General features: G+C 39.8%; 6 protein-coding genes and 1 long non-coding RNA gene across 11 annotated transcripts; 3 read left to right on the plus strand and 4 right to left on the minus strand.

Moving 5' to 3' along the window:
• Positions 1-57,018: 57,018 nt before the first annotated feature.
• Positions 57,019-433,182, plus strand: kif11 (kinesin family member 11). Of its 4 annotated transcripts, none has more exons than XM_077239262.1 (23): positions 57,019-57,024; positions 425,347-425,424; positions 425,951-426,083; positions 426,183-426,280; positions 426,484-426,562; positions 426,950-427,135; positions 427,228-427,352; positions 427,451-427,541; positions 427,635-427,877; positions 427,969-428,064; positions 428,162-428,250; positions 428,784-428,871; positions 428,977-429,165; positions 429,257-429,464; positions 429,594-429,766; positions 430,445-430,570; positions 430,664-430,822; positions 431,058-431,197; positions 431,270-431,549; positions 431,669-431,891; positions 432,011-432,177; positions 432,294-432,404; positions 432,783-433,182. In XM_077239262.1, the coding sequence occupies exons 2-23, from the start codon at positions 425,351-425,353 to the stop codon at positions 432,891-432,893; spliced, it is 3,189 nt and encodes a 1,062-aa protein (XP_077095377.1). In that variant the 5' UTR covers positions 57,019-57,024; positions 425,347-425,350; the 3' UTR covers positions 432,894-433,182. The 4 variants fall into 4 exon arrangements, with proteins under 4 accessions (XP_077095377.1, XP_077095375.1, XP_077095378.1 ...); XM_077239260.1 differs by lacking the exon at positions 57,019-57,024 and adding an exon at positions 424,926-425,076 and having other exon boundaries at positions 425,293-425,424; XM_077239263.1 differs by lacking the exon at positions 57,019-57,024 and adding an exon at positions 424,955-425,076 and having other exon boundaries at positions 425,293-425,424; positions 432,786-433,031.
• LOC143746946 (leucine-rich repeat transmembrane protein FLRT2) lies at positions 65,609-74,512 on the minus strand. Its single transcript, XM_077239256.1, has 2 exons — positions 74,212-74,512; positions 65,609-71,727 (listed from the first exon to the last, which is right to left on the minus strand). The coding sequence occupies exon 2, from the start codon at positions 71,304-71,306 to the stop codon at positions 69,318-69,320; it is 1,989 nt and encodes a 662-aa protein (XP_077095371.1). The 5' UTR covers positions 71,307-71,727; positions 74,212-74,512; the 3' UTR covers positions 65,609-69,317.
• On the minus strand, positions 331,323-335,705 carry gsc (goosecoid). Its single transcript, XM_077238204.1, has 3 exons — positions 335,223-335,705; positions 334,466-334,725; positions 331,323-333,434 (listed from the first exon to the last, which is right to left on the minus strand). Exons 1-3 carry the CDS (start codon positions 335,536-335,538, stop codon positions 333,285-333,287), a joined length of 726 nt encoding a protein of 241 aa, XP_077094319.1. The 5' UTR covers positions 335,539-335,705; the 3' UTR covers positions 331,323-333,284.
• On the minus strand, positions 381,858-423,573 carry dicer1 (dicer 1, ribonuclease type III). Of its 2 annotated transcripts, XM_077239258.1 has the most exons (29): positions 423,438-423,573; positions 419,965-420,013; positions 418,628-418,731; positions 418,276-418,456; positions 417,679-417,832; positions 417,431-417,558; positions 415,541-415,675; positions 414,141-414,301; positions 413,208-413,376; positions 412,556-413,028; positions 408,678-408,810; positions 408,341-408,583; positions 408,102-408,256; positions 407,885-408,017; positions 403,065-403,140; positions 402,843-402,982; positions 401,987-402,166; positions 401,607-401,820; positions 400,298-400,451; positions 399,988-400,170; positions 399,789-399,894; positions 399,438-399,613; positions 397,813-398,632; positions 394,198-394,350; positions 391,498-392,269; positions 389,357-389,625; positions 388,534-388,696; positions 388,279-388,354; positions 381,858-385,999 (listed from the first exon to the last, which is right to left on the minus strand). In XM_077239258.1, exons 4-29 carry the CDS (start codon positions 418,387-418,389, stop codon positions 385,834-385,836), a joined length of 5,646 nt encoding a protein of 1,881 aa, XP_077095373.1. In that variant the 5' UTR covers positions 418,390-418,456; positions 418,628-418,731; positions 419,965-420,013; positions 423,438-423,573; the 3' UTR covers positions 381,858-385,833. The 2 variants fall into 2 exon arrangements, with proteins under 2 accessions (XP_077095373.1, XP_077095374.1); XM_077239259.1 differs by lacking the exon at positions 419,965-420,013 and having other exon boundaries at positions 423,438-423,544.
• A 1,634-nt stretch (positions 433,183-434,816) lies between the features above and the next one.
• slc22a15 (solute carrier family 22 member 15) lies at positions 434,817-447,109 on the plus strand. The gene is made up of 12 exons (XM_077239265.1): positions 434,817-435,040; positions 436,619-436,765; positions 436,958-437,090; positions 441,013-441,177; positions 441,263-441,392; positions 443,297-443,518; positions 443,602-443,742; positions 443,831-443,913; positions 444,359-444,467; positions 445,520-445,592; positions 445,782-445,940; positions 446,207-447,109. The coding sequence occupies exons 1-12, from the start codon at positions 434,957-434,959 to the stop codon at positions 446,261-446,263; spliced, it is 1,503 nt and encodes a 500-aa protein (XP_077095380.1). The 5' UTR covers positions 434,817-434,956; the 3' UTR covers positions 446,264-447,109.
• Positions 447,110-453,945: 6,836 nt separating this feature from the next.
• On the minus strand, positions 453,946-463,590 carry cyp26c1 (cytochrome P450, family 26, subfamily C, polypeptide 1). The gene is made up of 7 exons (XM_077239264.1): positions 463,214-463,590; positions 462,181-462,530; positions 459,699-459,923; positions 458,093-458,368; positions 457,831-457,986; positions 456,303-456,728; positions 453,946-455,238 (listed from the first exon to the last, which is right to left on the minus strand). Exons 2-7 carry the CDS (start codon positions 462,382-462,384, stop codon positions 454,861-454,863), a joined length of 1,665 nt encoding a protein of 554 aa, XP_077095379.1. The 5' UTR covers positions 462,385-462,530; positions 463,214-463,590; the 3' UTR covers positions 453,946-454,860.
• Positions 456,298-457,066, plus strand: LOC143746955 (uncharacterized). The gene is made up of 2 exons (XR_013206640.1): positions 456,298-456,389; positions 456,530-457,066. It is a non-coding gene; the product is annotated as an uncharacterized LOC143746955 (long non-coding RNA).
• Positions 463,591-500,741: the final 37,151 nt, after the last annotated feature.

Here is a 500,741-nt window from a genome sequence, read left to right on the forward strand (position 1 = left end):
ATGAAAAGATTAGTTTTTGACAACAGTAGTGCAACTTTTAGTGCAACTTAATGTGGGTTAATCTTAAATCGATTAAAAAAAAATAAAAATTTAGTTTGAATAAATGTTTTTGATATTATGTCTGCCATGTTTCCTGGTTCTCTGCACATTTCTAAGATGACAAACTGCCTTTTATTAAGATATATTCCAGGTTTCTTCATTTTTTCCGTTTTAAATAAATCACGCTTTACCACCTTTTATCCGAGTAGTCTCGTTTGCAATATCCCTTTAATTATTAAAAGACCGTCTTCCAGGAAGTGACATCATTTTGGTGGGAAAACAACAATCAACAATTTCAGCGTCTGTAAGTATTAGCGATGGATGGATTGGATTCCTGTGATGTTTTGTGGTATTAGTTGTTCTGTCACTGTAAAGCAGTCCTATTTGAAAATAAATACAGACATTGTTATGCTAATTGTTATCAAAATGTCCTCTTTTTGTGGGTTTGTTGCTTTGTGGTTACATAGACATGTGGATGACAGTAAAGTCATGCTGTTTCATGGTGAATGCTTCCTCTGGGTTCACACTTTTTTCATCAAAGTCGATCAGCATATGAACAGAAAATGTAGCCTATACAATAATGATTGATGTCAGATGACTTAACTGAATTGGAATTCTGTACAACTGTGGTCGATTTTGATGAAAAATATATGTACAAGCAGGTTGAAGATTCACCTGTGGACTTCCTTCTTGTGACATGGTGTCTGAAGTAATATGTTTTTTCTGTATCATTGTAAGCCATTGGTAAAGGCATCATTATCTCTGGCATTGTGATGGAGCCATAGCTTGTGATGTGGTCATACCTCAATTTTTTGGAAACAATTTCAGGAGAGAAATGCATGGTTTAAATTTAATATTCAGTTTCTTTCTTTCATAGTATCCAAACAGGACATGTCATCTTTCATAAACCATTTCATTTTTCATCCTACATTTTCATTGCGAGTGAGATGCGAAAGGGTTTCTCATAGATGGTATGAATTTTCTCAGATTTGTGGAGCTGCCAAGTCAGCTTTACAGACTACTTTATTTACAGCATTCTCTTGTGGAGGCTTATAATACAATTGGAAGCATACATTGATTACTTATATTTGATTTTTAAACTCCTACAATCTGTACCTCATTTATCAGTCTCCTCTGGGGGGAAGGAATAGCAAGGTCATCAGAGATAGGATTTTGGTTTATTGATTGATGGTTTGATATCTTAGAAATATGAGCTTCTATCTGATAACAATGTAGGGAGGAAAAAATAGCAGCACAGAGTTTTATTTCTAGAGATTAACCAAATTATCTTTTTTAGGTAGCAAAATGACAATAGCAATTGCATTTTGTTGTCTTAAAGCATGTAGTTGATTATATATATTTATACAGTTCAATATTGAAATACTGTATGTGCTGCCTTCAGTTGTGTGGAAATGCCTTTTTTTTCTTTTAGATGTCTAACTATAGACTATATATGAGGGTATATTTATTTTTAGATGCATAATTTTGACCTTTTTAAATGAAAACAAATCATATATCAAGTTAATAAATCAAATGCAAGGTCTAACCACAAGGGGGCAGAAGTGACTCACAATTGATTTTTTTTTCTTTCTTTTTTTCTTTTTTAGTAGGCCATTTACAATTACAAGCAATGCAACTGAGATTACACAGACAGTGCCATGGGCTTCCTCCAACCTGCGTCTTCATTTTTATGATCAAGGATTGGCGTCAAGCTCCCTAATTACATCAGTGGTTCCTTTAATTGCTCAGACAATGTTATCCTGCTGGGAAAATATCCGAAAGTAAAGGACAAAAACTTTTGTTGCATAAGCAAAGGGGAAGCTTAATTATACAGTGATGAGTTGGGAAGTACTTACAATGACTTTCCTCAACAGTTAGAGAACTGGTGCTATTAATTGTATGACGCAAGGCCAAATTAATACACTAGATCAGAAATGATTGCAATGGAGTTTTTTCAAAGACATTTTAGGTTCTAAATGGCATTTTTTAATGTGACCCCCAAAATATCTGTACACCCAAAAGTGTAAATGCCATTACATTAGATTAAATCATAATTGATATATTCACATCAGCACAGATTCCGAGCAAAATGAATAAATACCAACAGAACAAAAATAAATTGAATTGGGAAATAAAAGCATCACATGTATGCACTTGGCTTATCTAATACAGTGAAATGGATACAATTTTGTTGTTTATTGACTTGCGGTAATTTCCCAGGACAACACTGAACCTCATATTTGTTGGGTGTAGATGACTGTTTCTTCAGTATGTTGCCTTGGTGAGGAGGTTGTAGGGGGCGTCTGTTTATGTCTCATCTATTTGACATCATGGTGCAAAAATAAAAAGCCTCTGCCGTGTAATTTTAGCAGCATGAAGGTGTACATGGCTCTTAAATCACCGCCGTGACCTCGCTTACATCCGTTCTTCACCTCTTTTTTTTAGTGTTTTATTCTTTCTCCGTGCCCTTTTCAAATGTTAATGGCAACAGGGTTGCAGAAGAAAGAAGGTTATTCTTTATTCCAGAGAGAGTCGACTTGATCTCTTTGAGCATTTCAAGTCAGACATTGATGCATTATACAGTTGGTCAACAATGTATTACCTGACCCTGTATGCAAGTAATGTGGGTTGCGAGAGAGAGAAGCAGTTTCCACTTGAAATATGAATAAATGTTTTAATGTCAGCCTGACATCTTTTCTGTGCTCACACTGGCACTTAGGCCTATTTGTCTTTTTTTATTTTTTTATTCTCTGCTTATGTGGTTATGTATTCTTGGCACATTTTCCCCTTCGGGTCAACACCTTTCTGTGCTTCTACATGAATACAGCTTTTAAAGACCGACCCTTATCTCCTTTTAGACTGTGTGGAGCTCAGTTGAATGTGGACAATAGCAAAATGACTTTGTATAGAGATGTTATAGAAATAGCTTCCCATATTTTTATCATATGCACATGGGTAATCTATCTGACATGGTGTGAAATTACACTATATTGAGCATTGAGAGACAATAGGAAGTGCATAGGTGTCCACATAAGAGCCTATGACTTGGTTCAGATATCTGGTCATGTCCCTCTTGTTTTCCCTAAGGCATAGGATGTGAATGGAATATCATAGGATGTGAATGGAGATTGTAAGATGTATGCTATTTGCTACCTGGATAGTTTAAGCACTGGAAAGCTTGATTTTGATTGGTCAGTGGTATTCAGAGGTCAGATATTTCCTATATTTACTGTCTCCCATGACAACGCTGTGTCCACCTTATTTTTAATGCAAGTGTGAATGACAGTAAAGTAATGCAAGTGTGAATGTGGCCGTTTGTAAATCGAATGTGTCTGGCTTCCGTTGTCATCCACCTCCCAAATTAATTGTAGCTGTATACAACTTGTAATGCTGCTTGATATTGCAAACTGGTATTTCTTCTTTTAATGCTTGGTTGTAATTAGAAACCCACTGGTTTGCAGTGCAAATAGTTTTACTGTTTACTGCACTTTGTTATTCTAGTGAGTTATTTATCAATAATGAATTGGAAGTCTCGAACTTGTACAAAAAATAGATTACTTTCGTATTGCAAAATAAGGTGGATGAATCGTGGTGCGTTCAATTCCTAATGGAAAGTTGATATTTATGAGTTGGGAAGTCGTAATTACGATGTCAGGTGTGTTTAAGTCACTTTAAATGGAGCAAGATGGCAATGTACCTTCAGCAAAAAAAAATTTAATCTACTTCTACAGAATGATGAATTGGCATAAAGATTGCGCATTAGGTGTGTTTTAGCATTTTTATGTTTTTGTTCAATTTATGCAGGTTATACTGTATATTCTATTGTAATTGTACAGTGCTGTTGTATTTTGCAATTTAGCTAGTTTCACTGTGAAAGAAAAGAAAAAAAGACCGCCAAAACAAAACGCTGCATATGCCCATAACTCGGAAAATCAGGGCTTAAAGAAAGTTCATTATTTCGACTTTGTGGTGGAGTTCGTGCTTTCAACTCGTAAATCAATCTTTCCGGTATGGCTTAAACCCACCATTATTCTGTTCAATCAGGTAACTCAAACGGGCACTACTTTCATGGCTCTGCATTATAATCAGTGCAGGTAAGACTACAAAATATATTCAACTCAAACCAATATTTCATGTCCATGCATTTATTTATTTGTTGAGAAGAAGCCATGTAATAACCTAGCAGTCATTTTCATTAAATAAACCCTGACAGGGTAGAGGAATATGCTACATTTATCCAAACATGTAATAGCATGCATAAACACCCAGCTATATTCGGATGTTTCTTCTGTTTCATGTTTAATGCCTTAAAGCTTATAAGCAGAATGGGGAAATAGCAGATATGAGATTCCTCAGACATATGCTAACCTTCTTTACATTATTGGTTCAAATGGTTACTGCGATAATCTTCTTACCACAACAGTGGATCCATGTTTGCGAAAACATTTCAATGTCCTGAAATGAATGAATCCGCTCCTTCGCCTTCCAGAAGCAATCACTTAAAGCGAAGGCCATGTATTTCATTGGTCGGGCTGCAGAAAACACAAAGACTGCAAAAAAGGTCATTCATCTTGATTAAATATACATTGGCAGCAGGTCAGGGCTGCAGAAGGGATTCAGATTTAAACTGCACTGCTCCAGAAATTAATTTGATAGCTTCTGGTGTTTATGTGAGTTTTTGTGTTTGGGTGTGTACATGTGTGCAGCTGTTGTGTGTGTGTGTGTTTATATATTTCATTCAAGAATAGTCATGATTTCTTTCATTAGTGAAGTGGACCTGAGTGCATTCATCTCTGTGTAAGGCCGACAACCTTGAGTGTTTATGTGTTTATGGAGCTGTCAAGCCACAAACCCCTTTTCCTCTTTTCACTCATTGCCTCTCAGAATTGTCCCTGCGTGGTTTAGTTAGTTAATTATAGAAGACATTTTGTTTGTTGTTTTGAAAACTAACTTTTATACAAGTCATTAGTTAGTGCAAAGATTTAGTTATACCACCGAGCTTGAAGGTGATTTATTTATTTACTTAGGCTACGTTCTTGAAGCAAGTACTGTACATTTCTGTATAGATTTTTGCAGCAACAACAACAACAAAAAAAGCTATATAGCATTTCAACAGTTATGGCCCAGTACACAAGATAACAGTGGGGCCTGTTGTCAAAGTATCTAGGCTATGTTGTAAGTTAATTCTCACAATGGAAACCACCATTAAACAGACAATTATTGGATATTTAGCAAAGTTGAATCATTTTACATTTAAACAATTAAACCCAAAGTAATTCACAGAAAATCAGAAGTTGGAGAAAGTATTAAATTCATTGTTTTGGAATTGTATGAAATAAAATTGTAAAAGATTGCAAAATATGAAATGCATGTGACAACTTCTCCCAGTAAAAATTTAACAAATATCCCTGACATTTATGACAGATACTCCCCTATTCTTTTAACACTACCATTCAACATTTGTGGTCGGTAAGATTTTATAAATGCTTTTGAAAGAAGTCACTTATGCTCACTAAGGCTGCAACTATTTCATCAAAAAACAGTAATTATTGTGAATTATAAATATTAACATTTAAAACCGTTTTTTTTTTTAAATACACTTTTAAAAATGTTCTTTATTTATTTAATTAAAAAGCTGAATTTTCAGCAGTTTACTCCATTGTCCAATGTCACGTGATCCCTTTTTTTAGGATGAATATTTGTTTCTTTGATGAATATAAAAAGTTTAAAAGAACAGCATTTATTTGAAATATAAATATTTTGTAGCATTACCACTTTTGAACAACAGTGAATATCTTTTTCTAATGGTGTTTAAATTAATTTTTAAAAGTGTGTAACAAGTGCTCTTGATCTTGATGAGCCAAATACCATCTTGACAGATATTTGGCATATAATTGATTCCCAGGCTGTTTGGATAGCATTGCACAATTTTGCTTCTCCAAAGACATAAGCTGTGATGGATAGTTTTCCTCTGAAAACTGCTTAAACTTATTCCACCTTCATCCTTTTCCAAGAGGAATGTTCTATCAGAATATCCCTCATTGATCATGATTACGTAAATCATTTTACTACCCAGTGCTATTATATAAACGTGCCATGAATAAATATTGAAGAATCTGAATTAATGTAATCACTCTGGCTTCAGAGGAAAGTATGAGATTATGTACTTTACAACACTTTTGGCTTTAAGCAGGTACCAGACTTTACCTGCTCTTAAACTTTTATAGTTTGTATGGGTTTTGTTGATATTATGGTATAAAGACTAATCATTAGTACATCAGTATTTCAGAATAAGTTTAGGGAGTAAAACTCCCTTATGTTACGCTTGAATGTGCACCACAGAATGCAATAGATACTTGTATCAACAGATCGTTTTATGAGAGGCAGACTTCCAATTTACAGATGGCTTATGGAGAACGGATGCAAGTTGTTCTATCAATAAATTATGAAACCTGGATAAAGAGAGATGAGTGTAGGACCTGCTAAGCCGGAGTGTTTACTATAGACAGGATTAACCATCCATCACCAGTCATTTATCGGCCCTTTAGAATCTTTGAGAGGATCATTAAAAGAAAACAGCCATGGCTTGGCATGGCTTGTATTGACATTTCCTATTTAACAATAATCTATATGCTTATCTGTGCTCCCTCATGACCTTAACATGTTGTGAATCCAAAATAGGGGTATTGACCTGTGCTGAAAGGGGAATACAAGCTCTCTTTCTCTTTCTCTTTCTCTTTCTCTTTCTCTTTCTCTCTCTCTCTCTCTCTCTCTCTCTCTCTCTCTCTCTCTCTCTCTCTCTCTCTCTCTCTCTCTCTCTCTCTTAGTTTGAGTTTTAGCTAAAATACTACTCTGTAAAAAAACAATTGTAATTTTAATGGTAAAAGACTGGGAAAATGCTACTGTGAACGTTGGTTTACAGTAAGTTCCCTTATATCACTGTTAAAAAAAAACTCAACTCATTATATTTTGTTTCTTTTTTTTTTTTGCATGGGCTTTTTTGAGTTTTACTTGTACTTTCAAAAGTTAAGAATTTTGTCAATTCAAATACATTAGACAAATCAATTGGATAAACGTTGTACATTAAGTTTAGCAAAAAAAAAAAAAGTTTTTACAGTGAAAGTTACAAGTGAAGGCCAAGTATGGTAACCCATACTTGGAATTTGACCTCTGCGTTTAACCCATCCAAGTAAGTGCACACACATTAGGAGCAGGGTAGTGAGTAGTGAACACACACACACTGCAAACGAGGATACACACACCCGGAGCAGTGGGCAGCCTTGAGTGGCGCCCGGGGAGCGATTGGGGGTTAGGTGCCTTGCTCAAGGACACCTCAGTCATATTCCTGCCGGTACTGGAATCGAACCAGCAACCTTTGGGTCACCAGTCCAACTCTGTTACCATTAGGCCATGACTGCCCCCTGCGCAGTGCATATGTGGTGAAAAAACATCAATCTAATGGACATTTTTATGTAGTTTTACAGAAAAATACAGTTTTAATAAAGTCATTTGATGTTTTTCCATTGAAATAACTTTCTTTTTTCTTTGTTTTATTTCACATCTTATGCTTTTAAATGAATGTTTGCTGCATTATTTTAAAGTTGTGTGTTAACATGATGGTGTTTTGTATTTGTGCATATGACGTTGTGCAAGTTTCTACATGCTACTAGTGCGAATCAACCAGGCACTTTTTTATTTTGTTTATGCCTTGGGCGGGAATATTTAAACTACGGATATTGTGACCTGTACATTCCTGGAAGAAAACTTCAATCAAGACATTTCAGGGAGCTCAGAATGAGTCCTTTTTTGTGTTTTGCAACTTTGCAGGCCTTTTGCATGATCAAACATCAACATTACACACTAAAGAATTTTTAAAATGTAAAAAAGCATAATAGGTCCACTTTAAATCTGTAAAAACGTTGTCGCTACCATATTTTTTATGGTAAATTTCTGGAAACCACAGCTGCCAGTTTTTAAATGTAAATTTCACAATGTTTTTTTTTTTTAATCTTTGATAAGTTAAGCATAAAAAAAATATCAGCGCAATGCAAAGACAAGCTCGCTGGGCATTTCTTAACCTTTATATCATAGGATTGTTATGATTGCTGAGTGATGAGGGTGTTTTGTCGGCTATGTTGATTTATAACTAGTGGCACAGCACCACAGGAGGCAGCCAAAAACACCAAACTGGCATTCGATTTCCTCTTATTTTTGTTGTAAAGTGCTTCAGGATACAAGGCAGATGATGCCTCAGGGGCACCACTGTCTAAAAGTGTACATATGGCCAGTGGCAGAGCAGTGCAGACACCATTCAACCTCAACCCAGGGGTGTAAACACACAATATGCCCCTGGACATAGAGTCTCGCCACTCTCCGTATCTAGGAAAATGATGAAATATTATCTGTCAGGTGTTGAAGGGGACAGAAGCGTGTCTATGTGGATATCAGGTTAGAAGTGGTTTCTTCATTGTACCGCTGGAGTCTGCTGAGGATCAGACCTCTCAGTCATACACACAATTTGTCACCGTTACACCAGGAAATGTGAATTTGATTGACATTGCTGAACCACGCTTATGACAAGGACGATTACAACTGACATGTGATTGGCAGTTTACACGATGTATGATTCATCCGCAATAATAGAAAATAACAAAAAACAATGCGACAGCACATGCTGTGTAGAAAGAATAAGATTTGCGAGTAGATGTTTGTGTATGCAAATACGCCTGAAAAATACACACAATGGTGACATGAGTCATGAATCATCTATGAACATGTTCATAATTATGATGTAAAATTATATGCAAAATATTTAATCAATCATTTCGATCATTGATTTAAAGTCAAAATTGCCATTGTGGTGTAAACGTCCAGAGATGAAAAGAAAAATATAAAAATTTATAAACTAAACTAAATGTTATTTACTGTGTTTATACAAATTAATTATTCAATGTGTTTGAACTAACAAAATAAAATAAGTTATCTCAACTTTTGTGAAGTAAAAATCCCATGCAAAAAATAAAAACAAAATGTAAGGAGTAGAGTTTTTACAGTGTAGTCTTATTTTTTTTAATCATGATCAAGATTGTGATCAAGAATATTATAAAGATTTTTTTTAACGTTTTAAATTATGTATATCTGTTATGTTCTTTTTTATGTATTATCCTATTATAAAAGTATTTTTAGTTTTGTTACTTGCACTGAAGTCTATTCAAGTTGTATATCACTTGACATTTTTAGAATCATTAAAACATTTTTGTAACTTTTTTTTGACATTTCTAAACTTTGTGTTTTGTAACTTTGCAGACCTTTTTCAAGCATAAACTGCAACATTACACACTAAAGAAGGTTGAAAAAGTACAAAAGCATGATAGGTCCTCTTTAAATCCGTAAAACCTTTGTTGCTACCATATTATAATTTGCCACCTCAAATGAGCAGAGCTGTTGATGAGGTCAAATCATCAGAGCCGCTTTCTATAAATTCCATTATGGATCAATGTGAGTCGCAGGCTGATGAATCAATGCCGGCACCAAAACAATATAATCATGTTGGCTTGTTGGGGATTTTAAAGCTACTGGCATTTATCTTGCTGAAAGTATTGGCTGTTGCATGGGCTTTTCTCATCTGCATGCAATCAGAAAAAAACTAAATGAACAAACATGCAAACAAACTGACATACAGTGTTGTTAAATGACAATAATTGAGGATGAAGGAATACAGTTGAGAGAGCATGAAATTACTTTGCAAGCCATTTCATTTTAATAGTAACATCAGACACAAAACGCAATTTGCTACTTGCAAATCTCTATCTCATCTCTGTTCTCATTCTAGAGAGCTTTTGATGGACAACAATGCAGGAAGTGTCTTCAATATTTAGTCTTTTTCTGGAAGAGAATGACTAAATTATATATATATATATATATATATTCTCTATTCTCTAAATTTTTAAGAGTACACTAAGCATGTAGATAACAGTATATATGTACAGATGTACAGTATATATTCCTATTCCTGTTTCAGTATAAGAATCAACCTCACATGACTTACAATATTTTAAAGAATGAACTCTGGGAATTTTGGAGCATTTTTGTATTGAATAAACATTAGCAGTCCTCATGCACTACAAATGACTTGAGAAAAAATGACAAAGTACAGCAGCCTTTTTAGCATCTTTAGCTCATTTGCATGCAGCAGTTGTTCATTTTAGTCCTGTACCTCATTCTAACTTCATAGTCCCAAAAAAATTGTATAAGACTACATAAGAGCTAGCAAGTGCAAAGTAAATGTTTTTTTTCTTCCTTTTGAAATTCAGCACAAACCAAAATGGCAGATTTAGTTTTACCCAGGCTCACTTAACTTTAATAAAAAATAAATTAAAAAAAGAATCTGCAGAAAAAAAGAACTGATGACTGTTTTTTTATTGCCAATACCACAATCAAACCATTCAGAAGGAATATAGCCATCAGAGCACCGTACACATAAACATTTAACGTCTATAGATCACATTAGCCTGCTTTATTGGCATCATCACCTGTTTACAAATGAAACAATCTAGCTTTTATGTGTTAAAATGGTTTCCCTTTCTTGACATGACCCGTTTTATTTGAAGTCCCGAGAGCCGATGTTCTGATACACATATATGAGCAATCTCCATTGCCCTCTGCTGCTCTTTCTGTCTGCAAGGCTGTTTTTTGCTGATAGAGAAACACTCTTGTGGAAAATTGGAATGCTGCATATTTGTGAGGGCGATATCTGTTACTAATTAAAACTGAACATTTTGACTGCCAGAAGAGACATCTAAGTATGACTGGTTGCACTTGAGAGGAGTTATGTAAGGGCAAATGTGAGACTGTCAGCATTTAGTATCGAAGGTCATTTGAGTGATTAAAACAGTGCTTTACTCATGGGACAGTATTCTTTGACTGTACACTGAATGCTCTGACTTGTTCAACTCACCTCAACCTCATGGTTTACAGAATAACAGTTTTTATGCTTCATGTTGCATTTAAATGCATGTTGATTACCGTGACATATTCAATAACTGGCTATTCATTATATTCAGACTAAGTCCATGTTTTTTGGCTTTAGATACATGCATGACTGGACTTTAAAATGGAACGATGCATTTTTAAGCTACTTGTCCAAATCATAGTATTGTGCTTTATTTTATTTGGATTTCTTTATTATTATCTGGATCTCGAATAAATCTTTAAGGTAATCAAGTCTTTAATAGAACTGGTCTGAGCAGATCTGGCATTATGCAGGCCAGCTCTCGTTGGTTGAACTGGATAACCACACTGATCGCATTCAGAAAGCAACAGTCGGTGTTTTCAGGTCCATGGATGTTGTGCAAAGCTGTAGGCCGTGTGCATTTAGCAGTGGATGTTTTAATGAAAGATGAGTATCTGTTTTTCCCCAGGCAGTCTCTGTGGTAATAAGCATTTTCGCTTAAAATAAAGTGGGGTATTAATCTTCACCGCATCCTCTCTGTTATGTGTGCAAATTACTTGTCTGCCATAAACATATTACAGTAATTTGTATTGAAAAATACAATATGCTGAGGATGAAAAGCCATTTCTTACATGCAAAACCTTAGATTATGCAGTGCAAAGGATTTTATTAAATAATACACATATATACTCTGTGCTTCTCGACTTATCAAAGCTGTTTAGTGTACAAAAGTAAACAAAATGATGGAAATGTTGAATTTATTAAAACTATGATGAATAAACACTGTACCAAATATTATATTATGCAGCTAAATATGCGAAAATGCAATACCAGAATACCAGATGTTGGCATCTTTCTAATTTGGCTAGCTTTTGTCAAGTGATAGATGACTATATTATTATTATTATTACATATTTTACAGGTAAATGAAGGGATCAGGGATAAACCTTACATGCTAATTAACATGGATGATGCAAGACCACATGACATAAATTGGATCATAAATTTTTCTGGTCCGCACTCTGTTTTGTAAATGTGCGCATTTTATTACCATTATAAAGCAGTCATGGTTCACGACTGATTGTTAATGTGTTGCATAGCTGTAGACACTTAACGTTCTGACTTCTTTGAGTAATGAGGCTAGATTTTACGAGAGAGAATAGAGATGTTCGACATGGTGAACAATTTAAGATCTTAGTAAGGATGAGAGGATCAGTGTTTTAATTGTGTGTAAAGAATGAATTTTGACAAGGGTACGTATCATTAAGAAAGAGAACTAGCTCTCTCACTTCTGATATCAAAGATAGAAATACTGGGGAATTGCTCAATGGCTGTTGACTGATTTATATGTGAAGGACTGGGGTCGTTTTTTTGCCAGGAAAATCAAAAGGATGCAACGTTTACATGCACTCCTGAAAGCCTCTCTGTTCTGTGACACATGAAATCAATGAAACTATGTTCAGGATAATGCCGAGCTGTTCTTTACTATAATGTCAGTGTGTAGCTTTCTCGTGTCCAGTGTAGGCCACTTCTAGACGGTCGCATCCGGTGGCATATACGGTAAAGCATAATTTCAGTATGTGCAAATTCAGGCTGGTACTCTTCTAGGAGAAACTTGGATAAACTAGTTTTTTTTTTCACCTGAGCTATTTATTTGCTTGCTTTAAATTCTCTAACGGCGCCCCAGGGCATCTTGGACAATCAATATGTGAACAACAACACCACAGCTTTGTGAATACTTAAAAAAAAAATCCTTAAATAAATTCTAGGATGTAAGAAAGCATAAATCAAAATAGGAGCGTCAGAAGTGTGATCGAGTGAGGCAGAATGAAACTCTTATCGCTGACTAGCGTCCTGCACCCAGCTTCACTTCAAAAGTAACAGATATAGACGAGGTCAACATACTGGAGGATTGCCCGAGGGTTTAAAAAGCACAATATTCCATCGAGACATAAAGAATGGCAAAAAGAATAGGCTTCTACTGTTCAACATTGTCAGCTCTATCTGTAGATAAATAAAATACTTTTTGTATTTTTCCTCCTACTGTTTGTAGGCAAGAAATTGTCAGCACAAGTCAGAATAAAAAAAAATCTTTATTTATTTATTTACAGAATGTCAGTCTAATTTCAGATTCAAAAAACAACTCTAACCTTTTTTTTTATGTACAGCGTATCTCACAAGAGCTGTGGTGACAAAGGTGCCTGCCACATTAACCTTAGAAGTGTAGGCGACTTGGCTAGATGTGGGGACTACGTTACAGAACGAAAGTGGGAAGGCGACATCTTGACTCATTTCCACACCTGCTCGATATGTTCTCTTTGATTCGATAATCAGAACATGTATAATACTGGCACAATTTTCCATTTTAAAGTACAGACAGAACTCCGGTCTCAGTAAGGAGCAGGAATGCTCACACATCAGTTTGTATGCTTTGCATGCAATTATGCCCATAACAGACGGTAAAAGGTCATTATGAAAATAAAAAGAGATTTGATATCCAAAATGGGTGTCGAGAATCTCTCAACGATGTTTTTAATAAGCTATTTCGGTACTTAGTGGGCTTTCTGTGAATAATAGAACAAAAAAGCCGTTCAATCTTTTAAACCATAGACTCAGCAGACAAGAAAATGGCTTGTGATTTAAAATTAAAATAGCCTGTCATTTTTTTTTTCTTTAACCTGTTTTCATTTTTCAAAACACATAATTTTCATCTCTTTCCACTCATGTCATTTTGACTGGTAAAATCTTTATTTTTATTTATTTTTAGTCATTTTGCATGAAATTCAGTTTGTGTTTAGTGCGTTCCTGTTTGTTAGGGCCATATTTACTAAAATTCTACAATATACATAATTAATAATTATTTTGCACCTAAACATAGTGAACTTGTTTAGAGACATACTGTTGCAAGTCATTTTCAGTTGAATATTGAATTCATGATTTTATTGGTTTATTTTATTGTATTTAATCAGTATCATGAATAAAATATCATCACACACATTTAATAACACATTTACCTAATTTGATATTAATAGTATTTTGCAACAAATATAGCCATTGTACATTTATCTACCTATTAATATTTTTCTTTATTTTATAGGACCTCAAATGTATCTAATAGAAAAACTCTGCACATAGTTATAATATAAATGATTCATAAGTATTGTCATGCTTCTAAAATGGTGCAATATACATTATACAGTGCAGTATGTGTAAATACTTTTACACTTTCAATAACTTTTTAATGCTGTCAATACACATGTAGAAACATGTACACTGTAAAATAAAAAGTTGCTGCCTTAAATTTATAAGTACCAACAACTTTGATTTTTAAGTCATTGTAATTTAAAAGACATTAAACTGACTTAAAAATAGTTGAATCTTGTATAACTAAAAGTTGAAATTGCTTGCTTATTTTGATGAGATAAAGCAACGTAAAAACACGTTGTCATAACTTAATGATCATAATGTTTTAAAGTGATACAGGATGTGTAAATGTTATAAATACTTAGAAGTAATAAGATGAAGGCTGTAATGTGACTGAGTGATTTTGCTATTCTATGATTCGTCTCTGCCAACATTCAGGGGTTTAATTAAAAAAAGCATCCACTGAACCATGTCTGAAATTGTAGACATTCTAAGCAAATTTGACTCATGCATTAATAATAATTAATCCTATTCATGATATGATGCATTATGCACTGCCCGAAATATACAAACACTTTCCCCTTCACAATGTACATTTTTAGAGGTTTTGTCGTCAAAATCTGATATCTTATTTGTACCGGCAATGCATCCAATGTGAAGCCCACTATTAAAGGGATAGTTCACACAAAAAGGATAATTCTGTCAGTATTTACTCACCCTCATGTTGTTCCAACCCTGTAAGACCTTCGTTCATCTTCAGAACACGAATTAAGATATTTTTGATGAAATCTGAGAGCAGGATCATTCCTCCATAGGCTTCTTCAGGGATTGAAATTGCCGGCCTCAAAAAGTTATTAAAGACATCGTTAAAATATTGCAAGTGACTACAGTGGCTCAATCTTAAGTTTATCAAACGACGAGAATACTTTTTGTGTGCAAAAAACAAACAAAAATAACGACTTTATTTCTGCTATTCATTTCCTTCTCTGTGGGCCTCGAGTCAGTTCACTAGTATAATAGAGTAAGCTTCTGTTGTTGTACGTCACACGCATCACACACATGAGCAGCGTCGGCCAATAGTGAGCCTACGTGTGACGTACAGTAGCTCTACGCAATCACACTAATGGCTCGTTTCCACTGAGCGGTACGGTACGGTACAGTTCGGTACGGTACGCAATTATTTGCGTTTCCACTGTCAAAAGTTGTGAATGGTACCAAAAAGCCGAACCGTACCGTACCACTTTTTGGGTACCCTTCCGTTGGGGTACCTAGCACAGTGGAACGGTACTAAAGGGTGGAGCTAGACTCACTGCAGAACGCTGATTGGTTGACAGAGTATCGTCACTTGCGCGAGCTACAAGGGGAATGACAACAAAAGCAGCGCCATTTTTTTAATATACAGTTGGAATATAATAGTATGGTTATTCTTTCACGAAATGTAGTTTTAAGAGTTTTTCAGACGAGAATGTAGTTGTTTAAAGCTCAAATCTGTGGTTTATTTATAATGATTTATGATAATTTGATCCATTCCAGGCGATCACCGGGCGCTCGGCGCTCATGTTCCCCGCCTGGAACAGCCTTTCCTCGGCTAGTCGTTCTGACGTTTGCCGCTGACTCTGTAGTGGTAATTCGTCTTGTGTAAATTTAACGGGTGATCTTTGGTCTCGTGAATCGATAATTCGTTCCCTGGCCAATCGTTTTGGCTGAGGGTTAAGTGAAGTTTCATATATTTAGGCTATTTAACTTTTCCGTTGTAACGTTAATGTTAGACCAGCGCTGAATTTGTATATTTGACTGAATTTTTTGCTTTATCTCTTATTGTATAGCTTCTTGTATGTTACCTTTTACTTATACTTTTATAATGGCTATTATTGCTAAAACTGAAATTTAACTGGGTTGAGTTTTGTCATTTTTTATTTTATTACAAGATTATCACTGTAATGTTGTTTATTGCAACATTTGTACAAATGCAAATATTGCCAGGAATATGTTTAATATTTTTAAAATTTAAACGAAAAGATGCAGGGTTGTGTTTTATATTTCGTTTTGTTATAAATAGGCTAACGTTAAACATGCAGTAAATAATATAATCAGGTCTATACATTGCCTGAACCACATTTGTGTGCCTATAATGTTTAAAATGTATTTAAATGAAAACGAAAAGGGACAGAGTGGTGTTTTATAATATATTTCGTTTTATTGTTGCCTAAAATGTACATGCAGAGCGAGCTGAGTGACGCTTTCAAGAACGCGCTGTTCCATTTGGAGAATTACCGCACTCGCGTCCTCGGGAGTCCCTCTGCTGAGAACTTTGCGTACTTGGTATTGAGAAATGCCTAATGTCGGCGCTTGTCTTCTTGTGACAAACATGCCGAGAAGCAAGGACAAGATCTGCTGTATGCCATCCATTAGTGTTTACTTTGTCGCTTTCTTCTTCGCGCGAAAATGACGTTGATCGCTTCTTTCCTGCAAACACCACGCCTATCAAGTAGGGTACTGTTGGCGGTGGAAACGCTAGCCGGATCATGGTTTACTGACCCGACCCGACCCGAACCGTACTGTACCGTACCGTTCTGCTCAGTGGAAACGAGCCATAAGTTAACTGACTAGAGGCCCACAGAGAAGGAAATGAATAGTTGAAATAAAGTTGTTATTTTTGTTTGTTTTTGCGCACAAAAAGTATTCTCGTCGTTTGATAAACTTAAGATTGAGCCACTGTAGTCACTTGCAATATTTTAACGATGTCTTTAATAACTTTTCGGGGCTGGCAAGTTTCAATCCTTGAAGAAGCCTATGGACTAGTATGGAGGAGTGATCCAGCTCTCAGATTTCATCAAAAATATCCTAATTCGTGTTCCTAAAATTAACAAAGGTCTTACGGGGTTGGAACAACATAAGGGTGAGTAAATACTGACAGAATTTTCATTTTCGGGTAAACTATCCCTTAAATATCAGATCATCCACGCCTACGCCCACATGATAAATAAACATACATGAAATCCCTGTATAAACAGAGCATCAGACAATCAAAAGGTCTTGTGCAATTGACCATAGGTCATAAGGTCAAATCTTATGTGTTATATGCTTAATAGCATTTCCTTACATATTCTTTGACGGGAACTAAAGCCCTGATTCAGAATCATCCAATGCAATGCAGACATACTCCACAGTCCCCTGTGTTTCTTTATGCAGCTATATGAGTTCTTAAGTGAATGATTGGAGGATTATTTTGGGAGAAAATGAGTTATGTTAAATTTTTTGCTTGGGTGCGATGGTTGCATAAAAAACCAATGATATTTGGGACGCTGTTGTCTTAGTAAGCGATCTTAAACCAACCTCCTGGGCAAAACTATGGCTTCAAAGGCTCCACTATATTACAAACTTACTTGATGCTTTCTCAGCAGACTGGAGAATAATTCAAGTAAAGTGAGGAGTCAAAAGTGCAACATATTTTTTTTAATGGGGATAGAATGGTACAAAAAATCCCGTTCAGAGTCTACCTTGAGGTCTTGACATGAAGGGGAGGGAAAAGGGGACACTTTGGAATGAGGTGGCAAAATTGGGGGAAAAAACAAAAGCTGTATGTCAACAGTATACAACTCAGAGCTTAATTGCTGAGCAATGGCACATTTCTGTGGCTCTCTGGAGACCAGGGCTTGCGTTATTAGATGGTAATGTGTGGTGATTGAGAGCTCCAACAAGCATAATTCTGCCTTGGGGCATCTTCCTTCTCCTGTTTAATTCCCTAGACAAACCTCAGCGGGGTAATTTGGAGGAGCCCAATAGATGGCTCAGCTCATTACAGTGGCTTTTGCTGGGCGAATGCTATGCTGAAAACTCGATGGCCGGTGTCTACCAGGCAGGGACGTATTGATCCGCTGCCAAGATGCGTAATATCACCTCCTTTGGGCAGATTTCGCAGTCACCAGCTCTTCATCTTGCAGAAGTTCCTCAGAGTCTTCTCCTGTTTTATAACAACCTGACAACAGAGGCACATGCTTTAACTTCTGTAATTAATCTGTTAATGAGAAATTTTGCCACACATGTGCGTGTGTGTGCTTGCATCTTTCTTGTTTTTTTTTGTTTTTGTTTTTTTGAGCTTCCAGTCTTGAGATGTCTTTGAGCATCTGCATCATGACTGCTAATAACTGAAACTGGGCATGACCCCGTTTATGGCCCTAGGGTGGAATGAATTATCATGGCAGATTTTGCATGCCAGAAAAATTTCATCAAGAGGCACTCTCAATGTTTTGTCGTCCTGGTTTCTGACTCCGGGACGTGTTCGACTAATTAAGCGAAAATTACAGTGAGGCTGTTACTCAAAGGTCCTTTTCTTGCCAGAGCATTTCACGCCTTGCATTTTAATTGTAATGTATTATCCATTGACTTACCTCTGTTTGAAGACCATGTTTAATTAACTACAGTATATTACAGATGAGGTCACAGACCAATAGCATTCATCCTGTCCTTTTTATTAATATTATTTTTAATATTATTATAGAAGTGGGGTTAGTTTTTTATTTGTTTGTTTGTTTGTTTAGAGTGCACTGATTCTCATTTGTCTGACTGAATAGTAAATTGGCCACATATAGGATGTGAAGGACAAAGGGGTTAACATGTGCTCTCAAGTTAGAAGCAACTATTCAGTAAGTATAAGTGGTTTTTGTCAGTCTCTCCTGGGAAGATCAGTATCTAGAGTTCTGGCCTTGTTTGGCAGAATGGCTGGATGCACTATAAGTTGACCTTGGTCTGTACACTGAAACAATGTCCCCAATTACTGTGTTGGCCCTTCACGCCACAAACCAAACTAGTTTAGGAGCTTTTGGGCCTTTCTTTGATGAATATCTTGAGGGCTGTAGCTGAAAAGGTTGGCTGTATTAATGAAAATTCCATATGTTTTGCATGATTTGGCATATGGCCCCATTTTTAAGATGGCAGAAAAAGGGCACCTCTTTTTTCCATGATGAATCATCAATGAAGAGCCCCTCCCCACACCGATGAAGGGTTATTTTTACATAAGAATGATGTGTGTGCATTTGCATTGAAACTCTAATGTGCAACCCTGCAATTCAGAGATACTGTTTCAAACAACAGCGCAATTCTTACTGAGGATAAATTTGTGAATAATTTGTATTGTTTTGGTAATGACAACAGTATCCATTTACAGCAGACAAAGCGATATAAATATAAAATACTTTCACAGGTCATCACAAATTTCCCACAGACAGGCATCTTTTAGGGACAGAAAGCAGAAAATCCTAGACAAAAGGCTGTTCACTCTTAATGTGTGTGTGTGTTTTTTTTTTTTGCACGCTACGAGGCCTATCTCACTACTGCACACCAAGATTTAACTTTCTTTTTTTTTTTTTTACTATCGGTTGTGTTGATGCTCCGTAATCAAATACAATTAGACATGCTGTTCAAATCTGCTTTAGACTTCTCGGTAGTTTTTGGTTACTGCCCCTTTTTGCAAAGCAAGCAGAAACATCCTGAAATGATTTTATGTCATTAGTTTCACCCAGGAGTTACTGCTAAGTCACAGCTAAGAACTTTTAGAGAAGGTATACAAAGGTAAAATTGGTATATTATAACAACACAGATTATTGTTGTTCTACCATCACACCTTATTTGATTTTGACAAACTGTGTACCTTTAGGAAGATTGAATACTCCAGCTCCGATATTTGACCACTTTTTATAAAATCACTCACTGCTCTTGCCTGAATAACTTGTGTATCTTTAATAATAACAATTTTATATTTAATGAAATGTATATTTAGTGAAGACTCTACAATTTCAATTTACATTTGATTATTTAGTTTCTCTTTTATTTCTTACTACATGTTAACTCATTCCTACTGTACCTGAAAAAAAGTTTATTTAATTTGTGTCCTTTTTTTCTATTGTATTTGTCCTATTGTTTGTAATTTGTGTCTTTGATCTTGCTTTTAATAACAAAAAAAAAACTATATTGCAATCTATATTGTAATAAAATTATTCACATCATGAAATAATAGTTTGGTCATTATTATTATTATTATTATTATTATTATTATTATTATCATCATCATTATTATTATTATTATTATTACCCTGGTAGCTGGGTTATGTTTCAGGCAGTGCTTAAATGAGTCGGTGCCCCACATTGGCTATCCTAATTGAAAAGGTCTACGCATGCCACTGCAATAAGTGCCTTGCCATATACTTTAACAGCTGTTTATCGTATCAGCACATTTTATCAGAAGTTTTAACTATCATGTTTGAAAGCTGAGTTTTGCAACGAAGGCCAGCAGAACAGGCTATGGTTGCACCTACACACCTCCAGCTCTCTCTCTCTCTCTCTCTCTCTCTCTCCTGATATCTAATCTCTCTCAAACACATGTCTAAAAAATGTTCCCTCTGAGCCTTAACATAGACCATGTGAAATTCGGTGGGGAAAAAGTGTTATAATACACCAACAGGAAGGCAGCATTCGAAAGGTAAAGTTGAGTTGCTCTGTCTCCGCAGTACAGTCAAGCCCTAAAGTGCTTGGACGACTGTGTCAGAACTCTCGCAGGATTTAAATGTGAAATGCATAAGAAGCTAAGGAAAAATAATGTCGTCGTGGCTCTGCAGATTGAAACTCTGTCCTGAGAAAAAGTTGGCGGTTCAGGTCAGAAATTACCGTCTGAGTGCATTTCCATCAGGCAGGCTCATTGAGTCGTGTTTCCTCAGTCATGGCTCATTTTCTATCATTTGTTAGTCATCTGCTAGGTTTTACATGCAATTTGAGCAAAGTTGAGCTAACTTCTACAAGTCTTTGATCGCTTTTATTATGACTTGTGTTTCACAGAACTCGTAATCAAGCCCTCTGTATCGCAATGCTGTACCAGGTGAGCAACCGTGCAAGTTAACTACATCAGCAAAGCCATGGAGCTGGTTATGTGATTCAAACATCAAAATGTATTCTTTACAAATAATACACTATGGTAAAAGTGTTTTGAAGTCAAAATATAGTATTGTAAAAGAACTACTTGAAAAAAAGTGTTTGTTATTCAATAATTTGCCTAGTATAGTGAAATATACTGTATAAGTAAGTTTTTTGTAGTTTTGCAGAAATGTATGCAGAGGTGCATGTTGTGTTATATAGTTCTGAGTAAGTCCAGATGATTGTTGGCTAGATGATGCAAGTGTTTCAGCACTCCCTCCTAATAATCTATGAATATAGCTGGCTTTGACAAGGCCTGCCTTGTTGTTCAGAAGAACTGAGGTTGCTCCAATGGCTGGGAGCTGCCAACGGGAGCTAAACGCAATTGCCTTCCTCCAGCCCTTCTGTCGGTGCCTGAAAGCTTCATGTCAGTCAAGCTTTTGTTGTTTTATTATGTGGAAGAATAAACCCTAGAGTATATCTCGCTGCACACCGGGTGATTCCAAACCACACTTCCTGGAGTCTCATGAATGATCTCCTACAGCTAAACAAACTTGCACTATCAAGAAGTATATCTGCTCTGCAATATGCACCATTAGTAACCATTATGTAGCCCCGTTGCACTGCAGTCTTTGCGGATTTAGTATTTACTGTTTCGCCTAAAGTTTAAGTGCAGGGCGGTTTATATGCTGTTGGGTTCCCTGGCCGTGGAATTCTTCAAGATAAAATACTACGAATTTGGGTTAGCTTTAACCTGTTTATTTATTTCCACCTGGAACTTTAATTAAAAGATATAATCTCTTCCCTAAGCCCTTTTAAAAATTACAGGCCTGTGTCTATCTTCTGTGTTCGCCTCTGGTAGGCCACGCCGAAGAGCGTAACTGGACAGGTGGGGACTTTTGCATGACTGTTACAAGTTAAGAGCCATGACTTACATCAGTTTCCCCCTGCTGTTTTTATCACCTTTGACATTTCTTGTTAAAACCCCGAGTGGTGTCGTTTCTTCATGGTGTGTTATTGTGAGGTTTTTTTTCTGCAGTGTTTAGGGATATTGTGCCAATTCTTTTTCCAAGAAATGAGAATAGTAACATGTTACCTATTCAATTTAATAGAAATGCTTTGTCACGTTATGCCTTTACTTTCTTTTTTGATCAATTAAATGTATCCTTGCGGAATAAAAACTATTTATTTCTATCAAAAAGGCCTTAAATCTGAAATATCGTTTTGTTAAATTATATTAACATTTTGTAGGTCTCAAGAAACATTGTTGGTTTGCTATGATTTCTGTCTGTTTTTCTCATTTGCCATTTTAAGCCATCTGAATGCACATATTACCTTTTAAATCAATTTTAACTAAATTGCCTCAATAGACGAACACAATATGCCACGGTCACTGACTCTAAAGAGTCTAATTTCCACAAAGTCATAATGGTGTTTGAGAGAGGAAGAACAAACAAGAGTATCATCATCATTGCCATTTGCATGAGATCCAGTTCAATAACTGGCCAAGTGCCACAGTCCATCAAACAAGACAAGGTTATGGTAAGGACTTATGTTAAGAAACCTTGTAATTACCTTTGCAAACAATGAATTGTGATCAAGTTAAATGGTATTGAACTGTTGTTGATTTATAGCTTTCTTAAAATTCACTGCTTTTGATGTGTATCAATCACTGTGGTCCACTACTTGCTCTTGCATGTTTTTGAGTATTTCAAAGTTTCTGTAGAAAGCAACAGTTGGTTTCTGGAATGTAATACAGATTCATTATTTCACAATAATATGGTCTTATGCCCTTTTACAAAGTCTTGGTTTTATTTTTGGGTGTATAGAATATGCTTTCATGCTTGATTGAAAACACATAATTTTTCACATATTTTACATTATTACATCACCTCTCTCCCATATATGGCTCGAACGCATCATTAGTTCCTTTTCAGAATAAGCCCCTCTGTCCGAAATATGAAAAGTGCTGTGATTGGTTAGCTGGCCCAGTGTGTTGTGATTGGCACCTCAGTTCAGTAAATGTCACGTATAAATATTAAGGATGCCGTCAATTCAAACCAATTCAAGCCTGATTCAGAATTAAGAATGTTAACAAAGAGGATCGTCCAGTACATCTAAAATGTATAAGAAAATAACAGCAAAAAAAAACATATATGTTTACACCATGTAGGCTACACCATTTAATAATGATATTTGTCAGAAAACTATGGTAATACAAACAGTAAACGACCACAAAACCAAGGGTAATAATTTTCCTAAGGGGCGATGAACAGTCTTGCAAAAGCGAAAGCTTCAAAAGCTACAGTAAACACTAAATCAATAATGTAATGTTAGTTAGCAAGTGAGCGAAGGCAAAGCTTTGCCCTTTGTTTACATCATAGCAACTACCAGTGTTGGGCACAGTGTTGGTAGTGTCTAGTGACACTACTAGTTTTCAGTAGCGAAGCTAGTAGCGTCCGGACAAGCTACATTTACCCAAGCATTTCTAAAGCTCACACCCTGTTCTAACTACACGCGACGCCGCAACACACGATAAAAGGGATCTTTTCCATGTTAATCAGAGTTTTTGCCCTTACCAGCCACGACGGTGACACGTGACAATTCTATTTTAAAAACTGTTTCTATTTTTCTGCGATGTCACGCTGGAACAACAAACACAAAGTGTGGCAATGATAATCTCAGGTACTGCTTATGTGCTTTATTTAAAGTCCCTGTAAAGTCAAAATTAAATATGTGTTCTGAGTTTGTCATATCACAGAAAAATGTGTTATTAGCCACCCAGCCAAATTTGAATGATAAAGAAAGCCGGCAAGTACATAAAATAAGCTATCAAAATCTTGAAAAAATGAGCAGTAGTCTCTGCTCTCAAACGCTGGGGGCGTGTCCACTGGCTGCGCTGAAACCACGCCCACTCGTGGTAAAGCTGCCGTTGCCACACTCAACTGTCACCTGCTACAGCCGGAATGGATGCTCCTAGCAGCTTATTAGGTTAATTAACGTTATAACATAAGCACACAAACTTACACTCATTGGTGGGCACGCACTGCCAATGATGGCACCAGTTGTCGGCGCGACGGGAGGATGAAGGCCGAGGCGGGAGATAGTCGGTTCGGCCCCATTCACTAGTAGCAGCGGATTATCAGTGAATCCCAGTTGTCTCCGACGAAAGTTTATAAAACTATCCCGTGTAAAATAATCACTACAGAGGCGGGTTTTGGTGGTGATCCTTAGCTCTCCATCAAGGTGGCTCTTCACAAAATTAATCCACCTCTTCTTGATGTGATCGTTTTTAGGAAATTTAAATAAGGACACCGATCTGTTTTGTACATGATCGCATCCAGGTAGTACCCATTTTCGTGACGAAGACATAACTAGCAAACTGTACGCTGTAGTAACTATTAATAGTAGGCTACTGACAGTAACTCGCGATTGAGCGGCAAACTGATGCGAATGTGCTCTATTTATATTGTTAGTGGAGCGGCCAGCCTCAGTGGCTCTAGTGCGTCATCAAGTAGGGGCGTGTCCAGGAGCTCAGGGGCTCCAGTGCGTCATCGAGCCCTGTTTTAGACCCGCCCAAAAAATCCGGAAAATAGCAATGGTGAAAAACTGTTTAACGGTCTAACTCCACAATTCAGTACTTCACAGTTCACAGTCTTTGTAATATGTTTTAGCAATACATTTCTAACATTTATAATGTGTTTAGAATTTTTTTTTTTTTATTGCCTTTACAGGGACTTTAATGTTAAAAGCGTGTAATGTGACTTTGAATATCATTTAGTGCTCCCAGCTTTGTAGCTGTAAAAGCAACAGCGGATAATTCAACTCAGATCTTGAAATTAAACAAATGGAAACAATAACCTTCAAACTGTGAACAAACAAGTGTATTATTTGACAAAGATTGTTTTAGTAACTCAGAAGCCTATGTATTTGAATAATGTTAAAATGGTGTAATATTTGTGAATTTGATTATGTAGCTTACTTATCCATTTTCTTGCGACTGCCGTCAAGATTACTCTCTGGTGCTGTGCACTTGCCGCAAGAGCCCGCCCACACACTGTTCTGATTGGCTGTGGGTTTTGATTGATTTTTACATCTCGCAGTCGCATCGGTTCTAGTGTGAGCAGACACATGATTTGTCACTGCCTGGTAGCTTATCGCATTGCATCTGGTTAGGACACGGTGTCAAGCTCAGATCGGAAATACAACTGCTAAGTATCACTGATGATGGATCAGTAAGTGACGGTGACTACTTCTTCTTCGTGTTTTACGGTGGTTGGCAACCATAGGGGCATAATTCCCACGATGCGGAAAACACGGACAGAATCGCAGAATCCAGGCATAAAAACGGAATTTACTGTATAACGTGGAATTTCAAGGAATTTGTCAGATCTTGGATGAAAAGTAGATCAGTAAACTTAAATAAAATCACGATAGTGTCTGTGAATATTAAACCACATAAAGACTATTTAAAAAGGAAGCATGTTCTGTGTCAGCCTGGCAAGCCAGACCCACATCAAGATGTTAGGTCTGGAAACTCCCCATTGGCATGCCTCAATCCGAGGGGCAGGATAGACGGTTGTCTTTCAAATTCCCTCTGCACGCAATAGGATAGCCCTACAATTAACCAGAGCAACGAACGGTTGTGGCTGAGTGAGTCCCATGCGTTTTCCCACCAGCGGAGCTAGTTGATATATTAAACTTTTGCCGTTTCCGGTCGGCAAAACTTCGAACACATCTTCCTTTTTTAAGAATGACTTAAGTGGTGTTCTTTGTTCTTTTCTCAAAGAAAATCTTAACTCCAAGTCCTCCAGAGGCACGGCCAAAGCCGATTCGAAAGACCGCTGTTTGCCTGCAGCTGAAGCTGGGAATTCATGCGGAACCGTCACAACTCTGTCGTCATTATGTTAAGCCCGCCCACCAACTCTATACACAATGTAATTGGCCTGACTAGAGTTTGGTTTTTCCAGCGAAAGCCTACGGAGAGTTGCTAGACTACACTGGCTGCAAAATAAATATATTTACACAGGTTTTCAACCCTATTTGAATATAAAACCCAGTTGAATATAAAAAAGTGCAGTTCAAATGTTACTCCTGCTCGTCAACGGTAGCTGTCACAGTTGCTAGGCGACAAGAACAATCGTCCATATTTTTTTTTATAAAAATGCTGTCGTCACCTGCGCGACATTATGTCATTGCCAAGTCATTGCGACTTATGGGGTAGGATAGGCCACTAAGGATCCATTTATGTATCCTTCCCTCACAGTGAAACGAAGGGTGCATTTGGCGTCGCTTTTGAATCAGGGTAGCCTTCGTCGCGCCGCGATGACGCAACAGGCCTTCAAATACGGCTTTCGAAGGGTGGAGAATTGAATTGGGACAGCCTTCATCGCGCTGCGGTGACACAATTGTCCTTCAAATGTGACCTTCGAAGGGTGGTGCTTTTGAATTGGTACATCCTTCGTCGCGCCGCTGTGATGCTTCGTCGCAGCGCTTTGATGCAATCGGCCTTCAAATTCTGTCAATCGGCCTTCAAATACGGCCTTCGGAGGATGCAGCCTTCACAGTGGGACACAGCTAAAGAGACTCAAAGGTCTACAACCCGTCAAAATAAAAGGTTGGTTTAACCTTTGAAGAAAGTTTTGCTTGAATCATTAGGCCTAATTTTAAATAATTGGTTATTACAATTTAAACCATTACAATGGAATCCACACAAAAAACAAAAAAAAATTTGGTAAAAAAAAGAGAAGACATTTCATAGTGCCCTAAAAATGTAATTTATTTTTTTTAAAATTAATAAATTATTGTTAAATTGTATATGTTTCATGATTTCAATTAATTACACATGCTTTTTCATTACTAAAATTTAAACTTAACCATTAAAATGGGAGTCCAGAAAAATGAAAACAGATTAATAATAAAATAATAAACGGATTTCATAGGGCCCTACAACCAGCTTTTTGGTGCATCACCACCACCTTCTGCTCTGGACGGTGACATCACGTACCAATCTCAATCATTGGACTGACACAGGAGAAATTTACTTAATGGAAAAAGATGCACACACTCTCGACACCTGGTTTTGTTATAGTTTTATATAGTTATGTTTTGTTTTGTTTTTTTGCCAAATTGGTTTGGAACTGTTGTTGAATAAACAAATGAACTGACAAATTATGCCTGCCTATCTGTTTGACTGACTGCATCACTGAGATAGCATTGACCTGGAATGAAGTTGGTTCAATATAAAAATTCAATTGGAAAAAATAGCTTAGATGTAGTAAACTACTTTTGCCATATTTCATATTTCTTTGCTGTAGCTTAGATAAATTGAATGTAGTCACTGCTAGCTTAGCTCTCTGAATTTCCTTGTAGCTTGTCCAACACTGGCAACTACATAAAACTTGTAAGTATTATTATTATTTAATATAATTATTATAATAATAAGTACTATTATTATAATAGTACTTCTTATTTCTAGTTGTGTTTACTATTAACAGTCCCAATTAAAGGTGTGATCCACAAACAACAGATTGTCCCGACAAAGAACTGCTCCATTTTAGGAGAAGCTTTTGTGCGTAGCATGCATTGTACTCTCTTCATTTCTAGAAGCTGTCCTCCGTTAAATATGCAGCACACAGATAAACAGTGGGGTTATAATGTTCAGCAACAGTGGATTTCTCAATTTTAACTCAATTTTAATCACTCTCGTCAGCCTTAGGAAGGTCAAACAAATTAATTTTGGAAATGGTGTGGACAAAACAGAATCCCTTTAAGGCTAATTCACACTGTACTGACAAACGCCGACAAACGCAACCTTCACCAGATAATGCCAGTATGTCACAGCTCAGACATTCCACGACCTGACAAGCGGCGATTGAGAATGTTCAATCAGCAAAAACAAGCTCCGACGGACACCGACAGGGGGAACACACTGGTCCGAAAAAAACCCTCAAAGTGCCTGTTGCCACCTGTCGGTGTCTGTTGATGCAGTGTGAATAGGCTTTTATGTTCTTCTGGAAAGGTCAGTGTTATTTCAATTACATTTTAACAGATTATGTTTAATAGATGAATTTCCTTCAAAGAATTGCCCATGATTCTCAAAGGAGATACACCAATCAGAGAAGTTAGAGTTCCCATTGAAATGAAAACAAATGTTTTGCAATAATAAATGTAATATAATATATTTTTTGTATAGTCAATTACTGTAAGTCAATAGTTTTATATTGTGCTATTGTTTGTTTTTGTCATTTTTAAAGTTTTAAATGGGTAGAAATTTAAATTTTGCAATTGTAAAATGTTATGGGGTTACATATTTTATTATTTTACCATTTTTAAATACATTTGATCAGAAAATATGTAATAGTGTGATTAATATCAGAGTTGATTGATTCGATTCATGCTTAGAACTCTTTATTGAATTTTTATTTTAATCCCTCTTGAGGTTGCTGAAAAAGTGGGTGGTCATTTGTGTGATCAATATTTTTTTTTAAATCCTTGTTTCATGTTGGCCTTGAGGGACAACGTATGACGAAGCATTTTGGCTGAATCGCCATTGTCAATAATATAATCAATAGCCAATTGTAGCATTATGATCTATATTTCTCATGAAGATTGTGTTCTGGTTGAGCTTGTAAAGTATTACATTCAATCTGCAAAATTGCTAGCAATATTATTGCTATAGCTGACCACAAACAGAGCCTCTAGGATACATAACAAGATGTTGTGGGAAATATGATTTGACTAACTTCAGTCCGAATAAGAAAGCTTGCAGATGCTTTGATAACTCTTATTGAGCTATGTTTGGTGTTTTTAAATGAATAGTCGATTTTATGAATGTTTGGATGCACTATTGTGCCGGTAGGATCTCATATTGCCTCATATGCACATTAATTATTTATTCTTTTTCTGACATTTCAGCTGCCCTTTACTGAGCCACTGTTTTGCCAGCCCCAGTGTATCTCCCTCAGTGTACATCAAATAAATGTATGTTGCATCATGATTAAGTTTGCAATAAGCAAACTTATTTATAGATATTAATTTTAATATCATGTTTGGGATTGTGGGAGTTTTAAATTTTGATGCTCGGGGCTTCAGGCGAATCCCTGGTTGAAAGTTTAATGTGATGCAGTGCAAAGCATTGGAATCAGATATAATCAACAGAAATACAAACATTTCCTCATATATATATATACCCATGGTTTGATATTTTGGATCTTCGCAATGTGCAATCCACATGAATAAGTGAATTAGTGTGTTATTTACAAGCTGAAAACATAATGCACCAGAGGCTTTGCAAAGATGATTAACTTAAGATGTTGCTGTAAAAAACTGGCACTCTCTAGAGAGGTTTAGCACTGCTGCTATGCATGGGTTGATGCTCAAATACCGAACTGCACTTGTTCTATTCACTGGCTATTTTCCATTCACTCAATGTGAATGTTGAGTTAATGTCCCATTTGCTGACTGAGTTTATATCATCAGATGTATTAGAATCACAACAAGCAGAACGGATCTGATACAACTTGGAGTACATGTGCAAGATGGTAATAAGTAATAATGCAAGAAACACCTCAGCCGGTTAGCAAAGTCGAATTTGAAATGAGGAAGTCAAATGTCTGTAGGTTACTGCTCGTAGCTTTTGCTGTACGTTGTTGTTTTTCCAGCAAGATAGCTGAATTTAGAGAAGGAACGTCTACCTTTCCATTCTATCCATCAGTTACCACACAATTGGTTAATTAAAACTGGCAGCACAGATAATTGATATTTTGCTTCCTGTTGTCACCCTCCTTTTTGAGCAGAGATCTGAACTTAACTCATGAATGCTTTAGAATACAGACCAAAATTTGGTCTCATTTTATAGAAGACACTCAGCAGATTATTACTGAAGTGCACTTCAAAAAACGGTATAGAAGTTTACATTTACTATAAAACAAACGTACTGAACGGAATTTTTTTTTTTTTTGTATTTTATACAAAATATATATGTTACAGAACCATTTTGAAAAAGCCGTATGTCTAAAGTGGGGAATACACTGGCTTGGGTAAACAATGAAATGAAGTGTTATTGTGTGATTTTGATTTAAAGGGAAAGCGTTTTTGAGTTTCATCATGTTCCAGATTTTGTGGTACATCAATTAAACTACTGAGTCAGTAACATGCTGCAATACATTTATTCAGCAAAATCTTAAGCACAAAAATATAGCACAAATATTTTTTACAAAAACATTAAGCAGCATGACTGTTTTCAACATTAGTAATAATTCTTGTGCTTCAAATCATCATATTATAATGTTTTTTAAACAATCAAATAAGTGTACTAATATTTCACAATTTTACTGTATTTTTGATCAAATAAATGCAGCATTCTTTAACAAAAATCTGAATGTTTTGAATGTTAGTGTTAATATAATCAGCATGATTTGATCTCATTGAACGAAGATTTGCCTAACTTTTCTCATCTGGACTTCTCAGTAGGAGTAGCTTGGCAATTTTGAATCATATTGCTTTTCAGCTACATTATTGATTTAAGTAATCAAGTTGTCTGTTGTATATCTTCTGTCAGCTGTTTAGAATCAGAGCCCACAATGCCTGATTCATGAGTGAATTGCCCTTATTGAGTCCATTCTTTTTAAATGAATCAGTCAAATAAGTTAGCAAGCTAACTTTATTCATTAAAGTTACTTTATTTGATTTGACTCATTAATTGCTAGTGCCAACAAGTCAACAACAATATTAGCAATTATGTCCTTCTAAATGAGGTTTCCTATCTGAAATATAAGCATGCAGGTTGCTCTGATGATTTATTTTCTGTTCAAAGTAAGATGCTCCAATATTGTAGCATCACAACTGGTGTTTTTAGGCTCTACAGGAAATGCCAGCAGATTCTCCAGGGCGATGGGATGTTTTCAGATCTGAAGCAATTATTCATTTTGGGCATTGCTTTAAGCTGACAGCGAGCCAGTGTAATGACCCAAACCACGGGATATTGATATTGAGAAAGTATTTGCACAATAAAGATGAACCAAAGTACTGCTAGGTCAAGAAATCATTTCAAGACACTTAAAGGTGCAATGTTTAATATTTCTGAGGATTTATTGACAGAAATGCATATAAGATCCATAACTATGTGTTCAGTGGTGTATAAAGACCTTACACAATGAACCGTTATGTTTTTATTACCTTAGAATGAGACATTTATATCTAGATAACCGCGGGCACCCCCTTCTATGAAGGACGACATATTGTGACGTCATGTTTCTACCGTAGCCGACAGCGAACAAACAGTGCTACAGAGCGCGTTGCGTCACTACCTTGAAAGAGAAGCCGCATAAAGCTAGAAGCTAGCCATAGACACCGTGAGTAGTGACTTTTTCCTTGTCAGTGGTGTAAAATATGTAGTTGGATTGTTCATGTAACTTAGTTCTCCTCCCTCGCTGTGTTATGGCTTTGACAATCAGCTGATTAGTACTATTGACCGTAAAACAGTAACGTTATAGGAGTCACCAACCCGTCGATTGTGGTCGACAAGTCGATCTTGGAAGCATTTTAAGTCAATCGTGAAGAGTTTTCAAAACTAGAGAAAAAAAACAATATTTTTATTTATTATTATTTATTAATTTGTGTGTAGTAAATGGTGTCTAGGGGATGCGCAGGCGCGCACGCTGTTACAATCACATAATTTTTGCAGACGCGTCGAGTATAAACAATGCTTTACACTTTAGCCACAGCCCTGCATAACAGCTTATATTAGCCAGCTAAACTTTTACTACCCTGTTAAAAAAAATATGTAGTTGGATAGTTTCATGTGGTTCTTCTCCCTCGCTGTATTATGGGTTTGCTATGTGGGGAGAAATGTGCTGGTTACGTTCGTGAGACAATCAGCTGATTACTATTATTATATTATATATTAAGATCCTTGATTCTCACCTGACTATGGCTTTGTAAACTTTATCCTTCTAGTTTATAATGGACTGTGGTACAGAAACTGGCTTACTCTGGCTATTCTCTGCTGTCTCAGACAACGATATGTTTGTCCTGTTCTAGCCACCGTAGCTTCTTCGAAAGGGAGGGGTGAGCAGTGGGCTGAGCCATTAGTGCAACTCGCAACCGAACCGCTAGATGCCGCTAAAATCTACACACTGCACCTTTAACCCTAAACCTTCTTTGTAAAAACTTTTGCAATTAATATGTGTAATTAAGTCCCAAGTGAAACTTGTCTAAAACTTCAACTGAAATTGAAGCTGGAAATAATTGCATCTCGACAGGAAAAAAAAATGGTTTGCTGAATTTACTAACAAAGCTTTGCTATAACAGCTTAGTCTTCAAAGCCAACGGCTCACTTCTCTTCAGAAAACCAAATAGACAATTAATTCAACATTTTTAATCAAGTGGCTTTTTAAGTTAACTGATATCTTTGACTTTTAAAATACAAAAATCTGTATTTTTGTCATGTCATATTGATCAACTTTAGTCACTGACTACAATGGCGTCAAATTATATGGACCTGGCCAATATAACATTTTATTTGACAAGAAATAATCTAATTTCAGAATATTTAAATATTTTACATATTACTGTTTTTATATTTATAATGTGAAAACCTTCTAAAAATACATCTGAAAAAAAATCTTCTAAAAACATTAGATTAAATGTACCATTCTCATGAAATATTCTGAATTCTTTATAAGTCTTAATATTTATTCACTGTCTGGTTTAGTGCTTTGTGAGTGTGTGATTGTTCTGATTAGCACACAAATTGAGATCACTTTTGCATGCATTTTTTGCAGATGTGAGTTGTAATATTACATTTACTTTGTGTGTATGAGATTAACCTCATATAGTTTGTGTTTGAGGGAGAACGGTCTATAATAAACTGACTCCGCAGAGCTGGTGCCTACAGGAAGTTCTGTTTGGCTTGGCGATATGACAGAGGTTAAGATGTGGAATTTGCAGCAGATATAAGCAGAACCTTGCTGCAATAAAATAGCTCTGATGTGCCTGCTCAGGCAGAGTCATGTCTCACCTTCCCAAACCATAAAACACTTCTCTCAATGTGGAAAGCAGAGGGAGTGCAGGCCACAAGAATGATGCCAGGGGAAAGACGACACTGGAGCCCGTCATAGATGAGTCACTTATGAAGAGAGCGAGATAGATAAAAATAGTTAGCAGCAAACCCTTGTGGAAGAGAGATGCCAGTTACTGTTGTTCACAAATCACCTTGAGAAATGAGAGGTTGGAAATTGCTTTTCAGATATTTGACGAACTGTGAAGGAAACTTTGTGGGTGAATGTTTGGGCTGTAATGATTATATAATTCTGCAAAATGGCAGCAACCTTTTTCCTGACTTTACCCAATTAAATGTCTTATTAGCCATTCTTGTCCATTACCTTGACCACTCACTCATTGTTCATCATTAATTGCATTTGTGGAGTGTTTATGTTCACTCATTAGCAAAATATTTTAGTTTTTTTAGCTAAGTGGATTTTGAAAGCAACTTCCTCCCCAGAAAAGGAGCTTTCGTAAGTAGGCGCAGGTAAAAAGTTCTCCCCCTCTCTCCCTCTCTCTCCCCCCCCCCCCCCCCCCCCCCCTCTCTCTCTCTCTCTCTCTCTCTCTCTCTCTCTATCTCTCTCTCTCTCTCTCTCTCTCTCTCTACATATATATATATATATATATATACACGTGTGTGTGTGTGTGTGTGTGTATGTGTGTGTAAAAGTCTTAGGTGTGTGTGTGTGTGTGTGTGTGTGTGTGTGTGTGTGTGTGTGTGTGTGTGTATGTGTGTGTGTGTGTGTGTGTGTGTGTGTGTGGGTGTGCGTGTGCGTGTGCGGGTGCGTGTGCGTGTGTGTGTGTGTGTGTGTGTGTGTAAAAGTTTTAGGCATGTTAATATTTTCACCAAAACAAAAATATTTTAGAGGGGTCCTATAATGCCCTTTACACAAGATGTAAAATAACTCTCTAATGTCCCCAGAGTGTGTATGTGAAGATTTAGCTCAAAATACACCACAGATATGTTTTTTATAGCATGATAAAATTATCACCTTTTAAAGGGTGAGCAAAAACGCACAGTTTTTGTGTGTGTGTCCCTTTAAATGCAAATAATATGCTGCTGCTCCTGACACAGAGGGCGGAGCTTCAAAAGATCATGAGTTAGCATCTTCAATTACCTCACACAGACAAGCACTGAACATTTAAATATAAAGAAAATATATATAACAATATATATTATATATATATATATTTTGCATTATTGCAGAGACATGTGGCACTGAATCATACCAGGCTTAACATGCAGCCATCTTTTCATTCAGATTTATTATTCCTAAAAAAGTGAGACCTGAGGCATGGGCACTGGATATAATCTGCCTAATCCTCCCACTCAGCTTCCCTTCTGCAGTGTGTTTGTCTGTGCATACAAACGAGTGTGCAGGCAAGGTGAAAGAGTAGTTTCTTCTTGCTTTGTGTAAGGAAGCCGCCTCATGAGACCTCATGAAATATGAAAAAACATTAAGAGGGTTCAAAATTATTTCATGGAGCATGCCTTGAATTGAGCTCTTGTATATGTCATCAGATGTACTGCTTTGTAGCGTATTTTATAGACACTGCTCATGGTTTTCAATCTTTTTGGCAATTACAAGAGCAAATCACATTTTTAATAGAGCATGGGCATATAATTGAACTTGCATGCTTGAATAGGCATAGAAGTCATTTGTTCCTTAAAAAAAACAAAAAACGAAAACAACTTGAATGTATGTCAGAGCTCATTTCATTAGGGTGGAAGGGAGAGATGAGGAGTCGAGATTTCTTATTGCTTCTTGAAGGATGTCCGCGTCTCTTGGGTTTCTCCAGAGCTTGAACTCATTCAGTTATTGATCATCTTATATTCGTCGCCATAGTTTTGGTTATCTCAAGTAAAACCAGAGCGTATATTTAACTTTTAGACATTACTGAAAAATATCTTAAGACCCTTTCATACCAAACACATCAATTTGGCACCGATTTTGATGATAATATAATTAAATGTAATATAATCAATAATTTGAAATGCAAACTTAGAGCTATTTAAACCATAGATTTTTTTAGTGTATTTGTTAGATTTTTTTTCTTTTTATTTTGGGGTGTGTCAGATTTTTTAAATCTTTTATGCTTTTGTATGCTCTTTTTAATTTTCCGGCAATCCATGATTTCACTGTTATACGGTATATGGGCGCTATTACACTACTTCTGAATGACTACAGAATCTCCAGAGTAAAACACAGGCAACGAAGAAGCAAAAACAAGCAATAGAAGCATAATGCTAAAGCACATAATTAGCCTCATAGCATAAGTCATATTTCAATGTTTTTATGCTAGGCGATTATGCTATGAGGCTAATGACATGTAAAATTAAGCGATCATTAAACACTGAAAAGCATATAAAACAAAACTTCCTAATTACCAAATGGAATGTCGAACCAATTAAGAGTTATAGGACTGTGAATGCTTTAGGGGTGTTGATGGACTCTATTTACTGTTTTGATCATCGTTCTGAATCCGTTTCGGACGTAGTCTTTGACTAAAAACGTGATTTTTCTCAGCTTTTTGTTCAAAATGTTGACTTTTTTTCTTAAAGCAGAGGCTTTGTTCTATATATTGTATGATGAGACATTCATACATCAACCTGTTCACCTTGTTAAAGGGATAGTTCACCCAAAAATTAAAATTCTGTCAGTAATTACTCACCCTCATGCTCTACCAACCCCATAAGACCTTCGTTCATCTTCGGAACACGAATTAAGATATTTTTGATTAAATCTGAGAGCTGGATCAATCCTCCATACTAGTCCATAGGCTTCTAAGGGATTGAAACTTGCCAGCCCTGAAAAGTCATTAAAGACATCGTTAAAATAGTCGAAGTGACTACAGTGGCTCTATATTAAGTTTATCAAGCGACAAGAATATTTTTTCAAAAACAAACAAAAATAACGACTTTATTTCAACTATTCATTTTCTTCTCTGTGGGCCTCTAGTCAGTTAACTTAGTGTGATTGCGTAGAGCTACTGTACGTCACACGTAGGCTCACTATTGGCCGACGCTGGTCATGTGGGTGATGCGTGTGACGTACAACAACAGAAGCGTACGGTGTTACACCAGTGAACTGACCCAAGGCCCACAGAGAAGAAAATAAATAGTTGAAATAAAGTCGTTATTTTTGTTTTTTTTGCGCACAAAAAGTATTCTCGTCGCTTGATAAACTTAATATAGAGCCACTGTAGTCACTTGGACTATTTCAACGATGTCTTTAATAACTTTTCGGGGAACAAGTGTCAATCCCTTAAGAAGCCTATGGACTTGTATGGAGGAATGATCCAGCTCTCAGATTTAATCAAAATATCTTAATTTGTGTTCCAAAGATGATCGGAGGTCTTACGGGGTTGGAACAACATGATAGAATTTTCATTTTTGGGTGAACTATCCCTTTAATATGTAACATTTTACAAGTACAATTATTTTGTACATTTGGATAAATGCTGAAACGTACAATGAACGTATTGACAACATTTAAATGTAAACATTATTATGTATTTACAGCAAAATAAATCAAAAATATTTACAAATATTTTATATCATAAAATTTATTTGTAATTACCCTTTTACCATTTTACATATTAGAACCTGTACCCCCAAACATAACCATATTATAGAGAATATAACAAGAATATACAAAACGTAATGGACAGAAATGTGTATGTAGCACTTGTCTGGATTATTAGCAATAATTTAGTAGATTTTCTTTTATTTTTTCATACTGATAAGATTTGAATTCCGTCAGAAGAATTAGGGATCGTCAAGGAGACAGCGGGTTATCATGAGAAGTAACAGACAGACACAAGATCAAATTAGGAATAGAAATATAATTTGTTGCATTTGGAAAGAAAACAAATAGAAAGTTGATAAGATAAAAGAAAGTAAACTACAAGATCACATTAAAAATAGACAGTAAAACTGATTATGAAAATTTCCACCAGGAGTGCACTCTTGTCTGTTTTCACATAGTCAGTTCAACACTCAGAAAATAAAATAAACAAATAGGACATAACAAAAGAGAGTATAATCTCTCTCTCTCTCTAAAGAACTTTGAGTATCTCTCATAAAAGTTTCAATGTCTCTCAAATTTGGGTTGTGGTTGACCATACACCCTCAAAAAGAAAAAGAAAAAAGAAAAAGTTCTTTAGATCAAATTTGTCGTGCTTCAATGAGTAACACTGGAAACTCAAGGAAACGATATCGGCCTCCTCTCCACGATGTGATGTCTTCTCTCTTTCTACAAACTTGGTTGGCTTGCCATCAAACACGGAGTCTACAGGATGTCACAGAAAGTCGTGCAGTCATCATGTCTCCACAAAATCAAGGAGAAAGAAAAGAAAACAAAAAAAAACAAGGGAGAGAAAAAAAAACCTGGCCTCTAAATCAATAGCTTTCTTTCTTAAACAGACACGTGGCCAACAATGGCGACGATGAACTCTTTGTTTTTCTTTTGCTCTCACACAGGTGCACCTCAACTACAGGCGTGTGTGATCAAAAATGGCGTCAGTGAACAAGTGGAATGTATTCCTCTATTCAGTCGGCTTCTTATTCAGAATGCATCAAATGAATTAAATCTCATACTTTTCAAAGATTTTCAACCTAAGATTTATAAAATGGATCACGACGTTGATCAGATTTCGTCTGCTCCTCTCAATCAAGTTCGTCTCTTCTGTCATCGCGCATGCTCGTCGACACTCATGGCACGAATGACAAAGAGCTCTCATTGGTTGATCACTGAGCTTTTATCTAGAATGAATTTGCATATTTATTCATTTTTTTTTATATTCTAAATTTTATCATCTCTTGTCGACTTTTATTAAGGACACATGAATATCACTAAATTGTGTATAAATTAAATAATTACCTTTATTTAACCTGTTACCTGTTGCAAAATTTAACTTTTACCATAACCATTTCTTAAAAAATATGTACAGTTATAAAGAAAATTAACATAGATTCATAAGTGTAATCACATTTATTTATTGCAAGAAATGTCAAAAGCGATACCATATGTAGTCCAAATGACGATGTATTGCAGTCATTAGTGATGGAACGGTCGATCCTGGGGCTCCGACGATCTGGCGCAGTTTTGCCGACTTAGGATTGGGCGATATGGCAAAAATATAACATCACTATTTTTTTCTGGTAAATCACGAATCAAGATCCTTTTTCATGTTGGTTTTACAAGTAACTGAGCATTACAGCCAAACTAATGTCCCCTTTTTTAAAACAAGCCTTACAAGGTAACAAAATAAAAAAGAATGGCAGACATTTAGGCCAAAGTGGCGAAGATAAAAATCTTTGTCATTATTTTTTTATTAAAAGATAAGAACAAAGATAGGCACATTACATATACACAACATATACTATACAAATTAAATAAATAAATAAAATATAAAAATAATACACTACATAGACTTATGTATAAATGATACATTGATACTTATTAAAGCTACTATTAAAGAGTTATTTTCTCTCTAAAAATAAAAGGACGGTCAAGACAGTGAACCAATAAGAATATGACACATACAACTAGGGAAGCACAAGACATAATCACATGAGGGCAAGGAAAACACAAACAGGAAACATGACTATGAAAATTTTAAAATCATAGATATGAAACATGCTAAATGTGACAATATTATTATTAGTTATTTTAACATTATGTAATCCCTCTAAATGAGTTTGTGGCAGAAGTCACAAAAAATTAAATGTTATCATTTAATTTCATCAAATGTTATCATTTAATTTATAGATTGTAGATAATTTAATTGATATGACAACTGAATACAACAAAATCAAAATATCAATGCCACAATTTTAATATTCATAAATAAGGATTCGTACATATTTGTATGTCTGTAAAATTGTTTATATGTAAATCCTTTAAGTTTTAGTGCTGTTAATAAGTCATTATTGTTAGATATTTGGGGGGCCATGAAGGTTTTGTTAAAAATAAAAAAAACTCAAAAATCCTGCACACATATTATGTTATGTTATGCTATGTTATTATATTATTTTTTGATGACATACATTTTTATACATTAATATACATTAATCAGTTCGGGTTGAGTTACAGATATTGCAGAAATTGCAAAGGGTAGATGGAACCCCTTACCAGAAAGTTTGAGGAATACATTAAAAGCACTAAAAAAAAAAAAAAAGAAATGAAAGAAAGAAAGAAAAAAGCGAAACCAGATATTTTTCGGTCGCATGCTGCTTTCAAAATGTAATTAAGTCCTGTGGTCGTCAACATCGAGATTAGACTCAGACAAGAGCGACACCTGCACCGTTAGCAGAATGCTTATGAACACAGCACTGTCAGCATCTTATAAAAGCAAGAAACAATAAAACAAACACAGCGCAGATGCCTCTGATGGGGAGATGGGCCGCACGGTATAAAACGTCTCCCCAAGGACAAAGTTTGTCAGTAACATCTCCAGGAAAGATGATTGATGATAGTGTATAATTCCACACTTTGACTCTCACCTCAGAAGCAGACTTTTCCTTCAACTTACATAAAGTTGGCCCCATTCATTTTAAGCTGTTTAATTACTTCTGTTTGGCAAGGGGTTATCTTGAAGGATGAGTGTGAAAGACATTTCAAGGGCACAATAATGCTGTAACTAAGAGGCGGGGATTCAGTATTTGATGTTAAAACAGTGTGGGATTGTGTCTCACCATGTAATGAATGAGAAATTGCGGTGAATCTGGTTAACACACTGTGAAAATGTGTATGAATAATGTTTTGTTGTTGTTGTTTTTACATGAAAAGACTGCAGAGTATGCTCCATCCATCCATCCATCCATCCATCCGCTCGCTCGCTCTGGAAGCCTTAAATTTTTTCTCTTTTTCTAGTTGGCTTCTTTTTTTTAATGAGCAAATTAGACATGGGCAATTGTTACAGTACATAATGCACATTTAGTGTGTGATAAAAATGCTGGTTGCACTGAAATGGAGCTGTCAGGAGAACACATGTATTGATTGTTCTGTTATGTAGGGTGTTTCCTTTCAGTCTGCTTGGACAGGTATTGCTGTAGGTGACACACACACGTTTCCCTTTACTTAACTTGTTCAGTCTGACTGCATGAACAATTGATATTAAAAGGCAAAGATCAAGGCCTTCACATCCTAACATATTATTAATTGAGATGTGGATTATTTTAAATATAGGCTATTTATTTCCAGAAATATATAGTGCATAGGAAAAAAAGAAAGGATTGGCTTTTGTGTAAAAGAATTTCAGATGTTTGGATTCAGCATAATAGCACATTATTTCTAAATGCATGAAATATATGACTCAAATCTAAGTCCACTCAATATTAGGACACAACCTAATGAGGCAAATCATGTAGTGTAATTACCCAGATCACTCAGAACGGTTTGCCTCGTCAAATATAATTTGCTATTAGAAAAAAGAAATCAAATGGCATAATAAGTTAAATAAATCATTCATAGTTGGTCAGGATTTTTTTCTCTCTCTTTGCACTTGCTTCACGCTTTAGAATGACAAACAAAACATTATTAAAATGGATGATGGTAACCGGTACAAATTTCCGGATGCATATACAATTTGCAGCTATATTTTATTTAGTATTATAGTTATTTCTGTTGAAGTTTTAAATGTTGTTACAAACTTGCGTTAAGTTGGTAAGCTTATTATCTCCATGAATTCCCTATAGAAATAAAGGATTATTAAAATTACTCGGGACATTTTCTTTGATTGAGCTTAACAAAGTTGAATAGTGACATTTATCAAGTTTAATGGTGGTTACATGTGTAAATCAAGAATATTGGCTGATCTAATCAGATTTTACAGCTAAAAAATAGTTTATGTATTGTGGGTCCTGAAAGTCTGAGATCACATTGAAAAACACATAAATGGCTTTCAAATGTTTAGGGTCTTTATAAGATTTTTAGGGGCCAAGAACTGAAGGTGCGTAGGAACCGCTTAGAACCGCTTGCCGGAAAGTTGTGAAATCTGCCACACAGATCGAGAACAGTCTGAACTGTCAACATAGCAAATTTGGAGTCTCTAACTCAAAACCCTTCTAGCACCACCAACTGTCATTTATTTGAAAAAAATCTTTAGTAAAGGTATAAATGACTTGACAATTGATCAATTTAATGCCTCCTTGTGGAATAAAATGTATATATTTTTTTATATTACTGAACTTTTAGTGACATAAAATGAATAATATCATTCTGGCCACTGATAAATAGTCATATTTGTCAATGATCATGCGACTCCTTTGCATGGAAATTCATTTAAACTTTCAATTCAAATAGTAATGGTTTTGTAAAACATTTCATCACAATTTGTAACAAAAAAATTCATTAAAGTAGGGGGGAAAAAAGAGAAAAAAAAGTATTTTACACTTTGGTCTCAGATTTTTTGCTCCCCAAAGATGGATCTCAAAAGCTCCTCTCCTCTGCCCTCTCTCCTTCTCTGACGTACCCAATAGTTTTTCTTAATTGTGCGGAAATGGTACGGCCCCTCTGGCCTAAATAATGATTTTGAGAGCGGGACAGAATGCTGACTGGGGCTTTCAGCAGACACTGTAACCTCAGCTGGTGTTGAAAGAGGGACTGTCAGGGACAAGCAGCGGCAGACGGCCTGTCTGGAGCCTTTGGCAATTGCCCTCATTGATTGAGACAGATGCAAGGGTGTGCTGAGGGACGTTTTACAAATTGAAGCTGATACTCGGCTCATAGAAGCACAGAGAGTGTGCCAGATTCACACCACTGATATCAGCTGGGGGTGCGCGGATGCTACGGATGGACTGAGCTGCGTTGCTTCTGACAGATTGTCTTTTTACAGAGTTTGTTTGGATGGATGGCTAGTTTGCTGCTTAGGAAATTGGACTTTCTGGCTTACGTGTTTCTGTGTAAAAAAGCATAAAAAACAAATGAAGCATTTCTGTTGAGATGCATTTTATAGTGCACAGATAGAGCCACTGAAGAGAGGCATTCTGGGAAAGGTCCTTGTGCAAGTGACTTACTCTTCTCCGCTCTGCATCAGCGCTGAGCAATTACATCTATATAAATATGATGCGACCTTGCACAGTCGTCCGTATCTCCGTATTACTGTAACTGAGCGGTCGGCCACAGCCTGGCAAACCGGCTGCAAACTCCATCAGGAATTCGGTTGTCCCGCTTCAGTAGCTGCACTCGATCCCCAGGAGTGACCCTGGCATCACCCTCCATTTTTCACCCCCACTCAGCCATATACAGAGATATAAAAGCACTGACAGGCTCTGAAAGCAGAAGCCGTCACCCACAAAGGGCCAGTAGGCTATATATCTTTTATGGGTCCCGGGCCTTAATAGAGACGTTTGTCTTTTGTGCGCAGTCTTTTTCTTTGGTGTTCGTACTGTATGTTAAAATGTGTCAGAGGATCAAACTTTCACCTTACAAATGGCAAATCAATCATTTGTAGAGTCTTGGCTTTGAAACGTTAGCAGCTTTCAGTGCCCACGCAGCTGTCAAATTATTGACAGTACTTTTGTTGCCAGATGGTTCCATTACTGGAGAAAATAATTAGACACTGTATTGGGAATTTTAACAAAAGAGGTTTAAAAAATACAATTGAATTTGTACACTATGTATGCTGACAGTTCCAAAAAAATCTCTTGTTCCCTACTCCCTATTTGTTTTTTTAATAAAAATAATATTCTGATTTTGCTGCTCAGTAATTATTTCTCTGTTGAAAAAGTTTTTGTTGCTTAAAATTTTTGTAGTGACCATGATTGATTTTTTTTTCACAATTCTGTGATAAATGTAAAGTTCAAAAGAACAGCATTTATTTTAAATCTATTTTTAGCCTTTACTGTAACTTTTGATCAATTTAAAGCATCCTTGCTGAATAAAATTGTTTGATACAATTATTTTTTATTTATTATATGTACGCAAAAAAATAACAGATGATGCATTTTGTTAACCAAAGAACATTCTCAAATCTTTGGGATTTGACAATGTTTAAACATTGTGGTATTTTAAATGGCTCATACACAAACTGTTTGCTGTCAAAGTGTTTGTGAAAAGGTAAACATCTGAGAAATTCATCATCTGTTTCCCAGTAACAGTTCTACTGCAGTGATATCTGGACATAATCAGTCTTTTTGTGCTGCATATGGAAATTGAAGTCGTGGTTTATTTGAGCAACAGTAAAAATTCCTTGTTGGAAGATTTGCCGTTTGTGTCCCAAGCACACCACCCCTATTTTGATGACAAATATATGATATAACAACAGCACTCTGCAGATTGTAAATCATATAGCTGCTCTATTTTACATAAGATTAGCTGCAGAAACTCTACCTCGCTCTTAGAAGAAAATGTTATAGAACCTTAAAGGGTACTGTCAGGCACTTCAGTCCAATATGGACTAACCCAAACGTTGGGTTAAAATGTAATTTTAAAATGTAACCCAACAGCTGGGTTTGTCCATATTTGACCCAAATATGGGTTGTGACAACCCAGCATTTTTTTTTTAGAGTTTATGAACTCTTAAAAAAAGGGAGTTTTTGCAGCGATGCCATAGCAGAACCATTTTTGGTTCCCCAACCTTTTGAGTGAAAATTTCTTAAACCATTTTTCTTAGTTTGAATAGCATTTTAAAAATCTAAAGAACTTTTTTTCTTCATTTATGTCAAAGGTTCTTTATGGAACCACTGATACCAATGAAGAACCTTTATTTTTAAGTGTGAACCTTTTAGGAGTTCCGATCATTGGACTGTAGATAAACGTAGTTTATCACTGGAAAAAAAAAGAAAAAGAAAAAAACCATGTTAAACCTGACAAATTTTGTCAAGACTCGTATTCTATTTAGAACCCTAATTCACCTTTTTTTTCTAAGAGTTCTTGGCTTTTATATGGATTCAGACTAGTTTCCAGGATTATTGAACAGTACTCTATCTTTTCTTGAAAGATTTCTTGTGGTCTTAAGTCAATACTTTTAATTAAGTTTTAAAACGTCACAGCATGATCTATTCTCATAATGGTATTATATTATTTTGTGTATCCTTCTTTAATATGTTTGTGTCTGCACCGATGTATAGAGGTTTCCCTTTGCCTTTTCAAAAGTGAGTCTAAAGTTTGTTTTTAGCTGCATGCCCTTTCCGTCTCTCGGCAGTAAAGGGCATCGTGCTTCAGAGAGCAGAATTGGGCCATGCCATAACATTGCTTTAATTTACAAGATTTGTGTACTTGCCATGCCTAGAGAGACAAGCTATGAATCTTCACCTCACCGTTTAGTATAGACGGCTGGTGGCAGAAGGTTTGCATTCTCATTCAGCTCAAAAGTGAGCGAAGATCCCTCTAGCGCTAATCGATGCGGTACAGGAATCTGATAAACACGCTGAAAACCCCTGGTCTGGCAAGTTACATTAAATAATGAGAGGACTCATTATTTCCAGAGGGAAATTAGAGGGCTCTTTGATGGATGGCATATTTCAATATCTGAGTGAATTATTGTGCAGCTGGATCATAAAGCAGTCATTTGACTCCATAGAGTGGTTGGAGGCACAGAATCAATCACCTGTTCCTTCACACAAAATTAAGAACCTCAGGTGCTTTCACATTCTTTTAGAGGTGTCAGAGCAAATCAGAGCCGTAATGGCATGTACCTGGCTGGAATTTGCTATTGATAACAGACTAAATTAGGTATTTGTCTGGTGAAATGTTTTTGTCATGATTGCAGAGAAAAGATGTGACGTGTGAATTCAATGTCATTGGAATGGCCTTTGCAAATGTTGAAAGGTTTAAATGCAGAACTGACTGTTTTACATCTCCCGTTATATAAGACGGCTCTATCAAAAATGTATGAATAATATATTACAACATATGGGTTCTCCGTGTCAGTCTAATTACGTAGGATTTAATATAGATTCACTCCATGAAGTAAGAATAGCCCTTTCATTTGATCCCATTGATGAACTGACAATATGGAGAAAAAATGCAGAGGACATACCGGTTTGAAATATGATTGGAATCACTTTGATAAAATACAGTTAAAGGGTTAGTTCACCCAAAAATGAAAATTAAGTCATTAATTACTCACCCCCATGCTGTACCAACCCCGTAAGACCTTCGTTCATCTTCGAAACACAAATGAAGATATTTTTGATTAAATCTGAGAGGTGGATCACTGCTACATAGGCTGCCAGAGGGAATGAAACTTGACGGCCCAGAAAGTCATTAAAGAACATGTTTAAATATTCCATGTGCCTACAGTGGCTCAACTATAAGTTTATCAAGCGACGAGAATACTTTTTTTCCGAAAAAAAAAAACATAAATAACGACTTTATTCGACTACTCCTTTTCTTCCTTGTGGGCCTGAGACGAGACTTCAAGAGATTTCCACGACGCATGCGCGAGAACTGAACAAGAAGTATTAGAAGAAGAACGTCCTCTTCTCAGTTCTCGCGCATGCGTCGTGGAAATCTCTTGAACTCTCGTCTCAGGCCCACAAGGAAGAAAAGGAATAGTCGAATAAAGTCGTTATTTATGGGGTTTTTTTCGGGAAAAAAGTAGTCTCGTCGCTTGATAAACTTATAGTTGAGCCACTGTAGGCACATGGAATATTTAAACATGTTCTTTAATGACTTTCTGGGCCGTCAAGTTTCATTCCATCTGGCAGCCTATGTAGCAGTGATCCTCCTCTCAGATTTAATCAAAAATATCTTCATTTGTGTTCCGAAGATGAACGAAGGTCTTACGGGGTTGGTACAGCATGGGGGTGAGTAATTAATGACTTAATTTTCATTTTTGGGTGAACTAACCCTTTAAGTGCAACTTGTGCAGCGTACTGTAAGTCTGTCATATAGGCTACATAAAATTATAATGAGAACATTATAATTGTGTGCTAGGGACATGGCTTTTAATGGTGAGACTCTCAAAAATTATTTACAAATTTGGAAGGTTATAGCCTTTCAAATATAAAGTTATCGGTATTGGCCAAAATGTTCAAATTGGTGCAACCCTATTTTTAATGTAACAATTTAAATGTCTTTACTGTCACTTGATCTATTTAATACAATTCTTGCTGATTAAAAGTATTTTTTTATTTTTTATTGAGGGAGCATGTTTTTTTTTTTTTTTTTTTTTTTCATGTTCCTGGACTTTTTGGTTTATTCTTTTAATTTTGCATCCCCATGGAAGGCACCTTTGACACTTGGTCTGTGTTTTATGTTCTTATGGTATCAATCCACCATGACAAATAAAGTCCACTTTTTTTCACACCAAACCTGTTTTTTTTTTTTTGGCTGTTTTTTTGTCTTCACTGCTTCTACACTTAGTATAGTTTCAGTACAGTAGAAATTCAGTCTTGATGGTTATTAATTATATGCGGCCCTCTCCACATTTGCTGCAGGGTAATGAAAAAGAAATAGCACTTTTGCTTTTGCCTTTGCCTTTGAGCCCTCCAAAAGAACAAGACTATGTAGCCATTGTTCGATCGCCTGTTGAAGGTACCTCTAAGCATCATTACATTTCAATTCTGCAAAGAGTGACATACAATTTGTAAGGGGGAGACTCCAGGGAAATTAACTCACAGATGACAGTTCACAAGACCAAGAGTTCTGAAAGCAAAAGTCAATTTTGCAGCCTGCTAGTATAATTATATGCCACCATCTTTGGTGGAGGAAGATATTTGCACTTCATTTCCTGAGAACAAATGTCCAGGGTAGAATATTCATGTTTTAATATCTGATTTAAAAAAATTAATAATAAAATACTAATAACACCAAATAAGAAGGTAAGCAAAAATAGTTTCCAATCATCTGCCCATAATTACAAAGGTGTTTCTTGTGAAAGACCATGTTTTGCATTTTAAGGGTCTGAATACATTTCATTTGGCTTTTGTGCAATTATGATAGGCCTATGCTTGAGGCTGGGATTCACCATGCAATTTAAATATGTTGTACTTGTCGGATAGCTAAATGTTGGTTGTAAGCATTCAGATAAATATAGCCTTAACTTAAGGGAGGGAGGCCATTTTTTAAAAGAAACCGTGTCCCTCAAGTGTTTGCAGTGAATAGGCGTTAATCTCTCATGGCCGAGTGCTCGAGCATGTGGTGTAATTCAAATGCTGCTGGCACGCATTCGATTCTGTGAATCATTTCTCGGTGCAATCGCGTTAGAACTACAAATACATTCACTGTATGAAATCAAACAGTCAGAGCTACACAAATGTGGGTATTTGTATTGTGAGATGCAAAGAAATTCGGTTGAAGAAAAGGTGTGACCTAATGTATCACTACATACTTTGACTTTTATTGCCATCATAGATTTAGCCCATCGTGTTTCATCTCCTGTGCGATCTCTAGAGCACGTCTCTCATTCTTTCCTTTTATCGGTTATCCTCCCCGCCTTATTCACGCGGGGAACGTTGCTCTAGTTTTACCCGCAGATCTCTCCTGATCCTGTTGCTTAATATTTTCCCACGGATAGGGTGGAGAACTATGGTAAATGTTTGGATTTGATCACAATTAGCTTTGATGGAAAATTTTGTTTTATTCAGACCTCTGGAAACAAACACAACCACTGAGAAAACTGATTCTGTGCTTTCATATTGAGGACATACCTGCAATTTTTTTTAAATTATTATTCTCTTGGTTGAAACAGGCTCATCACTGTCACCCATAGATGACTCATCCTATCTGTTCTGTTCAGACTCTTGCCTGTTCTATACAGGGTAATCATTTCTCGCAAAAGCAAACACAGCTGCACAAAGCCCAGATAACACGAGTGGCCAAAAAGTGTCACACAGGCAAATGTTTCACATGAAACAAAGCCTTAACTGCCCTTTATCCTCTGCTGATGTGCTAGCCAAAGATTATTCTGAATGGTGTCTGGCAACAGTTTACTTGGATTAGAAATTATGATTTTTGAGCAATATTTTATCCGTTTGTAATGGAACTTGTTTCAAGGGATAGTTTAGCAAAAACAATATTTTTTGAAATTCTGTCATCATTTACTCAACCTCATGTCGTTCCAAACCTGTGGAACTTATTACCTGTGGAAGGTATTTTAAAAAACATATTTTTGCCCATTCAATGTAAGTCATTGGGGTCCAGTGCTGTTGTTTTAGATGCCATTGACTTCCATTGAATGGTCAAAAACACGTTATTCTAAATATCTTCTTTTTGTGTTCCACCGAAAAAAGCCATAAAGCCATATATATATATATATATATATATATATATATATATATATATATATATTTTACGTGTGTGTGTGTGTGTGTGTGTGTAATATATATATATATATATATATATATATATATAGCATGACGTTTAACATCTACTCTCGTGTAATGGAAATCATTATATATATATATATATATATATATATATATATATATATAGCGTTCAAGAGTTTGTTTAGTACGATTTTTCAGTAAATTAATACTTTTATTTAGAAAGGATGCAGTAAATTGTTCAAAAGTGACAGTATTTATCATTACAAAAGGTATTTGTTTATTCATTGTTGAATCCTGAAAAAAATGTATCACAGTTTTCACAAAATTAAGCAGCGCAACTGTTTTCAACACTAATAATAATAAGAAATGTTTCTTGAGAGCCAAATCAGCAAATTAGAATGATTTCTGAAGGATCATGTGACACTGAAGACTGGAGTGATGATGCTGAAAATTCAGCTTTGCCATTACAGGAATAAGTTACATTTAAAATATAAATTTAGAATCACAATACTCCTGAAAAACCGTACTGAGCGCAAACTTTTTAGCAATAGTGTACTTTTTGTTCTTTAGACTGTGCAGCCGTAATTAAATGACAGTTAAGTGGATGTTGATCGTAGTGCATTAGTTTGTCTCCTTGTTCCCCAAAACCTTTGTGAGAGACAACAACAAACCTAACCTCCCACCCAAACAAACCTCAGAGGGCCGGTCGGGTACAACACACAACACCGCCAATTTACTGCTTAACGTCTCCTGACACAGGCTAGGAGTTACTGTGAAAAGCAAACTGCATTACCTAAACGAGGTGTTTTGGAGTAATCCACCGCAAATGTATTTGCAGACTAACCACAGTGGAATTTGTAATGGCACAACTGTCGCCGTCGAGCCCAAGATACATGATAAACAAACAACTAGCCAGCAAACATTGACTATAATGTTAGATGTGCACACACAAAATCAAAATCATGTATTTTTTTTAAAATATATCATTTTAGGGCTCGTATAAGCAATTGCCTACCTAACATCTATTTTTCATCCTGAATGAAAGCTACAATCTGAAATGGAAAGTGTAAAATCTGTCCAACCCATCATCTGATTAGTCCCAACGGGAGCTCAAAATGAACAAAAAAGAAGGGAAAAAACCCTTAGGATTTATAGGCTACAAGAAAATATAATTTATTTTGTTAAATGAATCCATCTGAAATTATCTGTGAAACTGCACTCTGAGTTTGCCGAGATGAGAAACTACGACACTACTGTAAAACACAACATTTTTTTTTAGCAATGTGACAGGCTGCATATGCATTTTAAAATCATACAGCTGAGCTCAGATGTAGCTGCTATTCTGTTCCTGTTGGCCCTGTAAACGGTAATCCGATTGGAAAGATTACACAAACACATTTCTCAACCTTTCATTTAAAGCAAAAGAACACACAGCGGAGCACTGCATCCTCGTCTAGAAAATAATGTGAGATTTATTTCGCCTCTAACATCTAAAAAATTCATGGAAGGTCAGCTTGGTATTACACCTGTTGTTTTTGAAGTTAGCACATGCGGCCCTAAGAAGTATTCAGACACTTTTGGATGGGTAATCCCCTGATTAAATAGGTTTAGTTACTAAGCCTGTGTCACGGTCACCAGCTAGTCACCACCTCCTCACTACATTTCCCATCATCCTCCCTGCATGCACTTCCCAATCACAGAGATCGCTGGCACCTGTCACCAATCTTCACTGATCATCATCCAGCACTATATAACTCTTCCCACTGCAGTTCACCATGGTCTGATCGTTCCCTCAAAGAACACATACCTGACTCCTTACCTGCACGATACGTTCCAGAACGATTTGTCTTCAGTCATGTGCTTCCTTCATCTGTCTTCAGTCATCTGCCTCGATCTCGATCTCCATTTCAGAACCTGCAACAGAAGACCATTACTCTTCTAGATATCCATCCTGAACACTATATGCATCAGTTACTCACCTGCTTCCAATGTTGCGATCACATACTTCTGCAAATAAACCTGTTGATTACGTTACCTGTGTGAATCCTTCTGTTTCATGACAGGAGACCAGACCCTAAACTTAAAGTCTGGACGTTTCCCGCATTCATCAAAACCCAAACGATCATCTGATACACTGTTTCCAGGATGGCTGCCCAATCGAAGTATATGTGAAAGAGTTCCTAGAAATTTCACACCAGGTCAACTGGACAGATGACGTCCTAAAGAAAGTGTTCGGGCTTGGACTGTATGATCCTCTGCACCAGCCAGCTTCAGACACAAAACCATGTTTATTCGCAAAATACCTGAATCATGTGCTGTTGTTGAGTGGTTCAGCCTTCACCGTGGGTGAGGCTGATGATTACATGACCACTCAACCACCACCAGCCAACTTCCTCGCCACACCGCCTGAATGTCTTCACGTCATACCTGCCGAGCTAGAGACTGTTCATGCCATGCCAGCCCTGCCTGAGGATTTGCCGCCGGTTCCTGAGCCCGCTTCAGCCCACAAGCTAGCTCCAGAATCTCGTCCCGTAAAGACTGCCCTTCCAGAGTCCCGTCGAGACCGGTCTTCCATAGTTTCTTCACGCCACGCCTGAGCCCTCATCTCCGGCCAAGATGGTCTCCGCCACGTCAGAGCCTATTCCTGTCCCAGGACCTGAGCCTGAGCGTAAGCCCATAACTCCACCCAAGAAAATTGAGGGGGGTCTATAGGTCCCCGGCCATAGGGGCCAAGCCGGACTCTCACAGAAAGGCCCACAAAGGCCGATCCGCCCCGGTCTCCCATACTGCAAGCGCTGCCCTGGCCTCCCAAACGGTAATCTCTGCCCTGGCCGCCCGAACCGCAGTCTTCGCCCTGTCTGCTTGCACAGCCTGGTGTACTGTCATGGTCACAGCTAGTTACCACCTCACTACATTTCTCATCATCCTCCTTGGCCCTCACCTGCATACACTTCCTAATCACAGAGAACGCTGTCATCTGTCACCAATCTTCACTGATCATCATCCAGCACTATATAACTCTTCCCACTGCAGTTCACCATGGTCTGGTCTTGTCGTTCCCTCAAAGAACACTTACCTGACTCCTTACCTGCATGGTACCTTCCAGAACGACTTGTCTTAAGTCATCTACTTCCTTCATCCGTCTTTAGTCATCTGCCTCGATCTTCATTACAGAACCTGCAACAGAAGACCATTACTCTTCCAGATATCCGTCCTGAACACTATATGCATCAGTTAATCACCTGCTTCCATCATTTTGATCACATACTTCTGCAAATAAACCTGTTGATTATTTTATCTGTGTGAATCCTTCTTTTTCAGGGAAAGACCATTTATTTTATTACTAAATCTATGAACAATTATGCATATCGGTCTGTGTGACGGTCCGTCCATCCACCTTTAAAATGCCACTTGGTCTGATATTTTATTTAATGAAGATAAATTCATACATTAAGAATTTAACGGGCCACTGTATGTTCTAAGCATTACATTTTTTTATTAATTTGACTAACTATTGTAGGTCTATTTTTGCAGATTCTGCACTACAGACACCACTGATTACACACTGATTGTTACTATGAGACTGGCCACAGTGCAACAGATGTTGACTTGGTCAACTGATGTGATCAACTTATCATGAGATTTGATTGCAGATCAGAAACTATTATTAGCAAGCTAGCTTTCTCACCATATCAAGTTCTGTTTTTCCTCTAACCTTCCTTTCTCCCTCACTTTACCTTTTTAGTCACACTTCCTCCAAGTTTAATTATTCTCAAGTAGTTTGGTTGGCTGAGTTTCAATCAATTCCCATTATCTAGATTAATCCCGAGCGTTTTTAATTCAATATTGTGGCACAACTATTGGCACCCCTAGAATTTTTTACTAGTAAAATATCTCTGAAGTATATTCCCAATATTTACCTTTTTTTTAGCACACCAGCGTGACTAGTAACATGAAATTGTCTAGCTATGACTTCATGTTTCCTCATATTTAAACTCCTGTGAAACAATAAGTCAAACTCACAGAACTCAAACTCACTCTTAACACCTTCAAAACAAAAATCATGTGGTTTCAATGTAAGGGTACTATGCCTCCTCCAGCCCTTAAAATCACCACTCGCAAGGGGGCTATTCTAGAACTAGATTCTAGAAGTCACTGCATATAAATACTTGGGCAACTGGTTGGAAACTTCACTTTCTTTTTCCATCCACATATCAAAGCTGCAATCTAAGGTCACGGCCAAGCTTGGTTTCCTTTATAGAAACCGCTCTTCCTTCACCACTTTTGCCAAACTTACTCTTATTCAAATGACCATTCTAGCCATGTTAGACTATGGAGACACTATCTACAGGTTGCTTGCAAGTCCACTCTATCAAATCTTGACAATCTTTACCATTCCACTATCAGGTTTGCCACCAATGCTCCTTTCAATACACACCACTGTGCTCTATATTCATCTGTCAACTGGTCCTCCCTTCAGACTCGCCGCAAAATTTACTGGTTCACTTTAATTTATAAGACCCTCCTCGACCGCTCAATTCCTTACTTAGGTCATCTGTTGCAGCTAAAGCCTGTCACATACAACACCCGGTCCTCACTTCATCTTCAATTAATATTCCCAAAACCAACTCTGCCTTTGGTCTTACTTCTCTTCAATCTGCTTCCGCTCGCGACTGGAACGCTTTGCAAAATGTTCTTAAACTGGATACACTAACTTAAATTTCATCTTTTAAAACTATTATATCATCCTTGTTCACGGACACATGCAGTTGCTTCTCTACATAATCATTTTTGTGTTGTTTACTGTGTTGTGTTTTTAATTGTATTTTATGTAATTGCTAACCTGTAAGTATTTTTTTAATGTACTGTATTTTTTTAAGCTCTATTTATTTCCTTTTCCCTCATTGGTTATTCCACTGGTCAGGCCGTCATTGTAAATAAGAACTTGTTCTTAATGACTTGCCTTTAAAAAAAGAAAGAAAAAAAAAGAAAAAGTCATAGCTAGACAATTTCAAACCAGGAATATTGTTCTGATACTCAGCAAAAGATTGTTGAGCATCACAAAATAGAAAGTGGCTGTAAGAAAATAGCTAAAGAATTGAAAATCGTCTCGGGTTATGACTATAACCCTTGTTCCCTGAGAAGGGAACGAGACACTGCGTCGAGAACTCGACACTTTGGGGACTGTCCCTTAGCGTGCGCCTCTGAAGTAAGAATGAAAATATTCCAATCCTGATTGGTGTTGCGTCCTGACGTAACATGTGACGGCATAACCGGAAGTATAAAGGTGACGCTGAAACACACACACACCAGCCTCGCGATGAAGCAAGATGCTCTAAGGCCTCGAGGGGCATGGCAGAGCGACGCAGTGTCTCGTTCTCTTCTCAGGGAACAAGGGTTATAGTCATAACCTGAGACGTTCCCTTTCGAGGGAACTCAACACTGCGTCGAGAACTCGACACTTTGGGGAACGAATGCCCACTAGGCCACGCACCGAAAAAAGGCCTGTCCCGGAGTGAAACTGATTCAGGCACTCAACTAGGACGAGAGCACGTGTGCGCCAGGTGTACTAGGGAGGTGTAAACTGTAAAACCTAATAAAAGTGTGCGGGGTAGCCCAGCCGGCTGCCTCACAGATCTCCTGGAGGGGCACTCCCGAAAGGAGGGCCCTAGAGGAGGCCATGCCTCTAGTCGAATGACCCCTAACAGCTAAAGGTGAAGGCAAGTCGCGCACATTGTAAGCCGAGGTAATAGCCTGAAAAAATCCAATCACTAATGGTTTGCTTGGATGCCGGGAGCCCCTTCTTAGGTGACCCAAAACACACCAATAATTGGTCCGACCTCCTCCAAGAAGAGGACCTCTCGAGGTACACGCTCAAAGCTCTGACGGGGCAGAGCAAATGAAGCTTCTCTTCTTCTGCCGACACATGAGGTGGAGGATGGAAAGCCTGAAGGACCGTGGACCGAGCCGTACTCGTAGAAACCTTAGGCACGTAGCCCGGACTCGGGTGCAGAAAGGCCTTAACTCTGCCAGGGGCAAACTCCAAGCAAGCTGGAACCACTGCCAGGGCTTGGAGATCTCCCACCCTCTTAAGAGAGGTAATAGCTAAGAGAAATGCCAATTTCAGCGTAAGATCCCTAGGCGAAGCCGACTGAAGGGGTTCGAAGGGGGCCAGGGATAACCCTTCGAGAACCACCGCCAGGTCCCAGGCGGGAACCCTGGACCTGGTCGTCGGTCTCATCCTCCAAGCACCACGGAGAAAACGTATGACCAACTGGTGCCTCCCCAGAGGCCCATCACTTAATGGTGCGTGGAAAGCCGCAATAGCAGCCACGTACACTTTAAGCGTGGAAGGGGAGAGACCCGCAGAGAAATGATCTTGCAAAAACTCCAGAACTGAAGCCAACGGGTAGTTTACTGGATCTAACTCCTGTTCTCTACACCAAGTGACGAACACATTCCACTTGAGGCCATATAATCTCCTAGTAGACGGAGCCTTAGAGCTAAGTATGGTTTCAACCACCCCAGCTGATAGACCAGCATTTAGGTACTGAGCCCCCTCAGAGGCCAGACCCACAGTTTCCAAAGCTCCGGGTGAGGGTGGAAGACTGCGCCCTCCGCCTGAGACAACAGATCCCTCCTCAGAGGAATCTGCCATGGCGGAGCTATCAGGAGTGATATCATGTCTGAAAACCACACTCGGGTCGGCCACATTGGGGCAACCAGAAGTAGACTGATGCCCTCTTGACGGACCCTCTCCAGGACTTCCGGAAGCAGAGCGATTGGGGGAAAAGCGTACAGGCGAAGCCTCGGCCAGGCCTGTACCATGGCATCCAACCCCAGCGGGGCTGGATGTGAGAGGGAGAACCAAAGTGGGCAGTGGGACGTCTCTCGAGACGCAAAAAGATCCACTTCCATTGGTCCAAACCTCTCCCAAATCAACTTCACCACATCTGGAGGAAGTCTCCATTCCCCGGGCCTCAGCCCCTGCCTCGACTGGATGTCTGCTCCCTGATTCTGAACCCCCGGAATATACATTGCTCTGATAGACAGTATTTTTCCCTGGGACCAAAGGATAATCTGATGCGCCAGTCTGCACAGAGGGCGCGATCTGAGTCCCCCTTGTCGGTTCAGATAAGCCACCACTGATGTATTGTCTGATCGTACTAAGACGTGGTAACCTCTGATGTCTGAAAGGAAGCTCCTCAAAGCCCTGAACACAGCCTTCATCTCTAGACAGTTTATGTGCCAAGAATGATGATGGTCCTGCCACAGACCCCTGGCAAAGCGGCCGTCCATGACCGCGCCCCAGCCAGTGAGGGAGGCGTCTGTCGAAACGGATTTCCGGCGACATGACGCTCCCAACACTGGCCCTTGGGACAGGAACCAAGGTTTCTGCCATATTTGTAGAGAACGAAGGCATCTGCGCGTTACTCTGATCATACGAAACGGATTCCCCTTGGGAGACAACCCCTTGGTTTTTAGCCACCACTGAAGGGGCCTCATATATAGAAGGCCCAAAGGTAAAATGTTGGATGCCGCTGCCATGAGGCCCAGCAATCTTTGAAATTGCTTCACAGTGATGGCCCGACCTAGCTTTACTCCTGAAACCATATTTAGGATGGACTGGACACGTGCGTGAGACATGTGTGCCCGCATCGTAATCGAATTCCATACCACACCCAGAAACGTTGTTTCCTGGGCTGGTTCCAACACGCTCTTTTTCGTGTTGAGTCTCAACCCCAAATTCTGAATGTGGCCAAGGACGACATCTCGATGCCGAACCGCCATTTCCCGAGACTGAGCCAATATAAACCAGTCGTCGATATAATTTAGTATACGAATGCCCTGGAGTCTGAGAGGAGCCAGAGCTGCATTCATACACTTCGTGAACGTGTGGGGAGAGAGTGCTAGGCCGAACGGAAGAACCCGATGTTGATATGCTTCGCCCCCGAAAGCAAACCTTAGGTACCTCCTGTGACATGGAAGGATGGAGACATGAAAATAGGCGTCTTTTAGGTCTATTGTGACAAACCAGTCCTCCGACCTGATTTGGTTCACAATGATGGGTATAGTTAGCATCTTGAACCTGAACCTCCTCAGAGACTGATTCAAGTACCTCAAGTCCAAAATCGGGCTGAGCCCGCCATCCTTCTTTGGAACTATAAAGTATCGTCTGTAAAACCCTTACTCTCTGTCTGGTAGGGGAACACATTCTATGGCCCCTTTGACCAGCAGAGCCTGTACTTCTTGTTCCATAGCCCAAGCCTGTTCTGGGACCACTGTAGTTGGTAACACCCCTGTAAACCTGGGAGGTTGGTGACCGAACTGCAGTCTGTACCCTTTTTCTATTATATTCAGGACCCATATAGAAATATTTGGAAGAAGGCGCCACCGCTCCACAAAATTTACTAAGGGAACCAGCCTCTCGAGGCTGGCCTCGGGTGTTTCTCGAGCACTGTTCTCGACCTTCTGAAGCAGCGAACTGGCAGGAAGCGGACGAGAATGATTTTTTGACCATAGGTGGTGCTCTTTTGCAAGCTTTTAGGGCGAGCGCCACGGTGTGCGTTCGCTGGAATTTGAGCTCTTTCCTGAAGCTCTCTTAGCCTGAATGACGGCCCTCAAGTCACCCTTCTGGCCAGCAGATTTAGAATGAGAGCGTTTCCTCTGTTGCCAAGCTCCCATAGGAGGGGCTCGAGAGGAAACGCTCTCCTTTTGCTCCAGGCGATGGGAGGAAATGGCTGACGGCTGAGACTGGCCACTTGGACCAGCCTTCCCAGATCTAGAACGGCGGGGGAGGTACTGCTGAAAAGCTGCCGACTGTTTTTTCGCCTCCTGAAACCTGTCGACAACAGTGGAAACTTCGTCGCCGAACAGGCCAGAAGGCGATATCGGAGCATCCAATAAAAAGGAACGATCCTTATCCTTCATGCCCGACAGATTTAACCACAAATGCCTCTCCGTGGCCACCAAAGCTGACATGGAGCGGCCAATGGCACGGGCCGTCTCCTTAGTGGCACGGAGAGACAAATCTGCAGCTCTTCTTAGCTCTGCAATATCAGCAGGTGTTGGTCCCTCCCCCTCATCTAAATCTTTGAGAATGTCGGCTTGGTACGCCTGCAAAATAGCCATCGAGAGCAGGGACGCACCAGCTCGACCAGCCGCCATATATGCCCTGCTCACCAATGCAGAGGTGTCCCTACATGGTTTGCTGGGCAGCGCCGGGGCTTTAAGCGAGGATGCCGCTTCGGGAGAAAAATAGCTCGCCAAGGCTTCCTCCACACGCGGCATCCTGCCATACACCGCCTCTCTCGCACCCACAACGTTAGAATAATCACAGGATGTGCTGTGTGAGATGCGAGATGAGTGGGGCTTTTCCCAGGATCTAACTATCTCTTTATGGAGATCTGGGAAAAAAGGCAAGCCCCGGCGCTGAGGTTGTAAACGGTGCTGCAGGAATCTCTCGTCTAATTTACTGTGACGAGATTCTTCTTGCTCATTTTGTGGCCAGCTTATGTTGAGTCTGGCCACAGCACGCGTTACAACCTCGACCAGTTCCTCATAAGCGGGAACATGAGCCGGCGAGTGTGACTCATGTTCCGCGCTCCCGATGCTGAGCACATCCACTTCCTCGGAAGCAGATAGCTCAAGCACCGGGCACTCGTCACGGGCAGAAGAAGCCCCAGCACGGCTTCTGCACCATGAACGAGCGTTATAGAATCCGCAGATGACGAACGAGAAAGTGCCTCAGCAGTCTCGTTCTTATCTGCTAGATCCTTCTGCGATCCCCACGATCTAAGCCTCCGCGCCGCCTCAACAGACGCGGGACCTGAACCGCAAAGATCGCGAGCCTGGCCATCTTGGGCAAAAATAGCCAAGCGCGAGCGCAGCACTCTTAATGGGAGTGCTTCACAGTGTTCACAGGGCTCACAAGCAGCTCCCTCGAGAGCTGCCTGTGCGTGCTGCACTCCCAAACAATTTACACATAACTGATCCGTGTCCCTGCCCGTAATAAATCTAGGACAGGGGTGCACACATCTAGTAAATCGTTCACTCGCCATATCAAGGACAGACAACAATAAATAGGACAGACAGTTTCAACATAGAGCGCTTGCTGAAGAGCGATAGCTGGTGTGTGTGTGTTTCAGCGTCACCTTTATACTTCCGGTTATGCCGTCAAATGTTACGTCAGGACGCAACACCAATCAGGATTGGAATAGTTTCATTCTTACTTCAGAGGCACACGCTAAGGGAGCGTCCCCAAAGTGTCGAGTTCTCGACGCAGTGTTGAGTTCCCTCGAAAGGGAACCCCATTTTGTCCAACCAGGCAGTAATTAAGAAGTTCCAAACAACTAAAGATGTTATGAATCTGCCAGGAAGAGGACGTGTGTCTATATCGTCCTAATGCACAGTGATGATGAAGGTTTGAGTGGCCGAAAACTCTGCAAGGACCACAGATGGAGAATTGCAGAGATTATTTGAGTATTGAGGGTCAGAAAGACTAAAAAAAAAATAATATCAAACAGCCCCTACATTACCACATGTTGTTTGGGAGGGTTTCAAGAAAAATTGCCCTCGCTCCTCCGAAAATAAACTACAGCATATTAATTTGTCAGACACGACTGGAACTTCAAATGGGACTGGATTCTATGGTCAGCTGAAACAAAAAAGGGCTTTTTGGCAGCAAATCCACCAAATGTGTTTGTGTGTGAACAGGGATTAAATGTGCCCCATGCCTATGGTTAAATATACTGCTATGTTGTGGGCCTATTTTTTTGCTGGAGGTCCTGGACATCTTGTTCAGATACAAGGTATTATGAATTCTAGCAAATACCAAAAGATAAAAAAATCAAAGTGTGTAATTTCCTCATCTTCAAATGGTACAAAAAAACAAACATCTTCAGCTTAACATCATAGCATTGGCTCAATCAATTGGAAACTTGTTTGAAAGTAATCATTATTTTTGCAGTTCTGTTTGGTCCCCCACTAGTGTCACATAAATTACCTACTGCACCAATTAAGTCATGGAATTGATTCAAGGGTTTTGACTGGTTTGTGTCATCCAGTTAGCCCCCCTTGATACTGTATATGCCAGAACTACATTTATGTGCAAAAAGCCTCCTTCTCTTTTGATGGCAATTTAAAAGTATCGGAGTGTTCTGACAAAATAAATATATTGTACACAAAATTAATATATTACAGTTTATAGTATTTGCTATATTAGTATAACATTATATTTGACCAGTGTCCAATTATCTGGAGGAACTGAGTGCTGATGAACAAAGATGGCATTCTTCTCGAGTCCTGTATGCTTCCGAGCAGCTGACATCGGGATGAATGTAAAAGCTGGCAGATGGATTTCTTCATATTTTACAGATATCCTTGGAAAGTAACTTTGTCTGGTTCAAATCCGCTGTCTCAATTCGAAGGCTGCGAACTCTTGAGGTCTCATTAGTCTGCACCATATATCATTTCAGGACAGAAACTATTATAAGATTTTTATTCCTCTTGAAGCAGAAATTATTGTAATTTCTTGTAATTATTGTAACTTTGGTTTCTTTTCTAAAATGAGGCAGACTCAGTGACGAGTGCAGCCGACATATTAAATATGTTAAAGTCAGCACGAAACGGAAGTTGCGATAGTCTTTTTTTCCCCTATTGTGACGTATATCCAAGTTAAACGCTTATTGAACAAGAACAAATTAATGGCGGGACTCGATTTAGTCCATCAGGAATTGATTGGATCATTGGATGACTGTGGTTTGCAATTGCTGTGATCTCATGTGAGTGACAGGCTATCCCGTTGCAAGAGGGAGAGGGAAGTCATTTTTTTAAAGATTATGAGGGCACATGAATAATAAAAAAAATAACTATGAATGCATGATATAAATACTGCAATATTCCATAAAAATAAGAATTTTCCATTTTGATGTCATGGTGACAAAGTGTCTAACAGTTTTTTTTAGTGTCTCACAGTTCTAGCGATTTTATATTGACTAAAAAAAATTGATATAATAGACACCTTGATACTCGATATGTATATGTAATCAAAGTAAAGCTTTTATCTTGCACAAGAGAATGTTGTTCATAAAATTCTAAGGTGAATTCTCAAAACATGAAAATGTACCAAGCATTCTCTTTAGTGTGAAAATGTAGTTCCTTGTACTTGAGTTCTCATAAATAGAGTGTCTGCCCTCCACGGAGTAACTGTAATAACATGGATAGGGGCCAGTGGACTGGGGAAGAGGTTTTGGGGTCATGTGTGCGTTGGTTTGTGGCAATTTGTTGGCTTGGAGCTTCTTAGCATCTTCAGCATTTTCTGATTTGATTTAAATTATTTTTTAAATGTTGCCTTGTGGGTTTCTCATTAACCATTAGCAGTGACAGAACTTGGTGTGGGTCGTCATTACAGATCAGTAGAGTCAGGAAGGCCAAGTAATAAAAAATTAATCAGCCATACAGTACTGGGCAAAAGTCTTAGGCACGTTAGTATTTTCACCAAAAACAAAAATGTTTTTAATGCAGTTATTTATATCTTTTGGTATAGTGTGTCAGTAGGAAATATCAGTTTACATTACCAAACATTCCTTTTGGCATTAATTGTAATAATCCAGTGAGATTTTTGAATGCACAATGAGTCTGACAACAGCCGGTATGATCTGATCTCGCCATCATCGACTCTGTTTGGGATTGTATGAAGAAACAAAAAAACTGCAACAGACTAAATCCAGAAGAACTGCGGGAACGTCTCCAAGACGCTTGAAGAAACCAACCTGCAAAGCTACAGTACTGTGAAAGGTTTTAGACACTTGTGTAAAAATTTTGTAAAGTGAGGATGCTTTCAAAAATAATTTCATAAATAGATTTTTATTTATCAATTAACTTCTATTAACTAAATTAAATAAATATTTGGTGTGACCACCCTTTGTGTTTAAAACAGCTTTTGTCCAGGTACACTTGCACATAGTTTTTCATGTAGCTTTGCCGGTCAGTTCCTTCAAGCTTGTCTTAGAGACGTTGCCCTAGTTCTTCTGGATTTAGTCTGTTGCAGTTTTTTTGTTTATTCATGTAATCACACACAGACTCAATGATGGTGAGATCAGATCATACCGGCTGTTATCAGACTCATTGTGCATACAAACATTACAATTAATGGCAAATGGAATGTTTGAATGTAAACTGATATTTCCTACCAACATACTACAACAAAAGATATGAATAACTGCCTTAAAACTATTAGTTTTTTGTGAAAATACTAATGCGCCTAAGACTTTTGCACAGCACTATATATATATATGTATATATATATATATGTATATATATATATGTATATATATATATATATATATATATATATATATATATATATATATATATATATATATATATATACACCAGATTGTATTTCTTAACTGTATCCTGAACTAAAACTAAAGGCAGAAGCTTATGCAATGATAATACACCATAGACACATTTTTCTACTATAGGGAACATAATCGAACGTCTTTCAATAGATTTCTTGCTACTGCCCTAGATAAGATGAATAAGATAATTATATGTGAGCTCTGGGCAAATGGATGAACACATCCTACTGCTGCTAGACTGCCTGCAGCTCCATTGTAGACACAATAAACTACGTCAGCTTCCATTGCTTGATTATTGTGTTCAGGCAAGAATTTGTAATATAAATTGTTGGAAAGATTTTTGTGTCTAATATTTGCCTCGCAAGGCGGTAAGAGGAAAATGTAATTATTGATAATTGCACAAGGACATAGTGTCTTTTTTTTTTCATTGCAGCCCATATAAAGTGAAATACGGGTGCACACGGGTTCAAACATGAGCCATAGTCATGCATGTTTGAGTTCTGGTCATACAGGCAAAAGAGAGCAAAATGTTAAGAGGCCATCATTAACATCCCCAGTAATAACATTGCAGATAAGTATCATAATAATTCAGAAATATGTAATTTTCTTGCAGATCTATCAAACAGGGCTGTCTAATGAAGAGAGCAAGTGCTTTGCGTGGCACATTAAGAGGAGATCAGTCCAGCTATTCATCCAGGTGATGCTCTGCCTGGAGGCAAGTACGCACCCCTTTTGAATAATTTAGTTGGCACACTTAGACATCATTATTTGTAACTCTCTGATGCTGAAAAATCAAGAGCGTGCAGCAAATTTTCCTTTGATTTGATCACAAGTCTCAAGTTTCATGCCATTTCGATAGCAAACTTAAACGTTGTAAAGCAGCAGTTGTTTTTCAGATTTTATGATGCATTGACATTGTAATTAGTTGCCACATTTCAAATGACACCATGAGTTTGACTTGATATTAGTTGGGATTACGCCGCAAATATCAGTTTATTCCATTTATATGGGCTCTTAAACAAAAGCTTAATCCTTTGAATAATTGGAAATGCAATTTTATAAAACCAAATTATGGTGCTCTTTAAACACCCACATTGCTAAACAATAAACATTTTATTTAGGCTCAAGAAGACTATTTAGACTGGCTCACTGTTACTATAATTTGTATTTTTGTTAGTGCTGAAAGCTCTAGAAGACTCTTAAAATTCCTGTGGGGTTTTGATGCCTTGATTTTTAAGTTTTCACTTTCCCCAATATTTACCAAATGCATCATAATCGGCTCCTGTTCAGGACAACCATCTGGAAAAATCTCCCCTCAGTTTTGTTTTTCAGCCTTGTGTTTTTGGGAATATTTTACAATAAGGTTCAATCCTTTTATCCAAAGCAATTTCACTTATTCACATTCACTCGTAATACATTAATGTTATACAACTTGAAGTGTTACAAATTTGTAGCCTATATCTTAGTATTTGTGGAAATGAACATTATTCTAATACATATAATAATCATGCTTAATTTAAGAAGTTTAACAAATACTTATAAATGCTTATTCATCATTATTATTTAATAAATTCTTGCTCATGATACCTAATGCAGCAATTGACGGTAACTATTTGAACCAACTTTTTACTTTATTTATTTATTTGGAGAATCCACTTCCTATTTTAGTGATTTGAGGGACTGTTCTGTGTGGAGTTTATGCTTGAATATGGAATCCTCCATTATTAGAGGCAACCATGGATCTTGACCCCCTGTGAAACAGAGGTAATGATCTGAGGTCTAACTCAGGAATCTAGCAATCATGACAATAAGCATGAAGCCTATCGATATTAACACATCCTGCTGTTGTAGACTGGCCCGTGTTATCATTTATTTCCAGCTTTTTATTTGGAGTCTGTATACTGCAAACACAATCCCTTACTGCAAAAGTATGACTCCGGTTAAATTCCTGACTTGTGAAGCGGAATCATTTATGGACTTCATTTTTTTCCTCAAGCACTTTTGATGCGGCAGAGCTTTGCACAATAGGGTAGGTGGGTAATTTGTTCAGCTGACTTGGTTTCCACTATCGGCTAGCGTTACGCTGTGTTTATTCAATTCATTCCTACACATCCAACTGTTTTTTTTTCACCTTAGGGTGTAGCTTAGGCCCATTGTGACAGATCAGGTCTGCTAGAACCTTCCGGCATGCTGAAATGAATATCCCAGCCAGCCACACACGTCCCTCTGCCATCACAGCGTCTCTCAAAGCATTTCCATGCCCATTTTACATTGGTAAATTACCTCTGATTACAACAGACTTCATGACAAACTTTGAAAGGAATATAACGAGTTCAATGCAAGTTAAGCTTAAAGAGGTCATTGGATGCCCATTTTCCACAAGTTGGTATGATTCTTTAGGGTCTTCATGTAAAGTTTGTAACATACTTTGGTTAAAATTCCTCAATGGTTGTGTAAAACAACACCCTTTTTACCTCAAAAACAGCTCTGTTTACAGCGACCTGTTTCGGTGCATGTCTCTTTAAATGATAATGAGCAACCGCTCACCCCATCCCTCTCTTCCATGGGGGGTGTCGACACAAGTCACATAAAGTGCTGCATTAGGCTTGTTCGACTTGAACCGGCGCTGCACAGACCGATCGGTTGATGACATCAAAGTACCGCGAGAGCTATTAGAGAGCAGACGGCTCCTTATGCTTTTGAATCGCTCTCGCGGTACTTTGATGTCATCAACCGATCGGTCTGCGCAGCGCCGGTTCAAGTCGAACAAGCCTATTTGCAACCTGCCTTGGTGGACACTATACAAATGGCTGAGGGCGGAAATATGCTAATACGGGACAGTCCGTCAGTGGTCGTGGGTGGAACATGAGCAATATGACATCATATTGCTCAGAAAATCCTGTGTTTACACTTTTTTAGGATTAAAAAAAATGAGTGAATGGATTTTTTTCATTGTATGGTGGTTGTGTCCACACCCTACAAAGACACATTTATATGCAAATACCATATATTATATCATAATATCATAATATATATAATTTATCATAATATGGACTATATTATATATTATTTTATATTAACTTGCATACTATTTAAGTTGGCATCTGGTTGCTATAAATTGGAAAGTTTTTAACATTTATGCTTTTTTTAAAGAAACAACACAATATTTTTTTCATTAGTGCACATTAGCCACACGTGCTGTCAATTCATCCTTTAACTATACGTACAATTGTATTAGTTCTAGAAGAAAAAAAAAAGCCTGTGGTGAAGAGAATAGCCTTCAGAGATGGGCATGTGGACACTACAGCAATAATAATGGAATTGCCATTTGAATTGATTGTAATGAAGCGTGCAGTCAGATGGTTCTCTCCAATGTTTGTTTATGATTACAAATGGGTGCTGCTCTGAACCCAGTGACTGAACTCATAAAGCAGTTCGGCACTCCTGGCCTTTCCCTGGGTCTCTGCGGTGGGACAGCAAGAGGTAAAGAATGATAGTTTATTCTCTAGCTCATTTAGAGCTGACCACACAGCTGGAGGGCCCAGATGTACTGATTTAATGGCTAATTACTGTCTCGCACACACACTGCCTGATGAGAGTGAAAGGTCATGCTGTGGAGCTCCGGGTGTGAGTTTATTGTGTTATTTATGCATGTAAATTATTAGCCACAAAATTGCACTACTCAGATACTGTGAAGCCAAACTAATGATGCAATCCATCAAAAAAAATAACCTAGTTCTATCCATATGATGCAATTGTATAGGTCCTTTTAGAAAGAAAGAAAGAAAATTATTATATGTATTATATATTTGATTAACCATGATTGTCCAAGAATAGTTTCTTTCTTAATTTCATTGAATATTTTTACTAATACTTCAAGTGCTTGCTATAATTATTATTATTTACAATTTTTGGTGAAACTTTAAAATAAAAATAAAATATTTATTGTTTATAGAGTAATGCAGGAATGACGTATTTTTGTAGGCCAAACCCGGAATAGAGTTAGCATTTTGGCTCTTCTGGTTTAATTATCCTGAAGTCAATGGGGGGTTTTTTTATAGGTTTTTGGTTAATACTTGAAATAAGGTCTGTGGAACACAAGCTCAAGATAGTTTCACATTTTATTCTACTTTATTACATGGCTCTTTGGAATACTTGATTCTGATTGGTCAATCGTGCCATGCACAGGCTCATCAGGGTCACTGTCACTGAAGTCGGCACTGTGCATTTGATAGGAACAGATTTTCCCAAGTGGAAGTTTGGCATTTGGTGAGCTAATAAAATATAAAAACTCAAATCTATATTTTGTATACAGTTATTTAATTATGTCATCCGGTATCATGGAGCTGCCATTTTGAGATGATTGTTTTGTACACTGTAATGGATTATAACAAAACAGGTGTGATTTTAAAACAGTTTAATCTCAAATCAATAACTCTTATCCCCATAATCACACCGAACAGGTTAACTCATCTACGCACTAGTCTGCTTTCACAGCCTCATTGTGTTTATAATCGCGCTCTAACTCACACTCCCAGGGAATTTATTTTTAAACAAAGACTGAAAGAGTTGTCGGAAGCTCAGTGATGGTGACGTTGAAGTCGAGCGACTGTGGTGTAGTTTGTTTATAGCCTTCGTTTAGCTTTATTTCTGCCGAATGTATTTAGGCTTCAGAATTCATAAAAGTCGTGTTTATTTGTGAAAATTATCACAATGAATGAAACGTGTAAGAATCATAAGATGCAAAAATCCTATTGGGTTTTTTTGCAAGGAGGTCCATCAGCCAGAAACTGAAACCTCCCTGGGGGCCGCCATTGTAGCAGACCATCACCTGCAGTTAGCATTCCATTGACTCCCATACATTTTGGCGTCACTTTGGCGAATGACTTTACATTTGAGGTGTCCAAAAACTTAATTTGTCCATTATATATTTCTAAAGAAACACAACAATGTATAAAAGAATCCATTACTTTGTATCTTACGTTACGGCCTCGTAGAAGCAGTTTTTGTAAAAATAGGCTAATGATTGCATCGGGGGGACATGGAGGCATAAAGTCAAGGGAGAAGCCCATGGATAGAGAGTCCATAAAAGCAACGGGACAAAATATTTCAACGTTTTTGAGGAATTAGGTGATTTGATTTGGCACAGCTACTAGAAGATTTAAAACTGTCAGACAGGTTGCTCACGTCACATCTACGTCGTCATGCTCAGTTTGAGCCTGCGCAGTGCGCTCAGCCATCAGCAAGTGCTTCTAATGGGCTTCACTTTTCTCCGTTGAAATCAAGTGGGTCGCTGTGTCCATTTCTTTTACTGTCCATTCTATGTTTTTTTGTTGTTGAGGGAACCAAGGTGATGCTAACATCCAGGTTGGCCTACAAAAAAACGTCATCTATAAGTTGCACCCACTCTATAGACCTTATGTAGCCCCGCCCCTTTCAGCGCTGTGCTTATTGTCTTCTGTATTTTGGCTTGTATTTCCACACAATGACTGTAAGATCTTACGGATTTATGAATCGTTTTAAAATCATCACGATCTATTGACATTTGTTATGACATCCGCTTCAGACATTACAGTCCTCGGGATAACTTTTGTTAACTCTACAATAAGTAAATACACTTCACCAGCTAAATACTCTATTCGACAGCAATGCTATAGAAATATACATAGCAAAAACTGAAGTTCAAAGACAAAATTCTAAAGATGGCAGCGCGCTTGTTTGTCTGACACATAAGGACTATTACTCGGGTTTCTGGAATATGTGAACTTGATTGTTCACTTGCACCATTCAAAACTCTGATTTTTACTCATAATTACTGTCATCTATGGCAACGCTGTATAAGAGTAGGTTCATCCACGTAACTGAAACTGCCGCTTTCATGTCTGTTGTATCACACCACGGATTCGCTCTCGCTTGCTTTGGACAAAAAACCCCCTGCAACTGCAGTCATGTTTCACTTATCGATTGTTAAGGCAATATGAATTAATAAATAATTTCAACTCTAGGTACAATGCACAAACAGTGCATACTAATTTTACAAAATGTATTAATCCAGGTTAATAATAATAATTTCTACATTCAATGTATTTAATACAATACATTTTTGACATTTCAAGTTATAGCCTATTAATTAACATTTAACCTTTGTTTTATAAATGCTATAAAACACATTTTTGTTTGTTAGGTTTGTGATATCAAATGCATTAACCAATGTTAACAAATGGAACCTTATTGTAAAATGTTGCCTATTTTTTTTAAACAGAGGAAAACATGTTTGAGAAGATTACTGATCAATCACACGCATGACACACTGACCAATGAGCCAATCATTATGTGAGTTATAGGTGCTTGTAAATTGCTTCATGCATACATACCATGAATGTTATAAGCACTTTAGCCATAAAGAGACAGAACTGCATGTATAGCATCATATGTTCATGCGGAGAATGGCCAGACCAGGCGAAGAGTTGTCGTAAAACTGGTTAGTGGTAGTATTAGCTCTAGAGTCTTGTTTATTGCTGTGCTATGGCTCATTGACACCTGCTCAGAGCTCTGAGAAGATCTCATTTCAAAGCCATTATAATGCTGCAGTCTTCACTTGCTGCTGGAGAGTGGGGGTGCGAAAGCTGGGAAACAATAACAAAGTAACATGCCTAAATGCATAATTCGAGCAAACTTAAAAATTGTTGTGGGGCATGAGGTTTTTAAAGGACATATTGGAAAGGGTTTTAGTTCCGATAAATACTTCCAGACTTTAATTTTGTTCAATCATCTTCTGTTTTTTTAAGCATGTATGCAGTATACTTTTTAGAGAGATTGATTAGTACAGTAATCTAATTACACTGTTGAAGATGTAATTAATTACTTTTTAGATTAACTTGCCCAACACTGCCTGTAACATGTTGACTTGACTTTGTATTTGTAAAGACCTTTCTAACCAAAATGTATGCCATACACAAATGCCTTAAAATTATGCTATTCTTATGCAAACATAGAATTACAGCACTAAATACTAAATATTCTAATGTTCAGATATTTTGCTCCTTGAAGCAGATCTGCTGCAGTATGAGGCATCTGTTAGGATGTTTTATATCTCTGCACAGGAAGACTGCTGAGGAAATCAATCCTGATGCTGAATTTCCTAATATCATTCTAGTCCTGTATCAACCAAGGTTTGTTTGTGAACTGAGCTGTTACGTAAATATGTGAGATGCTGGATCAAAGAGTATAGCTTGAAATCTCAAACTAATAGTGGTGATGAAAACAGATGCCACCATGTGGTGATAGTGAGAACTGCCTTCTCATCCTCACTCCTTTAAACCTTTAAACAAACACACTGTCCTTCCATTCGTTCATTTCCTACTAATAACTTATAAGTAAATTATAAAGAAAATGGGCACTTGACATTCATTTGTGCTTAAAGATTGCAGGTTGCTAAGATCCACTTACTATTATTTTTATGAGCTTGGATTGTAGAAACAGAACATAGAAAGTAAATATTCATAAATCATTTTAGTTTTACTAAGCGATAAAAAAAGAAGGCGAAATTGTTCAGAATATAAATTACATATTTTACAACCTGTCTTTTGAATTACAGTGCGTTAAAGAGTCAGATCTAAATACAAAGGACGTTATCTGTTTAAAATCCTCATTTATGGCATGTATCAGATTCTGGAACACTGTTTTTGCAGTACGCTGTGCTATTGTTTCTCCTTTGAGAGTCTGTGTATCCAACACCCCCATTAGGGGTGTAAATCGGTTGAATGTGAAAGTCCCCTTTGAGCAGCTGTTCATTATTCAAAGAAACTATCTGAAAGCTAGTCTCAGTCATTTCCAGAATAGAGTTATCCTTTTTAGTCCCTGCTTCGCAGTAGTCGTCTTTTCTTCTGCCCCGACTGTATTTCCATTTTGACGAATCTGACCTTTCCTTCTTGTGCATATGCCAGCAGAATATGCTCAACAGGACCACCAGAACCACAAGCACCGCCCCGCCAATCAGGCCAGCCAGGAGGAAAGGCGAGCTGGGGTCCTGCTGGGTCGCCTGCTCGGGGCCAGTGGTGTTATCACCGGAGTCAAAGGAAGTGGACTTCGTCATCACCTCTGAGCAAATTGTATCGTCTCCTGGGTGGTAACTGTTGAACGCGTCCAGCGGATCTACGCAAATACGATATGTGGACCTGGGCTCCAGGTTTGCCAGTGCGATTCCCTCACGTTCGCCCTCCACAAGTGACTCCTGCATGGGGCCTGTTATCAAACTGTGACTCAGCTTGACCCAGGTCACCTTATAGGCTGTGACGGCGAATGTCGATACCCAGCTTACCTGAATGCATGAACGGTTTAGCACTGCAAAGGAAACGCGCAGTGACTCCTGCCTCGGGCCAACTGGGTGGTTCGTCCTCTGTTCCCTGTCTTCGCCTGCATTCGGAGGGAGAAGTGTGAGAGGCGAAGGGGTGGGTGTAGGCCGGGAGCGTGCGGGTGTGAAGGCCGTTTGAGTGGCTGACTCAGCGGTGGAGGCGGGGAGCAGTGTGGGCTGTGGGACTGTGGCGGTGCTGTTAGGACACTGGATGAGCTCCAGGGTTAACTCTCTGATTACCATGCCACGTACCCTCTCTGGTTTCTGGCACATGAAGCCACGGACATTGAGGGTAGCTGGCAGGGACTTTAACCACAGTATGACCCATTTAATGTTGCAGTCACAGAGCCAAAGGTTGTTTCGAACAGTGAGCTGTCTCAGGCTGCGGAGGCCGTCAAAGACCCCCTGTGTGAGAGACTGCAGCTGGTTGTTTGAAATATCCAGTCTCTCCAAGCGATGAAGGCCATGAAAGGCTGTCAAAGGAATCTCATTCATCTGATTATCCTGCAAGTTGAGCTTGACTAGAAACTCGGCAGGCAGATAAGGAGGAGGAACCGTGAGGGAGTTACGCGCCATCGACAGCGTTTTGAGATTTACGAGGGTCTGGAGAGCCTCGGGGGCGATGCCCTCGTCCGTGAGCAAGTTCCCATCCAGGAGGAGGCGTTCGAGGCCCGTCACATTCTCAAACGCATCCTCGGCTATAATTGCAATGCGGTTCTCGTCCAACCGCAGCTCTCTCAGCTCCTCGGGGAGCCCGATGGGGACGCTGCTCAGGTGGTTCTTGGTGAGGAAAAGAGTCTTGAGACTGATGGCCTCCCTGAAGGCCCCCTCCTCCACACCCACGGTGGAGATGGAGTTGTCATCCAGATAGAGCTCCTCCAGGCGTAGCAGCTGTGCGAGGGCAGCCCGGGACACAGTCTGAATGTTATTCTCCTGCAGGTGGAGCACCCGCACATTTTTGGGAAGATTGACAGGGAATTCGTCAAGCTGGTTGCCATAGAGATACACCGTCTCCACAGAGGCAACGTTGTGCATTTCCAGGGGAAATCCAGCATTGTTGATTTGATTGTTGTGGAGGTAGAGGGTCTTATAACCCTCTCCTAGCCCCAGAGGCACTGACATTAGACTCCTCTCGTTGCAGTAAACAAAGGTCCTGTCACACCGGCACTCCTCTGGACAGGTTGTGGCCCAAGAGAAATGCATGTGAAGACCCAGAAGTATCGGTATCCACGGGCTGATCAAAGTTGGCAGGTCTTTATTCCACATTCGGATCTGTACCTCCATTTTGTAAGACCTTGCAAACTTTTTGACAACAACAGTGCACGTAATTAAAAAGGGTGAAAAATAATAAAAAATAAAATCCACCACACTTGAGTTCTTAGAAGCTTGCTTTGGTAGCGAGTATGCGATGTTGTAGTCGCTGGGTAATCCTCCTGTAATTGCCTGTCCTAAGCTCCCCAACACAAGAGCAATAGTCTCATTAACTCGTGCAACTCCCTCTCATCCCTCCGTCCATGCTCGAGCTGGAAATGATAGCAGAGCTCATCACATTGTCACTCTGAGTTTAGGGAGGGACGATTTCAAAGTGTGTGGCCCAGAGCAGCGAGTATGGAGGGCTCATCGGAGATGACCTCCTCTCTCGTCGCAGCTGGACGATTCCCGTAAGGCACGACCTTCCTCACAGGGAGCATTTTGAGCCGCTTACCTATTTTAACAGAAAATAAAAATAAATGAGATGTTATTTCAATGTCAAAACTCTGCCAAAAGCGCATTGTTATGACAATGTCAAAACCGTCTAACAAATGTAAATGCCTCTTAGTATCTGCATATGTTTTACTTTTGAAAGGAAAATGTGTGTCACAAAAATTAGGTTTTAATAGCAGTCAAGTGAAGTAACACATTATTTCAGTTACTCTTTTGCATTAAGAGCAATAATCCACTTAGATTTGTGGGTTACAGTGACTTCTTTTTTTTTTACCATACCCAATCTCCTTATTTGTGGCAAAATCATTGTTACACACAGATTCAAGAGGGATTATTGCAACATTACTATGATTAAATACACTGTTTAAATCTTTTTAGTTCAATAAAGAGTTAAATGTATTATTATAATAATTCTCAGAGTAAACTATTTTTCCTCTAAGTACCTAATATAATTCAGTACCTTGACTGCAGAATGTTTACGTTTGCCAAGCAACATGGCAACTTGCTCCGTTAATAATAAATATTGAATGTGTAAATGTGGCTCATCCGATAGATTTTGGCTCATCCGATTTAGAGTTTGAAATGTTTACATAGTAAATATTAAGAAAAAGAGATATAAATAACAGCTAACATTAAAGCAGGACACTGCTCCACACTTGGTCTTCACGAGGAGAGAGTATTGTGACTGGCGACATCAGCATCTCGGCGCTCTCAGACTTGTAAAGGGCACTGAGGTGTTTAATCTGTCAAATGCCTCGATGATGGACAGGTCTGTTCTCCAATGCTCTGGCACAGAGCTCTCCTCTCAGTAATAATAATTCTGAACCTGGGGACAGTGAGAACTGCTCTATTAAATCGATGTGGAGTGCATGAGCTTGAACAGGAAAGAAAAACAGCCTTGCTCATTATACTGAATTTCAGAAATAAGTTTTGTCGTAGCCATGTTGAATATTATCTTTGCATTTTTACCTGTCAGTCTTCATTGAGGGCTCACATGTCCTCATCTACCCATCTTATTATCTGTCTGCAGTTTGTCTACTGTATTGTGTAGTCTATATCGCTCTGTAATTCTTTTGCAATATATTGTATATATTATTATATTATTATAATAAGAGATTATTAGATTATTATATATATATATATATTATATTTCTTACACATGTTTTGCACATGCAGTTTCACACACACACACACACACACACACACACACACACACACACACACACACACACACACACACACACACACACACAGTAAAAACTGTATATTTTATACCCTAACCCTAGACCTACCCATCACAGAAAAAAAATCTACATTTTTAGATGTTCAAAAAACATCACTTAGTATGATTTATAAGTTTTTTTCCTCATGGGTACCAAAAAATGTCCCAACAAAGACAAGGATTTAAGATATTGCCATCTTTGTGTGGACATTTTGTCGTATAGGGTTTGCCAAGACCACAGGAGTCTCTTGTACACTACAATTTCAACTGGCCTTGTTGTATGTACAACTTCTATTCTATTCTATTATTTTCTAAAATGTTGTACCTTCCTTTGTGAGGAAATAGTGTATTATATCCTAGTCTTGTAAAATCTTTGCAGAGAAAAATTAACTTGCAGGCTTTTTTCATTCATTATTATACAGAGTATTTGGATTTAATCAACCAAGGTCTAATTTTATAGTGAACGCCATTTGTTCACTCCACCCATTACTTACTAGTTGGCTATATTGATCGAGGAGATAAACTATCATTATACCATGGTGCTCAGGTTTTGTTCATTATATTACTCTAAGAAAAAAAGTCTGGAAAAATCACACATGGAAGTCCTTTACATCTCACTGTTATAAACACATTTCTGAAATGTTCTGATTTACCCCTTTCTCTTCCTATTTGTGGGAGAATTTGTGTTTGACAGAACATTTGCCACTCAATAAAATGTACTATATAATTATTAGTATAATTTACTATATTAATAACCTCCAAACTTGTTAAATTTAAGCTATCCAATGGAAGTATATCAGATTGATGAGACAGTACACATATTCATGAATATGTGTACTGTTTATGCATATTTAATTAGTTATGAGGCCATTTGTTTAACTTTAATTCATCGTGGCTTTACTGCTCAACCTTTATAATTATAGTGATCAGTATATTTTAAGGCACATTGCAGATTTTAGATGTCAATATAGGCTAATATATTAGCAGTAAAAAGTAAATGGCATAGGCTATACAGTCGTGATCGTATAAAGGCACCGAATGCCATTCCGTAATGCCTAAAACATTCAGTAGCCTAGATTTTTAGCAACCACACTTTCCATTTTTTTGTAGCCTATCATTATTTTTTAACCAACTTTTAAGAGTATTTTTACAGTGAATAAGGAATGGTAGATATAACAGCTGTTATAGCCTACAAGAAGTTTCACGCAAGTGTATGGAAACACAAACGTGTCTTTAATATCTAAACGTGTTTTTAGTCCTTACCTTTTCTGAAGAGGCTTCGACCCATCCGGACAGCATTTTAAAGCCTTAGTCTCTTCTCCAGTATGAGTTCTCAGAATAAACATCTCCCAGTTAGACTAAAAAATAATTCCAGACACCAAAAAGAGTCAGCCCGACGATCCTTTAGTCCGAGTGGTCTAATAAGATACATTTTGTCGAGCGGCTGATCCTAGGGAGGATTTGAAGTGCCTGCGCAACATGATGCGTCCAAAAGCCGCTGCTTCAATCCCGAGGATGCGCTCCCGAGTGCCGCGCTTCCCTTACCAAATGCCCTGGGCGCGCTGGAGTCCTATCCCCCCGCTCCCCCCCCTTCTCTCTCTCTCTCTCTCTCTCTCTCTCTCTCTCTCTCCCCCTCTCCCACCCCCCCCCCCCCCCTCTCTCTCACTCTCTCTCTCACTCTCTTTTCTGGCTTTCTGTTGTGCTTCCAATTCATTTATGGTTTGCTCTGCATTGCAATTATGAATTTATTTCGTTTTGTATTGAATTTGCCATAGGCTATTCAATGTTTTTTTTGTTGTTGTAGAATTTCCTAATAGATATGCACAATTAATCGACAAATAAGCAATATCATGGTTGATATTACAACTACAGAATTCAGTTTAAATCTACTCTCAGTTTGTCATAGTTTTCTGTTTACAATGTGTTTTTGCAGCGTTGAGCATTGCAACCAATCACAGACCTGTTCATAAAGCAATGCAAATTCAACAGCCAATCCGAGGCGTTTAAATTAGTCTACAAGGCTAATTATTAGTTACATTATCAATAACGTCCACTGTTAAGATTTTATCATTCATTTATGGTTTGTAATGAAATTATTATTATTTTGTAATAATCATGCAGCCCTATTTTCTGTTTCTTATAGCCTATTGCATGTTGAATTGGATCTATGATAGGTGAATGAAAGTGCATCAGTGTGATTTTTGCCAATTTTGGCAAACATGAGTGAGTTTTTGAAAGGCAGGGTATTGTTGGTTCAGGGTATCGTTTTCTATCTCTCCTTGCTTGTTAATGTTAGCCTATTATACAAGCCCTGGATTATTTGGAGCTGGGTATGTCCAACAGAATCTTACAGATTTGTAAAAAAAAAAAAAAAAAAAAATTGGCAAATTGGTTGCTAATTTCGTATGAAAAAATATGATTCCATTCGTTCGTTTTTGTCAAGTGATGCCCACTGCAGAGCCATCCAGCTCTCCCTCTCTGGGCGCCATGAGTGGAGCTTGATCCAGTCTAACTCCATCTCTGTGGACCTAATGGGTGGAGCTTAAGTTAATTAGGTTTAGGGATAGCTAAAGGTTAGAATTAGGGTGTGCTGGACCTTCAAGCTCCACCCATTACATCTGGCGATGGGAAGCTGGACATCAAGCTCCACCCATTTGCTCTGCAGTGAGCAGCCTCTCCTTTTTGTTCAATCCTCTTACACCTCACGATTAGTTTTAGGGAGCTTCATGCTTACTTTTTTTTCTAAAAATCTTTCATATCTGTACAAATCAGATAGTAGGAATTTATATGAAAATACTTAAAGGTATAGCGGAGGATTTTCTTTTTCCGGGTGGGTAGCCTATACTATTGGTCCACCTAAGTGTCAATCATTCTGGTGATATGTTTACGTAAGGCCGTCGTACGTGCTCGTCCCTTCTGCGCATGCACACTTTCAGGTGTATTATGTGTGATGAGTTACGGTTTCAGCCATTCCTTTGAAAATGGCTGAGGGTCGAAAGAGAAAAAATGTATACGAAGTGTATGATAAGAAGAGAAAGGCCTCAGAATATAGAAACAAGACCAGAGTGATTTTGGGTGAATATTTCACACGCTGGCGTGCGCTAAAAGCACAGGTTGTGCTTCCCACTGATGCCGCAGTCGCAAAGATTCTACTAGACAGGTAAAGTTTGTCATACTATTTGGAGAAATTCATTTAAAATCACTGCTAGTAAAAGTTAATGTAAGCTATGATTAGCGATGCTAGCCCTGGCACAAGTCATGCACCGTGTAGACACGGTAAACATCTCAATTTCTCTAAAGTAGCCTTATGACCAAATGGTAAATGGTATCACGCTGAAATATTCTAAAACCTTGTGTGTTCATTTTCGATAATTACAATGTGTTCACCATAGTATTTATTACACAAATGCAACAAGCTACTTCTCCATTGCATATCATGTCTTGAGTCCTCGGTCACTCAACACATTTAATAGGCGCGTGTGCATTTTTAAAAAAAATTGGAGAGGGCGGGTCTTCTCTAAAACTCGGAAAGATCCTCCGCTATACCTTTAAGTTTTTTCAGGAGATCAGGTTGGTTTCACTCACCATTGAGTAGGGAGTGGAAAGTGATCAACCAGGAGAGGTCCTGGAGCTGAGTGAACACAGAACACATTGAGCTGGAAGTGGAAGGGTGCTTCTCAATCGGAAGGCTGTGAATCGGAAGTGTTATCAAATGGTCTTCAAGTGCATAAGAGTTGGAGAAAGCAAATGCCACATGCTAAGATGAAACACTCACATAATAAGGGTTCAGCTTCATCAGCTATCATGATTTATTCAAATGGTGCCATAAGATGAAAAAAAAAATCAAAATCAAAAGATATTTTACCCGAAAGTTGTTGTTTTTTCCTGACTGCAATCCTTTTGCAAAGAAAAGTTTTCTGCTTACGGGTCATGAGAGGCGAGAGTGATCTCGATCTAGTGAGCGATGAAAGATCATAACACGTTTCCTTCTGTGGCTCAAAAAAGGAACCGCCTCTTCCCTCAGAGCAAAGGCGAAGGATACGCACGCCCCTTTAATGAACCATCAAACCAATACCGATTTGTTCTTCCTGACATAAAGCACACGGACATGAATCTGCTCTCTTGAATTTTAAGATCAGCCCTTTAATCTTTTTATGCTTTTTGCCTCACAATATACATCAGACAAATTCTGTACTATTATTGGCTTTCTGCTATTTAGTTACAGTTATGTTTACCCAATCAGTGGCAGAGGATATAAGGGAAACCTGTAGATGATGAGAGGATAGCATAATTGATAGTTTATGGATAAGAATCACAACAGCCTGGTTAAGGCAAGCCTGATCAATTTCTTATCAATTTAAATGTATTAGTCACAAATGACAGCAGAGACTTTGGGACTTCCAACCAATCATGACAATCATAGACAGCAGCCTTTTGAACACAAATTGGATATCAAAGAATGCACACAACCCCACAACCACACCGCATTATTTATATTATGTTTCTTATTGCACATTATTTGTATCTGCCGTCTTTCTTTTTCTATTTGAAGTCGTGTTCGGTTTCTTAGTCCTGATCATGCATTCTCAACAACTGTTGATTTTTCTGACACGAACTCTGTCTACAAAATGCTAAATTTCAATTCATAATATTCATTGGACATTAATTAAATTATTTCACGATATGCATCCACAAATTAATGCATTATGAATTAGCTTTTGGCTTGGTGTGGGTAGTGCTTATAACAGACAAGATTATGCTGATGAAAGCTTGAAACAGATGCGTGCCCTACTGGAGAGAGGAAAACAAACAAAAAAATAAATTTAAAAATAACATGTTCACTATATTTTGCAGAGTTCTGGCAATGGTGTCTCATTATTTTGTGCTTATACCAAGAAATCCTCCTACAGACAGGTAACATTGCCTATAAGCTGCAGGTTAGTACTTATATAGGGAAGAATATGCTAACTTTATTTGACCTAACTTTTTTTTAGAACACAAAAGACACTATAATTGGATCGTAAGTTAGCCATGAATAGTTTTTGAGAGTGAATGCTATAAAATGTGTTTTTTAATAAGAGAATATTTGAAACTATAAAGTTTACTCTTTGAGGTAGCTGCAAGTTAGCCAAGGGAGGTCAATGACAGACTCGTAGTCAAATACAAAGCCTCTTTTTGTGTGTGTCTCTCTGTTAAGAAACAAAAAGAACACTGAGAACACATTAAGTTACTCGAGTTAGGGAGAAAAACAAACATGTTTGTCGGAGCCATGGAGCTGAGAAGCGGTGTGGCCAAACGCACGTTCAATCACCAGCCGAGTTATTTAATCAGCACTTCTCCCAGCTTGAAGCAAATTAGCAGGACAACAGAAAAAGCCAACTCTGCAGTGTGTTGTAGCAGATAGCTGCCCTTCTTCATGCATCTCCGGCTGCAGGAGCTCTGAATGGCAAACAGATAGTCATAGGAAGACTTGTCATAGGCAGCAGTGGGAGGTCAGGGGCCACACTGATTTTAGCTTGTTTCCCCAGTTTAGCCTCAGTAACCTCTTTGCTCACTTTTAAAATAAATGGATTTCTGTGGGTCCAAAATCTAAGAGCACTTATGAAGTTGTATATAGCTTTTTTATGTTTTGATATAGAAAAATGACTTGAATACATTGTGTAAATGTTTTTGATTATAGGTGTGCTCAATTATACAAAATATCATTTTTATATTGTGCTGCAACCCATTATAAGGCTGAAACAGAAAGTAATTCAGCTGTCATGTGACAAGTAAACCACTCATTTAGACCCCTGTGCTCTGGGGCTGCGTAGCCACTGACCAATCAGAGTGCCTATGATGGCCCCTGTCTACCACCAAATGCGCCTACAATGGGCACGTGATCGTCGAAACTAGACCTTAGAGCAGTGGAAGAAGGTTGCCTTTCAAATTCCCTAGATCTCAATCCAATTTAGTATCTGTGGGATGTTCTGGAGCAACAAGCTATCAATCTATCAATCTATCAATCTATCTATCTATCTATCTATCTATCTATCTATCTATCTATCTATCTATCTATCTATCTATCTATCTATCTATCTATCTATCTATCTGTCTATATCCATCTATCTATGTATCTATCTACATTTATTTGTATAGCGCTATATTTGTATACATATTTTATTCGTATAATACATATCGTTTCAAAGCAGTCTTACAGAAACATTAACTAAAATACAATATATATAATATTATATTATATCAGTAATGAACTGTGCTTGAACCTTGGCCCTCTCACCCCCTCCCCTCGTCAGGAAAAAAGTCAGTCTAAAATCAGCCTATAACTTACTAATACTGCATTTACCTTTGACAAGAAATGCCACACTAAATATCAGAGTGAGCGTGAGAGTTATCACCAAAATTAAACTAAATGCAATAAAATGCAAATCTTCATTACAAAGAATTGCATCATCATCACACAATAAGTGGATTAGGATATGGTGACAACTGGCCACAAAACCAACAAAATTTAATGTAAGCAGACACATCATGACAACGCTCAGACCAAAGCACATTATAGCGACAGACACTTCCGTATATTGATAGTAAATCATATCATTAGACTGGCATGTATGTAACAGATCGTATTGTTATTTTTTTGGATGTTTTTTTTTTTTTTTTACTGTTCTGCAGAATTATTCTCTTTTAATAATCTGGAGAAGATTGTTCATGTCTGTGTGTCTTCTCGTTTGGATTATTGTAACACGTTATACCTGTGTGAGTCAGGCCTCCCTCTCTCGCCTGCAGCTGGATCAGAACTCAGCTGCTTTTAACCTGGCACCAAAAAAAGAGACCATATTACTCTTGTACTGATTTCATTACGGTTACCAATTCGATACAGAATCCAGTATAAAGTGTTATTATATGTTTTTAAATATCTCAATGGCTTAGCACCAGAGTATATATCTGATTTAATTAGTTAACCTGTGAGATCTCTTCGCTCCAATGATCAACTGTGTCTGACGCTCACTCGATTGAGCTTGAAATTCTGTGGCAGCTCCTAGACTCTGGAATGAGCTCCCATTGCCCTCAAAAAGATATCCTACTCAAGGGTCATTTCAGAGGGTGTTAAAAACATATTTATTTTCCTTAGCTTTTAATAATGTGTTGTAAATTGTATGTATGTTTGGTTGCATGCATTTGTTTATTTTTGTTATTCTCATATACAGCACTTTGGTACCCTACTCTAGCGAGACGCGGGAATTCATTCGACGTGCGACTCTCTCGGTGCATCATGGGTATTCTCTAGCCAAAGCTGGACCACCAATCACAGAGCTGAAAGCATCATAATATGGAAAAAAATCCAATATGGAGAAAATGGAAGTCTACACAGAAATCCCAATATAGGACCCCACTGTACATCTCAGAGTTCGAACTTGTAATACTGAATGTAAGAACATTTTAAGAAGAATATTTGTACTGGCCTAACATTTATTTTTCATGTGTATGTGTAAATGTATGCATGTATGTTTGTATGTATGACTGAATATAATAGTTAAATATAATAAAGCTTTTATTTTCTTTGAATAAGCATATCAGAGAACAAGTAGCTTATTGCAGGCGCAAGGACAGTCACCAGGCTCACTGACGCCTAGCTCGAGAAAGTGAGAGCTGAGATGTGCGACTCACAGTCTGAGTCGACCATTTGTCATGCTGATGATTGGCATTATCATTGAGTTCATTCTGGAGGGCTGACCCAGATGGCCAGTGCCAGTACTTGCTACACTCCAGTGAATCTGAGACAGCCCTGGTTGAGAAGGGGACTCGGGCTGGTGATGGAAGGGGGGGTGCTCGCTCTCCATCTCATCAGAGTCATGCCTTGGAGCCTGGCTGTTCTTCCAACATTACCACTCAGACAGGAAGAGACTGTTAATGACTACATATGCCATTGTGAAACAAAGAGCACCTTGCAAATATTTTAATACACCCTACGCTCACTCTCTCCCCTAATGGGGATACAACCGAACAAGACCTAATGAGTGTCCTTGAGGTGTTTAATTATTTTTAAAGGGACTGTACGAAGAGACTTTTTTTTGGTCCAGTCTTGAAGTAACCTAATATTTACCACCCCCATAATTGGGATCATCTGTCATCATTATCCATACTTAACTCTGATGAGTCAATGTGCAATGAGAGGGGTAGTTTCGCTTAATCATCAGTGTCAAAGATCCACAGAAACCTGTTACGTTTTGTGTAACTTTCATTATTCCTTATGGCATCAATGAGGCAGAAAAGACCTCTCATTCTGCTGGTCCATTTGCCGATTTCAGTCCGGCATACTTCTTTGTTCCCCTTCCATGCTGCCACAGCCATTGAGCAAGAGGAAATCAGTTCTGCCTCTGTCAGACATCCACTCTGCCAAATGTAGCTTAGCCTCAAAATCGACAGCAGCAGTGGTAGAAAGTAAAAACTCTCTTTTCTTTGCCAGATGTGAATCTTTTCACTTGGCCCATCGCACTTCTTCGCACACCTCTGGCTGCCAGAGTAACTAGGCCAATGAATGATGCTAATGTAAGCTATATTAATGAGGGGGATCGGTTTCTGCTCTAATTATTTACCATTGGGTCAGGCTAGAGGAGATAATTCTTCCTCAGGTGGCACGAGGCCGAATGTTGGCGTCTGCCACCCCGGCTATGATTAATTGAAACATACCCGTGCAAATGAATCACATATGGTCAATATCTTCACACACAAGTTCAACATTAGACAGAGAACTTATACTTGGATGCTTGTTATTAGCATCTCAATTTATGGCCTTTTGCAGTTTTCCTCAAGGTTTGGAGTCGTTAAAGTGAGATTTAATGTGTTGTATTATTCATGTCTTTTGGGTCGGAGTCTCGTCCGAGTTCATCAAATGACACGTTAGATTAATTGCTGAGATCCAAGGAACCAAAAGCTGCAGCACCTGTCCTGTTGCAGAGATATATCAACATTAAGGAACAGAGAGCGGTAACCATTATTTATCCTGGCTGTTAAACACTATAAACTCCCATAGCCATGGCGAGGAATTGGAGGAGGGCTGGTGTTCTCATAAATGTGTGAAGCATTAGCTTTGGGCCTTGAGCCATCACGGGCGCTCAGGTTGATTGGAGATTTCGACCCCTTTGGATTGTCTAAACGCTGATGTGATTTGTCTCCTTCGTTACGTTTACTGTATTCTAATGTTGCCTCATTTATAGTAACCACTACCTGCTTTGCCATCATTTGGGAGCCTGTAACAAGGAACTGAATCTTTACACATGAACTAAAAGTCTTGAAGTATAGGACTCCTATTTTTTTTTTAATATAGGCATAATTGCCTTTTGGTGAAGTACTATAATTGACTCAATGAAATCACTCAGTGTCTGTTTGCTAAATGCAAGAGAATCAAATTACTATTATGTAACTAATTTGTCACCTCAGTGGACAGAAAATAAGAAAACCAGTTAAAGAGAATATTAAATCATCTTAATTGGGTTTAGAAATGTTCAAAAAAAGAATTAAAAGACAAAACTTGGACACTGTAGTTTCAAGAGACATTCACCCAAGAATGATAATTCTGTCATTATTTACTTACCCTCGTGTTGTTCCAAACCTTTATGATTTAATTTCTTCTGCAGAACACAAAAAGTACATATTTTGAATAATGTTTCAGCTATTTTTGTGCAAAATAGATGTCAACATTGTCCAGAACTTTCAACCCCCCAAAAAGACATAAAGGTATCTTGAAATGAATCTGAATGACTCAAATGGTATAGACTAAGTATTCTGAATTGATGCAATTGCAATTGTATGAACATCAGATCGAAATGTAAGTCTTAATTCACTCAAATCAAGCGGTTGATTAATGCACATATATGCACACTACAGATGAGACAAATTTCAAGCATGATTCATGGATGCATAACATACGAGAACAAATGAAGGTAGTTGCCGTTTGAGGTTCATGCTTAAGTACGCTTGGTGATCAATGTTTTGATGTGATTTGAGAGAGAAATGTCTATCTTTTCAAAGTGATTGTGTTGCGTCAGAAGACTTTAAATATACCTGTTGAGTCATGGATTAATTTTACGCTACCTTATGTCCTTTTTGGATCTTAAAAGTTCTGTTCACCACTGACTTTAATGGACAAAAACGGCAGAAACATTTTTAAAAATAGAGGAATCTGGCCAAAGTGGAAACAACCATAGCAAAACAATGCAGATATTTCATTTCAAGCAGGACAACATGGGTACAGCCATAAACTCTACTGATAACATTTTATATTTTTATTGTATATTTTGAATGTACTTCTTTTTTATGAATACTTTTCTTTTATATTGTTGTATTTCTCTTTTATTTTTTTCCTATTTTTGTGAAGTACTTCAAGATTTAACTTTTAAAGGCGCTTTAACTTTTAAATAAACAAAATAAAGTTTATCATTGTTATTATTATTGTTATATTATATATATCAGCCACCGATTTATTATATTATATCTGGTGATATAAATGACCATAGATAAGTTAATGAACAGTATTACTTTTCAGTCATTGAATTTGTGTGCTCCTCATGCTTGTTAAATTCTACACCGATTGAGTTGAAATGTCTCAAGGCCAGTGTATACGTTCTTGTGACTGCCGAATACACCGGTGCAGCATTTGGCTTGCATCCAGTCAAACTGATACTTTCATAACAACCTCTTGTTTTAATGAATGCGCTCTTTCTTGTATACATGCAGAGCAAGAGCTCACAGCTTGTGTTCCCTGACGGCTGGCCTCAAAAGTCTTCCGTGACCTGGAGCAACCGGCTCCAATGTCCTAATCACAAGACTGTATGTGTTGTTATTATTCCAGGCAATGGAATCTAAATGCGTCAGACAAGTGTAGGTATTGTGCTTTGTATGGGAAGGAAATGAGAGAAGTTGACCATGCCGGCCATGGAGGACTTTTAAGACAGGATGTAAAAATATACAAATTTTCATTCTCTTTCATCGGTTCATCGTTGCTAATGAACTCTGCTTTTAAAAAAGCATTTAGAAACAGGACTTTGTAATGAAACCACCCATTATATGTGTACCTTTCGTTTCCTTGCTAAAACATTCTAACAACACCCCGTAATGTGCTGCATTTATTTCCCGTAGCCTTAATTCCCGCAGATGTCATGGTTTGGCTTAAGCTAATGGCTATTTACCTTTCTGGTGCTGAATAACCCTCTTAGCAAAATGCTAAAGAGGATGCATCCTGGCAAACCTTTTCAGGATTCTTTCCATGTTTAACTGTATTTGAGAGCTAGTTTAGTTTAACCTTAAAATACTTCCCATTTATTAATGTTATGTTCTAAAACTCCATAGTCTTGACAGTGGCCTGGTAATCACCGTGTTGGCAGAATCTAGTTAATTTTTGAATGCCTCTACGCTAGAGGAGATTTCAGAGTAGATCAAGGCCTGCCAGCGGACATGATCTGTACGCAATGGCATCAGGACGCACTGACCAAACTGACTCTTCAATCAGTGATTGTTGTTTAGAACAGTCGGAAATCTTTCATCTTTTACTGCCAGAATTATTCAAGTGCCATAAAAATTTCTTTAAAAAACAAACAAACATGAATGATATTATACTTATACTGTCTAATTGGCTCATTATTGCATTTTTCGATAAAACCTTTTACTGTTTTGTTTGTTTAAATGTTGTAAAAGCATGTGGGCGTCAATGGCATTCACAAGTTCCCACAAATCAATTGTATAAAGATTCACATTTTCCAGGAGGAAATAAGACTTATTATCTTCCTTAAAATGCAAATCTCTATAGAAGCTATTGATTCGTTGAACATACTTATTTTTATTTTTTTCTGTGTATTTTGTCTTATTCCAGAGAACCATATAGCTTTGTCATCACAGGACTAAATTACATTTTAACATGTTTTAAAACAGAAAACAGTTATTTTAAATTATAATACTTTTTTACACTGTTGCTGTTTTGCTGTATTTTTGATCCAATAAATGCAGTCTTGGTGAGCATAAGATACCCCAAAGTTTTGAACAATGGTGTATATAATATTATTTTCAGAATTTTTCAGAATACAGAAATTTGCACTTTCGTGGTTTATACACACACACACACACACACACACACACACACACACACACACACACACACACACACACACACACACACACACACACACACACACACACACACACACACACAGACACACAGACACACACACACACACACACACACAAACACATATATTTATATATATATATATATATATATATATATATATATATATATATGAAAACCTCCGATGCAAAAGACTAAACGCAACCTATGTCAAAAATTAGATAACAATATTGAGTGAAGGCTTAGTACTAAAGTAGAAACTATACACCGGAGACTGATAAAAATGTTAATATTAAAGAAAAATTTCGGACTTAGAGGCTTTTGCATCTGAAGTTTTCATGTATGTATATATATATAGTATATATATAGTACATATATATATATATATATATATATATATATATAATTAATTTAAATATAGAAGCTTTGCCTCGTTGTACATGATCTGCACACTCCACCTATGTTGTCCTATTTTACCAGACAGCTCAGAGTGACGGCAAGGAGTTTGACTTTGTTCACCCAAGGCTGTTGATGTTCCCGGATTTGCGGATCATTTTTATTTCCTTCAGTGTGCAGATGCAAGAGAACCAGACTCACAGGCTCATTTGTGTGAGTGTACATTACCTGTTTATAAATTAAGAGTGCCTAACCCTTGTGTCATAATTTATGATAGCGTCTGTAAAGTCTGGCTAATGGGCTTTCTCCCTGAAAAGTGCAGGACTTAAAGGTTCGATAGTATATCATGTCAAAGGGACTCTGACATGTCCACTTATTCCATCAAGTCAAAAGACACTGCCAAAAATCCCCCCAAATGTCATTAGCAAGATTACTTTCCTTTTGTTACATAAAACGGTTCCTTTTCTCCAGGCCTTAGCTCATCTGTGTATCTAATGACTTAACATCCAACAAGGGAAACTTTTGACAAATGTTGCAAGCGCACTTTTCAACACATGAAGCTCAGTCTAGATTATTTTCTGGCCATGTCTCTCAACATGGTTGGCAATGACATGGGTATTAAAATCCTGATGGAGAATAATATATATATATATATATATTTTTTTTTATGATGCACAGCATGAGTGAAAACAACGAATAAAAATAAACCCAGCGTCAGGCATTGGTCTTCAGCCTAAAGGCGGTGGCAAGCATTTGGCAATGAAACCTTAACATGCGCCAGCCTCGACTCTGATTTATCGCCAGTCTCCTCCAGCACAGAGAGTTCTGCCCAGATAATAATCACTACTGTGCTCAGATATGCCGACGGTACAAACTCAGCTGTGACTCTAGCCGTTTCAAAATACATGGTGAATTTAAGCAACAGCAAGGCTTTTCAGTGGAAGTGAATGGGGACGATTTTTTTTAGGTTTTAAAAGAAGAAATGTGAAGCATAGACTATATAAAGCACTTACATTCATTCTTCTTTTAAAACCTGCATTATTTTTGTAACTTTTTACAGTCTATTTGGGTTTTAGTCATGCTGTCATTGTAATAATGTTCTAACTTTGGATATAACTCTACACATAAATAGTTAAGTGATTTTTAAACGCATATATTCAGGGTTTGAAGTGAATGTTTTCACTCACCAGCCAATTTGGCTACTAGATTAAGGTACCAGCCATTTAGAACTTCTACTAGCCAAAACACAAATATCAGAAACAAACCAGATAATCAAAGCCACAGCTCATAGATTTAAATATTATATGTATTATTAAATCTAAATTCTGAATCATTGTATTGCTTTCAGCATTACGACAGTCATTCACTGTTAATTGAACAAAGTGGCGACAATGAGTTTGAATTAAGGTATTTGAAAAAACAGTGCCAACTGAAATAGAAAGTGTGATCTATAGGCTATTATTTCTCTTTAAGAAACATATTTGCTCAAGCCACAAAAACAAACCGTTTTTTTGAAAAATGCAAAATACACAATCTCCAATAGTAAAGACAGTATGTATATTTGTCCTAAATCATATTTTAATGGAAAATACTGATTTTGAACATCTGGAGCCATAGTTGGGCGCCGATGGTGTATGTCCGGTCATAGAAAATGTGTTCTAATTTTTAAGACGTGGCACTGCGTGGCATTTATGAATCATAACCCGCCAAATTGGCTAGTGTGCTGATAATGCGTTATCCGCCATAGTGAATTTTCACCCGCATGTGGCCAATAATGCATACATCCTATGGCTATACTACACTGAAATAAAATATTTACTATTGGCATACGTTTTACAAGAACATCTTATGTCAGTCTTTCTACTTCGAAATTTCACATTGAATTTACGGTTACATCCCTTTTCTTTTATGAATTGGCCCCATTCACTTCCATTGTAAATGTATCAGTGTAATCCATTTTAGCTTGTTGTAAAGAAAAAGGAGGGAGAAGTTGAAATTTATTTTATGGTATTTCACATTTATGGTAATCATGGAAATTTATGGTAATCACATACTGAACTCGGAAAATTCCTTTGAAGGTATTGTTACCTATTAATTAATATTGTTTTAGGAGATGAACATAGTATGAATATAATGAAAGAAAGAAGAATTTGGGCTGCGCAGGCCGTGGCCAACCAATAGTCTTGCTCTGCCAACATAAACGGACTCCCTCCTTGAAATCTTTCAATTTGCTATATAAATCAAGACATGGAGTAGCGTCTGGCTGATCTGCCACTGGCCTGAAACCGGAGCCGTCCTGGCAGCAAAGGCAGGGCCAGAGGACACACACAGAGGAGCGCTGGGTTCTCAAAGCGAGGCGGTTCTCTGGAATATTTCCCTTCCATTTAATCATGCCTCCCTCCAGCTGTAAAAATTGAGAAAAATGTCGTCCCCCACTTTGCTCTTATCTGGGAGCGAGTGGATAAAAGACGGAGATGACAAATTCCAACATGTGTATGGCAGAAGATATACGAGGTGACGGAAGTATTTGAATGCTGGAATGAGCTTAACATCTCCGTCTGCATGGCTCAGCAAGGCTCGTAGAGGTAGAGAGCTTAAACCCGCTCTTGGAAGACAGAGTGAAGACTTCATAAAAGGGCCAAGGCTTTTTCTTTGCACTTTTCCATTTTGAATTTAATGTATTTTCTTAGTGCTGAATGTCATGCTGTATGAGACTGAATATTCACAGTATAATATTCACCATATAATGGTTTGTTAAGAAGCACTTGGCTGAGCGACACTGGCAAACCACATGCCTCTGAAATTATCCAGCTATATAACAACTGAATTGGGAGCCATTACTCAAACTTCTATTGACTGCAAGCATTGATGAAGGACAACGTCTTTGCTGGTTAAACAATAAATTCTTGAGTTGTTTAGATTGATTGGCCTTGTTTTTGCTGCGAGGGAAATATTCTGTCTGAGCAATCAAAGTTGTAGTCACAAGTTGATAAATCTTAATTAAGCCTCTTTGTTTGCTGTTGTAAAAGCAGACAAAGGACAGTCTGAGATAATTACATTTGGACCAAAGCATCAAGACGTTTTATTTGTGCATGATGTGTGGGTGGGATTTTGCCTTTATTGTGGAAAATAGATGAATAAATAAATGACTATAGAAAATCTTTTTTTTAATGAAGTGGTATGCATAAAATAACACCTACTCCCTGAAGGTTATCACTTACAAAACTGTCCTGAGATATCACACAGGTCTCTGTGACAGCACTATAGTCTCTGTAAACAATCAAATAAAAAGGTGCTGCATGCCGCCATCAGATTCTTTTTAGCCAATCTACTTTTCAGTCTCTTTCTGACTGTCAATCATTTTTGCGCATTTTCCCAGTGGGCGGTCCATATGTGGGGAAGCCAGAAGCTGCAAGCTTAAGGAAACAAAAGCCATAAAAAGAATACCAAAAAAAGAGGCATTTGTAAAGATTTTCATCACTGGAGGGAGTTGCGAGCTTCAAAACTGGTTTTGGACTTGCTTTGCTTTGCTTCTTGTCAGGCAAAAATACCATGGCTACACCAAAATGGCAGAATTGTAAAAAGCAGGACGTGTATAAATCAGATTGAATTTGGCAAAAGTTCTAGAACAGTTATCTCTTACGACACATTGATGTTAGCTTAAAGTCGCAATGAAACAGAAGCAGCAACAGATCTTTTCTTCCATTTGTGCCAAAACGAAAGTGAAAGATCAGAAAAGAAAACAATTAAGGGCGAGGACTAGGTTGCATGCATCAGTCCTTGATTAGAATTTGAGATATGGGTGTTTTACTCAAAAGTGGATGCAAATGCACACAATTTTGCAGAGGAAGAGTTTAAAAGCAGAGAGAAGGTCCAATTTTGACATTTTGTATAAACATTACAAGTTGAAAAAAGAAAAGGAAACCTGCACGGATTGATTGCTCACAATAAAATATATAACATCCATTTATTAAACCAGTAGGGTGAATTTCCATTTCATGCAAATTTTAAACCAAAGAAAAAATTAAGATGCTTTGTATATTAATAGTTGTTACTCTGTAAAAAAATAAAAATAATAATCCACATACTGTAGGCTTTATGCTGAATGTCACATGAACAAACAGGTTGCATTGCATCCACTTGTCGCATAAAGTGTTAACAGCCATATGAACTAACAGTGATAAGGCAATCAGCAAACCTAGGTAGTTATTTTTATGGTTGGTGTTTTATTTGATTTAAATATAGAAATGTTAGTGAGAAGAAGAAGAAAAAAAAAACTTTTAGAATCTGTATCAACCTGCATTTGTGGATGCTATCGGTTATGCTCATCTTTGGTAGGTATTTTAAAGGTATCTTGTGTAAAAGAGTTCTATATTTAAAGCAGAACTAAGTAACTTTTTTACCTTAACCGAACAGCTTTGGAGTCATTGTAATGTTTATGTTACTGATTTTGTGTTTAACTGTGGTCGTCTCGCACCCCACTGGTGCCTGTGAGCCGCAAAACCACCCTTGCAACTTTGGGCCGGCGGGCCGCCGGCCTCAGTGTTAGGAAGTATCGTGTGATATCAGGTCTCGCGAGGTAACGAATTGCTTTACGGCACTGCACGCATACACGCCCCCATCCATGATACGGCTAGCTATAAGAACAACTATCGTCCCATGGCAAAGCTGGCATATAAGAAGCAGAAAGCTAGAAAAGCATTAAGCATTTAAAGCATAAATTCACTTTATTGGTGTCATATGGCATTTAGGCCCAGGTAAGCCTAACACGGTAGGCTACTTTATTATTATGAAGTGCAGAAGCCGTGAGTGCAGATACGCTCTGCGTGAGTGGTGTTTACGACAGTTACGTTAAATACAAGTACTCTACAGCGACTCTAGGGATCGCTGTTTGACAAAAACAGAAATCCTGCTTAGTGCCGCTTTAACAAAGCACAAAATACATTAACTGTAAACGATGCAACCTGTTTTACAGAATACAGAAATTTGTTTTGTTTTGCATAACGCCCATTTCAATTTAAAAACTTAAGTTCAGTTGCTGCTTTACTGATTAGACAGCATTATTATTGCACAGGTGTGCCTTAGCCTGTCCATAATAAAAGGCCACTCTAAAATGTGTTTAGAGTGGCCTTTTATTGCGGCCAGCCTAAGGCACACCTGTGCAGTAATCATGCTGTCTAATCTGCATCTTGATATGCCACACCTGTGAGGTGGATGGATTATCTCGGCAAAGGAAAAGTGCTCAATAACACAGATTTAGGCAGATTTGTGAACAATATTTGAGAAAAATAGGCCTTTTGTGTACATGAAAAAGTCTTAGATCTTTGAGTTCAGCTCATGAAAAATGGGGGCAAAAACAAAAGTGTTGCGTTTATAATTTTGTTCAGTGTATATAAAAAGTTTAAATTATTTAAATTATGATGATGAGTTTAAGTTATGTAAAAACATAGATATTCCCAGTTTCACAGACAAGGCTTAAGCCTAGTCGCAGACTAAAATGCATGTTTGAATATAATAAAAAATACATCTTAAAATATGTCACTGCTATTGTTTTGTCTCAGTATGCATACCAGAAATGTTTGGGGTTTTTTTCTCTCCCAGAGGCACCTTTATAAAGGCTACTTAAATGTCCTATTTTTAATAAGGACTTCTCCTGGCTTAATCTAAGCCCTGTCTGTGAAACCAGGCCATGTTGTCATTATATTGATATTATAATATTTTTTTACAACGATTCGTATGTTGCAAAACCGATTAAAATACTAAGTAACATAGAGGTATATAAGTAACATAAGTATGTAAGGAACATAGAGTAATTATGGTATTATATTTGTACTATCATAAGCCAGGCTTAAAGTGAAATAGCATTTCCCATGTAGCTAGTGGTCCTTGTCCCTTCAAGGGGTCATTGACCTGAGAAAGGTTTAGGGGATAGAAAATATCATTAGCTCAGTACAAAATCAATACAAGACAGTGGAAAGTCCCCATCATGATATAAAAACAAATGTATGTGTACTGTAAGTATGTTAAATGAAATAAGTCATGGGTTTAATGGAAAACCTTAATCTGTTTAAATCATGGATACAGGCCATTACAAACACATCCACAACAGACACATTAAGAAAATAATTAATGAGCACAATATTAACAGAACAAATACACAGTCAGTCAATGTGTTTCACAGGTGCTGTGGATTTACTGTTCCTTGTTTTAATTCACTGAGTTTTCTTTTCAGTGGCTGTTAGTGTGGGAATTCTGGCTCTTACAAGGGTTTATGTCATTGTAGCAATGTTCAGGGAAGAAGGAGGCGGGAACCGGCGAACAATCGAAATAAACTTTATTTAAAATAAAACAAACAAACTAAAATACCGCCAGCAGCCCCTCGCGGACGACTGCTGGCTTACCCAAAATAAAACATAACGGCCAGCAGCCCCTCGCGGACGACTGCTGGCTAAAATAAAACACAAATACAAAAACCAGAACAACTAAAATCAGGCCTGTTCCTCTCTCGATCATCAACGTCGTCGCTCCTCCTTTATGCTTCCGCTCCTCCGTGAGAGATGCGAGACCGGTGTGCTCACAGGTGTTGCTCATTATCAATCGCACCACCGGCCTCGCGCCGTTCTCTCACGTCCCTCGGCCGTCCTGTTCGTCACATACCCCCATCGCCCCTCACAGGCCGGGGGGTACCCACGAGCCTGTGCCTACTCCCCCCCGGCGGCGGCGATCCCTGGGGGGTATGGACCGACAAGCCGAGGGAAATGGAGACGGAAGCATGAGGAGCGACAGATCGAGAGAGGGGAGAGAGGAAAAAAAAAAAAAAAAATGGTCCGGTTCCCACAACGCGCTGCCATCTGGTCCCCCACCAGCTGGGCGATCTCCTCCGCGGTGCCTGGCGGTGACGCTGGATGGCCCTCGGTGGACGGCTCGACGCCCCTCCGCCGCCCGGTGGACGGCGACGGCTCCTCGGGTGCCTTGGGCAGACGGTAGGAGTCCCCCGCTCCCTGCACCTCACCTTCTCTGGTGGACGGCAGCAGGCTCCGGCCCACGGCGAGCGGCGGCGACTCCTCCTCTCCCTCCCGGATGGCAGCCGCCCCTCCAATACACAGGCGGCCGGCAGCGAGCTCGACCGTCCAACCGGCAACTCTCTCCAGCGCACCGCCTCGAGCGTCCATGGCCGCGAGTCCCCCGCTCCCTGCTCCTCCCCTTCTGGCGGATGGCAGCAGGCTCCGGCCCACGGCGAGCGGCGGCGACTCGCGCACCATGCTCGATGACACCGCGGATTCCCCACAGCGGCGAGGACTCTCTGACAGCGCGTTCCTCCCTCTTCCCGGGTTTCGGCACCAGTGTAGCAATGTTCAGGGAAGAAGGAGGCGGGAACCGGCGAACAATCGAAATAAACTTTATTTAAAATAAAACAAACAAACTAAAATACCGCCAGCAGCCCCTCGCGGACGACTGCTGGCTTACCCAAAATAAAACATAACGGCCAGCAGCCCCTCGCGGACGACTGCTGGCTAAAATAAAACACAAATACAAAAACCAGAACAACTAAAATCAGGCCTGTTCCTCTCTCGATCATCAACGTCGTCGCTCCTCCTTTATGCTTCCGCTCCTCCGTGAGAGATGCGAGACCGGTGTGCTCACAGGTGTTGCTCATTATCAATCGCACCACCGGCCTCGCGCCGTTCTCTCACGTCCCTCGGCCGTCCTGTTCGTCACAGTCATCTAACTAATGTAATGTCCAGCGATTTTCTGTCTGAAAACTAGGCCAGTCAGATGGTTGTTGTGTCATTTCAGTTTTTTTCATTCTACAAAGACATTTGTATAGGCAGTATACGTGGCCAGTACTTTACATGTTAAGTGTTACTTACCATGTGGCTGTGTCTGATTGTTGTGACCACCATATTGGATGTTCATTGTCACATTTCCGACAGAACACTTTCCAGTTGTCAAGTCAAGTAAGGCAGAGCGAAGTTAAGAACAATCACACAGCAGGTATTTTTTTTTATTTTATTTTTTTATAAAAGATCAGTGTGTGACTGTGTGTGTGTGTGTGCCCCGGAACCTGGAGTGTGAATTTACAAATTTAGATTATCTAATTCTCATCTCTCATTATGCCCATCAGTGCTGGGCTTGCTCATGAGTTTTCCATCAACTTTGCCAAGACGAATTAGGTAGAAATATTCCATGATGACTTCAAGAGACTTCATGCGTGTGTGTTTGCGTGTGAGGGAGAGCAAGACAGTTGGCAGGGGGGCTTTTTATCTCCAGTGAAGCTTGCAGGTAACCGAGTTTCTGCTCAGGTTCATTGAGGGCCTGTCTGCTGGTGACCACAAAGCACAAAGCCTCTTAATATGACAGACAGGAGGTTAGTGGATTTAGTCTTCGCACAGCAGCGTTTTCGGACAGGTAATTAACGAAACTTGGCAAAGCAATTTGACCCGGGCTGTCTTCCTTCTAAAACAGGATGCATGACTACTTACACTTTCATCAGAAGTTCATCTTCCTCCCTCTTGGTCTTTCTCATCTTCCTCTTGTCTTCACAACTGGTTTCAACTCTGGAAATTGGATTACTTTTGCAGAATTTAGTTTCACCTGAAATCAATGCTCTTGAAGAAAATGGTTCAGAAGAGTTAAAAAAGTAAAAATTCTGACATTATTCACTTTTATTTATTTAATTATTTAAATATTATGTTTTCATTAAGGCAAGACACTACAGGCAAAAACATTTTTAATGCACCGGCCAGTTTTGAGATTTTAGTCTAGTTGACCATTTTAGAATGTTTGGTTTCAGACTATTGTAAGAAAAACATCCACTTCTAAGTGTTTATTTATTTGCAGAGGGGTTTGTTTATTTCCCTGATTTTATACAACCTTTGTCAAATATGTTAACAAAATGAAACAAGAATACTGAACTTGACTTTTTCCAATATTCAGATTTATGTTCTAGGGATTTATGCAAATTTAGTGCATAAACCTATTACCCTTCTGTGTATTTGTCTTAAGGGGTACCTATTATGCCTTTTTTATAAGATGTAATATAAGTCTCAGGTGTCCCCAGAATGTGTCTGTGACGTTTCAGCTCAAAATACCCCACATATCATTTATGATCCCATGTTGTAAATGCCCATTTTTGAGTAAAGCAAAAACACGTGGTTTGCGTTCTTGTATCTTTAAATGCATCCCAGAATAGCGATGTGCCTTTACAGCTCTTGCATGGGATACTCTGCCAAAAGCTAACAAAAAATCTGTTTAGTTTTGACTATCATCTCTATCGCAGTCATGGTCATTTGACATAGCAGTTCTTCGTCATCATGAAAGTTTAATAGCTGCATGCGTTTTAAAGCCATATCAATCTTAACTTGTGATATATAGATTTCTGAATGCACACATCCGAAGCACGCACGCACACACACACACACACACACACACACACACACACACACACACACACACACACACACACACACACACACACACACACACACACACACACACACACACACACACACACACACACACACACACACACACACACACACACACACACACACACAACACACACAGAAAGGCAGTAAACTAATTTCTATTTCACGTCTTATTGCGCTTAAACTGTCAAGTACAAGGTTATGTCAAAAACACATACGTTCACATAAACACAGTCAGTTATGCATGTAAACGTTAACAGCAGGTAAATAAATTGCATACTGGATATGTTTATCAAAGTGAAAGCAGCATAATATACAGTACCTACTGCTGTATGCTGTTAATATAAATCAAACAACTAAAGAAAAACAGAATCTAACTCACTGCTCTTGAATGAATAACTTTAGTAGCTTTAGAAGGCTTCTTCCTTCTCCATAGGCTTCTAATAAGAATACATTTCTTACTTGAGTGCTGTTGTTAACTGCTCTGGTGAGGAAATAAACATGACATGCACAGCTCACTCAGGGGAGGAGCTAAGCTAATAGGGCAGATTCTGTCGCCAGTCGTTGGAGGGGCCTGTTCCAATGGGACGTACATCTAGATTTTTGATTTTGATTCTGTAATGCATTTATAAGAATAGTAATTACTTGTGTTCGACAATAGTACAATGTTGCCTGAGAGGCTGAGAGCAACAGATGGATATCAAATGTTACTTTTTATTAAATATGAAATGTGTAATACATTAAAAACTAGATAAATCTTTGTTCAAGTGTTTGGCGAAAGAAATTGATGTTTTCAATAAATATATAGCCTATATTTTTTTTTTCTGCATGAAAATGTCAAATGTTTCAATTAGTCTGTTGTGGTACAATGTTGCCTTGAGGCAACAAACTTTTAACAAAGAAATACATTTTGAAAATGTATTGATATTGTTATAGTGTCCAATTTTAAGTAGGAAAAACATCACAATTATTTTCTTTTTCTTTGTTGATATCAGAGGGTGCACGGACGCTCTGTGGCTTAGTTACGTGCATCCTGTCATCGTTTAAACTGCCCTGTCAATCATCTTGTCACAGTTAAAATCCTCCACATTCAATTTTATTAAATTTGCTACCGTTACGGAGAGAAATGTAGTGGCACGTAGAACTGCCAGTCATGGGTCTTTCATGCGGAGAATTCTCCTCATGTTTGTTTGCATATGATGCATTTAAAAGTTTGTGACCGAACGCATCTTTATAAAAGTTCACAATGCTGTTGCAGGTGAAATATAATGTGGATAACATAAAAATAATCTTTTTGTGAGGTTAGATATTATTAATCAGTCAAATCCCTTTATCTAAACCGCTCTGCTTAACCGTCGGTCTCGCACATTCGCCATGTTTGAAGTTTTTAAAGATTTGTTTATACGTATGTGTAGTTCTAATCGAATCCTCATCCAGCGCGCAATAGCTTGTGGGCAATATTAGCCTATCAAGTCGTGACAGACAATCAGGCCCTCCTCAAAATCGAGTCTCTGTTAGGACCCCGAGTGATCCCATTGGCTCAAATTACGTTTAATAGGTACACTCTTTAGCGCCTAATTACAATTCCTACAAAATCCTGTTATAAATGGTGTTTGAACTATATTATAATGACCATTAATGTCTGTATTAGTTTGATTATGTATTAGAAAAGTATACAGATGCCCGATTAGCCTGATCTTATACACACATTTGCACATCTTATGTAAATGCATAAGATAATACACGCATACATCTACATGTATTCACTATCATTTTAATGTATTTACATGTTAAATGTCCAAATATTTCAGTTATAAAAAATAATGTAATGATGTTCATTTATTCACTTAATTATTACTTAATTAATTAACAGTTTATTTAAGGGGGAAAAAATTATACACTAGGCTAGTAACCTATACATATTTAAAATTAATATAATTCGTACTTAGTATAATCATTAACTGATAGTTGATAGAGACTTGATTTCAAAGCGAGGACCCGATTGGTCATGACACCTGAAAAAGTAGACCGGGTATGTTTGGAATACTTATACTAATTTTAATTTCGAGTACTATTTAGGACAGATAATATACGAATTGAGATTCAGTAACTGTTTCAGACTTATGGGAAAATAACAAATGGAGTGGATTGATTTTAAACTACGGACACATAAATAGGTTCAAAAACAATATAAAAGTGAATTTTGCATATTAAGTCCTCTTTAATGCAATTATTATTCATCATTCAATGTAATTCCAAACTTCTAGCATCAACAAGACATCCTTATGACACCTCTGAAGCCATAGAATAGCTTTGTGTGAGAAACATCCACCCTAGATGTTTTATGTTCATGAGAGACAATGTCAGATTGTGTCCTCATAACCGATCTGCATGAATCGTTCACAAACTATTCAGCTCAGTGATTCAGTGCAGTCACATAATGACAGACTTGTCTCTCTTTTCTTTTTTTCTTTTTTTTTGGTGAACCTGTCCTTTAAAAAATACTTTGTGATCCTTACAAGTTTAATTGGGACATAATAGGGTTTCATTCCAGCCTTTTGTTTTGGCAGTTCTGGGCTTTTGTGCTGCTTTGTTTCTTAGCTTCTAGGTTGAAAACAGCTTGCGTTTACAGCTTGCAAATGTTTCCCTGACTTTTTGCAAGCTCATTAAGTAGAAAATGATTCTGGTTATGTAGCGGAGAGCCTCTTTGACTCTAAAATAATTTGAATATGTTTTTATTGCCAAGTGTTTGGAGGGCGCAACATTCTTTAAGAGCAGCAAATGTTTACCATATTAAACAGCTTTCTGCATGTGTGCACATGGAAAATATGGCACGCATAAACGCTCATTAATGCCGCAGAATCATGGGGCCAAATTTATGTTCTACCTTACCACTATTATGCCGCCGTCTTCCATTTTTTTCTCTCCATAAGTTTATGCACATGGTTACTGTGATGCAGAAATTGTGTCCCGGTGGGGGGCCACAGATAAATGAGCAGTTGTTTCAGCAATAATTTGCCCTTTTGAGTGAGTGAATACATTCACTATTACCTCCCACTGAGAAGCACTTAATCTTGTCTACCATCACCATGTTTGCATTTAAGCAGCTCTTTATTCATTTTTAATAGCTAAAAATATTTTGCCTCACTAAACAAATATATAGTGCATTATTAGAGCAAAATGATTTGGACATCTCAGAATGCGGTTGTGAATAACTAGCTCCTAGTTATCACTCCAAAGGCGTCAGATACTGTGAGTGTTTATAGCACTAGTAATGTAGCCAACTCCAATGCTTTTGATGTTGAATCTTGCTGATGAGCGGATCAACATTTTTGCACTATGAGATGAATTTCTGACAACATTGTGATAATTTTATTTTGTTAAATGTGTCTATGCTTATAATTCCCATCTTAGATTTCCAAAGTAAGCTGAATTATAAAGGTTAAAAAAATGTCTATGCATTTAATAAGCCACTCTTGAATCTGAAAAAGAGATTGTGTTTAGAAAATGTGTTTTAGACAAAACTTCCAAATTACAAGCATGACGTCAGGGTACGTGCAATGTTTTGCCACTGTGCCACCTAGTGGTCAGGAGATATGAAAAATTTATATTTTTTCATATATATATAGACCAAAAATCACAAAACTGGTCTTTAGATTCGAGTCGAACGATCTCAAATATTTCCAAGTTGCCCATTTTGGGCGTCCGCCATTTTGAATTTTGTGATAAAATGCTTTATTTTACGAGCATTTGGGGGCAGCGCCTCCTTGTGGTCAATAATGATAATGACACTTTAAAAAATGCTCGAACTCTCGTTAAATTCATTCACACGTTATTCGAGAACAGTTTTATGAATCAACTTGAATAGATTTTTTGTGGGCATGGTCTGAAGTTGATCTTATAAAATTTTAGGTGGTTTAGGAGGAGTTTGAAAAAGTAGATTTTTAAAGAAAAAACTACAGGACAGGCGGACAGGAAGCTCAGCCGACTATGGTAAAATTGGTATCTATGTTCTCGGTATGAATCAGAGAATCTATCAAGACCAGTTTCAACAAAATAGGCAAAACTAATCAAAAGCTATTAGCATTTTTTTAAAAGTCATTATAATTATTGACCACAAGGTGGTCCGATAAAGGAAACCGAACTTCCTGTCCGCCATTCTTTAAAAACCTACTTTTTCGAACTCCTCTGCCATTTTCACGAAATTCAAGTCAGGTCATCTTCGGCCCGTGTCGGAAAATAATAGATTAAGTGTCGAGTGACAAAACCTTTTTCGTATACCATCAAGGAATTTAATGGCATAGTGCCAAACTGCATCTGAGGCTGTATCACTGGAACAATTTCAATTCAATTCAATTCAATTCAATTCAAATGTATTTGTATAGCGCTTTTCACAATACACATTGTCTCAAAGCAGCTTTACAGAAAGTGCATTTCGGAAATGTACATAGAAAAATACAGTCAGTTAATCATGTATTAATTTATGGCATAACATATCGCCGGCTTTGAGTCGTCTCTTCACAGGCGTCGAGTCGTCTCTTCACAGGCGTTGGGGCATCTGAAGTCTCCGTGAGAGGCTGGATACAAACTGGAGCTGACGAACGCTATTTACCTCGGGACTAGCGTCCCGAGATAACAGCAGAAAGGCAGATGGGAAATAAATTTGACACCAAACTTTGTGTGTTATATTCACTCAACACTCACCACACCATATCAATATGGTGTCAGTGCCATGTATTGGTTTAAAGTAATAAGCAATTATGTCACATTACAAGTGATTGTATTTTTGGGCTTTCAACTATTTGGCTTAAAATCGTCTCCAAATGTACTCATTGTTGCAGTACTCCCTGCCTTGAGCATAAGATCAAGCTTTTTGCTCCTCATTATGCCTCTGTGGTGCTTAACCCCTATATATATTTGTATTATTATTATTTATGTTGTTATAAATATAAGTGTCTTTGTTCAGAAATAAACATGTAAAATTTAATCTTGGGCACATTTTCTCCAAGAAAATTATTGATTAGTTTTTTTTATTGTTGTATTAGTTGTTTAAAAAAAAAAATTTGACACAAAAAGAAATTCTTGCCAGGGTTACAGGTCATCCACTATAAGAACTGTAACAGAAACTTTTAGTGTCTACATGTGCAGGGCTCTTGCACAAGTGACACTATTTGAAGCCTTGAGAGTGAGAACAGGCTAGAAGAACTGGTTGGAATCTGACCACAAACAAGTAACAAAAATAAGGTCAGCTGCTTTTTTAAAAAAAAAATATGAAACGCATTTTCTCTACGTTTAGCACTCAGAACAGCAAGTCCAAATACTGCAAGCTAGCATGCTCCACAACTGTTCAGTGATGATGACAGGGTTCTTTTTTCCCCGTGATATATGCACAAGCACAGTGGCGAGAGCCACCTGTCATGTGTTGCCGGCACTGGGATTGTTATGTCAGCAGTCTCACGCCGGCCCACATCTCACCCTGCAGCACAACCAAATCTGACATGCTGCCTGTGACACAAGTAAAGTCAAAGCAGCAAGTTTTCCATGCCTGCAGGCTTATAATATCGAGCTTTACATTAAAATCTCTGAGCCACAGCATGAGTGTCACTTATGACCCTCAGTGCAGTAAACAAATTAATCACACTGACTGACATGCATGTATACGCATTGTGGAGCATGTTGTGAAATGCTGTCAAAAAAGTTCAGCTGTGAAGTCACATTGTGGTGCATGAGTTTATTTCTTATTGATTCGGCATTTGTGTGTTTTTACCATTATACCGACAACGTCCGCTTAAGGCTGTGTAGATTGGAGTTGTGATATTTTAATTCATTGGTCGATACATGTTAATGGAGCATCATGGTAGCAGTCTAACTCAAGCCGAGTGTGGAGGAGGGCTGTACTTGCTGGAGTCGTTCGGGTTTTCACAGTAAATCAATACTCTAAAAACTGCTTGGGCTTTTAGAATTGCACTCATAGTAGGTAAATAGAGAAGATAATGTCATGGAAATGTAAACAGGAGAGCAAGACGTTAACTTTACTATTTAGATAGTCTTTATCTTTATTTAAGACTCTGTTGATAAAAAAATCAACAAACAATATGGTGATTACTGTATGATCATTTAGGAGTTAGTTTCACAAAATGCCTTAATGCCTTCACATATCTTTAAGGGCACAACAACTTGGCACAGAACAGCACCCTCAAATACGCACCTTATGGGGTAGATAAGGTACAAAGGTGTTCAACCAGCAAATTTACTCAGTTATTTAGATGAACATATATTACAATGTTTACAAAAAAAGGTTGTATTTTCAAGACCGTTTGAGAGAAGTTGACACTGATATTTGAATCTGAAGCAGAAATCCATGTTTTCAGCATATATTATACACACATACTATAAAATGTGAAGCATTCTATTAATCCAAATAACAAACCATGCTAGACAGAGAATATTCCCCTTAGAATGTTGTCTGGGAACTAGTCCCATTGTTTGCAAGTTCCCAGTATGCATTGTGCAGTATGCGTCACTGCTCCATATCCACACTTTAATGATCCAGTGTACAAATCAGCTACAATGTGGTTGTTAATGAGAAGCCTCAATCACAATGCATCATGCTTTATTTATTATTTGAAATAACCTTTCTCAGCAATTTCTTTAAAACGGTTTGAAACATTATAGTAGTGTTATGCACTGTGGTCGAAACAGTCTTGCATCATGGTAAACCTTTCCTTTTTTTGCAGTTTAACAGTTTTACACTGTTAACCTGCAGGAGGACGGTGGCATCCTGAAGCGATAGTTGATTAAAGGGGTTAGTTCACCAAAAAATGAAATTTGTGTCATTATTTACTCACCCCCATGTTGTTCCAAACCTGTATGACTTCTTCTGTGTGGTTTTCAGAGGTTTTTTCCCCAACCATGTTTGGACCCATCTGACTGAAAAATATCTTCATTTGTGTTCAACAGAAGAAAGTCATACAGGTTTGGAATAACATGAGGTTAAGTAAATTGACACAATTTTAATTTTTAGGTGAAATATCCCTTTAAAATGCTATGGAATATGAGAAGACTGGTAATATTAATATAAGAAATGCTATAATAACCACATTCTAACAGGCAAAATTTTGCAGAAAGGGCACAAACATTTACAAACCCTTTGTGAATGAGAGAGCTAATAGCTTCGTTTATGCACTGAGACATCCAAATCCCTTTGCAGGAGCTGAGAGACTCTCTCAATAAACTTTGGTTCTCTGCTCTCTCTCTCTCTCTCTCTCTCTCTCTCTCTCTCTCTCTCTCTCTCTCTCTCTCTCTCTCTCTCTCTCTCTCTCTCTCTCTCTCTCTCTCTCTCTCTCTCTCTCTCTCTCACGAAATAACCCTTGCCCTGCTTGTTCGGTTGTTCAGACCGACACTCTCCTTTCTCAATCAACTCTTTTCAAACTCCTCCTGGGAGACTGACCCTCAGGTTAGCATCACATTTCAGCCTCTGGGGGCACCTATAGAACAAAGAGATGACCTGCTGGCCAGACACAGTTCCACAAGCCTGCACTTATTCAAATACAATATTGTGCAGGATTTATTATGTGCATGATCGACAGTCTCCGTTTTCATGGTGAAAGGTGAGGACTGATTTGCTCGTTATGTTGAGAATTAAGTTCTTTGTCTGTGTTGGAGAAATGCTTTTTGCAGAACCATGCTTCTATGATCATATCAAAATGAGGTCTTTAGAAGAAGGGGATTAATACTATTTATCTATCCGCATGCCATTATGCAGTACTAATAAAATTAGACAAAGCCCTTCTCAAAAATGTGAATGTGGTATTAGGTGTGAGTGCTCATAAAATGAGGAATAGTATTTGTCATTCAGTTTTATCCCAGCCTTGCAGGTGGGTATTTCTCTCAGACAGTGTTTGTACTTATGAATAATGGATCTTTGAGAGGTGACAGATTAAGTATCAGCATGTATTCATTATTTAACAGGCACATGAAAGGACTTTGATAACCTCCACACAGGCAGCCATTTCTTCTCTCTTTTTGAAATGTCTGTGGCTGTGAATCAGCGATATACAAACCTGTGTGTCCCTACGGACTGCTTTGGGCTGCAGTGTTGTATATTTTCCCTGCTCTTTTATTCCCCAAATTTTATATAATACACCCCCACTGCAGGTTATGATTTAGGATTGATTGGTGTCCATAAAAGTTAAGTTAATTTAGAGGAGGGAGAACTTTGTTGATTGATATATGTTGAGTATTTTTACTCAAGGAAAACCTTGCGTTTGTTCTTCTGTTGTGGTTAGAAAATCTGAAAACGTTCCAGCGCGGTTGGGATTTCAGACAGGAGGTAAACTGAAGATGTAACATTCTCCGCGATGATTTCCTCTTGGGATTCAAGACCACGAAACCAAACATTACAAAGACCCCCTCATTGCCAAATATGATATTTGATCACAGGTTACACACAGACAGAAATATGATGTTTGTTCAGAGGATTATGGGAAATGAGCCCCTTTACGGTTTTACTGGCTCAGAAATAAAACGTTGCTTGCGTTGAGAAGTCATATTGTTGACTCTGCTCTCAAATGTTAACATTGGCTCCCTAAACATGATGGTGCTGATAATGATAACAGTAATGATCATTAATCCTGCTTATGATTAAGTAGATTTGGATGGTGCAAAGGTGATTCTGTCACGCTGATTAATATCTTGGGGAGTTTATTCGAAACTGTTCCAGAATCACCACGCTTTCCTCTGGAAATTCCTCTTTTGTTTCAGGCTAAAACGTGTCTTATTCAAATGACGAAGCAGCTGTCTGAGCTCTGTTAAGACAGCTTTATTCATAAGCACGAGCCATAATAGACCCCCTAAATTCTGTCTGTTTTGTCACAGATCATTTGTCATTAAATGAGTGGGCGAGGATTAGAAATATCCTTGTGCACATTCCGTGACATTAGCCAAATGGATAATGAACGATTAAATTTTCATTATCCCACAACACTAAATAATTTTTGCCCTGTTTGAGGTCAATGAGGTTCCTTGCAGCAAACAAGGACACTACGTCTGATTTATGACGTCTGATTGGATGGAAGCTCAAATGTAAGGTTGCATATCCCTCCCTCCATTTAGAACTTAACACCAAAGTTATGCGAGTTGAATGTTAACTAACTGTCCCTATTTCCCATCTTATCTGTTTATCATGATGTACAGAATGTCACATGCTAACACCTATACATTAATCTTAATGTTCTGTTTGGGGTCCCTCAGTCCACTACTTTCCCTAATCTTAAGAGAACTGATACTACTGTACATTTGTCATTATTAAAATATAGTCTCCATAAAAATTGTATATACTTAAGTATGTTTGGTGTTTCAAAGATCCCAGGATATAAAACATTGAATCCTATATGCAATGTATTTCGTCTGGCAATCAGGTATACACTTCTGTTGTCTATTTTGATTTTAAATGTGTCAGTGTGGAAAAATACAATAAGATAAAGTTATTTCTGAAGGATAGTACTGTATATACGTACCTATTTTGTGGTAAAACAGTGGGATTTAGCTATATCCAGTAATACAGTTTCCTGGGTTTTGTCTAGGTCAGAGGAACTTATTATATATCTGCAGGGAGAATAAGAGTTTAATTTTGATATTACTTTTATTATGTTTCCACATACATCATTGAGACCTCTGGGACCTAAACATAAATATAATTACAACAGAACATGAAGGTGTGTGTGTGTGTGTGTGCGTGCGTGTGTGTGTGTGTGTCTTTCAAACGTTAAACTACTTTATACTATCCCTAACTTAGTATGCTTAAAATAGTAATATATTATATTAAAATACTAATAAATAATACATTGTATGTAGATAACTGCTGGGGCATTAAAGAAACCATGTTTTGGGGCGGGGCTATCTGTGTGCCTGACCAATGATAGTTGGGGGTGGTGTTCATTAATTTTGCAATTCCATTTAGTGAGGTTAGAAATGACACATAAGTTTGAGAATAGCAGAAATAAATGATGCAATTTTTTTTTAACTTGCTTATCTCATAGCTTATAAAATATATTGATTTTATGCAGCTTTTTGATAAAGTGGTTCGTTTATGAGATTTTGCTGCATGCTCCTGGCTTTCTTGTTTACTGTTTTCAAATGAAGGTATTTATATACTTGGAGTGTGTTGGTAATTAGATCATTTGGTTCTGATAAAAACAAACTTTACAAGCACAAGACGATCATTTATTATACAAAGGTTGTGCAATGAAACACAGCACCTGGGGAACAGAAGGCTGTAAAACAGGCTGTGCTCTTTTGCTAGATTGGTGCAGTGCGGGCTATAAGAAAAAGCGTGCAACACATTATTATTACATGTGCTTTGCATATATTATACAGTTTTACAAATATAGCTGCTAAAAAACATGCATTACCCCATCTGATGTAATTGAATACATTGTTGCATGTTATTGCTATGGTCTGTGAGTGAACGCTCAATAAATTATATGATTTATTTGTTAAATGGTTTCACTTGTCATTCCAAAGTAACTCTATCTCAGATGTCTGATCCCTTCTGTCTGGTGTTAAAAAGACTTGAATGTTTGGCTGTTAAAGTTTCATGGGCTTTGGTCTGACTCATTCATTGAAAAATATCAGACTTCCTTTTCAAAGTGATCAGATAAGGATCTTTCGAGTTCACTTATTTTGTTCCGGGGGTTTTAATTTTGATGTGTGTCATAATGCACGGAACTTCCAATTAATAGTATTCTAAAACCTGTCGTGCTGGCTTCTAGTTAAAGGAATAACTGAGATTATCCAGCAATTCATCTACAATTAATACATAGCCTAGATGTTTGTAGAAGTGCCTGAGCCAGGGCTCTGTGAAGAACAGATCTTGATGAGATATGTGATATGAGAGGCCATTAGATTTACTAAAATATTAATGAATGGAACATGACCCTAGTTATTATCTAGCGCCTATTAAACAGGTCATTGGGTGATGCCCTTTCACTTCACTGACTGAAATTTCAATGTATTCTTGGTAATGGTAAGAAAAAACATTCACAGTTGATCATTTATAGCCTCGGGAGTCTGCAAAACATAACTGTCTCATATGGACTTTTGTCCAAACTATAGTGTGCGTTTCTTTGAAAATATTGTCATGCTGTCCTCGGTTTCTCATCATTAAGATTCAAAGCCCTTGAAAGTAGACATTGTATGCTCTTAAAATAATACTATTTCTTCAGTGGTTCTTTGTAACCTTTTAGTAGCCTATTCTTATAAAAATGAGTTTTCATGGTGCTGCAACAGCTTGAGGCTGTACAGCGTCAAAGCTCCATAGTGTCAGCATGTTCACCATAACTATTTATTTATTGTATAAATTGTATAATAATTATTTTAATTGTTAACATTGCAACAACAGCATATAAATATTGGTAAAAAATCCATAGCAATTAATTGATGCATGTTATTTGTCTATTTTTTCCCTGGAGCAGGGAAAATAAAGTGACTGTGCACTAGAGAAAGAAATGGGTGCGTCCAGTGTCGACAGCTTCATTGAATATAATTGGAGCAGTTTTGTTTTGACATGTCACGCTGCGCTGCACCGCTTGCATCCGGTGCAGAGAGAGTGAAAGCTGTGGCTGAATGCCTTCCTATCTTTTTATCGTGTGAAAAGGATACCAGCAGCTCATCAATAATATTTCTGCCTATACTTCACCTTGCAAGTGACAGAGAGGCCAAGCCTATGCAGTATGTTTATCTGTGACCTATTAGTGCAGAGAGCTGTGAATGGAAAGAAACATCTCACATTTTGATTTCCACATCATTAATAAAAGCAATTTACCATGTTGATATCTTGTCTCAACTGCAATTAACTCTGAATTATCAATGACCTTGACCGTGCGACCTCACAAGCTCATGAAATTCAATGTAAAACCGTTGCTTCTTGCCTGCTGGCAATGGTAACGCTAAAGCCTTTTTTTATCTCCATCTATATGCCGACACAACTGTCCTATTTTACTTCATCAGTATACTGGAGCAATTATTCTGAATACGAAAAGCAGAAACATTTCCTGTCAAGTGTTTTGTGAATGTGAAAAAAAGAAATGTGTTCCATCATAATTAGCGCATTGGGAAATTTGGGGAAACATATAAAAAGTATACGGCACAAAATGTTCTAGTTTTGGGGAAGTTTGAATAGATGGAGATGTCTGAGCGTCTGCTGAGAACATTTTCTGGGGGTGTTTGAAAGCCATCAATCTGTTGTTTAGCAAAGGTAGTATTTCTTCTTGGACTGAGGCCTATGTGAGTACTGTAGTTTAGCGACACATTATTTAAAGGGTTAGTTGCCCCAAAAATTACGGTTCTGTTATTAATTACGGTCATGTCGTTCCAAACCCATAAGAACTTCGTTCGTCTTCGGAATACAAATAAAGATATTTTTCATGAAATCTGAGAGCTTTCTGAATCCTCAAAATTGGCTTGCTCCAAGTGATGACACATATTCATTTGTGTTCTTCATTCATTTGTGATGAACGAAGGTCTTACGGGTTTGGAACTAAACCTTTAAGCAAAAGGTCTCCCCTGTTTCACTGCATCCCTGTCTATTATATGTCTCCCATCTGAGGGCATCTCCTTAGCCTTGATGGTAAAAAGCTGGCTACTATAATTACCCAGTGCTTTCACACATCCCAACCCATGACCTGCAGTACACAAAACTACCCACTTAGACTAAGAGGAAGGCATTAGAATGAATCTTTTAAGAATTGGTTCATGCCCCAAAATAAAAATGTTCATGGTTTACTCAGCCTCATGTCTGACATATGACTTTCTTTCTTTTGCAGTACACAAAAGGAGACCATTGCAAGACAATTGTCAATGTTTATACAGTGAATGGGGCTTTTGAGTTCTAAAAGGATGCTAAAGCTACATGTAACTATTCTTTAAATTGGTTCATATGATTTGCATATATTATTTACAAAAATCTTGAAATCTAGATCTACTTTGTGAGAGTTCATGAGAGAAGTAGCAATTTGTAAACAAATCTTTATTTTGAATCAGATCTTTTCAATGAATCAGCTAATCCTGTTCACAAAAACAGTCTGAATGATTCGTTTACGAATCAAACTGATCTGGTTGTCGGGTTCAACTCACTGACTCAATGATCCAATTGCAACAGTTCGTGGAAAGGGATATTAACAGTGAATAACTAAACTTCAATACAACAAAAATTTGGTTATTTTTTGTCACACAAAGCTATATTTTCAGAAGACTTTGAACATAGCACACAAGTATTTGGGCTACTTTTATGATCATATTATGATACTTTTATGGTGCTTTTGCCTTTTTTGAAGCTTGAAAGCTTCAATTACTATTCACTGTAATTGCATTGAAAAACACGGCCATTATATTATTCTGAACCTTTTCTTTTGTGTACCCTGAAAGCAAGTAACAAGTGTTTGGAACAACATGAGGGTGTGTAAATGATGACAAAATTTTCATTTTGGGGTGAACAATCCCTTTAAGATTTTTTCAGATGTACTTGAGCATGGTTCATGCTCTTGTAAGATGCTCTCCACAGGATTTCCCACAGATGTTTGCTTTCAAGTTATTGAATCGATGTGAACAATATCTTGACTTTGCACCTATGACACAGAGGAGTCATCAGAGGAGAGATGACAACAATGATATATTGATGCATGTTCCTTTTTTGTTGGTGTACAGGGTGATATGAGCTCTGAGAGTGGCCAAGTTGGAAGAAAATTGATAAGTTGAGTCACATTTCTTAGGAATTATAGGAACTGGAGCCACAGTCTTTTTTAGAGGTTTTGTTCTATCACAGCAGATGAATTACAAAGGCCTGTAACTGCATTTTAGTTGCCACTGAGCTACATACCTTGAACTTGACATGGTGTCTTAAAAGCAACAAAGGCAGACCTAATTGTGTAAGACACACAAAAAAGTAAAAATAATATGATTGCCATTGACTATAGGCCAGTCATAGGCTTAGGTTCATAAATATAAATCAATCAAACAATACATTCACTTGGAAAGCCACTTTTTGTAATCTCTATGGTTTATACATCTGCCACAATGATTTTAATTTTTTTTTGTGTGCGTGATTTTCTTTTATTAGTTTGATTATTTAGCATAATTCATTTGATCATATTTAATCAATTTGACAGCCCTAGATTACAAAAAAAAATACTTTTATAGTTTCAAGTAGTTTAAATAAATATCAAATCAGAACAAAATAACAACAAAAATCTCAATTGTTTATCCCTTTGAGCCCGTGAGCCTTTGTAGGCCCTTTCACACTAAGGACAGTAACAATAAAGAAAAATGAATAGTTTTAAAACCCATTCTAAATGTAAAAGAATAGAGTCCACACCACAACTATAACGATATTTGCACAGAGAAAAAATATTGTTGGAATAACTTTCACAATGATTTTTTTATCCATCTGATGAATAAAAAACAAAATGAAAAAACTTTGACAGCTAATCAGAAACCATCCTGCTTTAAAGAGCTTGTGCATTTAAAGTGGCAAAAAACAAAACTGCAGCCTACGATTATAATAAACAGAACGATAACACTTTAGTTTAGGGTCCAATTCGCAATATTAACTAGTTGCTTATTAGCATGCATATTACTAGGATATTGACTGTTTATTAGTACTTATAAAGCACATATTGATGCCTTATTCTGCATGACCATATTCAACATCCCTTAATCCTACCCAGACATAACCACCTTACTTACTATTAATAAGTAGTAATTAGGAGTTTATTGAGGCAATAGTCATAATTTGAGAATTGGACCCTAATCTAAAGTGTGACCAACAGATCAATATTGTGGTTGGTGGTAATCATTATAGTAATCGTCCTTGGTCTAAACAGTCCTTAAAATTCCACAATTTTGGGATGTTGTCACATTCCTGTAGAAGGATTTGATGAAGTTGCTGTCCATCAGCTGGCAAAAGGTCACTTCTCTGGTGTAGTCTAATGTGTTGGTCACATTCTCATGAGATCACGAAAGGTCGAAGCATTCGACACACAGTAGAAGTTCATCTAATTCTGTGGTATCTGGCTACACATAATGAGCCTAAGGCATGCTGGTAGCTTTTTCCCTCGCTTCAGGTAACATTTAAGACATAATGGAAGGGATTGTGGAAAACTGAGGTCATTTTCTCATTGTGACTTAGGCTTTGAATTTATGTATGTGCCATTAGCATCATTCATATGTGTTGCATATTTGTAATTGCAAATTTTCAGTTCAATTTAACACTCTTAATAATGTCAGACTATGAATTATGAGAAACTTCATGAATCACCACTTAGAGGAAATGTATTGTCTGCGGTACATTATGAAGCAAACCATTAGACAGCTACATAAAAGAATTAAGTTAACAAACGCAGGAAATATTACTGTCGGGTTAATGATCTGTTTGCGAAGCAGGAATCGGAAAGTTGCTAATGTGGTTTGTTTTATAAAAGTGCCATGGAAATGAAATATGCATTCATTATCAAATACTTTAAGCTGTTTCACTAAAATAGTTCACTCCAAATGTTCACCAGAAATTGGAAGTATGCGCAAAACAAAAACCCACAATTGCTGTTCAATCTGAATGTCAAAAAATGAGGTAAATTGTCTCTGCCCACAGGTTTTATTGTTTAAGCTAATTCATTATTGTACCTCAGTACAATATTCCCTTGTTTATTCCCTGCATTTGTATGTCCTATTTTTGCTATTTGTTTAAGATTTGTGGTATTTAATCTCAGCTAATTGATAAGAAAAATTTATTCATACATGTGTAAATTGCTATCCTCCCTAGGAGAAATTCACACAGTTGTTATAGTAGTTGTTTTTAATAATTTAGTAGCAACAAGCATCTAGAGTGGTGCTTTTACTGCAGATGCTGTCAAATAATTAACTATTTTTCACTGCTGAGCATGTAAACAGCGACCTAAAAGTACACGGTTTTGTAGGGTCTCATACTAACATTTAAATAAATTCAGTAGGGAGAAGAAATGAGGCAGAATTGGTCAACATCAATCTGTGATCTGTATTTAAGGGACGACTATGAAACAACAGCAACATTAATCAAGCCGCCCATCCAGATGTTCTCAAGGTCAGACTGTTGAACACAAAAGGCTACACACTGGCACCGCGCTAGGGGAAGTGCTGCATAATATTACAGTTTTAGTAAAGAGCTCATCTGCTGAAGAGGATCAGTAGCTGAGGTTGATGTACAATATGTGAGACAAAATCTCTTTCTTGTAAGAGATGAGTTATAAAAAAACCGAGTAGAGACATAATTGTCATTAAAATGTATTATAACCTTATTATAAACACTTACTGTATGTGTGATTTATATGTAAGTAGCCTACAATTACAACTGTGGTTCCCTGTATAGTTTACAGCATTAGTTAAGAGATGTTTTTTTCTTTTAGGAAATGTCTTATGTACTCTGATAGGCTCCAAATTAAGCAATATTGAATCATTAATCGAATCGAAATCGAATCACAAGCTTATGAATCGAAATCAAATCACAAACTTGTGAATTGAAATCAAATCGCAAGCTTTTGAATAGAAACCTAATCCAATTGTGAAATCTGTGTAAATGCCCAGCCTTAGTGTCAATAAATGCATTTTTGTTTATTTATGTTTTTGTTTTTACTTGAAGAAAATGTTGGCTTTTCCCTTAATTTTCTTGTCAGAATGCACCAGAATCTAATTTACATGTTAAAATAACACAAATTTGTCCTGTGGTAGGCTAATTTTCCAAAGGGGTGGTGAACAGTCATTCAACGAAAGCTTACAAAAGCTACAGTAAACACTACATCAACATGTTGGCTGGCAGGTGAGTGGAGGCAAAGCTTTGCCCTTTGTTTACATTGTAGCAACAACATAAAACGTATTATTGCAACTGTTAATATAAAACACAACTACAAAAAAGACATACTTAAAAGTTGTGAACCACAAACAACAGATTGTCCTGACAAAGTAAGAACTGCTTAATTTCAGGAGAAGCTTCTGTGCGTAGCCTGCATTGTGGTTCTGGAAACTGTTCTCTGTAAAATGTGCAGGACACAGAGTGGAAAAAAACAGTGTCTCATTAACATAATGACAACACGGTCTTCTCTAACACAGCTCAACCAGGCCTCGTCCCCTTTTTTAGCATATTCAGTGGGCGGAGATTATTTAAATGAGTAACATTATGACTTCACAAAGCCCGGAAAAAAAACAGTTGTTGTCCAAACTAGTCGTTTGTTGTAAATTTCTTGGAAAGTGGATTCTGTTAAATAAAATATCTCCCTTTGGAGTGGACTTTGAGCTTTGTAACATAGCAGAGCTTTTTTTATGCTCAAATAGCAACATTACACACTAACTAAAATTGGAAAAGTATAAAAATCATAATAGGACCCCGTCAAAATAGCCTAGAATTTTTTTTGAATTTCATTCTAATTCTGCTTAATTAAATTCAAATTACAATTCTGCATCCTGTGTGCTTCTTCCCTGAAGTGGCAAACAGGATGTTCAATATTAAGTGTTGTATTCATCAACCTCTGATAAAAAAAACACCTTGATATTGTACTAGTAATCTCAAAGGACAAAGGTTATTACATATAAGCTGCATGTACAAGCACATATCTAACTAAGAAATCAATCATGAATTAGGGTGGCATACTCTTATAACCAGACATGACTTGAGGGGACACACAGTTGCTAAGTGTTTACAACGTGCTGGAGACATTTCTCATGTTGTTTATTCCTACACCGTTCTTCTCAGGAGATTGAAATTGTATCTGTACGGGCATTGAAAAACAGGATGGGATCTCTTCATAGGATTATACAACCTTATCTCCCTAATCAGCTGAAAAGAGTTGAAAATGGTTTGATCTATGATAGAATAATCTGGGCAAGCAGCATGTTTTCAAGTATTCGTGATCACCTTATAATCCTTTTATATGAATTTAGAACAGCTTGGCGGATTTAACGACTGCATTCTTTGCCGCTGGCTGTCAATACTTCATGTGAGATGCACGGTGGAGTGGCAAATCCATGCAAATCAGAGTGATTGTTCAAAAATGATCCAAGAAAATAAAACATTTGTAAACATTTTGTTTCAAAGAAAGTGTGAAATACACATGAGTCCTCTGTCTCATGGTAGAATAAGCAGTCCTCAGTTTGATATGTGACCTGTCATATTAGCTCAGGGAGCCAAGTATGGACACATTAATCAGGTCAAAAGCTCCTACTAAATCACTTTCAACCCAAGGCTCTGGTTACTTCTAAAATAGCATGATTCATCAGAAAGCTGTATGATTGTTTTCCCCCTACATATTAAAAGTACAATATGCAAGATTTTTGTAATACAATATTCAAAACCACTTGCATGGTGTGATATATTTCATGCAGTGCTGTACTTACATTATCCCAAAATTTTGTAAATCTAAAGAAATTTCAGTTTTAAATAATGGCTCCTCCCTTTTCACTGTCGCCTATCAATGACGTAATATCCGCTATATCCTGCATTTCCGCTTGTAGAAACCATAGACATATATATACATTGATTTATCATTTCAACATGTTTCGTGATTTCCATACATCTGTGCATGGTGAAAACCACTCTCCTTAATAGCGTCATCAATCTTCGCCTTTGTTATTGTCTCAAAAATACGCAACCTCTGGCTGCGAAAACTGTTATCTTTACTTTAATTTTTTTAAATATGTATAATCACTGGTTGCATCTTGCTAGTGTAGCATTGTGTTTGTAATTTAATTTGATGTTTATATGCACCATAATATAGACATAATCTGATGCCTTTTGTAACTTTCTGAATGTGCCACATGATTAAAATTGCTACATTTGAGGAGTTGATTTTTAAAGCATATTAGTCTTCATTCCCAATTGAATTTTCTAACTTGAATGATTGAATTAAAGCAGAACTAAGTAACTTTTTTACCTTAACCAAACAGCTTTGAAATCATTGTAATGTTTATATTACTGATTTCGTGTTGAATGGTGGTCGTCTCGCACCCCCCTGGTGCCTGTGAGCCGCAAAACCACCCTTGCAACTTTGGGTCGGCGGGCCGCCGGCCTCAGTGTTAGGAAGTATCGTGTGATATCAGGTCTCGCGAGGTAATGAATTGCTTTACGGCACTGCACGCGTACACGCCCCCATCCAGGATACGGCTAGCTATAAGAACAACTATCGTCCCATGGCAAAGCTGGCATATAAGAAGCAGAAAGCTAGAAAAGCATTGTCGGAGGAACAGAGAAAGAGGAAATGGCAGACTGACTGAGCGAGGAGTCAGACACGAGTAAACATCGGACCTGCGTTTTCAGAATGGTGAAAAAAAACAAAGCGCTGTCGGAAAAGTCTAGAAAAAGGTAACGAGAATCTGACAGCACGAGGAACCGGACAAGAGTCCCACTCGCTCAGTCTTTCACTGTTAAAGTTGATTCCTGCGATTATCATGAGAACAGTTGTCAATATCTCACATAATTATCAGGACATAAATAAGCCTACATGTTGTAAATAGTGTAAATGAGCGCAATTTGCAAACTATTATGATAAATTGCAATAATCATGTCTAACAACATCATAACGGACATTGTTACGAAATCAGGGCTCTCAAGTGTCACGCATTGAGTGTGACAGTCACTCATTTCGGTATTTTGTCACGCTCTCCCGCCACACATTGTATTTCTCAAGCTGAAAAACTATTTGTAATATATTTAATATGTCAAAATTCTGGCCGCGCCGCTCTCACTGTGGAACCGGCAGGAGTCAAGCGCGTCTCCTCTGGTGTTGTTCGTCGAGCTACACAATAGCCAATCAGAAAATAGCACTATTGTATCTGGTTAAGATTTAACGCAACAACCAATGACAAAAATGTATCTGTCGGCTGGATGTCACTCTTGCCTGTCTTCAAAACTTGAGAGCCCTGTGAAATAATGTGACGTACATGATACACTTTATTGGTGTCATCTGGCATTTAGGCTCAGGTAAGCCTAACGCGGTAGGCTACTTTATTATTATGAAGTGCAGAGGCTGTGAGTGTAGATACGCTCTGCGTGAGTGGTGTTTACGACAGTAACGTTACATACAAGTACTCTACAGCGACTCTAGGGATCGCTGTTTGACAAAAACAGAAATCCTGCACAGTGCTGCTTTAAATAATAAATTGAATGAACCTAACAACCAAAACAGCAAAAGCCAGTATATTAATCAATATAGCAATTAGCTTTTATAAGTGGAGCAGAATAGCTTAGCCATATGAATGTAATTAGAGAGCATTGCATGATTTCCCTTCATGTAGTGTGATTTCTATTCAATTAGCCTATTTACTCGTCTGACGCAATAATGTCTTCGAATTATCTTGGGGGCTTTTTGTTGCAAATATTGATATGCGATTAACAGTGATTAATTTGATGTGATTGATAGCCTAATATTTGTAGAACGTTCTGTGTTTACATAAACATTTGGCTGATTTGATTTAAAAGCAGAATGTATTATACAGAAATGTATATGCCATGCAGGCAGCGGGGAGTAGATTGAAAGTTGGCCATTGTGCTTTTCACCTGGCAAGTGAGTGAGTGCATATGACCAAAATAATCAAACAAGACAATACCGGGTTCAATCTGGATGCACTCGCCCCACATGACAATACTCAATTTGTTTGGTGTCCACATGCAGGTACGTTGATTTGACGCAGAGTTGAAAGCTCAGGAGTCAAGAGAACCTCCTTGTTTGTTTTGATGTAGTGCGTAAAGTGAAGTCATCCATCACCCCCTCTGACAGAGGACGAAATGGGGTCCATGTCACCAAAATCCCCTGGAGTCTCTCTGCTGTCCCTTTGGGCCAAGGCAACAGGTACAGGAATAAGAAGAAGAAGAAGAAGAAGTTTTATTTATATAGCGCCTTTCCAAAGCTCAAGGTCGCTTTACATGGTACCTTTATAATACATTTAACACTGACGCACAACTTTACAATCACAAAGGGCACATATAATCACATTTAGGCGAAGTACATGTTAAACAGATATGTTTTTAACTGTGTCTTGAAAGCAGTCACTGATGAGATATTTCGAAGTGAAAGGGGCAGTGAATTCCATAATGTTGGCGCATTAACACTGAATGACCTTCCACCTACTGTAGATAATCGAAAACGAGGGATGGACAGTAAAGCAAGTTCAGTTGATCTGAGAGAGCGTGCAGGACGGTAGGTGAAAAGTAGATCAGACAAATATGGGGGTGCAAGACCGTTAAAAGCAATACCTTAAAGTGGATACGTGATGAAACAGGAATGATAAAGGCCATCTCATTGTCCGCCAGTTCCAATGAAAAGATCTTGATCATGATTTTAGAGTTTTTATAGTGAAAAAAATGAAGACAACCTTGTGCCATTTATTAGTCATGCATTCCTCGGCAGCTCTCCAGATGAATGTTATAATTGGCAGTTGAACTGTAACGCGCTTCATTATTCATATTGTGCCGTCGGTATCCGTAGAAGGCTGTTTGAAGGGGAAACTGATTCCCTCAGGACTTCCCATGAACTGGGTGTGACGCTACAGGAGCAACTTGAAAATTCAATTTTTTGTTGACCGTCTACCATAGGACAGACATCAAATGTGCGATAATGAAACCCCTAGAAAGGGAAAAGCTGTTCTCCGTTTAATAGGCCCATCCATCGGACTGCTCTTCTTTTTTTTTTTTGTTCTCGAGTGTGCCCATTAGAGGTGATGAACAGAGCAGAAAACACAAGAGCTGGTAAAAACAACACTAGTCTTTTAGTAGAGCCTCTAGATTTGCTCATATAGTCACTCTTAATGTTTTAAAATCGATGCTGTTTCTGTCTGAATTTGGTGCCTATACTGTATCAAACCTTTTGGTGCACGTAATAGAGTACATACCTTTTTTTCTTCTATACCCTTAGATGGTTGGCTTAAGATGAGTTACATATTTTCCCGCTGTTCAGATATTCATAGAGAAGCTCCTCTCTACACAAGGTCATCATTTCAGCACTCATTACCTGTCGTTTTTCTTGTGCACACTCTGTGTCTAACAGGTTTCACTGGCATTTGTTATAGCCATCACATATGTTCTTTAAATTAGTTCCCCTTCTTGACTTACTCATGTAAGGTATACTGACTTTATGCCACTTTTACTTATTTATTTTTCCAGGAAGGTTGTATGAGTGCGGCCATTATCCATAAAACTTGAGTGTATCAGGGTAAATTCCCCAGGACAGCTGTGGATGATGCTCAACTACGAGTCGGAGCCGTCATTATAAATAATCTCAAAATTGCCCCGCACCTGTCACAGCTCACTGAATGCAAAACTTCCTAGAGGGATAATGATACCTTTGGAAACAGATAAATGTGTCATGCGTAATCACAGGCTCACAAGCGCTGTGAGGCTCACAAGTTTATTCTTGGAGGCAAAAAATGTGTGTGTGTGTGTGTGTGTGTGTGTGTGTGTGTGTGTGTGTGTGTGTGTGTGTGTGTGTGTGTGTGTGTGTGTGTGTGTGTGAGAGAGAGAGAGAGAGAGAGAGAGAGAGAGAGAGAGAGAGAGAGAGAGAGAGAGAGAGAGAGAGAGAGAGAGAGAGAGAGAGAGAGAGAGGGAGGGAGGGAGGGAGGGAGGCCGTGACAGAAGGCAGGTATGAAAGATTCTTTCTTAGCCAGCACTGCCGAAGGCTGGAGTCTGAAGTCAGCGGTCAGACGGATGTGTGCCGTGCATTTAGAGTGCTAAAGATGCTGTAAAATGCATGAGAAGGGTAAAACACGGAGACTGAGTTTCTCCATTTGCACAACATCACAGCTCAGTAACACCTCAGCTCTGTGGGCAAAGGTTGAACGGTTCGGGTACTTAACCCTTTCATCATCTCAATGAATGTGAGGTTAAAAGATCCCCGGGCTGTTTTAACAGATTTATTCCTGGACCTGGCCTGGACGAGCATGAGGCAGTTGGCCGGCTTGATTCACATTAATATTTAATTCCTCACTTTTATCTCACTCCCACAATGTGAGAGGTACAGTACTGTAGGGCTTTGGATCCGGACTTGAGAGAGAAGCTAGTGCACCTTGCTAAGCCTTGAGCGGAGAGCAGAGTTGAAAGACTGGTGTGAAAATGGAGGAAGCAATCAATAATATCCTCAGTTAGTCGGTGACCCCGCTGAGGATTTTCCATACCCGTTTCATCTGCAGGTTATGCCTGTGAAATTCAGTTCAGATCAGGACCTGGTTCAGTAAATTCTGCAAAATAATATTGTTGTTTTTCTGTATTACCTTCAGTTATTATCTGACTTTGCATTATTGGACACATGACACCGAAACTTATTCAAAAGCAAACAAACATTGAATTGTATTAGTAATAAAATATACAATATTTTGATTTAATGTGACATGATGTGTTCAGATCCCCAATAGGCTTGTTTTTATAGTTTGAGAGGTTGGTTGTCTAAATATCTCTTTAATTTCAATGGTTTTGAGCTCAGCAGACAATAATCCATCACAAAAACCACACGGCATAAACCATGTATAACCTCGTTGCAAGTGAACCTGATTTTAATATATTCTGGGTCACATTTTGTTATAGTATTTGAGGATGAGGGCATGTCATGCAACCGGTTGACATCTACCTAATTTGGCTCAATTCTTTCACGAGACAGATGGATTTGCTGCCAACAACAAAAGTGTTTGGTCTTGCATTTTATTGTTGATAAGCACATTTATTCTCTATCACAACTCTGCATGATTAGATGGTTGGTTAGTTTTGTTCCATTATGTGCAATACCTGTCTGGGTGAGAACCAGAAATGTAATGATTTTTGGCATCACCTAACCAGGCAATAAGTTACAGTTATACAACAAGAAAAATCTCTTGATTATGTTGTCATTGGTGAAATAACAATGAGACGGTTGTTATATAGGAAAAACATTAGCCTGATTTCAAAATTCAGTTTTAAACACATCATGACAAACTGTTAATAACTGTTAATAATCTTTTTTCTTTTTCTTTTTTCTTTTTATGAATTGGTCTGAATCCTACTTTTCTGACGTTTTCATTCTCCAAGGACAGCAGCTATCAAAAGAGTAAGATTGCAAGAGCTGATTTTATCTGTGGGTTGTTTGTCTTTCACATGGAAAGATTGTTTTGTCTGGGAAATCATTTGAGCCTTTCAACCTTGTGACCTACCAAGATCACCTTGAATTATTAATTTGCTCTTTTTAAATGTCTGAGTGCTGAGACATCTTTTGAATGCCACTCTTAGAGTTTGGACTGCCCCGTGTTCTGAGCCAACAGTCACATCTTGATTTATGCCACTACATAAACACAACTCGGACTTGGAATGTGAACACAATTGATATTATTTTTTCTTTAGAAGTGCTAAATTGACAGCTATAAAATTGACTATGCCTTTGTCACTATTCATTCAATTTATCCTTTGCTTATGATGATCATATTGTTTGCATAATTCTGGGAAAGGATGTCAATTGGTCAGATAGCTTCTTTGTCTCAGTCATTGTGGTTACAGTCTAAAATGAGTGCTGTTATATCACTTATATGGTCACACTATTTTTGGTCATTGGCCTTTTTTCAAACTTGTATTTAGTTATACAACTAAATAACTTTAATTCAGTTGATAAGATGCTTTTCCAACTGTCATTGAGTTTCTATTAGCATTTTATTTGAAATTGGTATTTTCAGTTGAGTTTGTTAGTTATCGTTGCGTAATTATCATTGTCAGTTTAGTATTCCAGAGTTTTATAGTTTGAGTTTTTATTATGGTATTTTAGTGCTGACAACAGCATCAAATGTCTTGCCACTGTCTAGTGTTGTTGCTATTTGGTGGCATGTTTAGTGGCATGTTTAATGGAGTTGGATTGTAAAAGTTTCAAGTTTTAAGAATATATTATGTATTAAAAAAACTCAAACTGAAATTAATTTGTGGCATTTTGTTGTATTTTAGTTCGTTTTAGAGTCATAAAATATATTTTAGTTGTATTTTTGTGTAACAAAAAAAAAACTAAAATAAAAATTGCATTAGCCAAGGAAGCAGCACAAATCTATTTTTGAGTGTTGTGAAACTGTTTATTTACCTGTTTGAGATTCAGACACTTGAATCTTTGAAAAACCCACGACGCATCTTGAGAGAGGAGATTTAACATTGTGACCTAGATATTTTACGAAATCATCCAATTTTCAAGTCAGGTCACAGACGAGACAGGAAAGTCCATCATGAGGGATTACGCTGCATAATATATTCACAGATTACTATTCTGTCTCAAATGCTGAAGCAAGGCAGTGCATGGAAATTCTCCAAATGTTATGCCAGTAATGACTAGACATTTTTTGTCAGGTCATAACTTAACAGATTCAGCTCAGAGAGATAAATGGAAATATTACGGATTAAAAGTAAAATCACACTCGGGGTTGATTAGGGAACAAAATTACTGCATATTTTAATGGAACATTTTATCATTTGACATATAAAATGTGTTCAATTGTACTAATTCTGACAGAGACTGCTGGTTAATAGAACAGTTCCCTGACATTTATTTTCAGAATTGTTTAAATGGACTCTTTTGAATTAGAGTTAAATCCAAGAGACAAGTGCATTCAAGTTTTCTGTCTATTAAATGCATGCACACCTAGTACAGAACTATACACACAGAACACAATACAGAGTGGACAGCAAAGCCATCTGAGAAAGCCTGTACAGTCCGACTGTAGGGAAGGCCAATGCATCAAAATGGAAAACCTGACAATGGGGTTGTTTCCCAGCAGCAAGGTTCAATCTCCACCTTTCTTTCAGCGATCAAAATAAAGCCCTTGAGCTGCTGTTCTTTACTTTTGAGTTTTCTTTCTGTGCAAACACACAGTGTGGAAAAACAGTAGAAGACTGAGAGCACAATAAAACACATAAAGTTTCACAGCTTCAAGAATTTCATTTCCATATCTCATCTGTTTTGACTAGTAATTCTCCGTCTTTGCCAGAGATTTATAGTATAGAAGTATAAATAAAGACATATTGATTTGTTTTCTCAACTGTGGGCACTTGGATATTTCAGAGTTGTTTTGTCAGTTTTATTATTATTAACTTTTTCTTTTTTTTTATGAATGTCGATTGTGTTTGAAACTTGTTTACCATGCCATGAGCATTATTTCATGTATTTATTAGCCTTGTCTCAGACCTTCAATGTTAAAATCTGAAAATCTATTTTATAAAAATATGAATTATTAAAGTCTATGATAATCTAAAAATGTGAAATCATAAACTTTCTAGTTTGATTTATATAAATTCATACACAAATTACGACATTGTTCTTGTGTCATTGCACCATGATCAACAGTTTTGCTACTGATAAAGTTTTTGTTTAAATAAAAAGCTTATGTACTTGTGTACTTGCTCAAGAAGAAATATGAGGCATGGTGTGTGAAAAAAATAAAACAAAGAAAACTCAAGGTAATTAAGACTTGTGAAAAGAGTATCAGTGTCATTTCCAGGTCATTTTGTGAGGGACACGTAAAATGTCATACATTATATTAGGAGTCTGTGATTTTATTACAGAAAAGTTAAATATATGTCATGTCCATCACAAATTTCAGACAATACATCATTTGAGATGTGATGGAAATGACACTGTCATTATTTCAGAAAGATGACAGAGTTAACAGCAAAATGTGAAAGTGTGTTTTTATAGAGTTTGCTTTCTAAAAGTGCCATAGTTGCAGAAACACCCTTTTGGGTTTGCATCTTTGCCTAGTCTCTCAAAACACAAGTGAGAATCGCATTAAATTCGTTGTGCTATTACAGTTATTAAGTTCAGTCTTGGCTAAATGCTTCATTTCACGCTGGGGATTTTCTGAGCTTGCCTCAATTATGTTGTACATATATTAAGACGCTTAATATATGTGCCACAATTAAAGAGTTTTCATTAGATCAGACTGAATGATAATGGAAGTGCTAATGCGGTGACATGAAGGTTCTTACGATGCAAAGGTTAGGTCAGGGACAACTTCTTAATCATCTCCAAATGTCAAGAGGCAAAGCCTGGGTGCAAATGTAGATCCTAACATTAGCATGTAGCTCTTCAAAACACCATTACAGGGAGTGCAGTCAAGTCAAGCCATTTAAGGAATCAAACTTTCTTTGAAAACAATAAGCCCATGGCAAGAGCCAAAATGACAACAAATAATGAATTATTCAAAATGAAATTTGTTGTGGCACTAAATAAAGCACAACAAAGTCAGACAAACACACATGACAAAGGATGAAAGGATTTTGGCAGTCAATAAACAGGACAGTCTCATGAAGGAAACGTCACTGTGGACTTTTATCCTGCACCACCAAAATGTCATTCTTGTGACACTCACCTCAATTTGAAGAATTGTTTTCAACCATAATGTGTTGTATTATTTGCATGATTAAGGTTTTTAAAAGAAGTCTCTCACCAAGACCGCGTTTGATTAAAAAAAGCAGTAATATTGTGAACTATTACAATTTAAAATAGCTGTTTTCTATTTTAATATATTTCAAAATGTTATTTATTCTTGTGATGGCAATGCTGAACGTTTATCATCATTACTCCAGTCTTCAGTTCCACAAAATCTTTCAGAAATGTTTCTTATGCTGATTTGGTGCTCAAGAAACATTTGAAACCATGATGCATTTTGTTTTCAGGATTCTTTGATGAATAGAAAGTTCAAAAGAACAGCATGTATTTGAAATAGAAATATTTTGTCTCATTATAAATGCATTTACTGTCAATTTTGATCAATTTAATGCATCCTTGCTGAATTCTAATGGAATCCTCCAACACGCCACCAGAATGTGGTTCAAGAATGACGTTTTAGCGGTGCAGTATTTCTCTGTTGAGAGTGTGTTGGATAAATTTAGAAGTTTGGTTTTTAGTTGGTTGATGACAACAGGCAAACCAAAAAAAGTCACAACTATTTCTCTTAGAATTTGCAAATAAAACATTGTTTATATGCTTGTGCCCGCATCACTCTGTGGGATAAAGACCATATGGATTATTGTTCATTGCTGAAACTGCCAGGCACATTTTTCATGTGACTGTGATTAAGAATTCCAAGCATGTTACATAATCCATCGGCCCAGAGGTGAGGTGAGAAATAAATCAGTGCCTCCAAGATTGTTTCCATTAACAATTAATTAACCATAAATCTGTGATCTTGTGTCCTCTTGTTGACGTTATGAAAGATTCTCATTACTGTACCCTCATTCTTGTTTTGTTCCCACTATGCGGATGACGTGATCAACAACTTTAACAGGTTCCAAAAGTCTCAGACCGCATATACCTGTGCTGTAGGTCACTAATCAAATGAGCACATGTGTGAGCACATGAGCTGAAGATGTTCTTTGGATCATCTAAAATCATGCTGACATACATGATCAAATTGTTGCTAACTACAGCAGGGTCCCAATGACTGTCACACAAGTTTGAAGGAAGAACAATAAGTTGATGATCAAGTTTCAAAAGTCTTTAATAATATTCATGATCAGTTTCATCTCCTCAGCATCCCCTTAGATAGAAGATAGGTAGCTTAGAAGAACTCGATATTACAACAGAAACTTTTGTTGTTCCTGTGGGCTTAAAGAAGATCAAAGAAAATAGTCCAACGCCATGGTACAACGAGCACACTCAGGTCCTTAAGAGAGCAGCCAGAAAAAAGGTGGCACAACTGGAAGAATACAAAACTAGAGGTATTTCACATTTCATGGAAAGAGAGCACTACTGCGTACAGAGAGGCCTTAAAAAATTACAGTACACTTCCATTCAAAAGTGTCTTATAGTCACCAAGGCTGCATTTATTTAATAAAAAATACAGTAAAAACAGTAATACTGGGAAATTTTATTACACTTTACTGTTTCTTTTTTCTATTTTAATATATTTTAAAAAGTAATTTATTCCTATGATAACAAATCATTTTCTTAAGAATCTTCAGTGTCACATGATCCTTCCTAAATCATTATAATATGATGATGTTCTTCTCAATAAACATTTTTTATTATTATTAATGTTGTGCTGCTTAACATTTTTGTATAAATTGTGATAATCTAGGATTAATGTATGAATAGAATGTTTAAAAATAACAGCATTTATTTGAAATACAAATCTTTTTACACCTTTTATAATACATTATTAAAATGTATTTACTATAAAATTTTTATCAATTTAATACATCCCTGCTGAATTAAATTATTTATTTATTAATAAATGACCCAAAACTTTTCAACAGTAGTGTAATTTGTAATGATAAAAAATGAAAATAAAAATAGGTCACATTTTAAGGTGGTCTCAGACATTTGGACTTTTTGGCTCTATGTTTATATGTGCGATTGCATCTGTTTAGAAACACACTTTTGAAGCAGAACCTTATCGGCATACTCTGCCAGCAATTGTAATCGATTAACATCAACCACTAACCTCGTGAGTGGCCACTTCCCCAGCAACAATTTTAATGGGATGCTTATTTATTATGTCTCTCGTTTGCAGTTTCACCGAAATGCTGGGAAATTTTTAAGCACTTGTCTTATCTCGGTTTCTAGCCCTTGAGCTTGACTATGCAAGATATGTGAGCTCTTTCCAAATGCAAACCTTGATACGTCGTAATCAAGCCCCAGGAGCAGAAAGAGACTGCACAAGATCCCTGATCCACACTTCTCGATAGTACAATTATTAGACATTAACCTTTCAGACCCTCACAAGCTCAACATCTCTCTGCCTCTTAATATGACATCAGCTGACAATCTGAAGTGGTTTATAAAATAAACTCATCTTTTTGTGGCAGGGATTAAAACTGTAGTTGTTTATAGTCATGAGCAGCTTGTTGCTAACTGTCATGAGTATATAAAGAGAGTTGGAGATCAGCTGTGAATTGAATTGTTATTTGAGGTCCACTTTGCTTTGACACAGTTTCATTAGATCTATAACAACAATGTATCAATATACTCACACATATGTTAGTAGACAAATGGGATGTGGAATAACTCCAAACAGGGTGTCAGTCAACCGAAGTTGCAATTGCATTATAGTGAATTCTTCCATTCCTCCAGATTACAAACCTACCTCTCAACAGGGACAAAATATGAATATATGAAAATTGAAATATCTTATTTTAAGAATGTCATTAGCCAATAAGTTTATAGAAAACACAATTACCGTGCTTTTCAAAGAGCATGATTTGAACTTACTTTAAGAGCCTTGTAGTAGAAGTATCTCTATAAAGCTTAAAGAGTAAGTTGAGACCTCTTTGAGTGGAAAAAAGAATACACAGGGAAATGCCAATGATACATGTAAGCCAAGACAAGCAAGGCTCAGCAGGCCCGCCATAATAACCCACCTTTGACCGAGAGAAGGAACACGGCTTAACTAAACAGCCTTTTATCCATTCTTCTCCTTTAATTCCATTTCCTCTGTGCCCTGATAACCTGACAAGTTGTGTAAATCAAAAGTCAAAAGTTCAAATGCTATGTCATAAATTTCCTGACTGAAGAAACTGTATACATCCATAAATTATGGCTTGAACTCTCTCATTCTCTCTCAGCATGATGCTCATCCTTAAATATTTTTGCTGGGTTCATTGCATTTGAACAGGTGGTTCCAGGGCTACATATATTTACACGGTAAAAGTATACCTATTATTCAGATCTCTTATTATTATTATTATATATTATAATGTACTGTACTAATTATATAAAATATAAATTAATATTCCATTTCTGTCATGACATCTCTTTGGGTGTTTGACATGGTAATGACAATCAGTGTGTTTACATGCACCCTCATAATACGATTATAATAGGTCTTTGGCAATAATGCGGTTAAGCTCATAATCGTAGTAACCATATTCACATTAAACTATACGCCGATTTTAATCGCAATAACACCATAATCACATTATTACCTCTCTGACCAAAGTGCACATGTGCTCGATTCTACCCGGATGCAGTGTTGTTTACACAACTTCATGAATGAACTCTGTGAAATTATTCTGAAGTTTTCTCTAGTTCTCCACATCGCTGAACTCTGTCAACACTACACGCTGCACAGTCTCTGCTCCATATCTTCATCCCAACGGCACAAAGAATGCAATGGCAGTGAAGGCAAACCCTTCATTGTGATGTTCATCAGGGTGCCGAATAATGTATTTTGAATTTGATTTGAGTCTATTAGCATACAAACTGTATGTCCATCTGAGTGTGGTATAACCGTCCTTATTATCGAATAATCAGAATAATGACTGTACAATGGCAAACATTACCTATAGCAGATCTATAAAGGTGGAGCTGGGACATGTGGAGGGTTTCTGAAAGTGCACTCCAAACTGCTAAAAAAAAGGCTGATCAAGTATTTGAAATAGGCGCAGCAAGATCCTTGGCTACTGATACATCTGGAAGCAATCAGATGTACCCTATAGAGAACAATGTGATTGCAAGCAGATTGAGTAAGGACTTTTGGGCCTGCACCATCTATTTCATGACAGAACTTAACTAGTTAGATTAGTAAATAATTCAAAGTCGTTTTTCAGATAGATAGATAGATAGATAGATAGATAGATAGATAGATGATAGATAGATAGATAGATAGATAGATAGATAGATAGATAGATAGATAGATAGATAGATAGATAGATAAAAAATTAAAATATTTCTTTTTTATTCCATTTATGAATATCTTGGGAAAATGTTTTTATATAATCCCATTGTACCTCTATTTGAAAGCATCAGTTCATTCCTAACTCAAGTTGACATGTGAATTCTGTTGTATGTAGTGTACGGTAAAAGTGGATGAAGTGCACTTACCGATAACTCAGTCATGTTATGAGATTGAAAATGGCTTTAGTGTTTCTCCACTCACTGGCTCTAGGTTTCTCAACAGTCCTTGTGTAGGTTTAAAAGCACTTCTGAGCAAATAGATTGTAATGTTTTTTCATTTTCAAATGCTCTGATTGGTGGACGGTATTGTTGACCCTAATGGTTTCTTATTAGATCATAACACTACAGCGTTATTACAATGTTTAACTGCACCACAACCAGAAGAGGATGTTCATAATATTTCTACACTCTAAATTTCTACAGATTTCAGTCAACATCAGTCGCGGTTTGCCGGCCGTGACTTTTTTTTTTTTCTTTGAATTTTTTTTCACCCTTCAGTTGGTTTTGCTTTCCTGCTCAATAAATTCTGTGACCTCTTAAAATGAAATCACACATCGAGGCTAGTTTAAAAAATGCTGTGAACATAATTGTGGAACCTCTGATAATTATGTTGACACAGCATTTTCTGTAAAGTTACAGCGAATCCAGTAGCCACAGGAATCTGCGTTTTCTTTTCCCTATAAGATACAGATCTGACCCACATGGCGCCCTTTGTACCGCCCAAGGGGGCTATCATAGTACTTACTCTAGTTTCTTGGCTTTTTAAGACTTCCTCTGAAGTCCATTCATACTGCAGTGAAGGTGTTTTCCTTTTAATATTCCCTCTATGCAACTATGGGACCTTACTGCACACAGTCCTATTTGTTCTGACAAGGGCAACATATTCACATGCATGTTTGAACTAATGACTTGCACTTAATTATTGTAGATGGTGAAAGAGATTATTAATTTTTCTTCTTAGGCAAGCTTTTTAATTAAAGGAATAAACAAAAAGAAAATCTAACTTTTATTTGAGAAATAGAAAAGCTTCCTATTAAAATACTAGCATTCGCAATAATCATTAATAAAACAACCTTTTCTAATGCATATGCAGATTTACCACATATTAATGATTAGAAATTTTAACAGAACATACTTTTTTTATCAATGGTGTTGTCAATGCAACTTATTATTCAACAGAAAAGAAAGCTGCCTAAAGTGTAATAAAAGTAAATAAATGGGTTTTCCACCAGTTCCCAAGCAAAAATAAAGAGCAGGGTTGTAATTAAAGTGGCAATCAGAAACATATTGATATCTTTACAGCTTCTCTTAATTTGTAAAACTGGGAAGGGAATAATATGCATATTTTAGCATATTTTGCTAAATAATCAGGTAATGTGTAATTTTTTTAAATTTAGTTCTCCTTTTTTATATTAATATCACATAGACCAGCTATTCTCAACCAGGGGGCCTTGGCCAACTTGGGTCCTCAGAAAACTTGTGAAGATGACTTACAATTATTTAAAATAAGCAGGTGTGGAAAGAGTACTAACAAATTGTACTAAAGTAAAAGTATTGCTACTTAAGTAATAATTTACTTGAGTACGAGTAGAAGTACTGAAAAATAATATGACTCAAGTAAGAGTAAATAAGTATTTGCTTTAAAACTACTTAAGTACTACAAAGTACAAAGTACTTTAGTATTATTTTCCAATTTTACTCAAAATGGGGAGATGATAGCGATATTGAGCGCTAAACACACACGTCATCGGTTTCTTTCATACTGGAAGCCCAGTACTAATTCATCCCTCACGCAGAAAGTCCACAAGTGAGATTCAAAGAAGTATTAAACTATATAAAGGAAATGCCTTTTATAATAATATGCAAATAGGGACGTTTTGACTGAAACATAAAGACAAACACATGATAGCGATAATATATCTGTGTTCATCTATCTCAGGTATTTTCATAAGGATTACGTATGTATTTAAAGGGTTAGTTCACCCAAAAAGGAAAATTAGCCCATGATTTACTAACCCTCAAGCCATCCTAAGTGTATATGACATTCTTCTTTCAGAAGAATGCAATCCATAGTTATATTAAAAAATGTCCTGACTTTTCCAAGCTTTACAATGGCAGTGAATGGCTGGAGAACATTTGAAGCCCAAAAAAGTGCATCCATCCGTGATAAAAGCGCTCCACTTTTACTCCTGTGGCGCAAGTCGAATTGCGTAGTATGCATACGGTCGTCTGGCGGAAGCAAGTTATTTTAGATTATAAAGTAATAAATATGTGTATGTTTCTACAAAAACCCAGGGCTTCGCTTCCGAAGGCCTTTAGTAACTCACTGGAGCCTTGCAATTTGTAATTAGTAATTAGTTTTTTTCCAAAATTTTTCCAGCCATTTACTCCCATTATAAAGCTTGGAAGAGCCAGGACATTTTTAAATATAACTGTGATTGTATTCGTCTGAAATAAGAATGTCATGTACACCTAGAAAGACTTGAGGCGAGTAAATCATGGGCTAAATTAAATTTTTGGGTGAACTAACCCTTTATAGCAATGTTAGTCAACATAGCTTGTATCATAGAATGTAATAAAATAATACGTACTCTGTGTTAAGAAGCAACATGAAACAAATTTCATTGTATTTCATGTATTGTGATTTTGAAAAGTAAGTCCAGGTAAGATCATTTGAATGTTTAAGTTAAATTTCTTAATTGAAAGCAAAGAAGAATAAGTGAGAGGTCCCATAAAAAAGAGAGATTTACAACAGTATGAATAAAAAAGTGCCAGTAAAAAAAAAATTAAGTGGGGCACGGGTTAACATGTTAAATTAAATTCTCCTTTTTTTTTCGTTCTACAGAAAATGTGCTGGGAGCCCACTGTTGCTATAGTAACGAACTACACTTTTACGTTCATCTGATTGACAGATAAATATTGTGATCTTATTTCACTGTTGCTGAGTTTGCTTCGTACATTTCGTTTAACTATTGTTAAAGATGGCGAGATTTACCATTTAATTGAACTGTGTGTGGATGTATTTTAGACACTTACATTGTTCTTGCTCCGTCAGTGCAATAACTGCGTCCATGTTATGAGCCGAGTTTTTCATTTACTGCTCAGTGCTGTGGTATTATCAATGGGATGACCCATTTCAGGAGTTGCCATAAAAAAAATTTAAAATCAGAATATGAGCATATTCACTGAATTGAAACGTAAGCGATACTGATTCAAAACACGAGTGCCCCGCCCCCCAGCCGAACATTTGATTGGTTTTGCACCTGAGTCAGACCTGTCTGTTATTGGCCGAAGCGCTCCAGATCTGTCTGTTATTGGCTGAAGCGCAGGGCTCCATCGCAGTAGTTTGAAAAGTGTCTGTCAAATGTCAGCTTGCCCTGTTGCTCCGTCGGCACCTTTGTCAAAGTACTTTGTACTTTTGGTGAAAAATAAATGTAGCGAAGTTGAATACTTTCTTTTTATTCTACTCAAGTAAGAGTAAAACTACCACAATTTAATTATACTCAAGAAAGTAAAAAAAAAAACGAAAAATCTACTCAAGTACTGTAACGAAACTATTTGTAATTAGTTACTTTCCACCACTGAAAATAAGACAAAAACTAAAAATTAAAACAACTAAAAATAAGTATATTTACAATTTTTATTCACTGCCTCAACACTGTTGTTTTTTTTTTTCTTTGAATAACCAGGGTTCCCACAGTCTTGGGGGAAAAAAAACATCTGGATATACAAGGAAGCCTAATTTTGTGACTTTAATAACATCTCAGAATTAATTTTGATAATGAACATACATACACCAATAAGCCAGAACATTATGAAAACCTTCCTAATATGCAGTTTGTCCTGCTGAAGCATAGACTCTACAAGAGCCCTGAAGGTGTCCTGTGGTATCAGGGACCAAGACATAAGGAACAGATCCTTCAAGATCTGTAGTTTGCGATGTGGATCAACCTGGTACAGCACATCCCACAGATGCTCAGTTAGATTGAGATCTGGGGAATTTGAAGGACAGGGCAACTCCTTGAACTCTTCATCATGTTCCTCAAACCATTCCTGAACAATGTGTGCACATATTAATTAATAAATAATCTATAGTGTTCGCTGGATGAACTGATTAATTTATTGTAATATTAAGTTAATAATTCACGGCCGTTCACATGATGTGAAAGAAAACAGGACTCATTGGACTAGGCGACCTTCTTCCCCTGCTCCTAGGTCCAGTTCAGGACATCTCTGGCTTAACCTGGTTGATATGCGCGAGGCTGAGCGAACCTGCTTCCTCAACTCCCCATCATTCCAAGCTGGCCTCTTCAGCGGCGCGGTCGAGGGCTCTGTCCAAAAGTTCTCGGCCGCCAAGAAGCAGACTGAGGCTATAAAACATATTCTGCCCCGACGGCCTGCTGCTGCCTCTACAGCCGTCCGCTCAGAATCCTCAGCCTGCTCGCCGCCGTGCAATGCTGGTCCTTCCCTGGCCTACTCTGTCAGGATGCGGCTATGACCGTGCCCCCACACCGGGCTGCTATGCCACCCACGTCCGGGCCGGTAATCCCGCTTCGCTGCACCACCGAGGGGATGTCTGTGGTTCGCTTGACCCCTCTGGCACAGTTCTTGGGAGCCTGGCTAGAGCTGTCCTGTCCTGCTGGACCGCCCAAACTATCAGGCTTGGCTATGCGATTCAGTTGGCATGGTCTCCTCCCGCTTCAGGGGAGTCCGCTCCACTATGGTCAGTGGCAATGCCCCTATCATGTGAGCGAAAGTTGCCCCCCTACTGGTGAAGGGTGCGATCGAGCCTGTCCCTCCAGCCTAAATGAGGTCCGGGTTTCTCAGCCCCCACTTCATTGTCCCGGAGAAATCCGGTGGGTTACGGCCAATCCTGGACCTGCGCATCTTGAACTGCCCCCTTAACAGGCTGCCGTTCAAGATGCTCTTGGCCAAATGCATTTTTGAATGTGTGCGGCCACAGGATTGGTTTGCAGCGATCAACCTGAAGGACGCCTACTTTTATGTCTCCATTCTCCTTCGACTCAGACTGTTCCTGCGGTTTGCTATCAAGGGGCAGGCATATCAGTATGCCGTTCTCCCATTCGGCCTAGCCCTGTCTCCTCGCACCTTCACGAAGGTTGTCGAGGCAGCCCTTGTTCCTCCACGGGAACACGGGGTTCGCATCCTGAACTATCTCGACGACTGGCTAATCCTAGCTCACTCTTGAGACCAGGTTTATGAACACAGGGACCTAGTGCTCCGGCACCCAGCTCATCTGGGCCTTCGGGTCAACTGGGAAAAGAGCAAACTTTGCCCTGTGCAGAGGATCTCTTTTCTCGGTATCGACTCAGTCGCCATCTCCGTGCAGCATACTAGCGAGCACGCGCTGGCGTGCAGTAACTGCTGATCTGCCTGAGACAAATCGAGGGCAAGATTGCGGTCCCACTGAAGTTATTTCAGAGGCTCCTGGGGCATATGGTATCCGTAGCCGCAGCATCGCTGCTCGGATTGCTCATATGAGACCGCTTCAGCTCTGGCTTCGCGACCGAGTCCCGAGGTGGGCATGGCAATACGGCACGCTCCAAGTACCTACTCCGACCTGCCGTCAGACCTGGACCCCGTGGTCAAACCTCAGTTTTCTACGGGCTTGAATGCCCCTGGAACGAGTTTCCAGGCATGTTGTTGTCTGAACACATGTCTTCACCACGGGCTGGGGCGCCATGCGCAATGGACATGCTGCCGCGGACTCCTGGACAGGACCCCAGCGCCCTTAGCATGTCAATTGCCTCGAGTTGCTGTTAGTAGGCCTTGCTCTACACCGCTCTCTTGCATTGCTCAAGGGTCTACACATTCTAGTCCGCTCAGACTCTACCGCGACGTAGCATACATCTACCGACAAGGTGGTCTACGCTCCCACCGTATGCCGCAACTTGCCCGCCACCTCCTCTTGTTGGGGGGCGCCTTCGCAAGTATGCGTTTCCCCTAGAAAGCCGTCTTGCACAGACTCTGTGCAAGATAAGGGAGGACGAGGAGCATATTGGCTGTGCCTCATTGGCCCACCCGGACCTGGTTCTCCGAACTTACTCCTCGCGACAGCACCTCCCAGGCCAATTCCTATGAGGAAGGACCTCCTTTCTCAGGGACGGCGCACCCTATGGCACCCTCGTCCAGATCTTTGGAACTTCCATGTGTGGCTCCTGGATGGGACGAGGCAGGTTTGAGTACCGTACCACCAGCAGTGGTGGCTACCATCACTTCCGCTAGTGCATCGTCCACGTGACATGCCTATGCGTTGAAGTAGAACCTCTTTGTCAACTGGTGCTCTTCTCACCGAGAAGACCCCAGGAAATGCCCGATCAGTGTCATGCTTTCCTTCCTGCAAGACGAGTTGTAGCGAAGGCTGTCTCCCTCCACCTTGAAAGTACATGTTGCTGCTATCGCCGCACATCACGATGCAGTCGAAGGTAAGTCCGTGGGAAAGCACGGCCTGATCGTCAGGTTCCTGAGATGAGCGAGGAGACTCCTCCTCGCCTCCTCTCGTTCCCTCTTGGGACCTCTCAGTGGTTCTAGCTGCGCTGCAGAGTGCCCCCTTGAGCCTCTGCAATCAGTGGAGTGATTTTTATGTCAATGCGAAAAAAGGGGGAGTGACACTTAAAGCGTTAAGTTCCTGTCAATTAAGACAGTGCTCCCGGTTGCATTGGCCTCCTTCAAGAGGGTAGGGGACCTGCGCGCATTTCCGTTGACGAAGTGTGCCTGGATTTCGTGCCGGCCAACTCTCACGTGATCCAGAGACCCCAGCCTGGATATGTGCCCAAGGTTCCCACCCAGGTGGTGAACCTGCAAGCGCTGCCTTTGGAGGAGGCAGACCCAGCCTTGGCAATGCTCTGTTCAGTACGCGCTCTCCGTGCCTACACAGACAGAACGTAGTGTTTCAGGACCTCAGACCAGCTCTTTGTCTGTCATAGTGGGAAGCTGAAGGTAAGCATAGGAAGCATAATCTCCAAGCATAGATTGTCTCACGGGATAGTGGACGCCATTCCTTTGGCATACCAGCAGCAAGGTCGACCGTGCCCCCTTGGTGTAAAAGCCCACTCCACATGGAGTGTGGCTTCCTCTTGGGCTCTAGCGCATGGTGCCTCGCTAACAGACATCTGCAGAGCTGCAGGCTGGGCGACACCCAAGTCATTCGCCAGATTCTACAATCTGCGAGTGGAGCCTGTGTCCTCTTATGTACTGGCTTCATCCAGCCGGTACTAGGACCTGCTCAGGTGTCTTCGCTTGTTCGCCATTCCACTCCACGGACTGGATATGTGCAATATTTTCGTCAGGTAAGCTTCCTGAAAGCCCTGAGTTCCTCCAGCACTGCTGACGTCGACACCAGTGTCTAGAGCTGTGCGTTGGCTATGGACCTCAGACTTACGCAGGGCACTGGAAGACAGCCAGAAGGTGGCGTGATTAGACTAGAACCCCATTCGACCCCATTCGTCTTCCTGCCACTTCCGCTGTACCGTGGGGATCTCCTGAGTTCAGTCTTGGCTCCTCAGTGAAGAAACAAATCTGCATATTGCCTGCATCCTCCTTTTATACCCACGAGGTGGGATGGAGATACGCTATGCAAATTCCGCAGACCCATGGCATTTCTTTGTCGTTGGCTCATTTTGTAATACTTGAAGTCGATAGGCTTTCTAAGCGAAACTCCATTTGTCGTCACAACGGAACGTCTCTGTTCCCTACTCAGGCAACGAGGGTTACATACGTAACCAGGACGTTACACTACCTGGACGGGACGGGGCAGATAAAGGCAGCTACCAACGGCTGCAACCAGATTTCTGAGAAGGCAGGTTCAGATAAATCCTAGAGTGACTGCCAAAGACCCGCAGCAACACTTGGTGGCAATAGGCACTGAGGTTTCAGATTGCACAGTAAGGTGCATACTAAACGCATGCCAGAACTCCAAGAGGTACCCCACTACTGACCCAGAAGCACAAGAAAAGTCGGCTCCAATTTGTTTAAAAACATATAAAAAAGCCACAGAAGTTTTGGGATTCTGTTCTGTGGAGCGATGGAACAAAACTGGAACTTTTCAGACCTATGGATCAGTTGAATATCTGGAGGAAGAAGAATGAAGTACAGTATATGCTGAAAAGAACACGCTGCCTACAGTTAAGCATGGCGGTGGCTCGTGATGCTCTGCGGCTGCTTTGCATCCTCTAGCACTGGAAACCTGCAGTGTGTGGAAGGCAACATGGATTCTTTGAAGTATCAGTAAATCCTAGGAGGAAAAGGCATGCCGTCAGTGAGGAAGCTGAATCTTGGGTGTAATTGGACCCTCCAACAGGACAAGCATTCCTAAAATTCCAAGAATTCCTAAAATTCCAATAAGGCTTGGTTGCAAGTCCTGGAATATTATTCAGTGCCCTGTGGTAGATTTTTCCCTAAACTTAACTGACTTGGTCTCGTCTACAATCGACGTCCCCGAACATCTACAGTCGACATTAGTTTACTATAATATTTATTCTCTAGCGAGTCTACAGTCGACTTCAGCTGAGTCCCCTAACTATACTAAGCGAGTCTACAGTCGACTACAGCTACGTCCCCTAACTATACTCCAGCGAGTCTACACATCGACTACAGCTGAGTTCCCTAACTATAACTTGCTGCGCAGCAATAATAACTGACAGATTTCAGACAATGCCTTTGATTATGCATTAATCAAGGCCGGAGGATCTCAAGCATTTCTCAGAGAATCCCCCCCAAGAAGAGCATGGCCGCATGACAAATTCCATTGAGAATCCCACCAGTAAGCACGAATACAACAGTTTTTATAGACTAGGAGCATGGCAAAAATGACATGAAACATTACATAATTTCCCCACAACTTGATTGGTTCTTCATAGACAAGCCCTCTTGTTACTAGGTAACCACAAGGTTTCAAGTTTAGACCTCTGTCTAGTTTAATTTCCCATATTTGTTATTTTTACACTCACACAACCAAAGTCATGAGTTTTCACTAATTTCGAACAGTACATTTTGATCAAAAAAGAGATTGTTAGGATGTCTAAAAGGGAAGTAAGGTTTATTTAGTCATAATATTAGACCCAAAGGGGAAGTCAGGTAAAATTTTATCATAAGGTAAGATAATCTAAAGGTCAGAATTTTAGAGTCAGAAATATGATTAGTTATTAAAAAAAACAGATTACTTATCTATTAAAAATCCATCACAGGCCATTACAGTCACCTGACTTGAACTCCATGGAAAATATCTGGTGGAATTTGAAGAAGGCGGTTGCAGCACAGAAACCAATGAATTGAAACGATTGAAACTGTATATAGCCAAGTTAAAAAAATAATTTATATGGTAGAAATATTTAGAAAAAAGATTTTGTTCAAAATCCTTAACCTTAATCCTTGCCTTACCTTGTTTGTAAATCACAAACAACTGGCTTCAGAATATTGTTGTGGAGCCAAAAATGTTAAGAACTATTAACATAGGCTACATCATGTGGGCTATTCTGTGAGAACCAGGGTTCATCTATATGTTCCATGTGGTACCTTTAGAGGATGAGCTAATTAGTTAAACATTAGCACTCACTCGCCAAAAACATGCTCTTTAAAGTTCTGAGTCAGCAGGTGCGTCTACCTAATAAATAATTAATCGCTTATGCATGGAAATATGGTATTTTTTTAATTACAAAACACTCTCCTTTACCTCATCAGTCTATCATCAATTATCAGAGAGCACAAAGGCCATTGATATTATATATTGATTGTAAATGATATGCAAATACCCACAAATAGAAATCCATCAGTTTCGGGGGGGTTTTTTATGTATGCAAACACACACGCACACAAGCTTAAATAAACATCATAAACCCCTTCAAGGGCATTTGCCTTCACTAATCCATCTGATATAACAGATGCTTCAAAACTAGAGGGGAATCTACCAATTCAATACTTTACAATGTCTGATCAGCCTCTAGGCTCAAATGATCACAGATGGGCCATTCTACCAACCTAGATTGCTCTTCACCGGTTTGTATAATATCCATTGCAATATAGACCTCCAAGATCCAGGTCGTTGATTATAATTCTGCTCTCATGAGGACCAAAAAGGCATTGAGTTAATGCAGGACTGACTCTGAAAACATTTGTTTTGATTACTCTCTAGAGTTCTGTACAGATGCCAAAGCAAGATCTGTAACAAATTTGTCTCCCCTCAGCAGGGTCCAATGAGAGGCAAGTCATGACCTCCGTCTCATCTCAGTAACTAATGCATGCAAAGAAGCTTTTTGTTAGTGTTTGTCTTGATGCGCTGTAAATGCATTATTCACCCCATCTCAGGTGTAATTGATTGAACTGATTTTAATGTTACCAAGGTTACATGACCCATTAGAAATTCATGCTGCGCCTCTGCAGGATTCAAACTGTTAAATTGATTTTCCACTATATGATTAGGAACATTGATTAAAAAAAACCTGCTTTAATAATTTATCGTAATGCATTAGGGTAATATCATAGGCAGAAATTGTGATGAAGGTGTACCTGTGAGCAAATAATAATAAAAAAAGATGTTCAGATACAGTATTTGGATACTTACATAGATAGTGCAATAATGCTCATGTCGTTCTAAACATGTATGACTTTCTCTTTTCCTAAGGAACACAAATTCTGAAAAATGTCAAATTTATTTGTATCTTTTTTATGTATTTTGTATTATATCAGAATCAGAATGAATGAATCAGAATCAGAATGGGGGGTTTTAATCGCCTTGAATATTTACAGACAAGGAATTTACTTTGGCAGGAGGTGCATACATATATCACACAACATATAAGGTACATGCTATAATTACACCACAAATGTGCCCACATGGGGTATCCAATAAAGCAATGGTGCAAATATGCCAAAGTGCAACAATACCATAGTATTATAGTATTATAGTATACAGTATTATAGTATAATAATATAGTATATAGTATATAGTATATATATAATATAGTATTATAGTATACTATAATATAGTATTATAGTATTATAGTATTATAGTATACCAAGTATTATACCATACAATAAAAGTCAATGTGGTCCAGTGTTGTTTTGGAACCCGCTGACTTTAAATATATGAACAAAAACAGTTCAAAATATAGCCGCAAGCAGCCATTACCGGGGCCAAGCGCAAGAAGCGGCAACAGATGACATCATGGGTGGGAGTGGCAGACCAACTGCAGCAAGGAGCAATTAAAGACATTTTAAGAGAATTTTGGCAAAATGGCTGAAAAATCATATATACAGTAACTTTTACGATGATTTAATGGTTTACCACTTTCGCCAAATAGGTGGCGCAGTTATGAAATCGATTTGAAGTGGTCAGAGTGGGAGGTTCAATTCGCTTTGGAGTTATAGACATTTATATGAAAAAACACGTAAAAAATGACTGACACGTTACTTTGATTGAATTTTGCTGCCCCTTACTATCAATATTTTGGCATTTGGGCATCGGTGTTTAGCCAGCGACCTATGTTTCCAAACTTCTGACGGTGGTTTCGTCTCGATCGGACTAACGGTTTCGAAGATATTGGCAAATGTTTTTTAAGCGCTAAATCGCAACGCTACACAAACCGTAAGACAAAACCTAGCATGTTTCGTATCTGTGGACTCGGCAAGGATTCAGGAACCTAACGAGATGATTCCCGTGAAAATAAGTCAACCACACCCAGAGTTATAAGCATTTGAAAAATAAATTTGACCACTAGGTGGCGCTGTTTCAAAACTTCTCAGGCTCCTTCAGGGCATCGTACTGATTACCCACATCGAGTTTCGTAACAATTTGTGTGTGCAGTTCAGAAAATAAAGCATTTTAGCACATAATTCAAAATGTCCGACAGAAAATATGGCCGATCTGGGAAAATTGGATATCAGTCGACTCGACATGACGGCCTGAATCTAACGAGACAACTTTTCTGATTTTTGGACAAACCGTTCAGAAGTTATAAGCAAAAATATCCATTTTCTGTATCTCCAGACCAGTAGGTGGCGGTGCGCCTAAACGCAGCATATAGCCTCAGGTCATGCTTGTGATGACATGTACCAAGTTTGGTCTTAATACGATAAAGTGTTGCGGAGAAACAGCCTTACGTCTGATTACGCAAGCGCTACGTAAAATTTGTTCATGCGTTTATCGAAAACGGTTTGACGAATCAACTTGAATTCCATAACTTTTTGTCCCCACTGCCTGAAGATGATCTGGTGCAATTTTTGTCTAGGACGAGTTAGAAAAAGTTTTTTTTTTTTAACAATTCAAAATTACGGCCATATTTTTATGACAAAAAAATGACGTCACAGGGTGCATTCGAATTGTCATGAGCTAGAGAATCAGAGGAAAAATTAATTTTGTTTATAGGCCTTTTGGTTCAAAAGTTATTAGCATAATAAAAGTGACATTTTGGAGAGGTGGTGGCGCTAGAGGCAATGAGTTAGAGACACCAAAATTGGTGTATTTAATGTTGGGACTGTCCTCTATCAGAATGTCAAACCAAAACAACGTTCCCGCAAACGGTTCTATGGGCTGCCATAGACGCCCAGTCGGAAGAAGAAGGAAACGGAAGAATAATAAGAACCGGAACATATACAATAGGTGCCTCCGCACCTTCGGTGCTTGGCCCCTAAATATTCAAAATATCTTCATTTGGCTTCCACAGAAGAAAGTAAGTTTGGGTTCGGAACGACATGAGGGTGAGTAAATTATAACAAAATGTTCTCTTTTTGACTATCAATGAACTATCTATTAAATTGAACTATACATTTAAGCCACACTTTATTGCATTGAAAATTGTATGATGTCATATTTTAGGTTTTTAGAAGGTTACTATGCACCCTTCATGAGGCATTTCACAAACCAACAGTCTGTAACATTACGTCACCAAAGTGTGGACCAAAAGAACTCACTTTTGGGACAGGATCAAACTTGCATGTTCATGCACAACCCTAGTGATGTGATGAAAGACTCCATGCGCCACTATCAAATAGCTGCTAACGTGAATAATTCTTTCAGAAAGTGGTCGTCTTTGGTAATCATCTGAACACAATGTTACTTTTAGAGTATGTGTTGCTGCACTAGTGAACTAGATTGGATGTGATAGACTCACCTCTCTTTGATCCTTATCTTCAATGCACAGGATCCTCGGGGTGTTTAAAGATGAACAGATTTGCAATAAAATATATCTTGCTCCTAGCAGGGGTAAAATGTGAGTACATGTTAACGGGGTAAACAAGCCAGCAGAGGAGGAAAACATTACAAGCATTGAGTGAGTTTTTGCTGTGGATGTCCAAACAGTTTGACAAATCCTTCTACTATTGGAGTACAATCACACAGTTATGCTTTCTGGATAGTGCAAGAGGGAGCTGAAAGCATTATTTTGTTATTTATCATTGTAATGTTAGAGCTTTTAAAGGAATCGTTCAATCAAAAATGAAAATTATCATTATTTACTTACACTCGTGTTGTTCCAAACCTGTATGTTTTAAGCGGAACACAAAATAAATCATTTTTAAATAATTATTGCACAGCTCTTGCTGTAAAACAAAAGTTAATGTCAAGCTCCAAAACAGGCAAGATTGTAAGTGAATCATTTCTGGAATTTCAGTCTGTTCTTTATACAAAACTTTTGTTTATCATTTGAACTACTCTTTTGACAGCCCCTGGTAACTATGAACAGTTGTTTAATGGCAACAGCATAACTATTTTTTTTTAAAAACAACAACAACAAATTATTCCTTAAAATGCTGTAAAATTAGTGATAAAGGACTAAATAATTTAATGATTTCAGCTTCCTTCGACTTACACCCTTACTACCAAACAAATAATTAGACATGCGGTCAATACTACTTAGTAGTTTTCTGTCATAGCTTTGATTCGTTTTAATTAAAGTATTTCCTCCTTGTGATTATTAGCATATTTTGTGCCTTTTTATAACAAAATAGGAATAGTCATTTGCATTGGTTTTAACACTGTGTTGATTAGTGTGCATTAAAGTGGTGAATCCACAGCGTATCCAGACACTAGGTTAAGTGATCAGAAAATTGTAGGCTGTCATACAAGTTTTGACATTTTAACAGGTGAGAGGTGCTTTTATATACTTGTTTAATTTTTCAGAATAAACAGCTATTTTTGTAATGGCCATGTTAGTAGGGAGGTTAAGCCCAAAAAATAGGCCTTTGACTTCAAGTCATGATGCAAAGGTCTCCTTTGGTATGGATGTACCTTAGGGTCATACAAATCAATTTATCCTAAGACACAAGTGAGATCACACTTTGTATCAGAAAAAAACATGTTTTTTCAAAAATGGCCGCAAATGCGCCGAATATACTCTAGAGCCCATATCTTTGCTTCTGTTATCGCTATAATGACAAATTTGGTGTCAAAGTGTACATTTTTGGGTTCAAGGAATCTAATAAAATTGGTTTCAAGTTTAAAAAAATAATAATTTTCCCCATACCATGACAATTGGGGGTAAATATGCACATTTCACATAAAAATTGACATCAGAGTGACTTTACTTATCTTTTCGTTCAAAAACTTTAATTTTGTATATAAGCTATGCAGCTACTTCTGTACATTACATCCTAAGAAGCATTAGATTTCGACCAGTCAGGAGTAGCCTATTGCATATCAGTTCCTGCAACACATCCCATCTGCACCAGGAGCTGTGACAGCTGTTGAAGGTCAGAGGTGACAGGTTAAGACTTTGAGTTTCGTATGACTTTCTCATTAAATAGAAAAATGTTTTTAATGTTAGATAACTAATAAATAGCTAGCTAGTTGACTATGGAAAAAAACCTTAGAGGGAAAACCTCTTTTCTTGAGAATACTGAAGCCAAAAATTATCCTTATAATTTGTATTAATTTAAAATACACTTGCTGCAGCTAGCAGACCTAGGCGAGGCAGCTTGCGTGCCTATTGGATGCTATGCGGCAACTGCTGCAACCTATCGAGGCACTGCACGTGACGTAAGCACCAATGAGTGGGCGAGTGGGCGAATGTGCGTGGCTTATGCCTATATAAGCCAGAGCTCGATAAGATGCTCCTTGGTTTTCATCGACTGAAGCGAAACCAGATGGTAGCACAAGCACGGCAGGGTTACGCAACACTCATTCCCTCTTCTAGAGAGAACCGAGGTTACGTTAGTAACCGTGACGTTCTCTTACGAGAGTACTCTCATGTTGCGTAAGCTAGCTTACGCTATGGGAATCCAATTTAAAACGCTGTGCGTGCTAAATCTACCACAACACTGACCCAAGGGGGAGCGCCCTGAGTTCATATGATGTGGGGATATAAAAATGGGCAGCTAGACCTTTAGATCGGCCACCAAACGAAAAAAAATAGCTGTCCTGACCGTCTGAAAGCAGCCGAACGTTCCACGTAAATTCTAAGAGCCCTAACCAGGCAAAGGAGATTCACGTCAGACTCGCTGTCAGATCCGAAGAGAGAATGTCAGATTGAAGAGGCGGTGGTACCAGTACCAGTCGGTCGCCTTCCAAGGTTTCAGAGCTGCGACGCATTTCTGATTGACCCTGAGGCGAAACAGATCGGAGGCCCAAACTCGAGACGGCACTCGTGCTTTCAGCCACCACTGCAGTGGGCGAATGCGAGGCAGACCCAGCTGGAGTACTGATGATGATGAGGCCATGAGACCCAGCATTTTCTGAAATCTCTTGAGCGGGACTATAGTGCCGCAATGTTCAGTATGCGCTCTGGCGATAGTCACGCTGTCATTGACAGCGAGTTCGGCTCTGTGCCCAGAAAGGATATTTCCTGGCTGGGGGACAGCGAGCTCTTCGCCCAATTGACTGTGAGACCAAGGTTCTCGAGGTGTTCGAGTAATATGGTCCTGTGTTCTATGAGCTCTGAATGAGATCGAGCTAGAATCAGCCAATCGTCCAAATAGTTCAAAGCTTGTATGCCCTGAAGTTTCAGGGGTGCGAGAGCAGCGTCCATGCACATCATAATATACAGGATGCCAGGGACAGGCCGAACGGTAGGACTGTGTATTGATATGCCTGGCCCTCGAGGGCAAATCTCAAAAATCGCCTGTGACGAGAGAATGTCAGACTCGCTGTCAGATCCACAGAGACTTGTTGTCACATGCCTGTCCTGTCTTGTGTTGCACATGGGTGTTTTGTTATTTTGGGCCATGTGCTCTGGTCGTTGTCTGATCCCTCTTCCTCGTTACCTGATTATTGTTTGAGTTCTTCCACCTGTCCCCTCTTGATTTGTTTCCTTCTTAAGTCTCCTCTTGTTTGCAGTCTTTGTCGGATCGTTGTCTAATGTCTCCTGTTCCCCGTGATTCCCCGTTCCCCGTTCCCCACTTCATGATAAGGTTCAGTTGTTTAATTCTTATTTATCTTATCTTATTCTTATCTTATTTTGTTTTGTGTTTGTTTATTTTTGTAATAAATTACCATTCTCTGCGTTTGAGTCCTCACACCTTTTTTATCTTGCACGTTCCGTGACATAACGATCCGACCAAATGAGGACTCAGCGGAGAAGAGGGGCCATGCCAGAGACTGTTTACGTTCTGTCTACCCAGCGAGAGACTGTCCACGTCCCGTCTGCCCAGCGAGAGACTGTTCACGTCACGTCTGCCCAGCGAGAGACTGTTCACGTCACGTCTGCCCAGCGAGAGACTGTTCACGTCACGTCTGCCCAGAGAGAGACTGTTCACGTCACGTCTGCCCAGCGAGAGACTGTTCACGTCACGTCTGCCCAGCGAGAGACTGTTCACGTCACGTCTGCCCAGCGAGAGACTGTTCACGTCACGTCTGCCCAGCGAGAGACTGTTCACGTCACGTCTGCCCAGCGAGAGACTGTTCACGTCACGTCTGCCCAGCGAGAGACTGTTCACGTCCCGTCTGCCCAGCGAGAGACTGTTCACGTCCCGTCTGCCCAGCGAGAGACTGTTCACGTCCCGTCTGCCCAGCGAGAGACTGTTCACGTCCCGTCTGCCCAGCGAGAGACTGTTCACGTCCCGTCTGCCCAGCGAGAGACTGTTCACGTCCCGTCTGCCCAGCGAGAGACTGTTCACGTCCCGTCTGCCCAGTCTGAGACAGATCCGGAAATGCCCATTTGTGTGGCCGCCAAGGCACTCACGGACTATCTGGAGCGTCTGGCTCGGATCCTGGACATGCCCGTGTCTGCTGTTCCAGAGCCGGAGCCAGTGTCTCCTGTTTCAGAGCCGGAGCCAGTGTCTGCAGTTCCAGAGCCGGAGGCAGAGCCAGTGCCCGTTCCAGAGCCAGTGCCCGTTCCAGAGCCAGTGCCCGTTCCAGAGCCAGTGCCCGTTCCAGAGCCAGTGCCCGTTCCAGAGCCAGTGCCCGTTCCAGAGCCGGAGGCAGAGCCAGTGCCCGTTCCAGAGCCGGAGGCAGAGCCAGTGCCCGTTCCAGAGCCGGAGGCAGAGCCAGTGCCCTCTCCAGAGCTGGAGCCAATGTCTGTTCCAGAGCCAGCGACTGTTCCAGCGCCAGAGCCAGTGTTCGTTTCTGTCTTTGTGTTTGTTCTTGTGACTGTTACAGTTCTTGTGTCTGTCCCTGAGCCGGTGTCTGCTGTTCCTGAGCCGGTGTCTGCTGTTCCTGAGCCGGTGTCTGCTGATCCTGAGCCGGTGTCTGCTGTTCCTGAGCCGGTGTCTGCTGTTCCTGAGCCGGTGTCTGCTGATCCTGAGCCGGTGTCTGCTGTTCCTGAGCCGGTGTCTGCTGTACCTGAGCCGGTGTCTGCTGTACCTGAGCCGGTGTCTGCTGTACCTGAGCCGGTGTCTTCTGTACCTGAGCCGGTGTCTGCTGTTCCTGAGCCGGTGTCTGCTGTTCCTGAGCCGGTGTCTGCTGTTCCTGAGCCGGTGTCTGCTGTTCCTGAGCCGGTGTCTGCTGTTCCTGAGCCGGTGTCTGCTGTTCCTGAGCCACCGTCGTGGCCACCCGAGGGGTCTTCACCGCCCTGGCCGCATGAGGGGTCTTCACCGCCCTGGCCGCCCGAGGGGTCTTCTGCTTCGCCCTGGCCGCCCGAGGGGTCGTCTGCTTCGCCCTGGCCGCCCGAGGGGTCGTCTGCTTCGCCCTGGCTGCCCGAGGGGTCGTCTGCTTCGCCCTGGCCGCCCGAGGGGTCGTCTGCTGTTCCTGAGCCACCGTCGTGGCCACCCGAGGGGTCTTCACCGCCCTGGCCGCCCGAGGGGTCTTCACCGCCCTGGCCGCCCGAGGGGTCGTCTGCTTCGCCCTGGCCGCCCGAGGGGTCGTCTGCTTCGCCCTGGCCGCCCGAGGGGTCGTCTGCTTCGCCCTGGCCGCCCGAGGGGTCGTCTGCTTCGCCCTGGCCGCCCGAGGGGTCGTCTGCTTCGCCCTGGCCGCCCGATGGACTGTCTGCTTCGCCCTGGCCGCCCGATGGACTGTCTGCTTCGCCCTGGCCGCCCGATGGACTGTCTGCTTCGCCCTGGCCGCCCGATGGACTGTCTGCTTCGCCCTGGCCGCCCGATGGACTGTCTGCTTCGCCCTGGCCGCCCGAGGGGTCGTCTGCTTCGCCCTGGCCGCCCGATGGACTGTCTGCTTCGCCCTGGCCGCCCGATGGACTGTCTGCTTCGCCCTGGCCGCCCGATGGACTGTCTGCTTCGCCCTGGCCGCCCGATGGACTGTCTGCTTCGCCCTGGCCTCCCAGGAGTAAGCATTCTGTCCCTCCCGTCCCGCCCTGGTCGCCCGATGGACTGTCTGCTTCGCCCTGGCCGCCCGATGGACTGTCTGCTTCGCCCTGGCCGCCCGAGGGGTCGTCTGCTTCGCCCTGGCCGCCCGAGGGGTCGTCTGCTTCGCCCTGGCCGCCCGATGGACTGTCTGCTTCGCCCTGGCCGCCCGATGGACTGTCTGCTTCGCCCTGGCCGCCCGATGGACTGTCTGCTTCGCCCTGGCCGCCCGATGGACTGTCTGCTTCGCCCTGGCCGCCCGATGGACTGTCTGCTTCGCCCTGGCCGCCCGAGGGGTCGTCTGCTTCGCCCTGGCCGCCCGATGGACTGTCTGCTTCGCCCTGGCCGCCCGATGGACTGTCTGCTTCTCCCTGGCCGCCCGATGGACTGTCTGCTTCGCCCTGGCCGCCCGATGGACTGTCTGCTTCGCCCTGCCCTCCCAGGAGTAAGCGTTCTGTCCCTCCCGTCCCGCCCTGGTCTGTCCCTCCCGTCCCGCCCTGGTCTGTCCCTCCCGTCCCGCCCTGGTCTGTCCCTCCCGTCCCGCCCTGGTCTGTCCCTCCCGTTCCGCCCCGGTATGTCCCTCATGTCCCGCCCTGGTCTGTCCCTCCCGTCCCGCCCTGGTCTGTCCCTCCCGTCCCGCCCTGGTCTGTCCCTCCCGTCCCGCCCTGGTCTGTCCCTCCCGTCCCGCCCTGGTCTGTCCCTCCCGTCTCGCCCTGGTCTGTCCCTCCCGTCTCGCCCTGGTCTGTCCCTCCCGTCTCGCCCTGGTCTGTCCCTCCCGTCTCGCCCTGGTCTGTCCCTCCCGTCCCGCCCTGGTCTGTCCCTCCCGTCCCGCCCTGGTCTGTCCCTCCCGTCCCGCCCTGGTCTGTCCCTCCCGTCCCGCCCTGGTCTGTCCCTCCCGTCCCGCCCTGGTCTGTCCCTCCCGTCCCGCCCTGGTCTGTCCCTCCCGTCCCGCCCTGGTCTGTCCCTCCCGTCCCGCCCTGGTCTGTCCCTCCCGTCCCGCCCTGGTCTGTCCCTCCCGTCCCGCCCTGGTCTGTCCCTCCCGTCCCGCCCTGGTCTGTCCCTCCCGTCCCGCCCTGGTCTGTCTCTCCCGTCCCGCCCTGGTCTGTCCCTCCCGTCTCGCCCTGGTCTGTCCCTCCCGTCTCGCCCTGGTCTGTCCCTCCCGTCTCGCCCTGGTCTGTCCCTCCCGCCCCGCCCTGGTCTGTCCCTCCCGTCCCGCCCTGGTCTGTCCCTCCCGTCCCGCCCTGGTCTGTCCCTCCCGTCCCGCCCTGGTGTGTCCCTCCCGTTCCGCCCTGGTGTTTCCTTCCTGTCCGACCCTGGTCTTATGGAGCGTCTGGTAGCCGCTCCGTAGGGAGGGGGTAGTGTCACATGCCTGTCCTGTCTTGTGTTGCACATGGGTGTTTTGTTATTTTGGGCCATGTGCTCTGGTCGTTGTCTGATCCCTCTTCCTCGTTACCTGATTATTGTTTGAGTTCTTCCACCTGTCCCCTCTTGATTTGTTCCCTTCTTAAGTCTCCTCTTGTTTGCAGTCATTGTCGGATCGTTGTCTAATGTCTCCTGTTCCCCGTGATTCCCCGTTCCCCACTTCATGTTAAGGTTCAGTTGTTTAATTCTTATTTATTGTGTTTTTCCCCCTCGTGGGTTTTTGTTTTGTGTTTGTTTATTTTTGTAATAAATTACCATTCTCTGCGTTTGAGTCCTCACACCTTTTTTATCTTGCACGTTCCGTGACACTTGTGCTCTGAAAGGAGTGGCAAGTACTTTAGGGACATAATCATGTCTTGGTTTGAGGATGACCTTGGAGTCATTAGGCCCAAACTCAAGGCACGACACGCTAACAGAAAGTGCGTGTAAGTCACCCACCAGCTTGACTGAGGCGATAGCCACCAGAAAGGCTGTTTTCAATGAGAGATACTTAAGGTCCACAGACTGTAGAGGTTCGAAAGGGGCACCCTTCATGGCCTCCAGGACCAAGGAAAGGTCCGAGGGGGGGTGAGGAGGGTTCATCCTTCTAGCTCCCCTGAGGAAGCGGACTACAAGGTCGTTCCTACCCAGTTACTGGCCATGCGAATGTTTGACAAACGCAGCAATAGCCGCCACATATACCTTGAGCATGGATGGGGATCTACCCTAATCCAAGAGCTCCTGTAGGAAGGAGAGAACCTCCGACACCCCACAATCTTGTGGATCCAGGTTGAGAGCTGAGCACCAATCTGAGAACACTGACCACTTGGAAGCACAAAGCCGTTTAGTGGAGGGCGCTCTAGCTTGCGTAATCGTGTTTAAAACTCCGTCGGGGAGACTGAAGGGTACCCGTTGATGGCCCACACATGCAGAGCCCAAAGCTCGGGTCGTGGGTGCCAAATCGTACCCCCGGCCTATGAGAGGAGATCTCTCCTCAACCGGACAGGCCACGGAGGCAAGCTCTGAAGCTGCATCAGCTCTGGAAACCAAACTTGGTTCGGCCAGAACGGAGCTACTAGAAGTACACAGGAACCGTTCTCCCTTATACGCTTGATTACCTGTGGTAACAGCATGCTCGGAGGGAAAGCATAGAGAGGGCGGCTGGGCCAGTGATGGGCCAGCGCGTCCTTGTTCTTTGTGAAGCATATTGGACACTGAGTGTTGTCTTGAGATGCAAAGAGGTCGACTTCTGCTGTGCCAAAGGTGTCCCACAACAGCTGAACTGTCTGAGGGTGGAGGGACCATTCCCCTGGGGGAACGTTGTCCCTGGACAGCCTGTCTGGACGCACATTAAGATGGCGTGGCACATGCGCCGCTCTCAGTGAGAGTAGGTTGCACTGAACCCATACAAGGATGCGTTCTGCCAGTGCATGAAGATTCCGTGATCTCAGACTGCCCTGGCGATTTATGTAGGAAACCACCGACAAGTTATCCGTGCAGACAAGAACATGGTGGCCCTTTAGAAGGGGAAGGAAGAACCGCAAGGCGTTCTCGACCGCCTTCATCTCTAGACAGTTTATTTGCAAGCTCTTTTCTTGGCTTGACCACAGGCCAAAAGTCAGTCTGCCCTCATAGAGGGCGCCCCAGCCCGAATTGGAGGCGTCTGTCAAAACCACTATCAGTTTAGAGATTACTCCCAGGTTTACACCTGTCTGATACCAGTCGACCACCTTCCAGGGCTCCAGAGCTGTGACACAGTTCTGAGTTACCTTGAGACATAAACGACCGGATGCCCATGCTCGACGCAGGACCCGCGTCTTCAGCCAGTGCTGTAAAGGCCGCATGCGAAGCAGACCTAAGCGAAGAAATTATTAAGTTGTGAATGGACTGTGTGTTTGGCATGCGTTTTTTTAATAAAAAATTGCATACTTCACCTCCAATTGTCATGTTAAGGACAACATTATTGTTTTTTAGTCTTGGAACCTATTTTATTGGACTCCTTGACCACAAAAATGTACCCCTTGATACCAAATTTGTCATTATAGCTATAACAGAAGCAAAGATATGGGCCTCTCAAGTATGGTCGGTGGCCATGTTTAAAAAATGTGCGTATATAAGATACAAAATGTGATCTCACTTGTGTCTTAGGATAAATTTATTTCTATGGCCCTAAGGTACTTCCATACCAAAGGGGACCTTTGCATCATGACTTGAAGTCAAAAGTCACTTAACCTCCCTACTATGTGGCAAGCAGTGGCGCGGGTGCAAATGAGTATCACATGCGCGCCACACCAGTCTCGAGTCCTACGGAGGTCTCCGGAAGGATAAAAGCAAGAGTTAAAAATGTGCATGACGAGAGAGGACCAGGCCTGGACTTTGTTGTTTTATAATGGTTATAATGTGGCAGTCGTCCGTGATGAGCTGCTGCTTTACTTTCATGTTGTAGTTTGATTATGTTGTGATTAAAGTTACGTTTAATGTTTGCTGGTTCCCGCCTCCTTCTTCCCTGAACACAAACCTTGTTACATTGGTGACGAAACCCGGGAGGAAGAAGGGAGCGGTGGCTGCTCGAGGCAGTGGTGCTGGAGCGACTTAAAGGGATAGTTCACCCAAAAATGAAAATTCTGTCAGTATTTACTCACCCTCATGTTGTTCCAACCCCGTAAGACCTTTGTTCATCTTCGGGAACACGAATTAAGATATTTTTGATGAAATCTGAGAGCTGGATCACTCCTCCATACTAGTCCATAGGCTTCTTGAGGGATTGAAACTTGCCGGCCTCGAAAAGTTATGAAAGACATCGTTAAAATAGTCCAAGTGACTACAGTGGCTCAATATTAAGTTTATCAAGCGACGAGAATACTTTTTGTGCACAAAAACAAACATAAATAACGTCTTTATTTCAACTATTCATTTCCTTCTCTTTGGGCCTCTAGTCAGTTAAACTAGTGTAATTGCATAGAGCTACATCATACGTAGGCTCACTATTGGCCGACGCTGGTCATGTGGGTGATGCGTGTGACGTACAACAACAGATCATGCGCTGTTAAACTAGTAACCTGACTCGAGGCCCAGAGAGAAGGAAATTAATAGTTGAAATAAAGTCGTTATTTTTGTTTTTTTTGCGTACAAAAAGTGTTCTCATCCTTTGATAAACTTAAGATTGAGCCACTGTAGTCACTTGAACTATTTTAACGATGTCTTTAATAACTTTTAGAGGCCGGCAAGTTCAATCCCTCAAGAAGCCTATGGACTAGTATGGAGGAATGATCCAGCTCTCAGATTTCATCAAAAAATTCTTAATTTGTGTTCGGAAGATGAACGAAGGTCTTACGGGGTTGGAACAACATGAGGGTGAGTAAATACTGACAGAATTTTCATTTTTGGGTGAGCTAACCCTTTAAGTTCGCTGCCGTGGTCCTGGGTCAAGGAGGTGTGGCTGCTGACCGTGAGGGGGCAAAGGAGTTAAATTTACATTTACATTTATGCATTTGGCAGACGCTTTTATCCAAAGCGACTTACATTGCATTTCAAGGTACACATTTACATTCCTATCAGTTCTTACTTTCCCTGGGAATTAAACCCATGACCTTGGCATTGCAAGCACCAACGCTCTACTGTTTGAGCTACAGGAAAGAGTTTCCGCCATTCGCCGGAGGCCAGGCCTGCTGCCGTCTGCCATGATTGGGAGGAGCAGGCAGAGCGAGGGAACGTGGAGCTCACTCCCAGGTGTCCGAAGTCAGAGGAGACATCGCTATCTGCCAGGAGTTGGAGGAGTATGGAGCCGTTCACCGAGGAGTGTCCAGTACCATCACATAGCACTGCGCATGAGGGCCTCTCGGCTGGTTGAGGACCGAGCAGCAGTGTGTCCAGGAACCGGACCAAGACTTTTTTTCTTCTCTCTCTGTCTCTCCTCATCCTTCCGTCTCCTTTTCTCTCGCTTCATCTGTCCATACCCCCAGGTGCTGCACCTTTGAGTCTTATCGTTGACAGTTTCATATTCTTCTTGAAGTAAGCTGTTGACTGGCAGGGCATATGTGTTGATGGTCTTGAAATTGTTCTTTGCTTTTAACTAGTTCTTCCAGACCTGTCTTAGTTGTCTCAGATAAATTAGTTTGGATCCAGCAGGTCAATAGAAACAATAAACCTCAAATATTTCTTCAGTCATATTTCAGTTTAATAAACCGATTTATATATATATATATATATATTTTTTTTTTCTTTCTTGGCAAATTATTGATTATATTCAGTTTAGCCTCCCATTTCAAAACATTACACTACAGTCAGACTTTAAATCCCAGTTCTTCCTTATTCTTTGTAAATTCTTTGTTTTATTTATTTAATTTATTCATATCTATCTATCTATCTATCTATCTATCTATCTATCTATCTATCTATCTATCTATCTATCTATCATCTATGTATCTATCTATCTATCTATCTATCTATCTATCTATCTGTGGTGCAGTATGATACAACAGTATAACTTTAAAGAATTATTAATCATTCCTTATTGCTTAAATTAATTTGATTTATTCATTTACCAATTCAGAGAGTTATAGATATGTAAATATGCAGTACAATAGTTATTTTAAAGAAGCATTCCCAAACAAATTGCTTATGTGAAAATCTCAACCTTCTTTTTAAATGCATGGTCCGTTACTTGCTCAGGAGTATTCAAGTAGAATATAAATAAATATTCCGGAAAGCTCTGCTTGCCAACACTTGGATCTTTCAATATAATGTGTTTATTTGTTTTAAGTCTTGAGGTTATTGCTCTAACTCTTCATCCTGATGCTATTAAGGATCGTCTGTGAAGCCCAGCACAACTGATGAAAGGCTCCTCCCTCAGATGTTAATAACATCTTAGGATGTGTGTCTCACTGACTGGCTGAACAACAGTGGGTTTCACCATATGCCTACACATGTGAATGTGAAGCTGGCTGAGATGTCTTCACCTTGGGCCCAAGAGCCTCAGTTAATTGCATGAGGAGGACAGAGAGATCAATGGTTGCATCTCCTGCGTCCTAAGAGATAGCATTGGCTTGCTAATATTCTTGACCAGGAGTAGGATTAGAGAATTTGATGCAAGCGCTGTCTAAACGCTATGCTGATCTTTTTATGATGTATTTGGGCATATGCCAAAACATCTGCCTTGCAGCTGGTAAGAAAAGCTGGCAGCACCCTCACAAGTTTCCCTGCAAAAAAAAAGCTCTCTTATCTACATCCACAGTGAGGAATGCTAAAAATTTTAAGAAGTGATATCGGCTACCAGTGTTGCACATGTATATGCCAGAACCACCATCTGGGATGTCTGCAAGGTCATTTTTAGTATGCCTTTATTCTAAATATGGGTTATAAGGATGGAGGAAATGGTATTTTCCTATCTGTTTAAAATATCAGTGTCATCCTTTTGCAATATTGCAGATAGTCGTTATCAGAAGTGCCAGACTCACATATGGTTTTGTAATTTTAATAGATTTACTTCAGCTACCAAAGGCCACGAGTAAAGGTTTCTAAAATGAAATGTGTGCATAATCAAACACAATTTTGTCTTTAAGAGATTTGTTTTATTATGCAACAATCAGTTAGATAAGCATGAAACACTTCCTTTTTTTTACTTCTTAGTTACTTGAATCTGACATAGACTTTTTTGGTAACATTTTACAATAATTTAGTTAACATTAGTTCCCCTTCAGGGACTACCGCTGCGTGTAATCGCAGTGGGAACGCCTCCAGCGTAGTGCGTCTGAAGCATGAATGAAATCAGTCAATGGAGAGAATGAGCGTCAGAGCGAGTGACGTAATCGACCAGGAAACTATAAAGCACCCCAGAATCACAAGCACGCCAGCTTCTGTTACTTCAGCAGCGCTCTGTGTGTGTTTGAACTGTCTATATATTTCTATATATTTCGAGTATGAGCCAAAAGCAAATGACGAGCGAGCCTCATTTTAGGAGATGCGTTCCCCCCTGTACTAGATACGTTACAGGCGGGGATTCGCATCATCTATGTGTGGTTTGTTTGGGAGTGCAGCATGCCCAGTCAGCTCTCGAGGGGGCTGGCTGTGAGCATTGTGAGCGTCTTCCTATGAGGACCTCGCGCTCTCGCCTATCGTTCTTCGAGGAGGGCGGTTCGGTGCGCGTTCCCCGCGGCTCGGGTCCCGCTTCTGTTGAGGCAGAGCGGAGGCGCATGTCGTGGGGATCGCAGATGGATCTCACCGAGGGGTTTGAGACGGGCCCCGCCCTATCTCAGCCTTCACCGGAGTGATCCAGTGCCTCTATCCTGGCTGTGAAAGCGCGGTCCCCCGCTACTTCTCCCTGGGTTGAGGCACACATTGTTCCGGAGCTTCAGCTATCCAGTTCTGAGGAGCTGGATGTTGAAAGTTTCGGATCAGAGGAGGCTGGGGCTTCGTCATTCCAGTCTCCGCCCGATGATGAGCTCGTTAATGTGCTTTCCCGTGCTGTTGAAAAGCTCAGCATTGAGTGGCCATCTGATAGGCAAGAGTCTCATATTAAAAGCAAACTTGACGATAGATTTCTGCCCACGAGCACTCAGCCCTCTCGCCGGTGTTTGCCTTTTTTCCCTGATCTTCACACTGAGGTGACGAAGACCTGGGTTAAACCACTGTCAGCAAGAATTCACACACACACTTCCAATGTTTATTCTAATATTATGGGAGCTAAATCTAGTGGGTATGTGACGATGCAGAGGGGCAGAGGAGACACTCGCGAGCTATCTCTCTCCCAAATCAGCATCATCGCTGAAAGCACCGGCTCTCCCCACCAGACCTTTAAAAAATACATCAGCGCTGGTGGGGAAGGCTTATTCGGCGGCGGGGCAGGCAGCTGCGTGCTTGCATACGATGGCTATTATGCAAGCTTATCAGGCTGATCTGCTTAAGGAAGCTAGCGAGCAGGGAGAAATTTCTGTTGAGACGATCAATGAGCTCAGACAGACAGCTGATTTCGCTCTTCGAACCACCAGGCAGACGGCCAGATCAATCGGTCGCTCTATGGCAGCCCTGGTGGCCACAGAAAGGCATTTATGGTTAAATCAAAGTAAAATGCTAGAAAGAGAGAAATCTGTTCTGTTAGACGCCCCTGTATCCCCTGTGGGTTTATTTGGTGATGCTTTGCATTCTGTTACTGAGAGGTTTCAGGAAGAAAAAAGGCAGTCAGCAGCGTTTCAGAAATGTATTCCCCTTAAAGTGAAAATTCCTGGGGCTGCTGGGCGAGGGCAGCCTCAGCTGCCGAGTAGTTCCTTTAAAAGAGTATAACAAAAACAGAGTGTTGCATCTCGTGCCCCCCCCACAAAATTGGAGGGACGAGGCGGGGCGCTCTCAGACACGGTCTTCGCGGGGCAGGGCTGATCTGAGGAAAGTCATTGTCGCCAAGAAGGCCGAGGCGAAAAAAACCTGACACGTTCAACGCCAGGACTCTGGGGCTGGTCCCCATCGTGAAAGACCTGAGTACAGCTCACAAAACCATGGTGCCCTGTCTTTCCCGGTGCCCTCAGGGGTCTGTTCTACTAACCCTGCCCATCCAGGGCGTAGAGAGACTCGGCGAGCGATTTCCCGAGGGACGTTCGCCCCCTCCGAGGAGGGCTGCGGAGTGCCCAGACCAGCTGTTCCCTGCCGGTGTGCCACTACAGGGCGCTGGGTCTGTCACTCGGGATGTTCAACCAGAGGCCAGCCTCGCGAGGCTGGTTCCCTTAGTAGAGTTTCTGGCGGAATGGAAAATTCTTACCAATGTATCTCAGTGGGTCCTGAATACTATAAAAAACGGGTACGCTATTCAGTTCAGAACGCGTCCACCTCGGTTCAGAGGGGTTCTGCCCACAGTAGTGGGCCCCGAGCAGGCTCTGGTATTAGAACAGGAAGTAAAAACTCTGCTGCTAAAAGGAGCTATAGAACGGGTTCCTCCCCTCAGCAGGGAGTTAGGATATTACAGCCGGTACTTCATCGTTCCAAAGAAAGATGTGGGGTTGCGTCCCATTTTAGATCTGCGTCTTTTAAATCGCACTGTAGGGAAGCTCAAGTTCAAGATGCTTACTCTCAAACAGATCGTGTCACAAATCAGATCTGAGGACTGGTTTGTCACGATAGATCTAGAAGATGCTTACTTCCATGTATCTATCCTCCCTCAACACAGGAAGTTCCTGAGGTTCGCTTTCGGCGGCGAAGCGTACCAATATCGGGTTCTTCCGTTCAGCCTAGCATTGTCACCCCGAACATTCACAAAGTGTATGGATGCGGCTATAGCCCCACTAAGGCTACAGGGTATCCGCATTCTGAATTATATCGACGATTGGTTAATTCTGGCCCAATCGGAACAACCGGCGGTTCAGCATCGAGATGTCGTTCTTGCTCACATCAAGAGATTGGGGTTGAGGCTCAACGCCAAGAAGAGTGTGCTTTCTCCATTACAGAGAACCACTTTTCTCGGTGTAGTGTGGGACACCACGTCGATGCAGACACATTTGTCACCTGCTCGTATTGCTTCGATTCTCGCTGCTGTAGATCAGGTCAAGCTAGGCCAGTCATCCACTGTAAAACAGTTCTAGAGACTGTTAGGTCTCATGGCAGCTGCGTCCAACGTTATACCTTTTGGCCTCTTGCACATGAGACCGTTACAGTGGTGGCTCAGAACCAGGGAATTCTCCCCGAGGTGAAATCCGCTCCGCATGATCATGAGTTCGCAACGGTGTCATCGCGCCCTGATCATGTGGAAAGACCCTCAGTTTCTGTCCCAAGGTCCTGTGTTGGGAGCTCCGTGTCGTCGTGTAATGCTAACGACGGATGCCTCTCTCACGGGTTGGGGGGCAATCATGAGTGGTCGCCCAGCTCAGGGTCTGTGGGAGGACCATCATCGTCTATGGCACATAAACTGTCTCGAGATGTTGGCACTGTTTCTGGCTCCGAAACACTTCCTCCCAGACCTAAGGGGCCACCATGTTCTTGTCCGAACAGAAAACACATCGGCGGTCTCTTATATCAACCATCAGGGGGGTTTGCGTTCTCGTCCGCTTTACAAACTGGCACGTCAGATCCTTCTATGGTCCCAGGGGAAAATTATTTCTCTGAGACCTATTTATCTCCCGGGGTATTTAAATCAGGGGTCAGACATCCTGTCGAGTCAGGGGCCGAGGCCCGGGGAATGGAGTCTTCACCCCGAGGTGGTGGAGCTATGGGAACATTCCGGTCGTGCCGAGGTAGACCTATTCGCTTCCCGGGAGACATCACACTGTCCACTGTGGTTCTTTCTCAGCCATCCAGCCCCACTGGGGTTGGACGCGATGGTACATCCATGGCCGAGGTCACGTCTGTACGCATTTCCTCCCGCTCTGCTCCCAGGAGATCTGGAGAGGGCTCGCCGGGACGGGTCTTCTACTAATAGCCCCGTTCTGGCCGGCCCGAGTGTGGTTTGCGGCCCTAGTGTCTCTCCTCGACGGCTCTCCCCTGGAGATACCGATCAGGAGAGACCTACTCTCTCAGGCGAGTGGGTCGATCCTTCACCCCCGCCCAGAACTATGGAGGCTGTGGGCTTGGCCTCTGAGGGGGCCCAGCTCATAGGTTCTGGTCTCTCGACTGAGGTCGTTGAGACCATCCTCCAATCAAGAGCTCCCGCCACGAGGAAGTTATATGCCGCGTGGAATTCCTGCAGGACCGTCTCTCCACGGGGTTATCCCACTCCACACTGAAGGTGTATGTGGCGGCCTTAGCTGCTTACCACGCCCCTTCGAGTGGAGGTTCCCTTGGGAGACACCCACTTATATCTCGCTTCCTTTGTGGCACCTTGAGGCTGAGGCTAGCAGGTTGCACGAGGGTACCATCCTGGGATCTGGCCATTGTCTTAGAAAGTCTCTCCCTAGCTCCTTTCGAGCCCATCGAGGAAGTTTCGGAAAAGTTTCTTATTCTTAAGACTATTCTTCTTCTCGCTGTCTCATCTCTAAAAAGAATAGGAGACATTCAAGCACTTTCGGTGTCTCCCTCGTGCCTGGAATTTGCTCCTGGTATGGTTAAGGCCTTTCTCTGTCCGAGACCAGGTTATGTTCCTAAGGTACCAACTACTTCTGTTAGACCTATAGTACTGCAGGCTTTCTGTCCTCCGCCTTTTTTGACGTCAGACCAGGAGAAACTTAATTTGCTGTGCCCAGTTAGGGCTTTAGATGCGTATGTCCACAGAGCTGCCCTGTGGAGGAAATCGGAACAATTGTTTGTCTGTTTCGGGTCACCTAACAAGGGGCGTCCTGCATCTAAGCAAAGGATGAGCAAGTGGGTGGTCGAGGCCATCTCACTTGCTTACGTTTCGGCCGGTCAGCCTTCACCGTTGGCTGTACGGGCCCATTCTACTAGGAGCATGGCTGCCTCCAGAGCTCTTCTTTCAAGGGCTTCTCTTCCAGATGTTTGTGATGCGGCGGGCTGGTCCTCACCGCACACTTTCGTCAGATTTTATCTCTTGATTTTAGCTCCACTCCTGGGGCTCAGGTTCTCTTATCGGCTTGTGTCTCCTAATCACACACGACGGGGACTTGTTTGTATGGGGACGTGGGTATTGCGTTCCCACTTTGATTACACGCAGAGGTAGTCCCTGAAGGGGAACGTCCCGGGTTACGTATGTAACCCTAGTTCCCCGAGGGGACGGACGCTGCGTGTCCTGCCATTCTCCGGCATCCCCTTGGATCACTTGCTTCAGTAACATCAGAAGCTGGCGGGCTTGTGATTCTGGGGTGCTTTATAGTTTCCTTGTCGATGACGTCACTCGCACTGATGCTCATTCTCTCCATTGACTGATTTCATTCATGCTTCAGACGCACTACGCTGGAGGCGTTCCCACTGCGATTACACGCAGCGTCCGTCCCCTCAGGGAACTAGGGTTACATACGTAACCCAGGACGTTAATGTATTAACCAACAATAAGCAATACATTTGTTACAATATCTTTAAATATTTGTTAATGTTAGTTAATAACAATACAGCTGTTCATTGTCTTTTCATGTTAGTTCACAGTGCATTAACTAATGTTATTAAATACAACCTTTGATTTTAATAATGCATTAGTAAATGTTGAAATTAATGTTAACTAAATGCTGAAGAAGTATTCATTCTTAGTTCCTGTCAACTAAGGTTGTTAACTAATGTTAACTAATGAACCTTATTGTAAAGTGTTACCACTTTTTTATTTAAATATGTTTTGTTCAGAGACAAATTTACTGGCCTTAAAACTTAGTTAAAATCCTGAATCCATCAATTTCCTGAAATACAAACGTTTAATGTTATATCCTGCACTACTTCATTTCCAGTTCTGAAGACCTTCCAGATCTTACTTTGAAAACTTTGTGGTTAAACTTTTTAAACTCATGAAACTATGTAACCGTGACCTAGATACATTTTGTGATCTATCTTGTATAATCTTCCTCGTTTTAACATTTCCTGAATGACAGAGAGGAGATGACATTTTTGAGACAGAGCATTAATGTCAGAGTAAGATCAAGATTGGGAAGGCAGTGCTGACTTCAAGGAAGCAGGAATTGCTGTCTTCTGCTTGTGCAGTTCTCTGAACCAATGAGCAATGCAAATCAAAACTCATATTGAGTCATTTAAATCAAAAGGTATCCTTTGCCAGTGGTTCTCAACTGATTTAATGTAGGGACACAAATTCAACTGCATAGGCCATGTGCAAAAAAAAGAATAATGTTTAAGTGGTGTTCATGGTTTTCGAGGACAACTGCATGTCATGCAACATGTCCATTGCGGACATGTTAACGCTGCCTAACTTGGCTTGTACAGATTAATTTACAAATGTAATTTAACTAAAAGAAATGAACCAACACCTATTGTTTAGACACAAATTTCAAAGTACCAAATTTAGTTTCTTTTCTTTCTTTCTTTCTTTCTTTCTTTCTTTCTTTCTTTCTTTCTTTCTTTCTTTCTTTCTTTCTTTCTTTCTTTCTTTCTTTCCTCCTTACTTCTAACCATCCATTCATCGGAATGTATTTGTTATGTTCTAAGAAGTAATTCAGGGGACCTGTTAACAAGTTAAAAGTTAAAAATTCAAATTTATTGATTTAATTAATGTTAACGGTTTTGTGGTTACCATTGCACTGGAGAGTACAGAGCCCCTTATTTTCGTACACATTCTTTTTTAGAGTGTTTGGCTGATCCCCACCACCTTTTTAGGCACAACCCTGAAACTAAAATGCTTGAACTTCATAAACACTTATTCATCTTAAAGTTGTGATTTATTTTGCATTTTATACTATAAAATGTTTCATACACGTATTTTGTTCATTCATTACAAATATTTATTTTCAGTCAAATATATGAAACTGTCCAAAAACACAATAACTAAGCCACAAGTCGAATCATGATCTACAGTATTTCAAATCTGAGGATGACTCTGTGTTAATGGGACATTCTCTAAGATTGTGTCACTTTTGAAGATTGGGCCAAGGGTTGGAATCAAGTGCCAACTGGTTGTCTTTTTCTTGGACTTCTTGGATATTTCTAGGATCTTGGCTTGATGATGTAAACATTGCAAATTGCATTAAACATATACCTTTGAGAAAACATGTCTATAATTAAAAGCATTAGATCCTGAATATAGTCTTAATACGATTTGTAATGTGAACCTCTTAAATTTAATTCCTTGAAGACAATACTGAAGCATTTCTTTTGACAGCTCACTTTGAGATCTCTGCTGCCAATCAGATAAAGCCAATACACACAGGGAAATGTGCCAATTTCCTTAAAGCCAACATAACATACATGCCCTCATACTTGCACATTGAATACACATGTATCCCACCGTGAGAGGGCAAGAGATGGCAGACCGTGGCCAGAGCGAGCACATGACAAATATTTTCTCAGTCTCATGCTGTTCTCTGAACTACACTGTAGATCAGGTCTTGCTTGTTTGTGTAAATGTTAATTTTTGCTTTCTTTACAGATGTAGCCTTCCTCTAATTTCCCTTCCCATGGCACATGGCTTTGCTCACAGTGTTGACTTTGCAGAGAGAACAGCCGTCTTTGAGCCATAATACCACGTCTGTCAAACTGATGAACATACCGAGCTGCTTAAAGTCCGGCATAACAAGGAAATGAGACCCTCAGCAAGTCTCTGATCTATATTTTCCTTTAGGGTCCTCTAATGCCCTCAAAGCTCTTTTATCACTCTGTAAGGTTGACCAACTACAAATGACCGCCATTGATTAGTCCCTGATTCACACTGGAAATTGTTAGACTGATGCTTTTAAGCTTGTAAGAATGGAACTCGTGAAGTGTGTGGTCAATAGAATGGACTTAGAATTCTAATGATGCACATTTCCTATGGTTAAAGTCAAGCCTTTTGGATGGTGAGTGATCATTAATGATAATGAAATTCGGTTTAGAGCTCTCGTTTTCAAGATGATTAAATTAAGATACTTTTTAGCATCTAAAATGTGTCTGTTGAATAATCTTTATCATAATAATGTACAAATGGTGGAATTAATGTTATTTAAACTCCTGAACCCTCTGATTTAGCCTGTGACTGACTGTGTTCTGCAGTAATTAATGCTGGTTGGCAATCCCTGAGTCAACTGGGCTAGTGCCCATTTTCTGTCAATTGCTGCTACTGTACGCCTGCTATGTGGCTCCAGAGAAGTAACATCTACAGCTGGACAGATACAGCATTGTAATTTCATCATTTATTCAATAAACTGTCATTTTGACATTGATATGCCTCAATCGGAACACCATGAGTGAACTGCAGCACTTACTGGTACAGTTACAAAACACTCCAAATATGTTTTAGGACTTTCCCCCAATAGTTCAGTCCATTTACCTTAAAAGTTTACCTTTTACTCTGATGCATTTCATATTGTTCCTCTTTATGTAGAACTGAAGAAATAGCCTGATCACACACTCTGAGATGACATGTCCGATTAGTAAACGTATGATTCTTTAGAACCAATTATTTTCGCTGAACCAGTGGAATAGGTTTGAATGAATTGTTTAGTGTGATGGAACCATTTCAACTGGTTCTCTGAATCAGCTCAAAATAATCTTAGCTTTAGAATTTAAAGGATTTTAAGTATTGTAAATTAAAATCATATAGGTTATAAGTTTGTAAACTAATTCTGCTGTAAAATATCGAGCTGTTCATTTCATTTTATGAAATGCTTGAAGGGGAAATAGGTCGTAATGCCGGGTAAATGTAAATAACATTAAAATGACGATTCATCTTCCACACTGCTGTACCAGTTTAGCACTGCAAATACAAAAGTAGTGTGTTTCATAGTTTAGTTTTAATGTTATCGCATTTGGTCAGTTTTTTAAATGTTGTTTGCATGGTGAAGAGAGAAGAGAAAGAAGCTTTGTGATGCATCAAGGTTTTTCTCTCAAATCTAGTGGTTCATTACTCGAAACCTGTCAACTCGGTGTAGCCTACCTTGTGGTCATCTCAAAAGGATTAATATAATATAATATAATATAAGGTAATGTAATCATGTAATATAAAAAACATAACTTTTTTAATACAGTATATTTTTGTTTGATTTCACTTGGTAGCAGACACTTGAATTATTAGTAATTTCAATTGATATCTAAAGTTTAATCTCTTGCTTGTGAATGTGAAAATGCTAATTTGCAGTTCCCTTTCGAGGGAACTCGCGATGCGTCGATGACGCTTTGGGGAACGCCTTTGCGTGACTGAGTCTGAAGCACTACTGTCAACAAGTCCAATGGAATGAATGAAGCGTCACGGGCGGGTGACGTCATGACCAGGAAGATATAAAAGCACATCCAGTGCAATGCTCGTGTTAGCTTTTGTGCCTCAGCAAAGCGCTCTGTGTCAAAACTGTCTGTTATATTTATAGTTGTCTGTCTCTCATTATATTGTATTATGGCGAAACAACTATTCAAAGCCTGTGCTTCTCCTTGCCCTCGTTATATCACGGGTGGAGATACACATGAGCTTTGTGTAGTTTGTTTGGGAGTGGAGCATGGCTATGTCAGCCTTCGAGGGGGCTGACTGTCAGCATTGTGAGTGTCTCCCGCTCCGCATGCTCCGCTCCCGTCTGTCCACATTTGAGGATGATGGACAGGCTCGCGAACCTTGGGGTTCTGGACCATTCTTTCCTGATCTACATAGTGAGCTATGTAGATCATGGAATAAACCATATTCGTCACGTCTTTTTAGTCCCCATGTTCAAACATATTCAAATATAAAGGGGCTGAAAGATTTTGGTTATGGGTCGATGCCCCCAGCGGAACAGACGCTCGCGAGCTATCTGTCTCCTGGGTCAGCATCGTCCCTGAAGGATCCCATGTTGCCGAATAAACCACTAATGACCACATCTAATTTAGTGGGTAAGGCTTATATAGCAGCAGGTCAAGCTGGAGCCTGTCTGCACACGATGGCAGTGCTCCAAGCCTAACAGGCAGATCTGCTGGGGGATATAGATAGGAGTGAGGGAGTTAGTCCCGACAAAATTCGAGAACTTCGTCGGGCTACAGATCTTTCTCTCAGAGCTACGAAGGAGACCGCCCGTGCTATTGGGCGGTCTATGGCAGCCCTCGTAGCTACTGAGAGACATCTTTGGTTAAATCTGACAGATATGAAAGATAAAGATCGGGCTTTTCATTTAGATGCCCCTATTTCCCCCTCTGGTCTTTTTGGTGACTCGGTGAATTCGGTTGTTGAAAGATTTCAAGAAAATAAAATCTGTACACCTCAGTACAGGTGTGTGTACACCTCAGAATACGGTGCCCGCTCCACTTCGGGGTCCTCATGGGACCGGTCTGCCAACCCCGCCACCCTTGGTGCTTCGGGGCGCAGTGGTATCCAGCGAAAGTTCGGCGCAGTGTCGACTCGACATTGCGTCGGACGTGAGTCCTCTGAGGGGGGTTCAAAAACAGTCAGTTCGGTTGTTTCCTGCCAATATGCTTCAGGTCGCCGAAGTGGCTGTTCCTTTAACACCAGAGGCCAGTCTCGAGAGACTGGTACCCTTAGTAGATTTTCTAACAGAGTGGAAGAATCTGTCGAATATATCTCCTTGGGTCCTGCAGATAATAGAGAAAGGTTACAGAATCCTATTCGGTTCTCCTCCGCCTCGTTACAACGGGGTGTTACTCACGGTAGTACATCCCGAGCAGGCTCTGGTAATGGAGCAAGAAGTTCATTCTCTCTTAGCAAAGGGAGCTATAGAACAGGTGTACTCCCTCGACAGAGAATCGGGGTTTTACAGCCGATACTTCATTGTTCCAAACAAGAATGGGGGGTTGCGTCCAATTTTAGATCTTCGTTTGCTGAATCGTGCGGTCATGAAATTGAAATTCAAGATGCTCACACTCAAACAGATAGTGACTCAAATCAGATCCGAGGACTGGTTTGTCACGATAGATCTTAAGGACGCTTACTTCCATATCTCCATCCTCCCTCAACACAGGAAGTTCCTGAGGTTTTCTTTCAGGGGCAAAGAATACCAATATCGGGTGCTTCCATTTGGTCTAGCTCTGTCACCCCGCACGTTCACGAAGTGCGTAGATGCAGCTCTGGCCCCGCTCCGGCTGCAGGGCATACGCATTCTGAACTACATCGACGACTGGCTGATTCTGGCGGAATCAGAACAGTCAGCGGTTCGGCTTCGAGATGTCATTCTCGCCCATATGAAGAAATTGGGGTTGAGACTCAATGCCAAGAAGAGTGTGCTTTCTCCACTGCAGAGAACCACTTTCCTTGGTGTGGTATGGGATTCAGCCACGATAAGCGCCACACTATCGCCCGTTCGTGTAGCTGCTATCATCACAGCCACAAAAGAGTTGAAGCTAGGCCAGTCACGCACTGCAAAACAGTTTGAGAGACTGTTAGGCCTCATGGCAGCGGCGTCCAATGTGATCCCCTTTGGCCTGCTGTACATGAGACCTTTGCAGTGGTGACTCAGGACCAGAGGGTTCTCCCCGAGGGGAAACCCACTTCGTATGATCAAGATCACGCGCCTGCCATACTTCCTGCATCCCTGCGATCGACTTTGCTTCGGCTCTATAAGCTAACGCGAGCATTGCACCGGATGTGCTTTTATATCTTCCTCGTCATGACGTCACCCGCCCATGACGCTTCATTCATTCCATTGGACTAGTTGACAGTAGTGCTTCAGACTCAGTCACGCAAAGGCGTTCCCCAAAGCGTCATCGACGCATCGTCTCGTTCCCTTCTCAGGGAACTAGGGTTACAGTCGTAACCTGAGACGTTTTTTTTCTGTTTACATCCAATAATCTTCATTATTGACTAGTGTTGGGAAGGTCAATAAAATGCACTGTATAACGCAAAGTATGAAACAGTGTTTTGGGTGATTGTTTCTCAGATTTATTCAGAGTAACAGTGGCTGATTGCATAGCCTATGAATGTGAGGGCCTTCGTTCCCAACTCTTAACCCTTATTTCTCTCCTGAAGATGTAATGTTTTTGAATCCAATACACAGCTACACTTTATTTTAAATGCTTGTAACTTAACTCTGCAGGGAGGTGAGCTAGAGATACAGCCGACCCAGAATCCATTTATATTTAAGATATGCTAAGATGGTATCGGAATATTCACTGCAGAGAGGAGTATCTTGAGGTGAAGATAAGCGTGGCATTTGTTTGGTCAATATTGTAAAGGAAAGCAACAAAATAGATAGCATAATAGGCTATAGTAGAGTTGCCAGTCACAGTGACCATTTTTTAGCTAATCTCTGAAGTCTCTACCCAAGTTTAACTTTTTAAAAGAAAATTCAACTATTTTTTTTTCCTTATTAAGTTTTATCTTCACCACAGCTTTACATATTCCTTGTATGTGTAGGGTGCAATTCAATCTGTTGCTTTTCTAGACTGGGTGTGGGTGCAAAATGTCTGAAACAGTTCACAGCAGATCATAGTTTATCATGTTTCGCCCGCCTCTGTTCTGTGGCAATGACGGGGCAAGGGTGTGGGCTGTGGCTGCTCTGATGGATGGATCTATCTCTGTCGTGTCTCTGGCGGAAATGTCCACCCAACCGCATGACGCTAGAACAAGTGTGATCAGCAAGACGTGTCTGCAGGGCGTAGTCTCCTTGGCCTGCAGGCTGGGTGGTTTTTGCTCAGCTGCAGTGCTCAGATTTGCTCTCAGTCTTGAGGAGGTCAAATAATTGGTCTGAAGGAACACTGCTATTGGAAGTAGGAGGCAGAGCTATTTGTGCCGATAAGACAGCAACCAGGTTTTAAAGTTATTTGACGCACAGGGCGACTGATGTGAACAGTGCTGGCTCTGTGGTAGGGGAGAGTGCATGGGGTGAGATGTGCCTTTTTTATGTTGGGGTTTTAAAGTTGTCCTCTAGTCAAAAAAGGGAGATAACAGTAAAAGTAATACACATGTATGCAATCTATGGAAATTAAAAGAAAGCTAGACGAAAGATAGAGTCATAAAAATGTTACTTAAATATAAATAATATATAACAAAAACTGGGGAATATGAGTAAAATTTAGATTCTGTACACATATCTTACATTTCTATTTCACACACACACACACACACACACACACACACACACACACACACACACACACACACACACACACAGTACCATCAATTGTCTTGAAACATTACTATTTTTAAGGTTTTTGAAAGAAGTATCTTATGCTCATCAAGCCGTCGAAAAAAGACAAAAAAAAACTGTAATATTGTTTAATATTATTACAATTTAAAATAATGGTTTTCTATTTCTGTGATGCAAAGCTGAATTTTCAGCATCATTACGACAGTTTTCAGTGTCTTTTTTCAGGATTCATTGTCGATAATTAAAAAGTTAATAAGAACAGCATTTATTCAAAATAGAAATCTTTTTGAACAATATAAATATTATTAATCATAATCAATTATTACTATAGCTTTTTATCAATTTAACTCATCCTTGCTGAATAAAAGTATTCATTTATTTTAAAAAAAGAAAGATTACTGATCCCAAACTTGTGAACGGTAGTATTGTTACAAAATATTTCTAATTTAAATAAATGATGTTCTTTTAAACTTTTTAAAGCTCGTACTTTACCCTATATCGATGATCATTTGAACATCATGAGGACGTTGTGATTTATGTGTGCATCTAGTATTATTTATTGGAGATTTAAAGGGGTCATGAACTGATCATTTAAAATGTCCTTGATCTTTTGACAGTTAAGACCTCGTTATAGGCTACTATAAAAAATATCCTGTAAGTTTCAAAACTTTCCTGTTATTTCAAAAACAGCTTTTATTAAAAGCAAGGCTAAACGACTGGATCTGAAAAAAATCAGTGAAAGACCGGCTTTGCAGAAGAACATCAACGCCTGCGTGGCTGCGTCTATCACCACGTCTTTGGCGCCGCCCACTGGCGCCGCGTTAAGTGAATATTACACGAGAACGAGAAAATATAGACACAGGATCAATACCATTACCTTCCAAAGGATCCTCCTAATGCTAGGAGTTTTAAAAAATTATCGACAATGTGAATGTCTCACCAGTCCATTATTTGTTTGTATTCGGTACATTTCTCTGTGGATTATTTAGTAAATCAGTCGCAATTTTGACGTAGGCATTGCAAACATACTTTTACGATAAGGATCTGCCAGCAACGCCACAAACATGTAAGTAACCATGTTTCTGTCAGGACCACTGTCGTCAAATACGAATGACAATTAGCATATATTTAGGATTGGCGGTATATGGTTCTGTTCTGGGCAATAACTCATTCAAATAAGACATAATTCGAGAATATATTCTGATTCAAGGGGAATACATACTGTTGGTCTGGGAACGTCCCCGGGAACGCCCCGTCACGTGATGTGAATTTAGCCTTGCTGGTAAACATTGCCTTGGCACGGGACACAGAGCCGGCGCCAGCCGAGCACTGATGAGGGGGCGTCTGAAATACCGAGAGGGGGCGTTCACATTAACGCACGTCACCACTTTTTGCCAGGGTCGATCTTCTCCCCACCACTTTTTAAAACATCTTCGCGGCACGGATGTACCAATACAAATTAATAAACATCTCCAGTTAACTAGCAGAGGATTAATTTTGTCCATTTGTCAAATTAGAGTTGTTCTAGCGCTGAAATGTGTTGCTTTTTAAATCAAGTGATCAAAGTGCTCGTTGCCGCTGCGATCAGTGAAGCGGATACAGTGTTGTCTTGTGGCTCGCGCAGTTTTCACACTTACGCGCGTTTCAATCTATCGCTGTTGCGGGAGACTCTATTCGTTACAATGAAATCACAAAATAAAATGCACACAAACGTGTCCCTGCTTGATATAGACTGTTATAGACGATTGATAAGACGTTTTGATGAGAGAGAGAAAAAAAAACTTTTTGCTAAAAAGGCTTAGCCTTCCCCTGGCCACGGACTTGAGACTAGCAATATACAATTAGAGTGAAATTTTCTCCCTCAAAAGCAGCCTGACTGCTTCTACTAGTTGCTTTTATAAAGAAATGCTCAGGGCCGGCGCCACGTTGCTGGTCTAGGATCAGTTTCCTCCACTCCATAACCAAATGATAAGCGCGACTGGGCTGGCTCAGCTGTGGTCCGTGGAAAACGACGTAAACTGCATGCGTGCGCACGCGCAGAGATAATTCATGCGCGTGATAATTCATTTTATGTAGGATTTATGCATTTTTTTCGATAAACAATTTTTAAATAAATGAAAGCAATATAATTTATAAATTGCAATGTTTTTATTAAATTGTTATCACTTTAAATACTCATTCATTTGCACGTTGTGTCCGAGCCCGGCCCGGCCCGACAAATTAACTGTAATTATGAGCCCGAGCCTGTTTAGGGATAAAAATTGCTAGCTATGAAATTAGCCTTGGCAAGACAAAGACGTCAGCTATTTTGTTTAAAAAATCAGCAACATTTCCTCTAAATTTACTGACGTTCTCAACTACTTTCTAAGTTACTTCCCCGCCCGCAACATTAATGTTTTATCCCGCTCCTGCCCACAAATAGACTTTTTTTCTGTACCTCCAAAATACAAATACTACTTGTCGCCATCATACACATCAGACATCAGCATAAATGCTCCTGATAAATTTGTTACTAAAGCATTAACTTTAAAGCTTGTTAAAGCACACATATAGTTGTTCTTGTTGCTTTTCTGCAACAGAAGAATAAAAATGTATTACTTTTTATATGTTTTATTCATAAATATTTCTAGTTTGAGGGAGTCCCGTGATTCGCGAATCGTTTCATTCTCCCGCAACCCGCACACACAGAGTGATGTGCATTACCGCCCGCGCCCGCGCTCGGCCATCAAATCTAGTCCCGCGCCGCACTCTGTTGCGTTGGGAGTGCACGTCTCTAGATCAAGACGGGCTCGGGCAGAGAATCTAGCAGCTAAGCTCTAATTGTAGAGTGACATAACCACAAAACTAAACAACGAGGGCATCATCAACGCATGATGCCATGTCTAAACGCAGGATTTTGCTGCATTAGGTAAGGCCATGTTTATTTATATTGGCTGCCAGGCATACAATGCTTGTTTTTTGTGCTCAAATTAACAGTTTGGAAACGTATAGTTGCGCTAATAACAAGTGAGTTAACGGGAGCGTTTATACTGGGACGCTTATGTTGTTGCTAGGCGACGTTGGTTAAAACTACATGGTTAGGAAATCTATTTAAATGCAGGGGAAGCGCACATCTTAGCCTTACCCTGGAGTTGGTTCACCCTCCGCCTATGCCGACTCTCCCGATTGCCCCCGATATGCATTATTCAACCTTGAAATTATGGAATATCCGTTCTACAGTCCGTAGCCGTCGTGTGATCTTTCCCGTATGAGAAATTTAACGTTTATGCTAGGGTGAGCGAGCACGCAAAATCAAACGACCAATCAAAATTCGACTTTGTCTAACAGACTGTCCTTAATTAAAATATTATTAATTCAGCTTAATATTCACAAAAACAAGAAAATGTGAAAATGTAATTGGCAAATGTGATTTTTAAATAGCATATTTTATCAATACAATCCCGTTTACATGGTGATCTGAGGGGGCGGGAGAGTCCCGTTGAGGGGGCGTCGCCCCCTCACGCCCCCCCGTGGCGCCGGCCCTGACGGGACAATCATGCCGAAGAGTTGCTGTGTCATTTTCTGTACCGCCAATAAACCAACAAATTATTAATTGAATTTCACACAGAACCGGAAAGGAGGACAAAACGTCTACAAGCAATAAGGCGTGAGGATGATCAAGGGCAGAGCCGGATTATCCATAAGGGCAGGGCCGGGATAATTTCCTAAGGGAGGGAGGGAGGGAGGGGGGACGGGGGGGGGGGGGGTTACGTTACGTTAGGCAACTACTCAGCTGCTGGCGCGTTGATCGAAACCCTCTGATGCACAGGGACGAAAACGGAGAAAGCAACAAGATAAAAAGAAAGCCCAGTATAGTAAGTCTTCTCATCTCAGCCATTTAGGTGTCAAACGAAAAAAATGTACTTAGTATAGAGATCGCTAGGACATGTGACCAACTGGGCGGCAACGTAATCAGAACGCAAAGAATTATGGGTATATTTGGCCCGTTTACATAGGCTGGCATAGTAGGCTAGTGTTCTGGCATGAAAAAAAAAATAGCGTGATGAGATGTTACTATCCTTTGTGCAAGCACTTCCAAGAGTTCATGAACAGTGAGCCTGATGAAATTTGGGGTGCGCATCGTGAAATTTGGGGAGCGCATCGTCAGTGTACCTGTGATTTCTAGGGTGTTTCGGTCTTTCACACTATACACCCCCCCCCACAGGCGGCCAGCGACAGGGTGATCAATCCTACGCTTGCGTCCCATTCCCAATTAGTCAGAGAGTTGCCTTGTATGCTAATGTTTTAAGCACCACACTCCTCGCTCTCTCTCATCAATCTGCATGCAATCAGAATTCATGTCAAGATTGCAATGCTGGAGTGTGTGTGTGTGTCTGTGTGCCCTCGAGAGAGAGAGGCGCGGGCGCGATCTAACTGTGTGTGTGTGTGTGTGTGTGTGTGTGTGAGTGAGAGAGAGAGAGAGAGAGAGACGCGATCGAACTGTGTGTGTGTGTGTGAGAGAGAGAGAGAGAGAGAGAGAGAGAGAGAGAGGCGCGGGCGCAATGAACAGTGGAAACATAAAAACATACTCCGTCATTTTGTTCAAAGAGATTATCATTCAAACTGCAAAGTGTTTACTTATATTTGTGTAACTTACACTCGCAATAAAGCACAACACAACATTGTGCTTTTGTCACACTCTAAACTCTTGTCAAGCTGTAACCTACAACTGACCCAACCAAACACACAACATCCAACCCCATTTCAAAACAGTCTGTTGTTTGCATCTTTTGGACATTAATCATATGGCATTGGTTTTCATTTCTTGTCTTAAGAGCAGTTACATAATCTACATTGATTAAAAAAGAAAACCAAATGTGTTTTTAATGGTAGTATTATTTTATACGAAAAATCAATTATTTACCATTCAGATGAGAATAAAGTTAGTGTTAATTAAAATTAAGGAAAACAAATATATTGATCCGTTCTTAAAGGATAATTCAGGTATTTAGCACTTTGAGTCTATTTTCTAGTTTGTTTTGGATTAACTAAGTTAGAGTGGTGGGTAGAATTTTGACGATAGGTCCTGTCTCGACTTTTTGAATCTTTTAGAATCGCCTCTGACCGCTTCAGAGTGGCTGTCTACGAGCATACACAAACATGTCCTTAACGTTCGTTTTCAAAACTGTGCAAGAAGGACTATTGCCGTTTATAACACAGCAGGTAGACGGCATCTTGAACACTACGTTCTTTCCTCCATGCAATCAAGTCTGCCGCCTTCTGTTTGTGCCGCGGATTCCCAAAATGCTTTGCGTTCACCACTGGAAATACGTCACGATGACGTCACATTAGCAATCTCTATAGGCAAAGAGTATATAAGTTCTTCTATACTCTTTGCTATAGGGCATTTCAGAATGTTTGTAAACAATAGGCACCAAGATACTTCCGGGTGGCAGAACACGAGCGGCTTCTACTGACCAACTGAAGAGATCCAGCTGGCTACTGTAAACAGTTACATAGTTAAAATCATTGTTGTTGATCAAAGTTGAAACAATGGCAAAAACATGTTGTTTGGGGTTGCGCCGCCAGATATACAGCAAAAGGTGTAGGGTTTTATTGATTTCCTTCAGAAAAAAGTAAATCTATCCAACGGAACCTGTGGGTGAGGAGGTTAAAGCGAGTGGACGTCGTCAAAAGTAGTGCATGTTGTCTTCTTTGCGCTTCCCGGCCCAACACATTAACTGTAATTATGAGCCCGAGCCCGATTTAAACCCAACCATTTTTAATACAGTGGGTCGTTATAACTGACGTTCTCAACTACTTTCTCCCGCCTGCAACATTTATGTTTTGTCCCGCTCCCGGCCGCAAATAGACTTTTTTTCTGTACCTCCATATACTTTCAAGTTAGCCTACGTGTCGCCAGCATACACATCAGCATAAATGCTCCTGATAAATTACGTGTTATTAAAGCATTAACACACAAGCCACTGTTATAACATAAAGCAAGCAGATACTGCGTGCATGGTTTCGCCTGACTGAATGCGCGCAAAGTGCGCTCCCTTAATAATTCCTAAAAAGCTGACATCAGTTCATCGCGATCTCACACATCTCTGTTATTATCAATGAAGCTGACTGCACAATGAATCTTTCATAATATATACACTTTGTTTTGTTATAATTAGAGGATTTGCCAGCAGCTCTGAACAAAAAGTCTGTTTTGAGCGGTGAGCGGAGACTATCTTAAATACTTCTGATTGGCCATTGCGTTCAAGAAATCAACACATGTCTGTGATTCGCTACATCGCTCAACGCAGCAAACATGTTATAAAAAGAAACTCTGGCCTGTAAATCATTTCTATTTTGTTTTAATTGTTCTTGTTGCTTTTCTGCAACAGATGAATAAAAATGTGTTAGTTTTTATATGTTTTATTCATAAATATTTCTAGTTTGCGGGAGTCCCGCGAATCGTTTTATTCTCCCGCAATACGCACACAGAGAGTGAGTGCATTACCGCCCGCGCTCGCACTCGGCCATTAAATCTAGTCCCGCGCCGCACTCTATTGCATTGGGAGTGCACGTTTCTAGATCATAGAATCTAAGCTCTGATGATCATGTCAACTATGTCTGAATTTTCACCACGTCTGTTTTTGGTTTTTGAATCAACTGTTAAAATGTAGATCCCTTCCAAGCAATTTACTAGTGTTGCCATAGGAACGCTTCGGCTTTTGCCACCCGGAAGAACGTCTTTTGATTGTTGTGACGTCATGGTGAATTGTCGTATAGAGAGCCTAAGTCCCTCCCCTCTATTTCAGAAAAAAAATTGTATGGTAGTCAATGGCGAGAGACAACTTATCTTTTTATTCCTTCTGAACTGTGCCCTGAATTACACATAAGATGTTTGTCAATTTTAAAGATAATTATGAAAGTCAAGAAAGTCACAGTTTGTCGTGAAAATCACTCAATGAACTACATCTCTCGTCTCGCACTATGTACGTCACCAAGCTCGTGTGTGTGCAGTCTTGTACAAAACACACAGGCATGACGGCGTAACGTTACGATTATAATGTTAGACTATAGAAAAAATGACAGACGTTAGCTTCAGTAAAGTTAGCTTCATTTATTGAGAGAAAAGGTAAGACGTAACTTGCGTGCCTTTTGGGTTTGTAGTCTTTGTAATTTACGTATTTTCACAGTCTTATACCTCAACAGTTTTACTTCAAACTGCGACTTTCTTGACTTTAAAATGTATCTTTTAAATTGACAAACATCATAATTCAGGGCACAATTCAAACGGGATCCAAATATTTGTTGTCTCTCGCCATTGACTACCATACAATATATTTCAGAAATAAGGTCCCATGGTGGTCCACCGGAAGGGGTAATTATCTGGTTTTGTACCAGACTTTTATTATTTATTTATTTTGTCTTAGTGGCCTATAAAACTAGTACATCGGCCCATTCGTTTTGTTTTGTTTAATTGGCGGCGCTGGGTTACTTCCAAGTTACAAAATGAATTATGAAAATTTCCTTTATTTTTCAGTGCATTTGTTTTACAATAGCTTATGGCTATTACTGTCATGGAATTAATATTATAACTATTGTAACTATGTAACTAAAAGAGGTTTGAATTTTTCTTTGTTCAATTTGCACACTGAATATGGGTTGGAGCTTTTAATTTTGAACTCTCAAAGTGCACCAGATTGATGAATTTACCATTAAAATGCACAAAATTTTCTTACGGGGGGCATACCCCCGAAACCCCCTTAGTCTTGTAGCAGCCTAATTTATTAGTAATAATAGTAGTGGTGGTAGTAATTGTAATATACTACAAGTTACATGGTCAGACAAAATGTATTTGTACAATGCAACTACGTAGTATGATAGAAATATCATTGAACGTTCTTTGTAGCATTTGTATGAACAATTTATTATTCAGTTGAAGTCATAATTAGCTTGTTGATGTTTTGGAGAGACTATAAGATAATTTTTGTTTAGTTTAATAAATGCTCATCATTTGTAAGTATTTTTACTAATGGGGGGTAGGTCTGGGGGCGTAAAACTCAATCTCGCCTAGGGCAACCAAAGGGCTAGAGCCGGCCCTGCATAAGGGCACTTGGGCCAGTGCCCAGGGGCACCAACCATTCACAACCACTAGGGGGCACCACATGACAAAAGCTTTAAAAATATTTTTCGTAAATTGTTGTATTATTAACTTGAAATTCTTGAAAGACCATACATAGCTTGTGTATGAACACTAATTTAACAATAATAATAATAATAAATTATAAATAAATAAAGATTACATGACCACTATCACTCCCCCCTCCCCAATCTGTCAGAGTTGAGTTGGTCCACAACAAGTACGCGCAAATGTGTCATTTTTTTAACGGCTACAGAAAATGATTCTAAATCCAAAATGGACAGACGTCAATTAAGTGGCTTTGCAAAAAGAAAGTTAAAGAAAGACAAGGACGCTAGACGTTTAGCTACAATTCAAAATGTTCCAGGGATCGAACGTTTTTTTGTGAGAACATTACTAGTTTTTTTTGTGAGAACATCACTAGTTTTTTGTGAGAACATCACGGGAATTGCGATCACTAGCGGCGCTGAGTCTGACGAAACCGGAGCTAACTGTGGAGACGGTAACAAAGAAATGGACTTTGGGGATGTAGTTGACACCTTTGCTTGCGCAAAATCAAGGAAGAAGCAGTTCTGCTAAACTTCATACATGAAAACGTTTTAAAACGTTGCAAGCTCGTTTTTAATTCTCTCAAAGGCAATTGGCTACCCTAGCGTGATCCCGATTCGTCAGGGAACTCCCCCGACGACACGTCTCAGTTCCCTGTACTCAGGGAACGAGGGTTACATACGTAACCGAGACGTTTTGCCTAAGGTAGAATGATAAGGGTAATTATATATGCATCCCACTTTCTGAAACAACCTTACACAGTTTTGATAACGTTAATAATGAACACAATGTTAACATAGCCTACCTGTGATGAATTGCCGACTGCACACATACACATGCTTAGTCTTGGGATTCCACAACTTCCCTTGACAGGGCCGTAAGACAGTGTGGTATATACTATACCTCAAAATATAAAATATTAAAACATTTAAAGAAGGTTAGGGGCTGTAAAACCCGGACCTCATCTCGGCAGGAGGGACTGGCTCGATTGCGTCCTTCGCCAGCAGGACATCGATCTCTTTCCGCAAGACAGGGGCGTCCACTGACCGCACACGGGTAAAGTGGACGCCCCTGAACTTGTGAGGCCGGCGTGCAAACTGAATTGCATAGCCGAACCGAATGGTGTGGATGAGCCGTCGGGACGGGACTAGTCAGGCTTCCAGGTACCGTCCCAACGAACCCACCCGGACCACCAGCGTACCCGCGGAGGGGCAGCGAGGTGGAAGACAGGGACCCGGCTCTGGTGGCGTTGTAGCGACCGAGAGCGGGGTCTGGGTGTGCTTGACCGCAACCTGCTTCCACCGAGGGGCAGACGGCAGAGAAGGCTCGTGGGCATTCTGCTGCGAACTGCCCGGTGGCGAGGGGAGGGGGAGAGACGAGGAACGAGGCCCTGCCTCCTCTTGTGCTGGTCTCTGTGCCTCCGGGCCCAGCCGCAGACCGGAGTGACGCTGGGGCTGCGCCACTGCTATCCGCAAACTGGGAAGAGGGGAACGGGGAGGTAACCGCTCGGGGGCGGCACACGCTGCCGTCCTGGCCCTCTTGGATGGGGGAGACTGTGTGCCCACCAGTCTCGGCCGTGGATGACCTGGAGGAGGAAGAGAAAACTGCTCTTTTTTTGAAAATGTGGGTACCAGAAACAGTAAAAGAAACAAAATTCAACATAGGATTTTCCACCCGGCCCTCCCCCGGGGGAAGGAGGTGAGCAGAGGCACCCTCCCTGGGAGCAGCATCCAAGTACCTCTCCAGGTCGCCCGTCTCAGGAATGCTTTCCGCTCTTCTTCTTCCGGGAAGGGGCCGGAGGCATCTTAGCGGGCTTGGCCGCCCTCTTACGACCAGACCTCCGTCCCCCAGGGGTAGACTGCTGCCCTCGAGGAGGAGCAGGAGACTGGAGACCAGCAGCAGTCCGCCTCCTGTGCAGGACGTGCCGTATCGCCTCCGACTGCTTTTGGGCGGTGGAGAACTCTTGGGCAAAGCTCTCCACCGCGTCGCCGAAGAGGCCCCCTTGGGATATGGGGAAGTTGAGAAGTTTGTTCTTCTCCGCTTCCCGCATATCCGCAAGGGTGAGCCACAGGTGGCGCTCCTGGACCACCAAAGTGGACATCGCTCGACCCAGGTTACGTGCGGTGACTTTCGTCGCCCGGAGGGCGAGGTCCGTCGCCGCACGCATCTCCTGCAGCAATCCTGGGTCGAGACCACCCTCCTGCATGTCATGGAGTGCCTTGGCCTGGTGGACCTGCAGCAGCGCCATGGCATGCAGGGCGGAAGCAGCATCTCCACACGCCATGTAGACATCCCTGGTCAGACCAGAGGAAAATCTACAGGCGCGGGAGGGGAGTGAAGGGGCACCCCGCCAGGAGGAAGCGGTCTTAGGACACCATTGCATCGCAAACGACCGCTCCACTGGGGGGATTCCCTCGTACCTGGGCGCCGCTCCGCCGTCAAGAATGGTGAGGAAGGAGGAGCGAGGTTGCCTACGTCTGGTCGCGAGGGGGGCCAGCCAAGACTTCCTCAGCTCCTCATGCACTTTAGGGAAGAATGGTACTGGAGCAGGCCGCGGGGCAACAGCACGGCCCGCTCCGAGACACCAATCATCCAGCCGCGAAGGTTCGGGACCCGGTGGAGGGTTCCAGACGAGCCCGACATTCACGGCTGCCCTTTCGAGCATAGCGGCCATTTCCGGATCCGGCTCAGCCGCAGCCACCACACCCGAAGGGTGTAGACCCGCTGAGTCATCACCAGAAGATGACCGCTCTTCCTCCGATGCCGTGATCGACATCTGATCTTCAGGCGGTGCCCCAAAGGAGACAAATGGAACCGCACAAGGCGGTCCCGGAAGCCCCTCCAGGACAACCGATGGCAACGAGCTACTAGAGGCGTGAGAAGCCTGTGAGGATCTTTCACCAAACAGGACGTTCTGCACGGTAACCCTCATCCGCTCACCAACAGGAATCACCAAAGTAGCCGTCTGCCGAACTGAACCGGCAGACGAACTAGATCGGGGATTCCCTGAAGGGACTCCCCCATATTTCAGGGTTCGCAGTCTCGAACGCAGCATTGCCAGAGTCATGTTCCGGCAATGAGTACATGACTCATTCACAAACGCTGCCTCAGCGTGCTTTAAGCCCAAACACGAGAGGCAGTGTTTATGACCATCTTCCTGAGGGAGAAGTCGACCGCATCCAGAAACTGCAAGCCCGTGTGCTGCACTCACCCACTACCAGCCGTGAAAACAGTACTTCTGCCTTTTATACCCGCGCTGGTAGGCGGGTCGCGGAATGCAAATCTTGCATGCCAATGACCATCGGCTCGTTTTTAATTCTCTCGAAGGCAATTGGCTCCCTAGCGTGATCCCGATTCGTCAGGGAACTCACCCGACGACACGTCGGAATTCCCAGGAGGAAAGGGAACTATAGCCTAGTGTCGAACCTAAACTAGTCGCATGAAAACGCGTCTGCTAAGAAACACTTGGCACCGAGTAGGCCTAACTCTTTCCCTTTCAACAAAGTCATATTGATAACTGCTGTCAGATATAATTTAGACATAACCTCCCATATTCATTTGTTTCTTTCAGAAAGTGGCATGCATATATAATTAGCCTTTTCATTCTACCTTAAGTTTGAGGTCTACACTCAATACAAACTGCAGTCTGTGAGTTAGGGATAACTGTCAGCACAGTCCCTCGGCAACTTCGTACTACTGATCACCGTTTTACAAAAGGAATAATAGTTTGAAGCATACGTACAATTGGTAAGTGACAAGGTTTTATGGAGTTATAGTATGCAACACATACAAAAGTTGATTGAGTTATAGGCTAATGTTACCGCTACAGCTACCGCAATGTCTTACCTGGAGATTCAACCAGATAACAAAATATGTCTGGAAACGACACCTCCGGCCATTTGGTTGGGTCATTGACCCAGTTTTTAATTAAATAAGGACAATATTGCAGTTAATTTTGCAATGTACCGTTGCCGGTCGGCAGGCATCAATGAGTCGCAATATGACATTTTTTGTCATTCAAATACACACGATGTTTGCGGTGTTCCCCCCCCTTCCACCCTACCCCACCACCCCCTTCGAGCTGAGAGTCAGCTGATGCCAGCTTGACTAACATGATCTGCCAGAACGGACGCTACGCTTAATTTATTCTAATGCCTGATCTGTGATCAGTCATTTCTGATGTGTAATTATTCAAGTTCAGAAAGATTATCTTTCTCTTAAATCGTTCAATACTGTTTATGCATCAGTACAAGCCATTGACTAAACGATCAACTATACATCGTTTCTCTTATTAGGATGAAAATAAACTTATTTAAAATGTTATTACATTATATACAGAAACTGACCAAAGAAAACTCCCTTTCCAATCGCCCAAGCTGTCAATCACACAACACCAGTTTATCTGGACACTTGCCAAAACTCGTTATGAAATCAATGACGCTCTTACAATGCACAACGAAGCTCTTAATGTATTTACATCGTGTTTGCATTTTTATTTGGTGAAAGCATTCGTAAGAGTGCAGAAATTGTGTTTCAATGATGAAATCACTTCATTCACGCAATCAACAGTTCCCTTTCGTTGTCACTCCGAGTTACGTCGGATGACGACGAATGGGGTTTCGCTTAGAACACCTATCGACTTCGAGTATTACAAAACGAGCCAATGGCAAGGAAATGCCATGGGTCTGCGGAATTTGCATGACGTAACTCCGCCCCACCTCGTGGGTATAAAAGGAGGACGCCAGCAACAGGCAGATATGTTTTCGCTTCGGAGCCAAGAGCATTTCTTCACTCCACAGTCATCTCTGACTTCGCTCTACGAGACGAGCTTCTCTCTCCGGTGTTGGTGTGACGGCGATCTGCAGCGAGCTCACAGTGCCTGCTGATCTGTGCAGTAATCTGCCAGTGTGTGTGTGTCTCCCTGTGCGCTTCAACATCGCAGAGTTTTTTCTCTCCTCTCATAAAAGAGCTCGCACGCGGCACGTCTTTTTAAAGACGGCTTGCCCGTGCATTTCTGGTTGCGGCGGACTGGTATCGGACTCTGATGGGCACGAGCGCTGTCTAGTGTGTTTGATCATGCTTGAACAGCGCTCGTGGGTGACTCATGTTCTCGCAAGGGAACGTGATCATCGCGTCATAAATAGGTCGAGACTCGGTGAACTCGCAAGAGTGAGAGTCCCCTCATCCACCCCCCGATCTTCGGCGGGTGGCCAGGGTGACCTGAGGGTTACGGTCTGGAACAAGGCGCCGACTATGTGTCCGTGACCCCAGCCCCCCTCTTCAATGACGGTGCCCGCTAGTGAACTGCTGATTCCCGCGAGTCTACCCTCTGGTGGCCCGCGTGTTTCAGTTGAAGCTACAGAGGAAGATGCCATGTCTGTTGCAGCATCACTAGGTGGGCTTGAGTCTTCTGGAAGTGAGGGCTCGTCACAGCTGCCACCTTCCGGTGTGCATACGGCTGTGCCTGAGTCTGATCCGGAGATGACGGCCATGCTTTCCTGGGACGATTGGTTTTGGGTAAGGCCGCCGACCCTCGTCCGTGGCAAACCCCAATACCTCTCTTCCCGGACGTGCATGATGAGATCTCGAAGTCCTAGAAGACCCCCTTGTCTTCTCAGGACCGCTCGCTGATCTCATCCGCCTTTCCTCCCCTCGATGGGGCCGCTGCCCTTGGGTACACTGGGGTTCCCCCGGCTGAACGCTCTGTTGCGATGCTATGTGTCCTCAGAGTGCTTCTTCTCGGCGCAATCCTAAGCACCCGCCCGTGGCCTGTAGTTTTTCGTCTACGCTTGTGGCGAGATCCTATAGCGCCACGGGACTGGCAGCCGCCTCACTGCATGCCATGGTCATTCTGCTGGTCCACCTGACCCAGATGCTCATGGACCTGCACGAGGGCGGGACTGACCCAGGGCTCTTCACTGAGCTGCGCGCCGCCACTGACCTTGCTCTCTGAGCGATGAAAGTGGCCGTACGCTCCCTGGGTCAGGTGATGCTCACCAGTCTGTGGCTGAACCTGTCTGATGTGCTGGATGTCGTGCGGACCCGTCTGTCCGACATTCCCATATCCCAGGTCGGCCTCTTCGGCGGTGCGGTTGAGGGCTTGCCCAACAGCTCTCAGCCGCCCATGAGCAGAGTGAGGTTGATTCTGTCCCGACGGCCCCGCCGTCCGCTCAGATCCCTCGTCTGCCCACCGCCGAAGGCGCCCTCCCGCGGCTCCCACCCCGCCCGTTCACGGGCCGGCTCTGGGGGCCGCGGGCGGACGCCACAGCCCTCTCCAGCCCCGCCCCCCGCTACACGCCGGGTTAAGCGGCGCTCGTGAGACGGGCACCTCGGCTATGGAGCAGACTGAGGTTGTTTCTGTCCCGACGGCCCCGCCGTCCGCTCAGATCCCTCGGTCTGCCCACTGCCGAGGGCGCCCCCCCACGCCGGGTTAAGCGGCGCTCTTGAGTTGGGCTCCTCAGAGATGGGACTCAGTTCTTTCCAGGAGTTGGTAGCAGGACCACTCCTTTCCCCGGGGAGGGCCGGGGAAGAATCCTTATTCTCCAAAGAGCTGATTCTCCCGTCTCTGAGCACAGAGTTCTCGGACGTCACAGAGCGCCGCCCACAAGCCGTGCTCTCCTCGTCCCCCTCTGTCCCAGAGATGGTTGACATGGCGTGCCGTCCACGGACCGCTTCGCCCCTGTCCCCATCTGTCGCCAGACCCCTGGCAGAGCAGGCCCCCGCGGGACGACCAGCCTGGTCCTCCCCTGGCCCCTCTGCCAGGGCGTGGTTGCTAACTGTGCCCCCACATCGGGCCGCTATGCCGTCCACGTCTGGGCCAGTTACTCCGCTTCGCTGCCCCTCCGGGGGGACGCCTGTGGTCGCATTATCCCGCTGGTTCAGTTCCTGGGAGCCTGGTTAGAGCTTCCCCGTCTGTCCCGCTGGGTCGCGCGGACCATCAGGCTCGGCTATGCGATTCAGTTCGCACGGTCTCCTCCCCACTTGGGGAGTCCGCTCCACTTTTGTCGGTGGCTATGCCCCCATCAGGAGAGCAGAGATTGCCACCCTGCTGGCGAAGGGCGCAATCGAGACTGTCCCTCCAGCCGAGATGAGGTCCAGCCGGCTTCTCAGCCCCTACTTCATTGTCCCCAATAAAACCGGTGGGTTACGGCCAATCCTGGACTTGCGCGTGCTGAACCGCTCCCTTCACAGGATGCCGTTCAAGATGCTCAAACGCGTTTTCGAATGCATACGGCCCAGGATTGGTTTGTAGCGATCGACCTGAAGGACGCCTACTTCATGTCTCTATTCTCCTTGACACGGACCGTTCCTTCGGTTTTCTTTCAGGGGCAGGCATCCAGTACGCGGTTTTCCCTTTCGGGCTAGCCCTGTCTCCTCGCATCTTCACGAAGGTCATCGAGGCTGCCCTTGTTCCCCTTCGGGAACACGGGGTTCGCATCCTGAGTTATATCGACGACTGGCTGATCATAGCTCACTCTCGAGTTCAGGTTGCGAACACAGGGACCTAGTGCTTCGGCACCTAGCTCGTCTGGGCCTTCGGGTCAACTGGGAGAAGAGCAAACTTTGCCCCGTGCAGAGGATCTCTTTTCTCGGTATGGATATCGACTCGGTCGCCATGTCCGCGCAGCTTACGAGCTAGCGCGCGCGCAGTCACTGCTGACTTGCCTGAGACAGTTCGAGGGCAAGAGTGCGGTTCCACTGAAACTTTTTCAGGGGCTCCTGGGCATATGGCTTCTGCAGCCGCGGCAACGCCGCTCGGATTGCTTCATATGAGACCGCTTCAGCTTTGGCTTCGCGACCGAGTCCCGAGGTGGGCATGGCAACACGGCACCCTCCGAGTAACAGTTACTCCGACCTGCCGTCAGACCTTCACCCCGTGCTCGAACCTCAGTTTTCTACGGGCCGGAGTGCCCCTGGAACGAGCTTCGCGGCATGTTGTTGTAACGACAGATGCCTCCTCCACGGGCTGGGCTGCCATGTGCAATGGACGTGCTGCCGCGGGCTCCTGGACAGGACCCCGTCGCCTCTGGCATGTCAATTGCCTCGAGTTGCTGGCCGTACGTCTTGCTTTGCGCCGCTTCCGGGCCGTGCTCAAGAACCAACACGTACTAGTCCGCTCAGACAATACCGCCCTGTAGCGTACATCAACCATCAAGGTGTTCTACGCTCCCGCCGTTTGTCGCAACTCGCTGGCCACCTCCCCATATGGAGTCAGAAGCATCTGAGGTCGCTTCATGCCATTTATTTCCACCGGAGCCCTGGACTGTGCAGCCTACGAGCTCTCACGGCTTCAGCCACTCCCTGGAGAATGGCGACTCCATCCCCAGTCGGTCCAGCTGATTTGGGACCAGTTCGGGGACGCACAGATAGATCTGTTTGCCTCCCACGACTCGACCCATTGCGCCCAGTCTTATTCCCTGACCGAGGGCACGCTCGGCACGGATGCTCTGGCGCACAGCTGGCCGCAGGGCCGCAAGTATGCGTTTCCCCCCAGTGAGCCTTCTTTCGCAGACCTTGCGCTAGGTCAGGGAGGACGAGGAGCAGGTCATTCTGGTCGCGCCGTACTGGCCCGCCCGGACCTGGTTCTCCAAACTAGTACTCCTCGCGACAGTACCTCCTTGGCCGATTCCCCTGACGAAGGACCTCCTTTCTCAGGGAGGGGCACCCTATGGCACCCTCCTCCCGATCTTTGGAACCTCCACGTGTGGCTCCTGGACGGGACGAAGCAGGTTTGAGTACCCTTCCACCTACGGTGGCGGCTACCATCACTTCCGCTAGAGCGTCGTCCACGAGACACGTCTACGCGTTGAAGTGGAACCTCTTCGTCAACTGGTGCTCTTCTCACCGAGAAGACCCCCGGAGATGTTCGATTAGTGTCGTGCTTTCCTTCCTTCAAGATAGACTGGAGCGAAGGCTGTCTCCCTCCACCCTGAAAGTCTATGTTGCCGCTATTGCCGCACACCATGACCCAGTCGAAGGTAAGTCTGTTGGAAGGTACGACCTGATCATCAGGTTCCTGAGAGGAGCGAGGAGACTGATCCTCCTCGCCCTCCTCTCGTTCCCTCTTGGGACCTCTCAGTGGTTCTAACTGCCCTGCGGAGTGCTCCCTTTGAGCATTTGCAATCAGTGGAGCTTAAGTTCCTGTCTATGAAGACAGCGCTCCTGGTTGCATTGGCCTTCATCAAGAGGGTGGGGGACTTGCATGCATTCTCCGTTGACGAAGCGTGCCTGGAATTTGGGCCGGCTTACTCTCACGTGATCCTGAGACCCCGGCCTGGATATGTGCCCAAGGTTCCTACCACTCCCTTCCGGGACCAGGTGGTGAACCTGCAAGCGCTGCCCCCGGAGGAGGCAGACCCAGCCTTGGCACTGCTCTGTCCAGTACGCGCCCTCCGCGCCTATGTAGACAGGACGCAGTGTTTCAGGACCTCAGACCACCTCTTTGTCTGGTATGGTGGGAAGCTGAAGGGAAAGGCTCTCTCCAAGCAAAGGTTGTCTCACTGGATAGTGGACGCCATTGCCTTGGCATACCAGCAGCAAGGTCGACCGTGCCCCCTTGGTGTGACCGCCCACTCCACCCGGAGTGTGGCATCCTCTTGGGCTCTAGCGCATGGCGCCTCGCTAACAGACATCTGCAGAGCTGCAGGCTGGGCGACACCTAACACATTCGCCAGATTCTACAATCTCCGAGTGGAGCCAGTGTCCTCTCATGTACTCGCTTCAACCAGCTAGTACTGGACCCGCTCAGGTGTCTTCGCTTGCTCGCCATTCCACTCCACGGACTGGATACGTGCGATATTCTCCTCAGGTGAGCTTCCCCGAAAAGCCCTGAGTTCCTCCAGCACTCCTGACGTTGGCGCCAGTGTCTATTGCCTGTGCGTCGGCTAGGTGCCTCCCGTGTGCATGGTCCCTCCCCTGAGCGACCCCCACATGTGTATTTCCACTGTAAGCCTCCCGAGCATGTGTCTTTCCCTTGGCAAGCCACCTTGCCTCCCCTGGGGTTGAAATATTCCACCTGCGGCTGGACACCCCAGTGTTCTCCATATGTCTCCTTCGGGTCATATGTGTATTCTCTAAGTCCCCCCCCCCCCTCTGGGTTGGCAGTAATTGCATATTTCCCCTAAACTTTGGGATATGCTCCCCAGTGTACCTTGGTATTCCTGTGCTAAATAGGAGTCCTTCATCCGTGCCAGTCTCACGACAGGGATCTCAGATTTACGCAGGGCACGGGAAGACAGCTGAGAGGGTGGCGTGATTAGACTGGTAACCCCATTCGTCGTCATCCGACGTAACTCGGAGTGACAACGAAAGGGAACGTCTCGGTTACGTATGTAACCCTCGTTCCCTGAGTAGGGAACGGAGACGTTACGTCTGCCTGCCACTTTCCGCTGTACCGCGGGGATCGCCTGAGCTCAGTCTTGGCTCCTCAGCGAAGAAACATATCTGCCTGTTGCTGGCGTCCTCCTTTTATACCCACGAGGTGGGGCGGAGTTACGTCATGCAAATTCCGCAGACCCATGGCATTTCCTTGCCATTGGCTCGTTTTGTAATACTCGAAGTCGATAGGTGTTCTAAGCGAAACCCCATTCGTCGTCATCCGACGTAACGTCTCCGTTCCCTACTCAGGGAACGAGGGTTACATACGTAACCGAGACGATTGTCAACTGTCTATTATCTGCTCAATGCTCATCATTGCAACCTTTCATGTGATGTGAACAGATCTAAATATAATGCTATAATCAACACTTCACGATTTGTTAATCTTGATAGCTGTAATAGTAAAAACATAGTACGAGTTTTGAGAAAGTTCCACCTGTAGTAATACTAGCTATTTCATATGCAAACATATCAGCCAATCACAGCAGTGGGTGTTTACACAGAAGTCTCACAAGAGACACGCCATTTCAAACAGAGCGTTCAAATAAGAGGGCTAAAATCAAGGTAGGAAAAATGCCTTTTATTTCTAAATTATGACAGTTTTTGATGTAAAAATCATACTAACATTATAAGGGTACCCCATGCAACATCATAAAATAATAAAATAATCCAGTTCATGACCCCTTTAAAATGATGCATGTCTTTACTATTTGCATGGTCTAAAAGCATGTCGGCATCTATTTGGCATTGCTGAAGTGCAGCAATGAGTTCTGCTTTGCCTCAAGTTCTCACACACAAGCTGGAAAACAGCAGGATCCATCCGTAATGGAACTCTGACATGAAATTAACTGAAAATAATGTGCATGACATTTTTGCACAGCTGGAGGATTTGAATAATTGAGGCGGTAATAAGACTCCATCAGAGGGCAGGCAGGTGAGGTTCACTTTTTAAGCACTGACACGGCCTTCAGCAGATGGAGGTTTATTCACTTGAGACGAGTTGGTCCTTTTCAAGAGCAACAGAAAAGCATCATGGGAAAAACTTCAAGGCACATGCACTCAGAGCCCATAAACTCAATCTGAGAGGTCACTTTATTTGCCTGAGACCTGCTGGTAGCTAGGTATGACTTGCTATTACCTGAATGGATTCATGGATAGCTTGGTTTCTCAAAGTGCAAGGTCATATGGTTCTATACAGGTCGTTATCATTTATGGCACATGAACTGGACATAAAACAATCTGTATATAAATTTGCAATGTTATTCAGTCTGGTAACAAAAGAAATGCAGAGGGGTCCAATTTTGCACTTTACCGCTCAAAAAGTCGTAACAATTTAATTTTCTTTCTTTTATGCTCACCAAGGCTGCATGCATTTGATCGAAAATACAATCAAACACAATTTAAAATAACTCTTTTCTATTTTGATACAGTTTAACATGTAATTTATTCCAATGGGCGCAATGCTGAATTTTCACTAGTCATTGCACCATTGTATGTATCTTCAGTGTCACATGATCCTTCAGAAATCAATACAATAAGCTAATTTGATGCTCAAGAAACATTTATTATTATTATTATTATTAATGTATAAAACAGTTGTTGTGCTTAATATTTCTGTGGAAACTGTTATATATTTTTATTTTCAGAGTTATCTGATGAATAGAAGATTCAAAAGAACAGTATTTATTTAAAATAGAAAACTTTTACTGTCAGTTTTGATTCATTTAATGCAACATTGCTGAATTTCTTTCAAATTTTCTTTTACATTTTTGAACTGTATCGTATATAAATGTAATTAATTTGACATTTTCTTTCTTTCTTTCTTTCTTTCTTTCTTTCTTTCTTTCTTTCTTTCTTTCTTTCTTTCTTTCTTTCTTTAATCCTAAAACTTTCCATTTATTTCCAGGTTAAAATAGTCTTTGATTTCCTAAATTTACACACACACACAAACAAACTCACACACACACACACACACACACACACACACACACACACACACACACACACACACACACACACACACACACACACACACACACACACACACACACACACACACACACACACACACACACACTCACACACACACACACACACACACACACACACACACACACACACACAAACAATAAATGCATATTTCCTGGAAATGTGCCAGTTATATACAGTCTGTTGTTCCAGGTTTCATGTGGAAACAATCTATTAACGAACATTGTAACATCTTGTCTCTATGGGGGCAGACAATGGCAGACACACGTTCAGACGGGTGATATTTTGCACCAGCAGATGGTTGATGGTGTTTGCTGTGTTTGCTTTCTGTGCACCAAACAGCAGGTCACATCTGGCTTAGGCTGTATTCCCAAACTCCAGCAGATGCACATTCACATATACCTGTCAATCACAACAAGGCTGAACAAGATAAAACCAGCATTTAGCCACATGGTGGTTTAAAAGCACCTCTGGGCAAAAGAAGGACATCGCAAAGTGATATAAAACATATTGCGGTTGATAAAAAATTACTACAGCTAAGAGTTACACTCAGTAACTTGCAATGAAAACAAACTGTGGCAAAATGGAAGCTGTATGACTACTTCTGGTGTCATGGCAAAAGTTTTGAGAAATAGTGGGATTTTGGGACCATGCATCAACGCAATGGTTAGAATTTTCCTATGAGTGAAAAATATGAGTTTATGTTGCCAGATCAGAAGAAATGGACATATAGCATATACTGTAGAGAATAAATCAATTATAAAACAGTGAAAATTAACTTGCTATTAATATGCTGTTGTTGCAATGTGATTAATCATCTTTTTTCTATGTTTTTGGTTGTGGCCAGTAATCTGGCTTGTGTGTTAAATGCTAAGGTACACTGCATGCACATCTGGATGGAACAAGTTGTGATACGCTCACTTTACCCTGAAAGTGAGCAGCGTTGAAGTGGACCCATATTAAATAAAATGGGACTGATCTATTTTAATCACATTTCGCCACCTGCTTCCAATATAATTTGACTGAGAAATGTCTGAAGTTTTGAGCTGCTTACATATTATAGACCATCTCATGAGGCCTCCGGGCATGTCAGGACCACCTATATTTCATATACATTAGTATAAACTTCACAGCCGATTCTGCTAAGGTTTTTAGGTACAATCCATCACTATGTTTATATGGACACCTTTTGGTTCAATCGGAATTAAATCAATTCGTTTGATGAATCTGAACACGGTGTTTACATGAATGATAAATAAAGTAATCAGGTTGATGTGCGCGTTTATACGTCACAAGCTTCGAATCGGAATTGATTTTTTGACATGGGCACACTGCATGAATATACTAGGTACTGCCGCTGTTCGCGCATAACTATTCTCCTCTATTGATTCTTTATTTGTTTTAAACAGTAGACTTAATATTTATCCCTCTCTGGTCATGATTTGAAGACAATGAGCATATGAACCGTTTTGCTGTGCTGCTTACATTTATCACGCAGTAAAACTTTTAGAATAATGGGACAGTCATTTAGATTACACTTTATAAAACAGGAAGAACAGCTCGTTCGTGCATCATATGTCATTACGCTATTTCAACGTCATTACACATGCACCAGCCTTTCAGTGTTTGCATGTTCTCTCGATCGGATTACAAAAGGAATAAACCGCTATCAAATAACCTTTTACCTTTCTGAAGAGTATATCACAGCTTAGAGATGTAAAAATGTATCCAGGTCATTTTTATTTTTAAACTGTCACTGAGTTGAGTATAGATGCTAAGGGGCTAATTCTGAAGTTGAAAAATTCCCTCACTTGTGTCATCCATGGTATTACAGCTGCTGTTAATCCTACTGAGAGGCGATATAGAGTATGCTGTCTAGCATCTTGTCAGAATGAGAAGTGAGCCACCAGGAGCATTACAGCGGTGTGTGTGTGTGTGTGTGTGTGTGTGTGTGTGTGCCTCTCTCTGTCATGCAAGTGATGAAGTGTGGAACTCGCAGTCGCGCACACTGTAGTCACACTGAAGTATGTTGTTCAGTGGCTGTCATTGAGGTAAAGGGGCCTGGACAATATTCATGTTTGGACTTTGTAACCAAAAAGCATTTTACTTGAGGCAAAACTGCATTGACAAATTACAGTTTGGATAACCATTTGCTCCAAGTCAAATCTCATTCCTCTTGTAATTAACTCATGGCAAACTTTTTGGCTATTAGCTCTAGACTTATTGAGTGTGACATTCTGCTATATCTGTTAAAAAGACAAAGATTATTCTTGATTATTCTTTCATGACTGACAATGAACTCAGCTCAAGTTCAGTCTTGTCAGATGAGCGATGTTTCAAATAACTTATTGAGCATGTCAGAGCCAAGATGAATGTATGTTTTTAAATACATAAAACATGCATGTGTGTTGTTTTCAGAAAAAGTTAAGTTTTTCTAAATTCGACGTGATTACAACATAATTTTATTTATTTCGAATTTGCAGTCAAGTCATGCATTCGTCTTGGTTATATCTACATATTGTTGGATGAATAGCTTTCCCTTGCCTAAAGCCTTGTTTGTTGTGTTCATTTGTAATTATGCTCCAACTGTGAGGTAAAATTAATTAATTGACATATTGGAGCGTCTAATTCTCTGATTTAGGAAAACACAATACAATCTTGCATGTTTCTATTCAAAGACTAAACATAGTAAAGTATGCGTTTATATTTATTAGCCCTTACTGTGAAGTTGTGTATTATGCCTCAGTTTTTTATTTTTTTATTTTTTTATTCACACTACTGTTCAAAAGGTTGGGGTAAGACTTTGATAGTTTGAAAGAACGTTTACAAGGGCACCTTTTATTGTACCCATTTGAATTAAAATGTATGATTTGTGACACCATCGTGGACTACACTTTATCATAGGAAGTGTGTGAACCATATCCTGTCATTTACTCTCAGGTGTGAGTAGGTATGGATTACTGTTGCTAGCAGTAACCACATGAATGAAAATGACAAGGCAAAATGTGTACACTTAGGTAATTCTATACAAATCTACTGAATGTATCTCTTATTCTGTTTGTCGATACAGAGATGTTCAAGGCCATATATTATTGAAATGGGGATGAAGTTGAATGAAAAATAAGTCTCTTACTTCACTTAATAAATAGACTATTCTTCAAGCATCCCTCCTCCACTACAGTTCTCCATCTTTAATCACTCATTTGTAGTGATTAATCAACTTTACAAATACACACATGGGATTCATCTCAGGTTTAAGGCCCTTAATTGTGGACATCTGTCAACTTGTAATGATAGAATAGATTTTTGTGTGCCACAACACAAATGTAAGGCACATAGTGATACCAAAATATATTACTACATTGCTGGAACACAAATGAATATGTGTAACACTTGGCATTCTTAAGAATTCAGTGATTGGTTTTCAGTTGAGTGAAGTGAGACCGTTATGGTGTAAATCCAGCGCCCAGGGCTAATTGTGGTGGCAGAAGTTGAACTGGGACGAAGGGGTTTGCTTATGTTTCCAGGCCTTCCATAATGGCCAATCTTCTCCACGAACAAGTCGTGTTCTTTTTAATGACTTCCAAGTTTTCCTGGTGATTGTGGGTTTTGTTTACACCTCATTTTGTTTAGCCGTCAAATCTCTAAATTCCACCTTGTTTGGAGGAGTGACGGAGGACAGAGAGATTATGGCGGAGGGTTTTTGTAGGTTGGGCCGCAGCGTTCTGGCGTAGAGTAGGTGCAGAGCTGCTTGTGCCACTCCAATCATACAGAAGCACCTGGTGGTTATTTGGCTGGAACTCTTTGTCTGTCTGCCCCTTCTTTGTTGGCATTTGTGTGACAAGAATGTAAAAACTAACAAAGTTGTCAAGGCGTGCGACAAAGTGATATTGAGGGCTGACGTTCACAGAAACTTGGAAAGTGAATAATGGCAAGGGCATACATAACTAATACTCGGTGATTTGATAGATCACAGCAATAAAAATGATGTTCAGTTTTAACTTTTACACCCTCTTTGTTAATGATAATAATTAGATGTGACTATTTCGGAGTCTGAGTTTGGAAAGCACCTTAAATACTAACACAAATCACAGCTGACAGTCAGAATGTTTCCAGCCAAACAGAGCGTGATGATCATAGATCTACATCAAGAGCAGGCTTTTGTATTCTCATGAATATCCGTTTTTATGTCTGAATGATTCAGCAAGTCCCGTTAAGTGAAAACTATCAGATTTGAATAATGTCATTTTGATAACATGGCAATGCATTTCTGAGAAGGGTGTCTTCCATGTTTAATAGCTTATATGGGGTCGGTGGGCATTCATTGACAGTTTTTTAAATATCTGCTATCTTTCGAGTCAAGTCTCCATTTATATAGCGCTTTTAACAATATGGACTGTAACAAAGCAGCTTTACAGTGATAATAGGAAATTAAAGTAACAGAGATTGTTGTGGTTTTACAGCAGCTCTAGAAAAAAAGTTATGGTCCAGCTAAAGTTAGTTTTGTTCGATTGACTTCCGTTGCAAAGATCATTAGTTAATAACTTCGGGGCTGCTAACACGACACAGTTCTAACAGAAAACCCTTAACGCACTCCGGTCCGCTCATATATATATATATATATATATATAATTTTTTTTAGTATTTTTTTTTTAATCAATTTATGGGAGGAGAGTATTTAAATGAATCACGCAACGCAATTTACTAATGTTTGCGATAGTCAATTTACTGGTATTTGCACCATTATTTAACGCCCAAAAAAGCATATCTTAACCTATTTTGCTACATGGCTGCAATTGTTGCTGCTAGGAGGAGACACTGTAGAACAGAGACCACATGGTAGAAGGGAGAAAATATTTTCCACTCGTATTAATTTCTTTGGAATGCCAGATGAAGACGTTATCCAAACATATTGTTTCCCAAGCCATGTTATTTTTAATTTGCTGCAGGAAGTAAAAGACGACTATGATCCCTCAACTACAAGGAGTCACGCAATACCTGGTGAATCAAAAGTTCTTGCAACTCTTAATTTTTTGTCCTCTGGCTCTTTTCAAAGTAATGTAGCTTCTTTAGATGAGATTTCACAGTCCACATTTTCACCTGTGTTATCCGTGGTCCCAACACTAATTTGCGCTGCTCTTGGTAGATTGCATTGGTTATGTAAATTAATTGACTGCGTCTGTGTTCTTTAATTTGCACGTCAGCAGATCACGCGCAAAACTTGCCAGGATATACAATGCACCTTCCAACATGTTTTCTGCAGCAGTGCTTCAAATACCCCTGTAGTCAATAATTGTATCCCTTAAAACAAACCAAAATTAAATATTAAAACATTTAGTTTTTTTTTATTAATGCCTTAAAAAAGCTTGAATGTTAGGCTACTCTACACCCTTGCTTCAGTTAGTATATGCAAATACCTGAATATGCAAATTATCCCGTCTCCACTCAATCACACCAGCTCATAAATCCAATCGGTCAACTTTACTGTAGTAAACGCTGCACAATGGTAAGTATAAATCCTAGTTTAATTCAGCCATATATGTTTGACACAAGCCATGTTCCCGTTCACCATCTCAGTCTGCCTTCTAAAAATCTGTATTCTTAGAAATACTTTAAACTCAGATCTTCAGTGGAGAAAGCAGTTCATAATAACATAATAATATACATAATTCACCCACTATATTGCTAAATGTACCCGTTTTTTTAAACAAAGAGATAAACCTGGATAACCTGACTTCTCTTGAAGTAGTCTTCTTCTCTCCCCTGCTTCGCAGCATAGTTAATAATATGCTAAAGCCCAGGGTTATGTGATTGGTTACAATGAGACTTTTTTTATTCACTGCAGTTTTAAGGAGAAAATACTCAGCAATGGTTTTGACATATGAATTTGCACATGTTTTGTCTTAAAGCATATTAAAAATACCACATAGACATATAAACAACATTACAAATTTTGATTTTCACCACAGGGGTCTTTAACAGACAACCCAAGGTGGATGCTAGGGTTTTGTCCTAAAATTCCCATGCAGAACATTTCTATAAAGTTACAGCACTAAGTGTTTTGCTGAGGGGTTTCTTGGGCATTCTGGGTGATTCTAGGGTAGCTACATACTAGGGTGTTGTGGGGAAGTTACCAGGTTGTTGCTATGCATTTGCTAAACTGCTCCTATTTATTTATTTTTTTCATTGCTTAGTGTTTACAGACTCTATTGGGTATTGCACGGAAACTTTCACATTGGTCATGAAGTTACCGTCCACTTTTACACAATGATAAAATGAATGAATTATAAATGTATGAACAAATATAGATACTAAAGTAGCGATACAAAACAAATGATAAATGTTTAAAAGAAAATCATAGTAGGGCTAATGAATGTAAATAATTATGTAATACTTTGGACATAATTATTCACAACCATACATTTTACAGACAAAGTGTTTAAAGATTAACTTTTTAGTGCAAAAATATAGTAGAATATAATAATATGTAATACATCACATCTGTCACGTACATGCTTGGACACAATGACCAGAACTGAGGTAAAACTCAAACAGGTATGTTTACTAACATATACCTATGGCAGGAACCCATTTCATAAACAGGATAAGTGATATTGGAGATTATTAGCAGTTGAGATAGACAGGTATTGCTAACTTTTAGTCTTTTGTCTTACAGAATCAATGGAACACACACACACAAGGGAACAACAATGACATGAGGGATGACTGAACTACAGCTTGGATGACATGATGACTGGAAGATAGCTTGGATGATTGGAGATCAACTTGGATAAGGTAACAGCAGTAATCAGGAACATAAAGCAGGTAAGTTCCCTTGGAAGGGAACTCAACAGTACGTCAACGACGCTATGGGGAACGCCTCAGGCGTGACAGGTGTCTGAAATCACTATCAAATCACGTCAATCATATTGACCGGCGACAGCCCGTGAATCATTAGCGTGAATGATTAACGTGCGACCTGGAAGTATAAAGGGGCGCCTTGCAAACATGACAAATCATCTCATCGTCTTCAGGGACTGTCTGTTTGAAAACGCTACTCAATGAAACGGTAAGAAAATGAAATGTACAGCACACGAGTGTGTTTTTTTCCTGCCTGGGAGAAGAGCGCGCACGAGAGGTTCTCGAGGGAATCCTCTGTGTGAACTGTGAGCGTTTTTCTCTTAAAACGCTCCGCTCTCGTCTGGCCCTCTTCTCGAGTGAAGGGGGTTCAACGTCTGGTCCGCGTGGTCCCGCTCGTGCCGAGGCAGAGCGGCGACTTGCATCATGGGCTTCCAGATAGAGCTCATCGATCATCTTGAGAGTCCTGTAAACCTCTCAAATGATTCGACGGCTGACGAGGGCGAACTGCAGGCACCAATGGTTTCCTGCAGTTGCTGCTCTTCAGGACGAGCAGGAGATGGCTGAGGAGGTTTATAATCAGGTAGATCCTGAACCCTCTCAGCCACCCTGCCCCGTGTATGCAGACCTGGTGGATGTTGTGGAGCGCGCCGCCAACAGGCTGTAGCTGCCATGGCGACGCGCTAGAGGAGAGACCGCTCGCGGTAGGCTTGGCGATCGGTTTCTCCCCTGCCATACACACCAGCTCAGGTGAGCCTTCCATTCCTTCCTGATCTTCACACGGAGATCGAGAGGGCATGGAAGAGCCCATACTCTGCCCGTATTCACCGACATCAGCGGGTTAATTTCGCTGATGTTGAGGGGATCGCAGAGCATGGGTATGTGTCGATGCCGCCCATTTGACGAGTCGTTTGCGAACTATCTCGTGTCTGGGCAGGCGTCGACACTGAGAGCTCCAACCCTGCCATCCAAACCGCTAAAGTCAACAGCACGTTTGAATGGCAGAGCATACACGACAGCGGTTCAGGCTGGTGCTTCCCTGCACACTATGGCGGTGCTGCAGGCATATCAGGCCGACCTGCTGCAGGATCCTGCATACCGCTGAGATCCGGTTCCACACCCAGGCAGGCGGGAGGGCCTGGCCCTTCACGGTCCGAGGACCGTAGACAGGGCCAGAGAGCCAGTGTCGCCTCTCGTGCGCCCCCTCCGTGGAGGAACAGGGCGCAGAAGAGGCGTGACTCCCGCAAGAAGAGGGATCTGAGGGAGGTTATCCAGCACAAGCGCACAGTGTCGCTGATGGATAATCTCCCCGGAGGGCTTCATTAAAAAGAAATCCAGCCCTCTCCTCTCTTCTGACTCCCCAGACGTTCATTACATCAGGCCTGGGGCTGGGCCTATGGTAAGAACGATGTTCCAATGGCCCGCCTAGGCTTGGCTAGTAGAAACGCCTCTTTCAGGCATGTAAAGTGGTGGACCCCAGGGTCATAAAGAACTATCTGGCGAGTCTTCACTCCGCACGCCGCAGGTGAGCTGACTGGTCTTTTAAGAGTAATTTTTTGTGAATTAAAATTCCGAGATGTATCTCTCTACAGACCTCGTTCCCTGTATAGAGCTATGGGGTCATGTCAAGGTAATAAGGTAAGAGAAGTTTCCTGGATCATTAGGGCCCTGAAGTTCCCCGTTAGGTGGCCAGAACGATAACTATGTTAGCCTTCGGGCTGTTAGCCACCTCAGGGTAGAGTAGTTGGTCTCTCTCTCAGAATTTTTTACTTAGAGTGTTGACTGACGCTAGAGCTTCAGATAGATCTTATGTCCGGCCCACGGGTCCGTTGACTTCTTCCTGAGTATTTCGCCCCTTGAGCTCTGTTTGGGTTTCATTAGGCTGAGCGATTCTGCAGCCCTTTGTATGGAATAATACAGACTATATTCTTTAGTAAGGCTGTGGCTCCTCCGAGCCCTCAGATTGATCTATGCTTGCAGGCTGGCCCTCACCAGGGCCGCCTCTGTAGCTGGCCTAGGCTGTGCCAGGGATAATAGAGGCGCTCTGCTAAAAATTTTAGCATTTCTTCCTCTGACCCTTCACTGTGTGAATGTTGGTTTCTAGCATCCCTGTATAAACAGCCTCCTCCCGTGGGAGTCGTTAGGCCAAGGCCCGCCCCCTTCTCTGCATTCTGGGGTGCCTAGAGTAATGCAGCGTGGTGCTGAGGATGGTTTGTAAGGACATGGTAGGCCTCAAACAGGCCTCCGTGGTATATATGTCTTTATTGAGCAGGGTTAGGCCGTCTTTCGCTTCACGAAGAAGACTGGGTTTCCTGCCCGACTCTGCCATGCAGAACTGGCCTACGGATTTAGGCCGCCAGTTTAGGCTTCACTCACCTCGCTGAGCTACTGCTCGAGCGCTAGGTTGTAGGTGGTTGGCTTTCATTCAAGCCCCACTCCCCTAGGTTGGGCACAGATACATTTCTGTCACCCCTAGAGCCGCTGGCAGGCCCGCACCCTGGTAACCTCAGGGTGAGATGTGAGTATTCCCCTGTGATACAGGGTAGGTCTGAGCACTTCACTCCCAGTTCTGTTTTATCCCACCTCGCACCACTATGGCTCGGGTCGAGTATGAAGTAAGCTTCACTTCTTCTTTGGTCGAAGTACGCTCCCCTGAAGCCAGAGCATTGCCCTGAGCTGACGCCCATGCATAGATGGTAGGCCCCTGACTAACTGGGGCCTCCGTTGAGGCAGAGTGGCGTATGTTGTACTCCCCTTGTTTTAAGGGTGCTAGCTTTCTTGCGGAGTACACTGCCATGGGCAATGTGATTAGGCACCAGGATGCTGTAGGCGCTGTGTAAACAGTTTTTCTGCCAACGAAGGCTGCGCCATTAGGTAGTAGGCCTCAGCAGGCCTCCTTGATTGGACAGCCCCCCAGAGGGCACTGTAGGCCAGCTCACTTTACGTGGTTGGCCTTGGTGGTTCGGGCAGTTGACTCACTGATGGGTAGTAGGCCTTAAACAGGCCTCCTCGGAGGTGAGTCCCAACATTGTGGGACATACCTTATAGCGCTACTGGAAGCCCATTAGTGAATTATGCTGTGTAGTATGGTTTCCAACAGTGTACTTTATGGCAGAATATGACTTGCTATTAGCTAGTAGGCCCGACCAGGCCTCCCTGATAGGCGAGGCCCCAGCTGGCTGGCCTTAGCAGGCCACCTTATACTTTCACCCGGACTCAGGGCTCAAAGCTACCAGTGGTTATCAGGTAGTAGGCCACTCAGGCCTCCCTGAAGGTGAATTCCCACTTAAGATGGTTATCAGGTAGTAGGCCTCACCCGGCCGCCCTGAAGGCGAATTCCCACTTACGTTGGCTATCAGGTAGTAGGCCTCTCTGGGCCTCCCTGAATGTGAGCTCCCAAATATTGTGGCTGTCAGGTAGTAGGCCGCTCTGGGCCTCCCTGGATGTGGGCTCCCAAATATTTTGGCTGTCAGGTAGTAGGCCTCACCAGGCCTCCCTGAAGGTGAGTTCCCACATGCTGTGATTATCAGGTAGTAGGCTCCTCCAGGCCTCCTTGAATGAGAACGGTCAGGTAGTAGGCCTCACCAGGCCTCCCTGAAGGTGAGTTCCCACAGATAGTGGTGACCAGGTAGTAGGCCTCACCAGGCCTCCCTGAAGGTGAGCTCCCCACATACTGTGGGTGAGCTCCCCACATACTGTGGTTGTAAGGTAGCAGGCCTCACCGGGCCTCCCTGAAGGAGGAGTTCCCACGTACTGTGGTTATCAGGTAGTAGGCCTCTCTTGGCCTCCCTAAAGGATCAGGTAGTAGGCCTCTCCGGGCCTCCCTGTAACGCTCCCTAGTGGTGCTGGGTTTATGAAGCTAGTGGTCTCTTGCTATCAGTTTCAGCTAGCCTTAATAGGCAGCTGCTGAAGGCGAGCTTGCGCCCTGGCTCGCTAAAGTGTTCATTCTCTGCTAAAGGTTCCCTCCCGGAACCTTTTCTGCCTACAGCCTGGTTTGCCTACCAGGCAGACCTTGTGCTCCCCTCACGAGGGTCTCTTTGAGCATGCGGCTTCCTGAGTCTGGTCAGACGGTCGTAGGCCTCTTGTGAGGCCTCCCAGTTAGATCAGCCCTTAGGCCTTCACAGGCCTCCTCAGTGTTTTGAAACACAGACACTGGGTTGATCCGTGGATCGAGTAGAGAAACTCCCCTCGCTAGCAAGGGTCGGAAAGCACTATGCTGAGTCATACTCTCCGGGATATCCCGTCTCTGAGATCCGGGCCGAGTGGTTCACTGCCAGCTTCGCAGTCCCTCGGGTTGGATGCCTTACTTAAGGCATTTGTCCAGAGGCTCTGTCTTCAGACAGACAGGATTTGGCCAGACTAAGTGTCTATGTACTGGCGCCAGGTCAGGCCGTCCTGGTGGCATTTCGGGGTGAGTACGTTCCCCTGAATAGTGACTGGCTGGGGTTCCCTTGGGTTCCCTAGCCACATTCCCTAGAAGGGACCCCTTCTAATTGGAAGCTGAGGTTCCAGGCCCGGAGCCGGCCCAGGTAGACCTTTCATTTAACCATGTTTATGAAGGTTTTTCTGTGAGGCTGTAGCTTGGGCTATGACCGTAGGGAATGCTGTCACTGACAGCCCAGTGTGACCTGAGGGTGAGTGGTTCTAGCGTTTCATTTGAAGTTGCTGGTTCTGACAGTTGTCACTGCCACTTGGCATGCACTCCCCTTAGCATGGCGGCGTTGGTATATCGTTCCCCATAGCGTCGTTGACGTATTGTTGAGTTCCCTTCGAAAGGGAACGTCTCAGGTTACGACTGTAACCTATGTTCCCTGAGAACAGGGAACGAGACAATACGTCTCCCTGCCATGCCGCGGGGCTTGCCTACCGTACAGTCCCTTCAGACGATAAGGTGATTTGTCATGTTTGCAAGGCGCCCCTTTATACTTCCAGGTCGCACGTTAATCATTCACGCTAATGATTCACGGGCTGTCGCCGGTCAATATGATTGACGTGATTTGATAGTGATTTCAGACACCTGTCACGCCTGAGGCGTTCCCCATAGCGTCGTTGACGTATTGTCTCATTCCCTGTTCTCAGGGAACATAGGTTACAGTCGTAACCTGAGACGTTTCAGGGTCTGTAGCATCAGATGAGGCCAGACAATGACGGAGGGAGTGTGTCCAGCCAATATAGTTCTAGTGTTGAGGGCTAGATGAGTTCCAGGTGTGCGTGGTTAAGTGGCAGGGAGGATGATGGGAAATATAGTCCGTCATCAGTACTCTGGTGAGTTTGACAATTGGATGAGGGCGAGCCTAGTGTGACTATGACAACATCAAGTCTGATGGTCGTATACGGTCTAGCTAAAGAGGTTTTTCAGCATATCCAAAGTTAAATTTGGATCTGAAAATTTTGCATGTGAAGGGAAATCAATGACTTCCAGTCTGTCTTTTGTCGAAGAAAGTGAAAAAGCAGCTTTAGCGTTGAAGTCACCCCTAATTATAGATTATTGTTTTTATCAGTAGGCTTGAGGAACTTTGTTTCAAAAATCAATTTTGCTTTGTATTTATTTGAATATCAGTCATAAACTTGAACTGAATTGTGTGAATTCTGACTGAATTATGACATGATGTAAAGGCCAAATATTGTAACCCATATGCGGAATTTGTCCTCTGCATTTAACCCATCCTAATTAGTGCACACACATTAGGAGCAGTGAGTAGTGCACACACACACACACACTGCAAAACGTGGACACACACTCCGGGAGCAGTGGGCAGCTATTTGCTGCAGCGCCCGGGATGCGATTGGGGGTTAGGTGCCTTGCTCAAGGGCACCTCAGTCATTTCCTGCTGGTATTGAGAATTGAACCTGCAACCGTTGTGTTACCAGTCTGACTCTCTAACCATTAGGCAAATATATATATATATAGATAGGACATAGAGATAGATACTATGTTGTGTGCATTGTAATGTAAACACACAAAAGTCCTGCTTGCTGAAGGGGGAAACTGGTTTGTTAATAACCCATTTTATAGAACTGTCCAAACAAACTGGCAAGTTCTCCCATTCACCTTTTGTTCTCTTTTCACCCAGTGAATTTATGGACACTGGCCTGTTTTTGGTAAATGACCCGATGTCATGGAGTAATTTTACTCAGCCCTGAGTGCAGTAGTTTGGACTTTAATTTATCTGAGCAGGCTACACTGAGAGCAACTCATTGCAGTTCCAGTGGTTGATCATGCAACCAACAGCAAAAAGCCATGACCATTTGTCTTCCCCCAGCGTGTAGGAGTGAAGACCAGAGCAGGTGCTCGCTGCCTTTTCCGGCTGTTGCAGGCCTGAGTGCAAGTCGACGGGAGGGAAAACATGATTACTCAAATAAAGATCCGCTGATAGGGTGGAAAACAAGTCTACTCAAACATCTGCAGCCGGTGCTTTAACCCACAGATTGTCTCAGTACAAATAAGAAAAACCCTCTTTCTGGCCTGTTATGATGAAGATTTCATTACAAGGTTTCCAGATCAGTGCTGTGGTCAATTTTACTAGATGAGAAGAAAAACTGATATCAGCAGATGGATTCTGCTCATTAATGGGAAAGAATTAATCAATATGCATGCTGACTTTTACATTAAGAATTTAATTTAAGTTATATTTGTGTAATTGAGGAATTGCTGTAAAATTTGCATTAAATGTGTGCTAGTTATTGAATATTAGCTGCCAACATTATTGCAGTTAGGCTGAAAGAAATACAACACTAAAGAATCGCACAACAACAGTGCCATTAAAGGGATCATTCCAAAAAAAAAAAATCAATATTACATCATGACATCATCATCTACTCACCTTCATGTAATTTTAAACCTGTATGACTGAATCTCATTGTATTTTAACAGAAAAATATACAGGTTTGGAACTTGGCCAATCTATGCCTTAGATATAAAGCTTTGGGCAATAAACTGCATGAGAGTTTCTCTTACACCTGCATTGCATCCAAAAGCATAAAAGCAACTAAACTTGTGATTTAGAGACACCTATGTACCAAACCTGACTTGAGTTATCAGTTCTTGCTGTATGTGATCTGTACTGATGTGACATTCTCCTGCAATCATTAAATCTGGTTGATAGTCTCTCTTTTCCATTTATTTGATCTTATAGAGATGTGACTCAGATGTCTGACACACAGAGTCGAGATTGCATTTCCTTGCAACACTTAATGCTACTACAAATGAAACCCATTTTACAATGCATTCTAAAAGAATTGCTGTTACTGTATATAATGTAAATTCATAAACACATTTCTGAAGATTTTTACAGATAAGTGTTTATCTGTGACTGGTCATCTCTTTTAATTTTTCTAAATTTTAAACACACGATGATTAGTTCATTTTAAACAGTTGGTTTTTTTATTTTTATTTATTTATGTATTTATTAAGTACAAATATGCTATGGTGTCTCTCTAATTAATTAAGCTCATAAAAGCTGCATGCATAATTTTTATAAAAGAATAAGCAAAACGCTGTTTAAAATATCTTAAGTGTATAACACGTCACATAGCAGGGCATATCAACTTCATTTCATATCAACTACCCATATTTAACATTAATACCTAGTTTGTATGAATAGTCTATGAATAGACAAATTCATATTTGTTTTTATCATATTTTGTTTTTATATTTTTTAAATAAAGTAAAAACGTTATTGCCCTCATACAGTATTAATTCTCATGTAGCTTCCACGTGTAATATGTAAATATTGAATCTAAGTCTGTATATATTGTTTTTGCTTTTTATTTTAACCTATTTACAATACTATATTGAGTGTACATTGCTGTTGTAACTAAATCATGTTCACTTTTGTTTGGCTGCCTTCAAAGATGTGCTGTTTACTGCAGCCTGTTACTCCATCTGCGGTCTATAGAAGTATGAATAGACATCCAGAGGTGAGGACAGAGATGGACATTGGTTAGGCTCATTCGGACATGAAATGTCTGCATTTGTTTCCTAATGTAAGAGCGAGAAAAGAACTTGAGCCCTTTGTATTTCCTTGTATCACAGCTCTTTTTCTTTCTCCCCGCTGGAAGAATGTTCATCTTATTTTCTCAACTTTGCAAGTCACAAGGTCCCCCTCCCTTCATCAGCCTCAGATGTGTGAAAGCTTTTCTCCATTCTGAGCTCAAATGGGCACAATTAGCTTCTCTTGAAGGTTGTGTGATGAGAGTCCAGGAAAATGCCATCGTCTAATAAGTAGAAGATGCAATAAGCAACTTGCTGGTGGATCATATTCCCAAATTACACAGTTTTTGCTGGTGTTATGTCTATTATCAGCTTGAAATTTGAATGTGGAAACTCAAGAGTGTATACTGTAATATTTAGGCTGTTTCTGAGCTCATTGCCAATCGTTTTAGTAAAAGAAAAGAAAAAACTTTAGGTTGATGAGACTTGTTAGCCACTACTGGTATCTGCTGTACTGTTCTGTGATAATAGGATTTTTTTTTTTTCATTTACATCCATTCAAAAGTTGGCAAAAATAAACATTTTTGAAAGCAAAAACTCAACAGTTAGGACTGCCAGATGACCCTGGGTCAGCGTGAAAGACGTACGTCCTGATTTTGCAGAGTTAGATGCGTTCCTGTCTGAAAATGTTCCATTTACATTTATGGCAGACGCTTTTATCCAAAGCAACTTACATTGCATTCAAGGTACACATTTTACATTTTGTCAGTTCTAGCTTTCCCTGGGAATCGAACCCATGACCTTGGCATTGCTAGCGCCAACTGTTTGAGCTACAGGAAAGCCCTGTTGTCCTAACCCTACCTATAAGTTATCTCTAAAATCAGAGGGTAATGATAGGTGAATAAAACTGATTTTAAGCCTAAACTTGACAGAAACTGTAAACTTGTCCCTCAATCTGATTGGTTGGTTGCAATGTTGTTCCAGGATCAACAATGATGTTGATCCAGTAACTTGGTGAAATCAGGTTGTAACGCAGTTCGTTGTTATGGGAAGAAGGAGGCAGGAACCGGCGAACATTTAAAGACTTTTCCGCTTGAACGGACCAATGCACAAAACCATTATGACAAAATGTCCATGTTTGTCTATCCTAATATAGTCGGAAGCCGGTAATGTCTTATTGTATGTGGACGTACAAAAGACAAACAGAAAATCACTCACTGCTATTAACTGAATAACTTTTGTAACAGACTATGCAGTGTTATTTTAGATTTAATTTTAGATTTTAGATTTTTTCAATTTCGTACCTACACCTTAAAACCTTAAGACTTAAAAACAACTATTTGAATTTAATTATTTATTACTTTTGTGGTGGGGCCGGTAGAAAACCAATCCTTAACATTGAGCCCTGCATTTGAATCTTAAGTCATAATAATTTATGTTTTAGTAATTTTTTCAAAATAATTTATGTTTTTAGAAATTCCTAAAAATAACGAAATTGACTTTTTCCACCATCTTCTGCTTTTCACATCACAGCAAACTCATTTGATGCCAACTGCTATTGAGATGAATGGGAATACTCACTGATAGCTTTCTTTAGGTTTTATAGACCTCCTTGGTCATGATGTTCAAAACAGAGCGGTGTTTTGATAGTGTCATCGCATTTACACTTTTCAAGGGAATAATGGCTTACTAAGTTGTCTCTGCATATTAAACCTTGGGTACACATATCACTTTTAAGGTAAACTGACAGTTTAGCTACTCCGTGCTGAAAACTCCCAAAATCACAAAGGATTCTTTTTCCTACTTTTCTTTTTTTTGAAGCTGTGGATGGAGGTAATTAGCAATGGCCAAGCTGCTGCGAGAGGTGCAGAGCCCCATTACATTAATTTTTCAGAGTGTCAGAAAGGATGCATATGAAAGAGAGCCATCTGGTGGGGGCCAAAGATGGAGGGTGATTTAAGGCATCACATCTACTCGTCATTAAACACCCTCACGGCAAATGTCAGGGGGCATAAGTGTGGGAGCTGGTCATAGTGTAGTAATGATGGGGCCTTTGTGAAATGTATGGCAAGCAGGCTCCGACAGTACAGTGTGGGTTACCTTAATTTACTCTAGGAAGGGGATGGAAAGGTAGGTGGAGAGATAGTCGTTGTGTAATCATGACTCCTCATCCATCTTCAGGCAGATCTGAAAATGAGATCATTCTCACTCTAAGTGGGAGTCTATCGCCGCTGCTCTGTTAGCGCGTGGGGCGGAGATCATGGGGATAATCGTTGTTTTAGGGCGTTCTGAAGAGAACGAGGGGCTTCTGATGTATTGATATCGCTCCATCACAACAAAGTGGGAAGTGCTTATCGCCCTGTGTTTGAGGACCTTGGATGCTTTGACTGCATCCAGATCAGTGATGCTATAAATTGCATTCTTATCTCTGATCTGTGTGGCTTGGGCATTGGTTTATTTTTATTCCCCTGAATGAACGGTTGAGTGCTACTTTGAGTCATAATATAAATGTTATTGTATAAATCTGCGTGCATTGGGATAATTGGGAAAAGTTGATTAATTATTTTGACATTGACGAGCCAGACTTTTTTGAAATGCTGGTGAGCTCAGTTGCTAATATATGGGTCCACTGAGCCACAAAATAGGAGACAAATGAATGATAATTATCTTCTAAAGCTTTGAAAACAATAAATCCCACAATCCTTTGTTTTTCTATTTGGGCATTGCATAGTGGCTTTGTTTCCTCTCTTTTTTTTTTTGTCATTAGAGTAGCAGTAGAGAAGCTATATTCAGTAGAGAAATAAGAAGCCAAGTTTTTATTTCATTTTAAATGATATCATTTGTTAATTGAGTGTAAAGTAAAGTGAAGGGACACATTAATTTTCATTAAAATTATAAATATTTTTTTCTAAGGAAATTATATGAAACTATAAAATTATATAAAAGTTTGGGGTCAGAAGGATTTTGGTTTTTGACTTGCTTTATCCACTTTTATTCTCAAGGATTGATTCAATTGATCAAAAGTAACAAAGAAATTTACAGTATAATGTTTCAAATAAATGCTTTTCCATTCATCAAAGAATACTGAAAACATTGAAAAGAAGAAGTGTTTCTTGAGCACCAAATCTGCATTTTAGAATGATTTCTTAAGGATCATGTGATACAGAAGACTGGAGTAATGATGCTGAAAATTCAGCTTTGTCATCATAGGAACAAACTGCATTTTAAAATATATCAATATCAAAAACTGATTTTGTTGTTGTTTTAATAATATTTCACAATATTACAGTTATTTTTGAGTATTATTATCTAATAGTCTTGGTGGGCATAAAAGACTTCTTTCAAAGACATTAAAAATTCTTACCGACCCCAAACTTTTGCATGGTAGTATGTATAGGCTATAGGTTGTAATATATATATATATATATATAAAGTCCTGATTTTGTTTATTTATTTTTGCATATTATTTCATACATCTAGTTTCAAACATTTTTGCATTTGTGAATATTAATGGTATTCATCTCTATTCCTCTATTTACATCCAGCAGAGGCTATAGTGACATGATGCGTGATGACAGTGCTGCTGACCTTTCGGACGGGGAGCAGATGCTTCCTCACTTTTGTGAAAAAGGTCACAAACACTTTGATGTGAATGGTGATTAAAAATGAAATAGGATCTGAAGTCTGCTTCACACATACTTGTATAAAACAGCAGTATCTATCTATCTATCTTGAAAACAGCCTTATTTTTTTTCAATTCACCGAAATGACGCATACTTTAAGAATTTCTTTCTATATTTCTTTCTCTTATACAAAAAGGTCTGATGTGATATAGCAATTTCCCAAGATAAAAGCACAGAGCTGATAAAGACACTCATCAGTAGAGCATGAGTTTTGTTTTTGTCATGTGCCACCATGAGTTATCTTCCAAAAACCTTACAGAGTCTTGTTTAAGAATCTGCATCAGCCTCAAACACAAAAGATTACAGCTGCATTAATGCTTCTTTAAGCTCCAGGCCAGAATTGATTTATGTAGGACGCCGTCGCCGTGTGCCGTCAATTGATTAACAGATCTCCGTGACAGCATTGGCTCATCAGAAAATTTCACAGACTGGCTGTGCACAGACGTGAAGGGAGAGATTGAGTGCTCTGTTGATCAGGGATTGGCCTTATTTCACACACTTCCTGTTTTATTGATTACAATGATTTGTGTGGCTCAAACAGGACATTGAAATCCTTCATTGTGTCTTTATTCAGTCAATGAATTGTTACACTGTACCAGTTTCACAGTATCCAGTGTGTATTTATTTCTGGGTCCATATTAACGTTACAGTTTTCGCAGTTCCCACATAAGCTGCGTCTGTAACAAAAGCACAGCAGAGGCTCAGCTGCAACTTTGGCACTGAGCTTTTTTTTTTCACATAGTATGCTGATATATGTTGACAATCACTATAAAACCTACAATCGTTTGCAATATGGGCTGTTATCAAGCAACATAAAATAATAGAGCAAAATACTTGCCTGTTTATAGTTTGCACAAGTCACAGTTACAATATGTTGCTGCTTGACTTATGTGCTGCTTGTGTGCGCGGTGTGAAACAGACCTTAGAATTTGAAGTGAATGTATTGGTTATAGCCTGAAAAATACGATTTTAATATCTTCCTGTTTTTTTGGTGATCAGCATACAGATTGCCAGGCACAAATGTTATAGCAAGGAATTGTTTATGGTAAGTGTAGAATTCTAAGGAATATACCATGTTTAAACTCAAGTGAAACAATTTGTGGCGTAGTATAGACAACTACAGAAAGTCATTTGACTTTTAAGAAATCGCCAGATATGTTTGTGATTGCACACTGATCAACGCTGTGAAACATGTTGTAAATAGAAACCTTTGATGCTCTTTAGAGCACAAACACAGATATGCACTGGATCGTTTGCCAAATCTGTTTAGCCAATATGCTGTTATTACAGAGAACACTGATCCTAGATCAGCAGTTACGCTAGTTTCAAGTCGCCTAATGACGAGTCCACAACAACTAAAAACAATAAAAACCATTTAACTAATTCTGTTTGATTTTATATGGAACTGAACCCAGAATATTCTCTCTAAAATTTCAACAAAAACCCAGCATGAATAAAGTAACGCTAGTGTCTTCACTGCAATACCAAGAGCCCTTACCACTTTGATTCTGTCTAAATGAGACAAGATGTCCTTTCATGTTGGGAGTACATCAGCTCTGGTGGTCAAAACAACCCAATTAAGCCTTTGATTAAAACTAGCATGGGCACTAAAGAGAAATTGTTTTTATGAAAGAAAAACCTTCAGCGAATCTCTGCATTTTTCTCTCATGGAAACTCTAATGAGCAGAGCCTGCCTTGCATACCCATGAGCACTAATTGGCTGAAGAACTGAAAGAAACACCTGTTGGTCACGGGAGGTCACGGCCATCAGAGGCCAAACTCTCTCCACACTCACTCAAACAGACACAAACTCCACAGGAGGTCTCGAACTTCTGCACTTTTGCCCTTTTCAGGGTGGGTTCTGAAATCACAAAATAAAGGTGCTACCTGACTTCATGACATTTTATATAGCATTGTTGTCAGAAGCCATCCTAAGCTTTGATCTAACCTGAATCTACTTTATAATTCCCTCTTTCTTAAGAACTTGACAAACAATGCGCGAGTGTGCTGGCAAATCAATTTAACTTTCAAGCGCAAGAAATGTATTCAGATTCTATCTCAGGCGTCTCTGAGATCACGTTTCAGAGAACTTTAAAGTCTTGCCAAAGAAGCATCCTTATTGGATGTTTTTACAGAGGAGCCAGCACTACTGCGGTCTGTGTTATGCTTTGATTTCTTTCTTGCCGCATGGGGTATGTAGAACAGGGTGGAAATGAAAGCCCTGTGCATCGCTGAATTCACCCCTCAGTCTTTGGTTTTAATCCCAATTGCTTCCAAACAATATAGTGTATGTATATATATAAATATATATATAGTATTTTCCTCACCCCAAACTAATATATTTGTATTAATTATATGTCAGATTAGTATATGTTTTTAGTGTGTCTGCATTTAATATTTTAATTAATTTATTGTGCTTTTTTTCTATCATGTAGTCTATCCCATGTCTTTGAATCTGGGGATATTCTTAGCTTTAAATATATGCAATTAATTGTGATTTAATATTATAGTTTTTGTATCCATTAAAATCTTTAATTGTCTGATAATCATTCTTGTTTTTTGTTTTGTTTTAATTGGCAGAGGAACTTTGTTTAGATGGTTAATTTCAGATACGGTTAGATTGTGTGGGTCACTTTCTGAAGATGTTATGTGGTTATCTGCCAGGTGTTTGCAGTGCCTGCACACTTTTAATTGGGTATCTGAGGGCATTGTTTCTCGTTGTGTTGCAGTTTTGACGTTATCGGACTGACATGTTTCCATGGTCTGGTCAAGATCCAACAGATTTCTGCAAGAAAAACAGAAAAACAGGCTCTCCTAATTTCCCCCTGCTAATGTCTAATTCAGGAAAGAAGAATTTGCATATTTCTGCTTTGTGTTTCCCTTAGCTGAGAGTGAGTGGGGTGTGTTGGCGAAGAACAGACGGATCCGACTCTAGAGAACCTTTACTGCTGTGGTGAGTTTAGAGCGCTTGGAATTATAGGGTGTAATAAAAAAATATGGCAAATCCCTTATTACTTCTAGGACCCAATCAGACAGAACGCGTTTTTCAGGCTTGAGAATGTAAGGTGAACCACACTGCCTTTTTTTGGTTGACTTTTAAAAATTTGATTACATCCCTTTAAACAGTCATGTGTTTTGTGACATTAGATTTACATCTCATCTAACTTTGTAAACTTAAAAATGGGGAGAAAATCCAACAGCATACTTTTTTTCTATTACTCCCAAAAACTGTTTTCCTTATCAGATGCATACTAAAATCTTTCATGCACTGAGACCATCATTAAATCAGCGTTTGAACAGCTTTTGAATCACACCGTGTCAGTTTGTTGGCAAGAGGAGAACTGGCCCCCAACTGAGCCTGCATGTTTTTTTTTCCAAGTTTTTTTCTCTATTCTGTCTCCTGATGGAGTTTGGGTTCCTTGTCTGTTGGCTCTGGGTTGCTTAGTTGGGGATACTTAATTTTCAACAATATCACTGATCTGATTGTACTGACGCTGTTGAATGAAAAATGAACTGAGCTGGACGATGACACCATCTTTTGCAGAACTGCTTTATAGATTAAATGAACTCATTTAATAATTGATGATCTTTACAACGGAACTGAATAAACATTTTACTGACTTAAGCTGTTATCACTGTAGAGCTGCTTTGAAACAATCTGTACTGTAAAAAACACTTTATAAATAAAGGTGACGACTTTTTAACTTCTAAGCTTTAAATTTGCTTTCAGAATTCAGATAAGACTATTTGAATATCAGTTGTTGTTTTTCATTTAATGCATCCTGCCTATCTCTACTTTTCCCAGAATGCCCTGTTATTCCCAAAAGGCCTGAATATGGAAACTTGTGATTTGTTTCTGGTATGTTTGTCCACTGTGTGCAAACAAAGGATATCTGAATGAACAACAATGCAAGGCTTTCCCCAACCAACCAGTTTAATTGGAACTAAGCTACCAAAGCTACCTTTGCCGAAGGTGAATGCTGAATCTTAATTAAATCTCCTGGCTGCAGCTGGGCTTTAATTTATCATAATATAAGGAGATCACATCCACTGGACAAGGCCATTGCCTATGAAATCATATTGTAAAGCTTAACAGAGGGGGAATTTTACATATGAAATGATTTATATATTTATTTTCTTCACTGAATGTAATAGGATTTAATATAGCAGGTTTATTGTTAGCACAGAGTGTGGAGGGAAGAGAAAGGTTAGAAGTTTGCTCCATAGAGGTCAAAACCAAATAGGTTTTTTCAAGCTCTAATTTGAATTTGGTCGACTGCATATATAAAAATCATTACACAGCCCTCTTGAATACCCGATTCTGATTGGTCAATTGTGGCATTGAACAGGCAAATAATTTTGTTTCAAAATAGGTTTCAGATGTTTTGGGGTGGAGGGGTGGGCATGAGCATGCTGTGCAGGCGGCCAGGGCAGAGCAGGCTGTGCAGGCGGCCAGGGCAGAGCAGGCTGTGCAGGCGGCCAGGGCGGAGCTGGCAGTTCAGGGGACCAGGACGGAGCAGGTTGTGCAGGTGCCCATGACGGAGACGCCCCTTCAGGTGACCATGGCGGAGAGGACCCTTCGGGCGGCCGTGGTGGAGACGACCCCTCGGGCGGCCATGGCGGAGAGGACCCTTTCAGGTGGACAAGGCTGAGAGGATTTTTTAGGTGGCCGTGGGCCTTTGGGCGGCCACGGCGAGGATGAATAGCCCCCCCAAAAAAATTATTGGGGGGAATGACAGAGTCAGGAATAGGCTCTAGGACGGGGATAGGCTTGGGAACCATCACGTTAACCGTCTCTGGCTCGGCATGCCTGACGTGAACAGTCTCTGGCTCGGCGTGCATGACATGGAGCGCAGGCTCGGCTCGGCTGGGCTGACGTGGAGCACAGGCTCAGCAGGGCTGACGTGGAGCGCAGGGTCGCCAGGGCTGACGTGGAGCGCAGCCTCGGTGGGAAGATACTCAGGCAGGATGGCGGGACGAGACTTAGGCAGGACGGTCTCGGCGGGACGAGACTCAGGACCGGCAGACATGTCCTCATTGCCCCCCGATTCCACGGGAGCTCCCTCAATGGGACTAATTACACTTTACTATCAAATCCTTGTTTAATAATGGCCAAATGACATTTGATTCAAATGTTTAATTAATCTTTAATATTTGGCCACTTCTTCACGATATAAATATGTGGACATCAAAACATACAAATTCAGCGGTTTACACTTTTATTTTGAAATCGCGATGAACAACAGTTTGCATATTTATAAACATGTATTATCCTGTGTTGGCGTAAGTTTATAAATTATTTACCTTACAAATCTGATTAAATGGCGCACATTGCATTCCCAAATGAACATTATAAGCAACACAAACTCACAGCATTTGCAGAGATGGAGTTTGAAACGCCCCACGTATGTGAATGACAACGGTTCATGTGGAGCAGCATTTTAATGGAATCGCTCTGAGATGCACACATACACACATGTAAATAATTAAAGCGCTTACTTTTAATACATCGTTCCGATTAAGCGTTTCATCGATTTGTGGAATGAGCCACATCCATTTTTTTTTTTTTTTTTGCCATCTCACTCATGGGTAAAATGCAATTGAGCAGACTTTGAAAAATAAGAGCCAGTATACACTGTAATCTTGCTGATCTCATATTGTTTCTTTAGGGACAGATAAAATAACTATTTGGGCCATTAATTATCTATTGTTTAGTAATTTGAATCATTTCATTAGTCTTAACAACACACTCAAGACAGCACAAGATACCTCTCAACCCTGTTCCAAAGGCGCCATGGTTTTGTAGCTAAATCATTAGGGCCCTCACTACACATCTGTATTCTGTCTGCCGCACTGCCCTTGTGATTGTATTTCACTTGCTGCAGGTAGAACTGCATCTCCAAGTCCCTTGACAAGAGCACAGACAAGCATCAATAATTCGTACTGAGCCCCCATGGAATACAAGGAGACTATTCTCTAAATCTCTTTCTGGTTCATATGGAGAGTTTGCTGCACTTGTCTGTAGAGGTCTTCATGCAACTCTGTAGTGTGATGATCCCCATTAAGAGAAACAGCCCAGGAGTCACTCAAGGATAAGAGGGTGCTTCAGAATGTGATGCCACTTCTCTTAGGTAAGTGACCACACTGTTGAGACTCAGCATTTAAATGAGACTGAAGTCTTGATAACACAGCTCAATTTTTCCCCAACCAGACACAACATATCCAAATATAGACTGTTAAGTTGCTTGTTTGATAAGGTTTGCTTTGTGTTGAGTGCAAATGTATTGTCAAGGAACTATGGACAAAAATTATCAGGACACCTCCTTCTAATTATGTTCGGGTTTGGTTATTTTGGCTACACACATCCTTGGGATGAATTTGAGCTCATAGAGTGATGGTCTAAAAGCAAATCTCCACACATCGAGTGGAAAACCAAGGAAGAATGGAAACTGTTTTAGCAGCAAAGGGAGGACAAGATACTGTTCATAACCTTGATTTTTAAATTGAGTGTCCATAATTTTGGTCATTTGATGTGATGTATCTCAATACAAATTACAGTGTAAATACAACTTTTTAGTTTCACAAGGTGTTTACTGCTGATTTTAAAAACTGCTACTTAATGTTAAAAAACAGTAACTTAATGCTTAATGGTGCTTAATTATAATGTAATGTACATGAAGCCATGTGCTTTTAACTAATGTTTTAGTCACAAATTGTAACAGTGTCATTCACTTCACAACATCTCTTATTAATAATAAGTTAGGCCTATGTTTCACAAAGTATTTATTTAATAATTCACGCATTTATTTAATTTAAATATACAGTAAATATACAGTACATGTTTCACTCAGCTTTTTACTAGGTCCAAAAGTGCAATCATGCTTCAAACCAACTTCTGGTTTCTCAGGCACTGGGACATTATGTATAAAATGCTCTGAGTGTAAGGCCCATATAATGTCTATATTCTCTATAGACATGACGAACCTATGGAGCTGCTGACTTTAATGGACTGTGAATACGAGGACAGTGTCACAATGGAAGAGAGATATGGGTTAATCTAAGCTCTGAGCTGGCAGTCACCTGCCATTTACTCTGGCTAGACACTTCCATCCATTTCTTGCCATTTGCAACAAATCAATTTCAGTCCTCGGAGCAGAACCTTCTCCAGCAGTGGTCTGTACTCCATTACTTCATTGTGCTTAGGCAATGGAAAGACATAGTACAATCCTCTATTTGAAATAGCGCTATTGTTCAGATGGAATATGGGCTATGAGATGTCCTAAACCATGACAGATGTGTTCAGCCTTTTAGCAAAGAGCTGCATAATGTACATAGCAGTATTTTCATTGATGATGTGGTTTAAACTAATATCATGCCGGCCGGGTTAGTATTTATTGTGGATGTTTTTTGTTTGTTTTTTTGCAAATCATCCACAGGACCTGTAGGCTATCTCCTACTCCTACTGACCATCTGAATAGGTTTTGAGAAACATCGCTATTCCAGTATCAAGGCTACGTGTCTAAAAATGAATGAGAAACTCACTCTGCCTCCACAAGGTGTTATGATATATAAGCGTTTCGGAGTTATCAACTTAGGGCTGGCCCCTACGTCTTGTTTATTGATTCTACGGCTGCTGAATTAAGTGCCCCATAAATCTAAGGGCATCTCTCCTGCAGATTCATCTGAGAGGGATCTAGAGAAAAAGCCAGGGTATGTGCTGTCATAACTCACCTTAAAGATTCTTCTTTGTGGTTATATAATATATATTTATTTTCTAATTATAACAGTAGAATTCCCAGGAAACAAAGAAGGAAATGTACTTTTAATGATAGGTAATGGCCAATAGCATTAACTCTTTCCCGACCTTTGAAAGGATTTTCCATAATTTATTACACAACACTCTTTTTTGTGAATGTGATCATGATGGCACTGGCTGGCAACTTTTTTAGTAAAAACTGGCAGGAAAAGAGTTTTAAAAAAACTGTTTTTTCTCCTTTCCCATGGAAGTTTTTTCAGCTTTTGAATTACACATGGCTTGTTTCAATTAGCTTTTGGCCGACGCTATTTTAAAGTTAGAACTTGAACAGTTTGGGCCTGGATTGGTTTTAAATTAGTAATCTGATGCCAAATTGTATAATTATTGATAATTAAATAATTTATATTATTTTTTATATTTATAAAATGATTGATTTTGTAATTGCAATTTTATAATTATATAAATTATAATTTATATTTATAGCCTACACACACGTATACATATTTTGAGTCCCTCTGTAGTCAATAATTGTATCCATTAAAACTCATATTTGATCACCAAAATGATATATTGAAGCGTTTTTTCCTTGAAATGGAAAATGCCTTAAACTAGCTTAAATGTACACCCTTGCCTCATTTAGTATACGCGGTTCTATGAATTTGCAAATTAGCCCCGCCTCCACTCACTCACACCAGCTCAGGCCCCGTCCACACTACTGCGTTTTCGTTTAAAAACGGAGAATTAAAACGAAAACGATCTCCGTCCACACCGGCGTTTTAGCTGCGTATTAGAATTGATCTCCGTCCACATTAAAACGACTGAAAACTCGGATCACGTGACCATTCTCCAACACTGTGCATGCGCGTGCCGGTGTAAACAGGAAACGGATGGACTATTCCTCAGATTTGATGAGGAAGCAAGTAACGTTAGCTACCTCTGCAAAGATTAGAAAATGTCGAAGACCAGAGATTTCTTTTCATGGACCGCCGCTGCACACGGGAATTGTCATAGATCGCTCGAATAATAGTTTGCCTCCGGCGCATGTAGGCAGTTATAGCATTGTAAAATGCAGAATTTGCTTGCACAACAGCTGCTAACAAAGACATCAAAGTCAGTAACGCTTGTAATTCGTTATCCATGTTGCACTCACTAACATCAGCTACGTAGTCCAGGATGTTTTTGTTTGTTTTCTTCCGGTGACGGGACATGTGATGGGTGGCTGACGAATCAGGGAAGGATACGTCATGGGTGATGACACCCAATCATAGAGCCGAGCGTGACCTTCTACGTCATCGTCTCTAAACTCCTCCGTTTTGTCCCGTCTACACTAAAACGCCCTCCGGAGATTCAAAACGAAAAACGGAGCTGCAGCGTTTCTAAACTTCTCCGTTTTGGGTCTTCGTTTTTCCCGTTTTAGTGTGGACGGGAGGTGCAAACGTAGCAAAAGGTCTCCGTTTTTAAACGAAAACGCAGTAGTGTGGACGGGGCCTCAGAGACGTTGACTTGATTGGTTGCAAGGTAGTTTGTAACGTCAGAAACACCAGCGATTTCCCACCGCGTTTTTGAGGCTGTCTTTGGTTCACTGCAGTTTTAAGGAGAAAATACTCCGCAATGGTGTTGGAGTATGAATTTGTACATGGTTTGTCTTAAAGCATATTAAAAACACCACATAGACATATAAACAACATTAAAAGCTTGATTTTAACCACAGGTGGACTTTAAATAAATAATCTGATGTCATGTTTGATTATTTATACAATGTGACATGATTGTCTGTCCAGCCCTTTATTATGGGGGTCACTTCAGAATCTCCAGCAGCTATTAAAAAATTGTGAACATAAGTCAAACGAAAGTCACTGCAATATTTGGCTATTGACTTTGAGACGATCAGTGTCTCGCTCAAAGGCTTGACAGTGTTGACCCTGCGGGGATCTGATCAGACAATGCCCTACCGGGTTGCTAGCCTAGGGCGTTCCATTTATTTAGCAATGTGACACTTCTCACTGTTTAAAATTTTATGCGTGATTATGAGCTATAATATGTAATTTTATTCCATGGTTAGATGTGATTTCTCGCAAAGTCCTTGCTCTGCCAGCTGCCATATTAAAAGAGTGAGTAAATTGCCAAGTAACACATTTGAAATGTGAATTGTATGGAAACCCACATCAATACACCAGTAGCCTATATGATTGTGCGCTCAGTGTGAATGAGGCACTGTAAACAGCAAACTTAACCAAATGAAGGCTGCATGCAAAGATAACAGTGGACAGCAGATCTGTTTATTTTCAGCAGTTCAGTCAGGATGAGGGCAGTTAATCTGTTCCGCCAAAAATCAATAAAACCCAGAGTTCAGCTCAAATGAGCCTTCCCCCGAATGAAAATGCATCTCTATAGCATGCATTGTGTTTATCGTACAATTTATATACGAAAATTTGTTTTTACGTGCATATGATACGCAGTTTTCGCGTGCATTTGATACGCACTTTATTGCGTGTAATACACACACACCCCACACCACTATTACTAACTAAACGCATTACACACGCACCCCACACCACTACTAAACCATACCCTAAACCTACCGATGCGTATCCTATGCACATAAAAACTCATTTTCGCGCATAAATTGCATGATAAACACATGTGCTATAGAGACGCATTTAGTGTGACCGGGTTGTTCGCTATGATGCCAGATACAGCAATTCTAAGCTGGGTTACTGTACATTATGTAAGTATTTTTAGTGAGACTGAGACAAGCAGACTTTTTTTTTCTTAAGTGTTATTTTGTCTATTTTTCTGCCTATGAGATCGGTTTGCCTATACCTATAGTGTGATTATTAGTAGCTAGCCTATTATTATTATTATTCAAAAATATCCATTATTCAAAAATATATGATTAAATGTGTCCCTTAATTTTTTTTTTAAAACCATTTCTGAGATTCTTGATGTTTGCTCTGGATTAAGTGAATGGTACTGAGGACTATCTTAGTGGAAAATGTAAGTTTAATTATCTTGTGGAGCTTAAATTCTTAATAACTGTTGATTTTCTTTTTCTACATGTAACTGTTTAGTTCTTTCATGTGATGACAAAAAAAAATGCTAATTTAAAGTGTTTTTCCAATTAATATAATTTTAAATTTAAGCATTGAACTCACAGGACAACTGCAAACTAAGTCAAACATTTTGTCGTCATTAAAGCGCCTCTGTTATGCTTTTTTCAGATATTGCCTTTCATGTAGTGTGTAATATAGCTGTTTGTGAATGTGAAAAGTCTGTGAAAAGTTTCAAAGATCAAAATGGCTGATAAAAGTCAGAAAATTGTCGCCCAAATGAAAGAATTGATTCTGAACTGCCTAAAAAGAGTCGTTAGTAATTCCAGCCTTACTTCCTTCAAAAATGTAGGTTTAAATTTGCATAATGCCAGCCTTTGGTCTTCATTGGCTGCACCTGTATTGGCTGCAATGTATATTATGAGAAATTTAAAGTGTTTTTTTTTCACTTTGTATGTATTTAAACCTAGGTAACTTTCAAAACAAAATTAGGAACCTTTAAATAAGCATAATATGGGCATATCAAATGGAGAGAGTGGAGTAATGCACCTCCACAAGCAGAGCTGGATACATTTAACGCTCTAGCATATCCAGCACTTTTATTTCAATTTCAGAGCAGTTATAGATTGTTAAAAATTTGGATTTGTTGGGTATGTGTATTCAGCAAATATTCAGTAGGTGGGATCCTTCTGTTCTGACTCCCCTACTCACTGGAGTGTAACATTATGTTCCATAAATTATTGCTCTTCAGGGCTTTGAATGTTCTGCAATGTTCTTTTTCTCATTTTCTGCAGTTTAATTGATCTTCTCACAAAGACATATTTGAAGTTGAGCCTGTTCCATCCTTGGTTCTTTATATCGTTAAATTCATAGTATCTGTTCATGCAAAGATTATCCAAATTCGGAAATTGTCAGACATTCACTCTGTATTGTATATTACAAGCCAAGGAACATACAGGGTGTTTGCAGCAGTCTGGCAGAAAGCAAAAGAAGAGCTTTCAGAAATTGTCTCCTTTACAAATTAAATTATGCAAATAAATGGGCTTTTCGTGTTCAATTTAGTAATGTAATATAAAACTTCAAAGTATCTGATTACACTTTTCACAGCAAAACACCTGTGACTGCTGCTAATTTCAAAATAGATGTTCATTCACATCAAAGGAAACTCATTATCCATGCAAATCAATGCTTTCAATAGCTTAAATTAGTGTTATACCTAGTCAATTAAATTGAGTTGTGCATTCATGGATTTGTCAAAAAGAAAACGTATCAACTATGATAAAATTCTCAGAGGAGGTTTTCGATTCAAAAAGGTCTTTAAACTGTTTGTCTAGGGATGACTGAGTCCTTTAAATTGATGAGCAAATTTATGATGTGATCACATGCATGTAATGCTTTTTAGTGGTTAACAAATGCTGATTGTCACATGTTCTTCCATCCTGTTTGATTCACAGCCCTTGCGTACTGTTATTTACTTTGGTCTATTGTGTATACTATATACAGTATATTCCTGCATATAGAAAATAATCTTGTATAATCATAGCTGTGACCTCCAATATTTCAGATTCATTTAAATTCGTCACGTCATCTGAATGCAGGATCTTTGTTGTGGCATTTTAATAAAAGACATGCTTGTACAGCATGACATTAAAACCGCACTGACATTTTGGATATTAATGCTGTGTATGCTGTTTTGCATCAAAACATACAACTCAAATGTTTCACTTTGATTCCTTAACAAAATTTCACAGCTGTTACACAGGGAGTCACAATATTTGCAAAACAGAGGTTTGGACTCAGTCATCATTGTACAAGATCATTGAACGCTGTTTTTGTACCTAACATATCTGATTAATCAACCTCATTTGTTCCTCAATTTATTCATCAATGATCAAATGTGCAAAAATTGCACAAATAAAAAAAAAATATATATATATATATATATATATATATATATATATATATATATATATATATATATATATATATATCACCTATTATATTGAGTTTGGCCTATATTGTTCATATTTGTGCATTTGTTGGCCTCTGGGGTGAGAATTTATTTTCACCATATTGCAACAATCAGGCTTTTCTGATCTAAAAATGAGTCAATCTAATGGTGAAACTTGTCAAGTTCCGTTATGATCCATGCAAACCAGTGAACCTTCATAACTGAAATTGAGCAAACCCATTCTGAGGCCTAGATGCCAAATGCATTAGTTGCCAGGAGGCTGAACATGAGCAGACCAGAACCTTGTGGGACTATTAGACCATGGATTGGAATGATCAGTATGTGATGAGCAATTGGAAGGGGGTTAGGATTGGGCTGCTGGGAGCCACTGGGTTCATTACACCAGTTCATCTTCTTTTGTGTGCTCACGTCAGCTCTTCCCCCAGAAGTCCACTCTGCTGTCCGCCCCGTCCCAGCTCCAGCCTCTCTAATCATTTTACGGGCCTGAACGGGCCTTTCCACTACCATCAGGCACCGTGTCTGACAGCTCTGAATATGTGCGGTTCAGGCCAAACACTCACAGAGTAGCTGACCATCCCAGCCTATATCAATTTGAATCATTGGTAAAATGGCCTAGTAACTGGTTAGGGGATGAGCTGTCCTTTATTTCCTTTTGGAGATAAATTGGTTCTCAGATGTGATATTGTGAATGATTTTCACCTTTGATCTGTTGGCCTTTGTGGATTGGGTTCAACTCAGGGCAGCAGGTAATCAATCACCTGTGAATCTGTACCCTTTGAGAAGAAGCAATGATTGCTCAAGTCTGTTATCAGGGATTGCAACTCAATTAACACAAAAAGTTACAATCTAGTCCTGTTTCTCTGCGTGTCAGTGTCAGTTTTCTGTGCCCAACTGAAGAAACTGGCTATTCTTAAAGCTGAAGGGTGTCATTTCTGTGAATTGAAAAAAAATACTGTTTACTGTTTGGATGGATGGATGGATGGGTGTATGGATAGTGTAGATGGATAGTGTAGATGGATGGATGGTTGGAAGGATGGATAGTGTAGATGGATGGATGGATACTGTAAGTTGATGGATGAATGAATACTGTAAGTAGATAGATAGATAGATAGATAGATAGATAGATAGATAGATAGATAGATAGATAGATAGATAGATAGATAGATAGATAGATACCCTTGCTCAGATGGTCATTGAATGAAATATGAAAACAACTCTGTACATTACACTTGAAAACCATGTGTAGATTTTTTCACTCTTCATTTATTCTTTGTATTTCAACACTTCAGATGCATTGTTTGGGAGTAAATAACTAAAAGTAGGGTGCTTCTAACTTTTCTTTTCTTTTTTTTGGTGGTTGTTTTTTTTTTTTTTTTTTTTTTGCAGTGTGACAGTAGCTCAGCTGTTTACAAACTAGTGAAGCTTTTCTGGCGTGTTGTGGTTGTTGCATGATGAAATGCTACCTTTTTTATTTAATGCCATATTGCTCAGAATAACTGAGGCAATTATCTAACTCACTCTCCAAAAAAGGCTTCTCTTCCTTTTATGTGTCACGTCTGGAAGTGTGATTAATTTTAGTGCACTGGTACGTTATAAATGAACCGTGTATAAATGAAAAAAAAATACTTTTTAACACTATAAAATGAGGCTCAATTTTGCTTGGAAAAAATTGCTAATTTTATAAAACTGTTGCTAATCAATTCTTGATACCTATTATTGATACCTATATCTGTTTTTGAAGCAAATTTAGTATTATTAATCGTAATTGTCTTGATTCAGTTGCTTTTTGCATTTTTAAAGGACTTTTTAGTTATATATTCAAAAATAGATTGCTTGCTAAAATAGCTTTAGTGTAGTTTAGCTATGTTAGTAGTCTCTTCATTTCTTTCTTTAATTTTTCTCAACTCTTTCTCTCTTTGTCTCTCTTCATGGCTACAGTGGGTGAATTGAAATATTTTTTCAGGTGGGGTTGTAAACTCCAAAGCACTTGTTCTGGTTTGCAACCGTGATGTGAAAAATGTTCCTTGGCTTGGCTTCTCCATGTTGAAGGCCACAGGTAATTGAAAGAATAATTTATTAATATATTTTGATACAAATCAAAACTAACGACCTACCCTCTCAGGAAATTACAGCAGTGGGATGTGGGTGTACATTAAAGGTCTGGGGCGCACTGCTGAGTGGCATTACTCAAATAGCAGCAGGTCTGGTGCAGGCTAGCAAGGGCTGTTAATAAAGGCTTGCTGACATGCTTTCCATCATTCCTAATAGAGATATTGTCATAGGCAGCCATTTCCCAGCCCAGCAGCCCCCTGAGTGAATGGATGAGGCCTGGCCAATGCCACTATCTATCCTCATCCTGGGTCATGACGTGAACACTGCGCTGAATATCCACTACAATGCTTCAGCTCCAGACCCTCGTCTATGACAGCACAGATCAGAGAAACCGTACTAAGATGATCTGATGCACTATTGCACTTTCATATGAAGATAGCCAAGGCCATTCCATTATACAAGAAAGGAAATAGATATGATCCTGGAAATTACCGCCCGGTCTCCATTCTTAATGTGGCTTCAAAGATTGTGTACAAACAGATCTATCAGTATGTGTGCAAGAAGGGTTTAATTTATGGTTTTAAAGATCTTATTCGACTGATTCTTTACTATATTTAACAGATTTTATAAGAAAGCAGATTGATGGAGGTAAAATATGTGGAATGGTACCCTTGGATCTCCAAAAAGCTTTTGACACTGTGAATCATTCAATACTGTTAGACAAATTAAGTATCATGGGTTTTTCAAATGGTGAGAATTCAAAGGGTAGAAATTGATCCAATTCTCTCTGAGGAAACAATTATTAATATATGGAGTTCCCTTTCAGTCGATAACGTCGGACGTAGTCGACGCGACTGAAATGGGATCACGCTAGGGAGCCTATCATCTTCGAGTACTATTGAACGAGCCAATGTAATTGGCGTGCGTGATTCGCATCACACACTCCGCCCCCGCGGCGCGGGTATAAATACGGAAGTGGATGCACGCACTAGTTGCCTTTCGCTTCGGAGCCGATCGTTTGATGTCTCTGAGAGTGCTGTTGTCTACAACGAGCGAGTGTGTCGGTGTTCTTCAGGAAGACTCTCCCAGTGCTGGTGTTCTACAGCGCGAGTGCAGCGGTGATCGCGAGCTTTGAGCTCTCAACTGCTGTTTTAACAGCAACAAATTTCTAAATGTTTGTGTGTGTTGATGGCTGGTTAGAGGGCGGAAAAGTGAGTGCTTCACTGTTTCAGTTCTCTGTTCAGTGTTGCCGCGGTCATTCCCCTGTGTGCTCCGGCACTGGTGACGGTCCTATTTTCTGAAAGAGCAACACGGGTGCGTTTGCGTCTTTTTCAAGATGTCATTCCGCCCGTGCGTTTCTGGGTGCGGTCGTTCCCTGTCTCTCTCTGATGGTCACAACTGTTGTGTCACGTGTTTGGCTTACAGCACGCTGAGACAGCTTTTGTGGACAGCTCATGTTTTCACTGTGGGAACATGACTGTCGCAGTGTTGAGGGCGAGACTCGCCTTCGTTCGCGAAGAGCGAGTCCCCATTACCATGCCCCACCCTCGGGTGCTGTGTGGGATGGGTGACCGGAGGATAGTGTTGGATGTCCCGCCCGGTAACCATTCCCTGTGGGCTCCTCACTCCTCCCTTCCACTGCAACCACTGGAGCCTCCTGTGTTGTCTGCTGGTCCATCTGTAATGGGTGGGCCAGCGGTTTCACTCGGGGCTCCCCTGGAGGACAGGACGCCGATTGCAGCATCAGAGGGTGAGCTGACTTCTGGAGATGATGACTCGGCTGCATTGTCTCCCTCTGGGAGTTCAATGTTGCCCGAGCCGGATCCAGAATTATCAGCTATGCTGAAACGGGCCGCCGAGGCTGCCGGGCTCGAGTGGAACCTCCACCGTGTCCCGTTCAGTCTCGGTTGGAATCTGGAGTTTGGTATCTTGGGGCGGGCCGCGCTGGTTCTCAGCTCGCCGCCCCAGTGCCTTTCTTTCCCGAAATGCATGGAGAGCTTATCAGGTGGTGAACAGCATCTTTCTCTGCCAGAAACTGCCTGAATAGCTTTTCCCCCTCATTACCCTTGATGGAGGAACGGTGAAGGGTTGCGAGGTGTCCCTCCATTGGAGCGGTCTGTCGACACAGGTGCACCTGTGTCCGGCGGCCGCTGCCTTTTGGGGGGATCCTCGTCTCCTCCCTAAGGCCTGTGAGTTTCGTCCGTTCCGACGGGCAGAGCTTACAAAGCCTGTGGGCAAGCCCCTTCCTCTTGCGTGCCATGGCGTTGCTGCAGGCTAGGGCACCCATGGCATGCACGAGGGTAATCCAGACCGTGCGCTCATAGGTGAGCACCGCACTGCATCCGACCTCACCCTCCGGGGTACGGGTGTCGTAGCGTGCGTGATCGGTCTGGCGATGTCCACCTTGGTGGTCCAGTAGCGCCTTCGTTGGCTCAGCCTGGTTGGTATGGCGGATGCGGACAAGGTTCGGTTCCTGGTCTCCCCAATTTCCCAGGTTGGGCTGGTCGGCGACGCGGTGGAGAACTGCATCAAACAGTTCTCTGCCGCTCAAGCGCAGACGGAGGTCATCCGGCACATCCTGCCCCGGTGGCCAGCTGCTGTCTCCACCCGCCGCCGGTGGCAGCTCCTCCGCCTGCTCGTCGCCGTGGGCGTTCTCCGGCCGCCGCTCCTGCTGGCCCTCCGCAGCAGCCTCCACCCAGGCCTCAGCAGGGAGCCGGCCGCAGTAGAGACGCCCAGCCCGCTCCAGGCGCTGCCAAGCCAGGTGGCAAGCGACAGCGAAAGCATTCCGGAGCGGGCCGCCCAGGAATGGATGAGATGCTCTTGGAGTGGCACGATCACTCCCTCCCCCCGGGTGAGGGCCGGGTGGAGCCTTTGTTTGTGTGTGTGTCTGTTCCGCCGCTGGCTCCCTAAAAAAAAAAAAAAAAAAAAAAAAGCGGAGCAAGCGGTACCCACACTTCAAAGAGAGAGCAATTTCATCTGTTCCTGGGTCCCAAGAGGGCCAGTCTGGCGGGTGTGACCCTGTATAGCCTTACACCCCTCAGCTCCCCCTTGGTCGCCAGCAGGCAGCTTGGTGCGTTCGAGGACCCGGTCATCCGCCTTCTCACGCGCCCCCTGCCGCTTGTGGAGACAGGTAAGTGTTGCACAGCACACTAACACCACTCTCTCTACTTTGCTGCCCCACCTCAGGCTCGGCTACCCCGCTCAAGTCAGTGATAGTCATCACATTAGGTGTTGAGCAGACGTGCTCCTGAAAATTCAGTGATATTCATCACACCGAGTGTTAAGCAGTGCTCCTGACTTGTGCGTGCTTATCTTATCCTGCTGGCGAAGGATTTGATATAGCCGCTCCTCCAGCCGGTACGAAGGCCAGTTGTAAACTCGTTCTTCGTGCTACTAGGTGGTGGGTCGTGACCATCTTGGCCCAAGATTGGTCTGCAGCTTTGACCTGAAAGACATGTGCTTCAGATCTCTACCTTCCGCACCGCAGGCCATCCTGTGTGTTGCGTCTAAGGGTGGAGTATCAGTACAGTGTCCTTCCCCTCGAGTGCTCCAGAGCCCGTTGGGTCTTCAGGTCAACTGGAAGAGAGTAATCTCGCCCACGGGCTGAGTATCTCTTTTCTAGTTTTGGAGAGGTACTCGGTCCAACATGTCTCTCCAATGAGAATGTGTTCAGCTGGTGTTGAAGTGAGAAAGGGTCCCACTGAAAGAACTTTCAGAGGCTCCTGGGGTATATGGTAGTCGCAGCCTTTGGCTCCCTCCATATGTGACCGCTTCAGCGCTAGCTTCACGATCGAGTCCCGAGGTGACCGTGGCAGAGCAGCTCACCCTGTGTGACATTAGTTCATCCCGGTCTGCTGCCAAACCCTCTTCAACAGAGCGGCCATGTACAAAGGGCGTGTTTTAACGGGGGCCTGGGCGACCCCCGACTACACGGGCATTCGTGCCTCGAGTTGTTAGACATTGCGACCGTTGCGCAAGCTTCCCCTGCATGTCACAAACTCACCCGTCACCTCCTCCTTGGAGTCAGACGCTTCTGAGGGCGCCTTATTCCACTCCTCCCGCTTACTCAATCGTGCCGCCATCGAGCCTCACGACAGTTATAGCCAGGGCAAGTGGAGACTCCATCCCCTGGGTCCGGCTGGGTCATGACCATTCCGGGGCCGCTCAGTTGCCCCCCCGGTTTTATTTTTCCGCCAGTGTTTGGGTAAACCGAGCGGACTACCCTTGGACAAACACTGGGACTCAGCGGCCCCAGGGGCCCGCAGAAATGCGTTTAACCCCAGTGAGCCTTCTAAAAGTGACTGCGACTCATGGTCGCCTTGCGCCTGCAAGTCAGTGAAATCATCACTCTTCATGTTGAGCAGATTTGCTCCTGAAACTCAGTGAAGTTCGTCGCACTCTGGTGTTGAGCAGCAATGCTCCTGTAGCTCAGTGAGTCCATCACAGGTAGCTCAGTGAATTCATCACACGCAGTGCTGAGCAGAAATGCTCCTGGTGCTCAGTGAAGTTCCTCGCACTCAAGTGTTGAGCAGAAATGCTCCTGAAGCTCAGTGAGTTTATCACACTCAGGTGTTGAGCAGTAATGCTCCTGAAGCTCAGTGAACTTGTCACACTCAAGTGCTGAGCAGAAATGCTCCTGTCGCTCAGTGAGGTTCTTCCTACTCAAGTGTTGAGCAGAAATGCTCCTGAAGCTCGGTGAGCTTATCACACTCAGGTGTTGAGCAGGAATGCTCCTGAAGCTCAGTGAACTTGTCACACCCAAGTGCTGAGCAGAAAATGCTCCTGAAGCCCAGTGATCTTCACATGTTGTGTTGAGCAATGCTCCTGTCTTTTGCGCCCGTCACTTGCACCTACGTGCCATGTCAGGAGAGGAACAGGTCTTCATAGTTGCCCCTCATTGGCCCAACTAGACCTGGTTCCCTTCAACAGCCTTCCTGACTTCCCCTGGAAACTCTTTCGGGGACGGGGCACGGTGGCACACGCGTTCTTCCCCCGGAGATTCCGGGCGGTCTTACATCTGAACGCGGAGGTTCAGGTGGCTATCACAAGAACATGTGTTAGTTACCATCACTTCTGCGAGCACCCCCTAGAATTGGGTAGCGTGCTTACGCCTTTAGAAGTGGAACCTAGTCGTTGAGTGCGTCTTCTCCCCTGAGGAGATCCTGAAAGCTTTCGATCACTTCAGTGCTCTCTTTCCTGCAAAATGGGTTGCAGTAGGCTGTTTTCCTAAATCACCCTCAAAATGATGTTGCCTCGGTGTTTAAACGACGCTCATCGTGTTGCAGAAGTATGCAGAAGCACGTTCTGATCGTCAGGTTCCTGAGGAGCAAGGTCTTGTAAATCCTTGTGTCCCTCTTTATCCTCTTGGGCCTTGTCCCTGGTGCGACTGCACTGCAGAGACCGCCCCTGAGCCACTGCAGGTAGTGAGTTAAAAATTCTGTTATATCAGTTCTCCTACTCGCGTGGTCTCTACTAGAGGGTAGGGACTTGCTCGCTTTCGGTCAACGTATTGTGCCTGGAGTCTTGGCCGGCTAACTCTCACAAGCTGAGACCCCGGCTCGGATTGTGCCCAAGGTTCCTACCTCTCCCGTAATAGGAGCAGGTGGTGAGCCTGCAAGCGCTGCCCTGGAGGAGGCAGATCCAGCCCTGGCTTCTCTGTCCGATTCGCTTGGACGTGTACAGAATGCAAGTCATAGACCTCAGACCAGCTCTTCAAATATCTGTTGGAATTCAGCAGAGAGGGAAGGCTGTTTCCATGCAAAGTTGCACTTAGTGCTTGCCTTCATTTCGGCAAAGATCCGAGATGCAACATGTCCACTTAGGTGTTGAGCTCCTCTATGATGAGTGTAAAGTGCTCCGCCTGGGCGTTGACGATATACTTTGCTAAACAGATTCTAGAGTTGGGGGCTGGACGACACCTAGTTGAACCGCTGCTTCCCGTGGGCTCCCTTCTCATGAAGCCAGTTTCACCGTGAGCCCGGTTCAAGTGTCGGCTTGCGGCGCCATTCCCCTCCTATGGACTGGATACGTGCGCCTTTCTACTCCAGTTGAGTTCCCTTAAAATTGAACCCCGTTGAGTTCCTCCACACCCCTCCGACGTCGGACGTGCGGAACGTCTGGTGTTAGGCCTACCACTCGTAAGCAGTGTGGAACCTGTGTTAGGCTGGGTCCATATGTTGCGGTCCCTTCGGTGACCCCATATGTGTATTCTTCCACGATACGGCTCCCTGCGGTGAGCCCGTGTCTTCCCTCGGCAGAGTCTCTCTGCCGTCACTGTCCGGTGTGTCTCCCCCCGTCTTAGGCTGGAGCCACCCCAGTGACATTCCATATGTTAGACTGCCCGGTTTCCGCCCAGTTCATATGTGTATTCTCCACATTTCCTCCCTCGGGTTGGATGTGGCTTCCGCAGCGCCCCAACGTACGGGGAACGCTTTCCCAGTGGTCCTGTAGGAACAGCAGTGACTTCCCTGGCCTAAGCCCTGTCCTTCCCCGCCTTAAGTTTGCGGGGGCATCAGGAGGCTTTGGTTTAGGCACTGGAAGGTGGCAGCGTTAGTGGCGTGTTCAATGGTTGATCCCATTTCAGTCGCGTCGACTACGTCCGACGTTATCGACTGAAAGGGAACGTCCTGGTTGCGTATGCAACCCACCGTTCCCTGAAGGAGGGAACGGAGGACGTAGTCCCCTTGCCACTACCGCTGGACCACCGCTGACCCCGGGTTACTCTCGGCTCCTCAGCGAAAAGCAACTAGTGCGTGCATCCACTTCCGTATTTATACCCGCGCCGCGGGGGCGGAGTGTGTGATGCGAATCACGCACGCCAATTACATTGGCTCGTTCAATAGTACTCGAAGATGATAGGCTCCCTAGCGTGATCCCATTTCAGTCGCGTCGACTACGTCCTCCGTTCCCTCCTTCAGGGAACGGTGGGTTGCATACGCAACCAGGACGTTCCACAGGGAAGTGCTTTATTCATCCTAAACATAAATGATATGCACGCAGTGTGTGACTGTAATTTTTTTTTATATGGCGATGACTGATTTACTGGTTTCAGACAAGGATGTCAGCAAAATACAAGTGATATTAGGTGAGCAGCTATGTAAGGTAAGAGACTGGGTCTCTGAAAATAAACTCTTATTGCATTTAGGTAAGACAGACTCCCTGTTATTTGGGTCTAAATGTAAACTGAACAAGGTTGCTAACATGTCTATCAAGGTAGGGGATTGTGTAATATCAAACAGAACTACTGTTAATTATCTCGGATGGGTCCTTGACAATGATTTAAGTGGTGCACGTATGGCTATGAAAACTTTAGGTAAGGTTAATGCTAGAACAACATTTCTTGCTAGATATGTTAGTTTTATGTAAGTAACTTAAATCACTTGCATCATGTTTAGTGCAATGTCATTTTGAGTACGCATGTATTTCTTGGATGTCTGATCTGTCTCATGTATGGTTGGACAAGTTCCTGAAATCTCAAAATAAATTGATAATGTTAGTTTTAGGTTTTAGTAGCTGTACACATGTTGTTGTATACAGTTTGTATCTTGATTGGTTATCTAAAAAAAGAGTATCACATTTTAAACTAAAATTGGTAAACAAGATAATCAATAAAAGAGCTCCTTCATATTTTAACACATAGGTGAGAGACATTTTTATAATACTAGGCAAAGCCTCATTACAAAACGTTGTATGGTTGTAGGTCTTCCGAATACTCAGGGGCTCAAATGTGGAATAAGTTGCCTCTGGATATTAAAAGTATGGTAACACTTTACAATAACAGGGCATGAATAATCATGTACCAATACCTGAATTAATAGTTACTTCATCATGAACCAATGAAGATCAATCCTTAACTACAACAGGAGTCATAATGATTCATGCATGAATAACAGCAGCCTTAAACTTTTCATGTTTGATAGTTAATGCATTAATTAGCGTTTAGGGGTAAACTAAATCAATGAGGCTTTGTAAGAATAAATATGAAATATTTTGACTTTGAAACACATTCAGCTAAACAATTTATTAGTCATGCTGATTGACACCAGCAGCTTCATCATAAACATTACCGAAAGGCACAGGATTAGTTTGTCATAATTTTACTGATCCTCCTTATCAAACATAGAAAATACTAAATACACTAATAATTTATCTTAAAAGGTCCTAATCTATTTTGTGATATTCTCTTTCCCATCCTGAGGAATCGGTTACCAAAAAAAATAAATAATAAAATAGCCTAACAGGAAACTTGAGCTAAGGTCAGGGGAAAGTTTGCTGGGATCAGTAGTTCACTCTCCATCCAGGCAGCAGGCAGTGATGATGATACTGTACCTCTGTTCTCTGACCACACAACATCACTTAACTGGGCTGCACACTAGTTGTAGTACATGTGTATTTGATTGTAAGTTTATGATAAATCATGAGCTGAAACTGGTAAGTAGTTAACAGTGAATTAATAATGATGTGCCCCCTCAAGTAAAGTCATGACACAGTCCTGCATTCCAACCCCTTACTTATGTTAGTTAATCATGAGTTAGTAATGTGCCCCCTCAAGTAAAGTCATGACATACTGATGCATTCGCAAGCCATTAGTTGATGTTAGTGTATGGTTAGTTAATAATGAATTAACTATGATGTGCCTCCTCAAGTTAATTCATGACACAATGATGCACTTACAAATCATTTATACCCATGGAACAAAAAACCAAAGATAAAAATGATGTGAAGTTGTTCTATTTTAATTTTTACAATTAAACATATGTGACCCGTCACAGAAACCAGGGACACAAGTCGGCAGCACAACTTTCGAGCAAAATGAGAAAGAAGAGTTTTTTTTCAAAATTGGTGATTTTCAATTTTTTGGAGAATCTGTTAATTGAAATCACGAAGAAGCCTCTCCATGTTTGAGATAGCAGTATTGGTATATTTAAAAGCTTACATTTTGAGGTTGAAATCGGCTTGTTTTCGGAGATTCTAGCATGCAGTAGGGGCGTGGCGTGTCATTGTCTGTGTGTATTTCCATACTGAATAACCCGGCGCTTTTGCCCCCGCCCTCCAAGTCAACCACATGGCTACTTATTATGCTGTGCTCTGGCCAGCTCTCTCTGATATCAAAATTCAATGAAGATGGATGCCGCAAAGATTGTCGCAGACAAGATGAACCGTCTGGCAGTTACACCGAAAATGTTTTCGCCGCACTTCGTGGGCTCGGGAAACTGAACCGGAGGTATGGGCGCAGCGCGCGAGCCCTCAGTGCTTCAATACGGCGGCTCGGCTCGCTGACAGCGGTGGCTGGCTGTTTCATATGTGACGGAGAATCGAAATAGAGGATGCAGTTAAGACCTTTGCTGCTGCGATGAAGGCCTGCCGTGCGTGTTTCTGAAATGTAAGTTAAGCTTCATTTGCTCTTTAGTCGTTATTTAAGATGCTGAACCTGCTGATGATATAATGTGCTTGCGGACATTTCATTTGTGTGTGTATACGCACATAAGAAAGTGGTGTAAAGAGATTTGCAACAGTAATTTGAGGAGGTGAAATGTGATTATTTGGAAAATTGCAGAAATGACTGCTTAAAGAAAAATGCCAGCAGGCATTTGCCTCCTACATAAACTTTAATATTGTTGACATTTTGGGCACACGAGCGTTGCGTACTATTTGAGCTATATGTAGGCCTATGGCTTATTGGTCTTTGTTTGTTGTTGTTGGTTTTGCGTTATATGTATATGGCATATTGGTCTTTGTGTGTTGTTGCTGGTTTTGCGTTATACTGTATGTATATGGCATATTGGCCTTTGTGTGTTGTTGCTGGTTTTGCGTTATATGCAGGCTATATGGCATATTGGTCTTTGTGTGTTGTTGCTGGTTTTGCGTTATATGTATATGGCATATTGGTCTTTATGTGTTGTTGCTGGTTTCGCGTTATATGCAGGCTATATGGCATTATTGGTCTTTGTGTGTTGTTGCTGGTACGTTGCAAATAGAGGGGCAGCACAATTGTTTTTCGCCTAGTGCGGCAGAAGTGCACTCATTCGAAGTGTAAAAAAAGCTGTAAAGCACATGGAGGAGCTTTACAGGGGGTATGGCTTATCTAAATGAGATGTAAATGAGCCCTATTGTCACCCCCAGCAGCAGAGACAGGTGAGAACTGCACAATCTTTAGCTCGTTTTCTCCTCTTTGAGCTTTTTTAAGTGCCTACTTTAAAATGGCCACAACTTCTCCAAATATTATCAGATTTCCACATGTTACACATCGTTGGAAAGCTTGGATATTACACTCTCAGAATCTATGAATAACTCAAAATGCCCCAGAACCGACTTGTGTCCCTAGTTTCCGTGACTGGTCACATATATGGATTTAAAAGAAAGTCCAAACATACCTGTAAAGACACACATATGGCACGTTGCCATATGAAGCATATACATAAAAAACAGTTAATTACTATACATAACCTCCTGAAAAGTCCCGAATACAACATACATGCAACCAGGTCTTTAATTATTAATTCTGTTTACAGAAGCAGTCAACATGTATGAGATTAAAATGCCAGCATTACCATAGGAACACAACTACAGAGTGTGCCACTAATGAGTGTCCCACCAGAAACAAACCCTACATACTGTAGTTCCGGGAAGAAAATGAGCTATTGCTATACCTTTATTTAGGTGGATCTATGTAATTAATGGCTAAATAATCATGTGCCATTCCAATTATTTGTCACAAAGCTGCGGGTGGCATATTACAGTTTAAATTATGGTAGTATTAAATCATATGTTTAATTCAAATTTAGATTACTTCTAATTTATTCTTTATGTTTTTATGTGTTTATGACGAAGCTTCTGATGTCAGTAGTTTAAATTATGACGAATACATTGTTTAGCTAAATGTGTTTCAAAGTCAAAATATTTTATATTTATTCTTACAGAGCCTGATTGATTTAGTTTACCCCTAAACGTTAATTAATGCATTAACTATCAAACATGTACTAACATGTTTAAGGCTGCTTAAATCATTGAATCAATCATGAATCATTATGACTCCTGTCGTTAAGGATCGATCTTCATTGGTTCATGATTAGTTCATATGTTCACTAATCATGAGTTCATGTAGAAGTAACTATTAATTCAGCTATTGGTACATGATTATTCATTATTAATTATTATTAATGATTAATCATTATTAAGTGTTACCTAAAGTATTTCAAATATGGTTGGTTTTAGTTTGAAAGTCATAAGTTGGTTGTTAGATAAGTTGTTTTATTGATAAATTTGTATTGGTGTATTGTATGTTTAATTGTGATTCTTGATTCTTGATTCTTGATTCTTCTTGATTCTTCTTGATTCTTGATTCTTGATTCTTCTTCTTGTATTGTATTTTTTTTTTCAGTATGCAATGCCAAAGTAACCTGTCACTAGGAGTGAAGTTTGTGCTTTACATCAAGGACCACAATGTAAAAAAGTTGTGTTATCCTTGAAAAATTAGTGCATTTCACTACTTTTTTGTCTAATAATATCAAATCAAGGGAGCAGCTCCAACAGATATGAAGCGGATAGTTCTATTCAGATTTCTGGTCATTAATGGTTTCATTTTCTACTTTCTACCACAGAAATCCATCCAAATATGACTGCACAGCGAGACCTTGGTGCCATGTCCTGTGAATCCTGCCTGGAATTGCTGTTTTATTGAGGCAATATTCTCTCTAAATAATAATCAGACTTTTATTGCGTCGTTCATGCTCGGAGCTGGGGGAGTTTCTTGCTCCATTGCTTTATTGTGCCCCAGTTGCTCTTTTCAACTCTGTTCTCTAGTCTGAAGAAAATATGAAAGAAAAAAAAGCATTTATTTGAGCCTGTATTTATCTTTACTAACCATTTGATCAGCTGAAGCAACATGACACTGTCCCCGCACTTCCCTCCTTTGTGTTTCAACAGCCTAGCAGTAAAATCACTAATAATGAGGTGCACACTAAAAAGTTACGACGTGCTGAACACACTAACCGAACACTGTTGTGAAAGTCCGCACTTTGAAATATGGCTTCTATTCTGGGATCCCGCTAAACAATGAGAAAACTCCATCTCCGTTTGGAAGCAGTTTACTGACAATCTTGCATGGCTCGATGTGACATCTGACAGAATAATGAGTTGCCGTGTTTCTTGGGAGGTCCAGCTGGGTTCAAGGGCACATGCAATGGTCAGCCACGACTGGGACCGCGTCTCTGGCAGAGCCTGTTCCATCTCATTATCTGAAATGACAAAAACCAGCTGTAAGAAATGCGAGTAGATGACTAGCGATTAATGGTGATCTTTCTCTTCATTTTGTGGACTTGTGGAAAGGTCAAGGTTACTCTTTTCTATCCTTTGCTTATGAAGTCGTGGGCCATGAATACAGAGTGACAAAATATCCTCATGGAAGAGGACAGGGAAATTTTCGTGCCTTGCTTGAACACATACACATACTTAGAGCAGCTAGAAGACAACTTTTGTGACAAGTTCCACAATTGATTTATACGTCTTCATTTTGCCAAGCTCCCATTTTAGGTTATCTAGGAAGCAGTCCCATTTATATTCACTTTCGCTGTCACAAAGTGCTTTGTTACCATTCTTATTTGCATAAATTTATATAATTTTTACTCAAACATTTACAATATGGCTAACAAATAGTGGCTGGCTTGCAAGGTTGTTGTTCTGCTGATTCATGCCCTCTATAGCCATTTAACAATTCCCCCTCTGTTTGCTGAACTGTCACGGTAAACTTTCTACTGTCCCCTGCTTTATTGTCTTTCTCTCAGATGTCCTCTATGCTCAGGATGTGCATATTCAAATAAAACCAAGACTGATTTGTTAATTAAGATTCAGTCAGAATGAATTTGTGCTGCTGGGACAAGAGAGACGACCATGCTTACCAATTGTCTAACGAGAATTTAGAGCTCCATTTTCATCAAATTTTAAAAAATTCACTATCAGAAGCTGTTGTTTCCTGAACACATGATGCCAAAAGGGCCTATAGGGTGAAATTGGCCACTTCAAAATGTGACCATGCAAAACAATTAGCATTTTTCTAGCAAATGCTAGCAATTAGCAGTTGCATAAATTACTTGCTTACATTTTAATATTTTAAAGTATATTCTTATATTCTGTAAAGTATATTAAAGTATATTCAAATAGAAAACCATTAATTTTAATTGTAATAATATTTCACAATATTACTGTTATTTCTGTATTTTTTATAAAATAAAATAAATGCAGGCTTGATGAGCATAAGAGACTTCTTTCAAAAACATTAAAAACAGTAATGTTTCCAAACTTTTGACCAGTACTGTATTTATGTATTCATAAATTTAGTACAGTAAAGTATATACTATTTATATATTACATTATTTGTTTGTTTGTTTGTTTGTTGTTTATTTATTTTAGAAACAGGCTACCATATAATTTCTTTTGTTTGACTTAATTTGATTTAAGAGTTGATTTAGAGTTTAGGACCCACGGACCAGATGTTTGAAAGAAGATCCGGAGTCAGAATTATAATAAATTGAAGAAAAGTTTTACTGAAGATAGTTTGCAGTTTCATCAGCAGAAGTCAGCTTCAAGACTCACACAGGAGTTTGTAGACCGCCCCGCTTACAGTTACAAAGATCACAGCAATTATACCCTTCACCAAGGTCTAAGCTACGTCCTTACTTCAGTTTGCAGTTTCTGATTGGCTAAGAGATAGATAAACATAGTAATTTTCCACACATATACAGATAGACAGAAGCATATCTCCATCGATTAGGCAGCTGACACTCGGACCCTGAGGTTAGGCACGTCATGACCTTCCAGGTCTCAGATATGGGTTGCTGGGCGCCAGCGCCAGAACAACAAGTCAGTCAATCTCCAATAATGCCAGTGGTTCCTTAACTTGTAACCAAGAAGACTAACACACACCCCGACACACAGCTTTTCCAAGGTTGAATTTGGCCAGGCTCTAAATATAAACAGGAGAGTCCTCTCAAAACATCAAGATAACACATTCTTTCTCTTAAGGATAGCTACACTTTAGTCTAACTGGAAAGTAAGGCTTTAACAAAGAAATGGTCCCTTAAACTATTTGCTTCAATGACCCCTATATACTTTAACACGTTGAAGACCTTTCTCAAACACAAAACAAGTCCATATTTCATTTCTAGAAACTGGGCTAAATAAGCAAGCACTGTTACTGCATTCAAATATCAAATACAGACATTAAAGAATACATGAAAAGAACATTTCAGTAATCACACTGGTAACTTCTATAACAAAGTAAAATCTCCAGAGAAGTCATTCAACTCATTTGATATTTAGAGGGAAAAATATTGATTAATACCTTGATTATAATCACTCATTACATATACATTGAAGCAACAGTGGATTCCAATCCACCCCCTTCAGGTGGTTAAGTAAAGTTTTGGCAGATACTTACAATTTTTTCACACTCTGAATTGCTTATTATTTTATTTGCTGACACGTCTTTATATGGCTAAATAGTGAGCGTCATTACATAGCACATGAACACAATTCACTTTATTTTAGAAAGCAAAAAACAATGAATCAACAGAGTGAGCTCATTATTTGAGAAAGGCAGGTCTGCCATTGTATCAGACACACCCCTGGTGTCTTACTAATTTCACTGTTGACTGATTTGGCTAACCAGATTTTCCGTTTTTTTCTCACTGCGAAACTCAACCGTTAGAAATATCACAAACAATTGAACGATCAGATCACATTCTCGACCTTAAATTAATCCACAGTGATTTCACAGACGGAGCACATATATCTACACAAATACCTACACATCATTGGCCAAACATCTTCTCTGAGCTTTGTGAATGTCTCTGTCTTCTGCACCTGTCTTCTCATCCTTAAGCATGCCTCTTGCTTTTTGGTTGCCAAACAGAGTTGGGCTTGCTGTGGCTGACTAAATTATCTCAGTGGGTGCGGGTAGGCCGGACATGTAGGCAGCGAGGGCAAGGTACAGCACTTTGCCAGGCGGATGATAAGGGTGGTTGAAGCAACTGGCACAGTGAGGAATCATCAGCTGCCAAAGCTGGAGTTTTCAGGCAGTGCGTCCTGACAGGATTCCACAGAGCAGAGCTGAAGCTATCTATTTATATTCAAGCAAGCGAAATGTCAAGGAAATGTACTCCCCCTCCTTACAAGCAAACACACATGCACCACATTTAGGGGTGAAACTGAATCCACAAATCACCCGCAATTCCGTTTACCCAGGCAATAAATGCGCTGGTATTGCTCTGTGCTGTAAATTTTTTATATTAAGTTGTGCATTGCACTGGCATTGTTTTTTGCTTAAAAGAGACATTTTCTAGTGATCGTGGTAGTTTATCAAGTAATGGAGAACAGCCATTTATATTGTGTTATTTTTTGCACGTCCGCAAATTACTCACCCTCATGTTGTTCCAAACCTGTATGTCTTGTTTTTTTCCGTGTTTAAGTGCTATAATCTGGTGCATCTACCAACCCAGAAAACGTGAAAAGTGACAACCCAGTAACTTTGTTTTGGTAAGCCTTTCTCTCCAAGCATGTCAATAATAGGCCGGTCAAATTTCGCTCCGCTTCTGACGTAGGAAGGGGATCTTATTATAATTACGGCCACTTAATCTGCACGTTTCCACCATTTGGTTTTCGCAAGTGACAACAGTGTAACCAGTTCTAACACAATGGCAAAATTTCGAGCAAAGTATGCAAACTGTTCTGTCGTTGGCTGCAAAGATGAGCACAGCACAATATTAGTCCAAAAATGTCACTGTCTTATAAAGACCTCAGGAAACTGTCAACTTGTGTAAAAGTTAAACATGACGGTACATGCAAGTCGATGAGATGTTACTCCACAACAACTGCATAAATGTATCCACTAACCAACGTGTCCAGGTGCGTCTAAAAGTTGCAAGCTCTTCCTGAGTCTCTCCGTACTGGTTATTTCTGAGATTTTGGATGATTGAGATTTTGCCAAAGTATCCGAAGCTCGTATAAAGTGTCGTCCGTCTTCTGAATGGGGGTGGGGAGCTGTAGCTCATTTGCATTTTAAGGGACATTTCAAAAAAACGGCGCGTTTTTGCTCACACCCAAAAAGGGACAAGACCGTATAACTGCAGACCGTAGATCTCCAAAATTGGGCGGGGTTTTCACGAGCAGAGACTTTCACCATTGGCTCTGGTTTCAGCAAATTGTCACAGAGCTCATAGAATTTATTAATTCAATTCGTTTTAACTAATTCGTTCATTCTTTTTTCTATTATTTACAGTAGACTAGCCTAATAAATGAAACACAAAGCCCTTTTAACAAATAGGCCTATCAATAATTATGTATTTGTTATATTAACTGCAATTACAAAAACCCGTGCAGCAGGACTATACATTTTTTTATATATTCAGTTTAATTTTCTGTTGATTATAGATAGGACTATATACTTTATTTATTAAAATTAAACTGCATGTTTCCATTGATTGTGAAGTTAGACATTGAAAATTGCAGATCAAGTTCATGGGGCTGCATGTTTTACTTGTTATGAATTGTTTCCTATTTTCCGTTATTACAGTCAACTACGCGAAGTGATATGGAACTGTTATGCAGTCAAGACCTGCCTGGAACTACTTTAGCCGTGTGTTTCCCTGAAAATAATTGCACACCTTAGAACGTTCGTCAACCAATCAGATTCAAGGATTCAACGGCCCTGTATTGTGTGTGTGTGTGTGTGTGTGTGTGTGTGTGTGTGTGTGTGTGTGTGTGTGTGTGTGTGTGTGTGTGTGTGTGTGTGTGTGTGTGTGTGTGTGTGTGTGTGTGTGTGTGTGTGTGTGTGTGTGTGTGTGTGTGTGTACACATACTTCACCTGAATATTTTTGCTGACCTCGAGTCATGGACTAAATCTCCTTAGGAATACAATCACGTTTGCTTCTTTGCACTGCCTGATCACTCCATGTATACAAAAAAGAAGACAAAAGCACTGCAATAAATTACACAGTGACAAGGAATCAGCAAATAAATCACCTTGGGGTGGCCTGTGCACAGAGAGTGTGATTCATTTTAGTCTCTAGAGGAGAGAACACTTAAGCAGGAACCTTCAGCACTAGAGGATGAATTGTGTCTGTTAAAATTTTGTTTGCTGGATTAAAATGTAATGTCTGCATTATAAATAAAGCACTATCTTTTTTGTTACATGGAGTAGAGTTTGCATTGTTACTGATGGTTTATCGGTCTCAAGGCCTGAGCATGACAACATTTATAAACTAGAAATGCTCATAAGCTTTTAAAAAAAAGTAATGCTGATATGTGAACTTCCTTTTGCATGATTATGCAGAGGGTGTTTCAAACATGAGCCAAAATATTGTTGTTGTTGTTGTTTTGGGTTTTTTGCACTTATTTGGAATGTGACAGCGATAAACAATATGTTCTTCTACATTCAGAATAGAATTCTAGTACTTCCTACTGTATTTACACAGCATGTAATCTATACTGCCTACTGTTTATTAAAAATAACACTACTGTATTTAGAATGCAGCAATAAACATTTAAAACTTTAGTATGTTTTTTGTTGTTGTTGTTGTTGTTGTTTAGAGGGTGTGCATTATATATATATATATATATATATATATATATATATATATATATATATATATATATAAAACATAAACAATCTGTTTGACTACATTGCAATATTAACAGAAGCAGTATTTCGATATATATATATATATATATACATATATATATATATATATATATATATATATATATATATATATATATATATATATATATTCAGTATCCCTTGCAGACACCATGGTTATACTGCACATTTTGGCAAATATAATAGGTCATCTGTTTATTCAATGCATACAGATCCTTTTTTATTTTTTATAGTAGTTTGTATGTCATTCTGAACAGCCATGTTTCACAGTTGCACATTTGTTACACCAGTATTTTGAATGAAGCTGCACACGTACAGTATGTTCTCGTTTGCAGTCTAAAATTCATGCCTCTGTTTTACATTACTCTTTCATATCTGGACATTTCCTCGCTGTCAGACCGTCAGGAAGTGCATTAGATACTCTTTTCCAGCCTAGTCTCTTTGTGATGTGCGGCGAACTAATAGCACCTGAATGCAGTTTCGCTGTGTTCACTTGACTAAGGAAGAAGCCTTTGGACATCTCCAATCCACGACTGAGAGCTCCATGGGTGAGAGAGGTGGATGGGCCTGGAAACATGGCAGCCTGTGATCTTTCAGATGTCTCAAACACTTCAAAATTGCTTTGCCCACTTCAGATGGCCCCAGCTTTCAAATATTCCCCCTAGAGTGCAGCGAGCCACAGATGCTTCAAACTGATATGTTGCTGATTGGTTTATTTCACTCCCAGAGACCATGTTCGGATAAATATATCTGATTTGGTGAAAGAAAAAAAAAGCATTGACTGACGTCTTTCCAGTAGTTTGGTTATATAGCGATGATTTTGTTGTTTATGGTCTAGCTGGATTTAATCAGGCTTAATTAATTGGCTTGCCTTGAATAAAGAGGAATGATTATGAGCTGCATGGCAAAGAGCAATGAGACCAGACACAAAACAAATTGCTCTGTTATTAACTTTACACTTATGCGTTTGTTATGCTCCACGTCCACTTGTGTATTCGAAGGTGTTCTTGCAACTCTCTTTTAATTTTAAGTGAAGCACTTGATAACTCTATATGACTTTGTAATAGACTATTGTTTATAATGTTTCCAAGGCACTGATTGGGTTACTCTAATTCCTAAACACTCCTCTGTGTCAGTGTTTTAGTAATAATGCAACATGGCTTCATGAATATTAATGCATATTATTTTTTGTAAAGCTGTAAGACACAAATACATGTACAATTTTCTATGGAATATGGTGTCATTCAGGCTATATATATGTATATATATACACACACACACGCATACATGCAACTAAATATCTTATTTTGTGTTTTACTGTGTAAAGAAAATAATATGGGGTTAGAAGGATTATGAATTAGTTATAATTTTTAACAGCACATGAATTCAGCTTAGCTTGGTAACCTTCCCCAGCCTTACATGCCAATGCCAACAACAACAACCCTAATACATAGACACTCTCACAAAGGCAGAGAGAACACTGAATAAATAACTATGAAAAATAAACTGCCTATCTCTCCTGGCTGAGCTGTGTGCTGCCTGGGGGCAGATGATAAATGGTAGCACAAGGCTAAAGCATCATTTGGAACCAGAAGTATCAGTGATAAACCAGTCGGGCTGGACCCCCAACAAGATACCTGGAACACCTACCTTGCATGGCATCAGTACAACATCTAGGAAGCAGGTCGCTGCTGTGTGCGGTTGTGTGTATGACAGAGGGCGATAGAGAAGGAGAATGTTTTTGAAACTGATCTATGCAGAAACATAAAATGTACTTTGAAAGATGAAGATTTAGGGCCCTATCGTACACTTTTTTTTTCTAGTTTCAGCCCGATGTAGTTGTCTCTTTCACGTCTTGTACCACGTTGTTTAAATAGCAAATGCATTTGCGCCTATTTGTGCGCCCATGGGCATGCTGTTCTGAAAACGAGGTGTGTTCAGGCGCATTATTGGCACGTTGCTATTTTGAGGCAACTGAAATAGATTGTGCCATTGGCCACAGTATTTTTTTTTTTATTTAAAGGGCCCATTAGTAATATGCGCCAAAGGCGGATCCCCAACTCACGTACACTCTGCTTATTACACACACAGGGACACGCAGCAGCACACAAACTAGTCAAATATTAAAAATAAAAGGATTACAATTTAAAAGATTAGTATTGCATTTAGTAGAAGCATTTAGCATTAGGCATTCCGCCATGTAGGCAACATAGCAACCCACCATGGTGCGAGCTCAACTGGCTTTTAAAGGGAATGGGAGATGAGACTCTGATTGGTTTATTGAACGTTATGCATAAAACACACCCATTACTGATTAAGAGAATAGGCACAAAACTTTTAGACCATGTGCTAGGCGCGCCAACCATTTTTCCCGTCATTAAACTAGCAAAGGTGTATTCGGACACGCCCTAAGTGCACTTGTGCCGTGAGCTTAAGTCCATGTGCTTATCGTTAAAATAGGGGCCACAGAGATCATTTTCATTTAGCCATTCTGTTTTTGTTTTTTCATTTGGAATTTGAAAAACATGAGCGAAATGCTATGATTTTATCACGTTTTATGTTTCCTATTCTCAAATCTGAATATTTAAAGGGTGCATTATTATATGAATAATGCATGCATTATTTACTGAACTAAGAACAGTTATCTGCTGCAAGGAGAATGAGCTTGCCAACTCTTGAGCTTAGATGTCATGAATCTCAGCAGCCTATCTGGCAAGACAAAAAATAAATAAATAACCTAGACAATCTTTTCCTGGACAATCATAAATATACCCACTCTGTGCATTTGCATACTCCCACCCTTTCAGGGTTTTTTTTTTTTTAGTGCGAGTGAATTGTTTTTTTTATTGATTTATTTTTTTTTGTTTTTTATTGATTTATTTGTTCATCAAACCTTGGTGCTATAAATAAGCAACAGTGACCACACAATATGGTATAATTAATTAAAAATCTGAGTCTGGTTTACAGTAAAGAAAGTATAATTTATTTTGGTGGCCAGTTCTGTCTGACCAGCTGAAAAGTGCCCAAAACCCCTTTAAAACCAGCCCACAGACGAGCCATGACAAGGCTGGACAACGATTAAACCAGCTTAGGCTAGTTTAAGGTGGTTATTCAGGGAATGATAATATGCATTTCCAGAAGTAAATTATTAAGGCAATTTCACAATAAACACCAAAAACTCACCAAATTCCAATGTTTTGGGGGTTTGGGGGTTAAATCAGTTTGAAAATGGCATTTATGTTTCCCAAATTTTCCCTAGTCACACCCTGAAGTAGGATGGCTTACGTTTGCATAAAATTTTACATGTAACCATTTTTTACATGAGCCACAAGACACAGCTTTTGCATATCCTCAAAAAGAAATAAAAAAAAAAACAGGTGGACACTGATGTATCTAATTAGAAAAATGGGTTGCATAAAGTCGATTCCCAAACTCTCTTTTCCCCAAATCTCCAAGATTGCCATTTGGATACACTTCCATTTTTCAGCTTGTCAGCCACATATTCCATCCCGTTACAGAAGAACGTTCCAAATGTTGATCTAGTATCTCTGTAGAAATATGCATGTGTGCCCAATGGATATACAATTAGTGTCAAGCAGTTTGATTTATTCTGTTTATCTAGGTCAAGAAGTTATTCTGAGTGTCTGTTGTTGTTTATCACTCTTGTTTCTGTGCACATCATATCAAATTGTGCCCTTTAAAGGATTCATGCGTCACATGCCCTGTCAATAGTCTTACAGAAATGCTTGCAATCCATCACCAAAAGAGGTTAAATAATGCACATTTGAATGAGATTAGGTAAGGAGGACATTCAACGTCGTGCATGTGCACGGACATTTTCATTTGACAGTCTCGCTTACAAAAAGTAAACATGTAAAGTTTTCTGGGAAGTTAAGCGTACATTAGATGCCAAATGTTATGAAATTAGTTTAACCCTCGTGTTCTGTTTGGGGTCTGAGATACATGACTTTGCCTAATCTTATGAGAAACGATTTTAAAGTAAATTTAATACCACGCTTCAACCGTCAAAACATTTCGGAGAAGCGCTGAAGACTTACTTTGTGATAAAACAGGGTTAAAGCATCAATAATGTCTGTCTGCTGGGTTTTGATTAGGTCAGAGGAACTTATTTAAAAAAATGAGAAGGGAAAATATAAACTTAAATTTAAATTGACTATTGTTATTTTACCAAATTAAACAGCATTAGGGTTTCTAGGAAAATTGTCAAGCTAAGGAGAACATGAGGGTTATTTATTTTTTATTTTTTATAAATTATTCTTTTGAGGGCATCCATTAATCCTGCTTTTCAGATAATACATTTTCTGATGTACAGTAAAAAATATTTATATCCAGACATGAAACGATGATTATATATGGTTGAAAACCTCAGCGATGGATTAGATCAGGAAAATGAAGTCACTGTAATGACTTTACTCAGAGTGATGGATGTTGTACCCTTCGATAAGTGACCTTTTCAGAAGAGAATTAGGTTAGTCCTCTGCAGTAATGGGAAAAAAAGGAAATGTGACTTTGCCAAAAGATGGACTGACACTATCAAAAAAGGCCTGAAAAGCTGTGTCTATCTCTCGTTTCTCTTTTGTCAGATCCCCAGTGTGAGGGATCGTGGGGGAAGAGAGGGAACCAAAGAGAATGAAAATGTGTGATTCTTGGCGCTGTCAGTCTTGCGAGATTATCAGGTCTGCGGTTGAGGTCTGCGTTTGCTCGCTGTGGAGTACTTTGTCATGGATTTTCTGTCTTTATCTAAGGGGTGACTGATAAACTGAGTCCTTTTCTCACACCCCATGATGCATTGCCTCATCACCAATCAGAGCTCTCAGAGAGTACTGAAAATACTGACAGATAAAGTCACAATGAAAGACGATAGTGCTCAACCTGACATGCTACGTTATTGCCGTTACACTGGATAATGGTGCATGAATAAGTGCAACGAGTGCATTGAATGTGATCCTAAATCAAAGGTAAGAGTGAGTGAGTGAGCAAGAGAGAGAACGTCTCTGTTACGTATGTAACCTTCGTTCCCTTAGTAGGGAACGGATACGTTATGTCGTGATAACGAATAGGGTTTTGCTTAGAAAGCCTATCCACTTTGAGAATATAAAACGAGCCAATGGCAAGAAAATGCCATGGGTCTACGGAATTTGCATAGCATATCTCAGTGGAAATATGCAACACAATGCCTACCCGAAGGGAGGATTTAGGATTACACATATGGCCTGAGAGGGGTTGACATATGGAGAAACACTGGAGTATCGAGCCCGTAGGGTGGAATCTTTCAACTTGCCAAGGGAAAGACACATGCTCAGAGAGGCTTACAGTGGAAATACACACGTGTGGGTCGCCCGGGGGGAGGGGACCATGCACATGGAGGCACCTGGCCAACACGAAAGCTGCCGCACCTTTCGCCAGTAAGGTAGAGACTTCCGCACACATGACAGGGGCATTGCCACCGACCATAGTGTAACGGACTCCGCGGAAGCGGGGAGGAGATTGTGCGAACTGAATCGCATAGCCTAGTCTGATGGCTCTCGCGACTCAGCGGCACAGGTTGGGAAGCTCTAACCAGGCACCTAAAAACTGTACCAGCAGGGTCGTGTGAACCACAGACGTACCCCTAATGGTGCAGCGAGGCGGAATGACCGGCCTGGACATCGGAGGCGTAGCGTCCTGGTGTGGGGGCACGGTCATTTGCTGCGTCCTGACAGAGGAGGCCAGTGAAGGACCAGTTTCCCACGGGGGCCTGCTCTGCCAGTGGTCTGGCGACAGAGGGGGACGAGAGTGGCGAGGCTTGTGAGAGGCACACACTGTCAGCCGGGACCTCTTATGGCTCACAGATGGGTGTCAGTTCTTTCTTTAACCACATTAGGTTGGAGAGCAAAATATTCTCCCCCGGCCCTCCACCGGGGAAAGGAGTGGTCCTGCTATCATCTCCTGGGAAGAACTGAGCAGCCCGTCTCAGGGGCGCTGCTTAGCCTGGTGTTTAGCGGGGTGCATGGCCGGAGCGGGCTGGGACGCCTTCCTGCAACCACCTCCACGGGCGGTCAGGTTAAAGGCTGCTGCTGGGGCCGAGCAGGAGGGGCGGGAGCCGCAGGAGGGTGTCCTTGGCGGCGAGCAGGCTGAGGATTCTGTGCCGACGGCTGGGTGGAGGCAGCAGGCCGTCGGGGCAGAAAATGTTTTATAGCCTCAGTCTGCTACTGGGCGGTCGAGAACTGTTGGGCAAAGTCTTCGAGGCCAGCCTGGGATATGGGAGTGTCGAGGAAACGGGATCGCTCTGCATCTCTCAAATTGGCCAGGTTGAGCCACACATTTCTCTCCTGGACCACGATAGTGGACATCACCTGACCCAGGGAGCGTGCGGCCACCTTCGTCGCCCGGAGAACACGGTCGGAGACATCTTTAAAAAGGCATGCCACGCGCAAGCTCTTTTGTGAGAGGGAAAACTCTGCAGATACTGAAGTGACCAGGGAGAAACACACCACTGGCAAATCACTGCACAGGTCAGCAGGCAATGTGAATCTCGCTGGGAATCGCTGTCACACCAACACTTGGAGAGAAGCTCGTCTCGAAGAGTGAAGAGAGATGATCTCAGAATGGCTTGTGAAGAATGCTCTTGGCTCCGAAGTGAAAACATAACTGCATGTTGCCGGAATCCTTCCTTATATTACCCACGAGGTGGGGCGGAGTTACGCTATGCAAATTCCGCAGACCCATGGCATTTTCTTGCCATTGGCTCGTTTTATATTCTCGAAGTGGATAAGCTTTCTAAGCGAAACTCCATTCGTCGTCACGGCGTAACTCGTAGTGACTACGAAAAGGGAACAGATATTGTTATTTTGCATGCAACAGCAGTTCATGATGATATTTATTATCAAAATACATTGTCTGTATTATGTAAGAGGAATTAATATTATGTATGTACACAGTAAATAACTATACTGTGAAGGTGTTCCACTAACCTGCACTTTATTAGCTGAGGGCATGCTTTCTTTAATGCATGAATACAGATGTTAGTGATTGTTTATACTGTCCAGCTTATACTTATACTTGTTTATACTGCTACTGTTTTGAAATATCAATGATTTAATAAATGTTGTAAAAGTAGTTGTAAATGTTGTCTTAATTTTACTGAGTTAGATCCAAGTAACAGTTTTAACAGTGCATATGAACAGAGTTGGGAAAAGACCTGCATGAGTGTGAGAAAATGTACATTTTTATAGTTACTAATCTATTAAATAGGGGTAAATCATTTAGTTTTTTGGTAGCTATTCTCCAGATGAATATTTCATGGTGATTACCTGCCTTCAAATGTTAAAGTAAATATTTGAATTTAATTGCACTCATATGTGCTAATTGCTGTTCAAGGCACAGTTAATAAAGAGCTTAATGTTCCTTCGATATGCTAATTATAGCACTCATGTATCAAATGACAGTCAGGCTTACAAGTGACCTTCATTCATGCAGATCAAGAGATTAGACCTTTCCAAGAGAAAAGCACAGCTTTGTATTGTGAGCAAACAAAAAGAATACCTCCAAAACCGCTGGCTGGAAAATGTAATATAAGGCTTGTTATTTTAGGTGTGTGCAGTGACTTGTATTGTTAATGTATAATGTTCAAGTCTTGATATAGCACACTTTGCCTCATGGGTTCCTGGCTTTCCAGAGTTCACGGTGGTAAACAAGACTGGAATATTGCTTCAATAAAATTCGGGCTATCTTTATTTTTGACAGTAGGCTATTTAAACTTGCCGGAACTATTGGGCTCTCTTTCCTCGTGCACTCTTTTTGAACATGAACCTAACTGCTGTACACAATACTTTATTAAATCCTGAGTCTTTACAGTAAAACATTTTAGGTTCAGCTCTGTTAAACTTGAACCCCAGCCAGTATTGTGGAGGTATAAATGACCTGCATGATTCGATATCAAACAACAGCCCAGTCAGAAGCAATAAGAGCTGCTATGTGAATGTTAGTAATTCAGAAGACCCCCACAGTGAAGCGATGGCAGGTTGACCAAGCATGGGAGTCAGGATCCTAGCCAAAAACACTAATTGTTACGCTCTCCTGGCTTTGTGGGCTATTGTTGTTGATGTACTAAAAATGTATTGACCCCCTTGACTGTGGATTTTACTCTGAGAAAGGAAGGCCACGTAATGTATATAGAGAAATAAACCAGTAAAAGATGGGATCAAATGGAAAAATACGCTGTTCTTTCAGGTTGTTCTTCTTTTACTTTTTTCTGTCTCAGCATAAATATTCAGTAATTGCGCGATTACTTCCTTGGCATTTTAAATATGCTTAATTGTTCCCTTAGTCGTACATGTGCTGTGTCATTATCATTTGCAGTCTGTGCCCTTCAGCATTCAATCTCACATTACCTTGTAGAGATTTACTTGCTCCTTTTCTCTGTTTAACTGAAAAACATGACTTTTTATTTAAAAGAAGTAGCTAAGTAATCAAAAGCCAAGGTAGGTTTAAAGGTTTTTAACCTTCCCATTGTCACAAGATACTGCACACTTGTGATCGCCTGTGATCCTTCAAATTTGACCTTGAAAATCATTAAAAATATATATTTCAAATAAATGTTCTTTTGAACTTTGTATTAATTAAATATTCCTAAAAAAAGATGTATCACAGTTTCACAAAAAAAAACAGACACAAAAAAGTAGTTCTCTGACGAGAGGTTCTCTCGTTTTGCGTAAGTATAGCTTACGCTACGGGAAAGATTCATCTTTTCGAGAAATTGAAGCCAAAAAATGATCCTTAATTTTTGTATCCATTGTCAAACACAGTGCCGCAGCTAGCAGACCTTGAGCAGGCTGTCTAGCGTGCTCATAGGCTGCCCTGCGGGAACTGCTGCAGCCTACCACTGAGCCCGACGTGACGTCACGTCCAATGAAGGGCGCTCGCGCCTTCACAGCGTCGAAGCCCGCCAGAATGGGCGTGGCTTAGCGTATATAAGCAGGCTCGGAGGCTGAATTCTCTGATTTTCATCTCTTCAGCGAGCTCTACGCATCGCTGGATCTAGAGAAGCCGCCGCCGCCGTCGAAACAGCGACAAGCCAGCTAAGGACAGTGCCTGAGGAAGCTGGCTATCTTCGCCACCTTCAGCCTTCCGTGCCAGCTACGCTATCCGGCGCTGATCCTTTCTATTCTTTTCTATCTAAAAGAGCGCGAGACGTCTTTTTCAAGATGCCTCGCTCCACTTGTGGCTCGTGCAGAGCCCCACTCAGCGTCGGGGACCGCCACGTTATCTGCGCTCTCTGCCAAGGGACCACGCTGCTCTTGCCCTCTCTATCGGAGGATGTGAGCACTGTAAAGAGCTTCCGTTGTCGAACCTGCGGGCTCGACTCGAAGCTTGCAAAACTGAAGCTGTCACTCCGCCCTTTGAAGAAGCGCCGTTCCCAAAGACCTCCGGAGCCTGCGGCCACTGCGACACGCTCGCCGGAGTCCCTCCCTCGAGCCTCGCCTTCTCCGCCGCCGAGAAGGGATACAGCACTCCATGGCTGTCCTACAGATCCTACAAGCCGATCTCCTCCATGAATGGGATGAGAAAGCCCCGGATCCAGCTGCCGTAACGGACCTGAGAAGCGCGACGGATCTTTCCCTTCGTGCTACCAAGGCTGCAGCTCAAGCCCTAGGACGATGCATGGCCTCGCTGACTGTCACAGAAAGACACTTATGGTTAACGCCGACATGAGAGAGTCTGAGCGGGCTGCCTTCCTCGACGCTCCTCTCTCCCACTCTGGTCTCTTTGGCCCTGCAGTGAACGGAGTCGTCGACCGTTTTTCTGAAGTTCTGAAAACCTCTCAGGCTATGAATCTGTTCCTGCCCCGTCGCGCTAACTCTGCTGCAGGTCGCCCACGTGACCGACCGCCTGCACGAGCCACTACACAACGCCCAGTTCAGCCGAGACAGTCCAGCCAATCTTCGCAGCGACAGGGTGGCTGCCCCAGATCGCGCTCAAGTAACCGCAGCAGACCGCACCCCCCACATGGGCCACGGCCAAAGATCACGCTGAAACCTGAGCAAGCGAAGTCCTCCTAGCAACAGTGAGAGAGAAAAGACGATTGGGTCTCGCCGCGGCCTTACCACCATCAAAGCTTTTCGCCCTGTCAGTCCCCTTAACACAGGCTACTGCAGTGAGTTATTTAGCAGCCAACGAGTCGGTAACACAACCCGCTCACCTGCAGAATATGAACGTAAGTCTCGTGCCCGCTTACAAGCGCTAAGTCTCGTGATTGTAAAGCGCTCCCCTTTCACAGCTATCGGGACGCTATACATGAATCAGCCTGCTATCGCTGTCAGTGAGCCGCTCCATTCAAGCACAGAGAGCGAGTGCCGTGCTCATTCCTCCGGTCCAGTTTCTCGAGCCTGCACAGCGCGGCGATCAGAACCCGGAGGTCATTCTGCCCCTAGCTGCACATATAAAAGCATGGGAAGCGATTCCAGGGGTATCAGAATGGGTGCTAAGCACAATAAAGCAGGGCTATGCGTTACAGTTCGCTCGCCGTCCCCCACGATTTCGAGCACGAACCACAACGACAGTGAATGCGGAAGTAGCACATCTACTTCGCTCAGAAATAGCAAAACTGCTGTGCAAAAGGGCCATAGAACCGGTGCCGCCTTCTCTGAGCAAGTCAGGCTTTTACAGCCGTTATTTTCTCGTGCCCAAGAAGGACGGGGGTCTCAGACCCATACTAGATCTGAGACATTTGAACAAAGCTCTTATGATAAGACCGTTCAAAATGATTACAACCAGACAACTCCTCGCGCACGGTCGCCCGAGAGACTGGTTTATATCTCTTGATCTGAAAGATGCCTATTTTCAGATTCACAGGCCATTCTTGAGATTCGCCTTCGACGGTCAGTTTTATCAGTACACCGTCCTGCCATTCGGTCTGTCACCATTCACGAAGTGCATGGACGCGGCACTCGCCCCCTTGAGAAAAAAGGGCATGCGAATTCTGAACTATCTGGACGATTGGCTGGTTCTAGCACAATCAGAGTCAGAAATACTGTCTCACAGAGCTGTGCTCCTCAGTCACCTGGAAAGCCTGGATCTCACGGTCAACTGGACCAAGAGCTCATTAATGCCCAGTCAGTTCAATTTTCTTTTTAGGAATAGAACTGGACTCCATGGCTATGACGGCCCGCTTGTAAACTCAGCGCACGCGCTGTGTTCAGCAACTGGCCGCATCTTTCCAGAAGGACAGCACCTCCCCTCTGAAAACGTTCCAGAAGATGCTGGGTTACATGGCTTCAGCCGCTGCGGTACTTCAGCTGGGTTTTCTACGTATGCGCCCGCTACAACGCTGGCTGTCCGCTCGTGTGCCTCACTGAGCTTGGAAGTCAGGCTGTGCCCGGATCAGAGTGACTCAGAGCTGTGTCACAGCCGACTGGTACCAGCGGGGAGTGGTTATTCGACGGTCTCATACCGGAAGGTCACCTCGACAGACGCGTCCAACAAGGGTTGGGGCGCGCTCTTCGAGGGCAGACCAGTCTTTGGCCTGTGGTCAGACCTGGAAAAACTCCTTCATATAAACTGTCTGGAAATGATAGCGGTCGAGAATGTGCTGAAGCGTTTCCTCCCGTTTATACAGGACCACCAAGTTCTAGTCCGCTCGGACAACATGTCTGTGGTGTCCTACGTGAACCGCCAGGGGGGTGTCAGATCCAGAAATCTCTGCAATCTGGCAGAACGCCTCCTCGTTTGGTCTCAGCACCACCTGCGCTCGCTGAGAGCGGCGCATGTGCCAGGCCATCTGAACGACGGCCCAGACAGACTGTCCAGGAACAATGTTCCCCCGGGGGAATGGTCCCTGCACCCTCAAACAGTCCAGTTGCTATGGCGCCTTTTTGGCAAAGCGGAAGTCGACCTATTTACGTCACAGGACAACGCTCACTGCCCAAAGTTCTTTTCAAAGAACGAGGACGTGCTGGCCCAGACCTGGCCCAGCCGCCCACTATATGCTTTCCCCCCAGTATCTCTGTTACCACAGGTGATCAAGAGAATCAGGGAAACGCGCCAATCAGTGCTCCTCATAGCCCCGCTCTGGGAGAACCAGACTTGGTTCACAGACAGCCCCGTGGCCAATTCCGGTGAGAGCAGATCTCCTCTCTTAAGCTCGCGGCTCGATCTGGCATCCCCATCCAGAGCGCTGGTCTCTGCACGTATGGTTGACCAACTGTTACCCGTTGCCCTGCCAGACGCAGTAATGAACACTATCACGCAGTCTAGAGCTCCTTCTACCAGAAGGCTCTACGCGTCTAAATGGTCTGTGTTCTCTAAATGGTGCGCTGACAGAAATCTGGACCCACTGGAATGTGGGGTTCCACGGTTGCTCAGTTTCCTTCAAGAGCTATTGGAAAAGGGAAGGTCCCCCTCCACGCTCAAAGTCTATGTGGCAGCCATCGCAGCGTTCTCAGAATCGACGCGCGGCCAGTCGATAGGCAGGAACAGGCTCATCATCCGCTTCCTCAGAGGAGCCAGGAGGATGAATCCCCCGCGCTCCCCTTCAGTTCCTATGTGGGATCTTTCTTTGGTCCTCGAGGCCCTGAAAGCCTGAAAGCCCATAGCCCTTTGAACCTTTAGACTCTGCGGATCTAAAATACTTATCACTTAAAACCGTTTTTCTGATTGCTCTGTCGTCAGTCAAACGTGTGGGGGACTTACACGCGCTGTCTGTTAGCGCCGTGTGTCTCGAGTTTGGCCCGAATGACTCAAAAGTCATCCTCAAACCTAGACATGGCTATGTTCCTAAAGTGATTGGCACACCGTTCAGAGCACAGGTCATTTCGATATCGGCTCTGCCAGCATCCGATGGCGAGAGTGATGTTAATCTCCTCTGCCCAGTCAGGGTGCTGAGAGTTTACATTACGCGCTCCGCCCCTTTCAGGCGCGCCAAACAGCTTTTCGTTTCATTTGGTGGGCGCACCAAAATATCTGCCTCGGAACACAGTCTATCCAGATGGATAATAGATGCGATTGCAGCTGCTTATACAGCAAAAGGTCTGCAATGCCCCTTGGGCGTCAGGGCTCATTCCACCAGAGGCGTAGCCTCTTCGTGGGCATGGTCCAGTGGAATTTCTGTCCATGACATATGTGTGGCGGCGGTCTGAGCCTCCCCGTCCACCTTTGTCAGATTCTACAATCTGGAAGTTCCCGCCCTGCAGGCGAAACTACTATCGGTCTAAGTGAGAGGTCAGTTCTGCCCAGGTACTATCGTGCGCAAACTACTCTCATGTGACTAGCTCTTCTGGTTGAGCTGCACTGTATCAGGTTATGTGCTATATGCTTATACATTGACCGGCATCGCCGCTCTGTATTCCCTGTGAGTGTTTTTACTGCGCTTATATTACATGCGCTTATTCCCGCTGATCTGGGATCCCCGTATCTTTCTGGGACTCATAAGTGGATGCTGGCGCGCACGCCGTTGACAAGGGGTTCCCGTAGGGTAAGCTATACTTACACAATACGAGAGAACCTCTAGTAAGAGAACGTACTCGGTTACCTAGAGTAACCTCGGTTCTCTCTAGAAGAGGGAATGAGTATTGCGTAACCTGCCGTGCTTGCGCCACGAGCGTTTTTCGCTTCAGTCGATGAAAACCAGAGAATTCAGCCTCCGAGCCTACTTATATACGCTAAGCCACACCCATTCTGGCGGGCTTCGACGCTGTGGAGGCGCGAGCGGGCTTCATTGGACGTTACGTCACGTCGGGCTCAGTGGTAGGCTGCAGCAGTTCCTGCTCAAGGTCTGCTAGCTGCGGCACTGCGTTGACAATGGATACAAAAATTAAGGATAATGTTTTGGCTTCAATATCTCGAAAAGATTAATCTTTCCCGTAGCGTAAGCTATACTTATGCAATACTCGTTCCCTCTTCTAGAGAGAACCGAGGTTACGTTAGGTAACCGAGTACGTTTTCACCTAATAATAACAATAAATGTTTCTTGAGCAGCAAATCTTTATATTAATGATTTCTGAAGGGTCATGTGACACTGAAGACTAGAGTAATGATGCTGAAAACAGGAATAAAAAAACGGAGCAATTCCAATAGGGTCTTCACACCTTCGGTGCTCGGGACCTAATTACATTTTAAAATATATTCAAATAAAACAAAAATGTCATTTGATATTGAAATAATATTACTAATAACATAATTATAATATTTATAATAATATTATCACAAAATTACTGTTTTTACTGTATTTTGATCAAATAAATGCTGCCTTTAAAGCATATCAAACTTTTGAACGGTCATGTATGCATGTGTGTGTGTGTGTGTGTGTGTGTGTGTGTGTGTGTGTGTGTGTGTGTGTGTGTGTGTGTGTGTGTGTGTGTGTGTGTGTGTGTGTGTGTGTGTGTGTGTGTGTGTGTGTGTGTACGTGTACCAAAGGCAGGTCACAATCATACTACAGAAAGTCTTAAGAAAATATCGGGCCAAATTTACTAACAGTTTGCGCAAACCGAAAAGTATTTAAATTAATCATGCAATTGATTTACTAAGGTTTACTCGTCATTTTACTTGGCTTTTGCGCCATTATGTACTGCCCAAAAAAGCATGTCTTTAACCAACACTATCTCACGACCAATTCGTACGAATTTGTACGAGTGATTAAAAGGTGGCTAATTCGTACAAATTCGTACGACCTCACTCGTACGAATTTCTACGATTTGTCTAAACCCACGTGATGGGTAGGTTTAGGGACGTGGTCACGGGTAGGTAATTCGTACGAATTCATACGAATTGGGCAAATCGTAAAATATGTACGATTTAGCTAAAATTGTACTAATTGGTACGAGTGAGGTCGAATGAATTCGTACGAATTAGCCACGTCGTAAAATTCGTACGAATTGCCGTGAGATCAGGTTGCTTTAACCAGACCGTAATTTGCCCTGCTCTTGAAGATTGCGTTGATCATTATGGAAATGATCTGATGGCGTCTGCATTCTTTAATTTGCTCGTCGTCAGTAGATCACGCTCAAAACTTTCCACTCACAATGACAATTTTATTGGATTGCGCTCTAAAGCTAATTTGCCGTTAAATAAATCTGGCCCTTAAATTCCAAACCACATACTACAAGTACGTCTACGTTTCGGAGGTCTTCCGAACATCCATTCACAAGCCGTTCTCAGTGGGAGCCGAGCTACGTCTATCATCTCTTCTGCCGTACACTTTCAGTCCGTCAGCACTAGCTGGCCAGTACAATTGGCCTGATTGACACACACTGCATGTAGTTTTAATCTTGAAGGCAGACAGGGTCAGGGCCAGTGGTGTCTCTGTCTCTCTGATCCGGTCCACTCAAATGCTTTAACCTGCCTGATGGACAGCAAGGGGGCAAAGAGAAAATGCTCACTCTGTCTTCAGCTCTGGGTTTACCTGGGGTTTATTAGTCTGTGTCTGCAGGATGTTATGAGATTGCTTTGTGCAATGCAGTAGGCTATTTTATGGATAAAAAAAATACATTAAAATGTCTAAAAAATACATTAAATTAAAATACAATGAAATAGTAATATTATGAAATTTATAATTTATTCCTGTGATGCAAAGCTGATTTTTCAGCATCATTACTCCAGACTTCAGTGTCACATGATCCTTCAGAAATCATTCTAATATGCTGATTTGGTGCTCAAGAAACATGTATTATTATTACCAATGTTGAAAACAGTTGCTGCTTAATATTTTTGTGGAAACTATGAAACTTTTTTGGAAAAATAAGTTAAAAATAAGTTCAATAGAACAGAAATTATTTGACATCCAAATCTTTTGTAATATTATAAATGCCTGTACTGTTTTTGGTTCACTTTTTATAAATTGAATGCATCCTTGCTGAATAAAAGTATTGTCTTTCCATTTTTTTAACAATATTGTATAACAATGAAGGTGAGATTATACTTATTTTGTTACTGTTAGAAAACTTAAATAAATATATACATAGCTTTGCATATTTTATTTTAGAGTAGGCCTATATCAAATATTTTATATAAAGAATATAAAATATTCATAATTAATCATATTAATAATTTTTCTATGAATCACTATATGGATTATTTTTACCAGTCTTTCAAATGGAGATTGTACAGTAAAACTGTAAAAAAAAACTTGTCAAATTTTCATATTGTTGAATTATTTAAATCATTTCATAAGTTAACACATTAATTCAAAATTAGCCCTCAAAATGCACAGCCTTAGGGCCCCCTTGCTATGGCATTATCAAATTGAGGACTAATTGACCCTTCTCAAAGACCTGCTCCCCTTAGTTACTTTTGTTTTACGTCTGTCAAGCCATGGCGCTCTCAAGCCACACATCATGATTTCACGCAGTGAAAAATACATTTCGGAGCAAAGAGGACACTGAAAACTCGCTGACAGACAAGACAGAGCAGGTTATTATTGTTATGAAACAGCCTCAGCTTTAAAATTTTTAATTTTAAAACAAGTTTTGAGACTCTTTAATATGTCAAGACAGATCTCTGTAGCACCTCAGTTTAAGCGGCATGTAAACCAATCATCTCTTCCTCTTATAGCCTTATAGCACAAAATAAACATGGAGGATTTTCAAGTTCTAGTCCACTGACGTTAACTCTCCTGTTTGGTGTGTTTGTTGGACAAAAAGGAGGATTCAGCGTTATTATTGGTCAGTTCACCTGTCAATCAAACTCTGGCGAAGGGTGATTTGTTGCATAGCAACACACATGGCAACCACTCACTAGACCTATTGTGTTAGCAAGCTGTGCATGCAAAAACAACACTCACATCTTCAGAAAATGTAAAAAATTAGGTTGTTATGGCTTGTCGAATTTGTCTTGTGTGGGTGGGCCGAACTTGAGTTGTTCAAATCTTTCATGTTGCCTTTACCAGTTTATTCCATAGTGTCAGAACAATATTGGGAGATTTCATTATGCTCCGTGGGATGAAATGTAGGTTCTCTCCAGGGTTTTAACCTTGCAATTCTCTTGTTCTCCAACACCCCACACTTCCTAAAATTAGACAGATCATTAAGAGCCATATGCACATATGGACAAAATCCACACTGTTTGCTTCATATTTCAATAGCACTTCCACTCAAATCCAACACACCCTATCTCAAATGAACATGAACTAAGTGAAATTATGAACATCTTCTCACAGACCCAAGGACCACAGGCATTTTACATTTCACAAGGAAAAGGGGGTTATCACATTCAAACCAGCACTGAGACACCTTCATTGATTCCTGTTTAAACACCTCTCTAAAGAATCATTACAATTCAGCCCAACTGATCTTTTTCAGAGAACTCAATCCAAAGTGAATTATGCAGCGTCGCAAGTACCTGAACTGCATTCAAATCAACTGATATTATGTGAATGTTCATGGAAACCCAAGAAGCCTCCGTCAAATCCGTCCCCCAGATATAAAATTAGTACCAGAGGCCTACGGTTTGTGATTGATCGCTCTTATCTACAGTGTTAAAGTGAGTATAAATTGATCTTGTCATTTTGTGGTAAATATCACAAAGAAGTTAAGGCTGTGTACGGTCATCGATCTGACCCTTCAAATCAGTTCATCTATCTCATGTTTAAATTAAGCCACAACCGAGAGGAAATGGACAATCTTTGCTGAGTAGACCTCTGTCTGATTTTCTCAATCTAATCATGCACCTGAAAAAAAAAAAAATCCTGCCACATCAGATTTTAATAACCAAGAGCTGCACAGGCATTGAACTGCTTTGATTAAAATCTCTCAGTTTTAAGAATTGTTGAGAGTTAAAATCAGCCTGTCAAGATTTATAATGAGTTTACCCTCTCGCTTTTCTTTCTATCGACTTATTTACTGACTTTGAGAAAAGGAAAGTATGTGACAAAAGTTAGTAATTCAGTTGCATATGCTTCTAGGCTGGTATATAGACTTGTCAGGGCAGCTGTAGATCAAACTGAAGTAAGTTATGGTTTGATGCTTTTAGGAATTAAAAGTACACTTTTGGCACTTTGCACATGGTGTGGTTTGAATGTGTATATGTGTCTAGTGACTATTGGCACACTTTTCAACTTTTCAGGTTGAAATAAATTGAAGCTGTGAAATGAGTCTCACTTTTGTAAAGGTGACATGAACGTCTCATAAAGTGTCAATCCTGAGGGCATTGCTCGGCCCTTGGGCTCCGACTCAAATCTCTGTACCCCCAGCCAATTCATCAGCTCTTCTTTTCCCTTCCACTCTATGATGTCAGGAAGATTTCAGGCCAATACGGACGATGAATATAGACCCCCAGATTCATTTACAAAGATCTGCTCTCCAGAAATAACACACATCTCATAGGGCTCTATTATTTCAATGAGAAGACAAGATAGCTTCCAAAGGGAGGAACTCGGAGCTGGATGTGTCCGTTCCATGGGGGTTTGCTGGGACAATCTGGGTGAATCATTTCATTTAGAGATGTTGAGGCCATGTCCCAAATGATTCCCTATTACAAAGATCCTCAGTCCTTTGTGCATCATGGGGGACTTTATATATTTTTGCTGATAGATAGATAGATAGATAGATAGATAGATAGATAGATAGATAGATAGATAGATAGATAGATAGATAGATAGATAGATAGATAGATAGATAGATTGATTGATTGATTGATTGATTGATTGATTGATTGATTGATTGATTGATTGATTGATTGATTGATTGATTGATAGATAGATAATGTAAATTATGGATGGACGGATTTTTACACTATACTATGTACATTTTGTTCCAAACAGGAATATGTCCAGCGTTCGAGTTGTTTAAAAAAATTGACTTTTAGTCTATGTAATTTTAATTTTCATTCTGATTCTGATTCAGACATCCTGTCCTTTGACATTATAATATGCTTTAACTCTGCAGTACTAATTATAAAAAATAATTACAAGACAATCACCCCATTTAATCACACTGGACAATTTTAATTTGTTATGCTGCCGACTGACAGTATGAAGTGAATAATTTAATTAACTCATTGTTTTGCTCAAGATGGAACATGCAAATTCTTTTATTTGCTACACAGCATCAGGCTTTGCATGCCTCTTAAAGTACTGATTGACAAATCTTAGCTTCGCACTATAAATATTCACCTGAATTACTATTATTAAAAGTGTTTAAAATCATCCTCTCTCTAGAGAGCTTAACATGATGACCAGATCAGCCCTGCATGTATGTACTTGTCTCTAGGTGTGAGAGTAATTTCAGAAGTGCTAAATACAGCTGAATGCATTAGGGAAACTATTGGTGGCTTTTGTTTAACTGCTTAAGATCTCTGATGAGAGAGATATTTGTGAAATACCTGTGGGTCTGGGGTGTTATTCTAATAATAGCACAAACTCGGTTATGTGTTCCCTCGATAAAGTCTGACTAGTATCCAGATCAACCTGGGCCTAGACAGCAGAGGAATCTAATTGTCTCAAATAACAGTAAATCCTCTAAGTGGCATATGGTTAACTCCTACCAAATGATTAATGGCACTGTGAATGGTTCTTTCCTCAAATGTGCATGTTTGTGAGAATATCTTTGAAGAAAAATGTTTTTTTTTTAAAGGATACAAGTAAATATGACATTAAAATGCAGTACTGACCCAAATACCAAAAAATATGTGAAAATATTTGGATAAATCTGAATAACAGTCTTGCATTGAGTTGGTAAAACGTCTACGGTTACGTATGTAACCCTCGTTCCCTGAGTAGGGAACGGAGACGTTACGTCGGATGACGACGAATGGGGTTTCGCTTAGAAAGCCTATCAACTTCGAGTATTACAAAACGAGCCAATGGCAAGGAAATGCCATGGGTCTGCGGAATTTGCATGGCGTAACTCCGCCCCACCTCGTGGGTATAAAAGGAGGAAGCCGGCAGCAAGCAGATATGTTTCTTCGCTGAGGAGCCAAGACTGAGCTCAGGCGATCCCCGCGGTACAGCGGAAAGTGGCAGGCAGACGTAACGTCTCCGTTCCCTACTCAGGGAACGAGGGTTACATACGTAACCGTAGATGTTCCCTTTCGTTGTCACTCCGAGTTACGTCGGATGACGACGAATGGGGTTACCAGTCTAATCACGCCACCTTCTCAGCTGTCTTCCAGTGCCCTGCGTAAATCGAGATCCCTGTCAGCCTGGACAAAGGACTCCATATAACACAGGAATACCAAGGTACACTGGGAAGCATATCCCAAAGTTTAGGGGAAGTATGCAATTAATGCCAGCCCGGAGGGGGGGGGACTTAGAGAATACACATATGACCCGAAGGAAGCATATGGAAAACACTGGGGTGTCCAGCCGCAGGTGGAAAATTTCAACCCCAGGGGTGGCAAGGTGGCTTGCCAAGGGAAAGACACACGCTCAGAGAGGCTTACAGTGGAATACACATGCGGGGGTCGCTCAGAGGAGGGACCATGCACACGGGAGGCACCTAGCCGACGCACAGGCAATAGACACTGGCGCCGACGTCAGGAGTGCTGGAGGAGCTCAGGGCTTTCGGAGAAGCTCACCTGAGGAAAATATCGCACGTATCCAGTCCGTGGAGTGGAATGGCGAGCAAGCGAAGACACCTGAGCGGGTCCGGTACTAGCTGGTTGAAGCGAGTACACGAGAGGACACAGGCTCCACTCGGAGATTATAGAATCTGGCGAATGTGTTAGGTGTCGCCCAGCCTGCAGCTCTGCAGATGTCTGTTAGCGAGGCGCCATGCGCTAGATTCCAAGAGGACGCCACACTCCGGGTGGAGTGGGCAGTCACACCAAGGGGGCACGGTCGACCTTGCTGCTGGTAAGCCAAAGCAATGGTGTCCACTATCCAGTGAGACAACCTTTGCTTGGAGAGAGCCTTTCCCTTCAGATTCCCACCATAACAGACAAAGAGCTGGTCTGAGGTCCTGAAACACTGCGTTCTGTCTACATAGGCGCGGAGAGCGCGTACTGGACAGAGCAGTGCCAAGGCTGGGTCTGCCTCCTCCGAGGGCAGCGCTTGCAGGTTCACCACCTGGTCCCGAAGGGGAGTGGTAGGAACCTTGGGCACATATCCAGGCCGGGGTCTCAGGATCACGTGAGAGGAAGCCGGCCCAAATTCCAGGCACGCTTCGTCAACGGAGAATGCGTGCAGGTCCCCAACCCTCTTGATGGAGGCCAGTGCAACCAGGAGCGCTGTCTTCATAGACAGGAACTTAAGCTCGACTGATTGCAGGGGCTCAAAGGGAGCACTCTTCAGGGCAGTTAGAACCACTGAGAGGTCCCAAGAGGGAACGAGAGGAGGACGAGGAGGATTTAGTCTCCTTGCTCCTCTCAGGAACCTGATGACCAGGTCGTGCTTCCCCACCGACTTACCTTCGATGAGGTCATGATGTGCGGCAATGGCGGCAACATAGACCTTCAGGGTGGAGGGAGACAGCCTTCGCTCCAGCCCCTGTTGAAGGAAGGAAAGCAAAACACTGATCGAGCATCTCCGGGGGTCTTCTCGGTGAGAAGAGCACCAGTTGACGAAGAGGTTCCACTTCAACGCATAGACGTGTCTCGTGGACGACGCTCTAGCGGAAGTGATGGTAGCCACCACCGCAGGTCAACCCATCCAGGAGCCACACGTGGAGGTTCCAAAGATCGGGACGAGGGTGCCATAGGGTGCCCCGTCCCTGAGAAAGAAGGTTCTTCCTCAGAGGGATCGGCCAGGGAGGTGCTGTCGCGAGGAGTACTAGTTCGGGGAACCAGGTCCGGTTGGGCCAGTAAGGGGCAACCAGAATGACCTGCTCCTCGTCCTCCCTGACCTTGCGCAAAGTGTGCGCAAGAAGGCTCACTGGGGGAAACGCATACTTGCGGCCCTGCGGCCAGCTGTGCGCCAGAGCATCCGTGCCGAGCGTGCCCTCGGTCAGGGAATAGAACTGGGCGCAATGCGCGTCCCCGAACTGGTCCCAAATCAGCTGAACCGACTGGGGATGGAGTCGCCTTTCTCCAGGGAGGGGCTGAAGCCGTGAGAGCTCGTCGGCTGCACAGTTCAGCGCTCCGGGAATGAAGATGGCTCGAAGCGACCTCAGATGCTTCTGACTCCATAGGAGGAGGTGGCGAGCGAGTTGTGACATACGGCGGGAGCGTAGACCACCTTGATGGTTGATGTACGCTACAGTGGCGGTATTGTCTGAACGGACTAGTACGTGTTGACCCCAGAGCAACGCCCGGAAGCGGTGCAGGGCAAGGCGTACTGCCAACAACTCGAGGCAATTGACATGCCACAGCCGCTGGGGTCCTGTCCAGGAGCCCGCAGCAGCATGTCCATTGCACATGGCGCCCCAGCCCGTAGTGGAGGCATCTGTTGAGACAACAACATGCCGGGAAGCTTGTGCCAGGGGGACACCGGCCCTGAGAAAACCGAGGTTCGCCCACGGGGTGAAGAACTGACGGCAGGTCGGAGTAACTGGTACTCGGAACGTGCCGTGTTGCCATGCCCACCTCGGGACTCGGTCGCGAAGCCAAAGCTGAAGCGGTCTCATATGAAGCAATCCGAGCGGCGTGACCGTGGCTGCAGATGCCATATGCCCCAGGAGCCTCTGAAAAAGTTTCAGTGGAACCGCACTCTTGCCCTCGAATTGTCTTAGGCAAGTCAGCAGTGACTGCGCGCGCTCGCTCGTAAGCTGCGCGGACATGGCGACCGAGTCGATGTCCATACCGAGAAAAGAGATCCTCTGCACGGGGCAAAGTTTGCTCTTCTCCCAGTTGACCTGAAGGCCCAGACGGGCTAGGTGCCGAAGCACTAGGTCCCTGTGTTCGCAAACCTGATCTCGAGAGTGAGCTAGGATCAGCCAGTCGTCGATATAACTCAGGATGCGAACCCCTTGTTCTCGAAGGGGAACAAGGGCCGCCTCGACGACCTTCGTGAAGATGCGAGGAGACAGGGCTAACCCGAAAGGGAGAACCGCGTACTGGTATGCCTGCCCCTCGAAAGCAAACCGGAGGAACGGTCTGTGTTGAGGAAGAATGGAGACATGAAAGTAGGCGTCCTTCAGGTCGATCGCTGCAAACCAATCCTGGGGCCGTATGCATTCGAAAACGCGTTTGGCGGTGAGCATCTTGAACGGCATCCGGTGAAGGGAGCGGTTCAGCACGCGCAAGTCCAGGATTGGCCGTAACCCACCGGTTTTCTTGGGGACAATGAAGTAGGGACTGTAGAAGCCGGACCTCATCTCGGCTGGAGGGACAGTCTCGATTGCACCCTTCGCCAGCAGGGTGGCAATCTCTGCTCTCATGATAGGGGCATTGCCACCGACCAAAGTGGAGCGGACTCCCCTGAAGCGGGGAGGAGACCGTGCGAACTGAATCGCATAGCCGAGCCTGACGGTACGCGCGATCCAGTGGGACAGACGGGGAAGCTCTAGCCAGGCTCCCAGGAACTGAACCAACGGGATCATGCGAGCCACAGGCGTCCCCCCGGAGGGGCAGCGAAGCGGAGTAACTGGCCCAGATGTGGACGGCATAGCGGCCCGGAGAGGGGGCACAGTTAGCAACCGCACCCTGGCAGAGGGGGCCAGGGGAGGACCAGGCTGGTCGTCCCGCGGGGGCCTGCTCTGCCAGGGGTCTGGCGACAGAGGGGGACAGGGGCGAAGCGGTCCGTGGACGGCACGCCGTGTCAACCGCCTCTGGGACAGAGGGGGGCGAGGAGAGCACTGCTTGTGGGCGGCGCTCTGTGTCGCCCGAGAACTCTGTGAGCTCAGGGAAGAGGGGATTGTTTCTGACTTTAACCACATTAGGGTGCTGCCCACCCGTGGGTGAGCAGCGGGGAGTGGAGAACAAAAGATTCTCCCCCGGCCCTCCACCGGGGGAAGGAGTGGTCCTGCTACCACCTCCTGCGAAACAACCATCATCCCTGAGCAGCCCGTCTCAGGAGCGCCGCTTGGCCCGGCGTTTAGCGGGGGGCGGGGCAGGAGAGGGCTGTGGCGCCTTCTTACGGCTTCCTCCGCGACCGGCCCTGGGTGGAGGCTGCTGCGTGGTCCGGGCGGGAGGGGCGGGAACCGCAGGAGGGCGCCCTCGGCGGGAAACAGGTCGAGGCGTCTGCCCGGCCGGCAAGGTGGAGGCAGCAGCGGGCCGGCGGGGCAGAATGTGTCTGATGGCCTCGGTCTGTTTCTGGGCAGTTGAAAACTGTTGGGCAAAGTCTTCAACTGCACCGCTGAAGAGGCCGGCCTGGGACAAGGGGGCGTTAAGCAGACGGGTCCGCTCAGCGTCCCGCATGTCAGCCAGGTTCAGCCACAGATGTCGCTCCTGGACCACAGCTGTGGACATCACCAAACCCAGGGAGCGCGCGGTAACCTTCGTCGCCCGGAGAGCAAGGTCGGTCGCGGCGCGCAGCTCATCAAAGAGCCCTGGGTTTGTCCTACCCTCGTGCATGTCTCTGAGCATCTGGGCCTGGTAGACCTGCAGAGTGGCCATAGCATGCAGTGAAGCAGCCGCCTGTCCCGCCGCTCTGTAAGACTTCGCCACCAGGGTCGACGAAAATCTACAGGCTTTGGATGGGTGCTTAGGCTCGCCCCGAGAAGAAGCACTCTGAGGACATAGTTGCATGGCAACAGAGCGTTCAACCGGGGGAAGCCCAGTGTACCCACGGGCAGCTGCCTCATCGAGGGGAGGAAAGGCGGATGAGACCAGCGAGCGGTCCCGAGAAGACAGGGGGGTCTTCCAGGACTTCGAGATCTCATCATGCACATCCGGGAAGAAAGGTATTGGGGTTTGCCGAGGACGAGGGTCGGCGGCCTTACCCAAAAACCAATCGTCCAGCCGCGAGCGCTCAGGACAGGGTGGAGGCCTCCACTCAAGTCCGATGCTCGCGGCTGCCCGGGAAAGCATGGCCGTCATCTCCGGATCAGACTCGAGCACAGCCGTATGCACACCGGAAGGTGGCAGCTGTGACAAGCCCTCACTTCCAGAAGAGTCAAACCCGCAACAGCAACAGACATGGCATCTTCCTCTGTAGCTTCAACTGAAGCACGCGGGCCACCAGAGGGTAGACCCGCGGGAATCAGCAGTTCACTAGCGGGCACCGTCATTGAAGAGGGGGGCTGGGGTCGCGGACACATAGTCGGCGCCTTGTTCCAGACCGTAACCCTCAGGTCACCCTGGCCACCAGCCGCAGGACAGGGGGTGGATGAGGGGACTCTCACTCTTGCGAGTTCACGGAGTCTCGACCGTAATGACGCGATGGTCATGTTCCCACAGAGAGAACATGAGTCATCCACGAGCGCTGCTCTACAATGATCAATGCCCAAACATACTATGCAACGCTCGTGCCCATCAGAGTCCGATACCAATCTGCCGCAACCAGAAGTACACGGGCGAGACATCTTTAAAAAGACGTGCCACGTGTAAGCTCTTTTAGTGAGAGAAAACTCAAGTGTTGAAGCACCCGGGGAGAAACGCACCGACTGGCAGACCACTGCAACAGATCAGCAGGAAGCACGCTCTCGCCGTAGATCGCCGTCACACCAACACTCGAGGTACTCGTTTGTAAAGCTGACAATTCAGAGATGGCTTGTGGAGAGAAGAATACACTTGGCTCCGAAGCGAAAACATATCTGCTTGCTGCCGGCTTCCTCCTTTTATACCCACGAGGTGGGGCGGAGTTACGCCATGCAAATTCCGCAGACCCATGGCATTTCCTTGCCATTGGCTCGTTTTGTAATACTCGAAGTTGATAGGCTTTCTAAGCGAAACCCCATTCGTCGTCATCCGACGTAACTCGGAGTGACAACGAAAGGGAACTAAATTTAGATAACATCCCATAATCTGGCATGTACTGTTCTTGGACAAAATGTTTTTATTTTCTTTTTCTTAAAGTTTTAGGTTACCCATATGCTAAAATTTCTGTCTAATTCTCAATCAAATCTACTGTATGAATCAGAATACTTTTGTCGGCCACTGGTCATTGTAATAGTATGAAAAAGGTTATCAAATTCAAATCAAATCTTTTTGTATGTTGAAGAAACCAAAATATGGTTTGGAATGACATGATGATGAATGCATGACAAAGATTTCCTTTAAAAAAAATTTGAGCAGAATTCTGAATTTTTAACACGTATTGCCAGTTAGCATTAGGTATTTTTAATATTCGATTATGTGTGCACCCCACAAGCCTATGCAATATGGCATGAACACAGTAACATTACATAAGACTATTAAACATTCACTTTAGGTGTTCTATTTTTCCTCCACATTTCTTCCAAAGAGAGCAAATTGAGGCTTGAGGCAATTCTGGAGGCAAATGAAAAATGAAAAGGTAATTAAGTCCATGATGGAAGTAGCAAGACTGTCACAAGAAAGAAATTGAGGAAGTGAAGGAATCGGGTTTCCAAGCTTTTTAAACGAATTCTCCGACTTGCACACAAGAGCTTTCTGGGCACAGGGAGCCATTGTCTGGCCCATGACAGGTCTCAATAAAGCCCCTCTAATTTATTTCAAGAGGGCCATTATTCCCCTGCCCTCGCAGGTGTTGCTCTATTAAAATGTAACGCATTGCTCCGTGTAGGAAATTTCCAGTGTTTCTCATGGTCTGGCTAAATTGAAGACACCGGTTTGAATGACACCGCTGTGAGAAATTGCACTTTAAAAAAAAAAAAAGAGAGAGAGAGAGAGAGAGAGAGAGAGAAAGAATACACAGCTGGTGTCTCAACTAAATGATAACGCATGAGCCCCTTTATTTACTTTTTGTATATATTTGCAGAAGTGTTCTCTCTCAGGATATAAATTTTCACCAAACGTAGATTGGTAATGCATTCAAACATCTTCCCTTTTGTTCTGGAGGACCATTTTTTAATCCACTCTTGCTCAGACACTTACATTTCCTATTCTGGCCCTTTTGTGAACCCACTCAAGCAAGGCGGGAACTGTGGAACAACATGTCCCATTGGAATAGTGGTTAACAGAACAGTTAAATCGGCCTGCTTTTATTCTCCTGTATAACTCACGCCATAGTCTCCAAATAACCTTGCCACTATCCAAGTGTTTTTTATTATTCATAGAGTTTGTGTTCAGTACACCACAGAAAGACATAAAGGTCAAAAAAAGGTTTCATTTTGGATGGAAAGAAAGATATAGACACCACGTCAGCTCTCATGGTCATGGTGAAGGTGCAATTTTTTGTTCATTTGAAGTTTTATACCTAAAGAAATGAATACTTCTTTTGACAAATCCATTTGAAATGATGTAAACTCGCACACATTGAAGACTCCAGTGGCCTAGAAAAGACTATTTTGTTCAACAGAAGACAGGCTGCCTGCACGGTGGCCGCTTTGTTGAAATCATATGTCCTGCTGTGTCAACTAACTCAACGGAGTTAATAAAAGCAACCTTCAGACAAACTTAACTTAAGCTCTGACAATTCAACCTGTTTTTTTTTTTGTAGACTGGTCAAGCTAAAAAAAAAACTAAAAAAAAAATAATGCTGTAAAGGAACACTTTAGTTCAGGGTCTCTATCGAATGCAAGAAATACTCAATTTTATATAAATCCATTTGCTTAAAGGTACACTGTGTAACTTTTTTTGTTCAAAATTTACATCATCAATGCTTCTTCCAAAACTTGTTTTTGTCTTACCCTGATTTACTCTGGAAAGGCTATTATAAACGTTTATATTTTAGACCAGACGGAATGGTTTGTGCGGGAAATTGTGTTTCTCGCCCATGGGTGTCTCGTCATATCCATAGATAGAGAAAAGTTGCTCCGTCTACCGGATGGTTTTTTTGGTGAAATTGCGTATACATTTCTCACCCGTGCTTGTCTTGTCATATAATGCAAGATAATCTCTCTCTTTTTTTAGTTATGAGAAAGTGTAGCACCTGTGTCAAATAATATTATTGGACTCTTTGCTAATAAAACCATAGGCCAGTAGGTTTGGCTATAGAGGCGTAAAAACAAACACACTAATAATTTATTTAGTTAATATTATCTTCTAACATTTAAAATTGGAAATACATTTTAACAATCATCAACAATTTCAATTGTGACTTATAAAACCAGTTGACTGAATGTAATTGAAAATATGAATTAATTCAAATAAATTTACATTCTTTATTGTCACTACATATACACAAGTATCAAAGTGAAAGTCTTGGATGCAATAATTTTGTGACAGGAAAGACCAGAATCCACAAAACATTACCTGCATACAATACATGTAATGCAAAGTTCCCTTTCGTAGTCACTCCGAGTTACGTCGGATGACGACGAATGGGGGTTTCGCCTAGAAAGCCAATCATCTTCGTGTATTATAAAACGAGCCAATGGCGATGAAATGCCATGGGTCTGCGGAATTTGCATAGCGTAACTCCGCCCCACCTCGTGGGTATAAAAGGAGGACGCTCGGCAACATGCAGATATGTTTTCGCTTCGGAGCCAAGAGCTTCTCTTCACTCCACAAGCCAATCCTGACTTCATCTTCTGTGACGAGCGAACTCTCCGGTGTTGGTGTGACGGCGGTACCCAGCGAGTTCACATTGCCTGCGATCTGAGCAGTGATCTGCCAGTCTGTGTGTTTCTCCCTGGTCGCCTCAGCATCGCTGAGTTTTTTCTCTAAAAGAGCTGCACGTGGCACGTCTTTTTAAAGATGTCTCGCCCGTGTTCTTCTGGGTGCGGTCGTTTCCTGTCTTCCTTTGATGGGCACAATCGCTGCTTTGCGTGTTTGGGCTTAGAGCACGCTAAAGCAGCGCTTGTGGATGACTCATGTTCCTTCTGTGGGAACATGGCCATCGCAACACTGAGGTCTAGACTCAATGATCTCATTCGGGAGAGAGTCCCCTCATCCACACCCCGATCTACATCCTCCACGAGAGGCTGTACTTCGGCTGGTGGACAGGGTGATCTGAGGGTTACGGTGTGGGACAATCCGACGATGCGTCCTCGGACCACGCCCCCCTCTACAGTGTTGCAACCCGCGAGTGCCGCGGTGATTCTACCGGGTTCATCCTTCGATGCCCCGCGTGTTTCATTCGGCGCTCCAGAGGAAGACTCGATGTCGATCGCGGCATCACAAGGCGGGCAAGAGTCATCGGGAAGTGACGATGCGGCTGCGTTGCCTCCTTCTGGAGCTCCAGCGTTGCCCGTATCAGATCCCGAGATGACGGCCATGCTCTCCCGGGCCGCCGCGAGCATCGGGCTTGAGTGGAACCCTCCACCCTGCCCTGAGCGCTCGCGGTTGGATGATTGGTTTTTGGGTGCGGCTGCCGCCTCACGGCCACAGCCAACCCCAATGCCATTCTTCCCGGAGGTGCATGAGGAGTTGACGAAATCATGGAAGGCTCCCTTGACCTCCCGTGTACGTTCGTCAGCTTTCTCCGCTTTTCCTCCCCTCGATGGGGCAGCCGCCCATGGGTACACTGGGATTCCCCCGGTTGAACGCTCTGTTGCCATGCAACTATGTCCTCAGAGTGCTTCATCTCGTGGTAATCCTAAGCACCCGTCCAAGGCCTGTAGATTCTCGTCCACCTTAGTGGCGAGGTCTCACAGAGCTGCAGGACAGGCGGCTGCCGCTCTGCATGCGATGAGCACCTTGCAGGTCTACCAGGCCCAGCTGCTCAGAGATATGCACGAGGCGGGGACTGACCCAGGGCTCTTCAATGAGCTGCGTGCCGCCACTGACCTCGCTCTCCGAGCGACGAAAGTGGCCTCACGCTCCCTGGGTCAGGTGATGGCCACCTCTGTGGTCCAGGAGCGTCACCTATGGCTGAACCTGGCTGATATGCGGGACGCCGAGCGTACCCGTCTGCTCGACGCCCCCATATCCCAGGCCGGCCTCTTCGGCGGAGCGGTTGAGGACTTTGCCCAGCAGTTCTCAACCGCACAGAAGCAGTCTGAGGCGATTAAACATATTCTGCCCCGACGGCCTGCTGCTGCCTCCACCCAGCCGTCGGTACAGACACCTCAGACTGCTCGCCGCCGAGGGCGCCCTCCTGTGGCTCCCTCCCCTCCCGCACGGCCCCAGCAGCAGCCTTCACCCGGCCCCCTCTGCCCCGGAGGTTGCGGGCGACAGTGTGTGCCGTCTCCGGACCTCACCACTCTCGTCCCCCTCTATCGCCAGACCCCTGGCAGAGCAGACCCCCGTGGAACGCTGGTCCTTCCCTGGTCTCCTTTGTCAGGACGCGGAGCATGACCGCGCCCCCGCTCCGGGCCGCTTTGCCACCCTCGCCTGGGCTGGTCACTCCGCTTCGCTGCCCCTCCGGGGGGACGCCTGTGGTTCGTATGACCCCGCTGGTTCAGTATCTGACAGCTTGGTTGGAGCTTCCCAGCCTTTCTCGCTGGGTCGCCCGAACTATCAGGCTCGGCTATGCGATTCAGTTCGCACGGTCTCCTCCCCGCTTCAGGGGAGTTCGCTTCACTATGGTCGGTGGCAATGCCCCTATCATGAGAGCGGAGGTTGCTACCCTGCTGGCGAAGGGTGCAATCGAGACTGTCCCTCCAGCCGAGATGAAGTCAGGGTTTTACAGCCCGTACTTCATTGTCCCCAAGAAATCCGGTGGGTTACGGCCGATCCTGGATCTGCGCGTCTTGAACCGCTCCCTTCACAGGCTGCCGTTCAAGATGCTCACGACCAAACGCATTTTCGAATGTGTGCGGCCACGGGATTGGTTTGCAGCCATAGACCTGAAGGACGCCTACTTTCATGTCTCCATCTTACCTCGACACAGACCGTTCCTACGGTTTGCTTTCGAGGGGCAGGCATACCAGTACGCGGTTCTCCCCTTCGGGCTAGCCCTGTCTCCTCGCGTCTTCACGAAGATCGTCGAGGCTGCCCTTGTTCCCCTTCGGGAACACGGGGTTCGCATCCTGAACTATCTCGACGACTGGCTGATCCTAGCTCACTCTCGAGACCAGGTTTGCGAACACAGGGATCTTGTGCTTCGGCACCTAGCCCGTCTGGGCCTTCGGGTCAACTGGGAGAAGAGCAAACTCTGCCCCGTGCAGAGGATCTCTTTTCTCGGTATGGAGATCGACTCGGTCGCCATGTCCGCGCAGCTTACGAGCGAGCGCGCACACTCGCTGCTGACTTGCCTTCGACAGTTCGATGGCAAGAGTGCGGTCCCACTGAAATTGTTTCAGAGGCTCCTGGGGCATATGGCATCCGCAGCCGCAGCAACGCCGCTCGGATTGCTTCATATGAGACCGCTTCAGCTGTGGCTTCGCGATCGAGTCCCGAGGTGGGCATGGCATCACGGCACGTTCCGAGTCCCAGTGACTCCGACCTGCCGTCAGTCCTTCACTCCTTGGAGGAACCTCAGCTTTCTACGGGCCGAAGTTCCCCTAGAATGAGTTTCCAGGCATGTTGTTGTCTCCACAGATGCCTCTTCCACGGGTTGGGGCGCCATGTGCAACGGACATGCTGCCGCGGGCTCCTGGACAGGACCCCAGCGCCTTTTGCACGTCAATTGCCTCGAGTTGCTGGCAGTACGCCTTGCCCTGCACCGTTTCCTCACGTTGCTCAGGGGTCAACACGTACTAGTCCGTTCAGACAATACCGCGACTGTAGCGTACATCAACCGTCAGGGTGGTCTACGCTCCCGCCGTATGTCGCAACTCGCACGCCACCTCCTCTTATGGAGTCAGAAGCACCTGAGGTCCCTTCGTGCTATCTACATTCCGGGAGATCGGAACTTTGCAGCCGACGAGCTGTCACGGTTTCGGCCCATCTCCGGCGAATGGAGACTCCATCCCCAGTCGGTTCAGCTGATTTGGGACCAGTTCGGGGACGCACAGATAGATCTGTTTGCCTCTCACGGCTCGACCCATTGCGCCCTGTTCTATTCCCTGACCGAGGGCTCTCTCGGCACGGATGCACTGGCGCACAGCTGGCCGCGGGGCCTACGCAAGTATGCGTTTCCCCCAGTGAGCCTTCTCGCACAGACCTTGTGCAAGATCAAGGAGGACGAGGAGCAGCTCATTCTGGTTGCGCCGAATTGGCCCACCCGGACCTGGTTCTCCGAACTGGTGCTCCTCGCGACAGCACCTCCTTGGCCAATTCCTCTGAGGAAGGATCTCCTTTCTCAGAGACGGGGCACCCTTTGGCACCCTCGACCCGATCTCTGGAGGCTCCACGTGTGGCTCCTGGATGGGACGAGGCAGGTTTGAGTACCCTGCCACCAGCGGTGGCGGCTACCATCACTTCCGCTAGAGCATCGTCCACGAGACATGTCTATGCGTTGAAGTGGAACCTCTTCGTGCAATCAGTGGAGCTTAAGTTCCTGTCTATGAAGACAGCGCTCCTGGTTGCATTGGCCTCCATCAAGAGGGTAGGGGACCTGCACGCATTCTCCGTTGACGAAGCGTGCCTGGAATTCGGGCCCGGTCACTCTCACGTGATCCTGAGACCCCGGCCTGGATATGTGCCCAAGGTTACCACCACTCCCTTCCGGGACCAGGTGGTGAACCTGCAAGCGCTGCCCCGGGAGGAGGCAGACCCAGCCTTGGCACTGCTCTGTCCAGTACGCGCTCTCCGCGCTTACGTAGACAGAACGCAGTGTTTCAGGACCTCAGACCAGCTCTTTGTCTGTTATGGTGGGAGACTGAAGGGAAAGGCTCTCTCAAAGCAGAGGTTGTCTCACTGGATAGTGGACGCCATTGCTTTGGCTTACCAACAGCAAGGCCGACCGTGCCCCCTTGGTGTGACAGCCCACTCCACCCGGAGTGTGGCTTCCTCTTGGGCTCTAGCGCATGGCGCCTCGCTGGCAGACATTTGTAGAGCTGCAGGCTGAGCGACACCCAACACATTCGCCAGATTCTATAATCTCCGAGTGGAGCCTGTGTCCTCTCGTGTACTCGCTTCAGTCAGCTAGTACTGGACCCGCTCAGGTGTCTTCGCTTGCTCGCCTTTCCACTCCACGGACTGGATACGTGCGATTATTCCTCAGGTGAGCCTTCCTCTCTGAAGCCCTGAGTTCCTCCAGCACTGTTGATGCTGGCGCCAGTGTCTATTGCCTGGGCGTCGGCTAGGTGCCTCCGTGTGCATGGTTCCTCCCTGAGTAACCCCCACATGTGTATTTCCACTGTAAGCCTCCTTGAGCATGTGTCTTTCCCTTGGCAAGCCATCTTGCCCTCCTGGAGTTGAAAGTTGCCACCCCTCGGGCTGGTCACTCCAGTGTTCCTCCATATGTAGCCCTCCGGCCATATGTGTATCTTAAGTCCTCCCTACGGGTAGGCATGCTGCGGCATATCTCCTCTGAGATATGCTTCCCAGTGTACCTTGGTATTCCTGTGTTAAGTAGGACTCCTTCGTCTGTGCCAGTATCACGACAGGGGGATCAGACTTTCGCAGGGCACTGGAAGACAGCTGTGAAGGTGGCGTGATTTCACGGGGACCCCCATTCGTCGTCATCCGACGTAACTCGGAGTGACTACGAAAGGGAACGTCTCGGTTACATATGTAACCCTTGTTCCCTGAGTAGGGAACGGAGACGTTACGTCTCCCTGCCACTTCCGCTGTACCGCTGGGTAGACGCCTGAGTTCAGTCTCGGCTCCTCAGTGAAGACATATCTGGATGTTGCCGAGCGTCCTCCTTTTATACCCACGAGGTGGGGCGGAGTTACGCTATGCAAATTCCGCAGACCCATGGCATTTCATCGCCATTGGCTCGTTTTATAATACACGAAGATGATTGGCTTTCTAGGCGAAACCCCCATTCGTCGTCATCCGACGTAACGTCTCCGTTCCCTACTCAGGGAACGAGGGTTACATATGTAACCGAGACGTTTTCTCATGATAAACATTAATATACAAAATGCACAAGAACAAATACAGAATACATATTTAAAATTCATATTCATCTTAAATGATGCAGTGATCATTTGAATAGTTCCTGTTACAGTAAAAGTAACAAAACAGTAACTGGGTGGGTACAAGGATAGTCCACCCAAAAAAAATGAAAATTCTTTCAGAATTTACTAACATTCATGCCATCCCAGATGTATATGACTTTCTTTCTTCACACTTGAAGAGATGGATTACTTCCCTAAAAATCTTAATTCGTGTTTATTTGTAAAAAATAAAGTAAAATGCATCTGGGGCAGCATGAAGGTGAGTAAAATAAATGAGAGTTTTTATTTTTGGGGTAAACTATCCCCTTAACATTAATATGATGTTGGTATGCTAATCCAAGATCAGCATAGACTAATAAGAATAAAGTGCAACCTCTTATGTACTTGTGAACTGTGTTTGTTTAAATCTGGACCTCCAAAGAAAGGTGTCTGAAGATCAAGATCCCAGTCATTCAAATGAGATGTGTCTGAACAAGTAAGATTCTTGTCTGATGTGGACAGTGGATCTCTAGTACTAACACTCGATCCTCTGTGACAGCATCAGAATTTTGTTTATGGAAAAGTTTCTCCACTCCCAGGATAATGAGAAAAGAAATGTATTAGGCTATAATCTAACAATTCAAACTGCTTTGAACTCCCACATAACAAATTGCAGACTTAAAATATTGATTTCAAACAAGTCATACATTTTTAAGGGATTTTACGGTATAAATAAATATTCCTCATGCACCATTTATTATCTGTAATACTGTTGTGTAACCAGTAGATGGCTGTATAGCCCTATATATAAATATATATCCATGGCTGTGTGTATTCCCTGGTTGATGGATGTTTTCAGTCATAATTACTTGCATGTATTAGGTTTTGCATTTGGACATATTTATTATTGAAGAGTATTAAGGAATAAAAAAAATTCTCCGAAATGTCGATTTGAATTGAGCATTTTTAAATTATTAATATTCAAATATGGACACAAAAATAATTTTGTTACTCATACTAGCTTTATATAATAGCTTGATTAGTCACACAAAAGTACATATATTGTACAGTACTCTACCCCAATGTTGTTTGGGGTGGCTGGGGGGAAATATGATCTAATCGAAGCAAATATGATCTAATCGAAGACTGTAACCGTATAAACAGACCCTGTAATGATTAGGCTAATCAAGACAACACTGCTTTATAATGTTATGGGCTCTCACTGAGCTCTAAAATACCTCTCCACCTGAAAAAACAAGTACTGTATTATAAATAGTATTAGTATATTTAAACTTTTTTTTAAATTTGACTTACCACGAATATCCAGTATCCTGTTAGCGATGATGAATGATGATAATGATTTAATTTGTCTGAACTAGGCCTATTCATTCAATAATAAATCATTTCTACAATGTAGTGTAGCAGCAGATAAATTCAGATATAAACTTTATATCAATCAAATGTAAAAGAAAGCTGTGCTAACAGACACTTACATCCACACATTTAAACACAACACTGACGTCTTCACTTCCAGGTAAAGAAGCTGTCAATCAAAAACTCAGTAGCCAAGAGAACACACTGCTGCTAGCCCCAGCCCCGCAAGAGATATGTGCCAAATTGGCAAACGAAATCTCAGGGAGCGTAAACGAAAGCTTCAGAAGTGTAAATGAAAACTATGGGAGCGCATCTGTAAGGCCGTGTGTCCACCAAATATTTTTTTCACGCAGCTAGTGTATAATTCCAATTGTTTTCAATGGGAGCGCCACGTTTTTAAAACACTATGAGCGTAAAGCCCAATTTATACTTATGCGTCGAACTTACGCCGTAGCTACGTCGTAGGCTTTGCGTAGCGCGCGTACCCTTCGGCGAACCCTGACGTGCACCTCTCCAAAAAATGTAACAACGCGTCAATTCTACGCGGACGCAAGCGCTGTGATTGGTCTGCTCAAACCGCTCCCTCGGGTTTCACATGCTCCCTCTGAGTGCGTCAACGCGGACAGCGACGCAGAAGTATAAATGAAAACCAACGCGTAGTGTATAGCGTAGAGGCTCCGGCGTAGGTCTGACGCAGAAGTATCGGCCAGGGCGAACCAGACGACCCATCGGGCAGCCAGGGGGAAGCAGACGACCCATCGGGCGGCCAGGGCGAAGCAGACGACCCATCGGGCGGCCAGGGCGAAGCAGACGACCCATCGGGCGGCCAGGGCGAAGCAGACGACCCATCGGGCGGCCAGGGCGAAGCAGACGACCCATCGGGCGGCCAGGTCGGTGAAGACCCCTCGGGCGGCCAGGGCGGTGAAGACCCCTCGGGCGGCCAGTGCGGTGAATACCCCTCGGGCGGCCAGGGCGGTGAAGACCCCTCGGGCGGCCAGGGCGGTGAAGACCCCTCGGGCGGCCAGGGCGCTGGAGACCCCTCGGGCGGCCAGGGCGCTGAAGACCCCTCGGGCGGCCAGGGCGCTGAAGACCCTTCGGGCGGCCAGGGCGGTGAAGACCCTTTGTGCGGCCATGGTGGTGACGACCAGGGCGGAGACAATCCCTCGGGCGGCCACGGCACAGGAACAGACACCGGCTCAGGAACAGACACCGGCTCAGGAACAGACACCGGCTCAGGAACAGACACCGGCTCAGGAACAGACACCAGAACAGTAACAACCACAAGGACAGACACAAACACAGAAACAAACATTGGTTCAGGAACAGACACTGGCTCAGGAACAGACACTGACACTGGCTCCGGCTCTGGAACAGACACTGACACTGGCTCCGGCTCAGGAACAGACACTGGCTCCGGCTCAGGAACAGACACTGGCTCCGGCTCAGGAACAGACACTGGCTCCGGCTCAGGAACAGACACTGATTCCTGCTCTGGAAAAACAACCACAGGCATGTCCAGGATCCGAGCCAGACGCTCCAAATAGTCCATCAGTTCCCTCGCGACTACGTGAATGGGCATCTCCTGATCCGTCTCTGACCAGGCAGATGTGGCGTGAACAGTCTCAGGCTGAGCAGACATGACATGAACCGTCTCTGACTGGTCAGACGGGATGTGAACACTCTCTGGCTGGGCAGACGTGACCTGAACAGTCTCTGACTGGGCAGACGGGACGTGAACACTCTCTGGCTGGGCAGACGTGACCTGAACAGTCTCTGACTGGGCAGACGGGACGTGAACAGTCTCTGGCTGGGCAGACCTGACCTGAACAGTATCTGACTGGGCAGACGGGACGTGTCTCCTCCTTCTCCGGATAACCGGACTCGGAATCACCAGACTCGGGACCACCGGACTCGAGAACACCGGAACAGGGACCACTGATGAAGTCCGTCTATCACCTCCTCCCCTACAACCTCCGCGGGTTCCTGAGAACCTGGCCAACCAAGTTCCCTCAAATCGCTGAGAGTCAGCAGGGGTCTTAACATGACTGCCAGTCACAGTCCTGGTCTCACCTCTTCCCAACTGATTACCGGCTGTCCTGATCTCCTCATTCCTCTGCGTACACATGGCAAAGTATTTGAATAGGGAGATCCCGTTCTCCCTCTCCGCAGGACAAAGTTCACTCCACTGAATCCACATGTTAGGCTGGTTCGTTCTGTCACGGAATGGTAGACAATAGACGTGGATTCAGATGCAGAGTGATTTAATAACAAACAGGGTAGGTACAAACTTCAGGACTTAGACACCACGGGAGGAACACGAAGACACGTAACATGTACAACGAACCAGCACTGGACTGCAAACACAAAGGAGACTATATAGGAACCAAACACAGGAGACTAACGAGACAACCCAGGTGAAGAACGTTAATCACTAAACAGATAACGAGATGGGAGGGGCTGACAATAGACAGAAGAGCAATTGGCACAAGGAACAACATAAGAGCCATTTGCTCACAACAGACTAGACAAGACACAAACACACGACAACCCAGAGTGTCACAGCACTGTCACGAACCCACAAGGAAACCCAGACAAGGAAGACAGAGCTGTGACAGTTAATATCCATGGATCACTGGATGTTTAGTAAAGGCGGGCATACACTGTGCGATGTCTGTGCGATTTCAGCAAGGTATCTACTCACACTGAACGAGTAGATCGCATGCGATATAAAGCCAAAGCTCAGGATTTATGTGCTCACACTATACGGTCCGAACGTCGAGCTGCGACTCGACTGCTCACACTATACGTGTGAAATATGTGCGATAATCCCCCATGCTGGGTTGGTAGACGATATCATGTATCCAGAGATATTGTCAAAACAAGCATCAGTTATCAATATCAAGATGATTTAGCACTTCCAATTTATGTATTAAATTATTAGTAGTATTATTGTATTAGGGAAGGCTAATTTTATTATTAAATTGATCTGCTATTATAATTTGCCACGCAATAATTTCACAGCACATCGCCGCAATGCGCTGTGAGGATAATAAAATATTACATAGAAGCTTACTCCTCGAGGAATAATAATAATATAATTATATGCCTATAATTCATTATAATCGACCTAAATGTTTTAGACAATTTTCAATGAGGATCCTCTTTGAAAATTGTCTAAAACATTTAGATCGATTAGGCTACAATGAATTATAGGCATATAATTATATTAACAGTCTATAATATGTCCGAACACTGCAATAATTAGTCATCAATGAAAATTAAAAACGGGTTTATTTAAGAAACATTGTTTAACAAATTAATAAAAGAGGCACGGTGCCACATCTCAGCTTGGAAGACGTGGGTAATAACTGGACAAACTGGAGGTAAGCAACAGTAATTTGTAGCTAGTTTGAACTACAGAACTTAAAGAGTTCCCTCTTTTCGTTTTTTTTTTCTGCAGATTGAAATGGTTAAAATCTGTTTTCGTGCAGGCGCAGTGAGGGATAAAACACTGAGTTTAGGGCAATCGGTTCGTAGCTCTGCTTCAACTGTGCGATATAGTCACGAGGAGCGACCAACATTTCTGACATGCCAGAAATTCATCCGACCATCCGATTGCCGATCGGGACAGGTTAATCGCCTCTCGTTTCCCCTTGTATACTGCACGAACACGGCACGACAAACGACGCACGACAAAGCTGAAAATCGGCCCGACCCGAAAAAGAGTCGCACGAGTCAGAATTCGGCTCAAAATCGGACGACATTCGCACAGTGTATGCCCGCCTTTAGTAGTAAGGAACACTATATTGAGTCCAATCTTTAGTTTAAACTGATAATCGTTTGTTTTACTTGCGTTTTCGCAGTTTCCCCTATTAAATCCAGTCACGCAGCTGCTCTTCTGCCACTCAGTCCGGCTGAGGGGGCGTGTTCCGGCGGGAAAGTGACGTTAATGCATTCCCTCTATACCATTTTTTAAAGTTATTGTTTTATCGATATAATGAACAACCGTTTATTTATTCACAAAATTTAGTTTACTCGGTGTATCGTTCTCTTTAGGTGAACGTGAAAACATCTGATAAATGCAGCTGAAGTTTGCTGTTGCGATTACATATAATTTTTATAATCTTTAAACAGGTTTGTCTTATAAATAGCTTTGAACTAACTGGCTACTATAAAAAAACAGCGTTGGCATTGGTTTACGTTCTTGGTCAAATCGAAAAATTACGTCATAAAGTATACATTGAAAATACATTTACAAAATTAGTACATAGTTCAGGTCCAAAATGATTGTACCCGTTTGTCATAGACACACGAAATAGCATAACTAAGTGGCTACAAAACCCAGCGCTGACATTTGTTTACATCATTGATAAAAACTAAAACATTACGTCTAAAATTATACATGCAAATACATTTAAAATTATTAAAGGGTTAGTTCACCCAAAAATGAAAATTAAGTCATTAATTACTCACCCCCATGCTGTACCAACCCCTTAAGACCTTCGTTCATCTTCGGAACACAAATGAAGATATTTTTGATTAAATCTGAGAGGTGGATCACTGCTACATAGGCTGCCTAAGGGAATGAAACTTGACGGCCCAGAAAGTCATTAAAGAACATGTTTAAATATTCCATGTGCCTACAGTGGCTCAACTATAAGTTTATCAAGTGACAAGACTACTTTTTGTGCGAAAAAAAACATAAATAAAGACTTTATTCGACTATTCCATTACTTCCTTGTGGGCCTTGAGACGAGAGTTGAAGAGATTTCCTCGACGCATGCGTGAGAACTGAACAAAAAGTAGTAGTAGAAGAACGTCCTCTTCTCAGTTCTCGCGCAAAAAGTAGTCTCGTCGCTTGATAAACTTATAGTTGAGCCACTGTAGGCACATGGAATATTTAAACATGTTCTTTAATGACTTTCTGGGCCGTCAAGTTTCATTCCCTTAGGCAGCCTATGTAGCAGTGATCCACCTCTCAGATTTAATCAAAAATAACTTCATTTGTGTTCCGAAGATGAAAGAAGGTCTTACGGGGTTGGTACAGCATGAGGGTGAGTAATTAATGACTTAATTTTCATTTTTGGGTGAACTACTTACAGGTTGTGGCCCAACAACTGCTGCCTCTGGTTTTAAAGTTGGAACTGCTTCATGCTTTAGTAACAGCGTCTTGTTGAATCCGGCATTGAATTTGTGAAGATTCTGGAAGCTGTCTTCCGTTAAATGCGCAGCACAGAGAGCTAAATTACTATTGTAATTTTCTGGAACATAATCAAACATAAATTGTAGCCATTGTTGACCTGAAGACCTGACAGCTGGGTGAAAATAACACACTTTCGACGGCATGGCTACTGCTCTCCACTATAACTCTTCCTCTTCGACAAAGCCGCATATGGCCATGCCCCCTTTTTGCATATTGTGGAGGGAGGGTTGATGTACATGTATGGGTTAGTTATGAATAAAACCCGGGAAGTATCTCGTTGTAGTCCCATTCGAGTCGTTTTTGTAGGCATTAAACTTCCTGATTTTTAAAAGACGATATCTCTGCTTACGTTGAACTTTCAGCGCAGCAACTTTGCAGATACTGTTCATGCACCAACAGCAACATTACACACTATTTAAAATTAAAAAAGTGAAATCACAATCAACCAACAAAACAACAGTAGTAGCACTCTTACTCGGTTAAACATTTTTACAGCTAATTGCCATCCGGCAGCTTACTTAGTAAACATTACACAACTTAAACAACATAAAACTACTTTTGTGTCGTCAAATATTTTGTTGATTATAGTAACTCATATACACATTATCTTTTAACCATTATATCTATTTTTCCTTGTAAACATGTAGATATCTCATCAGCATTTCATTGTAACAAAGAAAATACGTTTTCACTCTCTCTGGGGTTTGTTCACCCAAAAATGGAAATTCTGTCAGTATTTACTCACCCTCATGTTGTTCCAACCCCGTAATACCTTCGTTCATCTTCGGAACACAAATTAAGATATTTTTTTATAAAATCTGAGAGCTGGATCACTCCTCCATACTAGTCCATAGGCTTCTTCAGGGATTGAAACTTGCCAGCCCCGAAAAGTTATTAAAGACATCGTTAAAATAGTCCAAGTGACTACTGTGGCTCAATCTTAAGTTTATCAAGCGACGAGAATACTTTTTGTGCGCAAAAAACAACAAAAATAACGACTTTATTTCAACTATTCATTTCCTTCTCTGTGGGCCTCGAGTCAGTTAACTTATGCTGCGTCCCAATTCGCCTACTTATACTACGCCCTAAAAGTATGTACTCTTTTTGTGAAGAAAAAGTACATACTTTTGAGTGTGTAGCAAAAGAGTAGGCAAGCTTTGGGACATAGTACTTCGTCATCTTTAACGGACAGCTCTGTCGCACGCATCACCGTAAACTGCCCTGTCAATGATCTCGTCACAGTTAAAATCCTCCATTCAATCTAATATAATTTCTTACCGTTTCGGAGAGAAATGTAGTAGCTCGTTCATTTGCCAGTCGTGGGTCTTTCATGCGGAGACTCTCACTCTCCTCATGTGTTTGCAATTTGAATATAATGCTGCATTTAAATTTTAATGGCTATAGACGTATCTTTACAAAAGTTCACAACGCTATTGCAGATGCAATATAACGTAGCCAACATTGAATAAATACATTTTCGTCAGGTTATACTGATAATTAATCACTTAAACCCCTTTATCTAAACGTCTCTACACAACCGCCTGACTCACGCGCGTCCTCCATGTCTGCAGTTTTTTAACACTTTTCACTCGTGTTTGTAGTTCTAACCGAATCCTCGTCCAACGCGTGATGGGTTGTGGGCAATATCAGCCGTTAGAGTGTGCATCGATCTGCACTTCGGATTCTGACTGGATATAGTAGACCATCCGGGTCTCTTTGGAACACTCATTTCAACATACTACGATTTGGGACGTACTAGTTCTATTTTCGAATACTATTTAGGACGGATAGTATGCGAATTGGGACGCAGCATTAGTGTAATAGCGTAAGCTTCTGTTGTTGTTGTTGTCACACGCATCACCCACATGACCAGCGTCGGCCAATAGTGAGTCTACGTGTGACGTAGCTCTACGCAATCATACTAAGTTAACTGACTAGAGGCTAACAGAGAAGGAAATGAATAGTTGAAATAAAGTCGTTATTTTTGTTTGTTTTTGCACACAAAAAGTATTCTCGTCACTTGATAAACTTAAGATTGAGCCACAGTAGTCACTTGGACTATTTTAACGATGTCTTTAATAACTTTTCGAGGCCGGCAATTTCAATCCCTGAAGAAGCCTGTGGAGGATTGATCCAGCTCTCAGATTTCATCAAAAATATCTTAATTCGTGTTCCGAAGATGAACGAAGGTCTTATGGGGTTGGAACAACATGAGGGTGAGTAAATACTGACAGAATTTTCATTTTTGGGTGAACTATCCCTTTAAAATCAGTAGGCCTACACATTTTTATCACATTTATGACAGTTACACATTCAAAATGTGTACTCACCAAATCCAAAGAAAATAAAACACATAAATGTCTCTCTCTCTCTCTCTCAATCCTCTCTGATGTTTTAAAATTTTACAAAAAGTTATGCTGCTGCTCATCTCACCAGTCGCCAGTAACGCAAAGAAAAGAAAATGGCTTCCCCCATACAGCGACTAAGGTGGCGGGGCGGGACTTCAACATAAATCTCACGTAATTCGACAATCATAAAGATGTCAATCATCACAGTGAAATGCATTTCACATTGATTTTATAATTTTTCTTACTCTCTTTACTAATTTCTGTTTAGTTTATTGTTTTAATAGACTATTGAATTCATTATTTCTTATAATTAATTTGTTAAATTATACAGGGTTACATCAGGACCTATTCATCCACACACTCACGCAGAGACGCAAAATGAATGAAGTTTTGTTTTTTAACTGCTAGAGGGCCAAAAGTTACATAGTAATATATTCTAATATTCTGATTTCCTTTTTTATATTTAAATTTGAATGGCAATTTTGAATGCTGGGGGCAGCAGAGATAAGGCCTGTTCAGAAATACCCCACAGATAGGCTACTGTCTGGAGAAAGTGAACCGTTAGCTAGAAAAAAATATAGAAAGTCTATTTTTATGCTTTTAAGAGCCCTCTAAAAATGTGGGGCACTGCTAAAACATATATTATTATTATAATGTGGACTATTTGCAATAGCCTACGTGTTCCTTGCAACATACTTTCTTGTGGAATCATTATTAGACTTACATCAAAGTACAGTTTGCCAGTAATGCCAGCAAACCTTTCAAAACATGAGAAAATCAGCACCTGCATCAAAAATAAGGATTTTATTCTGGTAATAAATCATGTTTAACCTAGAGACTCTGGATATTGGCTATGTCCAAAATTATATTTCAGTTTGATGAACTCATATGTTCACAGAGTGTGTGCATCACGCAGCCCCACACTGTAAATTTTAGATTCAAACCCTGCACTTGATCAGCTGATAGGCATTCGACTGCAGGGCTGGACGCAGTGGCTCAAATATGGAGATGAATAGGAAGGACTGACTCCGTGGCGTGCGGCGGTGGCTTATTTGTGAGTGCTCAGTAACCCAGCGTGGAGCACAGACCCTGCTCGGCTGTGTGATTTCTGAGCTCTGACAGGGCTCTGGAGGAAATTGCACGGGTGGATGGTCCTGTGATTGCACAGGCCCTTCTGCACGTCTTACTCTGTCACAACAGCTTGACAGTCTTACTACCGATTTTTCCAACGACTCTGGCATGGCTTTCCACGCTAGGCTCCTCCTGTGCTCGCGCTGTAATAATGGAAGAATGAAATTAGATCATTTGAGGAAAAGTCGTTTGTTTCCACTGTCAGTGTGCTTTGTGTATTTGTTCATGGATTGAATTATAGCTCGGAGATGTGCAATAATGAATATATGAACAGTGCTCCTTGTGATCCATCATAAAAGTGTCAGTCATAGAAAAAAGTGTTATGGATATGAAACAGAAACTCTTTTTCAGGCTTCCCATCTTATGTGTTTTGGCCTGTAATTGGGAAGCTTCTAACGATTAGCAAATCCCTTATGGGTGTTTTCACACTTGTAGTTCAGTTCGCTTGGTTCAATTAGTCCTCACCAAAAAAAAACTTTAGTCCTTGTCCGCTTAGCGTTCACGTTGGCATTTTAACACCGAACCTAAAGGCATAGCATATGTTCACAACCTAATTGGTCAGCTTTTATTAGGCTACTTATATTTTGCGACGGAACTTACATCCGCGAACATCTAAAACAATGCTGTGTACTGGGATGAATGCACTAGTTGTATATGTATATGATGGCAACCCATGAAGAGCTTATTAAATGTGCAAAGGAGTCAAAACAGCTGCAGGAATCACACACACAAATGAAGATTTACTGCGAGGACACACGGTTCTGATATCTGTAGCGAATTGTGTATGAACAGGTATGCTTGAGCATTCTGTCCTTTTTAGGGTCGATTCTTGTGACATCACGTCCCGTTTTTGGTTCGTTTACATGTCTTTGGTCCGTGTTGCGTTCATATTTCATTCGAACCGCACAAGAGTTCTTTTGGAAAAGGACTGAGACCCATGTTTTCAGCGGTCTTGGCCTGCTTGTTTGGTGTGCACCAGGGTTAGGATTGCAGCGTTCACATTAAAATGAACCGCACTAACAGAGCAATCGCACCAGAGTTTGTTTTAATCTAACCAAAAATGTCAAGTGTGAGCACGCCCAACATGGTGGACAGAATATTAGGTCTTTTTTTCATTCAGTGGAAAACGGCTGACCAATCACATGCTTTTTATTTGGTATAGATTGTATATAGTGGGGAGATTGTGGCTATGCAATTTAGAGTCAAAAGTCCAATTTTACCAACGTGTAAAAAACACCTAATTTAATACTTTAAAATCCTCTTAAGTTGGATTTATTTCTGTAACTTACTGTATATCCTTCAAACTAAACTTTAAAGCTAAAAATGTCATCATATTTTTGCTTGTCTATAGCTGTTGTGCACACACACACAGACGAACACTGGAATACACTTAGATAATAGTCAATTCTATATTTTGATTTTAACCAAAAAGTTGAACTGTGCTTTGTCAGGTCAGAGCATGTTTTCTACCCCATGTCAACATGCATTCAAGGAACTGTATCTTTTTTTTTTTTTTTTCATGGACAAAAATAGTTGTTCAACGTTTTGTTATTTGTAGCCAAAACTTTTAAGTTATGTGCATATGAAGATATTGACTCAAAAAAAACTTCTCAGAGAAATATTCTCTGCAAAAGGTATGACAACTAGCCCTGATGTTATTAGTTTTTCTGCTGGGGGCTTATTTGATTATGAGATAGTGAACCATGGTGCCTATTTCAATAGCTTTTTAAAGCATGTTTGTCTTTCTCCTAAACTCTCCTTCTCCCACATCCAGTTTTTAATAAAAGGATGGTATTTCTCTCACCATTTTAAGTTCTCACGGTCAGTCAGGAAAGATAAGCCGTTCCTTATAGTTCATCCGTGGACCTGTCCTCACTGAAGATTGCTTCTCTTTGTAACGGACCCCCTCTGCTGTCAGTCTGTCTCAGAAGTGACAATGAGCCGGAAGGAACTGAAAAAAATTGACTATGAAGTCAAAATATTGAAGTGTGAAGAAAAAAGAGATCCTGGCTGGTTATGAGATGTGGCAAGCGTTAAAGTGGAGAAGCACATATCCATTTTCAGTTTTGACGAAGGCACCAATGAGAAACCTGCTGCTAAAATTCCCTTTCCTCATTGTGTCTGGATCCTTTCAGTTCTTTGCACATCAAATCTGCATTAGGTAAGATGCAGCTAATCAATGTGCATTCAACATCTGAGCTTCTGACAAAAAATATTTCAGCTCAGCAAATTTTTTTAGAAGACTAGCTGCTGACATTTTCGTTTTCCCGTGAATTAGACGAATCTTTGAACGGCGCGTAGACAGCACGTCTGTTCATACGCTTCGAGTTTCTATCAGACTTTAAATAAAATGACTATGCGGATAATAATAACATCCATCATTGTGCCTGAGAAGCACAATAGGATGAAGAGCATTATATAGACAGATCGTCTCATGTGTAAGCTTGCTTGATTGGAACGCCCAAATCAGTTTTCAACACATCTTTCATGCAAATCATTTAAATGGATCCAGGAGACTTAATGTACTCCTTGAGGCTTCTCATCAGGAGATTGCTAGACAGAGAGATGAAATAAAATGACTGTTTATTAAATCATGCTGCTCTCAGACAGACATTGTAATAGAAAGAAACAGTCTGACATCAGGAGAGCAGGAAATGTACTTCACTGTGGATTGACCTCTGTAAGAAGCGCACTGCATGCCAAGACTGAATATACTTCATTTAAACATCCCTATTATTTCATAAACGATAATCATATATTTGGGGGGTTGTTTGAATTAAACCCTTAATACGTTTTACTTTCAAATAATTTTTGTTTTCTGATGACTACTTTTTGCTGATTTAAAAAAAAAACAATACTTAATATTTTAAGAAATTAATACTTATTCAAAATGTCAGTAAAGATATTGATAATGATAATGTTACGAAATATTTCTATTTCAAATAAATGCTGTTCTTTTGAACTTTCTATTCATCAAAGAATCCTAAAAAAAGGCATCACAATTTCTACAACAAATGATGTTTTATTAACAAAGTTCGGGAGGAGCACGCTCAGATAATTAACACGAGTGGAGAGCACTCAGCAATCAACGATAAGAGGTGTATATATATTCAGCAGTCTCATCTCAATTCGTTGACAGTTTAGCAGCATCTTGGCTTGCCGTTTTGCTACCATGTCGCAACGTCAGAGCTCTTCATCTGACGAAGAAACAAACATCCCCAGGGATCCGCTGTTGCATTCCGCCAGCCCCAGGACCATTCCTCCTAATCCGGACATCGCCTCCTCCTACCAAAGTGGACCGTAGCAGGATTGAGGCAAGCGTTGGGTAATTCAGACGTACAGACTTCGCGAAAAATTAATAAAGCGAAACTTAATGATCTGTATGTTACCTTACAGCCAGCCAACCTCTCTCCAAAGTCCACACCAACTCCCTCCGACATTCGCTGCCCCGGCTTATACCCTTCCCAGCTCTCTCATGCAACCTAAATCACAACATTCTCTCTTCACAGCAACACCAATGCCCGTTCCGTCCAACGCCGTCGCCATGCAACCACCACCAGTGTCTCAAAGCATCCGTGCACAGATCCTCTCAGGTGCGGATGTAGACTTTTCTTCTCTTCTCTCTCTGCTGCCCGCAGCCGATCCAGAGCGCCAAATAGACTGTGGGGATTTCTCAGTTACCCTAAAAAACACAAACACACATTCATCCCACGTTCTTTCATTTTACGAGTTTTCAATTGCTTTTTCTCGTTTTACCGAAATCATCTGTTCAGCTTTCCCCCACAGGCGGCACGAACTGAATGATTATCTAGCAATCATAGCCGAGCCCGCGCTATCCTATGGGGGAGGGCACTTCTACCATAAACTTTTTTCAGCCAAAAGTGCTGTGCAAGTCGCATAGTGGAACCAATGCACATACTAGGGCGCACTCGACCCAGATCTCCACAGCAGAGTGTTTTTAGGCTGAAAAAACATTTATTGCACGGTCTGCAGGTCAGTGGCGCACTCAACTACATCGTGCCTGCAGGTTAACCCTTCCTCTCTTCCCTGCCCGGGAACAAGCACTGCTAAATCCACCAGCTATGTGCCTTGTGCAGCAACCGCCAGCGCAAACCACGATTTCGAAAGGAAAGTCTCCTCTTTCGACAAAAGCAGCCAGAAAACAGCCCTGCAACCATTTTAACTCTGGTAAATGTAACAGAGGGCACTGCCGGTTCATGCACATTAGTAGTTTATGTGGCGGTGCCCATGCCCGCTTTGTTTGTCCAGTGTACAAATCTGTGAATAAAAAATCTAAAAATTACTTGGCGACTCCCGTGAATATTTCGCGCATGTACTTTGAACTAGCTTATCACCCGGACGCTGAATTTACTCATACTGTCAGGCCTACAAAAATGGCTTTAAACCCGGCCTAGAATGCGCGCTCCCCCAAAACATCATATGTAATAATCTTCAATCCGCCCTCATAGAACCTGAAGTTGTAGACAACCCGATCAAAAAAGTAGTCGAGTCAGGCTTCATGATCGGCCCGTTTGACAATCACCCATTTAACCTGTTTCGTATTAGCCCCATTGGAGTGGCTACAAGAAAATTCTCGGGTAAAAAAAAAGCCTAATAATCGACCTGTCAGCACCGCACAATTCCCCGTTCCCAAGCATTATCAGCTTGATCCCTCTTGACGAATTTTCACTTAAATACCACGACATAGATCAGGCAATCGACATGATCAAGATCGCATGTCGGGGCGCTTGGCTTGCCAAAATTGACATTACATCTGCTTTCAAAGTAATGCCTATCCATCCAGATTCATGGCACTTATTTGGAGTTCGCTGGCTCGGGAAATACTATTTCGCAGTGCGTTTAACTTTCGGATGCAAAAGCAGCCCTAAAATATTCTACATGCTATCAGAAGCCGTTTTCTGGATTTTGTCGAACAACTACGCTATTCCCCACCTCATTCACCTACTAAACGATTTTTTTAAAATCTTCCCTCCCAATGCCATCTCAGACGTGCACATCCTCACAGTCCAAAACGTTTTTTTCTGACCTCGGAATTCCCATCGCACAGGACAAAACCATGGGCCCTGCAACATCCATAGAGCTCCTAGGAATTAATTTGGATTCAGTCAAATTCCAAGCATCCATGCCCAAAGAGAAAATCGACCGAATAATTCTCGTCTCATCTACTCTACTTGAAAAATCAAATTATTTAAAACGCGAACTCCTATCCCTGCTCAGCCATTTTAACTTCGCAATGTGCATCATTCCGCAGGGCCACCCCTTCATATCGCATCTCCTCTCACTCTCGTCCTCCGTCCACTCGCTAGAGGACCTCAATTCCATAACTCAAGCATGTCGCGACGAACTCAGGTTATGGTTAACATTCCTAAAGCAGTGGAACGGCCTATCCTTTTTCTGTAACTATCTCATTTCGTCCCCCATCGATATCCAACTGTTCATAGACGCCACCCCCTCAATCGGTTTTATCAATGTTGTTGGTTCGCGTCTCCATGGCCACTGCAGCTCCAGGACATATCACAATCCTCAGCGCTATTCAAGCTTTACCCTATTGTAGTAGCAGCTTTTCTGTGGGGGAAAGAATGGGCCGCTAGCAGCATTTTAGTGCATTACAACAACGGCGCAAAGGTACATTGCATTAACAAAGGCCGTTCCCATTCACCTGCTCGATTGCCAATCCTAAGGCATCTCATCTGGATTTCAGCTTACGACCAACTCCCTGTCTCGTTTTCTGTTTCAGAAATTCAGGTCGCTGGCTCCAGAGGCGGATCAATTCCCAACTCCAGTACCTCGCTATTCAGAACTGATATTCCCGTAACCCACCCGTTAAAACCCCTCGTCGACGCATAGCTCGACACTATCCTCCAAGCAGTTTCTCGCAGAACCCTCCTGTTGTTTTTTTAACAAAGTTCGGGAGGAGCACGCTCAGATAATTAACACGAGTTGAGAGCACTCAGCAATCAACGATAAGAGGTGATATATTCAGCAGTCTCACCTCAATTCGTTGACAGTTTAGCATCATCCCTCAACCACCCCTTCTCCACACTTCTAGTCCTAACCATTTATATTCGGTGGGGGGGAGTACTCTGGGTTCGGGCCGAACTTCGAGCTCGGAGCCCTACCCCCGGACGGCACACCAAAGACGCAATAAACTTTACTCCCTCTAACTGAATGTAAGTGTGAACTCGTGAAAACAATTTAGCAGCACAACATTGATAATAACAAATGTTTCTTAAGCACCAAATTTCTGAAGATTCATGTGAAACTGAAGACTGGAGTAACGATGCTGAAAATTCAGCCTTGCCATCACAGGAAGAAATTACATTTTCAAATATATTAAAATAGAAAACATATTAATTGTTGTAACATTTCCCAATATTACTGTTTTTAATGTATTTTTGGTGAAATTTGAGAGAAACTTTTCTCAAAAACATAAAAATATCTTACAGACCCTTACACGTGTGTGTGTGTGTGTGTGTGTGTGTGTGTGTGTGTGTGTGTGTGTGTGTGTGTGTGTGTGTGTGTGTGTGTGTGTGTGTGTGTGTGTGTGTGTGTGTGTGTGTGTGTGTGTGTGTGTGTGTGTGTGTCTGTCTGTCTGTCTGTCTGTCTGTCTGTCTGTCTGTCTGTCTGTCTGTCTGTCTGTCTGTCTGTCTGTCTGTCTGTCTGTCTGTCTGTCTGTCTGTCTGTCTGTCCTCAAGGGTGATCCTTATGATGCTATTATACCTTTAATGGATAGGAAAGTGGAGAAATACAAGGAAATAGTGGGATAGAGAGGGGTAATGGGATCTGCATTCCCTGAAGCATACAGCTTTCTTCTTTTGGGTTTCCAATCCATCCGAATATTGCCTGAGAGATACAGTCTTCCTACTTGGATCATGTTGCTACATATGTTTTTATGATCTTACATACAGCGATACTTGTTTGAACATCATAGCGTACATGACAGGGACTTTCAGAGGTCCGTGTCAGTCCAGTGTAGTTAATGACAGAAACTCAAATAATGAAGTGATGAATCCTTTCTCATATCAAACTAAATGATGGACATTTAAATGATTAAGTGATGGTCCACCCCCATCCCCATCCCCATAGACCCTGTTAGCATGGCTTTGAAGTCAGACTGATTTGTTGTAGGCTAATTTAACACTTTTTAACAATTTCAACAGAGCTTTTTTTAGACTGTCAAATGGAATACTAATGTTGTACTCACGAATACTAATGCTGAATCAAATCAATTAGCAGCTGTTCACTGTATAGTGTTCAACCTCTTTGTTAACTACTATCTTGTGGATAATTGGAACAAACATAACTTCTCTTTATCCAGAGCTGCTAACTGTTTACATTGCGTCTGTGAGTTTACATTATCAGCTCATTACCCCTGATCATGTGGAAGCCAATATTAAATGCAAAGCAAAAATCAATTAAGAAAACAGGGATAATGCTGAACTAACATTTACAGCAGTGGAGACTTGACAGAGGAAATACTGGTTCATGCAGTTTATTTATTCTGAAGTACAAACTCTACTGAAACAAATTCATCATGGCCTAGCCTTTTATAAATATATAGGTATTTGTCCAAAACTTGTCCAAATGTTGTCCAAACTTTACATATTGAGTTATCCGAACAAACAGTTTTACATTCAACAATGTTTTGCCAGTTCGCATCATTTATTGCAGGTTGAAAAAAAATATGAGGTAACTATTATATAAAAATTATCATTGCTTTACATTAACTGACTTGATTTATGCTGCTGCTGCTGTCATGCTATTTAGTTGTCATATTGTTCAGAGTTCGTATTTTTACTGAATTACAATGTTGATCATCATTTGAGATTTGGAGGTTTGTGTGTTGAGGTTAACTTATGCAATTTATTTGTCTGCATGTTAAAATGTGTGCCTCTTGTTTTAAGAGGGAAATGATGTATGGCTACATATCGTGTAGTTAACTTTAAAAATAAAACATGGAGATGAAAAAACAACTATTAGCTACTTGTATTTCTAAACATTCTTTAGTCACCTTTACAATAAGGTGTATCATGAACAAAAGTTTTGAATTTGATTTTAACTGGAACAAATTAGTTGAGTTAACTTAAAAAGTCAAATGTGAAAGGTTGCCTCACGTAAGCTCAACTTTCTTTTTACAATGCAATGTGAAATAATATTACAATTTAAAACAATTGTTTATATTGTTATATTTTAAAGTACATTTAACAAAATATTTATTCCTGTGATGACAAAGCTGAATTTTCAGCATCATTACTCCAGTCTTCAGTGTCACATGCTCCTTCAGAAATCAATCTAATACTCATTTGGTTCTCAAGCAACATGTATTATCATCAATGTTGGAAAAAAGTTCTGCTGCTTAATATTTCTGTGGAAACGTGATCCTTTTTTAAGATTCTTTGATGGAAGAACAGAATTTATTAGAATTTTTTTTGTAACAATATGTCTTTACTGTCACCAATTTTGACCAATTTAATGTGTCCTTCCTGGATAAAGTTATTAATTTCATAAAATGAAAAAAATTACTGACCCCAAGCTTTTGAACAGTTTAGTATTTCATTCAATCATCATTGGCAGGTAGGTTAGTCAAACCTGGTGACCCGGACTCCTTCAAATTTTCAAGAAATTTCTACCATATGGTGGCAATACTATAATGTGACCTTCATTTTCTCATATCCACAATATCCTCACCTAGCAGAAGCAGATTAGCTAATGAACACAGCCAGCACGTTTGTAGCAGGTAACAGTTGCCTCCCTCCGTCTCATTTCCTTGTATAAGTGCAATGTTCACTTGTAAGCTAGCTCAGCATTTGCTACAGATGCACATGCCCATCATCATTAACTTTGGCCAACAAGCAGCTGCTTCATGACATTAGAAACCCCATCTGTTACCCTCCCAACGCATCAGCACAGCAACTCTCCTTGCCAGCAGCAGAAACAGTGACAAACGCCCAGGCGGTCGGCAGCCGCAGGAAATCGAAACTCCTCGACCATCCCCCAATAGCTCCTTATTTGTGCTGATGGGAGCGCAAACACAAGCATTTGACTCAATTGCAGGAAATTGATATAGCTGTCCTACGGGCAAGGCGCGCTATTGCTCTGTCGACCATATCTCCTCAACTGTGTAGGTAAGGGCATCATGCATCACATCAAGACATCAGATGAGCACATTAAACTATAAAAGGTGAGACAATGGTTCTCCCAGCAGCCCTGTGTTACTCTAAATCAATTGTTTTCAGTTCAGAGTGAACTTAAACCTACTCACTTAAATAGGGCCACCCTCTTGTCCTATAAGAACAGTTTGAAAGTGTTTTCAACATGTTCACGTTCTAAGAATGTCACTCTCTAAAATGCCCATGTTTAGACAAAGCAGTAGGATTCATGTGGCCAAAGCCGTCTGAAGAGTATGTGGGTTTAATTCCACGACAAAACCCCAAAAGGATTTTTCCATTTGCTTTTAAATTATTGCAGACAATAAGCTCTGTGATCAACAAAAGTGTATGATACACATTTTATTCATTGTTATAACCTTCACAAATGAACAAAACTTTTATGATTTTGGAAGCCTATATGTGAGCCAGAAGTGAAAAGCTAAACGTAGGCTATAAACGAACATACACCAGGGTCGCACAACATCACCATCACTAATTATGCGACAACTCTTTCAGTTTTTTTTTTTTTAATCCCTGAAAGTTTGAGTTAGACTAGTTCTCAAGAGTGCAGTTATAAACCCGACGAAGCTGTTACAGTGATGTACTGATGTATTTTATGTCATAAAATAAAGCGTGAACATATCTTGCACTTGTGTTCACCACAAACCTTATTTTAGGCATTTAATCAAAAATTAATTAAAAAAGCCCATTGACTTTGGAATGATGGAACCAGAAGTAAAATGCTATCTCTTTCCAGGTGTTGGCTCAGGTTGAATTCGAATTCGAAAAGGATTCAGAAAATAAATAAAGCATTCTACGGAGCCCCTAAAGGAACATGGTTAGGCTTGCTGCGGTAGTCGATTACATTATTGTACGTCAGATTTTACTTATAGTGATAGTGATAGTGAGAGGATTTGGTGCGCAACAGATCCTGAGCGTCATTGACAAATATCTTATCTTGTAAAATGTGTGGTCAGTACTGCTACTTTCTATACACAGAGAACGTGTGATTGCGAAATGGAAAGTAAAAAGCTGGCGTGCATTCAAAAACGATTTCAATGATTTTCAATTGATCTTGGCTCCCTGCTGCTCGTGTAATTTCTCTGGTCCTACTCGACCCTCTCCAAACGGGACTCGAACCAGCGTCTCTGGCATGGGAGGCAGACACGCTAACAAAGACGCTAAAGTGGACAGTCTCTAACATCAGTCGCTATAGTGCACCTACTGAGATCAAGGGAGTGAAGTTTACCTGTACAATTCTCACTAGCTGGCCTCCATTACACTCACCCCCCTAAACCTCACTCCCATCCGGGTCACAGCACCAGTGTACCCCCTCTGGTCCTACTCGAACCAGTGTCTCCAGCATGGCAGGCGGGTAAGCTAACAAGAACGCTAAAACTGCAGTCTCTAACGTCAGTCACTAGTGCACCTCTTGAGGAGTGAGGCTTGCTCACACTAGCTTGCCTCCATTACACCGCATAGTATATACAATATGGACATGCCTCTTCTAAATTGTGTGACAGAATACATTTATAGTACTGTAGCGGTATTATGTGTATGGATTTATATGGTTGGATTTCTAAATTTGTATAGACAGTAGCATGTTGTGATTGTCTTTAATTGGCATAATAGTCAGTAATCTAGAAAAGTATATAGCATAAAGTCTGTCTAACTTCATTGATATCTGAGCTGATTCACGTATAGGCCTAAGTGGCGCCACAGGGACAAAATAGCCACATATACTCTTAATGGATGGTTATTATTTAGGCCTTTATGCTTAGCGGGTAAGACCTTTTCTTTGAATTCAAGCCAATGATTTGCTGCTTATACTATATGCTTTTCAACCTGGATAAGTGCGTTCCCTACCTTTAATAGCAGAATTCAGGGTTGTTTCCCCATGTTTTTCCATGACATGACATATTTGCTCTCAAGTGCTTGTTGTCTCTTTCAATGAATATCGTTTTGCACAGTTGGAGTGATACAATGTCTCTAATGCAATGCTGAATAAGGCCCTAATGACTGAAATTGAGGAATACAAGTGGACCACTTAAACCTAAGCTGAAATATTAGCATGTGGATCTATAATATAACAGCAGTTTACAGAATCTCCACATACAGTTTTCCAATTACCCTAAAGCACCTTAGTTTGAAAGGAATATTCATTCGATTATTTTCCTAATACATTTACGAAAGTATTTTTTATAAATATGAGAAAATGTTTTAATGTATCATAGTTAAATTTTCTAACTGCATAAAATCTAATATCATAAGAAGACCTCGCTACAATGAAAAAATATATATTCAATTCATCATGCACCCCCATCTGTTCTGGTTGTGAAAAAAAAATTAGAAGCGCTCTTAGTGGATGAAGTCAATTATGAACTCCATCCATCAAACTGCCATTTTCTCCTGAGCACCAGAAATCCAGAGGTGAACAGTTGCTTGAAACATCCACATAAACATCCCCAGTTAATAATATTATCTTTGTAATGCATAAATCAAAATAAATTCTGCTACATGATCTTCTTGTATTATGTTCAAGTTAAAATCTGCTGATGGACAGTGTTTGAACAAGCCCACAAAAGAACTGGAACAAAATAGTGTTGGGAAGGAGCAGTCGTTCGGAACAATGGATTTTAGAAGAGGAAATTCTTTATTAATCTGTGAAATTATGAAACAAAAGATGCATTGTGCCTAATCACACATGAAAAGGTGAGGCATGAACACTCTTTTGCTTACAGCACATCTGATCTGTTGATGTCAGAACTCCAGCTCTGCTGTGCTATCACTGTAGTGAGCAGCAGTCATTAGCTTATCTGGTAAGGAGGCAGGTGTGATACCACTGAAAACAAGCAAACCCACAATCTCCTGGGCTGTGGGCAGAGACTTTGTGTAAACAAGAATGAATAGTCCTGAGCACACTTCTAATACCAAAGCCCGGGGAGATTTGGAAGAGTCAACTGATAGGATGTTGAAGCCTACTGGTGCTGATAATAACCTGTGCTCTTCAAAAGGACACTTGCATGTCAAAATATTATACAATGCAGCAGGACTTAAAGTTAGCATGAAACAAAAGTTGCAATAGTCTTTTCTTCCCTATTGTGACGTATATCTGAGTGAAATGGTTTCTTGAACAAGAAACAATGTATGGCCGGACTTGATTTTGTCCATCAGGAATGGATTGGATTGTTGGATCATTGTGTTTGCTATTGCTGGGATCTCATGTGAGTGACAGGTTGTCCCGTTCTCATGCCAGTAAACATGAAATCAGAGAAGAGAAGTTGCTGCAAGAGAGGCAAAGTTATGAGTAAAGATTAAGAGGGCACATGAATTAAGAAAAATTATGTTCACGCAACGGATAAATCATTTATAAGAAATATTGCTATCTTAAATTAAAAATTGTCAGTGTTGATTTCATGGTGACTTTAAGCCTTTAGTAAAGGGATCATCTTATACATTTTTAAATAAACCACATTTCATGTCCATTTCCCAATCTATCTGACCCTTATAAATTAATAAATTATGCCTAATATAGTTTCAACTGCATAATCTTTCAAATAAAGTGTTTTTGCAAAGCCTGTATCACATTGTAAACGATTCACACAAAAAATCATGGGATAAAATTAATTTAGGAGAGGCATTTAGAGAATTTAGACCAGGGGAGGCTTGGGCAATTCACCCAGCAAATCGCAATATTTGGCTTCAAGACAGTTTTAGAAGCATCCGTGGACAGGATGAAGATAAATTCTTTTCCCTCCTCTTCTGACGGAAATGTGTCAAACCAAGGCAAGGACATACAGTTGGTATCCATCCAGAACTAGGTCAATTTGCAACAGGGCTGTCAAAAACATTATGAGCAGGTGTTATTGTTACTAAAGAAGCGCTGAGAATGCAGATGTCAGTGGAACATTCACAAATGGAGAAAATCCTTTACAGTCTATGTATTTGCAATAGCTGTGGTCTCTGCAGAGGGTTATGTAAGCATGGTTATTGTATAAAGGCATTTTCAATTTTTATGCCACTAACAGCCCGTCAGTTGTAGCAATTATGGATTGCCCTTTAAAGAGGGCCAGAGGACACCAACACCGTTTCTAAGCGTCTGCATTTCAACGCACCGGGTGTTCAGAGCAGCCAGCTCCTAAATTAGTGCTCTGTTTAGCAGAATCAAGAGGCACCACATGGTGGTCAGTCCCATCTTCCAATTAGAACAATCTAAAGACGTTTGAGCAATAATACTTTACAGTAACCAGCATTATATTTACATTACAGTAGCATATAGCATGTAATATTTAAGTTATATCACAGGAGCAACAGCCGCAGGGTGTGATATTGTTTTTATACAACAATTAAATAAAAAAAGAGAAAATATTGGGCAACATAAAGATTAGACACAATATTGCCAGTTACTTTGTCTATTTTTAATCCTCTAACTAAAATATTTCCAAATACATTTTCCAAACTAAATTAAATGCTTTATGCTGAAAATAAGACCAAAATATTGTGACCCGCACCTGCTCACTTTAAAGCTGTCATGAAATCAAAATTGACCCTATTTACTTTGTTAGTGCACATTACTAGTCTTGTGGTGGTGAACAATTAATCTGTGCAAGTTAATATAAAGAAAAAAATTTGAGCTCTGGAATGGCGTTCCTTCTCTGATGACGTCAGTTTGACGGCTAGGGTTGAATATGCTTAACCAACCATTGTCTCCAACCCCTCCTACCATCAGTTTTATGAGCGAGGGATGGAGAGGAGGTGCGTTATAATAAAACCCCGTCCTCTGTTTAATATTCTGTTTCACTTAGAAATACGTCACAACACTGAAGTAAAGTCGGTTGCAACTTCTGGGTCATGGGGACTTTAATAACTCCATAAACTTGATAGCTTTAATAGCCAAGCTTAAACATCAAGCCCCCAAAAACGCTTAAAATAAGTGGGCATGGCAACACTGCAAGAGTGCGCTCTTGTAAAGCATAAACACGACTCCTTCATCGACAGTGCTTTAGTCAAAATTTCTGAACATAAATCTTTTGTGAAACCGAAAATTTCTTTGGTCAGAATAGCGGATACCAAACACCAGAACGTTGCTATAGTTCCACGGTCAGTCATCGCAGTCTCGTGGGTCGAGTTATAAACAATAATTTAAGGGACTAAACTCCAGCATTTAAATGCGTTTGTCACTCCTGGCTGAAACTGTAGGCTACGGTGTGTACATGGCCAACACAAAGTACTAGAGGTGTTCTAAATTGTGTTTTTTTAATGAATCTCTTGTATGAATGATTCAATGATTTATTATTTTCTTATGTTACTGAATGAATCAGTGTATTTGAACGAGTCTGATAAGGTTTGATTCAAATTACTTTAAAAAAAGACACTCACTTGTCGCCACCAACAGGCTATGACTGATCAGTAAAGAGAAACCCTGATCCTAAAAAAAAAAAACATAAATCAATGTTTAAATCAGATGTTGTTACACTGTATTTATTTATTTTGATGACATATAGGCAATATAACCTCAACTTTAAAAAAAAAAAGAAGTATTTTTGATTCTCACACACTCTACAAAACAAACCAGTATTTGTTCATCATCAAGGTCAGGAAACATTCTGAGTTGCACGCTTTTGAAACTGAGTGATATTAGAAACTGTTTATGTGTGGTGAGAGAGGTGTGACAGATAATATTGGAAATTAGCAAGTACCATCTAAAACAATTGAATTCACAGATGCCTCACAATTGAGTGCCAAACAAATACCATTCCTGGACATGCAATCTGAGTTGTAAATTGGGGATCTTTTGTTCCATCTGTTGGAGCCTGGTTAGAGTTTACTGTCAAAAGCTGTGTTGTTTCCAAAGATTGTTGTGTTTATTACAAAACAATCTGTACTGTCTGAGCCAACTTGTTCCTTCCACTCGAACTGCACTTAACAGAGAAGTCTTTATGGGTATTTATAGTTTATAGCTTCACAAGACGTGCCAACATTAATGAGAGATAGAAAGAAACTGATGCCCATTTGACCTTTCCCAGCTAAATGAGCCATGGCTTGCAAATGATATTCAAAAATAGTCAATATTTCAGGTTTATCTATTTCCTCATAATTTTGTGTCTTTTGGTTCTTTTTACATTCAAATGACTGATGATCGTTAAACTACTGAAAATTATCTTGTCATATTTGAACAGTTACATATTTGATCACTTTCTGTAAGGCTTGATTTCAAAACTGACAGAATAGCAATCTTGCAATATATCTGAGGTTTTAAAAATGAGAACATTTTGGAAAGGTTCCTATGTTGTTCATAATTGATGACCTAACCATTTTAAATAGGTTTTGCATCTTGTGTGAGATCAGATGAAACTGTAGCCATAAGCCCTCTAATTACATTTTTTAATTATGTCTTGGAGCAATTCTGCATATGGCACACAGTAAAGGAAAAAATCTGAGATTTTTCTGTCACTTTATACTCCAAGAAACCACTGAGAACATTCAGCATTCTTCAAACCAACCGAATAAGATATATATCAAGTGATCATTGTAACTCGAGAAATCCAACCTCTCAGTGAACTAAATCAGAAATGGACATTAAGATCAAAACAGGCAACAGGAGTGATCCCAAAAAAGGCTGCAGACTTTGGCTGTTTCCACTGCTCTTCGCCAGATTCTGTTTTAGTTTACCCTTTGCACTTTTCAATGCGCTTTTTCTTTTGTCTTATCAGAGTATGACTCCCCACTGCCCTTCCTCTCATCAGAGCTGTCTAAACCCCATTGGCCGCCTCCTGTGGAGAGAGTTTCTCTGATCTGGCTTAAGCAGGAGGCTGTGGGCTTGTGGACACTGACATAGCCTTGACCGCCCCAAGGAGAGGGCCCGTGATTGGCCATGCTCTGGTTTTCTGACTCTCACTCATTATTGAGGTCCTCAAATGAGTAAAAATTTCACATTTTCAGAAAATGAGGGCAGACGGTGATGGGTATCTGCCTATAATGCAATAGTTTAAACTATCTGGCTAACTTTACTCGAACTAAGAAGAGCTCAGGCGTTTAAAAAAAATATAATGTTCAGGGCCATTCACATCAGGAGACTTTAATAGTTTTTAGCATTCAAATAAATAATAGATAAATAAAAATCTAAATATGAAATAATATCTATTCTAATCTAATAATATCATACTGACATCGCTAGTAGGAGCATGTGCACTAACCACTGGGCTCTGATTAGTACAACCCCAAATCAGAAAAAGTTGGAACATTTTGTAAAATGCAATAAAATCAAGAATATGTTATTTGTTCATTCTTTTTTAACCTTTTTTTAACTGACAAAAGTGCAAAGAAAAGTTTTCCAATGTTTTCACTGACCAACATAATGGTATTTTGTAAATATGAACAAATTTAGATTTTGATGGCTGCAACACACCCCAACAAACTTGGGACAGAGACATGTTTACCACTGTGTCACTTCACCTTTCCTTTTAATTACACATTTTAATCATTTGGGAGTTGAGGATACTAATTGTTGGAGTTTTGCCAGTGGAATATTTGCCCAATCTTGTCTGATACAAGACAGCCGCTCAACAGTCTGTGGTCATCATTGCCTGATTCTCCTTTTCATGATGGGTCATACATTTTCCATTAGAGACAGATCTGGACTGCAGTAAACATCAGGCACATCCCTTCTATGGTGCAGAGTGTCTAGAAACCACTCAGTTGTAGCACGTGCAGAATGAGGCCTGGCATTGTCTTGCTTCCCAGGAAAGATGCCATCTTGATGGCATTTTATGTCTCTGTACAATCCAAATATATCCCTCCATGTCAATGGTACCTTCACACAAATGCAAGTTACCCATACCGTTTGCAATGATGCACCTCAATACCAGGACAGATGTTTGCTTTTGCACCTGTTGCTGGTGAAAGTCTGGTTGGTCCCTTTCGTCTTTGGGACTGAGAACTCGGTGTCCATTTTTCCCAAAAACAAGCTCAAACATGGACTCATCTGACCACAGCAGACATTTCCACTGTCTTCTAGACATCTGAGATGAGCTCAGGCCCAGAGAACTCGCCGGCATCTCCACATAGAACTGATGTAAAGCTTTCTCCTTGCGTAACAGAGATTCAAGTGGCATTTCTTAATGCAGAGTCAGACTGTGTTCAGTGCAAACGGTTTTCCAAATTACTCCTGAGCACATGTGGCTGTATTTAACAAATTAGCATGATGGTATCTTGTGCAATGCCATCTGAGGGCTCAAAGGTCACACACATTCAACAGAGGTCTACTGCCTTACCCAACACAGACTGAGATTTCTCTGGATTCCCTGAATCGTGTGACAGTATTATGTATAGAAGATGATAAAAGACATAAATTCTTTGCAATCTTGCATTGAGAAATTTGATTTTTTTAATTGTTTGACAATTCTCTCATGATATTTGGCACAAAGTGATGAGCCATGACCCAGCTTTGCTTAAAAAGACTGAGAAGCACTCTTACACTCAAACATACCCTCAACTATTACCAATTCACCTGCTCATTGTGGACTGTTTCAAAAGAGTTGGTTAATCTAATTTGGATAATCTTTTCACTTTTATTTGGTCTCTGTCCCAACTTTTTTGGGGTGTGTTGCAGCCATCAAAATCAAAATTTGTACATATTTACAAAATACAATTATGTTGGTCAGTGAAAACATTGGAAAACTTTTATTTGTTCTTTTGTCATCTAATAAAAGGTTAAATAGAATGAACAAATCACAGATTCTTGATTTTATTGCATTTTACAAAATGTCCCAACTTTTTCTGATTTGGGGTTGTAGAAACTGTCAATCAAAAGACAATGAAACTAATTAGAGAGATCTCTTCCTTCAGAAACTGGGGGTTACGGTTCTTCATTTGTTTTTCTTCTTGTGAATAAAAATGTTAAAAAGCCATATACTGTATCAAAATATTCAATGCACTATATTGCCAGTGGATAAAAAAGCCAAACACTCAGCTCTACGGCTTGATGAATTAAATTATAAGTAAGTGACTGCATGAGTACAGCTCTTCTGTAGCTTCCACTGGTTGAAAGGAAGTATCGATTTGAAAACTGAAAAGTGGCAATTTGTGTGTTGTTTAGGTTAAAGCCATTAGTCTTAGAGTGTTATTAAGGTTACCGATGCTTCATCAGGATTTTGTGAATGTATTTTAATGTCACACACATTCAGCTTTCCATTAAACACTTTACCAAGAATGTTTCCTTTAAATAACATTAAGTGACCATCTACACAATCATCAAATTTGCAAATATACAATGGCAATGTCATTACTGAGAATTGACAAAGCAGTCGCTAATAAGGAAAAGACTGGAAAGGGTTGAGTGGCATTTCATTTACAATTTATCGGCTATCAAATTAGCCTCTCACCATGCCCTCCATTACTAATCCCATAAAATCCGAAAGGACTGTGGTGTGTTTGTGGTTTCTCTCAGGCCGTTCATGAAAGTTGATTTATTATCTCGCTGAGCTAAATGGAGCAGGAGTTGGACTGTGACTCATCTCTTGATATCTGTATGAGTAATCCTGTTACATCTTATGCATCCGATCTTTAAGTGCCCCTATTGCGCTAATTTAAAGGTTCCTAATTTTGTTTCGGAGGTCTCCTACAATATGTTTACATGCATCCAGGGTAAACAAAAACACTTTAATTTTCTCATAATATGTATTGCAGCATCACCTCTTTTCTCACAGTGTCTCAAACGGTTCATGAAAGGATTCGGGGAGGGGAAGGGAGGGGGGGGGTGGGTAAAGTAGACATTGTTTGTGGGCAGCAAATGAAGACCGTAGGCTAGCATTATGCAAATTTGTTACATAATTACATAGGTATGTAAGAGGAAGTGACGCTGGAATTGCTAAAGTCTCGTTTCGACAATTATATATATTCACATAGCCTAAACATTTCAGTGAATTGCATATCAAAATATTTAAAAACAAGTTTACATGCAAAAGGTTGCAGAAGTAATTCTATTGGCTCGTAAATGAAGTTGAACATCATATGCACTACATAACCTATGTAAATATTTCCACCATGAAAACCACCATGAAAGTTTAGCCAAAAAAAAAAAATGAATAAAAAATTTGAGTGAATAGCAATGTCTTCATCAACTGTAAATTTTACCCTCAAATCTGATTGGTTGACAATAGAGTTGTTCCAGGAACATGTTGAAATCACGTATCCTGGAACAACATTCCAGTCAGAAAATGTAGTCCTAACCCTATCCCTACCCCTAAACCTAACCTTACCCACAACTTATCCCTAAAATCAGATTGAATCACCTAACACTGGTTGAAAGCCTATACTTGACATAAACTGTAAACTTCTCCCTCAAATCTGATTGGTTGGCTGGAATGTAGTTCCAGAATCAACAATGATGTTGATCCAAAAACATGTTGTACTTGGTGAAATCACATTGACCATATCTGCATACTGAATGGTGACTGAACTATTTCAGATTATATTATGCAAATATTACTTGTTTATTTGTATAACCACAGAACCGAAGCTACCTAAGCCTACCCAAAACTTCTTTTGCAGCCTTGCGAGAGCTGATATTTCCTTCAGGAGATGCAAATCTAGTTTCTACCATGCAGCTGGGTCCCCCTCCAAAGGCTAGGCATATATAGCTCTCATTATAAGACATTGTAATCAATTCAAATCAGTAACAGAGACAAAAAAAAATATTCTTATCCCCTTTATTTGTAAATGAATGCTTTAAAGACATTTGCATGTTCCCATTTCAAAGAGCTCTAACCGAACCAACCTTTCTCAGTCAGTAGATATAGCTGTGGGATAATGGATTACTGTACATGATTATTCCACATGCTTGTCAGAGGAACTGATAATGAATCGGAGGGGCTGGCAGGCTGACGTGACAGCACACTGAGATGAAATGAGGCCAAAACTTAAAGGGGGTGCACAGGATCTTTCTCCAGTATGTTTCAGCCCCTGCCTTACCTTTCACATTCTCTGCAGAGACATCCTCCATAATGCATACTTCCTCGGTGGACACCTCGACTTTGCTTCTAAGTCATTGTCATTCAGCTCTTCTGTTGTCTGGTGAATGCGAGAGGTATCTTTATGTGTGTGTGAGTACATGTGTGTGCACATAAGGTGGAGGCGACTGAAAGAAAAAACGGTAAAAATGGTGAGGGAAACAGATTCTAGAGAATGAGAGTGTGACACCGAGGCAGTGAAGTGACAGCTGGAACACAACAACAGCCGGACTTGCTTCACATAAAAGCAAAGCTCACTTATGTGAGATTTCAAAATAGTGATTTTTAATAAATTATTTTTTAAGAGTTGCTTCTGCTTTGGCCTATTATTATTCTTCAATTTGAACAGTGAACAAAAAAAAGAACAGGAAAAAAAAAGACTGAACTTTGCATGCATGATGCCTCTGAAGGCTAATTGCATATTGTGTGATTTTGGGATAGATGAGATGTATGGTTGCCCAGCAACTACTGTTTAAATTTTCAATATTCAAAACATCAGACCTGCTAGCTTTTTTTTTTAGCAAAATAATTAAATGTAACATGAGAGCACCTCTCCTCGTGCAGAACAAATTGTTCTTATGAACCAAGTTCCATTTATTTATTTATTTATTCCACATTTTATGTAAAGTTTTTTTTTCTTTAGGCCAATGATCCACACTGCACGGACAGACTTTGTCAAGTTTTGTCGGATGAGTGTGTTACCCCTGTTGGCATTGGTGCTTGTTTTCAACATGTTCAATAGGTGTTTGAAGGGTCAAGGAATGTCTGAGAAGTGACGTACTATGGTTGGCTTCTGTCGGTGCAGTGTGAATGGGCCTTTATGGACCATCTTAACAGTGGATCTGATTTTTCTTTTACATCATCGAAGGACATGGATTTCATAAATTCAACAAATACAACAAAATGTTAAACAATAGCTCCTTTTAAAAAAACAGCTATTCCTTTAAATGTTGTATTTGTATGACAGAGCCCAGACAGCAACATAGTGTACCAGATGTGGACCAGATCTGGCCCGATACTTTATGTTTCTGTCTGGGGGAGAGCATATTATGAACTATGAGAAGTTTCAATGTTAAGCAGCAAAATTACAGATCAAAATTCAACCAGGTATAAAGGAGTCAGAATTGTTATTGAGATGTCAGGAAAAAAAAAACATTGATGTTTGGATTGATTTTTCAATCGCTTCCTATATGCACTGGATCCTGCTAATTGCTGCTTGCGGCTATAGTATATCTTAAAACTGAAAGCTCGTTCAGTAAACAGCATCCTCACAACATTTAAAATGTCTCCGAGGTCATATTCGGTAAACCACATCTAAAACACAACAAGGCAAGCAAAACAACTTCACTGTAGTCAACTTCAACTTCTGTTTGTCTTAAAGTTACTCTTTCACTGCCCTCTGCTGATGAATAAACATAGTTTGCTTGGCTGCAATACAAGTGGGCCACTGGCAGTGACACTTCCAGTATGAAATATTATCTTTCACGTATGACGAACTGTAAATGAAGTAACTAGGGGCAGCGTAAATACACATGGTGTTCTGTTGAAACCTAATTTATTAGTGTTCCTCTCCATGCATTTAATAAGTAAGTGTGTTGGTAATTGTGTTCATGTTCCTCATATCTGAACCGTCCTTTTCTGTTGGTTCATTAAAACGAGCTTCATTAGATAGAGATGCATTGACAGCTAGCGAGATGCGGCTGGCAACAATTAATTGGACATCACTACTGAGCCTCCAAACCTGAGAGAATTATTTGGCGGAGTGTTGAGTTGCTTTGGAGGACTGTTTAATTATACGTGCATTAACAGCTCGCTTGTTTTCTTACCCACGTGTGAATTCGGTTTGCTCATGTCCCCTGCTCATCACTCTTTGTCTAATATGTACGGGCATTCTGAAATAACAATGCGATGGCGTGCACTGTTCTGCATGAATAAGCAGGGCAGTACATGTGCTTAACAGCGTTCTGCATTTCCTGCAGGTTTGGTAAAGGTCATTGTCAGATGGAGTTCAGTGTGCATGGGTTTATGCTCTTTGGAAGGGAAGGTATGTCTTATATAGGGGGCATTCAAAAAAACATGTCACACACATTAGCACAGTTAATGACTTTCTGAAAGAAAAGAAAATAATGTTTTTTTCCCTGTATTTGTCAAAGACATGCCATAATGTTCTGGAAGACCTTTAAAGTACTTACATTATTTAAGATCTCATGCACTTAATGAGAATAGTATTAAATAAAACTACAGATTTACCAAATGTCTGATTTCCCAGTATGTGACTGAAAGCTTAGAGCACAAAATTGATAAGAATGGATGTGAAATAAGTTGGTAAGTTGTTAGTGCTCAAAAAAACATAATACATTCTCCAAAACTGGCTAATTTTTTATTATTTTTTTTAACGTGAGGGGAGACTGGGGCACTATTTTCCTCGAGTGACTAATATCTATAGGTTTATTTTTAGTCAAGTATAGTCTAAACAATAGATTAGACTATTTCCATTTCAGATTTCAAATGTTGTTGAAAGGTTATTTTACATTGAATGTGGTGAGTTGTCACAATGGAAACCTGTCATTAATTATCCCATTACATTTATGCATTTGGCAGATGATTTTATACAAAGCTAGTTGCATTCAAGATATAAATTTGGTCTGTTCTTGAATTCCCTGGGAGTTGAAACCATGAATTTGGCTTTGCTAGCAACATGCTCTAATGTTTGAGCTACAGGAATGTTTAGATATTTCTATTAACTAGCCATAAAAGGACATGTATGGGGAAAAAAAAATTCAGATGCATACATTTATGAAAGGTAAGCATAATACATGTGAAAGGATGGATGTGAGAGTGCTGAGGCTTCAGCTGTAATGCTCTTCATGTATTGCAGTGGGACTAAAGCCCACATGCTCTCCAACTCCCAAACTATTTAATGACAATCCACCACATTAGAGTCAATTCATATCCATTCCTTTATTCCTAATTCAAAAAGACAGACATAGTGCTTTTATGGCATCCTTACAGTTTCACGCATCAATGCATTCCCAGGATGCTTCTACAATAGGGAATATAAAGTGCATGTAGAATTAGGCGGTTGAACAACTGCAACCAAATATTAAAACTTGCCAAGCATCAAATGTGAGTAACAGGGCAGTAAATGGTCAATTTATTGAGAACAACAGCATAATAAGATTAAGTCAAAGAATGATACAAAGAAAAAAAAATACCCTTATTATTACTTAAAAAGGCGACATTGAGCAGTTCCAACTGTGTATAAAGTAGCTACAGAGTGGGAATTATTTTTACATTTGTATTCTTTCTGGGCTGTGAAAAAAAGCTGTCTTTTCCATGCGAACTCATAATCGCCACCAGAACTAATGCCTTACACACGGCATGTTGTCCATATTTTCTTATTAATGTTAGCATTATTATAAATGTCCTTGTCATTTGAGGTGTAACATTATGTACTGTTGCCATGCAGATAGTGATTATAGAAAATCACCTAAATGAGATTGATGCCACACAAACTCAACTAAATCAAATGAATATAAAGTAAAGCATAAATGTGTTTTTCTCAAACAAAACAATTTGTGAAAATATATTCCCCGCTTTTTTTGACATATAGGCCTAACATAGCTAATGGAACAAAGAAGGATAAGAGAATGAACTTCATCTACAGATATGGTAGAAAAATGGGCATACATTTAAATAATGTACCAAAATGTCAGTAATCGGCACCAATACCAGTAAAATTTGGCAGTTACTAAATAACTATAGCTAGTCAATTCCTACTGATTCATGATTGGCAGTTTACTACATTGGCAGGTGTTGCAAAAAAAAAAAAGCGTAGCGTCAGTTCTGGCAGGTCACGTTACTCAAGCTCGCATCAGCTAATTCACGTCTACCTAGGAATACGACGCCTATCATTGTATACATATATAAGCTTCTTCAGTATTATCAGCAGCTATCGCGGTCTCAGGAGCGAAATACCCTCCTCCATCCCCAGCTCCTCCTCTCGTCAGTCAGGATTTGGTATTGTGATTCCCCCTGAATCAGACTAAAATTCTCTAATTATGCTGTACATTAAAATTAATGAATGATATCTGCAATACATTCATGTTGGTTCTGTTCTGTTTACCTTAAGGTTATTGCTGCTCTCCCTGCTTTTATCCATGCTAGGCTGCATGGATGCGCAGGGAGTTCTTGCCCAGAACAGAACCATACCGCCAATCCAAACTGTATGCTAACTGTCAATCATATTTGATAGTGGTCCAGACAGAAAAACTGACAGTTTTGGGGTGTTTTACAGTTTTAGACATTTCATATCTAACATCATGCTAAATGATGTTCTTAGCTTCAACAGAACAAGAAAGACAACATTCACTTTCTCCTGGAAAGTCACTGCTGACTAATGAGGTGGAAAATGAACTCACTCATTAAACATCTCGATCTGCCAAGTATTCCGTCCAGGTTCAGTTCTTTGAAGTACAATATTAAGCATTTTTGCAACTGTGAGCAAGAATTTTCTTAGTGACAATAAAATATCACAATATGAGGCTCAAGTGCACTCATCAACAGTGTGTGTGCACTTCCTTTTTGTATTTTAAGCATATGCGGGATTGTATTTTTCAAACAGACCCTGAGTAACTATGCAATTAAAATTCAATTAGACCACTGTAATTAAACTAACTCTTAAAACCACAGTGCCAGTCAGTGGAGCAGAAATGTTTCGGTACTCATAGGAGCAAAATGAACCAGAAAAGGGCAAGCATCTAAACATATTAAAATAAATATTGGCCGTACTTTAGATTAGGGTCCAATTCTCGCTATTGACTATTAACTACAACTTGTTTTGCCTCAGTAAACTCCTAATTACTGCTCATTAATAGTTAGTAATCATTAAGGTATTGGGTAGGATTAGGGATGTAGAATATGGTCATACAGAAAGAGGTGTTAATATGTGCTTTATAAGAAGCTGCCAATATCCTATACACATGCTAACAAGCAGCTTATAGCGAGAATTGGGCCCTAAACTAAAATACCACACACACACACACACACACACACACACACACACACACACACACACACACACACACACACACACACACACACACACACACATATATATATATATATATATATATATGTGTGTGTGTGTGTGTGTGTGTGAAAATATTGCTTGTTTGCACAAGTACTCATTGTAGAAGCTCTATATTTAAATGAAAAAAATCCAACCAAACAACAATGGCCTTTGCATATCAGTTATATGTTATATATGATTCACATAACATATTTGGTGGTGAAGATGGCACATATTTGAAGGAAGACTGTCATCATGCCTGAAATAGATTCAATATGCTATATGGCAGTTCTCGCCCATCCGATATGCAGAAGATATAAAAATTGTGTGATTTATTTGGAGACTCGCAGCTCTGCCAAATTTTTGATAGCTAGTGGGTTAATTGTTAAGGTGTTCTGCGCAGTGCCTCTTTAAAGATCAATCATTTATAGATGTAATAATGACTTTGTAATGGTTCACTGGGCGTGCCACCTTGCCCTGCAGAGAGAGCCTTAATTCACCCATCATGAGCGGCCACAGAATGTTTTCCTGTCCTTTCTGCAAGATGAAGGACACATTAAATTTCCGAAAGGAAATCTGTATGATTAATCAGTATTTAAAATGGCAATTTAACACTGGCTGTGTTGTTACAAATGTGCAATCGCTGAACTCAGACGCTCTTAAACATTGCGTTTTAGACAGCATTATTTTCGCATTACTCTGATTTATGTTTCAAGGAGATGGCTTGTAGTGATTATTTCTCCTTGGTGGAAAATGCATGTTGTGATATGAGTGGGATGGGGTGCCGTAAAATGAGTGACTAGTGAGGAATTAACCTAGTGTAGTATCGCACTGATGAAAGGATATTGGCCAGTCATAGAGAACTGGTTATACTTACGCAATGCACTTTTAATGATTTTACACAGATCCGCACTCTCTGAGGGTGCTGGTTTTTGCCTTTGTAAAAAAGGAATTCAACCCCTATACGAAAGCTGTTGTTTTATAATGTGCCGCTTCTCAGAGAAGCACACTGCCTCATTAAGCTAATGCTTACTTTAACTCTCGTTTAACTCTCGTTCATATGAAGCTTTTTGTAAAAAAAAAAATTATGTTCTTCCTCACTTTCATAACGGTGACATATTATGGAGTAGAAGAAATGTGTTTTAAAAAGCAGGTTAGAGTCAGAACTGTAAAAGATTTAAAGATGAATATTGTTAGCAGTGTTTCATGACCTTTTTTATAAACATATATGCACTTAAACTGTACAACAGTTTGTCACTGGGGCAGTACCCATAAAGGGGCAACTTTGTAACTTTACCTAAAATGTGCATGTTAGTACTTTAGAATAGCAATATGTACACTTAAACCTTTTTGGGGCAAATATGGTACATACAAACTTGTCCCTTTAAGGCTGACAAGCTAAACTTTTCACACACACAAAAAAAAAAAAATCCTGAGAGTTTTGGCAATTTCTAACGACAAATATTTTTATATTCATTCATCCTTTATTTTTGATACTTTATATTGTGATTTTTTTTTTTTACCCTCATCCCAGATTCAGACTTTCATTCTTATTTCCAATAATCTGTATAATTTCCAATAACAGTGGCATACAGCCAAAATGCTTCTGAAATAAATGTAGTCAAACTTGACTAATTCTGGGTCACTGAGAACGAAAATTATGCTAAAAATGATTGATTAGCTCTAGTTTTCAAAATGTGCTATATGCGACCCTTGACTTGGGAATGGTCGAGGATAAGTGAGTAATAAAGGGAATGGTCCTCAATTTACACCAGAAATTACTTAAATACATCTTTGACTGCATCTATGAAAAAATATATGACTGGATAGTGCTTGCTTTTTAGACAAAAAAAAATAATGATTCAATCTGAAGCTACATTATGAGCACTGCGCATCACTGCTCATTTTTCTTTGTTTAGTGCTGGTTGAGCAACTGCCATTAAAATGAATGGGACTTTTGACTCAATTGACTGATTTTCTATGTTTAAGCTTAGTCAAAACACAAAAATGCGTGGATCCAACTCACCTGCTTAAAGCTTTCTTCTTTGACTTAATGCTTGTCAGCATTATCAATTTTTAGGTCAAAGGCCTCACCAAACATTCCCACTTAAACCCCATAGATGTTCTGTTGTTATTTCCCACAAGCAGAGGCTCATATTTTTAATCCGGTGAAAGATGTAGACTTTGACAGCAACCTCGGCCGAGTTGTCCAGAGCTCAGATCCACTGAAAGACCAGACTGAGATCTGGGCTCCGTCTGTTCCCCCCAGCCACAGGGATTCAACAGATTACACAGAGCTTGTGTGCTGACCAGCCCACGGTGTAAAAACTTATTATAAGCCTCTCTGCATGGCTGCATGTGTCCAAAAGAGCAGTCGGGGAAATAGATGCTGTGCGCCATCAGAGAGAGAGAGCGTGCTTCACATTAAAGTCAGACCTATAAGATCCCCTCCACGGTTCGTAACAGCACTTTTGGGGACTTTAGAGCGAAAGCCGCTCCATGATTGCCATCTCTATAATATCACTTATAGGTTTGGAGCCAGGGGAGGCATACTTTTAAATGGCACTTTCCTCTCCCAAACGAGTGTGCGATTGTTCGAAAGTCTGGCTAAAATGCATCGGAGAGTTCTCAACCTTAGCTGGGAGCAGTTTAAACCCACGCTAAGAGCACATTAAGAGCACACTTTTTTATGTATCTGTTTAAAGCCTATGTAGACGCACTGAAAATTCTCCCTCTTGTGTGTCTTTTTACATTTATGATTAATTGCAACACCGTTATTCGTTTGATAACAACGCATCCTACGTATGTGATGTGTGCTTGGGCTGGAAGCCTTTAGTACAGATACGGTTCACGGCTCTGAGGCTTCTGTCCCAGTTGTGACAGTCGCATTGCCCCTGACACGGCCTTGAGGCTCATTCTCCAGGGTTATTACTCATTTCACACTCACACACACACACACACACACACACAAATACAAAGAAACACCCAGATTCGTACACAGTGACACCATCATGACAACCCTGGATCTATGCTAATTATCCATAAGGAACAGGAGTCCTGCATTCCTAAGTCAGCTGGGGAGAAGTCTACCAAAGTTTGTTTGACACCTCATCATAAATCAGGGGAACTAGGCCAGATTATGTCCCTCGGCCTGCTTCTAAACCAAGTGAGGTTGCATTTTAGTAAAGAGAGAAGTATTGTCTGGTAACACGGGGGCTTTGAATATTAATCTCACTTGGTTTGATCTGTATCTGATCGCTGACGTGAGACTTCAGCGTGAGACTGAAGAGCAATTTCTGTCTGGCTTTGAAAGAGCTTCTTAAAAAGTTTCATCGGGATATATCTCTGGCGCATTTAATGCTCATCAAATTATTATTATTTTTTTTTTTTTTGACTTCACAGTACGCGTCCTTCTGTCCTTAATCAGATAATGCCGCTATGTGACTCTTGCACAAACGGATATTGAAAAGATGTTGTGTAGACGACGTTTCTTAATGATGTGTCTAGTTTCTGGCTCTGTGTGAATTGCTCTATTCCCAGATCAGAATATCATAACATTCTGCCATATATAGAGAGAGCATGCACAAGCTCATTTGGAGCAATAGGTGCTGAGTGTTTGGTGAGTAATTATGTCCTATGGGGAGCTGTGTTTCAATGAAAGAGAATTTGAAATGAAGAAGACAGAAACATCGGAACCAGTAAGTCTTGTTCAGACATTAAATTTTTAATAAATAAATTAAAGTATAAGAATAATGCATGTTTTATTTTATTGTATTATTTTAAAAAAAGATCAATTAAATAAAAGCAAGCGTTTTATTGATAGTCTGCGATTTCCGTGGAGACACCACAGTAAGTGTACTGTACAGGACAGAAGTGTAGGCGTATTGTGGACCATCTCATGTTTCATTAATTCAGAGCTGCAGTGAGACAGATCACTCACATGGGAGCATTATTAATAATAGATATTCTCAATGTTTCGAAAACAATGAGAGAAAGGCATTCAAACAGCGTATCAATAATTCAAGGTACTTTCTATAAGGAAATTCTTTTCTATGCTGTGAGAAAGAGAAACTGTGTGTGTACGTATGTGATTGTGTGTGTTAAGTTTTCCTTGGCAATTAAGGTGAAAAACATTAGCCTGAGGTCACCATTTGAGCAACATACTGCTGCAACCCTCAGGCATTATGTGTAAATGTTTTATACCCGTGGTAAAGTAAATTAGTAAGTGTTTTCTACTGCAGTAGGGTCATATGTTACTCTATATATTTTGGTGTCTGGTGGTTTACTTCTACATTTTATTTGATTTCTGTGTATTCTTTTGTTTGTTAGTTTCTTTATGTATATATGACTGATAACTGATAACATCTTGGTCATTTATCAATCCAGAGATCAAGATTTTTACATTTTCTGAAGACAAAACCATGCGACTACATATCTTCTGCCAGGCAAAAATTCTGATTGTCTGATTGCTTAAAAATAATACCATTTCATTGAATTTCAAAAATATTTAATAAAGTCAGCATGAAACAGAAGCTGTGATAGTCTTTTATTTCCAATTGTGATGTCAGAGTAAAACAGCTTCTTGACCAGGAAAAAGAAATGAAGGGTGGAACTTGATTTTGTCCATTGAGAACTGATTGGATCGTGTGGTTTGCCATTGGTCAATCTTATGTGAGTGACAGGTTTTCCTACCAGTAAACTCGTGATCAGAGAAAGAGATGTCATTGCAAGAGGGAGAGGACGTTATTTTAATCTAAGATTATGAGGGCACATGAATTTAAAAAAAATAATGATGTGCATGGATAAATCATTTCTAAAAAATACTGCAACATTCCATAAAAAAATAACAATTGTTGGTACTGTCAACAAAGTAATTGTCATGGTCAAATCAAGTAAAAACTGTACATTTTCCATTTCTTAGGCCCTGTCCACAAGGAGACGCTGTATACGTACAAATTTTTTATCGAATCGGTGTTTCGTCCAGAAGGATCCGGCGTTTTGGGAGACTGAAACCGCTATTTTTTGAAACCGGGTCCCAGGGTGGATAAATCTGAAAACGACACCCTTGTGTTTTCGTGTGTACGGGCGATCCGTATATTTTGTGAAACGATGATGTCATCACCCCACCTTCGACTAGTCAGACACGCTAAATCACTGAGACTACTTGCTTGAGTTCATGCTTCAGAAGCTACTGAGCCTCTTTTATTTATTTATTTATTTATTAATTAGGCCTACTTTAATGTAGGCTATTTTTATTTTATTTCTTTATTTTAGGCTACTTCTTTATTTATTTATATTTCTTTCTTATGCTATGATGCTTGTACTTTTGTCTGATTAAGACATTTCGCATTTTGTAGGGATGGGCATTTCAAGCAAAAATAATATTCGACGATCGCTGGGAATTATTTTATTATTATTCAAGAAACGCACCTCTATCACTCATGCTCACCGGTAACACGGCGTTCGCTCCGACATTACATTTCTCTGTGCTGTAGGCCTACATGTTGTAGCCATTAAAGAAAAGTTAGTTTCATATTTATGTTTAAATATTATGTTATTTTTCTCCTTTTCATATATGTGACCCTGGATGACAAAACCAGTCATATGGGTAATTTTTTTGAAATTTAGATTTATACATCACATCACAGCTGAATAAATAAGCTTTCCATTGATGTATGTTTTGTTAGGATAGGACAATATTTGGCCGATATTTGAAAATCTGGATCTGAGGGTGCAAAAAAATCGAAACATTGAGAAAATCGCCTTTAAAGTTGTCCATTTATGTTCGTGATTGTGCTGCATTCACTCACAAAAATAGATGTTTTATACATTTACGGTAGGAAATTTACAAAATATATTCATGGAACATGATATTTACTTAATATCCTAATGATTTTTGGCATAAAAGAAAAATTGATAATTTTGACCCATACAATGTAGCCTATTGTTGGCTATTCCCACACCCGTGCTACTTAAGACTGGTCTTGTGATCCAGGGTCACATATGTTGATTGAGCCCGTTCTCATCCTTTGGCGGCATATGTGACGCCATATGACAAAACGGCGAAATACTACGCACATGGCACCCTTTTGCGTGAATATAACACGCGAACCCAAGGCGTCATAAAGTTGACTGGCATCCTTTAGCGTGAATATGAGACGCAGACCCTACCCCACACCTAAACCTACCCATCACAGTACGTGTTATATTGACGATAAAGGGTGCCATGTGCGTAGTATTTCGCCGTTTTGTCATATGGCGTCACATATGACGCCAAAGGATGAGAATGCGTTAGTTGATTATATGAAAAGTGAACAGCGTGAGTAGCCTATTATAAGATGCGCAATATCGAAACACATCATTTTGACCACTTCATTAAGTTTTGTTTTGTATAATCCTTTCTTTAAAGTGAATCTGTTTTGAATAAATTGTATCTTAATTTTAATCAATGTTTCATCAACCAATTTCCTGGATTTAATAAATAAGAACTGGTCTGGAATGTATACTACATCTGTTTGAGTCGGTTTCAGTGGTTTCGTGTGTACGCAGATATTTCTTGAGACGGCTCCGTGTTTACGGAATTTTTTTTTAGAACGAGGAAAAAAAGATCGGATAGGGAAAGCTCTGGCTTCGTGTGGACGTGGCCTTAGTGTCCCATCAGCACTCGAAGTCCTCTGAAACATTTGACGAGAGTGTAGATTGTATGTTGTTTGAGTGTTGGTGTGAATGACAAAGGAAATAATCCAACGATGCTCATTATTTCTACTCTGCTTCCCATCTCCTCTCGTCCTGTCCTCTCTGGCTGTAGCTATTCAACCCTCGTCTTCCTGATTACCTGCTACCTGCTTGAATGGCCCGTCTCCCCCTCCCAGCGTAGCAGCCGGTCTGTCGACGACAGTGAGACATCACTGCTCCTGGAATGGGTGCTGACACCATGCCAGAGAGAGACTGGATCATTCCTGACAGTACAATGTCCGCTCCCCAAACCTCACTCGGGCGCCTTAGCCATAAAGCTGACAATGCATGCCCACAAGTTTTAATGGTCATTTTCTTTTGATGTCAGGAAACACCTTCCCTTGCTGTACACATGCATGTATTTGTGTGTGTATTTGTGTGTATATCTCAACATTCCAGCCATGTCTTGTGGGTGTGCGCTTGTCTGGTGTTTATGCTAGAGGGTAAAATTGCAAGCCTATTGAACGCTGCTAACACCCACCTGCCTCACTGTGCATATAACACACAGACACAATCAGTCATTTGTCTTGACTTATCAACCACCACCAGCAGTCTGCCTCACGGCGTTATATTAGTCCCCGCGTGCGCAGTCCAGGGATCCAGTGCGTGACAAGCTCTCCATTTGAATGCAGAGGCCTGATGCAAAGCCGTTGTTCCCAAACAGTGCCTGCGCCACCCTGGACTGAAACACAGTGAAAGCAAGATAACGTCACATTCTTCCAGACAACATAGGTCAGTGTCAGAGGCCAGGTCTGTTGTCCTGACATTTACTCTGAGCCTCCCAAAATAGTGCTGCATTGCCCACAGAGGATGTTAAGCTTTTTATATGGTTATAAAAAATATAAATCCTTTGGGCAGGCTAATATTTAATCCTTTACTGGGGCATTGTACAAGTTTTATAACTAAAGCATTTTTTTTAAATGTGATAAAAATTATATGTGTACTTGGATCATATGTCTTCTAGAAAAAAAGAAAAATTGTATTTTACATGGAATTGGTCTCACTCACCCTGTTGAGGTCACATGACTAGCTGTTTCGCTGATACAATTAATTACTACAAATGTAAACTGCAAGCAGTTATGCAGGGCCAATCCAGCTACTTTCTCGCCTTCTCTGCCTTCCTCCATCCATCCATCCATCCGTCTGTCCATCCATCCGTTTAGAAGTACAGGTGAGAGTGAACACAGACTTCTAATCAAACACACTTATTTATAATCCAAGAGGAAGAAAGATTATTACAACGCTTACCCGGATAATAAAGGAATTAAAATGACACAACATTACATACAATTTTATAAAGTTCTCCCACACAAGACTAAAACCCACCATCTCTGGGTCAGGTGCCTATCACTCATCGCCTTGCGCCACTGGGTAGACGTATGTTCACACAGCTGTTGAAGTTCAGTTCATGTGAGAATCAGCTCAAAATGAAAATGCACCGCATGTTATATTTAATAAGTTCAGATAAGATCAATCTCAGAAATACAGAATATCTGGAACAGAAGCAACTTTTGCACCACCTCTGGCCACAGTACCTCTTGTGGTCTGGGAATGTGCCGCACAGGATAAAAACCCACGACCTGAAAGGTTCGGGGCTTGTGGCATTACAGATTGACACTGCACTACCACTCAGTTGACACTGATTTACTAGACTGCTGATGGGAGTGTGTTTTCAGTGTGAGAATGAGCACACAAAAGCATTCCTTAATAATGTAACCAGATTAACATGCTAAGCTAACTTAATGTTAATGTAGTTTATATCTGATAGCCACATTAGAAAGAATGGCAACTGGTTAGCATGGCTACCAAAACTCAACTCAGGAAAACGATGCAAACTGAAAAACAGTGTCCAAATGGTGTGTGACTGTGACAGTAAGCCCCCTCCCGGAAGGCAGAACCTCATGCCGGCAGACGGATGGAGGAGGCTTTGGTGGAGGGTGAAGCTCCAGGAGAGGGATGAACAAACAGAAAGTGGGTGGTGCAGGTCTTGAAACTAATCAGGGAATGGCCTTGAACAGGGAAGGGCAGATAGTGACCCAGTGCACAGTCAGGGCTGCGCTCCACGGTGGCGTCGCTGGAGGGGGACCGGAGGACACCATGGAGACAACATTAGAGATGGAGCCCACCATGTAGCCAGATAGCCTATGAAGCTGAGAGACACAGATGAGCTAGGCCGCAGCGAATACCCCCCGAAGTGGAAGCAGGGATCTGGAGGACAGAATGTTCTGATCGGTCGCTTCCATCGATGCTGGCTCAAAAATCATGGCAGAGGCGGACTCTGTCACAACACTGTGTTGTAAACGCACACCAACACAAAGATGAAGGGAAACAGGCATCTTTAATAAATCCACAGGTATATCCAGAGAACAGCAATCCAACACAACTTAACCACAGATGAGACCCGACAGCAATGAACAGAAGCAGAGGAACTTACTGTAAGTATACATGCAAACAAGGATAATTAATGACACACACCTTAACTGAATGATGAATCAAATTAACAAACCATGACAACTGAAAAACAAAGTCCAAATGGTGTGTGACTGTGTCTGTGACAGAAATTGGTTATCAAGGCACACATGATCCAAGTTAGCATTTCCAATGGTAGAGTCACAGACCCTCATATCTCCCAATAATAAGATCATCTCTGATAACATCCCTCATTGCGTCGCCTGTCATTGGCATTATGTCCGCGTTATCCTCGGTTTCCACTTTTACTGCCGCAGAAACCATGGCCAAAGATAGTCGTATAGAACGCTGGCCATTACATGATAGGCTGAGGTGCCTCACATGATCCAAGTTAGCCGTTACGCTTTTTCCCTCTCATCTCCCAATAATAAGACAATCTCTGACAACAATTCCTATCATTCAACGCTCCTTCACAGCATCATCAAACTACGCCTTTGTTATTTTTTTGACTATGCAACTTCTATCTGTGAAAATTACATACTGTGCCTTTAAATTAATTCAAAATGACAATAAAGACATTCATAATGTTACAAAAGATTTATATTTCAAATAAGTGCTGTTTTTCTTAAATTTTATATTTATCAAATGTATCATGGTGTCCATAAACAAAGCAGCAAAACTGTTTTCAACATTGATAATATAAGAAATGTTTCTTGAGCAGCCAATCAGCATTTAGAATGATTTCTGAAGGATCATGTGACACTGAAGTAATGACCTGCAGCATAAATGCCAGGACAAGCAAGGATGTCAACATATAGCAAATGTCCTTTCTGTCCATTACAATGTCAGTTTTGGGATGTATGTATGAGATGGGAAGAATGAAAAGAAACAAATAAATAAATAGATTTGGTGTGAAGTGAACTCAGATAGGTGTCAATACAGTATAAAGTCCAAAACTACATTAAAGAGTGAGACATAAACAAAAACGTTCTGAGTGTGCCTTTAATAGTAAATAGGCTTTAATTAGATTACTGCTGAAAAGGTTGGATTTAGCACAGTGAAAATAGAGAGTAACATGGGCTTTATATATTAAATTTTTTAGGGAAGTTTAAGCCTATCCATGGGCCTACAGCTTTGAATTGTATAGTATAGCGACATTTCCAGATGTTTACAGGATTTTACAGTCTAATATTTGATTTTTTTGGTATAGTCATCAATTTTGAGATTGGGTTTTTTCCCAGGCCATTATTCTTTTAGCAGTGCCTAACGAAGTGTAATGTTGAATCATTATGCAGAGGTGTGATTTGAACAGAGGCCTGAATAAGGGATATTTCTGAGGGGGTGTCTGTACTGTAGATCCTTACATCCTCTGGAAAGTGGTATGAAAACAATAAATAACTTATTGATCTTTTTTCATGGTAAAGCAAGAGGATTTTAACCAGCAAGAGACCATGAACATAATTGGACCCACAAGAAACATTCATCTTAATTACATTCAATTTGAACCAATAAGGATTGGGTAAGTCCTGGTCATACATCAAAGTCAGATTGGAGGGACTTAGTAAATGGGAACTAATCTTTTTCTACCTGTGTCATCAGAGAGGTGGGCAGCTGAAATATGTGGACTAGCAAGTGCACAACAAAGTGATAAAAGCAAAGAAAGAAAGAAAGAAACAAACAAAAAAAGAAAGATTATCTAAAATAGACTAGCTGGCAGACAGACTGAGCTTCCCATAAAATAACTGTATTTCCCACATGCTAAGCTTCTTATATTGTTATTAAAATCCTGAGCTGTGTTTGGCTAATTTAGTTACAATGTAATATTGCCACTGTAGTGATCCTGACTGTATTTGTGTCATATAAATATCACTCTGGTTTAAAAGAACATCTCTGCTTGTTTGAAAAAATAGAATAAAATGTTTTGTTGGTTATGGTTCCAACATGTCACTCTTTACATTCGAGCAAAGCTATAAATATGTATTTTTAATGATGAGGTGAAATTAATAAACAATGTTATAGAAGTATATGCTATAAGAAATAAACATTTAGAAGTCTCAACAACCTATTCACTTCAAATTGATGGAGTTCATTCCGAACTGAACATAAGTTCCAGAAACCGGAGTCAGTTCTGAACTTGTGATTCTTTGACTGGGAAAGTCTGATTCAAACCACTGTAATGAGGGAGTTCGAGGCTGTTTCTTTAATACTTTTGAATGACTAATTAAAAAGAACAGAATCCAGTCAAAAAGTCATATGCTTGTGACTAGGCTAATTGCATTAATAATTTCATCATCCCCAGGTTTCACAGAAGGCTTAAGATAGTCCCAGACTAAAATGCATGTTTGAGTGGTTTTAACTGAAAGCAACTTGCACTGACATATCTTAAAATATGTGCCATTGTTTTACCTCAAGTTGCACACCAGTAATGTTTTTTACTGGTCTAATCCTGGCTTAATCTATGCCTTGTCTGTGAAACCAGGCCTATACTTTTTATTTTTGTCGATTTTGTCGGATAATTAGAGCATAGACATTAAACAAATAATATTTATAATACTTATGATATGACAAAGAGGTCCTATTACTTATATCTTTATCTTTTAGGTACTTGGAGTACCACTTTGCCCTTAAAAATGATCAGTTGGCTTCATTTAATATTAAAGGGAACCTTAAAGTGTTTTTTTGTTTTTTGTTTGTTTCTTATGGATACAAATGCATTCTGTCATGTTCAGAAAATGGATTTAAGTCTTAATCTTGTTTACTTTCAGCTATAGGCGTGCTCCGGGAAGACTCTGGGAGGGATTTGAGACTTATTGAATAGTGGCATGAATCCCAAATAAACAATTAATAACAACAGATCAGGAGCAGAGCCATGTAGTTGAGCAGAATCTGCCAACTTAACTCTTGAGTTAACTCTAGTCAGGAAGCAAAAAATTACATTGTTGTTTGAGAAGAGATTAATGAGCCTTCATTTAGCAAATGCTCATTAGAGAGAAGGCAGTTCTGCCCCAGAAACTCGCGCAACCAAATTTGCAAGACTCCATCAGAAGATATCAGACATTTGGAACGCTCCGCTTTTGCATTCACGCGGTGTTCTGCGCTCGAATCCGCTTAAAGTCTGAACTATGACCAGTGTCAAGCACATTCTATTGTTTCTCACCACTCAAGTGTATTCGGTCTATCTAAATCCCAGACTAGCTGCTGAGAGGAGACAGGCGATGTGCCCTTTCTATGATGAATTCTCTGCTTCAGTAGCTTTACCCTGAGCACATGTTGTGTCAGACTTCTTTTGAATTGATAAACAGCATTGTGTGCATGGACAACAATTTTTTAACCTGCGAAGACTTTGCCCCTACGGATCTGGAATAAAAGATCCCCATAAACAATAGTTTGACTGTCAGTAAGGCTATGGGCATCTCACAGAACAGTTTGTCACCATTATTGCCCCTTAATTACATTCAAACAGCAGTAAGAGCAAGCAAATCATTGCACTGATGAGAACTCTATTTGTCTCTTTTCAAGGCTGACGGCCCAGAAGGCATAATGCATTTATGTGCCTTTTTGTTTGCAAGTCATTTCACCAGCACTAGTGTGCTCACATCCAAAGAGAGATAATCCAAAATCCCTTTTGTTAACAGCCATATGTTCGTACATTCTCTGCTGGAGTCTGAAGATATCCCAACCTCTTTAACATAACGCAGTACTTCCAAGACAGCCACATTTTAAAACAGTGTAACTCCTGAAGGAGGAAATGCTTCTTTTAAGCTTCTGAATCTATATCCACCCTCACACCCATATGAATCAACACGGAAAGGCACATTAAACACGGTTTTGGAGCATCATTTAAACTTGTGCCGTGTGGTTTTCTATGGCGAAAAGAAAATCTTTAAATGAGGCCAAGCTGAAGCTCATAACACCCACAATGTTCTTGTATTCTCTCTAATTCGTTTTTTGACGTGTTTTTTTAAATGCTCTCCGTGCTTCTGGCACAGATGTAATAAGCAAACATTTTATCTGATGAGCCTGTCTGAATAAAACTGTTAGCTGAGCTGTTGCTGGTCGGAATTTGGCGTCTTGGGTTGTCTCTTTTCATCCTCTTTTGTCTTTCATGAACAGATTTTGGCTTCTGAAAACATAAGCAAGCTGATGAGGATTGGAGCATCCGGTATGATCAGAGCCCTTTTGAAGCTACAAACATCTCCATATTTACTCATAGTGTTGCATCATTCCCTGTTCACACTGTGCATTTCAAAGTGCTGTAATTAAAGCAGAAATATCATAACTATGTCCTCTGATTTTCCAGCTTTTTCCAGCCATGGTCAGGATAACCTTGCTTTAAATGGAGCACTGCCCTTATAATCCCATGTCAAACAAGTGATCATTGAAAAGGAACGCAGTAATGAGGACATGTCTAAAAACATCTGTGTGCCTGTAAGCACCAAAGGAGAGATGGAAGGAGGCTCTGAGTTTAATTAAATAATGAAATGTCTCTAGGCAAGACACTTTACCAAGTAATCGCTCTTTTTATTTATTTTTACATTCTGATTTCTTGATGATTAGGCGCACTTCAAGCCATGCTTCTGTAGACTGTCACATCTTGGCTGATCATAACTGAAGTTATTCTGTTAGAATGCCACAGTACATTCTTCGTAATCTTAAAATATATATTTCACATATTTATGCATGTAGATAAAATCTATATTATTATTATTTTCCATTTTATTTAAAATTTAAATTGTGTGTGTGTGTGTGTGTGTGTGTGTGTGTGTGTGTGTGTGTGTGTGTGTGTGTGTGTGTGTGTGTGTGTGTGTGTGTGTGTGTGTGTGTGTGTGTGTGTGTGTGTGTGCGTGTTTTAATATAATTTAGTTGTCGCCATGTTGAGAAACCAACATATTTGTTGATCCTGGAGCAACATTTCAATCATAAATTGTTATGTTTGTCACATTCTCCTATATTTGGTTTACATTTGTCATGTTCTACTATTAGCATGAACCCTGCAAATCTATGCTTTGCCCAGCATCCCAACATCCTCCTCTGTCAATGTCCCATTGCGTTTACGCGTCTCGTGGGCATTTCCTTCACATGTCACTGTATTTCCGCACTAACTCATTAGCTATAGCCGGCTACTTGTTAGTGATCTTGCCTTCTCTCCATGCTATGAAAGGCAGCCCACTAATTGAAAGTGTGTTGTGTGGGAAATGAGCACTGCGCGCTGTGCCGCAACTCTGTGACAGGGCTAAACAAGAGTGACTCCCCTATCCCACCCGGAGACAGCACCAATTAAAAGTGAATTAAAGTGGAATGTGAAGAAAGCTTCTATCAGAGAGATAGAGCACTGCTGTGTCATGCTAACGTTGCTGGCTGTATGTGGGGGAGGGAAGTACATGCTAGCTGTTTGTCAGCTTGTTGGGTTGCCTGTATATATTTTTGCCCTTGGGCAGACTTGAGTATTGCAATGAACATCAGATCACAGCAAATGAACAATAGAAAGTATGAATGAACCACTATAGGCCTATCTCTGTCTGTGATGACCTTGGGTGCTGAGATAAATTGGTTTAGATACAGTAACAGAACAACTCCACAGTGCCACCTAGTGTGAAGAGAAAACCCAAAATTCACAGTGCAGGGATAACGTTAGGTCACCCAAAAAAATGAAAATTCTGTTCTTGTTCTAAACCTGTATGAGTTTATTTCTTCTGTTGAACACAAAAGAAGATATTTTAAAGATTGGTGTAATCAGAAGGTTTACGGCACCCATTGACTTCCATTGTATTCCCCCCCCCAAGTATAGTAAGAGTTAGAAATCGTTGTAATTAGTTAACCTCGGATATTTATTTCACACCATGCTACTAAAATTGTAAAAAAAAGGGAAAAAAAGAAAGAAAAAAGTTTATTCAAACAAGTAGGCCACTATGTGTAGATGTGATATCATTTGTTTATACATAAAGATAGCTGCAATAGCCATTTCTTTCTGACACCAAACTTTTTTTTTTTTACTCAAACGTTTATTTACTCAAACAAAGGTTGATTATTATTGACTACATTCACTTAACCTACTAAAATACAACTGTTTTATTTCTAAAAGTTATAGTATCAAATTCTGGAAGGAAATAAAAAAAAATACAAATAAAAAACTATTAATTTTTTTCTGGTTTGTTTGTGAAAATGCCTTTTTCCTAAGTATTTAAATTCTTGTTTGACATTATAAACTATACATTCCAGCTCTATGTTTGAAAGCTGTGCTAAGCAGATTACACATCATCATCATCAGCTACAACAGTTCTTAATTAGTGAGAAACCTATTATCCTCCAATGACAGGATCTTTAATTAGATCCACTCTGTTTCGTAGAAACAACTGTCACTTGTATGTACGGCACGGCACAACACAACACCCTAGAGTAACAGAGGTTTGCTACAGCTACTCTGAAGCCAATCAGCACTTCACAAACGCCACCAGATGTTTCAATTTCCTGAGCCATAAATATTCTGGAGATTTAGTTCATTGTGCACTTGGCCTGTATGTTACTTAGCAACCAAACAACATGCAGTGTCCATAATCTGATCGGTTTTCTTCGTATAGTCACATATGCAACACATCAGTGATGTCAATTGAGAACAACCAGTCCAGCAACTTCTGTGTAAGCATGACATTTATTGGCTACTCAGATAACACCACTTATGTGAAGACCAGAGAGCCAGGATTGCATAACTTTAGGTCCGCACATACAGGCACTGTGTATGTTTTATCCAGTCACGTGTTACGAGCACACAGGCAGATGTTGATGGGGGTTCTTGCAACGCCTAATATAGTTGTTGTAGGTCTAATTACAAGCAGTGCAACATGACACAAGTCGTGATCCCAGCTTAATACATAAGTGGTTTTGTTTCAATACTATTAGAAGTAATTAGTGGGAATCTTACACCATGAGAACCTCGTTAAAGCAGCAGTTCTGATAAACTGTCGCTCGGGCCGCAGATGCATTTTCAATGACTTTGCACTGCTGCCATCTTGTGGTCAAGCTCTGTAATCAATATTAGACATTTTGTAAAGAATATGACTTATTCAAACATACATTAATAACAGGTCAAGTAAAAATAGAATTCATTTATAATACATTTATTTCATTTAGCGCTATGCTCGTTTCTATAGTTTTTTTTCTAGCTAACTAAGCTATGGACTCTCTGAGGTAGGCCTAAATGTAACGCCAGATCAGGTGATAAGGTCAAAACCTGCTTTATTGACATCTTTATGTGGTTAAAACTATTACTACACAATTACACGAGATAGTGCATTTCAGTTAGTTATTTCTTATCTCAACACATAAAGACGTATAATGAATGCTTTTTTCGTGTAATAGTCAAGAGGAAGAGATGATCAGTTCACGTGGCTTCGTAGGTCAGGTAGGCCAGTGATCTGTATCACATTAAATAGTGTCAATAAGACATTTATTGTTTGAATTTAACGTTAAAATGACGTAATTTGAAATCTGATGTTAGCTTTATTAAATTGACGTAAAATTTAGGGTTTTAGTTTTTTCTCCACAAATGGCTCATTGCGATTTACCGCTCAAGATGATAGAGTGAGTTACAAATTGTCACATAGGCATATCGCACAGTATGGCTACAATATATTATTGATTCCCTTGTCATAACCTTTCACCAAAAGACATACAGGCCTAGATATGGGTTATTGACAAATTTAGCTTAAAGGGGGGGTTGGGGAATATTTTCAAAACTGATGTAATGCAAATTGTTGAGTCATGAACATGTTTAAACAAGTCTCAAGTTGTTAAATAACATTTCAAAGAGTTTAAATATTTTTTTGACTGTTTTTATGTCAGGCGATACAACCAAATCCTGTAGTTGTACCACATGACATGGAATTTCAGGTGGTATATATATATATATCTTTTGGTGAGTGGTTATGACAAGTGATTGAATAAAATCTTAAGACTGTTTGTATTGCCTACAGCTGCGGCCATTATTCAGGGAGAGAAAATGTGAGTTAATAACTGTCGGTTGGGTGTAAAGACCATTGATTACTTTTAGTGTACTGAGTGCTTGCTGACAGAGTTTGCTTTAGGGTGTACCTGAACTCAGGGAAACAGACAGATTTGATTCCGAATTCATTTGCATGTTTTCTAGGCTGACCCCTTCTAATATTTCAGTGGGGGAAAATATGGGGGACCACAAGGGAATCCGGCATTTCTCTGTGTCAGTGGACTATGAAAACCACAGGGCTACTTGTTCCAAAATGGAGATCCCATCTAACATTAGGCTGTGTGTCTGGGCAGTGTCCCATCCGAAATGAAGCATAGCGGCTGATGAATAAAGAAACGGGTCATGTTTATTTTATATATCGAGTACAACGGCAAAAATAAATAAAACAGAAAATAGGCCCCTTTTTACATCTGTTTTACATACAGTTGAGCCTCAAGACTACAAAGCAAGTAATTTGGTGAAGATTCTTGGCCAACTGTTTTCGTTTCTTGCCACAGATCTCATGAAGTATCTGATTTCTAATACAGTTTTTTTTCTCCCCCAGTCATTTGTATATGAGAGTTTTCATACTGAATATATATCACCACCAGCTCCGAAGTCCATTCGCCACACCTCCTCTCTCTGTTTATTTAAATAAGTTTTTATGAGAGCTCAGTCCTTCTGTGTCTCCCAAAGACCGTGACCCTTTGACCTGCATCTGTGCATTGCACTGCCATTTTTAATATCCTGACTGCTGATCAGAGCTGAAGGCCGGCCTGCCCGTGTGACGTGTGCTGGTTCATGTCATAATTTATTACACGCTATTTTTCTTACACAGCCGAGTTTACTGCAGCTGCCAGAGTGGTAACTGGCAAAGCTTAAGAGTACTATCTAGAGGATTGTTTTGCATATATTACAGGGTTAAGTGCAAACCAATCTGGTTTATACAAACACAGCAATCCAAACAACGAATACATTGAAGCTGATGAGTACCACACCACTCGGGCTGTCTCCCTCTCTCGCAGATTGTTTGATGCTGATTAGTTGTATAAAACACAGCGCTGACTTTGATTACATTACATATTGTTATGTGTGGACGATTCGTGCACTGCAGATAGACGGAAAGAGTCCCGGGAAAATGCTTTGGGACACAAGGTCAATTCAACAATATGCATTTGATTGCATTCATCCTGAAAAAAATGACTGTGTAAACTATACGTTTTTCCTTTCCGTTAGGTTCCTGTAATGAATACCCCCTATATGTGCAACAAAATAGTTAGTGTCCATCCTATCACCGGATAATGCAAGTTCTTCCATGTCACATGTTTGGAATTTGTTATGGGTAAAATAGTTCAGAGGGGTTCAAAATACAATCTCAAAAGTCAGAATGAAATTGTCTTGGCATTTTAAATGGAACACCTCCGTATGTCACTGAAAATAATCTTCCATGTGCTCCTATATCCTCCTGTGGACAATGAAAGGGGAAGTATTTGTGGTTAAAGGCCTGCTCAAAGTGATAGCCTTTCAATGCAGAGCTTCACGGTCTGCGCTGATTTCCCACAAACCCGTCAGCTAAAGTTACAGATGCAAAAGACAGAATCCACCTTATATCGTGTGTGTTTTCACTCAGGTTCCACATTCGGTCGAAGTATCCGTTAATCCCACAAGCAATACACTCTCTTATTACTGACTGTTGCAATGAAACATGTGCAATCTCTCCTTCAACAGGGTACAGCGGGGCTATAAGGCCCCTGGGGTAAAAGGCCCGTCACATTTTTAAATTCGCACACAACTCTGAATAACAACAAACACCAGTGCTGTGATGGTCTTTGCTGTTATACAGTATTATATGAAGAAAAATAAATCTTAACCACTTTCGCCTTTTTTACTACGCACTGCAAAATTGTTATGACGCATTAGAGATTATTGAGTCCAGGTAGAAAAAAATATAATTTTGAGGTAAGGTTGTGAAATTTATTATTTTTTCATATATATGATATGATATTTGAGAATCTCTGAAATAATCCAACCCAAATCTCATGAGAAAATGTAATTATTTACAATTTGGCAAATTGGTGTGCAAATTCGTACAGTTTGATTGTGACAAACAAGTAATTATGAAGGTATTCGCCATGAGTCAAGAAGTTATTGTAGGCCTATATGTTTTGAGACAACAAACTTATCTATTTTCAGTTTTGTTGAATGTAGTTTGAATGTAGGCCTTTAACAGTTGTTGATCAAAAAAACTGCACAAAACACTGTTAGGTTGTCAGAGGGAGAAAATGCAGAACTTTATCAATTAATATTTAGAATATTTGTTAAGGATGTGCAAAAATGGGCTCATATAGACAGCTCCAATCACAGCGAAGATTAATATGTGAAATAAACCTGTAATATAACCGTATATATAGCTCCAATATGTCGACTCTTAATTTACTAAAATCAGAATACATGTGTTCTTATTTGGTGAAGATGTTACGAGTTTCTTAATTTGATCAAATTAGATTTTTTGTACATTTTGAATATACTGAAATGTTTGTTAAAAATTATTTTTGTTTTTGGTCCATATACTGTATATTTTACAATTTTTACTCCAGTTTTACACTAATTATATTGCTCCATCAATATTCAATAATAAATATATACACTGAAAAAAAGTAAATTTACTTAATTTTTCTATCACAAGTTTTTGCAAACAGATTTTTTAAGTTAATTTCACATATGGAATTAAGTAAACTTAACTAAGTTGAGAAAAATGAACAAAGAAAATAAGTCACTTTAACTTGGCCAGTAAAAGTTTGTTGAATAATTAAGTTAACTTTCCAATACTTTCAAACAATGTAGGCTAACGCTAGATTAAACCCTGCCTTAAGAACGTATGCTTTAGCCTACTTGTTTACATAACAAAAGTAACGCGGTATCCACCACGAACACAGAGACCTGAGTTTTTGGTAGGCTACACAAAGCAGTAGCATCCAATGGATTGTTTTTTAAGTATGAATCATTTTGAGTAGAAAATGAACGTAGATGTCACAAAATGGCCAAGTTACTAACCTAACAACAAAAGCAATGATAAAACACTCTAAATGCACCTGGAAAACAGCGAAAAATCAACCTTACTAATTAATCATGCCCCAGTGCCTGATGGGAACACCATATCAGAAAAGTTGAGTAGGTTTTTCCTAATTTTATAACGTTGATATTTACACTTTAATTTCTACAAACTTGAATTGAGTAGCCTAGTTTAGAAGTTACTTTTTTCTTGTCTGAACTAACTTTCCATGTAGCCTAAATTACAATTGTTTTTTCCTGTAGTATTTACGCTACTATCAGTGTATTTTTGACATTTGATTGGCTATTTCTAGGACCAGATAAAGTGCCGTTATGCCTTACATGGGTCAGGTGCCACGTAACAAACCCCACTATTCCTGACTCCACACGTGCTCCACTCAGACAGGAATGAAGACACACTATGAATTTGTGTCGCGAGAAAAATTCTGCCCGCTGACATTCCACGCTTTGCCAGGGAACAGACGGGTCTCTCACGGCCGACATCTGCTCGGCTGGACGCTTTGTCATGTTGTTGGCGCGGCGCTGTCACTCTGAGAGAAACAGCGTGACCATGTTGATTAGAGTAACCTTTTGGGTAGAGAGTGGAAATATGCTGTCAGCTCATTACAAAAATACATAAGCTCTCACATTCAATTACTCACTTAGCGACGGAAGATTAGTTTGCGGGAGCTGCCAACACCGTTGCCTTCGCGGGGTCAAGAGAGTGAGACTGTAATCAGAGTTGTTTGAGAACCGCTGGTGTATCGCTTTCTCTCTCTCTCTCTCTCTCTCTCTCTCTCTCTCTCTCTCTCTCTCTCTCTCTCTCTTATCCTCGGATTCATCCCTTCAGCCCGCTTTCCTGACCCTCCCGCTCGAGTCAACCCATAAAGCTGATAAATATTTACTATAGTGCAGTTTTTTTCCCCCCTTGGGTCTTAAGTGGATTTCATAGTTCATAAAACATCACACGGGTTCTTTAATGAGAGCTTCCCGCTTCTGCTACGGGGCCCTTGCGAGCCTCAGATTATGTGTGTTAAATTCAGCGAAGAGAAGTGTAAAGCCATCCGCACCGAATCCCACCCACAGACTCGGTTAAACACAAAAAGTGAATGCGCGCACACATTCGGTTCGGCATAGCTACTAAGTGGACAACAACCGCCTGCTTTTTATCTGACTTGATACTTTTAATGTGTGCGTAATACATAAATAATGTGTGTGTATTTACAATATAATGTTTATTGATGCTACAGAGCAAGAGAAAGAAATAAAGCGAGCGCTTGTGGATGTGAGAGTGGAAACCCTCTCCGGGCCATGAATCACGCAGAGGCCCTGGCGTGAGACGCCCGCCACCCACAACTCCTCGGCGGCTCCCAGGCCTCCTTTTTCGAATACGGATCAAATCTGTTAATGCCTGACATTGGCTGTAAACCAGCTGTCCATCAGCGGCCACGGGGCAGATTTGTTATGACTGAAGGGTTTCTGGGTAAGGCTGCCAAAAGAGGTCTATCCTTCTCTCGTGGCGCTGGTGCTTTGATTGCATGTTTAACCTAAGATATGTTTTGTGGAAAGTACGGTGCATGGTGGATATCGTCTGTCAGGGAATTAATTGGGGAAAATAGCAGGACCTGGGGGAAGGGAGCGCGGACACTATCTCTGCCTCCTGGTGTTTTGTTTCATTGTAATCGTTCACTGTAATATCACTTTTTGTAATTGGCCTCTGATGATAATCATCACCGGGCTCCTTTAATCATAGGATAGGCTAATTACGGTGGGCAGCTAACATATCACAGTTTGATTATAGGGGACTGAGGGCATGCATGGGCTTGGGCTTGGGAACCCCCTCACCCCAGCCACAAGGGGGTGTGTGGAAAATTTAAGATAATTTTACTAAATTAATTTTTAAGGCTGTCATGGTTGACGTGTTGACTGTACAATATGTCAATTTAGTGCAATCATTTTTAACACATTTAATAAGTTTGAACTTTATTGTCTAATTCGGCTGTCTAATGACTGGTTGGAAGTCATGAAATGAATTTAAATTATTTATTTACAGCTTAACAGTAGGCTATGATCAAATATGCAATAGTTTTGTCTTTATTTCACCAATGTACCTGCATCCTTTGTGTCCACTAGAGGGCAGATTGGGACCCCTAAGCATTTTAAATCTGAAAAGTTCAGTTTAAATGTGTTCATAATTATGCTAGGCCTTTGAGATGTGTTGATTGAATGTTTTGAATCTTACCCCACTGAACTTTAAATCAATGCTTTCTTTCATTGAAATGGTGATACATGATCTGCAAAATTAGCTATTATTTTCATTACACATTTTATTTGTTTTGCAGATCTTGTGGAACTAATCTTCTGGTTTTAATACCCCACGCATGTAAGATAACAAATTGCTTTTGATAGATAACGTATTGCTTTTCTTGGTTTTATTAAAGGATAGTGTCTGGGAAAAGCACTGAAAAAGTTAGCAAACGCTTACAGAGCAGTTCATTTGTCACGGTAATGTAAATCTGTCATTGTGATTTATTGATAATTCATTTGTTGTGAAAATGCTTTGCTTTAAATCTTTGTTTGCGCTTCATCTATCAGAGTGTCGTACATCATTGTGCCTTTGGGTTTTCTGCTAAATTCATGTTTCCTCATGTTATTTCAAACAGTTCTTGATATACTTGTTTAAATTCCATGCGGCTTGAAAACTAAAGTTAGAAAATTATATATCCCTTCCCTTTTATTCAAGGCACATATTCTTATGTTTTATTATATACAGGAATTGTCCTCTGAAACTGCCATTCTTTTCAGATGTAAAATGATATGCGCTATATAATTTTCTGTCGGAAAGAACAACGCTAGGAAATCATTTCTTCAATCAATTGTCTTTCAATATGTTTAAACTGTACTAGGACATACCTCTTTAATAATATAATACCGCAAACAGCATATTTGGTTTTGCTTTATTTAATTTTTTCATATCACTGAAAATGACATTTTAAACCTAAGCTTAGCTTTTCATTTTCAGAAATGATTTATCATGCAGAATCCAAGCTGCCTGTGTTGTTGATACAAATAATTCTGATTTATCTCCTGTAAACGGCTGCGATTTCGCCTGTCATGGACGAGCAAAGAGCTTGAAACATTCCGCCATTAATCCCCACATTGTTTTATTTACTTTCAGCTCTCACCAAGTGGAAGGCAAAGGGCGCATTATGAGGTCACAAAACAACGACTTCCCTGTTGGGTCTCAGCAACAGCCTGTCATTTGTGGCATGCTTTTGAGGGAGTGAATTGCCCTGAAGGTTGCGGAATAACACGCACTCTAATCTGAGCGTCCTTGCGAGTGCATTAAAGGTCTTAAACTATCTGGAGAGTGTCGTATGCTGTATGTTCTCGCTGTGCTGCATGCGAACCTGCCCTGTGCCTGTTCCTGCGATTCCCCAGGGGCCGTTCTGAAACCAGGGCCAAACGTTTCGCAGCGGGTCAAAAGTGTGCACTCCTCCTCCCACTAACCCACAGGCGGGTGTCCTGCTCACCCCACACCAGAGGCAGACTTTACTGGAGGACTGAGGTTAGCCCACACCGCTAATCAGCTCTGAAGCCTTGGCAGTGCCGTACGATGGGCCCTTAATGATTTCCCAGTACTAAACCTTGTTCCACACCCTTATGAATGTACACACACTCGTGCATGCATTCTCCATAGATACAGCTCATTCATATTGCTCGTGTTTGTTTGCTTTGGCCGGACGCGTGAGAGGGAAACGGATATGCCTTCTCTAAAGAGCTGGACCTTGAGGGCCAAGAAAACATAAAGATGTGATCTGAGCCTTGTAAAACGAAAGAAAAATTGGCTTTAGTATATGATTACCTGATTTACCTCGGAGAGATAAGTGTTTGCTGTTAGCTGGCGGTCCTGACCTGGGGTCCCACTTGCTTTTCAGCGGCCGTGTGGTTTTGGTGGGGAGGGACGCTAACAGAAGTCAGTTGGTAGCTAGCGTGCTGGAATGAATGTGGTGACAGGCCTAGTAATTACACACAGAATGAAGGGCCACAATTGCTAAAACCTATAAGATGCTAAGCTCACTATATAACAATGTAAAAAGTGATCAGTTGACCTAACTTAAAAAAGTTGAGGAAGCACGTTGCCTTAAAATTATTAAATAAACTTCATGCTTAATCAAAAAAGTAAGTAATGTGGAATTAAGTTCACATAACTTTATTTTTTTAATTAAGTGTTAAGTTTATTTACTTAATAATGTAAGGCAACGGGTTTACTAAAGTAAGTGAACTGAACACTTTTCACAGTATACTTGTAATTTTAAAAACATGATGTCTCATTGTAGGGCATTCTAGGGTTTTGCAGAGTACCAAACCACATGCCATCGCACTGAAATACGGTAATGATATAGGAAAATGTTTAAAATATGTATTATTTGTCTTTCTTTCATTCAGAGTCCTTCCTGTGCCATTTTATATGTTTCTCGAAACGCACCACATGGCCAACACCCGTTACTATATATAGATGGGGGAATCCACCCAAAAACTGTCAATCATGTGGCCAGATCTCTTAGAAGAAAAGGTAAATCAGAGCACACAATCCAATTCAATCAATACCTACATTTTAGCAGTAATTGAAATTGAGAAGATCTGCCATTTTCTCAATGAAAGCATCGCCATTTATTATATAAAGAAGTGTAATGATTTTAATTATGTAAGAGCTAGATGTAGAGAAAAAAGAACAGCTTATGCACAACCGAGAATATGGAGCAAAATGCAGCATGTCTTCGAAAACAAGCACACGACTTAAGATTTATCTGCTTCTGGACTTGAGTAGCGTCTTAATTTTTCTTGGACCCCACCTATGTTTTTCCAAGTCCCGGGAACTAGGCATAAAAAAGGTCAAAGAAATAATGTGTGTATTAAATTTTTGAAATACTAAATTACAGCCTGAAAGGAGGGAGGGAGGGAGGGAAGGGGCACGAAAAAACAGAGATTAATGGACTCAGTCCTGTGCTTTGTATATCTCACTGGCACTCAGTGAAGAAGCACTTTATAAATCACACTAGTCATGTGAAGGATTATTAGTGCAACATGCTTTGTTTCTTGGTTTGCGTTATTGCCAAATCTTTAAGTACCTTAAAAGTATTATTCTTTCGGTGTGGTTGTAGAATAGTGTGCTGTGTAAAAAGAAAAAAGAAGAAAAAAAAAACAGGAGACCGAAGGTACAGAGGAGCACACTGTGATTTAAAATCACTCAACTAACTATTTACTGTGAAGGAATAACAAATTGTTAAGAAACTACCAATGTCTTCGATTGCTGGAGTGTTTAGTAAAAAACATCACACTTAATCAGCTTCATGTCTGGAAAAACATGCTGCCCTGAGTCAATATACGGACTGGGTATGTATGTTTATTTTTGATGATAAATAGCCCAAACGCATAAGCACATAAAGCAACTCACACTGTTGCCCTTCAAAACTCAAGATATGCGTTTCATCAAGGAGAAATTGTCAATATAATCCAAAAAGAGTGCTCTTTACTGGCAAGACACTGGCATGTTTCCAGTGTCACAAAACATATTTAAGTAGCTTATATACCTTCAAAAAAGACTAAGCTGTAATTATTCTTTAAAAAAATGTATGCAGTAATCCTGTCCATTCCTTTACACACAGGCAAACACGCACATCTGTATTTGCAGTTTTCATATAATTTCTCTTGCACACCCTTGTGTAGATATTTGTTATGGTCCATTAGCAGGAGATAACACAGATACTGAAATGTTTGTAGGGTTAATGTATTTGGACTATTTTATGGAAATCATTAGCTCGTTCCAGGGGCAGGATAATTCATTTTAATAGTGGCAAATATAATATAATGATAATACTTAATTATTGTTATTATACAAGTTACCTGGAATTTAAAATGTAAATGGCAAGTGTCATTGGGCAGGAGTGAGAGACGTTTAATAAACCCTAATATGTAAAAATCTTGCATAATTATGCTAAAATGTAAAAAAAAGAAGAAAAAAAAAACCTGTTTAGGCATATGCCAGACATCTTAAACATTTTATGAGCTTGTTTAAGAAACAAAATAACATTACCACACTGCCACAATTCTAATTCCAGGTAAAAGTTGACTTAAATTGACTTCCATGTGTTCAAGTAACTATAAGAAGAAAATATAATTAGGCCTATTGAGTGCAGTGTGAACATAAAGTGACAACACAACATTGAATAAACGCATGACAGATGTCGCGTTTGAGGTTCTTTTCACCGTTTAATTTTTTTTCGGCGCAGTTATAAATAGGGATAGACGTAGCTTACATGTGTAGGCCTTTAATATGTATAGCCTACACATAAGTACCAAGGGAAATTCGCTTCAAAATGAATCATTAAACAGTAGGCAATGTGGTTCTCTTAGACGATTGAATAGCATACATTCAGGCAAACTGGTTAATTTAAAAAAAAAAAAGAACAGGTGGTTTTCGTGCTTTTTACACCATTCAATAGGCTACTTCTTGTCATTCCTCTGATGAGTATTAGGTCATCAGCGTGCTGGGAGATTATATGACAATCCATTTAGGCCGTTTATCGGCTCTAATGATTTGACTTTTGGACTTATCAAAAGAAGAGATAAAAGAGACATCCTGTGACAATTTCATGTCAAGTTCTAATTTCTAATAAGCTTGTTCACAATCAGTGTGTTCAAATATCTTTTCATTAGGCTACCCCCAGGCATAAAGATAAATTACAGTGAGACAATATAGAATAAGGTCTCTCGAGCCTGCACTTTAGGAAAATGTTATTATAGCATAAAGTTCTAAATTAGAAAATCTCTCGTTTAACAAATGCTGATAATCAGCAATTCCTAAGAGGACTCGGTGAATTGAAATGCTTGAGAATATTTGCAACATTTTAAATAAATACGAAAAATCAAACATTTTTTTTTAGATATTACTTTAATAGTTGCTTATGTTCTTTTTTTGTTTTCAGGCTGTTAAACGCTGATTTAATCAATTTCAAACTTTATCGTCCTGCCATCGTAGGCTACATGTATGTCAGTTACAGCCCATTCCAGAACATTTTATTTTGGTAGGCTATATCTACGACAAGACTTCAAAAACGATTTCAGTATATCAGGTAGGCAATTATATGGCCAGAATCCACGTTATTTTGTTTGTGTAAATTTAAATTAATATAAATAACAATATCATTGTTAAAGGTAACATTTACTATACATCTGTGCAACAGGATGACAACACATTTTACTCCTACTCACATGTTACTTTACAATATGTACATAAAGTCCGAATCGTATTTTGTGCAAGATTTTCCGGTTTCATATTCTATTTATCAGCTGTCAGAATCCACGTCACTTTTGCATTCCTCGATTTTCTCTGTGGTTGTTTTCGTGGATTTGTTCCATTTCTGTGAGTTTTCTGATTCCTCTGATGAAGACCTTTTCTGTCTTCTCCATTTTGCTCGTCTGTTTTTGAACCAAACCTGAGCGAAGAAAATGGGTAAAATGCTTAATTTCAAGAATATAAAAATCAAAGATTTTACAGATGTCATTTGAAATCTCGAGTTTGTTTTATGCAGTGTGCGAATTATTCACTGACTTTCAGGGGGTAGAGGAATTTCTGTCAGTAATTTTCATTGAGGTTCGTCTCACACAACCCAAATAGACTTTGGCGCCCCTGCACCGCGAACTAGAATAATCTATCTTAAATGCGTTAAAACACTAAACGATTTTGTGACATGACATGTGCATCTGTAATAAAGCGCTAAATTAACAGTGGTTGACACTGATTTTCACTGATAGCCTACTCTTCAAGCGAGTACTTCTAAGCGCATTCTGACTAAACTCAAATGTAATTTTGTGGTTATTAAAATGTGTTCGAGTGTTTAATTTTTATATATATATTTAGGCCTATAGAACTTGTCACAATTGCACTGATTTCTACTACGTATTAGTCTACTTTTTAACAAACACGTTTTTTAAAAAAGTTGTGTTTTTTTAAAGAAAGATATGAAATAAAATGTTTAGTGGTTTAATGTTTTTTTAACTGTATTTGTCTTCCTAAAATCCCATTTGTATTAACTATTATGTGGCCTTTTTTTATGGAATGCTGTTGAATGTCCACGCTGTTAGGTCTTATAGTGATGACAATAGCAGTGTGAAATCACAGGCAGCTCCACAAAATAATTCTAAATTAAATAGGTTATATAGGCTACACACAGTGTGTCAATATTATTACACTGTAAAAAAATAGTGTTGGTTTAACTAAAAAAATTTAGTTCTTTGACATTTAAAATTTGAATTGATACAATGAAGGAGATTGTTTCAATCAACAGAAACCACATAAATTGTCAAACATGGTTTGACAAAAAAATGTGAAAATAAATCATGATATTTTTTTTTAACAGTGTGAGAACCTCGGCCATATCGTAGCCTACACTTTGCAAATAGGCTGCAAAACAACGTTAACTTTCATTTTAAGTGTTAACTGTTTAAAAAAAAACATGTCACTCACCTCTACTTTCTCTTCACGTAGGTGCACTTTTCGTGCCAGTTGCTCTCGTGTGCCAACATCAGGGTATTTGGTTTCTTGAAAGAGGTTCTCCAGTGCCTCCAGCTGCTCGTCGGTGAATATGGTTCGGTGTCTTCTCTTGCGCCGACAGTGTAACTGGTTGAGTAGCTGTAGCTCGGTTCTGGACAAGGTGCCCACGTTCATGTACGACATCATCTGATGTGGGACTGGAGAAATAAGCACTGAACCGGCGCTATCGTAACCTGAAAATAAGATCAAATCATTTCTTGGAGTACACTGCATAAATATAAAATGTCAAAGTCATCGGACTAAACAAATGTCTAAGTTCTGCAAAAAGTCCTCTTTTTATCAAGAAAAATTTTTTATTGCGTACTTTTTTTTTTTACACTAAAAATGTTCGATTTTACATGGTTCGTCAGATAATCGTGTTGGTTTGATGCTTTTGTAATTAAAAAAAATAACTAATCAACCCGGACTATAAAACCTAACTTGGCTGTAATAGCAGCCCTTTGTGCTGCAAAAATGTAGAGGATCAAAATCCACCATGCATTTTATTAAGAGAATTCTGAAACACGCACTGAAATAAATAAATAAATAAATAAATAAATAAATAAATAATATATATATATATATATATATATATATATATATATATATATATATATATATATATATATATATATATATATATATATATATATGCTACAAACGTAGAAAGAAAGCAATAAAAGTAACATACCTGTGGGAATACACGGACACTGTTGCGAGCCGAGGGTTGGTATTGCGCCGCAGCAAGCTGGCCCAGTCGGCCCCTGGACATGAAGTTGTCCATAGTAGTAGTTGTTGTAGCCTATCCTGGTTCCATTTATCGATTGTAAGTTAGGAGCTGGAGGTCCTGTGTGTGAATACAGTCCATTAAATTCACCAGCTGCTGTGTACAAGGATTCCGTCAAGTTGGAGAACACAACCGGAGCATTCCGATGGAGCAGAACCGAGTCTTTGCAGCTGGGTCTCCCTGCCAAGATGCTGTCGATACTAAACATCCCAGCGGGCATCACAAGCGAAAAGATGTTGGAGACTTGGTGCCAACCGTACTAAAATGTGTTCGTAGTCCTTTTAAAAAGCACAGGTTTTCCTCATAGTTGCAACAAGGGCGAATTCTTCGAGTTTTTTCTCTTTGGAAAGAGTGACCAAGCGCAAGAGATTCGGTGACTCGTTTGTGGCTGAGCTGAACCTCCTGCTCAGTTTTATACCCCGCTGACGTCATTGAAGGATTTGTGAATGACTTTTCCAAAGAGATTGGCTGGGCTTAAAGTTAGCACACAATGGCGTGAAAACCACCGATCTGTGTATTGAGAATTAATTCGATTAAAGTTATTTGCTGACTTTTGAAACAAATAATTTAGTTCCAGCCAGCATTTTTAAAGAGACAGTCAGATTAATTCAGTCAACACTTAATTTGGTTGTAAATGGTCGTCTAGTTGTATTTCCTCTTTATAAATGAAAATACGTTTTTATACAATATAGCTGTAAAGTTCTTTATGCGTAAAATGCATCTGTTTGTTCCTGTGTGGATGAGAAGAATAGCGACTTCGCTTCAGCAAACACAGATTCTGAGTCCTAGCAGGTGAGCTTCGTTTTTATTTAGATTTTTTAAAAACATCTCCCTCTCACATCAACAGAAAACTCCTATCAAATAATTTAGTTTTCAATTTCTAAAACCGGGAAGTGTTGTCAATGAGGTGACAGAAGAGGTTTTAAATCGCTATGTAAAAATTGAAAAAATGTGCTCAACAAATTTTTAGATAAGAGAGTATAATTTCATGTGTTATTTATTGATTTGCGTTTGTAAGGCTATGTTAAATGACATGAATCATCTGAATCAGCAGGTTCTGATAACATCCACCCAAGCTTAAAAATATAAAAATAAATGAATGAGCAGACGTGGCTTGTAACATACTTTCTATACTGGACCCAGAAAATGCACAAAATGGTATAGGCTATATCTGATAGAACTGAGAGACTTTCAGTTTTATGTGGGCTATTTCTAGTCGTTTAGCCTACAATTTAATATTTACGGTTTTAAATAAAAATGTAGGGTACAATATGATGGCATAAAATAATTAATTTGTTTACCACAATAAAATGCACATTAACATATTAAATGTCTGTTTTAAATAGTGCTAAATCTGTATACTTGTCATCACTTTACACAGTTTAGGGAAACTGTTTCTAAACAGCCTACATCAATTTGTAGCAGGTAAATATAGCCTATAACAGCAGGCTATTATATCAAAGTTTGAGACAAAATCACTGAGTTACAGACGTTGAAATACAATGTTACAACACTCACTAATGCTTCGTATTGCCATCTATTTATTTATTTCTCTTTTTTACCCCTGAACTGATGTCCACGGATTCCGCAGCATTACCAGGACTATATCTTAAATAGCTTAATAGCGCATGTTATTTGCAGAAGGCTCGGTCTGACACGACTGTCGCGCTCTGTCCACGGGAGATAATGCTGAGCAGATTAGCTTGTTTACTCCATCACGAGCGGATTCCCGGTAGGGAGGAAATCGCGCGTGTTAACTTACAACACCTCCAATAAGCACGCGCTCAATGAACATATGCCCCTCGCTGTGATAAGATAACGACCATTAGCGGCTCTATTCTCCAGCTCTAAAACATACTTATTGCAATTACATTGCTTGATCAAATGAAATTTGCATGAAGGAAGATGCTGCTTGCTTACATTGGCTATTCAATTTATCACCAATATCGCGCAATCGTAATGTCTGAATGTTTATTGGGAAACCAGAGGAGTTACAGGAAGCGTATCCGTGGAATGGCACGGTTGGTTAGCCTAAACTTAATTTAAACTATGAATAACACATTAATATTGTTTTTATACAATGTAGCCATCGTGTATAAAATTGATTTAAATTTACGGAATCACACAAATCTACGAATTATGTACAAGCATACAATAACTGCAGAACAGAACACGTAGATGCGCAAAAACTCTCTCATGAACCTGCCACACGTTAATCGGTGGTTCTTAGTCAGGGGGCCTCAGCAAACTTCTATTATTAGCCTAATATATTATAATATAGGCCTATATAATTTAAATTTGCTATTAGCCTATTTAATTATGTAAGCTTAGCATCAAAATCGCCAACATAAATCAAGATGTGCAACATTCAAACGGACTTAGCCTATTTCTTATTTAATTGTCACATCATTTGGTCCTTTTTAGTTACAGGCTATACCGTATCGTTTTTTAAATGGAAATCACGGAATTAATCTACTGACTGGTGTTTTATGTAGCCTAACCTACATAAAAAGTTTGAAAACAAGCAGATTCGTCAGTACAGTAGGCTAAGGACGAGGAGAAATAACTTAGTCCACATAAAGCGGGCTTCGAATATTCTAATGGGGGACCTGGGAGTCAAAAAGGCTGAAAACCACCGCATTAGACTATATGTTAACAGAACGTAAGACACGCAAATGAAACAATGAGGGGCTATTAAAATCTCGGCCTATCAATGGTCACAAGTTATCACAGGAATTCAAGCTTAAATGCTGGGCCATTTACGCGTGGAAGTTTGCCTCATTACGCGCGGCAATTACTTTTCAATAGTTGCCTTTTGTTGTAATAATTGCATGTTTATCGCATGATTAAAAACGGGAACAAGGTGCTTAACTATGCGGAAATTATTTAAACTCTTCATTGGTAGAAATTGACTTTGGTTCTACTATATATATATATATATATACATATATATATATATATATATATATATATATATATATATATATATATATATATATATATTAGAAGCAAAGTCAATTTGGTGTATATGTGTGTGTGTACAAATACACACACATTATACGTGAGAAGTTTTACTTTATTTGTAATACTAAAAAATACATTACACCATTTAACTTCTAGCATAATTTTGACACATTGATTGGCCCTTAGCCCTTATGTAAACACTTTAGCCTATTATGACTGAATGAAAGGATACTTGCATTTTCAGCTCTGCTCTCTAGGCACTCTGTAATTCAAAAAGGCACCTATAGCATTATTATTTCCTCTTTTTGTACATGTATCTCAACTTTCAAGAGGCACTGAAAGGAGGTAGTAAAAAGGATTGAAAAAAATGAGATGGCCATTTGAAATTAAAAGCCGCGAAAGAGGTGTGAAGCCACCACTTACATGCTGAATAGCTGACATCAATCACAGAGAGTAAATAGTGGCTCTGCAGACAGGCCTAGACAGGCCTCTACAATAGAAGGTCCGCACACGGCATCTTCACGGCACAACATATATTTCAAAGCCTTGATCTCTAAAATCTATCGTAATGCAGCAAATCAAAAGGGACTTTGTAATATAACCACATTTTAACTAGCAAAAACAAACCTCAGAGTGAGACAGGCTGTCAGAGCCTCCCGATCGCCTCAAGTGCACAATTCTCCATTTCGTTTTTTTACATGTCATCATGTCTCAGAGAGAAAATATCTGTGTGGATGAATGAATGTCAAGATAGACAGATAGATAGATCTATCTATATGGACCTCCACAAAACACCTAAGTGTGTGTGTTGCATGTATAGTGCTAGACAGAGGCAGAGCCATGATCAGTGCCAGACAGCAGTGTTTATTTCCTGTGTATTTCAGCAGGGGCAGAAAAGGAACCTGGCACTGGATTAAAAGGGCTTCTTTGCATTTAATCTTTCATTCCATACTGGTGCCGGCGAGAAATCCATATTTATTGTTCATGTCATGGCTGTCATATGACGAGTGCCTGTTTTACAGTATGCCTTTTGTAGGACCCCCTGAGCTGAATTCTACAGTGCTGAAACACAGGCGTTCACTGGTGCAACAGTTCAAAAGACGCCTTGAGAGCTTGTGGCCAAAACACATACAGTGTCTTACAAAGATTAGAAAATATTCACTCGAAAACTTTTGGAATGTTTACTATCCTGCTTATATATTTTTTTCATTAAATGTGAATTGTTTGTGAGTGAAACAAGTGTTTAGTGTTATGTATGAAGATGACTGAGACAATAACAGCTCACTATTTCTGCTTTTCAACTAGATTTTTGATATTTCCAGTATGTTCACATAACACAGAAACAACAGCAGTGCTTTCAAAAAGGTCTTATGTTTTTACTAGGGCCGTCAAATTGATTAGTCGTGATTAATCGCATCTAACATAACTTGTTTACATAATATATATATATACATATGTGTGTGTGTGTATGTATGTGTGTATACAGTATACACTGACATAATATATATAAATGTAATAATATATACACATATATTATGTAAACAAAAACTTTTGTTAAATGCGATTAATCGTGATTAATCGATTTGACAGCACCAATTCTTACTTTAAACAATTACTAAAACCTCAAATGGGACTGCAGTTAAGCATCTCAATTGAATCAGTTTTTGTTATTAACATATAGTGTGTGTTTATCTTTTTAGGCCTGCATGGAATTTTTAATTCAATGAAATATAATTTCCACAGGGTGCATTGGAGCAGCGCTGACATAAAAAAAAATAAGTTTAGAGATATCTGTTGTTTTAATTTGGTACTTTCTAGTGATTAAATGGGTAGCAAACATAGAACATGAGACAAAGCTCTCCTTAAAACTAATTTTAACTAAAGATATCAAAGTTATTTTAATACAGCATGTAAAATCTCTATAATAAATGTATTATCCATAGAAAACCATTTTTTTCATCAAAGAGAAAGATTTGAATAATCAGTAGCATGTGACAAAGTCAAAATGTTTAATTTTTTTTATTCAGTTTTTGAAACATTGTTACTGCCCATTCTTACATTTTACACAATTTCTAAAATAATTCACGCCAAGAACCTGTCATTGTGCATAAAAGAACCTCTCTCTATATGAGGCCTTATTAATCATTATTTCTAGTGTGAAACTATCAGCCAGTCTCAGTAATGACTGATTAAAAGCAGCTGGTCCTCCGGCTGTACCGCTCTGAGACAGGAGTGTATGCAGTGTCTTGTTATCTAACCGAGCGTTAAGATGAAAATCAGAGACACATTTACACATCTTAGAATCAAACATCCCTCTCTGCACTCTCTCTCCTGTCAGAGAGCCATTGTAAAGCACTAATTTGCCCATGCAGGAATCACAAGAATTTCAAATGGGTGCTGAAGGACGTGACAGAATCATAATGAAACCTAGAATCAATCCATCAAAACATCAGAAGAGCGAATGTCACAAATGAATTGAATGCACCATATTAGTGCGTTAACTCAGGCTTCTTAATGTCCTGTGACACTTCAATTTCTTTTAATTTTTCCTTCTTTTCTTGACTCAAAGACACATTAAGGCCTCTAAGTTGTATTTACTTTTGCGCTAGGTTGGTACTCGCAGTTTGAGTTGGAGTTTGTTGTTTATATAAAGTATGACATTTTTATAATTCCTAATAAGTGTTGTTGACATTAACATGACTCTATAAAAGGTTAGACAATACCATGGACAGCAACAATGAGGCGTCTGTGACATGCTTACCATTAGAGGGCACAGGTGTGCAAAGAACACTGCAACCACAGATGCCTATCTTTATCTTCTGTGAATGTATAATTCTAACTACAACATCATGCTACATTAACAAATTGAGATGATTGACAGCTCATTTTAAAGGGAAAGGCTGTGTAAAAGTGCTCAATTACAAATACATAGTCAATGCAAATGAATTGCATAATTGGCTTTTTAAATAAAAGCAAAAACTGATCATGGTGTTTTAACTTCCGGATGATGCGGGGAAAGAAGGCAGGCAGTAAAACAGAAACATATTGTCTGGATCTGGGAGGTATTACGGGAGAGCACCTGGACCGACGGCAACTTAAAGTAGAAACTCAATCTCTGAGCTTTACCTCAGCCTGCTACTTGTGGTGGTCTCCATTAATCCACCGCAGGTGCCAAAGACCCTGGTTGATACTACCAGAGGAGATTTGTTTGTCAGTCCTCCCTTTTGTCCCACTTTAATTTGAATTCTTTTCTGTAAATCAAATGCTTTGCATAAGTTTACATATCCAAATGACTTCTCCAAATCCTCTTTCCATTCGTCATTAGCCTTTGATTTGAGTATTGTCACAAAAACATTGTCTATGTGTAGACGTTTTTTCTTTATTTCAGAAATGTCTTATTGTAAATCTCTATCTCAACAGCCTTGTAATATGTTAAGATAACGATAACCATTTGTGAGGCTATAGTGAATTACTCTAACACGCTACCTTGCACAAGAGTGGCTCTGTTTTACTTGGCTTTTCAAATTACACAGTGCTGCCATTGTGATTTACAAATAAGTGAACGTGCCAGCTAATAATCTTTAATATCCACCGATGACAGAATGGAATTAGCCGCATTTTTTCTCCCAAACATTCAATTTTCTTCCTCCTCGTTGTGTAAGCTAGGCCCTAATCCCGTCTTTATGCGGTGAGGTATTAACCCCATTGAGGCATCAGTGTATTGGCCTCTGGACCCGGGGGCGCAAAGCGCGCGCTCACCGGGGCTCAACGCGCCTTTTGTTAGCGCGCGAGACGCACCGTGCCAGCGCGCGGGTTATTCAGGAGCCTGAGAATCAAATACAGTATTACATTTAAGCTATGCAATAATTACCCTCATTAGCCGTAACTGGAGCGCGCAGCGTGCGGATTTACCAATAAAGCTTCACTAATGCTATGTAGGCTCAGGAAACATATCATAAACATAATTCAATAATCATTGGAAATACATAGGCTATTAATTCGGCCCTCCGACCCTCAAACTGTCAGCGTTTTGCCCCGGAGGAGCGTTGTTAAATTTATTTCCCCCTTCCTTGCTGCGGTCATTTCCCACATTTCCATTCAATGGATTGAATGTTTATTCTCTGTGCAGCTTCAGGGTTAGTTGAAATGCCTCAATAACAAAAAATAAAAAGTTTTGTTTCTCTGTCCGTTTGTTCAAAAGGTCGTAGGATTCGCCCAGTCACTGAAATGGATATTTAAACCAGTCATTATTCAATTGCAACGTGCGGGTTAAAAACACAGGCTATAGCCTAGTGCCGGGAACCTTTAGACAACCCCGATGCAACATATTACATTATGCATTGCTTCAGAATGTTGTTCTTGGCTCTGCGATAATTTTGATTTTATCGTGAGCTGATTCAATCAGCACAATGTGTATTTGAGTTTATTGTGGTAGACAGCAATGCTTAAAGCACCATTTGAGCCGATGCGGTCTGAACATCTTGTAGCTTTCATTACCAAGCCAGAAACAGGGGAAAGTTAGTTTAAAAGTTGAATCTGACAATTGTGTTGTGTAGTGGTTATCTAAATATTTAATCTACAAAAATATGAAATGTCATCAACTATTATGAAAAAAGTATTTGCATTTAATCTTTATTCAGAGAGTCTAGATGATAGGAATATGCATCAATGATTTTGGAATGTTTACCTGAATCGACCCTTCGATAAGCCCCGCCTTAAAAACGTTACTGACCAATCAGCAACTAGAGTCTGCCATGTTCCCTTTTGGTTTTGCGCTGTTTCTTTGGATAGTTATTATAAAAGCCAATTTATGGGAATTATCAGCAACAAAAAACAACAACAACATCACAAAAAACGGTAAAACTTCTGTTATTTTATTGCTATTTTTCCCCCGAATGTAATCTAGAGAAGTGCACGCAGTGGATTAGCCCTGATTCACAAATAAACAAAGTTAGTAATGACATCTAGGCTATATTTGCGCCAAGGTTAATTGACACTAAATAAAAATATACTATAGTGCTGGGCAACATTAATCGCGATTAATCGCACCCATAATAAAAGTTTGTGTACAGTAGGCTAATCATTTTGTATATATAAATACACACATATGCATGTATATACTAAATAATAAATATTTTATATATAAATAAAACATTTTTCTTAAATATATACATGCATGTGTGTGTATTAATATACACAAAATAATTATACAAAGTACACACACATATATTATGTAAACACAAATTTTAATTTGGATGCGATTAATCGTTGCCCAGCACTAAAATTTACATTTTAATTTACATTCCTATTAAGGTAGTCAAAGTGTTAACAGTAACAAAAGTTTTCATATATACACTGAATGTGTTTTAGAAACTGCAGTTAAAAATGCTTCAATGTCACAACTCATTGCGGTCCATTGCCCATCATGCTTTTAACAGAAATATCTAAGTCATATGGAATATTCTCCAATTCTAGCTAATTGCCGGGCTATTTTTGAGCTATTTATATCAGTGTATTACTGCTAACACAGTGTTACAGTTTTGCACCTGCACATATGCTGGGTTCAGAAACCTCACCCAGTGCAGTGAAAAGGGGATCAGGAAGGAATTTGTGTAGCGAATTGAGACGTACCTTGTCAAAGGGAGAATGGACATTGGCAGCCTTGAGCACAATGGTGGAGTTGAGATTTGAACTCCACTTGGTTTAATTTCCTCTCAAGTGAAAGGTAAGGAAGATTAATGAAATATCCCCAAATCCATCCTGTTTTATTTCTATTAAATCAACAGTGAAATGCAACCCACTAGGCCTGTTTGTGGATGGAGAATTTGGATAGTGTTTCTCCATCTAGCTAAAGAGACCTCATGTACTTTCAAGGCAATGAATGATGCTAGTTAAAAAAAAATCAGTTGTTCCTTATGTCAGCCTCTCCGATTGCACGCCATCCTTCAGAGAAGAAATGACCTGCAGTTATTAAATTTAGTATGAGTTACTGTCATGATACGAAATAATCAGTTATTTCACTTTTCCACTGATAACCTCAGGCTTTACCTGCTATTCATTTTCCCCATTATATCTGTTTTTTTCTGTGCAAAGTTTTATCAGTGATATTTCGTTCTCCAACATCGAGTGGACAGCACTTAAACAAGTAAAACTAAAAACACCCCAGAAGCACAATCACAAATCTCTTGCAGTTGGTGGGCGGTTGGAAAGAACAATACTTTTATGGTGATCTCCAGACTCACTGTCCTTTCAGAAATGTTGGTTTGCACAATAGGCTGCTGTTCTGAATGAAACCCATCTGACCCCACTAATCCGCAGCTTTTCTAGTCATCCTTACAATGGGGCGATGGGGAAGACAAACATGTTAAACTGTTAAGCTAATTCGGACTCTTTTATTATTTTTTTCCCCTCCATTCTGCAGGATTACAAAGGCAGAGCTCAGTTGTTAGCATGCAGACGTACTCACTAGGCCATACTGTCTGTCAGCATTGGTTTAAGTGCTTGCATAGGTGAGTCAACAGCGAGCCCTCACCTGTAGTCACACTTGCATATGCAGACCGTAGCCCGCACAAGCACAGCCTGTTTTACAAAAGTGTTTTCAATCCATAAACCGAGACCATTGCTTTTTAAAGCGTGTCTTTTAAGACACCATAAATCTTTCCTTCTCGCCGGCCGTTCCAAAAGCCTTTCTCTAGAGTGACAGTCAGCATACTCGAGTTTGACGATGATTGTTTTCAGTGCCCCCCCCCCCCCCCCGCCCCTCTCCTCATCACCCCCCCACCAGCTCTGCACTCTATCATTTGGAACAATAATAAACAACCACCGACGCGGGCAAAAAAGCCTCCTGAAATCTATTACTGAGAATAGTGTGGTTATGCGGAGAGCGAAGGGGAATGTTTTCCCCCCCCATGCAAACATCACTGTAATTTCCAATGCCAAACTGATTCGGGCCAGGCTTACCATGCTCTTATCTGATCCTTACGGGTGGTCTCCCCGACCCCTCCTTTTATTCCAGTTGCACAGATCTGGAAATCTTCTTCACACCACACTTGGGTTGTGGGTCTCCCCTGCCAAAGAGCGACTGGAATCATTTCAAGGGAAAAAAGGGAATACAAGTGGTTAGATTGGGGGATTAAGATCACTTACAATATGGGCCGGTTTATAACGTGCTCTCTGTAGTAACATTCTCCTTTTCATTTGGCTGTCGAGATGCTTGCTGAGGCAAATTTCTTGGTTTTAGAGTAGCAATCAGGCGTTCTTTAAGTCCTGGACCACTGAAGGCCCACCATGTAGATTCTGTCCTCAATTACAAAGGGGTGAACTTGGTCTTGGAGTTCGACAATAGCTTTTCTTTTGCAGAGAAAATAGTCAATTTCATTTGGCACAGAAATTACCCGATTACAGGTATTCTCTCAGTTATGTCATAAGTGAAGAGTTGAAAAAGAAACCGGATGTATATTCGGATGTATGAATGTATAAAAATACAGCTTGAACCTATATTTAATTTCTACAGTGAACAAATAGTGTTATAGTGAGGAAAGCAGTCAGGATAAATCATATATTTATATTATGATATATTATGAATATAAATCAAAATTATATTCTATAAAATTATAAATTATAATTATCTATAATATTTATAATGATGAATATATAATTTTATATACAGTATAATATACATAATACACACAATGTAAAGTATAAAAAAACAACAGTATATAAAAACATTTATAAACACATCATGACATTAAATGATTACATAATTTAGGGAGAGAGAGAGAAAGAGAGAGAGAGAGAGAGAGAGAAGAGAGAGAGAGAGAGAGAGAGAGAGAGAGAGAGAGAGAGAGAGAGAGAGAGAGAGAGAGAGAGAGAGAGAGAGAGAGAGAGAGAGATTTTAGTATACAATCTAAAATATTTCTGGATTAAAAACAGAAAATAAAATGGAGATTTTTTTTAAAATTAATACAACTCTCCCATTCTGAAAAAGTACTACACACAATTCCCTTAATAAATAGGTTTCAATTAAAACCTTATTAATGAAGATGACACAGTATCCATCAACCGTGGCAGGCCATGCATTTGACACTGAAACTGATTTGAACGTCTGCACTCTGCAGCAATGCCACATATGTAATGGCATGGCACCATAAATACATTTTTACAGACACAAAAATGTCTGACAAGGAAATAGTCCTACAATATCACAACATTTTAGCACGTCCATATGTCAAGACTGGCAATAGAAAAGTTTTAAACACTACCCGATGTTTGCCGAACAATTTTTTCCCTCCATGAAAATAAAAGCTGGGCTGAACGTCAGACACACATCATTTTTTAGAGTGCTCAGTGTAATGTTTTCTGCAGTACAGGCTCACAAATGCATTTGAGCTCCGAGCTTCTGGCTGCATCACAGAACAAACGCGCGCGCACGCACGCACGCACGCACGCACGCACGCACACGCACGCACACACACACACACACACACACACACACACACACACACACACACACACACACACACACACACACACACACACATACACACACACACACACACACAAACCTCCCTTTTCCACTTTTGGCTGAGTCACATTACAAACATAAGAATTTAATAGCTACTCTTTACTTCACTGATGAAGAAACCTTCTCATAATGTTTCTTTTTCTTTACTATTTTATTCACTGTACCTCGTAAACACAAATCTGTCCAAATATGCAATTTCTTGTCTTTGTGAATATTGTTCTTGGCTAGGCACACCCCAGATTAGATTATATTGATATAGGGAAGATGTATTTAGAGATATAAATTAAATGGAGTTTCTCATGCCATAACCCTTAATTTGTTTTAGGTTTTCATTACATATGTTCCTGATTACTTTATTTGCTGATTTGCTATGTCTGTTATTTCTCATTACTACATATTCAAGTACATCTGAAACTAAACCTGAGCAGGTTTTAACTTGGAATTAATTTAGTCAAGTCTTTAGCACTACAACAGTGCATATATTTGTTTATATATAATATCTAGATCGGTATATATATATATATATATATATATATATATATATATATATATATATATATATATATATATATATATATATATATATATATAACATTAACAATAAAATAATAATGTGTTCCGAGAAATAAAAAAGGACACTTTGGCTTTTCAGACAAATGCGATAAAAAATGTAAAAATTAAAAAACAGGAAGGCAACTATAAAAATTCTAACATCATAATATAAAATGAAATAAAATGTTCTGGTCTCAGACATTGACTGCACCAAAATGTATTAATTTACTTTTTCCTTTTTTTTTTTTTTTTAAACCAAAGACATTATTTTTGTCAGGAAACATTTTGAATTACTAAATGCCTTGGGAAATTTGAGTAGCCAAAATGTTCATGCATAATACATGTGAAAGCAAAACAGGGTGTATCAAATATTACGTGGTCTGGACATGTACCTTTCAAAAAACATGAAGATTGGTTACAGTAAAATTGCAGCAGCTTCGTAATTTTCTAGAAAGCACATACACATTTGTTTCATCAGTAGGTAACAAGAGGCCCCTTGACAGAATTTGATAAAGCCATACAGTAATATAATGATTTCATATGAGTTAATGTCTTCACGCACTCTGAAAGAGCATGTCAGACATTACAGTAAACCAAGCCTGAAATTTGGACCTGATTGCATGGCTCTGCGCCCACAGTGCAAGTTGATGGTAGAATGAGAAATGCCCCTCTCCCCACTTTAGACACTAAAGACATCACCCATGCTCTCAGTGGATTCTCCCTGCATGTAAACTCAAGAAGTAGGCTGAATAAGAAGCACCAGATGTATGTTAGTTCTCGATCCTCCACCTCTGCCCTTTGGAAATGTCTTAAATTTCCTGGGATGTTTCTGTCGAAGAGGACTCTTTCAGGGCAGACAGCTTTAGAATAAAGTTTCCATCCCACCTACCATGTGGTGCCCCGTCTTTACGCAATGCCTCTACGTCTGCATTTATCCTATTACCGAAATCTACCAGGATCCAATTCATCTCGGCAAACAGTTGGAAAATATGTGATTTGATGAGACCTAAAAAAGCTCAGCTTGTGGTGCCATTCTTGTCCCTGAATCTAATTCTCCATGATTTGAGCTTCCAAACATCCCAGCCGGGCTTAATACCTTATATCAAATCCCTCTAAAAGCGTATAATTTCCAGTGATTGCTCACACTTGTGGCCTACTTACAAACACATCGGCAACTGGGTGGTGGAAAGCCACCAGAGTACACATTCTCTGTCTCGTTGTGTTTTTTGTCCGCTGCCAACCTATTTATTTTTCTCATTCTAAGTGATGGCTGAGAAGAGAGTCGAGGAACAAAGAGTCATTCTGCAAGCTTGTGCAACATTAATACAGTCCTATTTTCCACATTGCTGTTGAGTGGAGAAAAGTTGCATTTTTTTCCTTTTCAACATGCTCATATTCTCCTCCGATATAATAGCTATGTGGTACAACCGGCAACAATTTCACTAGACAGAGAGCTATTACAGAAAAAAGGCTTTTCTTATCCAAAGAAACATGTAATATCTTAAATATAATGTTTACAATTGTGGGATTTTTCAACATGGTGCGTACAGTGTACAGAACCGAAATGGTTGCAAAAAATCATCTCGGGCCAAATCATTCACTGGAAATAGATAATTGTGACTGAGCTTAAACCATAACCATAGCTCTCACCAAGGTATTACAGGCATAAGAAACCAAATAGTCAACCAAAGTTGTTTCATGTCTGAATTTCCAGGACAATATCCAATGACCCTCTTTAGAGGAATATCATAACTGAGTGATGGCCAAGCACAATCCAGCCCATGAATCTGTCACCCTAATACAGTTTGCACTATCATTAAATTATTGTTAGTGCTGCAGTTAGTGTGCGGTTCGTACCGGCAGTAATATTCTTGTTTTATTTTACATCTTTTGTTGTTACATAATAAATTGGATCAACTGTGTTCATCCAAAAGGAGCAAATAATTATAGATCATGGCTTTAAATGTTATTTCACAGTCCACATTTTGGTTTGTCTAGGATGTCTAATAGTTTACCCAAGTTCTGCTAAAGAAGAGGAATGTGTTTTTTCCCCTTACATTTTTCCTCCCCAGTGAACCACAAAAAGGCCAACACATGAGGACTTTATATTTAGATATCATGTGGAATATTTTCAAACACATCAGAGAAATGATTCCCGTCCCGATGCCTAGCTGCGTTTTTAAAAAAGACCTTTGAGTTACTGCTTTTACCAACTGGAAAATGCCTTGTCAAACCAAGCAAAGCGGGTCTCCATTTGGATGTCACATAATAAGTGAAAACCCAAGGAAAAACGGGTCATCAAAATTCCATAACCACACACAAGTCCCGCCTCTCAGGGGAGCCACCATGGAAAGCAAAGCGCTGCCGAGAGTCACTCCTGTTTTGGCTCTGAGGAATAATGATACATATATGATATTTTCTGAGAAAACTCAGCTTTTATCCAAAAATAGATGTAAAAGGTGTTGATCAATAACAGTAATATTATAAAATATTATCATAATTCTAAATAATTGTTTAATACTTAAATATATTTTCAAATGTAATTTATTCCTGTGATGACATTACTCCAGTCTTCAGTGTCTCACAATCCTTCAAAAATCATTCTAACATTCTGATTTGGTGCATAAAACAAATTTTTTTTTTCACCAGGATTTTTTGATTGAAAGAAATTAGATAAATTGAATGCATCCTTGCTTAATAAAAGTGCAAGTAACTTTATATGATTTTTTTTTCACATTTCACAAAAAAACAATTATATTAAAAATAATATCCAAACAGGTTTTTTTTTAACAAAAGTGTTCATAAAGTTCAGTCTAAACCAGCTCCTTGATGTTTAGAAGTTGTAGTGAGACTCTGCTTCACTCTGTAATTACATCATTGCTTTGCATTACTGGTTGAGGTCAATGATGTCATTAAGTCTGAGCAGCTTCCAAAATGTTTGCAATGGGTTTATTGTATGAGTAAATCTACTGTTTGTTTCTCTAATTCCTAATATCATTAACCAGCTGTTTTACATGCCCCTGAAATTCAATCAAGCCAAAGGGCTCTCTTTCTTTCTCTCTCTTTTTCTCTTGCGCACTCTCTGCCACAGCTTAACATGCACTACTTTATTTGTTGAGTGCTTTTTAGAGCTGCAATTAAAGGCACTGTTTTATTTTGTTTGCTCTGCGGGCCTTAATTAACAATGCAGAGCCATTTTTTACATTACTGCTTGTAAAATGTAAGTACCTCCCCATATTGGATGCAGGATTTCACTAGAAGAGCCTGGGGGAGAATTTGACACTTCGCCGAAGCCAACGTAAAGCTCCTTTTTTATTTCATCGACTCTAGAGATACATTGCAATGTCAGAAATATAGACGTTTGCTTTAAATTATTAGTACTTTTTTAAGTAAACACAAGAATTTGGATACTCCGGCAGCCTGGGGAGCTGTCCGTTAACAGACGAATTGGGTTTAAAGACCGCGACTTTGGATGCGCGACTGATAAGACGCAGTGACTGTGTTTGTTTATGGGATACACAGCAATAACGCAGGGGCCGGAAAAGCCCCTGATCCATTCTCATAATAGCATTTTCCTAACTGCCTCTTTATCATAGGCAATTTCGAAAACTCTTCAGGGAATCCTTTTTTTCAGCCGTGGAATCACCATCTCGCAATAAATTCCACCTTTAAAAAAGTGTGGACCATGTGTTTTATGAAGTCCAAGTTCAGTCAGAGTGCAGGCTGAACCAGGGCCCCGTAGTCTCTGGGTTTCATCTGATTTGCGGTGGCAATAAAGGTGCAGGGGAGGGTGGGGGAGAAATCCCTCCACATGCTGCCCGTTTCAGATGTGTTTTGGATTGAAAATAGGATTAATGTGCTAAAGTGTGATTAGAATGGTTAAACACGATTAATTGGAACGGACTCGTATTGCCAGGGGAGCGGGGCGGGCGGAGGAGGGGGTGTTCCTGGACGGCCTCCAGTTCACCAAGTGAACAAAGCACACCAACTGTCCAGGATTTTCCATGTCTCCACTGGTGCGCCTTTTCCTTTGCATTTTCTCATAGCCAGCTTGTCTGAAGGCAGATTAAATGCAGCTGAGAATGTTGGTGTAGGCCTGCAGCGTGGGACCCTCTGGGAATAGGCAGGAACCACGAGCTTGGACTTGGCCTGAGCTGCGCTGCTTGAAAACAGCCATGCACCCAGGGCAGAGGTCCAGGTGGATCGGCAAGGGAGAGGGGAGTAATTTGGGGTTATTTAAAATGATCTATTAAACCCCTGAACTTTAATCAGGGTTGCTACTATACTGACAGGCATGATTTACTTACAAATCAAGATGATGGGGATGGGAGGGGATGGATAAGGTCAGAATTTGCGTTCTTGATTTTCGGCGGACGATCAGGCGGAGTCACGGCGCGCTAACTATTCCCGGGCCGAGCGAGCTGACTCATTAGCACCTCGGAGACGGATCTGAGTAGTTGATGGAGCGGCGAGCTGCACTCGGGGGGTGGGGTGGAGGGGGTGAGATCACGCAAGGAGCTGACACACTTGTTTGAGTTCTGTCTAAACACAGCAGGGCTCTGACAGACACCTAAAGTCAAACTGTTTTACCCCAGACTCACTAACTCACAGAGCAGAGCCCGCATTTCAAATGTGATTAGCCCTCATCATGGGAGGGTTGAAGAAGTTAACGGTTGCGTAAACACTGAGCCAGCAGCGGCGGGAGAGGCGCAGCCACGGGGCAAAAGTCGCAGAGGACATGAAGAGTGACATCTGAAGATCAAGGGGTCTCGTTCTAAAACAAAAACAGTTTAAGCGCAAGGTTAGCAAACATGTGATTTAACACGGTTACGTTTTCAAGAAAACCTTTGAAGTGATACAAAAAGAAATCAAATTTTGTAATTCAACTTCAGGACACTGAAACCTTATAAAAAAAAGCACATTTTTAAACATTAATAAAACGTTAAGCTTGCTCTTTACAAATAAATGTGTCTAGCATTCCTGTTATGCCCTTTGGTGTTTCTGTATATATTCATAAAAAATGACTAAAAACATGTAAAAACGTTTTAAATTATTATTTTATATTTGGAATTTAATCATTAAATTAAAGTTTAAATAATAAAAAAAAAAAATTGATTTATTATTATAAATAGCCAGTCACTGACAATCACTCTGCAAACCAGCCACTCAAAATTGTAAGATATTAAGACTGTTAATTATTTTTAAATTAATTATATAATATGCTAATTAAACAATAAATTGCAATTATTCACTTGTATCAATAGTAGCAGAACAAATAAATAAAGATAATTTCAAAGACACAATTGATATTAAATAATCAGACGTAAAAAAAAAAAAAGTGCGTCATGCAAGATGGCAGCAATTAATAAATACTTTCTAATCTCTCTATGTTCTTGTTGAACCGTAATGATTGACAGAGTGTTGACAGGTAAGCCCCACCCCCTCTGTGTTTCACCACATTCACTGCTCTTCTGCTCAGACCGCTATGCATTGGAAGATTCTGACAACTCATAAAAGTATACGGGTTCTGGCAGCTGCTGCCCATAAACAGCTGCTGAACCCTATAAAACCATTATGAGGTCCTGCTCGGGTTCAGCAGGAAGCAGACATATCAATGTGTAAAACGAGTGGATAGATAAAGCAACTATGATTTAAATGATGTGCAGCAGCATTTAGCATCTTAAACTAAATGGAAGAGGTTTTTTTTATTCCTTTATTAAGTCTTGTGAACATCCGGACTGCCTTGTCACGTGCAAGTATGGATTAACAAAATTCAGATGTCTCTTATTTTACGGAAAATAAGATAAGTGATTATAGAAAAAAAAAATCGGCCAAAAGTACAATATGCCACGCAGCGGATCTGCTGTGCACGAACATGCTGTATTAATTTGTTTTGCAAATAGACAAGCCAACAAAAACTTGCAGTCATAGCTGGTTTGAGTTCCAAATTCATCACCTTTCCTGCTTAAGCCTGAGGAATATACACAGGGTTTTTTGTATGTGAAAAGGTCCGCAACATCACAGAACGCAGTGTTTCTCCAAATATGATCAAATGTCAAGACTTAGCTAGTTATAGGCTTTTGTGTTAAATCCTCTGGTTGGGTCGACCTGGCAGAACGTTCATATGCATTGTCAGAGGATTTGAGGTGGAGCTGACTTGGAGAGAAGCTTTCTGATGCCTATGTATAATTGCCGGGGTCAAGGCCGTAGCTTTGGCGCTGGCGACTATAGCAGGCATTATATATTATTATATGATGAGGGACTTCAGACTCTCGTAAAGTAAAGTATCAAGGGCATTTCCCTTTACTTTTAGCTTTGGGGCCTGGATTTTGTAAGAATCAGGCCCTGGTTCCTCAGCTAAATGTTTTGTTTGGCAGATTAGTTTCCCAAAATCGTATTTTAAATTAAAAGAAAACATAGTAAAACAAAACAGGCACAAAAAATAATAAAAACTCTAGGTCTGATCCAAAAGTAAAGAGCATTTCCTCTTCAAATGCAAACATTATATCTTCAATGCATCATTTACACTGTCAATGTCACACGGTAAAGACAGTTTTCTGTAAGTAATGATAGAACTATTATATATGATATGACATCGACTTTGTTCAGAATAGCACACTTTCACCCTAATATATATATATATATATATATATATATATATGCCATATATATATATACTTTATATGTGTACGTACACTCCGCAGTTTGCAAATGTTGACCTACTACAAGTTCCAAAAGGCACGTGGAATACTGTATCCCATAATGCAATGCACTTGATCATTAATTTACAGTGTGATGGATGGATTTTATTATTATTATTCATACAAAAGTTATTGTAAAATCAAATTTAAAATAAGATATAAAGTCACAATTCTGAGACAGTTGCAAAGAAGAGAAAAAGTCAAAATTGAGATATAAAGTCTCAATTATGAGAAAAAAAGCTTCAATTATAATATATAGTCATAATAAAAATATATAAGTATAAATATAAAGTCAAGTTTTTTTTATAGAAATAAAGTAAAAATATTCCATATGATTAGATCTAATGGCCAAAAGTTACATATTTTAAATTTATTTGACAAAATTAGATTAAAAATGCAAAATAACCACAATTATTTCCAAGATGAGACATTGACGCCACTGAATTAAACATACAAACAATACGATGAGGTCCTGTAACAATAATTTAGCATTCAAATTAAAACTAATTACATGTTAGTATAGAATGGATACCATTTCACTTACTATTATTTACACAACTGTAAGCAGTGTACATTATTTACTGCACTGTATTCAATATAAGCATTAAGCACGTATTCCATTCTGACCACAGACACTCAAAACAGTATTAAGGCAGATATTTCTGTGCTTTCGGGATAATTTAGAGATGTTAGAGATAGTGATGATAGATTTAGTGACAGCGACAAAATTTTTAGCTATCCTGCTATTCAAACTAGTAAAAGTTTGATGTGCGCTAGTTAGAACTGGCAGAGAATCATCAAGGCAGAGCTTCTTTCTGATCGTGAGCGCTCATGCTGAGATGAATAGTAATGCACATGGGGGAAGTATTTCATTCACATATGCCAAACATCAGCAGGAGCCGTAGGATGCACAGTGGACGTGTCCTTTCTAAGTGTCACTTTTATTACAGGCCCGGCTGGCTAAGAAAAACCGCCCGCATTCAGCCCACTGCAAGTCATTTCTCTTCCATTTTCCACTACACACTGACATCTGATGGCCTGATTCTAGAGAGGTCTGAAAAAACAATTTACCTCCATCTTTTTTTATGGACTATTTTTTTGTCTCATTTGCCGCTTTCCATATTGAAGCTTATGAGTTGCATGTAAGAACAAAAAAGAGCTGTTTCACATCCTACCATGATTTAGAAAATATACTAGTGAATGTTAACATCCATAGGTCATGGCATGTACTATAAACGTCATGTTCCATAATGAAGACGCCTCTAAAAATCATTGATAGCAGATGGGTATCAGTCCCAGGGTGAATAAATATCCCACTCTCTTTTTCATGTGGTCGAGAGAAACATATCCAGCAAGATGTTCTCAACGTGCTTGCCAGTACGCTGAAATGATGTATTAGAGAGCAAAGAGACAACATAGCTAATCTTGGAATAACTTTCTCATGTTGTCTTGCGCAATTTCACTGTTTCTATAAATCAGATAACACGTGTTGTCAGGCCTCGGAGTGCACTACATCATCTGTGATTCAGATGTTCATGAATACTCTCTGAACACACCGATTGTTTTGCTATTTGCACAACGGCTATTTATCTGCTACACTACGGGTTTTCTCTCAAATCCCCTGGAGGTAATTTTCCAATGAATTTGTGATGTTTGTTCAAAATAGATCTTTGAAAACAAATCGAAGAAGTGTTTACCGAAAAGTAATTCACTTTGGCCCTGTTCATTTTTCATTGAATTAGCTATACACACATAAAATGTTTTGACTGTTCCTACAAGACCATAAGTGCACTAAATTCATAATCATTGCTGACAGACATAACACGTTTGTGCAGCAAAAGTGCAGCGAGGGAATAAAAATGACAATTTATCAGACAACAGAAATGTGTTCTCACATCCTTGAGGGTATCAAATATATTATTAGGCTTCTGTAACTATTCCTTTGGCTAATATATAAGGGATTATATACATATGGGAATCATCATAAAGAATTATGTTAATAATGTTTTGAATTCCTCAACAGCTCCTGGAATGATTTTTTGTACTTTTAAGAAATACATATTTAGAAAAAAAATGCAATTCTGTTTCAGAATGAAGAGAAATATTTTAGAGGCATGTCTTTTTAGTGGCAGCACAAAATGCACTGCAGCTTAAGCTTAAATTAAAACGATACTTTAAAGAAAAATACTAAATAAACAGCATATTTCCTTCATATATATATATATATATATATATATATATATATATATATATATATTATAAAATATGAATGACAAAATGCAATCTTTAACTGCATCTTTTTTTTTTTAACTACACACAGTGCCTCGTAAGAGTCATTTGTTCTTGAATCAATCTTCACTTGTCGCATTGCATGTTTGTGATTCACTAAAAAGAACCGGCGCATTAGAGTCATTTGTTTGGGAGTCCAACTACAATGACTGTGCTGTATGTTTTTGAATCACTAAACAGAAACGTCTGATTCAGGAATCGAACTACACGCTGTATGTTTTTGATTTGCAAAAAAAAAAAAAAACTCATTTAAGTAAATTTTTTGGGGAAATGTACAACAGTGGTGGCTGTCAGAGTATTTCAGCGTGGTTTTCAGTTTTTCTCTGCAGAAGAATGAATGTACGAAAACAAAACTGTTAATGAATGGCAGTTGGTGGTTCTTGTATATATTTTCTGGAAACATAAGATTCACACACACACACACACACACACACACACACACACACACACACACACACACACACACACACACACACACACACACACACACACACACACACACACACACACACACACACACACACAACAGTTAAGTTTAGTGAACATGCTTTAGTTTATTTAAAACTGCACTGAAAAATCAATGTATGTAGGATTTACATGATTTCTCAAATGAATTACTAGACTACAGCAAGCTATTAGCTAATAATATCACTTATTAACATACTAAATGCTAAGATTTATATGCTGTTTCAGCAACAAGATCAAAACCTATTTGAATAAGTCCACATCCTAACCAAATGCTCTACTCTTCCCCACAATGGTAACCCACTGTAATTTAAATGGTTCTAATAATTGCAATGTAATTTAACATTAAAAAGAATATCACACTATAGAGTCTTCCCCTTTCCTCATTTTCTAAAAAACACATAAAATAACACTTCATTTCAACATTTATTCTGTCTTAATTCAGCTATATGCAAAGCATGTTGGGAACTAAGCACCGCCCAGTTTCAGTTAATGCAACTCAAATCATTCATGTAATCCAACACAAACGGATTAAGTAAACTTTAATTTTACATATTTAAGCAGATTGAATACAATCAAATTAAGTTTTTGTTTATCGCGAAATTAAACCCTTTACATTAGTTTAACGATTGATAATTAAGTAAAGTGGAAAATTATACAGGTTAAGTTAATTAAACGCAATACAATAGTGTTTTGTTGGTAAAATAAATATATGTGTGTTACTTTAACAAAACATATTTGGGTAAAAAGAACAGTGCCACAAAACCATTTTTTTGAGTGCACACACACACACACACACACACACACACACACACACACACACACACACACACACACACACACACACACACACACACACACACACACACACACACACACACACACACACACTCAAATCTACTAGCATATATCTGCGTTTGCTCAGACGATGTTGCGCCTTCAGACAGCCGACTGAATAGACCTGCAGCTCTTCAAGAACACTGCCCTTGACTTGACTCTCAATCCAATAATTAGGCAGAGGGCTCACTGGAAGGGACGTCTCCAGCAACCCCCCCCCCCCCCCTCCTGCGGTTCCGCTTGAAGACATTCCATAACCCAAGATTGAGAGATTAATTTAGATTATCAGCAGCATGAGCCAAACCCAATCTGATTACTCCACCTTTAGGCTTAATAGGTAAAACAAACAGTGATATCTCTGGATCTTATCTACGTACAATTGTATCTGATGAGAGCAGTTGATAAGGAAGGTACCACTCAGAGGAAACGGTACACCTGGGTCTTTTCCGTGGACCCGGCAGGAGGCTCCTGGGTAAAGCCTGAATAACAAATGAGTTTGCTGCGGATTTGGCTAATCATCCCAGGCCTCGAAGCCCCCCGGACAATTCTCAACTTATCGCAAGAGTCAGAGCACTTGAACTGGAGACCCCTACCCCTAATTAACAACCCACCACAAATGAAAACCAGCTGCTAATAATTACATAATTAAAGTGCCTATGGGGGGAAAAAAAGCATAATTTCAGCAGCCATCGCCATAAATCTTCTGCTGTCCGAGCCCATACTTTCAACGTGAACTTTTTCCCGAGCAGGTTAATGCATTACTCATACAAAAAACAGTATCCCTTTGTATTTTTATTGGACCTGCTTTATAACAAAGAGAAGTCTGAGTGGTCTAAGTGAATGTCTATGGCTTGCTGAGGGCACAGGCGCTTTGACGCTTCGGCATGTCACCATCTGCGAAGGCTTTTTTGCTCTCGAGTCCGATCACAGAGGGGGGTCATTACAGACATAAACAAGCTGCCACTTTACACCTACTTCTGTGACTAAACACACCCACATAAATACAAAGAAAGAAAATGAAATCTCTTAGCTTTATTATTGCAAAAATAATTGTTGGGTGGGGCGGAAGAATGAAAATAGTAATTGATTTTGCTAACAAACTCCAGAAACAGCATTTGGTTTTACTTTTGATAATTCAAAGCCACACTACCCTGGAACCAGCAGCAACGTGGCAATTAGACAATTAAAACTATTTCACAGAATAAGCCATAAACACCTCTAAGTGTATTGTAGCCGGGGTCACATGCTCAGACGGCCATAATGCGTGATCTTTCACCAACGTCTTTCCAGGATGATTAATAGTTTAATTTCTACAAATTATTCAGACACACAAAATATTTGATAGAACGACAGCTATTACCAAATCTAGTAATTGACATGTTGTCAGGATGAAAGGTGTAATTTGTTTTCAGAGCACTTAACAGGGTTAGAAAAGCCAACGGTCTTAGCATCATCAATCATCCGTCATTGAGCGGCGGGGCAATAGCGTGCACGCGGGTGAAATGTGCTGAGCTGAATGAATACTGTCAGACAGCTCCCTTTCTCTCTTTGAATATGCACACACTGTTTTTACTGTAAAGATCATTACAAGAAGTCCTCTGATGCATTATTTGTCCTATTGAAATGAGTGATCGCTCTGCCAGAGCTGGTGTTTTTTTCCCCCTCCTTTTGAGGTAATTGAGTCACAAACATATTCCAAAAAGAAAATTTGATTTGGTACTGAGCTACATACCTCTTGTTTAAGCATCACACTCAACATGACAAAGCAATACTGACTCAACAAATAGCGTACATTAGGGGCAGGGCCATGCGTTCAACACCCAATGGATGGTGAGTGGAGAGTTTGGGAAACCTGTTTGAAAACAGAAGTTATTTCTGCATGACTTCACCTTAAAGGCCCCCTGAAATCAAAATTTAAGGTTTTTAGCTTTTAGTATGAATATGTTAGACTTAAGGTTATGAATAAGCTGGTGTGTTCCAAAACAATGACAAAATTTACATTTAGGAGATATAAGCATTCAAAACTTATAGTCTCTCATTCCCGCTAAAATGGATCACAACTTTTTATGACATCACTGCGGACTTTAGCTTTTCTTCTGTCGTATCAAATGGTCTCTAGAATCTAAAGTGTCCCAACCCCTATGCTATAAATAACACCTGGCCAAAGCGACCGTTGACACGTCAGGGAGCAATATGGGTTGGAGATGTGTGTTCGGTTACTCAAACGCTCGAGTTTTATTCCGTTTTCCAACTGTACGTTGGTTAAGAATGAAATGGCTAGAATTTACCACACCTCTACTATTGAATCCAACTTATCATCAGTGCTCGGATTCACTTCCATGGTGATGTCAAGTATCACTTGCAGTCTGTGAGGTAAACTAAATTCTATTGACTATTTGATAAAGGGGAGGAGCCATTCAATATGTCCTGCCTTAGCTTCCTGTTTCATTAGAAATTACATCCACGCATCATGCAATGCTGCGCGTTCCAAGGGACTTCACATATCCCTGTTTTTCACTCAGATAATTTGTGCTTTATTCCAAATCCAAATGGCATGTTAATATTTAATATATTACAATATAATGTGTCATAAGCTGTTCTATGTGTTTGTCATTTAAATTTTAAATGCAATAATCTTCACTTTCTTCTACATCTTTGTCCTTTTGGCAAAGCTAAGCTCATTCCCACTGACATTTATAATTTTGCTTCAAAAGAGTGCGGCAGCAAGTACAGAACGTAAGGCATGTGGCGATGAGACGTTAGCGCCAATCACACTGGGAATGGGAAAATCTGAAGCAGATTTCTTGTATTTACATTTTTCGTTTTTGTGACTTTAAACAGCGTCAGCCAATTACGAGCTCAATTCGCACAAACCCGGCCATGACTATCTGAGGCCTTTGTTTTCCTTCATGTGTACTGTAGGGGAGTTTTCTGTGCTCAAGGGAAGCTGTTTTTCTAAGCATGCATGTTGACACATCATTGTACCGCTACACAAGGCCATGATTGGGGCCGTGGGTTTTCCAGCACATTTCAACTTCTGACAGACTGAAGGTTAAGATGTTCTGAATTAGATTTGAATTACAACCACTAAATGCCCCTGCCAGAGTTAATTATGCCTGACACTGGCCATATACATCCAGCTGACTGGCTCTTATAGGAAGGCTCATAGCTTAAACAAAGACAGACTCTAAAGGCATATCTCCTAAAATTGTCAAAAGATAATGAGCTAACAGAGGCACATTTCTGGTAAAAGAATGCTAATCCATCTTTTAGCCACGACTATTGCTCCACAAAAATGCCAGCAGGATATTCTCGCACAGCTGTGAAAGGGAAGAAATGGACGAATCAAGAGCCAAGGGCTGGCTTTAAGGTTTTGATTATAAGGATCACACAAAACGCATAAACACACAGCAATTTTCGAATGCATTTCACATCCAAGCATACCCTTAAACAGGCTGTTTTGAGTTCGCTAATATTTGCAGTTGACTTTCTTGCACGTTTGAGGGATTGGGATTCAAAAGTGTCTTGTTTGATATTATCATAACGTCTAGCAGTGATGGAAATACATCAGGATTTTATTTCAGGGATTATAATAATTTGAAGGGCTTTGGGGAGGTGGATTCACACAAGCTGCAGTGAGAAGCGACACATACAGTCAAAATGTAAAGCTCCCTTTTACTCCGCTGCAGTTGTTGAAGTCTTTTGACACAGTAATTGCTCAGGGCTGTGCACAGGGAAACGGGGTATCCTTAAACAACGGTCAAAGTCTTTGAAAAAGAATGAAAGAATTGAGAAATAAATTAAAATTCCTGTGTGAGATGCTGAAAATAAACAGTGTGCTGGGGTTGGCATCAACAATTTGCAGGACGGCCTCTGCTCTTTGTCACGCCGAGTGCCTCCCAACATGACTGCAGTTCGGATCGCACTTCCCGCCCGGCTAAGTGTGAAAGGCTCACCTCGTGGAAAAACTTGTAATCGTAAGTGATTTTTAAATCAAAGACACAAATTTATAGGCAGTGACCAGGGCACACAAAATAAAGAAGTTAATTTGTCTACCATCGATCCTTAATTTTAGAGATCCAACAAGATATGCGCATACTAATTCAAATTCAGACACAGTAATGAAAAACAACTTTTCATTAGTAAACTATGTAAGCCTGTTTCCACATCTGAGTAAAAAATAAAACAGGTAATTGTGAGATAAAGATTAAAAATCAAGAAATTAAGTGATTCTGAGATTTTAAAAAAAGATACATTGTGAAATAAATTCACAGATACACAGATGCAATTCTGAGATATAAAGTCACAACTGTGAGATATAAAGTTGCAATTATGAGAATAGTCGCAATTGTGAGAAATAATTGCAATTTTGAGACATTAAGTCACAACTGTTATATTTAAAGTCCAGTTGAGATATAGCCGCAATTACGAAAAATAAAGTTGCAATTTTGAAATATGAAATCGTAATTGTGATTTGCGTAGTCTCAATTGTGAGAGACTTGATTTCAATTACAAAAAACAAAATCAGCTTATGTCTACATTTAAGACAATCACCTTTATTCATTTCTTTTTTCGTTTTCATACTAATAATACACTTTTGCGTTGGCATACCTCACATCTTAGCGGTGTAACTGAGAACCTGGTCCAGAAACACCTCATTAAAAACTCACAAGTACCCTCTCAGGTGTGCCTAAATGGATGCCCACTTCATGACGTTAAAAAAAAAGTTACTCACCGAGCTATACACATCACTGGGGAACCTCAGAGTTGACCCAGAGAATCAGATCCCCTGCTATTTATAGGTATACATTACACTCCAAGTGAAAATTAGGTTACCCAGTAGTGTACACAGAGCAGTGGCCCACGGGTCCTAGCCGACCCTATGAAGCATGTTTAACAAAACAGTCACTGAGCTTAATGTACTCCGCTTATTATCAAGGGTAGGATTAGGGTAGGATTTGGCAAGCCATAAATATATCATAGCTTCATTAAATCTGGACACTGCGGTAACATACACCAGAAAATAGATGATTCAACCTCACAACACTCAGCAAACCTTAAATGCTCTTGTGTAGCGCTATGGGAAAAAGAGGCCTAGTCTGAAAGGGCCTTACATATGAAACCACTTAATTAGGGCTCCCAAAACTATGCCCCACTGTTCCAACAGGCATTAAGCAGTTAACATGGTGAGTTTGTTGTGGTGGGGCCTAAGAGGGTTGTTTGTGTATCATCATCAGCTGTTGCGGTCTTAACTCAAATGTTATCTGAGAGGCAAGAGCCGTTTAAATCAGCTTTGATGGCTTTTAGGATAATTGTATAAACAACCAATTGCTAGTTTAGAGGGATTACTTTGTCTGAATCAGACCTCCAGTTTATTCTGAAAAGCGCCAGTTAGTAAATTACTCCTGATGGCCAAGTAGATCTTAAGAAATATTCCAGGTTTAGTACAAATTAAGTTCAATTTCAGCATTTATGGCATTATGTTGATTAACACAAAAATGATTTTGAAGCAAAAATGGAGGTTACAGTTGGGTACTTACAATGAAAGTGAATGGGACCAATTTTGGATGATTACAAGCAGAAAAGTTAAGTTTAAAATTTTATAAAAGCATTTATATTAATTGCTCTGTTAAGGTTAAAAAGCGTAGCTTTGTATTGACGTAATTTCCACTGAAGCGCTAGTTACGCATGTAACTGTGGTTCTGTGAATTCTGGATGACCGCCATAGGCAGTGAAAACAATATGGATTATCGCAGCGCCAGCTAGATAGGTCGAGAGAATATACCAACAAAGTCACGTGGCGTGAAGTATGCTGAGTCCTGGAGGGTAAAAGCTACAATAGCTCAACACTTTGACGCCTTTCTCGCGCATTCCGAGTGACTAAGAACTCTGGCGGTCATCCAGAATTCACAGAACCACAGTTACATGCGTAACTAGCGTTCTGTTTCATTCTTACTGACCGCCAGAGGCAGTGTAAACACTATGGATGACACATACCAACATATTCATGAGGAATGCCACCCACCTGATGAAATTAAGGCCGCTCCAGAAGAAGATGACATGGCCCTAGTGGAATGGCAAGTTAGTCTCCAGGGCAGTGGTCTCCCTGCTGCCTTGTAAGCCACCGTAATGGTCTCTACTATCCAGTTTCTACAACCTCAGCTTTGACACTGGAGCACCTTTCTTCACACCAACATGGCAGACAAATTACTGGTCTGACTGTCTAAATTGAACAGTAGAGTTCACATAACACTTCAAGTCCCCAACAGGACACAAAAGTTGGGCACTTGAATCGGACCCTAAAGAAGTCTGAAAAGAGGCCAGTTCAATGTGGTGATTTCTGAAGTGAGGAAGAAGAACCAACGGAAGAAAGGAAGGATTGGGTTGTAGAACCACCCCGGAGTCATCCGGTAACCAACGCAAGTACAGTTCACTAACAGACAAGGCGTGCAATTCACTGACTCGTTTTGCAGTAGCAATAGCTAACAAAAAAGAAGTCTTCAAGGACAACCATTTAATGTCAATGCTTTGCAAGGGCTCAAACTGGGGTGAGCACAGGAATGCAAGCACGATCGACAAATCCCACACAGGAAAATGAGGATTCCGAGCAGGGTTCAGACGGTGCGCACCCTTCAGAAAACGGCAGACAATACTGTGAGAGCCAAGAGAAGAGCCACCAACTGGAACATGATATGCAGGAATTGCAGCAACGTACACTTCCAACGTGGAAGCTGCTTTTTCTTTCTTCGATAAACGGTGAAGGAAGCTTAAAGGAGAATTCCGGGCAATTTTTAAGTTAATCTTGATCGTTAGACCTTTGTGAGTACTGACTATAGAAAAAAAACCTAACCGGATTGGTGCTTGCTACTCGGAGCTGCAACCGCGAATGCCCAGAGCTCCCACCCAGCTAAAACGGCAGCTATGGGGGCATGGACATAAAGAGCGTTTTTGAGCCTCTTTACAGACACAAAATGCAATTAAAATGTCTGTCCAACATGAACAGGGCCCTTACATGTGAACAAGATGCGTTTAGCAACTTAGCCATTGTTTCAACTCACCTAAATAGTCTTTTAGACGGCAAGCTGTAGTCTAGCGCTGCATTCCCGTGCTGTAGCCGGGAAAAGGTAAACAATGTCCAGGTGGGAGGAGCGTTGATCATGTGCGACGAGTTATGATCAGAGTTGCTTACAAGTGTAGAAGAAATGGTTCGTGTTTGTGCCTTTTCCGAATTGTGGCAACAGAATGCGAAAATATAAGAGCTTAAATTTTCATCGTCTTCCTTTTCATGACCTCGAGATTCTGCAGTTGTGGCTAGTTGTACTTCAACTTGATGTGCAAACTCCCGTAGAAGTACTACGCGCTAAAGATTACTGCATTTGCAGCGAATACAATTAGGCTACAATTCAAGTCGAAGAAGCTAGTGAAATAATTAAATCTTTGTAAATAAGACTACAAAAACATTCATGCACATCTCTCTTCATGCCGTGTGTGCCCAAATGTAAGGATAAATAAATGTTACATTACCTCCAGTGGTTGCACCCGTCTTCGTACATGGAATGGCATTTTTCTTCAACCGGCCCCGCTGTGTTGTGTCTGTGTAGTCATCCTTGTCAAAGTGTTCGCTGCAAATGCGGTAATCTTTAGAGCGTAGTACTTCTACGGGAGTTTGCACATTAAGTTAAAGTACAACTAGCCACAACTGCAGAATCTCAAGGTCATGAAAAGGAAGACAATGAAAATTTAAACTCTTATATTTTCGCATTCTGTTGCCACAATTCGGAAAGGCACAAACACGAACCATTTCTTCTTCACTTGTAAGCAACTCTGATCTTAACTCGTCGCACATGATCAACGCTCCTCCCACCTGGACATTGTTTACCTTTTCCGGCTACAGCACGGGACTGCAGCGCGAGACTACAGCTTGCCGTCTAAAAGACTATTTAGGTGAGTTGAAACAATGGCTAAGTTGCTAAACGCATCTTGTTCACATGTAGGGTCCCTGTTCATGTTGGACAGACATTTTAATTGCATTTTGTGTCTGTTAAGAGGCTCAAAAACGCTCTTTATGTCCATGCCCCCATAGCTGCCGTTTAAGCTGGGTGGGAGCTCTGGGCATTCGCGGTTGCAGCTTCGCGTAGCAAGCACCAATCCGGTTCGTTTTTTTTCCTATAGTCAGTACTCATAAAGGTCTAACGATCAAGATTAACTTAAAAATTGCCCGGAGTTCTCCTTTAATATGCTCGGAATGTCGCAAGTTGCAGGATCGAGCCCCCGTTCCTCACACCATGCAGAAAAAAGCTTCCAACGGGAAGCATAAATCTGTCGTGTGGAAGAAGCCCTAGCATTAGAGATGGTGTGAATAACAGCAGGGTCACAATGCTCCAGGGAAGGATTTAACCCAATGGCCAGACCCAAAGCTGCAGACGAGCCGGGTCGAGCCCAGCAGGCAAGCCCAGACGAGCTGCAGACGAGCCCAGCTGGGAGAGGAGGTCCTTCCTGGGGGGAAGCTTTCATGGATTGCCTGTCAGAAGTCACAAAGGAACCCACTGTCTGGCTGGCCATCGTGGTGCTACGAGTAACACTCCTGTGCAACGTCTCCCATAACAGAGGGATAGGTGAAAACGCATATAGCAGGCAGTTCGGCCATTCGTGAGACAGCACATCCTGGCCCAGGGGGCTGGACATCTCTGTCCTTGCGAACCATAAGCGACAGTGGGTGGTCATCTCTGAAGCAAAAGGATCCACTTCTGCTCTTCCAAATCGTAGCCAGATCCCCTGCACTACATCTGGATGAAGCCTCCATTCTCCTGGATGTACTTGATCCCTGGAAAGAGCATCTGCTGTCTGGTTGCACGCTCCTCAAATATGAGCTGCCCTCAGTGAAGCGAGTCGTGGCTGACACCATGTCAGGATCTCGTGAGTCAGCCGTAGAGACCTGCGGGATCTCGTGCCACCCTGGTGGTTCAGATGGAAAACTGTTGAGGTATTGTCTGACCGAACGAGAACATGGCGGCCTGCCAGAACCGGCATGAAGTACTTTAGAGCCAAGAACACTGCCCTTAATTCTAGCAGGTTGATATGTTCTGTGGCCTGGATTGGTGTCCAGCGCCCACAAATACCCCTTCGATTCCACGTCGCCCCCCATCCTGTGAGGGAAGCGTCTGTCGTGACCAACTCCCGAAGAGAGGGAACAACACCCAGGGACACTCCTGTCTTCAGGAACTCTAACTGTCTCCACCGCCTCAATGCACATATGCAACTGTGAGAAATTATAACCAGTCGATGGTGATGTCTGGTGGGACCTATCAGTCGTAGGACCACCTCGTACTGCAAAGACACGCCTAGGCGAAAGCGAGCCAAAAGTTGCAGAATGTTAGTCACACGTTCCTGAGACAGGGAGGCAGATATTAGGCAGGAATTCAGGGTCATTCCTATGAACGTAGTGGTCTGTGATGGAATCAGACGGCTATTTTTGTCGTTCACAGAAAACCCCAGCTTCTGCACATGTCTCAAAAGCAGTCTGGAGTCTTGTACAGCCTGCCGCTCTATGGGGGCACAGAGAAGCCAGTCGTCCAAATAAGGAAGAATACGCATACTTCTCATCCAAAGAGGAGACAGAGCTGCGCTCACACACCTTGTGAAGATGCGAGGAGCAAGGGAAAGGCCGAAGGGTAGCACTTTGAACTGGTAAGCTTGATTCAGGAAATGCAGAAACTTCCTGTGATGTACAGCAATTGGGACATGAAAGTATGCATCTTTCAGGTCGACACTTACAAACCAATCGTCTGCTGTCACAGACCGGAGAACATCGGCTGTGCGCAGCATTCGAAAAGGACCTTCAGGAACAAATTCAGAAGCTGAAAAATCGAGAATTGGGTGGAAAACACCGTCCTTCTTTGGAACAAGAAAATACGTTGAATAGAACCCATCTCTCTGAACGAGGGGATGAACTTTTTCTATGGCTCCCTTTTCTAACAGTGAACAAATTTCCAGAGAGAGAGAGAGCCACTGCACGAACCGCGTCTCTGATAATCGTAGGAACAATTCTTGAAAATCTGGGAGGCCAGTGTCGAAACTGTAGAGTATATCCCCTGCTAAGTCGCCAACACCCAGGGGTCTACTGTGTTGGATCTCCAATACTCCCGTCGATCTATAGAAAAACGATCGACTGCCGGCTTGACTGTCTCAGGCTTTAAGGGTGCGATTTTTAGTGGTCGCAGGAGGACGCTGACGGGGTCCTCCCGGAAACTGTTGATGAGGTGGGCGAAAAACTCTCGCATCTTCAGGAACATGAGGTCATTGAGGGGGTTGTGACTGGGGTGAAGTTTGCCGGCGGAAACGTTGTTCCGATGTGGCATAGTGATGTCAGGTCTGAACCGATGGCACCCTAAAGGTAGGGTTGAGCTGCACCTGTGTCATTTGACGAGTGGCTTCAGACAGCTTTACCCTCTTTACCCAACAGTTCGGGAACATTTGGACCAAAAAGATGCCCGTGAACATAAGGAAGATCTCTCAAGGTTTTCTTACAGTCCTCCGGCAGTCGTGCTTGGGCAAGCCACACTTGGCCACCCAGTTCGCAGGTCGCATGGCCTGTTGCCAACAGAGCAGTTTGCAAAAATTGTGAAATAGAGGGATCCGCATTTGCAGGTTCCAGCGTACTGGTGGCAGCAAGAAGTAACTGGCAGATTGTGTTTTCTGCTCGAGTAATGTAGGCAACATACTCATATGCCTTTTTTAGCAAGGAATCCGTACCACCGCATTGCGCACTGGGACATCACACGTTCCCTCGTAGAGCCTCATCAGGAGACATCACCAAAGCTGCCACAGGCTGCTCTATTTCCGGAGCACGACCCACCCCGATATGAATCTGCTTCAGCCATAGATGCTAGCGTCAGAGCAATCTTTGAGTGCCGCTTAGGTGGACCAGAACCAGTGAGTGCATTTGAGAATTCAGCCAAAAAATCCTTACATGGTGGCATGGCAAAAGAAGTTGCAGCTGTGGTCTGTCTGAAAAACACATTTGTTTGGGCAGATTGGACAGGTGACTCATCAAGTCCTAGATGAGCAGCTGCCATTCAAGGCACACCCAAAGTATCATCGCAGGAGGACTGGGCTTGTCCAGACGACTGAACTGATCCCCCACTAGACCCCTCCGCTGCTGGATAACCAGTGAAAACAGCCTGGGGTGATGGTTGCGCAGCAACATCCATAGCATCCCCATGATAGTGGAAAAATGAATCTGAAGCACTTTCAAAAAAAAAAAGTGCAGAATGCACATCAAACTCTGAATAATGAGAAAAACAAGGGGAATCAAGAGACTCTTCCCCAGCTCCCTGATTCCGAACATTCTCATCATCCTGTGTCATCCTCACAGGTGTAAGCAAGTGAAGCATGCATTTCAGCTCTGCCATCTCTGAAGAAAGCACCGACACCGTCATAGAAAGTGAACCTTTCTCAACATGTGAACGTTCATTACCTCACGATTTGGCCTTTTTAGCTGGGAGGGGAGCAAAGGGGCTACATCTTTCCGAGTGCGTGAAGGGGCTACATCAAACTGCCCAAGTTTCACTGTTGAATTAGGGTCTAACTCGCCAAGACGGAGCTGTCGTTCCGATTTCATTTTAGCGGAAGTGAGAGACTATAAGTTTTGAATGCTTATATCTCCTAAATGCAAATTTTGTTATGAAATGAAATGATGTCATAAAAATCTGTGATCCATTTTAGCGGAAATGAGAGACTATAAGTTTTGAATGCTTATATCTCCTAAATGCAAATGTTCTAATTGTTTTGGAACACACCAGCTTATTCATAACCTTAAGTGTAACATATTCATACTAAAAGCTGAAAAACATACATTTTGATTTCAGGGTGCCTTTAACTTGTACTAAAACCAGAATATTGCTTTAAAACCATTTTGACGTTTATGCACAGTGACAGACGTTACATTTAGCAAAACACATTTAGGCATAAAAATTCTGACATACATGTCACAGTTCTTCTGATTCCATCATTCGCAAAGCACATCGATTATATTCGCCCCATGACAGATCTGGCTAATTGTCGGCCTGTTGGTTTATTTAAGCTACATACCAGCCTAACATTCTCATGCATTGCGAGCATATAAAATCAATTCAAGCCCTGTCCTCAGACATGCCTGCATGGAGCACTTTACATACAGTAAGAGAATATGTGCTCTAATAATACTGTAATTTTATATATTGGCTTATTTTTCTTCTCCTACATAATACGTGTTGTGTTAAGTTCACCCTGGCAGGAATTTCACTGCATATGTGTGCCTAGACAGAAAATAGACAGTCCAAATCTATCCCAGGTTGCCTCTTGGTGAAAATCTGGCTTTCTTAAAAGGAAAAATATATAGATGAAGGGCTTGGATATCAGATTATCATCAAGTAGCACAAGTTCCCCCTTATTTTGTAGCAGATTTTAGTATCAAGTCTCTACTTCAAAGTAGCTCATTACACTAAGTCCTGATTTCATGGTCACAGCTGCATTGTATTAGCAATCATAGCATCTATACATACTGAGCTGTGGTTTCTTTTTAGGGAATGGGCAGAATATTGCGGCTTATCTTACAGATATCGATGTCACTTCAGGCGTGCATGATTGAGACACTCCTTTTGAGGGAGGCTCCATCAATGATGAATTGGCATGTGCAAAATCAAGTTCGGCAATGCAAACAAGCCTAAATGGGGTTCTGTCCATTAATAATTTGATTGCCACAAAAAAAATTTATCCACCAGGCTGATGGTACTAGAAAAAGAGAGTTTTTACCTTCTCTGTTGGAGTGCAGATAATATGGCCACTCATGAGTTTCCAATGGAAGTAATTTTCCCAGTATTTCCCGCCTGGCACGCCAGTCATCGGCCTCCTGACGCTCTTGTGGGTCATGCGGTGAGTCACAATTTGTGGCGTAAACATGATACGCCAAACAAAATATGTGATGTTATCAATTCCTAATTCAAATGGACACATAAATTGCAGTGGTTTAATTCTTGAAGCATACAACAATTATTTGAATTCATCCCAGTTAATAATACATGCCTGATGGCTGTGTGTTCACAGAGCTCTCGGCACAATCAAGATCCCAGATTTGTATTGAGTTACTCATGCCTAAGAGAAAACAGAGAACTGAATAACCAGTGTTTGAAGACTAGACTGTCTAATCACACTATACGGGCTCACATGAAATCCTGGGCGGGATTGAGATTTGTACATCAGTTCTTAACATATTTATAACACATTTCTTGTTTTTTATGCACTGTAGGCTACAACAGAAACAGTTTCAGGATATCTTTGAAAAATGTGGTGATACACTTACAAAAAGAATCATAGAGTGGGGACAGAATCAGATGTTTATATATATATATAATATATATATATATATATATATACATACATACACATACACTCATAAACACACCACATGGTACATGAATGTGGTTATCAGTCAATATCATGTTATATCTTTCCTATCACCAACACAAACCAGCGGAACTAAACTGAGACGGACATAGGCCTATACAGTATATTATTATGTAGGGGGCCATTAACCATACTCAGACAAACTTCTGAGGCAGCATAACGGTCTAATGATCTAAATAAAGACAACTATAGTGAGAACTAAGAAAATGTTTAATTATTACAATACTAATTTCCCACTAGAAATAGAATAAAAATAATTGTTCCAAGTCATTTATTTTATACACTTTCTTTTCGGAGGCAGCTTCTCCTGTGCCTTTTTGGGCCACATTTTGGACGGATGTAAAGGACGTTACATCATTTGAATCTCTGACCTTTCAGTTTGCATTCAGTCAGCCTCGTATGTCAATAATAATTATAATTTAAAAAATCACCTGGGCTACCATGTTATGCAAAATAGAAGTAAAAAACTATAGATATATATATAAAAAAAAAAAAGCCAGTTTACTCCATGGACATATTTGCTACGCCTCAGGGCAGCAGGGTCCTACCAATTTGAATGGGCAATTCTGAAATCTTAAAAACTGCTTGCGTCTTTAGTAGATTCTTGAAGATGAATAAAGACTCAACAGCTCGGCTTGAGATAGGCAGGTCATTCCACCAGCTTGAAACAGTCAAGGTAAAGGTCCGTGAAAGTGATTTTGTGCCTCTTTGGGATCATACCACAAGGCACCGTTCACTTGCAGAACACAAGGTTTTAGGTCTGAAGTATTGAGTTAAGATATAGGGGTGCAGAGACAGTGGTTGTTCTGTAGGCAAACATCAGTGCCTTGAATTTGATGCGAGGGGCAATTGGCAACCAGTGCAACTTTATGAGGAGAGCTGTAAAGACCACTCTTGCAGCAGCATTCTGGATCAGTTGCAGTGGTTTGACAGTTAGGGTTGACAGTTGACGCTGGAAGGCCTGCCAAGAGAGCATTACAATAGTCCAGTTTGGATAGAACAAGAACTTGGACAAGGAGTTGTGTAGCATACTCTGATAGGAAGGGCCTGATCCTACTAATGTTGTATATAAGGCAAATCTGCAGGACCGGGCAGTTCTAGCAATGTGGTCTGTGAAGTTTAACTGATCGTCTACAAGGTTCCTGGCTGTCCTGAGTTATGGTTGACGAACCCAGCTGAATGGAGAAGTTATGATGAAGTGCTGGGTTGGTCGAGAACCCAAGCAGCTCTGTCTCTGAAAGTGATGGTCCTTCATCGAGCAAGAAATGTCTGTCAGACAAGCCGAGATGCGAGCATCTACCATTGGATCGTCTGTTTGGAATGAGAGGTAAAATTGTGTGACATCAGCATAGCAATGATAGGAAAAACAGTGTTTCTGAATGTAAGATCCTAGTGATGACATGTAGATGGAGAAGAAAAGTGGACCAAGCACCGAGCCCTGAGGCACCCCAGTAGCTAGACATAGCAAAGTAGACACCTCACCCCTCCGTGGATTTGATTTGCGCCACTTCCTCTGCAGCCCTGAGTTTAGAGCGAGTCTCGCGTAGAACATCAGAGAGCCAGGGGGCAGAGGGAATGGCGCAGGCTGGCCTGGATTCAAGGGGGCAGAAGTTGTCTAAACAAGATGCTAGAGTGGAGAAAAAAGTGTCAGTTGCACTGTTAGTATCTAGTGATGAGAGCTGATAAGGGGGAGAAAGTGTGGATGGGACCAAAGAGAATAGGCGGGAGGGTGAGAGTGAGCATTGGTTACAGCAAAAGGTGACTTGTGGAGGAGTGTGCATTGCGTCCTGAACCATGTTGAGGATCAGAGTGAGGACTAAGTGATCCGAGGTGTGCAGTGGAGTGACCAGCGTATCGTCAGTGGAGCAGTTTTTATCACTGCAGTTTAAAGGAGAAAATACTAAGCAATGCTGTTGACTTATGAGTTTGCTCATGGTTTGTCTTAAAGCCTATTAAAAACGCCACATAGACATTTAAACATCAAATAATTGATTTTCACCACAGGGTATGTGGTTGTCACTCCTGTGTGTATGTGGCCTGGGTCATTCCTGGCATTCGGTAATATTTAAGTCCCCCAGACTTTTTAAAGTGGTGGTTCACCAATATGAAATGTTAAAAGCTTTTCACAATACTTTGGTATGTTCATTATAATGAATAAAAAAATATTGCATTTAAATAATTTTTTATCATAAAAGAATGTCTTTTGTCATGTCCCTGAGGCACTTCACTGAATTTGTACAACATGTGCACAGTCACAGTATCTATATTTTTTGCGTAGTATCCTACTTTTATGCATATTTTTGAGGCAACAACTCAACCCCATCACATAAAATTAATATGGAAAATGATTATTCTTCAAAATGTTATTTTAATCCCTAAGTATATACAATGTACTTATTTCACTGCTGCCATATATGGTCTACTCTCCTACACCACAGGAAGACCAGAGGCCATTTTGAGCAAAAAAACTCAACCCTATATATGTATATTTATGTATCATTGTTTCGGAGTTGTAAACTTGTGACAGGGTTAGTTTTTTTTTTACTTCATTTATGAATAATTTAAATAAAAACTAAATTTATAAAATAGTCATGGTCTCAGTAAGGATATTCTTACCAAAATCATGACAACTCATAATTTTGTTATAAATAGAATATTTGTAATGTGTCCACTTAAACACTGACAAGCATCCTATGTCAGAAATGGCCGCCACATCAGCAGCAGAAAGACTGTGTTGTGGATGCAGATATGCTGAACCAGAGAATATGAGAAAGAGACTATATTAAAAAATATAAAATTGAAGGCAATGTCTCCCTTCAAACCTGTTACAGTCTTCAACCCCATCACACTATTCTCAACCTTGTCACATTAATATTTTTTGGTGGGACAAAATAAGGCATTTCTTGCTGATTACCGCCTGACGTGTTAAGAACCAACACAAAAAAATGTGGTTTTAGCTAAACATCTAAATCAAAAAAAAAAATTGTTGCAAAAATAAAGAGACCACATACACAGAATTTGTCTATTTTTAACTTCAGTCCCATCAAAATGTGAAAATGATCATAAATGTTACATTTGTAGTTATTAAATTGTAAACGTTTTGTGTAAAATCTTTTTCAAACCAATTCCATTTTGTCAATTAAGAGGTTGAGAATAAAAGGTGTTTAAATCTGAAAGAAAATAAAAACCTCCTGAAAATAATAAAAGGTCTTTAATGCCTGAGGTGGGAAAATATGATTTGTTGGAGATTTGATGTGCCAATGACAATTGCCAAAGTTTTGGGTGAACTGTTCCTATAATATCTAATGGTAATACATCAAGAGTGAAAAACAAGGTACATAAGAGATATTCCTGTACAGAAAAACCTAATTTTTAATACATAGCCTATCCGTGACATCAGTTGCTCTCTCGGACAGGAAGGATCAAACAGTCTTATGCTCAACGAAAACAAATCTTCTACTCTGGTCTTCTCACCTCTCACCATCTGGAATAAATAACCAGCTCTCCCTAGAACAACAACTACACTGAGAATAGTTGTTCCTTGTTATTGCTGATTTTTACAGCAATCTTAAATGTGTCAGAGCCACTATACTCCCCGTTATCTTATCCATGAATATTAAAAAAGGGCTATATTATTTAATTAGAAACCTCCACTTTGTAGTGAAACAATCTGCAAGCATTTACCCAGAAATAATGTGGGTGGGAGAAAGCACGAGTCCAAAGCACTCCTGGGAGAAAAGCGAAAGGTGTCGTTCGACTGGGTGGACTTGTCCATCTATTCAGGGCCTCGTGTGAAGACAAGGCTGGAACACACGACTGCTTAGTATCACATCTCAACAAACACTGCATTTGTGGAGGTTCAGCTTATAAAGGGTAATTACCTTCAGATGAAAGGGAACACGTCTGACCACAAACCCACGGAAAAGTTAGGCATTAAAGGATGAACCACTTCACTAAACACAACCACGTGTGCGGTGAAAAAAAAAAAACTATAATCTGTGTCCATAACAACAGATATGAAGCGGGTAAAAACTCAGATGGTTCAAGTCGAGAATGACAGGTGTCGATCACAGACACCAGGCCAAGATTTATTTTAACTTTTAATTTGTTCACAATAACCACATAGCTTATTATGTTTTTATTTAATATTTTGAGGATATTTTATGGTATGATGTTATATCCATGAATTACATATATATATATATATATATATATACACACACATATATATATATATATATATATATATATATATATATATATATATACATATATATATGTGAGTGGAAACACACACAAAAAAAAATATGAAAAAGAAATGAATACAATATATATATATTGTATTCATTTCTTTTTCATATATTTTTTTTTATGTGTCTGTTTCCATATAAGTGCCACAAAAGTCACTAAGTGACTTTTCATACCAATTCTGAAGTAAAATACAATACGAAGTGACAGCAGAGGGATAAAACGTTAATGCTTATCATCACGCAAATGAACAGCTAATAATTTGTTGTTGTTTTCTTTACGATAATGCAATTTAGCCAGGCTAAAATGTGTCAGGAAAGTCAATTCCACACTTTCCTGTATTCCTTCAATCATTGCTTTTTGGACTGGCACATGCCATTCTGACGGCCCCCTTATTGCTTTTCAGACGGATGACATTTCTCATTCGGGCTAAACGAGGGGAACATGACCGTTAGACTAAACTCTCATTACTCTCCTCTGCAAACAGTGGGGGCAATTTACAGACACCACTCAAGAATAAAACACTGTTATTGCAAATGGAAATAGGCCCTGGGACCCAAATGATTCGGTTAATTATTTCTGCATCTCGCCAGCGCGAGATGTCATGCTGTTCCCAAAGCCCCATGCTCAGACTTCATTTCAATATTGCCCAGATTGCTTTTGTGGTTCACGAGAGGAGAAAATGGGTGCGTGGCCAGGAGTGAGAAGAGAAGGGAGGCAGGCTTGTCTAAGCTGATGACAGGTGATGATGACAAATCAAACATACCCAGTGGCTCATCAGAGGAGCTGTGTCAAGTAATTACCATCTGATCATGGCTTTCATCCTGCTCTCATTACTGCTAAATGTGGACATTATAACCTGGGCTCTTTGGGGATTTGCTTTCAGAAATATTCATATTCCATTTCTGTTCAGCATTTATGAATCGTAAAATGAGAGATTACATGTATGCCTGCCTGCATTGTTGTTCTAATGTGTTTGCAAAATACGTCCTTGGTGCAGATTAATGGGGAATTCTATGATGGCTAAATTATGTTCAAGCTGATGAAGAAATATAGCTGTATCAAAGCATCCCCCCCCCCCCCCCCCTTGTGCATTTTCCTTATTTTGTCTGTATGTACACGTACACTGCGGGGTCCAAAAGTCTGAGACCATATTGAAAATTTGGAATTTAAAATGGAATTTTCACCTGGAAATAAAGAGAAAGTTTTAGAAAAAAAAGAGAAATTACTTTTATGATTATTGAACAATCTCCAACATTTCTCTAATTGAATAAGCAAATTGATAATGTAACTCTTAGCATCCACCTTATTTTTTACCATAAGCATTATCGCAATTTGTAATTCGAATGTGGTTGGCTTCCGGATTCATCCACTTCCGGTTATTTTAGAAGTATAAAAACAGCCATTTATGCTACTTGATATTGCAAACTGGCATTTGTTATCATATTAATCACATTAAGAACTTGTTTTTTAGGTGATGTAGTTACACGTTACTACTTATAGTAATAACAGTAAATTATGCATAATTACAAGTAACTAACCCTAACTCTATAGTAAGTACTTGTAGTTAATTAATATTACTCAGTAAGTACAATTTAACTACAATCACCTTAAAATAAAGAGTAACCTTTTAATTTATTATTGTAATCAAACAATAATAGCAAACCCCACTAGTTTTGTAGCACAAATAGTTTTAGTTTACTGCACTTTGTTCTTCTTCTTCTTAACCTATAGCGGCTAATGAATCTGAAGTCTCGCACATTCACAGAAAATAACTGAATTCTTTGTTGCAAAATAAGGAAAGATGGCCAGATGTTTTGCTTCCATCTTAAATCATGATAGAGAGCATGATCATCAGGTTTTATACAATCTTGTAGTTGATCCAGCTGTTAATAAAGGTAAACTAAACATACAAGCAATTAATAGCTGTGTAAATGCATTTCATCTTGTTTTACATCCATGGTGTTCCCAAACAAAATACACAGTGTTAACAGAGTGCTGGGGACGCTCCCATTCAAAACCGCATACAAAGCTCTCCATGCATAATGAGATGAAGCAATTAGCATGAGCCAATTCATCTTAAATAGGGGGACAATGGTTCTGGCATATTAGCCAGCTAACAACTGACTTCCTAATTGTAATTGTTCCTAAGTGAAAAGATAGTGGGGATTTGCGTGTTTATTTTGACACTCCATTAACACCTGAGCCCTGGAGAGTAAATCCCCCCACGAGACAGACCTTTCAGATGCACCACACACACATACATATGCTGGTAAAGGGGCCCAGGACCCTCGCTGTTTACTCCGCTAATGAGCTACATTAAGAGGGAGGAGAATGCATTAAAGCAATGATTTCGTATGCATCAAAACAATTTGCATTACCAGTCAAAATATTGGAGACAGTGAATTTGCTTCTTATGATCTCAAAAAAAGTATAATAATAATAATAATAATAATAATAATAATAAGGCATATGCTTTAATGCCTCATATTAGTATTGTTGCAAAAAAGAAAAGTGTGCATTTTTTATATTTTACAAATTTATAATAAAATATTTGATACTTTCAGTTTGACTAGGAAGGAAAGAAGAGTTGAGATGAGGATCTGTGTGCAGGCGGTATATTGTCTATTCAGTTTTCAACTGAAAAACAGAAAACTTCTTATGCATTATGGATGTTCATTTACATGACAACGGCATTTTGGGACCTGAAAATACAAACTTGGAAAACAGGTTTTAACGTGCAAGTTTCTGAATACGATACCATTATCACCCCCGAGTAAACTACAAAAATACAATTTTGTGCAAACGGTGACGTCATGCACATGTCGACTGCATGCATAATGCAGCATTTTAGTCGTTTTTGTGGATCATTTTGACAACATTGTTGCCTGTATGTAAAAAATACAATGGAAAAACTTGTCTGCGTTTAGTCCATCAATGTGTAGTAAATTTACCCTAAGTGAAAAAAACACACCCTAGAACACAGGAGCATGAGGAAAAACACTGGAGAACAACAAAACCAAAGTATGCGTGACGAGAACACACAAAGAACTGAAACAAACTAGCGGTATAAATACACAGGGCAAGTAAGGGAAAAAACATAGAACAGGTGGGACTAATCAATGAACAAAAGTAACTATGGCAACTAAACGGGTAAGGAAAAAAACTGAATTTTCAGCATCATTACCCCAGTCTTCACTGTCACCTTCAGAAACAATTTTTAATAGGCTGATTTGGTGCGCAAGAAACATTATCATCAATGTTGAAACCAGCATTTATTTTAAATATAATTTTTTGTAACAATGTAAACATCTTTACTGTCACTTTTGATCAGCTTAATGCTGAATAAAGTATAATTTCTTTAAATAAATAAAAAGGCCTCAAACTTTTGATCAGCAGAGTATAGAATCCTATCCAGAGTAAAGTTCACTTACAATTCTGTACTAGCTCATTCTTTGTCATTTTCTCACTTCTCACATTAGTCTCCTTATGATAAATCACTTTTGTTGTAGTATACTCCTTATTCACAAGTCCCTTCGGATTAAAGCATCTGCTAAACGAATAAATGTAGACTCCAAACTGATGATGCAAAGCAACTCTATTGACCACAGCGCCCACCTAGCAATTCTTAGAAAGACTACTCTGTCACCAAAGGAGACAGAAAGAACCGCAAACCGATGGAGAAAGGGAGATTTGACTGATAGAGTGACGCTAAATGTGATTGCTGATTTGGGGCCTATATGTGGAAGCGCGTGCGATCCTTATCTCTCCTGATGCCGGGGTTATTCCTCGGCCTGCCCTTATGACAGGGTGCACGGAGCTGGATCCAATTACACGTGAGGAAGCGCAGGCCCGTTCCTGAAGCTGAAGGGCCATCAGTAAACCGCCGCATTAATAACCCGTTTGGACTCCTGCGCATTGTAAGGGCCTGACTGCAACGCACTGTAATCCTCAAGTGAAGGGGAATCGAAAGAGACTCTACGAAAGAGGGAAACAAATGACCGTAAGAGGATGAAGAGGCGCACTGCACGGAATGCATGCAATTCTCGATTAGGATTGTCGCCTGTTCCTGGAGCTTGAAAGGGAGAAAAACAAGATGCTGAGGTCGAAAGGGCAACTTGTGTAAGCGCGTGTGCGCTGAGTGACAGACGGTTTAGCGCTGGTTTGGGACCTGTGCTCGAAAGGTCAGTAAAAGTTTTGGCATCCGAGCAAGCGGAAAACAATGAGCCCCCTCTGCATATTTATTCGTCATCTCTTTGTTTTTATAGCGCGGAGAATAAATGGCTCAAATGACACGGCACAAGCCTGCACATTGTCAACACAGGTAATATGTCACCATTAGCCTCTCATTCGCACACTCAGCATATCAGCCCCGCCTGATCCCAGCCCAGAACACTGGCCGTCATTTGCATTCCACCTACATATATAACCCCATCTTTTCAACAGCTAGAGATATTTCTCTTCCTTCTTTTATCTACATTTTTTGATGAACAAAGCCATATTCAACTTCTCCCTCATAGATCATCTCAGCGGACATGCTCCAGGTGATCTGCTATGAGTACTTCATCAAGAGTGCTGTACTTTGGTCAAATCTGGTTTAGACCTTTTTTTTTTATTACTTTAAAATGACGCAAAGCAGTTTAATCAACTCTGATTAAACTGTGACTGGAGTCAAGAACAAAACCTTAAACCAAGAACCAGGACGGACATTTTAAAAGTGAAGCATGTAATCAGTGCCACCAAACAAAATTGGAAAATTATTAATGAAATAATAATGCCATCTACCATTGTTTGGATCAAGGGGTCAAGGCTTGGCTGGTTAGCGTGACCCTGTTGGTAGATGTTGTAATTACACCACTTGGGTGCAATACATATATTTCTTTATTAGGGATGAACATTGTAAGGAATTTGATGATTTCAGTAATTTAGTTGCCAGCAGGGATCATTTCAATAACAAATGTAAAACAACAAAGAACAAATAATAATAATAATAATAATAATATTTTCGGACTTTTCAAACACGCACTATGAGATTCAGGAATAATTTCTACCCCAATGCCATAAGACTGTTCAATACACATTGCTATTCATTAATCAATGAATGCCAATAATGCCATTCATTCATCAAAATACTGGATACTTGATAATGTCAACAATAATGTCACTTTTGTACTTTATGTTCATGCAGAATAAGGAATTCATATGTGATTTATAAGTACTAATAAACAGCTAATAAATATCCTAGTAAAATGCATAATAAGAAACTAGTTAATAATGAGAACTGGACTAAAGTGTTACCATATATATATATATATATATATATATATATATATATATATATACATACACTGTATGTGTGTGTGTGTATATATATATATATATATATATATATATATATCTGGAACTGAAATAGACGTTTTCTCCCTTTCTTTCACATCTATCACAGCTAGAAATATATTTAATATATTATTTGATGGCATTATTTACAGTATTGTCTTTAACTACTATACACTCACATTTAAATTAATCAATTGATACAGAAAAACCCACTTGTGTACATACATGTTTTTACATTGTACTAATACTTAAAAAATACCTGAATGTAATTACAGTTGTAATTAAATTCTGTAATACATTTATAATTACAAAGTAGACCCTTCCCTTATCACTCCCCATACCAAAATGTATGCATGTATGTATAATGTAAGTACATAGAAGTCAAAGACACCTAATATAAAATGTGACCTAATATTTATTCTTTGTATACAGTGTCTTTATTTCAGTTGTATATTTTCAATGTGACCTCAAATGTCTGGACCCCACTGTAGTACACTCAGAGCATCATGGGATTATTCGGATAGAACAGTCCCACCAAATCAGCAACCATCACAAAAAGAATCATGATTCATGGCATACTGCTGAACTGGTGTCTTTATGAATCCAAAATTTAATTAGAATGTGTAATAGTGTAGCAAAACTCTCCTATCAGAATATGCTCCAATGCTTGCACAGCTGATGTGAGGTCATTTCTCACCTACCAAGAGTGAGTGCTCCAACTCTATTTTTTACTTCTTGGCAAACATTGATGCAGCCATAGAAAATGTGCAAGTGGCGAAATGAATACACAAGACCATAAAATGGCCCGCCGAGACTGAAAAAGTATACTCGCAAACACAGTTCATACCTACTTCATCTATTACATAAGGCTTCTTGCAAATGTGATTAAAATATCGGTCATGGTTGCCGAGTCCATCTAAACGTGAACGGCCTCCTAGCACTCGTAAACGGGAGGCAAGAGCACTCCTTGGGTTAGGAAAATACTGAGGTCATCAGCATATGCTTGCACTGCGAAGACCACACTTACACTGTGGCGCGCGCCCGGCTTTTCACACAGTATTAGTAGCCACAGCCGTGCAGCTCATAAAACAATCTAATACATCATTTCTCCTTTCAGGATCTGGAAATGCATATAGATTACAGCGAAAGCAACGAAAAGAACACACACAACACCACAAATGAACGACCATACCATAACTTTATTGTAGATATACTCAGCTACAATTACTTTTAAAAAAAAAAAGGGGAGGGGGGCAGAATTTTTAAAGGTTTTTGTGATCCATAAGGTGCAGAATGCAAACCACTGCAGCACTGATACAGTATGAATGAGAAATAGACATTTAAATACACGTCCCTTAAAAATACGGAAATTGCGCTGCAGTTTGTGACCCATAATTCCACATTTTAAATCCCCGTACTGTTAGTGCTCTACGGTGCTCAACATTCCCTTTAAGAGGAGCTCGCCACACATTCCAGTCCTGCCATGTTGTCTTTGAACACCTTGCTGCTGTTAAGAGTGCATTTGACTTTTAAATCAGGAAATTATATTTTTACATACAAAAAAAAAGTATGACACTTTTTTTATGAAATAAAGCCCTTTTAAATAAAATGTAGGGCTGATTTAATGAGATCTACACAATGTATTTAGTCTAAAAAGGAAATTACAGGTGGGTGGGAAAGGACTTTTCAATGACATGCACTAATACATCTGGATTCATATAATCTAATATGGGGGGCGATGGATGAGGGACAGTGCGGTCCCAACATATTAAAATCATGCCAGTCTAAGGACTTGACGGGTTACATTACAATTCCATATTCAAAGGATTACATTAAGGCAGGACATTAATGTACACATAGGACACATATTTAGCCCCAGATTGTAGAGGTTTGAAACTACTTTTCTACAGTGTATTTTCTCTGATGACATCCTGCAGGCACATTGTATCTCTCTGATCACTTTTAAATACATTGGAAAAATATCAGCGATGCAAACAGCAGCAAGGCCAAAACCACAAGTTATTCCTTTAAACGTTACGGCATCATATATACATGTTTTTTTGTTTGTTTTTTATCGTTCTGACATGAGGTAAAGTATGGCGCCCGAGTGCAATGCTTATTTGTGCTACATGTTTAAAAAGAAAAAGAAAAGAAAAAACACACAAAAATTATTCTCCACCATGAAGGAAAATACAATCTGCAGCATATGATACGATGGAGGACCACTTTAAGAAAACACTCCCACAGATGATACATTTTTTTCTTTTTTTTTACTGTGATATCTATTCTGTGGGACTAGATCTGGCATGATCATCTATTATTGGTTGTGAAAATAAAATTGGTTTTAAAACAAAAAACAAAATCTCCATATCTTTGCAGTGGCACCGTACGTGTGATTTCACATTCTCTGAAAGGTAAAAATCCAACAGTGAGAAGAAAGCTTAAACAACAAGTAAAGGAAAAAAGTGTGCGCCTTTCGGAAGCTCGGGGGGAAAAAAGAACGTAACAAGCTGGGAAAAAAAATAAAAATGAACAAACAAACATACACACGCACACAAATAATAAAGTTGCAATAGTCTGAGGGTTAAGGGTTACAGAATCAGTGTCATATCGCAGGGCCGGCGTGCACTGACCCTGATGCACAAACTCAAGCCATTTGTTGAGGAAATATGGAAACCCATTCACTACCAATGACTTTCAATACTCAACTTTGGGGTTGCGACTGAGCTCATGTAAAGAGGGTCACTCAACTCTTGCAAAAACAGAATCAGATTGCACTCACTTTCAAGAAGGGGAGTACTTCGGTTGAAGCCTCAAATGTTTGTGATATCTTGGCTTTAATCGGATTACAAGACAGTTTGTAACCAACAAATCGAAGTAAAATAGCCTATGAGATACAGAAACAGGAAAACAAAAACTGGAAGGCAATATCAAAGTATGAAGCATGGCACCAAAAGTCCATCACCATATAGAAACCATAATGCAAAAAATTGCTACAGTAGCAAAAGATTATACAGTTCAGATGTTACAGGTTTGAAAGGCACCACTTTAGAGCATACTCCATTAAAAGATGCAAATTCAATGTCAGTGGGCATGTATTCTAGTGCAAATAGTCGTGAGTATATATATTTATCCCCATATAAGGTGCTGATGAGTGTATGTGCCTTAATGCCATTCAGATTTGTAAAAAGGCATATCCACAAATATATCAATCAACGTTTTATGATAAGGCCAAACTATTCGCAAGGGTCTTCTGAGGTAGCAATGCCTGGGATTATGTAACTTCAGGAATAGTTTTGTCCGTAACATAATAACAGAAGTATAGACAGAACGAGGAAGGGAAAAGTTGGGTAGCCTTCAAGAGATTAAAAAGTTCAAATTTGCACTCTTATTTCTTGGAGTAGCAATGATAGACAAGGGTGTCTTGTTTTCTAAATATTAATACATTAACAAAACAAAACAAAAACGCAATTAGAGTTGGTTAGACTGCAAGAGAGGAGAGTGAAAAAGGAGAGACGCATGGCTTATAAGAACTCAGAGTGCAATCTATCGATTTTCTCAAGTGTTAAGTAACCCTTCTGACCGATGTACAATTGTTTTCATGTGAAGGAAAAACCTCAGAGAGGCATCAAGCTTTTTTTTATCTCAGCATTTCCCCTTCACGCATAAAAAACAAAGGAAACAACAAATGGGGAAACAATTTCTACAGCCTGATGAGCAGACAGAACAGAAAAAACAACCCAACAGATTTCAAAAAGGTAAAATTAAAGAGGTAATACAGTTACAGTGCAAAAAGATGAGAAATTCAAGCTTAAACATAGCACCAAAAGAAAAAATGCATGCAATTAACTGAGGTATTCAAGTGAAGAATGCCTATTAATATGAAAACATTTAGTCTAGACAAGAAGCTACAACACATTTACGCAAAAAAAAAAAAAAAAAGGCTGGTTACCACATCTCCAAACGTTTGAATGTTGAGGGATTGATTTAACAGGTGCAACTTCACAATGCTGCATCAGTATCGACTTTGGTAAGCGATGCACGTGAAGTCTAGCGAAATATCGGTTTGTCCAAAAGACGGTATGTAAAGGTGCTTTGTGTCTTACAGAATTATCTGATTCTATTCCTCTCTTTCCCCTTTTTAATATAAAATCTGCAGCATATTTTCCCAGGTGATATGTCCTCCTGTTTAACGTTCGTGTCGTTATATCAAAACTAATCAGTCAAGTCAGTCTACGGAGACATCTAATGTTCATAAAGACTCAACTGAATATCATTAATATCAGTATCAAAAGACATTACTGAAACCCAAGTATCAACGTATATTTTGTAATAAACATTTAATATCATTTATTTCATATAACGTAGTTATGACGTCTATACAACCCATCCGGTTGGCTACACGAACACGCGTCCTCAAGTGCCGTTTACAACTGCTGATTACAGTAATCGGGAATGTCAAATTCCTATCAGTCTTTAGGATGCAAGGGCCTTTCTCTCTCGATACAAGTGATCTAAACAATTTTGCTGGCAAAAAAAACAAAAAAACACCTTCATGACTCTCATCAAAATAAAGCGGACACTAGAGAAGTGCAATTATGATTGAGAATGTATCATCTCAAGATAGAGAAAAACATTTCCAACAACACCAACACTCTTTCTTTCCACGTGCCCTTCCTGCCAAATGGCAGCAAAATAGCACTAGTGCACAGATTGAGGAATTTTGTGTTATGTTGTTGTGTTTCTCTTATTTAGTTGATACCTTGGAGTTTAACTATGTACACTGTAATACTACCTATAAGCTTTAGCTTTTTTTAACCACTAACACAAAGCAGAGCATATATCTTTTTTTAATGTTAATAAAAATAGGGAAAGGGGGACCTGACCTTTTTCATAACACTTGCAATACATAAAAAAAAGCAATCGTGTTCAAACAAAGCTGGGGAGAAAGAAAGATTGTGTTTGCGCACGTAAAGAATAAAATGAAATATGAACCCTATGTGAATTACTCTGAAATCTTGAATCGATTCATTTAAGTTGGACAACCCCAATAAGAACGCAGTCCGCGACAATTCTTCACTCGGTCGTAAAGTGGAGCCGAGAGGGGTTCTGCTGTGTTTTTGACTGGTGTGTTGGGGTGTCTGCGGTCTGAAGCTCAGTTGTTTTGGACCTGAGGTTGATTGGCTTTGAGACTGCGCAGGGCTCGGCGGGCGGCTGCTGACTTGGCTATCCGGTAGCTGCGTCCCACGCCTTTGAACTTGCCTTTGCCCACCACTTCCACTGTCACCCGTACTTTTCCATCGTAGGTTCTCTCCGCAGGGCTGTTGGAGGCAGAAAAGGAAAAACATATATATGGCTATGACCATTGAAAAATGAGACTGACACAAAAGCAGTGGTGGACTTCTTAGAAAAAAGTAAATAACTTTTGTTTCCATCCACCTATTTATATGTGCACTTTCGAATATTGCATTAAAAAAACAACAACAAAAAATGCTGGATAGAAATGCCAAAATGCGCATAAAAAAACATATGCTTTCATTTGAGTTGGATAAACTTTTTATCCGGGAAAAAAACGAGCATAAACTACGATGGAAAAATATTTAAAGAATAAATTCCTTGATACACAATAAAGACATGTGACTTTGCAATGGGACGGCATAAATGGACTAACCAGCGGGCTGATCCCATTGCACAGCATCTGAAATACTTTTTTGGTTGTTTTGAAATGCCTGAACAAGGTCTGTCGTCAAAGTGGTTCGATATAATTACCTCCCAGAACTGTCTTACACGACTGTGTTCCCAAACAGCAGGCATTCGTCTCCGAAAGCAAGATAACTTTATTAGGTTTCGGCTGCGTGCTCTGAGGTGCATGTAATTTATTACATACGAAATTATTATTTACAGTGGCTTCTCTGGCTGCAGCAACTTCCAATTTTCTATGTGATACTCAGCACCAGTTTATGAGGAAGTGACAATTTTATTTATTCGGCTCACTAGACTGAAACGGTGCTTTATTTGCAAATGTTTAATGTGATATTCCAGTTTTGCGCATAAGTAAAATTCGCAACTTTGGATAAAAACATAGCTATACATTAGTGCTGTCAAAGTTAACGAGTTAACGCATGCGATTAATTTCTTCAGTTTAATACTGTTTTCCCTGTCATCTTTTGGCTAGCGTTACATTATATGACCACGCTCTTATTCACGCAAATGCTTTTAAACCTTTCAAGTGCGATAAGACACAAAAGAGAATGCAGTGCAGAGCTTGTGTTGTGCGTCTATGAATCTGCTGTCTGTGTGACACACACGACTTGTGAACACAGAAAGCCGCTTCAGACGGCGCTCGAGTTGGAAAAAAAACAAAATTATGCCAAAATGCCCATTTCATCAAGCGTCCTCATAAGCACAGTCTTAAATGAGTTAAATGGAGTCTTGAATGAGCGTAGAGAAATGGGATGTGTCATGTGCGGCATGTCTTAAAGTGACAGCAGCCTAATAAACCTGCTGCTGTGATGTCAGTCATAATGTTATTTAAAGAACAAATGAAAAAGAGACAATCACTCACCGCTCTTGACTGAAAAATGTTGTCATTTTGATAAGGATGAATCTATTTTTAATTTGTGCAGTGAAGACTGATGTCTGATGAATTTATTCATTTTCTGTATATATCCTACCTGTTAAACCTACCTGGAAATCTTAAAGCACTGTTTAAACGGTTACATGGTTCAAAATCAACGAACACAATAACCTTTTTTTGCATTTTGACAGGGCAAGTAAAAATCTGAAATGCTCTGACTGGGCAAATTGACAAAAAAATTAGCCCTGCTATATTAAAAAAGCACAGCTAAATGTGACATTTATTATAATGGGTTCATGTAAAGATTGTTTTAAGTTCACTTAAATTAAAAGTCGTTATATTTTTTCCAAAATCCTAATAAATATTTAGATTGATAGCTTTAAATTATACTGTAATGTTGAATTAATTAATCTAATTAATTAAAATTAAGGGGAAAAAACAACAGTATTAGTATCGGTGATAAAAAGATTCCATTAAACAAATAATTAAAATATAGGCTACTGTCTTTATGTGGTTTCTACATTCATTTGGAGATTCAATGTGAAATTTTTTACAATAGAAAAATATATTAAAAGCTATAATTAATTACATAAAAATGTGCAAATAATTTTTTTTAAAGATTGAAAGGCACTACTATAAATACATTATACTTTGTGATATACTGGTAGAAAAAAAAAGTACCATGCAGAGTTTAATTTTTGACATTTTAGTATCTTACCTAGGCTACAAAATAATCATTATTATTTCCACAAGCTTAATATGGTCTTTAGTATTGATATTAAAGCACTATCATGCCGTACTCACATTACAGAGTCCAATCTCTTATAAGCAGGTTGTAGGGACTTAGAAATTGTCAGGATTCAAAATTTTGAAAATGACTCATATTTGCTCTGAACCACACACTGATACAGTAACTTTTACAGTGTATCAAGTTTTGCACATTCAAATGATCGCTATTATGTGTGTATTGTGCAGATGATTATGTTAAGAGGTTGCTTGTGTATAAGGGAAAGACATTCCCACCTGAACTTAGCAGTCTCCGGTTCCATCTCCAGGAGTTCACGCACTGGGGATCGAGGGACATTAGCGGAGAATTTTTCTAGAAAATGAGGCGAAAACAAAAGCAGAGCATTTCAATCTGACATTTCATCATGCATAAAAATGGCACGATGTTTGAAAATGACTGAACTTATGGTCTTCGCCACATGAGCCGGCAAACAATCAGACGAAACAGAAATGCAGAACTGATTTACTCATCCGTATGTCTTTGGCCCTTACCTATGAGCGGCCTCATCATTGGATAATACACTTGCCAAACTGTCTCAAGTGACATCCCGCTATCCATGTAAATTGCACCAGCTAGCGATTCAAAGATGTCTCCCATTGCTTTGGGGACCTCAATGTCTTCCTCCTTCTCCTCATCTTCCTCCGATCTGCGAAGCTATGAGAGAGTAAAAACAATTCCGGTTTCTTATCTTTTTCTTTCCCATACACAGAAAATAAGTGTTTCCTCTCAGGACAGAAAACTGTGCTTATCCATGTCAAATTCACCTCCCCAACTAATAACACACAATAAACAGCAGAAAATGATTTTCGGAAAAAAAGAAGAAAAAAAAACTGTGGTCATAACTTAATATGTGAACTGACAGCTATGCTGTACTGTAATGGTATTTCCTCTCAAAATGAACTGCGATCAATTACTTTTAGTATTACACTTAAAATACCTAAATGTCCAATATTGGGGACAACATTACCCAGCTATGCAATTAAGGGGAACATTACTTATTTTATTCAATTTGTCTTTCCTCTTTCAGTATCCAGTGTTGTCCCTTAGGCATAAAATGCTTTCCAGTCAAACAAGACTAGATTCAGTGCCAAGATAACCATTTCAAAATAAATTAAATCCAACTGCATTTTTACAATCCAAAAACGAAAACAAATACAAACACAGACCAGATTCCCGATGACTGCCAGTGATAGGATGTCACGGTACTAAATCTTGATGAAATATTATACATCTACGCTGACAATGGCATGTAAATGAAATGATCATTTCCAAGGCCTAATAACTTTAACAGATAACAGTAGGATGATGGCTCACCTCCGAATCCATTCCTTGCATTTCATTCTTCTCCAGTTGAAATTGCACAAAATCATCGATCACGTGGAACAGTTCGGGTGAGACTGCTTTGAAGTACTTGTGGTAATCGTATTTGACAGCCAGGGAAGCAAATATGGTGTTGTTGACAAGTGCAGAGCGCAGGTCGGTCAGCACGCCTGGAGAGTGCTGCCGGGTATCTTCATAAAGGTGCTTTGTTATGAGGTAGTCTAAAATTGCATCACCAAGAAACTCCAACCGCTGATAGCAATCTGTCCGAAGGTCAGAGTGGTAGAAAGAAGGTTAAAATGAGACCATTAATATAACAGTGTCACACCACAGGAAATACTAAGTCATTGTGAGAAAACACAAGTGAAAATATAGTATATTTTTCTGTAGAGTTGTTCTCGCATGGCGCACACAGCAAACAGATGGTGTGATGACCCTATGCCAATTTACAAAGAAATTATTGTTTTATAATAAAATGATTCTTAATAATAAATCTGAAAAAAAAGCTATTGGCTTAAATTAAGTTTAAGTTTAAGTTTTGTTGTAAAAAGAATTTCCCTTTTTTTAAGCAAAAACTGAAAATGGTAAAGTTATACAAATAAGAATACTTCAAGGGTTAGTTCACCCAAAAATGAAAATGATGTCATTAATGACTCACCCTCATGTCGTTCGAAGCCCGTAAGACCTCCGTTCATCTTCGGAACACAGTTTAAGATATTTTAGATTCAGTCCGAGAGCTTTTTGTCCCTCCATTGAAAATCGATGTACGGTATACTGTCCTTGTCCAGAAAGGCAATAAAGACATCATCAAAGTAGTCCATGTGACCTCAGGGGGTTAGTTAGAATTTTTTGAAGCATGGACAATACATTTCTGTTGTTCCAAAAATAACAAAAACAACGACTTTATTCAGCATTGTATTCTCTTCCGGTTCTGTTGTCAATTCGCGTTCATGAGTCCGCTGACGTAAGACAAGCTGACCTGTTATCTGGTGCGTCCGAGCTTCGTTTACAGTCTGAGGGAGACGCACGCTGTAAACAAAACAATCTTTGCAAACATGTCTAAGGATGTCGACACAGGGGAAGACTTGCATTTTTTTTTAACCAGACATATTTATTTGAACCCGAATACACGGACGCACCAGATAACACGTCAGCAGCGTCTTACTTCAGCAGCGTCACTGGCCTCGTGAACGCGGATTGACAACAGAACCGGAAGAGAATACAATGCTGAATTAAGTCATCGTTTTTGTTATTTTTGGAACAAAATGTATTTTCGATGCTTCAAAAAATTCTAACTAACCCCCTGAGGTCACATGGACTACTTTGATGATGTCTTTATTGCCTTTCTGGACAAGGACAGTATACCGTACATAGATTTTTAATGGAGGGACAAAAAGCTCTCGGACTGAATCTAAAATATCTTAAACTGTGTTCCGAAGATGAACGGAGGTCTTACGGGCTTGGAACGACATGAGACTGAGTCATTAATGACATAATTTTCATTTTTGGGTGAACTAACCCTTTAATCTCACACTTGGGGTTGTGTGACCAGTAAAATGTTTGATCTTTTTTCTAATTTCGGTACCTGATATGAATGATAGGTATATACGGCAGTATATTTAATTTATTTATTTATTATATAAATAAATACAATATATTTATTTTATATAAGTCACCCAAATCAACTGAGGAACCAAACAGTTACACTAAATGAATGGGTGACTACAGTAACTAATTTAATAATATATGTTTTTATTATTATACAATTTAATATAATAGTAATAACTATTATCATTATATTAATTTATAATAAACTACATTACAAAACAAACTTTTGTTTGAAGTACCACAGATTACAACAAAAATGGGTAGCAATAATAACAACAACAATAATAATAATACCAGTTTGTTAGTGGTAATTTAAACAATTTAAACTACATTAAATTGTATAATACATTTATTTATAAAAATATTCAAAATGATCATTGTTATTATTACAACTTTAATTTACATAATATAATTGATTTAAAATTATGGTTGTATAAATAAAAAGGTAGGATAAAAATATATCCTATCCTATTTAGTAAGATCCTAAAAGAAACTGATGAAATCAGACCTAAATAACGTCCACGGACCTGTTATTGTGTTGTAATGATACGAGGCGTGCGTGAAGGCCTGTAGAAGATATGCCTTGTTTTGAAACGTGTAGTTTATCTTCTTCTCAAAGTTCTCGAAGCCTGAAATGAGGTGGTTGAGGGTCCGCTCGGCATCCGGGTGGTCGAACATGCAGCGCGGAGGGATCTTCAGCCAGCCGTACTGCAGCTCGGCCGAGCCCCCTGAACTCTGCTTCTCCGGCGGGAGCACCTTCAAGCCGAGGGAGCACAGAAACAGCTGGGCTGCCCTCTCCCCACAGCTGGTGAGGTAGCACCCCAGCAGGGCCTCCACACAGTCGGCTATGCTCTTATCAGCGATGCATTGCTCGGTGTGGAGGTCGTAGGAGATGGACTGTTTCCCAATATCCGTGCCACAGTTTTCTTCTGAAGGGTTCCAGAAGCCCACCACAAAGTCATCCTCCTCGCCAGCTTTGCTGGGGTCCAGGTAGCACATGGCATCCCAGGAACTGTAGTCGAACTCGTCAGCGCCACTGTCTGGGGAAAAGTGGGAGTTGTGAGGTTTTTTGGGCGCTTTCCATTCGTGGCCAGGCTCAGTCGGCTGGAGGGAGATCTTCTTCCCGAAGGCGCCGGAGCCAATCAGCATGTTATCAATGAATCTGATGTGCTCGTAGTAGTATTCCAGATCATCTTCCACATTGACCTCTTCTTTAGACTGCTCGACCTCCACATCCTCTGCTTCATCGTCATCATCCTCCTCCTCATCACTGGCTTTTCCGTTGGCCAAATCTTTATTCTGAGAAACAAAAACAGATTTCCCAATGTCTTACAGCTCAACAAACCAAACAACATCATGAAAGGAACGCTGAGTCCAAGAGCCCTGTGAAGCCAAGGCTCAGTATCTACAACAGATTTGCAAAGATTACAATTTAAAAGTGTTTTAGTTCAACCACAGTATTATGTTCGCTCAGGAGAGCTCTAACAGAGCAGAGGCTCACAGTCCAAGTCAATGACTCATCCAATCGAATATGATTCAAAAGCCGAAGCATTTTTTTTATCATTAATATGCCAAAAATTTGACCATATGAGCAAACGTCTATTGCATATGCATTAAAATGTTAATATCCTTGACACCTAATACTGTAAAAATACATGGAAGTGACACTTAAAATTACAGCACCCGAGGCAAATTTAGTACACTCGTACCAAACATATACACCTCTAACCACACAGAGCCACCCAAAACATACAGACAGTCTCCGTCGAAACCATGGAGAGGGCTGGTAGAAACCAGAAGCAGAGTTCTTTCCATTTTTCTTACTTGGTTCTGTTCACATGTCCTAATAAATCGCATATGCTCAACACACAGATGGAAAACTGTGGCTTACATTTAATAAAAGATGTTATATATCTTAAGTAATTGTAGCACCTCTTTCTGACCTGATATACTCTTTTGAATTGTGTCTTGGCTTAAGAGCAGCAGATTTATTGAATTTTATGATATACCCGAATAAGCTTATAGTGAGGGTTGCAATATGGTAAGGTTGAATATCCAAATTACAGATCAAGAGTTTTTTTTTTTTTTTATAATGTTAAAAACATTAGGGCGGGCGGTCTGTAAGATTTTGTAATGCTTTTGAAACAAGTCTGTTATTCTCACCAAAGCTGCATTTATAAGATTAAAAATACAATAAAACAGTAATATTATTATTACAATATAATTATTTCAAATTTAAAATGTATTTTTTCAGGTGATGGCAAAGCTGAATTTTCAGCATCATTCAGTGTCACATGATCCTTCAGAAATCATTCTAATATGCTGATTTGCTCTTCAAGAATAGAAAGTTCTGTAACATTATTTATGTCTCTACTGTAATTTTTGATCAATTTAATGCATCGATGCTAAATAAAAGTTTTATTTTCTAATAATAATAATAATAATAATCTTACTGACCCCAAACTCTCTTTCTAAAATTTTAAAATGTTCTGCACAAAATATATAGCATACATTTAAAAAAAAATATATGGTCATCACATTTGTACATTGTTTGAATGAGAGCACTGGGACTGACAGACTGTGTAATTAAAATATAGAAAGTAAAATTAACCCTTTATCTAATAAATAGATTAAATCAACTTTACTTGACCATGTTATCGTATTTTGTCATTGCATTATTATAAATAATTTATTTGCATATTGCACTAGCCCTCCATATTATGCTTTTTACCTTACAAACAATTCCAATTTGTATAAGGGTAATTTAATAATTCATTTCAGTAGGTTGGCATTATAACATGTAATCTATAATGAGTTAAGCTACTACCTTTTAACTTATTCATCCATTTCTTGTATTTAGAAGTTTGGAAGTAATTAACCCAGAGACAACAACTGAACTGTGGAAAATTTGTTAGCATAAGCTTAAAATCAAAGCAAAGATGTGTCAAGCTCAACTAAAAATGTCTAATATTTCTAATATAAAATAAATAAATAAACAAATTCTGCCCTCTATTCTGAAACCCCTCTTCAGGTAGAAAGGATGAACCTGCCCCCCTGTGGCAGAGACAGGAAACAGCTGCAGCTCAACGCTGCCAAGATGTTCCTCAGCTCAAGGCACAGAGCCATGTGAACAGACTTGTAATTGTGCATGAAGATGCATGTTGATATTGGGTTAAGCTTGACTTGAGCTATCGGGTAAACAAATGGAGATGCTGTCTGACTCATACCTCATCTGAGTCCCACTTGTCCATGCTGCTTTTGTCCTGATTCACAACGTAGCCCGGAGGAAGCCAGTTTACCGGGGGATCAAAGATGGATACCACCATTCTACTAGGAAGGCCCTTTTTCTTCCCCAAGCGATAAAGGTTACAGTTGCTGACCTGGAGATAACAAAGGCAAAACATTTGTTTTCCATATAACAAATGAAGTAAAAATGAACCAATATTTAAATAGAGGTGTAGCAACTGCCAAAAAACTTTATAAATGTTAGGAATAAATTAAATTAGCATCCTCTGACATCAGTAATTGCAAAGCGATGTGTGATGAAATCCAGTAAAAATTCTGTATGCAAATATTATAAACTAATCTTTTAAACTTTAAAGGTAGGTTAGGCAATTTCGGAGTGGCTACAAGCTAGCTTTGAAAGAAATAGATCCCACCATCCCTTTTGAGCACTCTCCAAAGCCACACCTACAAAAAAATAAAAAATAAAAAAATAAAATAAAATAAAAAAACAGTCGGACCGAATGCAATGATTGGACAAACTTTTTTTTGGTCCAGAGACTTCCACAGATGGTATATGTAATTTTTTTATTTTTAGACCACTTCTATCATTGATTGCTATCAGGATGTGAAGAGAATTTTAACCAAAATAACAAAAAGTGTTCAAGAAAAAAATAGCATACCCTACCTTTAATTGGCAAATATTATATTAGTTCAAGTAATTAATTAGTAACAAGTAGTAGCATGTAATTAGTAAATTATTTACCAAATTAGTAAAAGTGTAAAGGGAAATTAACGTAAATATAAATAATAACAACAAATACTACTAATATGTATTAATATATTTATCTACAATTTAATACTTATGAATTGTGTGTAATATTATGTAAGTATATTTAAATTAAATTTCAAAATAATAATTATATTTAAAATAAAGTATTTAAAATATGTTTAATAATATTTATTAATAAATACTTAAGAATAGTTCATAATACTAAACAAAATAGAAGTATAATAAAATTAGGGGTGTAACGGTTCTCTGTAAAAAAATTAACCGTACCCTTCTCTACCCACGGTTGGATCTGACGACGATGCTTACATATCTATAATATGGTTTGCTGAAAATAGCACATAAAAAAGACAGACAGAGTTAGGCTAATGTATGTTTCTGTCGATGGATGCCTATTCTGGCTTCCTCTAAAGCGAGTGCCATTTGCTCTAATATGACCAGTCATTTACACCATCATAACCGGGGTGTTGATAGCAAGCGAGCGCAGGTGAGAGCAGCACACGCTGCTATCTGTGTTTAAACTAAACTCATTTAAGCCTTGCCAATTTAAACATTCAAGCGCAAGAAGACGTGAAGGAGAACTCGAGTTTGTGCTGTGAGAAGATTTGTATGCACTCATCCGAAGTACGTACACGCTAATATTGAGTTCTCGCGCCATTTTCTTCTGGAAGAAATCACTGAATCTGCTGAAGAACCATCTTCGGTACCACCAGCATGTTTAACAGAGCACCCTAGCTTTGATCCACACATGGAAATATCTATATATCTATCAGTTTCGAGTCAACTAGTAGCCTAGTAGTATCATTTCTTCGGATACTGCCCTCTGTAACCGGTAGGCTTGGCTTGAGAGTGGCCTCGTAGGGGAGCGAAGCAAGTGCATTCTAGGAGTTGTTGTCTTTAATCCACTTGAGCCAAAAATACATTTTCTGGCTTTACTCAGTCTAGAAGGCACCAACTTCTAAAATGATTTCACATTTCTACTACATAAATGACCCAATTTAAATACATAATTCATCTTTCCAGCGGTGAAATATCCCTTTAAGTGAACATAAACAGTCGAGAAAGAACGAATGTGTGTATCAGCAGGGCTCGACATTAACGCTTGTCCGCTTGTCCGGGACAAGTGGATTTTTTGAAGGGACAAGTAAAAGAGAATTTTACTTGCCCGACCGGACAAGTAGCCTGATTAGAACATCAATAACAAAAATAAACAAATAACTAGGGAATCAATAAACCGAGAGAATAATTCTGATTTTATTACATTTATTGTAAGTTGCGATCGATTGTTGATAAAGCTGTTGACGCTCGCGCAGCCTCTCGGGGAGAAAGCTACACAAATGAGCTCAGCTGCACACACACACAGTTAACATATAAAAAATCTAAATGTGGAGTTTTTATATTTTTAACATATGTTAAGCAACCTCAATTATTTTTCCTGAATACCATCACGATTGCAAATGTGACATTGATTACCTACAACAGTTCAATAAACAGTTAAAATTAAGTCACTTACATTTTAGATGCAATATTGCCTGTTTTTGTTCTGTTTCACCAGCGAAAATAGTTCCAAACAAAAAATCACAGCAGAACCACGGCACATCTCACAGGAACACTCAACCTGTTTTCATGAATGATTCAGCATTTTGAACAAATCGGTTGAGTCAAAGATGCAATGACCCATTCATTAACATCTGTCTCATTCTTGAATTAATCAGCCGTTTGAACGAATCGTTTGATTGAATGAATCAATGACTCACTCATTAAGACGGTCGCCTGCCACCACCTACTGGCGGTTTAGTGTTATGTTTAAAACTATCATTCTATCCAAAGTTTCTTATTTGTATATTATTCTAAATAGTTGAATTTATTGATCAAATGTAGGAATTTAAAATGAAATATGAAGCATACATTTAATAAGATTGGGGCAGGAGATGCCCTTTAAAGGTGCAGATATTACAATATGCCGATTTAAATATAAAAGCTGATAGAACACTGATGAGAATATTGCTTCAGAATAAATTAACACACACACATACACAAAAAAATAATAATAATCTGGTCAAGCAACTTTTTTACTCGGACAAGTGAATGACAGATTTACTTATCCGAAGGACAAGCACATGAAAAGGCTTAATGTCAAGCCCTGTATCAGTATCAGTGTACTGGATCCGTACATTTCGTCTTAAAAGTGATAGAAGCCTAACATTCCTGCAGTCTGTGGTTTTAATGTCAATCAAACAACAAAAAGACAAGGCAATCACTCACTGCTCTTGATTGAGTAACTATTGTAACTTTAATCATGATTAATATCTATTTAATTTATACACTGAAGATTATATGCAATGTTGTTTTACATTTAATTACTTCAATTGTAGTTTTTTTTCAGGTACAGAAATTTAAGATACCTGAAAAGCACCGTTTATTTTATTTGTATCTTTGCTCTATTGTATTTATTTGTGTTGCAGTTTGATTATTTGTTCTTATTTTCCTTGTTTTTATTTGACAGTAGTCATTTTTTCCCTGAACATAGCACATACTGAACCGTACCAAAACCATGACCCTAAAACCGTGAGAAAAACTGAACCGTGAGTAATCTGAACCGTTAAACCACTAATTAAAACAAATGTATTTGAAAAATGTCAAATAATAAGTATTTTTTTTATTTAAGAGTATAACTAGATTTGTAAAAAATAGGATTAGTACTTTTTTTTTTGCCCATGTAAAACTTGCCACAATGCTAGAATACTGTGAGCGGCTCCCAATGCATTAATATGTGGTTACTAGGGTGTATTTAGTGTTTTTTGCTTTGCAGATGCTTTATTAATCTTACCTTCTTGCTTCTCATGTATGACAGCCTGCCCTCATGGGCATCAGGATAAGTGCAGAACAAGTAGGTGGTGATGGCGTGTTTCAGGAAAGAATCACCCAACATCTCCAACCTCTCCAGATTGAAGCCATCACTGGCATTGGAGAGGGTCAGGGCCTGCAAGATGAGGCCAGGGTTGGGGCCCAAGGTTTTCGGAGAATCCCAGGCTGGACCTGTGCAGGATGTTGTAGATGTCAAGTCAGAAACCTCTGATGACAATTCTAAAGGTGCTGTGGTGCTGGTTGCCATGACTGGTTTGGGGCAAAAGTTTGAGGTAGGTTTTTTCACATGTCCGTCGCAGAGGTCTGAGTTCCTGCCTGGGGTACATTCATCGCTGGGCTGGGGCTGTGGCTCGCCGGCTGGAGAGGGCCGCACAGGAACTGAGGTAGTGGTTTGAGTTGATAGGTCACTCTCCAGAGAGCCCAGCTGAGAGCATTTGCAAATGTCATGTCTGTGTGGGAGGTCGTCGCTGTCACACCGAGTGTTGTTAGGGAGGTTTCGGGAACAGACGCAGTCGCTCTTGTGTTTGTTCAGCATCTGGACATCAGTCACAGGGAGCATGTGGGTTTCTAGCTTTTCATCTGGTGTGTTGCAGTTCTCACAAGGGAGAGCGCCCTCTGGAGGCTGGGAGGCATCCGTATTGCAACTCTCCTCGGCAGTGTGGTCTGAATCTGAGCTTGTGCCGTGTTTACAGTGATTGTCCTCTTCCATACATGCACTGGGGCAGGAAATGAAAGATTTGCTGTCGATGGATTTCTTCCATCCAAAATCCAGATTAGGATACCTGGGGTCAATATTCAGTGGGATTAGGACTCAAATGGGTGAACTTTCTGAAATGACATTGCTGAAGTCAGCTGCTTTCTAAGGTAGCATCCTAACCAAGATGTTACCTCACAAATCGCTGTATTAGAAAACTCTATAAAGACAGTAACTCTCTGTGCCACACTAATGACTCAACTGAACCCAATAGAGTTTGATGTTAACACGTTGCTAAGCTATTTATACAACACCAATGCGAATAAAAGAACATTGCACATGCCAAATTTAGGTTAGAGACAGCCATTTAGAAATTTTAATTAATGGTTGCCTGGTGAGATTTTTATTTGATGGCCAATGGCGATATCAGAGCAACGCCTTAATTCTATAATAAAAGATTTCTTTAAATGCATATTTACTGAATGTCAGTGTTAGGCTTTATGAGAAAGTGTTATAGCGGTAGCCTTAGGTAGTCTATTACTAGCTAATACGCTATAATATTTTATCATATATATTTTTTGTAGAACATCTGTCAACTAATTTACTTGACAACTGTTAAACAAAGAGAGTAATTTAACAAAGTTGGACAACTGTAGACTCTGCACTGTCAAAATAAAAGTCCTGCATTCTCAGTACTGTCAAAATAAAAGTCCCAACACTTCTGACAATTAAATCAAAGTAGAAGAGGCAGCAAAAGCCTACATTTTAGAACAGCCTTTCTTGTAAGGAGTGTGCCGATAACACCTTGAAATGCCACCTATTAAGGGAGCTCGCTAGGTTTTGGAAAAGAGCAAATGAGTGTATTGCGTCTGATTTGTGGATTTTCAAATGACCTGAAATCAGGAGGTAGGGTCTTAGCCCCTACGCCAGCGTCAATGGCTGTCTGAGACCGCAGCTCTTCGGCCGTCAGAAGGCAGTGAAGTCTGTAGAGAATGCTGGGTAGGCAGACAGCTTTCCTCCACAAAGAGGCTGGGATGGGGTGAATGGCACAGAGCTCCGGAACTAAAATCTAAGCAGATGGAACAGAAATACAACCAAAAACTGTTATCTGATGCTAGTCAAACCTCTGCACTACCGTTACCGCTCTCAGTGGAAGGAAATACTCGCACACACAGTATGATTAAACTTAATTCAAGTATGATGGCTTATAATTATCACCACAAATTCTTTCTGTCAGTTAATACCTGTTTGTTTTGTAGGCTTTCCCACTTGGCCTTTCTCTTCTCCGCACTGCTGAGAGGAAGGGCTTTCCCCTTTTGATTAAGGTGCCGAGGAGTTAAAAGATTCAATCTACAGGAAAAGACCACCATGGATATATAATGAATTTCTTGGGGAGAAAAAAAAGCACATACCAGAATGTGTCTTTTTTTTTTAACTTCCTACCTTGAAGATGTGTGGTCCACATCCAGTAGGGGCTGGTTAACATTAGACAGGTCCAGGTTGTACTTGGTTTTGTAGTACTCAGCGAAAGTCTCATACTCTGGAGAGGGGAATTTACTGAGCGGGGTGAGGTCTGTATAAACGTCAGCCACATAGAACCGATGTGGCTGGTCAAAATTACGATACCTGAGAGGGAGGAATGAGACAGAAGAGTAGAGTTCAACTACAGTGAACACAAAACACAGTACAAGTCATCAATGAGAGCTTAATTACAAGGGTAATAAGACTCAGAGATCCCAAGAAACTTTTATACCTCGGAATGATGACAGCATCCTGGTAGTCCTCCAATCTGAAAATGAATGGGTTTTGCTTGGTGTACTGAGTATTTGGAATGCCAATGCGTGCTTCAGACTTTTCAATATCCTCCATGAACTTGAAATCCAAGTCCAAGGTATAGGGATCCTCAACTGAACAGAGCACAATATCTTAGAGAGCAGGAGGTGGCCAACGGCTGATATAAAGCCGATATATATGTTATCACACTACTTAATTAAAGATGTAGTGAATATTAAATAATACAAGTGGCAATTAAATTTTTATCATTTTTATTTGACATATTTACTAAAATTAGATATATTAATTTTTTTTAGAAATATAAATAATTTGGAAATGAAACAATAGGGAAAAAATGATTTAAACTTAACAAAAAAGTAGCATAAACATAACAGTAAAGTATACTTTATACTTTAGATAGCAACTTCTCGATTTTGTAATTATAATCCTATTATAATATCTTATATTTTTAGTTAAAAACATGCATAAAAGGAAGTAAACAGTGCACTGAGTATTTTGGTTTGTCTTCACTTGGGATCATATTTTCTCAAATAAAGACTAGGTAACACTAATTTTACATTCAGTACATAATAAATATGTCAGCCAACTGGATATTGTTCAGAATAGTTCTAAATTAAGGATTTTTTTTCACTCATTTGTGTCTAGTAACAGAAAGACTTTCCTGTAAACATCCTATTTAGACATATGGACTACCACTCACAGAGTACATTCATATTTATAAATATCACATTTATTTGTAAATGTTTGCACATTTTTTAAAATTTAATGTGTATTTACAGAATGCTAACAGTAAATCAGAAAGTTACAGCGTTTACCTAATTACTAATAACAGAAAGGCTATATAATACTTTTTCATTTACCATTTACTTTTTTTAATTTCACAGTTCTCCAATTTATGAGACTAAACCGTTAACTAACTCTAATACTCAGATGCTGAGACTCTCAGTGATGTCAAAATAAAAGTTTCAGAGCTATTTAAACAAAAGTCCTGCTTCTGTCACTTACTGGCCAAACAGAAAAGTTAATTTGGTAATATTGATCATTTAAAAATGCAAAAATTAGCCTTGGCAATACATCAGTCAATCACTAGCGGCAACAAATAGGTAGATAATGAATTCCATGATTTAGCTGGGTCTGTGCACTTTGGAATGGATAATCATCATAACAATTATTTACAGCACTAGATAAGACCATATTATACACTGCCAATTAGAGGAATGACTAACTGTAATCCTAAAGACAAACAAGACAATATCTGCAGCACTCACCAATGTTGAGAGGTAGAACGCAGTAGGCAGAATCTGCCTCGACAGGCTTAAACTCTAGTGCTGGTTTTTCCAGACGGAGGATGTGGGAGAAGATGTACTGGTGGAGACGCGTGATCAGCTCCAGCTGCGCTGCGCTCAGAGTGAAGTCCGACTTCTGCAGCTCAATCGAGATGGTCACCTCACCAGAACGTGTGTACACAGGGAAGTGAGGGATCTGATGACACAGAATCGGATATTAAATAAATAACACATTTTACTTTTCTAGATAATTGAAGCAAATTACAGAGTTTGCTTAAAGCAAATAAAATTTCACATTTTTCACAAGTTCTTATCCAAGGATCTCCAGATTCAGAAAGATAAAATAAATAAAAGGTGATTACCCGAGGTATTTGTTTAGCTGTTAGAATGCCAAAACATCGGGTAGTGTCCTCTGGCGGATACAGCTTCCTCCGCCGGAAGTTAAGCTCATCAGGAAGAGGGGTGGTGAGGACCATCCCTATGACGTAAAGGTAACAAGGCTGCTCTGGCACAGGGTAACACCCCCGCAGACACTCCGGTATCTACAAGACATCACACCCAACATGATTCTATATAGTCTACACATTGTTGAAAGAAAATAGTAACTTTATTTTAGCGGGGATGTATTCAACTGAACAAAAGATGACTGTAAAGAGAGTAAAATAATGTTATAAATAATTTATGTTACAATTTTCTATTGAACTGTTAATCAAAGAAAAAGAATCACCGTTTCTACAAAAATATAAGCTAGCACAAATGTTTTCAACATTGATAATAGAAGAAAGGTTTTCAACATTGATAATATAAGAAATGTTTCTTGAGCACCAAATCAGCATATAAGAATGATATCTGAAGGATCATGTGACACTGAAGACTGGAGTAATGATGCTGAAAATTCAGGTTTGCAATCATAGGGATGAGTTACAATACAAAATATATCAAAATAGAAAACAGTTATTTTAAATTGTCCTAATATTTCAAAATATTGCAGTATTTTTGATCAAATAAATGCCGCCTTCAGAGACTTCTGTCAAAAACATTTTGTTCAAAAAAAATCATACCAACCCTAATCTTTTGAACAGGAGTTTATGTAAATGTATTGTATATCACTACTATGGTGCTACTATACTAAAACAAAAGCATGAATCCTGAGTCTTTTAATCTTAATTCTTATTACATTCCCTGACCCTACATGCTGTTAAAAAGGCACACACTCACGGCTTTTGGGTAACACTGTCTCCGTTTGGTGGAGCCTGGTCTTCCTGGCACGCTTGTCTCTTCCTCATCATGCAAGTCCAGCTCCTCCTCATATTTTACAGTTTCCTTTCCCACCGGCATCAAATGATCATCCAGTTCACCTACACACGAAGAACATTGCGTATCAATTAGCGGCTCTCAGAATGCATCAAATCTTGTAAATTTACACTTTTTCATGCTCACCAATTTTGTGCAGTTTTTCACAACAGAGAAGAGCGACAGCTTTCTCTGCAAGTCTTGCACAATTCATTGTTGGCCCCTAAGGGGAAGAAGAAAGTATTTGGAAGTGTTCTTTTTACTTTCAATCAGGGATTTATAGAAAAATCACACACCTTTCTGCACATTTTTGTATTTAAATTGTATAGTTCACCCAAAAATGTATGGCTTTTTTATGAATTTATGTATGACTTTCTTCCATGTAGCACAACAGATTTATAGCAGATGGTCTAAGCTATTTTGTTTCATACAATGAAAGTGAAAGGTAACCATAGTTGTCATGGATTTTCAAGGCCAAATTATCAGTGAAAGACTTACATTTTCAGTCTGTTTCTCACACAAAGCATCATATGGTTATTAGGGGTGTCGAAATTAATTGTTTCTACGATGCATCGCGATGCAGACGAGGACGATTCGTTATCGGTTCGGTAATAGACCTTAACCGGTTATACTGACGCTTTTCTGACGTCATTTGTCGCGTGTGTGCTTTGTCGCGGTAGCATACAATGGCAGAGGAGGCGAGACGCAAGTACAAGTAATCAAAAATGCTCCGAATACTTTAAAAGCCTACATCTATTCTGGGCACATTTCGGTTCAAATGAACAACCTGGTAAGCACGACCTGGAGAAGACACGCGCTGTGCGCGCTCATGTCACGCACACATAGAGCTAATTTAAGTATCCGAACCCGATGGTCAAATTACAATTATTCTGTGTAGTTACGCGTGATTATAAATGGATGATCGTTACCTTCAACAGCGGGCTCGGCGACGGTTGATGCGCGCATCTCTATGGTAACATTATACGCTGATGAATGAGCGCTGCTTTTAAATGAACATTTCTGTACAACAAAATTGATTTGACACAATTTCATTTACTAAATGGCATAAACAGGCTTTACTCCCTTGAAACTTAAACTGGAATGTCACTGTTTCTGTCAGTGCGACTTCCCGAACAGGCGAACGCGCGCGCGCACACACACATCACTTTTGGAGTAAAAATTTAAATTGCAGATGCAGTGCACCGCGATATCGAATTGAACTGAATCGATGACATGATAATCGTAATCAAACCGAACCGTGAGACCAGTGTAGGTTCACACCCCTAATGGTTATAGAAGATGTGGAGTAAAGCATTTAAGTCATATCGACAACTTTTATGGTGCTTTTTTCCCTTTTTTGCTTCCAATTTTATTGTATGGAAAAGAGCAGCATGAACATTCTTCGAAACCTCTCCATTTGTGTTTCATGGATGAAAGTAAGTCTAACTAGGGCTGGGACGGTTACCGCATTACGGCAATACCACGGTCACGTGACTCCAACCGTGGGATTGAGCTAGTCACCGTCATCACCGCAAAAAAAACATAAAAACATTGGTCTGCTCATGTGCACGTTTTGTCTAATGACATGGATTCATTGATTCTAATGACATTGTGTCTTGCATAAGGTTTTCTAAACAAAACTTATCAAAAGATGGAGCAAATCCGATCTTTCGCGAGTTGGGGAGCCATGACAACATTCCATTTGTATTAGAGATGCGCGGATGCGCTATTATTATTTCATCTGCAACCGCATCACAAAACTCATCATCTGTCCGCACCAACGTTTTTTTATCAATTTTCGAAACCGCATCCGTGGCGCTGACTGTTTTAAGGTCTAACTATGAGTGATGCGAGGCGCTGCTGCCGTGAGGCTAGAAAGCTCTTGGCTGTTCTAGAAAGGAGACTGATCCAATGCAGCAAAGATATTTAAAGGCTAAAGTCCCTAGTATAGCCTATTGGCTATGTTGTATCCCCAGAATATCAGCAGTAAACTCGTTCTCTGATCGGCGCACAGGATAAAAAATAGAGCCCGACCGATATATCGGCGGGCCGATATTATCGGCCGATTTTAGGCATTTTCCTAACTATCGGTATCGGCATTTATAATGGCCGATAAATGAATATTTTAAAAAATGCGGGTACGGTGATTCATGTAAGGGTGGCGCTGCCAATAAAGCACCTAAAAGCTGTCACAAGAACTGGCAAAAATAATGATTATGAATACAACAAATATAGCAAGGAGACATTTTAATTGTTTATTAATAAACAAGTGTTTTCAGTCAGTGTCAGCCAAAGATGAAGTTGACGATGCTGACTCGCGATCTTCAGTGAGCGCGCGCCAGAGAGAAATGCACATTTCATACGATTACATGAGTCTGTCTGTCTTTCGTTTTGAATTGTTCTGTTTAAAAGTAGACATTTCAATATAGATATATTTCAATTCTCAGGTCTATACGCTGAGTTTCGGTTCATGAGACGAGCTCCAGTTCACCCGCAGGCGCCTCCGTGTCGAGATTATCTATCGTCTGCTAAATTTACTTCTTATAAATTAAATCCAGGCAAATGGCTGATGAAACATTGATTAAAATTAAGATACAATTAATACAAAACGAAATTCACTTTGAAACGAAAGGTTTTGTGCTTTCTGTTTGATGTCTATGTGAAAGTTTCAAAGCATTAGTGCCGCTTTCAGAGCGCTCACGTCCGTAGTGCTGAACTGTCGCGTCTGTAACATTGTTTTTTCCTCATAAATGCAAACACGAAAAATAAAATAAAATAAAATAAAATGAATATTTTATGTAGCCTGTGGAGACTGAGAGCCAACCCTTCTTCATCCGGTGGGTAGTAGCCTACTTGTGATTTGCGCAGTGTAATTCACAGAATTGATTTCTCTGCTACAAGCCTCTGTCACGTATTGTGTGAGCTTGTGACTATTGCAAGCGCGCAGCTGAGAAGTCCTGATTATATTGTCTGCTATATTTAGGCCTTCTTCTTATTTATTAAGGCAATTGGTTGATGAAACATTAATTAAAATGCGTGGCGCGAGCGATCTCCGACAGTAAACTGATTCTGCTTTGTCTAGGGTAAACAGCTGTTGCGACGCGAGCAGTAACGGCCGGTGTAGACACAGTGTTAAAGCTCATTCTGCCTGATAACGCTACGTTACAACATCAAGCAATATTCCAAAAATGTATATAATTATAACACTTTATATAGGGCCATTTTGCATTAAGAGTAGCCTAGTTTCACGTTTATTTTGCTTACTAATTATTTAAAATAGTATAAAAGTACTGTACATATGTAATTAAAAACGTTTTCATTATGATATTATTCATTTTACTTTAGTAAAAAGATCTGAGTTCTTCCTCCACTGGTAGAGATTAGAGGATTTAAGAGTAAAAATAGAAGATAATAAGGTTTTGTCAGTGACACTTTTTATATATTTATTGATACAAGTTATGACTAAATTAAAAGACAAAGTCGTCGTTAGTGAAGATTATGCAACAGTATTTAGAATAGAATATAATATAATATAACATGCAATGCAAACTAGTTTGGTTACAGCTCAGCTGTATAATTCTCATTCTATCATTCCCCCTGCCTCCATTACATATCTGTGTCACACAAGTGTATGATTACCACATTTGAGTGATCATTGCAAAACGTGTTTATAAAATATATTTATTCTGTTTATAGCTACTGTGTAAAGTACCCATCAAAAGTTTGTACACACCAATAGGAAAGTGTCCAAACTTTTGACTGGTATACTGTACTATAATACACATAAATAATATTGCTACTGTATTATAATATACACATAAATAATATCGGCCGATATATCGGTATCGGGCTTTTTTTACTCCCTAATATCGGTATCGGCATCGGCCCCCAAAAATCCATATCGGTCGGGCTCTAATAAAAAAATAAAAAAAATAGCCTATAACACACATCGGCAAACCTGACCTTATCTGACTAGGCTACTGTAGCCTAAAATGTTATCGTTTCGTTTTGAATTTTGTTTAAAAGTAGACATTAAGCTTTCTATGCATTTCTCATGTCTGTGAGGCAAGTTCATTTATGAGACGAGGTTTGGGTATTTAAAGCGTATTTATTTCTTTGTATTTAAAGCGGTTTACCGCTATACCGCGGGAATATCTTGCTTTTCAACCGGGGTTAGAAAAGATCCATACCGCCCCACCCCTAAGTCTAACAGGTTTCGAATAACACAAGGATGAGGAATTTACAACACGTTCGATATTTGTGATATGGACAAAAAAATCCTAACTTAATATCACGATTTTTGATCAATATTTCAATTTCGATTTTAATCACGATTTTGAAAGAATATTTCCTTACACACATACGTGTTTGTATAATTTTTTTTATATTTTCTATATGCCTTTTTTCACTCTTTTTGTATTTTGTGCAGTTCAAAAATGCCTGTATTAATGATTTTTGTTCACCTGCCATTGTTTTTCTATGTTAACGCACTAGACGGACATATTTTACCGATGCGTTCGCGTTTCGCGTCTTTTGCAGCATCTCGCGCATGACATGGCATTCCACATGGCGCTCAAGGTAAAAGACGTTCAACTTTTTAAAAGCCAGTCTCTAGAACTGTGTTGTGTGTTTTTCACGTCGCAAATTCTGTGTGAATGCCCCTACATCATACATATATGATGCATCATCTCTCCTGTATCCAAAATATTCCAAAACCACAGATGTTTGTTTTGGCCAAGTCCTTATCCTGCCCTGAATTCATTCCCCGGTTTCTGTGCTTTCTTTAATGTCGCAATAGTAAACTCTCTCTGTTCTGACACCAGATTTAGGCATTCAGCGTTCAAAATCGTGCTTTCTTGAAATGATTTTCGATTAATCACACAGCCCTACTTTTAACTCCTAGCAAAGCTGATCAAATGTAAATTGTTTTAGAAAAATGGGATAAATATATTGTGGCCAGAACTCACAGTGACAGGAACTCTGAGTGGTGAGTTGATGGGTAGAAAGAGTGTGGATCGATAACCTCCAGTCTTCAACTCCACAGTTTTACACTTCGGAGCAAGATGAGTGAATGGATCACTAGGCAAACGCGCACAATATCTGCACAAAACACATATACATTAAAGAATGAATGCAACATGCAACAAAATACAGAAATCTTACGATTTAGGAAAGGGTACTGACCTGTTGATGTGCCCAATGGCTGTGTTAATCGTGACGCGGGGGCCTCCATCCTCTGAGCGCAGGACGTAAGGTGGGAGAGCGTTGTCATCATCGGTCACCGGCTCCAGTTCAAAATCATTGCATTCTGCTGACTTCGAGCACTTATTTCGGAGGATCTGAAAGACGTACAACTCTTAACATTACATGTTTTAATGCACAAAGACCCTCCATTAGAAATAGTTCTCTTTAAACCTGCTGACCTTTTCTATGGCCTTGTAGGTCTTGAGGTCTTCTTTAAATGTTTTTGTCCGTTCGTTGTCAGCTAACATGATGTAATTGGAGACTGGAGCACGGGCACGTCCTTTTGATTGCACGTACGACCGGTACTCTGTCGGCAGGTCAAACCGAACCACCAAATTGCACTTTGGAATATCAACACCTTCTTCCACAATGCTGGTTGCAATGAGCAAGTTGGTTTCATGGGCTCTGAACTTCCTCAGGACCTGTACAGTAGTGTGAATCAACCATAACAATTATGATCAGCATAAGCTAAGGAAGTGGCACAGGAGGCTTTTTTGAACTGCCGAATTCACTCACCTCCTCTTGTTTTCTGAACTCCACCTCCATTTGTTTGTTGCGAGGCTGGTTCTTGCCGATGCTGTGACCTGTGATGAAGTTGCTACTAATGTAAGCCAGCTCTGGGTCCTGCTTCCCTGCCTCCTTAATAAGTCTGATACACACAAATAATACAAAAGTGCATTGAAGTTGCTTTGGATAATTCCAATAAGCATTTGCTAAATGCTAACTAAATATATCCACTAACATTCTAAAGTTTCAAATTAGCAAGAAATTAATACTGTTCAGAAAGGACACATTAAATAAATCAAGTGACACAAATAAACACATTTATAATAAAGGTTGAGTATAGTTTGAATTTTAGCGATTCCGATTCTGCTTATCGATTCCTAGTTTCGATTCCAATATGGTAAAAAAAAAAAAATTAAGTCAACCATTTAGATAAACATATGTTTTTGCAAAAGATTATGTTGCAGCTTAATACATGAACAAAAACCAGCAACCTAAAGAACAACTAACTATTTAACGACTACCTAATATAAATTTCAAACATTGTTCAGTTGTATACAAATTATTTGTGCTATTGCCAATTTGCTTAATTGTTCTTATTGTATTACTGACTGTATACTTTAATAAAGTTCAGAAAATGAAATCAAATTTAAAATAACACTGCATAGTTTTTGTATAAATAAAATATATATTAATAAAAAATATAAATAAAATATAGATTAATCCTTATTAAAATTACAAAAGTTATTCAGTCAAGATCAGTGAGTAATTTTATTTCATTTTATTCTTTGATTAACAGTAATGACACAGACTGATGCAGTAATATTAGGCTGATGCACTGATCCAATATACTGTTACACGTTTTCTTTCTCAACTGTTTACATTCATTTAGGACATAACTGACTGTGTTAACGGAGATATTATGACAATTTTGTATTTGTCCGTTCAAGCACAAGAAGATACGAAAGAGAACTCAAGGTGGCTTTTTGTGTGTGTGCTTTTGCCGAATTGAGTTCTCTTTCGCATCTTCTTGCGCTTGAATGGTTTAAAACCACATTAAAATGCGCACACATGAATCTATTAGCAGAATCAATTTTTGTATTTTATAGCAAGTATCCGATTCCAGAACGGGATCAATCGATTTTCGATTACCAACTAGGGATGCTCATATTGACCGTTTAACCGTTAACCGAAAGTAACAACTTTTATTACTACCAGTTAATACTACCAGTTAAATGGTTTAAAAGTTAAAAGTTTTTTTTATTTTTACATTTTTTTTTTTTTAGTTTGCTGCATGGTTAAAAAAATACTATTAAAAAAATACTATATAGCCTATATTTGTTAACTCACGGGGCGCGTCAACACGTGCAACCACACGTGCCTACAGACATATTTCGCTGAGCAAGCAAAATGAAGCACTGTGTGGGACCATTTCGACAGAAAGGGCGACGAAGTTACTTGCAAAATATGCTACGCGGTATTAAAATACAGCAGTAGTACAAGTACAATGCAATATCACTGGCGAAGCAAACATCCACAAGCACATGAAAGGTGCTTCCCAAAGCTGGCCACTCTAGAGAGACGTTATCTCTGTATTCCCGGGATATCTGTGCCATCGGAGAGGGTGTTTTCTGCCATGGCTCTAACTGTCAACAGGCTGCGCTCCAGACTAACAACACATCATGTAGACATTGTTACTTTTTAAAAAAAATAAAAACTACACCAAGGTGTGGATTGAGGTAGGCCTGCTATTTTTATTTGACGAAAAAACTTAAGTCTGACGGAAAACAAATTGCCTGTTTTTCAAAGCTTCAAACGCATTCAGTGTTTTCTTTTTGTCATCTTAATTTGCAAATTATTTAAGTTAAAAAATATATATTTAGTGTAGGCCTATTTTATGTTTTTCTCTGTTGTCACTGTCAGAAATGCTGCAGGTTAGTGAAAATGTGATGTGAATCCAGGTTCTTCTGTTGATCTGTTCTGTATGCTGCTGTTTTTACGTTAATATAAACCCGTGAATTTTTTTTTTTTACTGGTCACAGACACTCGACAATTTTATTTTTATTCAATGCCAATTCAATATTATAAACTTATCAGTTAACGGTTAATACTCGGATAACGAGCGTCGGTTGGGAAAATTAACCGTAATGAGCATCCCTATTTCCAACCCTATTTATAATGTTACAAAAGATGTCCATTTCAAATAAATGCTGTTCTTTTGAACTTTCTATTCATCAAACAATCCTGAAAAAAAATTACTATGATTTCCACAAAAATATTAAAGGGTCACTCCACCCATTTGCATTAAGATTTCCATTGTTAGAAATCCAGTCATATTATTGAATGGTCGTGAAACACTCTTTCATTTTCCCCTGAGACGAGAGAAATCCTCTATTTATCTTTTTCACTTCCTCCTACAATGGTAATTTGACGTAATTTTACGTCATTGTAGGAGGAAGTGTAAAAGGGGGGGATTTCTGCAAAGACTACAAGCACTAGTTCCCACCCTTTCAAACCCCCCCATAGGGGGTTGGACCTAATGCGCTAACAGACCTATCACAGATCAGTGCCAGTGCGTTTGATTTCACCGGCAGTTTTTGAAAATATGGACGAAGGTACTGAATACGCAGACGGATGCATTATGGAGGATCTGGATTTTGACGAAGTTATGGTAGAAACGGATGTTCGTGGCTACCTTTATGAGCCACAGTATAGCGACGAGCAGCTGAGGGCTACGGAGGAACCGGAGGCGGCTGAAGCTGCTGTCACCACAGCCGATGCAGACGATCTGTCTGCCGCGGACGAGGAGCCCGCAATTGCTCGAGCTGGGGCACATTGGTGGTGCCTGTGCTCTCACTGTGCGCAAATGGACACAGAACAAGAGTCTGTCTGCTGTCGAGAATTCCAGCGGTGCCAATTTCTAATTGACGAAATTACGGAATCGGAGGATGATACGGACGTGTGTGTTGTTTCTCACCGGTGTTTCGCACCCCATATGGATAGCGACGTCCTGGAGACCTACTTTAGAATACAAAAGGTCAACTGGCAACATCAGCCAAAGCCTACAGAGTCAAATGGTCGTCTTTCTGTAAGTTTATTTTCATTTTGTTAACACGCTAACGTGGCAGGTCCATTGCACAAATATCTTGCAGTTATGCTAGCTACTGTGGCACGGAGTAGTGGGAGTGGCCTGCGGAACTGAGCATTGCAATGCACTATGGGGATTGTTGTCTACAATCCACAAGCACTAAAAAGCCCTTTTCTGCCTTTTATCGGCCAAGAAGGTCCCAAATTAGAAATTTATGATACTATTCTACTACATATATGACCCACTTTCAATACATATTCATGTCTCCACCGGTGGAATGACCCTTTAAGCAATAAACAGTGCACTGAAGACTAGAGTAGAGTAAAGGCTGTTGAAACCTCAGCTTTGCCATCCCAGGAATAAATTACATTAGAAAATATATTAAAATAGAAAGCAGCTAATTTGAATTGTAATACAATTTTATAATATTACTGTTTTTACAATTTTTGTTTATCAAATAAAAACTGCCTTGGTGAGCATAAGACACTTCTTTCAAAAAAATTAGAAAATCTTACTGGCCCCCGAATTTTGATTGAAATATTGCTTTAATTTTATATTATAATATTTGGTGATTTCATAATAGTGACAAATAACAAGCAAAATGTTTAGATTAAAGATCTAATTAGTATCGTAACGGTTATGGTAAATATTAGACATTTTATCAGTAAATTTAAAAGAAAATTCATACTACTTTCATACTGTCCATTATAATGTTGTGATGCCTAAATTCACTTGTAGTTTTAGAGCACTTATTATTTGCATTGTGTTTTCTGAGAAAGACAGTAGAGCACTGCAAACAAACCTGTTTAAAACAACCGCTGTATATCGCCTTTCCACAAAGATGATTCCACAGAGGATGTTGGTGAAAGGCGAGGGAAAATTTGCTTCGGGCTTCTCCTTTGCCTCGGCCTCTTCATCCTCGTCTTCGTCCTCAGAATCGCTCCAAGAAACGTAATTGTCCTGATTGCGATTATTGTACCACTCCACACTCTCAAACTGCTGCCGTTCAAAAGGTTTGTACTCGTGGAGAATCTCCAGAAGTCTGATGACTTTGGGAGTGACAAACTTCAGGTCTAGGGAAGCTGGAGAGAAATGCTCCTCACATAAGGCGTGGATTTTTCTCAGAATGGTGTCCGTGAACAACAGGAACTTGCGGTTCAGCTCTTCCTGTTCATGTTTGATATATTTCTGCAGCTCCCGGACCATGATTCCCGCAGCTTTATCTGCGCACCAAGGGCCCAGCACAGTCAACACGGCACGACAGTCATTCAGCACCTTGGGATAAACAATCACACGATCAAAAAACAACATACAACTACAGGCAGTTTCTGTCAAGAGTCTTGTTACATCTTCTGAAATTTGGTCTAGGGTTAGAAGAGATAACACTGAGATTGTGACCATTACGTGCTTACATGATGGTGGCAAGAGACAAAATAAGACCCTAAGGGGAGAACCTGTTTGGAGATGAACGTAGGGTCTCTATCTTCTCGATGAGTGGGTAAGTTGCAGTCATTAAGAAAATGAAGGGCTTCATCCAACTCGCTCAAAAGCCTCTTAGAGAGCCCACTCTGATCCTGGTACAGCCCACAGTCCAGCACCACCTCACGGGGCTGGGATGCATACCTGGACGTAAATTGACAGGTAAGAACCTTCAAGAAAGATCTATAATAGATGATACTCAAAAGGGGTCATATGATGCTTTTTGATGTTTTCCTTTTAGAGTGTAATTTATCTGTGCATTTATATGATTTGCAAAGTTATAAAGCTCATAGGGTCCCATAAAAGGTATTTATTCTAACAGAGAACACTGCACTAGACCTGCCTAAAATGATATTACTTCCTCAAACATCTATGTTACAAATGTGAAATATTATCATAATGCCCGTAGAAAGCATACGTAAAGAAAGAAGATGACGCTTCAGTAAATTGTAGCGTTGTCGTCATGTCACGGAGATGCTGATGATCAGACTGATCATCAGCAAATCCAGAATCCAACTCGGGCTTGAACCGATATGAGAAAACCAACAACATTATTAACTGCATGTTTACAATTGCTTAAAGACTTGGAAGCCGAAGCCTGTGATTATGGTAAGAGGGGTTACATTTTCAACACACGCTTGAGGTGTTTGGTTAATCACAATGCACTGGGTCTGACCGCTGGCCAATCAGAACACTCTGAGCTTTTCGGAACGAGTGGCTTTGTAGAAATCAGTGAGTTTCAGAGGGACTGGGAATAGAGGAGCTGCAATAATGTACAGTATGTTAAAAATAATGAGGTTTTTTTTTTACATTAAAGCATGTTATCCTATTTTATTACACCCATTAATCAAAATGATGAACTTTTAGAATGACATCATGTGATCGAAATGTTTACAAGGAAACACTACCTATCCAGCACCACAAGGTCGGTGGCAGTTTCTGCATTGCTCTGCAAAATCTTCTCCAGGTTCTGAATCTTCTCCTCCAGATCACAAGGGTCACATTTGCCATTTAAAATGGAAGCAGTCAGACCCAAAATGCGAGGACAGCCTGGGCAACCCTCACAAATCTGCGAAGAAGATTTATATAGCATTATATAGCATTATAATGAGGGATGGATATCACCAACTTACAATATGGTATCTATCTGTTTATCCTGGAATACAGTTAGGCTAAAGTATTCAGTTGACAACTGTGATTAATCATGAAAACATAATTGTGTAAACTAATTTATATAACCCCAGCAAATGTTCTAATATCAGGAAAACACTATATCTCAATACATTATTGCATCAGCACAAATCTAATTATAGCTAATGTATTCTACAGCAATACTCTGAAGTTAAAAGTTGATGGTTTGCATTTCGTAAATTAAGTGTTGTGACTAAAATATGTCTCTCTCCCCAGAAAATATCTCACATTAGGTTAAATTAAAAAATGCATTTAGCCAATCTTTGAAGTCAAAAGGATAATTCACTGAAAAATGAAATCTGTCATCATTTACTCATCCTTATGTCATGCGAAACTTGTATAACTTCCTTTCTTCTGCAGAACAAAGATATTTTGAAGAACACTGGAAACCAAACAATGTTTGAGCCCACTGACATCTACCAAATGGAGACACTTCTCAAAATATCTTCTTTTGTGTTCCACAGAAGAAAGTAAGTCATACAGGTTTGGAACGATGGTGAGGGCAAGTAAATTATGAAAGAATTTCACAATGAAATCAAAATGGACAATTATTGTTTTTTATTAAATATTGACGTTTATTACAAATTATTTATCCATGCACACCCTTTGTTTTTAAATTAATGTGCCCTCGCAATCTTTAATTAAATTAACTTCCCCTGCCTCTTGCAACAACATCTCTCTGATGACGTGTTTACTGACATGAGTGACAACCTGTCACTCACATGAGATCACAGCAATAGCAAATCACAACGATTCAATTAATTCCAGATGGACAAAATCAAGTCCCGCCCTAAATTTCATTCTCATTCCAGAAGCTTTTTCACTTGGATATGTCACAATAGGGAAGAGAAGACGGTCACAACTTCCATTTCATGTCGACTTTAACTCTGAACTTAAGATGTTTTGTCATATGGCCAACTGGTATTAAAATATCTTCTCAGAGTGCCTTTGTTCAACCTTCAGGACTAAATACATGCCATTAATATACCAATGGATCGCCATATTTTTAGCATTATATGGAGTGACAGTTAGATGAGACCTCTATCATCCCTCTCTTTACATTGACAGATGTGATTTCATAGCCTCCGTGCAATGTCGTAACAGACTGCAATTTCACCTTCATTATTTCCTGATAAGGATGGTCTGTGATTGCAAGGTGGCATTCATCAAAAACCAGCAGGTTGATTTTTGATAGTGGCAAGACTCCATTCTTCAACACATGCAGAAAAATGTGGCACGTCATCACCAGCACCTGAAAGAACATGGAAAAGAGAGGGATGAGGAGGATAGTAAATATATCAGATTGAACAATGAAACCTCATCAAGATGTTCCACAATTATATGAACAGGGGTGATAGTAGAAAACAATCCTGAGCCTGAACTTTTTTCCCTGGGACAGATGCGTAGGGTGAGTTTATCCTCCGCCAATTTCTGACACAAAGTGACGAGTGGATGAGCGATTGTTCTTCTCGTCTTCTTAAATTGTTGTCATATATTTTTGTCATTATTTTTTGAGAATGCAAGACACACACAAACACATGTCTATCTACATAACTCTTTTTAGTTTTTTGAATTCGACCCAAATCCTAAATTTCACTTGCACTGCACTGCAATGTATTTTTTTCATGATTAATATTGCATTGCAAAATAATGTGTACTGGTCAACTAGTCTAAAATTAAGAAACCCATAGAAAACAGTAAAAAAAAAAAAACATTTGTACATTTAAGATAGTTCTACTTAATTTGTTATTCCAATATCCAAATATGATAGCCTACTTGATAAAAAGAAAAGAAAAAAGGGCTTTTATTTGTGCCGTGCTGTCTTTGCATTTGAACATTGCACATTTTAAACAGGACACGCCTTAGCTGAATAAACGTTAGCCAATACAAACATACTTATAGAAAATAATTGACAATGAATAGACAGGAGTTCTTTCACAGGACCAATAATAGCAAAACGAATCACTTATTCTAAAAAGAATATCAAGTATATGTTAGAAGAATCTGACATAGGGCTGTGTTAATAGTAAAACGTCCGTCATTTAACGAATTTTAAAAACACGGGATGGATAATGAAAAATGCTTTCTGGCATTTTGACAGGAAAAAAACCACAACCAAGAACAGTTTCATTTTCATTTTCAAATTTTCATTTTACAATTATCTCTCTCTGTGTGCGCGCGTTCTGTGTTTATGAGAGAGAGAGCTCGCGCAGCACTGATACAACGGTTTCTTATCCATAAGTAACGCGCTAGTTTTCATACAAAATTATGATTTAACATAATTAGGTACTTTAGTTATTATAACACAATAACGTAACACATGCAGGCTACGTTTCTCAACACTGAGAATGAATAAATAAACGCCTATTTGCAGACTCCTTATCAGGAGGCTAAATTAATCCACAAATCACAGCACTTTCATAATCAGTAAGCCATAGCGATTTTAATTTTATTTAGATTTATTGTTCATCAATACTTAAGCATTTTATAATTTGCATGGCTGTATGATGTCTTCATCTTATCTGAGTGACATGAATGACAGAGTATTTTAAGATAACCCATGCGATTGCGAACACTCCGTGTGATAATAGAATCCAGATTAAGTTAACTCAATACAATACTTCAACTTTCCACATCCACCCCAGCCCGTTTACATTCAGGAGTCAGAAGTACAGTGACTACTGTAGCCTACTGTCCTCGCTCATGAACTCAGTCAGAGGCGGCCGCGGGAGTGGAAGCAGGATCGAGCGGGATTCTTTATTGTTGTCGATTTTCAGTCTCTTTTTAATTATAGGCCTTACGCATCCGTCAATCATACCCGCTTGCTATTGGAATGAACCCAGCGCTATGATTGGTCGAACTCAGCTTCTTTTGCTGTTGATTTTTTTTTCTTTTTTTTTTTCGCAGACACGTCTGTACGCCGGAAATCCGGCGTGGCGCCGGAACGCTATCAGGCCTGTATGAATAAATTCATGGGCACATTAAAACGAGCATGTTTAAATCACACCTGATTTCCCATAATCTTTCTGTTCCACATCTCCTCAGGCCATGATGTCATTTCCTCTGACATGTAGTCGGCTACCTGGAGATCCGAGTGGGTTCTTACAGTAGATGCTTGCTGAACCACAGATGATGCTTTAATCCGGGAAAAACGAACAACACAGAATTTAGATTAATCGACAGAAAGTTTTGATCATGCTTTAATGGGGTACATGGCAACGCATTTGTGTCATGGCAGACTAGACAAATACTGACCTGCATTCACAAGGAAAACTGTTCTCTTTTCATCCTCTCCACGGATTTGGTGGGAGAGTTCTTTGATTAGGAGCACTGCGATAAAGGTCTTCCCTGAGCCAGTATTTAAGCAGACTATAGTATTGTGTTCAAGAGCTGCTTCAAGAAGTTCAACCTGAAAATGCAATTGGGTGAAATTATTCAGCAAAATGAAATGTACCATGTACAATAACATTAAACTGTTTTTTTCTCAGCAAGGATGCGTTAAATTGATCAAAAGTGACAAAACAATGTTGTTTATAATATATACACTTTATAACGTAGTTTCATAAGAACTTTGTTTCATTTTTTTTTACTTTATTATTCATTAAAGAATCTTTAAAAAACAGTATCACGGTTTCCTCAACAATATTAAGCAAGTAGCGCAACTGTTTTCAACATTGATTACAATGATTTCTGAAGGACCATGTGACACTTAAGACTGATGTAATGGCTGCTAAAATTCAGTTTTGCCATCACAAGAATAAAATATATTCCTTCATTTTTGAAACAAACAAACTTAAACTTAAAGGACAATACAGTTATCTCCCAACCTAAGAACCATTTCAAAAGGCTTGCCTGATATTTTCTTGGTGTGTATATGTTGTCATGGATAGCTTCCTGTTGCCACGGGAGACCGAAGAAGGGCCCCATGGGTGAAGAGGCAGGGGTCACCAGCTGTAGGCCAGCCATGCTTATAGACTGTTAAGCAGGGGACCTCCAGTCATCCAGTGTTTATCTCATTGCATCGTAATGCTCACTGCAAGAGACAGACCATGTTACATCAGATCAGTAGGTCATCAACAATAGTGCTGAATTCAACTATGCCACATTGCTGTTACGTTCTGTGGTATTTTGAGTGACATGTTATTCAGTGCTGGTTAGGGTGGATTCATCTGGTTACTGATTATAGATGAGTGTGTTTACTCACAGCGTGTACGTTCCCCACTCTGCTGTGTGACCAGGCCGCACTTATTCTGGGCATCATTATCAGAGCTCTTAAAATCAGCTCATTCTTGTTCCCCTCGAGTTACTCTGCTTGGAAAAACAGACACACACTTAGAACCTGCACAACTCTAAGCAAGAACAAATGTGTTTTACATATGGAGCAAACAATTTCTTTACTTATGGTATCAAGCAAGCACCTTACTACAATGTAGTGATGTGAAACAAACAAATATAATCATGCTGAAATTTTACACACTATATTTAAAAAAAAAACTATTTTACACACAATATTAAATCAATAAAAATTAAAAGCATGACATTTAATGCCCTATTTATTGACAAATTTACTCTTGGTCACTGGCATAAATTTGGGTTCACTTTTTATTTTATTCTGGCCAAAAATGTCTATTTGTTTTACATGTAAAGCGACCAACAATTTTGTTATTACAAGCCTAAACTGACATTCATTTAAAATTTGTTTGATTAATTGCCTAACTATTCTACTGCAGTCATCAGAATTTATATATATATATATATATATATATATATATATATATATATATATATATATATATATATATATATATATAAATAAATTCGTGCAGGCCTAACAACACCCTTCAGCCGTGACTTATTCACGATACAGCACAGCCTCTCGTACTTTATTTCTTACATAAAAATAAATGAGATATATATATATGTATACTCATTTTATCTTAAATACCTTCCATCATATACAGTGAGAGTAAGAAACACTGCGTTATAGCTTCAGCTGTGAGGTTTCTGCAGCTGGCTAATGAGAGGTCTATAATTTGGGTCTGTATAATAGGTGTTTATTGTGAGGATGGCACACTTGGCACTGCTCGAGGATCAGGCGAGAGCGCGTCTGCAAACAGTGGTGAGTGTGACGAAAGGAAAGCCCTTATATGGAGATATTTGGGCGTGTTTCATGCAAATGACTAACCTCGTGCACGCGGCCGCTCATTTAGAATACTCCAAATTCACTAACAACAGAAAGATCAAGAACAAATTCATGTGCGTACGAATGGGTTGTGAATTAGGTGGAGATTTTTCGTGAGAAGTTCTTCTGTGCTGATGAAATAATATATGAAAAATATGAAATAATCCACACAATTATTAGTGAATGAGACCCAATGTTACTAAATAATAAATGAAATACGTCAATAGTGACAAATGTTTCTTATTTGAACTAAATAGTTGACTAAATCATCCATATATTATCCATTGCATTCACCCATTAACTCTGGGCATTCAAAAACATGATGTGACTATTTCAACAGATAGAAATGATCACAGTACCTTAATGCTGCAGATGGGGGAGGGGCCCTGAGATAATATTCTTTCAATACTGTGAAAAAGAAGAGAGAAAATATAGCTTGTGATAATGGACATATCTCTGGCAAGGAGAGGACAGCTGAATTTGGATGACAACTGGCTTGTCAACACATTTTTGCCACTCAGGATCGAGCGCACACTTTCCTCCTGACAACCGCTGTTCGACACAGCTGCAACAAATCACCACAAGTCATTTTAGCTCAAGTAACACAAGGCTTCATTTTCAGTGAGTGAACACATTTGCTCTTGGTTAAAAATATGCTCTAAGACTTCATGTTCGGGTTCATGAATCTCTAATGCAACCACATAGGTTATTTACTTTCAGATTTTGAAAACGCTGACACACATCTGTTTCGGTGAACGAAACATTCGATGTTAAACGCTTGGCCGCAAAACAGCTGGCCAGGTCACGGCTGCCCGATTCGACTATGCACAAGCAGATTTCCAGTGTTGAAAATCAAGGCTCGGGACAACTTGTTACTGGTACTTTATCTTAATTAATCAGATCAAGACCATCACATAAAATAGTTACTACAGTAATTATAGTGTCATAAAACCATTTAAAAAAAAATTAATGACATTTCCTTTAAACAGGATTCAAGAATCTGTCTTTTTTAGTTGCAACAACTAATAAAAAAAGATTTAAAAAAATGAAATATAAAACAGTTACCAAAAAAAATGGCATTATCGCTTGAATGCATGCATGAAAAGGCAACAGAATGCATGAATAGGCAAAGTTGCAACAGTGGGGAAAAGTGTACACAATATTTTGAAGTATTTCATATTCTACAGCTTTATATTAAGCACATTATTTTGCACATAATAAACACGATGAGGCATGAAAACTGTTAAAAACTGTATAAAATATTTAAATAACTGGATTAACGACAAACCATTGTCAGATTAATCGAATATTAAAAAGAATTGATAGTTGCAGCCCTAGTGTCTTTTTTATGTCAGTGGTGGCCAATAACAAGTTAGAAGTAGAAGTTAGAACTGTTGTATTATAGTAACAATTATTACAATGGTTATTTTTTGTAAAGCCAGTATTCTTAATTCTATCAATAATCAAGATAGGATAATTGACTATTTGATTAGGTTGATTTACGGCAAAACAGATGAAGTGAGGTGCTCTTATTTTAACTGAGCAGAACTACATCCACTTGAACAAGCCAGCATTGATGTCTAGACTTCCTGTTAACCTCTAGCCACACTGTAGGCAAAACGGCTGGGCGGACTGGCTGCATACCGCAGACCCAGTCGAGTTTCAGAACAAAGCGCTGAGCATGACCTACATTACCATGTGAAAGACTCTGGATATAGCGGCAGCTATGATTCTGTGAGGACTGATTGTTGACAAGTAAGCTTCAATCCAAGATTAAACAGTTAAAATCTCTCTAAAAAAGTGCCCATTACTACAGTAGAAACACGTGCCCAAGAAAGGAGAACTTGCACGGTGGAAAAAAAAACAGTAGAGAAAGCAGCTGTCCTTAAATTGGTTCAAACATAGCCTGCAAAAAAAAAAAAAAATACATTGATCATGCATTTAGGAGAACTAGGAGTTCCATTACGACTCTAATCATTTACATACCCAAGAAGACGATATTCATATACAAACATGACAAAAACTGGCTTCAAAGTAATTCCAAATGCAGGAGTTCCAACATAAACGTGCCCAACACCTGATTTCAGGCCTCCAAACTCACACTTGTCACATGAAAGGGCCCCTCAGGCCATCCCATCCAGCGGGTCACCTGATCTGACCCTGAAAATAAAGGGCAAGTTTCCATAACCCCGTCTCATGAACTCATAAATTCTCATCAATAATTCATTCTGCTTACATTACTGTCACTTTATTTTGAAGAATGCAACTAGTTGATTCAGCGGCATATGGCATTTGAAGTGCACGTGAAATTTTCTAAAGAGATGCCGCAGCAAATCTATAAACTTAGTCAAGTACACAACTTTACAGTGTTATTATTCTGTGGTGTCAGCATTTCTAGAGCTCATTGTAACCCTGAACTTCAGACAAAAATCAGTTATTAAAATCAGTATCCAGATATAAAAATTCACGAAGAAAACACATATCAACACTCAGTTTTGAGTTTGAAGCCTTTAATATGGACCTGATGGATCTGTCCAGATGCCTTATAATAATAATAATTCATTCATTTAATAATTCATAACTTTAGTAACTTGCTTATTTTATAAATAAGATGCCAAATTTATAACAAATCTTGTTAGTTGTATTTAAATTCTACAATAAAAAAATTATACCAACAGAAGCTTTTTGTAAATCACATAGCATTATTAAAGCAATAACTGGCTTTGCAATCAATCAATAAAAATAATCATTATTTTACCTCCGATGCATTTATATCAAAGTTAAACATTTTAAAATAAACCCTATAATGAACGTTAATCATGTGGATTATATTCATATACCATGGTGGTTAAAATCAAAGTACAATTACCACCCCATACCATGACTGTACCATTACTGCCACACAACATTTTGAGGATATAGCATACAATACATCATGGTAATAATTCTACCACAGCACTTTTTTGTAAGACACATCATACTGCTAATAAGATACCTGTGGCATTACCAATAGCATGTCTGAATAGCATAGTATAACCAAGGTACAACAAACAGACTGACATATCCTATTAAGATATTATTTATTTTTTTATAAATAATCTTAGTGCAACATCACATTTACTTTATTCTAAAATGAAAAGGAAAGACAAAACGCTTTAAATCATCCTTGATGGCACACAAGCAACTTTGCCCACATTTCTAACACAAACAGATGCCAAGCAGATGAAACGCTAAAGCCCTCCAGCAAGACATATTTACCGCAATATACACATCATAATCACAAATGTATCTAAACAACTAAATATGATTATTTCTGCATATCAGTTAGGCCTCATTGCGACCTTGGCCTTGAAGCCAGCAACTCCCCCCAACATCCCCCCCACACACAAATCGTCAATCTGTCAGTTTGCCAAACACAAACTTGATTCTTGCACTATACTCATATATGATTACATGTGAAGTAAATCACCGAATCTGTCCTAATAATAAATACGTCTGCCATGTGAATCAGACGGCTAACAGACGCGTGTACGTTAGCTAAAAAGGCACCGTCATGCAAGAAGAAAACACAAAATGCATTGATTTAACGTTACCTCACTTAAATCGTCTTATAATAAACCATGTATTGCATTTAAACAGCCAGGGACTGAAAGCATAAACAGTTTTTAACTAATGTAAGCCGGACAGTTCTGTTTTTAATGGTGGTACGTTAGTGGTTAGCACGCGAGCTCGTGTTAGCTTCGGTTGTTTTTATTGATTATTTCAGGATCACGAGAGGAAAAACACAAGCGATCAGGCCGCGATGTGTTTGTAAATTGAGGCGCGTGCTCACCGATGGTGAATTGTTTTATTGGTCGTGTTGTGTTGAAGAATGTCTTGTTAAACGTTGCGGCGCCCCTCTCTCCCCATTCCCTCCTGCTCCTGCTGCTGTTGTCAGGCTTCTGCACGCGAGTGAAGTCTGCCACTACGAGGAAAGCGGGAAGTGTGAGCACAGCTACTATGAACACAACTATTCCATAGCAATGATGATTCTTTAAAATAAAAGTCTCCACCTTTCTATGACAGAAACGAAACCTTTTGAGAAACAGAAGCACACATTTAATACACTAGTGGTCCATTAATGTCATAAACAATTCCACCACAGCGTCATGTGTTGTCCAACTCAATATTTGTGTTGTGTTTAATTAAACATTTTTTTGGGCTGCTAACATTAATTCGTAAACGATTGAAATAATAGTTTAATTTTCCTCCACATTCGGTTCACAAATTATATTTACCTTAATTCTTGTTTGTTTTCTTCACACATTGTGATGAGAATGGCGTCACAACCGTTAGATGTCTTTTTGAAACGTTTATGTAATAATTCATCTTTTTTTCGTAAAAGTAGCAACAACAACAACAACAATAAAAATGGTAAAAAGTTTCCAAGACAGTTGTATGTGACCTTCGTGTAACAAAAAGAAAAGAAGAAAAAAAATGGTTCATAAAATTGCCCAAAAACAATCAATTACATTTGTATTTCCATAGCTGTAAAATCATAGTAAAAATGGGAGAACAATGCGATGCTAAATCAGAAGTTAAAGGCATAACAAAAGGAATCAATTATTCTTAATGTAAATAAAAATAAGTTGTGAATAATACAATGGTCATACATTTAAATAAAATGACAGAGCAACGATGGACCATGTAAGACAGCAGCTAGAAAAGTGCTACATACATATATTTCATCTAATATAATGTTTCCTCTGTAGTCCAATTTAAAACGCTACCACTAGTAGGCCTAACGTTACCCAGAGCCCCATATAGAGAGCAGTTAACTTATAATGGTCTCTTACTACTATCTACTGGTAATTTTAGGAACTACAGTCATTTCAGAAAGAGAAACGTTTGTGACGTATATTTGAATATGGATCACAGTTCCTGTTTTGTTGTAATGTTTATCAGAGAGAGCTGCTGCTGAAGTGGGAAAAGATTTTAGATTATATATATAAAAAAACGTTAAAAGTCACATAAGAGGAAAGACACCATAGTTCCTGTCTTCTGCACTGTCATAAAACACCACATAAAGAACCAATCCTAATAGACATAATACTAAAATAAGTCTAATTTAAAATCCCATAAACTGTATCAGTGAAAATGAATATTACTTTACTGTTTATCTGATTAGTCTTTAACGTATACAGTGTATACTGCTCATCATCCAGTACTATTCGAAAACGCTGCACTTTCCCGAGATGCATCCGCTCCAGCTCTCTTCCTTTAGACCAATCAGAAAGATGGTCAGAAAACATTTTTCTCTGATTGGCCTAAAGCTGCAGATGCGCAATTTTCAAACTCAGTTGAGCTAACTGCAGTGCTTGAGACCGTAGTCAGAGCGGACATCAAAGTTTTCAAATAACCTGCGTTATTGGAGGGATTTAAACGGCTTTATCATCTTACTTCATCTGCTTTGAAAGTATATCTGTTAAACGGTACGTGCATTTTCTAATTTTGTTCTCATTAGCTTTTTGTTTTTGTCATTTATTTTGTTTAGGCGTAATTTTGGCTAGATATTGTCAACATAATGGATGTTTGTGTTGTGTTACTTTTATATAACGTTATTTGTGTATTTTTAAGTGTCCCATATATATGTAAGCGACATTTTAATGTGACTTATTTTTGCTGATTGACTCCTGCTTTTGTTTAAGGTTAACTTGCATTTAAAGGGCATTTTCTGACTTGGAGCCCAGAAGACGCTCCTTTAACATGGCATCATCACAGATACCAGCAGCCAAAAAAGATGAGAAAGGAAGAAATATACAAGTGGTTGTACGATGCAGGTGAATGTGCATGTTTAATATTTGTGTTTGTAATGTATGCTATTTTTGAAGCATCCCACACTCACGTGTTTTCCTCTGGCAGTGGTTTTATATATGTGGGTTTTTAAGTTACACTCATGGTACACAACCCTCTTTGTTCATATTATTTTAAATAATATGCTAATTGTGATGACCTATAGGTGATCCGTGATATTTATTTTTGTTCCTCTTCTCTCTGAGACAATTCTCTACAAATTTAAAATCGTCAAGTTTTAAATCAATTTATACAATTTATTAATTGGAATTTTTGTTGGCCAAAAGAATAGTTTGTTATGATCATTTGTTATGTTTTACTTTTTTGCTGACATTATGAAATTATAATATAGGATATTTATTTACTTTTCTATGGTTTTAACTCTCTTCTTTATTTGGTTTTGTTCTTTTTTGATTCATGTTTATGAATTTTAACATCTAAATAAAATTGTGTTTATAAGATTAATTAACTTCTCAGTCTATATCATTCTCATGTCTGATGTGCAATTCACAGGCCCTTCAACACAGTGGAGCGTAAATCTGCCTCTCATACCGTTGTTGAATGTGACCAGAACAAAAAAGAGTTGACAGTCCGTACTGGAGGCGCCACGGACAAAGCCGCAAGAAAAACATACAGTTTTGACATGGTTAGTTTTTGGCTTGTTTTCCACCCACATCCTGAGTCTTACTAATGTCCAAATCTTTTCCTGTGCAGTAATGCTCATTAAATGTCTGGTCTGGTTTAGGTTTTTGGTCCTTCTGCAAAACAAATTGACGTTTATAAAAGTGTGGTTTGCCCCATATTAGATGAAGTTATTATGGGCTACAATTGTACTATATTTGCGTGAGTATCTCTCTTTACATATAATATCATTTAACTTTACTGATGGTTTTATCTGTTACTTTTCTACATTTATGTAAAGGGTTTTTCATCAAATGTTTTTTAATTAATACCTCAATTATGAATTTTGCCATAAAAGTCAAAAGCTGGCATGGCATTAAAAAAAAATCTTTGTATTTATTTGTTTAATTTCTGTTTTCTAAAAGATATGGACAAACTGGAACAGGGAAAACCTTCACAATGGAGGGTGACAGATCGCCCAATGAGGAGTTTACTTGGGAAGAGGTAACATTTGAGCAGTTCTGCAGCAGCATAAATTGTATCTTCAATGGCTGTTTAGAATAATACATTCAGTTATTAGCGTTTTATTTCTTTCCTAAACGCCACTAATGTCATTAAAGGTTTCTTGCATCGGCAAATATTTTAATTTAGTTTAATGGAACTCTTTCTAGCCTTATTCTGACTCTTTATTTTGCAACTGTGCCTTTATGACTTGGATGTAGATGATATCTGTTATACTCTTTGCACATTAACTAAATAATAATGCTTTCTTATTGAGATTTTGCTGTTGGGTCACAGTATCAGTACCAATATTTCCTTGATATGATCTGCTCGGGGACTCATTAGTGTTTTTGTTTTTTTTCACCTTTACTTTCACCTTCTCTCTCATAGGACCCTCTGGCTGGAATTATTCCCAGAACTCTTCATCAGATCTTTGAGAAACTGTCCAGTAACGGCACAGAATTCTCAGTGAAGGTATCTCTGCTGGAAATCTATAATGAAGAACTGTTTGACCTGCTCAGCCCTGCTCCTGATGTCACAGAGAGACTACAACTGTTTGATGATCCCAGAAATAAAGTAGGATTCTAATGTATTACACCTCCCTATAATATATGTATATCTCATATGAAAATATTCACTAAAACACGGATATTCTGTGTTTCTGTCAGAGGGGTGTGACCATTAAAGGTCTGGAGGAGATCACTGTGCACAACAAGAATGAGGTGTATCAGATCCTGGAGAGAGGAGCGGCCAAGAGGAAGACGGCCTCCACCCTCATGAATGCTTACTCTAGGTAATAACTGGATCCTTGAATCAAAAGGCAAAAAATGTTACGCCATTGCTAAGTTGTTCATTGTTTATAATACCCCTCTTTGACTTTTATTCCACCAGTCGATCCCACTCCGTGTTCTCCGTGACTATTCACATGAAAGAGATCACACTGGACGGAGAGGAGCTGGTTAAGATCGGAAAATTGAACTTGGTGAGTCTACTTTCTTCTCTGGCTCCATAGTTGGGAGTTCACCAGTGTTAAAAAGTGTTTTTAAACCGACAACTCCTCTGTCACTCTGTTCAGGTGGATCTTGCGGGTAGTGAGAACATCGGGCGATCTGGTGCTGTTGATAAACGTGCGCGTGAAGCCGGCAACATAAACCAGTCTCTGCTGACTCTGGGTCGTGTAATCAAGGCTCTGGTGGAGAGAGGGCCTCATGTGCCTTACAGGGAGTCAAAACTCACACGAATACTGCAGGACTCGCTGGGTGGACGCACCAAAACCTCCATTATCGCCACTGTGTCTCCTGCCTCCATCAATTTGGAGGTATGACTTGTGCTAGTTGGCTTTGTACTGTTTTTGTTTTTCTGTATTATCAGGAATGTTGACTTATATGTTGATTTTTATGTTATTTTAGGAAACTCTGAGCACTCTGGACTATGCCAACAGGGCCAAGAGTATCATGAATAAGCCAGAGGTCAACCAGAAACTCACCAAGAGAACTCTGATAAAGGCAAGTTTCTTTACTGATGTACATTTTCTTACCAATTTCTTCATTTTCATGTGGCATCAGCATTGACAAATTTGTGTTTCTGAAATAAATGTTGCAGGAATACACCGAGGAGATTGAGCGACTGAAAAGAGATCTGGCTGCCACCCGTGACAAACATGGAGTGTATCTCTCTCTTGATAACTATGAGTGAGTTCTGTGTACATGCTAGTCAGTTAGAATAAAAATAAAAAAAAAGAAGAAATTATTTTTATACGTAGCTAGGACGCATTAAATTGCCTAAAAGTAACATTTACAATGATACAAAATATATAAATTTTCATCGAAGAATCCTGGAAGCTTATCACGGCTTCCACATAATGTTTGCAGCACATCTGTTTTCAACATTGTTGTTAACAAGAAATGTTTCTTGAGCACCAAGTCTAGATATCAGAATGATTTATAGTAGTTTTACTGTATTTATCAAATAAATGCAGCCTTGGTAAACATTAGACTTATTTTAGAATAATTAAATTTAAAGAACTCCAAACTTTTGAAAGGGTAGTTTATGATCATTGGTCCTTGGATAATGCGGCTTAAAAGTACTATACTTTGGCACGTAATTCTATATGTATAACTAAATATGTTTATGTTCCAGGAATTAAGACTTATTTTTATATTATTGGTTGAAGCAGATAATTAAGGAGCAGACTATATTTCATCCTTTATTTGCCCTTTTGCAGGAATATAAACAGTAAACTGTTGTCTCAGGAAGAGCAGATTACAGAGTACAACGATCGGATCGCTGCTATGGAGGAGGAGCTCAAGAAGGTGAGCGTCTTTCAAATCCATTCTACTTCTGCTTTTCTATACAAGACTTGCCCAACTTCCACTTGTGAGTGTGAGGGATGTATCTGACAAGTTTTTCCTTGGCAGATTATAGACTTGTTCTCAGACAGTAAGCAAAAACTGGACCAGTGCACTGAGGACCTCCAGGACAAGAGCCAGAAACTGGAGGAGGCTCACAAGGACTTAACGGAGACCAGGCACCGTCTCACTCAGGAGGAGTTCATTGCTTTACAGCTCCAGAGTAATGAGGGTCAACTATACAGCACTGCTGACCAGGTCTGTGATGGTAGAAGGAATTGGATAGTGTGTGTGTGTGTGTGTGTCATTCGATGATGCACACTCTACTAACTGAGTCTCTCTCATCCAGCTGTTGAGCACTGCTGAGGCCAGCACGCAAGACGTTAGCGGTCTCCACGCTAAGCTGCAGAGGAAGGAGGAGGTGGAGCATCATAACGAGGAGGTCCAGGAGAGCTTCGCCCAACGCATGGAGAACTGCTACAACAGCATGCAGACCTCGCTGCAGGAGCAGAGCCACAAACATGCTGCGATGATTAATTATTACCGCTCTTCTGTGGGTAAGATATATCACATGGATGCACTCTTCATGTAATAACCTGGTTTTTAGGTGGTTAAAATCATTCCCAGCAAGTGAGTCCTTTCAGGAAATTGATCTAATGAACGCCTTTTTAAATGTCTCTGTGTAGGTGAGCTGCTGAATACAAACGAAACAGTGTTTAAGGAGACATTAGGTGCTGTCTGTGAGTCTTACAGCAGTATTAAAGAAGCTGTTGGAGAAGGTGTAGAGCGGTGCAAGGAACGAGTGCTACATCAGGAGAAACTCTCTCAGGAGGCTCAGAACAGCATGCTGGAAATACTGGTAAGAACTCAATCAGTCCAAATGTTTTGCATTATACATGGTTGTTTTTTTTATACCAAGGCTGACTTCTTGATTTGTGTGCACTCTTAAAACAACAAAAGGCCTTTTCAGTAGTGTTCAATAGATCTGGGTTAACTCCATTGTCCATAAAACTCTTCAACTTTGTTTTTTTTATTTTTATCTATGGGCACTCATAGTTTCTGAGAGGTTACTATAAAATAACTGAATTTGAGCTGCATGCTTTTTGTTTTTTAAATAAACCAATACATTTACATTGGATATGATTTTTTTATGAATAAATAAAAATACACATGTCAAGTGCAAATATTTTATCAGATTGAAATTAACTGGTAAAATATAATTCATAAAATTGTCCATGGAGTTTTATTAATTACAATAACTTTTCCAGGCCTACGCTATAAGTCACTTTAAAAATTGTTGCCTCCATATCCAGGTTTTCTAAGACTGTGATTTTCGGGGTAATGATGATCAATATTAGACATTTTAATTGACCAGTAATGGATTTTTAATTGTACTTGCCCAATTTATCCCTTTACCTTTGCCATCATCTTTAAAAACACTAACAATTTTAGTCTATTAAATGTATCTTATGCATATCCTGTTCATACTGTGTACTTTATGATGTTCTGATGCCTGAATGCAATTTTTTTTTTTCAGGATCAACACAAACAGCAACTAGAGGAGGTTCTGGTCGCCCAGGCGGTGCCAGGAATCAGGTCTGTCATAGCCATGAATGACAGTCTGAAGCAAACCCTTCACAGATACCACACTCTGAATGAGCAGGTATGTGTGAGAAGTATGACTTGAACTGTTGTTATGCCAGTTTACTACTTATTTGAGATTTGTAATAAGTCATGGTAAAAATGTCTCTTACAGATGCAGGGTCTGAAAACAGAGATGATGTCATTTTTTGACTCTTACACTGAATCGTTGGCCAGTATGCGAGAGTGCACTGTGCAGGGCTTTAGCACTCTGCGTGCTGAACATGACAAGCTCAAGCAACAGATTAGCCAAGCTGGAAACAGCCATCAGGCGGTAGGTCTATAACCCCTGGACAGTTTCTTGAAGAGGAGGATTGTCTTTAATCCAAGCAATCACATTTCTGTTAAATTGATTGGCTCAGATGGTCACAAGCTTTATGGGTATGAGTGTAACCAATTAAAAAAAAATCTCCTCATGAAGTTCTCCTGTAAAGTTCTGTAACAGAACTTTTGTCTAAATCTCTTTTGACCACTAGTTCTTAAACTGCCTAAATTGTTCCTTTTTACAGCGTGTGGCCGAGCTGGTTCAGTGTTTGCAGAACCAAATGAATCTCTTGGCGTTGGACACTCAGACTGACTTTGAGGGTCTTTCACAGGCAGCATCTGCCCAGATTGTTCCACAAGAAACACTAGAGAGCTCCATACAGAGGTGAGAGTATATTCACAACATTTAAATTCGTGTTTTCTGTAATGAAACCCTAATAAATCGTTTTTATTGCAGTAAATGTACTGCGACCGAGGAGCACACTGTGTCTGTCCGTGCTCGACTGGGTTCTTCTGTGGACGGAGTGATAACAGAGATGAATGGAGTGACGGAAGAGGGAGAGAGAGCGCTGAAGGAGTGTGCCGGATACTGCGGACTGCTACAGACATCGCTTGACTCGCTGGCTGAGTCAGGACTCGCGTGGTGTCACGAAGCCAGAAACTCAACCGAGAATAAAGCCCAAGAACAGCTTACACTCATCAGGGAGACGGAGATGGCTGTGCAAGACTTGCTAAAGGTTAGTTCGGGTCCTGTCTCATTGTCCACGTTCTTTTCCACTTGACCATTTGTCTACTTCCATGCTGCATTTCTGGTGTTTGAGACTATCCCCATCCCTCATTTTGTGTGTGCATGCAGTCTGTAGAGGAAAAGGGGAAGAAAGCCGTTCAGGACTGTGAGGCCCGTTTGACTCCCATGCAGCAGGAAGTGGAAGGAATTCTGGGTCGTGTGGAATTGCAGACCGGTAAAGATGATGCTACCATGCAGGAGCACAAAGAGACCCTCTCCTCCATCAGCACTCGGGCACTGGACACTGTACACAACTTCATCAGCTCAGAGCTACGGCAAGATTTACCAACAGGTATGTGAGAAGCTGTGAGGAAAATATTCTAAATATAGCATTTTGGGTATAGTCATGCTCAAGTGCAAGTAATCGTTCCATGTGTACAGGGCAGTAATGTGACGTGTGTATCTTTGCAGGAACGACCCCTCAGCGTAGGGAATACGCTTACCCACGTGTGCTGAACAAGCCGAAGAGTCGAGAGGAGCTGGCAGAGGAGTTCAGAGCTCAGCAGGAAGAGCTTCAGTGTGCACTTAATCCGTGTGAAACTGTCATAGAGGCAGAAGAGGAGAAACCTCTCGACCAGGTAGTCCATTTTCTTTATATTACAGGAGTTTGAATGAGTGTTTGCTATTAAGATTTTTTTGAAGGTGCTGTTGATAACATTTTTTTGGACTGGTGTAACCTCAATTCTGTTTTTAGGATTCTCTGGATGATGAAGTCAGTCTTTCTAGTAATGGAAATATCACTGAACATTCGTGCTCTGATGAAAACCTGACGTGTTTTGAGAACGGAAGGGTTCCATTCTTCAAGGTGAGACATTTTGCACCCATTTAATGTTATACATAAGCTTAAAGGTGCGGTCACATTAGCCAAATTTCACATGCAAAAAAGGTCTGTTGTCAATAGTGTAGTGATTTATGAAGTACTGCTCACTCAAGTTGATTTCAAACCAAGCAGCTTTCTGTTGATCAGTGCAGCGAATTTGTGAAAAACTGAAAATCTGTGTGGTGAAGTCTTTCACCTTTGTGCAATTGTGTGGATTTCTTTATTGAAATGACTGGATTTTGCCGTGAACATTTTCCAAACAATGTTAAATGTGACCGCACCTTTACAGTGTTGGCAAATGATTATCAAACTCATTGGTTGTAGATGCAGATTGACAATATTTTGTTCTTTTTGTCTAACTAGAAGAAAAGCAAGAAGGAAAACAGTAATAAATCCTTGAACCGTTCAAAGGTGGAGAATGAGAGTATGATTACGCCACCACGTTCTAAACTACCACTCAGGTGTCAGAATTAAACTTATTTGTTGCAGTTTTTGACTCTCTTCTTGGATGTCTTAAAGTACATCATTTTAAACCTGTTTTGTCTATGTACTTGCTTTTTCATGTCTGTTTCACCAGTCACAGTTTAATATTAAAAGTTATAACTTCTGGGTGATTTCTTACTGTTAATTTTCCTGTTAGTTTCACTAGAGTTTAGAGCTGACTTTTTTTGTGGTTTGTTCTGTTGAATATTTGTATGTTTAATTAAAAGTTAAAATAAAATGATCCACTCCATATTTTAAACAATAAAACATATTTTTAAAAGATGGTTCTATTTTGAAATGTTTGTGTAAAGTTATTATTTCTATTAAATTGTTTGTTGAATGTAATATTGGTTGGCTTTATTGTATGGAGGACCAGGAGTGCCACTTAAAAATAAAATGAAGATTCAATATATCTATTTAATAATTCAAACATAAAAATGTATATAAATAAATCACTTTTAAATGCACAAATGAATAGACATTTTTAAAGTTGTTTATTTAATTCGTGTTTTTAAATGTATTGCAATAAAACAAATAAATAAAAACATTTTAAATGTAAAAATAGATAGACACATTTAAAATTGTTTACTTCATGTTTTTAAACGTTTAACTAAAACAATAAAAAGTACTTTAATAAATCATTTGAAAGTCACATGTTAAATCGCTTTTTTTTTAAGCATTTGGCAAACCATTTCTCTATCTATTTGCCAAATGCTTTTCTTTATCCATTTTTCAATGGAGTTAAAAAATGCCATTGGACAGTACACACGTGGGAGCAACCAATCACCTTTCGCCTGTCTCCCACTTGTAAATGTAACACGCACTGTCATTGGACAGTTAGAGAGACCAGACGTCATTAGCGGGAGTTTTAAGACGGGTTCGAGGCGACCTACGCAAAAATGTTAACTTGGTGAATCTGAATGTGTTTTCAGAGGGATTGCGGATGATTTGTTGTCTTTAGCTGATTTCTGAGGAAGACATTATCCTCCCGATTATCATTTTATATATAGAAGAGTTTCACAGTTGAGGGAAGACGTTGCAAACGCAGAGGATGTTTTTCCACAATTTAAGGTTACAAGAATGAAAATGTTTGCTTAAGGAGGTTTGAATTTAGTATAATAAATAAATTACTGTATTTAATCAAACGTTCCATATTGAGTAAGATTTGTACATGGTTAAAATATTAAAAAATAGGGTGTTTAGGAAAACAAAAATATATATACTATATTAGTTTTTATTCTTAACTGTTACTATTTTGTGCATGATTCTAATTTTCTCTTAATTCAAGTGCACAAATGAGCGTTTCATATTTTGTTAATTTCCTTACACCTGCTAAAATAGTCTACTTCAGCAGTAATGGCATTGATCATCTTTTATGAAAGAGAGCTTCATCCGTTACGCCAAAACCCAGAAGACTAATTCGCTAACTGTTAGTGTTTTGCTCGAGATGTTTCTGTGGGTTTTTCAATTTATGAGTAAAATAATTTGTGTGGGAAGCTGAAGTTGACGATACTTGGTGGTTTTGTTCATCCACGTAAATTGCACGCCCATGAAACCGAAAATTTGGAAGATGTTATGTTTAATAATAATGATAAAAAAACGTAACTAGATATGAACAGTCCGTTTAAATTTACGTTGGAAAACAAAACGTCCATAGGCCCTTTTTTTACTCATAAATTGAATAACCCACATAACAATCTCGAAAACAACTGGCGAATCAGTCTTCCGGGTTTTGACCTCACGGCTACAGTACTATTAATCAGAAAATAAAGTTTGTCTAATAAAATTAAAATTAAGAAGCAACGTGGAAGGCCCGTTTCAATTTCAGTTTCCACTAGAGACTAGTCCAATCAGAACCGCTGTCTAAGGCACGTGTTTTTATGCCAAAGTCTCGTGCAATCAGAATCACTCCATGTACCACGTGGTTTCATTCCACGTCTGCGAAGGGAAGCCAGATTACAGCGGAGTATCTGCAACCTCAGTTGCTATCAGATCCATTATTGAAAATGTAAAAATACACTCGATGGCATGCAGTCGGATGATTTGACCCTGGGATGGATTTAGAGGAGGCTTTCCAGGTGGTTGGAGAATTCGGTAGACACCAGAAGCGGATGATCACCATCCTGGTTTTCCTACAGGTAACGTAACTAATGAAACATGCAAATCTGTAAACACTGGACTAACGTGTGTTTGTTTAGGTACATTTTATATCTCTAGTAATTCAAGGCAGTAATTATGCAAAACTTATATTTGAGGGTTCAAATCCTTGTCATATTTGCGTTATCTTATCTTCATGCAGTAACGTTAGGACGTATTTGCTTTAATTTGACCTAGTTTCAGTCAGGCATTAATATGCTTGCTCATATATCAATAGCATTGGGTCCGTGGAGCCATTACTGGGCAACAAAACCGAAAATGTTTATATGTCAAGTAATACTTTGTATTAATATTCAGATGTATATCTCCTGCTCCCAAATGTATGTTTTCCCTACCTATTGCTCAATATGAGTCAAATAGGCGTTCACAAATGTAGCATTCATTATAATGAAGATGGCAGGATGTTTCTTAATGGAACGTACTTAAGGAAAATATAAAAAAACTCTGTCCCATAAAATTTGAGTGATGAAGCTGAGATATAATGTTTGTGACACTCAGTGCATATAAACACAATTATTCAAAGATTATTAATTACATGAGCATAGAGCATGTGTTTGTAGAAAATGACAACTGGTCAAAATAACAACAAAAAAAGATGCCATGTTTTCAGACCTTGAATAATGTAAAGAAAACAAGCTTCTGTTCATTTAAAAAAAACATGATACTAATGTTTAAACTTAGGAAGAGTTTAGAAATCAATATTTGTTGGAATAACCCTGATTTCCAAATACCGCTTTCATGCGTCTTGGCAATGGCATGCTCTCCACCACCAGTCTTTCACATTGCTGTTGGGTGACTATGCCACTCCTTGTTTGATGGCTTGTGACATTCCATCTTCATTACATTCCAGAGGTTTTCAGTGGGGTTCAGGTCTGGATGTTGGGATGACCATGACAGAGTCTTGATCTGGTGGTCCTCCGTCCTCAACCTTGATTGGCCTGGCTGTGTGGCATGGAGCATTTTCCTGTGGGAAAAGCCAATCCTTCGAGCGTTTTCTGTGGTTGGGCCGCGGTTATGGAACAACCTGCCCTTAGAGATTAGAGTGGCATCTTCCTTGACAAGTTTTAAGTCTCTTTTAAAAACGTATTTGTTTTCTCTGGCGTATTGATTTTATTTATTTTTTACACACATTTTTCTTAAATGTGTATATCATATATTTGCTGGTATTAAAGTGTGTATATTTAGGGTCTGTGTTTAGATGTCTTCTACAGCACTTGTGCTTTATAAATCAATTAAACTTGAAACTAAATTTGAAACTTCGATTTGGGGAAGAAAGCAGAAGGAAGCATGTTTTCTTCCAGGAAATTTGTTGGAGGATTAGTGATGATCTGGTGGTTCTTCAATAAGGCTAGAATCGGGGAAGATACGTCTTTGCGAAGGATGCATAACTCAAGCCACGTATAAGATTATCCTGAAAGAAAATTTTCTGAACATTCTAGTGATTATCACTATCATATCAGAGTTTATATCAGTGCAAATATTGTTCATTTACTGGAAGGGAACTGGGCCTAGATCAATGAAAGTTAAGTAACCTGAAATATCTGTCTTTTTTTAAACAGATTTATATGGCATGTCAGTCCATGCTCATCATTTTAGTGGGTGCTGTGCCAGAATATCATGTAGAACATTTTACTGAAGGTGTGGATGGTGATGTAACTCAACACAGTGTGAAGTTCACTGAGGATGTCAGCTCAATCGTGACTGAGGTAAGAGACTGTCATCAGTGTTGTGCATCAAACAAACTTGGCTTAAGCTTGCTCAGTCTTTCGAATACAAATCTATACGTTATATCAAATCAGGAACTGTGTTTAAATTATAATCTTTGTGTCTGGACAGGCCAGCAGATGAATGAATACATATTCAAACTATTTGATATTTCTTTTGATCTTCTCTTGCAGTGGTACCTAATTAAACATCAAGCCTACAAAGTGAACTTGGCTGGGTCCCTGTTCTTTGCTGGTGTGCTGATCGGAAATGTCCTGTTTGGACCACTCTCTGATAAGATCGGAAGGAAGCCGGTTTTTCTAACTGGTAGGATTTAGATTAACTGGTTCCTGTTCTTTACTAAACTATAATCTACAGTTTCTTATTATTACAGTGCTTTCATGGCCTCAAACATCCCAGTTACGGGTTTTCTAACCTTTAACCCCAAGTACTAAACATCTGTAGTCTGTTTAAACTTTTTCTTGTAGATAATGTCAGCCCTTAAAGGGATAGTTCACCCAAAATGAAATTTAGTCCATGATTTACTCACCCTCAAGTCATCCTAGGTGTGTCATCAAAGCGCATCCATTCACGATAAAAGTGCTTCACACGGCGCTGGGGGTTAATAAAGGCGTTCTGAAGCGAAGCGATGCGTTTGTGTAAGAAAAATATCCATATTTAAAACTAGAGCCCGACCGATATATCGGCGGGCCGATATTATCGGCCGATTTTAGGCATTTTCCTAACTATCGGTATCGGCATTTATAATGGCCGATAAATGAATATTTAAAAAAATGCGGGTACGGTGATTCATGTAAGGGTGGCGCTGCCAATAAAGCACCTAAAAGCTGTCACAAGAACTGGCAAAAATAATGATTATGAATACAACAAATATAGCAAGGAGACATTTTAATTGTTTATTAATAAACAAGTGTTTTCAGTCAGTGTCAGCCAAAGATGAAGTTGACGATGCTGACTAGCGATCTTCAGTGAGCGCGCGCCAGAGAGAAATGCACATTTCATACGATTACATGAGTCTGTCTGTCTTTCGTTTTGAATTGTTCTGTTTAAAAGTAGACATTTCAATATAGATATATTTCAATTCTCAGGTCTATACGCTGAGTTTCGGTTCATGAGACGAGCTCCAGTTCACCCGCAGGCGCCTCCGTGTCGAGATTATCTATCGTCTGCTAAATTTACTTCTTATAAATTAAATCCAGGCAAATGGCTGATGAAACATTGATTAAAATTAAGATACAATTAATACAAAACGAAATTCACTTTGAAACGAAAGGTTTTGTGCTTTCTGTTTGATGTCTATGTGAAAGTTTCAAAGCATTAGTGCCGCTTTCAGAGCGCTCACGTCCGTAGTGCTGAACTGTCGCGTCTGTAACATTGTTTTTTCCTCATAAATGCAAACACGAAAAATAAAATAAAATAAAATGAATATTTTATGTAGCCTGTGGAGACTGAGAGACAACCCTTCTTCATCCGGTGGGTAGTAGCCTATTGTGATTTGCGCAGTGTAATTCACAGAATTGATTTCTCTGCTACAAGCCTCTGTCACGTATTGTGTGAGCTTGTGACTATTGCAAGCGCGCAGCTGAGAAGTCCTGATTATATTGTCTGCTATATTTAGGCCTTCTTCTTATTTATTAAGGCAATTGGTTGATGAAACATTGATTAAAATGCGTGGCGCGAGCGATCTCCGACAGTAAACTGATTCTGCTTTGTCTAGGGTAAACAGCTGTTGCGACGTGAGCAGTAACGGCCGCGTCCGGTGTAGACACAGTGTTAAAGCTCATTCTGCCTGATAACGCTACGTTACAACATCAAGCAATATTCCAAAAATGTATATAATTATAACACACTATATAGGGCCATTTTGCATTAAAGGGTTAGTTCACCCAAAAATGAAAATTAAGTCATTAATTACTCACCCCCATGCTGTACCAACACCGTAAGACCTTCATTCATCTTCGGAACACAAATGAAGATATTTTTGATTAAATCTGAGAGGTGGATCACTGCTACATAGGCTGCCAGAGGGAATGAAACTTGACGGCCCAGAAAGTCATTAAAGAACATGTTTAAATATTCCATGTGCCTACAGTGGCTCAACTATAAGTTTATCAAGCGACGAGACTACTTTTTTTCCGAAAAAAACCCCATAAATAACGACTTTATTCGACTATTCCTTTTCTTCCTTGTGGGCCTGAGACGAGAGTTCAAGAGATTTCCACGACGCATGCGCGAGAACTGAACAAGAAGTATTAGAAGAAGAACGTCCTCTTCTCAGTTCTCGCGCATGCGTCGTGGAAATCTCTTGAACTCTCGTCTCAGGCCCACAAGGAAGTAAAGGAATAGTCGAATAAAGTCGTTATTTATGGGGTTTTTTCGGAAAAAAAGTAGTCTCGTCGCTTGATAAACTTATAGTTGAGCCACTGTAGGCACATGGAATATTTAAACATGTTCTTTAATGACTTTCTGGGCCGTCAAGTTTCATTCCCTCTGGCAGCCTATGTAGCAGTGATCCACCTCTCAGATTTAATCAAAAATATCTTAATTTGTGTTCCGAAGATGAACGAAGGTCTTACGGGGTTGGTACAGCATGGGGGTGAGTAATTAATGACTTAATTTTCATTTTTGGGTGAACTAACCCTTTAAGAGTAGCCTAGTTTCACGTTTAGCACATTTTGCTTACTAATTATTTAAAATAGTATAAAAGTACTGTACATATGTAATTAAAAACGTTTTCATTATGATATTATTCATTTTACTTTAGTAAAAAGATCTGAGTTCTTCCTCCACTGGTAGAGATTAGAGGAATTAAGAGTAAAAATAGAAGATAATAAGGTTTTGTCAGTGACACTTTTTATATATTTATTGATACAAGTTATGACTAAATTAAAAGACAAAGTCGTTGTTAGTGAAGATTATGCAACAGTATTTAGAATATAATATAATATAACATGCAATGCAAACTAGTTTGGTTACAGCTCAGCTGTATAATTCTCATTCTATCATTCCCCCTGCCTCCATTACATATCTGTGTCACACAAGTGTATGATTACCACATTTGAGTGATCATTGCAAAACGTGTTTATAAAATGTATTTATTCTGTTTATAGCTACTGTGTAAAGTACCCATCAAAAGTTTGTACACACCAATAGGAAAGTGTCCAAACTTTTGACTGGTATACTGTACTATAATACACATAAATAATATTGCTACTGTATTATAATATACACATAAATAATATCGGCCGATATATCGGTATCGGGCTTTTTTTACTCCCTAATATCGGTATCGGCATCGGCCCCCAAAAATCCATATCGGTCGGGCTCTATTTAAAACTTTATCGACTAAAATAACTAGCTTCCGGCAGACGGCCTATGCAAGTCGACTTACGATAAAAGAGTAACACTTGACAATGTATGACGTAGGATGAAGGAGTGGTGTAAGCTTTGACGCCTCTCGCGGTACAAACAAACAGGGCTGGGCGTTTTAGACCTCTAATTCGTGACTGGTGTTTTGTTTTGCTCTGTCCTCTGCACTTCCGCGTCCACCAATGCGTCAAGGTCAAGGGTTACTCTTTCGCCGTAAATCGATGTGTACGGCCTTCTGCCGGAAGCTAGTTATTTTAGTCGATAAAGTTTTAAATATGGAAATGTTTCTTACGCGAAGCTTCGCTTCAGAAGGCCATTATTAACCCCAGAGCCGTGTGGAGCACTTTTATCATGGATGGATGCACTTTGATGGACTTAAAAAAAAAATCCATTCACTGCCAATATAAAGCCTGGAAGAGCCAGGACATTTATTAATATCCGATTTGATCGTCTGAAAGAAGAATGTCATATTCACCATGGCTTGAACGTGAGTAAATCATGGGCTAATTTTCATTTTTGGGTGAACTATCTCTTTAAAGTGTTCATTTATATAATTTTAAGTGATTTAGGAATACAATCGGAGTTGTTTTTAATTGATGATGGAATGTTTTGTGTACTTAATTTAATCATCAGGGATTACATCGTTGTAGTATTTGCATTCTCAATTGTGATTGGCCATTTTTTTCCCCATCTTATTTGACCATCTATATATAGCTGCTTTACAAAGAAGTTATGTTGTTTCTGATACACAACCGACTGAAAGCCAAGAGCAAAGAAACAAACATAAAACATTTCCTTAAACAACGGTTTAATGTGTTGTTGTTATTGTGACCTGTTTAAACCATTTTCTCTCCGTCAGGTCTGTTTTTTGAGGTCTTGTTTGGGTACGGCACAGCGTTAGCGCCCAGCTATGAGTTGTTTGCTGTGTCTCGACTGCTGGTGGGGTTGATGAACGGAGGAATGTCATTGGTCTGCTTTGTTCTTACTCAGGAATATGTGGGAAAGTCCTACTGGGCTATGACAGGTGCGCATTAATTAATAATAAAATCACTTTTGTTGTTTACTTTCACAGTAGTCTTATAAAGCTAATTTGATTGTCTTTGATCCAGGGACCTTGACTAATATGACCTTTGCAGTGGGCATCGCTCTGTTCGGCGCCTTAGGTTATTATGTTCGGCCGTGGCGGAACCTAGCAACTGTGGCCAACTGTCCTGGACTTTTGATCTTCCTGCTCTGTGTGTAAGTAAGCGGTTTAGTCGGATCATTACTTCCTGTTAATCTACAGCACTAGAAGCATTAGAGGCATTAGAAGCCACCAGGATGATATTGTCACAAGTGATTGTTTACAGTGAAAGGGTGCTGTGTAAAGCTGATTTTGGTGTCGAGAACACTAAGCCTTGGTGAAGATGTGAAGATGTACTCTCTTAAAGTCCCCCTGGAGTCAATTATTTTATCCCTTAAAACTCATCTTTGATCTCCAAAATGACATAAAAAACTTTCTTCATGCACTGTAAAAAAATTAACGTAAAATCAACAGTAACTTACTGGCAACAAATATCCAGCAAGCTTCAGTATTTTATTCCACGATAAATGAAATTACCTCAATAAACCAAAAAACGTCCTCTGTTGGGCTTGTCTGTTGGAATATTACTGTCATCAATTTAACAGTAATATAAGGAATTACTGTAATTATTTTCCCACTCTGTTGTTTTTTTCAAAGAATAGCGTAAATTGACAGCAACTTTCCTGTAAATCGTTTATACAGTAAGACAAAGCTGGAAATACAGCAACAATACTGTAAAAGCTATCAAATTGACAGAAACTTACTGTAAACTGTTTCTACGGTAAACTTTCACTGATAATACAGCAATAATACTGTGACAACAACAGAAATCATTTACAGTGTGCCATAAAATAGCTTGAATGTAACTTTACACCCTTGCCTCATTTACTATGCGGTTTTATGAATATGCAAGTTAACCCCGCCTCCTCTCACTCGCACCCGCTCAGGGATTCACTCATTGATGATCACTGGTTGACGTGATTGGTTTCAAGGTAGTTTATAATGTCAGAAACACCATCATTTCAAACCGCGTTTTTGAGACTGTCTTTGGTTCACTACTGCAGTTTTAAAGAGAAAATACTCAGCAATGGTGTTGACTTTTGAATTTGTACATGGTTTGTCTTAAAGCTTATTAAAAACACCACATAGACATATAAACAACATTTAAAGGCTATAAACATTTTCACCACAAGGGGACTTAAAAGGATATCTCAAGTACACCTAAACAAATATCCATATAGTGCCATTCAAAAGTTTGTGGTCTGTAAGATTTTTTTTTTTTTTTTTAATGTTTTTGAATAGAAGGTCTCTTTTATTCAGGAAGAATTTATTTGATTAAAAAATAGGGTAAAATAGAGTCTAATATTGTGAAATATTATTACAATTTAAAATAACCGGTTTCTATTTCAATATATCTTTAAATGTAGTGTATTCCTGTGATGCAAAGCTGAATTTTCAGCATCATTACTTCAGTCTTCAGTGTCACATGATCCTTCAGAAATCATTCTTTTATCATGATTTGGTGTTTAAAAATATTTCTTATTATTATAATTGTTGAATCAGTTATGCTGCTTAATATTTCTTTTAAAATGTGTAGCAATATTTTCAGGATGTTTTAATGAATAGAAAGTTCAAAGGAACAGCATTTATTTGAAATATAATTTTGGTTTACTTTGTATGTCTTTACTTTGGATCCACATTATGAATGATAATGTAAATAATCTTTTAAATTTGTTTGTTCATTTTATGTTTGTGTATTTTGTGTAAACGTCTACCCTGTTGCCATAAAATTAGCCTAAATTAACAACCATAACATTTTTAAATGTCATATTTTTATATGTAATTCCCTGCACTTTTACTGATATTGCATGTCAATAAATGTGGCAAAAGAGCAAAAAACTACCTCCACCACAAGGAAAAGTATTAATCCTGTATTATAATTAAAGCACTGGAAAAATTCACCCCTCAAAAAGGTTAATATCATATGGGAATCTAATCTAAAATGTCATTATATCTCTTAAACATGTTTTCTTGAATGTAAAATGCGAATGTCTACCTAATTTCTCCCTGACTATGCCAGGAATTTGCCAGAATCTCCACGCTGGCTTTATTCTCGGGGTCACACAAAGCAGGCCGAGGACATCCTGCAGTATTTTGCTGTGAGGAACGGGAAAGGCCGAATTCTAGTGAAGCTCCGCCGGACCGTCAACACCAGCACTCCGGACGCAGCCAGCCCTGGGGTTTTCCAGCTGTTCACACATCCCATACTGCGCTGGAGGACTGTGGTGCTCATGTATGTGTGGTAAGTATTTGTATTATTTAACTATTTTAACATTTGTGCATTTTTATGTACTCAATCTTTGTGTGTGTATGCATATTTCACAGGTATGCCTGTAGCCTTGTGTATTACGGGTTGACCCTCAATGCCAGTGAAGAGAAAGGTAATCGTTACCTTAGTGTTGCCATGTATGGGCTAGTGGAACTCCCTGCTTACCCTCTCTGCATGTACTTCATTAACAAACAGTGGTAAATGCACTCACACACACATCACATCCACACGCTGCTGTATCAGACCCTCTTCGATTATTATCTGAGCGTATTTGTTTTCTTTCAGGGCAGGCAGGAGGAAGTCAATGGCCAATTTTCTCGCCTTTGCAGGTGTATCCTGTCTGCTCACAATGGTTGTACCTGTATCAGGTGATCATCTTTACGAATAAATTAGGTTTTCACTAGAATCAAATTTCCCATTTTGCAGCAGAGTATATCTGTCACCATACAGTATAGATGGATTATAGATAAGAAGTTTTAGGTTTGCAGATTCCACTTAGTTTACATTTTATCTATGCAATTATTTTTAAAGTATGCTTTAAACGTATACTTTTTTAGGACCAGTATGTAAATATACTGTATGTATATACACATTTATTTATTATATATATATATATATATATATATATATATATATATATATATATATATATATATATATATATATATATATATATATATATATATATTCAACAAAAAGCTGCCTTTTTCCCAGCAAATTTCTTAAGTTTAAATATTTGTATGAACATAAAAAGATACAACAATATTCTCCCTAATTATATATCATGTCAAGCCTGTTGTTTGCTTTTTTTAGGGTCCTTATTAAGTGCCACGTCATTGGCTCTTGTGGGAAAACTGCTGGTCAGTGCTGCATTTAATATTGTTTATGTTTATACGTCAGAGCTCTACCCAACTGTCATCAGGTACTTTACTTGCATGTTTTGACGTAATGTGTTTTTAGCTCTTATACAAGTAGAAATGTGTAATAAAATGTATGTCCTTACAGAATAAGAATCTGTGCTTGAGCAAACTGCGCCCTCTAGTGTAGGTACAACAGTATACCACAGTAGACTTTCTCATTGTCCATCATTTTGACCAACAGGGTCATACAAATTCCATTACAATCTAATATTAACTTTCAATTCAATTTCCACATTTTAATAATAATAAGAGCTTTTGCTTTCATTCACATTTTTATTTTGAATCTGAACTTACAGGATGAGCATAGGCTAGATCAGGGGTCCGTGAAAGGGCCCTATGATTACCGCGATGAAGAAAACGCAGACGGAATCGCTGAATCGTATAATATGTACACAGGAACTCAAAAGTCTTTGATTACCCATTGAAGTAAAGGTTTGATTTAACTTGAAGAAATGATAACATAAATATATCACTACAGTAGAACGTACTTCTCACAGCAATCATTAATAATAATAATAATGAAAATAACAAAATTATTAACTTTATTTTTTTAAGGAATTATAAAAAAAATTTCCATGTTTTAATTTTAACAGTAAACCTGTTGTGCAGCATTTTGTTTGCTAAAAAATAAAAAATGAATCATTTGATTTAAATTCTAAAAGATTACATTTCATTTTATAATTAATTAAATTGATTAGACTTGCTTCTTAATTATTAAAATTGAATTCAACTATTAAATTGGAAAAAATAAAATAAAACAGATTTCATAATCTTTTAATAAATAGTTGATAAATTGTATACTTTGTATTATTTATTTCTTTTTTTTATTGCAAGAGTAGCAACCATATGCTTAATCACTCTTATAATTATGAGAGGGTCCTTAATGAAAAATTATTGAATAAATGTATTTATTTATGAAGTAACAGACCGTGCGCCACTTTTCATGTTCAACACCACACTTAGTACACGAATGTTAATGTGACCTCTGGTCAGTACAAAACAAAAGTTCCCCACTGCTGATTAATTCTAATGTAAGTGTGTTTGTGTGTGTTAGGAATGCAGGGTTGGGTGTGTGTTCCATGTCCTGTAGAGTTGGGGGGATTCTGGCACCATTTGTGCCAAGTTTGGTAAGTAGCTACAAACTGGCAATTTTATAATTTGACAATTTTATTTATTGTTTCCTCAAAGTTTTCTTGTGCATTTAATAATTAGTAATATATGAATATTATACATATAACAAAATGGTTATACAATAATTTTGTATTATTATAATAATTGATTATGTACTGATTTGTGGTTTTGTTTTTGTCTTTCAGAAATCCTTGCACGCCTCCATGCCTTTTATGGTGTTCTGTTTGAGTGGGATTTCTGCGGGCTGCCTGGGGCTCCTCCTACCGGAGACGCTTAATAAACCTGCTGCTGAAACTCTTGATGAACTGTCCAGCCCCACCTACCAGCGAATCTTAGAGCCGCAGGTAAACATGGGCAGAATTGTAATTTCATAAGACTATTAAAGTTTAATTATTCAATTTTCTCGAGTACTTATTTCTGGTTGGTTGATCACTGCCTTTTGCGTCCAAATATTTTTGTGTAGTTTCATGTCTCCTTACGTTTACATCTACCTTTATGCATTTGGTAGACGCTTTTATCTATAGTGACTTGCATTACATTTATTATTACTGTATAAGGATCCCGATTAGACCTTTTCTTTATAATGGATTGTTGTTTGTGTTTTTTACAGGTCCAACTTTTGGAAGAGAAGAATTTAATTGACCACAACGGAGCTGATAGTGACTGAGACAAGGACTTTGGAAACATTTGATGAATTCCTAAGCACAATTGACCAGTGTTAGAATGTTGTCCCATACACAAAGACTAAAGGTTGCCTTCTAGAAGAAATCTGCTGAAAGGATCAATGCAACTGATGTATGTATCAGGACTGTTTTAAAATAAAAAGGACCAGATACTCAGCCGTAAACTAGTTTATCATAATGTCAGACAGTTCTGCTAATTTCATGTTTTTATAACCGATATCTTGATCTATTGTTTAAATCTTTTTTTTAATTTTTAATTTTTTTTATGTGAGATGTGACAACATTCACCAGCGTGTATATGTTAGCATTCAATGAATCAATTATGGTTGCCAACACTTCAAAATAGTGATACTGGATCTTTGTTAGAGGTGAAGATCATTTTAGGCTGTTGTAAAGAAATAGTTCAAGCTAAATTTTTGATTATATCATTTATATTATTTTAATTATTTACTGCCATTGTTTTTGTTCCAAACTTGTATCCTGGTATTTTATCTGTGGGACATTCAATTTTACGGATTTAAGTTCTGTCAGGTGAGGACATATTTAAATCTCGACCATGAGTTTTGAAATTCCATGGGGATAATCAGTCAATAAATTGATGTATGGTGTTTGGTTGTTCACTGAAAAAAATAGCATGTTTGTTTGGATCAACACGAATAACGATAGAATTAAAAATCGTGGGTGAACTTTACTTCTAAGAGACCAATTATTTTTCTCCAAAGGGAGAAGTGAAGTCCTACACATGTATATTTCTGTACATTGCTGAAAATGCGTTTGTTTTAATCTTCAGATTTAAGGGAAAAGCTTTTAAATAAATGCCTGTAATATGAGCCTGAACGTACATGTCCGTCTATCACCAGTAGATGGCACTGTGTTGAAGGCCACTTCAGGAACTGAGGTAATCTTTGACCTGTTCCAGGCCTCATGGTGATGATGTCAGCGTTGACGCAGGTGAACAGTGCTCAGGTAAACCACAAGATTCAGGAGCTGGGAGTATTAAAGAAGCCTGCGCACAATTTTCAACCGCAAACCTGTTTTTTTTTTTCGTCTCTCTTTCCTTGCTGTAATCGCAGCCTGTGGCGCTGCATGTAGCTGACGGAACAGGTTGAGAGAGGGCAGGCATTAACTATAATAACTGTTTTCGTTCGTTAATTCTTCCTCCAAGGCCTGACGGGCATTGTATCGCCCAGCACAGAGAGATAAACAGCAGGTACAAAGGTGTGGCATCGTGAGTGCATTATCTTGTGTTAAACTTATAATACAAACAAACAACATCATTTGTTATTATCTCTTTCAAAAATAAACCGAATTATATTTTGTTGATTTAATTGTAATATTGTGTATGCCATATAATATATATTTTTTTAAATATATATATATATATATATTTAGAATATTTTTAATTTATTACATTTACGTATTTAAAAATACAGGAAAAAACAGTAATATTGAAAAATTGTATAACAATTTAAAAGATTTTTTTTCTATTTTAAAATATAATGTATCCCTTTGATGCAAAGCTTTATTTTCAGCACCATTACTCCAGTCTTTCAGTGTCACATGATCCTTCAGAAATCATATATATACTGATTTGATACTCAGTTAGGCTATTATCCCTGTTGGAAACAGTTGTGCTGCTCAATATTTTTTTGGGTCCCTTTAATACTTTTTTCAGGGTTCATTGATGAATAAAAATGTAAAAAGAACATAATTTATTCAAAATATAAATCTTTGTTATCATCAATTTATCACATACTTGCTGAATAAAATTTCTTTAAAAAAAACTTAATAAAAAAGCTGACCCCTAAATTTTGAATTTTACTGTATATTGTTAGAAAATATTTCTATTTTAAATACTTATTTTTCTTTTTTGACTTTATTAATCAAAGAATCCTTAAAAAGTATCACAGCTTATAAACAAATATTAAGCAGCACAACTGTTTCCCCACATGGATAATAAATCAGCATATTAGCATGATTTCTCAAGAAAGATGTTTCCAAACTTGATGTTTGGGGGATTATTAATCAGTAAAAATAAAACCAATTTTAATAATATTTTTTTAATAAACCAAAAAAAATAAAAATAAGCAAACAACAGGAAATTAAACTCAATTTTTAAAAAGCCCCTTTTAATCACCTCCCAAATCACTTCCCTTTGAATATCCTATTTTACTCAAACACATCTATGAGCAACCCAAATGCTGTTTCCAGATAGACTGATTTCCCACAAATCATATTGGACAGTATAAACTTATATGGTACTTTTTTTATTTATGTAATGGAAGCAAATAAGCCTGAAATGATGCCACTTCCTCACTTTCAGCACATAATCACATTCAGAAAGCACAACAACTGTCACACACCTGGTAAAGAAAAAGTACCTCAGGTTCAATATCAGGTCAGTATCATTGACTGTGCTCATATGTGGGTGTGGGAAGAAAGTGTTCGAAAGGTGATTCATCAACACAGGTATGAAGCCTAAGGAGGAAGCCCGATTTCGGGAAAATCAGAACAATATGACCTGAGACTGAACTCACAGGATTGTTGCTTCAGGCCATGCTGTACTGGTTCTGTCTGTATAAAGAAGCAAAATAACCTGTGAAAATGATGCTTTTACTATGCTCTTTTACATAAAAGGCATTTTTTTTTATTGTTAATGGGCTATATGTATTTCATGATCATGATTCATGACAAAACAGTTTATAAAGTGTAGTAAATATAAATTAAGTTACAACAATATCAGAAATCTCCGGATGTACTTTAAGTAAATAATCTAAATAATTTAGGCTGCTTGGCAAGCAGGGTGAGGCAGAGAGCCGTGGGAAGCTCCGGAAGGATAAAAGGAGGAGTGACGACAGTGCAAGACAAAAGAGGAACAGGCCTGGGACAATTATGCTGATGTTTTTGCAATCTACTTTAATATACCCTTACCTGCTAACTTCCCTCTGTCTTGTTCACTCAGATGTACGTCAGTGCTTATGTTGCACGAGTGCCCACTACTGGCGGAACCCTTACAATGGGTTTAAATGGAACGCCCTAAGCCCTTGATCACGTGTAAGTAAATTAAGTGTGAGCACTGTAAGTTGTTGTTATGATGTCACATTTGTGTTGCATTGTCGTCTATGGATCTGCCTGAAGTGTAAACGTATGGTTGCATCCTCGTTTCCTTTCCTCGCGTCTTAGCTTCGCCTCCTTAGGATGCGCGGGAAGGATACACCTGTGTATCCTTGCACATGACTCCCCAGGAAGCTTCCTTGCTCCTCATTCCTCACCTCCTTGCGGTGCAATTAGAGAAGGCCCTTCAAGGTGGCCGAGTTCGGTTTCCGGGTCACGGCCTGAAGGACGGAGGAGCGAGGAAACGAGAAGTTCCCTCATCCACTTTCAGAATGGTAGCATGGATTCCCCCAAGGGGAAGTGCTTAGGGAAGTTTGCGAGTGTAGGCTGCATCCGAAGTTAGCAAGGAAAGGACATAATAATTGGACTGAAATGCAACCATGAGGGCTGCCGCCTTCCCTAATGAATCACCAACCCTAAATAAACACTTGCTAATCAAGGTCTTCAGGGTCACTAGAAACTTGGTAAAGATAAAGTCTTAAACTTAAGGATTACTGGACACTCCTGATTTAGGACAAAAAAGGTTGGGAACCCCTTTTTTGTGCCCGTTTAGATGATGTGCCTTTTGCTTTCATGTGAACACATACATCGCATTAAGGTAATAAAATGTGTCGTAAATGCTGTTTCATGCTAACTTTAAATGCCTATAAAAGCAACTTGCTTTGAATGGAAATAACGCTAGTAGATGTTTAATGAAAATTAAGGAATTGAAGTAAATGCCTTCAGAGGGCCAAGCTTGTCTAAACAACTGAATGAAGTCTAATCAAAAAGTTTCTTTATTAATCGGTTGTGAGTGACAGTATCACCGGTGACCATCACGTATTCAGTGAATTGAGATTACATCTGTACTGTATTTATAATCCCATTTGATGTTAGCACTAAAAATTGCATTTACCCATGAAACTCCTCCAAGTCCTCCCTGAAGAGTTGTAGACACTCAGTCGAGCTGAACCCATTCATTCATAAGCATTTTTGCTGCATCAAAAGCTTATGCACATGTGCTGACAGTGGGTGCAGCATTATCACTGAGCTGATTCTTCTTTATTAAAGCATGTCAGTCACCCTGTTATTGAACCCTGGAACCCCACCCTACTTCAGTATCTGTGTCTGATGAATGACTTTAAAATATGCAGCACTGCCGTTTGCTGGGATTCACCCAAGGCTTTGAGGAGAATTTCTGTGTAACTCAAATTATGTCAACTTAGGTCAACAGCAAGTCCCATCATAGTCAACTGGATATTTCACCTCGCATTTTCCTCGTGAACGAATATTCCCCTTAAGGGAGTACAGTAGGCAATAACTTGTGCACCTAAGGTGAGGAGGATTATGTTCAAAAGAACAAAAGGAAATAACATGATCTGCCATTATCTATCTATCTATCTAGTTTGAAAACAGCCTTATTTTTTTCAATTCACAGAAATTACATGCTTTAAGAATTTCTATCTATATTTCTTTCTCTTATACAAAAGGTCTGATGTGATATAGCAATTTCCCAAGATCTATCGTGTGCACTGACCTTTGCCCTTGTTTTGTGAACTCTGACTACAGAGTGGTGGTGTAGTACATGTAGTTAAGGTGTGTGTTTGGGTCAGGAAGCATAGGGTAATTACAGTGTAGACACCAGCTGCTGTTTCTGCATTCCAACACATACTGACTCTGCCAAAAGAGGTCATGACACGTCACATAAACAGATTCCACCATGACAGATCCCTTTACAAACACTTCAGATGTTACCTGTAGCAGTCGATGCGTCATGCCTGAATGGATTTATGTATCTTAAAGATACTTCGGAATATGGACTTTGACATATAAACCCTTCACCAGACTATATTCCGATTCGGTTATTAGGATGGCTGATTGTAACCTTACCCGTCTATCTCACTGTTTAAGTCATTTTGGCACTTACAAATCATGTTGTTTATCCCGCTGGCAGTCTGATGATTGAAGGTGTGACATTATGTATACACACATACACAAGAAGTAATCCGGTTCAGAAGTTCAGCTGAACCATGATCCTGCCTTAAGGTCATGATGGAACAATGAAAAGAGAAATGGGGTGATACCACATGGATTTCAATAGAAATGAAATTTTTAGATCAAACAAAAAAAGAAAGATGTCTGTTAACACTGATTTCAGCAGAGTAGAAACAAATTATTGACTGAGCTGAACTACGGCTGCGTCCAAAATCGCATACTCTCTTGAGTACGTACTTACCATATTTTGAATAAGTAATTACTTCCCGACCACTTAAAAAGTATGTTCTATATGGTATGAATGTAATCCGGACGCACTACATTCAACCTTGTTGTTATTACATGACCACCAGCATCAGTTACATCACTTCACCGCCATTCACAAATCCTCTCCCGTTTCCTCAAGGGATAGTAAAGTGTTCCTCGTATGCAAACTTCAGAATCTCTCCGGAAGAAGTAGGTCATCCTGGGACTTTTTGCCCACTCTTTTATGAGTACTGTGAAATCTGACTTCTATTGTCACATACTGTTTTTTGTCTGTAGGGAAGTATGCGATTTCAGATGCAGCCTACGACCTTTTTTCCCCTGAATTTTTAAGAGATCAAGGTCAAAGGTCAAGATCACAGCAGAGTCACAAAGCTTGCACAATTTTGTGTTTATTTGGTCATCATCAGTTTTTTTTCCATCTTTATTTCTCATTCTGCTCTATTTTGCCCTCAATGGAAAAATCTTTTCATTTTTATACTAATTTGAAACCAGTTCTAAAAGGCACTAAGAATCAAATACAATCTTAATTAAGTAGATTAATTAAAATTCTGAAAATATACTGAAATATTCAGTACTGTCTCATTAGATTCCATTTGGGTTCTTATTTGATTCCATTGGGACTGGTTCCAAATGATTAAAGAAATTTCAGTATCCCACGAGAGTCACTTCACTTTGTTTCTCCCAACATATACCCTTTCTAAATTCTACCTGTCCCTCTCTCACCACTCCCCATTCCTCCACCTCATGTCCCATCCTCTCCAATAACTCTCTCACCCTTGACCCTCACCGAGACACACAGTACTGTATATTCTCCATCTGGTATGCCTGTGTGCCCTTCGGCTGCTAGTCTTAGGCAGAGGTGGACTGTAACAAAGTACATTTACTTCCGTATCTGTACTTTACTTGAGTATTCTTTTTTCTGGAAACTTTTTACTTTAACATTTGAAAGACAAATATCGTACTTTTTTCTCCACTACATTTCTGTCAAGCTCCTTGAGTAGAAAGTAGTAACGTCAGTCAGGGGATGATTTCGTCTGTCCGACGTTGGATTTTGGTTGGAAATGAAAGTCAGGTTGATGTCAACATCCAACGTCGGAGAAACGTTGGATTTTGGTTGGAAATGAAAGTCTGACGTCAGATTGGTTCTTTGGTTCTTTGATTGACGTCAGATTGGTTCTTTGGTTCTGATGTGTCAATCCGATTTTCATTTTCTACCACAATACAATTTGATTTGACGTCAATCTGACGTTGGATTCTAACATCAAACTGATATTCATTTTCAACAATGGGTTTGGTCTTCTAAATGTGAATTTTGTCATTGTTTTGGAGCATAAAAGTAAGGCTAACACATTCATACTAAAAGCCAAAAAACTTTTCATAGAGACTTTAAATAGGGCATTATTTGAGGGAACAGCCATTTGGATGTCCGAAACCATTGTGGACGTTATTGAGTGCTCTTATTCAATCTCACATTCAATCCCACTACTGGAACTGTGCACTAGAAAGAAATGTGATATTAATATGAGGGTATACTGGCGATTTCGGACACATCCAATATCTGATTAACGCGAATATTGTTGCTAGTCTTCTCGACTAGATGTCATCCTTTTTATATCCATACACGTTTGTAAGCTTTTATCAAATGGATTGTATTAATAAGAAAGGCTGCATGTCTCCTGCTGGCAGATCTGCTTCATGTAAAATATTCAGTCTTGTCCTTCATGTTCTAGAGTTTGGTGTTAAATGTAACATCATAATGCTTGTCCAGATGAGACTATACGAGTCAGATGATGAGACCTTCACTGCAGAAATTGCAGTAACCTAGTTAGTTAACACAGTGATATTAATAAATATTATTACAATTGAATATATTTTAAAATGTATTTATTATTGTAATCGCAAAGCTGAATTTTCAGCATCATTACTCCAGTCTTCAGTGTCACATGACCATTTAATGATTTGCTGCTCAAGAAACTTTGCTTATTATTATCCATGTTGAAAACTTTGTGCTGCTAAATACTTTTGTGGAAACCATAATACATTTTTTCAGTATTCCTTGATGAACAGAAAGTTCAAAAGAACACTATTTAAAATAGAAATCTTTTGTAACATTATAAATGTATTTACTGTCACTTGTACTGTTCAATTAAATGCATCCTTTCTAAATATATTAATTTCTTTAAAAAAAATCTCACTAACTGCAAACTTTTTTAACTTACATTATCATATTATAATGTTTATTCATTTGTGTCTGTGTATTTTTTTTAAATTGTACTGACCCCAGAAATAATGCTCATGCTTAAAGTCCAAATAAACACATTAAATCTCTTTATTGAACAGAAACATCTTTAACATAGAATAGCTCCAAATGCACATTTCAAAATAGATATCATAAAAGATATAAAATTAACGAGCACTACCAAACAAGACAAACATTAGCACAGGAACTACAAATTACACACAAGTATTGACACGACAAGAATACACATATACTCCTAATTTGGAGAAAAAGTGCTGCTTGTTTTCTCCTTCCCTGTATTTAAACTGAAATTCCAGTTCACAGCGCAAAGATCATTTTTCACAGCTTACATTCATGATAAACACAAATAACTATGCATTAGTTGCCTATTTATGTACTTTAAAGCATTCTGTAAGTACTAGAATACAGAGTCGCAACAACGACAGCATGTACTGTATAGATAACTAGTCTTTTTAATAGTACAGTGGCCTAGAAATTAGAAAGTGGCATAATATTATTTCTTATTTAGTGAGCTATCCCTATTCACTTGTAAAATACATATATAATTAGAGCTTATTTGTTTCTACTTCATTTCATAAAAAAACAGGTTTTGTTTATATATCACATACAACGCTGAGATGAATTTAAATGCATTTCTATTCTTTTTTTTCCTCCTAACAAGATATGTAGGATCAATGTCCTCATGCACATCAAAATGGCTTTTTGTATGTATTTTACACAGGCTTAAGTAACTTTTTCATGCATTGTAGTGGATATTTACCCTTTTCATAAGTTCACTAACAAACAAGAGTTTGCATTATCTAATGACTGTGTCAAGTCCATCATTCCACCCTATCAGATTTCCAGATGTTTTGCTTTGCATAAACATCAGGAAGGAAACTGCATACGTATGCCTGCAAATGATTCCCAAAGTAAGTTTTACGTTTGTGCGTATGTGGTACAGTGTCTAATTGATGTTTTTTTGGCCTATATATGCGTGGACTCCCTCCGGTTTCTCTCGATCCCTTGGGTTCTGTAGTTAAAAAACACGTGCAGTCCATTGACCGGATGCACGATTGGCACCGTCTGCATCCTTGGATAGGTTTCTGTCGCCAGAGTGCAGTCTGCTGTGGCGAGCAACTCCACTGCAAGAGTTTTCAGCACAATCAAAGCAAGCTCCCGTCCGATACATCTCCTCACACCGCCTCCGAAAGGCACGTAACTGAAGCGCTCGGTTTTGATATGGTCTCTATCTGAACAGAATCGGTCCGGGTTGAAGAGCTCCGGGTTCTGATACGCTTCTGCAGTCTCGTGCGTGTCACGAATGCTGTACATGACGCTCCAGCCCTTCGGGATCTGATAACCCTGCAGATGCACAATATAGAAATTATCAGTGGGGGTAACTCATTACAAGTAACTTAAGTTACATAATCAGATTACTTTTTCAAGTAACTGTAAAATAACGCATTACTTTTTCAATTTACAACAAATTATCTAAGTTACTTTTTCAAATAAGTAACGCTAGTAACTTTTTCACATTTATTGACTGACAGCTTTCCTGTTCACATGTTGAGAGAAATAAACTGAGGTGTTGTGAGTGCTGTGTAAAAATGATGGTTATTTTAGTTCTAGACTAAATGTGAAAATGCATTTACCCAGCTCACTTGCACAAAAACATTCAGTATTCCTAAAAATGAATAAAAACAGTGAAATGCAAACTCCGAATTTTACGCAAAACTTTTATAATTAACTATATTAAATTAGAAAAACATACTTTATGTATTTAATGTCACTTGATTAACCAATGTCGTTGCTGCTGACCTTCAATTATCTAATTCATCCATACTAATAAGCAAAAATTACTTTAGATTAGATTTAGAAAGAAGAGTGTTGAACTTTCTTCTCCTGTATTTTATTGTTCTTTGTTCCAGAATGGCCACACAGCTGAAAGGTTTGTTTGAGCTGCGCCCTCTACTGTACAGGCGTAAATATGCATTTCATTCAGCCTGAGGCTTATTCATTTCACTTTTGGTGAAAGGGCCTTAACATTTGCCAAAAATGTAACTTTTTTTGTTGTTATTAAAAAACAAACAAGCAAGCCCAGCCCAGGTCAGAAAAAGTAACACATTATTTTTCATAACGTAATTAGTTACTTTTTTTGGGAGTAACGCAATATTGTTATGCGTTACTTTTAAAAGTAACTTTCCCCAATACTGGAAATTATTACGTTAAACGTTAGACACAAGCGCATTGCCTTCTAGACCCAAATCAGTTTATTATTCAACTTTTCATACATCATTTTAGTGTTTGATGCACATGTTTTTTCATCAGCAACATCGATTATTATTGTAAATGCAGTAACTTTAAATAATCATTAAAAAATGGTGTTAGCAGTACTTGTATTGGTCAAATGTAGAATAAACACTCACGTTCAGTTCAAATGTTTGCAGAACTGTCCTGTACCCCCCAGACACTGGTGGAAGGAACCGAAGCACCTCTTTGACCACACAATCCAAGTAAGAAAGTTGACTCAGTTTCTCCAAACTTAGGTAAGGGACATGGGTCCGAGAGCGACACCCCTCTTCCTTGTCTCCTGCTTCAAAACACATACTTTTATTCGTCGTCGCTCTCCACTCACTGGTACTCTTCTCGGCAGCATCGCTTTCCTCACTGATGATGTTTCCATGGCAACGAGAGCGGCAGGATCCGTGCACGTCGCTGATCAAGCCCTCGCTCTCTAACTCTGCTCCTGCACGTCTGCTCACATCTGGATGACGAAGAAGCAGCAGGATGAGGGATGTTGATGCGCTGGCGGTAGTGGAGTGGGCGGCGAAGATTAACTCTACCGCCGTTTCCTGAAATACATTTTAAATTATTCATTTAGCAAAAAAAGGCTTGAGTAAATTCGGAAAAAAAAAAAGTTTTAATTCTCCCTTTTTTAAAGTATAAACTTAAGTGCAAACTGAATATACATTTTTTTGGACACTTAATTACATATTAATTGCAATTAAATGAAAATGTATTATATTTAAATGTATATTAAATGCAATTAACTGAACTTAAAAGTGCTTTTTTGACACACTTAAGCAGGACTTAATTTAATACTTACTACTTTTGTCTTTGAATTGTGATTAAAAATGTGTCTTGAAATGTGTACTGTGGAGTGTACTGGTAAATAAAATATACTATCATGTAATTTCTATTGAAATGTTTATATGTATTTAAATATATTTGTAATTACACATTTGTATTGATAAAGATGTATTTAGTAGAGTTAGGCCCGGATTCACAGACAGGGCTCAGATTAAGCCAGGATTAGGCCTTAGAAAAAAACATTACTGATGAAAGTACATATCTATGTCAGTGCAAGTTCCTTTCAGTTAAAACAGCTCAAACATGCTCAAACAACTTAAACCCTCGGATTCACAGATAGGGCTTAAACCTAGTCCCAGACAAAAATGCATGTTTGATCTGTTTTGACTGGATGCAACTAAAAAAAAAAGTAAGGCACGTTTATAAAAGCTACTTAAATGTCCTATTTGAACTAAGGTCTAATCCTGGCTCAAACTAAGCCCTGTCTGTGAAACCAGGCCAAAATGTAATATCAAATAACACACTACAGTTAAAATTATCATCAAGTATTTTACATGTGCTGTAGTATTTTAGTCAAGACAATATAACACAAAATGTAACAAAGTAAAGCTTTTATTTTGACATTAAAACAAAGTGTACCTTTTTAAAAGTGTACTTAAGAGTGTTAAAAAGTACACTTAAGTGGCCTTTTATTTCATTCATATTATATTATCTACAAGTACAGTATTTTTAAATATACTATTAATATTTGAAGTACACTACAGGTGCACATTCCACACAGTTAAGCACACTTCTTTTTCACAAGGGTGGGTATAATGCAAAGATAGAACACAATATTTTTGGATTTGGCCTACTAGGTTTTACCTTAAGTTCTTGCATTGTAAGGTCGTAGTCATTTTCCTTCGCACTACTCAGCATATAGTCAAAAGCGTCGCAGTAATCGCTGGCTTGCTGCTTTTTCAGTTTTTCCTCTATGATCCTCTCCATGGCAGAGTGCAGAATCTCACGGGCCCTGATTCCCTGCAACCCACATTCATAAATGATTTTGAAAGTAGACCAGATTTAGACGTTCATCAAGCTGTGAGACAAAGTGAGATTTGGCCTGAGGAAGGAAGGTCATTCTCACCTTGCGCATGCCGCTTATGGGGGTGTCAATGGGAAGCGAAAAGAGGTTGTTCATGAGCTGCTCAAAGGTTTTAGAGAGAGAAGCGATTTGCTGCTCATCCAGATGCAGACCGAGCAAGACTTGCACAGCGATGCGGAAGGTCAGTGACTTGGTTGCGGCGTAAACATCCACAGACCCGGTCTCGGTGCACCACTTTGCAATTTCAGACTTGACCACATCTTGAAGTCGTGTCAGATAGGCCTCCAGCGCCCCACGGCTAAACACTTTTGCAAGGATCTAGGAGGCAAATAGAGAGATGCAGTGATGTATTTTTGTAGGCCAACCCAGAAGTTCGCATAACACTGGTTCCCTCGACAGATACCAACAGGATTCTTCCATAGGCTTTTAAATTATCACATAAAAATAAGCTCTGTGATCAAAAGTTTATGTTACTTTCACGTTTTGTCAATCAAGATCATTTTCACAAATTAACACAAATTTTATGAATTTTGAAGCCTACATACATTATCTTCAACTTCACCATCACCAAGCTTCTGACAACTCTTGCAGTCTTTATTTTTAAAAAATGGTAACACTTTATTTTAAGGTGACATTGTACTTTGAGTAAGTAAAGTGTAACTGAGTAATATTATTTAACTACATACTTACTATAGAGTTACAGTTAGGGTTAGGTTTAAAGTTATTTACTTGTAATTATGCACAGTGTACTGTTATTACTATAGTAAGTACATGTAGTAATGTGTAACAACGTCACCTTAAAATAAAGTTTTACCAAAAAAAAAAAAAAATGTTTTCCCTGATAGTGAGTTAGAATTGCAAGATTGCAAGAACACGGTTATAAACCAACCCGATTTGATGAAATGCGTCTCTAAAGCACGCATTGTATTCATTAGTGGATTAGTGGTAGGATTAGTGGTGTGGGGTACGTGCGCATTACACGCATAAAGTGCGTATCATATGCACGCGAAAACTGCGTTTCTTATGCAGGTAAAAACTCATTTTCGCATATAAATTGCACGATAAATACAATGCATGCTATAAAGACGCATTTCATGAGATCAGGCTGTATAAACACAATGAGGCTGTGAAAGCGGACTAGTGCCTAGATGAGTTCACCTGTTCGCTGTCAGTGGGATTGTTTAATGTCCCTGGCAGTCCCATTTAGCACCTTGTTATCAACCACCTTTTTCAAGGCACGTAAAAGTTTAAAAATCACAAGTGGGGTATTACTCACGTGTTTTATGTCTTAGACTAAAACGTGCAGCTATCTTGAGCTTGTGTTCACCCATCACAGACCTTATTTCAGGCTTTTAACCAACTTTGGGTCGATGGAACCAGAAGAGCTAAATGGGTTTTGGCCAACAAAAATAGGTCTGGACTACATAAAAACAATGTTTATTGATCAAATGGATAACTTGATCAGTAATGGCAAGAAATTAAGTGTTATTTTTTGTGAGCTCAAAAAAATTGATTCAAGAGGTAGAGTTCATTTATATTTATAGGAGAAATAAAACAACTAATGTGCTTGAGCACAAAATACTTTTCGATTAGATGCCTTTTTTATTGAGGACTGAAAATGTGCATGCATTTCAGACATTCAGCTTACTTTTCTTTTTCTCTTGTGCAGGTCACCAACTGAGTTTACTAGAGTGTTGGGCCCCAGGATGATGCGTGTGCTCTGGGGCCACTGCGTGCACACCAGCGTGTGTTCGCCCAGCAGAATCTTACGGATGTTTTCTGCACCGGTCACTCGGATGAGGGGTTTGCCCAAAAGGTGAGTTTTGAAAACATTTCCATGTTTCTCTCGTCTAGAGATGTGAAAGCTGGATCCCTGTTAAAACATAATGAACAACTTTTAGAGGGTTGCAACACCCCGGGTCCCCACTACTTTTGACCAATTTATTTCTTAAAGGCCCACTGAAGTGCCTTGAAACGCATAGCATTATTCAGTGTGTTGACGTAATTTCCATTGAAACAGAAAGACAGGGCGGGAAATATTTACCAGCTGCTTCCCTTTTTTAAAATAACCAATAGCATTTTGTTTATATCACAGACAGCTCGGCCAGAGCCATTCTAATCTCTAACAGTTTCTCCTCCATATCTCTTTTAAATATAGCATTCTGTGTAGAATTCAAAGGGATCCGATACGTTTTCTGGTCTGCGCCGACTCAAGCATATGATCTGCAATGCAATCGTATCTCTGGACTGGAGCAGACTGTGCATGCGCTGCGGCGGTTTGTGTGACATTAACGTGAAACCAGACTTCATTCACCCCATTGGAAAGCATATTTACACTGTCTGAATTGTTTGCTATCCCTATATAGTGAACTATGTGCCATTCACCATTTAGAAAATAGTAAATGTGTGAACAAATGACAGATTTTAATGTAGGGGGTGGGACGAGAGCATTTGATTGGACAGAAAATCTGATGAGAAGCTGAAGCGTGATGTCATCAAAATCATTGATCCACATTGGCAGAAGTGAGAGACTAAGTTTTGAATGTTATAAATGCAAAATTTGTCATTGTTTTGGAGCACACTAGTTTATATATAACAGTACAGCTAATATATTCATAGTAAAAGTAAAAAAAAACGTCAATTTTGATTTCATGGAGACTTTAAGGCCAATTCACACTGCACAGACAAACATCAACAAACAAGTTGGCCATTGGATGTAGAATTTTATGAAAAATAACCGTCACGTTCACACTGCCCCAACAGACAAATGGTGAACATGTGATTGACAAAATGTGTTTGTTGGCATTTGTCTGTGCTGTGTGAACTGGCCTTTAGACTTTTCCAGTTGTTTGTGACTATAAGGATTTTATAGAGTTGAGTGTAACTACAAACATTATATTCAATTTTATACTGATATATAGAAATATCCATATTATTTTTACAAATTTTCATGACTCTATTCCAGGACTAGGTATAGCCTACCTAATATTTCAAGGGCTTCCATGACCACATGGAAACTGTGTACCATTTATTTCTGGAATTTATTTATCTGTTCTGCCAGTGTGCATGAAATCAAGGTGAAAATGTTTTTACCACCATGAAGGTTGCCAGGTCCTTGGCTCTGTGCAACAAAAGTAGCTCAATGGCCAGTCAAAAGTCGCTCAAAAATAGCCCAATGCGATTTTCTCCTTCGGACGAATACTCCAGTGAATTTGTAGGTTTAGGGGTGGTGTAGCGCCGAACTCGTACGTAGGCTACGGGGGTGGATCAACCCGCGGGGAAAAAATTAACCCGCGGCAACAACTTAAAAGTATCCCGATTACGCAGGAAAACCGCGGAATTGGCAACAGTGAATTACACCCTCATCAAGTTCACACATGCCACGGAATAATTCCCCATGTGTATTTGTACATTAGGCCAGCAGAGGAGCTCATATATGCATCATATTCATTTGAGAAAGCATTACACTTTGCTTGACAAATGTAATGCAATAGTCATATTAGCAAAATAACATAACACGCAACACTCCAATAGACCTACATTTATGATGGAAGAAATAAAAGAACTAACTTTTAAAATAAATTCTAAATGAGGTTTGCCGTGGAAGTCTACCCTTTCAGTAGGCCTTTTTGCCGTTTAATATTTTTTTTACATACCAACATAATCAGTGTGTTAATTACGTTTGTGTTTCAAAAGCACGTATTGTGTTTACACGTTTCAAAAGCATTTTTAAAGATCGTTTCAGTAGCCTACCCACAAAAGTTTACATGAGTCCGAGTTCGCCAAATGTTTAAGAAATCGGCTTTACTTGAGGAGGTAACCATAGCAACACGTATCCGGTTTTCAAAAAATTAACCTCGAAAGAAATTTACTTACAGAAATAGCATTTTATCTTATTTGTAATTAATATAGCTATTTAATTTAAAGCATTTATTTCAAAAACATGTTGACATTAGCCTATAATAGCCTATATAACTCATATATGAGTTTAGTGCGTAGATAGTGCGACTTTCTAATTGAGAGAACAGACAATACAATATGAAATGGATAATTACATTCGCTAAATCATAAAACACAGCGAACAGATTCCAAAGTCTGAGTAGAATTATATTTATATATTCAAGTCTTACCTGGAAAAGCCAGTGGAAAGTTTCTCCGACCAGCGGCCAGCCCATGGAGCCCTGCGGAAGTGGGAGTTTACACGCCCGATCCCGGGTGATGCTCCACCTGAACTCCCACAGCACCCGTGAGACCACCAGCAACAGCAGCACCGGTAACACGGCACCGGCAGCCGCCAGCAACGCGGACACGAGGCAGATATCGTGCCCAAACATCTCCAGCAATGAGCAAAGTCAACAAGTAAAAAGAAAGAAAATAATTCACGTGCGCCCGTGCGTGCTGTTGATGCTCTCTACTTGATGGAGCGCCTCCAAAAGTTGTGCGACGCGCAAGAAGGTCTCTTTACGCGCTCCTTGGATATCTATGGGATAAGAATATGAGATTGCATTAGGCTGAATTTTACATTGGCTATATGAAGAGAGGAGGTCTACCCTTGCTTTCATTCGCTCCAGCTTCACAGAAAAGGACAAGAAACTGACAACTATTCCAAACAGTTTTACAAGTTGCATGCGCTGGCATGTCTTTCATCCGCGTTTATCCATCTTTTCTTGGGGTGCAACCCATGGGAGAGCCCTGCTTTCACCCACTCTGACTGCAAATCAGACTCCTCCAACTGAATCTGAGATTATGAGAAGTTTGGAAACAAGCTAGAAACACTTCGGAGTAAGTAAAACTCATACTCTTAAAATTAGCATAATATAAATAGTAGGCTATATAGTACATAGTGTGCATACATTCAATATCAATCAACTTTTAGTCTTTGGGAATTTTATTCAACATTAATTCTGTTCTGAAGAACATAGTGAAAAAAGTGAAGTTTTTTTTAATGTCCGAAGAATCAGTGAAAATGGCTCTTAATAAGATGGTTATAGGCTACTAACTAACCTAACCTAATGAAGAAACCTTATTTTTAAGGGTGTAACAAAAAACCACTCTGTCAAATCTGTGGCTAAAACATGCAATGAGTAATTTAAAAACACATCATCTTAATCACAAAACTAAGGGTGACCTTACAGATGAATCAGAGACAGACAGAATACTCACCTCAGCACTAGTGTAAAATCATACCGAAGATATCCAGTGAAACTTCCAGAATCTGTCTCTCTTTGGGTAAGCAATGTGACTTCAGTGCATCTCGCGCGCTCGAGCTTTATAGGTATTGGCACATGTTATGATCCACCTTCACCAGTGACGTGTGAGCAGTTTTTCTCTCTCTCTCTGATAGTTGAATAGGTCGTGGATAGATCACAGGGAAAGCATGGGAAACGTTTGAAATCGTAGGTTCCACAGAGGGAATCAGAAAGAAAGAAAGAAAGAAAAGAGAAAGAGAGAGAGAGAGAGAGAGAGAGAGAGAGAGAGAGAGAGAGAGAGAGAGAGAGAGAGATTTTACTGATTGGTTACCTATTTCCTCATTGAGATTCCATTCGATCCACTTGTCATCTCATTATCATGCATGCCATTTTAGGCAAGCATTGTGGTATAGTTTGCATAAAAAATGTTTGAAAATAATAATTTCTATAAAAAAACAAACGTTATTCACTAAATTATAAAATATTTACAAAAATAATCTGATTATTATAAAGTAAAACGGATAAAGAAATTATTTAGAAACGCAAAATTGAAGAAAAAAAATGAAGAGGCTAATAAAAGAGAATTTAACCCGTTTGTGGATATTCCAGAGGGCCAAAAGAATATCAGTTATTCATGAACTCATCGTTTAGAATTCGTCTTGCGTAGGCTAAATTAGATTGTATCTTAATTGTTATTGTATCTAGATGTTATCCCCAATAACAGTTAACTATCGTAACAACATTTTAAACAAAAACTAATATTTTTGTCTAAATCTATTAAAATGTGTTAAATAATGACATTTGTCGATGTATCGTCCAATACACACATCAGCGAGTTATTTCTGTTCGAGAGCAGCTATTTAGCGCAATGTGACGTGAACTTTTTAAGATAATTATCATAATGCGGTTTATTTTTTAATTCTTTCAAATAATTCCTATAATTGTTAGCCTTTTAAAATTATGCCAGTATGTTAATTCGTTCATGTTTTGGCAGGGGAAAAAATGTAAATAGTAGTACATCCATAACTAAAATCAAAGCTGCTATGTAATTGTTATTATACCATTAATACAATAACCACACCAATGAATGAAGAATGCAAAAGTGTACATTCAGATTGTAATATCATTAGCACGTTTCCTTTAAGCCATTAGTCATTAAAAAAATAAATATTATTATAAATAAATGTATGTAGCCTAATTATACTAATTTAGAATAATATTGTAAAAACAGAGAAAAGTTGTGTAATTTTGTGTAAAAAAGGATCTATTTCTCTCTGATCACAGACCCAAAAGCTGCTTTTGTTGTTGTTTTTGTTGTTGTAGTTTTTTTTTTTTTTAATGCTGCATGTTTATATTGGGTAAGAACCAGAAGATGGCTATTGTTCATTATTCTTTCTTTAATAATTTCTGATTAAATATGTAAAACTAAAGGTCAGAGTGAGAAAGGGCAGGATAAGGAGAGGACATTCCCTGTCTCGGGTGGTTGAACAAATCCCGTTATTAATTTTAACAACAGAGACTCAGAATACCAACTAAAGCTCAAAGTCAAGTTAAAGACGTGCAGAGGCTTGCCACAGTCACACACTCATGGCCAGGTCTCCTCTCACATATATCTGACATACACACAAACAAATGGAAACATTTGGAGGCACTATATTATAAAATAGTATTTTTCCCTAAATGCGCAGATTTAAACGTTCATTCATCCAAGATGCAAGCATCACTCCTATTTTCATTTCTGTGCGTGCTAAGATAAGTGCAGAAACACTGAAAGTTGTGAAAATACAACATTCTCACTCCAGATGTGTCAAATACAAGATTAATCATCTAGCAAAGGTTAAAGGAACCCTTTGCCATTTTTATATTAATTTTATAGTAGCCTATAATTTTGATCACAATTTAAATTTTACTTTCCTCTGTTCTAATACATACTTTTATCATATTTTTATGTTCAATTTAATCATTTGATAGATGTCATATCAACCTTACTAAATTGCTACAGTATACGTATGTAAATATTTCCATAACCTTTCACCCATCACCTGTCAGATCCCAAAGCATGACATCATCAAACAAATGAAAACCACATCACAACACCAGATAAATAATAACGTAATTTTACCATGCGTCTATGTGGAATTCATCATAATTAACATGAAACATGAAACTGTTGATGTTGACTAAGGCAAGGCAATAATATAATTTTTGTTGATTTCCCCCCTATAGCTAAAACAGACATGTGTCTCAGTGCCTTTCATGACAATGCTGATCTCTGATATCAAAATCGCCTTTGATCAACTTTGTGTAATGCCACACATTTGGAGGATCATTTTACTGGTGTTGTTTAGGTGACGTGCTGAAAATGTCCCTTTTTTCTGTTCAGACTTGCTCTTCATCTGCTTTCTAGACGTTTACACATGCACACCCACACATTTAGCTTACCTGCTAAAATCTTATATTGAGGAATCCCATTGACCTATCGTGCGGATAACATGTCAAATTATGTGACTGTTACTTTTGTGTAATAGTGACAATTTCTAGTTTCCAAGTAGGCCTACAGTTTTGCCTGCATTGTAAAAAAAAATATTTTCATTATTAATATCCCAACCTTTTATCTTTTGTCATCTACAACTTAGATAGCTAATGTGTTGCAGATAACATAATATTTTGACTTTATATCTATTAAACCAATCTCGTTCATTGTATTGACTCAAATTTTTAATTTTAATGAACTCAAAATTGTGAGCCAACCAGGTAACATTTTTTTCTTCTTCAATAATCAGCTTTATTCAAAATACTTGATTTATCGCTACATCCATTTCATCAAGACTTTGAATCTGCAACACAATGTTTGCCTTTTTTATCCCTCTGGTGCTGTTTGGTCATTTTTGACCAAAACAATTAAGTTTTTTTTACATTTAAATTTTTTTTTTACTTCATCAGAATGGTACGAAACTTGGTAAAGGTTCTGGCATTTGCTGTGTGAACACACACTAAAATCATGGACATGAAAAGGTTAAATGATCCTGGAACAAAAATAGTACAAAATAGTTTTATTGTTCGCAGTCAAAAATGACTGCATTGGAAATGATTGGGAAATGAATTTCATCTATTGGAAACCTTTGGTACTGCGCACAAACTTCTTACTGAAAGCTCAGCCTCAAAAATGGAACCTTTAGCGTAAGTTCTGCCAGGAAGATTCAATTGTTACGTCACTTACCTTCTCATCTAACCAATCGTGTTCTAATACACGTAGTATAAAAGATCGGTACTTACACATGTCTGAGTTTGCAGATGCTGACGCCAACATTCACCTCCATCCTCCCCACAACCACCAGGATGATCCCTTCCCATACCTCCCAGGGGGTCGGCTGCGCCCCTGCCTTCGTCTTCAGGCAGGAAATGCATAATCTGTTACCCTCGGATTGCGAGTTACGGACGGGGCCTACGCCAAAGAACTTTAGGCTATATCACTTGCTTGCTGGGCTGTTAATAAATGTATGGTTTGTTACATTTAACCTTCCGAGTCTTTCTGGTAGAACTGGAACTCAACTTGTTTAGATTTATGGCTTTGATTTTCTGTTTTATAGTAAAACGTGTTTTGGAAAACATTTTTTTGTGTGCATTTTTCATGACAATAAATTAAAAAATTTATAATTTTTTTCAAGTTCACCTTTTTAAAAACTTTTTCAATAATTCAACACTTCAGCAATAATCAAGTGTCGTCTTTAAAAAGAGACTAAACTTAGGTCTGTGCTGCAAAGCATTCAAGATTTATTACAGTTTAAGTTTAAGGTGATATGGGAAATGCTAACTTTAGCCTGCTAGCATTGAAAGCATACAACCCCGCCTTTACTGCCATTTTCTAGTCCAAAGCCACGCCTCCTCCAAAACACATGACCAGAAGTGAGACTAGAGAAAACGTTATTGGATTACATCATGTGTCATTCACCAGTGAGAAAACTTTACAGTGATTAACAGTACTACAAATACAAGGTAAACAACTGTTTGCACAGCGTACATGAAACGCACTGATGAAGTATGATGTCTGTGTGGACAGGCTGCGCAGTGGTAGCCTATGCAAACACATGTTGACTGACTGGGAACACATGCTTTCATTTAATTTGGACCAAATGCAATGACTGAACGATCATTTTATGGTCCTACACCTTTCACAGACGATATATTTTAAAAAAAAAAATACATTTAGATCGCTTAACATGAGTGCTATCAGGAGACTTTCAAACAAAAAAATCCCTATAGAAATCGCCTATTGCACCTTTAATTTTCAGGAAATTGTCTTTTTCTATGCTCAAAAAGTGAATAAATTGATTATAACTACTGCATATAATTTAGTACCATAAAATCCCCCAAAAAACATTTATCAAACTAAAATAGTCATTTTTGACTGACACGCAAATAGTACCAATGGGTTCATTATATTAACTATATATATAATGAATATTAATGAATGCCTAAATGAATAATATTATCCTCAGAGGACACCCCTATAGTTTATGGATATTTAACAAAAAAGCGAGAAACACACACACAAAGCACATATGGAGTTCAAGCTAAACTGTTCAAACATACTACTCCATTGATGTGGATTCTTTGGGGAAAACCATATAGTGTTTCTGTGGAATCTAGAAGCGCACACACAAATTCTCACCAACCCCAGAGATACACAGAAGGAGACACACAAAACTGCGTTTTAAGTGGTCACCTTATCCCTCAGTCTCTAATGCTGCTCAATCATCAGCTCCAGGCCGCAGCTCCTGGACTCAGTGGAAGAGGTCAGGGGGAGAGAAAGTGTCTCGGCCGATGATCAGAGGTACAGCCTCGTCTGTCAACGGTACAAAAAACCCTTCCTGTTGGACACAGAGACACCCCTCAGTGCACACAGAATTCATCAGACGCTAATAAAGGAGTATGAGAACTGAAGAGAAATGCAGTGAGAGAATTATAAGGACTATAAAAAGGACAACTAATTAAGGATAAAGAGCACGGAAAAGGAAAGAGGTGAAAAAGACTTGCAGCTATCTTTCATCAAGGTAGTCCCCAACCACCCTTGTGTCTCACACATACACACACACAGATGCACACTCGTCTCCTGGATGTCCTGCTTTGATTCTTAAGGGTTTTCCCCTCCTCTCAGATGCTGTCTGTCATCACTGTGTGTGTGGGGAGAGAGAAAGAGGAGGTATAACAAGAGTACTTGGTTAGATATATTGTGGGGTTCAAAGGTCTAAAAACAAAAGTCTGTATTATATATTTTTTTTCTCAATATAAATTATATTATCCATTCAATAACGATAATTCTATATCAATACTAATCATCATTTAAGTGAGAAGCTGACCTAAAAATTAACATGAATTTCCAAATGCCTTTTTGTTATTATTATGTTAGTATTTATTTGGTTCATCCCTCTTTTGCTTTAATGACATGAATTTGTGTAAAACCTGTTGATCATTTTCTCCAGCATGATTTGAGACGATCAAAGATCATCTGACAGACACAGAAATAGTGCAAAATTGTTTTGAATCTCTCATAATCCTAAAACTTTGATATTTTTCTGGTTTAAATTAGATTTTGAATGTGGGCTCAGACCTTTGAATCTCACTGTATGCGTACATGTGCGAGTGTTAAATGAGGGAAGTGCATTGAGCCCCTGAGGCCATGATAGAGTTTTTTTTTTAGATGTGTAACAACTTCTGACCACCCGACTGACTTCCTTATCTGTCAGAGGGGTGTGACGCTGAGCGGGTATCAGGTTCTGTTCTGGGTGTTGTCCCGTGACCTCACACGCTGACCCCTGAGGCCTACACTTCCTCCCGCCACTATAGTGACACGGCAAATACACAATACTGCGATTCATCTTGTTTTCTAGAATATTGAATAGTTGAAAGTTCAATGATTCAAGTAAAATAAACATAGATTTGGTGATCATGTCTTGTATACTCTGAAATGGTTATTTTTGCGATACAGACCAGCTGAGTGGTAATCCTTGCTTATTAGGCTAGCTACCAAATTAATATAATAAATGAAGATGAAATACGAATTCCATCTATATTCCATGAGAGAAACAAAACTAGCACAGTTATGTCAGACATTGTTTGCTTGGGATATTGGTCAATACATGCAATAAATATTTGAATGCTGCAATATTTTTTTCTAGAGTTTTAATATTTAATATACACTACTGTTCAAAAGTAGCGTATATTTTACTTCGGTTCACTACTGTTACTGTGTTCAAAAACAGTAAAATGGTAATATTGTGAAATATTAATACAATTCAAAATAACTGTTTTCTACTTTAATATATTTTAAAATGCAATTTATGAGAGCAAAGCTGAATTTTCAGCATCTCCAGTCTTCAGTGTCACGTTTATATATATATATATATATATATATATATATATATATATATATATATATATATATATATATATATATATATATATATATATATATATATATATATATATGTGTGTGTGTGTGTGTGTGTGTGTGTGTATTCTAAAGGAGTTTATAGAGGTTTTAAATCAGGAAAACGTGTCTCTTTTGCCAAGGTCATAATGAAATGCGCTCTGCTTCAGGATGGGATCTCCCTCTCTTCTCACACTCTACAATGGCAATTTGAAGAGGCACCCTGTTTACACTCTTAGACACCGACCATCTATATGTGTGTGTGTGTGTGTGTGTGTGTGTGTTATAGAGAGGGGAAAATCCATTAGCCATGTGGAGCTTACCTCAGGCAGTGATTAAGAGGTCAAATGCACCTCAGTACAAAAAGGATAGACAGACAGAGGGATAGAGGAGAGGAAAGAGGAGGACAAAGACTTTAAAAAGCCCTCAAATGGTTTTTTTAAAGCTTGCTTTCAAAAGGTGTTTCAGTCAAAAAGCCTGAATCCATTAAAGCTATCTGTTCTCCGTCTAATCACCTGCTCTTACTGTGTCTTCAGGCATAAGGGGTTAAAAAGGCCATCAGAACAACAGTTTCAGGCTGTGTATAGTGTGTTAGAAAATAGGTTTTCAACTGGCTTTGCTTCAGGATTGTATTCAGTGCCCATGCTATCATTTACTTAATTTGTCTGAATGAATTTGCGCCAAAATACCATAGAGTTTGATGTTAACAACAAAAGATACGTTTTTTTCTTCTCCCTTTTTTCACTGATCAGTTTATTATTTGCACATAAAACAGACCTGTGACCCTCCAGTTGAGTGCCACCATTTTAGTATGCGTGTATCCCTCAGAAAGAAAGGACTTGATTTATATTTCTAAGCAGATCACATATCATAGCTTGACTTGAAAATGGGAAACACACTCATACACACACATTTATCATATATAAAAGGAAATACATTGTCGGAATGTCTAATGTTCCAGCTGTCTGAACGTTCAACCTAAGCTACAGTAGGAGGTACCCAAGAATATATCACACAAGCCTCTGCACAGACACACACTGTCTGGAATGTGTTTCTGACGGGTGTGAATTTGATGTCTGTCCAACCCCCCCTTCATGCCAGCCCACTTTACCTATGCACCTCTCTCTCTCTCTCTCTCTCTCTCTCTCTCTCTCTCTCTCTCTCTCTCTCTCTCTCTCTCTCTCTCTCTCTCTCTCTCTCTCTCTCTCTTTCTGTCTCTTTCTGTCTCTTTCTGTCTGACTCTGTACAGATAGATTTATTGAAAGTTAAATCCAAACATGCAGCACATGTTGGCACAAAGCTGCTACTGAAATCATATAAACTTTACAGCACTTAAATGTCAAATAAGTTCTTCTTTTTTCTTTCAATTAAAGCAGGTAGATGTTAAAGAGGACATTAGAAAGGCAAGTTATTTTGACCCAGACATTTTAATGTCCTTCCTCCGACCAGAGGATGTTGTCTGGATGGCCAAAGCGCCAATCACTCAACATCCCGCCTCCCCACTGACAGGAGTTTCCTGTGGTGAATGACAGGGCCTGGACTGCAATAAAGAACTAACCCTCCTAATCATTTGAAAGACACAACTTAAGTAAAATTGTAGAATAAGTTAAGAAGTGTAAACGCCTCTGGTATTTACTCAACTTGGTAATTGTATTAATTGCATGTGTGGAAATACTTGAAGATCTTTTGAGCTTTAACAGAACCAATTATACGGATTTCTTTTAGTGTTTTGATTTAAGTCTCTATTGAATTGAACACACCTGAGATGCTCTTTTTAACATGACATCATGACTATAGGTCTACAACAGATTTACCCTTGTGAATCATCAACCGGCAGGTTTAGTCAAACTCACTAATGTTTATAGATTGGCTGTGCACAACCATTTGTTTCATCATCATATACATTTTTAATTCATGGGGGAAAAACTCAAGCTATCGGCTTGTGAAAATCGGGAAGAAACCTATAGAAAGGCACACACACACACACACAGACACACACACACACACACACACACACACACACACACACACACACACACACACACACACACACACACACACACACACACACAGACACACAGACACACACACACACACACACACACACACACACACACACACACACACACACACACACACACACACACACACACACACACACACACACACACACACACACACACACAAAAACCCCCACCTCGGTCACCTTTAAGCCCTCTCCATGACCATCAATATGAAAGAGAAAAGGAAGGAAGTTTTTAAGGGAAAAGCAGTGGGAGGGAGGACCACAGCTCATTTTAAACCACAGTCCTGGGCTGGCCCGACTTAATGAATATGTCGTTGTACTCTAATGGATTGAATTAAAGGGATCTATGTGGTTTTACCCCCCTTTCTCTGTCACCTCTCCAACTGATCCCATTCATTCTAGCCTAGTGTAATCTAATCACAGCTAACTGGATTTATCTGCTGTCCTTTCACATTCAAACTCACATTACACACATGTGGCCCCCTGTTACAGAGACAGATGACTGAATGAATGACCCTCTACGGAATTATAGTCAATCGAAGGTAGATCAGCATACCGTTTCTGAGGATGAAGGGCTGTTCCACATGGAGCTAATCCATCAACCACATTCGGATGGTCTATAACATCCTTTGACCGATCCATTATATTCGCATTTGTGGTATAGATTGAACACACAGGGAAGAGATTCACTTAGTTTCACTGATTCATGGACTGATCAACTTTGGGTTCCATTTAGAACCAAACAATGTTTTACATTCTAATGTCCCAAAGGGAAGTTCCTCAAAAAATAAAAATAAATAAAATAAAAAATAATATATATATATATATATATATATATATATATATATATATATATATATATATATATATATATATATATATATATATATATATTTAGTTCTAGGTCTTATGCTACTTATGAAAAGTTCTTTAGAAGAACATCTATGTACTGGTGCTTTAAAGAATCCAGAAATCAATTTGCTGATTTGAAGAACCTGAATGAAGCATCATCAAGTTTTAAAGAATCCAGCAATATGCGTGTATGCATTATATACATACAAAATTAACAAATAAACAATCAAATATATACAAAAAACAAAAGAAATTACTGCTCAAAAATGTATTTGATCAAAAATACAGTAAAACTATAATATTGTGAAACATTATTTAAAATAACCGTTTTCTGTTTTAATGTATTTTAAAATGTAATTTATTACTGTGTTGGCAAAGCTGAATTTTCAGCATCATTACTCCAGTCTTTCTGTATTTGGTTGCGTTGTGAGTATTTGCAGTGCGTTTCTGTATTTGGTTGCGATGTGAGTATTTGCAGTGCGTTTCTGTATTTGGTTGCGTTGTGAGTATTTGCAGTGCGTTTCTGTATTTGGTTGCGTTGTGAGTATTTGCAGTGCGTTTCTGTATTTGGTTGCGTTGTGAGTATTTGCAGTGCGTTTCTGTATTTGGTTGCGATGTGAGTATTTGCAGTGCATTTTTGTATTTGGTTGCGTTGTGAGTATTTGCAGTGTGTTTCTGTATTTGGTTGCGTTGTGAGTATTTGCAGTGCGTTTCTGTATTTGGTTGCGATGTGAGTATTTGCAGTGCATTTCTGTATTTGGTTGCGTTGTGAGTATTTGCAGTGTGTTTCTGTATTTGGTTGCGTTGTGAGTATTTGCAGTGCGTTTCTGTATTTGGTTGCGATGTGAGTATTTGCAGCACTTTTCTGTATTTGGTTGCATTGTGTTTGCAGTGCGTTTCTGTATTTTCTTGCGATGTGAGTACTTGCAGGTTGTGTTGTCAAACTGATGAAGACATCATAATTTGCTGGTGTTTTTTTCTATTTGCATGTGTTTCCATGTGTTTCTAAGTTGCTGCGTGTTGAGCTCTCTTGGCCACCGTTCTTTTGTAGGAACTGATACAATTCTTCTTTTCAGAATTCTTCGATGAATAGAAAGTTCAAAAGAACAAAATGTATTTAATATACATATTTTGGAAACAATGTAAAAGTTTTTACAGTCACTTTTCTTCAAATAAATGCATCCTTGGAAAATAAAAGTATTAGTTTATTTTAAAAAAATCATGCATTTATTGGAAGTGTATATAATATTACTTTTTATATATGTCTATTATATGTATTTATTAAGTAAACTGTCAAATGGTTTAGACTAAGGCTGCCATATCTATTCTAAAGGCTGACCTAAGTTTCTCTGTGCTGAGTGAATGCTATTCTGAAAGGAAGACTCCACTCCCTGTCTGTCAATCCATGAGATTCCCGGTACTCTCCTTAGCTACCAAACCCTTAGTGCTGTAGACAGGTCAGGCTTCCAAAAAACCTGCTGACTCAGTCATCCTATTCAGACAGAAGCTCAAAAGCTATTTAAAAACCTACAGAACAATTACTACAAGAAATAAATTTAAAAGAGAAATGCCCAGCAGGGGGTCACACACATGCACCCATTCAACACATTCCTCTTGCTCTTACACTTTCTCTCTTCAACCTTTTTGTTTAGAGGATTAGTTCTCCCCAAAATGAAAATTCTGTCATCATTTACTCACCGTCATGATGTTCCAAACCTGTATGACTTTATTTATTATGTGGAACACTAGAGGAACTTTTTAGTAATATAATTTGAATAATATACTGGACACTCTTTTCCAGCCAATTTAAAAAAAAAATCCAAAACTTTAACCCTTCAAACTTAAAAAATATAAGCCTTCTGATCCCATAAAATAACTTTCTGTGACAAACATTAAAAAATCACTGATAATATTTCCCTCCAATGAGTTGTTAACTGCTGTGATTGGATCATTGAATCAGAACTCAAGAACCAGATCAGTCCGATTCATGAATTAATCATTTAGAGTGGGTTTGTTAACTAAATAACCTTGATTTGTTGAAAAGATCTGACTCAAAAGAACAATTCATTCACAAATCGGACACCACTACTTTTCTCATGAACTCTAAAGGTGCAGTCACATTAGTGAAGTTCTAGGTAAATTTTGTAGGCAAAAAGGTCCATTGTCTGTTGTCAATACTAGTGTAGCGATATATGAAGTACTGCTCACACAAAAGTCAATTTTGATCAACTTTCTGTAAGTCAACGCAGTGAATCTATATGCCAACTTGAACCTCCTGCGAAATCTGCATTAGGAAATCGCCCTCGCGCGAAATCCCAGATTGTGTGGATTCCTACTGAAATGATTGGATTTCACATGGGAAAATTCAACAAACAACGACAAATGTGACCAAACCTTAATGAAAGCATCAAGAAGAGTTTCAGTGAGTAACACATTTTATTCTGTTTGTCACACAAAGCTATTGTAGAAGATATAGAGCCACATGAGTCATATGAACTAAAACTTTTGATGGTGTTTTTTTGTTGTTGTCATTTTAGAGCTTGACAACCTCATTCACTCTAATTATACTGCAAAGATCAAATGGCCATATTCTTCTTCTTCTTCTTCAAAAAAGAAAAATCTGTCAAAAGAAAAAAAATTAAGAATATAAAGGCATATGGGTAAATGACATTAGACAGAGTAAGTTATTTTCGGGTAAACTATCCCTTTAAAAAAGAAAACAATAGACTATAATGTGAGGATAGAGGGAGTGAGGGCAGGTGAGAGCTGAGAGAGCACTACACAGCTCCTTTTCCCTGGTTAAATGGCGTACAGTCTGAGAGTGTGGCAGGCCGGCTTTTATTCTCTGTGTCAGTGTCATTCAGTATGATTTATGGTAGTTATTCAGACGCAGGGAACTCCCAGGCTGAGAAATATGACTACTGCTGGCTAATTACTTTAGCATTGATGTACTGAGCGCCTGGTGCATTGGCAGGGCAAAGTAAGACTACGGGAAGGAGGGGGTCCTTCAATACACCATCAATCCTCATAGTCAAGCTGTCAATCACACTCTGTTGGGGGGCAGATGGAGGGCGGAGTTTTTCAGCTGGGGGTCGACTTGAGGGCCCAGTACCAGATCGGCCTGATTCAAAATGATTGACACCTTGGTAAAGGGTTAAAGGGTACGCTGGTGACCTTGTGTGTGTGTATGTGTGTTCTAGGTCTCATAGTCTCAATATGGTGCGATATACACCCGTCAATCTTGCAAGCAAACAATAACCAGCAGGAAAAAATGTCCCTTTCTTTTTGGTGAATTAAAGCACTCTCTACTCACCCATCCACAGTCATCAATGATTAAAGCCCCAATGTACTTCAATCGAAATTGAAGAATGAACTGGTATGATTTCAGTTTGAACAAAATTCGTTTGGAGTTCATTTTGGGAGTTTGAAACATCTTGCCAAAGCAAACATTATGGAAAATTTTGCTTGGTAAACACTATTGGTCTGTGGCGATTACGTGGCGATTATGTGGCTCTGGGGCTCCGCCTTCTCTGATGTGAAAAACTTCTCTGGTTAATTTTTGTTGTGCGTGTATTTTATTATTGAAAGGAAAGCGCATAGCACATATTTACATACTCATCTAAACGCTCTCTCAGCAGCGGGGGCAGCATTGGTAACAATATACGGCTGGAAATGTATTTCAAGCTTCATTTTACCCCTAAGCGAAGAACAAAAAAGAACCTCACCATGAGAATATATCGGGGCCTTCATTACATGTAAATGAACACGCTCTTTTTTTATGTGCGTGTCCACGCACCTGTGAGAGTATCACTAGCATTGCCAAAGGTGTCAAGCCCTATAGACGTATCTCTGAATTATATATAGAGCCCTATTCAATTGCAGGCCACTCAGACCTATCACCTTTACTGTTTCATAGCAAACAAGACCTGCTGTGTATCTCCTCTCCTAAAAACCACGGTTCTCATGAACTGTCCACAAGATGTCTTCTATCAGTTAGACAGGTGTGCCGGGGTGTGCCAGCATTTAATGCCCAGCTGTCTCGATGCTTAAGCCTACGGCTCAGACTATATAGTCTTCATCAGGCGTTACTGAGGCTAAGGTCATGGCAATAAGTGTGGTTGCTTATAGAAGTTGTACAGTATGATTACGCTCACCATGCTAGTTTTAAATGAGCGCAACAGACACAAGCTGGAGCATTGGGTGTAATTTACTGAGTCATGCGGGCTTATTGGTAGCTATGTTTTTAAAGAAACCCTCAGCAATGATTTGATGGCTATATTATCCCTAAGTCTACGGTATCATATTTGAAAAAGAAATTTCTAAGGTCTCTAAATGAAAAAAAAAACTGCTGTACACAATCTACTGCATGCTTCTGTCATCTGATTCATACTTTTTTTTTTAAATAATAAAATAAAAAGGCCTTTTAATATAATTCTAAAAACATCCCCCATCCTCAGGTTGTGATACAATGTCTTTTTACTGTGAAATCTTTACTGATTTTTATGAAGTATATTGTTAGCAATATTTCAAGATGAACACTTACTGGACTGATGCAGCTTAGGTTTACTTGATTATCTATACTTATTTTTTTTTAATGTTTATTTGTTATATCTCTCAATCATCAATTTATTGCATTGCATTATATGTTTTTCAACCAACAGTACAATCTCATTGATTTACATTACAAACAAAATTTAATTACTTCATATCTTACCTTTTGCACATATAAATATCAGCAACTGCACAAAACTGCATATATATATATATATATATATATATATATATATATATATATATATTTTTTTTTTCTTTTTTTTTCTTTTAGATTTTGTCTGAAGATTCAATAAACTGTTAATTTTTTTTTAATCCTTTTATGACAATTATTTTATATGTCAGGGTTTACAGGGTTAAATTAATATCCACTTAAGTACATTTACCTGTATGTTTAAAGTTTTATATCAGTCAGACTAAAGCAATATTTAGTCTTTTTTAAATTATTTATTAAGAAATTGTACAATTTGAACAAAGTCGGACTAACAGACTTAAATAATGTGATTGTAGCTATAAAACAACTTAACCAGACTGCAAATGACCTCAGCATTTTGCGCTTGCATGACCGAGGTGATTTAATCCTTACAATATTCAATTACGCATTCTGTCTTCTACAGATGGACAAAACAATGTAGTAGCTCGACTATGCAAAAACCCTTTGCAGCTATAATAAAACCATTATTTAATGCGGTTGATGCATGCATTTCTCAGTATGATCTTAAACTTAATATTGTAATTGTGAGAACTGGGAGTTGGAAAGGGTTTATTGGAGGTGTATATAAAACAAAAAAGTACCTTTAGCTCATTCTGGTGTCAAATGTGTCTTATCAGTGAGATGAGACTCGTGTTGGTCCTGCAGCAGCAGGGGGTTTATTAGACTTGCAGATAAACTGCTACATGCTCATTAGGCTAAACAAACGGAAGGGAATTTAACCCTCCTGACTTAATCTGTGATGAGTGTGAGAGTGTGTGTTTGTGTGTTAGAACTGGATTAGAATTGTTGTAAGACAGATGGACTGAGAAGGCAGAAAGAAAGAGAGAGAGAGAGAGAGAGAGAGAGAGAGAGAGAGAGAGAGAGAGAGAGAGAGAGAGAGAGAGAGAGAGAGACTACTTATTATCTGCTAATACTTTATTTTGATGATCCCCTTAACAGACATTCTCCTGACTATAAGTAATTTTGCAAGTATACTTCAACTTATTCTACTAACTCTAACAGTTCTAATATTGTAGTGGCTGTGGGAGTGACGGTAAAATTTCTCTCTTCTGACTACCGTTATCAATCTCTCTCTATTTTTCCCCCCTCTTTTTGAAAATTGTTAAAACACTATTGTAGAGTTTTTATTTTGCTATTTGAGGAAATGGGAACACAAAGAAATAAATGTAATGTAGTCTCTCATTCACCGCTATAGAATTTTACCCAACTATGACGACTGATTGTAAGAATGTTTGTTTCCCATCACAGGAAAAAATTACATTTTTAAATATATTAAAATAGAAAACAGTTATTTTCAATTGTAATAACATTAATATTTTGAAACATTATTACTGTATTTATGATTAAATAAATGCAGACTTGGTGAGAACAAGAGACATCTTAAAAATATATTTTTTTAAATGCAAGCATATTGTAATAAAGACTCCAAACAAAATACTCAAGATGCATATACTAGAAACTGGAACAGAACAACCGTGAAAACCACAATGCGTACAGACAATCAACTAAAAGAAAACCCGGGGTTAAATAACCAGGGAAAATAATCAATGAAATGAACAACAGGTGCACATGATAATCAAATCAAAGAGAATCCATGGAGACTAATGCAAACCCAGAAAACAGAACACGTGCAAAAACCAATACAAAACAAACACAACTAAGATAACACGTGACAAAACAGACCAGAACTCAGGAATCCCTTACATATTGGTATTTGAGTAAAAAAAAAAAGCTGTTATAAACAATTGTTGAGGAAAATTCCATAGTTGTTTTAGAAAGAAGATAAATGATCTGTAGAATTAGTCTAATCATTCGAATAAAAAGTTCAAAAGGGGATATTTTATGACAATGAAAATGTGTTCTTTGTGAAAAGGCCTTGTAAGGATGCTAAACGTTCCTCTTTCTTTCCCTTTTCTATGAATCTTACACATACTTTGGAAAACAATCATTAAATGTGTTACATCAGCAGAATAACCTAATCATTCATTTCTCTCTCTCTTCACCCCAATAACCCTTGCCCCTTGACCCCGGTTCCACGCTAGGCATCTTAACAACAGGTATCCTCAAGTCATCAAAAGCGAGGTTTCCTTACATCAGCAGAGCTTGAGTATCCACCGGGGCAACACATATAACAGTCTTACCCTGTTAACGCCCAGCAAACAATGAATGACAAAGACACCTAGCACAGCTTGCATCACTCTTTTCTGCTCAGATGTTTATAAGATCTTTATAAAAACCTTAACTTTTCCCTGGCATGGAAAAATGGTCACGTCTGTTGCATTAAACATATCATGCGCAGTTGAGCGTTCAAATGCGCATGATATGTTGCTAAGTAAACTGTGACAAAAAAGATCTAGTGAGACAGAATCAAGCTGTAGATTAATAACATCTTTGATGATTATATTAGATGTGCCGCATACACAAATCCCCATGAGCGAACAGTCTGCCAACACGCACACGTATTTAGCTCCAGACAGTGTTGTCATTTGGCACGGCACCAATGTTTCCACAGCTTTGTGCTCGACTGAATTTCAAAAACATCCTCACCCCCCTCCTTACCTGTGTGTACCTGACTCTAACCTCTGCTCTCTCTCCGACACTACTGCCTTTAATTACACTAATTACAAGCAATTACACGACACTACTCATGCCTGCCCCAAGGCCTGTCTCCTTCTCCCACCACACTGTGCTCTTCTGAGGATCTCTAAGGCTTCTCCTACAGACTCGTACGGTGAAGGTAATTAGTCTCTGATGAGCGTGAAGCTCAGAGTTTATGACCTCAGGAACAACAGAAGATAATTGTGTATTCTGGTTAGGGCTCACTATTTAAACAGTGTACTTGTCACCGAATGTTTGTGTAAGTTTGAATAAAAAACACGTTTGCGGAACTACTGTTTGCGGAATGTTGTTTGTGCTGTACGGATCTGCATTTCAAAAGGGTTGAAGGTGAATTCTGACAGGATTATTTCCACAAACCTATTATCTATTGGAAATCATGTGGTATGACAACTGCTAAACAGTTTTAGGGAAATTTTCTAGACTGATTTTTTTTTTTGCTTTGCTTTCGTCTTTATCTCAGCCAGTTATTGATGACAACCGCCAGCCAAATTACCTGGAAATGGCAGTGTGTTGTTTTATTCAGTGGTTCTTCTATCTACCGCATCCTTCATCATGCAGAGTTAAAGTTAAGCATGCTTATCTTGTCTTAGCATGGCAGGAGTTGAGTGAGCTGATAATCATTTGACATTCTTACACACACCGTCTCAGCTTTTTTGAGGGTTTTCTTACTCACAGCTGGCAGTTGAGGGACTCTCTCCTCTCAGTTGTGGTAAATATTTACTGAGAGTTAATTTGTTGGTCATTGTGGAAGGTGGAATTGTGGGATTCATTCTCATTCAGATCAGTGGGATTGTCTAAGTGTGCACTGCGGCCTGTTGGGAGCTCCACAGGAATAGCTGACTTCTGCATAGATAAAATCTGCTGATACGGACATCCCAGATCTAAAAGATCCTGACTTAATGCAATTAAACATTTGCAAAATTAGCCTAATTGGCCAAATGCATATTTGAGGACAAGAGGTTGAGGTCCATGATGGAGAGAAGAGATTAGAGATAGAATGGAGATAACTAGTCAATCAATAAAGGCTGAAATGAAGCAATTTAATTCACAGAGACAAGAAATTCTAAGCAATTAATTTTATATTTATATAGCAATGAATGCATTTTATATATATATATATATATATATATATATATATATATATATATATATATATAGTTTAAGCCTATTCATTTATTTAGTGTTCAATTATTTATTTTTTAACTTTGTTTATTTTTTTATGTTTATATATTAACACTAAAAAAACTTTGTTAAAATTGTTCATCAATAAATATGATTTAAATCATATATCTTGTTTATTTATATAAATAATACTTGTGTTTTTTTATTGATTACTAAACATTAATTTATGTAAATAATACATTTTCGATCTAGAAGTTTCTCTTGGTCTCTCTTTTCCAAAAGAACAGCAGAATCATATGTATTCAACACCATAAAATAATCTTTAAACCTAATAGGATTGTTATTTCTGCTTTAGTGTAATGCTGAAGCAAAGATGACATAACACAATATTTGTGGTAATACTCAATAAAACTTATCCACCACCTCACAAGATAGCACAAGAAACATTTAGCAAGAAAGACTCTTTCTCTAGACATGAGCTAGCATGCTGAGGCTGCTTGGATCGCACTTCGATTGAACACAAAGTGAACATCTAGACATTTAAACAGACATTTCACTATCCAACTCAAGTTTACTCAATATAGCTAATGTCTTTCTGTTGAGAAAGATGTTTATACTCAAGAAAAATTAAATATGAGATTCAAAATAAAAGGTTGTTTTGAAAATGAAAAATATGCTTAAACTATTTTCCTTATGTTTGTGTAATATTAGGAAAGTTCTTTGGCAAAGTGAATTATGTATATACACACATAGAGGCAGTCAAGACATGCAGGGCTGTCAAATAACGTGACTCAGGATCAGGAATGTCCGGAATGGAATACTTGCGCACTGCTATCTGCATACTGCACAATATACACCATTTACTGCTAAACTCACTTTTAAAGGTGCTGTAAGCGATTTCTGTGAAACGCTGTTAATAAATGAAATGACCAAGACAAAAGGATCACACGGCTATCTTGATAGTCCGTCCCCAAATTCACAAACATGCTATGCAACACAGGCACTCCCCCCCCTAATGAGTGTATATGCCCATTTCTGCTGATTGGCTACAAGAGCTTGGTTTTGGTGCTTGGTCCGTTCCACTTTCAACAGTGTTTCTCAGAAATAATTTACTGCACCTTTAAATATTAGTATGTAAAACAGCAATATGCATTGGGTAACAATAAACATTTCAAATTGTAAAATGCTACATTGTCACATCACGTCATTATGTAGTTTTATTTTGCATCCAATAGCATTTTTTAAAGCCGATTTTGTGTTTTTCAAAATTAGTTTGTGTGGATTTACTTACAAATTGAAATAACATCCTCTATCTTCACCTGAAGCAATATGTTTGCACTGCACATCGTTTGTGGTCTATACTCACCTGTTTTTTGGACACTGTTCAATAAAAGCTTTGAGTTGCTATTCATCCATCTTTCTCTCAAGTCTCCTGAAAACTAAATGAAAAACAAACAAAAAAAGTCTAAACACTAAGCTTTTAATTGTCCACAAATTATTTGTCAGGAAATTAGCTAAATTTAAGCTAATGCACAACTTAAAAAGCCATCCCAGGCAGCAACATAGTGTCGGCCCAGATCCCAGACAGCAACATAGTGTCAGACAAGATCCGGTCCACAACTGGTGGATCACACTGTGGCGAGCAGGATGAGGCAGAGGGCCGTGAGATAACAGCCCTCGGCCTCATCCTGCTCGCCACACACACGTACCAGATGTGGGCCGGATCTGGACCGACACTATGTTGCTGTCTGGGATTGCTGTCTCAGAAAAGCATCAAAGACAGAATTAAGTTTTCAGCTGAATATGGGAAGTTGTGATGAATCACAATGAAACACAACTTGTGGTGATGCTACACAGTGGTGTCTTCGAACAGCTGCTGAAAAATGTTATTATAACTCATCTCTACAACAGTGAAGCATGGAGGAAGAGACTGTGTCATTGTATGGGGAGCCTTTTTAACTGCTGGTATTGGGGAGCTACTTTACTGTGAAAAGTAATTTAAGCTCAAGCAAAGATACCGGGGCCGGGACCCGGTCTGGTGGCCAGGCATTGACCACGACATTGAAGAGCTGGTCAGGGACTGTGAACCTAATCTCCTTAGTGGGAAGACTGGAGTACCAGCTCCAACCCCTCTTCAACCTGTTCCATGGCCATCTCGTCCATAGGAGCACCTTCAACTGGACAATTGTGTGGAAATTCATGACCATAGAGTTCCTCATCATCAATGCTTTCTGGTGGTCATGTACGATCTCCATTCTAAATGGCCTGAGGTAATACCAGCCGGAACAGTCACATCACAGACCATGATATTGGACAGCCTGTTTGCTCGCTGGGGCATGCCCCGTGCCATCACTATTGACAATGGACCGCAGTTCACCTCTGCAGACTTCTCCACTTTCCTTTGCAATGAGGGAATTAAGCATATCTGGGCTGCACTCTACCACCCTCAAGCGAACGGCGGGGTCGAAAGGTTCAATCAGAGCCTTAAGAACGGCATTCGTGCACATCTGGTCCAGGGGTACACATTCCAAACAGCACTCAACCTAACTTTGATGCATTACAGAGCTAGCCAGCACACCACCACCCAAGCCTCTCTTGCTTTGTCCAATGGCGATTCCATCTCCCGGCTGAGCATGAGCAGACTCCGAGCACAAGACTTGTCAGTGTTGTATTATATTTCAAGGTTTCCAGGGTAACCAAGGTTACGGAGGCTCCATGTGTGCATGCGTTGTGAGTGTGAGTGACACAAAAGAGTAAAGAGGTTATAGTTTCAAGCTCTGGTGTGAAATTGAACTTCTTGTTGAATAACTAAAACACTCCAACATAACAGGAAGCTTTCAAAACACTACTTCATGAAGATTTAAAACATTTAAGAATCATTTGTCTCAAAACAGTGATTCAGAGTGCGCATCAAACTGCCAATGTTGTATGAATTCAGTTAACAATGATTCATTACGTCATAATTGTTTCGAAATGTTTCACAATCTGTGTGAACCCATGAAACAGTGTCTATTTTTTTTTCCTGATCTCGGATTGGACAGTTGTGGACAATTAATGACACATTTGTTTAATAGAAAGGAAGTGTTGTAGTTAATAGTCTCTTATTGTTCTGATTAACCAAGCTCTCCATAACAAACACAACAAGCCACAATTTAATAAACTAACATTTTATAAAGACACTTCGTATTTAATGGTTTTATTCGATTTGTTAATTGCATTTAATAGATTACACCTTCATAAAAACCTTTTTATGCGTGTTTGGCCAGAGTTTTCACTGCATTTAGATTGTTCTGACCAGCAGGCACCACCAGCATGTGGCGTTTCGAAACATTAAATCATTTTGCAAAGCAATTGGTTCAGTGGTTTCAAAGACTCAAAAAGCTTGGTTTCTTTCATGACTACCAACATGTTCATTGGCCTAGGATTTATTAACCAACCAAAAAAAAAACTATATATATAATATTTAATTTATATTTGTTCAATGTACTGTATATTATGGAGGGTATTTAGTGTTCCGACAGACGTTTGTGTACATTTGTGGCTTCAGCATTGTGATTTTCCACATCTGTCTGAATGACCTCTCAGGGTAGAGATGTCCTGTGAACATTAAAACATGTTTGTTGCTCTGCTTCCTATAGTTACCCATTACTGCCTTTTTTAGAAAATACTGGATTTGCGCCATCATCACTGCCTTAGCCGTATGTAATTAGTGAGAGGTCAGAGGTCAGTCTGGTCTCAGCTAGTCATGACGGGGGATAGACTGAGCCTATTTAGAGTGCGCTTAGCTAGACTGAGATGATGGACAGCTGTCCCGCCCTTTGGCTTTAGTTATGAGATCGTGGAGGGGGGCAACTGATAACTGTGCAAATACACTCACCAGCCACTTTATTAGGTACATCTTGCTAGTACTGGGCTGGACCTCCTTTTGCCTTCAGAACTGGACTAGTTCAATATGGATTTTGGTCCATATTTACATGTTAGCATCGAGAAGTTGCTGCAGATTTGTTGGCTGCACATCCATGATGCGAAGCTCAAGTTCCACCACATCCCAAACAAGCTCTATTGAATTAAGATCTGGTGACTGTGTGGAAGCCATTTGAGTATAGTGAACTCATTGCCATGTTCAAGAAAACAGTTTAAGATGATTTGAGCTTTGTGACATGGCGCGTTATCCTGCTGGAAGTAGCCATCAGAAGATGGGTCCACTATGGTCTTAAAGCGATGGACATGGTCAGCAACAATACTAAGGTAGGCTGTGTTTAATTGGTACTTAGGGGCCAAAGTGTGCCAAGAGTATCCATTGATGCAAGGCAGGATGGATCCATGCTTTCATGTTGTTTATGGCTAATTCTGACCCTATCATCTGAATGTCGCAACAGACTCATCAGACCAGGTAAAGTTATTTCAATCTTCTATTGACAAAGTTTGGTTTGGTTTGCAGGGAGGACTGGCACCCAGTGTGTTCTTCTGCTGATAGCCCATCTGCTTCAAGATACATCATGTTGTGTGTTCAGAGATGCTCTTCTGCAAACCTCGGTTGTAACAAGTGGTTATTTGAGTTATTGTTGCCTTTCTATCGGCTCAAACCAGTCATTCTCCTCCGACCTCTGGCACCAACAAGGCCTTTTCACCCACAGAACTGCCGCTCACTGGATATTTTCACTTCATTCAAAGTCACTTAAATCACCTTTCTTCCCCACTCTGATGTTCAGTTTGAACTTCAGCAGATTGTTTTGACCGTGGCTGCACCAGAAAACTGAAAAATGCTGCCTCCGCAGACTGTGAAGGCAACAAGGCACTTCCGAATCCAGTAATCGTGCCACATCCTGTCTACTAACATACCTTCATTCTTTGATTTTTGAAGGCAGCATAGATATATCCTTCACTGCCTTTTATATCTCACAATCATGTGCGTTCCATTCCATGTCAGTTGAGCTAAAAAATAAATAAGGCATATGAAAGTTGCTGTTGCATTTCTAGCAAAAAATTAGTATTGTATTAATTAAATATTCGCTTTATTATCACTAAAGCTCTCTCTATTTTGTTGTAGATCATTAAACCGTTATGCTGCCTCAGAAGTCTTTCCGAAATTAGTTTTGTGATGTACCTTTGTGCGCAAACGCTGCCTACAAAGTTATTGTCTGATAAGGCAGCGAGGCAACAGGTCACCTGCCTAGTTTTCAGACTCAGCCCATGTCTACATGCCTAAATGCATTGAGTTGCTGCCATGTGATTGGTGATATTTGTGTTAACAAGCAGTTGAACAGTTGTACCCAATAAAGTGGCCGGTGAGTGTATATCTTTTTACATATTGTGTAAAGTGCTAAATTTGTATTGGAACAGAACTGAAATATATGTGTAATAAAAAGTTATATTCCAATATATTTATCACTTTAAATCTAATTTATTTTAGATAAATATAAAGTGTTATGTTTAAATAATAGATATAAGACATATAAAATATTTTGTTTAATGTATTTTTATTTTTACACTATATCATTTATTTTTAAAATTTGTAAATGAAAGCTTATTGGAGTATGTTTTACAAGAAAATTCCTTGTCTTTCAACTTCAAAATGTCACATTTAATTTTACAAATTTTTTTGTAGTGCTTTGTGAAATTTATTAGCAATTTCTCAGTCCTATGCTGTAAGTCCTACACCATTTTTTTTTTCCAGTGTAAGTACTTCAAATGGCATTTTCAAAGATTTGGACACGACAAAAAAATTGCAAATAACCATTCCTTTTCCGAAAAATTGCACATACAACTTCATATTGCTTTATAGTCTTACTGTATATTTCTATTCTTATATCAATTATATCTAAATGTAAAGCTGTATTGTATTGTTGCACATTTGGCAAATACATTGACGTTGACTCGCTATTTAAACATACACTTATCGGACATAAATAAACACACATACCTCTTGTCTCTCTAGCATTACACAACAGAGGAGCGTGTGGTTCAGCCTAATTACCTTGTGCTGAAAGATACAAAATTGCCCCAGGATGCAACATACATGCACACAAACAGACATTCGCAGGCTGTGCCTTTGCAGATTTTTGGCATGAGAGATTCTGTGTGTACTAACGAAATGAGTTACTTCAGCAGAGCATACATAGGTCAGATGTGGGAACATCTGTCCTCAAACGTGACTTAATCCCAGTGCCACACACAGACACAAACAGCAGGCCCCTATGTCATTATGTGCATGTTAGTTTGTTAGCGTTGGTGCATGAGTGTGCATTAATATGTCTAGAATGTGAACATGTTGAATAGCGTGTCGGCCCTGCATTGAGTAGAGGCCGAGGAGGGGCACTGAAGTGTGATAGGGCAGATGCCACACTGAGAGACCGAGTGAAAACGTGCCATAGAGAGAAAGAAAGAACGAAAAAAAAAATAGAGGTGGGGGAGAGGGCATTTGGAGAGAGATATATAAAGAAAGAAAAGGAGAAAGAATGTCCACTCAAATCTCAGACATTCTGTTCCACACTGTTGCACTCATGCACTAGTGTTGTGTTGCAGGTGTCACCGTAGATAGAGGTAACCTTAGTGACTGCAGGTTACCCTGGTGGTCTCAGACCAGTCTTTTTACCTCTGTAGCAGGGGGTCAGAAAGAATATAGTAGGTACTAAGGACTCGTATTGATAGAAAAAAATGTCATGCCTTAGACCAGTGGCGTAAAACTGAGAATGGTGGACAATTAAAGGGTTAGTTCACCCAAAAATGAAAATTCTCTCATTAATTACTCGCCCTTATGTCTTTCCAAACCCATAAGACCTATGTTCATCTTCAGAACACAAATTAAGATATTTTTGATCTAGACAGCTTTCTAATCCCCCATAGACTGCAATCACCACTTTCAAGGCCCAGAAAGGTAGGAAACACATCGTTAAAATAGTCCATGTGACTACAGTGGTTCAACCTTAATGTTATGAATGAAGAGAATACTTTTTGTGTGCAAAATATCCAACAAAAATAACTTCTTCATTCAACAATTTCTTCTCTTCCGTATCAGTCTCTCAACTGCATGGAATCGTCCTAGCAATTCCTAGAACACAATTTTCTTCAGCAAATGTAAAAGTTAAATTATTTATTTAATTAAATCATCAAACCCGTCATTTTATTCAGGTAGCACACTTTTATTGGATGAGCAAATTCAAATAAATAGGTTGAAACATGGTTAAGGTGTTTTGGGTGGTTGCAAGATGATTATGAGCCTATAAAACCTAGAAATATACCCCAAAGAATCAATTTATTACTTTTTCAGATTTGCTTTAAAATAGGAAGTCTTAGTAATATCCAAATACGTGGCAACTCAGAAGTACTTTATCAGTGTTGCTTATGTTAAACACTTGTAAAACGATGAATTACTTTGTGTCAAAATAGATATATAGCCTTGAACTTCTGTCTGTTTTTCCATTAGACGTCTCAGATTCTATTTCACGTTAAAACAATAGCTGCCTGTGGTCGTAATCTAAATTGAATCTGCACTGAAGCCTCCTTTGACCTCTGTTGAATCAGACTCGCTAAGCGTTAAGCAAGAGTTCATCACCTCATTCGCACGTCTCTCAACCTGTCAAATCTGGAGAGACACTGAGGAATTATTTACATTGGGAAAAAGCCCATATGAGAGAGAAAGAGTGTGTTAGAGACTGAAGTTTAAAGGAAAAGAAGGAAGGAGACAGGAGATGAATAACAGGAGTGAATGACAGAAAGAATGGAAAGGAAGGAAAGACCAGAAAAGTTGAATGAGGGACCAGCCAAGGGTCACAAGTTGGCATGTGTCAAATCTAACTGAAATCTAAGACTTCTTGGACGAGGGCGCACGCGCACACACACACACACACACACACACACACACACACACACACACACACACACACACACACACACACACACACACACACACACACACACACACACACACACACACACACACACACACACACACACACACACACACGCACGCACACACACACACGCACACACACACGCACACACACACACACACTTTTTGTGAAGTTTTCATGTTTTATGGGGACTTTCCATATAGATATAATGATGTTTATTCTGCACAAACTGTATATTTTATTCACTAACCATAAACCTACCCATCACAGAAAACTTTCTGCATAAGCTGTTTTCCTCATGAAGACCAAAAAGTGTCCCCACAAGGACAAGGATTTTGGATATTACCATTTTGTCCCATAACGTAGGGTTTACCAGGACCACACACACACGCTCACGCCCAAGAACACACTTCAGCAATGTTATGCATCTACAAATATATATAGATGCATAATAATAAGAATTGAGGCTCAAATTTTTTTTAACAATAAAACAGTTCCTAACTATATGACAAAAATGCAAGCAGAACTACAGGAAGTGTAATTTATTGAATTAAATTAATAGAAATATTACATATATTGGTGTTCTGTAAAATAAAGTGTCTTTAGTTCACTTTTAAATACCTTGATTAAAGGAAGGACACTAGATTGGACTGAACTAATTTCAAAAAATTTTGCCAATGTTCTAGATAAGCATATCATACATGCAATAATCCTGCAACTTAATTAGCAAAGACATAAATACAGCAATACTCAGTTTGGATGAGCATTACATTTCTGACCTATTGCATGCTGTTTCTAAGGCAGGGAAACATTCATTCTGTAAAATTATGTGGTAAATTGAAAGAGATTCACGGCCTGGTGGTGAAGGAGAGAGTGACGGGGGAGAGAGATAGAAAAGAGGTGCTGAGAGAGAACAAGGGAATGATGGAAGTGAGATCAGAGGGGATTTTTCCTCTACTTTGGTGAAACAGACACATACTGCCTGAAGGGCTGTTGATAAAGCAGTCTTGCTGTCTCTACCTCTGTCTATCTGTCTCTCAGTTTCTCCGTCTGCAGGTCTAATTAAAACACATTTGAGGTTCATCCAGTTATCGAGATGGAATGAGAAAGAGACTAGGATTGACACTCTCAAGGCAACTTAAAGCTGCAGTCCGTAGTTTTTCCTCTGTCGCCATCTCTGTATGAAATCTGCAATTGTAGTTATTTGCGGAATTATAAACTTTACGTGGGTTGTGGCTCTGCACGACACAGCGCGGATGAATCCAATGTTTTGGGGAGAATGTGTGGCTGTCAGTCACCACGCCGGTGTGGATACTGTCATTCAGAATCACAGATTCTACTTTTTGGAAGTATGACCAACATAACAATGATCACTGGAAAATGTCATCTGAACAACTAACATCCACTTTTGTTCTGACCAACTAAGGGGAAAAAAGCATTGCAGAAAATCTCGCTGATCAAATCTAACGATCGCTTATCATATAACGTCAAACTGTGCAAATTATACTTTGTTCTCAAATTGTGAACAACATCAGCATTGAGCGTGACTACATTTAATGCCCTTCCGATATTTATCCTTGTTTTCGCATGGGCCCGGTTTCTTTTTTTTAGCCACTCCGAAGTGTTTTGCATTTTACAATGGGTGAATCTCCAGTTGTCACTGGTGATTGTCGTTTGAACCTTTCTGAATCCGCCATCAAACTGATGTTTAATTATAATTATAACAAGTGCTGTGAGAAAAGGCTATAAATCTCCACCTCCAACATCCTCACACGCAATATAGCCTACTAGCCGAGACACCTTCTTTATGTGTACAGATGTGACGTAATGGCGAAAAGACATGCTCGAATTTCCAGCGTAAATCCACCAGTACCACTGGAATTAAAAACATTATTACAAGCTTACCGTTTTGAATCGAGCTAAGGCAAGCAGATAGTTTTGAATACTGGCTGGTTATGTACTTGCTCAAAAAATTATTTTGGATAATTTTTAACCCCCAAAAGTTATGGAATGCAGCTTTAAAGGAATTCATTCTTAAAAATAAAGGTTCAAAATGAGAGTTTTTGTAGCGATGGCAGAGAAGAATCATTTTTGGTCACCAAAAGAACCTTTTGGTAAACAGTTCTTAAAATAACCATTGCTGTGGCCTATACTTCCCTACTATACAGTATTCTGAAGTCCCATGAGGCCAAGGGAGAGAATTTATGAATGGCATTGAAGTGAGGCATCTGATGCTGGTAGGTCACATGACAGTAACAGCATGGCGATTGTAGTATATACTGTCCAGGCCACATTCAGAATATACTTTTGAACGGTCACAAAGTAAATTCAAATTAAAATGTAGTACCTACTCAGACATTATGCGAATTTGGACGCAGCTCATTTTTTTCGTAGTGTGCAGAACATTTATAAATAATCTAAAGAACCTTTTTCCACTATAAAGGAATTTTTGTGGAACAGAAATGTTCCGTGCATGTTAAAGGTTCTTCATGTAACCATAGATGCCAATAAAGAGGTTTCACTTCATTTTGATGGTCCCTTTAACTCATTCTGTTGACTATAAGTAACGTTGCACTTACATGTCTACTGACTCTCATTAGAGTGTTAGTATAGTATTATTAGACTGCAGGGTTAGGGTTAGAATAAGTTGAGATGCACTTGTAAATTTACTTATAGTCAGTAGAATGTCTGTTGGAGGAGTATCACATAACCAGAGTTAACAAGATATTGAGCAGACAGTCTACTAATACTATAATGAGAGTTAGTTGACATGTAGTTGCAAAGTTACTTATAGTCAACAGAATGTTCAAAAGGGATCATCAAAATAAAGACATTTTATTTACGTAATAATATTGTAGGTTTCCCAAAAACGGGAATAAGTAATAATTTACTCATACTGTTTTTGTATAGGACTTTTGTATAGGATGTTTCAACTGTTTTTGTCCATACAGTAAAAGTCAATGGGGTTCAAAACATCATTGCACACCACTGACTTTCATTGTATGGACAAATACCAACAAAATAGGTTTAGAATGACATGATACCAGAACTTCCATCTTTCTGTCTCTCTGAGTTTAAAGTTTTTAAATTTAAACAACCTAATCTGGGATGCTTGTATGTCAGTACTGGTCATTGCAATGGTCATTTAAAAAAATATATAATAAAAGTCTTACAAGTATATGAAAACTCATACGAAAAGGATTATAGTCACCAAACAGAATGGTATAAACAGGTTCCCCTCTGATGGCCTTTGAATACTTGAGCCCAGTGTGTTTTGCTGCTCGAGATGAGTGTGCGGTCACTCTCATTAACAGCACAGCCGTGCGCTGGTCTTAAGAACACAGGATTACACTTGCTCCATCCTATGGGCTTATGTCTGCACAAAAGGAAAGAGAGAGAGCAAGAACAAGAGCAAGCAAGTCTCCAACTGCTAAACTCCAGTCTAGCCCTGCTATGTTGAGCTTGAAGCCTAAATCAAAGCCAGAGATTATGTGGTCCACTGACCCGCTAGAGTACAATAGAAAACAAGGACAGGGTCAACTTTATTACAACTGTCTGAGGCCTCCTCGCCTCTTTGAGAATCGGGTCAAATAGACTGAAGTGCTTTTCTTTTTATAATGAACTTTTTAGTATTTCTTATGGTACTACTAATCTACACATCTGACCATGAGAAACAGGGTGAGCATGATGAAACCGCTGTCATTTTATATTTTTTATCAAAGATATTCATATTGCTACCTTTAAACAGCTAAAATACATGTTTAATATAAGCTAGTTGTATGATTAAAAATTTTTTTGTTTGTTGTTGTATTTTTCACATCCTTACAAGAAAAGCTTAGATGGGAATAATAATCATGCTGACCTCTGACGATATAGCTTCAGTACAGAGGTTCAGTTATGTATTGTACTAGTATTCATATATTTAAAAAGCAGAATTATTACATTTCATAGCACATTTGTGCTCTGAGATTCACCTCAGATTTTTTTTAAACTGCCTTCGACAGAACATGGAAAGTCCCAATGAATTCTGCCTTCCAGCTGTAAACCATACACAGTACACAACCATAAACTTTATTAAAAAGAGGAACAGGGAGATTTCAACCTTATTTGCCCTTTGATAATATGATAATAGGGTCAGTTTCAAATTTCAGGTATAGGAAAATGAAATGTATGCTTACGTGTGTGTGTGTGTGTGTGTGTGTGTGTGTGTGTGTGTGTGTGTGTGTGTGTGTACGTGTGTGTGTGTGTGTGTGTGTGTGTGTGTGTGTGTGTGTACGTGTGTGTGTGTGTGTGTGTGTGTGTGTGTACGTGTGTGTGTGTGTGTGTGTGTGTGCACTACAATTCAATTTTCAAAAGAAATTAATACATTCTGCAAGAATGCATTAAATTCATTAAATGTGACAGTAAAGAATTTTTACAAGTAAATGCTGTCATTTAGATCTTTTTTCACAAAAAAATATTAAGCAGCACTGCTGTTTTGAACATTGATAATGATAAGAAATATTTCTTGAGCACCAAATCAGCATATTATTGTGACTTCTGAAGGACCATGTGACTCTGGAGACTGGAGTAATCTGAAGACTGGAGTAATGATGCTGAATATTCAGCTATATTCTTTGCATCAAAGGAATAAATTACTTTTTTGTAAAGAGGAAGTGTGTGAATGGCAACCTTTTAAATAATGGAGTGATTCAGCCCCTGGACTCTTTGATGTGAGAAGGATATTGAGGAATTGTGTCATTGTGTCGATAATGTGTACAGACTCATACAAGAATGTTTCAACATGTTTAAACTGACTAACCACCATTCAAAGTTGTATTCTGCTACGAACGACCGAGAACTAGAGCTTTCATGATGAACTTTGTTAAGGTGTGTGTGTTTGTGTTTTAAAAACTAGTCAGTAAGTATTGCACAGTCATTTGTGAATAGCAAACCACAATACCCATGACACATGCCCCACCCATGTTTTAAAGTATGATCGGAATTTCCTTCATATCTGGCCAAGAATTTTAACATGGACTTGTCCTTAAATCCCCTCGTTTCCTGTAGATTACAAACAATATTTGCATTTACATAATCTGAAACTGTCCAAAAAGTGTGTGGCCACTTAATCCAAGCTTATTGCATGAATTCAATTTCTCTAGATATAACACTCAGCAGAAGCACACATTTTTAAATAACAAAATACTTCCAAAAAGAAGTTTAAGATATATTGTTCAAAATTAAAGAGGACCTATTATGCCCTTTTACAAAGTCTTGATTTTGTTTTGGGGGGTCTACTAGAATAGGTTTTCATGCTTGAATGTTCAAAAAAATTCTATATTTTTCATACATTTCAGCACCTCTTTTCCCAGTCTGTCAATAATGCTCTGTTCAGTTACAGACTTCTATTCAAAATAACCTTGAAATTGGTTACATGTCCTTTTTGCCAAAATAACTTGCGAAATGTATGATATTCCATCATGTAAGCAAAGTCAACAGTGATTACAAGGTGTTTGGTTTGGGCTATGGTTTAGACGTCTATTAAATTTTCACTGACAGACCAAATTTTGTCTTGTTTTAACCTAGACGTTTGGGCTGTATTTGGACGGCTATTATATATATTTTATAAACGCAAAATTGCTTGCTAGTTTCCTTGTCTCTATTAAGCCCCTCCTTCTAAAAAGTACAATGTGCACTGATTGGTCAGCTGGATCAGTGTGTGCTGATTGGTAAACCGCTTTGAGTGTGTTTCGGACATGTCATGGCCCTTACCATAACCAGCATTAGATCTGGGGTTGAAAAAACAGCGTCTCTTGAACATGGCGACAATACACTACTAATGCAACTCAACCAGGCCTCACCCCCTTTATTTTAGGTATTGTTACGAGTTTAATGATGTTTAAATGGGATGATAACGCAACATTTATGTGAGATGTATTTGTTGCTATGTATGAAACGGCAGAAACAACCAAGAGCAACACATATGTAACAATTAAAGGTACATTAAGTAAGAATTACTCCCATCTAGCGGTGAAATTGTATTTTGCATTCAAACGAATTGTGCTCTCCAGCACCTAGCGTTTTCAAATGCGTGTTGCATCTACGGTAGCCATTATGAATCAAAAAGCTATGACAGGATGTCTTCTAACAGCACTTTCTAACGAGTTTTCCTTCGGGTGAACAGGTTTGTTATTTCAAACAAACTTCAAATTGACACAACGAACAAACGAATGTTACAGTATGAAGTAATGAGTGTCAAAAACATGAACTATTATAATTAGTACTTATGCCTTGTTTACTCATTATATTTTTTTGAAGTATGTGCATTGTTAGATGTCATCATCAGATGATTCAACAGTAGAGAGAGGAAGAAGTAGAGGTAGAGGAAGAGGACAGAGACGCAGTGGATCAGTGGGATTTAGTCGAGGAGGTGGACGACGAGGAAGAGGAGGAGAGTGAGAGTCAATACAACGACGACAAAGATGCCCGGCAGCTACAAGAGCTACTTACAGAATTTATGCGTTTGTATTATTCATTGTGAGGTCACAGTATAAATGATAAATATCAGATATCATCAGATAACATAAAAATTGAAGTAGACTTAGCTATGCAAGCGATGCAAGAACAATCATATGCTCTATTAAATATATATTTGTATAGAATTTCTAGTTTACAAAAGTAAACTTACAAACTTTTTTAGTGCCTTCTCTGCTTTACTCAATAGCTGCTATTCATCAAAGAGCCTGTTTAACTTTTAACTGTAAATGTTCTTCTGTCTAATAAAGTAAACAACCAAGCAATTAAAAAAAAACTTGTAATTAAGACAATGTAAGTAACATTGACTTACCTGTCGAGGAGAAAGCAGGCAACTTCAGCGTCTCTTTTGAATTATTTCTCCTGCATTAGCTCTTTCCAAAAAGAGGGAAAAAGCAATCCCGACATTCACTCGTGTTTTTTGTATCCTCCGGTCACGTTTCCTTTTACGATCATTTTTCATTTTTGGTCTATTTTGGCGAAGAGGATTTCTTATCCAGTGGCTCGGCATAGGTATGGTCCGCCATTAAAAATAAAAGTGACAAGCGCCTCTCACTGCTCTGCTCCTCCGTTTCTGCTGCTTTCAGTTACGTCACGCTGGCTCTGAACGAAAATGCGTTGTGGAAACGGTTTGGCGTACTTTTTGTCCCTCTCTGCTATTATAGTTTTTCAAGATGGCGGAACTACATGGAAGCCTCCGTGGACTTACCCGTCCCATGTATATAAATATAATAAATTCTTCGTTTATGAGGATAAATCAGATAATTGGCAGATGTATTTGTACACCATTGGGGACATATTTATGAATAAAAATATTGATTTTAGATTATAAATTGCCTAAAAAGTTACTTATAGTCCCTTTAAGTTGTTTATTTGTGAGGACTGAAAAGGTTACAGCAAAGAACAAGAATATTAGAAATAGAAAATTAACAAAGATAAGAGCCTTTTATATTGTGACCTTTTATATTGTGACCAGAGTTGGATGTTTGTTTGTATACTTTTTCTCACTCGATCCCCATGTATGCGGACGAGTGTGACGTTTAAGTAATTTTCTTAAACACGGGGAAAATACGCCATCTCTCGTGCATCTTTTCCTCCGACACCTATTATTTTTCTCTCTCTGGGCAACATCTCAACTTTGCGTTACACGTAGCAGTGACATCAACCACCTTACATGCAGCAGCAGAGGTTGTAGGAACAGACTCATTTACTTTCGGAACATCATCTAATGACGACTTTCTCATGTGAAACGCCTTCAGCATATTTATATGGCATAGCCTACACAAGATTTTTTTCTGCGATCAGGGGTACTAATCAAGTAATCAGTGTCACTCATTTTCTTTATCACTTCATATGGACCCGAAAAACGTGAGGACAAAACAGAACCAACAATTGGCAATAAAACCAACACCTGATCTTCTTCCTTAAAATGACGTGGAACAGTTTTACGGTCAAACCGACTCTTGCGCATTCTGCAAGGAGTCCCTTGTCATTTCACAAGCTTTGTGTAACCGCTCACGAAATTTACTTACGTAGTCAAGCACAGTGGTTTTATCACTAGTTTCATGGGATAATAAATCATCTTTAAGCATCTTTAATGAACCCCTTTACAGTTTGTCCGAATACAAGGTCAGCAGGACTAAATCCTAAAATGTCTTGTACTGCCTCCCTAGTAGCAAACAAGACTAGAGGAATGGCCTCGTCCCAGTCTTTACCCGTATCCACGCAATACCGGCACAACACAGCTTTTAACGTCTGGTGGAACCGTTCTAAAGCTCCTCGGCTTTCTGGATGGTAAGCACTCGAAGTTGACAAAAAATTAGTACCCTGGTCAGATTGGACCACCTTAGGTAACCCAAACATTGAAAATAATTTTATGAGCGCACTACTGGTTACTGGCGCTGTAATTTTCCTCAGTGGTATCGCTTCAGGAAATCGCGTCGCTGCACACATTATTGTTAACAGGTATTGGTTACCAGTTCTTGATTTGGACAACGGACCCACACAGTCAACAATAACATGCCCGAAAGGTTCCCCCATTGCTGGAATAGGGACCAACGGTACGCATGGAATCACTTGGTTCGGCTTACCTGAGAACTGACACGTCTGACAAGTTGACAAAATCTTGCTACATCAGACTTTATTCAAGGCCAAAAGAAATTTCTTAGTATCCGATGATACATTTTCTTAATGCCCAAATGCCCAGACAAGTCATGATCGCACTTTCATGAGATTGTGTTGGGCTAAAGAGAGTACCATCTGTCTATATAACATACAGGAATGACAATTTGACTTACAGAAGTCCACTCTGAATCGCTTGCAACATTCGCACACCACCAACGCATCAGCAACCCGTTTTCTAGGTAGTACGCAGTTTTTCTCTCTCAGGGCACTTCCAAAGGGAGCACAGAGGAAAAACATTTTCGTAGAGTAAAATCTTCTTCTTGAGCGGCGATAACTTTTCCAGAAGTCACCTTCAAATAATCTGATTTTAAAACAATAGCCTGGTCATCTGGCTTACCCTGCAGAGCTTACTCTGGTTAGCCAGCAGAGCATCATACAAAAAAGTAGGTGCCATAAAAGTTGAAGATAAATCATCCGCATTAGCAAACTTACGAGCTTGTGCTCGTGTCACAGCGCAAACAGGATAAAACCTCAGAAAACTTCTCTGACAATTTTTCAGAGTGATCAGACAGAACAGATTTATCACAAACTTCTAGCAGTGGCACGATTTTCCCACCTGCTATATCATTGCCAAGAATAAAGTTCACTCTGTGCACTGGTAAATTTTCACGAACCCCAACCTTCACAAGTCCTGAAAACAAATCTGACTTCAAATGGAGAGACCGCGTACTAACACATAACTACCACAAAAAGTACGTTCAGAGAACGACAATGTTGCTGCCACTATAAACGATTGCATCGCCCCCTTATCACTCAACATGTTCACTTTGACTTGCACTATTTGCTGATCACTGACAGACACAAATCCTTCCATCAGTTTAAGTCAGCAATAAGGTGTCCCGGCTTACGACAATAAAAACATTCTCTCCCTTCCCTAGCTTTTGTAACATTTTTTTAATGCGATTGATCCTTCGAAACAGCGGGAACAGACAGAACCTTCTCAGTACGAGCGGAAGAAAAAACGCTCTTGTGAGTCAGCGCGAACTCATCAGCACAAACAGACGCCTGCGACAATGATGTCACCTACTTTTCATATAGATAGACAACAATAGGATCAGGGATACAACCTTTTAAATTCTTCTAACAAAATCAACTCACGTAACACCTGAAAGTCTGACACTTTATTCGATGTGCACCTGTCAAACAACATACATTTTTCCCTTGAGAATTCAACGAACGTCTGACTTGAACCTTTCTTATGGTTCCTGAATCGCTGCCTGTATGCCTCTGGTACGAGCTCATAAGCCCTCAAAATTGCCGTTTTGACAACTTCATAATCTAAAGATAGAGCAGCGAATACGTCCTAAGCTTTTCCCATTAACTTGCATTGGAGCAGCAAAGGCCACACATCCCTAGACCAATTTAAAACAGAAGCAACTCGTTCAAATACATTAATGTATGAGTCAACTTCTGCCTCCCTGAATTGTGGCACAAGAGAAATGTGTTTACTCACATCAAAAGTGTTTGACGAACTCGCACCTGTTGCGACCACAGCAGGCTGCACAGGTTGAACAGACGGTACAGGTAGCGTGGGGGAAACCGGTGTGTCTCTGGCTACTCTCAGCTCCAGCTCTCGCAACTTGATTTGCTTGTCTGCCTCTATTTCCAGACGGCGGACTTGAAGTTGCAGATCCATCTGAGCCTTACGCTCCGCTGCCCTCTTGCGCTCTTCCCGTTGGACCATTGCCAAACGCACTCTGAGACGTGTATTGCCTCCAGACCCAGTCAAGGTCGAAGAAAAAGGTTCGAAGGGTGGCAACACTGCTTTGGCTTCGGAACCCTCCGACTCATCAGTCTCACTTGCATCCTCCTCACCAGTCTAAGAAGGGCCAGCTTCAGAACCAAGGGGATCCTGATCAGATCTACCAGTCACTTTCAACACAACTAATTTCCCCAGCTCCTGTACTATAATGTTATTAATTACTCGCTTAAGCTGCTGTTTAGAAACTTTAATGTGGAAATATTCAGCAATGCTCAATAAATCATCTTTCCTGCACTTATCCAGTTGTTCGACAGTCGGTGCACTTGAAAAACTTGTCAGATCAAAATCAGCCATGCTAATTAAACTTAAAACCACAAACACTAAACTCCAAAGTAACCTCATATAACCTCTTTTTACAGAACCTGCACTCACTGTTTTTCCTCTAAGCAGTACACCTTTCACGGTTGTTCCACCAGCACACAAGCAACAGCACATCTCAGACTCATCCCCCCCAAAAAAGATCTCCCTTTAAAGGACTATCCTACCGCTGCCACCACCAAATGTTAAGTGTTTAATGATGTTTAAATGGGATGATTACGCAACATTTATGTGAGATGTAATTGTTGCTATGTATGAAGTGGCAGAATGAAACCAAGTGCCACAGTACATTTGTGAGGACTGAAAAGGTTACAGCAAAGAACAAGAAATAGAAAAATTAACAAAGAAAAGAGTGTCGCCAAATTAATAAAATAATCAAAAACCAGTGAAAACCAATGAAGTGGCAGAAACAACCAAGAGCAGCACCGAGGTAACAATTAAGTTGTTTATTTGTGAGGACGGAAAAGGTTACAGCAAAGAACAAGAATATTAGAAATAGAGAGTGTCGCCAAATTAATAAAATAATCAAAAAACTAATTCCCATAACTATTAACCCAACCACTGAACTATCTAGCAAAAGAAAAATGCAAAAACAAAACCGAGGTCTTTCAGCGTATGTCGACGCCTTAATTAAACTACGCTGATTAAAACAAAAATACAATTAATGGCGATCACTCTTCAACTAACTAATACAGAAAAACCTATCTAGTCAATGTTACAAAAGGTTCTCAGATCAATCAGTCAAATGGCTTACAGGTGGCTGCATTTCAACAGTCACTAAAGCTACTTACGATTGTATCAACAACATGTAAGTTTTGTACCAAACAGAAACACATATACGAGTTAAGTTAGAACTTCCTACCAGGTGGTTTGTTACAACGCACTGCGTTTTCCTTTAACTATCCGTGAGTAATACAAGAATACTACACACCCCTGCATCATCACAACAAAGAAACCACATAAAACAAAACATTAAGGTTGTAAACTGGCTGTTCGGCTGGATTAAGGAGACAGGTTTTGAGTGAGGTCTGACGCTGATCCCTCACTACTCATTC

This window comes from Siphateles boraxobius, unplaced genomic scaffold (genome assembly GCF_051911475.1).
Source record: "Siphateles boraxobius isolate OS27281-9 unplaced genomic scaffold, OSU_SipBor_1 22, whole genome shotgun sequence".
NCBI lineage: Eukaryota > Metazoa > Chordata > Actinopteri > Cypriniformes > Leuciscidae > Siphateles > Siphateles boraxobius.

Coding starts and splice junctions, on each gene's coding strand:
- LOC143746946 (XM_077239256.1), bottom strand. CDS start 71,306: ATGGAGGTACAGATCCGAATGTGGAATAAAGACCTGCCAACTTTGATC.
- gsc (XM_077238204.1), bottom strand. CDS start 335,538: ATGCCCGCTGGGATGTTTAGTATCGACAGCATCTTGGCAGGGAGACCC. Junction 334,726..335,222: donor GTGTCCGTGTATTCCCACAG/GTATGTTACTTT, acceptor TCTTATTTTCAG/GTTACGATAGCGCCGGTTCA. Junction 333,435..334,465: donor TACGTGAAGAGAAAGTAGAG/GTGAGTGACATG, acceptor TTCTTCGCTCAG/GTTTGGTTCAAAAACAGACG.
- dicer1 (XM_077239258.1), bottom strand. CDS start 418,389: ATGGCTGGCCTACAGCTGGTGACCCCTGCCTCTTCACCCATGGGGCCC. Junction 417,559..417,678: donor AGTTTTCCTTGTGAATGCAG/GTCAGTATTTGT, acceptor CCCGGATTAAAG/CATCATCTGTGGTTCAGCAA. Junction 400,171..400,297: donor GATGCTGTCATCATTCCGAG/GTATAAAAGTTT, acceptor CCTCCCTCTCAG/GTATCGTAATTTTGACCAGC.
- kif11 (XM_077239262.1), top strand. CDS start 425,351: ATGGCATCATCACAGATACCAGCAGCCAAAAAAGATGAGAAAGGAAGA. Junction 427,878..427,968: donor CTGCCTCCATCAATTTGGAG/GTATGACTTGTG, acceptor ATGTTATTTTAG/GAAACTCTGAGCACTCTGGA. Junction 432,405..432,782: donor GAAGGGTTCCATTCTTCAAG/GTGAGACATTTT, acceptor TTGTCTAACTAG/AAGAAAAGCAAGAAGGAAAA.
- slc22a15 (XM_077239265.1), top strand. CDS start 434,957: ATGGATTTAGAGGAGGCTTTCCAGGTGGTTGGAGAATTCGGTAGACAC. Junction 445,593..445,781: donor CACCATTTGTGCCAAGTTTG/GTAAGTAGCTAC, acceptor TTTGTCTTTCAG/AAATCCTTGCACGCCTCCAT. Junction 445,941..446,206: donor AGCGAATCTTAGAGCCGCAG/GTAAACATGGGC, acceptor TGTTTTTTACAG/GTCCAACTTTTGGAAGAGAA.
- cyp26c1 (XM_077239264.1), bottom strand. CDS start 462,384: ATGTTTGGGCACGATATCTGCCTCGTGTCCGCGTTGCTGGCGGCTGCC. Junction 458,369..459,698: donor TGCACAAGAGAAAAAGAAAA/GTAAGCTGAATG, acceptor TTTGCCTCCTAG/ATCCTTGCAAAAGTGTTTAG. Junction 455,239..456,302: donor TGCAAACATTTGAACTGAAC/GTGAGTGTTTAT, acceptor GTGCATCTGCAG/GGTTATCAGATCCCGAAGGG.